The 576,716-nt window shown below is 46.7% G+C and overlaps 4 protein-coding genes, 1 long non-coding RNA gene and 1 pseudogene across 10 annotated transcripts; 4 read left to right on the plus strand and 2 right to left on the minus strand.

The window, feature by feature from the left end:
- Window positions 1-870: 870 nt before the first annotated feature.
- LOC147701093 (uncharacterized) lies at window positions 871-33,237 on the plus strand. Its single transcript, XR_015297435.1, has 3 exons — window positions 871-972; window positions 11,649-11,768; window positions 32,772-33,237. It is a non-coding gene; the product is annotated as an uncharacterized LOC147701093 (long non-coding RNA).
- An 898-nt stretch (window positions 33,238-34,135) lies between these two features.
- LOC147701094 (uncharacterized) lies at window positions 34,136-35,970 on the plus strand. Of its 2 annotated transcripts, XM_086929879.1 has the most exons (3): window positions 34,136-34,403; window positions 34,656-35,756; window positions 35,841-35,970. In XM_086929879.1, exons 1-3 carry the CDS (start codon window positions 34,171-34,173, stop codon window positions 35,968-35,970), a joined length of 1,464 nt encoding a protein of 487 aa, XP_086786005.1. In that variant the 5' UTR covers window positions 34,136-34,170. The 2 variants fall into 2 exon arrangements, with proteins under 2 accessions (XP_086786005.1, XP_086786006.1); XM_086929880.1 differs by having other exon boundaries at window positions 34,136-34,301; window positions 34,890-35,970.
- Window positions 35,971-58,235: 22,265 nt separating this feature from the next.
- On the plus strand, window positions 58,236-236,773 carry LOC147701095 (uncharacterized). Of its 5 annotated transcripts, XM_086929875.1 has the most exons (6): window positions 58,236-58,399; window positions 60,859-60,976; window positions 106,648-106,818; window positions 113,656-113,766; window positions 152,774-152,905; window positions 214,727-219,499. In XM_086929875.1, exon 6 carries the CDS (start codon window positions 215,413-215,415, stop codon window positions 217,003-217,005), a length of 1,593 nt encoding a protein of 530 aa, XP_086786001.1. In that variant the 5' UTR covers window positions 58,236-58,399; window positions 60,859-60,976; window positions 106,648-106,818; window positions 113,656-113,766; window positions 152,774-152,905; window positions 214,727-215,412; the 3' UTR covers window positions 217,006-219,499. The 5 variants fall into 5 exon arrangements, 4 of the variants coding, with proteins under 4 accessions (XP_086786001.1, XP_086786002.1, XP_086786004.1 ...); XM_086929876.1 differs by lacking the exon at window positions 113,656-113,766; XM_086929878.1 differs by lacking the exon at window positions 106,648-106,818.
- Window positions 106,861-113,639, plus strand: LOC147701096 (uncharacterized). Its single transcript, XM_086929874.1, has one exon. The coding sequence runs from the start codon at window positions 108,005-108,007 to the stop codon at window positions 109,868-109,870; it is 1,866 nt and encodes a 621-aa protein (XP_086786000.1). The 5' UTR covers window positions 106,861-108,004; the 3' UTR covers window positions 109,871-113,639.
- A 386-nt stretch (window positions 236,774-237,159) lies between the features above and the next one.
- LOC147701097 (uncharacterized) lies at window positions 237,160-238,976 on the minus strand. Its single transcript, XM_086929304.1, has 2 exons — window positions 238,047-238,976; window positions 237,160-237,171 (listed from the first exon to the last, which is right to left on the minus strand). Exons 1-2 carry the CDS (start codon window positions 238,974-238,976, stop codon window positions 237,160-237,162), a joined length of 942 nt encoding a protein of 313 aa, XP_086785430.1.
- A 211,600-nt stretch (window positions 238,977-450,576) lies between these two features.
- LOC147701098 (uncharacterized) lies at window positions 450,577-452,250 on the minus strand (annotated as a pseudogene).
- Between the last annotated feature and the right edge of the window lie 124,466 nt (window positions 452,251-576,716).

Raw genomic sequence — 576,716 nt, forward strand, 5'->3', positions numbered from 1 at the left:
TGGGGTGTATTTTGGTGATGTGCCCCCATCTATTCAATGCGTTTAACACACATTCGTATTTTTGTACACATTTTTTTATGTGTATACTGTTTTTGGTGTGTCCCCACATCTTCTTATGTAGTGTGTCCCCATTTATTTAATGTCCTTTATACCCATTTGTGCTTTGCTTTATTTCCAGTTTGTACTCTTGTATTATTTCATGTCGGCCCGGCCAGCTTTCATGATTTTTATACCTGAGTCGCTTCCTGTTCTTGTCGTGGGAGTGCTTTGGTTGTTTGTTTTCGGAAAAAGGGAGATGGGTGATTGAGTCGTCTTTAGTGCCTTCAGTCTTTCTTATCTTTAGTGCCTTCAGACTTTCATTTGTTTCTCCAGTCTTCCTCATTGTTTCTCCCACTCAATACTTTATCTTCTCATCTCCTTTTATCATTATAAAAAGAGAGATGATGTAATGTGATGCCCAACCTGTCATCTCAGTTTCTCCTTTTCATTATTAAAAAAAGAGAGATGATGTAATGTGATGCTCAGCCTGGTTACGTGTGTGTTGGAATGTTTGGGATTGGAATGTGAGTAAGCTTTGTTTCAGTTGGGTTAAGGGCTGAGCGACATTCAGACTGCTCCTGGTGGGGTTCTTCATTTATATACTTTATCTCCTGTAACTTGTAACTTTAATAAATATTCATGAAATTACCAACAACGAATGGACTATCATTCTTAACTTTACACTTCTGGAGTTGTAACAGGCCGTCTGTTCTCCGCGCATGCGCAGTGAATCCAAGGCCTTCCTGAAGTAGCACTCCGCGCGGGAGGCAGTGTCTATCCCAAGCGCATGCGCAGTGTTCCATCTACGGTCCTCTCTAACCCGCGCTCATAGTTCAGTCCTGGGTTACACAAAGACCTCAGAAAGCTCAGCCCGACCCCAGCAGGGAGCACAGCGCCCCCAGCAGGGAGCACAGGACCCGCATGAAACCCCAGGTGAGGCGAAGAGATACAAAGACTGTCTGGTGCCGGAGGGTCTCGAGCCTGCTCTCCGGGAATCATGTGTTCTTGTTGCTGTTGTATTGAAGGATGATTATTTTGTATCAACAATGATCATTGACCCTCAGTGGTGGAGTTGGGTCACTCTTTTGAAGGCCTCAGCTAACGGTGACATTTTGTCTGTGTGATGAGAAGATCGACTTGAATTCCGTTTGTGGCTTTCACCAGAGTAAAGGTGGGCAGCCCCTCCAATTGAAAGTGAAAGAACACACTCCCAGGCAGCACCGACTGCGCCTCATTGTACCTGAGCCTGGGCCTGCACAGCATCATCTGATGAGGCTAAAACTCCCCCAAATATGTCTCTACCCCACTAAGGCCTCAGTAGCCAGGTAGTGGTCAGCCACTGCCCATCAGGTAAACAAGCATTGGCATAGCCAGTAGGTCTCGCCTTTGGGACCTTATAAGTGTTTAGTTATCCAGCACAATATCCTTGGTGCAACAACATCAACTGTTGCATGGCTAAACATGTATAAGGGCACAAAGGCGCGACCTATTGGCTATGCCAATGCTTGTTTTCATTGGTTCCTGTTTGTGCCTTTTAGAGATGCATGCTTCTGTTTTGTTCTCGAGTCTAACTACTTCCGCATTTTGTTGATCTAGGCCACAGGTACTCATAAACATTTTCCTGGGGGCCGCAAAGTTTGATCTATGGTGTGACCGAGGGCCGCACTGATGCCAGCGGGGTGTAAAGTCGCCGTAGGGAAACAAAGCATGTATATCTAGTGGGTGCCTTTAAGAATGAAGGTGTTCCTAAAGATGAAGGCCTAGTTACCTCCTTTTCCTAACTGCAATTGACCTTTAAATAAGTGTTTGCTGTATATGTACGTTTCTTTTTCATGTCAAGTAAACGGCAGCCCAGTGCTGCTGCTGACCGGGGGTCCGCATGTAAAGACCTGGAGGGCCATATGTTGCCCCCGGGCCATACTTTGAGTATCATTGATCTAGATCCTCCCTGGCAACAGCCATGGGGTCGGGTTGGAGCCGGGGCCGCTGTATCTCCTTTGCTCTCGGTTGTCCCATGGGAGTAAAACCTGCTCATTCTGCTAATCCTTCCCTAACTTTCCAGAAGTGTCAGAGCAGACAGGCTCGCTGAGTAATTCTTGGTTACTGAGTGAGTCTGTTACATTTTTGCAACATTTAATCAGCGAGTCTGTTTATTCCTAATGTATGGTGACACGAGGCTCAGATCAGATTCTTCCTGATTCTCTTGCTAAGCCATAGCGCGTTCATTGGGGTGAGTGGGAGTGGTAGAGCTGGGGCTACAACGCAGGAACCTTTACAACTCATGCCTTTACAACGCATGTCATTACATCGCAGATGCTATTACAACGCATGCCATTACATCGTAAGTATAGGTAAGTTTATCTTTTTAAAAAAAATGTATTTATTTAAAAAAAAAGAATTAATTTAATAAATATTAAAAATAAGTAAATTAAATAATTTTAAAAAGTAAGTATGAGTATAGGAGTTTTTGTTTTGGGGTACTGAGGTATATGTTTTGGGGTGTTGGGTATTTTTAGGGTTCAGGGCTAGGTTTGAGTTTTGGGGCACAGGGGTATTTTTAGGTTTCAGGGATAGGTTTGGGTTATGGGGTACATAGGTATTTTTAGGTTTCAGGGCTAGGTTTGGGTTAAGGGGTACAGGGGTATTTTTAGGGTTCTGGGCTGGGTTTCAGTTTTTATAAAAACTAGTTTAAATACATTAAATTTAAATTAAATTAATAAAATATTAATTAATTACAATTTATTTAAAAAAAGATATACTTACCTATACTTACGTTGTAATGGCATGCGTTGTAATAGCATCTGCGATGTAATAACATGCATTGTAAAGGCACGAGTTGTAATGGATCCTGCGTTGTAAAAATCGCGTTGTAATGGTATGCGATGTAAAAGTATGCGTTTTAACGTCATACATCCTAGCACAATCAGCAGCGTGCAGCAGTGTGAGGCGTGCAGCAGTGTGAGGCGTGCAGCAGTGTGAGGCGTGAAGCAGTGTGCAGCATGCAGCAGGGTGAGTAATGCAGCAGTCGGCAGCAGTGTGAGGCATGCAGCAGTGTGAGGCGGGCAGCAGTGTGAGGTGGGCAGCAGTAGGAGTAATGCAGTAGTGTGTGGCGTGCAGCAGTGTGAGGCATGCAGCAGTGTGAGGCATGATGTGATGGGGTGAGAGGGTGTGTGAGGGTGAGATGGTGTGTGAGGGTGTGGGGGGTGAGGGAGTGTGAGGGTGAGAGAGGCTGAGGGTGAGAGAGGCTGAGAGGGGTGTGAGGTGTGTGATAGTGTGAGGGAAAATGAGGGTGAGTGGGTGTGCGGGGTGTGTAAGGGAGTGAGGATGAGGGGGCTTGGGTTCTGAGGGTGTGAGGGTGAAGGTGAGGGATACCAGCGCTATACGTAAATGAGTTTCTCAGATATTGGTTCTCTGAACATGCATGCGAGGAGAATCACGTCACGTGCATAGTGCTATCTGAACAGGACAGTTACAATCAGGCGCCGTTTTTTAAATATTAGTTTTCCCGACATAATATGTAAGGAGAATCTTTTTTTTCGTGCACTGTGAGATGCAAACGGCATAGAAGATGTTTTCTCAATGATGGCTCAATAATTTTGCTTCCCAGAACGAACTGAAGACATAGTGACTTACACTAAACTTGTCTAGAGCCTGAAACGGCCAACTAGCAAGCAAGGATCCGAATTGTTGATACTGCGCAGAAACGTCTAACCTGACAAGGTATAGCAACTTGCTATTTGGTGTTTTGGGTCATATATACTGGACATAGGATGGCAAATATCTAAGCCATGCTACTAATGATTAAGTAAAAAGATGATGGTTGTGGTCGTAACAGAGACTGCTTCTTTTCTGCTCCAGGATTTCTGTGTTTGAATTGTGTTTTGGTGGACTATCCATCGTCTTGCAAGGCACGTGGATTAAAGGTTTCCACTTCAGGTAAATAAAAAATCATTGGAATTTATGGTTGATGTGTTTTAAACTTCACCAAGTCACTGGTGTTGAGTTTCAACAAAAATTCAGGTCTAATATATGACTTGTGGAGTTGGTTTTTGTGCCGAACTGGCTTTTCCCCCTGGCTGTGACCCAGATAGTTAGTTGTGATCACTTAATGTGTTGTGCAACTAAATGGGTAAAGATACTCATTTAATGGTTGTTGTTCTATGGGGTTTTGTCCTAACCTCACAAAGACTGATTAGATGTGATTTTTTGTTGGAATGGGTCATTTGGGTCCTAATACTCTCTGATTTTGTTCATCACTTCACAAGATTCTTGGTTTTTAGGTCTCGCGACCTATCAATGCGCGCAAGCGCATTGAGCGGAGCGAGAATTCAAGTGCTCGAAATCCTCGTCAAACCAAGGGCTTCTTGCTGCGGTTTTGTTTGAGTTCACGTGAATCACGTGACCAAACAAGCACGCGCATCAGCCTCCCTCCCTCCCTCCTAATTGCATTTTTTCCCGGCCGCACAGCACACCAGAGAGCTTCTCACAGCGTGTGCTGTGCGGCTTCTCCTCCCCTAATTATTCGCCGTACTTTCAGTTTCCCGGCTTGCATTTCCACATTTGGCAGCTTCTTGCCCTTACCTGACGCTGTTTATTTATTTACGTTTAGTTTGTTTATTATGAAAATGCACTGGAATGATGCAGCCCACCCCGAGGATTGAACCCTGTTTTCCTGCACCAAAGGCAGCAGCGTTATATGTTGAGCCACCTCCTCGCACCGTTTGTATCATGTGTTTTTTAATGGCTTTGCTCGCTTCCCATCGTTTTCTTGTTTTCCCCCTCCCTTTCTCATCACATTGCTCGTCATTTCCTTGTTTTATTTTTTATTCTTCATTAACTTCGAGGATTGTTTGATAAGGGACTTACTTTCCATGCCAGCCTCTATGCGGCTTCCAGTGATAGGCATGGCTGCTGGATCTGGCTTTGCTCCCATGACGGTGCGTGGGGCTCTCTGCAGCGGCTGGCTGCTCTGCCCTTCGCAGCCTCCTTCCCATTCCGAGTTAAGACGCAGTAAACACATGTCACTTTCTCCCAAACACTTGGACACTGAGTAGCCCTGACTCTGGCTGGAGTAAACACCGCGTTAATTGACGGAACCCATGCTGCCTCCATCCCACGGGAGTTCCAGAAGCCCCAACTTCACGCTTCAGCCTCAGTCAGCAAACTATTTGAAAGCGGCTACCTGCGCCAGTCTCTCCTCTGAACCTCTATTTGTGGCTGTCCATTGCCATGGAAGCCTGATGCGGCCACCGTACAAAAGAGGCAGGGAGTGTCAAAGCTTACTACACCGGTCCATGGTCCGCTGAGGATTCCATTCCCTGCGCGCACAACCTGCTTAGGATAATACCCGTCAATCTACAAAAGGGCAGGGATTTGTGGTGTGTTTAAATCTATCATGTATTTTCCTCCCTCACAACCACAAGCACACTCATAAATGGTTTAAAGTAGGTGTCTTAATTCTGTATGATAGAATGAGGCTCTGTCTGTGTGTGGTGGAGGAGGAGACTGAGGATTGAGTTAAAAGCCATCGAGAACTTACTTTTACTATATGCCAAGTGTTCCCACCAGGTGCCGTTCGCAGCGAAGACCATTCCCAGATAAGGGAAAGTAGCAGTGCAAGTTAATTTTTGGTCACCAACAGAGATAACATTTAAAGGACATTTCCTTGGCCCACAAGGCATTATAAAAGATTTCTTAAAATGTGTGCATAAATCTAGGCCGGACATAAAATCTGTGAAACTTCGAACTAATGTGCGTAGTGCATTTGGTGTGCGACCAATTAAAACTGCATCATCTGTGTATAAAAGCACTGGGAGAGGTTTGCCTTGAATTCTGGGAACATCATTAGTTAGTGGGATCAGTGATTTCTGTAAATTGTTTTTATATATGATAAATAGGAGGGGGGCCAGAACACACCCCTGTCTGACCCGTCTAGCTACACTGACGTCATTGGAATCTTCTCAGGTCCGTATGGAGATAGGCAAAAAAATGAACAAGGGCCTCATCCAGTCCATTTTCTAAAAAGATGGGCCATAGACGGGATCTATTGACAAAATCGAAAGCTGAGGACAGGTCCATAAAAGCAAATTAAAATTTGTCCACTACCTCAATTCTATGGTTATTAAAATGAAATGGTTTAGAAAGTTTCAACCGTTTCCCACAGGCCATAATGAAGGTCTTAGAGTTATTTATTTTTAATTTTCTCCCCTTGATAAAATCGTAAAAATAATTCATAAGGTTTTGGAGTCCATTCGGGGTATACGAGAGTAGAACCATATCATCTGCATATAGCAGGACCGGGACAGGGTGACCACCAACCCTGTACCCTCTTCAATTCGGACTCCATAGAGTTTATAAAAAGGGAGAAAAGCAACGGGGCCAACACACAGCCTTGCCTTATGCCTGATTTAACCCTGATTTTCCTGGTACATTCCCCTGCCTGGCCAAAGCGGATCTGGGCTGATAATTTATTATAAAGTCTGGCCAGGAAATATATTTTTGCTGGTGGGGCTCCCATTTCCAATAGAGTGGACCATAACAAAGTATGATCCACTAGATCAAAGGCACTTGAGAGGGCAGCGAAACAGAGAAATAAAGAGCCCTGTTTCGCTTTAGTGTATTTCCCGATGATAAGATCGAGATTAATACACTGCTCTGTTGTCCCAAGACCCTTACGGAAGCCATATTGAGATTCAGCTAGAATTTTATTGTCCTCCGCCCATTCCTCCAATCGCATCAGTAGGACCCTGCTCATAATCTTGAGTGAGGAATCCAGAAGGGAGCTAGAGGAGAGGCTAAGAACCACCGCCCTATCTCCCTTCTTATAGAGCGGTAGAATTATGGATTCACTCCAGGTGGATGGTGTACTATCCCTGACTGATGCAATAAACACCTGGGTCAGGAGCGGGCTCCAAAGTGCCAGGTTGGATTTAAACAGGTCGACCGGGACCCCATCCGGTCCCGGTGCCTTCCCCCTTTGCTCTTACTGATGGCAATTTCCACTTCTTGAAGAGTAATACCCAGGGATAGCTTAGGTTCATAATGGGCGGTAGAAGGGCTTGCACAGTCCTCCCCAGCCGGGTCAAAGATTTCTGTAAAATATAGTACCCAATTATCTTCGCTAACCTGTGCTGATAGTATAGGGAAATCTTCCTTTACAAGAAAAGGACTATTGACCGTATTCCAAAAGAGCTTACAGTCACGCAGTACTGCTGCTTTAGTCAGATCGTCCCAGGCAAGCTCCCTTAGCTCTTGTTTTCTACGTGTTAGGTGCTTTTTGTATGTCAGCCTGAGGTATGTAATGGCCTCCCTGTCTCTGGGTTGTTTAGAAAGAGCCCGCTTAAGTTCTTGGAGGGATTTGGTGCACGCACTATCAAACCAACTGGCAGCTGCCTTCTTCGTTATGCCCTTGGTGATAGTTGGGGATCTTTTTATGATGGTACCCAATTCCTCAAAATCAGCTATAATGCACTGGGGGGAAGCCTCTGGGTCCAAACATTTAAGTATCGCTACAGACCCCGCTCCCACAATTTTATGCTGCAGCTTCTCGGAGTTATCCATACACCATTTGATGCGGATACCATTCTGCCTACAGGGGGTTAAGTCTTCTACTATCGTACGCTGGATGTTAACCGGGGACCCCCAAATAGAAGTCGACATGGTGATGGCTACTTCCAAAATCTACAACAATAGGAGCCATACAAAATGGAACAATATGTACAGAAACCAATAAATGGTCAATAACAGAGGCCATGTTCATTCCTACAAAAGTCGGTACAGGGTTACCCTCGTGATCTGCAGCCGGGGAATGTATCCGTAGATCCAGGTTAAGCATCAAGGAATTGAGGGAATCGCCATAAGGTGAGTGTATAAAATGTGCCAGGTTTTCCCCGTTAACCCCGTCATACCCACAAACTTTAGTGAATGTGTGAGGGCAAGTACGAATATTGAAATCCCCTCCCCAGATGATATCAAGGGGTTTATGGATACCTTTGCAGATATTTCTCACTGCTAAGTCCAACTCATCCCCGACTGAGGTATTTGTAGCATCGAACAAATTATTATAATGGTTAATCAGCAGGGTTACATGACCCCTTTTGTGTTCCATGCTTAAAATTTGCGAGTGAAAACCCACAGTCTGATCCGATTTCACATGAACAGGGAGGTTCACTGAAAGTAAGGTTACTAACCCCCTTTAGCCCTGCCCATGTTAGACCTGTGTGCCGGGTTGTTATATGACACTAATCCATCAAAGATGATGTCAGTTTTTACCCAAGTCTCTTGTAAACATAAATGTATAGGGAGGGTCCCCGTGAGGAAGAATTATTTATAAACAACCAATAACAAATTAAAAAATTGAAGAGACTAAGGTGGTATTCAAAAAGGAGAAAATGTTGTCATTTATTCAACAACACATCATAACGATTGGTAAAGCATTGTTACAATCATTAGAAGAGAAACGAGAAATCGGAAAGTGAAATGGCCCCAAAATGGGAAGAGGGAAGGGGGTGTGCTCAAAGGCTGTGACAAAGATTTTAAAGATAGTACACAGACTTAAACATGATGTACATAAATCCAAAAATCAACAAGGAATTAGGAATTATTCCAAAAAACCAAAACGGCCTGCATCAATTAAGGCAAGCATTGAGCAGGTATTTCAAATATGGACATTCTACGGTCACATGTATAGTTCAATCGGATACAGGAGATGTGCCGGATGTCCCAAAGTAAAGAGGCGTCGACGTTTCGACCCCTATTTGTAGGCTAAATTCAAACCTTTGCCGGGGTCTTCATCAGGACCATTACAGTGGGGGAAGGGACGGAGAGGGGCCGTCCTATCTGAAAAATTAGAAACCAATATCAGGAATTGGGGTATGGAATTAAAACCATCACAGTCACTGTCCTGTACACCTTAAAGGTGGCTTATTGAAAACGAACTAATGCCATGGAGTCCGGGTTATACGGACCTCTGGACAGGAGGGACCAGGAGCTGAGTAGGCGATAATTCATACTCACGCTCAATAGTATATTAATTAATTATACATCGGGGGAAACATTAGCCAACAAAATAATAATGTCCGCTCAAAGTGGGGGACAAGGTACCGTTGATGTATTGATACAGAACTGAGATTGTCTATAAACCCAATAATGAACTTAGTTCTAGAGATAGGTCTCAAGGTGATTCACCAGTACAGACTATCATGTTGTGCCCGTTTTTAATTTAATGTAAAAATTGGTCTACACCTTGATTCAACAGCCATTTTGCCATTAAACCAGCACAGCGCCTATCCTTGTTGGAAGTTATAACTCCTGCTGATGTTCCTCCGAATGGAAGGTGTTTAATTCAAACTTAGGTAATCCCACACTTGGAAGTGTTATAGCTCAGTACCAGTACCCGCTGAGGCTAGACACGTTGTAACACCAGGTTTTTAATATCGATTAACCTGAAGCATTTGGTTTTATCTAGACTTGCCCGGCTGTATTTTTCCATACCAGCAGTTTGCCATTTGGTCCTGCTGATGTTGATCTTGATGGAGTGCGTTTAATTTTACTTAAGGTAATTACCTACAATTCATTTTACCTAATTATCTGGTTTTACCCAGCCAAGGTATCCTTCTAACCAATTGTAGTTATACGGCCTTTTGCGTTTAGTTGCGACCCCTTCAATTACCCCATTTGACAAGGTATCGCAAGTATCAATGGAATCTGAAGGAGTGGGCACATTAATATCAAGGACCATATCAATTTCTGGAAGAATTTCGTTAACCAAAATGTCCAGGTCAAGTGACACAGGGTTGGTCTCAGTAGATGTTAAAGATGGGCCAACCGCTGCATTGTTAATAGTCTCTGTGGGCCGCTCGGGGTTTTAGCATTAGCTAAAGTTCCAAGGGAAGATCTTTTGAGGGCCGTTAGTTCCTTCGATAAATGCTTCTTAAGGACATTTATTTCAGTATCAATTAGAGTATTGGCTCTAATCAAAGGGAAGACTTGCTCCTGGTTTCTCGACAGGACATCTCCCCACACTAAGGATAGCAAAGGGTAGCAGCAGAAACAAGAGGGGGGCCCGGTCCTGTCAAGATCGGTCACGAATGGGCACAAACGGGCCCGCTCTTGGCCCGGTCTTGGCCCGGTCTTCGCTACGTGCGCGTCCGCCCGCGGGCCGGAAATGGAGGTCCAACTATATAGTTCCTTGAAGAGAGAACACGCCCCCCAATTTGAAGGCACAGGGAGTAGGCGGCGGGAAGAGGACCAGATGGGGCAGGTTGGCGCACTGCCCGCTGGTCCTCGCAGTCCCGCGACGAGCCTTGGTGGTTTGTGGCTCGAGTCCTTTGTGCACTTTCACAGGGGGACCCAAGGAGACGAGTGACGCCCGCGGAGCGGGTGCCGCGAGGCATGGGTCCGGGTCACAGAAGATGAGGCTGCGTGGCAGGTAAAGCAGAGTCCATCAGCAATTCAGCCCGCCCTTGCAGGGAGACACACACAGAGCCAAAGTCCAGCCCCCAATTTGAAGGCACAGGGAGGAGGCGGCGGGAAGAGGGCCAGCTGTGGCAGGTTGGCGCACTGCCCGCTGGTCCTCGCAGTCCCGCGACGAGCCTTGGTGGTTTGTGGCTCGAGTCCTTTGTGCACTTTCACAGGGGGACCCAAGGAGACGAGTGGCACCCGTGGAGCGGGTGACGCGAGGCGTGGGTCCGGGTCACAGAAGATGAGGCTACGTGGCAGGTAAAGCAGAGTCCATCAGCCATTTTTGACTCCATAGTTTGGCAGAAACATAACTTAGTATCATTAAAATAGTTGTTATGGGGAACATTCATGTGGGGTTAGGACTAGCTCGACCAGAGTGCTTGCTGACTTGGAGGAGTATGGAGTTGACCACCTTGCCTGGTCCGGTGTGGAACCAAGCCAACGATGCTTTGCTGCAGCCTCATTTGCCCTGATAGCTGGTCAACAGTTTGAGGAGGAGGAGGAGGTGAAGAGCTGGCTAAGTGTGCCATGAGGCTGGCAGTTCAGTACATCCCTGAGAAGTGAGCTTTGAGTCGATGTAGTGCTCCTCTTGTACCACTGCAATTCACCCTCTCCAAAGCCTCAAGAATTCCTGGGTGTGAAGGGCAGCTGATTCTGATTGGGTGCTTGATAGTTTTCCAGAAACTCATGTTCTTGATTGTTCATGTTTGTCAGTAGTTAAATAAACACGTCCAGGGGTTTTATCTCTTTAGTTGACTCATGCTGCAATAAAGGTTTCTTTGTCATTGCAAAAAATATGAACGACTGACGAGCCTCTGTCTGTCAAAGAATGGAAGGGCTGGTGAACTGTCATTCATCTCACTGCTAAGCAGAGCAGTGTCATGCTTCACCCTCACTCATGCCTCTGATTTTAACCAACATCGCTTAGAACACTGGGACTTTAGAGCCCATCCTTTTAATGAGAAAAACAAAACTACAAGTCCCATAAGCAATAGTGGTGGAAGGTGTCACGCATGACCTGAGAAAACATCCAATTCAGCACATCCAGTTTCATTTTTTTAAGTATTTGACACAATATTGAAATTATAACCTTTGTTTTTAATGGTCATGAGTTACCAGAATACTAAAAACGTGTCTTTTATTTTTAGGGTCAATTAAGTAATGGTCACCAGTTTGGAAGCTCTGTTCATTCTTCAGTATTTGTCATTGATCTCCGTGTGTGGCTGATTTCGGCCTGCCCCCTGTATCGTTCCCGATAACTCACATAGGTAAGGAGCTTGTCGCAGCAACATGTTAACCCCATACTCGTCTGTAAGAAGTGCGCTTTGAGGCATGTATCCAATCATTTTTGTGAAACAAGGAAGGGCCAATATCTGCTATGTACATTTGTTAAAATAAAACAGTCAAATCACAGTATACTGTTCCGGAGGTTCAGTCCCAGAAACATTATCTGTAACTGAACGCAGACACCCTAGGAAGTATGTGCTTTTAAGTCCAGTTGCGTTAACTCACCTGAAGGTGACATGCTTCATCATTGGGCTATACTCCTCACCAGGCCGGCGCTACAATGCCTGGTGTATAGTCAATAGAGTGAGCAACCCAGTAAACCTTTGGGGGCTTGGGTGAAACGTACTAAGATGGGTAAAGTTGCCTCCAAAGGAGTTTGTTTTGATAGATCAATTCAATGATTTGTGTAAATTGATTTACTGCAGGTAACTTAATTGTCCTGAACCAAGTTAATTAAAAAATCAAATGCATACATATATAACAACACTAAAATAGACGTAACAATACTCAACATAAACAATAACCAATAGACAGGTGTATAGGCAAAATTTTTAGATTTTATCAAATTTAAATCAAAGCGGGAAAGTACAATACAAAAAAATTATACACAGGAATACAGGATAAATGTATGAAAATAAATCACAAAATCTCTGTAGAGCCTGTTGTCTGCCTATCCAACAATAGATGACTGAATTATCCTTTGGATCAAGCAGGAAGTCGACGTTTCGGTCTTGTCTGAGTAATTCTATAAGACCATCATCAGGACAGAAGAGTTATAGTATTGTAACCCCCCAGACACGAGGGGATCAGAGAAGATCAAGTGCATTAAATTCAATGGGCATCAAAGGGGTCGCTTCATGTCAGATCTTAGTTGTATGACCGTCATTCACTATGGTCAGACCGAGATTTTTTAGAAAGATCGGACGGAACGAGGATTAATCTTCAAGGATGTGAATTAATAACGTTCATCTCTTGACACGTTATTAAGTACACACTTGTCTAACAAGATCGTACTGCGTTTGTAGGTCGTCACAGGTATCAAATCTGCGTGAATGATGAATTAGAGCCGCGGGGAGTCAGTCGTCACTCGGCGAGCTATTGGTTATTGTTTATGTTGAGTATTGTTACGTCTATTTTAGTGTTGTTATATATGTATGCATTTGATTTTTTAATTAACTTGGTTCAGGACAATTAAGTTACCTGCAGTAAATTAATTTACACAAATCATTGAATTGATCTATCAAAACAAACTCCTTTGGAGGCAACTTTACCCACAATGCCTGGTGGGCACCACAAGAGGGCACTTTGTCGGACATCTTTTAATAAATACTCCAGATGAGCATAGTAGGACAGAGGATGTTGTGTCATAAGATGTGAGATTGATGAAAGTCTGAATATAAGATCAACTATCGACCAGTTGCTACAATATAGTTAATGTGATCTTCCTGGTCCATGTTGAGATTAAAAACAGTGGCAGAGAAATTGAGGAATTAATGGCCCCTATCACTGTGTGAAAGTGTTGATCACCTATGGACCTGCTGGTAAACTGGGGTCTATACTTCAGGTAAACTTTTTTCATGCCTTGTGTAGTTATGGAGCAATCTGTTGGCATTTCATCAGGACCAAATATGGAGAAACTGGTAAATATGGGCACTTCAGGCATGTAAAATAGAGTTGCCAGCTGTGGACTTTCTATGTAACTTAGTTATGAAGAACGCCTGCCTCGATGTAGAGTTGTACATCAAGAAACTCCGCAGAGTCACTAGTAATAGATGCAGTGAACTTTAAATTGAGGTTGTTAATGGCATTGGCAAAAGCAGTTGCTTCTTCACAAGTTCCCTTCCAGATGATGCATACGTCATCAATGTACTGCCAGTAGTGAATGATGTTAGTCCACCACTGGAGGTGGGTGACTCCAAGCACGTGCTCCTCCCACCAGCCCACATGTAAACATGAATAGCTGGGGAAGAAGCACGAACCCATCGCCACCCCACGTAGCTGTTGGTAAATTTCATTCTGGAATTGAGAAAAATTAGTACATAGACAGATGTCAATCATTTCCAAAAGCATTTGGTTATGGTCTCTTAAGCTCACATCCCTCTTACCCAAAAAGAATTCAGTGGCATGTATGCCTTGTGTATGATGAATGCTGGTATACAGCGACTCAATGTCCATCACAACAAATAAAAAGTCCGAACACCAGTCAACAGTTCTCACTTTAGTTAAAAAATCAGTGGTGTCCTTTAAATAAGATTGTAAACTTCATGTGTGGTTGGAGAAAATAATCAACATACTTGGATAAATTCTCATTCATACTGCCGATGGCTGATATGATGGGGCGTCCAGGAACAGGGGACACCAACTTATGCACTTTTGGCAGGAAATATAGAATCGGTGTGATAGGATGTTCCACACTTAAGAATTTGGATTCATCTTTCGATAACAAACCTTTTCTCTGCCAATTGTCAATCTTTTTGCGTGTTGTTTCCTCGCCCCTCCTCATGATTATCTTAGTGCTTTCGGTGTAACATGTGGAATTTGAAAGATGTTTATCAGCTTCGTTTAATTAATCCTTTTTAGACCATACAACGGTATTCTCACCTTTATCTGAACTTTTGATAATTATTTCATGGTTGTTTTATAGTTTCTTGATTAGAAGATGGTATTGGTCATTGTTGTAGTTCGTCTGTTTCGATTTGCCCTGTATTTTTCTATTAAGATCTTTTGATTCCAGAATAATACAGTCGCTGAACACATCCACAGCATCTTTGGGCCTTAGGAAGGGGGATTTAGGGTGAAATGGACTTGGCGCAGCTTTTGTAACATTGATCACTTGACTTATGGTCGGTGCTTGTTGCGAGTCATCTTCAAAGGCGAGATCGTACATAGATTGTAAATACGGAATGTCCCTCGTTTGTAGAGGATTCATAGGAGTATCCTTCCCCACTTCAGTGGATGTTTTATTTTTTGAGGATGAATGCAACTGAAAATATTTGATCAGTTTTATCTTCCGAATGAACTTAAACACGTCTATGCGTGCTTGATTGTATGAAAAGTAATTCCTTGGACAGAATGTCAGTTCCAAAGAAAGGAGCTGTTCCTCTGCCTTAGTAAGTGTGACATCTGTCAAGTTGACCACTGTATTTTCCGTGGTACTGGTCATTTTTCCAGTTTCTCCGCACATTGCCTCGTAATGTACCTCTGTTTATGTTTGCGCCTCCTGTCGCACCTGCTCCTGTTGGTGCTTTTCCTTGCTGTGGCAGAGGTTGGCGGGGGCGCAAAGAGTACCTCCGGTCCTCGCTCATAAAATTCAATTCCTCTACCACTGAGAAATTCATCATATCTAGCTGGCCTGTTGATGTACTGGGTCTGTGGTCATCAGAATCGCTATTGGATGTTAGGGAAGCAGCATCAGATTCAACTTCACCTGGTACAGCTGTTTTATCAGTACCCTTGCATTGGTCTGTTTCTTCTGACCTGTGAGTGCTTGACGCTTATAGTTGTCGTATTTGTTGGCAAAGGTAAATATACGGCCCGTGGCATAATCATTCCGATCACGTGCAAATTTGTATATTTTACGCTCTCTTATGGTTTCCTCATATTTGGTGATGCGTGCTTCTATTTCTTTTTTACCCAAATTGTGGTGGCGATCTCCAACAACTCGGTGGAGACCGCGAACAGCTTTAGATCTTGTATGGATCAGGTTAGCAACTGGATGCAGGATAATTGGCTAAAGCGTAACGGGGACAAATCAGAGGTTATGTTACTGGGGGCTAACCCGGACATTTGGTCCAACCTCTGGTGGCTAGACAGCCTAGGTAGTTGTCCAACGCCGGTGGATAAACTGAGGAATCTTGGGGTCATATTTGACTCTAAACTCACCTTTGAAGCGCAAATAAATAATCTTTCATCTTCAGTTTGGTACATGCTTAAACTCATTAGAAAGCTGCTCCCCTACATTCCACATGACACCGCTAAAACCCTGGTTACCTTGTTAGTGCTATCAGAACTTGATTATGGCAACGCGCTTTATGTGGGGTTACAGAAACAAATGCTACTCAAACTACAGCGCCTCCAGAACGCGGCGGCCAGACTGGTTCTGAATATTCCCAAGTTTGAACCAGTAGCGACAAAAATGCGACGTCTGCATGGGCTCACGGTCGGGAAAAGAATTGAGTTTCAATCAGCCTGCCTAGCGTACAAATCACTTCATGGCTCAGGCCCCAGTTTCATAAAAAGTCATTTAAAACCTTATGTACCTACCAGGACGTTGCGATCTAGCAGCTCGAAACTCCTGGTAACCCCCAGATTTAAACAGCTCAGATGGGGGGGAGAAGTTTTATAGGCAACAGAGCAAAGACCTGGAATAAACATCCGGCCAACTTGAAAAACAGCCCCTCTTTATGGGTATTCCGCAAGAACTTGAAAATGTAAATGTATTTGAGCTTATATAGCGCACAGCTACCCACAAAGGGTTTCCCGGCGCTTGCTTAGGGAACCCATCCTGGTATTCCCCTGTGAGGTAATCCCGGCAGGGTATCCACAAGGTGAAAGCCAGGCATCCCGCCGCGAGGGGCCATTGTGGAGATTAAGCAAGCTATTGCCCAGAGTCGCAGAGTGTGAACCCGTGAGTTGAGATGGCACCGGAGCGAGAATTATCGAGTCCGTGGAATTTTTGAGCCCAAGACCCGCAGAGGCGGGGAATTGAACCCTGGTCCAGGGCCGATCTCAGCTTCCGGGTCTGCCGCCTCTAACCCCTGAGCCACACTTCTCCACGAATATGGCTGTTCTCATCTTAATCTGGATTGGCGCTACCTCTATGACCTGACAGCCTGATCTCTTACAGCGCCAAGACGCCCTTGGGCATTCGAGCGCTCAATCTGCTAATCAAATCAAAATCAAATCAAATTTCTGACACCAAAAGGCACACCTTCACCCGTCCATCCTGGGCCTTGGTGAAGAGGACAAAAGGTGTTCCTACATCCCTAGGCATCATAACTTACCTCAATGGCTGTTGGTTTCCTTCGATTGGCCTCCTGGCTGGAGCCTGCAGCCCTTTTCAGATTTGGCCTGCCTCCATTGCTTTTAATTGGGCACCCGATGCTGTTTTGGCACCATGCATCCAGCCGCCCCTGTGCTGCTAGTGTTGTAGTATTGGTGCTGCCTTGGCCCCTGCTCAGTGTTAGCCTCAGCCCTGGAGACTGTTCCTCCAAGCTACTGCTTCTTAGCTGTAAGCACCCACAGTCCGATTGCCCTAGTCCCCTTTAATTTGTATTCAGTGACTGACCTTGAACTTGCACCGTGTACCCGCCCATCCCTTTGTCGCTTGTGGTGCACTGTTGGTGCTGAACTGAACCTTGCCCTGTACTGACCTTAACTTCCGAAGACTGGTCTTGTAAGTCAATGTTTCGTATACATATGTTTAATGTTTTTTTTCCTCCCATTGCTTAGCATTGTAAAGTCTGAAAATTGCAGTGTGTCCACTTTTTATATTGAAAATGTATTTCTATTGCGAAAAGTATTTACCTAAGAAAAAGTTCTGCAAAATAAATCCAACCGAGTGTCATTTTTAGGTCTCGCCTGGACATCGCATCCGAAGGATGCGTCCAGGCTGGAGACTTATAGTCGTCTGACACGGGGGAATGAGGGACACAAAACTGTGACGAGCGGCTGGATTGAGCTGCGTGCACGCGCGTCAACATTCACGCATGCGCACATCACAGCCACACGCATACACAGCACTCACGCATGCGCACATACACACGCATACACAGGCACACCCCCGTCACCTACACGCATACACAGAGACCCCTCCACACACACCAGCCCCTCTCCTCTCGGCTCCACACACACGCACACGCATTTACACTTACACAGACACGCAGGCACCCAGACAGGCAACCCCCCCCCCGTCACACACACGCATACACACAGACTCCAGGACACATACACATACACACACACATGCACGCTCACACACATACACAGTCCGCCGCACACAGATGCCCCCCCCCCCCCCCCCCCCCCCTCCCAACAAGGCGAAGCCCCACTCACCGGCATCCTCAGTGCAGCGGCTCCCACCGGCAGCAAGACTCTTCTTCCCTTCTTCGGCACCGGGGCGCAGGGTAGGCTCCTGCCTGCTCCGGTGCTCCAAACAATCGCGGCTCTTCCGTGGGAGGCGGGGTAGGCTCCCGCCCTCCTACTTCCGGTTGTCCCGCCCGGCCTGCCTGACTTCCTGGTCGCAGGCCGGCGCAAAACGCTGCCTAAAAAATGCTTACAACAAAGGCTGCTTCTCAGTTTCCGCGACCGCGCTCAGGTTACCGGCGTCTTGTGTTTTTTCTTTTTTAATTGCGAGCCTTATATTTTCAACATTTTTCAGTCTCAATTAAGTGCATACTATTATATAACTGAGTTAAGGTCCCGCGACGAGGGGCTGAGCAACCGTAGTGGCGAAGCGAACCTGCCCTGTGAGGCGGCCTGATTGCTGTGGCGGAGCCGGAATCGCGGCGCGACAGACCGAGCCCGGGCCTCATTCAGGTGCGGAGAGAGGCGTCCGCGAAGTAGCAGCAGCTCCGGACTGAATTCCGGCCGCCTTTACCAAGATGGCGGCCGTTTGAGTGAGGTTCCGGACCACAGACGCGGAGACTGAGGGAGAAGCGGAACGGGTCCCACCCGCGAGGCACGGCGCTTGGTGGAGGTGCTACCCGGGAGCGGAGAGCGGGGGGATCCCTTCACCTCCCCCCCCGCACCCCTCCCCCTCCAACGACGAAAACCGCGGGCGCTTGGATCGGCGGAGCTGGTCCGTTCCCGCAGGCGAGATTGGACGCCTACAACGGAGGTGAGCCCAGGAGTCAAAAGCGGAGGAAGGGACCGCTTGGGGGGAGGCCTTGCGCCAGTGGCCTACCGGTCCGGTGCATACCCCCGAATTCCCATTAGTGCCACCCGCATCGACGGAGGTGCCCTCTCCCCACCCCCCATACACACATTCCCGCCTGTGGAACGGCCGGTGGGGAGGACACACGAGACACGGGGGCAGGCGACAGACTACGGGAGGCACCAGCAGCGGAGGCTGACCCCGCCAGGGACGACACTAGCAAGGAATCGGGGCCACGCAGGGAAGGGAGAGCAGAACGATCACGAGAGCGGCAGGGGGTGAGACTCCGGACATTGCCCCCCCTCCCCCTACGTGACAAGGCACACAGCCGAACGGGGAAGAAGGCCCTGAAGCAGCAGTGGGGATACTAGGAACTGGAAGAAGAGATAGTGCCCCCCCACCCCCCCCCCCCTGCACCAGGGGTCATTGTGAGAGGACAAGCGCTACACGGGAGAGGGCCGGACCATATTCACGAACCGGGCGGAAGGAGAAGGGATGAGATAGCCACCTCAGCCAACCCTGACCTCAAGGGCCACACGGAGATAGACCACTTGCAAACGCACAACACGCCCCTGCTGGCAGAGACCCGCCTGGGATAGCTCCAAGGGACGGGCTTCGGAGCGACTGAAGACTGAGCACAGGGAAGAAAGACACCTGGATACGACGAGGGGGGTGGCAGGATCGCCCCACCCGGAACCCTGAGGTGGGTGCAGAACCAGACAAGCCCGATACTGTGCGTGCAGAGTGACAGTGAGTGCGGAGTGACAGTGAGTGCGGAGTGACAGTGAGTGCAGAGTGACAGTGAGTGCAGAGTGCGTGCAGAGTGACAGTGAGTGCAGAGTGAGTGCAGAGTGACAGTGAGTGCAGAGTGAGTGCAGAGTGACAGTGAGTGCAGAGTGACAGTGAGTGCAGAGTGCGTGCAGAGTGACAGTGCGTGCAGAGTGACAGTGAGTGCAGAGTGACAGTGAGTGCAGAGTGACAGTGAGTGCACAGTGAGTGCAGAGTGACAGTGAGTGCAGAGTGACAGTGAGTGCAGAGTGACAGTGAGTGCAGAGTGACAGTGAGTGCAGAGTGACAGTGAGTGCAGAGTGACAGTGAGTGCAGAGTGACAGTGAGTGCAGAGTGACAGTGAGTGCAGAGTGACAGTGCGTGCAGAGTGACAGTGAGTGCAGAGTGCGTGCAGAGTGACAGTGAGTGCAGAGTGAGTGCAGAGTGACAGTGAGTGCAGAGTGACAGTGAGTGCAGAGTGACAGTGAGTGCGGAGTGACAGTGAGTGCAGAGTGCGTGCAGAAACAGTGAGTGCAGAGTGCGTGCAGAGTGACAGTGAGTGCGGAGTGACAGTGAGTGCGGAGTGACAGTGAGTGCGGAGTGACAGTGAGTGCGGAGTGACAGTGAGTGCGGAGTGACAGTGAGTGCGGAGTGACAGTGAGTGCAGAGTGACAGTGAGTGCAGAGTGACAGTGAGTGCAGAGTGACAGTGAGTGCAGAGTGCGTGCAGAGTGACAGTGAGTGCAGAGTGACAGTGAGTGCAGAGTGACAGTGAGTGCAGAGTGCGTGCAGAGTGACAGTGCGTGCAGAGTGACAGTGAGTGCAGAGTGACAGTGCGTGCAGAGTGACAGTGCGTGCAGAGTGACAGTGCGTGCAGAGTGACAGTGAGTGCAGAGTGACAGTGAGTGCAGAGTGACAGTGAGTGCAGAGTGACAGTGAGTGCAGAGTGACAGTGAGTGCAGAGTGACAGTGAGTGCAGAGTGACAGTGAGTGCAGAGTGACAGTGAGTGCAGAGTGACAGTGAGTGCAGAGTGACAGTGAGTGCAGAGTGACAGTGAGTGCAGAGTGCGTGCAGAGTGACAGTGCGTGCAGAGTGACAGTGCGTGCAGAGTGACAGTGCGTGCAGAGTGACAGTGAGTGCAGAGTGACAGTGAGTGCAGAGTGACAGTGAGTGCAGAGTGACAGTGAGTGCAGAGTGACAGTGAGTGCAGAGTGACAGTGCGTGCAGAGTGACAGTGCGTGCAGAGTGACAGTGCGTGCAGAGTGACAGTGCGTGCAGAGTGACAGTGCGTGCAGAGTGACAGTGAGTGCAGAGTGACAGTGAGTGCAGAGTGACAGTGAGTGCAGAGTGACAGTGAGTGCAGAGTGACAGTGAGTGCAGAGTGACAGTGAGTGCAGAGTGACAGTGAGTGCAGAGTGACAGTGAGTGCAGAGTGACAGTGAGTGCAGAGTGACAGTGAGTGCAGAGTGACAGTGAGTGCAGAGTGACAGTGAGTGCAGAGTGACAGTGAGTGCAGAGTGACAGTGAGTGCAGAGTGACAGTGAGTGCAGAGTGACAGTGAGTGCAGAGTGACAGTGAGTGCAGAGTGACAGTGAGTGCAGAGGGACAGTGAGTGCAGAGTGCGTGCAGAGTGACAGTGCGTGCAGAGTGACAGTGCGTGCAGAGTGACAGTGCGTGCAGAGTGACAGTGCGTGCAGAGTGACAGTGCGTGCAGAGTGACAGTGAGTGCAGAGTGACAGTGAGTGCAGAGTGACAGTGAGTGCAGAGTGACAGTGAGTGCAGAGTGACAGTGAGTGCAGAGTGACAGTGAGTGCAGAGTGACAGTGAGTGCAGAGTGAGTGCAGAGTGACAGTGAGTGCAGAGTGCGTGCAGAGTGACAGTGAGTGCAGAGTGAGTGCAGAGTGACAGTGAGTGCAGAGTGAGTGCAGAGTGACAGTGAGTGCAGAGTGACAGTGAGTGCAGAGTGACAGTGAGTGCAGAGTGACAGTGAGTACAGTCACTCAGCACCACCACATTATCACTCAGAACCACCACAGCATCACTCAGAACCACCACAGCACCACTCAGCACCACCACAGCATCACTCAGCACCACCACAGCACCACCATAGCACCACCACTGCATCACTCAGCATCACCACTGCATCACTCAGCATCACCACAGCCCCATTCAGCACCACCACAGCATCACTCAGCACCACCACAGCACAAATATGTTCTCTCAATGTTTCAAGCTTTATTACAAATGTCACAAAAAGATGTTAATATTTCACTTCTGTTCTTGGATTTTGTTACAATAAAATACACTGAACATAATCTTCACAAAAGTTATTTACAAAAGTTTAAGCTATTGCCATTATAAATTACAATCACTTTTATTAAGTATTAAAAAAAATTAAAAGCCATTGTTATTTGTAATATCAATACATCTAAGTCACGTAAATACAAATGTTGCATGACAAATGCTATAGGTGTCACATTTGCGAAAGTTATAACTATTGGCATTGTAAATGACAAAGCTATTAATTTAGCTATTTTCAAAACCAACACATAAATGAACATTTGGTGAATTTCCATTAAAATATTTGACTTTTTTACTAAGATAGTATTATACTGTTTTATGCAAACAAAATTTAGATACTGCATAAATAACTTTAATAAAACATATTTTATATGAAGCTTTTTATGTAAAAAAAAAAACTATAGCATAAAGCAAAAAACAATTGCCATTTACAATGCTAATAGCTCAAACTTAAATAATGCGAGACCTATTGCATTGCAAATGCTTGTTATGAATTGGTCTCAGATTTAATCATTGAGTGTGTGTCTCTTTTATTGCCACGGTGTGTACAACAAATGCTTACGACTACCCTCAGATAAGCCTAACTGCTCTTTCACACTACCACCAAAGAGAGCATTAGTAATATCTACTTGAGCCTCTGTAAAGCCTTTGGGGATCCACTGGACTCTCTGCACACTCTACCTCTTTTTGGTATAGTATATAGAGAGCCAGCTTCCTACACTGGTGGCGCAGCGGTAGGGTACACGGCACACTCTACCTCTTTTTGGTATAGTATATAGAGAGCCAGCTTCCTACACAGGTGGCGCAGCGGGAGGGTACACGGCACACTCTACCTCTTTTTGGTATGGTATATAGAGAGCCAGCTTCCTACACTTGTGGCGCAGCGGTAGGGTACACGACACACTCTACCTCTTTTTGGTATAGTATATAGAGAGCCAGCTTCCTACACTGGTGGCGCAGCAGTAGGGTACACGACACACTCTACCTCTTTTTGGTATAGTATAGAGAGAGCCAGCTTCCTACACTGCTGGCGCAGCGGGAGGGTACACGACACACTCTACCTCTTTTTGGTATAGTATATAGAGAGCCAGCTTCCTTCCATGTTGGCGCAGCGGTAGGGTACGAGACACACTCTACCTCTTTTTGGTATAGTACATAGAGAGCCAGCTTCCTACACTGGTGGCGCAGCGGTAGGGTACACGACTTTGCGTTTGCTGGACCACTCTGACAATAAGTGACAACAAGATTCAATCCAGAAATTGCCTTTCTTTAAATTGTAGTTTTGCAAATTGACTATTTTTCCAAATTTTGAAATATGTCAGGGCCCTGGTTCGGTCCCCTTGAGTACAGCTGTTTCCAAAGTCAAACTCTTGCTGTAGTTTGGAAAGAAAAAATCCCTAATACTGGTTTCCTAACAGGTTCCCATCTTTGTAAAGACAATGAGAGCTAGAAGTAGTCACCCGGAAGAGCTGATACAGGTGAAGGAAATCGACCTAGTGAAGTAGTGTGGCTCACTGGTTAGAGGCGGCAGACCCGAGAGCAGAGGACGGCCTGGGACCAGGGTTCGATTCCCGGCGCGGCAGGTTTCTGGACCAGGGTCAGCGGACTCGCTAATTCTCTCGCCTCGGTGTCCACTCTGATCAGCGATCACACTCGGCAACTCTGGGCATTAGCTTGCCTCATCTTCACTAACTGCCCCACCAGACCGCCGGGGATGCCTGGTCTCACCCTGGAGATACCCATTAAGGGACCATCTCTCAGGGAAGCCAGGAAGGGTTTCGCAGCGCTCGAAGCGCCTTGGGACCCTCCGGGTAAGTAGTGCGCTAGATAAATGCCTGTACATTTACATTTACATTTGACCTCACACCTTATGTCTTTAAATATAAAATAGCTCAGAGGCATGGGTAAAACCTATAGCCTCAGGACTGGCTCAAACCCTACCAAAGCAAAGCTCCAGGATCTTTTGGCAGAATATGACAAAGAGCATCCAGAGGATGACTGATCTTACAGATGAAAATACTGACACTAGGAGTTACAGTGTGACACCCCAAGACAAAGAAGCCTCTTCAGATGAAGAGCTTGCTCTGCTAAGACAAGCCAGGAGGGCAGCTCTAGAAGCCCAACTCCTAGCTACAGAAGAGAGAGAAAGGAGTTTGGCCAAGGACCCATCTTTGGTGACATCACAATCATAAATAAGGAGAAAGTAGATTCCTTTGACCCTAAAAAACCCAAAGGGATTATTTATGTGATGATATCACCAAGTGGTTCATTGCTTTTGAACAGGCCTGTCTTAGCAGGCAGGTCCACAGGAAACCGTGGAGTGCTATCCTGTGGGAAATGTTCTCAGAAAAGTGTAGGGATAGACTCCTGAAACTCAGTGAGAAAGAGGCTCAATCCTATGACCTCATGAAGGATACCAGAGCCAGGCCTGGGTTGATTTTGTAGACTACTCACTGAAATCAGTAGGAGGTTGGTTAGTAGGTAAGAATGTGCATGCCTTTGAAGGGCTTCATCATTTGTTAATGAAGGAGCATCTGTTAAGTAATTGTTACCAAGGGAAGCTACATCAATTCCTGGTAGACCTTGGTCCACTTTCTCCTCAAGGGTTGGGGAAGACCACTGGGTCAAAACAAGGGTGACCAGGACTCCTGCTGGTGGGGGAAGACAAAAAGAAAGAGGCTTGAAAGCGACCCTAGGGAAATGGGGTAACCCGAAAAAGAAAGATTGTACTTCAGGCCCCCAAAAACCTGTTCAAGAGAGTGGGCCCAGAGACTCTTGACAGCAAAAGTGTGCGTACCAGGGTAAGAACTGGGATCCTAAGATGGGCTTGGTGCCATGGCTGTAGATCACTTGGGCACTTTCCTTGAGACTCTAGCTGGAAAAACAAGAAATATACCTCTGGTCCACCTGCAGCTGCCAATCTCCAGATGGGATCTCAGGAGAGCAATAGCCAGGCCAATGAGCTCTCTTAGGCGACTCAAGTAGGGATGTGGCCTTAGCCACCTTAGCTGCCTGGCCCACTAACATGCACATGGGGTTAGGGTGGAGGCCGTGAGAGGCACTGGCGCCAGCATCACCATGGTGACTGAGCAGATAGTTTCCTTAGAACAGCATCTGCCTGGAAGGACCTTTCCAGTCATCAATGTTGAAAATGGGACAAAAACCCATCCCGCAGGCGAGGGTGTCTTTTGATTTAGGAGGAGTTGCTGGCAAGGAAGAGGTAGCAGTGTCTTCATCCATGCTAGTTGATTGTTTTCTTGGCAATGATTTGGAACCCTTAGCCTGGGCTGAGGCAGAACTGAGGATCCATGCAGAAATGCTTGGAACCTCTCACTGGGTGGGTGTGTGAAAACCATAGCACAGAGCAGAGACCCCGGGTGTAAAAGAGGTGCTGAAGTCTGGAATAATGCCCCAGTCCTCCAGGAAAACTGGAGAACCAGCTTCTAGTCAGACACCAGACCGTTTTCCTCAGGAGGAAGAAGGGTCAGCCCCAGAAACAACTGAGCCTCAGGAGCTGAAGTTTTACCAGGATGAGCTTTTGGAGCTGGGGCGACCCTCTAGGGAAGGTCTGTGCCAGGGACAGAAAACCTGTCCCACTCTTGAAAACCTGTGACGGCAAGCTGCAGCACAGGAAGGAGGTGATGGCAGTGGTGCCCACAGAACGTATTGGGAGGAGGAAATCCTTTACACTGAGGCCAAAGACCCCAAACCTTGTGCCACTAGGAGAGTGGTAGAGCCTCGGGCGTTTGGGGAGTTCCTGCGCCTCCATTTGTGCATTATAAGCAGCCACATATACGACTTATTCTGTCCAAACTATTTGAGATTATCAAAGAACGGACTGTTCTTCTCTGCTTTCCATGATAGAACTTCGGGTCAGAGTTGTATATGACGCATTGTTTGGCGTCTGTGCATCCACATCTGCTTTAAGATCAGTGAAAGCAGCCACAAAGCATATCTGGATGAGAGTCTTGAAGGTAAGTAACTCTCAGAAGCTCCTGGTAAGCCATCTTTGCTTCAGTGAAGCAAACTTGTTTGTATCTTTCCTAGAGGACCTGGTTGTGGCATCCCCGTAGCTGGACACCTTGACCAGACCAGAACTAAAGGCCAGGGATGCACCAGAAGGTGAAGGAGATTTGTAACTCCTGTCCCATCTGTCGAGCCAGTGGCACGGCAGGTGGGCACCCAAAGGCCCTCTTAATCCCGCTTCCAGTTGTTGGCGATCCCTATGAAATGGCAATGATTGACATTGTTGGTCCCCTTGAACCCCCTACAGCATCAGAGAACAGCTCTGCTGGTAATAGATCATTCCTCCCAGGTTTTCCAAGGCTATTCCCCTCTGGACTACCACTGCCCCTGCAGTGGCTAGGGCCCTCATTAGCATCTTTACCAGGGTGGGCTTCCCTAAGGAGGTGGTGTCATACAGAGGAACCAACTTCATGTCTGGCTACTTGAAACACATGTTGAAGGAGTGTGGCGTGAATTACCGGTTCACTACCCTCTACCACCCACAATGTAATGGCTTTGTTTTGTTTTTTTAGAACTTTATTTTAATTTTAACTACAACCTGGCAGTCAGAGTATACATAGGCATATCATACCAATATGTTCTACGTAAGAAGGTTAATCAAGAAGCAGTCAATAATTACACATGCACTAATCTGCTTTCCCATTCTCCAGGTGATCAATAAGTGTCCCATTCCCCTAATTGGGAATGTACCTTATAATTATCATGTGGAGACACCTCCTTGCTCATCCCCAGTGTCGTAGTGTTTTGCCTCGTCAGTTTCAGAGCCAGAGTCTGGGTCTGTTGTCACTCGGGAAGCTGGAGCTAGGTGTTATCTGTATGAGCACGGCAAGTGTTTAGTGTTCATACACCGCACATACTACACTAGGCAGCGCTTATGGAAGGCGGGGCTGATTGCGTCCCCAGATTGCCTCAGGTGTGGGACAGAGGTTGGAACGCTACTTCATACAGTGTGGGAATGCAGAGCGTTGCAGAGATTTTGGACGGGAGTGCTTCGGTGCTTGGATGAGGTTCTAGCCTGGGTACTTCAGAGGGACCCTAAGCTGACCCTGCTACATGTTATGGCCGGGGTGGGAGGCAACAGGTACAAGCGCCACTTGCTCCTCTTGGGCTTAACCTTGGCGAAACGAGACATTGCGCGTTCGTGGAAAGCGCCCCAGGCTCCCTCTCTGGCGGCATGGAAGTGGGGCATGGACTTCTGCATGGGGATGGAGCAGCCTGTATTTGTGGCCAGGGGGTGCCCGCTCAAACATTACAGGGTGTGGAAGCGGTGGGCGGAATATCGTGGGCTGGAACTTGACCCGCCTCCCGATGACACCACGGACCAGCCTCGAATGTAGCCGGACTGCCTTGGCACTACTGAACAATGATCAGTGGCAGTACCACACTGTGCCCTGAAAGTGTATTACCCAGTTGAGCAGGCAGCAACGCATAGGGAGGGGGAGGTGGTGGGGGGACGGGGTGGAGGGACCAGTTTGCTGTATCCTTGCATTGCATTTTCTTTTCATCTCCTTATAATGTAACACGAGAAAATGACTGCATATGTGTTCAACTTTCATGATGATGGTGATTGACTCTGGGTGACAGAGTATTACAGAATATTTGCTTATTATGCACTCAATAAAAATCTGTTTAAAAAAAAAAAAGAATGCATTATTGGACCAAACAAGGGGGCACCACGAGATACACTTTGCTATCCCTACAAGCTCAGCAAATTTGGGATTGAGCGATTCAACATCAGATCACAGCAGTCCATGTTCCGGGGGTGTCCAACCTTCTAGCGGACTCCCTGAACAGGTCGGTCTCGTCAAACCACTAGTGGGAACTTCATCAGCTGACGCTGGACCGCATCTTTCAGCTTTGCGGACACCCCAATCTGTATTTATTGGTGACCAACCTGAACCGCAAATGCCCATTCTATGCAAGTTGGCTTCCCCACTCAGAATCGTGCAGAAATGCGTTTTTGATGAACTGGTCAAAAATATAAGCTCACTCTTTTCCACTGATTCCTCTAGTCGCAAGGGTACTTTGGAAAATGCAGAAAGAACCCTGCGGCATTCTTCTCATAGCCCCCAGATGGCCTCGCCAGTTCTGTTTTACGGAGCTCCTCCTTCTGTCGGAGTGCAATCCAATTTGGCTGCGCCCAATTTCGAATCTTCTTACTATGAACCATGGCCTGATCTGCCATCCGAATCCTACTGGTGCCTGAGCACTATGAGTTTGCTAATTTGATTATTCCTTCAGACTGCAGGGAGGTCCTCACTAACGCTAGAGCACCCTCCACTATCAAAACCTACAAATTCAAGTGGAAACGGTTCTATCTTTGGTGTGAAGCTTCAAATTCTTCAGTTTAACTCTGAGTAGACAGAGATTCTACACTGTGTAGTAGATAGAATCCCTCCTAAACTTCCGCTTGAGTTTTGGCCAACATCCTCTGCTACTCCATTGGCTCCCAGTAGCGTGGTACATAATCTGGGAGTCATGGTTGACAACAAATTGACATTAGAAAACTTTCAACAAAACAGCTGGAAGTGGTTTTACTCTGATCAGAGCATTTCGGAAAATCCTTCCGATGTTCTCTTACAGAACAGAGCGATGATAGTCCGGAGCACCATCCTCAGTAAGCTGGACTATTGTGATCCCCTGTTACTAGAATCCCCGCAATATCTGATTGAGAGATTGCAGAGAGTACAGACCTTGGTGGCCAAAATGGTACTAGTGCAACCACGCCACTCCTCCACCTCCCGGGCACTCTCAGATTTACACTGGCTGCCAGTCTCGCAGAGGATACGATTTAAGGCATTATGTATAGTATTTAAGACTCCACATGGTCAAGGGCCCAAATCTCTGTAGGTAAAACTGACATGGGGTGTCCCTTCATGAGCACTGCGCTCCTCATCGGCTAATCTAGTGAGGGTGCCTAGAGTTAGGAAATACTCTTCCATTTGATACAAGACAAATGGACAACATCCTGCAGTTTAGAAAAAGGTTAAAAACCTGGCTCTACCCTCGAGTAGGCTCCTTGGCATCCTGCTAACTCCTTCCTGACAGGGGACACAGTCGCTCGGCCCTAAGCTAGTCGCCTGTATCACAGCGCCAGGTTACCCGTAGGGTGTCAGTTGCTAACTTAAATAAATAAATGTTCACCCTGTTCACTCTACGCCAGAGCAGCTTCTGCCTTTTATCTTACAATTAGCAAAATCCGTCCACTCTCACTCTACCCTGAAGGTTTTTCGGGATGCAGTTTCCAGATTCCAGCACCATGGCTCCAATTCTCTTTATTCTTCAAGAATTATTCAACAATTTTTCAAAGGCTTATTTCAGATGTTCCCTCCAATCGACGCCCGCCTCCTCCTTGGCATCTGAACATTGTGTTGGCACAACTCATGAAGTTTCTATTTGAGCCCTTTCGTATTGCTGATCTTAAATTCATCTCCTGGAAGACATCACTGCTTTTAGCTCTTACTTCAAGTCAGCGAGATACAAGCTTTTACTATCAAACCACCTTTTCTTCAATTCACCAAAGACGCTGTGGTGCTCCGCACTAATCCGGCCTTAATTCCTAAAGTTCCATCTGATTTCCACCTGAATGAGCATGTCATCTTAAAGACTTTTTCCCCTAATACACAGTTGACAGCAGGAAAGACTTTACATTCTTTAGATGTTAAGAGATGTTTGACATTTTATTTGCAAAGAACAACCAGTATCCGTTAAACTGATCAGCTCTTCATAGCCCACGGCAGGATGCGTAAAGAACCTCCAGTTGCTAAACAGACTATTGCACGTTGGATATCTAGAGCAATTTCCTTTTGCAATCAGCAAGCAGGCAAGACACTTCAAGCAACGATTAAAGCGCACTCTACTAGAGCAGTCTCCTCTTCTACTTCTCTCTTTGCTGGTGTGCCTCTTCATCAGATTTGCAGAGCTGCGTCCTGGCGCTGTATACCGCTGGGGAACCCGTCCTGGCTTTTCCTGTGGGATGGTCCCTCCTGGGTATCCCCAAGGTGAAGCCAGGCATCCCCGGCGTTGATGGGGACGTTGTGGAGATGAGTTGCCGAGTGAGACCCCTGGTTAGAGTAGGCACCGAACCGAGAATTATCGAGTCCACTGACCCTGGTCCACAACCCTGCCGCGTTGGGAATTGAACCCTGGTCCCGGGCCGTCCTCTGCTTCTGGGTCTGCCGCCTCTAACCAGTGAGCCAACAGTGCTGACACAGCTGTTGGGCAAGCGGTGCTACGTAATCTTTTTAAATAAGGTGAGCCTCTGTTTCTTACCTCCTCCTGCACACATTGTATACATGTATATATTTCTGCTTTTTGCAGATGTGCTCATGTTTACTGCTATACTGTAATATACATATATGTAATCTCTCGTACTCTGTTTACAATGTACTTATGGCTTACTATGCACAGTTCTCGAATTACTCCTATCTTCTCTGATTCAAGCATGTGAATCTATGAAAGATACCCCAATACTGGAGAAGAACATAAGTTACTTACCTGAAAACTGTGCTTCTCCAGTATTTATATATTTCATAGATTCACATGTGACTCACCCACCTCCCCTCAGAGGCTCCCCTCTTCTCCTTGGCTCTTATGCCACACTTGTGCTAAAAAATTGGAGAGCCTGAGCCTCTGAGGTGAAGGTTCCAGAGGGTGCTGTCGCCTGATTGGCTGGAGTTTGGACCATATCTAATGACTTTGACATGACTGTCGCCCTCCATCTGCCTGTCGCCCTCCCTCTGTCTGTCGCATCACCACAGCATCACTCAGGGGCACCACAACATCACTATGCGCTACCACAGCATCACTGAACGCCACAGCATCACTCTGCGCCAGCAAAACATCACTCAGCGCCACCACAGCAGCAATCTGTGCAACAAATCAACAACAACTGGTTCAAATATGTTCTCTCAATGTTTCAAGCTTTATTACAAATGTCACAAAAAGATGTTAATATTTCACTTCTGTTCTTGGATTTTCGTCACAATAAAATACACTGAACATAATCTTCACAAAAGTTATTTACAAAAGTTTAAGCAATTGCCATTAGAAATTACAATAACTTTTACTTAAGTATTAATTAATAAATTAAAAGCCATTGTTATTTGTAACATCAATAATCTAAGTCACGTAAATACAACACATATTGCATTACAAGTGCTATAGGTGTCACATTTGCGAAAGTTAAAACTATTGGCATTGTAAATGACAAAGCTATTAATTTCGCTATTTTCAAAACCAACACATAATTAAAAAATGTGTCATTTACAATACCAATAGCTCAAACTTTCCTAATGCAAGACCTATTGCATTGCAAATGCTTGTTATAATTACAAGGGTGTGACAACACCACATAACACCGCATAAGCAACAAGTGCAGATTAAACCACAGGGTTCAAATAAACCCCCACACACACCCTAAGATTAAACCTGTACTAAACACACACGCCGCAATAACAGGTACATCATAGAAAGTCTGATGGACATAATGAAGCGGACCTAGAGATACATGCATAGCACAGACAAGATAATGGTCTTGATTTTGAGTTTGGTGAGCAGGGTACTCCTTCACAAGCGTGGTGTAATGTAATGTATACTTGTGAAGCGCACTGTTGCCGCGCGGCGTCCTGGCGCTGTATACCGCTGGGGAACCCGTCCTGGCTTTCCCTGTGGGATGGTCCCTCCTGGGTATCCCCAAGGTGAAGCCAGGCATCCCCGGCGTTGATGGGGACGTTGTGGAGATGAGGCAAGCTAATGCCCAGAGTTGCCGAGTGAGACCCATGGTTAGAGTAGGCACCGAACCGAGAATTATCGAGTCCACTGACCCTGGTCCACAACCCTGCCGCGTTGGGAATTGAACCCTGGTCCCGGGCCGTCCTCTGCTTCTGAGTCTGCCGCCTCTAACCAGTGAGCCACATTACTACAACACATATTGTAGATCAACTTCCTATAGATGGTTGAGATTGCTTTTTCAGTCAGGGGATTAGTTAACTGCTGGTCCTCCAGTGGGGATGCATCAGGCAACTTCCCCCCCCCCCCCTTCCCAAATGTTACCTTGCAGAGCGTGACCCACCTGCAAATGTCAGAACCGTTTTTAGTCGCCTAATTCATACCAACCGGACCATCGAGTTGCACCTCCACCAGCGAATGGTCTGAGATTCTTCTGCCTGTCAAACCACATGCCATTCACTATTTCATAGTGTTTTTCTGCTTTTATTTACCACTTGTTTTATGCATGTGGTTGGTTGGGGGGGGGGAGATGGGCGAAGCAGGGGAGGGAAGGGGAAAGATATTTCTAACAGAGGGAAGAATTGTGTGTTTCCCCCAGTTAGTAAAAAAAAAACAGCATAAGTCTTGGCTGCTTCTGCTGCACCCAGAGTCTTGTGGGTCTTTTTAGTCTAATTTTTCTGTCTGGAAAAAATGTGTGCCCTGTTTTTCTGCACAAAAGCCTAACAACTGATAATCAGGTGGAATCAGGTGGAATAAAATCAACACATGAACGTACTCCTTAATTTCATTGCCCTTGATTCATACTCTGGACCATAGTTGAGGGATAGGTCTAGGCATGGTCCTCACAACACACAATAGATTTGCTTGCGGCAGAGGCCAGAGCTCAAAAATAAGGTTACCAGATACAAGTAGGTGGTAACTCAGGGTAGGGCGAAATGCCTGTTGTCCGTGGAGGGGAAATTCCCATCCTAGAAATCTACATTAAAAATTAATTAATAGTATTCTATTTTAAATATCTTTTTGGTGCCAATCCATATGACTTTAATGTCTGCTTTTGGGATTCTATGTTACAAGTCCATAGGGTACATGTATCCTTTCTGAGCTTAATGAAATGTTGGACATTCTACAATTCCTCACTCCTACATCTCATGCTACCATTCTACACTCTGCTCTGTCTGAAGAACAGTTCAACACTTTCACAATTCTGCAATTCTGCTTTGATATGGCTTGTAAATTATTTTTGGGGATATTTACATGTATTAACTATTTAATTTTAATACTATAGGTGATTGAAATTACGGACGAAGAAAGCAAGATTTAGCACCAGCCAACTGAATGTAAGAAGGATTATTTTGAAAAACCGAAGGACATCCAGCATTCTAAGTTTAAACAATTTCCAAAATCTAGGTGTGGCGAGGAAGTGGGAGCTGAGGAAAGTACTATACCTGTAAGTGAAGTCTCTAATTTTGCATTTCGTTAACCCAGAACAAAGTCATATCTGTCCACACAGCATCAGAAATAGTGCCAGAAAGACCAATCACAACATCCTCATCTGAAATATTATCAGAAAGACAAATTGCCTCAGCATGACAGAATAACGTTCATCTAAAGCACGCATGATCTAAAGCATCATGTAATTCCAGAGAGGAAGCACACACTGCATAAAAGAAAGATATAACAAAAGGTTTCTTCTGCAAACCATCAAAGAAAAGACACTGATAGAAGACTCCGAAGCTGACACGCTGACAACCAAAAGATTGAAAAATCACCTTTGTTCAACAACCATTTTTAACCAGTTACGCAAGTTTGAGACTATCTGCCTCGGGATAGAACACCTCAACCCACTTTGCTCACTCTGGCAAAAACCTTAAAAATTCACCACTTTATTGTGTTGTTCATGACCATCTCAGATTGTTTCCTTTTTATTGTGTACTGTTCTGTAATTCTATGTAAATCGCCTCAACCTTATCTGTTGTGCAGGAATGATATGTAAAACTGTTAAATATCAAAATGGATTAAATGAGCACCGTTGCGCAATAGCTAATGTAAATAAATCCTCGTCTTCAGGACTACAATCCTTAACCTTACACTAAACACAGAACGGGTAAAAGGAACTGATGTTCTGTGACTGATGAGCCACAAATTTACTGTGCATGTTCTAATGTTCTCAGTTACTGCCATTACGCCAGTGCAAAAAGGTACTTCTCAGTTTAATCATTAAATATCAGACTAACGCTTTATCACTGCATTTCTAAGAACCTATACAAATAGATTTGAGAAAAACTTCAGTCACAAAATAAGTTGCTGCCGGAGAGGCTATAACCAAAAGACTATTATCTGCTACAAACATTTCGACAGGTGTTACAGGGCTGCATCCAGACATATTTTGCTCAATGCAAGTGTTAAGAAGATTACACACAATATATTTTAGAGATAAATGCTGAACATTATCTAAACAAGCCCGACTCTAAAATCGGGTTCACTCTTATCGTGGCATATAAGCAAGAGAAAACTAAATGTAGAGATATTACCTCTAGGAATACACCTTTTAAAAACACGGGCTGTTAGAACAATTTCAGTGTTCAAACCTGCCTCAACCAAAGCAAAATAACCTAAGTTGGGGAAAAAGTTACCTGTGCCAAAAAAGATTAAGCCATAAATCTCATCTCACTGAATTTGAGAGAATGCACACTGGGAAAATCCTCTCTCAGTGCTCTGAATGCCAAAAAAGTTTCAGCAGTAAATCTTATCTCACTGAGCATATGAGAATCCACACTGGGGAAAAACCTTATCAGTGCACTGAATGCCAGAAAAGGTTTTGTAACAAACAAAGTCTTTCTCGACATGTATTAACCCACTCTGTAGAAAAACCTTACCAGTGCTCTGAATGCCAGAAATGTTTTAGTTTAAAAAGTAGGCTCACACATCACATACGAATCCACACTGGGGAAAACCCTTATCAGTGCTCTGAATGCCAGAAAAGGTTTAGTTTCAAATCGCAACTTTATCAACATGGATTAACCCACTCTGTGGAAAACCCTTATCAGTGCTCTGAATGCCAAAAAAGTTTCAGCAGTAAATATTATCTCGCTGAACATATAAGAATCCACACTGGGGACAAACCTTATCAGTGCTCTGAATGCCAGGAAAGGTTTTATAACAAACTAAGTCTTTCTCGACATGTAATAACCCACTCTGGCGAAAAACCTTACCAGTGCTCTGAATGTCAGAAAAGGTTTAGTTTCAAAGGGAGTCTAAATCGACATGTATTAACCCACTCTGTAGAAAAACCTTACCAGTGCTCTGAATGCCAGAAATATTTCAGTGAAAAAAGAGACCTTACTGTACATACAAGGACCCACACTGGGGATAAACCTTATCAGTGCTCTGAATGCCAGAAAAGGTTTTGTAAAAAACAAAGTCTTTCTCAACATGTATTAACCCACACTGGGGAAAAACTTTACCAGTGCTTTGAATGCCACAAATATTTCAGTACGAAAGACAATCTCATAAATCATATAAGAACCCACACTGGGGAAAAACCTTATCAGTGCTCGGAATGCCAGAAATGTTTCATTGACAAAAACAGTCTCACTCGGCACAGAAGAACCCACACTGGAGAAAAACCTTATCAGTGCTCGGAATGCCAGAAATGTTTCATTGACAAAAACAGTCTCACTCATCATATAAGGACCCACACTAGGGAGAAACCTTTTCAGTGCTCTGAATGCCTGAAATGTTTCAGTGTAAAATTCAGACTCACTGAACATACAAGAATCCACACTGGGGAAAAACCTTATCAGTGCTCTGAATGCCAGAAAAGGTTTTGTAAAAAACAAAGTCTTTCTCAACATGCAATGATCCACACTGGGGAAAAACCTTATCAGTGCTCTGAATGCCATAAATGTTTCAGTTTAAAAAGTAGTCTCACAAAGCACATACGAATCCACACTGGGGAAAAACCTTATCAGTGCTCTGAATGCCAGAAATGTTTCAGTTTAAAAAGTAGACTCACAAAGCACATCAGAATCCACACTGGGGAAAACCCTTATCAGTGCTCTGAATGCCCAAAACATTTCATCTGTAAATCACTTCTAACTGCACATGTGAGAGTCCACACTGGGGAAAAACCTTATCAGTGCATTGAATGCCAGAAATGTTTCAGTGAAAAAAGAATACTCACTACACATACAAGAACCCACACTGGGGAAAAACCTTATCAGTGCATTGAATGTCAGAAATGTTTCAGTGAAAAAAGAATACTCACTCGGCATACAAGAACCCACACTGGGGAAAAACCTTATCAGTGCATTGAATGCCACAAATGTTTCAGTGAAAAAATCAATCTCACTCACCATATAAGAACTCACACTGGGGAAAAACCTTATCAGTGCTCCAAATGCCAAAAATGTTTCAGCTGTAAATCTGATCTCACTGCACATGTGAGAATCCACACTGGGGGAAAAACATTATCAGTGCTCTAAATGTCAGAAAAGATTCAGAGGTAGTGATGTTTACATGCACCATAAGGAAACACACCATCAAAAATTCCTATTTGATTGGCACAGCCTCACTAACCATAAGCGACTCCATACTGATGAAAAACCTTATGAGTGCTCTGAATGCCAGAAGAGCTGCAGAGAAAAACGCTATCTCACCATGAGAAACTCCACACTGGAGAAAATCCTTATGCCATAAAAGCTTGAATCTGAAAGACAGAGTTATGCTTCATGAGAGATCCCATTCTGGGGAAAAACCTTATGAGTGCTTGAAATGCAAGCAAAGTTTTGGTCACAAATTACTTCTCACTTGTCAGGAGCAAACTCACAAGGGAGAAAAAAGCCTTATGTGTTTCGGAATGTCAGATAAGGTTTATTCATGAATACAATGTCATTTCACATGAGAGAATTCACACTGGACAAAAGCCTTATACAGGAGGGGAAAGCCAGAAGTGTTATACTCAGAAATTAGATCTCACTTAACATGAGAAATGCACCCACACCAGGTGAAAAGTAAGGCGTATCTTGAGTTGCAGAAAAGCTCTAGCAACCTGACTTTAAATGAGAGAGCACATATTGTAGTTGCAATAGGATTCATCAAGAAACTCTTGCAGGATAACTTAGGCTGCCCGCATGCAACCTCCTGGAAATATTTTAATTGCAACAGAATCCACAATTTGAGTATCTGAAAGTTTCAAAACTCTCAAGGTCTTTACTTGACACAGAGAAGTGTTCGTACTTGCAAAAATCAACTAATTAACAAAAAATTCACAATATTAATGTCTTAAATTTTCTCCACCCAAAAGGTTTCTACTCACACTTGTTTCTTAACATAAGACTGAAATCTAGATTTTCATGATAAGATTAGGCCTAGGCGGTGTTCCGCAATGAAGAACTCGGCAAAGTGTCAAAAAAACTCAACCGCTCAATTCAGAGTTCTGCGAGCAGCAGAGTGCGTTATGGTCAATTTGAAGCACTTTTTCAGCGAGTAGCACGCTACTCCAGGATATAAAAATGATCAGTGGTGAATTAGTGTAGGGAAATATAAAATGTATTTGAGAGCTGGACATGTTGGTCTGTTAGTTGGGTTGAAAAAGAGAGTGGAGGGATAGAAGAGGGAAGGTTTTAAATTTATATAGCGCTTGCTACCCCTGATGAAGTGTTGAAGTGCTTTTCAGCGAGTAGCATGCTACTCCAGAACCCAAAAAGATGAATAGATAGATCAATTATTGTGGGTAGGTTGTTTTATTATATAAATACAACTGTACGAAAATTCATAAAATTCTGTTGTAAAGTTGTATCCAAGAGGCAAGTATAGTCTCTGATAATAATGTATACAAAGTTTCTTTGGCGCCATTACCACGCAGAGGGAGCCTAGAGACACGCCCATCTCTGCTGGCCACGCCCCCCCTCCGACGTCTGAGCTGCCACTACAACTAATGAGTCTACACCGGAAGCGCAGCGGACGAGCGCAGCGGGCAAGCCGTTTGCGCGCCGAAGGCGCGCTCAAGGCAAGCTCGTCTGCGCTCGTCCGCGACGAGGACGCGACCAGCGCCGACAACTCTGCCCAAATTTGCCCGCAGCCCCCACGGTATACCCGGGAATCACTGATTAATCTACGAGGGTTCGCTCACGAAGGTAAGCTCACCTTTGAAGACACAGCGTTTCCACTACTTGACTTCACACATAAGGGCCTGCTCATGGGAGGCCTTCTGAACGTCAGATCACTACCAAAGCATGCTAACGAAATCCATCTCCTTATAGAATCCCACCATCTAGATGTCCTTTTCCTAACTGAGACGTGGACTCAAGCCGACTGCGATATTGAATTAGCATGGGCCTGCCCTCAAGATTTTAATATTTTGCACCTCCCTAGACCCAAAGGCCGTGGTGGCGGAGTAGGCATTATCTACAGAGCCTCCTGGCAAATAAACACTATAGACATAGACCCAGTGGCCGGGATTGAGCTCTTTGGCCTGTCCATAAACTGCCACCTAGGAGATATTTTCACGGCGATTATTTGCTACCGACCTCCAGGGTCCTTTCCCACCCCTCAACAGCAAGCACTACTCACCACCTTTACGAATATGGCAACCTCCCACAACAAACTAATCATTTTAGGGGATTTTAACCTCTGGCCAAACGGTAGCCTAGACACTGGTCTGGACAACCTCCTGCTGTCCTGTGACAGCGTGGGACTTCACCAATTGGTTAAGCAACCCACCCATTCAGCAGGCAATCGACTCAACCTTATTTTTTCGAGTCCTGGTTTAACACACATGAATGACATTCTGCCCATGAGCTGGACGGATCATTCTCTTATCAAATTTTATATTACCAGCACTAAAACCAGAAAGCTGAACAAAAGCGTGCTACCAGAATTTACGTACAGAGACTGGAAAGCTCTGGAAAAACTTCCACCACCAAAGTCTTCGATGTGGAAGATAGCTTCTCCCCAACCAACTCGGTTGAATATAACTACAGAGCCTTCAGCACGAGGATAGCATCCATCACGGACTCTATTGCCCCACTAAAACATTGTAAACCTAAAGGCAGAGCACCTGCTCCATGGTATAATGACTCCCTGAAAACTCTCAAATTAGCCTGCAAACAGGCTGAAAGGAAGTGGAGACAGGGATATTGTGACAATAATAAAATCATCTGGAAAAACAAGCTCCTTGAATACAAACCTGCCATCACAGAAAGCAAATCGTCCTATTACTGCTCCACTATAGTTAACGCAGCTAACAGTTCGAAAAGTATATTCCAGATCCTTGATAACCTCATACACCCTGACTGCGCCAAGAAAACCATCCCCCCCTTCGCAGACCCTCTGTGACCATCTCGCACAGTTCTTTACGGACAAAATCGAGACCATCATTAACAATCTGGCACCTCCCCCATCGCAAAATATTCTAAATTCCCCCGGAGTCGATACTACCAACCGTGATCCTCCGAGTCCAGTCTGTCCTCCTAGGGAAGGTCTACAGGCCTTTCCCCCTATCCCCGAAGTTGAATTCGAGAGACTGGCACTTGGCATCACCTCTGGGTCCCCCCTGGACCCACTGCCCCCTAAAACCTAGAAAGCATGCGGAACGGTACTATTCCACACCCTCCGGAGGATCTGTAATCAATCTCTATGTTGTGGACTCGTTCCCACCCCCTGGAAGCAAGCACTTATCACCCCGTTACTGAAAAAAACCATCTCTGAACCCAGAGTGTCTTTCCAACTTTCGACCCATATCGCTTCTACCCTTTCCAGCGAAAGTGGTGGAACGCTGGGTCAGCTCCTGTCTATCGACACATCTTGAGCAGAATCACGTTCTGGACGACTTCCAATTCGGATTTCGTCCAGCCCATGGCACCGAAACAGCAGTGCTTACAGCCATGGAAGAACTTCGTATGCGGGTAGACAGGGGCCAAGCAGTGGCCTTGATCCTACTGGACCTGTCTGCCGCATTCGATACTGTTAACCACGTGATTCTGCTGGAGAGGTTGAGAGAGGCTGGGGTTGACGGCACTGCCCTGCTCTGGTTCCATTCGTACCTCAGAGATAGGAAACAGGCTGTATCCCTCCCCCCTTTTCAATCTGCCTTCTCCCCAGTCCCTCACGGTGTACCCCAGGGTTCTTCTATCAGTCCGATCCTTTTCAATGTTTACTTAAAACCTTTGGTTACTCTAATTAAAACCCACAGAATGAAAACAGTAAACTATGCGGATGACACCCAGCTCATTCTTTCATGGGAGGGGGAAGACTCAATCCCCATGGAAGCTTTTCACGATTGCCTAAGAGACACTACAGGCTGGTTGCACCGGAATTCCCTCCAATTCAATTCCTCTAAAACCGAGGTTCTGTTTTGTCCCGTGAGCCGAATCCCTCGCCCTTTGCCTGTGGAATTCTGGCCCCCGGAAAACTCAGATAAACCTCAACCGGTTACCAGTGTCCGCAATCTGGGTGTCATGCTAAATATCAACCTTAGCATGGAAACGCAGGTAACCAAAACAGTCGCTACCTGCTCGGCCCTTATGCGCTCATTGCGTAAAATCCTGCCACTACTCCCCGCCCAGGCCCGAGCATTGATAGTCAGGTGTACTATTCTCAGTCGCCTTGACTATTACAATGCTCTCCTGCTCGAGTCTCCAGCGGTACTATTGGACAGACTAGTCCAGTCGGCAGCAGCCAAATTGGCCCTTGGTTGGACCAGGAGATCCTCGGCCACAGCAGCTTTAGCCGAGCTACACTGGCTTCCCTTGAAGCAACGAATAGCCTTCAAGGCCCTCTGCTTGGTCTTCAAGGCATTACACGGATCGGGCCCAAGACCCCTACAACAAATGTTTTCCTGGTATATCCCTACCAGAACTCTACGATCCGCTACAGCCTGCCTTGTGACGGTACCCCGATTTAATAAGGTTAGGACCGGGGGAAGATCTTTCAGAGTGGCTGCTGCTAAGCTTTGGAACAGTCTGCCCGCCGACATTCGTCAAATTCCACAGCTCCTGCCTTTCAGGAAACGAATAAAAACGTGGCTCTTCCCCTAGTTTTCCCCCGCCACGTCTATCCCCCTAAAACAGTTTCCCATTGCTTCTAGCTCAGGAGTAAGCTTTCAGCGCCAGGATACCTGCCAGGTGACAGCTGCGCTCTATACGTGTTTTAAATAAATAAATAAATAAATAAATAACAAAGTTGGCTTGCCATCAAGACTGATGCCCCATAATGTTGATGCAAAGTCATCTGTGCTGGAGTATCCTAGACTCTTGTTGAATTGTACCATCCAACTTGTAGGTACTCCTATTTGTATCAGGTCCTTGTTGTAGGCAGACACAAACGCCGAAATTGTGCACTATTTATATTAAGCATAATGTAGGTGAACAGATGACAGTAACCACTGTACAAGCTGTATTAGGTGCTTAGAAGTAGAGTGACATAGAGGGCAAAAAACACTCCACTAACTCTGTCACTCGCTTAGTACAGACGAATGCCAAAGGTCCTCGTACATAAGGAAGCATCAGGGTGCACCCTCTATCTGTGTCCCATGGGCATTTTGTCTTTTGTTCTACAGAAGAGGCTGCAGACACTTCCATAGCCCTTTATGTAGTGTGGATCACGTAGGAGAGATTCTCAGCGGGCATGCTTTCCTTTGTCAAATGTGGGAAAACTTTTTGTCTTGCGACTGCACTGTATTATTGACACGGGCAAAAGGGCAAACAAGCAGTTAGGAGGCGCACTGATTGTATACCCCCACCTGACAGGATGGTGACAGACCCCAACCACCTGCAGGGGAAACGTGCCACCTTGTTTAATAGCTGCCAGATGGTTTACTTTGTAATCAGACTGGTGGTTTACAACTGCCCCTACGTTGGCGCAACACATGCTTTTTCCAGCATAATCTGGTGTACTCCCCCTGTGTGACATGACAGCACCAGCTGAAGACTGCACCGTTGTGTAGTCTGGGACAGTGCACCTTCCCTGTAATTCTGAACTGGGCCTTTAAATACACTACTATTTTGTGTGCCTATTTCATTCAGGTATGCAAAGTATGTGGTACTACTTGTATACTAAGGTAGGACAAGGAAGATTGAATTTCTACGGTGGCAGCAATGTTTTTGTCAAAGTCTTTATGCCCTAAACACCCTCGCGTACCCTGAACATAATGAGATTACGTAGATTACACCTCTGTGTGCTTAATGCTGCCATTTGCATTTCAAGACCAGTGATTAATGTGGCTTTATGAAGTTCAACACAATAGGGTGTTCCCGACCTGTCTGATACTTGCATATGGAAAAGATGGGCCATTTGGAACCTAAAGATAGATAAAACATATTCATAGGTCACGATTTAAGTCTGCATCTAAAATAAAACTGTAATTTAGGAGAGGTGATAAGTGAGATGTTAAAAGGCATCCGCTTATCGAGCTGCATTTGTAAGTAGGCCTAGCCAGTGTGCCTTGGGCCCTAACACAAGAAAGGAAATGTGACACATGCCCTCTGTTGTTCTGGGGGTCCCTCAGATCTCTGAACTGTACATAGGCCTTCCTATATTATATTATGATATCTATTCCTGCTTCAGTCTTTAATTGCAATGAATACTTTAATACCCAGGCATGAAGTCATCGTCAAGTTGTTTAGATAATCCACCTGTCTCACCACCTCTTCCCCACTGCATCCTTAACCAGTGGCCTAGCCAGTGTGCCCTGGGCCCCAAGGCAAGAAGGGAAATGTGACCCCTGCCCTTTATTTGGACTGTGGAAAACTGCAATACTCATTGTTCTGTGGGCCACTCAGGCCTTTGTTTGAACTGTGACAAACAGCAGTTATCAGGGTTCAGTGGGCCTTTAAGGCGTCTGGGCCCTGGTGCCACTGCACCTGCTGCACCAATAGGAAGCTAAGCCCCTGCCCTTAACAGCTTCTATTCTAGCCCCACTGGTGAACTGAACCAGCCAAGTACTGATCTGGCCATATCTGCAGGCATGCAGCCGCCTCTTCGACTGAAGAGATTTAAGTCGCATGAAAGCAGCATGCGGGAAACAACTATTTTCTGAGGCAGTCAACACCTTGTCTGTTCCAACCTGAATCCATTTAAACCCAGGGACGAAAAACCCGTTCATCGTCATCTCTTGCTTATCAAAAGGGTAAAACAAATTCATCTAACATTATAGTGTACCACATAAAAAAATGGTGATTCTGTGTACAAATTAAAACTAGCATGCATAAAGAAAGGTGAGCCTTTGGCCAAAATAGCCATTTTCCCTACCCATACTTCTAAAACATCTTTTACAAATTTTAACTACATTGTCATCCTGAAATAGTCATTAGCGCCTACTTATAAGCAAATGACATTTAGAATTCTCTTTCACTGCAAGCTTTCAAAAGTAAAATGAAATAAAAGCAGTATTGAATTTTTTGATATTGTGTACTCTTACCAAAATTTAGAGCATCAATTTTATATGACACGCAATAGAAAAAAGGAGTTCTTTATATATACTAAACCTCCAGAAACATTTGATTAACCAGCTATAAAGTCACGTCTAGCTTAGTTAGTTTATAGTCTTCTTTTTTAAGAGAAAATATTTCACATTGTTACTGGATCTGCATGGCTAAACACTTATAAGGTCCCAAAGGCGAGACCTATTGGCTATGCCAACGCTTGTTATTTATTGAGTACAATGAGCATCAGCACTTTTGATTAGGTCCTGAAGAAAGCCGCAAACACCTCTTTGGAGGGTTAATAGGCTGAAACATGTTGACCTCTTATTAACTTTCACTCTGCTGCCCCACTACCCTGAGCTCATTTTTGTGGTATTGTGTATACCATTCTCTATAACAAAACATGCCTGAACTCCTCCCTCTCAGTGAGGGGGCTGTACCCTGTACTGTAACTAGGTATAACGGTGGGAGGAGGTTCTGAATGAGGCAGCATGCCAACTATGGTGGGTGAGGGAAATCTTCCCTTTAAAGGGATATTTCATTTTAGCTAGGTCTTCATTTGCAACAGTAATCCTCATAGACCCAAGGGTTTCTTGATTGTGGTAGAAATACATTTTTACCCCTTCATTGTACGTTTAAGCACAGACCATTGCTTGAAATGTTGTGATCAATGTAGGAAAAATACTCTGTGCACTGAGAAAATGTGTTAAAATAACGGTAAGTTGATAATTGCATTTAATACCTTCTCATACCTGGATTTATCTAGAAGAGAAGTCTGTTAATTCAAGCAGATTATTAATACCACATGGTATGATATCTTTATCAGTAAATTATCTGAAATTATTGCACATATACTTTTGCAAGTATTATTTTTAAAGATAAAGGAAATTCTATATTTGTCTTTTCTAAACTAACTCCAGTGCGTATAACTACAATAACCACCTCTCTCAAAGAAAAATTGTGCTTGATACAGTGAGAAAGCTAAATGATCTAGGAGAAACCAGGACTGCGTGTAAGTATTTTTCTTAGGAAGCTTTAAGTTAGAGAGTGAAAACACTTTTTAGAATGCCTCAAAAATTGTGACAAAGATATTTCAATATGTTTGACAAAAAGAATAGGTACATTTCATGACAATATGGAATTGGGAAATATAATAATAGAAACAAATATTTACACCACATGACAAAAATATTAGAGACTACATTTCAGCAATATAGGAAATACTGAGGTTCATGTATTAGTAATCCATTTGGTAAAACTGGTTGCTTGTGGAGTCAGCATACTACTGTGTCTGCGATTGCTTTTAAATAAAGGCATTTTTAATGCACCCCATTTTACTTTCAGATTCACAAATGTCCCCTTGGGATACTACCTCCTGTTACTGTTTTTCAGCCCATGTATAGTTTCAAAGCTTAATACATACCTTAAGGATGTATTACGTATTTAGAAGGGACACTATTAACATTCCCCTTCCAAATTCTGAATTGTTAAATGGGCTTAGTAAATTTCAAAAAGCGGTTTAGCATTTGCAAACTCTGTGAATTACCGAACCAGTGGATTTTTGAACAATAAAACTCTTGGTACATGAGTCAATTGTTCTCAATTCCCTCCAAATTAAGTTTGCTAATAATGTTAGTTGAATGATAACCGGTGCACGTACCTATTTTGTGATAGTGTTGCTTCAGATCAAATAAAAACCATCATACATAACTCTTACACAATGCTTAAAGACAGAATTTCTGACATCCAGCTTTAATGTTTTGTTAAGTATATTTGCAAATGTTGTCACTTAAACAGGAAAGCATCTAACGCGGTCTCTGGACATAAATTGGATGTAATCATAATCTTTAGATACGTTTTCTGAGTTTTAGGACCAATGTGTATCTTCTGGGTTTACTCTAAACCACTATAATAAACATATTCAATCCTTTTAGATTTGATCTGTTGTACTGGTTTCTATTGCAGACAATAATCTAGATTTAGACCAAGGATCAATTCTACCCATGGCTTTTAAAATCTATTTTTCATTGATCTCTTTTAGTGTTATTGCAAATAAAACTGTAATAGAACTGATCTGAGAGATGGACCATCAAGTATTATGCCTTGTCAATTTATTGAACACACTATGGAGTTAAAATCTGAATAGATTAGATCCACAAGCATTGCCTGACCACTGTATTTTACATCAATAGATTACTAATCAGCATATTTTCTCTAAGTACAATTCACTCATCTTCAATTTTTCGCGGTGCTCGTGCTGGGTCTGTTTGAACTCTTTTAAAATATGACATTTAAATGTCCAAAAGTTCAGGAACTCTAGTTTCAAGCCTGGTCAAACCTTAATGAATGCTATACCTAAAGATGCCCTTCGGTTCCTACATTTTATTGTGCACCATGATTCAGAAATGGCATGTTTTTCCTTTCGGAGGTATTTTATTTTTATTTATTTTATTTTATTTATTTATTTTGAAAGTTTTATATAGCGTGGACCAGATCCTTGCGGATATCAGAGCGCTTTACAAAGAGAAGTACATGGGGGAGCATAGTCAGACAGATAGATCAATAGGTCACATAGTATAAATGGTACAAATAGGTGGCTACAGAGCCAACCTGTGTACAAAATAGTACAAGTAAATGGCTACAAAGTCCAACATGTGAGCAATCCGACAAGTAAAAAAATAATCAAGGTTGAGTGAGAGAGTTCGACGGAAGGGCGGAGGACCCGTTGGGCGGGGAGGTGTAGTTGTGTGAGGTGTTGCAGGGGCGACGAGGGCAATTGCTGCGTCTAAGAGCGGGGATTGACGCTCGGTTTGTGGCGTGTTGAGTGAGTGAGTCAACCAGATGGGTAGGGGATAAGTTGGGAGGGGAGGTGGGTGAGGGGTGTATGGGGTGTGTGGCGAGTAGTTCCTTGATGTTGTGTATGTCATCTTTGATCTGAGCGAGGGTGGCCATGATGTAGTCCATCGTGGGGTAGGTGGTGGAGGTGGGGGCGGCCGACTGAGAAGAATGGCTGACCAGGGAGTTCGTTTGCAGGTGGGAGCGTGGGCTGGTGTTCGAGGAGGTGTGCGTTGTATTGATGTACGGGAAGGTGTTAGGGAGAAGGGATGTTTTGAGCGGGAGGTGTGTGGATGAGGTGGGGAGGGGGTTGGTGGTATGAGTGATGGCACTGATGGTAGGTGGGTGGGTCAGGGTGTGTGCTGGGAGACTGATAGTCGAGGTGGGGGTGCAAGAAGGATAATGGGGGCTGAGAGTAGGAGGGGAAATGGGATTGGGAGTGGTCATGTTGTGGGGAGGGGGAGTTATACTAAGAGAGGAGGTGAGAGGGTAATGGGGACTGAGAATAGGGGGGGATGGTGGGGGATCCATGTTGCGATGGTGGTTTAGGTGGGAATTGGAGAATGCGCTATATTGGTATATATGTACAGGAAAAACAAAAACATACAGTAGGTTACACGGTGTAGGAATAGTACTAGTGATCAATCGGCATATCCTAAATGTAAGAGTGTGCAGGGTAACATATACATACAATAGGTTACAATTTTATAGGTTATAGAGTACAACAGTGAGACTAGTGATCAACCAAATATATATATGAGGTAGTGTCACCATCAAAAATCCAAAATCATAGAGATCAGAAATGATATTAGTTAGCAACCAAGGTAAATGAGGTAGCATTGCATTACAAATGTTCGAAATACAGGTCGAAGAATAATACTGCGGTAAAAGGTGTATGAGGTAGCAATCTGTGCATTACAGATGTTCAAAATACAGGTATAGGTACAATACTGCAAAACTAGGCAAACGTTCTTTCAGATATGGTGTGGCAGTCTGTGCATTACAAATGTTCAGAGTAAAGCTAGGAGTGAACTGCAATAATAGGCAGACATTCTTTCATATATGAGGTAGCATTCTGTGCATTACTCATGTTCAGAATATAATTAAAAGTATAATGATACAATAATAGGCAGGCATTCTTTCACAAGAGGGTGTAGATACCTAACTGAGCCAAGTGCTCAGTAGTTGTGATTAGTCTAGAATGTTAAATTCTTAGCGAGTGTTCAGATAAAGAAGAAAATGACTAATCCAGGATGTCCGTCCCTGAGAGAGACTAGTCAAACATGTCCGCCAAATAGGTGGGATAGAGACATTAGTCCTCTGTTTGTTGCTGTTGCTTAGCAAGCATCTAAGAGCAGTTTCCCTTCTCCTTCATGCATGCAGGGGAGGTGGAGATATTAGTCCTCTGTCTGCTGCTATTACTTTAAGCGTAGGGGGAGGAATTTCACTTTCCATCAGAGCCAGCAATGCTCCAGCTATCTGGGAGGAATGCTGTGTGGGGGAGTTAAAGTGAGGAGCCTCGTGGACAGAGGTACCGGGGTGGAGGGATTTATTGTTACAGGTTTATGGCTCCAGCCATTTTGAACAAAGGAGGTAGTTTAAAAGTGAGCAGGCGGGTAGGAGAAATACAAATACCTCAAGTCTCTGTGTGCCCCCTGAGTCCGACCGCAGAGTCTTTCAGCAGCAATGCATTAATCCACAAAGTGTCTCAGTCCCTTCCGATTTGCTACATAGATTAGATCAGATCATGGCTCCAAGCCTGTATCACCGTGAGACGCAGCGTAGGTAAACACCCGGTATCCAACGGATCCGATGGGGGCAGACACTAGTCTTCTGTCGCAGAACCGCTCCCGTTGTTGGTCTCAGGGCTCTCCTCAGTCGCTCCTCTGGGCAGCGGCAGCGCCATACCCTCCGGGCGCATCCATCTCCTGAGCCCGTGTCCTGTCTCCGGTGCGGGGGGGGGGGGGCGGGGGACTACTCCTTTTTAGCAGCCGGCGTCTTCCACCGCGGAGCGGACGGTAGGGGGGCCACTTTCAGTCCTCTGGCGTCGCTCGCTGTAGCTCCTCTGCTGCGGCTTTACTTAGCCCTCCGTAGCCTCTGAGACTGTGAATCCCTGCGGTGGAGCGGGCGGGCGGTTCCGGCACAGCAGGCTCACGGGGGGTGCCCTCCTATGCTGCCGGGGGTGCCCTCCGATGCTGCCGAGTATGCCTTTTGGCTTCCTTTGCAGTTTAGGGATGAATCAGCAACCTTTGCAGTTTAGGGATGAATCAGCAACCGAGCTCCAGTGCATTCCTCCGCCGTGTAGCGGGGGACCTCTTCCAGCCCTCCGAAGTCGTCGAGCTGTCAGGAACAGGCTCCTGGAGTTTCAGCCGCCCCTGTGACGCGACGCTCTTATGCCGCCTTGGATCCCGTGCAGGGCTGGTGGCAGGGTGGTCCGCAGTGTCGGCAGGGTGGTCCGCAGTGTCGGCTCAGCAGGCTCCCGCGTCAGCGATGAGGGTGTCTGAGTCGATGGTCCGATCGCGGGGCATTTCAGGGGTCATTAGTCAATCCAGTTACTCGATCCAGTTACTCTTTCGTTCCGATCTTCTTTTCTACTTTCGTTCCTTCGTGCTGGTAGGTGCTAACAGGGATAATGCCCGCATGGGATCCCCAGCACTGGGAGCTCCTCACAGGAGCTCCTACAAGGCGGCCCATCTTGCGTAAAATTCTAAACATATTTATTGTTGTTGCCATCTGAAATATTATCACTAATTGGGAAGATAACAACAAGTGGTCCTGTGATGCTTGCTGGAATGGGAAGTGTTTAATCAAAAGGTGGATTGAATTCAAGTTTAGGTGACAATTCTACAAAAGTGTACGGATTTTGTATATATTCATTGAATTGAAATTCAAGTTTATCATTGTAATCCTATTGTTGTAAAAGATGTGATTTTGAATCCCATGAGGCGGTTCCTTTCCAGAAAGCATTCAGGTTGTAATCATGAGTCAAATAATGCTGAGGAGGTTAAAATATTCAAATTGAATTCAAATTACACATGAAATGTTCATTGTTCAATATATTTCTCTTAGTATTTTAGTGTGCAGACATTATTGCTTAAGGCAAATAATTAATTTTGTTTTTCTATATGTAGGAAGCATTGCATTAATGAAATTACTGTATCCCACCTTCTTTCTTTCCTTTCCTGTTCTTTATACACATGAAATGTTCATTGTTCAATATATTTCTCTTAGTATTTTAGTGTGCAGACATTATTGCTCAAGGAAAATAATTAATATGCATCACTGTAATTATACTGAATACGTGTCTGTAACTGTGATTTTTAACGCATCAATAAAAATAATTTTAAAAAAAAAGGAAAATAATTAATTTTGTTTTTCTATATGTAGGAAGCATTACATTAATGAAATTACTGTATCCCACCTTCTTTCTTTCCTTTCCTGTTCTTTATGAACGTTTCTATGGTTGAACTTTAAAGATTGCCCGAAATTAGGATTTGTGCTCTACATAACTTTGCAGTGTTACAGTATGTTGATTTTTAACTACAGTTTTTGTCTCTTATGAGTATGGCAACTGATGTTCTGTTTTGCTTTAATAATCAGATTATGTTTATTAGGTTTTATTATTCAATAAAATGTTTCAAACACAACAAATGGTAGTTGATATGTATTTACAACTGCAGCATTTTTATTGTATGGGCAGTTTCAAAGGGGCCAAACATATGGTCTGTGGGTTGACGGAGGACCACATTGGCATCATCAGGGGGAGGTTTGGGCAGGTGATTGGGGGTATATGTAAGGTTGGAAGTAGGGGGAACAAAGCATATACATTGTGTGAACTGTGACCCCTGGAGTTATTGTGAGGGATACTATGCTACCCTGTAAATGAATCCCCTAGTGATTATTATCAACAAACTTTATTCGGTTTTATAAAGGAAAACCATATAAGTCATGTATAAAATGATAAAACATCTTCCAAGTTGCAGATTGACAAATATAATATGTCCAAGTTAATCAAAACATAAAATTCAAATTCATGAATTACAGTACAGAAGTTAATCACAGCTTAACCTGAGTCTAACAGTGACCCGTAAAAAGTATAGCATATGCCAAACAGTATCATAAGAGAGGAGTTGTAAAAAGATAAGAGCTGGTCTCACATGCCTAAAACCCGCTTTTTAGGCCTCAGCCTAGCGTACACTGCGCAGCAGTGTCGCACAGCCGAGATCTTATGTTTCCCTAGTACTGGGGCTTGAACCCGCCTTCTCTTCCATTGGCTAGCTTCATAAATGAAGGCTAGCCATTGGAAGCGATGTGTGTCACTCAGTTCTATCCCCGGCTTGAGCAGATTTGTGGGCGTTTCTTGCTTTTTTTGAAGCCCGCCCCTTTTTTTCGTCATTCAGAGGTGGGCGTTTACTTTTTTGGCGGCGCGTTTGTTTTGAATTAACAATGGAGAGAGCAAGGGATTATGTTCAGTCAGTGAACGGGGGGTGCTCCTGTACCCCTGGCTAATTAATCGTATGAACAAAAGGAGTACCACCAAATGGAATTGAAAGTTCCTAATGGGGTGTTTGGGTAAACAAAAGGAAAGGGATGCTCCTTTTGTTAAAAACCCCCTCACTCACCACCTAGTGGTGACATGCTTCATCATCGGGGCCCACCCTAATGACCTAGCACCATCAGGGTGTGCTACAACACCTGATTACAGTGGAGCAGGTTGTGAGTGAAGGTGCATAAACAAAAAAAGGGTGTGTTAAAAATTGTCCTGGTTTAACTTGGGAGAAATAAATTTTTTATTTTCAAGCAACTGGACAATGTTAAAAACAATAGCGAGATAATGTGAGGGTAATTATGATCCCGTGTATCTCTATGTGTGTCTGGTCTACATGTTTCAACCATAAAGGTAAATTAACCAGGTTTTCTTCAGGACCAAAAAACAAGGGGAGTGGACGGTCTGTGTCCCCTAAAAGACGCACCCAATCCTACCCCCTTGCAACCAATGAGGCAAAATTGTGCCTGTGGTGTCAGCTTGAACCACACTGGGTAAGCGTAGTTAAAAAGGTCAAAATACCTGTGAGGAAGGAAGGAAAGAAATAACAAACATATGTCAAATTATGAACTTATATATGCCTGTTACGATGTGCAGTGTCTCATTATCGTGTCTGCATGCTGTCAACCCCATTAGGATGGTAAAACAGTCCAGCGCCGTGAGTTATGGGGCGTGGTGGCCTGTTTAAAGTGCGAGTACTCGTGTTTATACATGGCCGTATACGGGCGGTTGATGCTACCACAACTTGCATGCTTATCAATTTGTGCGTGCTGAGTGGTCTTTTATTTCTTGTGAGATCACGTGCTTACCGTAAATTGGTGTGCAGTGATCCTATCTCGCATACCTATTAGTGAGGCGAGGTTATATCTATTGATAGTGCTCGGACTGCCATTCCAAACATGTATGACACATGCTGACTTACTGACACGGATTACAAACATTACATATAGTTGGTAAATTGAGGCTTACTCTTATTAGGGTATTAGAGGCATTTGATTAATTCCCTGAGGGGATCCAGTGGGGCCCAGTGGGTAAAGGCTGGCTGAGGGAGGAATCAAGTTGTTTTTCTTCTGCCCATCCTGCCACACTCCTGAGGGCTGAGATGAGAATTTTGTTGGGGCCTTGCATCCTGTTTGGCCGGGTCCCCATGGGACAGAGAGGCCCTGGAGTCCACACTGTGATGGTCTGCAACTGCGCACCATTAATAGCCAGGGAGGAGTCAGGGGCCTAGTCGGCAAAGCCTGGCTATGGCAATCTGTTGGCAATTGGCTTTTCTGTGAGATCTGTATGCAAACACATCAATCATTCCAACCAGGCTCTAGCAGCCCAGCTTCGATGTTTTCCTGCATCAGCCTGTTCTCCTGCCCAACCTTGGTGTATGTCTACCGTATGTGCACAGAACTTTAATACATAACTGCTTCTGAAAAACGTGTTTAATATCATGGTTACTCATTCGTTTAACACTATGATCTGGTGGTTACAAGGGCACACACGTTTTTCAATTTCTGGTGCTTTGCAGTAGGTTTAAAACCTTGCAAGGGTTTCTTGTTGGTCAAATGGGTGTAATTCCTAATTTTATGTTTATCTATATGTTTAATTTCTTGATTTTTGCTCGCGAGAAAGTGTCACTCTTAGTCCTTGAAATGTCATTCACAATTACACTAAAATTATGAAAATGTCCCACAAAGCAAACCTGCAGAGAATCCCTCCAGGATTATTCAGTCTATTTCTAAAAAAACAGCAGAAGGTGTGGCTCAAGGGTTAGAGCGGCAGACCCTGATGCAGAGGTCTAGCCCGGGAACAGGGTTCAATTCCCCGCCTCGGCGGGTCATGGGCTCAAAAAATTCCACGGACCTGATAATTCTCGCCTCGGTGCCTATTCCAATCATGGAGTCCCACTCTGCAACTCTGGGCAATAGTTTGCTTAATCTCCACAACGGCCCCCACAACGCTAAGGATGCCTGGCCTCCACCTTGAGGGTGCCCAGGAGTGGACACCTCACAGGGAAAACCAGGATGGGTTCCACAGCGGTATTCGTACAAGCGCCTTGAGACCCTTGCAGGTGAGTAGTGCGCTATAGTGAGCTCCAGATACTACTGGTTCCCCTCAGGTGAATTCTCAGGGCCTTTATAACTTCAAGGTGTGCCATCTCAATGTGAGATCAATGGTTAAGCACCATCTGGACATCTATAATCTACTAACGGAGGAGACTCCTGACATTCTTTTTATGTCAGAGACATGGTTACACGAGGAAGCTTTGGCGGCAGTTAATTTGGCACTCCCTTCAGAGTACTCGATATTCGCTCTCAACCGTAACTCTAGAGGTGGTGGCATTGCGGTTGCTGTTAAATCTTGCTACCCATGTGTATGGAAGTCTATGGACATAGATGGTTGCGAAAGCGCCCATTTCTGTGTCTCTGTTAGCCACCATTTCACCTTCTCTGGCCTGCTTATCTACCGGCCTCCGGGTCCGGACGCTGCCTTTAGGGCAGCTCTTCCTGATGCAGTCAGCTCACTGGCTTTAAGAGCTGCCAATTTTAGTATTGTGGGTGATTTAAATCTCCACTTTGATTCCCCCCGCTCCCCTGTGACTAGTAGTACTCTCGCCGATTTGGAGGCTCTCCCGCTATTCCAACTAGTTAATCACCCCACCCATGTTGGTGGTCATATTCTGGACCCTATCTTTACAAACCTAACTATGGCTAAGGTGTTGCCCCCGAGGCCTATGGCCTGGACTGATCACCATTTAATAGAGCTGCACCTTACGCTTAATGATTCCCCCCTTAGAGCTTCTATTCCCGCCACTCTCAGACGTCCTTGGAAAAAACTGAAATTGGCCGATTTTCATCACCTTCTTAGTCTTTATCCTCTGGGCCTCTTTACTGATGTGGAGTCTGGCTACGATCTATTTTGTAATTGGCTGATTAAAGCCCTAGACATGTTGATTCCTATTGATGAAAGTAAGCATCGGCGCGCCGAATCCAGCACCTGGTACGATGACTCGCTTCGGCTCCTAAAAAAATCTTGTAAACAAGCTGAAAGAGCCTGGCGTAAGTCATATCAGCCTGAAAGGAAAACTCAGTACCTTGCTATGATTAAGAAGTACCATAGAGCGATCTGCAAGGCACGTGCTGCCTACTTCTCTTTTGAATTTAGTACCAGCACTAACCCGACTAAACTAATATTCAAGGTGCTTAAGGATCTCACAGCCAGTAGAGCCCCAGTTGCTGAGATCTGCTCCTCCTCCCATTGTGAGGATTTGGCCGCTTTTTTTGTTGAAAAGGTGGAGGCCATTTACCGCTCCTTTCCCGATTTTACCGTGTCATTGGAGAAACAGGAATCTGCTTCGAAAACAACCATGTCCTTGACTTATCTCCCAGAGCTTTCGATGGAGGAATTTAACAAACTTGTAGTGAAAGCTAAATCAGGTTCTTCAATGGATCCTCTACGACCTGCCCAATTCAGAGAATCTGCTCCTTTCTGCCTCCCTCCTTTACGTGACCTTATTAATCTATCTTTGTCTTCAGGCTCTGTCCCGGGTGCCTGGAAACAGGCTCAGGTGATTCCTATCTTAAAAAAACCTGCCCTGGACCCACTGAAATTGGAGAATTATCATCCCATCTCCCTTCTCCTGTGGGTAGCTAAACTGACCGAGGCCCATGTCAATACCATCTTATCTGATCATCTCCACTCTGCCAATATATTAGATCCTTCGCAGAATGGGTTTTGGCCCGGCCACAGTACCGAGACTGCGTTACTCTCAATGGTTGAACATCTACGAACATTGGTAGATTCTGGTCATACTGCGGCACTGGTCCTTCTTGATCTCAGTGCCGCGTTCGACACGGTCTCCCACGCTATTTTATTAGAGCGTTTGGTTGAGGCAGGTGTCGACAACGTGGCACTTGAATGGTTTCGATCTTTTCTATCTGGTCGTACCTTCAAGGTTGCCACTCCACCTTTTGAATCTAAACCTTATCCTATTGCCCATCTTAGCCCCACATTATTCAACCTCTATGTGCAGCCGCTGGCTGCTGTCGCCAAGCGTTGGAACCTGACTATGGTATCCTACGTTGACGACACGCAGCTGGCGGTTGCAATAAGTGGGGCCTCCGACCTTGAGGAAGCTAAGTTCCGTGAGGGATTTATCTCAGTGGCCCGCTGGATGACAGATAACTACCTTCAATTGAACGCCAAAAAAACAGAGGTGCTCATCGTTGGAAAGCAGAATCATCTCTGGGGTGACAATTGGTGGCCATCAGGGCTCGGTCCGATTCCCTTCCCTGCTACCGAGGTTAAAAATCTAGGGGTCTGGCTTGATTCTAAACTTAGTTTTGTCACTCATACTAAAAAAGTTGCCGCTGCGTGTTTCGGGACTCTTTGCAAGCTCAGATCCATTTTTAAATTCTTTGATGCTCCTACCAGACAGCTTATAGTACAAGCTACGATTTTGTCTAGGTTGGATTACGCGAGCTCTCTTTTGCTTGGAGCTAATCAGGCTGAAATTTCTAGACTTCAACACGTTCAGAACGCTGCCGCCAGGGCTCTGGTAGGCTTACCAAGATTCTGTTCGGCCAAAAAAACTATTCATAAGCTCCATTGGCTTCCTGTTGCTCAGAGAATTAAGTTTAAGTCTCTTTGCCTCTCGTTTAAAACCCTGAAACACTCTTCTCCTCCGATTCTGGAGCATCTCATCTCCCCATATGCGCCTACGCGTTCTCTGAGGTCCTCAGGATTACACCAGGCTTCAGTCCCGCGCTTCAAGAGGTCTAGGACTGGCGGCCGCTCCTTAAGAGTGCTTGCTGCTAGGCTATGGAACTCTCTTCCCGTCCATATCCGTGCGATTGACGGACTCTTGGCTTTCAGGAAGGCTGTTAAAACTTTCCTCTTTCCTTTGGATTCCTAGTGTTGTTGTGTTTTTGTCCCTGGTATTGCTTTGGTCCGGTTTTCTGTCCTGTTAGCGCCAGGACGCCCCTTTGCTGGTGCATCTGTGTGCTCTACAAATCCGGATAACATAACATAACATAACATATACAAGCAACAATTTACATTTACCAGGTGCAGACAATCTCCTACCTGAGCAGAGACCTGCACAGATATGTCTAGGTTCTCTCCTCTCCCTGGGGCTGGGCAGATCTGGTGTCTTGGGGGGGAGTCTGTGAGGGTCGAAAGATGAAGGTAACTGCTCACCAGACACGGCTCCTTCCTCCTCTGCAGCAGTCTGAACACACCAGGAGAGGCCGGGAGTGATGTCAGCACCGCTGCTGGTGTTGTATCTGCCGCCCTGACCCGGATGAGCAGGCCTTCTCCCTTTCATCCAATGTGCAGCTCAGTGGGTTTCATCATTAGGCGAGGAGCACCCTCTAGTGGCCACTGACGGAACCGCCGCCTCCAGCAGTGAATACATTTCACACAAACAAGCATTTATACCTGTAAAGACCTGGGACTTCAGATGTAAGGCTGTGCAGCAGTATGAGCCACCTGAGGCCTACCAAGCCACTACTCACATCAATCACAGACCCGTCCAAAGTCAGGCATGGCGGGGCCTCGGAGACAGACAGGGTTGAGAGCGGGAACCCTGGGGAACCGAACCACTACCGACCAGAAGCGCCCGCAAGTCCAGAACCCACTCTACCCCATGACGGAGAACTGGTATAGCGCTTATGCCGTGATGCTGCTCTCATCGATCATCTTCGCCGTGGGCCTCATCGGCAACCTGTCCTTCATGTGCATTGTGTGGCATAACTAGTCTGGGTGCACTGCTGACCAGACGGTCACGGACCGGGAAGAGACAGCAGTCTGAACTCGTCTAGTCCAAGTAAGTGTTACTTAAGTTACATCAGCCCAACGGGCAAAGTGCTGCGCGTCAGGCAGAGCCGTGAATGACTTAGAACTGTACAGTCAGTTTATTATTGTACTTTTGTGTCAGTACAGCTGCTGAGAGGCACGAGTCTGATCATCAAAAAAAAAAAAATTTCACAAACAATATCATCTGGAGGCAGTTACGTGATTGCTGTTTAAACGCTGCCACCCGGCCCTCTGCATCCAGCACGCTCCCTCCTCACTTACTCTACTTAGACACTTACACACAGTCACACCGCATAGGTGCTTTCGACTCCCACCCCCCCCTTGGCCTCCCACTCGTAAATAACAATCGCATAAACTAACTTTGCCCGTCTGTGATTTAAAGTGTTAGGAAATCCCTCAGCCCACCTGACCAATGTGCAAAAATCCCTTACTTATCGGATGGTCAGTTTATACTGCCAGAAACGCTGTGGAGTGATTGCTTGCCGGACATCGCATCTGACACTCAATGGCAAGTAACTATGGCTATGTTGTATAAAGTTGTCAAACCCGCAAATTTAAGGCGAAATCATCTTTTTACACTCCACAGAGCGTATTGGTCTCCATATAGACTTTCAAAGTTCAAGCCTGGAGGGCTGGTGGAATGCCCAAAGTGCAGAAGTCCCAATGAGAAAGATATACACATGTTCGTGGAGTGTCCAAATATTAAAGAGTTTTGGGAGGAAGTAAGTAGCTGTTTATCCCAAGCTATCGACCAGACTGTCAAGGTAAGCCCTGAACTTATTATAACTGGAAGGTTGAATTTGCAGATAAAAAGCATAGATGATAAAGCTAAACTTGTATTTTATGGGATACTCTTGGCCCGCAGAGAGATATGTAAACTTTGGGTCTCCTCTTTATCTCCCGGGATTTTAGACTGGTTGCGAGCTATGAGATTCACAGCTAAAATGGATACTCTGGGTCCGACAAAAGTTAAATCCAAATTTTGGACGTTATTTTTGGTACACTTTGGGTGATGAGTGTTTCTTTTAGAGTAAAGGGATAGGTGGATTTGTAAGTAATTTCAGTCCAATGATTAAGGTCTTGGCCTATCTCGCCGGCGGTGCTTTTTCAACGTGACGGTGGAGTTCATCCATGTACCAACCTCCTACAAAGGGTGGCATATATAAAGAGGCGGTCATGGACTGACACTACTAGTGAGGTTGTTAATGGTCCCGGTATATGAGATAAAAAACCCATAGGCGGTATCGTTTGGTTAGAAATGGGTGGCGTAAAGGCTAATGAGGACAAAAAAAAGAAAGAAAAAAAAAAAAAAAAAAATCCCTTACTTAGCATTTACTTCATGTCAATGTCATTTTTGGTAAAGCCTCATGTTAGCCACAATTTCGTACCTTGACAATTGACGGGCAATTAATTATTACGCAGTTTGCAGAGGAAATAAGAGTCTGTGTTTTAGAATAGCGCGAGTGAAATGAAGCATCATTCTTTTCTGCACCAATAATAACACTCTCTGTGCAGCTGAGATTGAGATTTGTATAATTGTACAGAGCGCACATTTGCAAAAGTGATTCAGAGTAACTGTCCCGTCTACATTTCTTGACGCACTGGCCTCTGCTGCACAGTGTTGTTCCACGAGTGAGGTCTTGTCAAGCTAAGCAAGTGTCTCAGCCCCATCAAACTTCCTTCTCTTGTGTCTTCTTTGCCGCCATTAGTTTAAAAATGAAGTTATATTACAAAGAGGTTGTAGGTTAGTGACCTTTCATTTCAGTCATTTCTCATTATTTTCAAAATATGTTTAGAGCTTCTCATTGTTCAAAATATAGAAAATTCTGATATTTATTTCTTCCAATGCACTTCATTCGATGACTGCTCGTGCTCCGGTACAGGGGGCAGTGTCTGTCCTCCGCGCATGCGCCGCTGTTAATACTAGGCCAGAGAGCAGTATCTGTCCGCTGCGCATGCGCAGTTGGTCATCCAACAGACCCCCCTCCCCCCCCACCCCCCCTAACCCTCGCTCGGGTGCTGCGCAGTGGGAATGTTATGTCAGTCCTTCACGCAGGCGCAGTTGTTAATCAATAGGCAATCTTCAGCTGTGTCTGTCCCGAGCGCATGCGCAGTTAATGCAAAGCCTCTAGCCCGCGCTGATAGGTTGTTTGTCACAGGCGCCATTGACGGGTCCCTGGGTGTCCAGGTGGGTCTGGGACAAGGTGTCTCAGCTTGTAGTTCCTCAGGGGCACCATGGCGGGTGTTTGAAGAGTGGATACAGTTAAACGGAATTTCAAAGCACCTGGCTTCTTGTTCGAGGTATAGTTGAGTGCGTTCGGTCTTCCCATTTTTTCTGCTGAATGTAACACAATGTTTACAATAGAAACTGATTCTAGTGTTATTTCTTACAGCTCGATGTTTCCACAAAGCAAATGGTGCAAGCACATTAGTTGTGAAGGTGTTCACAGCTCTGGGGCCTATTTCCTTTAAGTGCTTAACTCTACAAGATGTTTACACTGCATAGTTATCAACATTATTTAGATTCTAATGGGAGAACTGTGAAAAGTAGTACATTCTACCTGGTCTTTTCTCACTGGTGCATTGCCCCAACCCAGAGAAAGATGTGTGTTCACGCCCTTGGATTTGTAAGCGCTGGACATGTGTATTGACCTGCCATTTGCACATTTGAGTCTAAATGACCAACCTGTGGCCTGCTGAGTTATGTGCCACCCTCTTTGTTTTATCAAAAATATATGTATTGCTTTAGCACGAAAATGCAAAAGGTGCACATGGAAAAGAGTTTGTTTTAAATAGGTCGATATTGCTCATGGTAAATTGAAACTAGCATTTGCAATGCAATAGGTTTCGCATTTACCAGAGTTTCGTAAATGCGACACCTATTGCATTGCAAATGCCTGTTTGTAAAAACGCCCATGCAGCGCATTAACTTTAATGTTGGCCGGGCCCCTTTTCTTAGACGAGCCGTGTCTAAAGAAAGGGGTGGGTCGCCATTAAAGTGAAAGAGCAGTATGGGGCGCTTTTATAAAACAATCATTTGCAATGCAATAGGTCTCGCATTTACACAAGTTTGAGCTATTAACATTACAAATAACAATGCCTTTTATTTTTGATTCGTTTTAAAAACGTAAATAAAAAGCATTGTCATTTACAATACCAATAGCTTAAACTTGTGTAAATGCAAGACCTATTGCATTACAAATGCTTGTACATAGATTGGTAAAAAGAAACAGGCTGTCTTTTACTCAATGCAAACATGGAATGGGAGACAGATGCATTGATACCAAAACAGTCAGACACATCAACACAGCTCCCATTTAACGTCACAGCTACACCTGCCAAAATTTGCGGTATTTCATTTCTTTCTTTTACCAATCAAGGGCATAACGTATGCAAAATGAAGCCGCATCTACTGTAGTTAAATTAAGTAAGCCATCCCTTTCCTCGGGGCAGGAAAACAATGCAGCAGAAGAGAAGTGCGCACATGTGGCTGCTGTTAACCTGCTGATCGCGGGTGTCTCCGCTCCAGATACAAGCTTCCTAGGACCGGTTTCTGGCATTTCAGCCGTCTTACAAAAGGGGGTGGTGATGGACCGCTTTGTTTACCTGAAATGCCAGAAACCGGTCCTAGGAAGCTTGTTGCCGGTCCAGGGAAGGCATGGCTTGGCAGTTCGGGCTGGACTGTTCCCATGAGGCACAGGGTCAGACCGATTTGCATATGGCCATGTCTGAACTGGGGTGGCAGAGTGGGCTAAAGAACGGTGATGGATTAAACCCAGATCTGTTGACTGGGTGTGAGTGTTTGATTGGTTCAGATGCTCCGTCTATCACCACCCCCTTTTGTACCCATTTGAAACCAGGCATTTTCCCCGATATTATGCCACTCCCTTCATGGTGACATCAGTCTTTCTGCATGTGCTTCCAGGGTGAGCAATATTCCTCGCCCCGGCCAGCAGATGCGCAGGAGGTCTCTGACCTGCTGTGCCCTCGTCATCGTTCGTCCCTTGACGAAAAATAACAAAACAGTCAGAGTCAGACTGACTGAATTTAATTTGTGACACACGGGGAAGTGAGCAGTTCATTGATTTGACGCTGCTGCATTGCGTGCGTGTGGTATGTGTCTCTCTTGTCTTCCTCCCCGTCCCGACTCCCGAGGCTAGTGGGGCAACTCCCCATTCGCCCCTATGCACCAACCGCCACTGCTTATACCACGTGCAATTCATCCTCCCCAAAGCCAAGCCTCAAGAATTCCTGGGTGTGAAGGGCGGCTGATTCTGATTGGGTGCTTGATAGTTTTCCAGAAACTCATGTTCTTGATTGTTCATGTTTGTCAGTAGTTAATTAAACATGCCCAGGGGTTTTATCTCTTCAGTTGACAGAAGCTACAATAAAAGTTTCTTTGTCGTTGCAAAAAAATATGAACGGCTGACGAGCCTCTGTCTGTCAAAGAATGGAAGGGCTGGGGAACTGTCAGTCATCTCACTGCTAAGCAGAGCCATGTCATGCTTCACCCTCACTCAGGCCTCTAATTTTAACCAACATCGTTTAGAACACTGGGACTTTAGAGACCATCCTTTTAATGAGGAAAACAAAACTACAAGTCCCATAAGCAATAGTGGTGGAAGGTGTCACGCATGACGTAGGACAACATCGGATTCAGCACATCCAGTTCCATTTTTGACACAATATTGAAGTTATAATCTTTGTTTTTTATGGTCATGAGTCACCAGGATACTAAAACTGTGTCTTTTATTTTCAAGGTCAATTAAGTAATGGTCACCAGCTTGGAAGCTCTGTTCATTCTTCAGTATTTGTCATTGATCTCCATGTGTGGCTGGTTTGGGTCTGCCCCCTGCATCATTCCGGTAACTCACACAGGTAAGGAGCTTGTAGCAGCAACATGATACCCCCATACTCGTCTGTAAGAAGTGCGCTCCGAGGCAGGTATCTGATCATTTTTGTGAAACAAGCAAGCACCAATATCTGCTATGAACATTTGTTAAAATAAAACACAATCAATTCAATTCAAAATATACTTTATTCGGCATAAAGCAATACCATAAAAGTACAGTGTTAAAAAACAATATCTCATACATTATAAAAACCATACTAAAAACCTGTTTAACAACAATACATAAAATATAAATGATTCGGCACGGGGATGATCTTATAGAAATGACAAGGATGTACCCGGTTAAAAATGTTTCATCCATAGTATAGTGCAAATATTGAACACACAGGACCATTATTCCTCCCCTCTACTGGTTCTGAGTTTCATCGCTAATCTTAGAAAATTTACTACACAGAAAAGTTTTTAAAGGTTCTAATGACAATTTCAGAAACAGTAGGACCACCTTAACTTGTTTGAACTTGGCCTTCCTTAAAATACCTTTTAAAAATAGTCGCCTAGGGTAAGCGTAAAATGGGCATAGTAGGACCAAATGGAGCGTACAGTGGAGACCGTTGGTCGCAGCCACTGGAGCACTTACTCTCCAAATGCTTTGTATACGCTGCTGGAACTGCCAAAGTATGGTGTAACAAATCTAGACTGAAAGGGGTCATGAGAAATCTGTCTTGAGGATTGTAAATAAGACACAAATAAGGTTCCATGCCCAGGCACGACTTTGTTAACTGATGAGTTCTTACTGATGGCTTAGTCAGCTCTCTTGCTTCCCTATTTGACTTGGCTCTGTTTAAACATTCTGAATAAATACGGCCCTTATCCTTAGATAGCAATTTGGTTGGGTGGGTAAAATATTCAACACAACCCATGGCTAACAGGTTTTCCTTGATGTGTCTAATCCAAGGAATATTGTAACCCCGTGCTCGTGCAATGCAGTCTGATATTGTTTGTTGACTTAACGCCGCCTCTGGGTTTGTCTATACCTTAATCCAGCAGGCGAGGGGCTTCCATTGCAGCCTATCGCACAGATGGTTTATACCCAGTTCCTCATGAACCATGTTGGAGGAAATGCTTTGTGGGACTTGCAGTACCCGCCTCAAATATTTGTTTCCTTCTATTTTCTAACTTAAGCGGGTCTATAAAGCCCCAGACCTCACTCCCATATAAAACGTTGCACAGCTTACAGAACTGTAGAGGTTCAGGATTTGTTCCGGAGACCTTTGCAAAATTCATAGTTGCCCCTGTTGAGTTAATTAGTTTATTGCATTTCTCCTCCACAAGGGCTTTAAAACTAAGGCGACTGTCGAACATGATCCCCAGATATGAAAATGACTTGACCTTTTCCAGTCCCTGTGTGTCTATTGTATACTTAGTTTTGCTGGATCGTCCTTTCTCTACCTCCATAACATATGATTTGGTGCAGTTCGGTGACAAATGTAAGCTATCCATAAAATGGCCAAAGCCATCTATGAGGCGCTGCAGTCCACGCGCAGTGCGGGCCAAGAGTACTGCGCCATCTGCATACAGTAATACCGGTATCCCTCTCCTACCTATCTGCGGGCAGTCCACCCCTAGAGCTACTAGCACCTGGGTCAGACCATTATATATAAAGTAAAGAGGAAGGGGGCCAAAATACATCCCTGCCTCACTCCCCTTGAGCATGGGACGTGGTCTGTGACTTTTCCCTCCTTATCATATCTGACCAGGGCAGAAGTATTCTGATGCAGTGTCCGTAATACATTTACCAGACCAGGGTCAACTCCCAAGGCCCCCAATAGTCCCCACAATTTCTTCCGATTTACTCGATCAAATGCCGCAGTGAGGTGCATGAAAGCCATGTACACCGTCCCCTCACTGGCTACGGTGTACTTGGCTGCCAGGAGAAATAAATTAAGGCATTGATCTGTTGTGGAGCGGCCGTACCTAAACCCATACTGGGTATCCGTAATGATCTTATGTTCCTCCCCCCCAATCAATCAATCAGTTAAGAATGGCCCTACCTAGCACTTTCACAGTAACATCAATTAATGAAATAGGCCTATAGCATTGAGGGCTATTTCTGTCCCCTTTTTAGGTCGAGCAGACCTACTCTCAATGCGTGAGCATTGAGAGTGTCTGCTCCAGACCTAATGTGGCCCGTATTTAGGAAAGTGGACACGACTCGGACGCGCGCTTTTGCAGTCTCAGTTTTGACCGCGGGAGCGCGCGTCTGAGCCGCGCTTGCGCAGAGTAAGTCACAGCCCCTGCTCACACACAGACACAGCCAGCCCCCACCCCTCTGCATGCACGCACACAATACACTGGCGCGCGCACACACACACACATACACATACACACGCTGCCGCCCCCAACCCCTACCCCCACCTGTGCATACACACAGACACGCAAGCACGGAGCCCCACTCACCCGGACTTCTACTCGTCCCGCTCCGGGCTGCTCACTCCGACGTCAACGGGCACAGGGACACCGGCACTCCGCTCCTTGGCTTCCCGGGCGGACGCCGGCTGCACGCAGGGCTCTCCTCTCTCTGCACCGGAGCCATGCGCCAGCCACTGCAGCCTGCCTCCTGGAAAGCTCCGGACCCGCCCCCGTCCCAACAAAAGTTGCCTGGCTTCCTGTTGAAGCCGGGCTGCGGCGGTGAGTTTGCTTGTTTAATTTAAAACGGCTGTTGGTGGCAGGACACACACAATGTGTTTTTTCTGCAACTTTAGAACGCCTTGGCACATTTTTGTTCCAATCCGGATTATCCCCAAGCTCCTCGTTACTTAAACTTATTAAGAGGAATGTTTTCATCTGTAAAATATCAAGATCGAAAAATGAGCAGGAGGTTGGAGTATCACCTAGTTATCCGAAGTGATCCATTGAGCTAAAGTTATTTATGTGGAACGAGTAGCTATTGCTTTGTTCCAAATGTAATTTCCTATTGAAGCAACTCGACGCGTAGTGTTTATTTTATTTTTCAAAATTTTCACCAACAAAGGTTGTGGTATGGTAAGCTTTAAAAGGCTTCGAAATCGCCTGCAATGCATTTCTTCATAATTAAGTGGTATTGAGGTAAGCCAGAGAGTTGAAGGTCATAACAGTGACGGCTGCACTCTTTTATGCCTCTATACTGTGTTGTAAAAATCTCACATTAGGCACGTTACCTGAAAGGTGCAGTTGTTTATTTTTATAGATATTGAAATATTCAAAAGATAGAAAGAGGACACAAGATAGAAAGACTTAAAGTTTAGAAAATGTTCAACTTTACATAATTAACCAACACAAATAAGAAAAAAGTATTTCTTGATCGGTTTCTCATTCCTTTTCTAGCGAAACAAAGAAGGGAACGAAAAGCAAATGCATTATCATTAGCCCCACCGCATCAGGTTTTACCTGACATATTACAGTCCGTAATACATCACTTTCTCATATTTTAACAAAGTGGTCCGGTCTAAAACTCCGCTTTCTATGTCTGGCCGAAAGCAAGACGTTTACACCTTTAGAATTTGCTTCTTCACTACAATTAATGTGCAGGTTTTGATGTACTGACCCACATTCTACTCTCCAACTCTTAACGTAGCAATCTCAATCTGTTATGAAATGGACATGAATATGCAGCATTTCAAAGAAACACAAGCAATGTTTATCTGCAAAGGAAGAGGTAGCACCAGTTTCTCTGCAGTGTCTTTACAAGAAACTCTAAGTCAAAGCATGAATTAATTTTAATTAAGTTCCTCCTGTTCATCCTCCACCACGCCTTCTTCTGATCCGGTGTAATTTTTGAGGACACGCTCTTACAGTTAACTAATGTCACAGAAAGTAAATTTTGTAAACATGGAAGCACCCACGCTCCTAAACAGGTCTTCATTTTAAAGTTAGCAGGGAGCTGTAGAAAATGTTTTACTAAAATCTCCCTCCAAATTTTATTCCATTACCACTGTTTTTAGGTCGAGCCTAGACAAAAGCAGTGCAAAGCACTGCTGTCTAGCTCGACAACTATAGTCGCCCTGTTTTGGGAATGTGGACACGAGTCGGACTCGTGCTTTTTCTGACTCGGATTTGTCCTCGGGAGCGTGCTGACTGGTTGCTGTGTGGGCGTGCTTTCGCTTTTGCTCAACGCGCTGAATTAGAAATGAAATGGTTACGCTTGTCTTTTTGTACTAAGCGGCAAGTAAATGGACACACACACAGCCACACTCACGCATGCACACACACACACACACACACGCACGGGCGCAACAGGCACACTCACGCATGCACACACACTCACGCGCGCAGGCACACACACGCTCCTCACCGCTGCTGTTGGGGACAATGATTCATGGAGCTCCGGGTCCTCGGCTCCCGATGGATGGGCGGGCGGGGGCGACACCGCCAGGGGCTCCAGACCAGGGACAGGCTGACAACTTGCAGCCTGGTAACTTTCTGTGGGAACGGCAGCTGCGGTGCACGGGCAGGGCTGGACTGCGGCTGTGCAGAATTCACAGCCCCTGCCCTTCGGCCGCCTCCAGGGCTCCGCCCTGCTAGCACGCCATTGGCTGAGCGCCCTTCAGCGCTGGCTCGTTTATAGAAGGACGGACCATCTGTAACTCAATTGCAAGATAGCTTCATAATTGATATCGATGATTAAAATCCCTGAAAGTCAGTCCTTCTTTGTAAAACACATTTTTTTCCAGCCTCCGAGTGTGGTGACCCCGCTGCACCCACACTGGTCGGGCCTAGTGTAAATCCAGCACTCGCGGTCTTCCCCGCTCACCTCATGTCTCCTGGGCCAGGTGCACCATCTTCTATCGCCGGAGGACAGCTGCTAAGTCTTTCCGCAGGCCAGCAGAGGCAGGCCAGCAGCGTTGCAGAGCCGGCGTCCGCAGCTCTCTGTCGTGCACCCGCCAGTGGGGGGGTTCTATCAGAGGCACAACCGCCGCCAGGGGGATCCGCCGCACAGTCTCCGGTCAGCGCCACCTCAGTCATCCGTCGTCTTGCCTTGTTCCCACTTTTGATAAACAGCCACTGCAAGAATGGCTTAATGTGGTATGATAGCGTTTTCGAGGAGGATCAAATGAATAATATTTTCAGCACAGCTGAAAACCATACATGTATACACTAAGGAGTAAACAGAAAATTAAAATACCCACACTTGGAACCAAACTGTTACCATCACTGAATCAACTAAGCAAGCAAGATGGGCCCTATCTAGACGAGTTTCTTTACCATTCCATCTTCCCTTCCATCAAGATGCCATCTATCAATCCTTCCATGCATCCATTCATCCATCCTTTCACCTTTCCATCCTCTCATCCTTTAATTCCACCCATCCTTTCACCCACTCACCCACCCATCCATTAATCCTATCACCCATTCTTCCCGCCCATCCCATCACCAATTATTTTACACTTCTAGCCATCCTTTCCCTTTTTAATGTCCTTCCATCTATTTACTCATCTTTCTTTTCACCCTTCCTTTCAACCTCCTTCCTTATTTTCTTTCTTTCTTCCTTCGTTGCTTCCCTTTTTAGGTCGAGTATTTATACTTGAACCTATTACATCTGAACCAAAGTCTCTTGAACCAGCAGATTTCCTACAATGCATGTTGTGCACTCGAGCATGAAGCTTACCCAGGCGCGCGCCTGGCCTCGCACACCACCATCAAAGGCTTCTGCTCCCCCTCACTCACACCCCATCCCCATATGCTCCTTTCCTCCCTCCTACTCGCTGGCTCCCCCCACCCCCACCAGGCTCTTGAAGCGCGACGCTTCACCAGCGCTTGCCAGCCTGCGGCCACTGACAACAGTAAACAATAGAGAAATACGCACATACACACCACGTACACACACACACCAATCTCACTAACCATCCATGCATCCACATATACTACACACGCACGCACTATATGCACACTACTTCACATACACAGCTACGTGCGTAATCACGTGCGTTTTTTAAAATTTTCATTTCGTGGGCGATTTTTTTTTTTAATTTATTTATTTATTTATTTATTTATTTTAATTTTTTTTTTGCGGCCGCCCATGCTTGTTTTTTTTGTTTCCTCACATTGCAGCTTGCCCCGATCGTTGCATCTCTCCTACCCCGAGGAGCCAGCCATGCAGCGCAGCACTTTACGTTAATGAGGTGAGAGAGGTGCATAAACGGGGAAGTAGCACTAGCAGAGAGTTGTAATTCATCTATGCAACTCCGTCCCATCACCGCGCGGGCACTCACCGGCTCCTCCTGACATGCACTGGGACATGGTAAAAGCAGTACATTACACTCACACACCAGCTTCAAACCCTCTCACAGAGTCCCTCCCAATCCTCTGCATGTTTTCATCTCCCCTCTTCCCCTCTCCGTCCCATTCCTCGCCCGTGACACAACAACTATCTGCTTTTCAGCAAGGAGACATCTCTATCTTCAACCCCCCCCCCCCCATTCTTCTTCCTTGCCTTCTGCCCTCGCGCGCTCCCCGTCAGCAAACTTCCCACAGCTGTTCTAAGAGGAACGGATCTCAATGGATCCCTTCTTTCTCTTCCTATAATAAGATGCCTCTGGATGGAGCAATATTCCTCCAAGATGGAGGACAGTTGGACTTCATTTTATTTAGCATACCTATGGAGCGTGGACCTGGTGACAGGCTTCGGAGCGCTACACAGATGCGTAGCTACAATTGTGCAGCAGGTGCAGTTGCATCGGGGCCCAAAGTCCTGAAGGGCTTACGAACTCTGATAGTTGCAGTATTTACTCCCCCCCCCCCCCCCCCCCCCCCCACCTCCCCCAAAGCAGTCACATCGGACATTGTCCTCGCTTCTACCAGGTATATGGCAGCCTTGCTACACTACTGCACAGGGGAAAAGATATAAACAGTCACTACAGACAAGCACAAGACAAACTTCATAATCAATACAATACTGGCATTACTACCATTGCGGCTACGACTGTACTACTACTAATAATAATCACTGCACCAATACTAACACACAAAAACCAGCAGCAATATTTATAACCCGTGGCAAAGTAAAAATGCAGGGTGAGAGAAGGTCATTTCAAAAGTAGTACAATGCAGAGGCCTTTACTTTCTGGAAATCGTGAACTGGGAGACCCTCACTCTATCTATCTGTCTATCTATCTATTGCCCTAACTCTATCTATCTGTCTGTGTCTGTCTGTCTGTCTGTCTGTCTGTCTGTCTGTCTGTCTGTCTGTCTGTCTGTCTGTCTGTCTGTCTATCTGTCTATCCCCCTCACTCTATCTATCTATCGCATCACCACAGCATCACTCAGGGGCATCACAGCATCACTATGCGCTACCAAAGCATCACTGAACGCCGCAGCATCACTCGTCGCCACTACAACATTACTCAGCGCCACCACAGCATCAATCTGTGCAACTATTCAACAACAACTGGTTCAAATATGTTCTCAATGTTTCAATCTTTATTACAAATGTCACAAAAAGATGTTAATATTTCACTTCTGTTCTTGGATTTTCGTCACAGTAAAATACACTGAACATAATCTTCACAAAAGTAATTTACATAAGTTTAAGCTATTGGCATTATAAATTACAATAACATTTATTTAGGTATTAATTATAAAAAAAAATAAAAGCCATTGTTATTTGTAATATCAATACATCTAAGTCGCGTAAATACAACACATATTGCATTACAAGTGCTATAGGTGTCACATTTGCGAAAGTTAAAACTATTGGCATTGGAAATGACAAAGCTATTAATTTATCTATTTTCAAAACCAACACATAAATAAAAAAATTGTCATTTACAATACCAATAGCTCAAACTATCCTAATGCGAGACCTATTGCATTGCAAATGCTTGTTTAAATATGGGGACTATTGTGGCCGTAGACCAGGATATTGGCATCATTGTTTGCACTGCGGTATTTATTACTCTGGTGAGTATGGGCACCCAGAGTTCTTTCTGGCTTAAGAGGAGATCTGGTGGAATCCCATCAGGTCCTGGCACCTTATTACGGGTTAGCCTCTCAATCCCCGCCTATATTTCTCCCATGGAAAAGGTAATCTGGGGTGGGTTCACACTTTCCAGTTCTCAATGCTACCATGGTTATACAGGCCCTTGTAATGCTCAAGCCAGGTTTCTGGGAGGATGTGGCAGGCTAGCTTGGGTTTATTTGAATGCTGAAAGCATGGTTCATTAACAACTCTCCAAAAAGCAGTCGAGTCCTTTGTCTTGGCCGCTTCTCTCAAGTTTTCCCATGCCTGGTTCTACAATACGGTTCTGCGGCATCTTAGTGTTTTATTGTACCTAGCCCTGCAGCTTGATACCTTCCCTCTGTCCCTAGGTACGCATTTCAGAGCCGAGTTCAGATCCCTCAAGGCGAGGGTGCAGTCATGATCGAACCACCTTTGTGCACTGTGTTCCTTGTTGATCTACCTGCTACTAAGTAAGCCATCCATTTGTTTAGCCGCTCCCTCAAATGCCTTGATCAGGTCTGCGCCCTCAACCTCCAAGTCCAAACATTTCCAAGCATTGGACTCGGCCTGTGTCAGTAAGATTCTGTAAAATGCCTCACTGTCCGTGCTGACCCACCTTAGTCTCCTACCTTGGTCAGTGGCTTTAATCAAACCTCCGGACTTCCTACGTTGTGGTAGAAGTACCGCATTTGGATCTATGATGCACAGGAGAAGTAGTTATGGTCGCTGAAAATGCTAACCTCTATCTCAAACTTAGTAACCTGACCCTTTAACATGGGTGTAACGAAAATAAAATCAATTATAGTGCCCTTCGCCCTACCTTTGAAAGTAGGGGTGACCGTGCTATTGCCCTCCCCACCATTAAAATCCATGGTATATGTTAGGGCATGCCTGCCCAGGATCTTATTCAGCGCTCCTCCTTCCCTTGTGTGATTCAGGTGCCATCCCTCTACAATCGGCAAGCCGACCAGTTCTCCTCATTCATTCTTAGGAAGGGGCATGGGTGACAATTGAACTCCCCTGCTAATACTAGCTGGGAGCACAGTGCCCCTTCCTCCTCCATGCCTGCCAGCCGAGCCCCTAATTCATTTAGGCTTCGGAGAGTTTGTCGTGGAGTAATGGCATTTTAGACATTTACAACAGTTAAATTAAAACACTTATTACGATATGTGAGTCCTAGTGTGCAGTCCCCCCTTGCCCTCCCCGGCGCTGACTTGTGTGCTGGGACGAAAAACATTTTGTAGCCTTTTATTGCCTGGGTGTTACTATGTACCTCCCATGTTTCTTGTAGGAGGATTATTTGATGTTTCTTAATATACGTTAGCCAGTTGTGATTTTTGAGGCTAAGCCCGCTACATTCCAGGATATGATCTTAATCTCTCCCACTATTTGACTGCCTGCAGTGACATTTGTAGGGTTAGTGGGCATTACAGGAACTTCACCCAAATTCCCTGCATCTTTCTCCACATTTCTCCCACCGGGCTCTATAACTCTCACATTGGCATTGGAATCATCTGACTGTGTGCGCCCTGGACCTTCATTGTCTCCTATTATGGGTGACCCCTCCCCCCTCGCACTATTCTCGTCTTTCAACCCCCCCACCAGTCAATCTATTTCATTTAGGGCTGAAGCACAGTGGAGAGGTGCAAATCTGTTAATGAGTGAAAGTAGCTGGTCCCCCCCATCTGATGCAATCCTTTTCCTCCTATGGTCACCTTGCATATTCCTATGGGCCATATCTCTATAGAAAAAAGCCAAGGGGAGCAGTCTGATACTGGACCCTCCATCCCCTTGGTATTGACCCCTGGATTGACTATGGAGGAGCTCATTGACTAACTCTGGATACCTGAAATTCAAAATCACACAATCACCCGCAAATCTCTTTCTGCTACTTCCGATCCAAGCCACCCTCCTTGCCATCAGAATATGTCTGTGTTGTATGATATTGAAACCCGTGTTTTTGACTTGCCAATGTGCTGTCTTGTTAATTATAGTGTGCAGGGATTCCTCCCTCTCATCCCCGTTAGTAGGACCCCTACAAGGACCACTGTGTAGGGGCTGGAGGCTGGGGGGAGATCCAATGTCAGTAAACCCCCAGTGCTCTGCACAGCGTCCGCTATTGTTAACTCCTCATCATCAACTATTGCCCTTCTTCCCTCCGAACCCCTCTGGGCTGTGTCAGGACAAACCGTATTAGGTGGCCCCATTCTGTTTATGCTTAGGGTAGTCCCGTTCGTTTTACCCGCCAAGGCACCCTTGCTGGTGCCCTCACTGTCTTTGCCCAACTGCCCGCCTTCGCGGTGCCCCCCTCCTTGACCCTCTTAACTAGTTGTGGGCTTTGAGTATGATGAGGCTTCTGCTCCCCCCTCCTCCGGTCCCCTAATTCTACCTGGCACACTATTCCCCTGATCGCATAGCCGAGATAGTTTTTCCTCAATAACCTTAATTCTTTCGAGCACCGGTCCCAAATGGGTGGAAAAAAGGAGCTCTAAGTTTGAACTTAATAGATCTTCCATTCCTTGTCCGCGCCCCATCTTCCCACAGTTTGAACATTGCGTGCTACAAATGGGTCCCACGGCAGTGTTCACTCTGCTGATCTTTACGGCACTCTTCCGTTTTGATTCTGGCTTTGAAACAATCGCCCTCTCCCCCCCCATTGTGTGCCCCGGGTCCTTGCGTCAGCTAGAGGTGATACCAACTGCGTAGTAGATGTGTCTTTTATTGCACCTTTTGATCTTGTAATCACTTTACCGCCCCCCTTACTATGGTACCCATACCTGAGTTGTCCCTAGAGGCTACCAACTCTGATGGCCCTTGTTCTGGCCTGTCAAGCACTGGAGTGGACGCGCTGGAATTCTTCTCCTCCTCTTCAATACTAATGTGAGACCGGTCAGGGTCAGAATCCGTTATAAGTGGGTCATCAGGGTACATAAGTGAGCCACCCTCCTGTATCATATGGGGAACATGAACCGTAGCACTAGTGATGCTGCCACTATCTTGCTTTGATTGACCTTGGAGGATACTTTTACTTGGGGTTTTAGACCTTGCTATGGGGCCCATTGATGATCGCTTATGTTCGAGCAGTGTATCTAGCGTAATTTTTTTTTCTGTGAGCTGACTTTCGTTGACTAACGGTGATTCTGCTCTTTGAAGAAATGCATCAAGGGTCCCCTTAACCCCGCCCCCTACCCCAGGAATCACCTTCCGCTTACTCATACTGGGTGGTGTTTGATACTCCCACCGGTTACAGCGCAGATGTGCTATAGAACTATGGTCAGGTCCTACGTTACATACAGTACGAAAGGCATAAAAATGAAATAGAGTCCACAAAGCACAAGGCGCTGCCTTCCTAGCTGCTAAAACTGATGTAATCAGCTATTACTTCCACTCATTCACTGGAGGACGTGTCCACTATGTGTATCCTCCCGTATAGATTTTTTTTATCTCCCAGGGGTTAGAGTTTTCGCAACAATGCATTCTCAGATCATGCAATGCTCACATTGGAAATCCATCTGGGGAAGGATTGAGACTCCCAAAACGGTGGGCTTTCAATAAGCAGTACTTAAATGATGAAGACTGGGTAAAGTCCATTTAGTTAGAGATTAGACAATTTTTTAAATCAGAACACTATGTCTGCTGCACCACATATAGGGGGTCATTAGGATCGCGGACGGACTTGAGTCCGTCCGCGACCCCAGAGTAGGAGGGAACGTCCGCATGGGCTGCGGCGTTCCCTCTGTGCAGATTAGGATGTGACCGCCAGGGTGGCGGTCACATCCTCTATCTTTAACATTGCGGCGGGTGCAGCTTCAAGCTGCACCCGCTGCAATGTTAAAAATGCATGCACGGCATTTGCGTGCACAAAGCGGCAGGCACCGCGCGGTGCCTGCTGGTCTGTGCACGCAAATGCAGGGGGGTACCATAGGTACCCCCTTGTGCACCCCCACCACCCCCTCACCCAGGGGGCCCGCAACGGGCCCCCGAAGTGAAAGTCCGTATGCTTTTCCACAGCGGAAAAGCCACCGTGGAAAAGCATAGAAATGCAGACATCCTAATATGCCTGGCGGTGTCTGATATTGGCGTGGAAGGCCAAAGAGCAGGTCGCGGCAAATCAAATTAAAGCATTAAAATGCCCCCTGACAGCAGCTCCCACAGAAGACCCAGGGATAATAGGGGCCATTATGATGGCCCACGGGCCACTGGGACTCTATCTATGGTAAATTACAAAGGGTTGATGGCCAACTGCTTGCTAAATTCCTTCAAGAAAATCCATCCTCAACCCTGTCTGAAATAGATAATCAATAAAGTTTGGCGAATGGCAAGGCCTGTGGTCCAGATGGACTACCCGCAGAATTTTTTAAGGTCTTTTTTGGAGCACTTTCAGATTTTTTTCTATTCCTGATTAATTCTTTATTAGAAGGAGGGCCAGTTCCGGAATCTTTTAGGCAGGGGAACATTGTAAGTTTCCCAAAGAAAGGTTAGGATAAGATGGATCCTAGCTCTTATCGTCCGATCACGCTGCTGAACTCGGACTACAAAATCGTTTCAAAACTTTTATCTTGTAGGTTCAATACATTTGCAGCACAGTTGATCCACCCTGACCAGAACGGGTTTCTAGCTGGTAGACAATTGTCTACTAACACTCACTTTCTCGCAGAAGCCCTGGATTCCTAGAGGGTCAGAAGATTCTGTCTCTCATCTTATTATTAGATGTAGAAATGGCCTTTGACCTTGTGGTCTGGGAGACATTATTTTTAATTTTACACTCTTTTAATAATATTGATACTTTTAATTCAGACCCTATATGAGAACGCGATGGCCAATATAATCATCAATTCGTAAGTGGTAGGATCTATTAAAATTAAGCGAGGCACGAGGCAAGGTTGCCCTTTATCATCGATGCTATTCGCGTTCTTTATTGAACCCTTAGCAACAGCTATTCGTAACTGTGTCGATATTTGTCCTCCAATTACAGCAATGCCCAAAATAAAGCTGTATGCTGATGACATCATGCTCTTAATTAAGCCCACAGTTGAGGTGCAATCCAAGGTCTTCAACTTGTTTGAGGACTTTGAAGCTTTAGGGGGATACCGCATTAATAAGGGCAAGACGGCAGTTATTCAGTGTGGGAGTGACGCTATAAATCTACACCCTGATATCCGGGGCTCTGTTAACTCGAATCCAAAGAGATATTTGGGAATATTTTTCTCAAATCTAATTGATGATCTATATAAATTAAACTTTGATCCCCTGATAAAGAAAGTTAAAGGGCTGTTCTCCCGATGGAATTTACTTCCTTTGTCTATTATGGGACGAGTGGCTCTAATTAAGATGTCTGTTTTACTGCTATTTAATTTTTTGTTTGCCTCAATTCCATGCACTTTATCAAATTCCTTCTTTTCTCAGGTTGAGTCAATGTTTACAGCCTTTATATGGGCCAAGAAAGTCCCACGCCTTGCACTTTATATGAAGACTTGGATCAGGGTAGTTTAGCACTTCCCAATCTTAAAAGCTACTATGATGCGTATTTTGCACAATATTTATCGAGGTTTAAGCCCGTACCACAAACACATTGTTAGAGGGGTAGAAGAGAGGTAGAGTAGAGGTAGACGGGTAGAGTAGAGGTAGACGGGTAGAGGAGAGGTAGACGGGTAGAGGAGAGGTAGATGGCTAGAAGAGAGGTAGATGGCTAGAAGAGAGGTAGAGGGGTAGAGGAGAGGTGTAGGGATAGGAGAGAGGTAGAGGGGTAGAAGAGAGGTAGAGGGGTAGAGGAGAGGTAGCGGGATAGAAGAGAGGTAGCGGGATAGAAGAGAGGTAGAGGAATGAAGAGAGGTAGAGGAATGAAGAGAGGTAGAGCGGTAGAAGGGAAGTAGAGGGGTAGAAGAGAGGTAGAGGGGTAGAAGAGAGGTAGAGCGGTAGAGTAGAGGTAGAGGGGTAGAAGAGAGGTAGGGATATACAGGCAAATGAAAAGGAAGCTATCAACTTCAGGAATGTGAAAGAAAGCTCTCGTATTTTGAAAGCTGATGACCCATAAGGAGAGAGGAAAGCCAGATAGCTCCTCTGCTCATGAGCGCCCGCCCGAGCACGTAACCGCAAGCTCTAGGCCACAGTGGTAGAATTTTACAGCACAATACAGCACTGTGTATGGGCAAGCAAACGCCCTAGGATGCGGCGTGACCTGCTCACACGCGTTCCCGCAGAGGGAGGGTTGGGGGTCCCCGACCTACGGCGGTACTTTCAGGCTACACAGATGCGATACCTTCTGGAGTGGTCCAGGCCGATGTCAGAGAAGCGCTGGTTATTCCAAGACAGGGCCATGGCTGGGATGCCGCTCTGGAAGATTCCGATTTTAGCATGAACGGATAGACCAGCATACATTAAAAAATCACCTATCACCAAAACGCTTCTACAAGTCTGGGATGCGGTAGCAGTGACAAAAGACCTCACGCCCTCCCCCTCTCCAATGACGCCACTATTTGAAAATCCGGCATTCCCACCAGGAATGGTCCCTCGCTCCTTCCCGCAATGGAAACTGACCGAGTGCAATTCCGCAGGTCACCTATTCGATACACAAGGCTTTATGACACTGAAAGACATACATGATGGGTTGCGGCATTGGCTCACCAGTAAAGACGTCATACCGCACGTGGGCCGCGCTCTCAAGCCCTACGAGAAATGGCTTCTTGCCAAAAACTCGGTCAAACGGGCGATCACAGAACTGTACAAGATATTAACCCCTCCCCAACCAACAACTAAATCCGCGGGACAGCAGCGATGGGAGCGGGAACTGGGATGTGAGCTCTCACACAAGGAATGGCAAGACGTCTATTACTGGGCACATCTCACGGCCCGTAATGTAGCCAGCTGGGAGGCGACGGTTAAGGTGGCTTATTACTGGCACTTGACGCCAGAGCGCCTACACAAAAGCAACCCTCGCCGAGATCCCCTGTGTTGGAGAGGCTGTGGACACATAGGGACCATGCTCCTCCTGCTATGGGAATGCCCGATGGTGCTGGAATACTGGGTGGAGATCCTCCGGGAGGTGGACGAATGCTTCGAAACAGAGATCCCCCGCTTCCCTGCATACGCGATCCTAGGCCTGCCCAACAAGCTCACCTTTCCACTCAAATCCATTCGAGGTCGCCAAATGGGACTGGCAATAGGGGCAGCAACGCAACACATTCTCTCACTTTGGGGCACCCCAGGAAACCCACACACACACAGGGTGGCTCCACAGACTGTGGTATACACTAGGTATGGAGCAGATACAGGCGTCCCTCACACAGACCTCTGACATCTTTAGGGAAACGTGGGCACCCTTGATCTCCCTAATGTCACGAGAATTCCGAGAGCTCACCTGCCCAAAGTATCTTAAAGTCCTTAGACTAGTCGATGAATTCCATAAGCCGCCAGGAGATGGGACCTAAAGATTCTTGAATGAATGAATAACTTTATTGTGTGGTTACTTAAAACCATTACATTAAGACCAGAGTATAAAATTACAAAAGTTAAAACCAAAAATGTTTCTGCGGGCAAGCATTTATAAAAAGTTCTCAGAGTTCAAAGTGGCACACACAGTCAGGGTCCTGTAAGTGCCACCCAGTGACCCGCAACAATGTCTCTATTCCTGTGCGCCCTTGGCTGCCATCAGCTCGGACTGGGTCTGTTGTATAAACTTTCTGAACAAGGCCATCTGTTTTACTATGCTCAAGGAGTATAAATGGAAGATTGCCTCCTTAGCTGTGCGTGTCCTCGCGTCCCTAAGGATGGGCCTGAGGTAGAGGGTACGGGGTGCACGTAGGGCAGGGCAGCAGAATAGTAGGTGGGCCAATGACTCACGTATGTAGTTACAGAGTCTGCATTCCCGAACTCCTGTGCCCGCATTTCCCGGTTGGTATAGTTCTTTGAGCGGGAGGGGGTGCAGTCTGTAGGCAAGGATCTTTTGGAGGGCTGGGAGACCCACGGCCTGCATGAGGTGGTTTCGGGGGTTGTACACTGTGTGCGGCAAACATAGAGACTCATGAAAGGCTCTTTTTACGAGAGACTCAAGGTCCAAGTCCCGAGAGCAGGCACGCACTTGCGTGTTTGATGGTCGTGTAGTTGACAAGACTCGATCGCCAGGTTAAGTTGGGTTTTTGCCATTTCAATGGTAGCTGACCAGGGATTCCCGGGTACCATGAAGATATGTTTCAAGACGGCCTTCAGTGTGTTGTCACATGCCGCTGTTGTTAAGTAATATTTGCTTAAGGCTGCCATCTCTTCCAGATTTTGTTGGTTGAGTGAAAATTCCAGGCGAATTAGAGTATTTCTTGTGCATTTTGGTAAATGATACAGTCTCTTGTATGCCCCGCAGTGAATTTTTTCCAACTCCTTGTTCAGTTTTCCTGGATACGCCTGTTGTGCGTAATTGAGGGCCGGCATTAACTTGGCCTTGAGGCCTCTTTGAATGGCAGTTGATGATGGGCTGTGTAAGGAGGCTTGTAGTTTACATAGGGCAAAGGTGATGGTCTTCCCTTTGCCCTGAATTTTCTTTAGGTGGGTGCCACACAACCCCGATTCGTGAAAGGAGACCCCCAGGTATGTGTATTTCTGTGTACTGTCCAAGGTCAGGTGGCCGAGGCTCCATTTTGCTCTTGTTTTTTTGGGGTAGTGCCCGAAGATGACTATTTCTGACTTGGTAGGGTTTGCTACCAACCTGTTTTTGTTATTGTATGTTGCCAGGGCGGTGAGTGCTTTTTGAAGCCCTATTTTTGTGTAATCCAGGATTACGAGGTCATCCGCGTATTGCATAAAGTGAATTTTGGTTGCCCCTATCTTTGGTGTTGCTAGGGCGGCCCCCGACAGGGCTGTCTCCATGTCTGCTGTATATAAATTAAACAGCAGGGGTGCCAACACGCACCCTTGTTTTAAGCCCCGGTTTGTTTCAATCTTGTCGGTTGCAGAATCGCTTGAAAGTTTGATTCTTACCCAGGTGTTTTGATATAAGGATTGTATCGCTCTTAACAGAGAGGGGTCGATGTTCCAGTGGACCAGCTTTCTCCATAGGATGGTGCGGTCTACTCCATCGAACGCAGCTGAGTAATCGATGAAGCAGGCGAATAATGGGAGGCTTTTATGCGCCCGCGCTTGATTGGCTAGGTAGGAAAGTGCAATGATATTGTCTATGGTCGAGGACCCTGGTCTAAAGCCGGTTTGGCAGAATGGCAGGAGATTTTCTTCACTTGCCCAGTCTGTAAGGTCCTTTAGGATGGCACTGGCGTAGGCTTTGCCCTCGATGTCCAAGAGGGCGATCATGCAGTAGTTGGTTGGATCCGATTTGGTCCCTTTCTTATGGATTGGGTGCAAGAGCGAGCCTCGCCATGAGTCCGGCACGCCCCCCGTTAGCCAGCAGTCAGTATATAGATGGGTCAGATTTTCGGTCCAGAATTCAATGTTTGATTTGAACAAGTGGCCTGGGAGGCCATTGGGGCTCGGTGCGCCATTTGGTCTGATTTTATTTTTTTAGTATTTTGGACACTAGAGATTTTCCGGGAGGGGGCGATGTTTCGATGATTAAAGCCGGGTTCTCTCTTAGTGGGGGCGTGTCGAGTGGCTGATTGATTGATCGTTCTTCGTTGTAGAGCGCTTTTACATGGGAGACCCAGGCTGATGCCTCAAGGGAGTTTTCTTTGTGGTTTGTGCCTCGACCAAGGTGGCTTATGTAGCTCCAGAACTCCTGTGATTTCCCGGGGCTCAACAAATCGAAGATTTTCAGCCACTGAGCCTCGCAGTGGTTGCGCTTTGCGGCCCACACTTTTTTGGAGTGGCTCTTTGCCGCCTCCTGCAGTTGTATTTTGTTTGTGATTGAGCGGTTTTTACTGAGGGCTTTTCGTTTTTTATTTAAATCCTTTGCACTTGTTTTGATTTCTGCGTTAAATCCAAAGGCCGTCGGGGGATGCCAGTAGATTGTCGTTTGTTTGTCCCCGAAGTATTGCCGCTAAGGTGGCGGTGATTCCATCCCATATTTCTATTGCGTCATGGCTGTGTATGCGCGGTGGCCCACCTGCCCACGAGTTTGCCCAGTTGTTAAAAGATGCGGTGGCTACTTGTCCCCATTTAATTCTTCTGGGCAGCTTTATTAATTCTTGGCCGTCCGTTTCTCCGATGCATACGGGCCTATGTCGTGGATTCACTGATAAATTCATGGTGATTGTTAGAGCTGCATGGTCGCTGTCGTTGCGTTGGTGTACAATGAAGTTTGTCATTTGGGCTTGCAGTTTATCGCTTAGAATGATGTAGTCGATCGTCGTTTGTTTGTTGTACGTAGGACCGACCAAGGCTCCCGGGGTATTCTTTAACAGCACTGTGTGCGCCGTCGCCAGATTGTAGGATTTTAAAAGTTCATTGAGTGCTTTGGCGGCCCCGCGCTGTTGATTTTGCTCAGAAGGGACCCCTATGTTGTGGATGTTGAAATCACCGAGGATAATACAGTCTAATGATGAGTGATGTAGCAGTAAGGATTCTAATTGTTTTGCAAGTGTGAGCGAATTAGCTGTGTTCTCCTGCGTGTTATGATAGATGTTGATTAATAATATTGGAGCAGTGCCGTTGTTGGAATGGGGGAATTTCAAAATGCCCGCCTGAAGGGTGTCTGGTTGGTTATGAAGTTCCATGAATTCTATGTTCAACGAGTGTTTAATATAGACGCAGGTCCCCCCCGAGGGTCTTCCAAATATGTTATTCTTTTTTGCTGCTTTGCCATATTCTGCATATCCTCTTAGCGACAGCAGTTGGGTCAGCCAAGTTTCCTGTATGCATATGATATCTGCTTCCTCCAAGAATTTCACCGCGGCTTGATTCAGTAGCAGTTTTTTGAGGCCTGATTCGTTCCACGTTAGTATTTTTAAGCTCTCGATAATTCTCTTTTTGTCTAAAGTTTTTACTCGCTCAATGGGAGTGTGTTGGTAGGATCGGGCTAAATTTGCAGGACAGTGTGTGTTAGGAGCTGGAGTTTAGTGCTGATGACAACCAGGACCAATCATTGCTTGCATGGCCCCTGGTTATGCACAGTCGATTTCCTTGGCTGGGATTAGTTGTAATCTTGATTGGGGGACGTAAAGATTCAACGGAGGACACACTTGTACGCCACACACATACATAGCTATACACACCGGACAGAAGGGGGAGGGAGGGTAGGAGTTAGTTCTAAGGACAGGGTGGTTGGGGTTAGGGAGGTTTATTGGGAGGCAGGGTAAGGGGGGTTTTGAAAGACAGTTGATTACCATGCGGGACTCATGCCCTCTTGCGCGAACTCAAGGCACTTTGCTCCAGAGAACAGCTTCCTGATAATTACAGTGGACTTTGGGGCGACATCGCACTGGGGCTACGTCCATCTGTTTGCTGTATTGGTTTACTTGAATGCAACTGTCAATAAAATAAATTTGATCCAAAAAAAAAACCTGGCTGTACCCTCGAGTATGCTCCTTGGTATCCTGCTAACTTCTTCCTGGCAGGGGACACAGTCTCTCGGCCCTAAGCTAGTCGCCTGCATCACAGCGCCAGGTTACCCATAGGGTGTCAGTTGCGCTTCGCAAATAATGATAAATAAAGAAATAAATAATTGTTCACCCTGTTCACTCTACGCCAGAGCAGCTTCTGCCTTTTTTCTTACAATTAACAAAATCAAGACTCTCTCACTCTACTCTGAACGTTTTTCTGGCTGCAATTTCCAAATTCCGTCAGGACGGCTCCAATTCTCTTTATTCTTCAAGAATTATTCAACAATTTTTCAAAGGATTATTTCAGATGTTCCCTAAAATTCGACGCCCGCCTCCTCCTTGGCATCTGAACATTGTGTTGGCACAACTCATGAAGTCCCTATTTGAGCCCATTCATAGGGCTGATCTTAAATTCATCTCCTTGAAGACATCGCTGCTTTTAGCTCTTACTTCGAGTCAGCGAGATACAAGCTTTTACTATCAAACCACCTTTTCTTCAATTCACCAAAGACACTGTGGTGCTCCGCACTAATCCGACCTTAATTACTAAAGTTCCATCTGATTGCCACCTGAATGAGCCGGTCATTTTAAAGTCTTTTTTCCCTAATCCACAGTTGCCAGCAGAAAAGACTTTACATTCTCTAGATGTTAAGAGATGTTTGAAATTTTATTTGCAAAGAACAACCAGTGTCCGTAAAACTGATCAGCTCTTCATAGCCTACGGCAGGATGCGTAAAGGACCTCCAGTTGCTAAACAGACTATTGCACGTTGGATATTTAGAGCAATTTCCTTTTGCCATCAGCAAGCAGGCAAGACCCTTCATGCAACGATTAAGGCGCACTCTACTAGAGCAGTCTCCTCTTCTACTTCTCTCTTTGCTGATGTGCCTCTTCATCAGATTTGCAGAGCTGCGACCAAGCACTACTGTCTGGAAGCTGCCAACAATGCTGAAACAGCTGTTGGGCAAGCAGTGCTACGTAATCTTTTTAAGTAAGGTGAGCCTCTGTTTTTATATTTCTGCTTTGGCAGATGTGCCCATGTCTACTGCTATACTGTAATATAAGTATATGGATTCTCTCGTACTCTGTTTACGATTTACTTATGGTTTACCATGCACAATTCTCGAATTACTGCTATCTACTCTGATTCAAGCATGTGAATCTATGAAAGATACCCCAATACCGGAGAGGAACATAAGTTACTTACCTGAAAACTGTGGTTCTCCAGTGTTGGTATATTTCATAGATTCACATGCGACCCACCCACCTCCCCTCAGAGGCTCCTCTCTTCTCCTTGGCTTTTATGCCACACTTGTGCTCAAAAATGTGAGAGCCTGCGCCTCTGAGGAGAAGGTTCCAGAGGGTGCTATTGCCTGATTGGCTGGAATTTGGACCATATCTAATGACTTGGACAAGTTATTAAAGTGACAAGTTTGTTCCTATTAACTTCTATGTTGCAATACGTCCTATTGCTCTTTTAGCTATGCTTTCGCTATGCTATTGCTATATTGCTATTTATTCTATGTACCGTGGGACTCACACTTCGACGACAGGGAATGATTCAAGCATGTGAATCTACCAAAGATACCAATACTGGAGAACCACAATTTACAGGTGTTTAACTTATGTTCATCTTCCTGATCTTCCGGAGCTGACAAAAGCAGTTAGAAACCACCGTCCCAATCTGGGATTTCATAGACCGATCCCAGTCAATTGTGATGCCAAGGCTTTTAGTTGATCAAAATCATGGGTACTCATAGTACGGCCCGGCAAACCTTCCTTGTTGGCTACGGACCTTGCAGACATCATACCCGTGATTTTAAAAAAACATTTTTAAAGAGTTTCTGCAAACACTGGGCACGACTCTGTGAGACTCTGCTGCTCTGTGGGGGCACGGCATTCCAGTGGCAGTCAGAGTGGAGCTGCAAGGGCACTAAGAGGTGAAATACAAAAGCCTCATTAACATGAAAATGTTCTTTTAAAGTCCTGTAAACTGCTCGGGTGCGGCTGTGTGTGTGCCCGGGAAGCTGTCTCAGCCCGGGCACACACAGGCAGGGTGAGATGACAGAGGGAGACAGAGGGAGGTAGAGGGAGATAGACAGAGGGAGAGTGAGGGAGAGTGGGACAGGGAGGTAGAGGGAGGGAGAGCGGGAAAGGGAGGGAGAGTGAGAAAGGGCAGCAGAGGGAGGGAGAGCGATGGAGAGCGGAAGGGAAAGGGAGGCAGAGGGAGGGAGAGCGAGGGAGAGGGAGGAAGGAAGGGAAAGGGAGGCAGAGGGATCGAGGGAGAGGGAGGGAGGAAGGGAAAAGGAGGCAGAGGGAGGGAGGCAGAGCGAGGGAGAGGGAGAGAGGCAGAGCGAGGGAGAGCAAGAGAGAGGGAGGGAGGCAGAGCGGGAGGGAGGCAGAGCGAGGGAGAGGGAGGGAGGAAGGGAAAGGGAGGCAGAGGGAGGGAGGCAGAGCGAGGGAGAGGAAGGGAGGAAGGGAAAGGGAGGCAGAGTGAGGGAGGACGGGAGAGCGAGGGAGAGGGAGGAAGGAAGGGAGAGCAAGGCAGAGCTAGGCAGAGCGAGGGAGAGGAAAGGAAAGCGAGGGAGAGTGAGGGAGGAAGGGAGAGCGAGGGAGGAAGAGAGAGCGAGGGAGAGCAAGGGAGGAAGGGAAAAGGAGGCAGAGGGAGGGAGAGCGAGGAAGGGAAAGGGAGACAGAGCGAGGGAGGCAGAGCGAGGAAGGGAGAGGGAGACAGAGCAAGGGAGACAGAGCAAGGGAGACAGAGCAAGGGAGACAGCTCGAGGGAGACAGTGGGAGAGGGAAGGAGAGAGAGGAAGACAGTGAGGGAGAGGGGAGGGGAGGGGAGGAGAGAGAGAGAGAGAGGGAGACAGAGAGAGAGCAAGGGAGTGAGAGGAGTGAGACAGTCTGAGCAAGACAGAGGGCGACAGAGCGAGAGAGGGAGGGAGAGAGAGAAATAGAGAGTGGGAGGGAAACAGAGAGAGTGGGAGATAGAGAGGGAGGGAGACAGAGGGAGGGAGACGGAGAGGGAGAAAAAGGGAGGGAGGACAGAGAGGGAGGGAGACAGAGGGAGGGAGCCAGAGGGAGGAAGAGAGAGAGACAGAGTGAGGGAGACAGAAAGAGGGAGACAGAGAGAGGTTGACAGACCGAGGGTGACAGACGGAGGGAGACAGACGGAGGGAGAGGGAGGGAGGGAGACAGAGGAAGAGAGGGAGGGAGAGAGAGAAATAGAGAGAGGGAGGGAGAGGGAGAGACAGAGAGATGTGTGCATGCCGGGTCTGGTGGCTAAGTGGACGAAGACATCCGCTGCAGGGACCAAGACGTCCGCTGCAGGGACCTGTGTTCAACCTCATGGCCACAGTTTTTTTGTTGCTCTAGCCCCAACCCCTCCCCCACTGACCCCGCCCCCACCGGTGCGGCCCTCGGACACAAACCACACTGTAAATTTGGTCCCCGAGAGAAAGTTTGTGAGTACCCATGTTCTAGATGGTAGGGGTATCATTTCAGCTTTGTCTGGGTTTAAATGCAGGTGGTTACTGTTCATCCAGCTACCAATATGTCACATGGTAGTTTGAAAGTTACTAATGGAGGCTGCAGACATGTCGATTTCCAAGATCAGTTGATGATCGTCAACTTAATTGAAAGTGCATACCTTCCTTTCGCCTAAGGATTAAATTAGAGGATACAGATACAGATTAAAAAGGTGCGGTGACAGGGAGGGGCCCTGCGGCACCCCACAAGTCAATTTGACTTGAGGTAGAGAATTGGGCACAACGTACAGCTTGAGTGCGATCCTCTTGGAAAGACATAAGCCACTTAAGGGCCAGGCCCTGTATCCCTGCATTACTCACATTGTCCACCAAGAGGATGATGAAGACTCTATAGAGGAAGGTTAGTTTCATCCTCTTTCATTTGGGGGTGAGAGTGTCACAAATACACATGTCTCTTTTGGGCATAGTCAACCCGCACTTGTTGCCTGGAAAATATTGTGGTTTCGACTGGAAGTACACAGCGTCCCTGCCAACCAGGCTCCCTGGTGCCAGACCTCCGTCCCTAAACAGTACATGTAATTTCCACAATTGGGACCCCTTTAGCTCACATAGAAGTTCCTACTAAAAGGTACCCCTGGTACTGTGGTACTGAAAATTCCGGACCCGTGTTATAAACATCATCGCATCATGACGATTTTGGTATCAACAGACTGGTAATGAGTCGTATACTATACGTGAGCATTTCCGTCATGATCGAGTGATGAAATCACCCTGAAATCAGCATTTCCGTTCCGAACCCTCGGGTTCCATTTTGTGAACGGCATCCATTTTGTGTTTGCCCTCACATAGCCAAATGACTAGAAGCCAAAACCAAATGACTAGAAGCCAAAACCGAGTTCGAAGGACACGTACACCTTTGCTGACTCCTCTGTGACCTGGGCAAGCTGACTCCACTGCCCGAAGCCAAACCTGTTCGGCCAGGTCCTTTCCCAGCGGCCGAGCTAGATTCATATCAAGGCACAACATATCATAAACCTTTCATCACACACAAACCATGCCTAATCTTACACACACCTGTCCCTGTCTTTTTCTTTATGACCTGCTTTACGAGGAGGAGGTGCCCGATTTTATTGGGGGTCTGCCGATATCTGATGGAAATACTGGGTCTTGCCGGGTAATTGATTGCGGGCTGGATGAACTGAAATATGGACTTGTCATCATGACTCTGCTTTTCCTTTGTAGCGAAAATATGCAAACGATCCACTGTAAAATAAGGAATGTTTGCCTAAAGCATATTATTTTGTATATAAGGAGAAGACTGGTATTGTAAGGGAGCAGTCTCCTGAGAACATACATGCCGTTGTACTTCTAGGATACCTGTTACTGGCTGCAGCCAATAAATACGATCTTTGACTTCACCTAGAAGACTCTGTGTTTCTGTAGTCTGAAACAGGAAGGACTCGGAGTTTTCAGGTGTGTTCCCTGGCACCGCCGGGTTCTAAAATACCCGGTACTCCAGTACCAAGTGTCTTGTGATTAAAGAGGGTCCCTAAGGGCTGCAGCACAAATTATGCCACCCTAAGGGACCCCTCACCAAGCACATGCACACTGGCACAGCAGCCTGAGTGTCTTGGTGCAGACAAAACTGAAGAGCCGACAAGGCACACATCGCTGTGTGCCATTCCCATAAACACTGCTAGAGGGGTGTCCTACCCATATCTCAGGCAGTGAGTTAAAATGTGCAGATTTATATAGTGCGGCTCATTACCTGTGAGGGTTTCCAGACACTGTCTATGGTCACAGGGTGATAAAGTGATTTTCTCAGAATGACACGATGTTGCGCTGAAGCAGAGACTCCAACCCGGATCCCCAGTTCCCGAGTCGGCAGCTCTGGCTGCTGCACTACATCCTCACACCCCTGTGAGGACATATCTGCATGTAATGCCCCTGATGCCCCTGCAATATCCTACTTGATTCCTGGATATTGTAAGTGACCAGGGAAGTCATAGTAAGTACATAGGCTGGGCACTCGTCATTATGAGTTCACCAGCTCCATGATGGCCTCACTGAAATATGTGATGTTTGGCACCAAGCATCTCAACATAATAAACTTACGCTGGTTCCAGTGTTGATTTTATTATAAATTGCACACATTGGGCCCCTTAGAGGGGTCCCCTGAAACCTACCAATCGTTAGTGTGGTCATTGACTGGCCCGAGCCAGCCTGCTACCACCAGAGTGTGTTCTGACCTTAGGGGAGAGTGCCTGCGCACTCTTGACGTAAATAATTAATTTACTCTCTTAATTTCTATGCAGGTAAGTACTTAATCAATAATAACTCAGATCGGATGAAAAAAGACAGAGTCCGTGGTGTTAGAGTTCTTAGGGGTTTTATTCCTTAAAAAGGAATGGTCATGACCAGGATATCGGATTCTGAACACCACAGGGGTGTCAGAAGGGATAGAGCGCGCTACATTTTATTGACAATACATAGCTTATATACTTAATTCACATCATAAGCAACAGTGCAAGAGGCGTAACAGCTGAGAGAAGACAAGATAACAGTATACACGTGGTACTAGTACGTAATCAAGAGGCGTGAACTAGGCGTGAACTAGAAATGTCACTGATAGGTGACGCAAGTGGGTGGCACCAAGGGGTGGTGCTAACAGAAAAGTTGCAATGTCAGCAGAAATCGGAAGCTTGGATGCGCGCGCAGCTGCATGACGTGTGAATGACGTGAAGCTGGAGGGTGCAGGGGACTTGACATTTACACTGACGGAAAGAGACAGAAGTCTGGCATGTCAGATCAACTTGTACTTCTATCATATCTGATATCTGATGTTTAGGAACCATATTATCTGGGCGGAAAGGTCTCTAGGGCAGAAGCTATTCTATGATAACTGTGGATGTATGTGTAAGCGCCTAAGTGTCTGCATGAGAAGCGTGGGGGCACGGGGCCTTCCATGGAAGCATGGTAACAGAAGCTATGAATTACTTGCACTGAGACAGGTCGGCCCTTTGGCTCTGCAGCTGGGGAGGATGTTTACTGAAGCTAGTAGGCAGGAATGCATTTTCGAGGAGCGGAACAGATAACTCGAAGGTTATAGTCAGTCTTGGCAGAAAACAGGCTGAGCTGAGCGCGAGGGGCCGCGCTGGAAGTAAGTCAGAGTTCACGGGTACAGAGGTAGCCTGGGCAGAGGCTGTCAGAGTCAAAAGCCAGAAAAGAGGCTCGATGGCAGAAATTCAGGGCCTACTTTGCCAGAGCAGGAAAACATGTAAAGTACACTACAAAAAGACAGTGGCATAGCATACTTAGGAACGGACTATATAATCCATTCAGGGTGGATCTGAAAGAGGACAAGTTAACGTTGGACGCAAATGTATTTGCGTCTTCATAGCTGACACAGGAGGGAAGTTACATGCACTTTAAGCTGGTACATGGAGTCGGTGGGGTACGCGCTAGGGAACATAACATGACCAAAAATTTATATTTCCTCATTCCCTCCTTGTTCCCTACGGACCTTTCATGATATATCGATCCTCATGAATCGATCAGTTTGTTCTTGCAACATCATTTGTTCTTCTTTCTTTCGTTTACGTTTTGAGAGAAAACTGGAATGTTCAATACAAGAGGTGGCACACAGTCCACAAATCGCTGGCCCACACTGCAGGCACAGGCAGCAACTGAATACTAGGACTAGGCCAATGCCTAGGAAGGATAGGATCTTCCATCCCCAAGCTGTTAACGTTGTCCAGAACCAACCGGACCAAGTCCAGGTGCCTGGATTCTGATGTATCTGGTTTGTAATTTTATGGAGACGTGTGATAGCTTGATATACAGATGGTGCGTTTTGTGGTATGAAAACACAGCAACTTGACCCGATGACCTTACAAGCTCCACCTCTATCTGCCAAGATGACGTCAATAACAAGGCGATTTTGAAGGACAACAACCCGCATGGCGGACTGCTCTTCTGTTAAGTTACCTAAGGCGGAGGCAGTTTCATTCACTACTGCTTCAAGTGTTCTAGTTAATCTGCGTATTAATTTACTATTCTGAACGGGTCCTAAAAAGAAAAAGAATCCTTTATTAAAGTCGGTGTACTGTTCCCATGCCGTTTCTGTGTAGTCGACAAGTGGGATATCTCTTCTGGGTCTATTCTTTACTAGATTGGTATTTCTATGGTAATCAGGGGGAGCTAGGAAAACAGGTGGCAGAAGGAATGCAATGTAACAGGTACCATCCCAATCTGGAGGTAGACGTATGTATGCGGTATGACCACAAACAAAGTAAGAATGACTAATAGCTTTAAAGGACGATTTTCCATGATCACTGAATTCGACCACAGTAGTGCATTTACTATGACCTAAGTGTACTGAACCTTTCTTCTTGATACATAATTCACCAGTGACGGGCAATACTGACATAATGGGTAGAACTGGTGCGGCTTCGGATTCAACAGTAAGAATCATGAGGCTAATTGTATAATTACCTAATCCATACACTTCATTTTCTAGATCAGTTCCTATTCTAGTGGGGAGTCCCTCCTTATCAGGGTAACAGACGTCGAGCAGGACCAAGTTCAGGTTTCCCCAAACCCAGCCCCCATCGAAAACAGCAATATCAGTGTGAGAAGTTGGCCTGATATATAATGCTCACTAATTCTTAGTGATCACTTTGTATCATGCCAAGCAACCCTTATGATGATGGTTGTAATTCAACCTTGTAGACCAGTTATCCTAGTGGTAACGTGGACAAAGCAGTCTTAGGCTAAACTCTGAAAGGCATGTGAAGCCAGCTGTTATACCATACACAACCCCCTTGAATACCAAATGAAAGGGACACCACACAGATATATATTGAAAATATATATTGATTTATTAACTATAAAATCCCCTGGACTCTTTATGAGCACAGAAGCACAAGCGTTAAATCACAAGACAGTTTAAAATACACAAAAGTTGCACAATATGGATGAGCCCTAGGGGCCACCTAAACCATATACTAAATAAGTGGTATAAGAGATACCTAAAGGAAAGTGAAGAGGCCTAGGGCCTTGGGAATCGCTGGAGCTATTCGAGACTGGAGTTAACTAAGTCGGGAAAGGCCCACGGGACTCGGGTGCAGTGTTCAAAGTGCACGCACTTCTCAATACAAAGTCTATGGTGCGTAAAAAGCACAAAGTTAGAAAGTTAGGAACCTTCCGAGTGACCTACGGAGCTGAAACTTAAAACACAGGCCCTTGGGATGTGTACCAGTGCAGGAGCACCGGCGGAGCTGAGTTACCTCACCCACAGGAAGCGGGTGCACAGGGTCGAAGATGTGTCGGGTTTCGTCACGCTGGTCGATGGTGCTTGGAGCTGAGGATGCTGCAGGCGGCTCGATGAGAAGAGTTCCGGTGGATCCAAGGGTGGATCAGAAGAGTTGAAGACCTGAAAGCAGAGGGGACAGTGTTCAAAGTCACTAGCCAGTGACTACCGTGGAACCAGAGTGGAACCAGGCGATGTCGGGTGCAAACAGGCGTTGTCGGGTAGCTTCTTTCTGCAGTCACGTGGATACCCGGGGTCGAGGACGTCCAGGAGTCGGTCACGAGCTGTCCCACGTAGGCTTCTCGCTGTTGGCGGTGTCGGCGACCTGATCGGAGCAAACAGGCCTTGGCAAATGCAAGCCACGCAGAAGTTAAAAGATGCTGTTCACTCGGACCAGCAAGGTCAGAGCGGGTGCTCCTTTTCACAGGAGCTTGGGTAGGTCTGGAGCAACCAGACCTGCTGTTTAAATCTTCGGGTTCGTCGCCAAGATGGCCGCTGGCCGCGTGGCTAGTGGCCGGGATGGCGCGTCGAGTGGCACAATGCAAAAGGGCCCCACGCAGATCGTGGAGATGCTGGAGGGCTGATCTTCGGTGCAAGGGCTGCTCGGTGGTGGGGGTTCTCAGTCCCCAAAGCACAACGTCGAGGATGCCTCAGAAGCTGCGCAGTCAGCTTTTCGGGTGTCTTTCAAGAGGTCCGGTCCCACGTCACTCGGTGCCTCCACGGGTCCCTTCTTCGCAGGGACTGTGGATCGGGCTCTGAGAGGTCTGGGAGTCTGGTTCTTGTCGGGCTCTGGGCTCGGTCTCCGGCGGGAGGCGGCGGCAAAGCAGACGTCGAGTTGCTGGTTGGTACCTGTGTTCACAGGGTGGTCACTCCTTGGCCACAAGGGAGATTCTTCTTCAGTCTTCTGTGCAGCAGAATGTCGAAGTCCAGTCTTCTTCTTAGTTTTAAGTTGATTTCGGGATGATCTGCTGTGCAATGGCACTGCTCCCCCTCTTATTCCCAAACTGGGGGTGGATCACCTACTAGGTCCCTCCTCTGGGAGGAACCAGGAAGGGGGGCGGTTACACCCCCTTTCCTTTGTCCAGCTCCGCGCCAGGACTGGGGCTGGAAGGCCCCAGAACCGGTTTGGACTGGCCTATGCACGGGGACACCTTGTGTGCCCCGGGCATGTCTGATTCTTTTCAGCCCTGTCCTACCTAATACACAAAATCCTGTCTGGGGTGGTGCTCGCACCTCCCAAGGCAGGAAACCCTTTGTCCAGGCCACCATCTGCCGAGTTTCGGTCAGCAGCAGGAGGCCAGACTTGTGTCTGTGGTGGCAGCGTCCATTTTGTGAAGCTGAGGCTCTGTTTAACTTTAACCGGGGTTAAGCCTACACACATGTCGTGTCCCTCTAGAAGGGTGGAATGCTATCCCCGTCGCCAGAATTGGCGAGGGGATAGTATTCCAATTCGTATGACACCTTACTCGACATGTTTTGATAAAGCCAAACCAAAGATAGCATTGAACCGCGAGGATTATAATGCACTTAAGAGTATATGGTATGGCAATATCCCGGAACAGCTTAGGGAGTGGTTCCCGACAGCTGCAGACAGGCTCAGCTCATGCCAGAGCACCATCTCACATATTTCCAAGCACTCTGCCTCCAGGATTGATGAGGCCTTCCATAGGAGTGGCTGATAGGAACATATGTGTCCAGTTTAGGGTTAGGCACAGACATACTGTACCTAAGTAAGAGGTGGTTACACCGACTTACCCCAGCTGAGTGATCAGCCAGTTGTGTCAAAGATGGAGGCCAGGCCAGGGGTGGCACAATACGTGCTGCAGCCCCTGGTAGGCCTTGGATACACCTATGCCCTGGGCACCTAGGGTGCACTATTACAGGGGCTCATAAGGTGAACCAGTTCCAATTCGTAATGCACCTAAAGTGCATTGGCATCAATTTAGAGAGAGAACAGCAGGCTGTGGGTCTGATTAGCAGGCCCACAGCCACATTAAGTCAGAAACCAGTGAAGCAAAAAGCAAAAATTTGGGGTGACCATAGGATAGCAGACCCTACTCTCCTACAATCAGGATCTAAGGAATTAATTATTTTAAACCATGCACCGCAAGAGCCATTGTGAGTGAATGGGTACGGAAAGAGGGGCAGAGCTCCCTTGTAATTCTGGTAGGGAGGGAGTCGGCCACATATCCAGCAATTTGTAGCATTGTTAGTTTGATGAGAATGGTGTAGCATACTAATGAATGTGTTGTTGCGCAGCGCAAGTCTGTAAGAAAGTTCGTGTGGAGGTAACTCACTAAAAGTGTGTTCCGCAGATACATTATAGGCAGATTGTTCACGCTTGAAAATAGGGTAGTAGATAGGTAAAACGATGCTGGCAACAATAATTAAACTACTCAAAATAAACATGATTAATAGTGTCACTATACAGTGACTACGAAGTGATTTACAGTATGTACGTTTCTTGGCTTCTCTCTCTCTCTCTCTATCTCGATCTAGGGGATACATGTCAGAAACTATTTAACCGATTCACCTAGGGGAGGACTTAAACAATTAAACTGTCTGACTTGCTAGATCGGAGTTTCATGCGATACTCTTCTTGAGGAGTTTTTTCTCGTTCAGATTCTGTAAAGTCTTTTGGCTCGACACAGTCTTTGGTGGGGGTGGACGAGTCTCGATCAGGTTTCAGTCCAAAAATTTTTTTCACATGACTCGTATGAACCCACCCCTTTCTTCCTTCGATCTTCACGGCCGTCCTCGTGGTGAGAAGGACGGTCTTCGGCGATTTCCAGCGGGGCTCCAGCGGACTTTTCCTGTCGAAATTGCGCACCAGGACTAGGTCACCAGGACGGACATCGTGCGGCTTTACATCAGTGTTGTCAGGGAAGGCTGCGGCAACCTGTGAACGACATGATTGGAGTGCAGACATCAAGGAGGCAAGGTAATCTGTCAACATGTTACAATCAACATCAGTAATCTTTTTCGGAATGGGCGTCCGCCACATATTCGGTGGTCTGCCAAAGACCACCTCGTACGGGGATAGCCCTGATCTCGAATGGGCAACCATTCTCATGTAGAATAGTGCCACTGGCAGGGCGACTATCCAGTCGACCCCTTTCTCCTGACATATTTTGGCAAGGCGGATCTTCAGTGTCTGGTTATGCCTTTCTACCAGGCCTGCGGCTTCAGGATGTCGGACACAATGGAACTTCCACTGGTATCCCAGTAATAAAGAAACTTCTTTCATTAATGCAGATGAGAATGGCTGACCGTTATCTGAGTACACGACACGAGGCAAGCCGTATCGTGGGAAGAATTCACGAACCAGCTGCTTGGCAGTGGTCGGAGCAGTGTAATCTGGAACTGGGTATGCTTCGGTCCAGCGGGACAGAGCACAGACAACTACGAGAACATATTTAAATCCTCGACAACGGTCCATCTGGATATAATCCATCTGGAGGACTTCAAAAGGGTGATCAGGAGGATGAAATCCACCTTGCTCTACAGGGACGCTTTTACCTGGATTGAACTGACAACAGATCATGCAAGTACGCACTTTCTGTTTCGCTGCTGCTCGTAAGTGTTTATTGTTCCAAACATTTTGCAAACTGTCTAACATCGCTTTCTCTCCTAGGTGTGCTGGGCTATGTGCTGTATTTATCATGACTTGAACCATGGAGTCAGGGAGAAACCATGTAGATTTTCCCTTCGTCACCCAACCTTGATCTGTTTGGATCCCTCCTTGTTCAATCCATTTCTTTATTTCTTCTGGAGTAGCATGTGTCTGAATGTCGATAACATCTAGTGTGGGATCCCTGACTGTCATGCAGTTTGTCGGGTCTGTTGTCTTTGTCGTATCAGTTGTCTGAGTGTGAGTCAATGCTGTATGTTTTGCTGTCTGGTCTGCCAGGTCGTTACCCTGGGAAACAGAATCTGTGACTTTAGTATGTGCTTTACACTTCATGACGGATATGCCTGAAGGCAGATGTATTGCTTCTAACAGTGCTTGAATGAGGGGGCCATGTTGGATCTTGGCACCATGAGAGGTCAGGAAACCTCGTTCTTGCCATAACATGCCGAAGTCGTGTACAACTCCGAACGCATAACGGGAATCAGTGTATATGTTGACATTTCTGTTCTTGGCTAGTATACAGGCTCGGGTCAGAGCAATGAGCTCTGCCGCTTGAGCAGACAGTGTATCAATACGATGTGTTTCTTTAACTTCAGTTTCAGTGGTCACGGCATACGCGGCCACTAATTCTCCTGTACTTGTTCTCATGCATGAACCGTCCACATAAAGTGTCAGGTCAGGATTTGTCAGTGGGACATCTGTTAAGTCTCGTCGGGGCTTGGTTACTGCATTAATGATCTCTATACAATCATGCGGGGCTGGATCTGTTATAATTGTAGGTAACAGTGTCGCTGGGTTCAATATGCTGCAGCGTCTGATTTCTATGTGTGGCTGAAATAGTGTTAATTCGTAACCTGTCAGTCGTGCTATAGTCAAGTGTTGAGTCTGAGTTCTGTTTAAAAGAACCTCTACAGAGTGCGGTACTTGTACTGTTAACTGATGGCCTAAAACAATTGAATCGGTCTGTCTTATTGCTAACGCTGTTGCTGCTACTGACTTTAAGCACGCAGGGAGTGCCTGAGCTACTGAATCCAATGTACTTGAAAAATAAGCGCAAGGCTTATGTGAACCTGCTTGATCTTGAGTGAGGACAGACAATGCTGTACCGTCACGTTCTGTAACAAAAAGTGTAAACGGTTTGCTGTAACATGGTGTCGCTAAAACTGGTGCTTGGCATAATGCTTTCTTTAATTCCTCAAAGGCTTGTGTGTGTTCCTGAGTCCAAGGGAGGGCAATCGAAGTTGCTGCCTCCTGCGTCGTTAACTGGATGAGTGGTTTAGCTAGAAATGCATATTGAGGAATCCATTGTCTGCAGTACGAGGTGAGGCCTATAAAGGCCCGCACTTCCTTTTGTGTCTGTGGTCGTGGCATATTTACAATTAACTGAATGCGATCGGGAGTGAGCTGTCTCCCCACTTTGGACAGCAAGTGACCCAAGTATACAACTTGCTGAACACAGAATTGTAGCTTCGAAGGGGACACCTTGTGTCCCTTGTCGGCCAGAAAATGTAAAACTGTCAATGATGCTTGTTCACATTCAGGCTCACTTCGTGCGGTGATCAGTAGATCATCGACGTATTGCAGTAAAGCGGTGTTAACTGGCATTTGAATACAATCTAGTTGTCTTTTCAGTGCTTGACTATAGATGCTGGGGCTTTCTGTGAATCCTTGAGGTGCGCGGGAAAATTTGAAACTTTGTCCATTTAAACTGAATCCGAAGAGATATTGGCTCTCCGGATCAATAGGTACACTGAAGAAAGCGTTCTTGAGATCAATTACAGTAAAGAACGTTGCTTCTGAATCAATCGCAGTCAATAGGGAAGAGATATCGGGGACCACAGGGTACTGTGGTACAATACATTTATTCAGTTCTCGAAGGTCAATCACCAGCCGATATACTGGCGGCGCATTGGGGTCTGTACGTTTAAGAATTGGAATGATGGGTGAATTACAGGTATTTGAGTCGGTCTCTACGACCACTCCCTGGGCAATGAGCTCTTCAATGATTTTCAGTAAAGCCACTACAGCATCGGGTGGTAACTTGTATTGGCTGATTCTGGGTAGAACAACTCCTGTCTTGAGTGTAACACGGTATGGAGTGATATGCATACAACCTACGTCAGCTGGGCCTTTTGCCCATAGGTGATCTGGTACATTTTTCAATCTGACATCAAATTCTCTCAAAACATAGTGACCCTTGAAATCCCGTAGAAAGAGTCTAACTCCCTCCGGGGAACAGCATATTATAGCTCCTAGAGCTTTCAGAGTTTTGATTCCAGGAGGAATCAGACGCTGCAGTATCCCTGAGATTGAATCTGCGTGTTAATGGCGGGGTCCGAAGACCCGCAGTCGCACCTCCTGAGGCGGACGCTTGGGCATTATCTCCCTGCGGAGTCTGGATCTGAACTTGAATTTGTCGTTTAGTAGGATCAGGTAGGACTTGCTTCGGTAGGTCAATCTTGGGTGCGGGAAGTGGCGGAGCTGGCGGAACGGGGGAGGTCTGTCGCGGTATTGGCGGAACATGATCTGGGGGCAGAGTGCCACCCCCGTCCCTGTCAGGAGGCAGGGCACGAACAGGCAGATTGGCGTAAGCTGGTGCTACATCCTCTAAATATGAATTTAGGAATATGTCTTTAGTAGTCTTATGCATTACTTTAGTTGGAACTAATGGTGGCGGTAAGTTTTTCGGTATTTCTGATAGGGCCTCAGGTGTACCCTCGGCCGCGAGATACATACCGTTTACGAGATTGTTTCGGGCACGGTCTATTTGTTCTGTTTTTACTCGGATCCCTTCAATAACTAATTCGTTTTCTTGAGCTTTTTCTGATTCTTTAAGTCTGTCTTCTCTACGGAGTGCTTTCTCAGCACGCTTATGTGATTCCTTACGCCAAAATTCTATGGCGTCTTTCTGGGATTGTCTAGCTTTTTTTTTCCATAATGCTTCTTCTACCTTCATGATGCACTCGGCATCCCATGTTCCGGTGGTGGGCCATCTGTGTCTTTCGTCTAGATGCTTGGTATAGTCGGCCCATAAGTCTAGATACAATATGGCATCTATGCCATGTTTTTGGTACATAAAGTTACCTGGAGTGTCCCTAGGGGGAATAGGAATTTCTTCCTCCAGTATCCCTTTCCTAGTTCCTATCTGCTTTAATTTGTTGAAAAACGGCATCTTGTTTACTTATTACTGAATACTCAATCCTTACTCCTTAATACTGGTTACAGCTAGTTTATACGAGAAACACAATAATGCACATTAAACGGTCACATTCATACCACGACATTAATCACATAAGAAGACATTTGAAACATAGATGACTACCCCCTATACTGGATGTACTGCTCAACAGTACAGATACACTGGTATAACTGTGCAGAAATAATTCAGAATACTAGATATACTGCTAAACAGTACAGATACACTGCCTAAAAACAGTGCAGACCGGACTTGTGTACCCAAACCCGTCTAGATACGTCCCAGCAATGGTACTCACCGGGAAGCACGGAAACAGAAGGCTTCGGAAAACTTGACTGGACTCGACTCGGTACTTCGGAAAACTTCGGAAAACTTCGGAAAACTTCGGAAACCTGGTGGGCCTCTTGACACCTCGGACCTTGCTTCTTTCGGCTAGGCTCTGGTCGGGATCCTCCGCACTCCTCACCGCCTCGTCTGGGCACTGATCGCAGTCTTCGTCACCTCCTTGGGTCAGAGGGAGATGCAGGAAATCCTGCCGGTACGCGTAGGTTCCGTCTAACTGACGGCAGGGGACAGAGCTTGCAATGCGCCAACCGGCGCGTGAGGTGGGGGAGGGGTCCCTATTCGGGCGCCAAAATGACGTAAATAATTAATTTACTCTCTTAATTTCTATGCAGGTAAGTACTTAATCAATAATAACTCAGATCGGATGAAAAAAGACAGAGTCCGTGGTGTTAGAGTTCTTAGGGGTTTTATTCCTTAAAAAGGAATGGTCATGACCAGGATATCGGATTCTGAACACCACAGGGGTGTCAGAAGGGATAGAGCGCGCTACATTTTATTGACAATACATAGCTTATATACTTAATTCACATCATAAGCAACAGTGCAAGAGGCGTAACAGCTGAGAGAAGACAAGATAACAGTATACACGTGGTACTAGTACGTAATCAAGAGGCGTGAACTAGGCGTGAACTAGAAATGTCACTGATAGGTGACGCAAGTGGGTGGCACCAAGGGGTGGTGCTAACAGAAAAGTTGCAATGTCAGCAGAAATCGGAAGCTTGGATGCGCGCGCAGCTGCATGACGTGTGAATGACGTGAAGCTGGAGGGTGCAGGGGACTTGACATTTACACTGACGGAAAGAGACAGAAGTCTGGCATGTCAGATCAACTTGTACTTCTATCATATCTGATATCTGATGTTTAGGAACCATATTATCTGGGCGGAAAGGTCTCTAGGGCAGAAGCTATTCTATGCTAACTGTGGATGTATGTGTAAGCGCCTAAGTGTCTGCATGAGAAGCGTGGGGGCACGGGGCCTTCCATGGAAGCATGGTAACAGAAGCTATGAATTACTTGCACTGAGACAGGTCGGCCCTTTGGCTCTGCAGCTGGGGAGGATGTTTACTGAAGCTAGTAGGCAGGAATGCATTTTCGAGGAGCGGAACAGATAACTCGAAGGTTATAGTCAGTCTTGGCAGAAAACAGGCTGAGCTGAGCGCGAGGGGCCGCGCTGGAAGTAAGTCAGAGTTCACGGGTACAGAGGTAGCCTGGGCAGAGGCTGTCAGAGTCAAAAGCCAGAAAAGAGGCTCGATGGCAGAAATTCAGGGCCTACTTTGCCAGAGCAGGAAAACATGTAAAGTACACTACAAAAAGACAGTGGCATAGCATACTTAGGAACGGACTATATAATCCATTCAGGGTGGATCTGAAAGAGGACAAGTTAACGTTGGACGCAAATGTATTTGCGTCTTCATAGCTGACACAGGAGGGAAGTTACATGCACTTTAAGCTGGTACATGGAGTCGGTGGGGTACGCGCTAGGGAACATAACATGACCAAAAATTTATATTTCCTCACTCTGAGGCTGAGAACAATTCCTTTCCTGGGTGGAGGTGTTCACATCTCCCCCTGGACAGGAAGAGCAATCCGTGGTGGGGAGCTTCAGAGGTCTTGCCTTTGTAATGTGACCCCAGCCTCTCCTGTTCGAAGGAGCTGGCCTCCATCCTGTCCTCACCCCCTTTTTAGTGTCTGGACAGGCCGGAAACCTTTGATAGAATAGGCGATGTGCCCCCCTCTTTCAACCCTAGCCCTCGGATGCTGGAGGCTAGGTCAAGTACACTTTTCAGTGCCCACCATCTTGAAGATGATGGGACTTATCCAGTTAGGGCTAGGACTGTGTCCTCCTCTCACAGAAGGTGGGCATGTTAGAGGGCCTATACACCCCAGGCAAAGGGCCCATTGGACACCACCTGTCACTCCCTTGTAACACCCTTAAATCTAGTTTTTAGGTGGCATCCCCAGTCCATGAACTTCAGTTCCTGACCACCTAAGAAGAGCTGGGCACTACCGATCTGCACCAGCAGAGAAGATTGCAGAGAACTACTGTACACAGGTGTTCCAGGACCTTTTGTCTAAAGTAAAATCTGGATCTCCTACGGACTGCTGCCCACCACACGTCCTAAAAGAAGCCTTCACCGGCCTCCCGGGTCCAGCCCTCTCTCTTCTGAATGAGTCCCTATTCCAGGGTTGTGTCCCTAAGGCCTTTAAAGAGGCAATTGTGGTTCCCCTTCTGAAGAAATCAGGGGCAGACCCCAGATCCTGTTGAATTACAGCCCAGTCTCCTTGCTCTCGTACCTGGCAAAGGTACTGGAGGCTCATGTGGTGAAGTGCCTATCCAATTTTATTGAACAATCAAACTATCTCGACTCACACCAAGCTGGTTTTCGGCCTGCCCACTCAACGGAGACCGTAATACTGGCGATATTGGACTCCCTGCGAGATAGGGCTGACAGAGGTACTCCTCAGGCCCTGGTGCTGTTGGATCTCTCAGTTGCCTTTGACACTGTCGACCATGGTATCTTGGTGGACCATGTCAAGGAGGCTGGCATTCAGGGCTCAGCGCTTAGTTAGATTAGCTCCTTTCTAGAGCATCGCTCCCAGTCAGTCTAGAGCGAGAGTCCACCATGAGCGGACCTCTTCTGGACTCCTCAACGTTACCTGTAGCCTCTGCAAGGAGACCCTCTCGACCTTGACGTGCTCTGGTATGCCTTTTCTGACACCAAAAGGCATCCCTGCAACCATCCGTCCTGGGTTTTGGTGAAGAGGACAAAAGGTGTTGCTACATCCTCAAGAATCAAAACATACGATGACAGCTTTTGGTTTCCTTCGACCGGCCTCCTGTCCTGAGCCTGCAGACCTTTTCCAATTTGACCTGTCTTTGATGCTGTGTTGGCATCTTGCACCCTATGTCCCTGTGCCGCTGGTGGTGTGGTGTAGTCATGGTGCTGCCTTGGGCCATGTCCAGTGTTGGCCTCAACCCCCAGAGACTCGTTCACCCAAGCCGCTGTTACTTACCTGTAAGCAGCCTCTGTCCGATTGCCCAAGTCCCCCTTAATTTGTATGGGGTTTCCAACCTTGCACCTGCACTTGGGCGCCCCTGTGCTGCTGGTGGTGCACTGTTGGTTCTGAACGGAACCTTGTCCAATACTGACCTTAACTTTCGTAGAATGGTCTTGTAAGTAGATTTTTTCTATACATATGTTGAATGTTTTCTTCACCCCATAGGTTAACATTGCAAAGTCTGGAAATTGCACTAATTTTCCACTTTTTATATTGAACATATTTCTATTGCAAAACGTATTTACTCAAGATGAAATTCTGTAGGTCTGCAAAATAAATCTAACCAATTGTCATTTCATGAATTGGTCTCAGATTTATTCATTGAGTGTGTGTCATTTATTGCCACTGTGTGTACAACAGTATGTGTCATTTATTGCCACTGTGTATACAACAAATGCTTAAAACTACCTTTGTATACTGCTCCCCCACACTACCACAAAAGAGCAATAAGATTATCTACTTTAGCCTCTGAAAATCTCTGGGGATCCACTGTACTTTCTGCACACTATACCTCTTTTTGGTGTAGACCCAGGCACGACCAGCAACAGGAAAACCACATGGTTCACCGACGCCCTCAAAGACTCAAAGAAATCCTGCAGTACTCTCAAAAAAACCTGGCGCCATAAAAGGACAACAGAAAACATGACTGCCCTCAAGAACGCCACTCGCGAACATCACCAGCTGATCCGTACCACCAAAAGGACATCGTTCAAAGAGCGGCTGGACAACAACACCCACAACAGCAAGGAACTCTTAAACATCGTAAAAGAGCTCTCCAACCCCTGCGTCAGCAACAACATCACACCGTCGCAAGACTTCTGCATCTCCCTCGCCACGTTCTTCTACCGTAAGATCGCAGATATACACAAAAGCTTTGATGCCCAGAATCCGCCTCCAGTCACCAAACCAACGACCCCCAACACCACCCTCAGCGCCTGGACCCCCATCAGCACAGAAGACACCACCCACGTCATGAACACCATCCACTCTGGCTCTCCCTCTGACCCATGCCCCCATCACATCTACAACAAAGCCGACACCATCATCGCACCCCAATTCCGGAACATCATAAACAACTCCTTCGCGTCAGCCACCTTCCCAGAGAGCTGGAAGCATGCAGAGATCAACGCCCTTCTGAAAAAACCCACAGCAGACCCTAAAAACCTCAAGAACATCCGCCTCATCTCTCCTCTTCCCTTCCCGGCTAAAGTCAGTGAGAAGACCGTCAATAAACAGCTGACTGCATTCCTCAAGGTAAACAACTCTCTCAACCCATCCCAGTCCGCATTTCGAGCCAGCCACAGTACCGAGACCGCCCTCACCACTGCCTCCGACGACATCAGGACCCTGATGAACAACGGGGAGACAACCGCCCTCATCCTCCTAGACCTCTCACCCGCCTTTGATACCGTCTGCCACCGCACCCTAAAGACCCACCTCTACAACACTGGGATCCAAGGAAAAGCCCTGGACTGGATCACCTCGTTCCTCTCCAACAGAACCCAGAGAGTCTGCCTCCCGCCGTTCCGCTCTGCGGCCACCAAGATCTGCGGCGTACCCCAAGGCTCCTTGCTCAGCCCAACCCTCTTCAAAATCTACATGAGCCCCCTCGCCGCCATAGCACACAAACACAACCTCAAAATCATCTACTACGCCGACAACACCCAGCTGATACTCTCCCTCACCAAAGACCCAGCCACCGCCAAAACCAACCTCCAGGAAGGAATGAAAGACGTTGCAGAATGGATGAAGCTCAGTCGGCTGAAACTGAACTCAGACAAGACGGAGGTCCTCTTACTCGGACAAACCCCATCCGCCTGGGATAACTCCTGATGGCCCACAGCGCACCGCATCGACACCCACGGACCATGCACGCTACCTGGGATTCATCCTGGACTCCTCCCTCACGATGACCAAACAAGTAAACGCCATCTCATCCTCATGCTTCAACACCCTGCGCCTGCTCCGAAAGATCTTCCGGTGGATCCCCACCGAAACCAGGAAGACGGTCACCCAGGCCCTCGTCACCAGCCGACTGGACTACGGGAACACCCTTTACGCAGGAACCACAGGCAATCTTCAGAAACGTCTTCAACACATACAGAACCCCTCAGCGCGACTCATCCTCGACATCCCTTGCCACAGCCACAAATCTGCCCACCTGAGAGACCTGCACTGGCTCCCCGTCAGCAAGAGGATCGCGTTCAGGCTGCTCACCCACACACACAAAGCACTCCACGACATGGGCCCCGAATACCTCAACAACCGCCTCACGTTCTACACTCCTACCTGCCAGCTCCGCTCCACCAGCCTTGCCCTCGTCACCATCCCACGGATTCGCAGAACCATCACGGGAGGAAGATCATTCTCCTACCTGGCCGCCAAGACATGGAACTCCCTCCCCACACACCTACGACTGACTCAGGTCCATCTCACCTTCAGGAAACACCTCAAGACCTGGCTATTCAAGCAGTAGGCCCCCTCTTCAGCGCCTTGATACCCTCGCGGGTGAGTAGCACACTTTATAAATGTATTGATTGATTGATTGATAGTATAGTGAGGGCCGGCTCCCCATGCTTAAGTACTCACACACACTCAGACATAGACAGACAGACGCAGACACTCTCTCTGTCTCTCTCTCTCACAGACATTCTCACACTTACCCACCCTACCTCACATAAGAAACATATATTCAACTTCTAAATGACACTTTCAATTAGGACCATTAGTAAATAGTTTCATGCAGAATTCATAAGATCCTACTTGTAAGGATATCTGTGCAGTCATCCCCATGACAGGAAAGAAGAAATGCAAATGAATTAATCAAATGCTTTAGGAGGCTGAGCACTCTTAAATTAAGAAATGAATGAAAGATAAACCAGGAATAGAGAGAAACAGAAAAAGGAAATAAGAAAGACAAAAAAAGAGTAAAATAAAGATAATAAAAACAAGGGAGATAGAAAGTACGAAAGAAAGAAATGAGGCTCCCATATATTATATTCAGTGGTGCTGGTAATATGGCGGCCAGGATATCCGTCACGTTTGTGTCTGAGTAACCCGGCCAGCAAACTCTAAATCAGGCTCTTGACACTTTGCAATGTTGCTGCTGTTAACTGTGCACCATTACTTCCTCAGAAGTCACGGGCAAGAGGCTCCTGGTCGCCTGTCACATACTTTTTATAATTACAAGGGTGTGACAACACCACATAACACCGCATAAACAACAAGTGCAAATTAAACCGCAGGGTTCAAATAAACCCACACACACACCATAAGATTACGCTGTACTAAACACACAAGCCTCAATAACAGGTAACTAATACAAAGACTGATGGACATAATGAAGCAGACCTAGAGATACATGCATAGCACAGACAAGATAAAGGTCTTGATTTAGAGTTTGGTGAGCAGGGTACTCCTTCACAAGTGTGGTGGAGTATCCTGTCCAACAAACGGATGGTCTGCCTGACCTAGTGCAAGTCAGCTGGATTGTTATGTGTCCAGCCTTACTTGAGTGCCATTGGTGTAAATACATCGGACGGCCCCTACTCTCTAGATCAGGCAGTCTGATGTATTTTTCTCTTGTTCAGGACCACCAGGGAATACCTGGCAGCCGTGATGAAAATTTCTTTTTAACAGCACGGAATCAGCCCTGATAAAATCGGCGGAAGACATAAGACAAGTGATGGATGCAGGGGGCAGAGCCGCCCTGATTATGTTGGATTTGTCCGCGGCCTTCGACACGGTCCACCGTGAGGTTGAGGGAATGGAATCAAGATCTTGCAGGCCTTTCTTGAGTCGGCCCCTTTTGCACTCCCCTGTGGAGTCCCTCAGGGATCTTCCCTGAGCCTGACCCTTTTTAATGTGTACGTCTCCACCCTGGCGCCAGTTATAAGATCTTTCGGCTTTAATGTAACATCTTTTGCAGATGACACTCAGATTGTAGTGTCTCTGCTACCGGGTGGAGTGGATGACACAGCGGACAGGTTCAGGGAATGTATGCGTGAGGTGAGTACCTGGATGGCAGAAAATTGTCTTAAATTGAACTCAGCGAAGACTGAAATCCTGTTATTCGGGGCCAAAGACAACTTTTGGTCCCCAAGATGGTGGCCTGATGAATTGGGGACACCACCCTCTCCAGTCACTAAGGTGAAAAACCTGCTGGTTCTGATGGATGACTCTCTCCTTTAGACCCCAAGTCAACGCTCTGTCTTCTTCCATGTATTATATCCTGAAAACTATACGTAAGTGCTGCCCTTTATCCCTGATTTATATAGAAAGACTGTGGTAACAGGACTGGCAATATCCCGTCTAGACTATTGCTATAGCCGGCTTCTAAATGTCCAACAGGGGCTACTAAACAAATTACAAATTTTACAAAATGCAGCGGCCCGTCTGATTACGGGAACCTCCAAATTCTCTTCGGTAGCACAAGATCTGGTAAAGCTTCACTGGCTTCCAGTGCGGAAAAGAATAGCCTTTAAGACGCTTTGCGTAGTCTTCAAAGCACTGAAGGGTTTGGGCCCCCACTGCATGACTGCACTCTTTCAATGGTACATGCCGACCAGGACGCTTAGGTCTTCTGACCAAGGACTTATCTTAGTCCCCAGAGCCAGGAAGGCTCGCTGGGGGGGGAAGGTCTTTCTCCCTGGGGGCGGCTAGGGCTTGGAACACTCTCCCACTGGCCCTTAGGCAGATATCCGACCTTCTGTCCTTCAGAAGGGCCCTGAAAACCTGGCTATTCACGCACTAATCCACTTCGTTACGGACTCTAGCGGTTATCCCAGCGCCAGGACACCTTTTGGGTAACAGTGCGCTTAATAAATGTGTAAAATAAATAAATAAATAAAAAAATCCCACTTCCTGGGAGAAAATTAATCAGGGAGAAAGTTCCAAGAGTGTGAGGGTTATTGGTTTTTAAAAACAAGCTCAAGCTTTGGAAGCTTGTTTTTAAAAAACACAAAAGTTGGTGAATGGCTGCCTGAAAGATCCCCAAGGGATCCAGAGAATTGTAGATCAACTTCCTATAGATGGTTGAGATTGCTTTTTCGGTCAGTGGATTAGTTAGCAGCTGGTCCTCCAGTAGGGATGCATCAGGCAAATTCCCCCCTTCCCAGATGTGACCTTGCAGAGCGTGACCCACCTGCAAATGTAAGAAACGTTTTTAGCCACCTAATTCATACTTTTGCTGTAGGTTCGTGAAGGACACAAACGCCTGTCCCTTCCACACATCGCCCGGCCACTCTAAGCTAATCAATCCCCATTTTGTGAAGCCCTGCAATCCTCCCACTGCACTTAAGACATCACCATCATACAGTGGCGTAATTTCAGTCAGCTTACCTTCTCAGCTTAAACACTTGATAGCCTCTCTCCACACCCTTACCACTGTTTGGGTATGAGTAGGTAGAGTGCACTCATACTTTCTTCGATACAGCACCAGGGTGGGGTAACCTCTCTTACCCATGACCAATCTATCTACCCGGTAAGCAGGATCCTCGCGGTCCGCAAAAAAACGGTTGTTGACTGCTACCAGCTGCGTGACCCAGTTATACTTGAGAATGCTCCGGACCGCCAGGCCACCTTAATCTCCCCTCTACACCTTACTAAGCACGAAGTGCAACCATCCCACAACAGGAGCCAAAGTTCTCAGTCTACCTTTTGAAGGAAAATGTCTGGTGGGATCTTAAAGGATGTTTTTTGCACGATGTACAGGAGACCCTGGAGGGTCATCACTTTAAATAGGGCAACTTGGCCCAGTAAGGAGAGCGGGAGTGCCCACAAGTGTGGGGCATCCCAGCGAAGCCGGTCTAATTTCTGGAGTATGTTCCTGCCTGTGGCTCCCTTGTAATAAACACACCCAAATATTTATGGTTTAAATCTTTATTAATTTTTAGACAGAAGAATAACAGGACCGTCCGCTCCCGCGACAGAATTCAAAGGAGACCACAAGGTCGCAATGTATAACATTACCACAGGCAAGAAGCATGGAGCGGGTCCACAGAATCAACAAGAGAAGAACAAATAAAGAATTTCCCAAACTACCCCCCACCTGCCCCACCCGTCCCTTGTACACCGAAAAACGTAAAATTGGAAGGGATAAAGGGGAAGGCTACGCCCTGATCAGCGTCGTCTTGTATGAATTTTTGTGGAACTGTCACTAGGAATCTGCGTGTCTGGGAGACGCAGTAGTCGAAGATATCTGGGGCATGTCAAATCTCGAAATTTGGACACCAGGAGGGTCAAGAAGGGTCGCCACAACTCAGGGAACTCCGACCCCCTACCAGCCAGTGTGAGTGTGAGTTTCTCCATACCCAGTATCATCCAAAGCCGTTGAAGCCAGCCGGAGAGTGTAAGGATTTGGGCAGTGACAAGATGTTCTGCAAGGCCGCCCTTATGGCAATCGCTATTAGTCGTCCCCTTCGGGATTTAAGTGGATACATCAATGGGTTAGGCAGGCCCAGGAGGATATAGGAGGGAAAACGAGGGAGTCGAGTTTCTAAGTGAAGATCTATTTCATCCAGTACTTGGGACCAGTATGGCTGTATGTGGGTGCAACTCCAGAGGATGTGTTCCAATGTTCCTTTCTCCCCCCACTCCCTCCAACAACAGATCGCTAAGTCGAGGGTCAAAGCGATACACGCGCTCTGGTGTATAGTACCAGTTAGTAACTATCTGACTCATGAAAGTACGCCTTAATTTCATTGCCCTTGATTCATACTCTGGACCGTAGTTGAGGGATAGGTCTAGGCATAGTCCTTGCAACACACAATAGATTTGCGTGCGGCAGAGGCCAGAACTCAAAAGTGAGGGTACCAGATACAAGTAGGTGGTAACTCAGGGCAGGGGAAAACACCTGTTGTCCGTGGAGGGGAAATTCCCATCTCTAACATCTACATTAAAAATAAATTATTGGATTATTTTTTAAATATCTGTATGGTGCCAGTCCACATGACTTTAATATCTGCCTTTGGGATTCTATGTTACAGGTCCATAGGGTACATTTATCCTTTGTGAGCTTAATAAAATGTTGGAAATTCTACAAATCCTGACTCCTACATCCAAGTACTCTCAGGCTACCATTCTACACTCTGCTCTGACTGAAGAACAGCTCAACATTTTCAAAAATCTGCAATTCTGCATTGATATGGCTTGTAAATTATATTTGGGGACATTTACATGTATTATGTATTAACTATTTAATTTTAATACTATAGGTGATTGAAATTACGGACGAAGAAAGCAAGATTTAGCACCAGGCAACTGAATGTTAGTGCCATAAGAAGGATTATTTTGAAAAACTGAAGGACATCCAGCATTCTAAGTTTAAACAATTTCCAGAATCTAGGTGTGGCGAGGAAGCGGGAGCTGAGGAAAGTACTATACCTGTAAGTGAAGTCTCTAATTTAGCATTTCATTAACCTAGAGCAAAGCCATATCTGTGCACACAGCATTAGAAATAATCCCAGAAAGACCAATCACAGCATCCTCATCTGAAATATTATCAGAAAGACAAATTACCTCAGCATGACAGAATAACGTTCATCTAAAGCATCATGTAATTTCAGAGAGGAAGCACACACTGCATAAAAGAAAGATATAACAAAAGGTTTCTTCTGCAAACCACCAAAGAAAAGACTCTGAAAGAAGACTCCGAAGCGGACTCATTAACAACCAAAAGATTGGAAAATCGCCTCTGTTCAACAACCGTTTATAACCTGTCACACAAGTTTGAGACTATCTGCCTCTGGATATAACACCTCGACCCACTCTGCTCATTCTGGAGAAAACCTTAAAAATCCACCACTTTATTGTTTTCATGACCATCTCAGATTGTTTCCTTCTTAATGTCTACTGTTCTGTAATTTTATGTAAATCGCCTCAACATTATCTGTTGTGCAGGAGTGATATGTAAAAACTGATTAAATGAGCACCGTTGCACTATAGCTAATGTAAATAAATCCTCGTCTTCAGAACTACACCTTACACCAAACATAGAAAGGGTAAAATAACCGATGTTCTGTGACTGGTGAGCCACAATAGTACTGTGCATTTTCTAATGTTCTCAGTTACTGCCATTATGTCAGTGTAAAAAGTTACTTCTCAGTTTAATCATTAAATATCAGACTAACACCTTATCACTGCATTGCTAAGATCCTATACAAATAGTTTTGAGAAAAACTTCAGTCACAAAATAAGTTGCTGCCGGAGAGGCTATAACCAAAAGAGTTTTATCTGCTAGAAACATTTCGACAGGTGTTACAGGGCTGCTTCTAGACATCTTTTTCTCAATTATATTGTTTAGAAGATTACACAAAATTTCTTTTAGAGATAAATACTGAACATTATCTAAACAAGCCCAACTCTAAAATCGGGTTCACTCGTACCGTGGCATATAAGCAAGAGAAAACTAAATGTAACTCTAGGAATACACTTTATAAAAACACGTGCTGTGAGAACAAATTCAGTGTTCAAACCCGCCTCAATCAAAGCAAAATAACCCAAGTTGGGGAAATAAGTTACCTGTGCCAAATAAGATTCAGCCATCAATCTCATCTCACTGAATTTGAGAGAATGCACACTGGGAAAAACCTCTCTCAGTGCTTAGAGTGCCAAAAAAGTTTCAGCAGTAAATATTATCTCACTGAGCATATGAGAATCCACACTGGGGAAAAACCTTATCAGTGCTCTGAATACCAGAAAAGGTTTAGTATCAAAGCGAGTCTATATCAACATGCATTAACCCACTCTGGGGAAAAACCTTACCAGTGCTCTGAATGCCAAAAAAGTTTCAGCAGTAAATCTTATTTCACTGACCATATGAGAATCCACTCTGGGGAAAAACCTTATAAGTGCTCTGAATGCCAGAAAAGGTTTAGTATCAAACCGCATCTTTATCGACATGCATTAACCCACTCTGTGGAAAAACCTTACCAGTGTTCTGAATGCCAAAAAAGTTTCAGGCGTAAATCTTATCTCTCTGAACATATGAGAATCCACACTGGGAAAAACCTCTCTCAGTGCTCATTGTGCCAAAAAAGTTTCAGCAGTAAATCTTATCTCACTGAGCATATGAGAATCCACACTGGGGAAAAACCTTATCAGTGCTCTGAATGCCAGAAAAGGTTTAGTATCAAACGGAGTCTATATCGACATGCATTAACCCACTCTGTGGAAAACCCTTATCAGTGCTCTGAATGCCCAAAAAATTTCAAACTTAAATCACTTCTAACTGCACATTTGAGATTCCACACTGGGGAAAAACCTTATCAGTGCTCTGAATGCCAAGAAAGGTTTTGTAACAAAGAAAGTCTTTCTCGACATGCAATAACCCATTCTGTAGAACAACCTTATCAGTGCTCTGAATGCCAGAAATGTTTCAGTGTAAAAAACAGTCTCACACGCCACATAAGAATCCACACGGGGGAAAAACCTTATCAGTGCACTGAATGCCACAAATGTTTCAGTGAAAGAAGCTTGCTCACTCGGCATACAAAACACCACACTGGGGAAAAACCTTATCAGTGCTCCGAATGCCAGAAATGTTTCAATGAAAAATGGCATCTCACGCAGCATATAAAAACCCACACTGGGGAAAAACCTTATCAGTGCTCTGAATGCCACAAATGTTTTAGTGAAAGAAGCATGCTCACTCGGCATACAATAACCCACACTGGGAAAAAGCCTTATCATTGCTCTGAATGTCAGAAATGTTTCATAAACAAACTCAGTCTCACTCAGCATAGAAGAACCCACACTGGGGAAAAACCTTATAAGTGCTCTGAATGCCCAAAAGATTTCAAATTTAAATCCCTTCTAACTGCACATGTGAGAATCCACACTGGGGAAAAACCTTATCAGTGCTCTGAATGCCCAAAAGATTTCAAATTTAAATCACTTCTAACTGCACATGTGAGATTCCACAATGGGGAAATACCTTATCAGTGCTCTGAATGCCCAAAAGATTTCAAAGATAAATCACTTCTAAGTGCACATTTGAGATTCCACACTGGGGAAAAACCTTATCAGTGCTCTGAATGCCAGAAATGTTTCTGTGACAAAAGAAGACTCACTAAACATACAAGGACCCACACTGGGGAAAAACCATATCAGTGCTCTGAATGCCACAAATGTTTCAGTGTAAAAAGCAATCTCACTCAGCATATAAGAACCCACACTGGGGAAAAACCTTATCAGTGCTCTGAATGCCACAAGTGTTTCAGTGGAAAAATCCATCTCACTCAGCATATAAGAACCCACACTGGGGAAAAACCTTATAGGTGCTCTGAATGCCAGAAATGTTTCAGCCAAAAATCTAATCTCAATGAACATGTGAGAATCCACACTGGGGGAAAACATTATCAGTGCTCCAAATGTCATAAAAGATTCAGACGTAGATATGGTTACAGGCACCATAAGAAAACTCACCATCAAAAATGATTCAGTGCTCCGAATGCCAGAAAAGCATAAATTTTAAACGCAATCTCAAACTACATGAGCAGACGCACACAGGGAAAAAACATTACCAATGCTGTGAATGCCAGAAATTCCTATTCAATAGGCACAGCCTCACTAACCATAAGGGACTCCATACTGATGAAATACCTTATGAGTGTTCTGAATGCCAGAAAAGTTGCAGAGAAAAGCGCTATTTCACCATGAGTAACTCCACACTGGAGAAAATCCTTATGCCATAAAAGCTTGAATCTGAAAGACAGAGTTATGCTTCATGAGAGATCCCACTCTGGGGAAAAACCTTTATAAGTGCTCGAAATAAAAGCAAAGTTTTGGTTACAAATTACTTCTCACTTGTCATGAGCGAACTCACACGGGAGAAAAAAAGCCTTATGTGTGTTCTGAATGTCAGATAATGTTTAATCACAAATACAATGTCACTTCACATGAGAGAATTCACACTGGACTAAAGCCTTATATAGGAGGGGAAAGCCAGAAACGTTTTACTCAGAAAGGAGATCTCACTAAACATGAGAAATGCATCCACACCAGGTGAAAAGTAAGGCATATCTTGAGTTGCAGAAAAGCTTCTAACAACCTGACTTTCCATGAGAGAGCACATATTGTAGTTGCAATAGGATTCATCAAGAAACTCTTGCAGGATAACTCAGGCTGCCCGCATGCAACCTCCAAAGAAATTTCAGGTCTTGAAAATGTTTTAATTACAACAAAATCCACAATTTAAGTATCTGAAAGTTACAAAACTCTCAAGGTCTTTATTTGACACAGAGAAGTGTTGGCACTCGCAAAAATCAACTAATTACCAAAAAATTCATAATATTAATGTCTTACATTTTCTCCACCCAAAAGGTCACCCTTGTTTCTTAACATATGTCTGAAATCTAGATTTTCATGATAAGATTAAGCCTAGGCGGTGTTCCTCAATGAAGAACTCCGCAAAGTGTCAAAAAAAACTCTGCCGCTCTACGTGGAGTTCTATGAGCAGCAGAGTTTGTTTGGGTCATGCCGTTCGTGGTGATTTTGATCTCCGATTGTTTGTCACGCCCTGTAAAATTAATCGTGAATTGCACCATGTGCAGCGCAAGAGGGTGCAGCTGCTTCTACTCGAGCGGCAGCTTTGTCAATGCGAAGGAAGGTTTCTCAACGCGTGACCTGCCGCGACCACTCGCATTGAGAAATCCGATAACGAATCTCTCCAGGAAGTTAATTTTGCTCTCCAACTAGACCTAGACATTGGCGAGCGCAACCGTGAAAAAAAAACCTTGCTACGCTCCACGGTGCAGAGTTTTTAGGAACTCCGCGAGCTCCGCGGAGTACGGGAAACTCTGCAAGCGAAGTTCACCAACCGGAATTAGATAATATACAACAGCAGGAAAATATAACAAACCAGTTACGTGCCTTCAGCAACGCTCTTTCTGGTGGATACTCCTTTATCTACAGATTCCCCACCTTGTGAATATTTCCCACACGCCAGACTGGATCCTCAATCTTTAAAGCATTCCTGCTGCGTGCAGTAGGAGACATCATGCAGCTCAGTGTCGACGTCATTCTTCTCCAGAAGTAAGTAGCTTAGACGCATAGAAGCACTTCCCATGCGCACTGTGAACAAATACAGAAGTCGATGAGTTAATTATCTCACAGGTCTGTATCACATATGCAGGCCCTGTGCAGATATTAATTCACCATTTTTATCAAGATTAGAACTCAGATGAGGCCTTTTTATTTCTGAAAATTCTAATTGTGTTCTCAGCAGCAAGTGTATATATAAATCGTTGAGTGATGACTTTGCAGTGCTCAAGATGAAAGTGATATGATGATAAAACAGTCCGATCCACATTTTGCACACAGAAACAGGGGTGTAAATACTTTTGTACAATACAAGTTATGCAAAGGCCGATTCTTAGAAGATATATTTTACTAGCAGCCCAGCCGGGCCCCCGCCCACCCCGACATTGCCTAGACCGCCTCCCGCCCCCCACCCGTCTGCCTCCCGCCCGCCTGCCTCCCACCTCCCGCCCGCCTGCCTCCCGCCTCTGCCTTACCTGAGCCGCGCTCCGGACTTCACCGCCACTCCCGGGCCCCCACCCGCCCGACATTGCACAGACCACCTCCCGCCTCCCGCCTCACCTTACCTGAGCCCCCGCTCCTCCCGAGCTCCGGACTTCATCGCCACTCCTCGCCGCTCGTCACCGTTCCTCCCCGCCTGTCGTCATCACGCACTTCTAGGTCGCGGTCAGCGCTACGTCGCGGCCGGCGCTAGTTTTAGGGGTCTACTTTGTTTGTAAATTTTAATTTTTTAATTTACGTTTTTTTTCATTTTATGTCGCCTACTTCCATTTACACACCCTGAGGATTCCAACAAAGTATTGGGTGTATGGATTGGCACTGTGGTTCCTGAGTTTACCTTGCCAAAAGGTTTCTGTTCTCTCTTTATACTAGTAGTATAGATATGAAATAGTCCCTGTATAGTCAATGTTTCGACCGTTCCAGTTAATTACCATGGTCTCATCTGGATGGCCTCTCCAATATGCTTCTCAACTATATTCAATACAGCCGAGTAAGGATTCTTCTGTATCTAAGGGGCATAGTACCTGGGAGGAAGTCAAATTCAACTAAGCAGTTCCAGCGCCCGTTCTTCAGATCAAACAACTGCAGCCAGTGAATCCTCGGCTCGCTGTGAAACACGTTTATGTGACACTTCCTGATGAGACCATTGTCATTGACTGTCTTCTCTGTGAGAAGCTGCACCAGCCATCCTGTGATGGTGGACAGGAAGACATTCACCGCCAAGTGAAATGCTCGCAACTCCAACAGCTTGTTGTGGAGTTGGGTCTCTGCCGGTGACGAGGGTTCCCTAATCTCTGTCTCCCATATGGCCTTCCCATCCCAGAAGTAATACATCCGTCGCCACTGTTAAGTCTGGGTAGAATAGGGAGAGGGGTCTGCCACTGGCATAATCTAATTCACTGGAGAAAATGTTGGATACTGCCTACAATAGGGTGAGTCAGTGTCTGGAGGGACACAAAGAGGTTTTGCTGCTGCACCAGCTGAGCAGCAGGTCACTCAGGGGCATGATGTCCCGGACTTTGCCTTTATGTGCCATGGCTTTGAAAGAACTGGGAGACCTGCTTGGTTTGCAGCAGGGTCTGACGCTGGCAGTATTGAAAAACCCTACAGTAACCAAAAGGGGACGAGATTTGTGATGAAATTGCGTGGCGGAGGCAGACAGACCCAAGGAATCTGTCTGGGGCCTAGTCTGCTTTCTTGCTTAAAAGGTGAGAGCCATCGAAAAGCTTGTCCATTAACAATGCTCAGGTATCTTTAGAGAACCATATATACCCAATCTTGGCAATGCACTATAGTTCCACACTCATGGCAATCGCCTGACCCAAGCAATAGGCTATGTCCAAGTCACAACAGAGTACAAACTTTGCTGCAACACATCTATCCTGAATGGCTTGCGTACGCCGGCAGAGTTTGGGCCACTGTTTCCCACAGGGCATGATTATACTTGGGAGCATTGTCATTCAGACCCTCCAGGATTTAGCGATGTGCAAAAAACAAATTGCCAGTTTTGTAACAAGTCTACATTTTTCATAAAAATTCCAGTGAATGCTACCTCGTCCATGCATTGATCCAGCGCTCACCAATGGGCCATTAAAAGGAGGAATCTCAGCAGCAGGCAAGTGATGTGTTCTTTGTTTATTTACTCCTCACCGGCCTGCCTGCTGTTTTGCATTCATCTGCAGGGCTTCGGACTTCACCACCAGAGAGTAGGACCTTCCTGGCTGCAGCATGGACTCTTCTCCAGCCAGAGGAGGACTCTACGTTGGAGAACGGGGCACCAAAAAGAATATCAGGTAGGGTATACTGGCATGCTGCAGCAGTGTGCACCTGTCTCCTCCAATCCTACAGCTTGCCCGTTCTTCCTTATCCTCGGCAAGGGCTGTGGGTGCCCTAGGCAAGGAAATCGAAGGGGGCATGGGCAAACCAGCATGATGGCCCCTGAGAGGGGGCAGTATAATAATGCAGGGATTCAGCTCCCATGGGGGATGTGGTGGGACCGGGGACAAGGTCAGATTTAAATGTAGTGGAACACCGGGCCCAGTGGGCCAATATTTTTCTAAAGGGGCCCAACGAACGCTCCAGGGCCCGTCCACTGCTTGAAAAAAAACTGGTTGCGCCCTCTGGCCTTTCTTTGGTGGCTCCTACTCACCCCTTCTCATCCAGCTTTATTTCACTAGTGTTTTGGTGCTGGAGGTCCAGTGTTGTGAGGGTACAATGTAGAGGCTAGTGTTTGGCAATAGGCACAATGTAGGGGTCAGTTTGGGTGGGAGTTGCTGGATAGAGGGCAGTGTTATGGCAGAAGCAGACAGTGTAGCCATGTAGTGTTTTGAGGGTAGATTGCAGTGTGGGGGATTAGCTTCAGGGCAAGCAGATAGGGCCAGTGTTTTGTGGGAACGGATGATGGCAGTGTTTTGGGGAAATGGGCTATGGTGGTGGGTTGGGTTGGTGGCAGTGCTGTGGGGTAGGGTGGCATGGAAAAGAGCTAGGCTATTCTAACTTCTTTTTGTTCTTGTATAGAGTCTTGGAGGGTAGATTCTGCTGGTTTTAGAGCTCTTGGGCTGTCTGGTAACTACAATATACTCTTGCAGCTTCAAGGCTCCAGTTGGTCTGGTGTTCAGTACACTTCTGGGAAACTCAGAACCTTGTGGGCTGGATACATATTTTTGAACTCCCACTTGCAAAGGGTGGAATTAACATGTGTGCCCATCTCCCTTTCACAATTTGCATCATGCCTATCCTATCTATCCTAGACAATCGTTGCAAGTGTGAAACCAGGCCCCCTTTCACAGGACCGGCCCAACTGAAACTCTTTGTTTTGTAGAACATTTCTTTTTTTGTTGCATTTTTCAAATTATTTGATTTAGGGGATATTAAGTGTTTACAACAGGGGTATTCAACCTTTTCTGAAGTGAGAGCTACTTCTGATCAGTGAAAGTCTTGAACTACTCAAGGCTAATCATCTTGTACATTGATTCCAGTCAGTTTGTCAAGTAGAGCCTTTTAGATTGAAGACTAACCATCTGTCTGCGCCTTCCGCGCCATGGTACTCCTATGATCTCAAGAAATGAAAAGAAAATGTAGGCACCAATAACAATCTTGGAGGAAGAATTACAGCCTATTGTTCAAACACAGTTAAATCACTTTCATCATTTGCTTATAAACATTTCGCAACTCCCAGCCAAAAAGCTGTGAAGAACTAACCAAATTCTTTTTTCCAAAGTAAATAAAATATTCCTGGATTTTAAGATAACACCAGATCATCTTCAGGGACAGATACAGTGGAGGAACATACAGTGAATAAACTAACTTACGATTTCCTGGTAATGTTTTTGTACTTGTATAGCGCACAGCTACCCGCAGTGGGTTTCCCGGCGCTTGTACGAATACCGCAAGGGAACCCTTCCTGGCTTTTCCTGTGAAGTGACCAGTCCTGGGCACCCCCATGGTGCAGACCAGGCATCCCTCGCGTTGTGGGGGCTGTTGTGGAGACTAAGCAAGCTATTGCCCAGAGTTGCAGCGTGGGACCCATGATCAGAATAGGTACTGAGGTGAGAATATCCGGTCAGGGGAATTAATGAGCCCGAGACCCGCCGGGGCAGGAATCGAACCCTGGTCCCTGGCCAGAGCTCTGCATCGAGGTTTGCCTGCTCTAACCATTGAGCCACACTTCACCCCACTTTCTGAAGAGAAATTATCTAATCTTATCAGCACTATGAAATGTGGTGCCCTGCAGATTCTTGCCCTCCATTCGGTTTCAGCTACCATTTCTGCTCTTCTCATTTTGTTATTGCAGTGGTGCTCAAGTCCGTCTTTTTTCCAGATGCTTGGAAAAAGGCATCTAATTTGCCACTTCTAAAGTCTCCTTCCCTCGATCCCTCAGATGTAAAGAACTTCTGATCCAAATTGGTCTTTCCTCTTCCTGATCAAATTTTAGAAAAGGCCATGAATCAGGAGATCACCACCTTCTTTGAAAATACCGACTGTCTGGATCCAGCTCAACATGGGTTTAGACCCTACAACTGTACCGAGTCGGCTTTATCAGCAGTAACTGAAGAGATCAGATCCATTGTGGATAGAGGAGATTAATGCAGCCTTGATCCTATTGGATCTTTCGGCCACATTTGATATGGTTAACCATTTCTCTTTGATAAGCCGTTTACAAAGTATAAGCATCAAAGGTACTGCTCTCAAACTGACCAGGTTCTTTTTGTCAAACAGAGAGCAATTGGTACCTTTGAAAGAATTTACCTCTGCCCCATTTTCACTTCCTTGTGGGGTTTCGGGGATCTTCAATAAGGCTGACTTTGCCTAATGCCTACAGCACTCCATTAATTGGACTAGTTCGATCCTACTGGTTCTCTACATTCTTTTATGCCAATGATACCCAAATAGTGGTATCGGTTACTGCAGAACCTGAAAAAGAGGCAAAAGATTTTAGAACGAGTATGACTAGCATCACTAATTAGATGCAGAAGAATTTCTTAAAATTAGATGCGGAAAAAACAGAGTTAGTGCTATTTGGTAAGGATTCCTCCTTCTGGAAAACCTTTTGGTGGCCACACAGTCTCGAGCCCCTTCCACTCCCAGTCCAGAAGGCTAGAAATTTGGGTAGTCGTCTTTGACTCAAAACTCACTTTTATTGACCACTCCAATAAGGTAACCTCTTCCTGTTTCCTTATGTTAAAACATTCAAAGAAAATATTGCCCTTCCTTCCCATGGAGCTTAGGAAAAGTGTTATCCTGGCTCTTGTCATATCTAAAATGGATTATTTTATTGATCTTTATATGGACTCCCAGTTGTCTTCTCAATAAGTTGCAAACAGTCCAAAATGCGGCAGCAAGAATGCTGAAGAACCTCCCCAAATTCTGCTCAGCCTTTGAAGCCATTTAAGACCTCCAGCGGCTGTTTATTAGGGAAATAATTAAATTCAAAGCCTTATGCTGTGCCCACAAGGCACGGCATCAGGTTGGCCCTCGCTTCCTACAAGACGTTCAAATGATATTCCCCTTCTCGTACTCTATGATCCAGCAATACTAGGCAGGTATGTGTACCCAGAATAAAAAGTGTCCATTGGGAAGGGAGACGTTTCTCCTACTTTACCTTCAGATGGTGGAACTCTATCCAATCATTGAGGTCAGCCTAAACTATTGAAGTTCAGGTAGGAACTTAAAACTTTTCTTTTCAGCCCATAGTTTAATGTTCACATCTAACTGCTAGGCAAATGTTTAGGTATTTTATATCCCGTACTGTCAGGTTTCAAATGACACTAGTGCCAATATGCCTTTTTGGTAATCGTGCGCTTGGTAAAAAAATTTCATTTACATTATCAGACTCTGCTAGCCGCAGCCTGATGATAATAATATAAAATAAACACAACCTTCCCTTAACCTTAAAAGGAAAATATGACCTTGTTCTTATTTAAAAATTAACTCAAACCTGTGAGTTAATCCAGTGGTGTCTGGGAGCTACTGGTAGCTCGCGATCGACTGGTTGAAGACACCTGCTGCCCCTTTTATAAAATTAAACCAAAAGCCATTCCAAAAATCTAGGTGTTTGTTGTTTTGAGGTGAGGAGTCTGTTGTGATTTTGAGCCCATACATTCATGTTTCATCCTTTTTACATCAGGAGTTCTTATGCATCCACTGTATTCCTGTTTACACTGTTCCTTTTTTTGTTTTTTTAAAAAACCTTTTCTAAGAACGTGCATTGACGAGGTTTCATTTTTTTCTCCCCGTTGATTTATTTTCTCCCTCCTTTGTGGATTTTTTCCATTCTTTAGCACCACCAGTGTTGCAAAGTGCATAGGTTTCAGTATTTATTTCCCTTTTTTGCTGAGGGTGATTTTAGTATGCATTCGGACTTTCCTTACGCACTTTTACTTTTTCCTAATCCAGACTTTGTATTTGAAATTCATCTTCCCCTTGTCACCTGATCTTATTCTCTGTTTTTTTTCTGACTGCAATGAACTCCTCTGCACCTATATTTATACTCGGTTAGTACAAATTTGCTTCAAACATTTTTAGTTTCCCTTTCTTTGCAGGTGGTTGATCTTGCCCTTTTTTCATTTCTCTGTGTTTATGCAACCTCATTTGAAAGAATGTAAAGGTTTCCATTGTGATTTCATCTGTTGCTTTTTTTTTTTTTAGTTGCCCGTACTTTAGAGCAGACTTGGTTGCTTTTTGAAATAAGTGTTACCAGCAAACACAAGGAGATGATGGACGGAGTGCTGAAACTTTTCAGACACTCACCCCAGTCACAGATCTGGGTTGAGACCGTCATTGTTCTTTAGCTCACTTCGCCACCCCTAGTTCAGACCAGGCCATATGCAAATCAGTCTTGACCCTGTGCCTCATGGGAACAGTCCAGACCGTACTGCCAAGCCAGGTCTTCCATGGACCGGAAACCAGCATCCTGGGACCGGTTTCGGATTAACACCAGTCATCAGCCAGGCTAGCTTGAATCCCAGGATGCTTGTTTCCAGTCCAGTTGAGACCTGACTTGGCAGTTCGGTCTGGACTGTTCCCATGAGACACAGGGTTAAGACTGATTTTTATATGGCTGGGCTTGAACTGGGGTAGAGAAGTGAGCTTAAGAACGATGATGAATTCACCCCAGATCTATGACTGGGGGTGAGTGTCTGAAAAGTTTCAGCCGTTCATCCATCATCTCCTTGTGTTTGCTTTGTTTGCCCTAAGTTGGCAGGGTACGCCCAGACATGGGTCCCTTGCTTACTTTGCCACTGGATTCACGCTAGCCTGGCCGATGAGGGGTTTTATCCCGAAACTGGTCCCAGGATGCTTCTATCTGAAAGAGAGACTATTAGTTATACATTCCTTACCTTAAAATTACCCCCAATATTCAGTCTGGATCCAGAGAAATGTTTTCTTAGCAGTATACCTGCGCTTCAGTAGGTGGGGTCGGTCGACTCCGTGTCCGGCGTCGTAGTCGCCGGGATGATGTCGCAGTGTCTACTTAGACGCCACACTTGCGCGCTGACGTCCGCCTTTATCCGCGCCAGACAAGCCAGATCGCGAGAGTGGGTGTGCCTTTTAGTCAGTTTTTGACTAAACCCTTTTTCGACTTTGGTCGACCTCTTTTTTTCAGTCTTTGGCTTCTGGTAGCATGAGGGATGTCCCATCGTCGGACCGGTTTCAGCCCTGTGACTCTGGACACAAGTTGATGTCGGTCACCGCTCCGCATCTCGTGTGCCTTTGGTTCCTGGAGCGCGACCACGATGCAAAGTCGTGCTCCGACTGCCCAGCCATGAACCTGAAGTCTTTGCCCGAGCGGTCCCGAAAGCATTTGGAGGCCTGACAGTCCACTCCGCGCAGCTCGAAGTCCCCATCGAGAGAAAGGTCGCTGAGTCGTCACCATTCCTCTTCAAAGCCTTTGCACTCCTCAAGTAAGTTGATGCAAAAAAAGAAGGCAAAGATGCATCATCGCTCTTCGCCTTCTCCCTGTCCCTTGGCCTACGCTTCGGCCTACGCGTTTTCTGGGTTTACTCTAAAGCGTTATAATAAACATATTCAATCCTTTTAGATTTGATCTGTTTGTACTGGTTTCTATTACAGACAATAATCTAGATTTAGACAAAGGATCAATTCCACCCATGGTTTTTAAACTCTATCAATGATCTCTATTAGTGTTATCGCAACTAAAACTGTAATAGAACTGATCTGAGAGGTGGACCTTCAAGTATTATGCTCAGTCAATTTATTGAACAAACTATGGAGTTAAAATCTAAATAGATTATATCCACAAGCATTGCCTGACCACTGTATTTTACATTAATAGATTACTTATCAGCACATTTTCACTCATCTTCTATTTTTCGAGGACCACGTGCTGGGTCTGTTTGAACTCTTTTAAAATATGACATTTAAATGTCCAAAAGTTCAGGAATTCTAGTTTCAAGCCTAGTCAAACCTTAATGAATGCTACACCAAAAGATGCCCTTCTGTTCCTACATTTTATTGTGCACCATGATTCAGAAATGGTATGTTTTTGCTTTCGGAGGTAAAATTCTAAACATATTTATTGTTGTTGCCATCCGAAAAATTATCACTAATTAAGAGGATAACAACAAGTGGTCCTGTGATGCTTGTTGGAATGGGAAGTGTTTGATTAGAAGGTGGATTGAATTAAAGTTTAGGTGACAATTTCACAAAAATGTATGGATTTTGTATATATTTAAAATTGTTGATTTCCAAAGAGGCCTAAATCAATAAATTGAATTGAAATTCAAGTTTATCATTTGAATCCTATTGTTGGAAAAGATGTGATTATGAACCCCATGAGGCGGTTCCTTTCCAGAAAGCATTCAGGTTGTAATCATGAGTCAAATAATGCTGAGTAGGTTAGAATATTAAAATTGAATTCAAATTACACATGAAATGTTCATTGTTCAATACATTTCTCGTAGTATTTTAGTGTGCAGACTTTATTGCTTAAAAAATAATTAGTATTTCTTGTTCTTTATGAACGTTTCTATTGTTGAACTTTAAAGATTACCCGAAATTTATAATTGTGCTCTACATAACTTTGCTGTGTCACAGTATTTTGATTTTTATATACAACTTTTTTCTCCTATGTGTATAGCAACTGATATTTTGTTTTGCTTTAATATTCTGCTTATGCTTATTTGGTTTTATTATTCAATAAAATGTTTCAAACACAACAAATGGTAGTTGATATGTATTTACAACTGCAGCATTTTTATTGTATGGGTGCATTCAAAGGGGCCAAAAATATAGTCTGCGGGTTGACGGAGGACAACATTGGCATCAGCAGAAAGAGGTTTAGACAGGTGATTGGGGGTATATGTAAGGTTGGAAGTAGGGGAAACAAAGCATGTACATTGTGTGGACTGTGACTCCTGGAGTTATTGTGAGGGATACCATGCTTCCCTGTAAATGAATCCCCTAGTGATTATTATCAACAAAACTTATTCAGTTTTATAAAAGAAAACAATAAAAGTCATTTACAAAATGATAAACCATCTTCCAAGTTACAGATTGACAAATATAACATGTCTAAGGTATCAAAACCCAAGATAAAAATTCATGAATTACAGTACAGAAGTTCATCTCAGCTTGACCTGAGACTAACAGTGACCAGTAAAAAGTTAGGAGTATGCAAAACAGTGTCATTAGAGAGTAGTTATAAAAAGATAAGAGCTGGTCTCACCCGCCTAAAACCCACTTTTTACGCCACGGCCTAGCGAAGGCTGCGCTTGCGCAGTCTCGCTGTCGAGATTTTATGTTTTTTAGTATGGGGGCTTGAACCCGCTCCTCTTCTCCATTGACTGGCTTCCTAAACGGAGGCCAGCCATTGGAGGAGAGGGGCATCACTCCGTTTAAGCCCCGTCATTTTGGGATTTAGGGGTGTGTTTTTTACATTCTTTCTCTTTTCTTTCTTTCCTCTTCTCATTGGCTGGAATTTTACTTTCCAGCCAATGGGAAGAGGAAAGAACGCAAAACACGCCTTCGAGGCATTCCTGCTTCGCCTTGGAGAAACGTGGTGGTGTCATGGCGGAGCTCGACCCCCCAGTCTGAAAAGGACGGGGCTTATCCGCAGCTGCTGCCACCATTTTGCTTGTCTCACTTCCTGTTGTCCTATCTTGTTGCCATCCTTTTTTTCGTTGATTTCCCTTTTCCATATTTGCAACATTTTTCTCGTTCTGTCTATCCCATTACCATTGCCTTCATTCTCCCTCCATCCCAGGCTGTCCCTTCCTTTAGCAACCCACCATCCTCACCACTCACCTCGCTGCCCGTCCCCGCCCCCTCAAATCAGCACCTAATCAGCTGCCGCCAAGGCCACGGAGTGACCGGCACGGACAGAGCCCTGCGGCTGACTCATCATCTTCCTCCAGGACAGGCTACCAGAGGCTAGTATCACCTCGCGACCCTGGTAACGCGGGTGCCGCCCGGCGAGCCATCGCCTGCACCCACACACTGCCATCAGCCTCTATCCAGTACCCCCTGCCTGCACAGACCCCCCTTCTCTGGAGGAGTGGATTCACTCGCACCCACCCTCCCTGACACGGGCGCCCTGACTTGCACCCACATCACAAGTGAGACCCCCACTCCACCTGGAGCACGAGTCGAACCCTTCCAGAATCGAAGAAGGAGTCGCTCGCCTTCAGTCCGTGGACTGAGTTTGGGAAGAAAACTCTCTCTCACCTGAATAACATGTTGGTGGTCATGCACCAAGAAAAGCCCAACCGGATTGGCTACACGCAGGTAAAAAAAAACACACAGCACCAGACCGCAGCGTGAATACGGAACTGCACGTCATTTATTTTTTTCTGAAGTTTTTGTTGGTTCGTGCTATTTACGTTACTTTGTGCTCTGTGGTTTTGCTTTCGTAAAAGGTCGAAGGTCGATAGGTGTTTGAGACCAATCAGAACCGTGCCTGATGTTTCTGAGGAGTGGTGCCGCGGCCGGGGTGACTGATGCTGGGGCTCCGGCTCCGGAGGGAGATCAGCCCAGCCCAGCACCATGCGACTCTGGGCAATAGTTTACTTAATCTTCCTGGCGGCCACTTGATGTTGTTGCACCAAGGATATTGTGCTGCGTACAAAGGCTAAGACCAGAGCCACTGGAATTATACGACCGAGCTAAGTAAATTATGTGGCAAGAGAAGGCTAAATTTTATCAGGCACCACAACTCAAATAGGCTAGGTATGAAGAAAGGTTGATAAGCACAAGGCCTCAAACACACATACAGTCACATATCACAGCCTAAACAAAAACACGAACAACACACACACATCTATGGAGGTAAACCAACCAAAACACAAATACCGTAATACAAACGCTCTTGAAGATAGACAATTATACATAAACGCACACACAAAAAGTTAGACAGGAAGACATACTTATGGGCATATAGTTGGACACAGACATATGTATGCACAGGGAGAGGCACCAACATGGGTGCCACAAATGAGACAGTTGGGCACACAGCTATCCTATTATAAGTGTTTTAATTCCAACGTTAAAAACACACGCGCATGTGCCACCACACATTTAGACAGGCTACAGATTTAAATAGGCTAATCACGATGCCAACAGCTGTAAAGAGATGTAAATATACAGTTACACAACCCACACCAGAGGCGCAACTAGTGCCAAATTCCGGGGATGGGTAAGAAAAAATTTTGTGGGGGGGGGGCTGAAACTGAACTTTTAGCAATAGGCAGAGAGGAGCTGCAGGGGCTATTAGAAGGGGTGAAACAACAACAAAGCCTCATTAACATGCAAATAGTCTTTTAAAGACCAGTGAAGTGCTTGGGTGCGGCTGTGTGTGTGCGCCCGGGAAGCTGCCTCACCCCGGGCTGCCAGACACGACGGGGGGGCTGAAGCCCTTTGAGTCCAATGGGTGTACAGGCCTGACACACATACATGCAAGCCGTCTAACATTGCTCTTTGTAACCTGAAGTGTAGTAGGCAACCCCCCACCCCCACTCACACACACACCCTGCCCATGAACCACCAGATTGATAAGACAATTTGCTTTTCCAAACTGCTTAGGGTTGGGCCCGGGAGGGGCCAGCTGATGCAACATGGTGCAGTACAGCACCTCTCTGAAGGAAGATATCAAAGGTGATTACTGAGTCAGGAGAGTTTAACCCCGGGATTACCAGCCATAGACAGGTGGTGGCAGAAGGGGTAGGGAAGGGCAGCAAAATAAGGAGAGGTGTTTGTGACTGTCTAAGGAAGAAAGAGGCAATACAGCATGTGGGACTGACAGAGCCGATAAAAAGAAAATAAAGAACCAAGAGTGGGCAGCGGTGACAAGCACAATATGTCCAGCCAGGCGAAGGCGGCCAGGAGACTGCAGTCAGGGTTCACGTGCCTCGGAGGGGCGGCAAGCTTTTTCCAATCCAAAATGCGTTCACCTTAGAGGGGCGATATTTACTGTAACCTTTGGAGAGCGGCTTTGCCCCCTCCTACCTCAGTGTGATCTACTACACACAAACACCTTTTTGTGGGGTGTGTTCTCATACGAATACCAGTGAAAGGCAAGAGAACAGAAGGAAAACATGATAGGAGAAAGGAGCACGGGCAGAAAGTGGGCGAGGAGCCACGGATGAGGAGAGAGGGAGGGACATATTGGAAAGATGAGGAGAGAGACAGGGGACGAAGTAAGGGTGGTGAGGTGTAGGAGGGAGAATGAGCGAATGAATGAAGTGACGGAGTATGACTGGGATAGAGAAAAGAGGAGAAACGAAAGAATGTGTGGATGGGATAGGGGCAGGGTTTGGGTAGAGAGATGTGGCAGTGCTAAGGAGAGAATATAGAAGGGGACAAGGGATTGGGGGTGGGAGCAAAAAGCGAGAATACAAATATTAAATGTATCCATCCAGTGCGTCAAACGCAGTGTTGTTCCCTTTAAGTGAATCAGAAAAATAGGGAGTAAGAAGAGAACATGTGAAACTACCAGACATAAGGAGGCAGTAGCTAGAGGGGGGGAGAGGCAATGGGTGGAAAACAAGAGCGGAAAAGCGGGCGGGAGCACAAATTGTCAAAGGAAATTGTCTCATAATACACTCACGAAAATATGATGTAGTGAGAAAGTTATGAATACACTCACGAAAATATGATGTAGTGAGAAAGTTATGAATCTTGAAACAAGGAGTTCTCCTCCATGGTGTTGGTACTCCTGCTTCATCAAACTTTTCTGTAGATATTCAAATACCATCCTTACTATGTCTTTGTGCCCGTAATTTCCATTATTTTATAGAGGTGGGCGAGCCAGTGAAGGATGCCTGGCTTTAGCTCAGCTCGGAGTTTACTCGGATCCTCGGGCCAAAGCAAGCCAAGCCATTTGTCTGCTTCAGGAGGCCTTCTTTAGGGGTGACTGGCGTATATTGAAAATCGTGTTTGACTTTGCCACACATGGTGAAGGCAGAGTCGAGATCAAGCAGTTTACACTCTTCTGCAGTCTACATTGGCAGACTTACTGTTAGTAATTTACTTGGGCACTCAGGGTGACATAAATAGTGCTTCAGGCCCTGGTGACCCCTTTAACACCCATGCCCTGGGTACCATTGATACCATGTACTAGCAACTTATACGGGGTTAAAGTCCTTGTTAATTGGGGATGCCAATTTCAGCCTGCTCCAGTGTACTTTCAGAGTCCTAACCAACAGTATCTGGAGCAAAAAGTGTGGGGGTGATCACCCAAAAAGGTTACTTTCCTCCAGATGATGATGGAGACAGTCTTGTGGCCTCCGTCCTTTGAGCTCTCTCTATAATAATGCACGGGGACAGCTCTCTGTCTGGAATCTATGTTTTAAACCAGTCTCCCCGGTTTGTTGTCCTTCGGCAGTCCCACCAGTGACAGATTATTTCTGCATTATTGGCCTTCTGGATCTTCCATGGAGTATTCGAGGAGTGTTGTTGGCTTATTCAGTCTTCTATGCTCATCTGGTGGTTCCTGCCACATCTTCCAGGGAGGAAATGCGCCCCTCTGCCTCCATAGCTCACGAGTATAAGTCATGTAAGCCTTGATGGAGGAGTGAGACCCCTACCCCATAAATCTTGTCTGTCAAGTCTTAGTGGTTGTCTTTGATCACTTGGTGACATGCTGCTGTGGAAACTGTCTCTTCCTGTAGTAGTAGGGGAGGCCCTGTGCCCTGTGCTCCTCCCGCTACTGACCAGCCATGTGCCACCGGTTTGGTGTATTTATCTATCTGTCCCTAGACCCCTGCAGCCTTCTCCTTCACCATGGTGGCAATTCAATATCCTGCATGAGTATTTGCTGCCTTGGTTACTCACACATCCTCAGTCTCTTCCCCAGGGCAATTGGTGCCAGTGTTATGGTGCACAGCCAGATCAATGCACTCCCCCAACTTCTCACCTCTGTGTCTGTCAGCAAGGAGTAGGCCGTCCTTATCCAGCGTCATCGCCTGGTTGGTCCTCTTCCCTTAGAGGCTCTCACAGTGGGTCAGAATTGGTGTGAGGGGAAGGCCGCCTCGCGTATAGAGGAGCCAAAAGATGAGAGAGGTGCCTATCCACATCTCGGTGCCCCAACGGAAGTGTCATTGGGTGACTGCCACTCTCACGGTCCACTCTGAGGTCTTGACAGGTATTCTCAGCCCTGTCTCCTCTCTCAGGGTAGCCAGCAGCAGTGGGGGAGATAGCAGAGTTTGAGCCCCAGTCCCTAGCTGCCGCAGCAGAAGTCCCCGTGGTGCGACCACTCTTCATCAATGTCTGTTTAATAGCTGCTGGCCATGTTTTCAGCCCCTACTCCACTCATGGTGGGACCAGCAGTAGGAAACAGTGATTGGGGGCAAGGGCTGATCCCTCTCCAGAGGGGCAGGATACCGGAGGATATTCGGGGCTGGCACAGAGCCCGTTTAGATTGTAGCCACCAGGAAAAAGATCTTCAATTAGTGTAGTGTAGAGACCACTGATAAGTTTCCTATATTTGCCCATTTTGTCTTAGTAGGAGTAAGTATGATATTTGATTTACTCTGGAGGTCTTGAGGGCACAGTTCAACTGCTGGTAATATGGAGAGGTCAAATTCCTTCCGAAGAGTTTCAAATGTTTTGAGGCCCCCTCATGAAGGACCTAGCTGCTACATTTGGAGACCAGGGGTGAGACGATCTGTTCTTTCCCAGTGGAGCCATCGTCCAACAGTGGGAGTAATCAGCTGTATCATCTATATGGGGACAATCTTGAAAAATCATTTCCCATGCCCGTGTGTGGTCTGGACTCCTCATCCCCTTCTGATCTTCGGCTTTTAGTATTGTTTCCTTTGCATGTGGTCCATGTGATTAGTTCCTTTCCTCACTCTTGGAGTGTGGGTCACCTGAGGGGTTCCAAAACAGGGTTGTCTAGCTTCGTGGATGAACCAGGGCTATATCTGCACATCCAGAGGAAATCATATTGGCTTTAAGTTTAGGATATATGCCTAGGAGGCTTCCAGGGAAGCCGCTGGGGAATTGTATGTTATGCCCTGGTGCGGCATTAATGTAACTTGTCTCTGTTTCCCAACTTTTGGTCCAGTTAATTTTTTACCTGGAAAATGCTGTAAAGTCTGATATGGTGGACATGAGTGCTGGCAGCAAAGGTTCTGGGGAGGCTAAAGTGAGGAGTATGTTGTCCGCTTACAGCATAATTTCCAGGTTTCCAGCTTTGGTTTCAGTACCCCAAATGTATTCTGAGCAGTATAGGCTGAATGTGAGGGGCTCTGGGGCAATCAGGAAGAGTATGGGTGAAAGGGGACATCCCTGCCTCATGCTAGGTCCAATGGAGTTCTTTCTCTTCCTTTCCCTTCTGCTCTTCTCCACTTCTGGTCTTGTCTGACATCTTCAAGTTCAAATAACTGTATTCGTTTTTTTATACAAAACCATAAAAGTTCATGATTAAAAAAAAGAAAAAACACATTAAAAATTCACAGTATAATAATCCATGTTACACATCAACTAGGATAAAACAAGTAATCGCATCAATTCTCGTATGACTGTTATTACACTGTACATAAACCTTAATCCAGGGATTAATTTTATACAGACTAGAGGTCCAGGCATTTCCTATATTTAATTGAACACTTTAAAAATCCAATCACAAAGGGTGTACAATCAGGTTTTAACAGTTGTAAATAAAGTAAGGCCTGACAAAGTTATACAAAATGTAGCCTTTTTAAAAGAGGTTTAAGATAAAAAAGCCCTGGGGAATTCATAAAATTTGCAAAAGAAAACAAAGTGCAGCAGATCCTGTGGAGACAGATTGTCGCAGCCACAGGTTGCTAACACTGTCCCTTTGTGACATCCCCTCGGGACTGCTAAAAGTAGGTGAAACAAGTTGAACCGGAACCTGATTAGTAAAAAGCGCTCATATGACGTTAGTGGCCAGAGCAAGTAAGGATCTACTCTGGGCATAGTTGTAAGCATTATCTGGTGACGAGCATTGGGCTTGCACAGTTCCTTTTCCTCTCTCTCCAATCTTTTTCGTATAGCAAAGGACTGTTTGATATACACAACGTCCTTCCTGGTGATTCCTGCCAGATTTGAAAACAAATCCGGACGTCCCTCCTTACTAAAACTGGTCTTGAGATATTTCATCCAGGGGTTTTTGATCATATAACCCAGACTCAGAGCCTTTCTAAGAAGGCTGTGGGTTAAACCAAGCTGTTTGTTAAGCCAGCATTGCAACCAAAATAGGAGCGGCCGTAGGGGCAGTAAATCACTAATGAATGGCGTGCCAGTTTCTTCATGCACTGCCATGTTTGGAGTCCCCTGTGGAACACACAGAAGCTGTTTTAAAATTTTATTTTCAGCCACCTCTAAGTTACAGTATCCCCATAGCTCGCTACCATAGCTGGCTATTGCTATACTCTTGGCGCGGTATACTTTCAGCATAGCGGCCACCGGTCTATTACCCATTCCTGCGGCAAAATCAACTAGTGCTGCATTGGCCCTTGTAACTTCTCCCTTTTTTCTGGCCAGCAAGGTGTTCCAATTTAACTGATTATCAAAGAGTACACCTAGGTATGAAAATGAGGTACAAATAGGTACCCTATTCACATTTACCAGGAAGGGATGATGTTTTTTTGCTCCTTTCTCCACTTGCATTACGTACGATTTTGTATTGTTTATATGCAGGTCTCGGCTATTCATGAACTCGTGGAAGGCGTTTAACAGAGTCTGAAGCCCTTTTAGGGTGCGGGCCAGGAGGACCACATTGTCCGCATACGGCAGGACGGGCAGTCCTCGCTGGCCCATGTACGGGTAGTCCGTCCCTGTCCCAACCAAGTGACTTGCAAGGCCATTAATGTAAAAATTAAATAGAAAGGGGGCCAGGATGCACCCTTGCCTGACCCCCCGTCTGGTGTTAAAATTTCTTGTAACCTTAAGGTCCATAGAGTATCTAACATTTGCTTTTGTATCTCTATGGAGATCCTTAAGGAAGTTCACCAGATGATCCAACCCCATGGCCTCCATGGATTGCCACAATTTTCCTCCTGTGCATGCAGCAAGTCCTTTTCCCTTATAACTAGCAGCCCGTCCCGACGTTGTCCGGGAGCAATCATGGCTCAGGGCCCCCGCCTGCCCTGACGTTGAGCAGTATTATGTCTCTATGTTTACTTTGTACGCTTTTGTAACCTGCCCACGTCACTGCCCACGTCACGTTTTCCTCCTGTAATGCCCCGTTTGGTACCTTCTCCCGATTGTCATTTTAGCTTTAAGCTGACCACTCCACTTTGTACGCTTTTGTAACCTGCACACGTTTTCTTTTTCCTCCTGTAATGCCCCGTTTGGTACCTGCCCACGTCACTGCCCACGTCACTTTTTCCTCCTGTAATGCCCCGTTTGCTACCTTCTCCCGATTGTCATTTTAGCTTTCAGCTGACCGGTCCACTTTGTACGCTTTTGTAACCTGCACATGTTTCTTTTTCCGTTTGGTACCTGTAGCTCGCTCACTGCTCCTCTCCGCCGCTACTCCTCTCTCACGTTTGCTTTGCTCACTGCTTACTTGGCGCCCTACCTCATCCGCCGCTCACCGCTCCTCCCCGCCGCCGCTCCTCACTGCCTGCCCGCCGCTCCTCACCGCCTGTCCCGCGCTCATGTCCGCTGCTCCTCCGCTCGTCACTGCTCCTCCCCGCGCTGATCTCCACCCCTCCTCCCGGCGCTGATCTCCGCCGCTCCTCGCGCTCGTGTACGCCGCTCCTGATGTAAGCACACACGTCGCGGCCGGCGCTACTTTGAAGGGAATACTTTTTTTTAACTTATATTTTTTAAATAACGTATTTATTTTTAATTTATATAGCCTATGTCCATCTGCACACCCTGAGGATTACAACGATGTATCGGGTGTGTGGATTGGCGCTGTGGTTCCCGAGTTTACCCGCCTCAAAGCCTCAAAGTTCTTCCTTTTATAATAGTAGTATAGATGAACATTGAAAACAAGATGCATAGGCTTTTCTGGTTTCAGTTTCTATGGGTTCTAAATTGTGGTGTTCTTTTCAGTGTTTTACAAACTTTTAAAACATTTTTGCTCTGTAAAAATTCACAGGGCCAGTGTTTATCCAAAGAATGTTGAGTTTATTTCCTTCTCTTGCTTGTCCCTATTGCCATTTCTAATATCCATCTATCTTCTCCTAAGTCTCTTTTTCGACTTTGCTCTGTGAGATAGTGTTTCATTGACTTGCTCACCTCCAAACCTGTCTCATTTCCCATTGATCGCTTTCCAGCAGCCTAGTCCCAGGATGTGCAGGATGGAGGTATGCTTGCATCTCATTATCTCATAAAGATTTGATTGCAGCTGGTGAAAGTTTTTTTCATTTTTATTCTTTTAAATCACCAACAAGAGGAAACTCATTGAGGGATACAGGTTAACGGAAGCATCAATGACATAATATATGTGACATATGTAGACACATCATGGTTCGGCAGCATTGCCATTTACATCAGTGTCGGAGCAAGATCTACTAAGGTAAAGGGTGATCACAAGGCGAGGAGGAAGGTGAGGCCTATGAAGCATGCCAATCCTAATTGCAGACAGTGCATCAATAAAACAATAAATTATAAGGAAGTAGGTGTAAGGGGTGGGCTGTCGGGAACACATATGGGTAGATCCACATAATGTCTAATCCATGACTTCTGCTGGCACAGCTCCCAGCCCCACTGTCCAGAGGGGAACAGAGATTGCATGAACAGGAGTATATGCATCATACTTCGGTACAATTGTACAGAAACTATGCATTCTTGTGGTCCCAGACATAGTTCCTTACGGTGGTCGAATATCGTTCTTGGCTTCTATGCTAAAAATATACCTATCACAGACCCCCTCATCCACTCTCCCCACTCCTCTAGGGAGTGGCATGTGTGGTGTGTTGGCCTCTGCTCATGTACAGTGCAGGGGAGTATGCAGCTGCCTCTTGGTGTCCAGCACAGAGGCTGCTTTCCAAGACATTTCTATTTGGCGCTTCAAAAGTATGTATGCAAGGTCTATGAACCGGTGTAAGTGTTTGCCCCCCTTTGCTTTAGGGTGAAGGCCTAGCAGGCAGGATTCAGGAGTAGGTGACCGTGTATGGTCTGCGAGTTCCGCTATGGTGGCTGTAACCTCGAGCCAAGACACCTGTAGTGATGGGCACTCCCACACCATATGTCAGAAGCTGGTGTCAGCCAGTTTACAGCGCGGGCACTCTGGTGTCCAATCAGGAAACATGCGCTGGATACGGTGGGGGGGAGAGAGAACTGTGATGTGTGTAGTTAAACTGTGTAAATTGGAATCGAGGGTTCAAGTAACCCTTTGCAGCATGTTGTAGCGCCGGCATGCATGACTTGAGCGGTTGCGGGAGCACAGCGTTCCATCTAGCCAATGCAGTCCCCCGTATGCAGCTAGTGAAAGGTTAATGGTCAGCATTTAACACACCTTCCTGTTGCCCTGTTCTTCAAACAATCGTTAAAGATTGGCTGAGGTGGGGTGCTCAGTGCTGTGTTATTGGAAGCCATTGTCCTACTACCCAGTTCTTTATCTCAAAATACTTCTAGGCTATAAATGTTTTATTTCTGTCTGATCTGGGCCTGCACCACTTTACCTGTCATTGAGGAGAAGCTACTGAGGAATTATCACACATGCTGCTAGTTTCAGGCTCTTCGATCACAATGCAGTAACAATCCACTATCCAGCTACCTCACCTATCACTCGTTGACTCTGTCCCTGCCTTGCACCCGATAGGGAGCTCTGTTTCTCTTTGGTTAGGTTTGTGCTGTACAAATACCAAATAAATAACACCTTTTTCAAATGAAGAACACTTTGGTGACAGCAAACTTTTCTGCTGTAGGAAGAAGCCTAAATAGTAAAGACCCTTGTGGCCTGCGGCACGCTTTGGATCATTTGCTGGTGGCTTTCACTCCGTGAATTAATTTAATTTTACATTGTTGTGCTGTGCCTATGGCATTTGGTGTGTATTTGAAAAGCAGTGCTAAGCATGTGGGCCTCTGTAAAAGCTGTGTAGGGACTGTGTACTTGCCGGGCATGTAAGAGAGTTGCAGAACGCACTTTATCTTTGTGTTATGTGCAGCGTGCCCTGTTCTGGGGCATTTTCCATCTTCTGGAAATAATGAGGTTCTACAGCCACCAGGCACATCCATTTTTTGTGCAAAGTACCTTGGATATTGGAGTATATTGCTTTGCGTGTCATGCAAGCAATTTAACAATTAGTTTGTTTAGATCGGGCCGCTCGCAGTGCGACGTCACGATCCTGATAATTCAACAATTTGGCAATTATCGGCCTAGGCGGTAGTCCGGGCTTGGGAACTGGCGCCAGTGATCGGTGTGCCCTCTCAACGATAAACTGAGGTGAGAATGCGTCCTCTCCAATCGAGCCTTTGAGAAGTTTTTCCACATATAGCTCCATTCTGCCCGTGTCTGTGGATTCCGGTATGCCCGTGACGCGTATGTTGTTGCGTCGGCTACGGGATTCCAAGTCCTCGTTCTTGGCCGCTATGACCCTAAGCAGGTTGTCCATTCTGGCCAATTGCATGGTGTGGGACGAGGTGATGTCATCGGTATCAGAAATGCGCTGTTCCGTAGCCGTTAGGCGTTCTTCGTGGCGATCCACTTTATGAACCAGGGCGTCCAGCCTTGCAGTCACACCATCCACCTTCTCTACCACCGTAGCAAACCCCTGTCTCATCTCCTGGAACAGGCTATGCAAATCTAGTCCTTACTAGGAGTGGCACCGGTCCGCGTGGTAGAATCGCTGGGGCCAGGGTCAGCAGGCGTCCCCTTCGCGCCTTTCTTGGCGCCATCGAAACTCAATTTGGTTTGGCGATTCGCAGGGCGCACCATATTGGCTACTAGGAGCGGCCCCCCGTCGCTCCGCGTCCCACCGCAGTCGCGCAGCCAAGTGTCTATCAAGGGGTAAAGTGCACTATCACAACAGCGTTAGCGTGGTTGTTCTGTGCTAGTCCAGCACAGATATGGCACTACCAGCGTGAGTTAGTTATCTCCTGGAATGGAGCAGGCCACTCGCCACACTCCGCGTTTATAAGCACCCAAAGAGGAAATGTTCAACAGTGCGCATCGTACACCACGGCACATCCACGGCCGCCATGCAGTGGTGCAAAGTCAGAGGTCAACACTGCAGCGTGTATGCCAGCAAAGTAGCAGGAGTCATGTGTACAACAGCCAAGCAAAGTAGCGTACAATTCCAACCGATATCCACCGCAGTCCAGGCGTGGGATACAGCTGGATTCAGCAAATCTAATCCGCGGGTGCAATGTAGGCAGGGTCGTCTGCCCATCAGTTCCACTGTGAGGCATAACCGCGGTTGTTGACTGACCTTGTGTTTTACCTGGCTCAGACGTATAACGCATTGCTGACACCTGCTCTTCTCAAGGAGCTGCTCGGGGGCAAGTATGACCTGAACTCCCATTACTCAGTGGAGGACCAGAGGGATACGCTCTGTGGACGATATAGTAGGGAAGGGAGTTGGCCCCCTTTGGTACTCTCATGCGTGATTATGGGATGCCACAATCACATCACTGACAGTACCGACAGGCTATGCATAGCATGCAACACATGCTGGGTGCTCCCCCTTATGATCTTAAGACTGTCCCAATGTTGCATAATACTCTGATGTGGAAAGGATACAAGGACACTATGGGTCCGATTCTGATGCGGTTTGGAATGCTTCCCAACTAAATGGGTTTGGGAATGATTTACAACCAAATCGGATCGGGAGAGTCCAACCGACCGAGTATGATACATCTGGATGCTTCCAGATACGATTTGGTTGGACTCCCATTGACTTCAAAGGGAGCCTATGTTCCTAACCGCATCGTAATTGGGCCCTAGGTGGGAATGCTTTCATAACTGCATCGTAATCGGGCCCTCCGTTGGAAAGACACGTTCCCGATCCTATTTGGACGGAGCAAATCTCGTTAGGAGGCCTTCCTAACCACATCAGAATCAGGCCCTAAGGTAGGGTTGTATGTTACAGCTGCGTACAGCCTTTTTTCAAGCACCACTTCCCACACTTTATGCTGTTTGTTGGAGCAGAGGCGGGCCTCCCAATCTCTGAGTTGGTCTGGCATGACCTTTAGAAAGACCAAGGCATTTTCCCCCAGGAGGTCAGGTTGAAATTCAAGTTCCTACACCACTGGCACTGGACGACGGAGTGAATCTTTAAAGCAAATATGGCAGACGATTCCAAGTGCATTTTGCATTTCCTGCGGACTGTACAGTATTTTGTTCTACTGGGGCTCTGTTTGGGATACCTTGATGACCAACCTAGGGGTGGCATTGCAATTCATGGCCCGTCTGACCTTGCTTCACAAAATGTCAATATTCCAGGATTTAATGGTAAGAGTAAGCTGGCTACAGCCTTCGTAGTGGGAGTTGGTTTTTTGGGGGGGGCGACCATGGGGCCTGGCACCCTCACTTTTCTCTCCTGTTCCGATGTCCCTTCCCCTCGCATTCCCCCGCTTCCTCCTTCCCTGATCATCTGCAGGGGTTATTTCATTTATTGTTTTTCCTGTTTTCAATGTCTTCTCACAAGTTCTAGTTTACACAGTATCTTGGACTCTGCTGAATCGATAAACTTTCATCCCTGTTATATGCTCATTGTGTATGAAAAATCAATAAACAATTGAGGTATTAAAAAAAGACACAGGGAATAGTGTCATTTAACATTTGACTTTGACAATACCAAAGGAAGAGACATTACTAAATTTATAGACATGATCAGAACACATGTAAAGTGATAAAATTGACAACCAAGTCTCACTAAAATAGACATTCAATTTAACATTCTACTGAACTGTGTGCAGTACTCATGATGAAATATGAGAAAAGTTTTGCCAACAAAATGTGGGACAGAGGGTCTGCTCTGTGCCGAATAGTCACGTGTGAAGTTCTAGTTAATCCCCATAGTTTGGAAGAATGGGCCAGGTTTGAGTGAGACTTCAGCACAACCTCAAAATGTGTTAGTGTCACTCGTGATGAGTGAGGCTTGAGGGCTCTGATGTATGCATGTCCGAGCCAATGTCGCTGTTGAGGCACTCAAGGCTGCTTGCATGACAATGCTACAAAGAGTTGACGCACTCACTAATAAATGGTGTACTGATGACAAGCGTATTATGATATAGGGGACTATGTGAAGCAGTAGAATATTTCGGAGTAGTGAAATGCCCCTCCCCTGTTCTTCAGACCAGTAATACCCATTCATTTTTATGATACAATGCAAACTGTGTGAGACATTTCTGGTTCATACTTGGTTGCCCTATCTTAGGAATTAATTGTTTCAAAGATAAATTGATTTCTTTTTTGTCAGTGAATCTTTGTTGAGAGAGGGAGGGGGTTACTATAAGCAAAACAACAAAGCCTGAAAGAGGACACTATCTTGATAATTTAGGAGACAGTTGTGCTCTTAAGCGCTTAACCACAGTGCAAATTCTCCCGCAGTGCAGGAGAATTAATGAGTGGGCGGGGCTGCGTCGGCCAACTGACTTGTGCAGCACCTGCGAGGTAGAGCTGTTGGCCGGCGCGAGCACGGAATGGGTTAAATCAGAAACTTAAAACCTAATTATAACCTAAATTTCAGTCTTGTTCAAGAATATAAATTGTATCAAATATAAGGAGTAAGCCACAGACACAAGAAAATTAGAAATAAGCTGTTCCTTTAATTGTCGCTTTGACACATGACCTATGCTGCATTGTCACTGATTTGGTGTATAAAACTCCATGGTATTTTCCTGTTTACTTTCCTATGTACCAAGTTGTAGATTTGAAAATCCTGCAAATTAATTATTTAAAAAAATAAATAAGCTGTCCAGTTTAATTGCAAAACTGACCGATATGCTTATATATTCTTTGATATACAGATATATTCATTGAAATACAGACTGTCATTTCCAGTTGTCATCTTTCTATCAATACTCGTAAGTCCTTTACGTCGAAGTTTGGAAGATGCTCATCTGAAGTGAAGCTATAAATAATTTTTTACAGCAGCAGCCAAGTGTGAGGCCCTGTACTTGAACTGTCTGACCCTTAAAAACATTCACGTCTGTGACATCTGAAATCCCAGGTCTTTACAGGTTTAAATGCTTGTTTGTGTGAAATGTATTCACTCCTGGAGCCAGGAGGCGGTGGTTCCGTCAGCAGCCACCAGAGGGCGCTCCTCGCCCACTGATGAAACCCACTGAGTTGCACATTGGATGAAAGGAAGAAGGGTTTCCTCTTCCGGGTCAGCGGCGGCAAGACAGCACCAGCAGCGGATGCTGACATCACTTCCAGCCTCTCCCGGTGTGGGTAGTTACCTCCATCTACAGACCCTCACAGACCCCCCTCAGATCCCGAGATCTGCCCCCCTCAAACCCCAGATCTGCCCCCCTCAGACCCCAGATCTGCCCCGCCCCCCCTCAGACCCCTTATCTGCCCCCCCGCACCCCCCACCCCCCAGCCCAGGGGAGGAGAGAGCCTGGACATATCTGCACTGGTCCCTGCTCAGGTAGGAGATTGTCAGCACCTTCTGCTGTGTTTGTAGAAATAGACTGAATAATCCTGGGGAGAATCTCTGCAGGAGCCGGGCTGAGCTGGACTTTTCTATCCAGGGGCCCCATGGGCTGAGCTGGGCTCTTCTATCCGGGGGCCCCTGGGGCTGAGCTGGGCCCTTCTATCCGGGGGCCCCTGGGGCTGAGCTGGGCTCTTCTATCCGGGGGCCCCTGGAGCAGAGCTGGGCTCTTCTATCCGGGGGCCATGGGGCTAAGTGGGCTCTTCTATCCTGGGCTTCTGGGGCTGAGCTCGGCTCTTCTATCCGGGGGGCCCTGGGGCTGAGCTGGGCTCTTCTATCCGGGGACCCCTGGGGCTGAGCTGGGCTCTTCTATCCAGGGCACCCTGGAGGGGCTGAGCTAGGCTTTTCTATCCGGGGGCCATGGGGCTGAGCTGGGCTCTTCTATCCGGTTTGCCCCTGGGGCTGAGCTGGGCTCTTCTATCCCGGAGCCCATGGGGCTGAGCTGGGCTCTTCTATCCAGGGGCCCTGGGGAGATTTTCTTTTGGCCCTGGGGTGTTTGTGGGCATCATTTGTGTCACAAAACTCTATTCTATCGTTTGAGTTAAAGAGGAGATCTGTGCACTGCATCTTACTGCGCTGAATGAAATCCCCTTGAATACTTAGAGTCCCTGGGGGAGAACTAGCCCACCAGGAACCTGCAGTTTGCGCCAGGGGGGTGTTCTGAGGCGACGCCCCTTTTTACACCTCTCTGCAACGGTGCTTTGTGGCGCTTAATGGAGGTAGCTGGTGAGCTAGTTGCGCCCTAAGGACCCTCAGGATTCAAGGGAGTTAATCCCCCAACTTAAAACATGCCACGGGGTGCGTTTGCACATTGGTGAAGGTAGGGGGCGGGGCCTGAGGTGGCGTCGGCAAACACGCCCTGTGGCGCGTTTTAAGTTGGGGAATTCTCTCCGCCGCCTTTGACACGGTGGACCACTCCATCTTACTCCATCTTACTCTCCCGTTCAGGGCGGCTGGGGTCGGCGGTTCGCCCCTGGTCTGGCTGTCCTCCTTCCTAAGGGACCGCACCCAAGCGGTGCGCCTGGGCGACTTCTCGGCTGATCCACGGAAGGTACTATGTGGGGTCCCTCAGGGCTCCTCCCTTTCCCCACTACTGTTCAATCTGTACATAGCCCCCCTCATCTTTGCTCTTCAGCAAATGGAGGTCTCCGTATATAACTATACGGATGACCTCCAGCTTATATTTTCCCTATCTCAATCCCCTGACTCCATGTCTAACTTTCAATCTACTATGATCCGGGACTGGATGAATTACAACCACCTGAAATTAAACCCAGACAAAACCGACCTGGTTTTAACAGGTGGTTACACCAGTCCCTGGTCCCCCCACTTTTGGCCCCCCTCCCTTGGTCCCCCTCCGTCCCCCTCTTCCTCCGTCAAAACGCTCGGTATCAAGCTTAACGATCAACTCACCCTGCACTCCCAGGTGAGCTCAGTGGTGTCCTCTTCCTTTCTTTCACTTCGCACTATCCTCAAGGTCTCCCGCTTCTTTTCCTTCTCTGCCCTAAAACTTATTGAACTAGCTATGGTCATCTCTCGATTCGACTACAGCAACGCTCTATACTGCGGCATGCCCGCATACAACGTACGACGACTACAGCTGGTTCAGAACCAGGCCGCCCGTCTAGTCTACAACTTGGCCAAATCCCATCACGTCACCCCACTTCTAAAATCCCTGCACTGGCTCCCTATCCGTGAGCGTTCCCAGTTCAAGATGGGTTGTATCACTTTTCAGGCTCAGCTAGGCTCCGCCCCTGCCTTATCTCCTCGGAGATTAAAGCCTATTCCCCGCAAGGGAACTGCGCTCATCTTCCCAACACCTGCTGACAGTTCCCCGCTTTCGGCGTAAAAAGTGGGGAGGCTCAAAATTCTCCACACTCGCCCCCACCTTCTGGAATTCTCTCCCGGCCCACCTCAGATCCTCCACCCAATACTCTCACTTCCGAAAGGCACTAAAAACCTTTCTCTTCCTACAAGCTTTCCCACAATAATTCCTCCCTATGCCCCCGGACCTCCCCGTTCTTTGAGGCTCAGTAAACCACAGCACCATGAAACCGCCAGGTGTACGCGCGCTTTAAAAATGATTTAAACTCAAAGTCAAACTCAATTAATACCTCTTCAATCCTGAGGGTCCCCGGGGGCCAACTAGCCCCGAAGCTGCGTTGTAGAGTATTGTAAAAAGGGGCATGGCCTCAGAACACCTCTATGCAATGCAGCGCTCTGGCGCATACTAGAGGTACCTGGTGGGCTAGTTGGCCCCCAGGGACCCTCAGGATTGAGGAGGAATGAATTCTCCAACTTAAAACGCGCCACAGGGCGTGTCTGCAGACATGTCACCTCAGGCTATGCCCCCTTCCTTCACTATTGTGCAAACGCGCCCGTGGCGAGTTGTAAGTTGGGGAATTAATTATCTTTCAATACTGAGGGTCCCTAACGGCCAACTAGACCACCAGGTACCTCAAGTGTGCGCCACGGAGACAGGTTGCAGACAGGTGTTCAGCGCCCACGCTCCTTTTTACATCTCTCTACAACGCAGCTCTGTGGTGCTTACTGGAGGTCCCTAGTGGGCTAGTTTGACCCTAGGGACCCTTAGGATTCAAGGGGACTTAATTTCCCAACTTAGAACGGACACAGGGCGCTTTTACACAGTGGTGAAGGGCGGCGACGGGCCTGAGGTGAGGTGTGCAAACATGCCCTTTGGCGTGTTTTAAGTTGGGGAATTAATTCCCCTGCAATCCTGAGGGCCCCTGGGGGCCAAGTAGCCCACCGGGTGCTTCCAGTAAGTGACACTGTGAGAGGTCTGTCTGTTGCATATGACTCACAGTAAGAGGGTGTTTAGAGTTTAAGAAATCTGTGCACTCTGTGCTGATGTTTGCTCACACTGCGAGGGGCATTTACTTTTTGTGGAAACCCTTCAAACACTGTACCACTTAGGGTGGAGTCATTCGAAGAGCCAGGACTTCAACTTCTTGCTTAACTCAAGAAGCGAGGAGGAGGCTCTGATGTGGCTCTGATGTGTTGAGGGAAGTCGCTCCATGCTTTAGAAGCGATGTATGAGAAGGTGTGGCCTCCGGATCTGTTTCTGTGTATGTCTGTGATGTGTCTGAGTATGAGTCTGGCTGAGAGGGGGGACCTAGGTTGTTGACGGAAGGAGTTGTGGTTGTTAATAATATAGGCAGGGCCTTTTTTGTGTAGTGCTGTGAATGTGTGGGTGAGTAGTTTGAACTGTGGGTGTTTATGTATCTGGAGCCAGTGGAGTCCCCTGAGGTGTGGTGTGATATGTGTTCTGAGTGAGAGGTTGAGGATGAGTCTGGCAGCTGCGTTCTGGGTGGTTTGCAGCCTACTGGTGAGCTGTTTGATGATTTCTGCAGAGAGAGTTCCCGTTGTCCAGACTACTGGGGATGAGTGCATAAATGATGGTCTTCTGGTGTTGCTTGGGAGCCATTTGAAGATTTTCTTCAGCCTTTTCAGGGTGTGCAAGCAGTGACGACGTTGGCCTGGGCGATCATGAACCCTAGGTCACGTGTGTGCAAGCTGGGGGTGGGAGTCGGTCCCAGGGTGGTAGGCCATCTGGTGGATTCCCATGTGCAGGTGTTGTTTTCAAAGATCAACACATCTGTCTTGTCAGTGTTGAGTTGGAAACAGTTGGATTTCATCCATGTCTTTCCGGTCGGTAATCGTGTTCCTTGTGCTGTGGGTTTTGTGAGAAGGTGGCCTGATATGCAGTGCTCACTATTTTAGTGAACACTATGTATCAGTCCAGCAACCCTTATTGATGATTGGTTGTAAGTCAACCTTATAGACCAGCTATCCTAGTAGCGTGGATACGAGCAGTCTAAGGCTAAAGACTCGAGAGGGCGTGTTAAGCCAGCTGTTATACCACACATATACCCCTTGAATACCAAGTGAAAGGACACCACACAAGTGTTATGAAAATAAACAAGATATTTATTAAGAATCACAACAGCCCTGTACTCTTTATGAGGACAGGGTACTAAGCACAAAACAAAACTCTTACGAAAATACTTAAGTTAGCACAGTATATACAAATGCCCGAGGGGCACGGAAAACCATATACTCTGAAAGTGGAATGCGAAATTACTAGCAGGTAAGTACAGTACTAATAGGCTTTGGAATCGCTAGGTCTTGACTATAGAATCTTCAGATTACTTCTAGGAGTCCTAGGGGACTCGGGTGCAGAGTGTGCACTCTCACGCGGGATGCGGGACAAAGTCTATGGTAGCTAGATTTCACAGAGTTAGTGTTCTCGGGCGAACCCGACCTGGTAGGAGGAAAACGAAAGTGGATTCTGACCCTTGGATAGTGAGGCTATGCTGGGGCACCGAAATGCCGAAGTTACCTAGCCCAGGGGCTGCAGCTGCATAGGTCTCAAAAGACGTCGGGAATCCTCGTAGACGGACCAGGAGCCTGGAAGAAAGAAGTTGCTGGCAGGCGACCAGTGAAGAAAGTTTGATGGATCCAAGCCTGGATCGAAGAGAGATGACACCTGAAAGCAGAGGGGACCAAGTTCGAGACTACTAGCCAGTAGTCAGGTGGCACCAGGAGGGCACCGGATGGTAGTCACCTCGACTAGGTGAGTGGGTGACGCTGTGCTCGCAGATCTCACGGACCAGGAGGCGTTGTCGGCGACCAGGATGGAGGAGCGAGCTGTCCCACGATGGATGAAGCTGTCGGCGTTGCTGGACCCAGGATTGGGCAACAAAGCCTTGGCAAATTCAAGCCCACGCGGTGGACTCAAAATGGCGTCTGGAGTGGACCAGGAGGGTCCGGGGTGCTTCTATTGAAGAAGGAAGCAAGGGCCAGTCTGGAGCAACCAGACCAGCAGCAGTGATGTCGTCGGGCGTCGTGAAGAAGGCCACAAGCCAGCCGGCTAGTAGCCACACAGCGCGGTGAGCAGGCAAAAGCAGAAGGGCCCCACGCAGATCGTGGAGATGCTGGAGGGCTGATCTTCGGTGCTGGAGCTGCTCAGGGTTGGGGCTTTTCGGACCCCAAAGCACTCACCAGTGGAGCACACGGTGGGCTTGTTGCAAAGAAGTCGTGCAGTCTTGGCGATCGTCGGTCCCTCGAGGTCTCGTCGCACTCACAGTTCTCAGCTTGGCTGTAGAGGTGAGTAGAGGTCAGAGGTGCCAGGGAAGCCGGGTCTCGTCGAGCTCTGTCGTCGGATTCCTGAGGAAGGACTTGCAGCAGACCGCAGTGTTCTTAGGATGGTGCCCGCTTGATGCAGGGTGACTACTCCTTAGCCACAAGGGAGAATCTTGAAGAAGGAAATCTTGATGTCTTTCGCAGAAAGTCGTGTCTTGATTCCAAAGATGATCTAATTTGAACAGGGGGCCCGCTCCTATCTTTATACTAAGAAAAGGAGCTGACCCGGTGACTAGGTCCTGCCTATGGGTGGGACTAGGAGGGGGGTGGTTACACCCCTCTCCCATGCCGGACTTCCCCCAGGCCAGGGGCTGGTGTGCCCCTGGAACTGGTTCTGACCGGCCTATGCGTAGTGAGCACCGGGGTGCCACTCAGCAGTCACCTTCCTGTAAAGCCCTGCCTACCCAGGATACACAAAACCCTGTCTGGGACGGTGCTAGCACCGCCCTCGACAGGAAACCCTTTGTCCAGGCTCCCCTCGCTGGAAGGACTCCCAGCTGCAGGGGGTCAGACTCGTGTCTGTGGTGGCAGCATCCATTTTGTGGAGCTGAGGCTTCGTTTAACTTTAACCGGGGTTCACAGTTACATCCATGTCGTGTCCCTCTAGAAGGGTGGAATGCTAACCCCGTCACCAGAATTGGCGAGGGGTTAGTATTCCAATTTGTATGACACCTTACTCGACATGTTTTGATAAAGCAATACCAAAGATAGCATTTAACCGCGAGGATTATAATGCACTTAAGAGTATATGGTATGCGATATCATGGAACAGCTATTAGGACTTGGTTCCGTAAGCTGCAGACAGGCTCAGCTCATGCCAGAGCACCATCTCACACGATTCCAAGCACTCTGCCTTCAGGATTGTTAAGGCCTGCCATAGGAGTGACTGATAGGAATCTGTGTGTCCATTTTAGGGTTAGATATAGGTATACTATATCTACAGCAAAGGGTGATTACACGACTTTGCCCCAGCTGCCATGCAGCCAGTTGTGTCAAATTTAGGAGGCCAGCCAGGGGTGGCATAATACATGCTTCAGCCCCTGGTAGGCCCTGGGTACACCTATGCCCTGAGTTACAGGGTCTGATAAGGTGGCCCAGTACCAATTGGTAAATGCACCTAGGGTACATGTGGTAATTTAGAGAGAGAACAGCCAGGCTGTGGGTCTGATTGGCAGGCCCACAGCCAGAGAAAGTCGTAAACCAGTGAAACAAAAGCAAAAAATCTGGGTGATCATAGGATTGCAGACCCTACTCTCCTACATGACCCCCCCCCCCAAACTTTGGGACAATAAGCTAACCTTGACCAGGTGAGTCTTCTTGTTCTAAGTGGAAATATCTGGAGAGCCCATCGGCATTGCCATGATCAGTACCAGGTCTATGTTCCACTGTAAAGTCCATCCCCTGTAGGGAAATGGACCACCTAAGCAGTTTGGGGTTTTCACCCTTCATCTGATTTAGCCACAAGAGGGGCTTATGGTCGGTCTGAATCTTGAAGTGAGTGCCAAACAAGTATGGCCTCAGCTTCTTCAGGGCCCAAACCACAGCTAAGGCCTTCCTTTCAATAGCTGACCAATTCTTCTCTCTGGGGGTCAGCCTTCTGCTTATGAAAGCAATGGGCTGGTCTTGACCATCAAAATTCAGTTGAGATAGAACAGCTCCCACACCCAACTCAGAAGCATCTGTTTGGACAATGAATGGTTTGGAGTAGTCTGGACTCTTAAGGATAGGTGCTGTGCACATGGCCTGCTTTAGGTCATCGAATGCTTTTTGACAGCCTGCTGTCCACTGAACCTTTTTTGGCATTTTCTTACTTGTCAGTTCATTTAATGGAGTCACAATTGATCCATAGTTCCTGACAAACTTTCTGTAGTAACCAGTCAGGCCCAAGAAAGCTCGAACCTGAGTCTGGGTGGTTGGAGGAGCCCAGTCCCTGATTAACTGTATTTTGCTCTCCAGTGGCTGAACCTGGCCTCCACCTACAAGGTGTCCCAGGTATACAACCTGTGTCTGCCCTATCTGGCACTTGGTGGCCTTGATAGTGAGGCCTGCTGCTTGCAGAGCCTCTAACACTTTCCTCAGGTGGACCAGGTGATCCTCCCAGGTGGAGCTAAAGACAGCAATATCATCTAGATATGCTGCACAGAAGTCATCCAGCCCAGTGAGAACATGATTCACCAACCTTTGGAAGGTGGCAGGTGCATTTTTCAGACCAAAGGGCATTACCACAAATTGATAATGCCCACCAGGGGTTGAAAATGCTGTCTTGGGCTTGGCATCCTCAGCTAACCTGATTTGCCAATACCCAGCTGTCAGGTAAAATGTACTTAAGTAGTTGGCAGAAGCCAATCTATCTATAAGTTCATCTGCCCTTGGTATTGGGTGGGCATCAGTCTTAGTGACTGCATTGAGACCCCTGTAGTCTACGCAGAACCTCATCTCTCTCTTACCATCCTGGGTGTGAGGTTTTGGCACTAGAACTACTGGACTAGCCCAAGGGCTATCTGAGGGTTCAATGACTCCCAACTCCAACATTTTCTGCACTTCAGTTTTTATGCAGTCTCTAACATGATCAGGCTGCCTGTAGATTTTACTCTTGACTGGCAGGCTGTCACCAGTGTCAACCTCATGGGTGCACCAATTGGTCTGACTGGGTGTCAGAGAAAACATATGTCTGAAAGACTGAAGAACCTGTTTACAGTCTTTCTGCTGATGCTCAGAGAGGCTGCCACAAAAGACAACACCATCTACTGACCCATCATCAGGATTCTGAGTGAGCAGGTCTGGGAGAGGGTCACTCTCTTCCTCCTGTCCCTCATCTATGGCCATGAGCAAGCTCATGTCCTTCCTGTCGACATATGCTTTGAGCCTGTTGACATGGAGTACCCTGTGGGGGCTCCTGGGAGTTCCAAGGTCCACCAGGTAGGTGACCTCTCCCTTTTGCTCAAGAATTGTGTGGGGCCCAGACCATTTGTCTTTGAGTGCTGCTGGGGCCACTGGCTCCAACACCCACACCTTCTGTCCAGGCTGGTAAACAGTCAGGACAGCCTTTTGGTCATGCCAAGCTTTTTGAAGTTCTTGACTGGCCTTAAGGTTTTCAGATGCCTTCTCCATATACTCAGCCATCCTGGAGCGGAGACCAAGTACATAGTCCACTATGTTGGTTGCAGGCTTTTTGAGAGGTCTCTCCCATCCTTCCTTCACCAAACACAGGGGGCCTCTCACAGGATGCCCATACAAAAGTTCAAAAGGGCTGTAGCCAACCCCCTTTTGTGGGACCTCTCTGTAAGCAAACAGAAGGCAGGGAATCAGGACATCCCATCTACGCCTGAGCTTTTCAGGTAGTCCATGAATCATCCCTTTGAGGGTCCTGTTGAACCTTTCAACAAGCCCATTGCATTGTGGATGATAGGGTGTAGTGAACTTGTAGTTGACACCACATTCCTTCCACATAGCAGTTAAGTAGCTTGACATGAAGTTTGCACCTCTGTCAGAGACAACCTCCTTAGGGAAGCCCACTCTGGAGAACACTCCAACTAGGGCCCTTGCCACTACAGGTGCTGTAGTGGTCCTAAGTGGAATAGCTTCAGGATACCTGGTGGCATGATCCACTACCACCAGTATAAACTTGTGCCCTGATGCTATCTGGGGTTCCATTGGACCAACAATGTCAATCCCCACTCTTTCAAAGGGCACCCCCACCACAGGCATTGGTATAAGGGGGGCCTTTGTTGTGCCACCCGACTTACCACTGGCTTGGCAAGTGACACAGGAGCGACAAAACTCCTTGGTATCCTCATTCATGTGAGGCCAGTGAAAGTGTGAGACAAGCCTGTCCCAAGTCTTTGTCTGGCCTAAGTGACCTGCTAAGGGAATCTCATGGGCCAAGGTAAGGAGGAAACCTCTCTGAGACAAGGGTACAACCAGCCTCCTGGTCATGCCAGGCTTGGGGTCTCTTGCCCTAGTATACAGGAGTCCATCTTCCCAGTATACCTTGTGGGTACCTGTGGCGTTCCCAGCAGCCTCAGCAGCAGCCTGCTGTCTGAGGGGTTCAAGGGAAGGGCAGTCTAACTGGTCCTTCCCCAGGTCTTCCCTTGAGGGTCCCCCTGAGCCCAGGAATTCAACTTGATCAAGTTCAAACTCTTTAGGCTCAGTTTCCCTCAATTCCTGTAGGTCAGCCTCCTCTGAGACTTGATCCACAACCTGGGGCAAGGGGGAAGGCACAGCCTTAACCCTACTGCTCTTCTTCTTGGAAGGTGTCTGGTCCATTGTTCCAGGATCCAGCACCTGTTCAGTGGGGCATTTCCTGACCTGTGACCTGGTCACAGCAAACACATGTGCTGGCAAGCCTAACATTTCCATGTGAGTCCTCTGCTCCACTTCTGACCATTGTGATGACTCCAAATCATTGCCCAACAAACAATCTACTGGCAGGTCTGAGCTAACTACAACCTTCTTTTGGCCAGTTACCCCTCCCCAGGAGAAAGCTACAATTGCCATACTGTGACTGGTAGTGACATTGCTTGCATTGGTCACCAGGAAATCTGTACCTGGCATGATCTGTCCAGGGTCCACAAAGTTAGGTGTCACCATTGTGACACTGGCACAAGTGTCCCTATAGGCCTGAGCCATTTTTCCATTAATGAAAGGTGTCTGTCTGTATTTGTCCAAAGTATTGGGACTTATATCAGGGGATATATCCACATCCCCTGTACAGACAAGGACAGCCTGAGTGAGTGTGCCAACTAAGTTGTCATACCCCTCAGAACCCAAGGTTAACCCAACTAAACCCTTGGGAGGTGCACTACCCCTGCTGACTGTACTAGGGGGCACAGGTGCCTTAGGGGCTGCAGTGGCAGGAGTCTGCCCTCCTCCTTTCTTGGTGCACTCACTAAACCAGTGAGTTTTACTTTTGCAGTATTGGCACCACCTTTTAGATTGGCCTTCTTGATTTTTCTTCTTCTGGGGAGCCTGACCCCCACCCTCTTTGGGTTGTTGGGGACCTGTCAAAGACTTCTGGTCATTTTGTTTCCCCTTAGAATCTTTACCCTTCTGGTCTGCTTTCTTCTGACCACCTTGATTCTGGCCCTGGTTCTGTTTAACTCTTGTTCTGACCCATCTGTCTGCCTTCTTTCCCAATTCTTGGGGAGAGGTCAGATCTGAATCAACAACTGGTTCTGACAATTGTTTAAAATTTGTTCTCTCATGATCAAATTGTACAATCCTGTATAATCAGTAACCTTACTGCCCAGCAACCAGCCCTCCAAAGCCTTAGTGGCACAATCTACAAAATCAGACCAATCTTGAGACTGAGTTTTCTGGGTATCCCTGAACAGCACCCTGTACTGCTCAGTGGTTAGGCCAAACCCATCAACCAGTGTGTTTTTCAAGACTTGGTAATTGTTAGCATCCTCCACTCTAGTAGTGAGGAGCTTATCTCTACCTTTACCTTCAAAGGAGAGCCACAAGATAGCTGCCCACTGACTCTGGGGAACACCCTGCACAGTGCAGGCCCTCTCCAAAGCAGTAATCCATTTGTGGATGTCATCCCCTTGCTTAAAGGGGGGCACTATCTTATTCAGGTGCTTTGTATCAAAACTCCTTTCCCTATTGCTAGGTACATTGCTGCCACCAGTGGGGGCTACCCCACTTAACTGTTGCTCTCTAGCAAAGGCAAGCCTCTCTTTGGCCAGGGCAAGTTCTTCCCTTTCAATCCTCAGATTGGCTGCCCTTTCTTTATCTTCATACATTCTCCTCTGAGGGGAAGTGATCCTCCTCACAGCAGAGTTCTGAGAGCCATTGGGTTGAATGGATCTGCCAGAGCCTCTTGATAGAGACCTGACTCGTCCATTCCCAATGTTAAGCTGGCCTGAGAGAGGTCCCAGGGGTCCCCTAGTACCATTCTCATGCCTGCTTAAGTTGGCCCTAGTTAGCTGACTAACTATTTCTGGACCTTTGTCTGCCTCATCCCCAGATGTCTCCTGATCATCATCCTCCTCACCTGAGAGATGGATGAGATCTGGGTCACCCCTGGTTCCTTCTAGGGCTGGCATGTCCCCTTCTGGATGAGAAGAGCTAAGACGTTTCTCAGCTTTCCTGGCATCATAAGTCTCTAAGAGACCTATCAGAAATTGGATTGTGGGGTTAGACCCCTGTTTTAGCTTTCTGGAGGTACACACTTGTCTCATCTCCTGGAAGCTAAGGGCTGCATATCTAGAAGAGGCCTGTGGAGGGTCCTCAACCACCTGAGGGGTCTCAGTAGACTCTCCGTGGTTAGACATGCTTCTAGTGTGGTGTAAGTGATGCACCTACCTACACTATGTGTTTGCCTACTGATCCCTTGCTAAGAGTTGCAGCCAAGGTGTGCTAAGCCTTGAGGAGCTGCAACAGCTGGTTCAGTAGAACTCAGAGTATTCTAAGCTAAGTTATATGTACCTAAAAGTACTTATGTGATCTTTCAACAAGATATTCTTAGGATACGTGTGGTAAAACAACAGCAAGCTCAAATCCCAACCGCTGCTCACCAATGTGAGAAGGTGGCCTGATATGCAGTGCTCACTATTCTAGTGAACACTATGTATCAGTCCAGCAACCCTTATTGATGATTAGTTGTAAGTCAACCTTATAGACCAGCTATCCTAGTAGCGTGGATACGAGCAGTCTAAGGCTAAAGACTCGAGAGGGCGTGTTAAGCCAGCTGTTATACAACACATATACCCCTTGAATACCAAGTGAAAGGACACCACACAAGTGTTATGAAAATAAACAAGATATTTATTAAGAATCACAACAGCCCTGTACTCTTTATGAGGACAGGGTACTAAGCACAAAACAAAACTCTTACGAAAATACTTAAGTTAGCACAGTATATACAAGTGCCCGAGGGGCACGGAAAACCATATACTCTGAAAGTGGAATGCGAAATTACTAGCAGGTAAGTACAGTACTTATAGGCTTTGGAATCGCTAGGTCTTGACTATAGAATCTTCAGATTACTTCTAGGAGGCCTAGGGGACTCGGGTGCAGAGTGTGCACTCTCACGCGGGATGCGGGACAAAGTCTATGGTAGCTAGATTTCACAGAGTTAGTGTTCTCGGGCGAACCCGACCTGGTAGGAGGAAAACGAAAGTGGATTCTGACCCTTGGATAGTGAGGCTATGCTGGGGCACCGAAATGCCGAAGTTACCTAGCCCAGGGGCTGCAGCTGCATTGGTCTCAAAAGACGTCGGGAATCCTCGTAGACGGACCAGGAGCCTGGAAGAAAGAAGTTGCTGGCAGGCGACCAGTGAAGAAAGTTCGATGGATCCAAGCCTGGATCGAAGAGAGATGACACCTGAAAGCAGAGGGGACCAAGTTCGAGACTACTAGCCAGTAGTCAGGTGGCACTAGGAGGGCACCGGATGGTAGTCACCTCGACTAGGTGAGTGGGTGACACTGTGCTCGCAGATCTCACGGACCAGGAGGCGTTGTCGGCGACCAGGATGGAGGAGCGAGCTGTCCCACGATGGATGAAGCTGTCGGCGTCGCTGGACCCAGGATTGGGCAACAAAGCCTTGGCAAATTCAAGCCCACGCGGTGGACTCAAAATGGCGTCTGGAGTGGACCAGGAGGGTCCGGGGTGCTTCTCTTGAAGAAGAAAGCAAGGGCCAGTCTGGAGCAACCAGACCAGCAGCAGTGATGTCGTCGGGCGTCGTGAAGAAGGCCACAAGCCAGCCGGCTAGTAGCCACACAGCGCGGTGAGCAGGGAAAAGCAGAATGGCCCCACGCAGATCGTGGAGATGCTGGAGGGCTGATCTTCGGTGCTGGAGCTGCTCAGGGTTGGGGCTTCTCGGACCCCAAAGCACTCACCAGTGGAGCACACGGTGGGCTTGTTGCAAAGAAGTCGTGCAGTCTTGGTGATCGTCGGTCCCTCGAGGTCTCGTCGCACTCACAGTTCTCAGCTTGGCTGTAGAGGTGAGTAGAGGTCAGAGGTGCCAGGGAAGCCGGGTCTCGTCGAGCTGTGTCGTCGGATTCCTGAGGAAGGACTTGCAGCAGACCGCAGTGTTCTTAGGATGGTGCCCGCTTGATGCAGGGTGACTACTCCTTAGCCACAAGGGAGAATCTTGAAGAAGGAAATCTTGATGTCTTTCGCAGAAAGTCGTGTCTTGATTCCAAAGATGATCTAATTTGAACAGGGGGCCCGCTCCTATCTTTATACTAAGAAAAGGGGCTGACCCGGTGACTAGGTCCTGCCTATGGGTGGGACTAGGAGGGGGGTGGTTACACCCCTCTCCCATGCCGGACTTCCCCCAGGCCAGGGGCTGGTGTGCCCCTGGAACTGGTTCTGACCGGCCTATGCGTAGTGAGCACCGGGGTGCCACTCAGCAGTCACCTTCCTGTAAAGCCCTGCCTACCCAGGATACACAAAACCCTGTCTGGGACGGTGCTAGCACCGCCCTCGACAGGAAACCCTTTGTCCAGGCTCCCCTCGCTGGAAGGACTCCCAGCTGCAGGGGGTCAGACTCGTGTCTGTGGTGGCAGCATCCATTTTGTGGAGCTGAGGCTTCGTTTAACTTTAACCGGGGTTCACAGTTACATCCATGTCGTGTCCCTCTAGAAGGGTGGAATGCTAACCCCGTCGCCAGAATTGGCGAGGGGTTAGTATTCCAATTCGTATGACCCCTTACTCGACATGTTTTGATAAAGCAATACCAAAGATAGCATTTAACCGCGAGGATTATAATGCACTTAAGAGTATATGGTATGCGATATCATGGAACAGCTATTAGGACTTTGTTCCGTAAGCTGCAGACAGGCTCAGCTCATGCCAGAGCACCATCTCACACGATTCCAAGCACTCTGCCTTCAGGATTGTTAAGGCCTGCCATAGGAGTGACTGATAGGAATCTGTGTGTCCATTTTAGGGTTAGATATAGGTATACTATATCTACAGCAAAGGGTGATTACACGACTTTGCCCCAGCTGCCATGCAGCCAGTTGTGTCAAATTTAGGAGGCCAGCCAGGGGTGGCATAATACATGCTTCAGCCCCTGGTAGGCCCTGGGTACACCTATGCCCTGAGTTACAGGGTCTGATAAGGTGGCCCAGTACCAATTGGTAAATGCACCTAGGGTACATGTGGTAATTTAGAGAGAGAACAGCCAGGCTGTGGGTCTGATTGGCAGGCCCACAGCCAGAGAAAGTCGTAAACCAGTGAAACAAAAGCAAAAAATCTGGGTGATCATAGGATTGCAGACCCTACTCTGCTACAGGTTTTATTCAGAGAGGGACAGTATTAGTTTCATGTTGTCTGTGTAGAAGAGGCGGTTGATGTATTAAGTATGGATGACTTTGGACAGTGGGGTTATGTAAGTTTTGAAGAGGGTCCGGCTGAGACATGAACCTTTGGTGCTCCGCAGTTGAGATTTCCGGTTTCCAAGGACTATGATGTCAGATTGACTGTCTGAGTTCTTTTTGCCAGGAAGGAGCAGATCTATCATAAGCAGGTCCTTGAATCCCAATCTCGTGAAGGTGTCCATGAGGATGAGGTGTAATACCATGTTAAACGCCGCCAAGAGGTCCAATAGAATTAAGGCCCACTCTCTGCTCTGTCTATGATTATGTGTATAGCATAGGTAGGTGCGATGAGTGCTGTTTCCATACTGTGGTTGGGCATTATTCCGGACTCGGTGGCCTTGAGGAGCTGATTGTTGATGTGGTAGTTGGTCAGACGCCTGTTGATGGTTTTCTCTAGGACTTTGGCCGTGTATGGTAGGAGGGCGCTCGGTCAGTAGTTGTAGAGTTTAAGGTCCCTGGAGGGTTTATTCAGCAGGGCTGTACCAGCTGCCTGTTTCAAGGCTCCTGGGAAAAGGGCTGCATTGATGGAATCGATCAGGATGGGAGTGAGGACTTCACTGATGGAGTGTAGGTCTTTTTTAGGTCTCGCCTATGCAGCGCGCTCGCGCTATATAGGAAAAAGACCTTTTGTATTCGATTCGCTTTTTGCACTAAAAACGTGCACGCGCTGCATTGCTTTCAATGGCAACGCGTGCATATTTGACGATTCCCTTGCGGGAGTGAGCTTTGTACTTGTACTTTTAACTTGTAAACATATGGTAGTCCTGCTCGCTCCCGCAAGGGAAGAAACCGGCGCAGGCCCCCTCCTCTCTCCCCTACCCCTGCTGCCTCCTTTCAGCGCGAGAGTTTTTCTTGTACTGAAAAAGTGTAAAACTTACACAAAGTCTTCCTGGGCACTGAAATGCGCTGTTCCCAACACTAGATGCAATAATTTGCACTTCAGAAAATTAGTGCTCGTCTCTTACAGGCACATGCATCAAGCTAGGATTTTGCGAGTCCTTTTAATTGCGATTATTAAGGAATCGCAATTAAGGACTCGCAAGAGCCGATGCATGTAGAAATCGCTATAAAAATAGCGATTCCTACACATTCCTGATTTATGAGTCGCTAATTGCTAATATTCCCATTCTACAGGCCCATAGGAATGAATGGGAAGTTGCATGCGCAATTTGCGAGTACCAAATTGCTCATCCAATTTCAAGGGTGCAAGGGTGTCAAAAGGACACCCTATTGCACCCCTGAAATTGATCTGTCCAGTGCACACACATGTCCCAAGGACATGTGTGTGTGTGTAACCTACAACTTTGAAAAATGCACCTTAGTGCATTTTTCAAAGTTTTTGCAAATTACCATGAAGTTCAACTTCATGGTAATTTGCGACTCCTAGTAGCGAAATTGCTACTTCAAGGTGGTTCTTACATTGCATTTAACGAATCGCATTCCTTAAATGCAATCACAATTTGAGAACTCACAATTAATTGCAAATTCTCTAATTGCGAGGGCCTTGACCCTTGATGCATCGCAAAAGCTAATTTTGCGATCCCAAATGGCCGATTTTTGCGAATCGTACCATTTGCGATTGCAAAGAGCTTTGATGCATGTGCCTGTTAGTTCTCAGAGACTATTCTTCTTGGACACCACTTCATGCGAGAACAGACAACCCTCTCTGTCTGGACCGTATTTGTTTTTCCTCTTGTTAACTTTTTTCCAGTTGGAGTCCCCTGACAAGATCAATCCATATTGATTTCTTTATTTGTCTTCACAGTGACAGTCTGCGGTATCCGTCTTGCGGCGGCGTTTGTTTACACACAGTGCTACTGCAAATATCTGATGTAAATCTACCAAGCTCTGTATCCAGTTCCGTGACCAAATGACTGTGATGCGAAACTTCAGCGAGGTAATAATTATGATGAACATATTTAAAAGCACAATAATTCTGATTGTCACAGTAGCTGCGCTGTAATATAAATTATTTGAAATTGCAGTTAAACCACCTTGAAATGCCGAAGCGCTTTGATGGACCATGACTGAGCTTACTGGGATTAACAAGAACTTGATTCTCGGCCAAGGCGGATAATAAACCTGCTCCTCAGGCCCCTCCTTGCCCAGTGGCATGCACACTGAAGTTTAAAAATGCAAACTTGAAAAATCCCCCAGATGCTCTACATACGGAAACATCAGCATTTCTAAATCACTATAAAATATATTATTAGCCCAATTAAATCTGCCCCCCCCCCCCCAAAAGCACGGTAAGGTAGAAACACCAAAGTACAAGGCAAGAACATTGGCCAACTGTTGCCGAAAGTGCCCCCTCCTCCCCCGCTTTCCATGTGGCCCCACCGGACCCACTAGGGTGCTCCCCACAGCTGTGCAGCTCAGCTCCCTCTCCCCTCTGTTGCTGCAGGAGGTTTATCCATCGCCGGCTAGAGAGGGATGCAGGGTTCTCAGGGTGACATCTCCCGGCCTAACACCTTTGCACCTCCATCTCAAATGTACAACATCAACAGCCTCTATGTGGCAGGCTCTGCAGGTATGTGCAATGACAGGGGGTGCAGAAGAGGAAGGCGAAGAGACGAGGGTAAGGTGGCACAGACCACTTTAATATTAGAAGCACGGGTGTGGCACTTTATAAATCACAGCAGCACGGCTCCCCTGGCGTATCCTCCTCGCTTGACAAACGTGTGCGTCAGTGTGTGCGTGGTGTCCTGAAACAGCATGAAGCTTACAAGGGGCCCCACTCAAAACGACTCTCTTAAGAATGGAATGTGATGCCAAAGGTACCCAGCTTCTAAGAGCTACACAGAACAGGCACCCAGTTTAACTCATTCCGCTGACCTCAGAAAGATGAAAGGCAGAGCTCACTCTACCGGTGTTTGAATATGTGATGGCAGATTGCAGCAGTTGTGTCACCCACTTGTTGTCTACCCTTCAAAGAGCAATACAAGCAACCAAAGAAATAACAGCACCTACACAAACGGAGTTTAGGTGGCATGCAAGCATTGTTTTCCATGATATTGGTTATTTTTTATTTAGCTTCCAAAAATACATTTAGTTGCACAGTAAAATATTTCTCAGCAATGGCATTTTTCTCGTCTGAGCCCGGTTCTCAGTTCATCAAATTTATTTAAAATGGACTAGCACCAGAGCATTTTATAGCAAAGCACCGAATGAACCGGTATGCTTCAAGAGAAGCCGCCATGTTTATCCTCTCAATTGCTCTAAAATGGTCTCCTTCATCCCTGACCTGAACTCTTCTCTGTTTCATCTGCGTTTCTGCACATTTTTTTGCTAACCATTCGTCGAGCTCCGGGCACTGATGAAAGCGGTTAATGTTTACTGGAACTTATAGTCCTGTTTGATAATGGAATACACAAGACTACAAGTCCCAGAATTCAAACCAAACAAGCATTGGCATAGCCAATAAGTCTCGCCTTTGGGACCTTATAAGTGTTTAGCCATGCAACAGTTGATGTTGTTGAACCAAGGATATTGTGCAGCATAACTAAATACTTATAATAAGGTCCCAAAAGCAAGACCTATTGGTTATGCCAATGCTTGTTTAAATTGTGCTGGGGTGGGTCTAATGGGGCACCGGAGTGGATGGCCTTCATGTTTTTGTCAGCCGCGTTTGTGGTGATGACGTTCAACATGGTCAAGGTCCATTCTTTGGCTGAGATTCGAAGACTGGCTGTTGATTGGGTCAGGTGGAGGGTTGAAGTTGTCGTATGTGGATGTGATCTTGTTCCAAAAGAATTTACAGAGAATGATTAAGGGGCCTTGTAATGGGGGGATGTTGCTGATGGTGGCTGTGGGCACCATGAATTATCTGATGATGGTGAAAATTTCTTTCCTACTGTTGTTGGCTTAAATGCGGTTGGCTTGGGGTGTTCATTTGGCATTTCAAGTTGCTTACAGTGCTCCATCGCCATCGTGAGTTCTTCTGTGTGCCACTTGATTTTTGTTCGTGATCTTGAATAGTTTTGCTGTGCTTGAGGGGGTCCAGGGTGTTAGTGCTGGTGGTGATCCATTCATTGCAGTTCTTGTTGTCTTCCTTTAGACTGCTGTGCTTGAGGGGGTTCAGGGTGTCGGTGCAGGTGGTCATCCATTCATTGCAATTCTTGATGTCTTCCGTTAGGTTGATACTGTGCTTGAGGGGGTCCAGGGTGTCGGTACAGTTGGTGATCCATTCATTGTAGTTCTTGATGTCTTCCATTAGGTTGCTGCTGGTATGCCTGGGCTATCCGGGGTGTTGGTGCCGGTGGTAATCCATTCATTGCAATTCTTGATGTCTTCCGTTAGGTTGATGCTGTGCGTGAGGGGGTCCAGGGTATTGGTGCAGGTGGTGATCCATTCATTGCAGTTCTTTTTTTTTTTTTTTAACAATTTTTATTATTTTTGAGCATTCAGGTACAACATACCATTACATTCTTCTATTATCCCACCCTACCCCACATTCTAGTTCCATCCTAAATGCATACTCTCTTTCTGTAGTAATCCCTCTTCCTTCTGCTCATCAATCTCAACCTCCTCCCCAACTCCCCTCCCTCCACCCCCCTGTTGTGTCATCCTGTGACTAATCATGTCGAACGTTGAGTCGTTCTCCTAATACTTCATGAGCAATCCTAACATGTAGTATGCTGGTAAGTATCATCACTATCAGCCTTAGTGACTATCAGACACGTGATCAGCCTTATTCTAGTCTTCCTCCTGGAGAGTGTCAGCTAATCCCTGTACCAGCAGTTCCCAAGCCCTTGCCGTTTCAAAGTCCTTATCTTTTTTCGTGCGCTGTGCCAGTGCAAACCTCAGTTTTCCATCACTGCTGGCCCATTTCAGCAGTTCTACCCTCCATCGTCTGCTGCAAGGGCCTCCTTTTGCTTTCCAGTGTCTCGTTATCTCCCTTTTAACTAGGAGCAGCCCTAAGTTCACAAATTTACTCGTCAATTTCGTTTTGGGTGTGTGTGGAAACAAGTGTAATATGCAAGTTGCCATGTCATAGGTTAAACTCTGTTCTGTGACCTCATTCAATATACTGCCACTTCCTTCCAATAATCTCCTATCTGTGGACATCCTCACAGCATATGTTCTAATTCCACTCCTACACTCTTACATCTGGGGCACCTCGCTTCCACCACCCCGAAATACTTTTTGATCTTTCCAGGAGTCAGGTATGCCCTGTGTAATATAAAGAAATGCACTAGTTGGAAACAAGCGTTTTTCATGCCCTTCCATGCTCTACGCACTATGCCGTCCCACGTCGTTTCTGGTATTGGCTTTCCAATTCCCTCTTCCCATTTCACTTTCAAACCCTCTAGGGGCGCTAATCCTTCTAGTAACATCCTCGAATACAGACAGACACGTGACCGTCTTGAAGGTCCCCGCCGCCATTACTACGTATTGACATGCCTTCGTCATTTTGGGTTCTTTCGCTCCTTCCCTCCATTGCCGTCTCACTGCATGCGTCACCGCCGCATGTAACAGGAAACCTCCCCTGGAGAGACCGTACCTCTCCTGTAAGATCTCATACGGCAACAGTTCCCCTTCCTCATACAAGTCCCCGATCATCTGTATCCCAGCATCCGCTCAGTCCATCAATGGCGCCCAGTGGCTCCCGTGTGGGAACGCTGTAAGCATCCCCAACGGTATTTCTGGCGCATAAGGGTGTAACACTCCTGCCTTTTGTTGACTACGGTTCCAGCACAAACGCAACGTTTTTTCTTCCTGCGTCAGCCCAGCACGGTCTAACTTTTGCTGTAATATTATGTTGGACAGAACGTGTCGTGGTATGCCTTTCCCTCTCCGAGCCTCTGGGCCCCTAAACTCCCTCGCGACCTCCTGCGTCAGCACCTGTAGCTGTGCTGCTAGATAATATAACTCGAAATCTGGGACCGCTAGTCCCCCTTCTGCTTTTGAGCGTGTCAAGGTGTTCAAGGCCTCCCTCCTCCGTCCCGTGCCCCAGAGGAATCCTATTATCATAGAGCGCAATAAACGAAAGACCGAATTCGGTATCCAGACCGGCAGTGTCCTGAAATAATACAGAAGTCGCGACAATGCCATCATTTTCAATAAAGCAACACGGCCCATCACAGAGAGGGGCAGCGTTGACCAGAAGGCCACGCTTCCTCACGCACCTTCCTATATTCCTTCCAGCAAGTCCTCCGCTCCATGGTATATATTCACTCCGAGGTATACCAAACACACCGGCTCCCAACGCGCACCGTCCCTTCCCGCTCCGGTGGGCGCCCACCGTACTTTACCGGGAACAGGCATGTTTTGGCCAAGTTCACTCTTAGTCCTGACACCTCTCCAAACTCTGACAACAAGGCCGCTGCTCCGTCCAACTCCACATCAGCGTCCCCTAGAAATATCAGCAGGTCATCGACGTACAACGAGATGTACTGCTGGTCACCTCTGAAAACTAAGCCTTCATAATAACCGCCCAATCTCGATCTCGCGGCCAGGGGTTCCATCGCTAATGCGAACAACAGCGGGGATAAAGAACATCCCTGCCTCGTGCCTCGTGCTACGTCATATTGTTGTGATACCAGCCCTCCTACTTTCACTCTAGCTACTGCAGTCGTGTATAACACCTTCGTCCACTTCACAAATTCTTCTCTTAACCCGAAACGCCCCAGGGTCGCATTTAGGTATCTCCACTCTAGGCTATCGAACGCCTTTTTATATCCACTGACAACACCACTGGGTTCACAGCGCCCTGATCTATCTCTCCCATAATCCTTATCAGCTTCCGTATATTATTAGCTGTATTCCTGGTTGGGATAAACCCTGCCTGGTCTTCATGTACTAGTGCCGTCATATGCTGCATCAGGCGCGTCACCAGTATTCTACTCAAGACCTTATAATCTGTGGTCAGCATTGATAATGGCCTGTAAACCATAATATCTGTGCCATCCTTTCCTGGTTTCAACAGCTGGATAACTAGCGCCTCCCTCATGGTATTGGGGAGATAGCTCAGCTCTCCCGCTTCATTGTAAACCTCCAGCAGTTGGGGGGCCAGTAGATCAATAAATTGTAGATAAAATTCTATTGGTAACCCATCTACTCCTGGAGTCTTATTCTGAGCCATATGCTTAATAGCGCTTCGTATCTCCTCTAATGTGATTTCCTTGCCCAAGCATTTTGCCTCCTCAGCTTCCAACTGTCGTAGGGGAACAGCAGCCACAAGGGCTTCTATTTCCGATTCCGGTGCTGTCAGGTTACTTCCATACAGTTTTTCATAATAAACTAGGAACCTGTGTAGAATTTCCCGTTGCATATATACCGTATCCCCTCCCTGATCTGTTAAGGCCAAAATCGGGGAACCCCGTACTGACGGGTTGGCTAGCCATGCCAGCAACGTTCCTGCTTTATCCCCTTCAACATACATTCGTGCTGCGTACTCCTTATAATCATAGCTCCTTAACCTTTCCACCTCCACTGCTACTGCTTCCTTGGCCGTCAACAGCTCTGGGCGGGCCAACTCACCCGTCCTCAGCTTGTCCTCAGCCTTTTCCACGTCTTGCAACAAAATCTTCCTGATCCCCACGTGTTGGCTGATACAGACCCCCCCTTATCACTACTTTAAATGCATCTCACTCAACTGCTCTCGTGGTGGCTGTGTTATCGTTTTCGGTGAAATAGTGTGTAATTCCCTCCTCTACTGCGCTGCGAAAAGCCGTATCATCCAACATGTCCGGCCGTAGCCTCCATGTCGGAATAGCCGATCGCGTCGTCATCCAACGCAAGTCAAATAGCAGTGGGTTATGGTCCGAAAGTGTTCATGTGAGGTATTCTGTGAAAGTTACAGATGGAGCCATCTGCGGTGAACACAATACTGAATCTAATCTAACTTGTAATTCATGTTCTGCTGAAAAGTAAGAATAGTCTTTTTCCTGAGGATGCTGCGTGCGCCATATATCTATAAGTCCCCATCTAGTCTGCCAATCCAGCCTACCCCTTGCCGTTCTACGCACCGGGGAGTCTAGTAAAGGCGGGTGTGATCTATCCAAGGACACATCCACAATGGAGTTATCACTGGTCCTGCAAGATAATGCGCTAGTGTGCTCGATAACTTCTCCAAAAAGGTACCCTGTTCAGTGTTTGGAGCATAAATACTGCATAACGCAACTTCCTTCCCCCTCAGTCTCCCTTCCACCGCTACAAATCTGCCCTCAGGGTCGATAATATGTTTTGTTACTTGAAAGGGAACCCCCGCCCTTATCCATATCAAACCTCATCTTGCAAATGCTGAATATGCCGTACTAAACACCTGCCCTCCCCATCTACGTTGTAAAGCCAGTCCCTCCTCCTTTGTAAGGTGTGTTTCCTGGAGCAGTGCTATATGTATACCTCTCCTGACCGAATAGGCATGTATCTTGTGTCTCCTAGTCATCGTGGGCAATCCCCTCACATTCCAGGTAAGAAATCGTAAATCAGGCTTTGTCCCCATTACTGCTCAGTACCATCTGCATTATCTCATTGCTTATATCCGACACACCAGAGTCCCCCCCTTGAACTACCCATCCCCAACTACCCCTGCCCCTCCCCCTCCCAAGAACAGGACCTAGAACAACATTGCTAGCCCCCATCCAAACCTGTGTAACAACTCAGTCGTCACTTAAACCACCAGTCGCCACTGATGGTGCGCCGTAAGGGCAACAGAGGGTGCTTGGCGCCAAACTGCGGTCTTGTAGTGTCCTGCTTTTAATCTCGTCAGAACCCCCCTCCTGAAACACTTGCTTCCCTTCCCCCATCACCCCCTCCAGATGTTATATCACCCTTCAGGACGCTTTGTGCTCGTTGGCCCCCACGTGCCTGTATCGCATCTAGCCTCAAGGACCGCAGTGACCCCTATTCGATAAGGTCCTTATTGATCCAACATTTCCACTCATTCAACACTCTCCGCTCCCCACATCCCCAAGCCATTCAGTCAATGTCTAGTGCTGCTCATCCAGAAGCTCGTCCGCTGTTCCCGGAGTGACCCTCAGCGCCTGTACACTATCCGCTCCTGACGAGTGAGTGTCCGAATGTTCAGCATCTTTCTCAGCGTCCGTGTCCTTCTGTGAGTTTCCTACTAGTTCACTATTGATTGCCGTCACCGCTTTCAGGACCACCTGCCGTTCCAACTCTGTTTGTGACTGTGTTGGTTTCTGTAGTCCACACCGTCAATGTCGTATCCTTTGCGATTTGCGAAGGTGTTCGCTTTCCCCAAGATCCACTGTCCGATGTTCAAGGCCATCCTTGCCCGCTGTATAGGATTCTAACCAGTCCCATGCTTCTTCTGTGTTTCAAAGTCCTGCCATCGAGCACTATCCTCAGTTTAGCTGGAAATAACAGTGAATACTGTAGGCCTTCCGTCCTCAGTTCTTTTTTGATCGACTGGAAGGACGCCCTGCGTTGTTGAATCTCATAGGTGTAGTCTGAGAACAGTCTGGAGGGGTTTTGGGTTCGATTACATCTGTTTTTTCAGGATTTTGACAGAGTTTTCAGCAGAGCTCAACGCTCACGCTGCCATCCGCATCGGCCTCCAAGCCACGCCCCTCTTCATTGCAGTTCTTGATGTCTTCCGATCGGTTGCTGCTGTGCTTGAGGGGGTCCAGGGTGTCGGGGCAGGTGGTGATCCATTCATTGCAGTTCTCGGTGTCTTCCGTTGGGTTGATGCTGTGTGTGAGGGGGTCCAGGGTGTCGGTGCAGGTGGTGATCCATTCATTGCAGTTCTTGATGTCTTCTGATCGGTTGCTGCTGTGCGTGAGGGGGTCCAGGGTGTCTTTGCAGCTGGTGATCCATTCAATGAAGGTCTTGTTGTCTTCAGTTAGGTTGCAGCTGTGCTTAAGGGGGTCCAGGGTGTCGGTGCAGGTGGTGATCCATTCATTGCAGTTCTTGACATCTTCCGTTAGGTTGCTGCTGTGCTTGAGGGGATCCAGGGTGTCGGTGCAGGTGTTGATCAATTCATTGCAGTTCTTGACATCTTCTGTTAGGTTGAGGCTGTGCGTGAGGGGGTCCAGGGTGTAGTTGCAGGTGGTGATCCATTCATTGCAGTTCTTTATGTCTTCCGTTAGGTTGATGCTGTGCGTGAGGGGTTCCAGGGTGTTGGTGCAGGTGGTGATCCATTCATTGCAGTTCTTGATCCATTCATTGCAGTTCTTGATGTCTTCCTTTAGGTTGCTGCTGTGCTTGAGGGGTCCAGGGTGTTGGTGCAGGTGGTGATCCATAAATTGCAGTTCTTAACGTTTTCCGTTAGGTTGAAGCTGTGCGTGAGGGGGTCCAGGGTGTTGGTGCAAGTGATGATCCATTCATAGCAGTTCTTGATGTCTTCCGTTAGGTTGAAGCTGTGCGTGAGGGGGTCCAAGGTGTCGGTGCAAGTGATGATCCATTCATTGCAGTTCTTGATGTCTTCCGTTAGGTTGATGCTATGCGTGAGGGGGTCCAGGGTGTCGGTGCAGGTGGTGATCCATTCATTGCAGTTCTTGACGTCTTCCGTTAGGCTGCTGTGCGTGAGTGTGAGGTAATAGAAATTTTCAGGTAGCTAATGTGTCCCCCACTCGCACCCTATCCATGCACCCATGTTCCTTGTATGTCGTGTAACTTCTGTTCCGTACATGCTAGAAAGACGCAAATACATTTGCGGCCATCCTTAACATGTCAGCTATCCAGTCATGCAAAGAAATCCTGTTAATTAGGCTTCTAGACCTATGGTGCCAACGTCTTTACATGGGGCACTTTTGAATCTCGCTCACGTTTTTCTCCATGTTTCCTGGCCCATTCGAGCTATGCCCTCAAACGAGGCCTTGAGCCTCATCTCTCCTGTCTCTGAAAGCTGTATGCATCCCTGACCCTTGCCTTACTTTCTGCCAGCGAAGCGGTGCTCGGCCTGGACTGCCTGCCAAAATCATATTTTGCCTACAGTTATCTGCTCAGCCTCCTCGAAAACACATTCCAGTCTAGTGAAATAGGTAAACATATTCCCGGCTGCAGAGCAAAGGGCCCGGCTTTCCTGTCTCCATGCAAGTAATTTACTGCTCCCGTTACCATGGTAGGCCCATGGCCCCCGCACTCTACATGAAGATTCATATGCACGCACTAGCATTCAGTATTGAACAGCCTCTGCCCGAGAGACCTTTTACTTCAGACACTACATCCTCCAAACATGAGATACCAGATATGTTATAGGTACAGGTTGCCCTGACATCCCAGACACCAGTCTCCTCTACTCGTGAAAAAGTCAAAGCCCCCAGTTCTCCTCAGTTACACGTCATGCTTAGTTGCGCGCGCATTCAGGTCATAGCTTTCTGCTGATCCTGCAAACTTTCTCTATGCATCCACCCACATGTGACGTTTCTTGTGACGTTTCTCTGACATGTCAAGTGCACGCCCATGTGTACGCCTTCTTACACGCCTCCTGTTACACACATGTGTTCTTATCTCTCTCTTTTCACCTGTTACGCCTACTGTATTGGTTTCAATTGTACCATTTTACTATATATAATGTGTAATGTTAATAAAACGTTGAATGTCCCTTCCTGAACCTTAGTGGTGATGGAACATGATGTCCAATCCTCGAGGATTTTCCATTAAAGCCCGTATGACTCAGATCCCACGGACTCTGCCTCTCATTTGAATGAGCTGTCGTTTATTGATAATTATATGGAAAAATGATACGGTAAAATTAATTTGACACATAATTTGGCGCCCGAACAGGAACCCCCCCACCCCCCCTTCCCCACTCGCCGGCGATGTTACGCAGGCTTTGACCCCTTCTACAGCCGCGACGGAAACCGTGCACGTTTGCAGGTTTTCCTGCTATCTTCCCTCGGGCCCACGGGGGAGACGGAGACTGCGGTCCGGCGTCCAGACGAGGCGGTGAGGAATGCGGAGGATCCCGACCAGAGCCCTAGTCGAGAGAGCAAGGTCCGAGGTGTCCGGAGGCCCACCTGTTCCGAAGCACATGCATGGTATGCGTGGTAGTGTGATGCGTAGCAGCCAGATGTCGTAGCAGTCCAGTCCAGTCCAGTTTCCGAGGCCTTCAGTTTCTTGCTTCCCGGTGAGTACCGTTGTTGGGAACGCATCTGGACGGGTTCATTAATTTGTGCCCGGTCAAGACAGGTCTAGGTACACAGACCTGGTCCAAACGTGTTCACTTGGGTGGATACGGTCCGACGTGTCTTTTTAGGGGACCGGTATTGTCTGTACTGTTTTAGCAGTGCATCTAGTTATTCAGTATTATCTCGAGATTTTCAGAATATGTGTTTTCTGTGTACCAGGTAATTCCAGTCTGAAATGTTTTAATGTGTTTTAATGTTGTGGTGTGAATGATTGTTTTCCGTTCATTACTGTGTTTATTGTGTTCACGTTCGAATCACTCCAATCGTGCCACTGTTCTCGAAATTACGTCAGATAGGAACTAGGAAAGGGATACTCGAAGAAGCAGTTCCCGTCCCTCCTAGGGACATTCCAGGATATTTTATGTACCACATGTGAGAAGGTGGCCTGATATGCAGTGCTCACTATTCTAGTGAACACTATGTATCAGTCCAGCAACCCTTATTGATGATTGGTTGTAAGTCAACCTTATAGACCAGCTATCCTAGTAGCGTGGATACGAGCAGTCTAAGGCTAAAGACTCGAGAGGGCGTGTTAAGCCAGCTGTTATACCACACATGTACCCCTTGAATACCCAGTGAAAGGACACCACACAAGTGTTATGAAAATAAACAGTGTATTTATTAAAATCACAACAGCACTCTTTATGAGGACAGGGTACTAAGCACAAAACAAAACTCTTACGAAAATACTTAAGTTAGCACAGTATATACAAATGCCCGAGGGGCACGGAAAACCATATACTCTGAAAGTGGAATGCGAAATTACTAGCAGGTAAGTACAGTACTAATAGGCTTTGGAATCGCTAGGTCTTGACTATAGAACCTTCAGATTACTTCTAGGAGACCCAGGGGACTCGGGTGCAGAGTGTGCACTCTCACGCGTGATGCGGGACAAAGTCTATGGTAGCTAGTAATGACAAAGTTAGTGTTCTCGGGCGAACCCGACCTGGTAGGAGGAAAACGAAAGTGGATTCTGACCCTTGGATAGTGAGGCTATGCTGGGGCACCGAAATGCCGAAGTTACCTAGCCCAGGGGCTGCAGCTGCATAGGTCTCAAAAGACGTCGGGAATCCTCGTAGACGGACCAGGAGCCTGGAAGAAAGAAGTTACTGGCAGGCGACCAGTGAAGAAAGTTCGATGGATCCAAGCCTGGATCGAAGAGAGATGACACCTGAAAGCAGAGGGGACCAAGTTCGAGACTACTAGCCAGTAGTCAGGTGGCACCAGGAGGGCACCGGATGGTAGTCACCTCGACTAGGTGAGTGGGTGACACTGTGCTCGCAGATCTCACGGACCAGGAGGCGTTGTCGGCGACCAGGATGGAGGAGCGAGCTGTCCCACGATGGATGAAGCTGTCGGCGTCGCTGGACCCAGGATTGGGCAACAAAGCCTTGGCAAATTCAAGCCCACGCGGTGGACTCAAAATGGCGTCTGGAGTGGACCAGGAGGGTCCAGGGTGCTTCTCTTGAAGAAGGAAGCAAGGGCCAGTCTGGAGCAACCAGACCAGCAGCAGTGATGTCGTCGGGCGTCGTGAAGAAGGCCACAAGCTAGTAGCCACACAGCGCGGTGAGCAGGCAAAAGCAGAAGGGCCCCACGCAGATCGTGGAGATGCTGGAGGGCTGATCTTCGGTGCTGGAGCTGCTCAGGGTTGGGGCTTCTCGGACCCCAAAGCACTCACCAGTGGAACACACGGTGGGCTTGTTGCAAAGAAGTCGTGCAGTCTTGGCGATCGTCGGTCCCTCGAGGTCTCGTCGCACTCAAAGTTCTTAGCTTGGCTGTAGAGGTGAGTAGAGGTCAGAGGTGCCAGGGAAGCCGGGTCTCGTCGAGCTGGGCAGTCGGATTCCGGAGGAAGGACTTGCAGCAGACCGCAGTGTTCTTGGGATGGTGCCCGCTTGATGCAGGGTGACTACTCCTTCGCCACAAGGGAGAATCTTGAAGAAGAAATCTTGATGTCCTTTCGAAGAAAGTCGTGTCTTGATTCCAAAGATGATCTAATTTGAACAGGGGGCCCGCTCCCATCTTTATACTAAAAAAGGGGGCTGACCCGGTGACTAGGTCCTGCCTATGGGTGGGACAAGGAGGGGGGTGGTTACACCCCTCTCCCATGCCGGACTTCCCCCAGGCCAGGGGCTGGTGTGCCCCTGGAACTGGTTCTGACCGGCCTATGCGTAGTGAGCACCGGGGTGCCACTCAGCAGTCACCTTCCTGTAAAGCCCTGCCTACCCAGGATACACAAAACCCTGTCTGGGATGGTGCTAGCACCGCCCCGGACAGGAAACCCTTTGTCCAGGCTCCCCTCGCTGGAAGGACTCCCAGCTGCAGGGGGTCAGACTCGTGTCTGTGGTGGCAGCATCCATTTTGTGGAGCTGAGGCTTCAGTTAACTTTAACCGGGGTTCACAGTTACATACATGTCGTGTCCCTCTAGAAGGGTGGAATGCTAACCCCGTCGCCAGAATTGGCGAGGGGTTAGTATTCCAATTCGTATGACACCTTACTCGACATGTTTTGATAAAGCAATACCAAAGATAGCATTTAACCGCGAGGATTATAATGCACTTAAGAGTATATGGTATGCGATATCATGGAACAGCTATTAGGACTTGGTTCCGCAAGCTGCAGACAGGCTCAGCTCATGCCAGAGCACCATCTCACACGATTCCAAGCACTCTGCCTTCAGGATTGTTAAGGCCTGCCATAGGAGTGACTGATAGGAATCTGTGTGTCCATTTTAGGGTTAGATATAGGTATACTATATCTACAGCAAAGGGTGATTACACGACTTTGCCCCAGCTGTCATGCAGCCAGTTGTGTCAAATTTAGGAGGCCAGCCAGGGGTGGCATAATACATGCTTCAGCCCCTGGTAGGCCCTGGATACACCTATGCCCTGAGTTACAGGGTCTGATAAGGTGGCCCAGTACCAATTGGTAAATGCACTTAGGGTACATGTTGTAATTTAGAGAGAGAACAGCCAGGCTGTGGGTCTGATTGGCAGGCCCACAGCCAGAGAAAGTCGTAAACCAGTGAAACAAAAGCAAAAAATCTGGGTGATCATAGGATTGCAGACCCTACTCTCCTACACCACAAGCATGGCTTAGATGCCGTACTGTATCTAGATTTATGGGTGGACTACACTAAGGATCTGGAAGAGAAGTCTAGATGGCCTGTCTCAGGGACATGGGATGCTGAATGCATCATGAGAGTAGAAGAAGCATTGTGGAAAAAGAAAGCCAGACCATCTCAGAAAGATGCCATAGAATTGTGGCGTAAAGAATCGCATAGAAGAACAGAAAAAGCAATCAGAAAAGCAGAGAGAAGTAGAGAAGAATCCGAAAAAGCTAGAGAAAAAGAGTTATTAGAAGAAGGAGAACGAGTCAGAATAGAACAATTAGATCGCCAAAGAAATGCACTTATTACAGGACTGTATCCAGTTCTTGCCGAGGCCCTGCCCAAGGCGACCCCGAAAGTACCCCGTAACTTGCCACCACCATTAGTTCCGACTAAACTCCGTCACAAACAGACCGCAGCAGACATTTTCCTTTCTTCCTATTTAGATGGCGTAGCTCCAACATATACTAATGCACCCGTACCACCCGTTAATAATGCACAACAGCCTGCTCCGTCTGTTCATTCCACTGTTCAAGCCACGACCCCTCCACGTCTCCAAGACTCGCTTCCCGCGCCTGTTGTCACTTCCCCTACTGCTACTGCTACTGTTACTGTCCCACCTACTATTGGTCCTCTTAATCCTTTCGCGACAGATGTGACCCAGGGTTCACCTCCAGTACATATGCCACCTCTTTTCGCAGCTTCAGCCCAGTCAGTTCATGCCCTCGCTTCCGCCTCAGGAGGTGCCGTAGGAGGCCACCTTCGCACCCCGCCTCCAATAAAACGAATGACAGTCAGAGAATTCGCATTGCAACGTACGCCGAAAGCGGTTACATACGAAAACCTTAGACAATATCTAACAGATTGTAGATATGACCCAGTACCCGGCAAGGAAGGAGACATGATGTTAGCCTTGTTACGTCTACGACGCGTTACAGATTATTTGATGCTATTACCAGAAATGACCAACCATCTAGACAATATATATCATTTTATTAGAACAGGGGAGAAACCAGAATGTATTCGCGAGGCCATGGCATATCAGAAGGTTGAGACACAAAGTATGATCTTACGATTTTTGATTAATTGTTTGATAAGGGAACGAGATCGGCCAGGTGCTGTCAAAGAAGAGATGGATGCACTGATGAAATGGAGTAATAATATTGCAGATTGTAAACATGATAAACAAAATTGCATAGATGCCATGTACAGAAAGATCCGTAAAGACATCGTAACGATGCATGACAGACAGAAGGCTGAAAGGGAAGCCGAGTGAGACAAGAATGAATCCTCAGAGGAGGAGGAAATAGATAATCCGGTAGAAAACCAAGGTACAATAGCGTACGTAGGTAGAGTGAAACTTCCTAAACAGTATTCTTTTGACAGACCTTTTGACGGACCCATTCGTCTAGAAAACAAGAAACGTTTCCTTTCCCCCATACCAGAGCAATGTACTCTTGAACATGTATTTCAAGATACTGATAAAATACTGAAAGAAAGAATAGGTTACCATGAACTTGGTACCATGCGTGATCAGGAACTAGCCCGGACAGCAGTCCAATGGGCTGGAAATGACAGTATATATAAAGATGATTCAGTAGCGCAAACGTTTTTGAGCCTCTCTCCAGACGAACAGCGACTAGCTGTTATGTACATGATCGAACATCTCATTACACTATATGAAAATCAGCACTCTGATCCAGGTCCCCTATACAATATATTAGATGACTTACTCCTGAAAAGATGGAGAGGCCTAGGTACCGATTTAATTAAAACCATTTTAGAACAACGTCACAAATACAGAACTTTCCTGACTCCACGTTTTGTTTCTGTTCCACCCCCAGTAAGACAGCCTTTTCACATAGACAGACAGAATCCCTTACGAGAAGTTCATCCCGTCCAGATTCCAGGGGTTGCGCTTCAACGCGTGTTCGTATATACTCCATTGACAAAAATGGAATTATTGGAAATGAAGAAAATAGTACCTTGTCATGATAAAGATCCGGCAGGATTCCACCGTGAATTAAAGGACATGTTACTCATGGGAGACTATACGTATCCCGACATTCTTAAAATGTTAAAAGTATTGTTGCCAGCAGGGATTTACGAAAAATTGAAAGAGAAAGAATGGGAGGTGGGAGATAAAAAGATTATCTGGACTGAATTAGAAGACGAGGAAAAGGGACGTACCCCAGGTTTAGGTCTTGGGGACAAAACTAAAGCATTACCAGGATTATTAGTACAAGTTTTGCCTAGAATATCGACGGTTAAAAAGGAAGACTGGGATGCAATCTCAGCCTGCAAACAGAAACAAGACGAAGACTCTAGTGATTTTTATTCCAGATTCGAGAAGTGTTTCATTATTAATAGCGGCCTGAAAACAAGTAGCGAGTCATATCCACATCTTTTTGTGACCAAATTAGTCGAGAATTCCTTACCACAGGTTAAAAACGGAGTATTGAAAGTCGAAAGCACATGGCAAGCAAATACGCCTTCCCAAATGTTACAAATGTTACAGTATCACCAGAACAGAATTAGAGAGGAACACGATCATGAACAGAGATGTATGAAAGACACGAAAATGAAAGTACTAGTTGCCCAGTCTGTTCCAGCAGATGGTCAGAAGAAAGGTAACACACAGACTAGTCATGCTGCAGCTCCTGTTAAAGGGAATTGCAATTATTGTAAACAGCCAGGTCACTATATAAATGAATGTGCCGTTCTAAGACACAATATTGCTACAGGCAAAACGAGAGAAAGACCACGTCCGCCTAGACAGGAACATGTTCCACAGAATATTCCACAGAATACTACACAGAATACGCAACCTCCACAGAATGCACAGCAACAGACAGTAGCTGTACCCCAACCCCAACCCATTGCCGCAACACAACATGTCACCCAGCAAATGTACCAGTATGCACAGTCCGATTACCCCGATTATCAGCAGTATACATGAAACAGCCTAGAGAGGGAGGTTGGCTTGCCCCTTATCGAGGTTCCTGTAGATCAAGAGGGTCCCTATGTACATAGTCAGGTATTAGGGAAAGACAGAAATTTTTTGATTGACACAGGGGCGAGCAGAACTACCATTAGTCATGACGAGGTTCCAGGGGCACCCCTCTCAGGCTCACAGAATGTTTCCCTTGGATTTTCAGGAAAGCCTATTGTTAACGAAGTATCGAAGCCAGTTCCCCTTGCAGTAGGTCCATTGTCCCGTACTACAGATCTGTTACTTACGAAATCATGTCCTGAAAACTTGCTTGGTATTAAAACGCTGAAAGCTCTAGGAGCTGTTATATGTTGTTCTCCGGAAGGAGTGAGATTATTTCTATGTGACTTTAAGGGTCATTATATGTTCAGAGATTTTGATGCAAGATTGAAAAATGTTCCACAGCATTTATGGGCGCAAGGTCCAACTGATGTAGGTTGTATGCATATTACTCCCTATCGTGTCACACTCAAGCAAGGTGTTGTACTGCCCGAATCCGACAATACAAATTGCCCCCCGAGGCTGTAGCAGCCTTACTGAAAATTATTGGCGAACTCATTTCCCAAGGAGTAGTTGTAGAAACTGACTCAAATGTATGTAATTCTCCAATCATTCCGATTCTTAAACGAACTGACCCACATGCACCTCCAGTCTACAGACTGGTGATTGATCTTCGAGAACTCAATAAATGCATAGTACCACAGTACCCGGTAGTCCCAGATATCTCATCACTATTGACTGCCATTGATTCCGAAGCTGCGTTCTTTACTGTAATTGATCTTAAGAACGCCTTCTTTAGTGTCCCCATTCATCCCGATAGCCAATACCTTTTCGGATTCTGTTTAAATGGCCGAAGCTTCAAATTTGTACGTGCACCTCAGGGGTTCACGGAAAGTCCTAGTATTTACAGCCAAGCACTGAAACGACAACTAGACAGTATTCACATGCCTACTGACACTGCTCTACTGCAGTATGTTGATGATCTGTTGATCACAGCACGGACCGAACGTGATTGCGAGCGCGCGTCACTGACAGTCTTGTATTTTATGGCCGAAAAGGGGCATAAAGTGTCCCCTTCAAAGCTCCAATTCTGTGCCCAGCAAGTGGTATACCATGGGCACTTGCTGTCCAAGAGGGGTAGACAGTTGACACCAGATCGTATCCAGTTAATTGCACATCTGCCACAACCCAAGACGCAAAAGGAAGTACGGGCCTTTATTGGCCTCACTTCTTACTGTAGACAATGGATTCCCCAATATGCATTTCTAGCTAAGCCACTCATACAGTTGACAACACAGGAGGCAGCGACTTCGACTGTCCTTCCTTGGACTCAGGAACACACACAAGCTTTTAATGACTTGAAGAAAGCTTTATGTCAAGCACCAGTTTTAGCGACACCATGTTACAGCAAACCTTTTACACTTTTTGTCACAGAACGCAATGGCACAGCATTATCTGTCCTCACACAAGATCAAGCAGGACACCATAAGCCTTGTGCTTATTTTTCTAGTACATTGGATCCAGTAGCCCAGGCTTTGCCTGCGTGCCTAAAATCAGTTGCAGCAACAGCTCTAGCTATCAGACAAAGTGATTCTATAGTGTTAGGACATCCTTTGACAGTACAGGTTCCACATTCCGTGGAAGTTCTTCTGAACCGTGCCCAGACTCAACACTTGACCATAGCTCGACTGACAGGTTATGAACTGACACTATTCCAGCCACACATAGAAATCAGACGCTGCAACATACTCAATCCTGCCACATTGTTACCCTCGAGTACAATTGATCCAGCACCACATGACTGTGTAGAAGTCATTAATACAGTGACAAAGCCCCGACAAGACTTGACAGACATTGCATTGACCGACCCAGACCTGACACATTACGTGGATGGTTCATGTATGAGAACAAGCACAGGAGAGTTAGTGGCCGCATATGCAGTGACCACTGAAACTGAAGTCATAGAAACACATCGTATTGACACATTGTCTGCTCAAGCTGCAGAGCTCATTGCTCTGACCCAAGCCTGTAAACTAGCCAAGAACAAGAAAGTAAACATATACACAGATTCACAGTATGCATTCGGAGTCGTTCACGACTTCGGTGTTCTTTGGGAAGAGAGAGGTTTTTTAACTTCTCACGGTACCAAGATCCAGCATGGTCCCCTCATTCAAGCTCTGTTAGAAGCCATACACTTGCCTACAGCCATAGCCATTATGAAGTGCAAAGCACATACTAAAGTTACTGATAATATTTCCCAGGGTAACGACCTGGCAGATCGAACAGCCAAACTCACAGCTCAGACTCAGACAGACACTCCGACTGACAGGACAAAGACTGAAGTACCTTCACTGACACATTGCCTGACGGTTAAGGATCCCAATTTAGACGTACTCGACATACAGACACATGCAACGCCAGATGAAATCAAGAAATGGACTGAACAAGGAGGGATCCAGACAGATCAGGGATGGATGACGAAGGGAAGAGCCACATGGTTCCTCCCCGACTCTATGGTTCAAATTATCATTAACACAGCACATAGTCCAGCACACTTAGGAGAGAAAGCCATGTTAGACAGTTTACAGAATCTCTGGTTCAACAAACATTTACGAGCAGCAGGGAAACAGAAAGTGCGTACCTGCATGATCTGTTGTCAGCTCAATCCAGGTAAAGGTGTTCCTGTGGAGCAAGGTGGATTTCATCCTCCTGACCATCCTTTTGAAGTCCTCCAGATGGATTATATCCAGATGGACAGATGCCGAGGATTCAAGTATGTCCTCGTAGTCGTATGTGCTCTTTCCCGATGGACAGAAGCATATCCAGTCCCGGATTACACTGCTGTAACCACTGCCAAACAGCTGGTACGTGAGTTTTTCCCACGATATGGTTTGCCCCGTGTCGTGTACTCTGATAATGGACAGCCATTCTCGTCCGAACTTATGAAACAGGTATCACTCCTGTTAGGTTACCAGTGGAAGTTCCACTGTGTCCGACATCCCGAAGCCGCAGGTCTCGTAGAGAGACATAATCAAACCCTGAAAACACGCCTAGCAAAGGTCTGTGCAGAGAAAGGTGTAGATTGGATAGTAGCCCTGACAGTTGCACTCTTTTACATGCGAATGGTAGCCCATTCTAGAACTGGATTGTCTCCGTACGAAATTGTTTTTGGTCGTCCCCCGAATATGTGGGGTACGCCTATGCCCAGACGAATTACTGATGGTGAGAGTACTATGCTGACAGATTACTTGGCCTCCTTGATGTCTGCACTACAATCTTGTCGTTCACAGGTCGCGGCTGCCTTTCCAGACAACACCCAAGTAAAACCGCATGAAGTCGTCCCCGGCGAGTATGTCTACGTGAGGAACTTTGACAGGAAAAGTCCGCTGGAACCCAGATGGAAGCAGCCCAAGTTGGTGTTGATGTCAACGAGGACCGCGGTCAAGCTGGAAGGCAGGAAGGGGTGGTTGCACTCCAGCCACATTAAAAAATTTCACGGACTGTGTCCAGAAACTGCGATTAAGGACTGCCCACTTTTAGACACTGACTCTAAACTCCCCCTGCTAGAGAAAACTCCCCAAGAGGAGTATTGTTCAAAGTTAAGGTCTAGTAAGTCAGACAGCGTTTAATTGTTAAGTCCCCCTCGGGTGAAGCGGTTAGACAGGTTTCTGACATGTATAAGATAGACCCAAGTAGTCAGAGAGATAGGCGTAACGAAAAGAGAAAACAGTACTGTAAAGTTTTGCACAGCAGATGCATAATCGCATTAATTTCTATGTTTCTTCTGAGTCTTACGATTATATGCATTAGTTTATTGCTACATGTTTTCTTTCCTCTTGATTCACATGTACATGCTTCTTCCAATGACACTGTGGAGCACACTTTTAGTGACCTGCCTCCCCATGAATTATCTTATCGTTTAGCAATGCGCAACAATACATTCATCCGTATGTTACACCATTCACACCAAACCAGCAATGCCACCAATTGCTGGGTATGTGGCCGACTCCCTCCCTATCAGAAATACAAGGGAGCTCTGCCCCTCTTTCCTTAACCGTTCACACATAATGGTTCGTGTGGTGCATGGTTTACTTTAATGTCTTCCCTCGATAGTAAGTCCAAGGTTTCCCAAGGCAATTGGATATGGGGGAACCTGAATACAGTTATGAATAAAATATGTTTCCCAGACAAAGAAAGTCTTCCCCAAAGGACAGGGACCGATCTAGAAAATGAAGTGTATGGATTAGGTAATTTTACACTTAACCTCATGATCCTGAACGTGCAGTCTGAGACTAATTCGGACTTGCCGTTTATTACAGTTTTGCCAGTGAAAGGTGAAATATGTGTCAGAAAGAATGGTCCCGTACATCTAGGACACAGTGATTGTAATACTGTGGTCGAATTCAATGATAAAGGAAAGTCTACTTTCAAAGCTTCCCGCCATTCCTATTTCATATGTGGTCAGACAGCCTATGTACGTCTGCCATTGGATTGGGATGGGATGTGCTATATTGCGTTCCTATTGCCACCTGTTTTCCTAGCCCCGCCTGATTATCACAGAAATCCACGTCTTGTACACGGTGGACCATTCCATCTTACTTACCCGTGTCAAGGCAGCGGGCATAGAGGGCCTAGCCTTCGCCTGGCTTGAGTCCTTTCTAAGCGGCAGAGCCCAGGCAGTCCATCTTACCGGTTTCGCTGCGGCCTCCCACAAGGTGACATGCGGGGTCCCCCAGGGTTCCTCACTCTCCCCCCTTTTGTTTAATCTATACATTTTCCCCCTCATTTTTATGTTACAGCAGCTCGAGGTCACGGTGTACAACTACGCCGATGACCTCCAGCTTATTTTCAACCTTTCTCACTCTCCTTCATCGTTTCAGAATGTCCAATCTGTCATGTTATTCATTCAGGATTGGATGAACTGCAACCACCTCAAACTCAACCCGGACAAGACTGAACTAGTCTTGACCGGAGGTGGTTGCAGTCCCTGGTCCCCTTCTCACTGGCCCTCCCCACTTGGTGCTCCCCCACTCCCGGTCCCCAAAGTCAAAACCCTTGGTATCTTCCTCAATCCCTCACTTTCTGTTCACTCACAGGTTAGTTCTGTTGTTTCCTCTTGTTTTTTTTCCCTCAGAACTATCAGGAAGATCTCTCGGTTCTTTTCACTCCCCGCCCTAAAGATCATAGTGCTGGCGATGGTGTTGTCGCGCCTTGACTACGGCAACATCATTTACAATGGCGCGCCTGCCTACGCCATCCACCGACTGCAACTAGTGCAGAATCAGGCGGCCCGACTTATCTATGGCCTGCCTAAATATCATCGGGCCTCCCCTTTACTGCAGGCACTGCACTGGCTGCCGGTGAAAGAGCGGGCCCTGTTCAAGCTTGGGTGCCTTACCTTCCAGGCTAGAATGGGCACTGCACCAGAGTTTATCTGCTCGGCTATTAAGCCTTACACCCCAGGGAGGGTGCTTCGCTCCTCTCACCTGGCCCTCTTAACTGTCCCCCGATTCAAAAAGAAAAAGGCTGGCGGCACCAAGTTTTCTGTTCTGGCCCCTGTATTTTGGAACTCCTTACCCGTGGCACTCCGCACTACATCCTCCTACACTGAATTTAGGAAAAACCTCAAAACCTTCCTCTTTTCTCGTGCTTTTGCTGCCTAAACTCTCCTCGTTTGCCATCCCTCGCAATTTGAAGCGCCATGAAACCGCATGGTATAAGTGCGCTATATAAATGTTTTTAAATTCAAATTCAAATTCATACATGTCAGACATAGAAGGGAGATCAAGACCCCGATTGTCGACCAGACTGAAACAACATGGGAGCAATATACAGATTTCAATAAAGGATTCTTTTTCTTTGTAGGTCCTGTTCAGAATAGTAAATTGATACGCAAACTAACTAGAACTTTAGAAGCAGTAGTGAATGAGACTACCTCTGCCTTAGGTAACTTGACCGAGGGGCAGTCTGATATGAGACTTGTTGTTCTTCAAAATCGCCTTGTCCTTGACGTCATCCTGGCAGATAGGGGCGGGGCTTGTTGAGTCATCGGATCCAGTTGTTGCGTGTTTATTCCAAATAACGCGCCATCCGTGTATAAGGCCATAACTCGGCTTCATGAAATTGCTCACCTGATACACCAGAATCCAGGCTCCTGGACTTGGTCCGGTTGGCTCTGGAGTGTGATATCTGCCTGGGGATGGAAATTGTTATCATTCCTGGGAATAATATTGGTCATAGTATTCAGTTGTTGTCTCTGTCTGCAATGTGGGCCAGCGATTTGCGGCTTGTGCGCCACAGCTTGTATTCCCCGTCCAAGTACACGTTCCTGTTCCCGAATAAAGAAAGAAGAACAAATGATGCTTTATGAACAGATAGATGGTCTCGTGAATATAGATATATCCTAAAGGGTGTAGTATGGTCCAAGGAGGGAATGAGGTAATAGAAATTTTCAGGTAGCTAATGTGTCCCCCACTCGCACCCTATCCATGCACCCATTTTCCTTGTATGTCGTGTAACTTCTGTTCCATACATGCTAGAAAGACGCAAATACATTTGCGGCCATCCTTAACATGTCAGCTATCCAGTCATGCAAAGAAATCCTGTTAATTAGGCTTCTAGACCTATGGTGCCAACGTCTTTACATGGTGCACTTTTGAATCTCGCTCACGTTTTTCTCCATGTTTCCTGGCCCAGTCGAGCTAGGCCCTCAAACGAGGCCTCGAGCCTCATCTCTCCTGTCTCTGAAAGCTGTATGCATCCCTGACCCTTGCCTTACTTCCTGCCAGCGAAGCGGTGCCCGGCTCGGCCTGGACTGCCTGCCAAAATCATATTTTGCCTACAGTTATCTGCTCAGCCTCCTCGAAAACACATTCCAGTCTAGTGAAATAGGTAAACATATTCCCGGCTGCAGAGCAAAGGGCCCGGCTTTCCTGTCTCCATGCAAGTAATTTACTGCACCCGTTACCATGGTAGGCCCATGGCCCCCGCACTCTACATGAAGATTCATATGCACGCACTAGCATTCAGTATTGAACGGCCTCTGCCCGAGAGACCTTTTACTTCAGACACTACATCCTCCAAACATGAGATATCAGATATGTTATAGGTACAGGTAGCCCTGACATCCCAGACACCAGTCTCCTCTACTCGTGCAAAAGTCAAAGCCCCCAGTTCTCCTCAGTTACACGTCATGCTTAGTTGCGCGCGCATTCAGGTCATAGGTTTCTGCTGATCCTGCAAACTTTCTCTATGCATCCACCCACATGTGACGTTTCTTGTGACGTTTCTCTGACATGTCAAGTGCACGCCCATGTGTACGCCTTCTTACACGCCTCCTGTTACGCACATGTGTTCCTATCTCTCTCTTTTCACCTGTTACGCCTACTGTATTGGTTTCAATTGTACCATTTTACTATATATAATGTGTAATGTTAATAAAACGTTGAATGTCCCTTCCTGAACCTTAGTGGTGATGGAACATGATGTCCAATCCTCGAGGATTTTCCATTAAAGCCCGTATGACTCAGATCCCACGGACTCTGCCTCTCATTTGAATGAGCTGTCTTTTATTGATAATTATATGGAAAAATGATACGGTAAAATTAATTTACCACAAGTGGGTCCAGGGTGTCGGTGCAGGTAGTGATCCATTCATTGCAGTTCTTTTTTTTTTTTTTATTAACTTTTCTATTGTGCAGCCACAGAACAAGCATGTCATTTTTACTCATCATATCCCAACCTTCAGCACCCCACCTTTTGTACATTCCCAACACAATCGTCTGAAATCATCGTTATCCTCCGCCCATTCATTGCAGTTCTTGATGTTTTCTGTTAGCTTGATGCTGTGCGTGAGGGGGCCCAGGGTGTCGGTGCAGGTGGTGATCCATTCATTGCAGTTCTTGATGTCTTCTGATCGGTTGCTGCTGTGCGTGAGGGGGTCCAGGGTGTCTTTGCAGCTGGTGATCCATTCATTGCAGTTCTTGATGTCTTCAGTTAGGTTACAGCTGTGCTTAAGGGGGTCCAGGGTGTCGGTGCAGGTGGTTATCCATTATTTGCAGTTCTTGACATCTTCCGTTAGGTTGCTGCTGTGCTTGAGGGGAGTCCAGGGTGTCGGTACAGGTGGTGATCCAATCATTGTAGTTCTTGATGTCTTCCGTTAGGTTGCTGCTGTGCGTGAGGGGGTCCATGGTTTCAGTGCAGGTGGTGATCCATTCATTGCAGTTCTCGGTGTCTTTCCGTTAGGTTGCTGCTTTGAAGGGGCATTTGTAGAGCGCTGCTATGAAGGGGCATTTGCACAGCACGTGGCTACCTGGACGACTCCCAGCGCTAGGCAAAACTACTAAGTTAGTGAACAGAGCAGGATGATATATTATGGGAATCAAAGGGTTTTAAGGTATTTCCTGAAGGCGCAGTGACTAAGTTAGTTTCGGAGATGGAGAGGAAGGGCGTTCCACAGTCTGCGGCCGCTTCCATATCGTTTGATTCTAGGAGAAGCGATGAGAGCAGGGCGGACCTTTACCCTGAAGAGATTTATGGACGATGCAGAGTGACTTGGAACTGATTCTCTCTTTCACAGGCAGCCAGTGAAGGAGGCAGAGTGCGGTTTTGCAGAAAACAGTTTGGGGGTTCCTGTCAGCAGTCTGGCTGCGTAGTTCTCGATGACCTGTAATCGGTTAATGACCGAAGTGGGGGCTCCCAGATTGAGCACGTTTTCATAGTCCAGTCTGGAGAGCAGGATGGACTGGACCATGGTTTTCTTAGCTTGGGGAGGGGGCAGGGGGAGGACTTTCCTTGCTGTTCTGACCAGGCCGAAGCAGGTTGCCACTGTCTTGCTGGCTTGCACTTGGAACTCCAGTTTATTGTCTAGCCACGTGCCCAGGCTCTTTATTTCTGGCTTAGGAATTGGGACTGGACCCATACATGCTGGTCAGATGGTTCTAAGTGCCGTATTATCAAAGTTGCCCAGGGTCATGACCTCAGTCTTTCCTCCATTTAATTTACAACTTCCGAGGGACAGGCTTTCAAGGTTGTGGAGTGAGGGGAGGATTGGTTTAGGGCTACGACCATTTGGGTGTCATCGGCGTAGGTAACCATATGGATCCCAAAAGGGGCCACAATGGATGCTAGTGGGACCATATACCCGTTGAAGAGTGTCGGGCTGAGCGATGAACCGTGTGCGACACTGCACTGGAGAGGCGGGGTTTGGAGCTCATGCCATCTTCAAAGACCTGAAACATACGACCTTCCAAGAAGGAGCGCAGCCAACTCAGGGCGGTACCAGCAACTCCCAGCTCACCCAGGCGGAGAATCAGAACCTGGTGATTCACTGTATCGAAGGCTGCACTCAGGTCTAAAAGAATGATGGCCGCCACTCCTCCTGCATCTAAAAGTCTCCTGCTTTCTTCGACAACCGCCAGCAGAGCAGTCTCCGTGCTCTACCTGGGGAGAAAGCCTGTTTGTGAAGGATACAATAGGTGGGAGGTGTCCAGGAACTCGGAGAGGATGTGGTTTACATATTTCTCAGCGATTTTTGAGATTCCAGAAAGGAGGGAGATAGGGCGGTAGTTGCCCAGGTCTGCAGAATCGAGGTGAGGTTTGTTAAGAGCCCTACTCTAGTTAATATATATATGACTCCACTTGAAAGAGTGGTCGCCCCCTTGGGGGTGAAGATCATCAGCTATGCTGATGATACTCAGCTGGTGGTCGGCCTCACTCAGCTGGCGGAACAACCTGAGGTTTTACACGACTGCCTCGCCAATGTTTATCGTTGGATGTCTATCTCTGCCTTAAAGCTCAATGGAGGTAAAACCGAGCTGATGCTCCTGGGCAATCCCAGTCCCTCCATTATTGCGACCTGTTGGCCCCGGTCTCTTGGTGACCCACCATCCCCCAAGAAGGAGATAAAGTCCTTGGGAGTATGGCTGGAAGAAGATCTGTCCTTCAGGACTCATGCCAGGAAGACCGCAGGGGTTTGCTTTGGCTTACTGAAATCAGCCCGAAAGGTGCTACCTTTGCTTCCTGATCCAGCAAGGAAGCTGTTGATACGCGGCCTAATTCTATCGAGGCTCGATTATGGGAATGCGCTGTTTCTCGGTGCCCCCGAAGCGACCTTCAAAACCCTCCAACAGGTGCAAAACGCAGCTGCGAGAATCCTTATGGATGTTCCCAGAAGGCAGTCTGCTGCTCCTGCCCTCAGAGCGCTTCACTGGCTCCCCGTGAAGGAGCGGGTGAAATTTAAAGCGCTATGTACTGCCCATAAAATTTTACATGGCAAAGGCCCCCCTATCCTTGCTAATATGGCCCGTCCCTATAAACCCCCACGTCTGCTGCGCTCGGACCAAAAACACCTTTTGCAGTCAGCCAGAGTAAGGAAAGCCCGTTCTGGGGGCAGGCGTTTCTCGGTGCAGGTGGCGTCTCTTTGGAACTCTCTCCCCCTCAGGATTCGCTCAGAGCCCAAGATCCTACCATTTAGGAAACTTCTTAAGACCCACTTGTTTCCACAGTAGTGATTAGCTGAGTCTCCCCTTCTGGTCTGTTGCGCCGGGACGCCCCTGGGTAAGCTGAGCGCATTATAAATTTCATATTATTATTATTATTATTATTAAGAAGGGTCTTGACCATTGCTCCCTTCCACAGAGGGGGCTACTCCTGAGTCAAGGGTGGCATTAATAGTATCAGTGATTTTGGGGCCGATAATAGGAGCGACTTTAGTTAAGATGTTCATAGGCGCCAGGTCACTAGGGGAGCCGCTTTTTACTGTGGGCAGGAGTGATAGGAGCATCTCAAGGGATAGAGGGGGAATACGTTCCAGGTGGTGAGTAGTGGGAGGAGGGTCTGATGTAGGAAACGTCGCTAAAGGATCAATTGGGGGAAGGGTTTTTAGAATGTTCTTGATTTTATTGTCAAAGAACTCAACCTGGTTTTCGCAGTGGGTTTCATGAGGGTCCGCTGAGGCAGGGGGGACTGGACATTTAAGTATTCTTTTTATAATGGCAAAGGTCTCTCTAGGAGAGTTGGCGGCTTGTTGGATTTTTGCCTCATAATAGGTTGCTCAGCTTTCCTCATTTTATCCTTGTATTTGCGTATAGCTTCCGTGTAAGTGAGCTTGCTTTCAGCAGAGAAGTCTTTCCTCCATCTTCTTTCTAAGACTTTACAGCTCTGTTTCAAATTGCACAGTTCAGCTGTGTACCAAGACAACCTGGTGCAGCCGTGAAAAACGGTTGACATGTTTCTGCTTGAGACTGCTTAATTCAGCAAAGCTTTCATCAGCACCAAACGAACAGCCCCCCCAGCGGTATACAGACGCTAAGGCGCACCCTAACCTGCACAACTCACACCCCCAGGTTAGGACACGCCTTAGCAGTCTCAAGCAGAAACATGTCAACAGTTTTTCACAACTAACCTAGGATACAGCTGGTTCAATTTCATAACCAACAAGTGTCCGCCTCACTTAATTTTAACAATCACATTCTGTTCTTTCATTAAAATTACTTTTGGGAGCAGTCTGCCATCTTTTAAATACCTTCACCCACTTTATTTCACTATCACACAGTCCGATAAATCCCCGCTCCGCTGTAACTCAGGCGTCGTAGCACACCGGGGAGACACTCGGTTGCCCTGGTGGGATCCCAATGATGAAGCATGTCACCAACTAGGTTGGTGAGTGAGGGTTCTTTTTAAAACCGAGGTTTTTTTTCCATCACATACACACACACTCTAATTGTGGTTGCAAATTTTACTCTTTTGTTGTTGATCAGTATCCATTAATCCATCAATTGTAGATCACTGGGGAAACACTATTGGGTAGGTGACCGACATGCTAGAAAACATGGATCTGGACGTCCTCTTTTTAACTGAAACATTAACTAACACTGAGTCACTGGTACAAATGGGATTCGCCTGTCCAGATGGATATAACATTTTTCATAAACCTAAGACCATGGGGAGAGGTGGGGGGTTGGGGTGATTTTTTAAAATAAATGGAATTTTTCCCCTCTACAAGTGGATGAGGTCACTGGGATCGAAGGATTGGGCTTCTCATTGCAAGAGAATAAAGGAAGGCTACTCACAGGAGTGATCTGCTATAGACCACCGGGTGCGGACACACAATACCAAGATCTCTTAAACCTCATTACGGACCCGAGTCTGACCCATTCGAGATTGTTTATATTAGGGGATTTTAATCTATGGGAGAACGGTAGCCTAGATAACCATCTGAGAGACCTAAGGTATACCTGTGAGAATGTCAATTTATATCAAATGGTTTCAGAACCGACACATCTAGGAGGACATGTTTTGGATCTCCTATTTGCTAATCAGGCCGAGACTGAGGTGTTTGCTGTCTTGCCCCAAAGTTGGACTGATCACTCTTTAATCCATTTTTGCATTACAACGCCTAATGTAGAAGATCGTAATAACCAGCCACTGACCTACCGAAAAGGTAGAGAATGGGCCAAGCTGGAAAATAACAGAGCCCTGCCGCTCTTTCAGGATCAGAATCTTTTTACCCCCTCTGTCCCTGTAGGGGAAAACTACCAGTCCTATTGTAACTATATAGTAAATACCTTGGATTCAGAAGTCCCGGTAAGACGTATTAAAAACAAGAAAAAAACCTCTGCTCCTTGGTATAATGATGACTTAAGACAGCTATGGACAGCCTATAAAAAAGCTGAGAGAAAATGGCGGAGGGGCTATTTAGATAGGAAAGCCCTGAAACTGGCCCAGGCTCAGTATAAGGAATCTGTCAGGGCAAAAGCAGATTTCTATGCTAAATCCATACTGCAAGCTCCTAACAGCACAAAAGCACTTTTTAACATTTTTAGGGGGCTATCTAATCTTGTCTTGAGTAATGAGGTTGTCGCCTCGCAGAAACTATGCAATGAGATTGCTATTTTCTTCGAGGACAAAATATCTAAAATTGTGGGGCAATTACATCATACTAACTCAGATGTCTGTGACCGGAGGTCCGATATAGACTCTCAAACAGATGCCACGCTGAACTTCTTCCCTGCCCCTACGGAGGACTCTTTTAATCAGCTAGCTCAAAGTATGTCCTCAGGCTCTCCGTTAGACCCTCTTCCTAATAAAATCTGGAAAAAGGTTGGTCAAGATACCTTCCCCTTGCTATGGAAGATCTGCTGCCAGTCATTAGAGGAAGGACAGGTACCGGAGGCATGGAAGCAAGCAGTAGTGACTCCTCTGTTAAAAAAACCATCCTTGGACATTACTAATCCAGCAAATTTTAGACCTATCTCCTTACTGCCATATCCTATTAAAATTCTAGAGAAGGCCGTTAGCAAAAATCTATCGTGCTACCTGGAAGGTAACTCTTTGCTGGATAGGGATCAATATGGTTTCCCCCCGGGACACGGCACCGAGACTGCCCTGGCAACCGTAATGAACAATCTACGAATGCGTGCTGACAATGAGAATTCTTCTGCCTTTGTGTTATTGGACATTGTTAGAAGGGGCGATCCAAGGGGGCCCAGAATACGCTTCTGACCACCCCGTGACCCACCTCTCCTAGGAACACTGCCGAGCACTGGCAAGAGACCCTTCAAGGGAAGAGTCTCGTATCTAGGATCGCACGCGCTGAGCTCGCACCACTCGACAAAGGGACACCACACAGTAGAGGTTCTGAAGAACAGATTCTTTAACTTATCTAAGGTATCTGGATCTTTATGATCCGCCGGTCACGTATTTACAGGTAGAACAAGGGTTCATAGAGTCTCGGTAGGGATGGGGGTAGCGGGACAGTCTTAAGGTTGAGGGTCAATGCAGAAGCGTATCCGGCGCACAGCTCTCAATCCTCGAGCCGGGGGATACGGTAAGATCTTTGGTCCAGCCGGACCAGAATATTCTCCGAGCCGCGACCAAGTCAGCAGGGCTCGAGCAGGAATGAACAGGAGGTCTTACAATCTTCGGGGAGCCGTGATTCAATCGGTACACAGACATAATATCGAAATTTAAATATCGATATACAATTATATCGAAGTTTAAATATCGGTGTAACACAATATCGAAGGTAAGTAATATTGACACTATTTAATATCGATATCAGTAATATCGAATTTAAATATATCGATGTGTAGTAATATCGATGTAAATAATTTCGATGTTACTAATATCGATTTTCTAATAATTTGTTTGTATATTATAATGTATATAATATGTTTTTAAGTATTTATTTATGTAATTTAATTGAATTTAGCATTTTAGTTCAGTAGCGGGTTGTGGGTTTATAGGGAAATAGGGTGGGAAGTAATTTTATTATGTTAAAATAAGTAGTAATTAGTAGGAATGAATAATTAATTTTAATTAATTAGTAATTATTTTAAATAATTGGTATTAATTTTTAATTAATAGATTAATTGATAAATATGTTATGTAGCGGGTTGTGGGTTTATGGGGGAATAGGGTGGGAAGTAATTTAATTATTTTAAAATAAGTATTAATTAGTAGGAATGAATAATTACATTTAATTATTTGGTAATTAATTTTAATTAATTGGTAATAATTTTTAATTAATAGATTAATTGATAAATATGTTATGTAGCAGGTTGTGGGTTTATAGGGGAATAGGGTGGGAAGTAATTTAATTATGTTAAATTAAGTATTAATTAGTAGGAGTTATTATATAATTTTAATTAATTGGTCATTAATTTTAATTAATTGATTAATCAATAAATATTGAATAATTGTTAAATATGTTCTGTAGTGGGTTGTGAGTTTATAGGGGAATAGGGTGGGAAGTAATTTAATTATGTTAAATTAAGTATTAATTTTTTGGAATTATTAAATAGCTTTTATTAATTGGTGAATAAAACGAATTTCGGTGCCCATGCTGCATCACATTTGGCGATGCAGCGTGGGCAACGAAATTCGTTTTATTTTATTTTTTCGGTACTTACCTTTAATGGTCCATATCCCGCATTTTACAACCCCCCTCCCTGACCCTTCCCTGCCTGACGTCACCGCCCCAGTATAACGCCCTGCACGGGCCGTGCCTGAATTTTTACCCCTACGCTATCCAACACTTTCCCTACTGTTGCACTCTCTGGAGTGGGAATAGTAAATTTTACCCCTACGCTATCCAACACTTTCCCTACTGTTGCACTCTCTGGAGTGGGAATAGTAATTTTTACCCCTACGCTATCCAACACTTTCCCTACTGTTGCACTCTCTGGAGTGGGAATAGTAATTTTTACCTCTACGCTATCCAACACTTTCCCTACTGTTGCACTCTCTGGAGTTGGAATAGTAATTTCTACCCCTACGCTATCCAGCACTTTCCATAGTGTTGCACTCTGGAGTGGGAATAGTAATTTTTACCCCTACGCTATCCAACACTTTCTCTACTGTTGCACTCTCTGGAATGGGAATAGTATTTTTAACCCCTACGCTATCCAACACTTTCCCTACTGTTGCGCTCTCTGGAGTTGGAATAGTAATTTGTACTCATACGCTATCTATGTTTATAATTTTATTATTATTACTTTTATGTTGTTATTAATTGTTATTTATAAAATTAAATTATGTTTATAAAATCATTTATATATATTTAATGTATGTATTTTTTTTGTAATTTTATGTTATTAATTGTAATTTATATTACTATTGTATGTATATACATTTATATTTATATTATTATATTTTTATATATTTATAAGTTATTAAAATAATTAATTTAGTTATTAATGAAAAATATACTGTTATATATTTAATAATTCTTTTTTTACATTAATTGTTAATATTTCATAATATATTATATTTTTAAACATGTTTATTACATTCATAATTATTATTTTGTTAATATAATATTTTTATTTAATTAAAATATAACAATATTGTACAAAAAACGATATTTTTTACATTCGATATTTTTTTCCCGATATTTTGGTACTTACCTTTTTAAAGATAGCATCCCGATATTTTGTCCCTCGATATTTATGTTGCGATATTTTTGTATATCGATATTCTGTCTGTCGATAATTAGTCAGACATTCGATCCAATCAGCAAGGCTCAGGTGTTCTCAGGGTTCAGGGGAGCCGCGATCCAATCAGCAGGGCTCAGGTGTTCTCAGGCTTCAGGGGAGCCGCGACCACGTCTGCAGGGCTCGGATGGTTCAGGCAGATGTTAGTCTCTGCCAAGCTTGAGCCGCGACGATGTCTGCAGGGCTCGCCAAGATTCCAAAGTTCAGGTAGCGTTCTTCTTCGGTGTTTTGTTGAGCCGCGACCACGTCAGCAGGGCTCTCTTCGTCCAGGATTCAACTGCCTGATAGTTCCAGAGCACCCCTTGTTATCGTCCTGTTCCCCTTTGAAGTCCGGAGCCCTCGCAGGCAGGGGTCTTAGAGCCTGGGGGCTGCTTGTCGGGGTTTCCTGCCACCCGGCCCTTTGATCCTTTGAAGTTGGGCCCGGAGGGATCCCAGACACCCAGCAGGCGTGGAGCCAGCCCTCAGGGAGGCCAGAGGGGATATCGAAACCCATCTCCCGAGAGGTGGCCAGAGGTGTGACTGAAACTACTCCTCCCTCTCTTGCTCACGGGGAGTCCTCTACCCCCCCAGCCGGGCATGGCGCGTCTAGGGCCTAGGTTTTGCTGGGGCCGGGGTCGGCCATTTTAGGTGCAGGGAATGGTTACCGGAGGCCTACGGGTGTGATGGGGTGTGGGGGCGTCCGGCACCGGGAGGATAGATGGCGGGTACGGCGGAAGTCTCGTCCTTTCTGTGGGGTCATTGAGGGAGTGTGTCGGACAGGGCAGGGACAACCTGATCTTGTGTGGTGCACGGGTCGGGTGGGAGCGCTAAAGGTCAGGGAGGCCCACGCCATGAGGCCAGGACCAACAGACATGTCAGCCGCATTCGATATGGTGAGCCATACTGTGCTAGTGGAGAGACTGCAAGGTATAGGGATAAAAGGACGGGCTTTACAGTGGTTAACATCTTATCTGTCTGAAAGACAACAGGCTGTGTCTTTGACGCCGTCCACTTCAGGCATGTTCCCAGTACAACACGGGGTACCACAGGGCGCGGCGATCAGCCCAATTCTTTTTAACATCTATCTGCATCCTCTATTCCCCATCATTAAATCATATGGGATAGACTTGGTCAACTACGCAGATGATACCCAACTTGTGTTCTCTCTAGAGGGGAAATAAGCGGTATCTATGGACACCTTTCAGGAGTGCATGTGCCAGACAGCTGGTTGGCTTAGGAAGAATTTCCTACAGTTTAATGGGGGGAAGACAGAGGTGGTGTACTGTCCTGCCACTAGAGTGTCTCGCCACCTTTCGGTGGAGTTTAAGCTAACCACTGCGGACGAGTCCCTGATTCCAGCTAAAGTGGTGGATGAAAATCTACAGATGGTCTCCCAAGCGAATAAAACAGCCAGCGGCTTTTTCAACTTGCTGCGAATGTTACGGAAGGTTCTTCTGTTACTCCCAAAGGATACTCGATCTCTTGTAGTGAGGAGTGTAATCCTGAGTAGGCTGGACTACTGCAATTCCCTGTATATGGGGGCACCACAATAAGTTATGCAGGGTTTGCAGAGAGTCCAGTCTGTGGCAGCAAAGTTGGTACTTGACAGACACCGCAGGTCCTCTACGACCGAGAGACCTTCACTGGTTCCCTATCAAAGAGAGAATCTGCTTTAAGTCTCTCTGCATTGTATGTAAAGCAGCACACGGTCATGGTCCGGTACCCTTGCAGGAGATGTTTACCTGGTACAGTCCTGGGAGGCAGCTCCGCTCCTCAAATGTAAATCTGATAACATCTACCAGATTTAAGAGATCTCGGCTGGGGGGCAGAGCTTTTGGTGTGACTGCCTCGCGTGCCTGGAATGAGCTACCTCTGGATCTCAGACAGGCTGACTCCATGATTTGTTTCAGAAAGAGCCTGAAAACGTGGCTATTTCCCAAAGGCGGTCCTTAGACTGTCATATTGACAATTGATTTTGCTATGTGGCATCTACCTGATGATCCGAGCACCAAGATGCCCGAAGGGTGGCAGCTGCGCTATATAAGAGATTAATACAATACAAAAATACAATACAATTAGGGGACTAACAGTGATTTCCATCCCTATCTCTCCTGTTGTTGTTATATGCTTTTCCAGTTAGACAAAACCTTGGTGTGCCTCGCACAGTTTGCAAATCAGTGCTGGAGTTTCAACAAATATCAAAAAGAGAGGATATTTGAGTGTACTTTTTCCCATCACTTGGATGGAATTCAACTCAAACATAAAATATATTATATGCATCTTAATTCTTTCAACTCGCTTTGTTTTCTGTGTACCCTGTTGACTATAATCACATGCTGCTTACCTCGCCTCTGTGCACGCAAGAATCTGATGCCTTATCCCCCTTCTGTCCTGAAAAAAACACTCCCCCTTGTATTCTACACTCGGGATGCCTGGTCTGTTCTGCCCATGTTACACTCTTACCTTGGTTTATTGTTTACACAGATCGGGAGTAGCAGAGATTAAGGCATTCTCGCAAATAGACTGCATCTTTGCCCAGTAAGCCAAAGACCCATCTAGCATTGTAGCATAGAGCCCCGCCATACTTTCAGGTCATGTGACAGAGCTCTAATGGAAAAACTAGAGCATTAACCTGTGTCCGTACCTTGGAACACGGCGACCGGGAAATAACGGAGGGGGAATTTCAACCTTTAGGCACAGTTGGTCTGAGTTTTGGATACAGCGCACACGCCGCTTCCATTACTCTTTCTCCTCCCGGTAAAGACTTACTAACAAGATTAAGAAGATTCTCTCACGCCTTGATTGCGACTTGCAAAGCTCCTAACTACACGAACCCGGCTGGGTCGTGTCCTATCATTATCATTATTTGATACCTTTCGGCAACGAGGGCACAAGACCTCACAGTGCCACTAACTGGATGTTATGCAAGTTATCTGTTGTGATCAATAGACCTACAAACGATTGAAAGTTAGATACTCATCCTAGAACAAGCCCTGAAGATTCGCAGTGTGTATGTTCCCTGCGATAAAACATGTGTCGGCTGATATTTGGAACAAATAAACAGAAGTGCGACTTCAAGAAAAGACTTTCCTAATTGTTGCACTTTCGACGGAATGATCTGTGATTTTGTCAAAGAGTTTCTTAACCTGCTTAAAGAATGATGCATACATTATTTGTCTTATAGTAAAATTTACACTGCTGTTATATAGCTATCTTTAACTTGTTGTAGTGCAGAGGAAACAGAGTTTGTTTTTGTCCAGTAGACTAACTTGCTAGTCCACGCTGAGCGGTTCAGAGGTATTTTCCGCTTGCCTCATTGCCCAACTGATTACTATCATTTGTTACTACTCATGCGGATTACAGGATAGTGCGCCCAGTAATTTTGGAACAATCTAAAAAACCTCTTAGTCGTATTAGAGCATTAACCTACATTTAAGTCAAATAATGCATGAGGTTGGAAGTCGTTTTGTTGCATAAGGCAGATTTCAATTCCTTGACTTTTTTAAGAAGCAGATTGAATTTTTGGGTGAATATATATAAAGAGTGGCGTGCGATGCAGGTGGTGGTGGGGTGAGGGCACTGCATGGTCGTGATAGTTACATATAAAGAGTGGCATGCACTGGAGGTGCTGGCAGGGGGAGGGCACTGCATGGTCCACGAAAGTTAAATATAAAGTGTGGTGTGCGGTGGGAGGACAAAGGGCCACCAAAGACAGGAGCTGGCTATGTAGTGTACGAAAGGGCAACAGAAGAAAAAGAGTTCTGCCAAATAACATGTATGCTGCTTGCTAATTTTTCAGTTTCACTTTTGTGAAAGTACTATATGCTCTTTAGCATATACAGATAGAGATACTTATTTTATCATAAATGGCACTGTGCAGGATGCCATTTGCAATTATTTCAGAATACAGACAAGTACACAGTGCCATCAGCTACACTACGCAGTACTACGTGTGCTACGTGTAGTACAAAGTATACTACATGAAGCTACTTGTAGTGCTGCTACGCAAACTATGCCATGGGTAGGTCATATAGCGCCTAGTTATAACACCCTCCCTATCTAGGAACTGTTTTATAAACTATAGAAGGTCTCTTAGGCTTGTTTGGGGGACCCCATTACCTCTCAGCTCAGCAAGAGGGAATCACATCAGGATCAGCAAAAGCTCTCTGCATCACTGGAAACGGAAAATCTTCCAAGTGTGTGAAATCATGGCTACAGTGCAATAAAAAGGCACCAGAATTTCAGTTAGCTCGCAGCTGCCCAGTGTTGTGTCTAAAAACGTGAGCTGATCAGTTCGAACAACAGCTACCTTGTTATGATAACCTTGAAGGCTTGGACACTCACTGTGCCCTCTAGGGTCACGATGTAAGTCTAGGGATGTCGAAAACCAGCATTTCTCGTGTGAAGACATTCGCGCAGCCTAACTTACAAAAATAGCTATATGCAGTGTTGTGTGTAAAAGCAGCAAAAGGCAAAATGTTGTTTAAACTTCTAACAAGCCACGTTAACAGGTCTTTAAACAAGGCCTAGCCCACACTACAAGGATTTGTTGGAGTACAGTGTCGTAGTGTGGAGTGAAGGATCACAGTGTTGTAAAGTGGAGTGGGGGAGTAGAGTGCCTTAGAGAGGATTTGTTGGATCACAGTGTCGTAGTGTGGAGTGAAGGATCACAATGTCGTAGAGTGGATTGGGGGAGTAGAGTGCCGTAGAGAGGATTTGTTGGAGTACAGTGTCCTAGAGTGGAGTGAATGATCACAGTGTCACAGAGTGGGATGGGGAGTAGAGTTCCCTATAGAGGATATGTTGGAATACAGTGTTGTTGTGTGAAGCGTAAGATCACAGTGTCGTTGAGTGGAGTCGGGCAGTTGAGTGCCATAGAGAGGATTTGTTGGAGTACAGTGTCATACAGTGGAGAGAAGGATGACAGTGTCGTAGAGTGGAGTGGACGAGTAGAGTGCCGTAGAGAGGATTTGTTGGAGTACAGTGTTGTAGAGTGTTAGAATCGGGGGTCTCTGGTTGGCAGAGGTATGCACTTGTGACAAGCAGGGACCTTCTCCTCTAGTCAGGGCAAGGGAACTACTCCGTACGGATAACCCCTGCTCACCCTCTAGGTTGCGTGGCCTGAGCAGACAAGGCTAATCCCCACATTTAAATAGGCAATAGTTCTTAAGTGTACATTGGTCAACAAGGTACGCCGAGGGTAGAGGCGCGCTGCGCGCTGGTGAGGCGACCCGTTGATGAAATGTCGGACGACAGGGAAAACAAACGTTGCGGACCCTTGATCCGATGTGAACTCTGGATCGAGTTCAAGTGTACCTTGCGTTGGGCATCCGAGGAGTTGCAGGCGCTACCACTGGTGAGGGCATACCCGGGATGAGGCCGACAGTTCTCCGAATATGTATCCGGCTCGGAGCCCTCCGAGGCGGGTGAGCGGGACGGTGTGGAGGGTTGCAGCGATCCGGAGTCTTGAGCAGTTCATGGGGCGAGGCGCCGTTCAGGCCTGCGGGCGTACTAATTTTTAGCATGCAGGATTGTACCTGTGGATGTGTGTGGGGCGTCGCGTTCTTAAGCAGACAGGTGCAGCACCGGGCCTCCAGGATGGAAGGCCTTCTTGAGGTGCGGCACGCTCTTGGTATGCAGGAGGGCAAAGCGAGACAGTCGTGTACGTATCGATGTACGGACCATCCGAGGCTATCAGATGCTCTCTGTGCAGATTCGGGCTGGAGAAGATGAGGCGCACAACGCGCTCCGTAGCAGGCGAGGTGACAGGAGAGCGCGCGGTCCGACACTGAAGTGGAGAGCGTCTCAAGCTTGAGCGGGGCTCTCTACGGCTGGGCGACCAGGCTCTGAGCTGTCACGACCTTAGGAGGGGCGAATGCACCCGAGTCACAACTCTGGCGAGAGAATAGAACTTAAGTCCCAACAGCAAACGGGCACAGGCAGAATTTAACCCACTGGTCCTGGGGTTCAGTTCAGGGGGCAAGCTCGAGATCAAGCCCTTGGAGATCGTTTCAGGCACAAGTCTTCAAAGTCCTCTGTGGTCTTTTCCTCTCCGTTCTCAGCAAGGCACAACTGCAGGCCAGTCCCCAAGGTCAGGGACAGGTTTCCTTCCTTCAGCTTTCTCTTGGTCCTTCTAGTCGGGCAGAGGTTCGTCGTGGTCAAAACAGGATCTGATTTGTTAGGAGCGGAGCTCCTACTTTTATACACAGTTTCTTATGTCTTTGCAGGCCAGGGGGCAGAGCCTGGTTCAGCCCAGTTTTGGAGTACTCTGTTGACAGGAGGCTGCCGTCTTCTTTCAGGTTGCAGGGCAGGAACATCAGACGCTCCGCAGGAGGTGGAGCCAGCATTGTGGTGGTGGAGCACAACCCTTTTCAGAGTCAAGGACTACTCCGCCCACCCATCCTGGTGTAAGCACTCTATTCACCACCTGTTAGCCCAGACTGTCCCCTGGAATCCCCCAGCCCTGTCAATCACACAACCCAGACACCAGATACACATCCTGGCAGAGGCAGGCTGAAATAGTTAGGCGAGCGAAGGCTAACTTTCTAAAAGTAGCATTTGCAAGCCCAGGATATTAAAACAAACCTTGCTAAAGGAAGTATTTTATTATTCTGAATTCAGGCATACTAAACTTGACGTGCCACAGTGTTCCCTGAGCCTGTCGGGACTATAGCGTGTAATAGTTCTGGCAGCTCATTCTGGCATATAAGAACAGGTAGCCCTTCAATAGTGAATAACGAAAAGGGCAGTAATTCGCTATTAGGACATGCCACACTCATCCGGGCTTGTCCTACCTTATGCTTACAATGCACCCTGCCCGTGGGCCTACCAGAGGGGTGACTGATATGAAGTTACGGGAAGGTTAAGGGACAGGCAAGTGTGTGCACTTGTGCCGTCAGCGTGACAGTACCAGACTGTACGCAGGTTCTGCAATGGCAGACCCTAGACACATTTTACGAGGCCGCTTCTGTGGGTGGCGCAACCAGCTCTGCAGGCCCACTAACATCATTTGTAGTTACAAGCCCTGGCACGCGTAGTGCACATTACTGGGGACTGACAGTAACCCAAATAAGCCAATCCTGGAAGTCAATTACGGATACACTTTACATTGGGAGCACTTGCACTGTGGCACGGATTGGCCATGGTGCAGTGCCCTGAGCAGCGAATACCAGCAAAACATTTGAGGCACATCAGCAAAAAGTGGAAGGGAGACTCTCGCCAAGGTGCCAGGCGGAAAAACCTAGATAGACCGTCAGCATTGGTGTGGTCTATTCCAGGGCGATGTACCACCGTGAAGTCCATACCCTGTAGGGAAATGACCACCTCAACAGTTTTGGATTCTCACCCCTCATCTGCATCAACCATCTGAGGGGCCTGTGGTCTGTCTGAACCCGGAAGTGAGACCCAAACAAGTAGGGTCTTGACTTCTTCAATGCCCAGACCACAGCGAAAGCTTCTTGCTCAATCGCACTCCACCTTTGTTCCCGTGGAAGTAACCTCCGACTGATGAAGGCTACAGGTTGGTCCCAGCCCCCCTCAGTCATCTGTGAGAAAACAGCCCCTACACCGTGCTCTGAAGTGTCTGTTTGCACTAGGAACTCTTTGGAGAAATCGGGAGCCAGGACCACGGGCGCCGTGCACATGGCAGTCTTCAGAGAGTCAAATGCTACCTGACAGGTGTCAGTCCAGATCACTTTCCGGGGCAGCTTCTTTGAAGTCAGCTCTGTCAAGGGGGCAAAGATGCTGCCATACCCCTTGAGAAACCTCCTGTAGTAGCCGGTGAGTCCTAGGAAGGCCCTCACCTCTGTTTGGGTCTTGGGGGAGGGTTCCCAAGCCAGGATGGTCTCAATTTTGGGTTGAAGGGGCGCCACCTTGCCGCTCCCAACTTGGTGTCCCAAGTACACCACAGAACCCTGCCCGGTCTGACACTTGCTGCCTTGATCGTGAGGCCTGCCTTGCGCAGTGCCGTCAACACTTCCCAGAGGTGTCGCAGGTGTTCTTCCCAAGAGCCGCTGAACACTGCGATGTCATCCAGGTAGGCGGTGCTGAATTCGTCCTGCCCAGCCAACACCTTGTTGACCTATTTCTGGAAGTTGGCAGGGGCATTCTTCATCCCAAATGGTATAACCCGGAACTGGAAATGCCCATCTAGTGTTGAGAATGCTGACCTCTCTTTGGCCCCGTTGGTTAAGGCGATCTGCCAGTACCCAGACATTAAATCAAACGTGCTGAGGTACCGAGCAGCCCCAAACCGATCAATGAGCTCGTCAGCTCTGGGGATAGGGTGCGCGTCAGTCTTCGTGACCGAATTGAGTCCTCAATAGTCCACACAGAACCGGAGTTCGGGTGTGGCTCCTGGCGACGCAGCCTTCGGGACCAAGACCACTGGGCTGGCCCAAGGACTGCTGGAGGACTCAACTACCCCCAGAGCAAGCATCTTCGAGACCTCCTCCTTGATACAAGCTCTTACCCTGTCAGTCACTCTGTAAGCCTTGTGCTTCACAGGCAAACTGTCTCCCGTGTTCACATCATGGACGCACCAATCTGTGACACCGGGAACCAGGGAGAACAGATCAGGGAACTGCCCCAGCAGGTAGCGGCAGTCACTCTGTTGTTCAGGGGTCAGGGAGGGTGAGAGGTTAACTCCATCCACTGACCCATCCTGCTCGGAGGCTACCAAGAGGTCCGGGAGAGGCTCAGTCTCCTCTTCCATTCCATCATCAGTGGCCAAGAGCATTCCCACTTAGGACCTCTCTAAGTGGGGCTTAAGCCGGTTAACATGTAGGACCCTCAAAGGGTTCCTGGGAGATTGCAAGTTCACCAGGTAGGTGACAGGACTCTTGCGCTCCACAACCTCAAATGGACCTGTCCACTTATCCTGAAGTGCACACGGCTCCACTGGGGCCAAGACCCACACCTTTTGTCCAGGTTGAAGCTCTACCAGAGTGGCATTCTGGTTGTAACACCGCTTCATCTCTTCCTGGCTGGCTTCCAGGTTTGCCTCAGCAAGTTGCCGGACTCGCCTAGTCTGGTTTCGGAAGGCCAGCATGTAACTGTATACACTCTGGGGAGGTTTCCTGGGAGATTGCTCCCAGCCTTCCCGAACCAGACTCAGAAGTCCTCTGACCGGGTGACCGTACAGAAACTCGAAGGGACTGAACCCGAGCGACTTCTGTGGTACCTCTCGGTATGCAAAGAGAAGGCATGGCAAGAGGACGTCCCACTTATGCCTCATTGGTCCGTCTAGGCCCATGATCATGCCTTTTTAGGTTCGGTTGAATCTCTCTACCAACCCATTTCCTTGGGGGTGGTAAGGTGCGGTGAACTTGTAGGTTACCCCACACTCTTGCCAAAGGGATTTCATATATTTGGATATGAAATTGGTGCCCCTGTCACTCACCACCTCTAGAGGGAATCACACTCTTTGAGAAAATTCCCATCAGTGCTTGTCCCACCACGGGGGCCGTCACTGTCCTCAGAGTGATGGCTTCAGGGTACCGGGTGGCATGGTCCACCAAGATCTGGATGAACCTGTTGCCCATGCCTGTCTTGGGGTCCAGAGGCCCGACAATGGTAATACCCACTCGCTGGAATGTCGTACTGACCATGGGGAAGTTTTGCAGAGGTGCCTTGTGCCTCCCTCCGCTATTGCCACTTGCCTGGCAAGTCTGACAGGTCCTGCAGTGAGCATCTGGGCTCCTGTGCATTTGGGGCCACTAAAAGTGGGTGACAAGCCTGTCATAGGTCTTGTCTATCCCCAAATGTCCTGCTAAAGGTACATCGTGAGCCAGCCCAAGTAGGAAGGCTCTGAACTTCTGGGGTACCATCAGCGCACGGGCTGACCCAGGTCCAGCAACCTTAGGCTCGGAGTATAGGAGGTCATTCTCCCAGTAGACTAAGTGTTTTCCGGACTGAACACAATTGGCCTGGTCTGCAGCCTGCTGCTGCATACCCACGAGAGAAGGGCATTCTTTCTGCTCCCTGCAGAATTCCTCCCTGGAGGGGCCTCCTTCTTGCTGCCAATGGGTCAGCTCAGGCAGGTCCCTCAATGTGGTGATCTGTTCCCCGGTAGGCTCCAGGGCATCCCCCTCGGGGTCTGCCTCCTCCTGGGCCATGGGAACTTCGGGGACCGGCTGTCGGCGCCCCTGCGCCTTCTCTCTAAGGCCAGTTCCTGGGCCTCTCCTTCAGGCTCCAGGATCTCTTGATCCTGCCATTGACCGGGTGGTCACACTTGGCCAGTCAGATAGAACCACCATCCGCAGGTGAGCCTTCTTCTCCACCTTTTCCCAAGGGGAGTCCTCCATATCGTTCCCTAGCAAAAAGTCAACAGGCATGGCAGTTCTCACAGCAACCTGCAGAGTACCAGAGATCCCCCCCCCACTTAAAGGGAACCTGAGCCATTGGACAACGGCTCTCGGTGTTGTCAGCATTGACAAAACATGAGTAGACATGAGGTACGACTTGCTCCTGAGACACCAGGTGCTGCCGCACTGCAGTCACACTGGCTCCTGTGTCTCTAAGAGCCTCCGCTTTCTTACCATTGATGGTCACTACCTGCCCATATTTCTTAGTGTTAGAGGGCAGGTAGTTCTCAGGGACCATCTCACTGTCTCCTAGCGAGACTAGGGTCATCTGAACAAGATCTCCACCCCCAGGGACTGCTACTTCCTCCCCAAAATTAACACTAGCCATTTGCCGGGGTGGAGCACCTGTGGGTGCTGGTTTACCAAATAGGCGACAATTAGGATAACTGGCAACATGACCCAGGTCACCACACCTAAAACAGGTGAGGGGCCCCTCTCTGAACAGGTTTACCTGTCGGAGCCCCGGTGTACTTCGGTGGTGGGGAGGCTGAGAACCTTTCCCTTGGTTCCCTTGGGGATTACTTTGGGGGCCTTTGTGGAACCCTTTCTGTTTACCCCTGTCCCCCCCACTCTTCTGCTGGGGACCCTGCCCGCCTTTGGTTGAGTCTCCCACTGGACCCTTGTGGACCCTGGTGCTGAGCCAGCGGTCCGCCACCTCAGCAAGCTTCCTCTGGTTGGACAGCTTGCTATCAATCAGGTGCTGGCGTAGCTCAGGAAAACAATTACTGGACAAGTGCTCCCACGCCATTAAATCAAGAAGCCCTTGAAAATTATCCACTTTGCTACCCTTCACCCAACCATCCAGTGCTCTGCAGAAAAAGGTCACATACTCCACATACGTACCCCCAGGAATCTTAGTACAGCCCCTAAACCTCTGTTGATACATTTCCGGGGCTAACCCAAACCTGGTTACTAGGGCCTCTTTCATGTGGGGATAGGAATTATAGGCTTGGGAGGGAAGATCTAGTAGGGTGTCCCACCCTTCAGTAATAAACCGTCCCCACAATCCCGCTCCCCAATCTTTCTCAGGGACCCGTGGGAGGACATGGCTACCTCGTAGGCCCGAAACTATTGCCCTATGTCAACCCCCTTAAAGTATTCCTTAACCACATCTTTCGGTAGGTAGACCCTTGACTCTACCTGCATCAGCAATGTGCTGCCGCCAGAGGGAGTTGTCTCCAAACTTTTTGCTTTCAGTTCTAACTCCTTCAATCTCACGTCGTGATCTAACTGGAGTTTCTTTTCCTCCATGGCTAATCGGTGCTTCTCCATCTCCATCTGTCCATGTAATCTTGCCATCTCTACCTCATGTGCTCTGGTTGCAGCCCTGTCCGCCATCTCCGAATACGACAGGACTCCGTGCACCTCGACAAGGCAATCTGGTGGATCCACCGCCAGCTGATTCTCTGGTTCTCTCAATTCTTTCCAGTCTCTCAGTGCCTTGACGAGTTGGGCTTTACTTTTGCACCCTGTCTGGGCGACTCGGAACTTTAGGCAGTAACTTTTCAGTTGCTCCATCTTGTAGCTTTCAAGCCCGTCCCAATCGGCATCGTCTACTCCAGAGATGACAGAAGCTGCTCTTGCGGGAAGTGAACCAGGCATGATTCGGTGATGCGAGATCTCTTGACAAGAATAAAAGACAATACATCTGTGGCTTTGTTATAGGTCTGCTCTCACTATGTGGTGATCAGTAATTTACTGTACATTGATCATGAATGCAAATCCGAAATCCTTACCCCTGCATCCAATGTTAGAATCGGGGGTCTGTGGTTGGCACAGGTATACACTTGTGACAAGCAGGGACCATCTCCTCTAGTCAAGGCAAGGGAACTACTCCGTATAGATAACCCCTGCTCACCCTCTAGGTTGCGTGGCGCGAGCAGGCAAGGCTAATCCTCAGGGCGTTAGTTAGTTAAGCATTTATGATCACATACAGCAAACCCCAATGACCCACCACAGACTGACACCAGTCGTAAGGTTGTATCAAAAATACGTAGACTTTATGTAAAAATATTTCATATGCAGGATTATCACAAGACCGTATAAGGTTTAGCGATTGAGGCCACAAGATTTAAATAGGCAATAGTTCTTAAGTGTTCGTTGGTCAACAAGGTACGTTGAGGGTCGAGGCGTGCTGCGCGCTGGTGAGGCGACCCGTTGATGAAATGTCGGATGACAGGGAAAACGAACGTTGCGGACCCTGGATCCGATGTGAACTCGGGATCGAGTTCAAGTGTACCTTGTGTTGAGCGTTTGAGGCGTTGCAGGCGCGACCACTGGTGAGGGCGTACCCAGGACGAGGCCAACGGTTCTCCGAAGCTGTATCTGGCTCGGAGCCCCCTCTAGGTGCGAGGCGTGTGAGCAGGACGGTGTGGAGGGTTGGCGATCCAGGGTCTTGAGCAGCTCACGGGGCGAGGCGCCGTTCAGGCCTACGGGACATACTACTTTTTAGCACGCAGGATCGTACCTGTGGATCTGTGTGGGGCATTGCGTTCTTAAGCAGACAGGTGCAGCACCGGGCCTCCAGGACGGAAGGCCTTCTTGAGGTGCGGCACGGTCTTGGTATGCAGGAGGGCAAAGCGAGGAAGTCGTGTACGTATCGACGTACGGACCGTCCGAGGCTATCGGATGCGCTCCGTGCAGATTCCGGCTGGAGAAGATGAGAGGTGCACGACGCGCTCCGTAGCAGGCGAGGTGACAGGAGAGCGGGCGGCCCGACACTGAAGCGGAGAGCGACTCAAGCTTGAGCGGGGCTCTCTACGGCGTAGCATTTGCAAACCCAGGATATTAAAACAAACCTTGCTAAAGGAAGTATTTTATTATTCTGAGTTCATGCATACTAAACTTGACATGCCACCGTGTTTCCTGAGCCTGTCTAGACTATAGCGTGTAATTGTTCCGGCAGCTCATTCTGGCCTATGAGAACAGGTAGCCCTTCAATAATGAAGAACGAAAAGGCCGGTAATTCACTATTAGGACATGCCACACACATCCGGGCTTGTCCTACCTTATGCTTACAATGCACCCTGCCCGTGGGCCTACCATAGGGGTGACTGATATGAAGTTAAGGGAAGGTTAAGGGACCGTCAGCGTGACAGTACCAAACTGTACGCAGGTTCTGCAATGGCAGACCCTAGACACATTTTACGAGGCCGCTTCTGTGGGTGGCGCAACCAGCGCTGCAGGCCCTCTAGCAACATTTGTAGTTACAAGCCCTGGCAAGCGTAGTGCACGTTACTGGGGACTGACAGTAACCCGAATAAGCCAATCATGGAAGTCAATTACGGATACACTTTACATTGGGAGCACTTGCACTGTGGCAAGGATTGGCCGTGGCGCAGTACCCTGAGCAGCGAATACCAGCAAAACATCTGAGGCACATCAGCAAAAAGTGGAAGGGAAACTCACACCAAGGTGCCAGGTCTAACATAGAGTGTAGTGGGGGAGTAGAGTGCCATAGAGAGGATATGGTGAAGTACAGTGTCATAGTGTGTAGTGAAGGATCACAGTGTCATAGAGTGGAGTGGGGGCATAGAGTGCCGATGAGAGGATTTATTGGAGTACAGTATCATAGTGTGGAGTAAAGGATCACAGTGTTGTAGAGTGGAGTGGGGGGAGTAGAGTGCCATAGAGAGGATTTGTACGAGCACAGTGTCATAGTGTGGAGCGAAGGATCACAGTGTCGTGGAGTGAGGTAGTAGAGTGCCGTAGAGATGATGTGTTGAGTACAGTGTAATAGTGTGGAGGGTAGGATCTCAGTGTCATAGAGTGGAGTGGGAGACTAGTGTGCCGTAGAGACGATTTGTTGGAGTACAGTGTCATAGAGTGGATTTGTTGGAGTACAGTGTCGTAGACTGGAGTGAAGGATCACAGTGTTGTAGCGTGGAGTGGTGGAGTAGAGTGCCATAGAGAGGATTTGTTGGAGTACAGTGTCATTGAGTGGAGCGAAGGATTACAGTGTCGGAGAGTGGAGTGGGGGAGTAGAGTGCCGTAGAGAGGATTTGTTGGAGTACAGTGTCGTAGAGTGTGGTGAAGGATCACAGTGCCGTAGAGTGGGGTAGTAGAGTGCCATCAAGAGGATTTGTTGGAGAAAAGTGTCATAGTGTGGAGCGAAGGATCACAGTGTTGTAGTGTGGAGTGGGGGAGTAGAGTGCAGACAAGAGGGTTTGTTGGAGTACAGTGTCTTAGAGTGGAGTGAAGGATCACAGTGTCGTAGAGTGGCGTGGGGGAGTAGAGTGCCATAGAGAGTATTTGTTGGAGTACAGTGTCGTAGAGTGGATTCGTTGGGGTACAGTGTCGTAGAGTGGAGTGAAGGATCAAAGTGTTGTAGAGTGGAGTGGAGAAGTAGAGTGCCGTAGAGAGTATTTGTTGGAGTACAGTGTCGTAGAGTGGATTCGTTGGAGTACAGTGTCGTAGAGTGGAGTGAAGGAACACAGTGTCGTAGAGTGGAGTGGGGGAGTAGAGTGCCGTAGAGAAGAATTGTTGGAGTACAGTGTCCTAGAGTGGAGTGAAGGATCAAAGTGTTGTAGAGTGGAGTGGAGAAGTAGAGTGCCGTAGAGAGTATTTGTTGGAGTACAGTGTCGTAGAGTGGATTCGTTGGAGTACAGTGTCGTAGAGTGGAGTGAAGGAACACAGTGTCGTAGAGTGGAGTGGGGGAGTAGAGTGCCGTAGAGAAGAATTGTTGGAGTACAGTGTTGTAGTGTGGAGTGAAGGATCACAATGTCTTAGAGTGGAGTGAGGGAGTAGAGTGCCGTAGGGAGGACTACAGTATCATAGTGTGTAGTGAAAGATCACAGTGCCGTAGAGTGGAGTGGGGTAGTAGAGTGGCATAGAGATGATTTGTTGGAGTACAGTGTCATAGATCGGAGCGAAGGATCACAGTGTTGTAGAATGGAAAGGGGGAGTGAGGCAGTAGAGTGCCGACGAGAGGATTTGTTGGAGTACAGTGTCGTACAGTGGAGTGAAGGATCACAGTTTCGTAGAGTGGAGTGGGGAAGTAGAGTGCCATAAAGAGGATTTGTTGGAGTACAGTGTCGTAGAGTGCAGTTAAGGATCACAGTGTGGTAGAGTAGAGTGAGGGAGTAGAGTGCTGTAGAGAGGATTTGTTGGAGTACAGTGTTGTAGAGTGGAGTGAACGATCACAGTGTCGTAGAGTGCCGTAGAGAGGATTTGTTGGAGTACCGTATCATAGAGTGGAGCGAAGGATCACAGTATCATATAGTGGAGCGAAGGATCACAGTGTCGCAGAGTGGAATTTGGAAGTAGAGTGCCGTATAGAGGATATGCTGGAGTACAGTGTCGTAGAGTGGAGTGAAGGAACACAGTGTCGTAGAGTGGAGTGGGGGAGTAGAGTGCCGTAGAGAGGATATGTTGGAGTACAGTGTCGTAGAGTGAAGAGAAGGATCACAGTGTCGTAGAGTGGAGTGAGGGAGTAGAGTGTCGTAGAGAGGATTTGTTGGAGTATAGTGTCATAGTGTGTAGTGAAGGATCACTGTTTTTTATGGAGTGGGGGCATATAGTTCCGTAGAGAGGATTTATTGGAGTACAGTGTCATAGTGTGGAGTGAAGGATCACAGTATCATAGATTGGAGTGGGGGAGTAGAGTGCCATAGAGAGGGTTTGTTGGAGTACAGTGTCATAGTGTAGAGTGAAGGATTATAGCGTTGTAGAGTAGAGTGGGGGAGTAGAGTGCCGTAGAGCGGATTTGTTGAAGTACAGTGTTGTAGAGTGGAGCGAAGGATCACAGTGTGGTAGAGTGGAGTGGGGGAGTAGAGCGCTTTAGGGAGGATTTGGTGGAGTACAGTGTCATAGTGTGTTGTGAAAGATCACAGTGTCGCAGAGTGGAGTGGGGTCGTTAAGTGCCGTAGAGAGAATTTATTGGAGTACAGTGTCATAGTATTGTATTGTAGCATACTTGTATAGCGCAACCTGTCACCACCAAGGGCATCCTGGCGCTTTTGACCCATAATCCAGCGAAAACAGTAGCTCAACCTATCCTGGGAAAAAGGTGAGTTTTCAAAGCCTTTCTAAAGGCTAGAAGATCTTCAAGGCGTCTCAAGGATATTGGCAGAGAGTTCCAGAGTTTGGCCGCCGCTACTCTGAACGAGCGGCCGCCCATCCTCACTCTCTGGAAGCGCGGAACTACCAGTAGCCTGGACGACGAGGAGCGTAAAGCTCGAGATGGACAATACCAGGCAAACATTCGCCGCAAAGGAATTGGGCCCAGGCCATGAATAGCCCTGAACCCAATACACGCTGCTTTGTAGCGCACCCGTAGATGGACCGGCAGCCAATGAAGTTCTCGCAGCGCTGCCGTAGAAGAGCTATGGTAGGCGCGAAAGAAGGCGAGTTTGGCAGCAATGTTCTGCACCCTTTGCAGCTTGCCCAGAAGTGTTACCGGGGCCTCTAGTGTGTAGTGAAGGATCACAGTGCCGTAGAGTGGAGTGGGGTAGTAGAGTGTCATAGAGAGGATTTGTTGGAGTACAGTGTCCTAGAGTGGAGTGAAGGAACACAGTGTTGTAGAGTAGAGTGGAAGAGTAGAGTGCCGTAGAGAGGAATTGTTGGAGTACAGTGTCCTAGAGTGGAACGAACGATCACAGTGTCGGAGAGTGGAGTGGGGGATTAGAATGCAGTAGAGAGGATTTGTTGGAGTACTCTGTCGTAGAGTGGAGTGAAGGATCACTGTGTCGTAGAGTGGAGTTAGGGAGTAGAGTGCTGTAGAGAGGATTTGTTGGAGTACAGTGTCACAGTGTGGAGGGAAGGAACACAGTGTTGCAGAGTTGAGTGGGGGCGTAAATTGCTGTAGAGAGGATTTATTGGAGTACAGTGTCATAGTGTAGAGTGAAGGATCACAGTACCATACAGTGGAGTGGGGGAGTAGAGTGCCATAGAGAGGATTTGTTGGTGTACAGTGTCTTAGTGTGAAGTGAAGGATCTCAGTGTTGTAGAGTGGAGTGGGGGAGTAGAATGCCTTAGGGAGGATTTGTTGGAGTACAGTGTCGTAGAGTGGAGCGAAGGATCACAGTGTCGGAGAGTGGAGTTGGGGAGTAGAGTTCCTTAGGGAGGATTTGGTAGAGTACAGTGTCATAGTGTGGGGTGAAGGATCACAGTGCCGTAGAGTGCAGTGGGATAGAGTGCCATAGAGAGGATTTGTTGGAGCACAGTGTCATATTGTAGAGTGAAGGATTATAGCGTTGTAGAGTGGAGTGGGGGAGTAGAGTATCGTAGAGAGGATTTGGTGGAGTACAGTATCATAGTGTTTAGTGAAAGATCAGTGTCACAGAGTGGAGTGGGGTAGTAGAGTGCCATAGAGAGGATTTATTTGAGTACAGTGTCAGTTTGGAGCGAAGGATCACAGTGCCGTAGAGTGGAGTGGGGTAGTAGAGTGCCATAGAGAAGATTTGTTAGAGTACATTGTCGTAGTCTGGAGTGAAGGATCACAGTGTCGTAGACTGGAGTGAACGAGTAGAGTGCTGTAGAGAGAATTTGTTGGAGTACAGTGTCATAGTGTGGAGGGAAGGATTACAGTGTTGTAGAGTGGAGTGGGAGAGTAGAGTGCCATAAAGTGTCGTAGAGTGGGGGAGTACTGCTGTAGAGAAGATTTGTTGGAGTACAGTGTTGTAGAGTAGAGTGAAAGAAAACAGTGTCATGGAGTGGGGGAGTAGAGTGCCATAGAGAAGAATTGTTGGAGTACAGTGTCCTAGAGTGGAACGAACGATCACAGTGTTGTAGAGTGGAGTGGAGAAGTATAGTGTCGTAGAGAGGATTTGTTGGAGTACAGTGTCATAGTGTGGAGTGAAGGATCACAGTGCCGTAGAGTAGAGTGGGGGAGTAAAGTGCCGTAGAGAGGATTTGTTGGAGTTCAGTTTCATAGACTGGAGTGACAGATCAGTGTTGTAGAGTGGAGTGGGGGAGTAGAGTGCCATAGAGAGGATTTGTTGGAGTACAGTGTCCTAGAGTGGAACGAACGATCACAGTGTTGTAGAGTGGAGTGGAGAAGTAGAGTGTCGTAGAGAGGATTTGTTGGAGTACAGTGTCATAGTGTGGAGTGAAGGATCACAGTGCCGTAGAGTAGAGTGGGGGAGTAAAGTGCCGTAGAGAGGATTTGTTGGAGTTCAGTTTCATAGACTGGAGTGAAAGATCACAGTGTTGTAGAGTAGAGTGGAAGAGTAGAGTGCCGTAGAGAGGATTTGTTGGAGTACAGTGTCGTAGAGTAGAGCGCAGGATCACAGTGTCGGAGAGTGGAGTGGGGGATTAGAATGCAGTAGAGAGGATTTGTTGGAGTACTCTGTCGTAGAGTGGAGTGAAGGATCACTGTGTCGTAGAGTGGAGTTAGGGAGTAGAGTGCTGTAGAGAGGATTTGTTGGAGTACAGTGTCCCAGTGTGGAGGGAAGGAACACAGTGTTGCAGAGTGGAGTGGGGGCGCAAATTGCTGTAGAGAGGATTTATTGGAGTACAGTGTCATAGTGTAGAGTGAAGGATCACAGTACCATAGAGTGGAGTGGGGGAGTAGAGTGCCATAGAGAGGATTTGTTGGTGTACAGTGTCTTAGTGTGAAGTGAAGGATCTCAGTGTTGTAGAGTGGAGTGGGGGAGTAGAGTGCCTTAGGGAGGATTTGTTGGTGTACAGTGTCGTAGAGTGGAGCGAAGGATCACAGTGTCGGAGAGTGGAGTTGGGGAGTAGAGTTCCTTAGGGAGGATTTGGTAGAGTACAGTGTCATAGTGTGGGGTGAAGGATCACAGTGCCGTAGAGTGCAGTGGGATAGAGTGCCATAGAGAGGATTTGTTGGAGCACAGTGTCATATTGTAGAGTGAAGGATTATAGCGTTGTAGAGTGGAGTGGGGGAGTAGAGTATCGTAGAGAGGATTTGGTGGAGTACAGTATCATAGTGTTTAGTGAAAGATCAGTGTCACAGAGTGGAGTGGGGTAGTAGAATGCCATAGAGAGGATTTATTTGAGTACAGTGTCAGTTTGGAGCGAAGGATCACAGTGCCGTAGAGTGGAGTGGGGTAGTAGAGTGCCATAGAGAAGATTTGTTAGAGTACATTGTCGTAGTGTGGAGTGAAGGATCACAGTGTCGTAGACTGGAGTGAACGAGTAGAGTGCTGTAGAGAGAATTTGTTGGAGTACAGTGTCATAGTGTGGAGGGAAGGATTACAGTGTTGTAGAGTGGAGTGGGAGAGTAGAGTGCCATAAAGTGTCGTAAAGTGGGGGAGTACTGCCGTAGAGAAGATTTGTTGGAGTACAGTGTTGTAGAGTAGAGTGAAAGAAAACAGTGTCATGGAGTGGGGGAGTAGAGTGCCATAGAGAGGAATTGTTAGAGTACAGTGTCGTAGACTGGAGTGAAGGATCACAGTGATGTGGAGTGGGTGAGTAGAGTGCCGTAGGGAGGATTTGGTGGAGTACAGTGTCATAGTGTGTAGTGAAAGATCACAGTGTTGCAGAGTGGAGTGGGGGCGTAGAGTGCTATCAAGAGGATTTGTTAGAATAAAGTGTCATAGTGTGGAGTGAAGGATCATTGCGTCGTAGAGTGGAGTGGGGGAGTAGAGTGCGGTAGAGAGGATTTGTTGGAGTACAGTGTCATAGTGTGGAGGGAAGGATCACAGTGCCGTAGAGTGGAGTCGGGGAGTAGAGTGGCATAGAGAGAATTTGTTGGAGTACAGTGTCATAGTGTGGAGGGAAGGATCACAGTGTCGTAGAGTGGAGTCGGGCAGAAGAGTGTCGTAGAGTGAATTAGTTGGAGTACAGCGTCATAGTGTGTAATGACGGTTCACAATATTGTAGAGTGGAGTGGGGGAGTAGAGTGCCGTAAAGAAGATTTGTTAGGGTACAGTGTTGTAGAGCGGAGCGAAGGATCACAGTGTTGTGCAGTGGGGGAGTAGCATGCCGACAAGAGGATTTGTTGGAGTACAGTGCCATAGACTGGAGTGAAGGATTCAAAGTGTCGTAGAGTGGAGTGTGGGAGTAGAGTGTGGTAGAGAGGATTTGTTGGAGTACAGTGTCCTAGAGTGGAGCGAAGGATCACAGAGTCGTAGAGTGGAGTAGGGGAGTAGAGTGCTGTAGAGATTATTTGTTGGAGTACAGTGTCATAGAATGAAGTGGGAGAGTAGAGTGCCGTAGAGATGATTTTTTGGAGTATTGTGTCATAGTGTGAAGTGAAGGATCACCGGGTCGTCAAGTGGAGTGGGGGAGTAGAGTGCCGTAGAGAGGATTTGTTGCAGTATAGTGTCATAGTATGTAGTGAAGAATCACTTTGTCTTAGAGTGAAGTGGGCGGTTCAAAAGGGGGTGGTGATAGATGGAGCATCTGAACCAATCAAACACTCACACCCAGTCAACAGATCTGGGTTTAATCCATCACCGTTCTTTAGCCCCCTCTGCCACCCCAGTTCAGACATGGCCATATGCAAATCAGTCTGACCCTGTGCCTCATGGGAACTGTCCAGCCCGAATTGCCAAGCCATGCCTTCCCTGGACTTGAAACAAGCTTCTGATGACCGGTTTCTGGCATTTCAGCCGTCTTCAGCCGGCTTGCTTGAATCCAGTGGCAAAGTGAGCGAGGGACTCACGTCTGAGCATACCCTGCCAACTTATGGCGAACAAAGCGGCACAAAAGGGGGTGGTGATGGACGGAGCATCTGAATCAATCAAACACTCACACCCAGTCAACAGATCTGGGTTTAATCCATCACCTTTCTTTAGCCCACTCTGCCACCCAAGTTCAGACATGGCCATATGCAAATCAGTCTGACCCTGTGCCTCATGGGAACAGTCCAGCCCGAACTGCCAAGCCATGCCTTCCTTGGACCGGAAACAAGCTTCAGAGGACCGGTTTCTGTCATATCAGCCTGGCTTGCTTGAATCCAGTGGCAATGTGAGCGAGGGACTTACGTCTGAGCATGCCCTGCCAATTTATGGCGAACAAAGCGGTCCAAAAGGGGGTGGTGATGGACGGAGCATCTGAGCCAATCAAACACTCAAACCCAGTCAACAGATCTGGGTTTAATCCATCACTGTTCTTTAGCCCACTCTGCCACCCCAGTGCAGACATGGCCATATGCAAATCAGTCTGACCCTGTGCCTCATGGGAACAGTCCAGCCCGAACTGCCAAGCCATGCCTTCCCTGGACCGGAAACAAGCTTCTGAGGACTGGTTTCTTGCATTTCAGCCGTCTTCAGCCCTGCTTGCTTGAATCCAGTGGCAAAGTGAGCGAGGGACTCGGGTCTGAGCATACCCTGCCTACTAATGGCGAACAAAGCGGTACAAAAGGGGGTGGTGATGGACGGAGCATCTGAACCAATCAAACACTCACACCCAGTCAACAGATCTGGGTTTAATCCATCACCGTTCTTTAGCCTACTCTGCCACCCCAGTTCAGACATGGCCATAGAGTGGAGTGGGAGCGTATAGTTCCGTAGAGAGAATTTATTGGAGTACAGTGTCATAGTGTGAAGTGAAGGATCACAGTGTCGTAGAGTGGAATGTGGGAGTAAAGTGCTATAGAGTGGATTTGTTGGAGCACAGTGTCATAGTGTAGAGTGAAGGATTATAGCGTTGTAGAGTGGAGTGTGGGAGTAGAGTGGCATAGAGAGGATTTGTTGGAGCACAGTGTCATAGTGTAGAGTGAAGGATTATAGCGTTGTAGAGTGGAGTGGGGGAGTAGAGTGCCATAGAGAGGATTTGTTGGAGCACAGTGTCGTAGAGTGGATTTATTGGAGTATAGTGTCGTAGTGTGGAGCGAAGGATCAGTGTCTTAGAGTGCAGTGGGGGAGTAGAGCGCCTTAGGGAGGATTTGGTGGAGTACAGTGTCATAGTGTGTAGTGAAAGATCACAGTGTCGCAGAGTGGAGTGGGGGCGTTAAGTGCCGTAGATAGAATTTATTGGATTACAGTGTCATAGTGTGTAATGAAGGATCACAGTGCCATAGTGTGGAGTGGGGTAGTAGAGTGCCGTATAGAGGATTTGTTGGAGTACAATGTTGTAGAGTGGAGCGAAGGATCACAGTGTCGTAGAGTGAGGGAGTAGAGTGCCGTAGAGAGGATTTGTTGCAGTATAGGGTCATAATGTGTAGTGAAGAATCACTGTGTCTTAGAGTGGAGTAGGGGCGTATAGTTCTATAGAGTGGATTTGTTGGAGCACAGTATCATAGTGTGGAGTCAAGGATCACAGTGTCGTAGAGTGGAGTGTGGGAGTAGAGTGTCATAGAGAGGATTTGTTGGAGCACAGTGTCTTTCATTTTTAAATTTTTTATTGTTCTCCCAATGGGACAAGTCATCAGCATATACAAAACATATATGTAACAAATCATAAAATTCAATATGAGAGCATTTATACAGCCGATTAACCAATCAACATTTCACATTGCTAAATGTTCATGAATTGCACCCCAAATTAACATACCAAGTCTCTGTTTCTTTGCCCCCTTTAAAGCATACAGATTCCACTCCAACTCGTAAAGATTATATAATTTAGCTCTCCAAAATTCAAATGCGGGAGGTTCCTCTTGTAACCAATCAGAGGCGATACAAAGACGTGCGGCAGTCATAGCCACAAAACACATACCTATATTTGTATATAACAGTTCCCTTCTTCACGTTATCCCCTGTTCCGAGTAGCATATGTGCTGGAGAAATCTTCTCAGTAGTCTTTGTAATCATAGTGAGAACATTTTCAATATGAGTCAACAATGGGTGCAGTTTAGTACAGCTAAAAAATATATGAATACTATCAGCATTATCATTTTTACAACGGAAGCATTTCCCGTCATATTGTGAGCCCCACTTCTTCATCCGCTCTGGAGTGTAATATAATCTAAGCACAGTCTTAAAAAACTGAGCCTTCAAGTTAGCCGATAAGAGCGCTTCCCTGGACATCACCATTGCATCTTCTATACTTAGACCAGGTTCCCCCAGTTGATGCTGCCAATACACGTTGAACTTCTGTAAGTCATCAGGTCTATCATCCATTAATATATTCTACAGAAGTCCAATTTTTTTCTATGTACGAATAGCCTCTACTATAGGAACAGTATCAGGTAGAATATGCCTTCGATTTACAAAATCCCTTACTTGCAGATATTTAAAGAAGGATGATTTAGTTCATTGATTTTTTGATGTCAAGCTCTCATAAGTTGCAATCGACCCATCTGTTTCAAATATCCCCAATTTGCGTTACCCCCCTATGCATCCATTCTTTAGCAACCCGGTCCCAAAAGATAGAGGGTAGTATTTTCAATTCATCGAACGGTGTGTAATGTGTCAGTTTCCCTAAATTTATCATTCTGGAGACCTTCCTCCAAACTGCATAGGCGGATTCCAGAACTTTATATAGTGTTCTCTTATAATAGTTGCCTTCAACTAGCGTGAGTCCCTAGCAATAAATAAAATATGGATGGTGCCTCTGCCATATCCTCTACCGATTCCCCGGTTAGTAACAGTCGCAATCTTTGTAAAAAGCATACATAGAAATATAGCAAGAAATCGGGGATAGCCCGACCACCTCTCTCGAGTCTCATTGCCCGACGGGATTTTCCCGGAGCCCAAAGAATTCTCGCACATACAGATTGCAACTGTTGACTGTAATGTGGTGGAATCTCTAGAGGTATAGCTCTAAAGAGATATAGAACTTTTGATAAAATACTAATTTTAATGATGTTCCCTCTGCCAATAATTGTTAATTGCAAGTGTCCCCATATGTCTAACAAATGCTTGATATGTTGAAGTGTGCTGACCCAATTGGTTTCAACTATATCTTTCATAGAAGTCTTGATTATGATACCAAGGTACGTTACTTCGGATACAACTCTAGGGTCGCTAGTTTGAATATTACCGGTACATAAAACTTGTGTCTTTGCAGAGTTTAATTTGTATCCTGATAATAAACCAAATTCAAGGGCCAACCGCTCAATCTCTATTAGCGCCTCGTCTGGATTAACATTAACCACTGCAACATCGTCTGCATAAGCAAATACTGTGTGGGATATGTTTTGCGCTATGAATGGTGTAATTGATGGGGTGTTGGATAGTCTATTTAGTAAAGGATTAATAAATAAGGCAAACAATAATGGCGAACACGGGCATCCTTGCCGAGTCCCTCTTGTGATTTTTATCAATGATGATTTCCTGCCCATTGCTGCAATTCTATCATTAGGGGCAGAGTATAACACTTGAACTGCAGTCAGAAATTTATCTTCAAAACCTGATCTTCGCATTACCTCCCATAAATAGTGCCATTCTACGCGATCAAACGCTTTCTCAGCATCGAGTAATATTGAAGCCAATGCACGGTTTTCTGCCTGAGCGATATCAAAAAGAGTTATAACTTTATTTATATGTGTCACTGTACCTCTATTAGGAATAAATCCATGTTGGTTTAAGGAGACTAGCGGGGTGATAACTTTAGAGATGCGGTTAGCTATAACTTTTGAGTACAATTTGCTGTCACAGTTGAGTAAAGAAATCGGGCGGTATGAGACCGGCATTTCTGGAAGTTTACCTTTTTTACTGAAAACCAAAATGGTAGCATCATTCCATGACAATGGTGCTTTACCATTTTGTGCCGTTCTAAAAGTATCCAGCATAATATATTTTAGTTGCTCAAAAAATAATTTGTAGACTTCACCAGGAATGTAATCTGGTCCTGCAGCCTTACCATTCGCCAGACTTTTTACCGCCAATTCTAACTCTTCCAGAGAAAAAGGGATTTCCAACCACTCCAACACAATGTATGCGTGAGCTCCACTGGCTCCCAATGCGACAACGAGCCATTTTTAAACTGTTGTGTATTTCACACAAAGTACTCCACGATACAGGCCCCATCATCCTACATGATACGATCAGATTTCATAAACCCTCTAGAAACCTACGATCTATGACGTCCGGAAGAGCATCTATCACCCGAGCTCGGACTGTCAGGATGGGAGAGAGGGCTTTCTCTCACATTGCCGCAACAAAATGGAACGAGTTACCCCACAAACTCAGAACAACTGACTGTTTCCTTTCTTTTAGGAAACAACTAAAAACATTCCTTTTCCCCAGCCCAGATCAATAATTTCCAAAGTGTTGCCGTTAAATCACTTGTAATTCTTCTTTAGCGCCGTGATGTCCTTTTAGGATGAATGTTAGCGCTTTACAAATAAAATAAATACAAATACAAATACTCCTTATCATTATCACTTAGTTGTATAAAATCCCCCAAATCAAATCTTGAATCTACTCTGTCAACTATTTGTTGCGTGTATAATTCCGTATAGAATTGCTGAAAAATATCTAGAATTTAATCTGGATCTTGTTGAACATTACCATATTGATCCTGCAGTTTAGAAATAGATCTTGATGTTGATTGCATCTTTAACCGTAAAGCGAGGGATCTACTAATTGCCTCACCATATTCATGCAATTGTCTCTTATGTACCAAATACTTTCTTGCATTTTCTTTACTCCAGATCCCTGAAATCTTAGCCCGACTTCTAGCTACCTTATCCTCCGCTTCTCTTATATCCCTTTGACTATCAGTTTTTTTGTAAATTCCTTTATTAGATTCTCCTCCGAATTTTTTAAAGCAGTATACAGATCTTGCATTTCCGCCCTTAACTTTTTCTGACGATAATAACCAAAACTCATCACCTCCCCTCTGAAGCAAGCTTTAAATGTATCCCATAATATGTCTATACTGGCCGAGCACAAATTCACGTTAATAATTCCTTTATCCATTTTGACATAACCGTCTGAAACTCTTCATCTAGACAAAGTTTTCTATCAAAAGTAAAAGTTCTCCCCTCATAGGCAATCTTCAAGTCAGGTATACTTAAGACAATTGGTGCATGGTCAGATGTAACTTTAGGAAATAATTCAACCCGAGTGTCCGTTAATATCGATAAGGGAGCAAAAAAATAATCTAAACGGGCCATTTTCCTATGTGGAAACGAGTAAAAAGTATAGCCTGGTAATTCGGGATTCATGTTACTCCAAGTATCTACTAAGCCATGATCTGTTATCAAATTACGTAAAGTCTTGAACACACGGGGTTTACGTCCCTTATAATTATGGAGAACAGTGTCATAGTGTAGAGTGAAGGATTATAGCGTTGCAGAGTGGAGTTGGGGAGTAGAGTGCGGTAGAGAGGATTTGTTGGAGTACAGTGTTGTAGAGTGGAGTGAAGTATCAGTGTCGTAGAGTGGAGTGGGGAGTAGAGTGCCATAGAGGATTTGTTGGAGTACAGTGTCATAGTGTGGACTGAAGGATCACAGTGTCGTAGAGTGGAGTGGGAGTGGAGTGGGAGAGTAGAGTGCCGTAGAGAAGATTTGTTGGAGTACAGTGTCATTGTGTGGAGTGAAGGATCACAGTGCCGTAGAGCGGAGTGGGGGAGTAGAGTGCCGTAGAGAGGATTTGTTGGAGTATTGTGTCATAGTGTTGGCATCGCTTAATGTTGCGGCCAAACTGTTATCAGGAACTAAAGCAATAACTCCATCTTTCTGTCCTTGAAAGTTCTGAAATGGCTGCCCTACGAGGCAAGAATGCACCTAAACATAGCTTGCATGACCCATAATGCCCTGCATAATAATACCTCCAGTTACTTCGCTCTCAAAGTTTGAGCGATCAGGAGGATTCAGACAACTGCGAAGTGCGAGTTCACTACTGAAACCACAATCCTTCCATAAAAAAAGAACTGGTTGCAGAGCATTCTCAGGGATTGCACCGAAGGTTTGGAACTCCCTACCTTCAGTGGTACGTGGAATCTCTTCCTTTACCTCCTTCAAAAAAGTAGTAAAAATGCTTCTAATAAACAAATTCACATCCTAAGACTTTAATTCTATGTTGACCTCTAGTCACCTATGTGATCCATATATTATATTATTGCCTACATGTTTTATATTGAAGACGAATACCAAATTTGTGTTTACCACTTCAACCACCTACTGTTTAATAAATGTGCTTTGTGAAACATTCTGATTCCCTCGTGGATCATTCTTTGTTGACTCCTAGTCACCTCTGCTATCCATAAACTACTATCTACCTCTTTTGTACTGAATGGGGATTACCGAATGTATGTTTACTACCTCTACCATCTAATGTTTAATAACTAATGAGGTGAAGGTGTTAGTATCGAGTCAGAGTATTTCAGTGGTTGCTGCTCTAGGGGTGTAATGAGGGTTCAGGCTATAATGATGAAAAATGTTGGTTGAAACAAGCTGCAAGGGTAATGGTAAATTAATGCTGTTGGGTAATCTGATGAAGGTGGATAGGGAGGAAGGGAAGGGGGTGGAGCAATACAAGTAGTGGGGAGAGGGGGGATACAGAACGAGGTACCCGTGGGATGACTAAAGGGCTAGGATGAGCTTGGGTCAGGGAGGAAACATATTCATCACATAGAGTTTGATGAGTGAGGTAAATGTCATCAAGTAATTCTAGGCTGCGTTCAGATGCTTGGATGAGGATAATCCCATTGTTATAAAGGAGATGGTTGCCTCTGCTCGGCAAACAATAGAGGGAGTTACCGAGAGTCTGAGACCTTGGGGAGTTTTCGTGGATTCAGTGATCCGGATCAGAGAGCAAAGGGCTTTCCTTCATTGTGCTGGTCTTTTAGTGTAAAAGATAAGGTCACTTATGGTAGCTCCTTTATTTGTGCAGACATAGGGGGTGGAAATAAGGGTTTCTGGGAGACATTTGAGAAGCCTGTGTTTTCAGTTCTTGAATACGCTTTCAGATAGTTTATGGTGGAATATGATAGTGTAGTTTGGAGTCTAGTGATCTTTGAGAAAGGGAATCCATGGCTAAGGGCTCCAAATTTCCAGAGTGGAAAGAGGGGAGGGACCGGAGTACTACATGCTCACGTGGGGGGAAGCTGAGGGGAGTGGAGGAGAAGGGGGGATGGTCAGATGAAGGAAGGAAGGAAGGGATGGAGCAAATCATGGGGTGGCTGGAGGAAAGTTCCATGACTACGTTCTACAAAGACAGCCCATTAAACAGCAGCATCATGACAGAAGACGTCCAGAGAGAAGAAGATACTCTTTCTGTTTTGGGCTTCCCAGCGTTATATGCATGCGATTACTATGTGGAAATCAGCAAATCCTGAAGAGAGGGCCCAGCTGTGAATGTAACAAGGGAGTTGAAATACATTAGGTTAAACTAGATTTTGCAATTAGGAAGCTAGAATCCAGATTAGAGGGATAGTGGGTATAGGATGAACAGTGGCCTAGAACGCACTTAAAAATTCGATAGCCCGAGCCAGTCTGGAATTCTAAATAGAATTAGTAAACAACATCATTCTAAGATGGCCGCCACGGTGGAAATACTTAGAAGCTATAGAACATGATAGGACTTAGCATGGGCTATGTCAATATCTAGATTCCTAGAGTCTTAGAGGCACCACCATTTTAGATTGGGCAGGGACCTTAAATGGGGAAAGGGTTGATACATGATGCAGGGCCTACAAGAAAAAACCAAAGGAAATGATGGACGGAGCGTTGACAATACAAGCACTCGCCCCCAGTCAACTTATCTGCAAGGCCCAGATGGAGCCCCTTTACGCCACAAGCGCCCCAAACACAATCAGCGCACAACAGGCTCCTGTATTCAGGCCTTGAGATAACAGCGAGGGGAATCCTCCCGAAAAAATGAGTTAGTAGTGAATGAAGCCAGTCGCCTCCATTAACAATAAGATTTGATGTATGGTACAACATCCTGATGTCCACCTTGATGTCTTGAGTCTTCCTGATCCATCTCTTTCTCCAAGACTGTTCTTGTTTTAACAAAACCTTGACCATATGCATCTACCTAAAGCTGTAACTATTATATGTGTGCTATGTGAGCGCCCTTTTTTTGCTAAGTTACTCTATGAACACCTTTGCTGAAATAAATAAGATGTGGCATGTTTAACCCGTTGACTGCGGCACGAATTTCGCCGCGGTGCGGGTGATTTATGACTAGGCGTGGTCAGGACAGGCCCCAGCTGTCCTCCGCACACTACCATTGTGACATCGGACGGCCGGGGGCTGTCCAACGCCTGCAAAGGGTTAAAAGAACTTTTATGCAAATATCTCTGTCTGGTTGAATGAGTCTTAAATATGTCTTCATAAGTTTCAACAATAGTAATAAATGAGATGCTTTTACAATCAATTAAAAATTGTATATGCACATTCAGGTATTTTCAATTTAAGTAATTTAAATCTCTTTACATCCTACAGAAAACAATCCTTGATTGCACAAAATGTTTAAGAATAATGAAGATAGTAACTCTGCAAAAGCAAAGTCCGAAACATGGAGTTCCAGTATTCAGGAAAACGTAAGTGCCGACAAAGGCAGTCGAACCTGAACATAAACTGACAGATCTTGGGAAGTACCGTCAAGGGCAATTCGGTGGTTCTACCAGTCTCAGTTGTGCACCTCCGTGCCTGAAGATGAAAAATGGCCTCTAGAAAAGGAAGGCAACTCTGATCAACCACTTCTAATGTAACCATGTCCAATACCAGCTCTGATCGTGAGGTGGTTACAGCAGTACTCTGCTTCCTAAAGTGATATCAGGCTACTTTTCATTGCTGGGGGTGTATTGTAAACTCTTTCAGACCATTCCACAACAACCAGCGAAAAGCACAGTTAACTGAAAGTTGAAAGAAATGAGGGTTCTGCTATATAAAACAAAGAGTACTGTCCCAGTGTGCACCGACCAGAAGGAAGATGGATCTTTACCCGCAAGCTTGCCAAACAAATATCCAGTCTAAAGACACAATCACCCATAAAGCAGCCTTACACACGTTATGAGTGTGGTGAGTATTTGGTGACCTTTTCATTTTAGTGTTTAATCTGAAAGCAAACAAGAAAAATACCACACACATACAGGGAGTGTGAGAAAAACACAAGTGCTTTACCAGTCATGTTGGCCCTTCAGAAAGCACAGTCAAGAGATGTAGAAAAATACATACCCGACTCAGAGACACTAACCAAGAAAGAAAAAGCATACACTTGCAGTGAATGTGGAAGTAGTTTTTCCAAATCATCTAAACTCATGAGTCATCAGCGAACACACACAGGGGAAAACCCATTCAAGTGCAATGAATGTGGGAAGAGCTTTTGTCGATTATCAACCCTGAAAGAGCATCACAAAATACACACTGGGGAAAAACCATTCAAGTGCAATGAATGTGGGAAGAGCTTTTGTCAATTATCAAACCTAAAACGGCACGAGAAAACTCACAAAGTGGAAAAATCATTCAAGTGCAGTGAATGTGGAAGTAGTTTTAGTGAATCTTCAACATTAAGGATTCATCAGCGAGCACACACTGAAGAAAAACCATTCCAGTGCAGTGATTGTGTGAAGAGATTTGGTAGCTTATCAGTCCTACATACACATCAGCGAGCACACACTGCGGAAAAACCATACCATTGCAGTGAATGTGGAAGTAGTTTTAGTCAATCTTCAACATTAAGGATTCATCAGCGAACGCACACTGGAGAAAAACCATTCCAGTGCAGTGAATGTGTGAAAAGCTTTAGTCTATTATCAAACCTAAAACAGCATCAGAAAACACACACTGGGGAAAAACCATTCAAGTGCAATGAATGTGTGAAGAGCTTTAGTCGATTATTGCACCTAAAACAGCATCAGAGAACACACACTGGGGAAAAACCATTCAAGTGCAATGAATGTGGGAAGAGCTTTATATGTTTATCAAACCTAAAACAGCACCAGAGAACACACACTGGAGAAAAAACATTCAAGTGTAGTGAATGTCTGAAGAGCTTTTGTCTATTATCAACCCTAAAAATGCATCACAAAACACACACTGGGGAAAAACCATACCTTTGCAGTGAATGTGGAAATAGTTTTAGTCAATCTTCAACATTAAGGATGCATCAGCGAACACACACTGGAGAAAAACCATTCCAGTGCAGTGAATGTGTGAAAAGCTTTAGTCTATTATCAAACCTAAAACAGCATCAGAAAACACACACTGGTGAAAAACCATTCAAGTGCAATGAATGTGTGAAGAGCTTTAGTCTATTATCAAACCTAAAACAGCATCAGAGAACACACACTGGGGAAAAACCATTCAAGTGCAATCAGTGTGGGAAGAGCTTTATAGGTTTATCAGACCTAAAACGGCATCAGAAAACACACAATGGGGAAAAACCATTCAAGTGCAATGAATGTGTGAAGAGCTTTAGTCGATTATCAAGCCTAAAACAGCATCAGAGAACACACACTGGGGAAAAACCATTCAAGTGCAATGAATGTGGGAAGAGCTTTATATGTTTATCAGACCTAAAACGGCACCAGAGAACACACACTGGGGAAAAACCATTCAAGTGCAGTGAATGTGGAAGTAGTTTTAGTCAATCTTCAACATTAAGGATTCATCAGCGAAGACACACAGCAGAAAAACCATATCATGACAGTGAACGTGCAAAAAGCTTTTGTCAATCTTCAAATCTAAAAAAACATCAGCGAGCACTCCACCATCCATGAACGTGTCTATTCTCTGCTATTGTTTATTTCCCTACAGCTAGGAAAAACATGAAATATCAGGAAACCCATTGGGAGACTATCACAAAGTGGACTAAAAGTAAAGAAACATTGTTGGTTTTTATTCTGTGAGAGAGTTATAAAAAAAGAAATCCAAGCATACCTGGCCATGCTACCTGTAAAATCAACACCATGAACAATGCTTGGAATAAAAAGGGTATGTTCAGCTAATTTTAGAGATTAGTAATAAAACATATAAACCCAACACACTCAAAACTATTTAACAAGCACAAAATGAAGATTCTTCAGAGCTGGCTGTGGTTTTGGTCATTTTATGCATCATTAATAGTTATGTGACAGCGGCCACGGAACTGTGTAGAAAACTAGAAGTGAAAGCAGGAGAATGTGAGTGGCAGCTCTCTGGGTTAACCCTTGCAGTGCATGGCATTTACCTCTGAAGCTCTGATGTGGAACAATTGATGATCAAAGTCTGAATTTCCGTCTACGAGCCGTACTAGTCAGCACATTACACAACCTCGCATTTCATTAGCAACAAAAAAGTTAAAATCTCAAAGAAACTTGGCTCTATGCCTGGCTAGGAAAAACCCATGAAACACAAGCTAATTTAACAACTACAAGCGAGCACGAAAAACCTTCAAATCATCTATATACAAGGACAAACAAATCACATTGAATCAGTTCTGGCTGAAGCTTGTTCAAGCAAGCAAGAACTCCAACTTTATTCTGGTCTCTAGTTAACAGGGGTCCTTTAGGTAAAAGTGGGCATGGTAGCGCAAATATAACCTCAGAAGAATGGACTCAGTTTGTACCTAAACCATTCTGCGACCACTCAAACAGGGACGGTCATTCTAGCCCCCCATCAACTAATTTAGAGTTATTACCTTTTGAAGCCCAACGCATTGATAAGACCGAGCCTAACAACTTAGCTAATCATGTCCTGGAAGCAAAAACATTTGACGTAATGGAGCAAAGCGAAGACCCCTTGACGGAGACCTTGACAACACCAGATGTGTTAAGAAACAACATTGCCCGTACAATCAGGAAAGCAAGGTCAGAAGGAGCTCCTGGGGCTAACGGTCTTCCTCAGGCCATGTTTAAATCATACGTAGGTTTGTGGTCGGACCTCTTGGCCCCCCTGTTTTCATACTGTAGGCTAAACCACAACATCCCAGAGTCCTGGAAAGGCGCTATTATCCACCCAATCTATAAAGGTGGAAAGAGAAATGACTTCCGAATGATAGCTCTCCTCGACATTGAATCTAAATACTATGCCAGTATTTTGCTGGAAGAGTTGTCGTCTAAGCGATGTCAGTTAACTGCGGCTCTTACGCTGCGTGACATTGCGCGCATGCGCATTGCTGCTTTAACGAAAATCAGGTTTTCTTGCTTTGTGAAAACTTTATTAATACACTGCGCGCTGTGTGGAAATGGTGTGTTTACTGTTCTTTTAGTGTGCAATGTTGATACATGCAGGGCTGGCCTGACACCATGATATAAATACATATGATTGCCTCATTTCAATATAAAGATTCAGGTTTTCATAATAGATAACAGAACTTTGTTTGTTGCGTCTATGCATTACAAATAACAAGTAAATTCGACCCTGTCATTAAGGCCGTGCGGCTTGAGGGAATTTAAATGGTAAATCCAATAGTTTTCGTTAAAGCAGCAATGAACATGCGCGCAATGTCACGCAGCGTAAGAGCCGCGATTAACTGACATCGCTTAGACGCCAACAGGAAGAAACAGCGAGGGGCGTTTGGGAGCAGAAACACACAGTACGAAGGTGAGCGAACACGCGAGCAGAAGGATAAGATTAATGCGGTCAGTTTGAACGTATGGGGGAAGCTTTGCAATATAAACGTAGGCATGAACAGCAGCGCTATTTATTAACGCTGTAAAACAGTTAAGAGGCATTGAAGATGGGCTAACGTTTATAGTAATCGCAGTATACCATCCCTAAATCACAACCGAGTTGAGGAAACATACACTACAGACCTCGTATATAATAAAATACATGACACCAGTAACCATGCACAACGGGGCTAAATACGAGCACGAAAGACAAACACATTATCGAAAAGCGCGCGCTGAGCACACATGTTGATCTCCCGCACGAAGACCGTTTCCAGAGCGCTGCAGAGCAATAGAGAACTAAGACTCAGACATGGACAGCTGAAGACACGGCGCGTAATATATGAGCGATCAGCACACTAGTGAAACCACAGAGTATATCACCAGTAAGCATTTAATGTAATTGAAACATGGGCACTTCTTGATATTAAGGAGTACAACATATTATGTTTATTTTTTTGAACATTTCCCTGATGAAGGCGACCAATTGCCGAAATGCATTGGAATGATGGGAATATTCATGATGCATAACAGGAATGTTGTGTTAAGATAACACCAAATTATGTGTGATTTGAACAGAAAAAGAGGAAGAATTTGAAATAAATTAGCACTTTACAGTGAATATCGAGTGGAAGTTCATTCATTGAAATACTAGCTGGATAACACAGCAACAATCCAGTGCCTTGGGTGACAGTCGTATGAATCATAGGACTGCTACCTACTAGATTTATGATTACACTCCAGGCGGGGAGTGATTCCCAAGAGCACGGGCATAATTTGAAAACTTCAGGAAGGTAACAGAGGCAGTACACAACCAAAGCCTAATAGCCGTATAGCCTTTCTGCCTCAGGATATACCGGTTGGTAAAGGCCCTGAACCTGTGTTTTAGCCCCGAGCCGCAGGCCTTTTGCAGCAGGCTATTAAGCTATAGTAAGGCCTGCCTGACTAGAACAGTACGTTGGGAAATCCTGCATTTGATTGCATGTTTAAAACGGAACTTAACTGCAAAGCTTAAATAAGTCTAGACATATTTAAACATTGCCAACTGAATAGAATTGTAGTGTAGTTCCTATATTCCCAATAGGCTCTGCACATTGGAATAACATAAACGATAGTGTAGACGTAGGACTGAGGTCGACTAGGTCTCTATTGAATATGTTAGACTTAATTATGAATGTCAGCTAGCGCAGAGGTCACTAGAAACTTTCTCGAATTCACGAGAAGGAATTCGTTTCTGACCGCATAAACATGACAACTTTGCTCCCCAATAACAAGGAGGATATCTCCAGAGTCGCAGAAACAATAGATAGCTATTTTACTCAGTCACTTGTGCGTGCTTAGTTTCACCAGAAGTGCAGAGAAACAGAGAGACGGGCAGTTTCAATAAAATAAGTTATTTATTGACCAGTCTTCTTTCTCATGCAAGAGAAGTGAATTGCTACAATCGCAATACTTGTCATAAAGTAAAGAGCGTTTAGTAAAAACAGTATTATAAAATAATACTGTAAAAGCATGGTATGGTTTCTCAGACATACGGTGTTTAAAATGGATAAAATACATACAACGATAAAATAATGACTAAACGTATTCAACTGGTGCTTCTAAGATACGACTACCCCGGTGTACCTAACCTAAGCCTAGTACGGGGGAAGAAGTAAGGGAGGAGCAGCTTAAAGTTAAAATAGTTTCTGCCAAGAATCTAAACCAAGAATTCTCTAAGGGTCTAATCAGCTCCGTACCTTGTTTAGAATGTAGGAGGTCTTGTATCTCTCTCTTAGGACTCGATCTCCCAGCAACCCGCAAGGGTAGCTGGGAAACACTAGAGCTGGATTTCTCGGCAAGAGAAAAGACAGCGCCTCTCTCAGTGCGTCAGCGGGAGGGTCGGTTTCCTTCGGCACTTGCTACAGCAGGGCGTGGGGCAAGTAGATAGTCGATCTGCTCCAAACCACCGTGTATTTTGCTAGGGCAGATGCTGGTATATTAATTCCTGGAAGGTGCAGAGCTTGATGTAAGGTTGGACATAAGAAGTCACTAAGAACTCACAGTTCTTTCAGGACTCCAGGAGTTCTAGGAAGCAGGGGGAAGCTGGAGGCTTGGTTTCTCTAAGAACACGTTGTGCTTTCTAGGAGTCTGTGGAAGTAGCCTTGCTGTATTTGGACTGCATTGGCTATGTCTTAATATGGGTATGATTATCATGCCTATATAAGGATATGATTTGATATAACTATATAAGGGCATAAATCGGGAATATTAGACTAGGATCCTAGATTCGTCCACAACACCCACTCCACATCTAATGTCCATCATTACTAAATACTAAGCAATTTAAACATATCTATGCATGTGTTTTCCATCCCACCCCAAAATACATGAACTGCATTTGAAATGGTATGTACACGAAAAACATGAGTGTTGTACTGTACGTTTTTTTAAGCAGTGGTATCATTCAAAATAATGCATATATTGTATCTTAAATGATTCACAAACTTTTACAATTATGAAATGGCTCTAAACACAGAAGAGAAGGTTGAGACCATTTCATCACATATTTATAAAAGACTGTACATGTGCTAGAGGCTAAGTGAAAATATTGTCTCTAAGTTTTCAAAATAGAAATATTGTTCTCTAAGAATAGTTCTACTTTAACAGAGTATCATGTGCCAAAAAGGTAAATATTTTGGGAACAGGGAAAAATAATCTCCGTGTGTTTAAAAAAGAAAACATTTTCAAAAGCAGGTTTGGAAGTTCTGTTTATCCTAATTGAAGGCCAAATTTAGGGTTCAGGGAACGCTGTGTGCTCTTGTTCTAAAAGTTATTCTCGTTGTTAGGGGAGAGCACTACCTCAGATAGGCTGTTAAAGAATTCCTCTACAACAGTAGGTGAAAGTTTGGCCATGTCTGAAAAAGTAGAAATAGTGCATATATGCAATGCATTGCCGTCATCGTTGTCTAGATCAGGAATGGTAACTGAAGGTTGTACCTGTGTGCCGCTTTCATCTCGTACCTCACTGCCAGCTTGTTGCTGTGAGGTCTCAACGAATGCTGTCATCAGAATAGGTAGCCGCTGGGAACAACACATTGCATGAGCCGTTACCGAACCAAGCAAAGTATTGACATCCTTTGGGACTGCTGATGGGAGTGTGAGACAGACGTCTAACACGCATTCTTCTCCGCAGAGCAGGCATCGTAGAACAGGTAAGATGCAATCTTGCCAGATTGGTCTGAATGAAAGGAACCAGGTGGTATTCAGATCTCTCAGCCGAGCCAATCCGAGTACTTTGGAAATTCTATCTCTGTACCGCATCGCAAGGAGCGTTTCTTCCATTGTAGCCTGAGTTTTGCCTGTGACTGGACTTGCCATATCGGAGCAGAAGGAACTAAGATGCCTGCTATGAGTCCCGAGATGAGAGGCAGGCCGCCGAACACAGAGTGTACGAAATTCGTGAAGATGCTCAGGACTGCTTCAAAGGGTGATAATAGTCCCGAAAAAATTGTCTTCAATACATGTGCGATGCCGCTGATATCAGACATGTTTAAAATTTGGCTAAGCATTTCTACAAAATGTACGGGGCAATTTGTTGATAATAATGCATGTATCTCTGCAGAATTCCTTGCTACTTGCAGGTCATACATTTCTTTAGACAAGGTCAAAGGAACAGTCTTTTGCAAAAGAATGGATTTAATTCTGCTTAAAGTATCAATTTGAATAGAAGAGATATTCAATTAAGGCCATATCGTTGCCTCCTTGTCTGGCTTAATGTTTAGATACAATACTTGCATACAACAAGTGACCCTGGATGTAACACTGACGAGGTAGGCTTTTCCTGGCACCATGCCACAGCAGCTGTGGTCACTTAACATAACGTAACTACCGTTGGAAAGTTGTCTGAAAAAGGGTCTATCTGTAAGGTTGGGGTGCCGTGCAGGTGGCAAGAAAGGTCATTAGATGAACCTTCGCAGGCTCCATGTAAGTTAATTTCTTGACACAGGAGTGTACCGCTCCGTGAGTTTTCACAATTTCTCCCACTAAGAAATACCTCTTTATTTACCCCATTTCTACATTTATGTGTATAAGGTAAGCTCCAGGTTGACTTGATGTACCCATTAACCAACCTTTCATACAGGCCTGCTGGTATGTGCTTTAAGCAATATTGAAACTGAAATGTAATTGGTATTGTTATTGTTCCGTGTATTATCCACTCAATAACAGGTTTCTCGGAAACTGTCAGTGGTAATCTCTCGAGTTTTTCAATGCTCAGCACCGTATAGTCTGCTCCTCTCTGTGCCAAAGAGATTTGTTTATCTGTTAAGTTAAAGATAGAAAATAATGATGTTGTGTTAATCAGGCGCCACGGCAAATATCGCACATATCCTGAACGGAGATTTTGTAATTGTACAATAGAACGTAATTGGGACTGGCCATGTTGTAACATTTTTAGGCTGAGTCTTTGGAAACCAAAGGCTACGTGTCGCACAGCTCCACAGGCCCAAACTAGGCCTAATTAACCTGTAGTAAATGTACTCAAGTTCTATATCATAAAGTATTTCAAATGTACTCAAAAATGATTCTTCACCATATTTTCATTTATATTGCAGTACTAATCACTTTTAATCTGCAAAAATTCATTCCTTGATGAGAAACATAAAATTGAATCAATGAAAGACAATCCAAAAATAAATCAAAGCAATTCAATCCTATAACAATTTCTTAAAGGTGAAAAAATGTGGTCATTCTCAATGCATTTCGCGTTCAAACTGAACCCTTCGTCAGGGGATTAGCGAATTACAACATATATATACAATTCATGAAAAGAAGATTCCGAAGTAGTTCTCGTCTGAATCTACAACACAAAATAATATTCTTAGTACCTGGTGGTTCTGTACATTATGTTTCTATGATTAGTATAATACTGAGAGCTTGCAAGTGAGATAGAATAGAAGCCTCAAATGAAAAGGTATATGTGAATTAAGCTCAAGGAAGGAGAAAAGGTCAAGGATATAAGATGTTTATTTCACCTGACTGACTGACTGACTGAAATACTTATAAAGTGCTCGAATGCCGCGGCGTCTTGGCGCTATAATGACAGAGAGGGAGGTGAGAACAGATCTTAATGCGGAGAGAAAAACCAGGTTTTCAGTGCCTTTCTAAAGCATAATTTAGATTTTTGTGAGCGCAGTGCAGGGGGCAGAGAGTTCCATAATCTGGAAGCTTGGTACGAAAAGGACCTGCCACCCCATCGCATTCTTCTTATTCTTGGCTGACATATTAAATCATGATTGGCTGATCTCAGCGTACGCGATGGCACATATCGAGGAAGGATTTTGGAGAAGTCGTCTGGTCCCATACCGTACAGGGACTTGTGGACCAGACAGAGGGCCTTAAACTGTATTCTGCACCTAATTGGGAGCCAGTTAAGTTCCTTGATGACTTTGGACATTGGATGACGATAGGGTAAATTCAGTAGGACCCTGGCTGCGGCATTTTAAATTGCCTGCAGTTTGTTAAGTTATTTTTCTCCTGTGCCCAAGTAGAGTGAGTTGCAATAATCCACTCTGGACATTACCAGGGCACCCATTACAGTTCTTTTTTAACGTAGGGGGGATGTATGGAAGAACATTCCTAAGAATCTTGACGGTGTGGAAACAGGTGGAAATTACCTGGTTAATTTGCGCTTTGCAGGAGAGATCTTTATCCACCAGGAAGCCAAGATTCCTAACCTTGTCTGCAGGACTAGGACAGGGGCCCGCCTCCGGAGGCCACCAGAGGTTGCTCCAGACGGACGGTTTCTGACCGAACTCAATTATTTCTGTCTTGTCCGTATTTAGTTTTAAAAAATTACAGCTCATCCAATTTTTTACACCGAGAAGGCAATTTTTAAAACGCTCTGCTGTGGCTTCAATAGACTGTGATACTGACACTACAATTTGGGTGTCGTCCGCGTACTACACTAATTGTAGGCCGTGTGATTGAATTAAGACAGCTAAAGGGGTGACGTATAAGTTAAACAAAGTAGGCGATAGCGCTGAGCCCTGAGGGACCCCACCTGGGAGAGAGAATTTATCAGATTGAAAACCCTCCCAGTGCACTTGTTGAATTTGGGAGTCCAAAAAAGATGTTAAAAGAGTTAGAGCAGTGCCGGCAAAACCTAGAGTTCTTAATCTGTTTAACAAAATTGAATGGCTCACAGTGTCGAACGCTGTAAGGTCTAATAAAATCAGGGCCGTTCTACCACCTTCGTCCATTGTCTTTCGAATGTTTTCGGTTGCCATAATCAAGGCAGACTCTGTTGAGTGGGAGGGGCAAAAACCATGTTGCGAGGGGTCTAGGAGCTTGTTATGGTCAACATATCGCATCATTTCTTGGTTTATGGCTTTCACCAGAATCTTGGCTGGTAGGGGTAGGCAGGATATTGGCCGGTAGAGCTTAGGTTCAGTAGGATCCAACGTGTCCTTCTTAAGGATAGACTGAATGCAGGCTTTCTTCCAGCTACTGGGGAAATCACCAGAGGTGATAATGTTGTTTATCAAAGGGGTCAGGACAGCTGCCACCGTCTGTGGAATCCTGTGCAATACATGTGGCGGACAGGAATCTAACGGGGACCCTGACTTAATCTGTGTGATTAGATCTGCCATCTGTGTTTCCTCTAATAAGGGGAAACAGGAGTAGCTGGAACCAATCAGGGGGGCAATGTTATTATTTTCGATAAGTGTACTTAATGCAGAGGAACTAAGATCATCACAAACTGTCTGAACCTTTTGTTGAAAGAAGGTAGCAATGTTAGTCACAAAATTCTGGTCGGGCTAAAGACAGTGTCACGGGGGCTCTTAGTCAGATAAGGGACAGTTTTAAATAGTTCTCTGGCAGTGTTGGAAGCTGCCTGAATTTTATTTGTAAAATAGGCTGAATTGGCCAGAACTATTGCTGCCTTATATTTCTGCAGGGCTTTGGTGTATACTAATTTATTTTGAGCACTATAATCCGAACGCCACAACCGCTCAAGTCGTCGGCATTTCATTTTAATGTGTTTCACCTCTGCGGAATACCACTGCGCAGTCGCAGATCGTCTTCTGTTTTTTTTTTATTTCTACAGGAGCCAGCTGATCGACTGCCTGACTGATCCAATTTTGAAATTTGATTGCTCCCTTGTTAGTGTTACCAGTCTCGAGAGCAGGGAGGTCCTTTGCGAGTAAGTCAGCCAGAGAGGGCAGGTTCAAGTTTGTTTCAAGGGCGTGTTATTTCAGGAAGTGTGAAGCCTCTTTGATGATTTGGCAGGTTATTCAGAAGCATGTTAAAAAAGATAGCACTATGATCAGACCAAGGAACTGCTTGAGTCAAGATAGCTTTAATATGGCCATTGTTTGTAAAGATGCCATCAAGGGTATGTCCTGCAATGTGAGTGGGATTTGAGATTAGTTGAATCATGGCAAAGCTAAGAAAATTATCAATTAAGGTGATCGAGTCAGAGTCATTGTTTACTTCTAAATGAAAATTAAAATCGCCCAAAATGGTGTAAGTGGCGGAGTCAGACGTAGATTCTAGATAAGTGTGTAGTGCTCTAATAAACGGCGCTCTCAGCCCGGGAGGGCGGTACACAAGCAGGCCTGAAAATATTAGGCAATTATTGGCTTTAATTTTAAAGCTCATAGCTTCCGCTTCTAGACCCTGTATGGGTAGTGAGAATACTTTTAAGTGAGATTTATAAATGATCCCAATACCACCACCCACTGCTCCTAGTCTATTTACAAATTCTACAAGGTATCCTTCTGGAACTGCGTCATTCCAGTCGAGTCCTGAAACATCAGATGCCCATGTTTCTGTAAGAAACATTAGATCAATAGCATGGTCTATAATCAAAGCTGAAATTTCATGTTTATGTTTACCCATGGATCTAGTGTTCAACAAAATACACTTCAAATTTTTTTTTCCATTCGCCGGGCGGCCTGATTCACACTTATGGTTATTATTGGCCAGCAAATGAGTATTAATAGTAGGGCACTTGCTCGTGGCTGGGAGCGAGTTGCCTAGTTTATGGGGTTGGAGAGAAGGATTGTTAAATGTCTGCAGGCCACAGGAGGCGCAGCTAAATGAAGGAGGGAAGTCTTCTAGATTTGCTCTTTGCATAGGTTTACAGGTGCATTGGTTCAGCTCGAACAGCTGTGTGCTTGAGTATTGAAATTTTTGGGTTTTTTGAAAACAGCCATAGTTTCCGGCGCTAGGCGTGGAACTGGCGCGGACGGGCGCAGACGGGCTTGCCTTTGGCGCGCTGCCGCGCGCCCACTGCGCTTCCTGTGAGGGGGGGGGCATTTATAGTTGTGGGTGAGGGAGGGGCCGAGCACTGGACCGCTCGCAGAATTCACCCCCAAGATGGCGCATGCCAAAGGGAGTCACAGCCCCGGCAGCGTCTACTCGGCTGAGATGGAGCTAAGATGCATAAACAGGTAAGCGTTAAGTGCCAGAGAGTGGCAAATAGTTCCTAGTAGTCAGGAGGTTTAAAAACACACTTTGTGCTAAAACAAAATTAAATGCAGTGATTGTTAAAATACGGCGATTCCAGCATTCACAACATGACACCAGTCCCAGCTTTCCGCCTCAGGACCATCAACACGCAGCGCTCTTAGTCAGCAGTGCGGGTAGAAATTAGGGTTTTTGTAGTTGTGGGTGAGGGAGGGGCCGAGCACTGGACCGCTCGCAGAATTCACCCCCAAGATGGCGGACGCCAAAGGGAGTCACACCCCCGGCAGCGTCTACTCGGCTGCGATGGGGCTAAGATGCATAAACAGGTAAGCGTTAAGTGCCAGAGAGTGGCAAATAGTTCCTAGTAGTCAGGAAGTTTAAAAACACACTTTGGCTAAAACAAAATTAAATGCAGTAATTGTTAAAATACGGCGATTCCAGCATTCACAACAAGACACCAGTCCCGGCTTTCCGCCTCAGGACCGTCAACACGTTAGTCACCTCAAGGTGGGAATAAAAAAGTGTAAAAATACAACCAGAGTGATAACCAAGTAAAAGACAAGTGACTTTGAAAGCGTGATCAACCCATACTATATCGTCCAAAAACCTTAAAAAACGTCCCCATGTCATACGCTTGTCTCATTCAGTGTAAATGCCCGATATCCAAAGAAACGTGGTGTATTATAAAGAGAAAAAGTAATTATAGTTAAACCATGCCAAGTAGTATCCACTCCTACCTTCTGTGATACAATGTAGACACGATACTGAAACCAGCTATATCCTACCAGGAGCATGACCAACCATAATTACTACTTCATAATCTTATTGAATGATTATACATTTGTTAAACAGGCAAAGAGTCTTACCAGTTTGCCTTGTAGATAAGCGTGAGAATCATTCGTGTTCACCCAAAGCTGTCTACCTCGTTCAAGTATCTAAAAGAAGATGGATTCTAATGAACAAAGGTTCCCAAATGGAACGCAAAACGTTTATGTCAACAGAATCCTGACAAAAACATACTGCTCGATCTTCTAATGAAGCACTGGATAATACCGCCATCAAACGTAATCCCGGAGGTCACATGAGTCTGGTTATCCAATCAGGTACGTTTAAAACTATTCTAAGAAATAAAAAACTGACTACATCTCCTGAACTGCGTAAAGCTCAGGAAGGGACTATATGTTCCAGGACATTCAAAATAACTTTATTGTACCCCACTCGGGAATCCAAACCACTGCGTGGGACTATCTCAAATCCATAACCCAATGTTACAGCATTATGTATGGGTTTCTTTTGAGGACGAAGCAGGGGAAATCCAAATGTGTATAAACCAAATGCAATTGGAGACCGAAAAGAGACAGAAAACGAAGGAAAGAGGCAAACTCGATCTTAGTGACAAGAGTGTGACATGCAACAGCAAGCTCCCTTACAATCTAAAAGTATCACAGTCAATTACAAAAAACATAATAATTCATAATGGTCATTGAGACCCCCAGGTATTAGAGTCCCTAAGTATTTTATCCAGAAAGTCCCCCCGCGTGCAAACATGGTATTAATGTCAGTGTCAGTACGCTTGCTAATGTGTTCAAGAATAGTAAAGCGCAATTGTGGTATTGTATGAGGAGTAGTTGTCCAATGTGCAGCTAGGGATAAGCTCATATTCTTATTACGGATACGACTCTTGTGTTCCACAATTCTTGTTTTAATCATTCAATTCGTTTTCCCCACATATATTAATCCGCACGGACATTTGATTTCATATATTACCCCTTCCGTTGTGCAATCCGATGTGTGTCTCAGAGTAATAGCTTTGCCTGTGTTTTGATGTCTAAATTCGTTGCCCACCATGACATTGCCACCTTGACCACAATTGTAGCATTTTCTCATGCCTTTGCTGTTGATTTTAATAGTTTTTTTGGTGATTTCAATAACTCACGTAAGTTTTGTGAACGTGTATGTGCAAATAGTGGTGGACCAACAAGGATACCCCTGAAGTCTTGCTCATTTTCCACCAATTCCCATCTTTTTTGAATGATAGCTTTTATTTTGGAAGTTTGCGCCGAGTGTTTTAATACTAAGACTTCCCTTTTTGTTGATTGTTTGATCTGTTTTTTCAGTAAGTCTTCTCTTTTTTTGTTAGAAACTGAGTGCTCCGCTTCTTCCAAAGTTGAATCTGGGTAGCCTCTTTCTTTGTATTTGGCGGATTGTTCTTTTATCAAATCCTCTTAATCCTCATAAATTGAGAGATAGTTAGGTGTTTTTTCAATGAAATAGGATGGACACTTGAGTAGTGTAACACGTTGTTCACATCAGTAGGTTTTGTGTATACTTTGGTCAATAGTCCTTCGTTGGTTTTTGTTATTTCAATGTCCAAAAAGTTAATCTGATGTGTATTTATTTCATGAGTAAACTGTATGCGTGACTTGCATTTATTGAGATCAATTATACTAGATTCTAGTAGCTCTCTTGATCCTCTCCACACCACTAGGATATCATCAATATATCATACAAACATCACAGCATTTTGTTTCCAATCCGGGTTCTTTAGGATAAATTGATCCTCAAAATAGGCCATGAAAATATTCGCGTAGGCAGGCGCCCCCGGAAATCCCATGGACGTGCCTGTCTTCTGAACAAAATAGTCTTCCTGCCACTGGAAATAACTATGATACAGTGCAAAATGTAGCAGCTCTAGAAGAAATACACTTTTATCCTGAGGTATGTCCGACTGTAAGAGTCTCCATTCTACTGCCTCTAGTCCCTCATTGTGGGATATTGACGTGTATAACGCTACTACGTCTATGGTACATAACAAGATGTTGTTTGTCCCTATGTATCTTCGATAACATGTATACCTTGGGAATTTTGTGATTTTAGACACGGAATATTACCAACAGAGTGTGAATGAACATGTAAGAGACGAGAACACATACATTTGCCTGGAACAAGATCCTACGATGGCATTTCAAAATATCCTGAAGGATATTTTACAAAAAGGAATTGATGAAACAACATTGGATGATAATACACGCAAATACCTAATGAACTTGTATCCCAAAATTCCCAAGATATACAGGTTACCGAAGATACATAGGTCAAACAACATCCTCCATTTCCTCCGATTGTAGCAGGGTGTGGATCTATACATGAGGCATTGGGCTACTTTTTGGATCACCATCTCCAACCGCTAGTACAATCCTGGGTGACGTATGTAAAGGATACCACAGACTGTACTTAAACTGGAAGCCATCAAAGATCATTTCTTGGAAGACATCTTGTTATGTACCATAGAACTAGAAGCGTTATGCACGTCAATATCCCACAATGAGGGACTCGAGGCAGTAGAATGGAGACTCTTACAGTCGGACATACATCAGGATAAAAGTGTATTTCTTCTAGAGCTGCTACATTTTGCACTGTATCATAGTTATTTCCAGTGGCAGGAAGACTATTTTGTTCAGAAGACAGGCACGTCCATGGGATTTCCGGGGGCGCCTGCCTACGCGAATATTTTCATGGCCTATTTTGAGGATCAATTTATCCTAAAGAACCCGGATTGGAAACAAAATGCTGTGATGTTTGTACGATATATTGATGATATCCTAGTGGTGTGGAGAGGATCAAGAGAGCTACTAGAATCTAGTATAATTGATCTCAATAAATGCAACTCACGCATACAGTTTACTCATGAAATAAATACACATCAGATTCACTTTTTGGACATTGAAATAACAAAAACCAACGAAGGACTATTGACCAAAGTATACACAAAACCTACTGATGTGAACAACGTGTTACACTACTCAAATGCCCATCCTATTTCATTGAAAAAACACCTATCTATCTCTCAATTTATGAGGATTAAGAGAATAACATCACACATGGATACATGTAAGGATTTGATAAAAGAACAATCCGCCAAATACAAAGAAAGAGGCTACCCAGATTCAACTTTGGAAGAAGCAGAGCACTCAGTTTCTAACAAAGAAAGAGAAGACTTACTGAAAAAACAGATCAAACAATCAACAAAAAGGGAAGTCTTTGTTTGAAAACACTTGGTGCAATCTTCCAAAATAAAAGCTATCATTCGAAAAAGATGGGAATTGGTGGAAAATGAGCAAGACTTCAAGGGTATCCTTGTTGGTCCACCACTATTTGCACATACGCGTTCACAAAACTTACGTGAGTTATTGAAATCACCAAAAAAAACTATGAAAATCAACAACAAAGGCATGAGAAAATGCTATAATTGTGGTCAATGTGGCAATGTCATGGTGGGCAACGAATTTAGACATCCACACACAGGCAAAGCTATTACTCTGAGACACACATCGGATTGCACAACAGAAGGGGTATTATATGCAATCAAATGTCCGTGCAGATTAATATATGTGGGGAGAACAAGTAGAATGATAAAAACAAGAATTGTGGAACACAAGAGTCGTATCCGTAATAAGAATATGAGCTCATCTCTAGCTGCACATTGGATAACTACTCCTCATACAATACCACAATTCCGCTTTACTATTCTTGAACACATTAGCAAGCGTACTGACACTGACATTAATACCATGCTTGCGCGCAGGGAGACTTTCTGGATAAAATACTTAGGGACTCTAATCCCTGGGGGTCTCAATGACCATTATGAATTATTGTGATTTTTGCAATTGACTGTGATACACTTAGATTGTAAGGGAGCTTGCTGTTTCATGTCACACTCTTGTCACTAAGATTGAGTTTGCCTCTTTCCTTCATTTTCTGTCTCTTTTCTGTCTCCAATTGCATTTGGTTTACACACATTTGGATTTCCCCTGCTTCGTCCTCAAAAGAAACCCATACATAAGGCTGTAACATTGGTTTATGGATTTGAGATAGTCCCACGCAGTGGTTTCGATTCCTGAGTGGGGTACAATAAAGTTATTTTGAATGTCCTGGAACATATAGTCCCTTCCTGAGCTTTACGCAGTTCAGGAGTTGTAGTCCGTTTTTTATTTCTTGGAATAGTTTTAAACGTACCTGATTGGATAACCAGACTCATGTGACCTCCGGGATTACGTTTGATGGCGGTATTATCCAGCGCTTCATTAGAAGATCGAGCGGTATGTTTTTGTCAGGATTCTGTTGACATAAACGTTTTGCGTTCCATTTGGGAACCTTTGTTCATTAGAATTCATCTTCTTTTAAATACTTGAATGAGGTAGACAGCTTTGGGTGAACACGAACGATTCTCACGCTTATCTACAAGGCAAACTGGTAAGACTATTTGCCTGTTGAACAAATGTATAATCATTCAATAAGATTATAAAGTAGTAATTATGGTTTGTCATGCTCCTGGTAGGATATAGCTGGTTTCGGTATCGTGTCTACATTGTATCACGGAAGGTAGGAGCGGATGCTAATTGGCATGGTTTAACTATAATTACTTTTTATCTTTATAATACACCACGTTTCTTTGGATATTGGGCATTTACACTGAATGAGACAAGCGTATGACATGGGTAATTTTTTTAAGGTTTTTGGACGATATAGTAAATGTAAATTGATACTTGTATAGCGCACTACTCACCCGCCAGGGTCTCAAGGCGCTTGTACGAATGCCGCTGTGGAACCCATCTTGGCTTTCCCTGTGAGGCGTCCACTCCTGGGCACCCCCAAGGTGGAGGCCAGGCATCCTTAGCGTTGTGGGGCCGTTGTGGAGATTAGGCAAGCTATTGCCCAGAGTTGCAGAGTGGGACTCCATGATTGGAATAGGCACCGAGGCGAGAATTATCAGGTCCGTGGAATTTTTTTTTAGCCCAAGACCCGCCGAGGCGGGGAATTGAATCCTGGTCCCGGGCTAGACCTCTGCATCAGGGTCTGCCGCTCTAACCATTGAGCCACACTTCTCCATGGTTGCAGTGGATTCATGCTCCAGATTCCTATGGGTTTGGCATCAGCGCTCGGCTGATGCTCGAACTGTTATAAAAGATTTGCGAGTCTTTATAGGGACATACGCAGTTGGCACGTTACATTCTGACTGTGGCCCGGCGTTTAGCTCTCAGGCTTACAAAGAGGCCATGGAAAGTAAGGGTGTAGCATTGTGGTACTCCTCTCCCTACCATTCTGAGGGAAATTTAATCGTGGAGAGGAAAAAAACGGGACTTAAAGCAATCTTTAACAGCTAGGGTATTAGGCAAGGGCGGTAGTTGGGTCAATCACTTATATGGAGTACAGCGAGCACTTAATAACCAGCCAAGAAGTTCTTAGCTTATATGAAAACAGGCTAACATTTCTCGGTGCGGTGTACGGAACCAGTCTGCCACCAATCCCACAGTTTATGTTATCTAAACGCGCAGGTCCTGCATGGGTACTTTAGGAACTACACGACAAACGGTCCTGAGGATAGTAGGGTATGCCTTGTTCTGAGTCAATGTCATGTAGCTACAGTGGAGTAGAGTGTAGGGTAGTAATGGTGATGGAGGGGAACTGTAGGTGGTAGGTATTGTGTAGAGATGCAGCTAAATCCTTGACCTTTTTAGGACTTGATGAGGTGAGGGGGTTGACATCTGGCTGTCCCTAGAAGGCAGATCCAGAGGAGTCCTGGAGCTGGAGGGTTGGCAAGGATCTTCCCATGTCCAAGTGTATGAAGAGCTTTTTATGCTTTCTATACAGGGCTTTGGAGAGCTTTTCAAAGATGGATCCTTTACTGGTCGACTTTGGTGTCGAAGGAGGAGTGGGTGCCAGTTTCAATGCCAGTTGCGGAGGAGCTTTTAGCATCGATTTGGCTCAGAGTATGGCCTCTCAGAGCCTCGTGTAACAGAAACAACGGTTCCAGCGGAAAGTTAGGCTAATCTATTATAATAATCAAATGCACAATCGCAATCACAAAAACGGGTTAAGGTGATGTCAGAAAGAAAGAGGGCCTTGCTGACTTTATGTGCACATTAATTCTTTTTATCAGATTTGTAAACTTCAGATTGATATATGCACAGACCAAGAAAATACCATAGTGCTTTTGTGTCCCCAAGTGAAATGGAACCATAAAACAAACAGTGAAGAACATGTAACGTGTACAGCTTGGTTTCCAAAATTTTTTAAAAAGGCAACCAAAGATTACCGTAGTAATGATTCCAGCTTCTGTGTACAATAGTCAGAGCTGTTAAACTGGTTCGCTTTCAAATACAGTCGACCGCGTTTCGACCCTTTTACAGTGCAAGGTCTCTTAAGGACCAAGGGTTATGGGGACAATCTGATGGCGATTGTTCAGCCTCGTGAGACCGTGAAATAAGTGAGACACCGGTAAAGTGAAAGAGGAAAAGGGAATACTCACACGGGGACCCGGTCGGGTGCCCCCTATGAGAGACAAACTGGTGGGCTGGCAAACGGTCTTCATCATAGGTTGCTCAATCGTGGTAGATGTCAGAAGTACATGACCCCCACTTAGTATAGTAGTGATGAAGCAGATTCTCGAATTTAATGGAACCGGCCTTGGGACCAATCATGTCACGGGGATAGTATTACTCTTTGGAATTATTCTGTCAATTCGAACTGCTCCGGTCATCTGCCTACTTACAACAATGGCCTCAGAGCCTCGTGGCCTACGTACTGGTGATTTTTTGCACTGAATGTGGCTTTTCAGTGCTTCTGTACTGAGAGAGAAACAAAAGCTGTGCTGGTTGGTACCCCTTGCACAAACATTTACCATTCTCCTGATTTTATTTCAATGTCATATTATAACTGATTATAGCTTTTCATGTTATACATGTTAATCGCAGACAATACCTTTTTTACTATCTCATCTTAAAGGGGTGGTTGCCTCATGTTGTATTTGTATAGACTTTAGGCGCTAGAATGGCCAGTGATCTTGACACAGCTTATTGCTTTTAACAATATTTGACATTTTTTAGTTGGCCAGAGTTTACGTTTCTTCATTGAACCATTCAGCAATGCTGCACAAAACAATGAGTAGATCCGAGATACATTTTCACAACTCACAAATCCAAAATAATCTATCTCGCTGCTTTTGACCTGTGTTTGCACATAAGAACTAAATCCCAAAAATGGTAAGGCACTTTTTGGTTTGCAGATTGATTTAGTTACCAATTTTCTACACATAAAGAAATGCTTGCTTAAAAAAAGTATGGTCTTACTTGACATGTTCACAAATACTTATATCAGGCGATTTTTTAATTTATTTCAGCGCAATAATCTAAACAATTGCTTAGAGAATGAGCTACAGGTGAATGCAGATGAGCAGCCAGGAAGACAAAGACAGTGGTGACAAAATGTACAACCCAGTACAATCTAATCTCACTGCACACTCAGGATCCAAAACACAAACAGAGGATGGATATTTTGGAACTCTGAAGAAGTGGGCACTCGGTGAGATGCTGCAGAATCTACCTCACTGTGTTTTATTGAAATATACAGATGTCGGGTTACCTTCTTAACCCTACAGAAATGAAAGAGTTGCAATGAAACAGGTCTTACAACATGAACACTGGTATCCTGCAAAAAATGGCTTGCCATTCCTAGTCCTGGAGGAATTTACTGAGAAGACTGGATAACTGATTCTGAAGTAGTAAAGGTACATTTATAATTTGTAATTTGTGGCCTACACAGGTACTTATGTGATTGAGAGTTAATAGTCAAGTAGATATTTTAGACAAAGAAACTCCTTTGAAAACATCAAGGAAATTCATAACTAATGACCTGTCTCATTAGTGTGGTGTTGAGATTCGAACCTAGCAGTTGGGTGTTTTTCTAGGTCTATGAAAAAATATTTTAAATATTTGATGAAGATGCTTTATAATGCTGGTCATCCTATAGCATCTGCCTTTCTCTGGCCTCCGGCACCAGGCAGACTAAGTGAGGGATCTTCAGAATACTGCCACTGGATTGCGGTGGCTCAACACATTCATGTTGTCTCTCTCTAGTATGGGTTGATCACGCTTTCAAAGTCACTTGTCTTTTACTTGGTTATCACTCTGGTTGTATTTGTACACTTTTTTATTCCCACCTTGAGGTGAAATAAACATCTTATATCCTTGACCTTTTCTCCTTCCTTGAGCTTAATTCACATACACTTTTTCATTTGAGGCTTCTATTCCATCTCATTTGCAAGCTCTCAGTATTATACTAATCATAGAAACACAATGTACAGTACCACCAGGCACTAAGAATATTATTTTGTGTTGTAGATTCGGACGAGAACTACTTCGGAATCTTCTTTTCATGAATTGTATATAAATGATATAATTCGCTAATCTCCTGACGAAGGGTTCAGTTTGAACCTGAAATGCATTGGGAATGACCACATTTTTTCACCTTTAAGAAATTGTTATAGGATTGAATTGCTTTGATTTATTTTTGTATTGTCTTTCATTGATTCAATTTTATGTTTCTCATCAAGGAATTACTTTTTGCAGATTAAAAGTGATTGGTACTGCAATATAAATGAAAATATGATGAAGAATCATTTTTGAGTACGTTTTAAATACTTTATGATATAGAACTTGAGTACATTTACTACAGGTTAATTAGGCCTAGTTTGGGCCTGTGGAGCTGTGCGACACGTAGCCTTTGGTTTCCAAAGACTCATCCTAAAACTGTATTACTCTCTGGGAGTAGGGTACTCTCCAAGTTACACGTGTATGCACGCAAGAATTTTTCTTTACATTCACTTGCATTCCATCACTATAGAAACTGAAATCCATTTACTCAGGTGTGCGAATCTATCCATTCTCTTACTATATTACTCATGTTGTAACATTAGCATATCCTGTTCTATTATATCTATTGCAGATGATACAATGCTGTCAAATGAATAAATTCTGGAGGACAGAGTCATTAACCCATTGTCTACTACAGATAGGGATTTTTCCAAATAATACAGTTAATTTCTCGTATTTTCTCAGCAGTTTCAATTTGCGTTATTTTCCAACCCTCGTTGTAAGCAGCATATATACCGGCGTATATGAAACGTTTCTGACTCTGTTTGCGAGGTCCTAATAAGAAATCTCGCAAGTCAGCACCTTCTTTAAGTAAGGTCAAGTGTTGCTTAATTTTAGGAAGTGTGGATTTCTGTAGCCATTCGAGGCATAGTTTTCCTACACTGTATGTGGTGACTATCCCTAGATGTTGTCAGGGAATATCTTGGGTCTGGCCTGTTTTGTTTGAACCCCTGTGTTTTGTTCAGGAATCTATCTTGACAGTTATTAGTGTCTGTGGGACAGATCAATCATTTTTTCCCATCAGGATTTGTTCTGTTTTGGTTTAAAATATGGGATGCGTCTATCTCCTCATATGTAGTGCTATTACTATAGGATATGGGCTTTGGTATAGACTTTATTTAAATCTTTTATCTTGGCTAGACCAAGACAGGTTGTTTGTTGAATGGTGTCATTCAGGAATATTATTTGTTCTGGGAGCATGCAGGCTCTGAATAATGATTCTACCCCCTGCACTTGCCAATCTTTTGAACCCCAGATTGTTTTTGTTTCGATGTTATCTTTCCAGAATTCAAAACCAAATGTAGATAACTGTTCATAAAATTTTGCAGAATATATTTGTTTTGTATTGGTGAACATATTTTTCATTCCTGTTTTATTCACAATTTTAAATGTTTCTGGATCTGTGTTGTTAAACCCTGAGAAGTATGGGAATTTCTCAAAAAATGTTTTAGAGCTGCCTTCTGGCGGAGTTGGACAATGTTCCCATTGATTATAAGTAAAAACATTTCTAGGATTTGCAGATTTATGCAGATATTGATAACCATAATGATTAAAACAGTACATTTGTTCATAATTTGAAGAACCTTCTAAATATTCATGTTCTGTAAATTTGGCTGACATTTCTAAATCTGACATCATATTATTAATAGTTTCAAAGTCCCAATCATCAGAGAAAGTACTTGGTGAGACAAAGTCACTTAAAGAAACTTTAAATTGATGTGGATACTTCAGAAGTTCAACAGGGCCATAAATGTCATAATCAGTCTCGTCCCATGCTACACCACCAGGTATAGGAATGGCTGTGAAGTTCACTGATGATAGATCTCGTTTTTCAATGTGAGACGATTTGTGAGGCTTTAGAACCAAGTTGACGTTCTGACTTGCTGTGTCCATTTTACTGTATTTTCCATCAATCATATTACCCAAGCACAAAACTGAGATGAGCCAGAGCAGCAGGAAAAGTACACCTAACACAATCCACAATTCAATCCATGGTGAAATCAGATATGTTTCTCCAAGTTGATGAAAGAGTTCTGTTGTTTTTTCTTTGAAAGTTGTGTTTGCTTGTTGTTCTTCATGTTCACTAGGATCCTCAGAAAAGTCATTGAAATTGATGAAGTAGCCAGATGCAGTTCTGTCAATTGTTGGAATTGCTTCAGGATTTTCATTAATATTTCTATTGGGATTTTCTTTTGGCATATTTGTATAGTCAGAGACTACATCATTGTAGACAGGTGTTTCCTGACGAACTGTTGTAATTTGGGTTTCAAGAGGCACAAGTTCCATGGCTTTGTTGCATAGTCCTTCTTTTCTCACTGCAGGTTTATCAAAAGTGATTAGTCTCTCAGTTTGAACCTCTTGAATTGTAGCTAGGTTTGGTCTTCTGCTATATCTTGGGAGTCCACTGGGCCTACTACTTATTATTGGCCACATGATTGTGGTTTTACCAGGTCGATTGATGCAACTCTATTCTCCTTTTTACCAGCAAGGGGCGGTAGTACGACTGATCTTGTTCCTTGAATTGCCAAGACAGGTACTTCTTTCCTGAAGAAGGCCCAAATTCCTTCTTCACCGCAATTCTTTTCTCTGACCAGATCCCCAATCTTTGGAATCCAGACAGGTCTTGCTGGGACAGGTGGTTTTTCTTCAGTGGTCGTTGGATTTTGCTTTGTGTTACTTAGACTTCTTCTTGTTTCATTTAAGTCCTGTAAAACAGCCAAACGATCTTTGATATCAAAGCTTTTTGTTTCACCACTGAAGTGACTATCGAGGTCTTTGATCAACATTCTAGTACCAAATAGAAGTTCATACGGAGTGATTCCACCCAGAGAATGTCTTGACAGATTGTTAAGAATATTTTGGACATTTATTAGATGTTTGACCCACCCATCACCCAAACCTAATACCCTTGCTGTTATATAGATTGCTTTATGTCACGGTTTTTTCTTTCCACTAACGCATTACCCTCAGGATGGAAGGGGCTAGAGTACCGCAATACAATGCCCAAACTGGCCATGGCCTCCTTGTAAGCTCGAGAGCTAAACGCAGGACCCTGGTCAGAATGTAGCATGCCAATTGCGTATGTGCCGATAAAGACTCGCAGATCTTTAATAACAGTGGCGTCAGCCGAGCGCTGGGGCCACATCCAAATGAATCTTGTCTTAATATTTATGGGACCGCTTTTGTCCGTGTGGATGCCGGCGTGTAGATAGTTAATGCTGTCTAATAATGGTGTCTGGGCTGGTCTTACTCTGCTTGAGTCCGATATCTGGTCCGGTTCACAACTGCGACCTCTATTGCAGTCCTGACAATCTAATGCAAAGTTATAAACATGCACGCTCATCCCCGGCCATCGGTACTTTGATTGTAATTCTATTAGAGATTTTAAGATCTCTTGGTGCCTCAGACCCATTCCCATGTGTGCTTCTTGAATAAAGTAAGCCCTCCGGTTCATGTTTGGAATTACTCTGTCCCCCACTCCAGGGATTCAAGCAAAAGGAACGGAGTTTGCATCAATTATGTATGTATTATCGAGTAGATAATTTAGAGGTAATGCTGCATAGTTGCCCTTTAATGAGGCTTTTACCGCCAGTATATTTTCTCCATCTATTTGTTTTTTAGAACGCTTTTTTGTAGTTACCGAAGCCGGTTGAACAGCTGCCGTTGTGGCTTTGTCAGCCAATGAATTCCCTGCAACGTGAACGCCATCACGTCGAAGACTCTGCGTATGTATCACGTGAGTCTTTCGTAGTTCGTTCTGTAAGAGAACTACTTGTTCCTATAGCTTTTTATGCTTTATTGTGACACCTGTCTCATCTTTGTAACCGTCTTCAATCCAGGTCTATAAGCAATCATTGTAAGACTGGACACAGTAATGCGAATCGCACACTATGAGTGTGGGGAATTCGCGATCGGCATTTTCAAGCGCCATCTTTAAAGCTTGTAGTTCAGCTCACTGAGCTGTACAGTTTCTGAGTGATTGAGTTTTAGTGATCATTGAATTTACCAATGCGCCAGCGACCTTTGACAATCGCGCATGCCGCATTGTATACTTGTTTTTCCACAATCCAGTGTTGTGCAGATCCATCTGTGTAGATTACATACATGTACTGTTCGAGAGGCAGAATTTCGATCGACAGAGGACATTTATGTTTGTATTCTAGATATTCTAGTTTTTTCATTTTGGGATCAAATGCTTGTACCACGTCTGTTGCAGCAAGAGAATTAACCCATTGTATCCATTTTGGATCTAATGCCATAGCATTTGGAATGCTCGGTCTTGTTACTGCTTCAAGGGCTGATACTGCTGTTAAAACAGATATACTCTTCCCTTGGGCTAGGGCTCTTTCTTTTGCTACAGCAGTTTGAACCGCAGTCAGAATTTTTTAAGTAGAACGGAATTTCATGTCAGCTTGTGTGCACAAGTGTGATTTGTAAGCTATTGGTACCGTTTCTCCCTCATTAGAGGTCAGGTATGTAAATCTACATCTTCCTGGTATGACTTTGATTACAAGGTTGCGTTCGTTCACACGTATTTGCAGCTTTGTTTTAGTAAACATGTCTGTTTGTACTGAATGTAAAATTTCAGTGTGTGTTTGAGTCCAATTAGTTAGTTTGAAATCAGGTTTATTTAATTCGTAGAAATGTGAAACCCTTTTTTTCGTAATTTGGAACGTAACTTTTTCAGAAATTCGGGAAACCTAGAATTGATTGTAAGTTTTTCTGCGTTTTTGGAGCTTGGAGCACTGCACACTTCTCTAAGAAGTTGTCTGCTAGGCTTTTGCCTGCACTTGATAACTCATATCCCAGAAATAGGACAATGAGGTGGGCAATTCTTGATTTTTTAAAGTTGAATTTATACCCTTCAAATGCGAACCCAAGTATAATGGTGTTCACTCTTTTTAAGTGTAGGTCCATGTCATCGTCTGTAAGATAGATGTCATCAACATAAGATAATGCCTTATCATCCTACATTTGTAGTAACTCTGTTACCCTGGCTGAAAATAATCCTGGGCTATTCTTGAATCCCTGGGGGAATGACAGAATTGCCCCTGAGCCCTCATACTGGAGAAAGCGGTCAAATACCTGCTTTCTGGTGCAATGTTTTGACAGAAGAAACCATTTGAAATATCTAATGTTGTTTTATATTTTTTACGCACAATGTTATTCATCAATGCTGCACTGTGTGAATTTTGTACTGCAAATGTTTTGCAACAAGAGTTTAGGTGTCTGTAGTCCAATACTAGATGATATGAATGAGACAGGAAACAAAGGATTGTTCATTTGTGAGGTGCATTTTTCAATCACCCCCTGGTATTCAAGTTGAACTAAGATCTCCCTGCCTTGTTTTTTAGCTTCCTGCTTTACAGGATACTGCCTTTGTGCAGGTGGTTGATTTTCTAACTGGATTTTATCGTGAGGAGAGTCTTCATCCCATCCTACATGATTTTTATATAGTGCTGGAGCCTGTGCCACAGCCCATTTCCTAGCATAAGTGTGTATTTTATGAATTGCAACACGTTTTGAGAAGGCAGGCCTAATCATTTCTTCACCATGTGGGCAATCCCTAACAAACTCTGGTGGCCAGTCTTTTTCAGCTAGAAGGATATCATAGCCTTCAGATAGATTTTCCCAAAAGAGAGTTCTTATTTTCCTAGTTATGTCCCCTTCTATACGCAGTGTTATTTCATATAATTTATGGGGTACACTGACTCTGGTGTCTGCAGTTTCCACTTGAAAGTATTTATTCGTGTCCACTGTCTCCAGAAGATTCATCAGGATCTTGCAAGCTATGGTCACTTCTGCTGCACGGTCTAGCATTGTCAGTGCCCATTCTCCGTTCTTGAGTTGTGTCCTCAGGATCCTCGGTATGTTTTATTTTTATACTGGCTACCTTCTTTTTGGAAAACTGTGATCTTTTTATTTTGTTGAGCAGGTTCCTTGTCTTTGGACTTGACGCGCTCTTCTTTGTAATCTGCCTGTCCTCTTCTTTCCTATTTCTGTGAGGAAGTCTGAAAAGATCGAGAGGGACGTGTATCATTATCTTGATATCTGTCAGGATTTCTCAAATTATCCCTATTTCTAAGGTTGTATCTTTTTTTCAGAGGGCTCTCGTTGGGGAGACCTACCCCCCCAATCCGGAGATCTTTCTCTCCTTTGGGGAGACCTTCCTCTGGATTGAAACTGTTTTTTCTCTGGGAGTGGTCTGTTTATTACCCCCCCACCTCTTTTTTGGAGTTGTGAGATTATTTTTAATGAAAGATTTTTCAAGATTTTCAGGTAGTTGTGGTTTCAGTGGTTTCCCACCCAAACTATCTCTACCTAATTCTTCATAGCACTTTTCAATTATTTTGGCAAGTTCAAAAGGCTGGTCTGCTAATTCTGTTTCTTTTAATTTTTGGCGGATCACCACAGATGCTGCTTCTCCTCTTATGTTGGCTAGCAATATAGCCGAGACTTGCTTAAAGTCTTCCAGTAATTTCATACCTAAATTTAAAGCAGGTTCTGGACCGTATTAATTTTGAATCTGTCTCAGAACGTCTGGTATTACCGCTATTGACGGCACGTCATGTGTTTTTGTGTAGATTGAAGCAAAGACTGTTTCCCAAGTGTCACAATCCTCCACATGTGGTGCGATTCCCATTGGTAAACAGATTGTCAGAGTTCTGTGCTTTTCATGAGGTGTACTCTCAGGGAATACTGCCTCTATTTGAGTAATCTTTTGAGATAACCAGAACGGAATTTGTTCCCGTTTTGCGGGTAGTTTGCCAATTACTGATTGTATAGTCTATGGTGTAATTTTGTTTGTGTTCCCCTTATTAGGGGTGTGCTGAGGAATTTTTATTGCTGGTTGGACTGTTAAAGTCTACATGACATATTGGACTAATTGTCTATGTATTTTGATTAATTGCTTTAACTGAATCAATAGTTCACCGTCTCTCGATGTCAGAATGTGGTGTATAACCAGCTAATACCGGCCATATTGCTCCTGGTCTACCTAGTGGAACGAACCTGGTGATTTCATTGTGATGTTTTAGGGCGCCATTAAACCAGGGCTGATGCTCCTGGTAAGTGAGTGGAATTTCAATGTCCTCGAAAGGAACATATTCCGTTGGAGGGTCCTCTGTTTTGTAGTAGTGGAACTCCCTCGTTATTGTATTTGCTGCTGGAAGAGTTATACATGAAAAGAATACCTCTGTCTGCCGATAGTTGCGTGCCTCTATCACAAAGATAACTGTACCACCTCTCGATGTTACTCCGTTAATTATAAGTTTATAAGTTTCACTCTTCCTTACATTAACCGGGATGATTATAGCATCCGGGTTGTCTCTTTGGAGAGCTGTGTCATCTAACAACAGTTGAGTTGGCAGAGCATCTATCCCTTTCGTTGTCACTTTCAGTCATTTTGTTGGCAGAAAGTTTGCAGGGCAAGTTTCAAGGAAACCAAGATTAGATGCACAATATTTTGGAACACTGTATCCTTTAACGTTAAACAAACCAAAAACTAATACATAGGATTCTCATCCTACTTAGTTCTGGTGGATATTAACCTTTCACCCACTCCAGACGTCTATTGGAGTTTTTACGGAGAAAGCGGTCTGTGTGAAAAGGACGACTGAGTTACTCTAGTATCTAGCGCTAAATTATCACCTTATCAAACGTTGAGCGCCATGTAGTGTAGTTCCTATATTCCCAATACGCTCTGCGCATTGGAATAACATAAACGATAGTGTAGACGTAGGACTGAGGTCGACTAGGTCTCTATTGAATATGTTAGACTTAATTATGAATGCCAGGTAGCACAGAGGTCACTAGAAACTTTCTCGAATTCACAAGAAGGGATTTGTTTCTGACAACCACATAAACATGACAACTTTGCTGCCCAATAACAAGGAGGCTATCTCCAGAGTCGCAGAAACAATAGATAGCTGTTTTACTCAGGCACTTGTGCATGCTTAGTTTCACCAGAAGTGCAGAGAAACAGAGAGACGGGCGTGTTCAATAAAAGCGGTTATTTATTAAGCAGTCTTCTTTCTCATGCCAAAGAAGTGAATTGCTACAATGGCAATACTTGTCATAAAGTAAAGAGCGTACAGTAAAAAGAGTATTATAAAATAATACTGTAAAAGCATGGTATGGTTTCTAAGCCATACGGTGTTTAAAATGGATAAAATACATACAACGATAAAATAATGACTAAACGTACTCAACTGGTGCTTCTAAGATACGCCTACCCCGGTGTACCTAACCGAAGCTTAGTACAGGGAAAGAAGTAAGGGAGGAGCAGCTTAAAGTTAAAATAGTTTCTGCCAAGAATCTAAACCAAGAATTCTCTAAGGGTCTAATCAGCTCCATACCTTTTTTAGAGTGTAGGAGGTCTTGTATCTCTCTCTCTCAGGACTCGATCTCCCAGCAACCCGCAAGGGTAGCCGGGAAACACTGGAGCTGGATTTCTTGGCAAGAGAAAAGACAGCGTCTCTCTCAGTGCGTCAGTGGGAGGGTCGGCTTCCTTCTGCACTTGCTACAGCAGGGCATCGGAAAAGTAGATAGTTGACCTGCTCCAAACCACTGTGTGTTTTGCTAGGGCAGATGCTGGTATATTCATACCTGGAAGGCGCCGAGTTTGAGGTGAGGTTGGACATAAGACGTCACTAAGAACTCGCAGTTCTTTCAGGACTCCAGGAGTTCTAGGACAAATCAATACAGAAGCAGGGGGAAGTCCCCGGCTGCTGGAGGCTTGGTTTCTCTAAGAACACGTTGTGCTTTCTAGGAGTCTGTGGAAGTAGCCTTGCGGTATTTGGACTGCATTGGCTATGTCTTAATAAGAGTATGATTATTATGCCTATATAGGGATATGATTTGATATATCTATATAAGAGCATAAATCGGGAATATTAGACAAGGGTCCTAGATTCGTCCACAACAGAATAATTGTGAAAAATTCTAAGGAGCGCCCTATGATTGCTGGAGGAAGGGGAGGTGCGGTATAAAAAAGTTTTACGACCACTGGTCTAGGGTTTTCCTCATCGGAGAGGTGTGAGGGGCCTGATGTAACACTGTTGGTTGGTCAAATCTTAAAGGGGAGGGCACAGAGACTCAAAGCGCATGGATTTCAATGTCGAACCTGTTCATCACCACTTAATCATCCTCACTGATCACAATAAGTGACTAGATCAGGCCCGTCCTACTATGTCCTGATGTGCTGCCAGCTGGGTATATTCAGCAGAGGTATGCAAATCAAGGTTTGTGATGTAAAACATTGTAGTAATGGAAACATGTAAAATTTACAAAGGCATGGTGAGAGCAATGCCAAGTCTTGATCAACACGGTTAGTACTACTAGCAAGAGTGTGTACATTTATCTACTAACAGTGCTCCTCCATGGAAAAGGTCAGCCATACTGTGACTCTCTCCCTGTCAAACCCAACCTATTCTAGACTCTCTCCAGCAGGACCTGCAGACGGCTGGCGAGTGAACACTAAGCACTCTCTCACAAACCCAACCTATTCTTAATTCTCTCCAGCAGGACCTGCAGACGGCTGGTGAGTGTACACTAAGCACTCTCTCACAAACCCAACCTATTCTAGACTCTCTCCAGCAGGACCTGCAGACGGCTGGCGAGTGAATACTAAGCACTCTCTCACAAACCCAACCTATTCTTAATTCTCTCCAGCAGGACCTGCAGACGGCTGGTGAGTGTACACTAAGCACTCTCTCACAAACCCTACCTATTCTAGACTCTCTCCAGCAAGACCTGCAGACGACTGGCGAGTGAACACTAAGCACTCTCTCAAAAACCCACCCAATTCTTAATTCTCTCCAGCAGGACCTGCAGATGGCTGTCGAGTGAACACTAAGCACTCTCTCACAAACCCAACCTATTCTAGACTCTCTCCAGCAGGACCCGTAGATGGCTGGTGAGTGAACACTAAGCACTCTCTCACAAACCCAACCTATTCTAAACTCTCTCCAGCAGGACCTGTAGACGGCTGGTGAGTGAACACTAAGCACTCTAACACAAATCCAACCTATTCTTGTCGCTACAGCAGAAACCTGCAGATGGCTGGCGAGTGAACACTAAGCACTCTCTCACAAACCAAAACCTATTGTAGACTCTCTCCAGCATGACCTGCAGGCGGCTGGCGAGTGAACACTAAGCACTCTCTCATAAACCTAAACCTATTGTAGACTCTCTCCAGCAGGACCTGCAGGCGGCTGGCGAGTGAACACTAAGCACTCTCACAAACCCAACTTATTCTTAACTCTCTCCTGCAGGACCTGGAGACTGCTTTCGAGTGAACACTAAGCACTCTCCCACAAAAAAAAAAAACCTATTATAGACTCCATCAGGACCTGCAGATGCCTGGCAAGTGAACACTAAGCACTCTCACAAACCCAACTTATTCTTAACTCTCTCCAGCAGGACCTGCAGATGCCTGGTGAGTGAACACTAAGCACTCTCTCACAAACCCAACCTATTCTAGACTCTACAGCATACTTGTAGAAGACTTGTAAGCGAACAACAGACACTCCCTCTGCCAACTCCACATTATTCCAACCCTTTTCAACAACACCTGGAGAAGACGGGTGGGTGAACACTTCAGGAAAATGCAACAAAACTAGGGCTGCTGATTGACCCCGATCGCAGGCCCAGCGTGCGATCCACAAAGGCTAGTTCGATCCCATGTGTGGGCAGAAACCTCACCGGTTTCTGCCCAGAAATGCTTAGTGTTCATAGGAGACAGGCAGCCCTTGTTCTGGAAGAGCATGTGTGTCGAGTGCTTATGGCCCTTGGCCCTCTTACAATAATTTATTGACCGTACACGTATCACTAGTACAGAGGCTGGTGTCAAACTCTTGAAGGTGGAAGAGTCACGTTCCCTAAACCACTGCAGTTAGAGCTGATGCTAGGAAACAAACCAACCATCAAGCAACTTAGTTTCCGCTGGTTCTTTTGGTATGGTACCGCCATATTTTGTACATTGTGTTTTTATTTAAATATTTTATCAATTAAAAAAATATTTATAAAATATTTTATACAATTTACATCAAAATATTAGCACCCAAAAATAAACCTTCCAAAGTTGAGAACGTGTTACAATTCAAATTTTATTTTTGAAAAAAATATTTGTTTCTATAATTGTTTTATTAAAATGTATTTGTAACCAACATTCTTAAATTACTTCCCACTCTTACCCCCTATAAACCCAACATCCTGCTCCTAATTTTTTACATAAAATTCAAAAATGTAAAAAAATTTGAATAAATATTTTTAAATTACTCCCCACCCTTATCCCCCATTAACCAAACATCCTGCTCCTAAGATTTTACATACATTTGTAACTGGCAATGTTATATGGCCATGAGTTAACCATTCTGTGGATGGTGACTCTGCCACAGTGAAAGGTAATTGGTCTAATTTCTCAATGTGCAGCTTTGTATATTTTGCATCTCTTTGTGCCATTCTCATTTGTCTTTCTGATAGATTATATGCGGAGAATAGAGACGTACTGTTAATATATTGCCAGGGCACATGACCAGAGCGCAAAGATAGTTGCGTCCAGCTTAATAATAGAATGGATCGTAACTGTCCGTGTTGTAAGATGGACAAATCAAGTTCCATTTTATCTATAGCAGAAGATAAAATGCTGCCCAGTGAATAAATCCTGGATGTAGGTGTGGTCATTCCATTGTCAACCACAGCTTAAGCTTTTCCTAAGTTAGCTCTGTCAATTTCATGCAATCGCTCTGCAGCTTCTTGTTGAGAGATTTTCCAAATTTCATTATCGATTGCATATAATAAGCCTTTCTGACCTGGCCTTTGGGGACGTGGATGTATTGCTGGACTCGTTAAAGCCCTACATAGTGCAGTGTCCTCAGCATATCCCCATGTTGATGTCTGCATTCTTTTTTTTTTTTTTTTTTTTTATTAACACCTTTATTAACATGATTCCAGTCATACACAGCATTCCGCCTACAACCTCCCGGGCCGGCGATGCGATAAAGGTGAAATGATGCAAGTAGACAGTAAACAGTTCATGCAAAGTACACAGCCTGATGCCGTCAACCCGGGGGTACGGCGGCGCATCAGCACCAGCTAGTGGACTGCTCAATCGCAAACTTCCTCCGACATCATGGATGTGCACATGATAGTGTCTTTACACTTACAGAGGGTAGGTTATGTAGGCCGCGAGCTGTAAAACTAGAAATGTAGGTGTGTTTTGTATTTTAAACCCCCCTACCGTGAACTTCCCTCTCCCTTCAGAGGTAAACAAGGAAGAAAAAAAAAACCCATAGAACTCCCCATACCCCCCTCCCTCTTGCTGCCTTACCCGTTCGCTAACCCACCTGTTGTATGCAATGCCATGTGTAGTCTCGTGTTGGTGTCCGTCTCCCTCGTCCCTGGTGTACCCCCTCCTGGACAGGCCGGGTAAGTGTCACCCCTGCCCCCCGAAGCCCCTCTTGTGTAGTATCGTCCGTCCCTCGCCCTAGGACAGCCGGGCTTCAATACTCCACCCAGCCATCGCCCGACTTTCCACTCAAAGTACTCCCTTCCCCGATTGAGGCCTCTAGGATGCATAGTGTGCATGTCTGTTATTGTGTATCCTCCCCTCCCGCCCGCTGTGTGTCCTCTGCATCTTCCCTGGTGTTTCTGAAGATGGTATATAAGCTCCAGAAGTTTTCCGGCCTGCTGGTGGGAGGCAGGAGCTCGCTGTAGTGTTCAGCTTGCGTGCAGCAATATACCATGTCCCTGGCCCAACGTTTTTTGGTCGGGTCGGCCCTCTCAACCAGCACTGCGCCACCGTACGTCTCGCCAACAACAATCCCATGTCCCCCAACCTCCTACACGCCACCGGCAGCGACCTTGAATAGCCCAGAAGTGCCAGAGCAGGGACCATTGGTAGGTCATGGTCTAATACCTCGCTCAATTCCAAAATAACCGCCTCCCAAAAGTCATATATCTTGCGGCAGCCCCACGCCATGTGCAGGAAGTCCGCTACCGGAGCATGGCAGTGCTCGCATTCCGGGGACTGTCTGAGGCCATAACGATGCAATCGTTCAGGAGTATAATACACTCCCTGTAGGAATTTAAAGTGTACCAACCTGTGTCGTCCGTTCAGAGACACCTTTCTAGTATTGGCGCAACAATATGCCCACATCGGGTCATCTATTTCCGACTCAAGGTCAGTTTGCCAAGCCAATCGGGCCTTGGAAGGCTCCTGTGCTCTGTGGGAGGCAATGCTTTTGTACAGATGCGTCGTCAAATGCCGTGGGGAGGCCGTCGCTATGACGTACGAGAGCTCCGGAGTATCTGGCGGCTCTGCCAGCTCCGGCCCTAGAACGTCTCTCAGGGCACTTCTAAGCCTGTGGAACTGGAACCTCTGTAAGAGTGTCGGGCACTCAACTCCTTGTGCAACCTGATCCCACGTTTTGGCCTTACCATTCTCAAACAGATCTCCCGCAGTATTGAGCCCCAGCTCATGCAGTGCTCGGAGTACGTTCCAGTCCCCGATGGGGGCCAGCCACTGTAGCCACTCCACTGCCATCGCAGGGGAGTACAGCAGTACTTCCTCCCTAGCCTGCAGTAAGGCATTCCAAGCATGCTTTGTTGCCGTTATCGAGTCCAATACACCCACCCTACGATCAACCGGAGTGCAGACCGTGGCCGGAGTGGGAGAGGTTCCGCGAAGAGCCGTTCCAACCGTACGTGCGGGATGTTCTTGTCACCATGAATCCATGTGTGCAGGTGCGTGGCCTGGGCCACTCTATAGTATCTCTCCAGGTCAGGCGCACCCAGTCCTCCCAGCTCACACGGGAGTGTAAGAGTGCTCCACCGGACGCGTGGCTGTCTACCCCCTCAAGCTAAGCGGGTCATAAGTTTAGTGAGGTTCCGAAAGAAGGCTCTTGACAGAATTATGGGTAAGGCGGTGAATAGGAATAAGAATCTCGGGAGAATCACCATCTTCATGATGGCCACTCGGCCCATCAGGGAAAGCGGGAGCTTGCACCAACGTGCCACGTCCTCTTCGCATTTGCTAAAAGCCACCCCATAGTTCTCAGAGAAAAGTACCTCCGGGTCAGTGTGAATCTTAATGCCAAGATACCGCACCGGGTCTGTCGACCAGTGTAGCGGGTATACCATTTCAAAGCGATCCGTCACCGGGGTCAGTGGGAACGCCACCGACTTCTCCCAGTTAACCTTAAGACCGGAGAGGGCGCCAAAGCGCACTACCTCCCATAGAACAGGGGACAGGTTGGACATTCCGTACGTACAATAGCGTATCGTCTGCATACGTCGAGATGATTATTTTGTAGGATGGGAAGCTAACCCCCTATGCCAATGGTACTCCCGTAGTGCGCACGCAAGTGGTTCAGCAACTAGGGCGTATAGCAACGGGGACAGGGGGCAGCCCTGCCTCGTGCCTCTGCTGATGGGAAAGGGGTCAGAGACCTGATCTCCTAGTCGCACCCGAGCCACCGGTCTCCAGTACAGGGGCGCCTATCATTTGCAAAAACTGCTCACCCAGCCCCATGCGACGCAAGACCCTCAGCATGAAAGGCCATTCAACGGAATCGAACGCCTTCTCCATGTCTAAGAAGATTGCTACAGCCTTCGCATCCTGGCGCACATGCTGTATGTTGCCCAATACTGTGCGTATGTTATAGGACAGGTTTCGTCCTGGTACAAAACCGGATTGTTCTGGGGCAACCTCCTCCGGCGAATAAGGGCCAGTCGGGTAGCCAGGACCTTGGCGTAAAGTTTAGCGTCCACATTTAGGAGTGAAATTGGTCTGTACGAACTGCAGACACCAGGGGGCTTGCCCGGCTTCAGTATGGTGACCAAGAGGGCCTCCCTCATAGTGTTGTGCATGCTGCCTTCCTCGCATACCTCGTCAAACAGGGACAACAGGTGTGGGAAAAGTTTGTCCTTGAAAGCCTTATAGAAGCCTACTGTCAATCCGTCGATCCCGGGAGCGCTGTGGACCCGCATGGAAGCTAAGGCCTCAGAGAGCTCGTCTGCTTGAATCGGTGACATGAGAAACTCTGTCTGATTGCGCCAAGAATGGTAGTTGTATATGTTCCAGGTAATCGTCCATGTCAGCCTCTAGATCATGCGTCTTGGTAGTGTACAAGTCCAAATAGTAGTCGCGGAATCTAGAGAGAATGTCCACTTCCGCCGTGACTGTATGTCCTCCCGGAGTTTCAAGCTCCGCCACCCGGGGGGTCTTCTTATCGTCACGCAATAGTCTGGCTAACAGTGAGCTAGGACGCTCACTCTCACCGTAAGTCCTCGCCGAGGCATATTTCCCCATGTAACAGACCTCCCTGTCCGCCTCTTCATTGAATTCCAAGATTAGGGATCGCAGCCTATCCGCCAAAGTGGGGTCAGGGTCAGTCAGGAGTCTCATCTCCAGGTCCGCTAGTTGGGATTCCAAGGTGCGTAGCCGCTGTCGTATGGCCTTCAGCACGCTGGAATGTTTGGCTATGGCTATCCCGCGGATAAAGAACTTGAAGGCCTCCCATATCGTGTGGAAGTTATCCACCGAGCCTAGGTTCTTTTCAAAGAAGACGTCTATTTCCTCCGCCAGTTCCCCTCTAAAGGTATCGTCCAATAGGGCATATGGAGGGAAGCGCCAGGTGAACGGGGGGATCCTGCGGTTCGGCGTCGCCAGTACTAGCAGAACTGGGGAGTGGTCGGACAGTGTTCGCGTGAGCAGGGAGCATTGCACGATTTGGCTGGTGAAGGAGTGAGAGGCCAACCAGTAATCTATCCTGGTAAAAGGAAGAGTAATATGTGAACCCACCCCTGCCCACATTCCTGCTCCTCCAGAAATCCACTAGATCTAAAGTCAGCAGCTCTGCCTGTAGGGTCATCAATGCTGCAGCTGGCTTTCGCGCGGGACCAGAAGATCTTTCCAACCCGGGGTCCAGGACTAGGTTAAAATCGCCCCCCCCAGAGCATGTGCGCTGAGGCGTATGTTCTACAACAAAGGGCCAAGCGGGCATAGAAATCGGGGGAGTCATAGTTCGGGCCATATACATTTACCACTATTAAGTCGTGGCCCCTACCCTCGCACCTCGAGATTAGGTAGCGTCCCTCGGGATCTGCCTTAAGTGGACGGAGGACCAATTTGGAGCGTGGGTTCTCCCACGTCAAGACGCCCTAGAGTGTGTAGTGTAGCCTGCCACTGTAGAGTTGCCCAACAGACCCCTGTTCCGTAGTATCCCGCTCGTGGTTGGTAAGTGGGTTTCTTGAATGAGGGCCAAGTCTACCTGATGTCTTTGTAGATAGTGGAGTACTTTCCTCAGTTTCCTGTGGTCATTAAGACCCCGGACGTTCCAGGTCAGCACTCTAAGGGTATCAGGAGGATTATTCAAGTTAGTCACCTGGGCACTAGCCATCGGAGTTAATTAAGGGCACATAATAGCACAGTACCTTCATGCCACCAACATCACACGCAGCATTCAAGGGGTGCAGCGAACATTCAGGAAATAGCCCCCCTCCTCCCCTACCTCCCACCCTGCCCCCCTACCCGGAAACAGCAAACCCCCAAGCATTCCCCTCCATCCCCCCACCCACAGCAGACCCACCCCAACCAGGTCTGACAGTGTTGTACCCACCCCACTCCCCAGTGATCCCACCTCAACTAGAGTTAACCAACAAAACAGTGTGCTGAACGCGCGGGGCCTAGGTAGCCAAATGTCATAGTCTCTACCTATGTCTCAGAACGCTCGTCTTCCTTTCTCCCTGCCCCCGCCGTGCACAGAAGCCCTCGGTCAGTGCAACATTTAACATCTTAACAATAAGCAGTGACACAGTGCCCCCGCAAGATACATGTCCAGGTCCCTAAGCAGCAAATGCTCCCAGGCCCAGTCCCATCGGCCCCCAACATCTAATAGAACAAATCATGCGGCGTACCCCAACAGGGGCCTGGACAGGGGGGGTGCTCAGAAGTCGCGATCATGACCGCCCCTCCTCCCACACACCCCTCCCCACCACTTATCTGTTCGACCTTCAGTCCTCAGGAGATGTACCATGTTGTCCTTCACCCCACCTGGAGTGGGCCATAACAAGAACGAATCTGGAGTCCACTCCTCGAATACCCGGCGGTCAGCAGGGCAACTCAGCCCGACAGAGTTCAGTCTTGTTCATCTAAGCGGCTGTCGCTGTCGTCGCCCTCTTGATTCTTATCAGAGCTTCCTTTAGCTTCCTTCGACCACCGCTTCATCGCCTGCTGCAGCACTTTAGGATCCGTAAAGATGTGAGAATGGCCTCCTTTGTTGACCCGTAGCTTGGCCGGATACAGCAGTGCATAGTCCAGACCCATCTCCCTCAGGCGTTTTTTGTGTGGAATGAATTGTTTCCGCTCCTCCTGCACCTTAGCCGTAAAATCCGGGTACAGGGAGATAGCTGACCCCTCGTATTGTAGGTTTTGTTTTGTGCGTGCCAGACGGAGTGCAGCGTCTCTGTCCCTATAGTTGAGAAGTTTCGCTATGATAGGGCGGGGAGGCGCCCCAGGCTGTGGCTTGGGCGCCAGTGATCTATGTGCTCTCTCCACCGTAAACATGTGTGAGAACACTCCGTCACCAAGAAGTTTCACGAGAAGCTGTTCCACAAAGCGCTCCATAGGGCCCGTCGCTGTAGTCTCCGGAAGGCCCGTGATGCGTAGGTTACAACGCCGAGAACGCGCTTCTAAATCCTCGGTTATATCTTGTAATGTCCGCATCATCCGTTCCATCTTCTTCTGCGCCGTATCTAGATCGGTTTGCGCCTCCTCCACTTCCGTCATTCTGCGTTCTGCCATATCATGCCTCTCAGCATGTTTGTCCAGCTGCTCTGCCATCCGATCCATCCTATAGGACATCGCGTCAATCTTGGACCCTAGGGCCGAGATGCTGGATTGGATGCCCTGTTCCATAGAGAGCAGCATAGTCTTTAAGTCTGTGTCAATGCTCGGAGCCTCCACCAAGCGTTCCGTCGGGCCACCCTCAGCTACCGGGCTCTGCTGTAACAGACGCTTCTGCGAAAAGGGCAGCTTACTTTGAGTTCTATCGCCCTTGCCCATGTTGCTACTCCTTACTCCTTACTCCTGCAGGCCGCACCAACGCATCAGATCGTCAAGATAGCCCTCCGGTCGACGACGCACCAGGATATAGCGCGTGCCAGTTGCTCCTCACCTTAATCACCCCCCGGCCGGGGCCCCGTGGATTGTGTACTATGGGCACTAAGGCATGAATTTCCGGAGGTATAGTCAAGCCGGCACCAGTTTTGAAGGGCCAACTGGGTGAAACAGGGGGGCCCCCGCCGATCAGGGGGTACGCCTCGTGCCAACTAGGAAATTCACCCACCTCCAGGAGCAATATCAGGAGCCTCCACGCTGGTGACCTGTACCCTCAGCACCGCAGTCGCCGAGCTCAGAAGGGATGCGAGGATCCAGCCGAGGACAGGTCGTTGCCTTTCTTATGTAGTGGCCCCCCAGTCCAGCCCACCGCAATGTCCTCTCTCTCACCTCGTCCCGAGGCAGCCGAAGTCGGGTCCCTGGCAGCTGTGCCTCGGGGGGGGGGGAGGCCTATTTCTTCCTCGTCCTCTTGTAGCGGTCCGGCACGAGGGGGGAGGTATCACAGGATCTGCACCGCTGTACGTTGTCGCGAAGGGGCAGCGGGGGGCCGTCAGCCTCAGGCGCGCTGCTTATGTGTCCCCGGTGCTTCGGATGGGGGAGGGGTCAAGAGACCGATGCCTCGCGGTGGCCTCTACCGCACGTCGTGTCACGCCACCCGGGCGCCTGCGTAACTCCAGCCCGTGGCTTTGCGGCCTGGTGCCTCTGATGCACGGCACTTCTCCGGTCCGCGATGGCGTTGCACACTCGTCGCCGCTGGAGCGCCCGACCGCCCCCCACACTCCAGGCAAGTCGCGGGGGCAGGGGCTGATACCAGAACGTTGCTGGACAGGATTATTGAGGATGTTTAGGGCTGCACACGGCGGAGCTGCGAGATTAGGCGGCCATTCCTCTCGCCGGCTAGCTCCGCCCCCCCTGATGTCTGCATTCTTATAGCAACCACGGGATGCTTCAGCTCCAGTTGGATTGGATACCGGCTCTACTACAGGCACACAGGCTTTGAATGTTTCGAATACTTCCCTAGCATTGGCTGTGGGAACTGAAGAAAATCATCTTTGCTGAATCGACCTGATCTGTGAGGTGTTACAGGGACCATTGTCTGCGAACGCAAGCAGCAGTGATATTAGTTAAACAGTCGGTGGTCAGTAATAAGCGAAGATGGTGCTCTAATGTCTATCACAAGTACAAATCACTTAAAGCAGGTAATCTGGCACAGTGCATAAGGTAGGGAAAGAACCACCAAATCCCCACGTTTGTGGCCAGCAGACCACTAATGCTATATATACAAATCCTCTGCACATGTTCAAAAGTAAGTCCATAAAGTTACATTAAATATCACAATGATGCTTGTCTTTATATTTTTAGATGTCTTTAATTCAAGATCTTTAAGCCTCCTTAGCCAACACGTTTTTTTGTCGCTTGTACGACTAGATTGCCTCCGCCTCAATCTCAAACTTCAACTAGCTCCCCCCATCCAAGATCGAACAAATCACTACACCTAAATGAGCTGCCACCCACCCTGGCGAGCACGAAACATAGACAGAAACAAACCAATAATAGGTATCAAATCCAGAGACCCAGTGAACTCCCAACCAACCATGCATCACCGTCACAAAGATCCAGAGAAGCTGATACTGAATATCAAACGCAGAGACCCTGGGAACCCCCACCCACCCATGTGATCCTAACACAAAGATGAGAAAAACTGACCTAAAACATAGAAATCAGAGACCTAGAAGAACCAAAGCAGTCATGTCCTCTAAGGAGGCGACGGAGCTATCCCTAACCTACAACACTCCCCTCACAGATACCCCTACAGCCAAGATTCAAGTGATCACCGGTTTTGGAAGAGACCACCACTCCTCGAATTCTCCAAGACCTCCGGTCCTCCTCACTCCCATTCCCAGAACCTCCCCCACAAAGAAGCACACCAAAGGGAAACGCACTACCAAATGCATGCTCATAAATTGTAGATCAGCAGTCAAACACGCAACAGACCTTGCGGAAACCATCCACTTGCATGACATAGACATTGCATTTATAACTGAGACTTGGCTAAACAAATTCTCCACACCAATCCTAGACATGTTGGTGCCCCCAGGCTTCACTATCATCAACAAGGACAGAAATGACAAGGACAAAAATGACCAAAGAGGCGGAGGCATAGCAATCAAACATAAGAATATCATTGCCATTTCAGAAAAGGACTCCTTCAAGTACAGCTCCATCGAATGTCTCACCGCCAACATCAAGATTAATGACAATAGAACAATTCTCTGGTATCTCCTATACCATCCCCCATGCAACGCGTCCACTTTTGGGGAACACCTGTCAGATATGATTGCCCACTGTTCACTCGGCGATGCAAATAAACTAATTCTCTGTGACCTCAACGTACACTGGAATGAGGCAAACAATCCACAAATTCTGACCCTCAACAATCTTCTTCTGGACAACAATTTGACTCAATTCTGCTCCGAAGAAGCGCACAAGACTGGGGCAACCTTGGATGCCATTATCGCTCAAAATGACACAGTGACGATTGACCACGTCCTCCCCGTAGACTGGTCCGACCATCACAACATCCTATTTCACATCAACTAAAAAAACTCTTCTTCAGCTCCCCCTTGCTAGACCCCCAAATGGTCCAGAAATCTAACTCTGATTCCTTTAACAGACCTAGACACAAAGATACGTGCACTCCTTCCTAGCTTCTCTGATCACCTTTCAACAATGGAACTTACCTCGCACTACACCTCCAAGATAACATTCATCCTCGAATAAATAGCTCCTCTAAAATTAAAAAAAGCAGGAGTACTCCATCCAGATCTTGGTTTAACTCCGACATTAACTCAGAAAGGAGACAACTAAGAGCTACAGAGAGACTATGGAGACACAACCCCTCAGTCACAGACCGCGAACAACTCAAAGAAGCTTGTGGAAAGTACAAAAAACACATTGAGAACGAAAAATCCTCATTTTTTTGCATTGCACTAGATAACGCAAAAAACAGGCCTAGAGAACTTTTTAGCATCATTAGACAACAAACCTCCAAGCCTGCTACCTCCGCAATGCAAGCTTCCCAAAAATTATGTGATAACTTTGCAATCTTCTTTGAGGAAAAAATCAACAAGCTCAAACTTTCACTTGAGATCAACATCAATAACCTCAGCAAGATCCCCCAGCCCGTGATCAAGGATGCCCCATACTAACCTCCTTCAAAATCGTGAAAATCAATCAGCCCTATACATGAAGACGAGATAGTCAACCTGATCTCCACATCTAAGCCTACCTCACACACTCTAGATCTCTGCCGCCTCAATTGACCAAAAAGCTTAAACTCTCCCTTGCCCCGCTGTGGTGCAAGATCATTAACAGTTCACTGCAATCCGACATCATCCCGGAATGCCTCAAACGGGCAAGTCACGCCACTACTAAAAAAACAGACCTAGACAAAAAATATCTGAACAACTACAGACCAGTCTCAAACCTATCTGTTCTAGCCAAAACCCTAGAAAGATGTGTGCTCTTGCAACTTACCCAACACCTGGATAGCATCAACCTACTTGGCACCAACCAATCTGGCTTTAGAAAGGAATGTAGCACCGAAACCGCGATCCTCAACGTCATTGATGATATGCACAAAGCATTGGATGCGGACAAATACTGCCTTCTCATCCTCCTAGATTTATCAGCAGCTTTTGAAACGGCTGATTACATCCTCCTCATTAAGGCTCTTCACGAAAGAGCAGATCTAGATGAGGTGGTCTTACAATGGTTCTCCTCCTTCCTCCACAACCGCACTCAAAGAATAAAAATCAAAAACTGCTTGTTTGACCTACATCAAGTTAGCAAGGGAGTCCCCCAAGGATCAGTGCTCTCCCCACAACTTTTTAACATTCACATGGAACCACTCACAACCTTACTCAGAAAAGCTAACATCCCCTTTCACCTTTATGCCAATGACGCACAGATCTACCTGGAAACCACATCCATTGACGACATTCAGAGACCTAATGACACGCTCAGAGAAGTCCAACACTGGCTATCAAGGAACCACCTAAAACTCAATCAAGACAAGACTGAAATACTCCTCATCTCAAACAAAGAAGAGAACCCTCAAATTACAGAATGGTTAGCTGCAATCGATACACTCGACGGAAACATCACCCTGGCGAATTCTGTAAAATCATTAGGCATCACTTTAGACCTGAAACTGACCAAACACATTAAGGTCTCGGCAAAGAGCGCCTTCCTGAACTTAAAGCTATTGAACAAAATAAAACCTTTCATCCCAGCCAAGGACCTTAAACAAGTTACCCAATCACTGGTGTTATACAGATTAGACTATGGGATCGCAACACTGTCAGGCTCAGCAAAGGTGCACCTGTCCCCCCTTAAAACAACACTAAACGCAGCAGCTAGAATGGTCACAGGAGTGAAGAAATTTGACCATATCTCACCCGCACTCAGAGAACTAAAATGGCTTCCAGTTGAAATGCGTGCCAGTTTCAGAACAGCCTTCCTCACCCACAAAGCCCTTCACACAGGCAAACCCGAATACTTGGCCTCTAAACTAAAAAAAGCCGGACAAACCAGGTCCCTCAGAGCTCAAACACACTACTACTCATCCCAATGAAAGCACGAAAACAAAAAAAAGCAGCCCGATCCTTCGAGGGAAACTCGCCCAAAATCTGGAACGCTACTCCCCCTCATATAAGAACTATCTCCTCCTTCGCAAAATCCAAAGAGCAACTCTTTTCCTTGACCGGTCCCTAGCAAAAGGGCAGGAGACACAGAAGAGCTATTGACAATACCCACTGATGTGGGTGGGATACCCAGAGTACGGTCATCCTGATAAGGTACTACGACTACATATTGACACTGAAGAAAACGAACAGCCGACGCGTTTCGTCCCAGATGGGACTTCTTCAGGGCTGTATTCACAAAAAACACATAAAACATACAATTAAAATCATGAGCTATTGTATAACCCAGCCGAGCAACAATAGTCACAAGTTTAAAAAAACATTGCTGTTAAATGTTACAAAGAGAACGGTTTTGTTTGCTACATTTATAAGCCTATGCATTCATGGCCTTCCTCAAGCAAGTCAAGAGGGACCGGAACCTTTTAGGCTATTATATAGACTAATTCTTTTGGAGATATCATTGATTACAGAGAAATGCACATGTAAAATTCATTTAGAAACATTATGAGCATACAGACAAAAATTGGAGAGCAATCCTCAAAAATGTAATTCTTTTGGAGATATCAATGATTACAGAGAAATGCACATGAAAAATTCATTTAGAACATTATAAGCATACAGACAAAAATTGGAGAGCAATCCTCAAAAATGTACTAAGAGGAAAAGTGACATGTGAAAATAAACTATGGTCGCCACCCAATTGAGAGATGTAATGAGTACACACACACCTACCAAGAATAGAGATGACAAATTCTTGGCGGTGTGAGTGGTCATGTAGAAGAGGGCGGATAGTAGAGGTCTGTTTCGCAGTCTCAAATAAGAACTAAATAAAAAAAATAAGTAAAAAAGAGCCATGAGAAATCCAGTCCGATGTAGATAATACAATGCCGAGAGGGGAGAAGGAGGAGATGCACCTAGTAAAAAGTCATCTACATTTCCCATTGCTAAGGTGCTTGCATAAAGGGGGAATGACTCACGTTCAAATGCAGCAGCAACTGGAGTTCTTTATATTGTTTCTATCCTCCAGAATGGGTGTACAGCCGGGCTTCAAATTTTACTATAAGAAGAAAGAAGTACTTGTATAAGCTATTCAGATCTAATGTGTTCTCTTCTCTAGTCTACATTAAACTAATGACTAGGGTCTCTTTGCGCGGTCCCTACTCTAGGAGTACCTCCCTATTTAAGTTGCACCAATGTGGCTGTCTAGACCGATCTATATAAACTGCACCGTTCATAAGTCTTACCTAAAATTTTGTCAGTGATAAGGCAAAGTCACTTTTATTCTCGATATAGGTAAGTATAACCAAGGTGCACCATCCATGGGTTGTGTACCTACAACTGAACAAGAGAGAAAAGCACGGTCATTAAGTGGAACAAATTAAAATACGAAGAAAATAGAGGATTGGATCATAATGAACGTGAGTATTTACCTGAGCTTGTACAATCAGGTCCTCAAAGAGCAAATGGATTTTTATTTCAAAATATCTCCTTACTCCTCGACCAAATTTCTAAACATGAGGAAATAAATAATATGGTGCATAGTTTTAATTTTGAGTAGGAAATATATATCAAGAAAAAAGAAACATCTCTATAAACAACTAGAATTTCAAAAGAATGGAGACTCGTGACAAGCTAGCAGTAAACTTCCCTCCACACGAGTGATAAGCACAAGAGTGTGTCCATATGAGTTCGGGAATGAAGAATCGGATAGAACTAAAAAGGTCTCCCCCTCCACAATGATTAACTAGCACGAAAATGCGTTCATGCAAGTTGAGAGTCTGTCTAACGAAGACTCATAACGAATTGCATCTACAATCGGCAAGGGGTCTGAATATAAGGAGGAGACCCCTTATGTGTAATCTCCCACATACGTGCATCCATTAAAAATTATTTACTTTGAAGAAATAGAGACATGAGAGAACACAGAGTCAATCTATGAAACCCTCCAAACATCTGGTGTCTTAAATGCAACGGGGTCTAGATAAACAGGAGACCACTTTCTTACACACTCTGCCCATAATTTAAGAATAATCCATAAGGCAGCATAACTGGGACTACTCTAGGAAAACGGTAAGCAAATAATACCAAATACCAAGGAGAAACTACCCAGAGTTTATACATGTTAACTTACCGCGAGAAGAGAAAATGCTGGCATTCAGAGCCCAGACGCTGTTCACCCTCAGTACGTATAGCACCTGATGGTAACCATCCATAACTGCGCCCATATTTATACCCCATATGATTGATTAAGTCGGTGCACCTGGATAATAACGGCGCCGAGCATGGGCACGAAATGCAAGTGTTAAGCGACGGCCATCTTAAAAGGGTGTCCCCATTATCAAAATCGGACTATAGATATGGGAGATCATAACAAAGATGAAAACAAACATATGTTACCACATATAAGGACCTTTCTGTAAAGCGGTAATGATGCTTACGGTGATAACCATGCAATCGCACATGGGTATTGGAGATGGGCTAACGGAAGATGAGAAACGATCGTAAATCGCGGCCATCTTGGAGTGGTACACAAGGGCCCAAGGGCCAATTTATTGAAGACCTATGAAGCATTAATAATACCCGAAATAGCAAAAATGTAACCACAAATGGGTATGTATGGATGTCATATACACATGAACAATCTAATGAAATACACATGAATATTTATGGATGTCATGTACGCATTAGCAATTGAACATGACTGGCGGATATATTGGAAAGATGGATAGCGGTATACAATCCAATGTGTAAGATTGTGTAAGAAAACTAGTTGAGGTCTTTTAAATAATCAGCAGTCTGAACACGTGTGATTACAGATCTTGAATTAAAGACATCTGAAAATATAAAGACAAGCATCATCATTGTGATATTTAGAGTAACTTTATGGATTTACTTTTGAACGTGAGCAGAGGATTTTGTATATGTAGCAAGCAGCAGTGATGGTTCATCTCCCACACAGGACACATAAACATTTGGCTCTCAGTGTGCTGGGAAGAATTCGACTTTTTTCCAAAACAACCAAAATTGGAATTTTAAACACAAACTTTTTTTTTTCTTTTCTTTGATACTATTACTGAGCATCATGGCTTTTAGACTCACTCAGTTGTTCAAGCTTTATATGTGAACATATTTTAAAGGGCTTATAAAGATTTTTAAAGGATTTATAGAGCTTTTTTACACATTTTTCTTTTTATAAACTTTAGAAATGTTTAATCTGAATATTTTTTTGTCAAAGGTGTATTTTATTGATAGAAACAGAAAGAAAAACATTTGCGACAATCTCGCACAACTCCCCTCACAGAGGGTAATCATGGCTGGCGGGAGAGAGTAAGATTAAAGGTGAAGACCCTCATCCAGAGGGCCGGGGCTCGTAAGATAAACAGTCACAGTTCGTGCACTCCAGGTCCAAAGTGTGCCCACGGGTGTTAGTGACACAGACCCAGTAGCCCCCGCTATCATGGATGCCAGCAACCAGCAGCAGCCTCTTCGGAGCATCGTTGTACCTCTCCCGCCACAATCGAGGAATGGCGTCCCAGAAAATTCAACTAAAGAACCCCAGAAACCCCCCCCAACCCCTCTCCCCCCTCCCGGTGGTGATAGCGTCCTTCATTCATACACAATCATACAACTAACACTTCATACCTGGAAGAGATGTATGGCCCGTAATGTGGGTGGGTAGACCGCAGATGGAAGCCCCTTAGAGAGGAAGCGGACCAGTGGACCCCAGCGGAAGGTAAAGTTTGTAAAATCCCCCAGGAAGACCTCAGCCATGCGCTCCATGCTTAACAAATGCCAGTCTAGCATACCATAAAGAAATCGCTGGGGCCTCCCTTTCTTCCAGGCCGCTGCCAAGGTAGTCTTGGCCGCCCCAATGCACAACCATAAGATCTTCTTATCCGCCCAGGTCTGATTTTCCAGCAGTGGGTCTCGGAGGCCCAGTAGCACGTGTGCCATTGAGTCTGCCACGGGGTATCCCAGGATCTCTTTAATATGAGAGAGGATTTCCTCCCAATAGGGGCGGATAGCGGGGCAGTCCCACCACACGTGGCGGAAGTCACCTAACAGGCCACAGCCCCGCCAGCATCTATCGGAGGCGCCCGGATATATACGGTGCAGTTTGGCTGGGGTGAGGTACCAGTCCATCATCGTTTTAAGATGGGCCTCTCGGAGTTCAACGGAGTGATTGTGTTTCGCCAAATCCCTCCACAACTGCGACCACTCTACATCAGAAATCTCGCGGTCCAACAAATCTTCCCACGATCCCATGTATCGCGGCCTGGGGACATTGCCGTGGACAGGAGGCGATGGTAAAGAAAGGAGATAGCTCCTCGCATGCCAGAGGCCCGAGCGATAAAGGCCTCAAAGGGGGTGGGAGCTCTAGTAGCGGCGTCGTGAACAGTAGGGGAAAGCGCCCAGTGGAGAAGCTGGGCATAATGGTATTGTTCCGTCGGCAGGACCTCATAGTCCCGTCTGCAGTTGTCAAATGTCAGCGGGGCTTCTCCATGAAACAGGTGGGTGAGGGCAAAACAGCCCCCCGTCCTCCAGACATCAAAGGGCCCCTCAAATTGGGTAGGCGGGAAGGCAGGATTGAAATGGATGGGCGTAAACGGGGAGGGGAACGTTGTCCACCTCTCATCCCCGGCGAGTGAATCCCACACCTTCAAGGTGGTACCCGTGGGGTGCTGATATACGCATTTTTAGGACTGTCCCTCTTGGGTTTCCATGCCAGATCCCATATTGTCCTCCCCGCCACACTCCTGTCCATATGGAGCCAGTGTTTTTCTGACATCGGTTGAGACCACTCTACCAGCACTCAAAGCTGCACCGCCTTATAGTAGAGAAGCATATCAGGAAGGCCGCCCCCCCTCCTCCTCTCGCGGGCACCTAAGTGCGGCAAAGGAGAAGCGAGCCCTCCCTCCCCGCCAAATAAAGCGGAGCATGAGGGTTTTTACACTGCGAAAGAAGTCGGCATCGACCACGATGGGGAGCGCCTGGAATAAATAGAGCAACTTGGGGAGAAGCGTCATTTTAATCGCATGAATCCGTCCCAGACACGAGATGTAAAGAGGTAGCCAGCACATCAGATCGGAGCGGATACGTGCCAGCAGGGGTGGGAAGTTGGCGGCGTACAGTTTCCCCACCGTGGGAGTGAGGTGGACCCCCAGGTACAGAAGGGAAGAAAGGGTCTTCTGCAGGGGAGACAGCGGGCGAAGGTGGTCCACCTTCGCCCGGGAGAGCGTAAGGTTCAAAACAAAGGACTTGTCGTAGTTGACCTTAAAGCCCGCAATTCCTCAAAGCGTGCCAGTTCAGTTTGGACCTGGGGCAGGGAGCCTGCAGGATCTGCTGAAGACAGCAAGACGTCATCTGCAAATAACAAAATTTTATGTTGTTTGCCCGTGAAAGGCAGTCCCCGGATGCCAGGGTGTTCCCGCACCGCCATCGCCAGTGGCTCTATACTCAGGGCAAAGAGCAGGGGCGAAAGCGGGCAACCCTGCCTCGTGCCATGGGAGTGGGGGAAGAAGGCCGACAGGTGACCGTTGACCAAGACCCTGGAGCGAGGGCAGCAATAGTTCGCTCGTATCATGGATACAAACTTGGACGAAAAGCCAAAAGCCGTTGGGGTCTGGAAAAGGAATCCCCAGTGCACCCGATCAAAGGCTTTTTCCGCTTCCAACCCCACCAATACCGCCGGGATACGGAAGCGATTAGCCTTTTCAATAAGGTGGACCACACGGCGTGTGTTATCGTGGGTCTGGCGCCCCTTAATGAATCCGGATTGGTCGGGGTGGATGAGAACGGGCATGAGATCCTGTAACCTAGCTGCCAATATGGACGAGTATAACTTGGCGTCTATATTCAGCAGGGCTATAGGCCTATAGGAGGCACATTTGGTAGAGTCCTTCCCCGGTTTGGGGATAACCGATATAACGGCCTATGCCATGGAGTCCGTGGTCGTGCCCGATGGTCACACAATTCTGCCGCAAAGGTCCGAATAAAGAGTGCCGTATAGCCGTCCGCCCCGGGTGCCTTATTGGGTTTCAGGGCTTTGATCGCCGTCAGAACCTCCTCCCTAGTGAAGGGGGCCTCAAGCAAGTCGTTCCACTCGGGATAGACGCGAGGAAGTGGAAGTGCAGTAAGGTAGTCATGCTGGGTCGCAGGGTCTAGGGAATCCCCCGAGTATAGCGCAGCATAGAACTCTCCAAAAAGTTCCGCCTTTTCCTCATCACGATGGTGCAGGTCACCCCGGGGGTCCTGGATACCGCCTATATACTCCTTCTCCCGTTTGATCCTCAACTGGCGCTAGGTGCTTCCCAATCTTGTTACCCTGCGAGTAGGAGAGGCGGCGCAGTTTCAGGAGAGTGAACTCCGCTCTATTATTATAGTGGGACCTAAGTTTACCCCTAACCGCAGTTAGCGAGCGGAGCGTCTGTCTGGTGGGATTCTGTTTATGTGTCAATTCCAACCTGGCCAGTTTGTCCTCTAACCCTTCTCTTTCCACCCGCCGCTGCCTAATAATATCCACTTTGAGGGCTAAGTAACTACCCCTGATCGACGCCTTAAAGGCATCCCAAGTTACAAAAATCGAGGTGTCCTGGACCGGGTTACGGTCAAAAAATTTGCAGATCGCAGCCGGCAGGGCTCTACAGGAGGGGTCGTCTCTGACCAAGGAGGCTGGGAAATACCACTTTCGCGTTCCCGTACCATCCGGAGCCCAATGAAAACAGAGGGCCAGTAGGCTATGATCGGAGACGGAAAGGGGGAAGATCCTAGCATCGATCAGGGCTCCCCGCAGGGACTGGCTCAGAAACCCATGGTTTAGGCGGGAATAGGACTAATGGACATGTGAATAGTAAGTTTAATCACGGGCGAGGGGGATGAAGGGCCCCCCACCCGTCAATTAGCCCACAGGCCGTAAACCGCCTACGTGTCTCAGCCGAACAGACTCCTGCCTCAGCCTTCTGGGGTCGAGAGCAGTCCAGCTCACGGTTCCACACCAGGTTAAAATCCCCCAGTACCAAAAGCGCACCCTCAACAAAGTCCTCCACCGTAGTCAGTAGGTCTTGGAGGAACTTATTTCGACCAGCATTGGGAGCGTATAGGACTAGAAAGGTGCACAATTTGCCACGGAGCATCCCCTTGACCAAGATCCATCTACCCTCTTTATTGTTCCTAACCCCCAACGGCTGAAACCGCACTGCTGAATGGAACATAAGAGCCACCCCTCTGTGCTTAGTGTGGGCAGAGGATCTATAAATCAGCGGATACTGTTTATGCTTGAGGCGGGACTCGTCCTTCCTCGCCAGATGCGTTTCTTGGAGGCCCACCACATCCAGATCATGATCAAGAATATATTTCCACACCTTCTGTCGCTTTTGAGGGGAATTCAGCCCCTTCAGGTTCCATGTACCGACAGTGACCGGCATCACAGATAAGTACTGTCACTCAGCTCAGCGTCCCTCCACTCCATGCCCGACACACGCCACTCCATCCAGCATCCTTGGAACCTCAACAAACCCAGACCCCCCCAACTCCCTCCCTCGTACCCCCCACACCTCGAGACTGCAAGAGTAGAAACAAACCTTGACACACATTCACTCTACCACCACCACCCCCCCTCATCCCCCTCCAAACTCCCCCCCAAACGACCAACCCCTCCCCCCCTTCAGGTCTGGAGAGCCTCAACAGGAGTGCCTCCCCCACCGGTAACTGCAAAAGCCCCGAGGAGGCAACATAAAAGGTAAAAAAAACAAGAAGCAAAGGGCCACCATAAGGGCGGCTTCAGCAGCCCATAGCGGGCCGCCGGTGGAACACCAGTCAATGTCCCATTTAGTTCTTGGACCGGGGTGTCTTCTCCAAAAGTACATAATTACCCACGGTACCTGAGCGGATGGGGGGTGGTCCCTTCGTCGCCTATCAGCCTTCCCTGTAGGATCATGACGCTATTGAGCTGCTCTGCGACAATGACTCCGTCACATTCACCACTGAGGCCACTGCTCCAACTCTCTCTTGCTGGCTGGCCGATGGATCTGGCCTACCTTGCACCGTTGGGCGTCCCACTCTCTGCCAGGAAGATGAGAGGCGGCGCCGCCGCCTCGGTGAACGATCCGCCCCTGGGGAGGGGGCAGTGTCATCCAGGCCCAGCAACCCCCTGGCCGCCTGCAGCGATTGAACCTGGACCAGCCTGTTCTGCCAGATGAAGATAAGGCGAAAGGGATGACCCCAGGAGTACGCCATACCCTGTTCCTTCAGGTAGGTTGTCACAGGTTTAAAGGTGCGTCTCTTTTGTAGCGTCAAAGCAGCCAAATCCTGGAAGAGTTGGGGACGATGCTCTCTGAACTGCAAGTCAGCAATCCCTCTCGCCTTCCGGAGTATGCGTTCCTTGAGCACAAAGTCGTGAATGCAGACCAAAATGTCCGGGGGTGGAGCCCCCGTGCCTCTCGGAAGCCCAACTCTATGCACTCTGTCCATTCTGATCTCATGCAGGTCTTCTTCACCAAGGATCTGCATAAAAAGTGCCTTCACATATCCACGCAAGTCCCCCGCCTCTCCTCCCCAGGGCACCGCACGTATGCGGATGTTATTCCAGCGAGAACGGTTCTCCAAGTCCTCAGTGTGGGCCTGTAGATCCAGGTTTTGCTCCGTCAGCCTGATCACATCCTGTTGGAGTCGATGAACGTCTTCTGCCGTGCCCAGATCGTGCTCTTCCAGTGTCGCTACCCTCTCGCCAATGCTATCGACATCCCTCCTCACCTCCCGGAGGTCCGAGGCGAGCGGAGATCGAAGCTCCGAGATGTCCTCCTTGATGGCCGAAAAGAGTTCTAGCATGAAGGCTTTGGTGGCCGGAGCCTCATCATCCCGCAGCCGGGGAGACGAGCTAGAGCTACTGCCTGGGGATGTCGTCGCCTGCGATCCCCTCAGGGGCCCCTCTTTGCCGGGTTTGTCCTTGCGATTCCTTTGAGCCATCGCGACCCGACCAGTCGCCAGCGTCTGCTGGTGAGCCCTTTCCAACGATGGCGATCCCCTGCCAGTCGCGCCAGAGGCTCCGCCGCAACCCCGAAATGCATCCTGCTAAACACCCGCTCGATCCACAAACACGTCACAGAACTCTGGGACCTACTCGACACTGCGTCACCGGACATCGCCTTCCCTACAGAAACCTGGATGAACGCATCATCAGCACCCGACATCGCCATAGCCATCCCGGACGCGTACAAGATCATCCGAAAAGACCGTACCAACCAAACAGGAGGAGGCATCGCCATCGTTCATAAGAACACCATCAGAATCACGACCAGCTTCGACGACTACCTTGCAACCGCCGAACACCTCTACTTCCAGATCCACACCGACCCCAGGACCACACTTAGAGGCACCCTCATCTACAGACCACCAGGAACTTGTAAACAATTCTGCAAAGACATCACTGACTTCATCAGCCCACATGCCCTCCCCTCCGAGAACTACATTCTACTGGGAGACTTCAACTTTCACCTGGAAAAGAAAAACGACTGCAACACCACCACCCTTCTGGACAACCTGGCCAATCTCGGACTCAAACAACTTGTTGACACCCCCACCCTCTTAGCCGGACACACGCTCGACCCTATCTTCACCTCCAGCAAACACATCTCCTTCAATCACACCACAGCTCTCCATTGGACGGACCACAGCTGTGTTCACTTCAGCTACAAAACTACCACGACTCACAACCCCCCACAACCTATTCCTCGAAGAAACTGGAACAAAATCACCACCGACCAACTCTTCACATCGCTCAACCAAAACCCTCCAGCCCTCTAATCAGACCCAAACGAAGCTGCCACCAAACTCAAACAATGGATCACTCACAGCGCTGACGAAGTAGCACCCCTAAAAAAACACCAGATCAAACAAGGTAGCAAAAAGGCCCCCTGGTTCAACGACGACCTTAAGAATTCCAAGAAACTATGACGTACTCTCGAAAAAACATGGAGAAAAAACCCAACCACTGACAACCTGACCACCTTCAAGGCAGCCACCCGCAAACACCACCAATTGATCCGATCCACCAAGAAATCAGCTTTCAAGGATCGACTCGACATCAACGCCCACAACAGCAAGGAACTTTTCAACATCGTCAAAGAATTTACCAACCCCACCGCAGCCTCAAACGACATTACTCCCTCCCAAGACCTCTGCGACTCGTTATCCTCTTTCTTCTACAACAAAATCGCCGACATACATAACAGCTTTAAGAACATTTCAAAAGAACAGCCCACCTCACCCACTTCCAAAACCAAACCACTCTCTAACAACCTTAACGCCTGGAACCCAATCACCACTGAAGACACCATCCGCCTAATGAACTCCATCCATTCAGGCTCGCCAATCGACCCCTGTCCCCACCACATCTTCAACAAAGCAGACTCCATCATCGCACCCCATCTCCGTGACGTCATCAACTGCTCCTTCAACTCTGCTACCTTCCCAGAAAGCTGGAAACACGCCGAACTCACTTCCCTCCTGAAGAAGCCCACAGCTGACCCCTCTGAACTTAAGAACTACCGCCACATTTCCCTCCTCCCTTTCCCTGTCAAAGTCATTGAGAAAGCCGTCAACAGCCAGCTCGCCGCCTTCCTTGAATCCAACAACTCCCTCGACCCCACACAGTCCGGCTTTCGAGCCAAACACAGCACCGAAACCGCCCTCATTGCAGCGACAGATGACATCCGAACGCTACTGGACAACGGAGAAACAGCTGCCCTCATCCTACTCGACCTCTCCGCCGCCTTCGACGCAGTCTGTCACGCACCCTCATACAACGCCTCAGCAATGTTGGAATACAAGGAAAAGCCTTGGACTGGATCATCTTGTTCCTCGCCGGGAGAACCCAGAGAGTCCGACTCCCCCCATTCAAATCAGAGGCCACCAAAGTCATCTGTGGAGTCCCACAAGGATCATCACTCAGTCCCACCCTCTTCAACGTTTACATGAGTCCCCTCGCATCCATCGCGCGACAATACAACCTCAACATCATCTCCTATGCTGACGACACCCAGCTGATACTTTCCCTCACCAAAGACCCTAACACCGCCAAAACCAATCTTCATGGAGGCATGAAAGAAGTAGCCGAATGGATGAAAAACAGCCGCCTAAAACTTAACTCAGACAAAACGGAAGTTCTCATCCTAGGATCTTCACCCTCTGCCTGGGACGACTCATGGTGGCCATCGGCCCTGGGCACGGCACCCATACCCACAGACCACGCACGCTTCCTGGGCTTCATCCTAGACTCCTCCCTCTCGATGACCAGAAAAGATAACGCCGTCTCATCCTCTTGCTTCAACGTACTCCGTATGCTCAAAAAAATCTTCCGTTGGATCCCCACCGTAACAAGAAAGACGATCACCCATGCACTGGTCACTAGCCGACTGGACTATGGAAACACCCTCTACGCCGGAACCACAGCCAAATTACAGAAAAAACTCCAACGCATCCAAAATGCATCGGCCAGACTCATATTGGACATCCCTCGCCAAGCTCACATTACCGGCCACCTGAAAGACCTCCACTGGCTTCCCATCAACAAGAGAATAATGTTCCGTCTCCTCACCCACGCTCACAAGGCCCTCTACAAACTAGGACCCTCATGCCTCAAAACACGACTGTCCTTCTACACACCCACCCGCCAACTAAGATCCTCCAACCAAGCGCTTGCCGCAATTCCGCGCATCCACAGATCCACCATGGGAGGAATATCTTTCTCCTACCTGGCGGCCAAGACCTGGAACTCTCTCCCCACTCACCTCCGCCTCACTCAGAACCACATTTCCTTCAGAAAGGAACTTAAAACCTAGCTATTCGATAAATAATGCACCCCCTCCCTCAAGCGCCTTGAGACCCTATGGTTGAGTAGTACGCTATACAAATTTCCGAACTTGAACTTGAACTCTCAGTCGCCCCCAGTGGGCCCACGGTGCTCCCCTCCGTGTCTTTACCAGGGCCAGGCCACTCTGCTAGGCGACTCCTCTCTGCTCCCCACCGGCAGCGCAGGTCACTCCAAGCGCGGATCCGCGTGTCCCGCAACCCTTTTAGCAGGAGAGGGGCATCACCTCCACGGGCCGCACTCTCACGCCCCGGCCCACTTGTGTGCTAGGCCGCATTTAGGCAGCCTGCGACTCACCGCTAGTAGCCGCCATCGGGGGTCGTCACAGATATGGGCTGCCGGCGGTTCTAGGTTTAGGGAGCCCCCAGGAGAGCTCTCCGCTCCTCAGTGCAGGCCTGGGGGCGGGCGCCGCTCTGGTCTCTCCTCTGGCCGCGATCGGCCGCACTGCAGGAGACCGGCCGCCGAAGTCGCGTCCTGGCACTAGGCCGCAGATCCCCGGGCTCGGCTGATCCGGGAGGCCCGTCTCAGCCCCTGGCTCAGCTGGATTTCGTTCCGGGGCCCCACCAGACAGCCCAGTCACTCACCCCCAGCGAGAATGGATCGCCTATCGCCGAGGGTGCAGCCGGCTCAAGTCCCGGTGAGCGGCTCCGCAGCTGTGCGGCCGGGCGCCCCCTCCTCAGCACCGCCGCACGCAAGTCCGCGGCTTCCACAGGTCCGCCACGCCACGGGCCCCAGCGCCGATACGCGGCCAATCCACCACTCTCGGAGCCGCGGGTAGCGCTCAGATCACCCCAGTGATTCCGGGAGCGTCGTGCTAGGGCTAGAGCCGTCGGTAGGGTCCAGGGAAGGCGCTGGGCAAGGCTAAGCAGATCACGGCGCGGAGGGACTGAAAGGACGTCTTACTCCACCGCCATCTTGGACACGCCCCCTAATCTGAATATTTTAACAATGTTTTTATGATAGATTAGAACGACATTCCCTAGTTTTTAGTATATTGTTAGGTCGGATGAGGGGTGTGTGTTATGATTTATAATGTACCCCAATATCGGCCTGGGCAGTCACCTAACCTTCCACCTACATTTTCCCTGTCATTGTACCACATAACAGGTTTTGGTATTGAACTTTTACCTAGTTAGGTGCTGCATAAATGTTGTGTTGTTTTCCTAGAAATCTAGCCTCATTTATTATGCAAGATGATTCTCAGAATCACAGCAGGATTACCATTTTTTGCATAAAAACTATGTATACGGGTCATCCCTTTCGTCATTCTTGGCCGACATGACACAGCAAGGCAGAACCCCTGAGGGTATCTTTTGGGTATATGAACACCATATCAAGTTCAAGTTCAAGTTTATAATGATATCGGAACTGTTATGAGATCCACATAAAAGACATAAAATACATTCAATAAAATCTTTAAAATAAAAATAACGACAGGTACATTGAATGAGAATACACAACAATTAGAACATCTGAATTACCAAATTAATACAAATCCAGGAAACATTTGAAAAATGTGTACAGTTTGAAACAAAACATTTCATTAGGAGGATTGATCATAGCTGCACTAAAAGAAGGAGCAGACGAAATGTTCAATTGAAGGCAGATGGGTCTAAGCCATCTTCGCCTATAAGACATCAGGGCTGGACAAACAAAAATGACATGAGACAAATCTTGATCATACATATGACAACAATTACAGACTGCTGAAGAGCCATGCCATCTGGAAAAGAGCGATTTCAAAGGAAGTAAATCCTGTCTTACTAAAAACAGTAGGCGTCTAACACCATGAGGAATGTTCCATTGAACGTATGGTTGAGCTTTCCTCAACAGACAGGAATCGATAACTGGGGTAATGCCCTTTTTCAAAATCCGGAGATCTCTATCCTGTCTAAACCCTAGTTCCCACGAGGAGGACTTCAAAAGGGTTTTTAACTGATAAGATGACAAAGAGAATAAAACATCTTTATCCAGTTGTAATTGACCCACAGCATATCTGAAATTTTTTACGATGAATGAATAGTCATTAAAATTTCCCAACAACTCATTTTTTATAAGATGTCTTAAGGTACTAGGCTCGCTCCTTGCAAGGCTGACAACCCAGCGCACGATTCCCGCTAGACCTTGGACCCAGCTACTACGTAAGCCGAATTCCTGTCTAAAGACAGCAGTAGAACTAGCTGTATTGACAGATACTAGGCTAAGTAAAATTTTTCCTTCCGAGGAATTTAAGAAGCTCCAATTTTGTATATCAATTAACTCTATTCCATAGAGTAGGGAGGCAGGAACTTTTGCTCGAAAAACATCTAATAATATCGAAAAATGCCTTCTACCTGTAGCCTTATACAAGGATACCAAACTCTTTCCCTGAACAATAGCTTTCCGGGAATTGTTGGCTATATGAGCTTTTTCACTTAAATTACTCATAACAATTTTACCAAGGAAGGAATAAGATTTCACTGTTTCCAATTTTTGACCCCCTACTACCCAAGGAAAGTTCGGATATTTAGGTTTCTTCCTACCCGACATGCACATCACTTTGCTTTTTGCAATATTTATCAACAAAAAATGGTTTCCAGCATATTCATATAAAGCCTGCAGGTGATTATTGTATGTATGTATGTATATGTATGTATAGGCATTTATATAGCGCACTACTTACCCGGAGGGTCCCAAGGCGCTTTGACCGCTGCGAAACCCTTCCTGGCTTCCCTGAGAGATGGTCCCTTAATGGGTATCTCCAGGGTGAGACCAGGCATCCCCGGCGGTCTGGTGGGGCCGTTAGTGAAGATGAGGCAAGCTAATGCCCAGAGTTCCCGAGTGTGATCGCTGATCAGAGTGGGCACCGAGGCGAGAGAAATATCGAGTCCGCTGACCCTGGTCCAGAAACCTGCCGCGCCGGGAATCGAACCCTGGTCCCGGGCCGTCCTCTGCTCTCGGGTCTGCCGACCCTTAGGAGTTAGGTCAAGAATCAAAATATCATCAGCATACATTAGGCATACAATTGGAGAGCCCCCCAAAATCGGGGCAATACCTGAACATGCTGGGAGAGCCAGAGGTAAATCAACTGTATAAAGAGAAAATAGTAGAGGGGTCAATAGGCAACCCTGTTTTAACCCGTTGGATGTGGGAATTATTCTAGATGAACCTCTTTCACCACCTAGCAGCACTCTGCACCGGGTGTCCGAATAGAGGGCGCAAACTAATTTGATAAGAACGGGAGGCATCCCTAAATCGAATACCTTTCTCCACAGCAATGTTCTGTCCACTTTATCGAAAGCTGTGGAGAAATCGATGAACGCGCCGTAAACATGCCCTCCAGGGACTTTCACATATTTTTCCGTTATAACCTGAAGTGCAGTCAAGTTATCTAACGTTCCGTGCTTTTGCCTAAAACCAGTTTGTTCAAAAGGCAAAATTTTGGCCTTAGTTACCCAATCGTTGATTAAGGTGAGAATACATTTTGCAAAGACCTTGCCGATGGCATCAAGCAAAGCAATTTGACGGTAATTTTGTGGTAGGTCTCTTGCCCCTTTTTTATATAAAGGGACAAGAATATTCCCTTTCCAGGATGGGGGGACAATTCCGCTAGCAAAGCAAGATTTAAACACAGGATAAAGAATTTTGCTCCATAATTCGCTCTGTTGTTTTAGCACAGAGATGGGAACCTCGTCAGGACCCATCGCACCGGAAGAGCGCATGCTCTTAATGGCTAATTCAATTTCCTTTTCGGTCGGGGAATCATACACGTAAGAGACATCATAAGTTACATCATTTTTCCGTTGCAGATTATTATTACTGTACAGATTCTCAATATAATGAACCCAGATCTGCTCATCAATGGCAATTGGCGTAGGACTAACTCTAGTGCCGCAACCTTTGCCAATTAATGACCAGAATGTCTTAGCTTGGCCCTTATATGAGGCTTCCCGGAGTTGGATCCAGACGGAATCCTCCTTATCTCTTTTTAAACTGGCCTTCAGCCTTGCTCTCCTTCTTTTTAGTAATGCTAATTTCTGATGGGCTTCCTGACTAAATGATAAGTATTGACCCCTTATCACTTTATTTATTTCAATATTTAGTAGCCGAAGCGATTGGGGGAATACTAAAGATTTTTTAGAGGAGGGGCCCTTCTTAGCTATTGAGGTCACTAATTCTAAAAACTTAGCAACGCCTAATAGTTCCCTCCCATCCCACCGAAACAAATTCTCCACAGTAGAAATTAAAAGAGTCAGCAAACACACAAAAGAACAGTGATTCCAAAAACATTTCCCCGAACTGGCGCCAAAATTCACCACATCCGTGTCGATGTGCCAGGAATCCGCCAGAGGAGGGATGAGAGAAACTGCAAGCATCAGCACATTATGGTCGCTAAGTTTAGTATCTACAACCAAAAGATCTTTCATATGGGAAAAGAAAGAACAATCTGCGATTACATAATCAATAATAGAGTCTCCGTTTTTTGAATTATGTGTGAAAGCTGCCGGGATGTCAGAAGGGAGTCTCCCATTTATTATTAGACAATCCACCTTAGAAAGACCTTCCAAACCTAATTTACCTCTTTTATTAGATTTAATATTCTCTGGAAACAAGGCCTGAGGTATATTAAGAGATTCTTCCCTAAATTTATTTCTAAACAAATCAAGACCACAATTAGATATATTACAATTCAAGTCCCCAAGTAGTAATATATAAGGGGGGGAAGTGTCCATGATTTTGGTTATGAAGGAGAAGAGTACTTTTAAACCATCATTAAAGCAAATGTTTGGGGGAATGTAAGTATTTATTAAAACAAGCAATTTATTGGGACAATCCTTGAACACATTTTTTAAAATTATTGCCTGAAACAATTTATCAGGATCAAGATAGTGGGAATAATTCCAATTGATTCTATTGGATAATAAGCATGCTATTTCACCCTTCGCATGACCTCTCCTAGAGGGGATTGCACTACCTTCTAAGACAAAGTACACTTTTTCTAGTATTAATTTACCTTCCACCCACGTTTCTTGAAGACCAATTATGTCGGCTTCTAGGGAACGTAGGAAACATAATTTTTCCTTGTAATCTTTGAAACCCGCAGTATTCCATGAGATTAACTTCAAATCTCAGTTAAAAATGGGGATGCGGTTTAGGACAGGAAGTAGATTTGCTAGAGAGAACACCCGGTAACCAACTCCATTTTGAATTATCATCCATCAAAGCTTGTTTAGGAAGAGGAGGATTTTTATAAAGAACTTGCCTTTCATTTTTTGAAACACATATTTTTAAGTCCTCAGATCTAACTGAAGACCAATCTGTAGGCTTCAAATTAATATCAGAGATTGTTGGCAAATTAGTTGATAAACTTTCACTCCGTTTTTCTACGAAATATGGAGTAACATCAATCCCTCTGATTTGTAATTCCTCTGCCCACTGTAAGATGTGATTCAACACCAATTTAGAATGAAATTTCACCCTTGCTGTTCTCCCTAGAGTGACATTGGGAAGTAGTACCACATCCAGGTCCGAAGTTTGAATTAGTTTTAAACTTTCAATCTCCTGAAAACAAGTGAGCAGAACTGATCTATTTAGAATTAGGTCAGTATCGAATAAAGGAGAAAAATCTAAAAAAAAGGTATCTACATTTATTTTATCCCTAGTTGGCACCAAGGGAATGGGCACAATTGTAGGAGAGTCTTGAAAAGGCCTAGCCAAGGGGTAAAGAGTGGAAGGTAGAGGATTTACAGGGAACAATGAAACACTAAGGTAAGAGTGGTTGGAGGAACTTATAAGACCAAACCCAGTAGTCACTTGTTCCACTTTAGGAGAACCAATTATATCTGCCTGTACAGCAAAGGACTGCTCAGTCCGGCAGGATTTTTCTAATACAGGTTCCAAATTCTTTTCAAACATGTTTCCTCTGTCTTTTTTTTTTAAATCTTCAGACAGGTTTCCTCTTTTTTATTCTATTCTTTTTTTGCTTTATTGGGACTACCTTTTCAATATTACCTGGGGAAGCAATAGGGACCTCTTCCTCTTTCTTTACCTGTAAAGAGAATATAGGGAACAGAGGGGGAGCTTCCAAATTTTGAATGACGGGAGAGACAGGCAAAGCTTCTATCTCTTCGTCGTGAATGACAACACAGTTGGCTCCAGCAGAAACCACCTTGTCAACCGTTGGATCCGCCAATGTGACTACTAATTTATTTCTTTTCTGTCCTTCGGGAGAGGGATATGAAACCGTTTGAACTGGATTTAGTTTTACTATTTCATTCGGAGACCTCTTGTTCGGGATCTCCAATAAATTGTCGGACTCTGGATGGCACCCAAGAACGGACCCACTATTATTATGTAAGAGCACTCTTAGGATTTGGGTTACCGTATCAAGGATGCAATCCGAACCTCCAACAAAATTTTCCAGTAAACGGAGAATAGATGATAATAATGATTCCAAAGACGACAGAGAATTAGAAATTAGCTTATCATTAGTACTTGGAGGGCCACAGGCATATGGTTCAAATTGGGGCCAGAGCAAGAAGTGAAATTTAACTGAGCTAAAGAGAAATCAAATTTATTAGAAGGGGTACTACTAAGAGGACGAGGACTAGAGATTAAAATAGCTTCAGTTGTGTTAGAATTAGCCCTGGCAATGTTCTGAGGGAGTCTCATCAACCCTTTTTGAGCTAATAAGTCAATATCGGGTAAAGTAAAATCACCCTCCGGAATAACAGAATTAGAAGGCAAATCTGGTAAAATAATTGGATTCTCTATGGGATTAGGTACTACCAAATGATGAAATTAGGGAGAGATGGCATTGGAAGGTTTTATAACATTACAGCCCAAAGCCCCATGTGGAAGCTCCAAATTCCTCTGCGAATCAATAGTCACCAAAGGGAAGCCCCCCACTGTTTCGGGGGAAGGGGATCCAAGATGGAGCGGGGCAGGAACTGCAACCAAGATTGAGTTGTCCTTAGTAGTGGTATTAGCTAGCTCAGGCACTTTACCCTCTAACACTTCCGTGGTTAGAGGGACCTCCGAAGCCTTGTCCTTTCCCCTCTCCCATAAGCTAAATAGTTGGCATTGGCCTTTCAATTGCAGGGAGGAAGTAATTTTATTACGTAAGGGGTTCGAATTAGTTTTAGAACCAGATCTCCCCACTAGGACACGACCAGAACGGAGTTTTTTGGCCGTCATATTTATAATGGGAGAGGTACAACACAATTTACCAAAAGGCAGAAGCAAAGAAATAGCCTACCAAAGCACATACAACAAGTGAGACCAAGTGGGCTGAAGTAAACAATAGGAATTATAACGAATTTCAAAGGGACCAGGCCCAGCCCAGCCTACTTCAGCCTCTGACGGCCGCAGACGGTCCCGCCCTTGTCCCGGGCTTCTCCCAGCGCACTCCCGCGCGCTCCCGTGCAGCGGTGATGATGCCCAACTTTTGTATAGCAGGGAGGATAGGGGGGCGTGGCCAACAGGGAGAGCGGCACCAGGTGGTTGAGGTGAGGTCAGCAGCAGAGACTCTTGGAATCTGTAGTCCTGCTGCTGCCGCGCTCGCAGCCCTGCTTTACAGAAGTCCTCACTGAGTTTCAGCGAGACCTGCTCCCCACACAGTCCACACAAAGCAAAGCACAGAGCCACGGGACCCGCCAAGCGGGTCCGGCTAGAGGTAGCGCTCTGTCGTGAAGAAAGCGCTCAGGAAGAGATAGGCATTAGCGAGCTCCACTAGCGTCGAGAGTCCGAACCCAGCACAACTCTCTCAGCATATTTAATTCTTTCGTTGTATACACGGTCGTTGGCTTTTACTTTCCGTTCTACCTCACATTTCACAGCATTTACACATATAAACACCAAAACACACACCTGAAATGCTGCAAGTTCACAAGGCCGGTGGGGTCGGGTCTATCGAGTCTGGATCACACAATGCGCGGCAGTCTATTCCCAATGCACAAATTCATTCACACCATATCATTGCTGAGGCGGGCAGAGTAGAAAGACTACCATGCTGATACCCTGACGTGAGACACTGAGGTACCTGCACGCAGACACTCCAGCATGCAGTGGTCTGACATCCCTCGCGCGGTGTCCATCTCGAGACCAAGACGGGATCCTTCATTCTCTCACACCAGGTAATAGGGTTGGTTTTATCTTGGGGGGATTCTTGGCTGTACACATACATACATGCTAGGTTAATTTAGGTACATCTAGTTAGCGTCTGCATCGTAGGAGTACACATTATTACTGTTATGTATTTATAAGCTTACATATATTCATTGTTTTAGCACTATGGGAGGAATCTACCATCCATTTACTCTGTTGGTGCTTATAATCGTTTATATCTGTTTCTGTCTTATGGTTGTTTCAGCACACATATTTTAAACTGGAATGATGCTGGTTTATTAAATGCTTATTGAAAACGTCCCCACCGTTTATTCTGTGTATCTCTCTGAGTTAAAGTGAGTTCGAGTGACTGACCGAAAAGTACTGTACTGTTTCCACGATCCCTGATGGGACAGAGTTGTCATGTTCGATAGTTGCCAGAAACTATTCGGTCCTAGGTAGGAGGAGTTCATAGTGGCACTGCGAGCTAGCTGGTATACAGGCGAACATACCCGGTTGGGGTGTCTGGAATCAGTCTGGACACCAACCCCAGTTTATGTTGTCTAAACGTTCAGATCCTATATAGATTTATAGGAACTATACAACAGTGTACAGAGATATCAACCTGGACCAAGGTGGGCTGCACACATATCCTGAGGACTGTCTCAACCTAGAAAAAAACTTATATCAGTAATGATGTCCAGTACCAGCTCTTTGATGCCGTCATCTTTAGTAACAAATCCGTAGTGATAGGAAAATATGCGGTCCTGCCCTTGCATGGGGCCTCGTGAAGGAACCCTTCTCAGTTGTTATTTCTCTCGCCGTTGATGTGTATTTCATGAAGAGTCTGGATTCCTTTCTCTTTCAGGTGCTTTAGATAGTGCTGAAAAACTGAATCTGCAGACCATATATAAATGATAATAATAATAATAGTGTTACCTCTGTAGCGCACACAGCTCCCTCAAGCAGAGATGTGACTGAGACGGCCCTTCCTCCCTTTCTGGCCTTGGAAAACCGGGGATGCACAGGAGGTGCTTGGAGATAGACGTAAGAGTGCGTGCCGATCGATGCGGGAGGAGTTTCTTTCTGAGGTATCTAGGTCCTATATTATGCATTGCCCTAAAAACAAGGGTCAAAGCCTTCAATTCGAGGCGCTTAGCATCTGGGATCCAATGAAGGAGCTTGATGAGAGGGGAAATGCACTGACAGAAAGGCACTCTGTGAATAAGTCTTGCTGCCGCATACTGAATCATCTGAAGTCTGTGAATTAAATATCTGGGTAATCCCAGGTACGGACTGAGATTTCACCATCGCATGGACTACTGTCCTCCTACTGTCCTCTGGCAAGAGGTGCAGGAATTCTTTTTAAGTTTTCAGTTTGCCAAAGCAGACAGACGAGACATGGTGGATGTGGGTTTCAAAAGATAGATCTGGGTCCCACTTGACGCCCAGATTTCTCTTGTCACATGTATTTGTTTGCCCTGAAGCACTGGACATTGAGAAGACTGTATCTGCAGCAGGAGCAATGCTATTCTCATTGACGTCATCCGATGTGCTTGAATCTGGTTGCTTCCGCAATGCTGATGGGCGCAGACAGGCACAGATGGGCATGCCTTAGGTACACCTTCGGTGCACCAGTGGCACATCTGCACTTTGAACATCTTAAGAAGCGTTAGAAGAGAAAGGAGTAAGCTGCCCCGCCCACTTCCAAACACTGGAGCGGGGAAGATAAGGCTTCGCAGTGGAGTTACACTGCCGCCATTTGAGTTCAAGGAAAAGTGATTCAAGCAGATTCATATTCAAGCAAATCCAAATCGTATTCAAGCAAATTCGAATTGTATACCTCCCGATAAAATTAAAACCAAAAAGCCACATCAAACAATGTGTGTACATTGAAGATGTATATGATGTTAAGTTCTCAAACTAATAATGCCTGGATGTACGTCATGTCGGAAGCGTACCAGTAGTAAAGTTAGACTATTTTCTCACTTTAACTTAAGTTTGCACTCAGTTAGACTTAAGACCAAAACTTAAGTTAAACTGAGACAAAAGTCTAACTTTACTACTCATAAATGCTCTTTGTGAATACCGAAAGTTGCAAAGTTAGACCTTTGTCTCCATTTACCTTTGTGAATCGGGCCCTAAGGGCGTGACTCCCCCAGGCGGCCAGTTCACAATTGCCTGGGGGAGTGTGTCTGCCCATCGGAGTGCCTCACTGGTGACGTGGCAGTGGTCGTGTGCTGAGGCCCCAGCTGAGAGCTGCTGTAAGTCCACCTGTATGAGAGTCTGCTGGCTGCAGACATGAAGTCGTCCGAGTTTTCACTCATATCTGACGCCAGGATGTAGCAGACCGACTGCTCTCTCAACCTGACCATGGCAGGCTCGAGCACACCAGCTGCAAAGCTAGTGGCCCTTTGGGGAGGTTCTGGAATGTCAGCCTCGGGGAAATTATGAATAAGCGTGGCAAGCTTTGCCAGACCATATCAACAGGTAAGGCGCAGCCTCATGGATCCACGTGTGCCTGGCGCTGTCTGCAGGTGATGGCAGTTACGTTATCAACATTTGAGGAGCAGCCATGCACGCTAATAAGACACAGGCTGACTCGGCTACTAATCATGATTTAGCCTGTGATAGAACCCAGACCAGAGCAAAATCAACAATCATCTAACCATTTCATTGTGCCATTCCTGTAGCGATGGTGGTCTGGTGGTCTTCCATCTCACCTTAATGTTACGTTTAGCTAATATTAAGGCAAGCTTAGCAAATTTGTTAACAGGGTTTCCTTTCTTCCCTTTTGGGCCCAGCCCCAGCAGGCAGAACTCCAGCCAGACATTATTTCCCATCGGGGCAATGTCCCTCAGTATCGCACAAATGGATGCCCAATAGTGTCGTAGTCGTGGGTAGCTCCACAACATATGTATCAGACCCGCTTCTGAGAAGTGACAGCGCTATCAAACATCCACTGAGTCTGGAAACATAGAACTCAGCCTGCCTGGGGTCAGGTAGGCCCTATGTAGGAGCATGAGCTGTTTAAACTTACATTTAGGGTTCCTTGATACTTTCCTAGGGTATTCCAAAATAGCACCCCATTCTTCGTCAGTGAGTGCTCGGCCCACATCTGCATCCCATCTGTTACCGAGGGGTTGGAGTGGCACTGCTACTATTGTGAGGATCCCTCTGTATAGCCACCTCATTAAATGGCGCCCGTTCCCTATCAAATATTGCATAGTATGTAGTTTGTGCATTGCTGGTTCTATCCACCCTGGAGCTCAAGTGTTACGTATGTAGTGAGAAACACTTGCGTGCAGGAGAAACAGTGTGTTCGGTACTCCATGCTTTCGGACAAAGACTTCGTGAGGCATCAGGGCACCGTCCAGAAAAACCATGACCACTGTTTGCACTGCCGCATCCCCCCAGGCCAACATTCTTCTATTTGTAACTGTGCCCGACTGTGAGTGGATTCCCAAAAGGGGAATAGTGGAGGCGTATGGAGCCACCGTTTTGGTGTATCTTAAAGCACTCCTTCAACACCACAACGCGACCCTCAACAAATGAGGCGCCATCGGTGGAATTTTGCTGTTGGGTAATAATAGTGTATGTAGGTCTCCTCTTTGCCATGTCAGTTGAGACATACCATTCTGCTGCAGGTTACGTCCCGACACACAATACACTAGCCATTGTTACTGGCTTGCGTACCAGTAAGATTTTAGGTCCGGGACCCCCAGCCCTCCTTGTTTAGTGTCTAATTGTAGCTTTGTGATTCCAATGCACCTCCGACCCCTTCCACAGATTAAATCAATCAATAGGGAGGACAATAATTTAAATACCTGTGCCGGGACTGTAATGGGCAAATTAGTGAAATAATATAACAATCTAAGATGCATCACCATTTTGGTGATTGCCACCCTGCCCGCCACTGATACAGGCAGGGAAGTCCAGAACTTGATTTGGGACATGATGGCAGTTGTAGCAAGGCGTAAGTTGCCATCTAGAAGATCTGTTGTTTCCCTGTATATATGGATTCCTAGGTATTTGAAAGTAGTAGGTGCTATTTGAACCGTCCATTTCCCGAAGCCTAGAGGATCACTAACTGTCGTGTCAGTGAAGAAATAGACATAGGACTTGTTTTCATTTATCGAGAGCCCGGAAAGCCGCTGAAACGTGTCAAAGGTGAAAGGTGTAGGTTCATATTCCTCGTCTAGGTTTTTGAAATATAGATTTAAATCATCTGCATATGCAGAGACAATGTGTGAGTTGGGCCCCAGTTCAATCCCCTTATGACCCGATATATTACACAGTTTATGCAGGAGAGGCTTCAAAGCCAAGCTGAATAGTAGGGGCGATAACAGGCAGCCCTGTCTGGTACCCTGTGCAAATCAGGTGTTTGTTAAGCGCAACTACTCACCCGTAAGGGTCTCAAGGTGCTGGGAAGTGCTGAGGGGTTCACAGGTTCCAGTCCATCAAGGAGGGGGTTTGTCGAAGAGCCAGATTTTGAGGTTTCTTGCGAAGATGGGGAGAGATGTTATCTGTCTGAGGTGTGGCAGAAGGTCATTCCAGGCTCTGGCCGCGCGTAAGGAGAAGGATCGCCCTCCCTATCTGGTCTTTCTGGTGAGGGGGACCACGGCATAGGAGAGCTGAGCTGATCGTAGGGTCCTTTGGGGTGCGTGGAATTTGAGTGGGCTGTTCAGGTATGCTGGTCCGGTGTCGTGGAGGGCCTTGTGAGTGTGGGTTAGCATCTTGAAGTTGACTCTAACTTTGATGGGGAGCCAGTGGAGTGTGTGCAGGTGCTGCGAGATGTGGCAGTGTCTTGGGAGGTTGAGGATCAGTCTTGTGGTGGAGTTTTGGATGTTTTGTAGCTTGGGGGTGAGGGTTTTGTTTATTCCGGCATAGAGTGCAGTGCCGTAGTCTAGCCTGCTGGTGACCAGGGCATGAGTGACGGTCTTTCTGAATTCAAGGGGGATCCATATGAAGGTCTTACGTAGGCGGTGAAGGGTGTGGAAGCAGGAGGACGAGTCGGAGTTGATCTGGCGGTCCATTTTGAGCTCTTAGTCCAGGATGGTTCCCAGGTTGCGTGCATGGTCAGTGGGGGTGGGCGGGCTTCTGAGGGCTGGGGGCCACCAGGTGTCGTTCCAAGCGTTTGGATTTGGGCCCATGATGAGTACTTCTGTTTTGTTGGTGTTTAGTTGTAGGCAGCTGTTTTTCATCCATTTGGCTTCCATGCCTTCTCGAACGTTGTGTCTGGCGGTGTTGGGTTTGTTGGATAGGGAAAGGATGAGTTGGGTGTCTTCCGCGTATGACACAATGTTGAGTCCATCGGTGCTGATGATGATGATGAGGGTGAGCGGAGCCATGTAGACGTTGAAAAGCATAGGGTTGAAGGAGGACCCCTGGGGACTCCACAGGTGGTAGGTGTAGGGTCCGAGAGGAAAGGGGGGAGTCTGACCCGCTGCGATCTGCCAGAGAGGAAGGAGTGGATCCAGTCGAAGGCCTTGTCTTGGATACCTGTGTCATGGAGTCTGCGTATTAGGTTGCGGTGAAAGACTGTGTTGAATGCCGCTGAGAGGTCGAGGAGGATGAGGGCTGCAGTTTCTCCTTTGTCCAGTAGGGTGCGGGTGTCGTCTGTTGCGATGAGGAGGGTGGTTTCCGTACAGTGTTTTTGTCTGAAGCCGAATTGGGAGTATTCGAGGATGTTGTGCTCTTCGATGAATGTGGCGAGTTGGCTGTTGATGGCTTTCTCGATTACTTTCGCTGGGAACGGGAGCAGGGAGATGGGTCTGTAGTTTTTGAGGTCGGTGGGTTCCGCTGAGGGTTTCTTCAAGAGGGGGTTGATCTCAGTTTGTTTCCAGTCATCATGGAATTGCCAGGGAGCAGTGGATGGTGTGGCAGAGCATGGGTGCGATGATGTTGACGGCTCTGTTGAAAATGTGGTGGTGGTAGGGGCCCGTTGAGGCCCCGGAAGTGGCTTGACTTCATAGTCTTCAGTGTGTCTTCGTGGTGAGGGTTGTCCAGTTGTCAATCGCTGGCTTCTGGGTGTTGGGGATGGTTGGTGAGGGTTCAGTGTGTCGGTTCTCTTCGTTGAAGTTGTCGTAGATGCTCTTGATTTTGTGGTGGAAAAAGGTGCTGAGTTTGTCGCAGAGTTCTTTTGAAGGAAGGATATCGGTGGACTTGCAGGTGGGTTGGGCGAACTCCTTGATGATGTTGAAGAGTTCTTTGCTGTCTTGTGCATGAGTGGAAATTCTGTCTTCAATTGCTTTTCTCCTCGTTTTTCTGATGAGTTGGTGGTGGGCGTTGGTGGCGGCTCTGAAGTTGTTGTGGGCTTCTGTGAATTTAGTGCTTCTCCAGGCCTTTTTGAGGTGGCAGCAAGTCATTCTGGGCTCTCAAAGTTCGGTGGTGAACCATCTAGCTTTCTTGGCGCGGGTGTTGTTGTTTTTCTTGAGAGGGGCTTTGGTGTTGGCGCGTCGTCGTTTTCTGTGATGGTTGGGGTGGAGTTGCTGAGTAATGAGGTTAACTGGTCATCAGTGATTCTGGTTGAGTTTCTTCATGGGAACAGGTGCTGTTGTCTGTGGATGGTGGGTGTTCTGAAGGTGAAGTGGACGTATAGATGGTCAGTCCATTGGAGTTCGGTGGTGTGGCTGAAGGTGATGGAGTTTCTTGTTGTGAAGAGGGGGTCGAGGGTGTGTCCTGCTGAGTGCGTGGGTTCTGTCATGATCTGGCGGAGTCCAATGTTGTGGAGGTTGTCCAGGAGGGATGTGGTACTGGGATACAGTTGCTTGTTGAGGTGGAAGTTGAGTTCTCCCAGTAGGGTGTAGTTGGTGGACGCGATGGCATGTGGGGAGATGATGTCCGTGATGGAGTTGGTGAAAAGTCTGCGGGGTACAGGGGGTCGGTAGATGAGGGTTCCTCGGAGGGTGGAGGTAGGGCTGGCCAGTATCTTGAAGTGAAGGTGTTCTATCTGGTATGTGGACTCGTCAGGGAGTGTGCTCAGGCGGAGAGTGGATTTGTGGACGATGGCGTTTCCTCCTCCCAGGCGGGTTGGGCCGTCCTTCCTGGAGATCTTGTATCCTTGGGGAATGGCAATGGCGATGTCCGGTCCCGAGGTGGTGTTGGTCCAGGTTTCAGTAAAGAATGCTACGTCAGGGGTAGTGCTGTCGAGGAGGTCCCAGATTTTGGTGGGGTGTTTGTGGAGGGAACGGATATTGAGGGGGATGCATTGCAGGGTCTTCGGTTCAGTTGTGCTGGCAGCGGTGACAGCTTAAGGGTCCGTGGGTTTCGGCTGGTGATGCTAGCTTGCAGTTGTTGTTGCGACCTGGGTTGAGAGCGTGGAGTGTAACTGAGTCATAGCATTGGCGGTGCAGATATCCAGGGTTCCTGCCATTGATCGCAGTCGGGTGGCGGATGGGCATAGATGGGCTTGCCTTTGGCACCCCGGCGGCACAGCCGCCATTAGGTAGGGTAGGGCTGGACAGCTGGGAGGCGGGAACGGGGAGGGGAACTGGATTGGGCCAGTCGCACTGGTCATGCTGGGGGGAGGGGCCGCTTGGGCAACAGATGCAGTGAAAAACGGGCTGAAAAAGGCAAAAGGAAAAAGGCAAAATGTAAATGTATGGTAAATGTATAGGCATTTATATAGCGCACTACTTACCCGGAGGGTCCCAAGGCGCTTCGACCACTGCAAAACCCTTCCTGGCTTCCCTGAGAGATGGTCCCTTAATGGGTATCTCCAGGGTGAGACCAGGCATCCCCGGCGGTCTGGTGGGGCCGTTAGTGAAGATGAGGCAAGCTAATGCCCAGAGTTGCCGAGTGTGATCGCTGATCAGAGTGGGCACCGAGGCGAGAGAATTATCGAGTCCGCTGACCCTGGTCCAGAAACCTGCCGCGCCGGGAATCGAACCCTGGTCCCGGGCATTCCTCTGCTCTCGGGTCTGCCGCCTCTAACCAGTGAGCCACACTACTTCACAAAAAGAGAGAGAAAGGTGCAAATAAGGAAGCAAAAGTGCAAGAGAGAGTGGAGGAAAGACAAGGGACACAGGAGAGTGAAAGGGCGAGATTGAGATGAGGGTAAAAACGAGTGAAAAACGGAGGAAAGACACAGAAGGACAGTGAAGGGGGGAGCTTGAAATGAGGGGAAAACAACAGAAAATGGAGGAAAGACCCAGAGGAGAGTGAAGGGGGAAATAAAAGTGAGGGATAAAACGTGTGAAAAAGGAAAGAAAAAGGGGACCAAGAGAATTGAAACAGAGATCCACCAGGGATGAGGCGCAGGTGAAACCTGCGGGTGGAGGAAGGCCTCGAACACCAACACTCAAGAATGCAGGGGCTCGGAGGAAGGCCTCACTTAATGGTGGAACTGCGAGGGAGGGAGAGCAATTTCACTGACAATGAGTCAGTGGTCGTGCAACACTGTACTGCTGCGAAATATGCTGTACGTGCCCGCGCTGTAGGGTTAAGGTATAACAGCCTCACCCACTTTATGTAGTCCTGTGGTATGTTAAATCTGGACAGGGCGTAGAACATATAATTCTAATGTATGGAATCAAAGGCCTGACATAAATCAAGCAAAATGCAGCCCCCTTACATTCCAAGAGCTGTACTTATCAGCCGGACGATCATCTGGATACTGTGGCAGTCCAGCTCTGTTTGTCCTCAGTCTTTCGCTGGCTGACTCTGGCCCATCTGAAATGTAACGAGGACAAATCCGAGGTCCTTTTTTACGGCATTTCCCCCCAGCTTTAAAGATATGCTGTGGCCCTCGAACATTGCCAGCCCTAAGGTGATGGGTGACCCTGCAAAAAATCTTGGCGTATGGTTTGGGGAAGATTTAAGATTTGAAGATCATATAAGAAAATTGTCAGGGACATGCTTCACCACTCTGAGAGCGCTGCGAAGATTCTTCCCACTCCGCCCTAGAGAAGCAAAGGAGACAGTCGCCCGAGCTCTCATTTTATCGAGATTGGACTACGCGAACGCTCTGTTCAGTGGTATCCCTGCATATCTGGTCAAACATTTACAAGTCATCCAGAATGCCGCTGTCCGTCTCTTGTTCAATGTTCCGAGATGGAAGAGTGTCCGCTCCCACATGCGTAGCCTTCATTGGATGCCAGTGGCGCAGCGTATCCTATTCAAATCTCTAGTGCTCTCTTTTAGAGCAACTCAGGATCAAGGGCCAGCCTACTTGAGGAAACGGTTCATCCTTTATGCTCCTTCACGTTGCCTTAGATCGTCTTCCCTGCATAAGATGACTCTTCCTCGCTTTAAGCGGACTAGATTAGGGGGTCAGTCGATAGCCGTGGTTGCTGCCAGGGCATGGAATGCCCTTCCCCTTCACCTGCGCTCCATTCAGTGCGTGGGTCAGTTTAAGAAGAGTCTGAAAACTCATTTGTTTATCGGTGTGGTATAAGCTGGTTCCCCCGTTGTGTTTTGTCTTTCTTCATCGCGCCAGGATACTCCCAAGTAACAGAGCGCGTTATAAAATGGTTTATACATACATATACATACTTATATCTGCTAGGAGGTGTCATCAGGTTCTATGTAAGGTGATCTATTGTGAACAAAGAGGATACTAGGCCAATCTGGTGTCACATAAACTGAAGCTGAGCCTGCAGAACTATAAAAACTCCCCAATATGTTCCCCCAGAGAACAGCAGAGGACCAAGCCATAACAAAAAGTTCAACAAGAACTCTACATAAACAATACCACAGTGCAGTCACCCTAGAGGTGGTGGCAACCACCACGGTCATAACACACATAACCCATATTTAGTTACATTATTTTCATCGCTCCAGCACAAGCCCCATCACCGTGAAATAAGCATAAAGAACGGTGTTACCAAGTGTCATTGTGAACATTGAGTCATACTAATCAATACTTCATACTATACAAACTTCCGGAGAGCCTATCATTTTTTTTCATTCATTCATTTCATTCATTCACCTCAATAGTCATTTGCAGTCTGTGGAGTAACTAATGGAAATAATGTTAGACTGGTTTATTTATTTACTTACTCATTTGTATGGCGCAGCGAATCATCCCCAGGGGGGATCTCTCGGGGCCTGGAGGAGTCATACACTATTGCTGAGAATTCATTTAAATAACCAGGTCTTAAGAAGCATTTTTAAAGTGGCGGAAATTGGTGCAAGCGCGGATCTCGTCCGGCAAGGTGTTCCAAAAGGTGGGGGCTAAATATGAAAAAGCCCTACCACCCATCCTTGCCTTCCTGATTCTCCGTACACAGAGCAGGTTACGACTGCTGGATCTCAGCAGTCGTGTGGGCTGGTACCGTTCGATCTTCTTCATCATGTAGGCTGGTCCCATCCCATGGAGGGATTTAAAAAACAGGCATAACAATTTAAAAATGGACCTTTGTCTGATAGGGAGCCAATGCAGTAGGCGCAGGAGGGGTAGAGAGAGGCTCCGAGCCGGCTTGTTGAGGGCGAGGCGGGCTGCCGTGTTTTGAACCACTTGTAATTTAGAAGCCAGATCCTCCCTCATCCCAACCAACAGTGAGTTGCCATAGTCCAGTCGGCTAACCAAGAGTGACTGGATCAGAGTCTGTCTGGCCGCAAGCAGAATCCACGGTTAAATCCTTCTGAGCATTCGCATGGTTCCAAAACAGGTACCTGTCACCGATTTTACCTGCTCTTCCATTGATAGAGTATTATCAATTTTTATACACAAGTTCTTTGCCCATCCTCTTGGGGCGGACGCATCTCCTAACTCAGGTGCCCATCAATCAGGAGACCACAGCCTGTCACTATCTCCGTGTTAGAGGAGTTGCGCTGGAGAAAGTTCTTCTTCATCCATCTCGCTATACTGGTCATTCAGTGTCTAAATTCAAGTTTAGTAACTGCAGGGCTCTTTTCAATGGGGCCTATCAGCTGGGTGTCATCCGCATAGAATACAGTTTCAAACCCGCAATTTCTAATGATTGAGGCGGGGGGGCACATATATGTTAAACAAAGTGGGGCTCAAAACTCAGCCCTGTGGTACCCCTTTATCCACACTAGTGGTTTGAGAAACAAATGAGCCCAGCTGGACACATTGTGTTCTACCCGTCAGAAAGCTCTGGATCTAATTGAAGGCCCCGCCTTGAGGAAAATTAAATTTTTTGGTCATGTTATGTTCCCTAGCGCGTACCCCACCGACTCCATGTACCAGCTTAAAGTGCATGTAACTTCCCTCCTGTGCCAGCTATGAAGACACAAATACATTTGCGTCCACCGTTAACTTGTCCTCTTTCAGATCCACCCTGAATGGATTATATAGTCCGTTCCTAAGTATGCTATGCCACCGTCTTTTTGTAGTACACTTTACATATTTTCCTGCTCTAGCAGAGTAGGCCCTGAATTTCTGCCATCGGAACCTCTTTTGTGGCTCCTGACTCTGGCAGCCTCTGCCCAGGCTACCTCTGTACCCGTGAACTCTGACTTACTTTCAGCGCGGCCCCTCGCGCTCAGCTCAAGTTTGCTTTCTGCCAAGACTGACTATAACCTTCGAGTTATCTGTTCCGCTCCCCGAGAATGCATTCCTGCCTACTAGATCCTGTAAACATCCTCTCCAGCTGCAGAGCCAAAGGGCCGACCTGTCTCAATGCAAGTAATTCATAGCCTCTGTTGCCATGCTTCCATGGAAGGCCCCGTGCCCCACGCTTCACATGTAGACACTTAGGCGCTTATACACGCATCCACAGTTAGCATAGAATAGCTTCTGCCCTAGAGACCTTTCCGCCCAGATAGTATAGTTCCTAAACATCAGATATCAGATATGATAGAAGTACAAGTTGATCTGACATGCCAGACTTCTGTCTCTTTCCGTCAGTGTAAATGTCAAGTCCCCTGCACCCCGTCAATCACACGTCATGCAGCTGCGCGCGCATCCAAGCTTCCGATTTCTGCTGACATTGCAACAATCCTGTTAGCACCACCCCTTGGTGCCACCCACTTGCGTCACCTATCAGTGACGTTTCTAGCACACACCTCTGGTTCACGCCTGGTTCACACCTCTTGATTACGTTTAGTATCACGTGTATACTGTTATCTTGTCTTCTCTCAGCTGTTACGCCTCTCACATTGATTCTTATGGTACAAATCAAGTATATAAGCTATGTATTGTCAATAAACGAGAGCGCTCTATCCCTTCTGACACCCCTGCGGTGGTCAGAACATGATATCCTGATTCCTTTATGAGGAATAAAACCCTTAGAAACTCTTAACACCACGGACTCTGTCTTTTTTCATTCTGATTGAGTTATTATTGATTAAGTACTTACCTGCATAGAAATGAAGAGAGTAAATTAATTATTTACGTCATTTTGGCGCCCGAACAGGGACCCCTCCCCCACCTCACGCGCCGGTTGGTGCGTTGCAAGCTATGTCCCCTGCCATCAGTTAGAAGGAACCTACGCGTACTGGCAGGATTTCCTGCATCTCCCTCTGACCCACGGAGGTGACGAAGACTGCGATCAGTGCCCAGACGAGGCGGTGAGGAGTGCGGAGGATCCCGACCAGAGCCTAGCCGAAAGAAGCAAGGTCCGAGGTGTCAAGAGGCCCACCAGGTTTCCGAAGTTTTCCGAAGTTTTCCGAAGTTTTCCGAAGTTTTCCGAAGTTTTCCGAAGTTTTCCGAAGTACCGAGTCGAGTCCAGTCGAGTTTTCCGAGGCCTTCTGTTTCCGTGCTTCCCGGTGAGTACCATTGCTGGGTCGTATCTAGACGGGTTTGGGTACGCAAGTCCGGTCTGCACTGTTTTTAGGCAGTGTATCTGTACTGTTTAGCAGTATATCTAGTATTCCGAATTCCTGCACTGTTACACCAGTGTATCTGTACTGTTGAGCAGTACATCCAGTATAGGGGGGTAGTCATCTATGTCCTCAATGTCCTTATGTGATTAATGTTGTGGTATGAATGTGACTGTTTAAACGTGTATTATTGTGTTCCTCGTATAACCTAGCTGTCAAGAGTATTAAGGAATAAGGATTGAGCATTCAGTAATTAGTAAAGCAAAATGCCGTTTTTTAACAAGTTAAAGCAGATAGGAACTAGGAAAGGGATACTGGAGGAAGAAATTCCTATTCCCCCTAGGGACACTCCAGGCAATTTTATGTACCAGAAGCATGGCATAGATGCCATATTATATCTAGATTTATGGGCCGATTACACCAAACACCTAGACGAAAGACACAGATGGCCTGTCACCGGAACATGGGATGCCGAATGCATCATGAGGGTAGAAGAAGCATTATGGAAAAAGAAAGCTAGACAATCTCAGAAAGACGCCATAGAATTTTGGCGTAAGGAATCACGTAAGCGTGCTGACAAAGCACTCCGTAGAGAAGACAGACTTAAAGAATCAGAGAAAGACCAAGAAAACGAATTAGTCACTGAAGGGATCCGAGTAAAAACAGAACAAATAGACCGTGCCCGAAATAATCTTGTAAACGGTATGTATCTTGCAGCAGATGGCACATCTGAAGCCCTATCAGAAATACCGAAAAACTTACCGAAACCATTAGTTCCAACTAAAGTAATGCATAAAACTACTAAAGACATATTCCTAAATTCATATTTAGAGGATGTAGCACCAGCTTACACCAATCTGCCTGTTCGTGCCCTGCCTACTGACAGGGATGGGGGTGGCACTACGCCCCCAGATCCGGTTCCGCCGGTACCGCGACAGACCTCCCCTGTTCCGCCAGCCCCGCCACTTCCCGTACTCAAGACTGACCTACCGAAACCAGTCCTACCTGATCCTACTAAACGACAAATTCAAGTTCAGATACAGACTCCGCGGAGAGATAATGCCCAAGCATCCGCCTCGGGAGGTGCGACTGCGGGTCCTCAAACCCCGCCATTGATACACAGATTCAATTTAAGGGACACACAGAATCCTTTCCAGTCTCCCCACTCAGTACAGTCTCCCCATTTGTCGCGTCTTGACGCATTTAAAGAGAAAATGTCAGTTTGCCGATATGATCCAGTCCCTGGAAAAACCGATCTAATGATATTAGCATCACTACGATTAAGATCTGCCACCGATAGCTTGCTATGCTATGTAGGAATGAAGGAACGTCTCGACAGACTATATGAGTTTATACAGACAGGGAAAGACCCTGACAGTGTCAAAGATGCCATGCATAAACAGAAAGTTGACATTCAAGCCCAGATATTACGATTTTTCATAAATTGTCTAATAAGAGAACGAGACAGGCCCGAGACAGATCAAAGTGAATTAGACGCATTAAACAAGTGGGGTCAAAATATAGCCGATGGAAAACATGATAAGGGGACTTGCATAGCCAGTATGTCCCAGAAAATTAGAAAGGCAGTATTAACTGCACACCAGGAAGGAAATGATAAAGTTTCCTCCGAGGAGGAAGAAGAACATGAAGCACCAGGAAGGTCTACAGATACTATAGCGTATGTAGGTAAGGGAAACTACCTTAGGAAAGGTATTCGTCCGGAAAGCAAGAGAGTTCTTTTCTCTGCTTTAACAAATCCGAATTCTTCTGAACATCAGTTCCAGGAAACTGATAAAAGGCTTCGAGACCGAATGGGGTACCATGTACTCAATTCTATGGATGAACAGGAACTAGCCCGGTCAGCCGTGTTATGGGCCGAAAACCCAGACATATATAATGATGATACGTTAGTGCAGACATTCTTGAACCTTTCCCCAGAAGAGCAGAAAATAGCAGGTGTATACATGATTCAGCACCTCCTCATCAAGTTCAGAAACCATCATTCCGATCCAGGTCCCTTACACGAAACATTAGAAGCACTACTCATGGATAGATGGAGAGGTTTCAGTACCAAGTTAATACAAATAATTCTAGAACAACGACATAAATATAACACCTTTATAAGCTCTGAATATGTTCCCGCCCCGCCTCCAGAAAGAAAAACGTATTACATGCAATGCGGTAGTGGCATTGAAAGTCAGAACCCCTTACGAGAAGTACACCCAGTCATGGGTACGGATAACGTCCTGAAGCGTGTGTATGTTCACACACCACTGACTAAGCTAGAACTGTTAGAAATGAAGAAATTAGTTCCGTGTCATGATAAAGACCCTGCAGGTTTTCACAGAGAGCTCAAAGACATGTTACTGATGGGAGATTACACGTATGATGATATTATGAAAATGTTAAAAGTACTGTTGCCCACGGGCATTTACGAGAAATTAAAGGAAAAATATTGGGAGGTGGGAGAGTCTAAGATAGCATGGGCAGAAATAGAAGACGAAGAAAGCAAACGAATCCCAGGAGTAGGCCTTGGGGATAGGACTAAAGCATTACCAGGTTTGATAGTACAGGTTTTGCCAAGATTATTGACAACTAGAAAGGAAGATTGGGACGCAATCTCGTCCTGTAAACAGAAACAAGATGAAGATACTAGTGACTTCTATTCCAGATTCGAGAAATGTTTCATTATAAATAGTGGCCTACAACCTAGTAGCGAATCATATCCACACCTTTTTGTATCAAAATTAGTCGAGAATTCCCTATTATTAGTCAAAAATAGAGTGTACAAAGTTGAAAGTACTTGGCAGGCAAATACGCCATCCCAGATGTTACAAATGTTACAATATCACCAGAACAGAATTAGGGAAGAACAAGATCAGGAACAGAAACGTATGAAAGACACGAAAATGAAAATGCTAGTAGCTCAGACAGTCCCAGCCGACGGTCAAAGAAAAGGTGGGGCCCAGACTAATCATTCTGCAGCTCCCGTTAAAGGGACATGTAATTATTGCAAGCAGCCAGGTCATTACGTACATGAATGTCCAGTCCTGAAACACAACATCGCGACAGGTAAAACTAAAGAAAGACCGCATCCGCCTAGACATGAACATGGTCATCAACAGACCTCACAGAACGAACAGCCAATGCAGAATATGCAGCCTACGCATGCTCAGTCCCACCCAGCACAGACGGTAGCAGTACCGCAGCCACAGCCCATTGCCGCGACTCAGCAAGTCTCACAACAGATGTACCAGTATGCCCAATCTGCATATCCAGATTACCCCCGATACACATGAAACAGCCTAGAGAGGGAAGGTGATTTGCCTCTTATTGAAATTCCCGTAGATCAAGAAGGTCCTTATGTACACAGTCACGTATTGGGAAAAGACAGAAAGTTTTTAATCGACACAGGGGCAAGTCGCACTACAATAAGTCACAATGAAGTCCCAGGGGCACCCCTCTCAGGCTCACAGAATGTATCCCTTGGTTTTTCAGGACAGCCTATTGTAAATGAAGTATCGGAACCAGTACCATTAGCTGTAGGTCCATTATCCCGAGTTACAGATTTGTTACTTACAAAATCATGTCCAGAAAATCTGTTAGGAATTAAAACACTGAAGGCTCTAGGAGCTATAATATGCTGTTCCCCGGAGGGAGTTAGACTCTTTCTACGGGATTTCAAGGGTCATTATGTTTTACGTGATTTTGATGTCAGATTGAAAAATGTACCAGATCACTTATGGGCAAAAGGCCCAGCAGATGTAGGTTGTATGCATATCACTCCATATCGTGTTACACTCAAGACAGGAGTTGTTCTACCCAGAATCAGACAATACAAGTTACCACCCGATGCTGTAGTGGCTTTACTGAAAATCATTGAAGAGCTTATTGCCCAGGGGGTGGTCGTAGAGACCGACTCAAATATCTGTAATTCACCCATCATTCCAATTCTTAAACGTACAGACCGCAATGCACCGCCAGTATATCGGCTGGTGATTGATCTTCGAGAGCTGAACAAATGCATTGTACCACAGTATCCTGTGGTCCCCGATATCTCCTCCCTATTGACTGCTATTGATTCAGAAGCAACGTTCTTTACTGTAATTGACCTCAAGAACGCTTTCTTCAGTGTACCTATTGATCCGGAGAGCCAATATCTCTTCGGATTCTACAGAAAGCCCCAGCATCTATAGTCAAGCACTGAAAAGACAACTAGATTGTATTCAAATGCCAGTTAATACCGCTTTACTGCAATACGTCGATGATCTACTGATCACCGCACGAAGTGAGCCCGAATGTGAACAAGCATCGTTAACAGTTTTGCATTTCCTGGCCGACAAGGGACACAAGGTGTCTCCTTCGAAGCTACAATTCTGTGGACAGCAAGTTGTGTACTTGGGTCACTTGCTGTCCAAAGTGGGGAGACAGCTCACTCCTGATCGCATTCAGTTAATTGTAAATATGCCACGACCCCAGACACAAAAGGAAGTGCGGGCCTTCATAGGCCTCACCTCGTACTGCAGACAATGGATTCCTCAATATGCATTTCTAGCTAAACCACTCATCCAGTTAACGACGCAGGAGGTAGCAACTTCGATTGTCCTCCCTTGGACTCAGGAACACACACAAGCCTTTGAGGAATTAAAGAAAGCTTTATGCCAAACACCAGTTTTAGCGACACCATGTTACAGCAAACCGTTTACACTTTTTGTTACAGAACGTGACGGTACAGCATTGTCTGTCCTCACTCAAGATCAAGCAGGTTCACATAAGCCTTGCGCTTATTTTTCAAGTACATTGGATTCCGTAGCCCAGGCACTCCCTGCGTGCTTAAAGTCAGTAGCAGCAACAGCGTTAGCAATCAGACAAAGCAATTCAATTGTTTTAGGTCACCAGTTAACAGTACAAGTTCCACATTCTGTAGAGGTTCTGTTAAACAGAACCCAGACTCAACACTTGACTATAGCACGACTGACAGGTTACGAATTGACATTATTCCAGCCACACATAGAAATCAGACGCTGCAGTATCCTGAACCCAGCAACACTGTTACCCACAGTTATGACAGATCCAGCTCCGCATGATTGTATAGAGATCATTAATGCAGTAACAAAACCCCGACGAGATTTAACAGATGTTCCATTGACAAACACAGACCTGACACTTTATGTAGATGGTTCATGCATGAGAACAAGTACAGGAGAGTTAGTGGCCGCATATGCAGTGACCACTGAAACTGAAGTTAAAGAAACACATCGTATTGATACACTGTCTGCTCAAGCGGCAGAGCTCATCGCTCTGACCCGAGCCTGTATTCTAGCCAAGAACAGAAATGTCAACATATACACAGATTCCCGTTATGCGTTCGGAGTCGTACACGACTTCGGCATGCTGTGGCAAGAACGAGGTTTTTTGACCTCTCATGGTGCCAAGATACAACACGGTCCTCTCATTCAAGCACTGTTAGAAGCAATACATCTGCCTTCAGCCATATCCGTCATGAAGTGTAAAGCACATACTAAAGTCACAGATTCTGTTTCCCAGGGTAACGACCTGGCAGATCAGACAGCAAAACATACAGCACTAACTCACACTCAGACAACTGATACGACAAAGACAACAGATCCGACAAACTGTATGACAGTCAGGGATCCCACACTAGATGTTATTGACATTCAGACACATGCTACTCCAGAAGAAATAAAGAAATGGATCGAACTAGGAGGGATCCAGACAGATCAAGGTTGGATGACGAAGGGAAAATCTACATGGTTTCTCCCTGACTCTATGGTTCAAGTCATGATAAATACAGCACATAGTCCTGCCCATCTAGGAGAAAAAGCAATGCTAGACAGTTTGCAAAATCTCTGGAACAATAAACACTTACGAGCAGCAGCAAAACAGAAAGTGCGTACTTGCATGATCTGTTGTCAGTTCAATCCAGGTAAAAGCGTCCCTGTAGAGCAAGGTGGATTTCATCCTCCCGATCACCCTTTTGAAGTCCTCCAGATGGATTATATCCAGATGGACCGTTGTCGAGGATTTAAATATGTTCTCGTAGTTGTCTGTGCTCTGTCCCGCTGGACCGAAGCATACCCAGTCCCAGATTACACTGCTCCGACCACTGCCAAGCAGTTGGTTCGTGAATTCTTCCCACGATACGGCCTGCCTCGTGTCGTGTACTCAGATAACGGTCAGCCATTCTCATCTGCATTAATGAAAGAAGTTTCCTTATTACTGGGATACCAGTGGAAGTTCCATTGTGTCCGACATCCAGAAGCCGCAGGCCTTGTTGAGAGGCATAACCAGACACTAAAGATCCGCCTTGCTAAAATATGTCAGGAGAAAGGGGTCGACTGGATAGTTGCCCTGCCAGTGGCACTATTCTACATGAGAATGGTTGCCCATTCGAGATCAGGGCTATCCCCGTACGAGGTGGTCTTTGGAAGACCACCGAATATGTGGGGGACGCCCATTCCGAAAAGGATTACTGATGTTGATTCTAACATGTTGACAGATTACCTTGCCTCCTTGATGTCTGCACTCCAATCATGTCGTTCACAGGTTGCCGCAGCCTTCCCTGACAACACTGATGTAAAGCCACACGACGTCCGTCCTGGTGATACTGTACTCGTCCGAAATTTTGACAGGAAAAGTCCGCTGGAGCCCCGCTGGAAGTCCCCGAAGACCGTTCTTCTAACAACGAGGACCGCAGTGAAACTGGAAGGAAGAAAGGGGTGGGTCCATACGAGTCATATAAAAAAATTTTCTGGACTGAAACCTGAGCAAGACTCGTCCACCCCCACCAAAGACTGTGTCAAACAGAAAGACTTTACAGAATCTGAACGAGAAAAGACTCCTCAAGAAAACTATCGCATGAAATTACGATCTAGCAAGTCAGACAGTTTAATTGTTTAAGTCCTCCCCTAGGTGAATCGGTTAAATAGTTTCTGACATGTATCCCCTAGATCGAGATAGAGAGAGAGAGAGAGAGAAGCAAAGAAACGTACCTACTGCAAATCACTTCGTAGTCACTGCATAGTGACACTAATAATCATGTTTATTCTCAGTGTTTTAATTATCATTACTAGCATCCTATTGCCTATCTATTACCCTATTTTCAAGCGTGAACAATCTGCTTACAATGTATCTGCTGAACACACTTTTAGTGAGTTACCTCCTCACGAGCTTTCCTACAGACTTGCGCTGCGCAACAACACATTCATTAGTATGTTACATCATTCTCATCAAACTAACAATGCTACAAATTGCTGGATATGTGGCCGACTCCCTCCCTACCAGAATTACAAGGGAGCTCTGCCTCTCTTTCCGTATCCGTTCACTCACAATGGCTCCTGCGGAGCATGGTTTAAAATAATTAATTCTTTAGATCCTGATATTGCTGTTTTCGATGGGGGTTGGGTTTGGGGAAACCTGAACTTGGTCCTGCTCGACGTCTGTTACCCAGATAAGGAGGGACTCCCCACCAGAATAGGAACTGATCTAGAAAAGGAGGTATATGGATTAGGTAATTATACAATTAGCCTTATGATTCTCACTGTCGAATCCGAAGCCACACCAGTTCTACCCGTTATGTCAGTACTGCCAGTCACTGGTGAATTATGTATCAAGAAAAAAGGTTCAGTACACTTAGGTCATAGTAAATGCACTACTGTGGTCGAATTCAGTGATCATGGAAAATCGTCCTTTAAGGCTATCAGTCACTCTTACTTTGTTTGTGGTCATACCGCATACATTCGTCTACCTCCAGATTGGGATGGTACCTGTTACATTGCATTCCTTCTGCCACCTGTTTTTCTAGCTCCTCCTGATTACCATAGAAATACCAATCTAGTAAAGAATAGACCCAGAAGAGACATCCCACTTGTCGACTACACAGAAACGGCATGGGAACAGTACACCGATTTTAATAAAGGATTCTTTTTCTTTTTAGGACCTGTCCAGAATAGTAAATTAATACGCAGATTAACTAGAACACTTGAAGCAGTAGTGAATGAAACTGCCTCCGCCTTAGGTAACCTAACAGAAGAGCAGTCCGCTATGCGGGTTGTTGTCCTTCAGAACCGTCTTGTAATTGACGTCATCTTGGCAGATAGAGGTGGAGCCTGTAAGGTCATCGGGTCAAGTTGCTGTGTTTTCATTCCACAAAACGCACCATCTGTATATCAAGCTATCACCCGTCTTCATAAAATTGCAAATCAGATACATCAGAATCCAGGCACCTGGACTTGGTCCGGTTGGTTCTGGACAACGTTAACAGCTTGGGGATGGAAGATCCTATCCTTCCTAGGCATTGGCCTAGTCCTAGTATTCAGTTGCTGCCTGTGCCTGCAGTGTGGGCCAGCGATATGTGGACTGTGTGCCACCTCTTGTATTGAACACTCCAGTTTCCTCTCAAAACGTAATCGAAAGAAAGAAGAACAAATGTTGTTGCAAGAACAGACTGATCGATTCATGAGGATCGATATTTCATGAAGGGTCCGTAGGGAACAAGGAGGGAATGAGGAAAATTAAATTTTTTGGTCATGTTATGTTCCCTAGCGCGTACCCCACCGACTCCATGTACCAGCTTAAAGTGCATGTAACTTCCCTCCTGTGCCAGCTATGAAGACGCAAATACATTTGCGTCCACCGTTAACTTGTCCTCTTTCAGATCCACCCTGAATGGATTATATCGTCCGTTCCTAAGTATGCTATGCCACCGTCTTTTTGTAGTACACTTTACATATTTTCCTGCTCTAGCAGAGTGAAGGACTGGGTTCTTTAAGACCCAGCGGTGCCAGGGCACAACACCTGAAACCTTCGTGGGTAACCTGCTCCGGCGTACAAGTCACAGAGACACGGGACACTTCCTTCGACGTCAAAGATTCAAGGTTTATTTGCTGCAGGGAACACAGAAATCACAGGAAGTACATCGAGTGTAGTTCGGGGAGACTGCTTCAAATTGGTTCTGTGGATCGCTCCTTTTATACAGTTTTTACCCATAGGATAACATGATACACAAAAGTTTACAACCTGGTTCCCACAATTAGCCCCCAGAGGGGTCGCTTTGGTCACTTTGAAACACACAAGGTCCGGAACATAAGTGCGGAAACATTTGGCGGTTCCCAACTGTAAAAACCCATCTTCCCACCATTAGCAAATTCCAATCAGCAGTAAAATAGATCGAAATAGGAACGAAGACAGGTGCAGAGGAAGACGGAGACAGTGGGGAGATCGGAAAGGGTGTAAAAAGGGGAGGTATCAGGAAACACGAGATACAGGCATCAAAGGGACGTGCCTAATGAGATGCACGGCTGAGACAATAAGCCCGTGCGGCAAGATGAGCCTCGAGCGGCGCCATCTGCCTTACAGTAGCAACCCCCTCGTCATAAAGACACTTTTAAAGAACATGTGTCTTCCGCAAATATCTTGGGAGTCCCAGGGTCGCGAAGCGGACAGCGTCCGTTCGCTGGCTACTTGAGGGCAAGAGACAAAATGGATGCCGTATCTAAGATGGAACCCGTGGGTACAGATGAAAAACCCACATAACAAACGAACGGTTTAAGTTAGCACAGCGAAACTGCGCACACTTACTAAACTCATCATTTGCGGTTCATAGATACCAGACTCGACCATATTCGTGCGAGTCGAAAACACCATTTACAATTGTCACGGAACCTCAGACGCTCCTTTTGCCCTCATGTAGGCAAGCACTAGTCGGAATCATATTCGATATTCATCAGACCATCGAGATGTTGCTGTAGCATAGCTCTGTCCAACCGAGTCCCCTTGGTAACAGATGGTTGTCTCATACACGTTGTAGCACAGAGGCCACATAAGGCAGGACCACACTGCACACAAAGGCAACACGTGAACAGGAACACTACCACAACCCCAATGATCATCAGAATTTTCCAACCCCAAGTCGACATCAGGCCCCAAAACCATCCAAGTAGCGTCCAATCCCCTACATCCACGTGTATGGATTCGGAGATCTTATGCAACCTCGAGATGGCTTGATAGACAGTTGGAGCATTATCTGGAATGAAAATGCAGCAGCTCGAATGGATCACCTTACATACCCCACCACGATCTGCTAAGATGACATCTAAAACCATACGGTTTTGTAAAGTCATAAGTCTCTCCGCCTGAAGTTCTGTGGTGATATTACCAAGGGCACTGGCAGTAATATTAGCTGTCGATTCTACCACTCGAGTCAACTGTCTCAGGTTCCTACTATTAACCATAGGTCCCCAAAACGGGAGGAAACCCTTGAAAAAGTCTCCTGCCTCTTGACCGGCAGTATCCTCTTCGCTAATTACGCCTCGCACAATTCTAGTCTTGTGATAATCGGCATCTACAGTGAACGTCGGAGGCAACAGATTTGCAATAAAACATGAGCCCATGAAGTCAGCGGGCAGCCATGTGTATGCACGATCATAACAGATAAAGTATGTACCCTTGGCAGCCAGAAACACAGGGGACGAGAACATCGGCAGAATGTAATTTTCAGTGCAAGCACTTGCTCCAAGTCGGGCTTGCGATCTTCGGCCACGACCCATGAGACAAAAATTACCAGTGTGGGGTACGACCCATATTGGAGGCGAGCTTTTAAGCTGCTTTTCACTAGTGAACACACTATATTCACCTCTACTTAGGACCTTATAGGCTTGTACCTCTTCTTCAGGGATAAGCGAAGGATCATAGATCTCACTATCTAAGTCCTCTATGGCTATCGATAAAGGCTTCTGATACGAGGTAGGACCAGAGTAGGGGGAACGTGGTTCTCGAATGGGGTGGAAACCCAGTGCGCTTCGAAACATTGTTTGAAATGCTCGAGCTGACCCTTGGGAACTATATGGTAACACCAGATATGGAATTCCCTTATCCGTAGTATGTGGCATCAACCCACACACCCAACAATTAGTAGTATTAACCACTAACTGATGCTGATGAAGGAGCTGAATAAAGGAATTGTTGCGGAATTCTACACGTCTAGCCTGCTCGTGTTCCGGTAACATGTGAAAGGAATGGGGAGAAGCAGTAGAAGTAAGATTAGGGTAAGAAGTAGGGGTAGGTGTAGCAGGTAAGAAGTAAGACATCGTGTAATACACCCCACCCGCCAATAATGCAGAAGCAGTCAAAAATAATACAAACAATTGGAATATAAAACATTTGGTACGGCTGAGTCGCTGCAGCTTGAATCTATAGACTTGAGCCCCCTCCAAAACATTCAGCTTCGAGAATGCCATTCCCTATGACCGTCCGCAACGTTTCTTGACGCACTTCGTTCTGTGCAGCAATAGTCAATCCCCAGGAGTTCCTAGGAACCGACGGCCTTTAACCTAGCGTCAAGACCTACTGTCCAGAAGGAAGTACGCGCGCGGCCCTACGGCCTTCAATACACAATATGTATGTACAAGCACAATGTCTCTCAGCTGTGGAAGTAAAAAGATACAAGGAAGGAAACTCAATATATGTATATATATACACAAATCACAATGATACGAATGTTCAAAACTGATCACGGGAAACGAGGATATTGCAGTTGTCAATTTCAGCAAAGCAAGAAAATTTTATTTGTCCTTAGTGCGAGATCGCAGAGAATATCTGTGTTTCCCGGGACGTGTCTGCTCGTCGAACAAAGGATCCGTTGAAGAGACAGCGTCCTGCTGATCAGTTGATTGTCTTGAGTCTTTTGCTGACAAGTTTTCAACAGTGGCTTTCTGCTGCGCTGAGGATTCTCCAACAAGCTGTGCGTCGCTGAAAGGTACAAACGCCGGCAATGTTTCTGTTTCTGTTGACGCAATGCCTTTCCTTACCCACGGGTCTGCCGGCAAAGGGATAGGGACTCGCTTGGTGTGCGTAGCATGCACCCAATTTTTACGCCCCTCGAGACGGACGGCAGTCCTCGTGGCCAGGAGCACCTGGTAAGGTCCGGTAAATCTTGGGTCCAGATTATTCTTGCGTGAAAAGTTGCGTGTTACCACCCAGTCTCCGGGCTGGAGCTGGTGGCCTGGACCCTCCGTCTGCGTCGGCAATGCGTCGTAAACCTGTTGGTGAATTAACCTCAGTTTAGCAGTCAAGTCATGTAAATAGTCAATCAGCATTGGATACTCAAGATCAGTAAACATTCCTGGCCTAGGAACCCCCCACACATTCGCAGGACGGCCGAACACTATCTCATAGGGACTAAGCCCTACTCGGGAGTGTACAGTCGCCCTAGTTGACAGTAATGCTAAGGGTAAAGCGTCAGGCCACGAAAGACCAGTCGTAGCCTGAATCTTTGCTAACTTTAGTTTAAGGGTACCATTGTACCCCTCAACTAATCCAGCTGACTGGGGATGATTGGCGCTGTGGAATTTTTGATTAATTCCAAGGCCCTTACACACACTCTTCATCACACTTCCAACAAACTCACTTCCGTTATCTGACCACACGACTCTAGGCATTCCATACCGAGGAAAATATTCCTTCAGTAGGATTTTCGCAGTAGACAAAGCAGTATTGTCTTTGAGGGGATAGGCCTCAATCCATCGAGAGAATGCGCAAACCACGACTAAAACGTATTTCAGGTTGTTGCATCGCTCCATATGGATGAAGTCCAATTGAATCACCTCAAAGGGATACGAAGGAGGAGCAAAACTGCCAGGAGGAGTTGGGGTTCCTTTGCCAGGATTGTACATTATACACACCATACAATTCTTCACCAGACGTTCAGCACATTTCGTAATACCATCATTCTTCCACACAGGCGACAACAACTTACAAATACCTTTCGCGCTAATATGTGCTAACCCATGTGCCATTGTCACAACAGCCAGCACATACGCATCAGGCAACATCCATCTTTTCTGATCCGACAAATCAATCCAACAACCATTCGCATCCAACTTTCCCGTACTTTCTTTCCACTTCGTCTTTTCAAGCTCAGTGGCCTCATTCTGAATTGCTTTCACGCTCTCAATAGTATCTTCACACATACTTGATTCTGTAGGCCACCTAACCGAACTCGTCACATACATTCGAGTGCTAAGGTTCCGGGCAGTCTCCTTAGCAGTCTCATCCGCAAACGCATTACCACGACCAACATCATCCGTCACTTTACGATGCGCACTACACTTAACAATCGCCACTTGTGTAGGCAAAGTCAATGCATCCAAAAGATCGTTCACAAGCTGGCCATGCTGTATCTTCGTACCATGCGATGTCAAGAAACCACGCTCTCGCCACAATCGTCCAAAACTATGCGCTACACCAAAAGCATATTGGCTATCGGTGTACACATTCACACGTTTCCCTTTTGCTAACACACATGCTCTAGTAAGAGCGATCAGCTCTGCAGCTTGGGCAGAATTCTGATTCAATCTTGCAGTTTCAACAACAGTGTTCAGTGTTACAACAGCATAAGCAGTAGTCACATCGCCATTTGGCAACTTAAAACATGACCCATCCACATACAGAGTGCCATCCGGATCTTCCAATGGGGTGTTTTTAAGGTCCACTCGACCTTTCGTTTCTTCTTCAGTCCTCAAGTAGCAGTCATGTTCTGCTACTTCATCTGACTCTGTGCTAAGTGGTAACAAAGTTGCCGGATTTAGGACATTACAACGTTTTATCTGAATATGGCTTGCCAAGAGCGTCAATTCGTACCCAGACAACCTCGCACTCGTCAAGTGCTGAGTTTTCGTTCGATTCAAAAGAGTATCGACTGCATGCGGAACCATCACCGTAAGCATATTATCCATGACCAATCCTGCTGATTGTCGGATGGAGACCGCAGCTGCCGCAGTTGCTCTCAAACAACTCGGCAATGCTCTAGCTACTGGGTCTAAGGTCGAGGAAAAATATGCACATGGACGCTGCTTACCACCAAAAGGTTGCGTTAAGACACTCAAAGCACAACCTTCCTTCTCGTGAACATATAACGTGAACGGCTTACCGTAGTCAGGGGTACCTAACACAGGAGCCGAACACAATGAATCACGCAGTTCAGAAAAACTTTTCTGACATTCATCCGTCCATGGTAAAGGAGTTGAAACATCCTTACACGTAAGAGCCACCAATGGTTTCGCTAGCAATGAAAAATTAGGAATCCATTGCCTGCAGTACGACGTGATACCTAGAAAGGCACGCACATCTCTTTGGGTTTGCGGCACAGCCATTCGCGCAATCGCTGCAATTCTCTCTGGGGTCAATCTCCTTCCCTCCTTTGACAATAAGTGACCTAGATAGGTTACTTCTTGACAACAATATTGGAGTTTAGAAGGTGACACCTTGTGATTTAACTCACAGAGATGTTGCAGCAACGACACCGTAGCAATTTTGCAAATGTCCTGAGTATCGGCAGCCACCAATAAGTCGTCGACGTATTGGATTAAAGCCGCACCAACCGGCAACCGAAACGCATCCAGTTGACCCTTCAAGGCTTGACTGTAAATCGATGGACTTTCACAGTAGCCCTGAGGAGCGCGTTTGAACCGGAAGCTACGTCCACCGAGAGAGAAACCGAAAAGGTCCCTGCTCTCTTCGGCAATCGGGATGCTGAAAAACGCATTTTTCAAATCAATCACCGAAAACCATGATGCAGTAGCTGGAATCAGAGTCAGTAGCGCCGTGATGTCAGGCACAACAGGAAATTGAGGAACCACAATTTTATTTACCTCCCGTAAATCGATAACAAAGCGATAAACAGGCGGTTTTGAAGGATCAGTACGTTTAAGAATGGGCAGTACAGGGCTATTGCACACGTTCCCCCGAGTCTCTTCAATAACATCTTTCTCGATCAGATCATAGATGATCGCTAACAGTGCTCGTTCACCATCGAGGGAGATACGATATTGGGGAATACGTGGCAATCGCACATTAGATTTCAACTGAACAACATAAGGAGAGATATTAAGCAGGCCCACGTCATTTGGACCTGTTGCCCACAAAGACGCAGGAAGAGAACTCAATTCCGGTGGAAGCTTATCGAGGGACAAATACATGGGAGAGACTACCCTCTCTCCCAACGTAAGCTTTACACCCGCAGGAGAACAGTACAAAGTTGCATACAAACGTTTAAGCAAATCCAGACCCAAAAGATTTTCACCACAACCAGTAGTCAAAATCAACGGAGCTTCTAGCTCACGTGGCCCAATTTGAAGGGGCAAAGGGCGCGAAACTGGATTGCTAACGGGGGCGCCAGAGAATCCAACGGAAACATTTGTTAAGCCAGACAAAGGTGCGCCAGGGAGTTTCGAATGCATGATAGAACTTTTCGCTGCACCAGTGTCCAACAGAAAAGGCTCAACGACGCCCGATGTAGCAACTGCGACGTAAGGCCCTCTCTGATCAACCGGAACTGATACCACTCCCTCTCCTTGTCTATGGCTGTCCTAGTAGTTACTGTCGTCAGTCCCCTGATCGACGTAATAATCGTCCACATTATACTGCGCAGATCGTCCTTGCGATGATCCACGTTGATCGAAACAGTTATTAGAATTAGACGAGTTGTCAAAGCGATCGTTTTGAGCACCACGACCTCTACCACGTGATGCGTGCTGTGAACCACCACGGCCTCCTTTAGACGAGTTACCACTATTACGTTCATTTAAAGCAGGACAATTGAATTTAATGTGTCCTTCCTGTCTACAATAAGCACATTGATTGTACCCTAACGAGGATCTTTGGAAAGAGGAATCATTACGTGGCTGCGATCGATTCGATTGCGACTGTGATCTATTCTGTTGGGGCGCATTCTGATTAGAACGCGGCGGATACGCTTGTTGCAACAACACTTTAGTTTTTAGTTCTTTCGTCTTTTTGTCAGCACGGTCATTCTCCTCTTTCTCCCTATTCTCATAATATTGTGCCGTAGCCAATATCTGAGCTGAGGTAGAAACGGCCCATGCACTCTCTGAATTCTTTAATTTATTGCTCAAATCAGGCAACAAGTTCGATACAAATTTATCCACAAACAACCTCTGTCCACCCTCAGTACCCATATCCTGTCCACTGTGGTCAATGAATGCTTCTTCAAACCTCGTAAAGAAGTCCGAAACACTCTCGTCTTTCTTTTGTTTGCAAGCAGATAATTTGTCCCAGTTTACTCTCATGGCTGGCATAAGCGTTTTCATTAACGTTATGATTCGTTGAGGAAGAGCAGTAATCAGCTGCTCAGGCTTAGCGCCACCAACTTGCAACCCATCTGCCGCTACAATGGCCGCCCAATCACCACCGAGCTCATTTGCGTGATTTTCCTGACGAATCTTAGCCCATACCGGTTGCGGTACGACATTGCCAAACAACATGTCGATATCAGCAAGATTCATTACCGTAGCATCTATGAGCTGCGATAATTCTTTGTAATACCCTGCAGGATTTTTGCGAGGGTCAGGCAAAGATTGCTTCACCTGTAATACTTCCGATCTTTTCCATGGGAGGTGTATCCATACTCTCTGGAAGAATGGCGGAACCGGGGGGTTTGCCCCAGGATTACCTGGCATCCAAACTGGCGGGACTTCACGCATAGGATATTGGCCAGACTCGTCTGACTGTTTTTCAATATCCTCAACGAACAATGCATTAGGTATTGGAGCGGGACGGAAAGATAGCAACCGCTCAATAGCACGTCGGACGTTAGTATCGACTATCAGTCCATTAGCGAACTGAAGTCGAAGCTCAGACAGGGCAGTCAGCACCTCGTCAGGCGCATCGGCCGCTATCCGATCAAGAAGGAACTTGCACATTTCGTCAAACACATATCTCTGAGTTGGTATGTTGAATTGACTAAATGTTTCGAGGACAACACGGGGAGGACTTCTCTGAGGATTTACCATCCAACCCATCGCCATATTGTATAGCGCAACGCGTTCCCTGTTTCCAGGAAGCTGACTACGTCTCTGAGGACCATCGGAACCAGCAGACCCGTGAACAGGTCCGAGTGACTGAAAGAAGCTAGCCGCAAGGGGAGAATTGCGACTACGAGTAGAGGGAGAAGAATAAGACACAGGACTAACAAGAGAAGGAGTAGAAACAGTAGCAGCAACAGGGGTTAACAAAACAGGAGCAGTAGCGGGAGCAGGAGTATGTGGAAGCGGAGGAGCCGTAGGGATAGCAACAGACAAGGGAGCGGGAACAGACGGAAGAGCGGGTGCAGGTTGAGGAACAGGCAGAGGAACAATAGGTGGAAGAACAGGTACGGCAGGGACCACAGGAACTGCGGTACCCTGTACGTACGGAGGTGGCGACTTCATAAGATAGGACATTAAAGGATCCTCAACTGCCTCTTCCTTCTTATCCGACTCTGTAGGCAAAGCAGGATAACATTTATCTATGGACATACGCTGTAGCCTCTCAAACACTTCCTTATCCTTATCCTCCTTATCACGCTGGAACTGCTCAGCTTTCTTTACTATGGTAGCAACATTATCTCGCTGACTACGTTTATTCTGTCTGATCTCTTTCTGTCGGGCTTCTTTGCGCCACAACCGAAAGGCATCAAACATGGCCGGCCTTGATTTACGTTCGAACAACTTCATTTCTAAATTGTCTAAGATCGACGCCTCGAAGCTACCGTGAGGTGGCCAACGAAGGTCGCCGTCTTTCTTTGTATATTTAACCCAATAATCGTTAAAGGTAATCGGGCCTAGCCCATGTTTACTATACAAGTCATAAGTAGGAGTTCCAACCGGAGGTATCGGACACGAGTCCTCCAGTCGGGAATCCGCACCACAAGGTCTAAAACAACTGAACAAAGTACTGCGACCAGGCATCTTGCACACTAGCCGAGTTTCACAAACTTCAAGGGTTACGGGATTTACCAAGTCCCAGCAAAGAACAAAACCCTCGGTTTTTGGCGGCTGCAGTCGTCAAATAATACAACAACAAAGTACGCTAGCAAAGTGTCACCGACAAAAACACTCACACAGCGTATACAACAAAAACACTCGCTAAAGTGTCAACAACCAAGAACTCTGGGAGCGACCCACAAATACTTAACTCAAAGATCGATGGCGTCACCAGGAAGGCCCGTCAATCGTCTCGCTATACCAAGGTCTACGCCAGGCGCCAAAACAGGTCTACAGTCAGGGCAGCAGTCCGTCGCAGCCGTCAGGAGGCGGGAATCTTCGCGGGAAAAGTCTTCGGGCCACTTATTTCGACAACAGGATCGATGAAGCGGAGTGCACCTTCCCTAGGAGATTTCACACGAAGTTCCTCACGATCGTCGGGCTTGGACCGGTACCACTGATGCAGCCCCACGTTGGGCGCCAAACTGAAGGACTGGGTTCTTTAAGACCCAGCGGTGCCAGGGCACAACACCTGAAACCTTCGTGGGTAACCTGCTCCGGCGTACAAGTCACAGAGACACGGGACACTTCCTTCGACGTCAAAGATTCAAGGTTTATTTGCTGCAGGGAACACAGAAATCACAGGAAGTACATCGAGTGTAGTTCGGGGAGACTGCTTCAAATTGGTTCTGTGGATCGCTCCTTTTATACAGTTTTTACCCATAGGATAACATGATACACAAAAGTTTACAACCTGGTTCCCACAATTAGCCCCCAGAGGGGTCGCTTTGGTCACTTTGAAACACACAAGGTCCGGAACATAAGTGCGGAAACATTTGGCGGTTCCCAACTGTAAAAACCCATCTTCCCACCATTAGCAAATTCCAATCAGCAGTAAAATAGATCGAAATAGGAACGAAGACAGGTGCAGAGGAAGACGGAGACAGTGGGGAGATCGGAAAGGGTGTAAAAAGGGGAGGTATCAGGAAACACGAGATACAGGCATCAAAGGGACGTGCCTAATGAGATGCACGGCTGAGACAATAAGCCCGTGCGGCAAGATGAGCCTCGAGCGGCGCCATCTGCCTTACAGTAGCAACCCCCTCGTCATAAAGACACTTTTAAAGAACATGTGTCTTCCGCAAATATCTTGGGAGTCCCAGGGTCGCGAAGCGGACAGCGTCCGTTCGCTGGCTACTTGAGGGCAAGAGACAAAATGGATGCCGTATCTAAGATGGAACCCGTGGGTACAGATGAAAAACCCACATAACAAACGAACGGTTTAAGTTAGCACAGCGAAACTGCGCACACTTACTAAACTCATCATTTGCGGTTCATAGATACCAGACTCGACCATATTCGTGCGGGTCGAAAACACCATTTACAATTGTCACGGAACCTCAAGAGTAGGCCCTGAATTTCTGCCATCGGAACCTCTTTTGTGGCTCCTGACTCTGGCAGCCTCTGCCCAGGCTACCTCTGTACCCGTGAACTCTGACTTACTTTCAGCGCGGCCCCTCGCGCTCAGCTCAAGTTTGCTTTCTGCCAAGACTGACTATAACCTTCGAGTTATCTGTTCCGCTCCCCGAGAATGCATTCCTGCCTACTAGATCCTGTAAACATCCTCTCCAGCTGCAGAGCCAAAGGGCCGACCTGTCTCAATGCAAGTAATTCATAGCCTCTGTTGCCATGCTTCCATGGAAGGCCCCGTGCCCCACGCTTCACATGTAGACACTTAGGCGCTTATACACGCATCCACAGTTAGCATAGAATAGCTTCTGCCCTAGAGACCTTTCCGCCCAGATAGTATAGTTCCTAAACATCAGATATCAGATATGATAGAAGTACAAGTTGATCTGACATGCCAGACTTCTGTCTCTTTCCGTCAGTGTAAATGTCAAGTCCCCTGCACCCCGTCAATCACACGTCATGCAGCTGCGCGCGCATCCAAGCTTCCGATTTCTGCTGACATTGCAACAATCCTGTTAGCACCACCCCTTGGTGCCACCCACTTGCGTCACCTATCAGTGACGTTTCTAGCACACACCTCTGGTTCACGCCTGGTTCACACCTCTTGATTACGTTTAGTATCACGTGTATACTGTTATCTTGTCTTCTCTCAGCTGTTACGCCTCTCACATTGATTCTTATGGTACAAATCAAGTATATAAGCTATGTATTGTCAATAAACGAGAGCGCTCTATCCCTTCTGACACCCCTGCGGTGGTCAGAACATGATATCCTGATTCCTTTATGAGGAATAAAACCCTTAGAAACTCTAACACCACGGACTCTGTCTTTTTTCATTCTGATTGAGTTATTATTGATTAAGTACTTACCTGCATAGAAATTAAGAGAGTAAATTAATTATTTACGTCAGCCTCGAACACCAAACTCACGCAACCGGTCCAAAAGGATCCAGTGAGAGATGGTGTCAAAGGCTGCCGACAAATCCAACAGAACCAACATGACGGGGATATCCCTATCCAAGGACATCCTTAACGTATCCGTGACCTCCAACAGTGCGGCCTCCGTGCTATGGGAGGCACGGAATCCCGACTGAGAGGTATCCAGTATGTTGTTCTGTTACAGATACTGGGAGAGATCCAGATTGACTACTGTCTCCATGATCTTTGCACAACAAGGGAGAAGAGAAATGAGTCTAAAATTCTGAAGGTTGGCGGGGTCAGCCAACGGCTTCTTGAGCAGGGGTTTTATGCACGCACTTTACCATTTACGAGTAACAGTGGACGTGGCCAGCGAGAAATTACAAACTTCCGAGAGGATCTCAGAAAGAACAGGGGATACCGCTGACATGACAAAGGGGGGCGCCAAGTCTGAAGGGCAGCCAGATTTATCTCGCATTAAAAGGGAGCTGACTTCTTCCCCAGTGACATTGGGAATAAGTTATAATCTTGATGGACTATGATCCTCCTGAGAGGGAGTGTTGCCGTGCGTGCCCTCTTCCTGGCCAAATGCACAATAGATCACATCAATTTTGTTGATAAAATGGCTCCCTAGGTTCCCACACAGTGTCTGAGTAGGCGGTGGGAACAGATTATTAGACTTCGGGTTAGTAAATTCCTTTAAGATCGTGAACAGTTCCAGGGAAGAGTTTTTAGCTTCCATGATACTGGAGCCTAAGTAGGATCTCCTAGCTGTGTTACAGCTACATAAATAGGCTCTATGCACAGTTTGATAGAGTACTTCATCCTGCTCCAGCTTGGATTTCCTCCATCTTCTCTCCGTAACCCTGCAGGAGGCTTTCTCTCTTCTGAGATTGTCTGTATACCAAGGGGCGGGTGCCACCCTCTCCTGAGTCCTAACCCTCTTAAATATAGCAATAGAGTCTAAGGCGTTGGTAATGTCGATGTCCCCATCATCGTCCCTCTCCAATAGATTGTTTCATACACACCCACGAGAAACTTAGTGCCAAGTAATCTGTCCAGCCCATCTTCTGCGGAGGTTTCACCACCACCTCGCCGATGTTGGTAAAGACAGTGTCCAGCACATACCAGCCACGTGTGAGTGGAACTAGTGATTCTGGGGAAAAGATCTAAAGATTCCATTGCTGCCACCAAACATGCAGATTCCCGACTGGTGAGAGCTTCCAGATGATGGTTAAAGTCGCCTACCAGTAGGAACCTGTCAGTTTGGAGCATGTACGGGGCTAGCATTTCTAACAAGGTGGAGCAAAACTCTCTCTTGTTTCCTCCCGGCGGGTGGTACACTAAGGCACCCGATCACTCTGTATCCCGCAGTACCCTAAATATCAATAACTTTAGGTTGAGGGAGGAGACAGTGTCTAAAGTTTTAATATGGTAGGGGGCACGAGTTGCAATAGCCAACCGCCCCGCCTTCCAGGTCTGTCCAAACGGACGACTGCATAGTCAGCTGGAAATGCTGTTGCCAATGCAGGCGTTGCTTCATTATTCAACCAAGTTTCGGTAAATAGACAGATGTCAGGCCTGGTCTCATCTAGTAAGTCCCAGATTTCAGCCACATGCTTTGGAATTGAAGGTACATTGGGGTAGAGACCTTTAAAGATCACTTGATACCCTCCTCCCATGTCCCTCTTATTCCCCTCCTCCGGCCCATGTCGCAAAGGTTTGAGGGGAAAGTGGGATGATGGGTTGAAATGAATAGGTACACCTTTCTCCCTTGCCCACCCACACCCCGGGCACCTCCCTGTCAGAAAGGCGTTTCCCTCTAAAAAGTTGGTAGTCCTCCTCTACACTGTACCAAATGCCCCAGCTCAACCAATCTCTCCTCGGAGTAGATCCGCCTAAGGGGCAAAGATCTCTAGGTATTGTCGGGCAGCATTCCCTGGCAGCTGGCAGCGTCCAGGCGCGGACGGGAATGTGTGAACTTTATAGCTGGAAAGCCAGCTAATAGAGCGCTAACCGCTCCTGGGAAAGCAATTGGGCGGGCTATCTCCACAACAAACAATCGGAATACCGATTGCGGTGGACCGGAGAGCAATCCTTACTGTATGGCAAAAGAAGACTCAGATGCCTTTCCCAGTCCCCAATAAGTATTTTTTTTAAAAGATAAAAGGTCTCACAAGTACACACTATCCACATTTAAAATAAGACACAGTTCACCAGGATAAGCTCAGCGCGAATGTATGCATCTCTGCTGCGCGGCCGGGAATGCGTGAGGTTTATAGCTGGGAAGCCAGCTACTAGAGCGCTAACCGCTAATGAGAAAGCAAATGGGCGGCTCTCTCCACAATAAACAATCGGAATACCGATTGCAGTGGACAGGAGAGCCGGCCTTACTGCACGGCAGAGGTAGACTCCAACGCTCTTCCCAGTCCCCAATAAGTTTTTTTTTTTTAAAAGATAAAAGGTCTCACAAGTACACACTATCCAAATTCAAAATAAGACACACAGTTCACCAGGATACGCTCAGCGCGAATGTATGCATCTCTGGTTTCAGAGTCTGAACGAAATGTGACCTCGTCCGAGGAGCGGATAGACACCACACAGGTCTGGGCATCATGTTTTGCCAGGGCTGCTGATGTTATGTTATGGTATAGGGGAATTTATATCGCGCACTAATACTCTGGAGTGTCCTGGCGCGTAAGTGGACAGTGGCAGAAGATGTCAGAAGAGCCTCCTTCTGGCTGCCCGAGATCTGTTCCAGAGATGGGCTCACACTAGGCGCATCGCCATGGCGTCGATTCTCCTCCATGTTGACTGCATCTTCACGTTGTGACAAGGATCGTGCGGAGTTGCTCGGCAGGATCGAGTTCTGGGAGACAGGAGGTGTGAAGATGATCTTTACCCAGTCTGCCACTTCCTCAGGGTTATCAAAAAATATCATTTTCTGTCCAGAAATGACTTTCAAATGGGGACGGAAAAAGTAAGGCGTACTTCAGATTGTGTGCTCTCAGTTTGTTTTTAACATCCTGAAAACTAGCTCTCGCTTTCTGAACCACCAGTGTAAAATTTGGGTATAGGGCGATCGTTTTATTCTTGAAGTGGATAGGGGCATTCTCTCTTGCAGCATGTAGTATTGTGTCCTGGTCCTCATAATTCAAAATGCGTGCTATTAGTGGTCTGGGTGGCGCTCCTGGAAGGGGAAGTCTGGGCGGCACTCTGTGTGCCTTCTCCACACTATAGAGATCCGTCACACCCTCCTTAGCTTCATGTACTCGCAGCCAGTTTTCCACAAACTGGGTGGGATTTCGGCCCTCACTCTTTTCCGGTATTCCCAGTATGCAGACATTATTTCTGCGTGATCTCCCTTCAGCATCATCCACCCGGTCTTGAAGCCCCCGTAGCTGGCGTAGTAGTCAGTCAGTCATAATACTTTTATTTGATTTCATTAAAATCATAAAAGTCTATACAAACCATTATAATACATTTTAAATACAACTTGGGGAAAGTTTGATAATGCTCAAAGTACGTGCGTAAGGCAATCGCATGCTTAAGATGCGACGAGCAATAGCTTTAAAAATATCTGATTGTGAAATAAAATATTATTCTGAAAATTTTACAAACAATATAATGCAAGATGGCAAGGCTAATTAAAAATTGAGCAGGCCGTTCAGTTCTGGACTGCTCCAGTTATTTCAATTGCTTTTTTATCCATTTCTTTGCCGCCATTTGCCAGAACGTTATGGCTCTGCAAGATAGTTGAATTGACAAGCCTCCGAGACATAGTATGACTGCCCCTCTGCTTGCCCTTGATTGTGCCTTCCTCAGCAACTCGCGGAGCAATGTTTTTCGCATTTCTAGTAATGAGGGGCAAAAACATAGCAGGTGTAGCAGTGACTCTTCTCCTTGTCCACAGAGGCGGCATTCTTTGATCAGCCAGCTGCATATCCACTTCGGAGTTAAGTCTTTTGTGGGAAAAGAGCCCAGTCGCAGTAACGTCAAAAAGTGCTTTTTATGATGGGAAAAGTGTTCAGATAGGTATGCTTGGGGCTTCAGCAACTGATATGATTGTATTATGCCCCATGCGTGACTTTTCATGGCAAAGGTAGTTTTGTCCATTAGCAAAGAGACCTGTTTAATTGCGTTATTCACTGCTGTTTTGAATCCAGAGTATGTGGGAATTGAGAGCCATGCTTCTTCTAGTTGAAGGGCCAGAAGTAACTCTTTTAAGATGGTAACAATTGAATTATTTAGCCTGGCTTGTTTTTCTATCTCTTCCCAACAGAAGTGGGCCAGGGTGTTATCATCGCCTTCGCTCATCCGCCAATAATATTTAGCCATTGTCCCTTGTCTAGTGAGTATCTGGTTTTTGAGGCCATATTCCAATTGAATTTGAGCCTGAGAGATATATTGGGGAATTGAAAACAGTCTCTTGAAGAGACTCGACTGTGCTAGATTTAGGACTGTGGCATCTTTTGTTTTCAAAATTTCTGACCCGTAGGATATGGAGGGGAGGAATTTAGCAGCAATTACCTTAAGGAGATGGCCTGTTGAGCAGCCGGTTAGCTTCTTCTGAACAGTTTTAAAGGCGAAGAGGAGTTGTTTCGCTTTAGTTTTGCCTTGTTCCATTGTGGCTTAAAATTTAGATTATGATCAAGATGAAACCCCAGGTATTTATACGAATCCACCTGGGATATTGGGTTTGCATCTAAATTCCAAGTAAATTGACATTTTTTCCTATTTTTCCGGTGTTTTGAAAAGCATAGCACCTTTGTTTTTTTATCATTAATTGAAAGTGTGGCGGAAGTAATCTAGGCACCTAATTGAGATATCGATCTCTGTAGGCCTATAGGTGTTTGGAATAGGAGGACTTTGTCATCCGCGTATTGGAGACTAGGTATCGATGTTTTGCCCAGTTTGGGGGGTCGGTTTGTGTAAGTTGGAGGCACTTCTCAAGGTCTGCAGTATAAATTCTAAATAGGAAGGGAGCCGTAACACACCCCTGTTTTAGTCCGTTTGATGGATAAATCTTTTTTGTTAGAGTACGCCCGTCGCCTATTTTTATTTGAACCCACGAGTACAAGTTGATTATGGCTTCTAGGAGTTTTCTGGGCACCCCCCAACTTTGCATTTTGGCCCATAATTTTGCCCTCGGAATGTTATCGAATGCTGCTTTGAGATCGATGAAGCATGCATACAAGGTGCAGGATTTTGCATAGGCTTGATTGGCTAGAAGAGTTACAGCCGAGATGTTTGTGAGGGTGCCCATTCCTGCCCGAAATTCTCTTTGCGTTTTTGGCACCAAGTTGTACGATCCACCCAATCCTCTAGATCTAGCAACAAGTTTGATGTGTATATCTTGGCCTCAACGTCGATTAATGCAATCATTCTATAATTGGAGGGGTCAGTGCGAGGGCCTGATCTGTATATAGGATTTATAATGCTTCCTCGCCATGAATCCAGGATTAAGACAGTTACTAGAGCTTGTGTAAAAAGTGGGGTCAGAATACCGCTCCAGAACGATGGGTCCTTCCGTGTTTGGCAGACCATTTGGTCCCCGGACTCCCTCTGGGCTTAGATTTTTTATGATCTTATAGACCTGGTCTTGCGTGAACTGGCTAGCAAATTCCTGTGGGAGTGGCTTAGGTGATTCAGCGACTACTCCTACTTGGGATCCCCCATTCTCAGATTGCCTCCCGTGAGTTGTTAGAACTGGGGTGGAGCTTGCATTATATGTTTGATCAATATGGGCTCGCCAAGTATCCTCCATTATATCCAAAACGAAGTGTCGGTTGTGGCCATTTGACAGCTGGTTGATTATACCACAGAAGAGTCTGGCGTCTCCTTTCTTGCTGGCATGGAGGAGTTTCACCCATGTGAGTTCTCTATAATCTCGCTTGGCTACCTCGATGTTCATTTTGAATTCCTTTCTGTTTTTTTCTATTAAGCTTAGGGTCTCTTGGATGGATTCTTGACTGCAGGTTCTTAGACGTCTTAAATATATATTCAGTTGTTTTTTTTGTTTCTGTAGGCTGTTTGTGAACCATGCTGCCCCAAGTGAACCTCCTACTTTGCTCGGTTTGCCACGTCTTGGGGGTTCTTTGTCTAGTTTGAGAACAAATGATTCCCATGCCTCTATGCGCGATGATTCATTGTTGATCATCTCCAAGAGGGTGGTACATGCGCCCATTATGTCACCAATAGTTTCCTTTTTCCAGGTAAGGCGCTTTAGGTTAAAACATTCAGATTTTGAAGACATCACCTTATTTGTTATTAGTCTTGGTGCATTTGTGAGTAGTTTGAAACTTTGTGGTAAATGATCACTTTCTGCTCTATCTTGTATTTGAAAATTCGAAATGTATGGTAAAATATCATAGTGTAAGTCAATGATTGAGCCTGTTTTTTGTGTAACCCTTGTACAGGCTGGAGGGTGGTTGATCAGACCACGTGTGTTCAGCATGTGCATTGAGAGTTCTTCCAAAAGAGCTGCACATCTATTACCGTGGAAATCTTGTTGTTTGCTGATATATGGGCCGCAAATTTTACTTTTTTACCTCCATGAAATAGGTTCATATTGAAGTCTCCCTACAGTATGATGTTAGAGTACGGGTGAGCGAGTTTGAGGGTGGCAAATGCGGCACGTAATTTCTCCACTCTTGACCTCTTTAGTTTGGAAGCGGGATGGATATAGACATTCAATATTAACAAGCTATAAGAGGGCGACGCAACTATTTTATTGCATAACATCCAAGTTGAATCAAGATCTATGGTGATAACATGCCATGGGATGTTAGTCGAAACAAAGGTGGAGAATCCTCCTTTTGCTCTTCGTATCGTATCGTATCGTATTGTATCGTATCGTAAGGGGTGCTTGTATAGCGCACTGACACCATGGGTTTCCTGGCGCTGGTTGGAAGTAGAGGGGACAGAAAGACTAACCATATTGAGGGGAAAGCCAAGTTTTTAGAGACTTACGAAAGAGGGTCAAAGAGTTAGAAGTTTTAAGAGAAAGGGGGAAAGAGTTCCAGAGCTTGGGGGCCAGGTATGCAAATCTCCGGCCTCCAGATCTGCAGAGCTTGTAGGAAGGAACAGTCAGGAAATGAAGGTGAGAGGATCTCAAGTTGCGGGACGGGCAGTAGGGTCTGATGAGGGATTTCACGAAGATGGGACAGGGGCCAGCCAATGACTTGAAGATAAGGCAGCCGATCTTGAAGGCTGCCCTAGAGATGACAGGGAGCCAGTGGAGTTTAACGAGAAGGGGCCTAGCGGATTGCCACTTCGGAATCCCTAAGGCCAGTCTCGCCGCCTGATTTTGGACCGCCTGCAGTCTAGCCATCGATGTTTTAGGCAGACCATGGTAGATCGAGTTGGAAAAATCTAGGCGGGAGAGGACGAGGGCCATGATAACCTGCAGGAGGGCATCAGGTGTAAGGAGGTATGCCACTTTCCTGATCCTGCGCAGTTGGTAAATACAGGACGAGACCACGGTCCCCACCTGCGGCCCTAGGGATAGAGCGGAGTCAATAGTGACCCCCAGGCTCTTCACCGAAGCCACAGGAGTGGGAGAGGGGCCCAGTTCCACCGGCCAGAATTGAGGCCCCCAGAAGGTGGCGCTCCTACCGGGAAGGAGGAGCTCCGTCTTACCGGGGTTCAGCTTTAACTGGTTGTGGCCCATCCACTGGAGAATGTGGGACATGACTGCCTGAAAATTAGGGATAGCAGAGGGGGAATTGAGAGAAAATATGAGCTGCAGGTCGTCCGCGTAATTGAACACGGTAACGTCCCACTGCCTCAAAGAAAATAGAAGGGGGCGAAGATTAAGATTGAAAAGAAGAGGGGACAAGGAAGAACCCTGGGGGACCCCACAGAGCGAGTGCTCTCTAGGAGCCCTGAAAGCGCCCAGGCTAAGGGTCTGAGACCTGCCAGTCAGGAAGGATCTGACCCAGGCCAGCGCCAGGCCCTGGATGCCAGCCTGCTCGACACGGCGGAGAAGGATGTTATGATCCACCGTGTCGAAGGCGGCTGACAGATCTAGTAATACCAGGGCCTGAGGGGCACCCTTGTCAACACCGTCTCTCAGGGCGTCCAGCACGGCCAAGATCACTGTCTCCGTAGAGTGGCCGGGTCTGAAGCCTGCTTGGTTGGCCTCGAGAAAGTTGGAACTCTCGATAAACTGTGAGAGACAGGTGGTGACGTGGGCTTCTAGGATTTTTGAAAAGAAAGGTAAGAGAGAGATAGGGCTGTAGTTTGCCGGGACGGCGGGGTCAGCCCCCGGCTTCTTCAGAAGGGGCACCAGCACGGCCTCCTTGAAGGAGCCCGGCACCGTACCAGAGGAAAGAGAAGAGTTTAGCAGGGGGAGAATGCAGTCGGGTAGAGAGTGGCAGATGTCCCTGAGTATGGAGGGGGGGCAGCAGTCATCTGGGGATCCCGACTTGATGCGGGTGGCAAGAGTGGCCAGAGAAGTGGAGTCTAGAAGAGGAAATTGTGTGAAAGAGGAAGTATTGTAAGGGGGGGAAACAGATCCAGCGCCAGGAGACATGACGGGGATGGTGTCCTTAATCAATACGATTTTTTCAATGAAAAAAGTGCTGAGGGCATTACATGCTTCCTGTGTAGGGGCCTGAGTAGGGAGCGTCCTGGGGTCGGAGGTAAATTCGTTAAGGACTTTGAAAATTTCCTTAGACTGGCAAGGGGCAGATAAGATTTTACCAGAGGCATAGGTTTTTTTGGCAGCCAGAATGGCGAGTTTGTACCCATTGCGGGCAGCCACATAGGCGTCTCTGCTTGCAGGGCAGTAGTCTCTCCTCCACTTGCGCTCAAGCTGGCGGAGTTCCAAATGGAGAGCTTTTAGGTGGGGGGTAAACCATTTGTGGGAATTGCTGTGCCGGGATTGGGGGAACTTATTGAGGGGGGCAAAGATGTCACTGGCTGTAGTGAGCCAGTCTGCCACAAGCCCGTGGAGCTCGTCGGTACCAGTGTCGTTGGGTGGCAGGGGATAAGTTTGGGACAAATGAGCCAAAAGTTTGGAGGGATCGACAGCCTTCCACTTGCGAGCCGTGCCACCCTCCCGTGGGGGGACCTTGATCTGGCCGACCGCCGAGAATGTGGTGTCGATCAGACAGTGGTCCGACCACACACAAGGTGTTATTAGTGGGCGAGAAGACGTGACTCCATGGGTCCAAATATGGTCGAGGATGTGGCCACCCTTATGGGTGGCAGACCTGACTAGTTGGATGAAATTCAGGTTTGAAAGACCCTCGAACAGTTCGGAAGCATGTGGGCCAGCGTCCTCGTGTTGAAACCAGTAATTAAAGTCGCCAATGATGACAATACGGGGGGAGCAGACTCTCTTAGCCTTAGGAGAAGTAGATCATATTGGTTGATGAACTCCATAAAATCAGGGTTTTCCAGTTTTGCATTTAGGCCGTTCACATTCCAGGAACAGATGTCGCAACCTTGGTTCAAAATTGGGGCTTTGGAAGATGGTGTTCATGCCATGGTATTGCTGTTCCCGGCTCTATTCATCTGCCTGGTGCCTAAAGGACTAACTGCTTCTAGATGGGAAAAAGTGATGGTGATTTTTCTTAGACTTTGGGTTATTACCTTTGTTGGGCTGTCCTGTTCTGGGCCTTTGGCTCCTCTGAGCAAGCCCTCTGTCTGGTTGGGTGGTTGAAGAGGGCTTGGGTAGCAGTTGAAAGCGGGCTTTTTTACCTCAATGCCCCATTTGGCGAGTAAATCCTGTTGCAGCCAGATCTGCTCAATGATGGAGCTCTCAAGGAAGGTGACTGTGCTGATCTCTTGGCCAATTGGATTGAAGTTTGGTCTAAACTCTATGCTTTCTATGTTGCTGGTGTTAATATGACACAGAGATGGAAGGGCTTTAAATACTTTCAATGGTGTGCTTCTGTTGAGGATGTCATGAGGTCCCCTTGAAACGTAATGGGGAATAAAATCCAACTTCTGATCGTGGTTGAAGTCGGCGGGTCCACTTTCGGTAACCGAGCTCTAATTGGATTTCAGATCCACAGTGATTCGCTCTGGGTCTGATAGCCTTTTCCATGCTGGTGACGGAATCGCTCCGCCACCAGCTTCGGTCACGCTGTCCTGATGACGGTGCAGTTCCATCACGGCCCGCTCAGCGCGCCTGCGCTGCGCGTTCTATTGAGTGGGCGGGGCCATGACGGAACCGCTCCGTCACAAGCACAGCACGCCCGAGGCTCGTGATGGAGCAGTTCCGTCACAAGCATGGGAGCGCCGCGCCGCCCCCCTTAGCCCCTAGCGCTGCGGCGGCGGTGGTAAGAACGAAATCTGGTGATTACTTATGCGATTTTGTAATGAGTTATCATTGCTCATGATGGAGTTCGATACACTACCTCCCTGTCCTGGAGTGTTTGTTGTTTCTGTTTTCGGCCTCTCTCTTCGCTTTCTGTTGTTTTTGGCCCGATGGCCTCCTTCAAGCTATTTTTTGTAGGTTCTTTTGTGTTGTTGCTTAGCTTGAGCTTCTTGGTTTGTGTAGCCTGAGTTGTAAGATGTTGTTTTCCCTTCCGCTCAGCCGGGTTGAATATTCCATATACCTTTGCAGGTGGAATTGTTTCCGCTGTGTGCAATTTTTGAGTGCTTCGAGCAGCAAACAATTCTGTCGGGGGAGTGAAGTGGTCCTCAGTAGTTCCGGCCTCCCCTAGGATTGAAGAGGTGATGTCTTCACTTTCGGTCCTTTCTAGCTCAGTCGTTGTGCCAATTGCCTTTGTTGAATGCCTGAGCTGTGCGGTTTATGGCCTTCCTCAGACGTTTTCTCTCCCGCTTGGATAATGGAGTTTATTCTTTTGATTGATTTGCTGACGACTGAATGGTGTTAACTTTGGGTGAGAAGGATGGGGCACTCATAGGTCCCTGTCCGTTCAGTTGTTGAAATGTATCCATACTTGCTTGAGTTTGTTCTGTAATAGACTCTGTTGCTTTATTGTTAGGAGCTCTCTGAGTACTGAGACATTCCTGGACAACTTCCCTTAATGGGTCTGTTGCTTTCTTGGGAGAAGGTGCGGTCTTCATTGGCGTGCTGCTGACGACCCCCAATATTTCCGTCATTAGGGTTGGAACTGTTGCCATTTGGTCTATTATTTGGGTGCAGTGGCAATGACATGGTTGGTATGTTGTTTTGCCATCTCGCTGCACCCTCGTGATCAAGTTGTTGAGGTTTTGCACCTTTTGTTCGACCCCCTGGACGTAGTTTGCTAAAATGTTTAGAAGGTCTTCCTGTGTGTCTAACTCATCAGCATGGTAGTTCATCGCTTTGCCGATAGTATGCAGGGTGTTTAGCAGGTGTCGCCAAACTGATAGTGGAGGGTGACTGTGCAATCCTTCTAAATGTGAACTAACACGTTGTTCTTCATAAAATGGCCTGTCCGGGAATGGAGGATCCGAAAGGTCTGGCGTGCCAAGGATCTTGCTGGGTTGAACCTTATTTTGCGACAGTGACAGCAAAGGAGACATTTCCAGGTTGTTGAACATGACTTAATTGTCATCGTATTGGATGAGGTTCGGGATTTTCTGCCCAGTTTGATTTTCCTTTTGCAGTGAAATGATTAGGAGACTGAATTTATCTTGTTTGTTGCAATTGTTGAAAGTTATTTTTGTCGAACCAGAGTCATCTAGAGATTGGGATACCGATTGCTCTTCTGTGTTTATATTTATTAAAGAATTTGCGGTGTTGTAAGTTTCTGGGTGGTTGGGATTGCCTCTAGATTTCCAAATATGATTTGTTGTTGTTGCTGTAATTGTGTTTTTAAGGTGGACGGGTGACCATAGACTTGTGCCTCAACTACTTGCAGGTTACTGCGCTGGTCGTAGTGCCATGAGTTTTGAAGTATGGTTATTGATGTCTGTAAATCCGGGGTTTCTTTTTTTGTAGTCAATTGAAGGTCAGAACACATGCCCCGCTGTTCGTCTATTTCCTTCCCGCCCCTGTTAGGGCTACCTTCGTCGGAGGGATTTGTATTAGCTCTCCTCGGGGGGTCAGTGATGTTCTTGCTGGTGTTCCTGACCTTGGGAAGGTTGAAAATAAGTGGGTCAATACTATGATCGTGACTCCTGCTTTGCTCAGTAGATTTGATGGCTGCCTTTAGAAAATCGGTAATCAGTGCCCGTTTGCTGCTGTTTGGACATGAATGGTGCCTGGTGGGTGCTGATGGAGTGACTATCTTGACACATTTTTGGTAACCCATGAGGTGGATTCTGTGACCTTTTTACTTGTTGCTGCCTTATTACTTTCCGCTCCTGTGGTGGGCGTAGTTGCTGTAGCTGCAAGAGTGGCTGTGACTGTGACTGTAGCTGTGGCTTCAGCCCTCACTTTGGGCCGCAGTTCTATGTTTTCGCACCTTGACCCTGCTTGGTTCACTCCCTCTGGTGTGGTTCCTGTTGTGGTTTCTAGTTCTCCTGGCACTCCGGCCGAGCTGGTGTTATGTTCTTTAATTGGCGCCGGGGACCCCGCCTTTTCCTCCCCCTGTGTCGGATGGAGTAGCGTTTTCTTTCCCCCTTTTTCTCCTCCTCTCGTCCTCTTTGACATCATTCCGGGATGTTTTCCTGCTATGGGACGGGGATAGAGATGAGCTGTTGGCTGTGTACTAATCAAACTATTTGCAGTTGCAGTTGATCTATGTTTGGGAGTGAAAGCCTGATGGAGAACAGCAGGCCTGGGGTTTCCAGGAGTCGAGAGATTGGGAGATTGAGGGCTGGGCTCTCCTGGGCACTTCACTCCACTGCCTGCCACTTGGGGGCCACACTCCCTCTCTCACTCTCCCGCTCACTCTCTTCCTCACAGGTTGCCTGTTTCCTTTCGCCACGTCTTGCCACTGAATCTCACGGCCACCAGTGACACAGCCCTACTCTTTGCCGCCACTGCAGCGTGACCATCCAGCCACCTTGTAGTGTCCCAGCGCAGCGGCAACACCTACATTTACCTCAATTCCACGGTGTTGGTCTGCGGGGTAATCGAACACCCTCCCTGCAGTGTGAGTGTCCGGTACCCAGGCAATAAGTCCGCAAGGTATCACCGATAGGCCGCAAGTTTCGTGTTTCCGCAGCAGGAGCACAAGGCTATGGTGCAGTAGGATATCCCCAGCAGTAGTCTACCCTGGTCTACCTTGGGTGTGCTATATAGTTCAGTTAGCCTGGGCGAGGGTCTCTGCACAACACCGGCAGCTCCCCAGTGGCCTGTAGTGAATCGCCGCTCTCACTCGCTGCCGACCACCAGTTTGTCTCTTCCTCGCCCAGCGGACGGTTTTATCGCCCTGCCGAGTTCTGGGTAGCGCGTACACAGGCAGCGTGGGCCATTCAATACAGCCAGTGTCAGGGGTCACTCCCTGTTTTCAAATCATTCCCATATTCCCAGCACCAACCAGCACTCCATTCAAGTTCACTCCGCCAGCTCGCTACTTTCAAGAGCAGCGGCGCAGGAATACCGCAAATCGGTGTCCTGATCCTCCGTGTCAGAGTTGCCGTTGCCTCAGGTGTTCCTCCGCACCATGCATTGATTTGTGACTCCAACGGCCCCCGATCTTACAGGATTCTTGGCAAAGTGTTGGGGCTCGGCACGGATCTCTTTCAGCTCAAGTCCTCTATGCTCAGCAGTTGGTCACGCCCCGGGCTACTCCACCCTAATCTTCGACTGTTGCAAACCCCTCAGGCCCTTTGACGTATGTACACAGCATGGTATAAAGCTCCTGAAGACAACACATATGGTGCCAATATCTGAGCCAATACTTGGAGGAGAACGTTGGCTCCATCTCCGATGCACAGGTGCTGTGTGAGGGCAGGATGGCCTTTGAGAGGTAATTCAATGAACAATTTGCCGCCTATAAGTGCCACTGTGAAGTATAACAGTGTTGGTTGACTGACCTCACGCTTCACCTGGCACAGACGTATAACGCATTGCTGACACCTGCTCTTCTCAAGGAGCTGCCTGGAGCCAAGTGTGATTTGACGTCTCATTACACAGTGGAGGACCAGAGGGATACGCTCTGTGGGCGATATAGTAGGGGACGGTGGGTTGGCCCACTTTGCTACTCTCATGCTTGATTATGGGCTGCCACAATCGCATCACTGACAGTACGGACAGCTCATGCAGAGCCTGCGACACATGCTGGGTGCTCCCCCTTATGATCTTGAGACTGACCTAATGTTGCATTATATCCTGATGTGGAAAGGATACAAGGACACTATGGTGGAATTGTATGTTACAGCTGCTGTCAGCCTTTTTTATAGCACCATTGCCCACACTTTATGCTGTTTGTGGGAGCAGAGGCTGAGCCACTCACTCTCTGAGCAGGACGGACACGGCCTTTGGAAAGACCATGGCGGTTTCCTCCAGGAAGTCCGGTTGAAATTCAATTATTTCAAGTTCCTACACGACAGGCACTGGACGTTGGAGTGCATCTATAAAGCACATACAGCAGAGGATTCCAAGTGCTGGAAGTGCTGACGGTGTGGCGCAATCCCCTGTGACATTTTGCATTTCTTGCGGACTGTACAGTACTTTGTGCTACTACAGCTCTATTTGGGATACCTTGATGACCAACCTAGGGGTGGCACCGCAATTCATGGCCCGTCTGACCTTGCTTCACAAAATGTCAATATTCCAGGATTTAACACACCACTGTAAGAGTTTTCTGGCTATGGCCTTCACAGTGGGAGTTGGCTTTTTGGGGGGAGACCATGGGGCCTGGCACCGTCACTTTTCTCTCCTGTTCCCACGTCCCTTTCCCTCGTGTCCCCCCCCTCGTCCTCCTTCTTGCTAATCTGCAGGATCTTCTGGGCCACATCACCTCTATCTGGACGGGTTATCTTATTTATTGTATTTCCTGTTATCAATGTCTTATCACAAATTCTAGTTTATACAGTATATTGGACTCTGCTGAATCGTTAAACTTTCATACACGTTATGCTCATTGTATATGAAAAATCAATAGAGAATTGAGGTATTAAAAAAGACACAGGGAGTGGTGTCACTTAACATTTGACTTTGACAATACCAAAGGAAGAGACATTACTGAATTTGTAGATACGATCAGAACAAATGTACAGTGATAAAATTAACAACCAAGTCTCACTAAAACAGACATTCAATTTAACATTCTACTGAACTGTGTGCAGTACTCATGGTGAAATATGAGAAAGGTTTTGCCAACAAAATTTGGTACAGAGAGTCTGCTCTATGCCCAATAGTCATGTGTGAAGTTCTAGTTAATCCCCATAGTTTTGAAGAATGAGCCAGGTATGAGTGAGACTTCAGACCGACCTCCAAATGTGTTAGTTTCACTCGTGATGAGTGAGGCTTGAGGGCTCTGATGTATGCACGTCCGAACTAATGTCGCTGTCGGGGCACTCAAAGCTGCTTGCATGACAATGCTACAAAGAGTTGACGCACTCACTAATCAATGGTGTATTGATGACGAGCGTACTGTGATATAGGGGCCTCTGTGAAGGAGTAGAATATTTTAGAGTATTGAAATGCCCCTCCCCTGTTCCTCAGACCAGTAACACCCACTCATTTTTATGAAACAATGCAAACTGTGTGAGAAATTACTGATTCATACTTAATATCACTATCTTAGGAATTAATTGTTACAAAGATAAACTGCTTTATTTTTGTCAGTGAATTTTTGTTGAGAAAGGGAGGGGGTTACTATTAACAAAACAACAAAGCCTGGAATAGGCCACTATCTTAATAATTTAGGAGACAGTTGTGCTCTTAAATAAGCAACTCAAAACCTAATTAGGGTCTAAATTTCAGTCTTGTTCGAGGATATAAAACTGTATCAAATATAAGGAATAAGCCACAGACACAGGAAAATTAGGAATAATCAGTTCCTTTAATTGTCGCTTTGACACATGATCTATGACACGTTCTATTTGATCCGGTGTTTAAAAGTCCATGGTATTTTCTTCTGTTTACTTTCCTGTGTACCACGCTATGGATTTGAAAATCCTGCAAATAAATGATTATAAAACATAAATAAGCTGCCCAGTTTAATAGCCCAACTGACTGAAATACTCATATATTCATTGAAATACAGATATATTCATTGAAATACAGATATATTCATTGAAATACAGATATATTCATTGAAATACAGACTGCCACTTCCAGTTGTCACCTTTCTGTAAATACTCTTTAGTCCTTTACATCAGTGTTTGGAAGATGCTCGTCTGAAGGGAAGCTATAAATACTTTTTTACAGCAGCAGCCAAGTGTTTGGCCTGTACTTGAACTGTCTGACCCTTAAAACCATTCCCGTCTGTGACATCTGAAATCCCAGGTCTTTATAGGTATAAGTGCTTGTTTGTGTGAAATGTATTCACTGCTGGAGCCTGGAGGCGGCGGTTCCGTCAGCGGCCACCAGAGGACGCTCCTCGCCTGCTGATGAAACCACTCAGCTGCACTTTGGATGAAAGAGAGAAGGGTTTTCCATTCCGGGTCAACAGTGGCAGAGACAGCACTAGCAGCGGGGGAGGGGGGGGGGGGCTGACATCACTTCCTCCCTGTGCTCTGTGTCCAGCCTGTTGCAGAGGAGGAAGGTGCCCTGTCTGTCTGTGTTTGCAGTTACCTCCATCTTCAGACCCCAGACCCCAGATTTGCTCCTGCCCCCCCCAGCCCCAGGAGGAGAAGAGAGCCTGGACAGGTTTCTGGTCACGTAGGAGAGCTGCTAACTCACTTAGATGCAATTTATTAATCCTGGAATTCATGGTGATGTCAGAGGAGAGGAGGCCTGTCCAGGGGAGCAGAGGAGGTGAGGCCTGTCCAGGGGTCAGAGGAGGTGAGGCCTGTCCAGGGGAGCAGAGATGGAGAGGCCTGTCCAGGGGTGCAGAGGAGGAGAGGCCTGTCCAGGGGAGCAGAGGAGGTAAAGCCTGTCCAGGGGTGCAGAGGCCGTGAGGCCTGTCCAGGTGTGCAGAGGAGGAGAGGCCTGTCCAGGGGTGCAGATGAGGAGAGGCCTGTCCAGGGGAGCAGAGGGGGAGAGGCCCGTCCAGGGGTCAGAGGAAGCGAGGCCCGTCCAGGGGAGCAGAGGAGGAGAGGCCTGTCCAGGGGTCAGAGGAGGCGAGGCCTGTCCATGGGTGCAGAGGAGGCGAGGCCTGTCCAGGGGAGCAGAGGAGGTGAAGCCTGTCCAGGGGTGCAGAGGAGGAGAGGCCTGTCGCGGGGTCAGAGGAGAGGCCTGTCCAGGGGTGCAGAGGTGCAGAGGAGGTGAGGCCTTTCCAGGGGAGCAGATGAGGAGAGGCCTGCCCAGGGGTGCAAAAGAGGTGAGGCCTGTCCAGGGGTGCAGAGGAGGTGAGGCCTGTCCAGGGGTACAGAGGAGGAGAGGCCTGTCCAGGGGTGCAAAAGAGGTGAGGCCTGTCCAGGGGAGCAGAGGAGGAGAGGCCTGTCCAGGGGTGCAGAGGAGGAGAGGCCTGTCCAGGGGTACAGAGGAGGAGAGGCCTGTCCAGGGGTGCAGAAGAGGTGAGCGCTGTCCAGGGGTGCAGAGGAGGTGAGGCCTGTCCAAGGGATGCAGGGGAGGAGAGGTCTGTCCAGGGGTGCAGAGGAGGAGAAGCCAGACCAGGGGTGCAGAGAAGGTGAGGTCTGTCCAGGGGTGCAGAGTAGGTGATGCCTGTCCAGGGGCGCAGAGGAGGAGAGGACTTTCCAGGGGGTGCAGAGGAGGTGAAGCCTGTCCAGGGGTGCAGTGGAGTAGAGTCCTGTGAGGCCAGTCCAGGGGTGCAGAAGAGGTGAGCGCTGTCCAGGGGTGCAGAGGAGGTGAGGCCTGCCCGGGGGTGCAGAGGAGGTGAGGCCTGTACAGGGATGCAGAGGAGGAGAGGCCTGTCCAGGGGTGCAGAGGAGGTGAGGCCTGTCCAGGGGCGCAGAGGAGGAGAGGACTTTCCAGGGGGTGCAGAGGAGGTGAAGCCTGTCCAGGGGTGCAGAGGAGGAGAGTCCTGTGAGGCCAGTCCAGGGGTGCAGAGGAGGAGAGGCCTGGCCAGGGGTGCAGAGGAGGAGAGGCCTGTCCAGGGGTGCAGATGAGGAGAGGCATGTCCAGGGGAGCAGAGGGGGAGAGGCCCGTCCAGGGGTCAGAGGAGGCGAGGCCTGTCCAGGGGAGCAGAGGAAGAGAGGCCTGTCCAGGGGTGCAGAGGAGGAGAGGCCTGTCCAGGGGAGCAGAGGAGGAGAGGCCTGTCCAGGGGTCAGAGGAGAGAGGCCTGTCCAGGGGTGCAGAGGTGCAGAGGAGGTGAGGCCTTTCCAGGGGAGCAGATGAGGAGAGGCCTGTCCAGGGGTGCAAAAGAGGTGAGGCCTGTCCAGGGGTGCAGAGGAGGTGAGGCCTGTCCAGGGGTACAGAGGAGGAGAGGCCTGTCCAGGGGTGCAAAAGAGGTGAGGCCTGTCCAGGGGAGCAGAGGAGGAGAGGCCTGTCCAGGGGAGCAGAGGAGGAGAGGCTTGTCCAGGGGTGCAGAGGAGGAGAGGCCTGTCCAGGGGTACAGAGGAGGAGAGGCCTGTCCAGGGGTGCAGAAGAGGTGAGCGCTGTCCAGGGGTGCAGAGGAGGTGAGGCCTGTCCAAGGGATGCAGGGGAGGGGAGGTCTGTCCAGGGATGCAGAGGAGGAGAGGCCTGACCAGGGGTGCAGAGAAGGTGAAGCCTGTCCAGGGGCGCAGAGGAGGAGAGGACTTTCCAGGGGCTGCAGAGGAGGTGAAGTCTGTCCAGGGGTGCAGAGGAGGAGAGTCCTGTGAGGCCAGTCCAGGGGTGCAGAGGAGGTGAGGCCTGTCCAGGGGTGCAGAGGAGATGAGGCCTGTCCAGGGATGCAGAGGAGGTGAGGCCTGTCCAGGGGTGCAGAGGAGGTGAGGCCTGTCCAGGGATGCAGAGGAGGTGAGGCCTGTCCAAGGGGATGGGCGGAGGAGGTGAGGCCTGCCCGGGGGTGCAGAGGAGGTGAGGCCTGTACAGGGATGCAGAGGAGGAGAGGCCTGTCCAGGGGTGCAGAGGAGGTGAGGCCTGTACAGGGATGCAGAGGAGGAGAGGCCTGTCCAGGTTGTGCAGAGGAGGTGAGGCCTGTCCAAGAGTGCAGAGAAGGCGAGGCCTGTCCAGGGGTGCAGAGGAGGTGAGGCCTGTCCAGGGGTGCAGAGGAGGTGAGGCCTATCCAGGGATGCAGAGGAGGTGAGGCCTGTCAAGAGGGGTGCAGAGGAGGTGAGGCCTGTCTAGGGGTGCAGAGGAGGTGATGACTGCCCAGAGTGGTGCAGAGGAGGAGAGGCCTGTCCAGGGGTGCAGAGGAGGTGAGGCCTGTCCAGGGGTGCAGAGGAGGAGAGGCCTGTCCAGGGGTGCAGAGGAGGTGAGGCCTGTCCAGGGGTGCAGAGGAGGAGAGGTCTGTCCAGAGGTACAGAGGAGGTGAGGCCTGTCCAGAGGTGCAGAGGAGGAGAGGCCTGTCCAGGGGCGCAGAGGAGGAGAGGTCTGTCCAGGGGTGCAGAGGAGGTGAGGCCTGTCCAGGGGAGCAGTGTCTCCCTTCGGGGCCTGTGCATAGCGCCCCGAGGCTCAGGGCGGAATCTGCGACCCCTGACCTTCTGGTAGGTCGCTCCCCCTCCGCTGCAGCACCACTACTGACACTGCCTTCCTGCTGCCGCCTCCTGCCTGCTGACTTGTGCTTGCTGCCCCCGTTCCTGACGCTCTACCCTCTGCTGTGTGCCTGTGCCTGTGCCCCTGCCCTTTCTTATCTTTGTACCGTGTGTGCCTGTCCCCATTCCCTTCTTTTTTGTACTCGGTGTGCCTGTGCCCCACCCTTCTTTTTTGTACCCTATGTGCCTGTGCCCCTGCCCTTTATTTTTGGGCCTGCTTCGTGCCCTTTTCCCGCCGAGTTTTCCCGCTGCTGCCCCCCCTGTGGCGCTGCGCCCCCCGTGCCCTTTCGCTGCTCGCATTCCTGCTTCCCGCCTCCTAGCTGGTCTTCCCTCCACTCCTCCCGTTAAATGGTGGCTGCGCTCAGCGGGCACGCCGTTGGCGCGCCGAAGGCGTGCCTAAGGCAAGCCTGTCTTCGCCCATCCGCGCCTGGACCGCGTCCAGGGCCAGAACCCCTGTCCCTCACAACACCCACAACGCATGCCACCGCTACAATGCCAGCACCCTCATCGCACTCAACCACGGGAGCACCCCCAACTGCTACAAGGCCACCCCCAAGCGCACCCACGGCCCCTTCACCTGCCAGAACTGCAACTTCTCCTGCAACAACAACGCCGAGACCACCACAGCAGCGGAACACAACCAACTACGATGCATCCTGCTCAACACCCGTCCGCACGCAAGCACGCCGTCGAGCTCTGGGACCTACTCACCACCACTTCACCAGACGTCGCCTTCTTGACCGAGACCTGGATGAACGATGCCTCCATCCCAGACATCGCAGTGCCCATCCCCGACGGATACAAGAACTCGTGCAGAGACCGCACCAATGGAGCCGGGGGAGGCATCGCCATAATCCACAAGAACACCATCAAAGTCTCCACAAACACCGACGCCACCCTCGCCACCGCCGAACACATGCACTTCAGGATCCACACCGACCCCAAGACCACCCTCGGAGGCACCCTCATCTACAGACCACCAGGCCCACGTCCCCAATTCTGCAAATCCATCGCCGACTTCATCAGCACGCACTCCGTGACCTCCACCAACTACATCCTGCTTGGCGACCTGAACTACCACTTAGAAAACAACAACAACAGCAATTCCTCCACCTTGACCGACAACCTCGCCACCCTTGGACTCAGACAGATCGTCACTACCCCGACCCACATTGCCGGTCACACGCTCTACGCCATCTTCACCGCCAGCCCCCACGTTGCCTTCAGCCACTCTTCCGAGCTCACCTGGACCGACCACCACTGCGTCCACTTCACCTTCCAGAAACCCGTCTCCCACCACCGCACTTTACAGATCCCCGCCGACACTGGGGGAAAAGTCACCAAGGAATGACTAGAAACACACCTCGCACTCCACCCACGGACCAGCCCCACCGACCCCGAGGAGGGGGCCTGCACCCTCAGACTCTGGATGGAGGACTGCGCCAACTCCGTAGCACCCATGAAACAACCCACCGACAGAGACACCAGCCAGAGAGCCAGCTGGTTCACCCCGGAGCTCCTAGCCTTCAAGCGTACCTGTCGGACATCTGGCTCAATGACAGAACACCCGCCAACCGCACAGCCCACAAAGACGCCATTCGCAAACATCACCACCTCATCAGGACAACTAAAAAAGCCTCATTCAAAGACCGCCTCGACAACAACGCACACAACAGCAAAGATCTATTCAACATCGTGAATGAGCTCTCCACACCCAGCTCCTGCACCAATGACATTCCGCCATCACAAGCCCTGTGCGACACCGTCGCTGCCTTCTTCCACCACAAGATCACCGACATCCACAACAGCTTCACCCCCCGGACGCACCCCACGGACCCCGCCACGACGAACACCCCGAGCCCCACCTACCACGACCCCCTGACCACTTCGACCAACGTGAGCACCGAAGACATGACTAGGACCATGAGCACCATCCACTCAGGCTCCCCGTCTGACCCGCTCCTCCACCACATCGCCAAGAAAGCCGTCAGCATCATCGCACCCCACCTGCGTAACATCATTGACCTCTCCTTCGAGACCGCTACCTTCCAGAAGAGCTGGAAACATGCCGAGATCAACGCCCTCCTGAAGAAACCCAAGGCTGACCCGAGCGACCTCAAGAACTTCCGGCCCATCTGGAAAAGATTGTCAACACCCAGCTCACCCACTACCTAGAAGACAACAGCATTCTGGACCCCTTCCTGTCAGGCTTCCGCAGCAACTACAGCACCGAGACCGCCCTCATCGCCGCCACAGATGACATCAGAATCCTACTCGACAACTGCGAGACATCGGCCCTCATCCTCCTGGACCGCTCTGCCGCCATCGACACCGTCTGCCACCACACACTGCGCACACGCCTCTACGATGCAGGGATCTGAGACAAAGCCCTGAACTGGACCACCTCCTTCCTCACCGACCGAACCCAGAGAGTCAGCCTCCCCCCGTTCCACTCCGGAACCACCACTACCATCGGCGGTGTCCCCCAGGGATCCTCACTCAGCCCGACTCTGTTCAATGTTTACATGGGCCCCCTCGCTCGCATCGCCAGACTACACCACTTCAACATAATCTCCTACATCGACGACACCCAACTGATCCTCTCCCTCACCAAAGACCCCCTCACTGCCAAATCCAACCTACACCGGGGCATGAAGGCCGTCGCCGAGTGGATGGAGGCAAGCCGACTCAAACTGAACACGGACAAGACGGAGGTCCTCATCCTCGGGCCCAATCCTCAGCGTGGGACGACTTCTGGTGGCCAGCATCACTGGGAACCCCCCCAGCACCAACTAACCATGCACGCAACCTAGGGGTCATCCTCGACTCCAAGCTCAGCATGACCAACCAAGTCAATGCAGTCTCCTCCTTCTGCTTCCACCGTCTCCGCATGCTCCGCAAGATCTACAGATGGATCCCGACAGACACTCGGAAAACCGTCACCCACGCCCTCGTCAGCAGCTGACTCGACTACGGAAACGCCCTCTATGCCGGAGCCCCGTCCAAACTCATCAACAGACTCCAAAGAATCCAGAACGCCTCCTCACGCCTGATCCTTAACGTCCCACGCTGGGACCACATCACCCCGCACCTGAGAGAACTGCACTGGCTCCCCGTTGACAAAAGAATCACATTCAAACTCATGATCCACGCACACAAGGCACTCCACAACACCGTCCCAGCCTACCTCAACGACAGACTCTCCTTCTACGTACCCAACAGGAAACTCCGCTCTGCCGACCTGTCCCTGGCCGCCGTACCGCGCATCCACAGAACCACCTCCGGGGGCAGATCCTTCTCCCACCACGCCGCCAAGTCCTGGAACGCCCTCCCCTTCCTCCTACGACAGACCGCAGACCTCCCGGCATTCAGAAGACTGCTCAAGACCTGGCTCTTCGACCACTAGCTGCAGCTCCTCCCCCCCCCTCCCCCACCCCCCCCCCCCCCCCAGTGCTTTGAGACCCTAGCGGGTAAGCAGTGCGCTTTACAAATTCCCTGATTGATTGATTGATTGATTGATTGAGAGGCGCTGTATGGGGTGGAATGCACTCTGGGTTCCCCTCTCCTTAATGAGAATCCTTCATCGAGAGGCCTGTCCAGATGAGGGGCAGAGGAGGAGAGGCCTGTCCAGGGGAGGAGAGGAGGAGAGGCCTGTCCAGGGGTGCAGAGGAGGAGAGGCCTGTCCAGGGGTGCAGAGGAGGTGAGTCCGGTCCAGGAGTGCAGAGGAGCTGACGCCTGTCCAGGGGTGCAGAGGAGGTGAGGCCTGTCCAGGGGTGCAGAGGCCTGTCCAGGGGTGCAGAGGCCTGTCCAGGGGTGCAGAGGAGGTGAGGCCTTTCCAGGGGTGCAGGGGAGGTGAGGCCTGTCCAGGGGTGCAGAGGGTGAGAGGCCTGTCCAGGGATGCAGAGGAGGTGAGGCCTGTCCAGGGGTCGGGAGGAGATGAGGCCTGTTCAGGGGTGCAGAGGAGGTGAGGCCTGTCCAGGGGTGCAGAGGAGGAGAGGACTGTCCAGGGGTGCAGAGGAGGAAAGGCCTGTCCAGGGGTGCAGAGGAGGAGAGGTCTGTCCAGGAGTGCGGAGGAGGAGAGGCCTGTTCAGAGGTATGGAAGAGGTGAGGCCTGTCCTGGGGTGCAGAGGAGGTGAGGCCTGCCCAGGGGTGCAGAGGAGATGAGGCTTGTTCAGAGGTGCAGAGGAGGTGAGACATTTCCAGGGGTGCAGAGGAGGTGAGGCCTGTCCAGGGGTCAGGAGGAGATGAGGCCTGTCCAGGGTTGCAGAGGAGGAGAGGACTGTCTTGGGGTGCAGAGGAGGAGAGAACTGTCCAGGGGCGCAGAGGAGGTGAGTCTAGGGTAGCAGTGTCTTTCTTCGGGGTCTGTGCATAGCGCCCCGAGGCTCAGGGCGGAGTCAGAGGCGCTGTATGGGGTAGAAAGAACTCTGGGCTCCTCTGTCCTTAATGAGAATTCTTCACCGAGAGCTCCTGTGAGAAGCACTGAGAGGCCTGTCCAGGGGTGCAGCGGAGGTGAGGCCTGTCAAGGGGTGCAGAGGAGGAGAGGCCTGTCCAGGGGTGCAGAGGAGGAGAGGCCTGTCCAGGGGTGCAGAGGAGGTAAGACCTGTTCTGTCCAGGGGGGTGGAGTGGAGGGGAGGCCTTTCCAGGGGGGTGCAGTGGAGGGAGGGTAGGCCTGTCCAGGGGTGCAGAGGAGGCGAGTTCTGTCCGTGGGTGCAGAGGAGGCGAGGCTTGTCCAGGGGTGCAGAGGAGGTAAGGCCTGTTCTGTCCAGGGGGGTGCAGCCTAGGTGAGACCTGTCCGGGTAGAACAGAGAAGGTGAGACCTGTGGAGAGGGGGTGAGGGGCAAAGGAGGTGAGACCTGTGGAGAGGAGGGAGGGGCAGAGGAGGTGAATCCTGTCCAGGGGGAGGCACAAAGAAGGTGAGGCCTGTCCAGCAGGTGCAGAGGAGGGGAGGACTGTCCATGGTATGTAGAGGGGGTGAGGCCTGTTTGGAGGTAGGTGCAGAGGAGTCGAGACCTGTCGGGAGGATGCAGAGGAAGCAAGACCTGTCCAGGGGGCTCAGAGGAGGTGAGTGAGGCCTGTCCAGGGGGGTGTAGAGGAGCTGAGGCCTGTCCAGGGGAGCAGAGGGGGAGAGGCCTGTTCAGGAGGGTGTAGAGGAGGTGAAGCCTGTCCTGTGTTTGGGTGGTTAAAAGGAGGTGGGGCCCTCTTCAGGAGGGATGCAGAGGAGATGAGGCCTGTTCGTCCAGGCGGGGTGGTCGAGAGCTGAGTTTAAGTTTGTTAATTGTTGTCCCAAGAGATTTGTGGAATGAGTGTAAGTTGCTTGTAAACTGGCCAATTGAAGAGCCACAGAGTGAAGTGCCTCAAAATATTTTATTATATAGTACAAGAGATTAATGCAGAGTTACAGACAATATTGCAAAGGCAAAGACCGGGTAAAAGAGGTTGCATCTTTTTTTTTTTTCCCCAAATTTTATTAAACAAGTTCAGAAGGCAGATACAATGTCAATGTAATTGCATAACATTTCCATATTGACTTCGCTCATAACATCTAGCGTCTTTAAGATACATGTTTCATCTAGTATAAATTCCTGCGAGCTTAGCTGAGCAGACTACTTACATCTGTACATATTCCGCCTCCATAAAGTGCGGAGGGCACCCGAACAAAGAGAAACAACAGCAAACAAAAATGAAAAGAAAAGTCATATACATACGCAGCAGTTACCAGGCAATCTGTGGGAACCGATTCGAGCACTCCTCCGCGTGCTTCACTGAACAATTGCAGATTCTCCCCGACTGAGTAAATACACCCTCAGTGGCTCCCATATGTCCCTTGGTCTTGAAATCTCGGGCAGCTCCTCGGCATATGCCACCTAGTTGTCTCTACAATAAACTAGATCTGTGAACCGTGTTTCTATCTTAGGCCTGTTTTTACTCCCCCATGTGATCGCGACCCGACGAGCTGCAATCAGCAGAGCCAGCCTCACAAACTTGCCAGTTACTCCTCAGATGTGTGGTGCACAGCATAAGAGACAGGCAATCCTATCACATCCCAGCTCCACACTCACCATATCTTTCAGGCTGCCCACAACTTCTTCACAAAATTCCCAAACTTTCTGACATTCCCAAGCCAGGTGCATAAAGTCCGCGTTTGCACGGCCGCAACGCCTGCAGTCCGCCGTTGCACGTATCCCATACCTGTGCAGTCGCAGTGGAGTATAATTCACCTGGTGTACTTATTTAAAATTGATAATCCTCAGATTCCCATTCATACTAAGCGTCCCAGTCAAACCGCATACATATTTCCAATCCGCCTCTGAAATTGGTTCAGGCAAACAAGCAGACCAGCGCTCCCAATTCTGATCCGGGACCTCAACGCTTTCATTCTTTATCAGCTTATACAATTTCAAGATTATACTTTTATTGCTGGAGGCAGTGATCGTATATTGCAAAGAGGCCAGAGTAGGGGGTTCTTGTGGGTATGTAGTGTAATGTGTTTTGAGTGCATGTCTCAGGCGATGTATCGCAAAACGAACGTTTGGTTATTGACATAGGCCAAGTCCTCTTCCACTACCACAGATCAGTTCACATAAACATCTGACATGTTTCTGAAACCCGCCTCTTGTAGTAGATGGAGCGATGGCGCCTCCTGTGTCACTGACAGGGCAGCGTGGTTTGCCAACCAGAGAGACGGGGCATATAACGGAAGTTTGCGTGCCAAGTGTCCGATCTTCCACCATGCAGCAACAGTAGTGTCAACTGCATTAATTTCTGTCTTTGGAGTGCCACGACTGCGCTGAGTGATCATGCTACAGAGCGGAACCGGGGCCACTTCTCTCTCCTCCACCGCGACGTGTGGTGTGAATGCATGTGGCCTGTACCAATAATATAGATATTGCGCTTGCGCACTTAGGTAATAAATAAAAAAATCTGGTGCTTCAAATCCCCCCTTCTCATAAATCTTGGCCAACGTAGTCCATTGCACTCGGGCATGTCTGCCTGCCCATGCCAGTCAAATCAGCTGACTCCTAACAGTCTTAAAAAATTGTAAAGTGAGCACTATCGGGATGTTAAGAAAGAGATATAGAAAACGTGGCAAAACCACCATCTTAATTAGGGCAATGCAGTCCGCCAGAGAGAGCGGGAGAGTTATCCAACCATCCACTTGGCTCTCTAACGATGAATATGCTCTACCATAATTTTCTCTAACCACTGTCTTTGGTTCTCTATGAACCCACACTCCGAGGTATTTTACCGGATCTGCGGTCCACACCAGCGGGAACTCTAAATACGGACAAGTGGTCGACTCAGTCAGTGGTATTACAAAATACTTATCCCAGTTTATAGACAGTCCCGATAACTGACGAAAGCGTACATATTCTCTGAGCAAATGTGCTAGATACCGAGCTGGTTCACGGACAAAGAGAACCATATCATCTGCATAAAGTGATATAGCTACTGGTCGGGAGTTAAAATTAAGCGCTGCTTCCCTGTGTCACTGCCTGATCACACAAGCCAGTGGTTCTAGTATCAATGCGACTATTAACGGTGATAACGGACACCCCTGCCGCCTGCCTCTCCCTATATGGAAGGAGTCCAACGTGAGTCCTCCCACGCGCACCTGAGCGCTTGGCTTGGTGTACAGCACTGCTATCCACTGCAAAAATAGCGGTGGACATCCCATGCGCCTTAGTATACACTGTAGATATTGCCATTCAACGGAATCGAAAGCTTTGGCTGCGTCTAGAAGCACCGCCGCCGCCTGCAATTTCGGCTCCAGTACATGAAACATTGAAAAGATCGTTCGCAAATTATAGGACGTGGATCGCCCAGGTATAAAACCAGATTGATCCGGTAATACCAATTTCTGCATCAAGGGCTGTAATCTAGTAGCTAAGATTTTGGCCAGAATCTTAGCGTCAATATTAAGCAGTGACAATGGACGATATGAGTCGCACTTGTCCGGCGGTTTATCCTTCTTAAGCAATGTGATCATCAACGCTTCTCTTAAAGATGGAGGGAGCTCCCCGGATTCATGAGCTTCCGCATACATTTCAAGCAGTTGCGGTGCCAGAATATCTGCATATTTTTATAAAACTCGACAGTCAGACCATCTGGTCCCGGCGCCTTTCCATTAGCTAGTGCCACAATTGCAGATCTCACATCCTGTTCGTCTATAGCCAAACGCAAGTATTGTCTGTGAGCGTCAGATAGCCAGGCACACGCAATATCCTTTAAATAATCCTTAAATTCTGCCTCTTGAACCTATCCACAGGACTTATACAGGTCTGCATAGAAGTTCCGAAATTGTTCTAATATGTCAGTAGGATCAAGGTGCTCAGACCCCTGTTCATCTGTAATTCTGTCAATACGTGGTTCCTCAAGACGTGTCTTAATCTTAAGCGCCAGGGTGCGTCCCGGCCGTCCTCCCTCACCATAACACCTGGCCGTGTGTCTACGTGATAGATATTTTAGTTCTGCATCAGCCAGTTCCTCAAACTCCTTAAGCAGTTTCTGCAAGTCAGCCAGGGTATCCGCTCTAGGGTCCGCCTCATATTTGCGTTCCACCTCGCGCAGTTCAGTTTCAGTGGTACGTCATTTTGTCCGTATATCTTTTAGGACACCCGCCGCTGTACTAATACACACTCCCCTAATCGTGACCTTAAAGGCCTCCCACAGCGCAGCAACATCCGCAACCGTGCCCTTGTTTAGTTCAAAATACTGTACGATGGCTTCTCTTACCGTCTTTTCAAAGACAGGGTCTAATAGGGCTTTGGATCGCAAGCGCCACGTGAATGGGGGGCATCCGGCTGTTGGGAACACCACATCTAGCTGAACTGGATTGTGGTCTGAAAGTGTGCGAGCTAATGGCGTAACACCTCGCACCCAGTCCGCCGCCTCAGTTCCCATTAACCAATAGTCTAGTCTCGACCAGCTTCCGCGTGCAGGTGTAGCGTGTGTCCCCTCCCTCACCTGTGGATTCCTTACGTGCCACACATCAATTAAATCAAATTCTTCCATTGCAGTAGCTAATGCCTTGGCCACATGGGGGGGTGCGATGAGTTAATGGATTCGACTTATCTAAATCAGCATTCCAATAGGTGTTTAGATCTCCCCCCAAAAACACATGAGTCTCCGGCAACTCTCTCAATACCCTACACATACGGTGAACACAAGCTGCGTCATCCATAATGGGACCATACATATTCACTACAGTGATCAGTCGTCCATTTAATCTACCACAGACTGCAGCACATCTACCCTCGTCGTCTGTGTATGTGTGTAGAGGTTGGAAATCTACTCCCCGTTTGATCAGTATCATGACCCCTCTAGCATAGGAAGAGTATGACGCGGCCCGTCGAAAATCTTCCCATCTGTTGGCCACAGCACCATCGGTGTGTTTGGTTAAGTGGGTCTCCTGTAATAGTGCCACTTGCATCATGTGGCGGTTCAGATAGGCACGACCTGTCTCACTTTCTTAGAGGAGTTTAGGCCCCTGACATTCCAGGTCTACAATTTACATTTATCAGTCATAGTAATCCGGGCATCTAGTACTCCGCTCAATTTGTCTAGCCATAGAAGAGATTCTCGTACATCGGTTCAGTGTATTTACCATACATCCTCTCACTTTGCGTGCGGTAGTATTCCATTGATACAGCATGGTGTGAAACAAACAAATCAAACCTTGTAACAACCTTCTCCTTCCACCCCCCTCCCCACCTCCCACTCCAACCTCCCAATCAGGCCGAGAATAAGTCCCATCCCCCTCCCAACGAATTGCATTAGGTTCCATACAATCCCAACAGTCGGGGAACACCCGCTAGGGGCAATGGTTCAGCAGCGACTATCCACACAGTGGTGTGGTCACCGGTCTTCTGTAATCCTCCCCCACACGACAGGTATCAGAAGGGCATAACAGGTAATTCGAAACAGAATTCTTAGAACCAACAGTGTGTAGTGTCTATTGGAGCTCGCCACTTTCAGTCCCCTTCACAGCAACTCCGCTAACAACTGCACTACTCGCGAATCGTCTTAGGCGTATTTTCCACGTTCTTGCTAAAAGACCTCGTCGACTGGATAGTTCAGCCTTTCTAGTTCGTGTCATTCAAACCAGACCCCGCATATTCAGGTGTCCGTGCGCGTTGCGTTGACCTGCCCTCGCAAATGTGCTTGGTGAATTTCAAAGCCGATTTCGCATCTGTAAAGAAATGTGCTTGCTCCTCGTGTGTGATTTTCAGTTTAGCTGGGTAGAGCATGGCATACGGAACAGAGGACTCCCTCAGCAATTTCTTAACCGGTACAAACACCTTCCTCGCCGCCTGAACTCCCGGCGTATAGTCTGGGAAGAATGACAGTTTATCGCCTCTATACATTACCGGGTCTTTGGCTCTAGCGTCACAGAGCACTGCGTTTCTGTCGGCGTAGCTCAGCAGTCTCGCAATGATCAGACGAGGAGATGTGCCCGGTTTGGGCCTAGGCCCCAGCGAGCGATGTGCCCGTTCCACTATGAACATTGTAGAAAGCGTCGGCCCAAAGAGTTCATGTAACAGGTCCTCTACAAACTTCTCCATCTTGGTAATGGGCGTAGTTTCCAATAAACCTAAAATGTGCAGGTTGTAGCGCCTAGAGCGTGCTTCCAAGTCCTCATTTTTTGCACTGATCACCTCCACAATTTTTTCCAGCTGCAGAATCTGTGTCCTGGATTCGGCCTGCACATCATGCGAGTCCGAGACTCTGTTTTCTAGGATATCTAATCTGTGCTCGTGTTTTTCAACCTTCTTCTTGACTATATCCAGCCCAGACGCCAGTGCATCTATCTTACTGTCTATAGATTTTAAGCCAGCCCGGAGTTCCAGAAGTATGGACCTATTGTCATCTGCATTGGTCTCCTCTGAGCCCTGAGCGCCTGTTGGGTCTCCCTGATCTCCCATGCCATCCACAGCGCGAGTGTTGCGCCTGTTTTCAAATTGCAGTTTGGCTTGCCAGGGGCTCCAATTTCCCCATGACTGTCTCTGCAGCGTCTGCGTGGTTATTAGCACGTGTCTTGACAATTTGTCTCTAGTCGCCACTGATAGTGCTATTGTATTGGGCACTCTGCTTTAGGCAAACTCCAGTGATTGCGCTCTCGCCGCCGGAGGGTGTGCTATGTATCTTCTATGATCTTCAGGCCGGGTGAGCTACCAATATTACATGCACCTCGGCCGAGCCTTAGTGCCCAGACGCTCGACCGGTTATCGCCAAATGCATGGTGCCCTCAGGCGGATCCAGCACCCTTCCCCATCAGCCAGGTGATCCTCTGTGTCCACATACGGCCTCCCAGCTAGCAGTTCAGCTCCATTGGGGTCCAGATGCCACAGATATAGCCCCCCAGCCTCCAGAGAGTGGCCCGGATCCAGCCCCGGGTCCCCTCACCCGCAATCACAGGTCTGTGACCCCCGCCCCCCAGCAACCCGATCCCCGCCACGCACCACATAAAATGGCGCCCGGCGTCGACCGCGCCACCCAGCAACTCGGGCCCAGCCTAACCAGTGATGTTCCTTACCTTGTCCGGGCACCCTCAGCTCCGCTCCCGTGTGTCAGCTGTAGTTTCCCCTCATCGTGACTCAGCACCTCTTCGCATTTCAGTGCTGTGCTGAGGAAGCTGCCATCTTCGTGCTCACCTCTCACAGCCCGAGACTTTGCTGGCCGCCTCAACACTCGCACGTCGCTGGCCCTCCGCTTGTCCCGATGTCGCACAGTTTCTCTCAGCGGCTTGCTCAGCTACAGACGCCACGATCGGGCAGCCGCTCCTGAAAAGTGATCCAGGTCTTCGGGTAAGTCCCCTGTCCCAGGCGGATCAACTGTATGCCTCTCCGACAGTCCAGGACGTATTCACTCCGCCGCCATCTTCTCCCCAGTGTCGCGTGAAACACCTCTGCTCGTTTCTCTAGCGATCAGCTTTTCACGCCTGTAATTTCGTTACCGTTACTTTCTTTGCCCCTCAGGCTTCATTTTCCTGTAGTTTTCGGACGTGTGAGGATGGTTTCGTAGGATGGAAATACCGGCGAGCGGAGCTCCCTGAGCAGGCAGTCATTCCGCTTCTCGCCGAAGCCACGCCCCCGAGGTCGCATCTTTTAGCGGTGCATCCAGAGGTTAGTTCACATATCCAGCAAAATGTGAAGGGCTGCAGACTAACATTCCGGAAGAGATTTTGTTTTACGCAAAGTTCTGTAGTGAGAATTTTGTTACTAAGCAGAAAAATATAATAGAAAAAATAATGAGCGCTCAGACAAAAATGTTCCAAACGGGTGACGAAAGTGGTTCTCACAGATTTTATTCTAGTTTTGATTCTGGGTTTGTTGCTGGTGTGAATTTGGATATGCACGGCGTTGGTGTGCAGAGTAATGATGTTCAGTATGTGCAAGGAGGAAATGTTGTTCCTCTGGGTCACGGCCAGACTGGGAACCCAAACCAGGCCTGACAATTTTGCCAGACCAGCCCCCTGCCTCTTTTGTTGCTGGGGGTGATATAGCAGCACCAGAATAAAACCAGCCCCCAGTAACAAATATGTTTCCCAGCACTGAAGAATCTGCCCCCACTCTTCCAGCCCCCCGTTGAAACACCCGAAGCCCGTTACGGCCAGTCCAGCCCTGCTCAGGGTGTAGGTTTCACTGACAGTGGCAATTTAAATACCTCAAACACTAATAGTGTGCAAAATAAGACACGCTCCTTACGATGTTTGCAGGAACCTGGGAAACTGGAACATGAATCAGATAGCACAGAATGGAATGTCACAGCCAATGGTCCCAGCCCAACTGGCCTCTGTGCCGAGCATGCAGAATCAAAAGCAGATATATTGGAACATGCCTTCAGTCCCGATGGTCCCACAGCCCAGTGCAGAATACAATGGCAAGTTCTCAACAAATTCAGGATTTCAACAAAATCCTTCAGTGATTAATAAGGATTTTCCAAAACCTCCTCCTACACTAGGAGTTTCTACTGGACTGAATCAGACACAATGACGGTGCCTGAGATGGGAGAAGGATTGCTTGGTTGGTGCAGTCCTAGAGGTCACCCAGAGTGGCACTTTTGTAGAAGAAGTAAATGGGAATCCAGCATCTCTTTTAATCAATAAATGTGCCTCCCGTTCCACAGTCAGACTGATGGGAGCTCCCAACCCACCCCTCTTGGGAAAGGAGTCCAAGTTGTAGGCATTTCTAATAAACAACTAATAAGCTGTCAGCAAATGTTCGCGTACAAATTGGGTCAATTATGAATGGCCACAAACTTAAATTGTGATTAATATCCAGTTATTATGTTAGGGAATTACCTTGTAAAATGACATGTGGCGTTTTGGGGAAGAGTCACAATTAAATATTCATTTTGTAGGTGTGGTTAATTAAATTACATTTTGTTGTGCCATGTTTTCATGAACATTCATTGATTGCTGTCATTTTTACCTCATCGTGAACCATGTCAATAATGTGTTCTCTCTGTCTTAAAACTTAAGAACTTTTCCTTGATTCCTAACTGAGCAGATTCTATATCAGTTTGCTATTTGATATTATAAAAAAAATGTTTTCTTATATCTTAGCACCCATTTGTTGTGTGTGGTCTGCCTGTTGACTTTACAGCTAGAGTTATTGCTGATTCTGGCTTTTCATATACTTTAGAGGTTACCTTTATGTGATCCTCCTGCAAATTTTATGATAATTATTTCTCTGACTGAGCAACCATGTTTATGCCTTAAGTAATTATTTGAAACCTTTAATATAGCTTTGAAGCTTGTTGAAGCTCCAAAGGCAAGGGCCTTCACCAGGGGAGCGGTCCTTTAATGGGCAGTATTGCCTGCTACGGCTGACTATAAGGTCATTACACTGTTTGCCCCATGAGGGCAGAATGTGTTAATCAATAAAACAACGGTGTCCCAGAGACCCAGGGGGTTGAAACACCTCCGGTACTCTGAAACCTTTGTTTCAAAGCTGTTGCTGTGAAACTTGAACAGTTAACAGCTGCATTCAGGACCATGGCGGTTAATTGTTGAACATTCACAGCAATAGCTGTTAAAGGAGGCTGAAGTCAGACTCTGGTTCTCCCTGGGCTCGGTTGTTTTGTAAATCCAGGCGGTCATTTGTAAAATGTGATGAAGTGTTATTGTCGTCTGATGCAAAATTATTTCTTTACTTCCTTTCAAGGTATTCTGGGATGACAGGCAGTGAGTGCAGCGTGGCTGCCAACCTCGGGGGAACAAAAAAATTAATTGTCTGGTAAGGATTCCTATAACTCTATGTTTCCTTTTTCCCTGTTTCTTCTTTCTCTCTTCGCTTTCTTGATCTATGTTTTTTTTGTCTCTTTACTTCAACTTTTGACTCTCTCTGTGCACTATTCTTGTTGTTATCAAACTTCTGATAATAATATGATGGAGCCACATTCCACTCTTGGAACATGTTGGGGGGTGCAGTGCAGGCCCAGTTCCTTTTTAGGTCAGTTTTGCCTAGTAGTTTCTTAACTATTATCACATTTGTCTCCTCCTCTACATCACGTGATGGTGGTTCACCCTGATTAGAGTTGCCACGCTGTTGCGCTGTTACTGCGTTTAGAAAGTGACTGCGATTTTAAGATTTTATTGAATCATTGTGTGCGTTCTAATGGGGGGAATGTTTTAAAATCTATTATAATTGCTTACCTGTGTGCGGTTACTGCATTCTTTCCAAGCACTCTTCTGCTTTTTTCTTCATCTCGGGGAGGGAGGTGGGGGGCTTGTGGGGGTCTTTTGCTCCTTCCCCGGTCCTCCACGGCTCGCCAATTGTGTAGAGGGAAGTGAGTGTTTCACTCTTGCTGCTCTACTCCACTTCCTGTCCCAGATCGATGGGCAGCGCTCTAGTTGTTCCTGAATGACCCAATGTGATCCCGCTCCTCGGGACACCCGACCCCGAGCCGACCCCTCACCTCTGTTACCATCTCACCCCGCATCATACCCGCGTAGACGAAAAGGGTCCCCAACAACAGCGTCCATGACGACCGAAATCCCGCCCCTCTCTCCCCTGCAGGATCCAATCCAGTGGAACGAGGAACCGGAAGGACAATCCTACGACCCCGGAAGTCCCGCCTCCCTACAGCCAGCCGGAGATAGAAAAGACGGAAGGAGAGAGACTGGCGGCGTCGAAGGATCGTGGCAGGAGCTTTCGGCTGGAGCGGTGACGGACGGAGAAGACGGGAACGGCGACAGCGAGGAGTGGACCGAAGAGTGGTGGAGTCCCACGGAGGTGGCTGAAGAGCGGCCGTAACTCGGACGAGAGTTACGGCGGAGCGCGTGAGTACCAGTTCCATTTAAGAGCACCTTAGGTGCACTGTGTATATAGTAGAAATCCCCTCTCGCTGTAAATTGTTCCCCCGCTATCCTAGGCACGTCACCATTAGGCACTAGACAGTTTGTATATAGATATCCACCTAGCACTGTATAAAGAGCACACCTCTCCCCACCACCCTGTGCACTTCTTTTACTCTCCCATCCTCGACTCTTACCCGTACCTCCCTCCATCCGTACCTCCCTCACTCCCCTTTCGTTTCACCACACGACCCGGGTACCGGTGACGGGGTCAGACCACGAGTCCAGTTTACTAACGGCTCCCCTTTCTTCTCTTATTGCCCTCCGAGGTGTTCTCCGACCACCCAGAGACGGCTACACGCAAGACCAGGACGTCCATCTACCCCTCGGAAGCTTTGGAAGAAGAGAGAAGAGGACACGCCGCCGGCCTCAACATTGGACCCAACCCCTTCCTTGGTCACCACAGCCCACTGTGTATAGACTTAATAAAACACTATCGCTCACTATATCCGGCCTCCTCGCCTGATTTTCCAGTCCGCTGTCCACCCACGATCACATCTGGTGTCAGAAGTGGGATCAACTGAAGGTATGGAGGCCGTGATGAAAAGGATGGCGGAGTCCCAGGAGCAGCTGGGCAAACTCATGGAGCAGTTCCTAAAAACAGCGGAGGATGACCGTGGACAACTCCATGATGTCTTAAAGGGACAGGGTACCACACATGTAGAAGCCATGGGGAAATTGACTGACGTCTTAGGACAACCGAGACCAATGTCCTCCCTCCCGTCGGTGGTTCTTCAGAAATATGTGCCGGGGGAAGACCCTGACTTCTTTTTTACCAACTTTGAAAGGTTAGCACAGGCGGCCACCTGGCCTGCCGATCGATGGGCTCATTATCTCGGACCTCTGCTAACAGGGGATCTACAGGCCGCCTACCAACAAGCGAACATTCAGGGCAACACGCCATATGCAGATGTTAAGAAGTGCATCCTTGAACGGCTGGGTATTGACGAGGAAACATACCGAGTACGACTACGACAGGTAAAGGAAGGACCCCAGGAGACTCCTCGAGCACTCTCCTTTCGTATAAAAGACTTAGCCAATCGCTGGCTGAAACCTGACACCTCCACTAAAGAGAACATTCTCGAAAAAATATACTTGGAACAATTTCTATCATCCCTGCTCCCGAACACCCAAAGGTGGGTACGCCAGCATGCCCATCTGACTTTGGACACGGCCATTGAAATTGCAAGCGCCTACAGCCGGGCCCAGGAAGTTCAGAGGGGAAGAGAAGATCACTCCCACCGCTCGCACCCTCCTACCGGTCCTCGACCTCCTCGTCCCTCTGTTCCCAGAAGGCCTGACCCACCACTTGTGTTCCCCGTTCCAATGGCACCCCGTCCTGTCAATCCTGGACCACAATGCTACAGCTGTGGAGGATTTGGCCATATCGCCAGAGTTTGTCCGCACAAAGAAGAGCCGATGGAAGTTGGGCTGGCACGTAACTATGTGTGTTCCGTACCGGGGACCACCCCTCCTCCATTCAGATGTCCAGTGAACTTTGATGGACAAACCCTTATGGCCCTAACCGACACCGGGTGTCGACAGAGCGTCCTAAGGCCCCAGGCCTTATCCCACCCCGTTCAACCTACTTCCAAAACGGTAGCCATTCAGTGTGTTCACGGGGATACCAAGACCTATCCGACCACCCAGGTAAAGGTCCGACATGAAAAGGATCCCGGTACCACTCTCACTGTGGGATTGATCCCTACCTTACCGGAACAGGCGATTCTGGGAAGCGATTATCCAGGATTACCTGCACTGCTGCGAGACACCACCGAATCCTTGACCCATTGGTGGGAAGAAGCACCCTTTCCGAATGGACTGTCCTCACCTGTACAGACACGCAAACCGATTAAAACCAAAGCACAGAAAAGAAAGGAAAGAAGAGAATATACAGGCGCCTATCCAGTGATCCCAGAAGACCATCCTTGGCACACTGACCGGGAGTTCAGGGCAGCCCAACTGGAAGACCCTCTATTACAGGAAGCCTGGGGAAGGGCTGTGGAACAAGAGGATCCCCTTATCGTAGGTCCCTACTTTTTCAAGAAAAATGGGCTATTATATCGCAAGGGTGGGAACCAACAGAACCCCCAACTCCTGGTCCCCGGCCCCTTTCAGGAGAAGGTACTCTTCCTGGCCCATAGTCACCTGCTGGGAGGCCACTTCGGAGAGGAAAAGACTAGTCAGACAATCTTGGATAAATTCTACTGGCCTGGGATTTTCCAACACATCAAAAGGTTTTGTAAAGAATGTCCAGTATGCCAGAGACATAGCAGATACAAACCCCCTAGGGCACCGCTACAACCCCTTCCCGTGATTGATGTCCCCTTCAGTAGAGTAGGGATGGACATAATTGGACCCCTGTTACCCTCCCGCAGCGGATGTCGCTATGCCCTGGTCATTGTGGACTATGCAACCCGATTCCCCGAAGCTCTCCCCTTGCGACAGCCCACCACCCAGAACATTGCAAAGGCCCTCATTTCAGTCTTTACTCGGGTAGGGTTTCCCCGAGAAATCCTAACCGATCAGGGTACCCCTTTTGTCTCTGCCTTGATGAAACAGGTCTGTTCCCACCTAGGAATCAAACAAATCCGTACTTCTGCATACCATCCCCAGACCGACGGACTCGTCGAGAGGTACAATGCCACCCTGACACAGACCCTTAAGAAACTGCTGGGGTTGGAAGCCAAACGATGGGAGGATATGCTACCCCTGGCCCTGTTTGCCATCCGTTGCGCTACCCAGAGTAGCACCGGATACTCGCCCTACGAGTTGTTATATGGGCGACCCCCTCGTACCCTGCTAGATATGGCTCAAGAAGCTTGGGAAGCCGAACCAGACCGTACTCGGCCTCTACCCGAGTACATGGAGAATCTAAAGACCCACCTAGCAGTCATCCGAGACATAGTACGCCAGAACCTTGAGAACGCCCAGAACAAACAAAAGGGACAATATGACAAAGGCACCAAACCCAGAACTTTCGTAGCAGGCGATCTAGTATTATTAATGCTACCCTCTTCTGATCAAAAACTCCTGGGACAGTGGCAGGGCCCTTACCCCATCCTGCGTCAGGTGACCCCGGTCACCTACGAGCTAGACATTGATCATGTCCGTGGGGTGACACAAATATATCATGTCAATCTTCTAAAAAAATGGGAAGGCCCCCGTCCGGTTTTATTAGGAACACACGACCCAGACCCCCTTTCCTTCAACCCCTGTATTGACCGAGATATCACGTCACAACAGAGACAGGAACTAGAGACAGCCCTTTTTCCGTTGCGACATGTTTTTTCCTCTTCCCCGGGACACACGACCATCACCGAACACAGTATACAAACAATACCCGGGAAGGTAATCAGACAAAGGCCGTATAGAATCCCTGAGGCCCGCAGAGAGGTGATACGAAAAGAGACCGAACAGATGGTAAAGATGGGAATCATCGAACCATCCACCAGCGAGTGGAACTCCCCGATAGTTCTGGTACCCAAACCGGACGGATCTGTCCGTTTCTGTATAGACTTCAGGGAGGTCAACAAAATATCCACTTTCGATACATACCCATTGCCCCGTGTCGACGAAATGGTCGAACGTATAGGGAAGGCACAATATATCTCCACGCTAGACCTCTGTAAGGGGTATTGGCAGATCCCGCTTAGAGAAGAGGACAGAAAAAAGACGGCCTTCTCCACCCCTGATGGCCTATATCAATTTCTAGTCCTCCCTTTCGGTCTTCATGGCGCCCCAGCCACGTTCCAACGGGCCATGAATACCATCCTAAGGCCTCATTCCCTATACGCAGGCGCGTATCTTGATGATATTGTCATTTATAGTGACCACTGGTCCCAGCATCTAGAGCATCTTCAACAGGTCATCACCTCCTTGGGACATTACGGATTCACTATAAACCCTGCGAAAACCACTCTAGCCGCACAGACCGTTAAATATCTGGGCTTTCTCCTGGGTGAAGGGTTAATAAGACCACAGGAGAGTAAAATTGATGCCATTCAATCCCTCCCTTTTCCTCAGACCAAAAGAGACCTCCGTGCTTTCCTGGGGCTATTGGGGTACTACCGACGCTTCGTTCCCAACTTTTCCCAAAGAGCAGCACCCCTCACGGACCTTTTAAAGAAATCAGTGAAAACAGATGCCCTTCTTAAAACGCCCACAGCGGTCTTGCTACATGCGTTTTCTGATTTGAAAAACGCTCTGACCTCCCATCCTGTGTTAGTAAGCCCGGACTACACCCTACCCTTCATACTACAAACGGACGCCTCCGAACAAGGACTCGGGGCGGTTCTTTCACAGAAAAACCCTCAGGGAGACGAGAAACCAATTCTCTTCCTAAGTAGGAAACTGTTCCCACGAGAAAAAAACTATGCCGTGGTAGAGAAGGAAGCACTCGCCATCAAGTGGGCCGTGGAAAGCCTTCGCTATTTCTTAGAAGGGAGACAGTTCACCATCTACACCGACCATGCTCCCCTAGAATGGATGGCTCGGAATAAAGGGCACAATGATCGAGTCCTTCGCTGGTTCTTGTCCCTCCAACCTTACCACTTCACAACAATACATAGGAAGGGTTTAGAACTTGGGAAGGTGTCAGGCTACAAGCTCAACGTTCAGAAGACGCAAGCCATATCGAACTACTCCCCATCTGTCCCTATACCTGGGATCTGCAAAGAGGCCACATACCTTGGGGTTAAACTAACAGCCAGACTACAAAATATTAACAATATAAATTATAATGACTTGATTAAAAAAACTACTTTTGTTTTGAAAAAATGGAACAAACTGCCCTTAAATATGATTAGTAGAATTAATCTTATCAAAATGAAAGTTTTGCCAAAATTTGTATACCTATTCCGTTCCATTCCGCTGTCACTTAACAATACATTTTTTCAGCATCTAGACGGGCTTCTGAGCAGTTTTATATGGGGCTACAAAAGGGCCAGAAGGTCATTAAAAACAATGAAAAATAATCTAAACAAAGGAGGGCTAAATGTCCCAGACTTCAAATTATATTTTTGGTCCTCATTTTTTACTCGTATACGCTCAGTACTACACGGAGATAGAACTCCCCTTTTTTTTCATTCTTTTATGTTGAAACAAGACTCCTTATTCTTCTTGTTCAGAATCAATGACCCGAATTACTACAAAAGGGTAAAGTTCAAGACCGCCAGAGACATTGTTAGGATTTGGAATAATATATTAAAACATTGCAAAACAAATTTTTATCATTCAAAACTTCCGTTGTGGGGCAACCCAGGTCTCCCGGCTATCTTCACAGATCCTATCACTAATAGCTGGGCTTCTCTTGGGATTAAGACGCTGGAGGATCTGTACGGCTCGCAGGGGTTGCTAGAATTTAATACACTCAAGCTGCTATACAATCTACCGGAATCTTCAAGGTTCAAATATATGCAAATCCATGACTATCTGATCAACTATAAAAAGATACGAAATATTTCGGATTGTGATATCTGGACTTGTCTCTACTCAAATAAGAATAAATCAGTCATCAGCGAATCTTATAAAATACTCAGCCTCTCTAGAACCAACGATAGCGACAAACTGGCGGCGAAATGGAGTACCCAGCTAAACCTAAATATTACCTCTAACCAGATAGAGCACTCTCTTACTAATATAAATAATCTCGTACGATCATCCAGCCTTCGACTACAACAATACAGAACAACCTGCATGTTATATTACACACCAGAAAGAATCACCAAATGGTCATTAAACCCCTCCTTCAGTAGCCGTACCAAATGCCCTAAATGTTCGCTGGAAGCAGCTAATTTAGTTCATATCTTATACTCTTGCCCCAAACTAAAGAACTTTTGGGGCGACATATTGAGGGTACTGAGAATAAAAAATATTTCGTGTCCCACCACCACGGCTGCTTTGGTCCTACTAGACCTCAACACCTCTCTATCCCCACAATCATCTCTAATTACTATACTGTTTTCATGTGCAAAACTAACTCTGGCTAGGGCCTGGATCGACCCAGAACCACCGACGATCTGGAAATGGTGGACCTTAGTAATAGAAATACACGCTATGGAGCTAGCCTTAGCTAACCTTAGGGGAATCCGCTCATTGACTAAGTTCAACAGAATTTGGGGCACCCTGCTAGATTGAGAATTTTATTTTGCTATAACATTATTAATTTGTATGACCCTTAAGCCTTCTGTTTAATTCTACAAATGGATGAACTCGTATATGAATTCTTGTTGCCTTCTGTTTTATTTTGTCATCTTGCATATCAATAAAAATATTCAAAAAAAAAAAAAAAGGAAGGGTTTAGAACAAGGTAACGCTGATTATCTGTCTCGATACCCTGTTTCCTCACCGGGTACAAGAAAGACAGCTAGGGGAAGGGAATGTGATCCCGCTCCTCGGGACACCCGACCCCGAGCCGACCCCTCACCTCTGTTACCATCTCACCCCGCATCATACCCGCGTAGACGAAAAGGGTCCCCAACAACAGCGTCCATGACGACCGAAATCCCGCCCCTCTCTCCCCTGCAGGATCCAATCCAGTGGAACGAGGAACCGGAAGGACAATCCTACGACCCCGGAAGTCCCGCCTCCCTACAGCCAGCCGGAGATAGAAAAGACGGAAGGAGAGAGACTGGCGGCGTCGAAGGATCGTGGCAGGAGCTTTCGGCTGGAGCGGTGACGGATGGAGAAGACGGGAACGGCGACAGCGAGGAGTGGACCGAAGAGTGGTGGAGTCCCACGGAGGTGGCTGAAGAGCGGCCGTAACTCGGACGAGAGTTACGGCGGAGCGCGTGAGTACCAGTTCCATTTAAGAGCACCTTAGGTGCACTGTGTATATAGTAGAAATCCCCTCTCGCTGTAAATTGTTCCCCCGCTATCCTAGGCACGTCACCATTAGGCACTAGACAGTTTGTATATAGATATCCACCTAGCACTGTATAAAGAGCACACCTCTCCCCACCACCCTGTGCACTTCTTTTACTCTCCCATCCTCGACTCTTACCCGTACCTCCCTCCATCCGTACCTCCCTCACTCCCCTTTCGTTTCACCACACGACCCGGGTACCGGTGACGGGGTCAGACCACGAGTCCAGTTTACTAACGGCTCCCCTTTCTTCTCTTATTGCCCTCCGAGGTGTTCTCCGACCACCCAGAGACGGCTACACGCAAGACCAGGACGTCCATCTACCCCTCGGAAGCTTTGGAAGAAGAGAGAAGAGGACACGCCGCCGGCCTCAACATTGGACCCAACCCCTTCCTTGGTCACCACAGCCCACTGTGTATAGACTTAATAAAACACTATCGCTCACTATATCCGGCCTCCTCACCTGATTTTCCAGTCCGCTGTCCACCCACGATCACACCCAGCTATTAAATCTAAATGCCGGGCCGGACGCGCAGTGAACGCACGCAGCAGGCGCGCCAAAGGCACGCCTGTCTGTGTCCGTCTGGCCAAGTTTACGCCTTGTGCCAAGGACGCTGGCCTTTTTATTGTAGACCCTGGTAAGCCCCTTGTTTTCCCGAGAGGACAGCTCTTGAAGTTTCAAGGATAGAAGGATAGAAGGATGTGCACTGCAGGTCGATGAACTGTGAGCTTAGGGCTATAAGAGTGTGTTAACTGTAAGACAGTCATTCCATTGAGGGTATCTAAAAAACCCAAGGGGAAACGTGTCAGCACTACCCTTACCCATGAAACAGTCCTTTTAAGGGTATCTCCTGATCTCTGATTAAACATAGAGCAGAATTTAATGATTTTGTCTCCTCCCGTAGGCCTGATTGGGTATTTATTACTGAAACCTGGGCTAGAGATTGCTCAGAGCCTGACCTGGTGGAGGCCATCCCCTCAGGGTATGCTCTGTCCAGATTTGATAGGGGGTTTGGGATTACTTTATAAAGACACCTTCTTGTGCTTCACTGAGGCCCTCACAACTCCCTCAGATCCCTATCAGGCCCTATATTTCTCCTTGAAGATCCTACCCACTGATAGTTTTGTGGGAGGGGTCAGTTACCGGCCTCCCGGACGCAGAGGAATGTTTAATCAGGACTTCAGCAATCGGATTGAGCCTTATTTGGCTAGATGCAATGTCACTCTTTGGGTGATTTTAACTTCCATTTGGAGAAAACTCTGTGCTCTGAAACACAGGTTTTCCTGGAAGCTATGGACTCCTGTGGCCTTCCTCAGTTGGTGAGGAGCCCCTCTCATATGGCGGACACATTCTGGACGGGATCTTCTCTAACGATCCGAGGATAGAGGTGAATGATCCCATCCCACTCTCTTGGTCTGATCATTAAGCCATTCCATTTTTTCTACAAATTGCAGAATCCCACCCAGATCCCAATTTTAAGAACAGGGTGGAGATGAAGGGAAACCGTAGCCGCATAAATAAGAGGGTCTCTAATTAAGCTTAGTAATTATTGCTGTCTCCCCCACCTGGTTGTTAACTCAATCTATGATGATTTTTCCAACTGGCTCCTGGCGGCCCTGGACTCTTTTGCACCTCTTAAGGGACATTATGTGGCCAGAAAATGCCCTTCAGCGCCCTGGTTCACCGAAAGGTTGAGAAACCTTAGGCTGGTATGCCGACAGCAGGAAAAAATATGGCGCCGTGAGCTTATCCCTGCCGAAAGGGACCTCCATAAACTCAGATTGAAGGAATATAGGCTAGCTATTAATGAGGATAAGGTCATCTACTATTCCAAAATGACGGAATCCATCAAATCCCAGAGGGAACTCTTCACTGTGATTAATTCCCTCCTAGCCCCCTCGGCCTCTGCCAACACCGAGGTCTCCCAGGAGCTACGTGATAAAAGGTCATGCTTTTGTATGACAAAATCAAGGACATATATTCGAGATATCCAATGTGGGAGGGTCAAAGGCCGATTGTCCTTCAGATTCTCTGGTAGCTCCTCCAAAGGATTGCTACTTGAGCGCCTTTCCCCCTATACTTCAAGAAGACACTGAGCGGATGTTAAGTGGAGTTAGATCTGGCACCCCCACGGAGGCCTGTCCCCTGAAGTTCCTGAATCTAGGAATGGAGGCTATTGTTCCTACTTTGACCGTAGTTCATAATGCCATTATTACTTCTGGCCAGTATCCCACTGCCTGGAAAACGGCCGTGGTTAAACCTCTCTTAAAGAAGCTCTCAGGCGGTAGCTGCATGGATGGCAGAAAACTATCCAAGACTCAATGGGGACAAAACTGAGATTTTAATTTTCGTAGACAATCAGGAGATTTGGTCCAGGGCCTGGAGGCCAGATACGCTTGGATCTTGCCCTCGCTCTGGCCTCAGTGGCAAAAATCTAGGCTTCATAGTTGATACCTCGCTCTCTTTGGGCCCCCAAGTAAATAGAAGTCTGCACCTGCTTCGGAATGATAAGACCTCTCAGAAAGATATGTCAATTTCTCTCCCCCTCCACGCGGAAACAGGCAGTGGTGGCCCTTGTGTTGTTCAGATTGGATTACTGCAATGCCCTTTTTGTAGGCATAAATATGGGTCTCCTACACCGACTCCAACTTGTGCAGAATGCTGCTGCCAGGCTGGTGATGGGCCTTCCTAAATTCCACTCTGTTGCGGCTACCTTCCATAGCCTTCTTTGGCTTCCTTTGGGTCGGAGAATTGAGTTTAAAGTAATTCGGTGACTGTGCCTACATTCAGAAAATCTAGATGGGGGGAGGTCCTTTTCGCTTGCTGCGGACAATTTGCTGAACTCCCTTCCTCTTTTAATTTCGATTCTGGAAACTCATTCCGTAAGGCCTTGAAGACCTGGCTCTTTACCAATACGAATCTGTACGCCCTCTATCTATGGACACCCCTAATCATGACACTGATTGTAAAGGAGTGCGGGGATAACCGCAGATAGACCGTGAGATGGTACGGGAAAGTTCTAATAAAACGCGTAAAGCGGATTATAATGATGCTTTTAAATAGCCAACGAACACTAGTCACGGTAAGTGGGGTATGAGGTTTAATTCTTCGATTGCTTAAACTGGAACAGAGATTAGATGAAGGGCTCAGGGGGAAACTGGGGGTCTTGATGTACTTTAAAGTTTCCCCAAAGGATGTGATTGCCAATCCACTAACATGTAAATTATATTAACGGTTTAGTTTTCCACATCAAAAAGGGAGTTATGTGATGTATTAAATTGAGGAGGGTATTGTGACCGAGCTGTGGAGCTTGAAAAATGAGCAATGAAATGTTGCACACTGTTTGACTGTTGTAGTAGATAGCACTGATAAATGACGCTTTACACCTGGCTTGATGCTTATGTACAGAAACTTAGAAGTTGGATTTTATTAATAGTTGTGTATATATTTTCCCCCAGATAAACCCCTGATGAAGGGTAATCCGGAAATGCATTGGGTGTTCTTGAATAAATTGTGACCTGTGGAAACACTATTCTCCTGTGTTGTTGTGAAAAGACGTTGATAAAGAAATGAAATGAGTAAAATAAATCCAAGAAAAGAAAGGATAAAAAGATTGATAAAAATGGAGTAAATATGGATTAACGGAAGTATAACATGAGTTTGATTTATTGGACTTATTTGAGCTTGACGGGGTCATAATTGGCTCCTCTTCAGTTTGGTTTCACAATTGCAGCGCAATTGGGTGGAGCACGGAGCAAGCTTGCATGCCGAACAAAGGTTGAAAATGAATGAATATGGAGAAAGCTAGAAGCGAACAACAAAAAAAGGTGTGCATCTTACCAAAACTGTCTTTGCAATGAATGTTCATTGACCCTCATTTTTGGAGCTGGGTAACTATTTTGAAGGGCCTCGGCAACCATTGACAATTTTTTCACCTGAAAAGTCTGTGTGATGAGAAGATCGACTTGAATCCCATTTGTGGCTTTCACCAGACTAAAGGGGGGCAGCCCCGTCAATTGAAAGTGAAAGAACACACTCCCAGTCAGCACTTCCAACTGCGCCTCATTGCTACCTAGGCTTGGGTGTGCACAGCATCATCTGATGTGGCTAAAACTCCCCCTAATATGTCTCAACCTCACTAGGCCCTCAGTAACCAGGTAGTGGTCAGCCAATGCCCTTCAGGTAAACAAGCATTGGCATAGCCAGTAGGTCTCACCTTTGGGACCTTATAAGTGTCTGACCCCTCTATCTACACTGATGTAATTGGAAACTTCTCCCCACCACCAATCCTGACTCGCCCTTTCAGGTCCGTATGGAGATAGGCCAAAAAATGAACAAGGGCCATCCATATTTTAAAAGGATGGACCATAGATGGGACTCATTGACAACATCGAAAGCTGAGGACTGGTCTATAAAAGCTAAGTAAAGTGGCGAGTGCTGTGCAATAGTGTACTTCCCTATGATCAAATTAAGATTAAGACTTTGCTCGTTTGTGCAATCTTTACCCCTGAAACCTAGTTGGCATTGTTTTACAATCTGATTGTCCTCTGTCCAGGTTAAAATGTTTGTGTATAAAACTCTGCCTAAAATTGTAAGGGTGTTATCTATGAGGGAGATCGGTCTACAGCAACAAGGTTGTGTGCAATTGCCCTTTTTTAAAAATGGGAACGATCGTGCTAGTGCACCATGTCTTAGGCAGTGGGGCATTGGTTAGAATATTAAAAATATTTAACAACAGTGGGGCCCAAAAATCTGGTTTATATTTAATAAGATCGATGGACAACCCATCAGGGCCAGGAGTTTTATTGCCCGCACTCTGACCTCCTAGCCTCCTCAACCTCATTTATTGATAATGAGACTCCAGGTGGCACCCTGTTAATAAAAGGGTCGGATTAAAAAGCAGGCTCTTGGTAAATAGTGAAAAAGTGACTTTCCCAGGTGGCGCTCATTATGTTGCAGTTGATGGGAGTGAACGGTTGTCCCATTGATCTTAACTCTTTAATGGTAGTCCAAAATATATTCCCATTATTTAAGCTGGCAGCATTAATGAGCGCATCCCAGTGCTCACCTAATAATTGTTCCTTCCTTTTAGCAATAGCCTGCTTATATGTCAACCATAAGGGCTTGACCAAATCATTACACCTAGGGCCTGGGCCATCTAAGGAAGGCTTCTTGGCCCTGAGGATGGGGATCCTTCCTGTTAAACCCCATTTTCCCCCCTGGAAACGTTCATTTACATCTAAATGTGAGAAGTTGGCCTGGTATATAATGCTCACTAATTCTTAGTGATCACTTTGTACCATGCCAAGCAACCCTTATGATGATGGTTGTAATTCAACCTTGTAGACCAGTTATCCTAGTGGTAACGTGGACAAAGCAGTCTTAGGCTAAACTCTGAAAGGCATGTGAAGCCAGCTGTTATACCATACACAACCCCCTTGAATACCAAATGAAAGGGACACCACACAGATATATATTGAAAATATATATTGATTTATTAACTATAAAATCCCCTGGACTCTTTATGAGCACAGAAGCACAAGCGTTAATCACAAGACAGTTTAAAATACACAAAAGTTGCACAATATGGATGAGCCCTAGGGGCCACCAAAAACATATACTAAGAAAGTGGTATAAGAGATACCAATAGGAAAGGGAACAGGCCTAGGGCCTTGGGAATCGCTGGAGCTATTCGAGACTAGCAATGATTAAGTCGGGAAAGGCCCACGGGACTCGGGTGCAGTGTTCAAAGTGCACGCACTTTCCAATGCAAAGTCTATGGTGCGTAAAAAGTACAAAGTTAGAAAGTTAGGAACCTTCCGAGTGACCTAGGGAGCTGAAACTTAAGACACAGGCCCTTGAGATGTGTACCAGTGCAGGAGCACCAGCGGAGCTGAGTTACCTCACCCACAGGAAGCGGGTGCACAGGGTCGAAGTAGTGTCGGGTTTCGTCACGCTGGTCGATGGTGCTTGGTGCTGAAGATGCTGCAGGCGGCTCGAGGTGAAGAGTTCCGGTGGATCCAAGGGTGGATCTGTAGTTGTGAAGACCTGAAAGCAGTGGGGACAGTGTTCAAAGTCACTAGCCAGTGACTACCGTGGAACCAGATTGGAACCAGGCGATGTCGGGTGCAAACAGGCGTTGTCGGGTAGCTTCTTTCTGCAGCCACGTGGACACCCGGGGTCGAGGACGTCCAGGAGTCGGTCACGAGCTGTCCCACGCAGGCTTCTCGCAGTTGGCGGTGTCGGCGACCTGATCGGAGCAAACAGGCCTTGGCAAATGCAAGCCACGCAGAAGTTGAAAGATGCTTTACACTCGGACCAGCAAGGTCAGAGCGTGTGCTCCTTTTTACAGGAGCTTGGGTAGGTCTGGAGCAACCAGACCTGCTGTGTAAATCGTCGGTTTCGTCGCCAAGATGGCCGCTGACCACATGGCTAGTGGCCGGGATGGCGCGTCAAGTGGCACAATGCAAAAGGGCCCCACGCAGATCGTGGAGATGCTGGAGGGCTGATCTTCGGTGCAAGGGCTGCTCGGTGGTGGGGGTTCTCAGTCCCCAAAGCACAACGTCGAGGATGCCTCAGAAGCTGCGCAGTCAGCTTTTCGAGTGTCTTCCAAGAGGTCCGGTCCCACGTCACTCGGTGCCTCCACGGGTCCCTTCTTTGCAGGGACTGTGGATCGGGCTCTGAGAGGTTTGGGAGTCTGGTTCTTGTCGGGCTCTGGGCTCGGGCTCCGGCGGGAGGCGGCGGCAAAGCAGACGTCGAGTTGCTGGTTGGTACCTGTGTTCACAGGGTGGCCACTCCTAGGCCACAAGGGAGATTCTTCTTCAGTCTTCTGAGCAGCAGAATGTCGAAGTCCAGTCGTCTTCTTAGTTTTAAGTTGATTCAGGATGATCTGCTGTGCAATGGCACTGCTCCCACTCTTATTCCCAATCTGAGGAGTGGATCACCTACTAGGTTCCTCCTCTGGGAGGAACCAGGAAGGGGAGTGGTTACACCCCCTCTCCTTTGTACAGCTCCTCGCCAGGACTGGGGCTGGAAAGCCCCAGAACCAGTTTGGGCTGGCTTATGCACAGGGACACCTTGTGTGCCCCAGGCATGTCTCAATCTATTCAGCCCTGTCCTACCCAATACACAAAACCCTGTCTGGGGTGGTGCTCGCACCTCCCCAGGCAGGAAACCCTTTGTCCGGGCCCTCCTCGCTGGAAGGACTCCCAGCAGCAGGAGGTCAGACATGTGTCTGTGGTGGCAGCATCCATTTTGTGATGCTGAGGCTCTGGTTAACTTTAACCGGGGTTAAGGCTACACACATGTCGTGTCCCTCTAGAAGGGTGGAATGCTATCCCCGTCGACAGAACTGTCGAGGGGATAGTATTCCAATTCGTATGACACCTTACTCGACATGTTTTGATAAAGCCAAACCAAAGATAGCATATAACCGCGAGGATTATAATGCACTTAAGAGTATATGGTATGGCAATATCCCGGAACAGCTTAGGGAGTGGTTCCCGACAGCTGCAGACAGGCTCAGCTCACGCTAGAGCACCATCTCACATATTTCCAAGCACTCTGCCTCCAGGATTGATGAGGCCTTTCATAGGAGTGGCTGATAGGAACATATGTGTCCAGTTTAGGGTTAGATATAGGGATACTATATCTAAGCAAGAGGTGATTACACCAACTTACCCCAGCTGAGTGATCAGCCAGTTGTGTCAAATATGGAGGCCAGGCCAGGGGTGGCACAATACATGCTGCAGCCCCTGGTAGGTCTTGGCTACACCTATGCCCTGGGTACCTATGGTACACTGTTACAGGGGCCTATAAGGTGAACCAATTCCAATTGTGTTATGCACCTAAGGTACATGGAGTCCATTTTAAGGAGAGAGCAATCAGCCTGGGGCCCTGAATAGCAGGATCCCAGGCCAACTAAGTCAAAAACCAGCTAAACACCAGGCAAAAAGTTTGGGGGTAACCATAGTCAGATATCCACCTTCCTACATAACCCCCTCCCCCCCCCCCCCCCCCAAACGAAAGGAGATAAGGCTATCCTTGACCAGGTAAGCCTATATTGCCTAAGTGGCCATATAAGGAAGTACCAGCTCTGGCTTGGTAACCCCCTGTCTCATGGTCCACTAAGCAATCCCTCACCCTAAGGGTATCTGAGGGTCTCCACCATAGGGAATCTCTACCTGTGGTGTGTCTTTGCAAAGTCAAAGGCTGGTGTTGAGATGGAGTACTGAAGTGAGTTTCCTCTGTAGGGCTCAGCTTCCTCCAATCACTCTCCACCATGTGTGCCTTTCTTTCTCTGACTGAGTTGCACTGTGCTCTCAGGGTCAACCTCTGGCTACCTAAAGCTGGAGGCTGGGTCCCTCTGTTTGGCTTACTGGAGGGACAGGTCAGGTTTGGGGGCTTTTGGTCCCAGGTTTGGCTGTGCCCAACAATATCCATCTGGGGGAGGTCCCTAACTACTTTTAAGGGGGATCCCTCAGGAGTTTTTAAAGTTTTCACCTCACTAGGGCTACTAGTTACGGTGCCCCTAATCTGTTGATGGGGGTGCTTTATTTGACAGGGGGCCCTTTGGGTCTCACTGTCCTTCTTGTCCTCTGCAGCCCTGGGCTGAGTAAGGCAAGGTAGAGAGGGGCAGGTTACCTGCTCCAGACTGGGTCCCTCCTGAGAAGGGTCCACTGCCATCAGAGGCTCTGTCAGGCCAGGCCTAACAACCTCTGGGACAGTTCCTTCATCAGGGGTAAGATCAGTTCCCTGAGGAGGCTGATCCTTTCCTAAAGTCTGGTGGGAGGGAGATTTCTCTTCCTCCTCAATGCTCTCTGTTTGGGTGGAGTGATCCATCATTTCAGGCTTCACTACCCATGTATCAGTTTGAGTTTGGGCTGTGGCCATCACAGCCCCACCAACCTTTTCAGGAAGAGACTCAGTTTGGGTATGGGCTGTTACTAGTACAGCCCTGCTACTCTTTTCAGGAGGGAGGTTATCTAAAGATGGGGCTGAGGTTTGCTCAGCCCTCCCAACCTTTTCAGGAAGGACATCTTGGATTGGGGCTGTAGCCATCACAGCCCCACTAACCTTTCCATGGAGATTTACCATTCTAGAATGGGTTTGCTGTTCAACCTCAGCCCAGGCTGAGATTTCCAAATCATTACCCAGTAGGCAATATACAGGCAAGTTTGCTGACACTGCCACTCTCTTTGGGCCAGTGACACCTCCCCAGCTAAGATTGACTACTGCCATGGGATGATTGGTTTCTATGCCATCAATGTTTGTCACCTGATATCTGGCATCAGGTAAAAGTTGCCTTGAGGGGACTAGACATTCAGCCACCATGGTGATGCTAGCCCCTGTGTCTCTGAAGGCCTCAACTTTCGAACCATTGATGAGGGGCTCCTGTCTATACTTGCTCAAAGTGTTTGGGCAAGCAGTGAAATTGGCAAACCCCATGCCAGTCTCATAGACAAGAGTATCTGAGTTAGGGGACCTGGATAGGCCAGAGTCCACCTGTCCTCCAAAAGTAAACCCACCCAAATTCTTGGGGGTGCTCCCACCACCTGGGGGACCACTGCTAACAGTGACAGGAGGTGTTGGAGCCTTACCTGGAGGTATATTCTCTTTATTGCCATTCTTGGGACAACAGCTATCTGTTTTGTAATGCCCCACCTGTTTACAGGTATGACAATAAGGCTTTTTCTGGGTTGTAGAAGTGTCTTGGGACCCACCCCCATTCTTGGAGTTTTGGGGCCCTGGGGAAGTCTTTTCCTTACTTTTATCCCCACCCTTCTATTGAGGCTTGGTAGTCTCTTTCTTTTGGTCACCACCCTGGTTCTTAGGCCTGATCCTGGTTCTGACCCATTTGTCTGCCCTCCTACCCAATTCTTGTGGGGAGGTCAGATCAGAGTCAACCAGGTGCTGATGTAGAAGCTGATTTTGACAATTACTTAAGATTTGCTCTCTCATAATTAAATTATACAATCCTGTATAGTCAGTAACCTTACTTCCCAGCAACCAGCCTTCCAGAGCCTTAGTGGCACATTCAACAAATTCAGACCAGTCCTGAGTCTGTGTCTTCTGGGTATCTCTGAACATTAACCTGTACTGTTCAGTGGTTAAGCCTAACCCATCAATCAGAGCACTCTTCAGGACCATATAGTTTCTAGAATCCCCATCACTAACTGTGAGGAGTCTGTCCCTGCCTCTACCTTCAAATGAGAGCCACAAGATTGCTGCCCACTGCTCCTGAGGGATCTGCTGTACTCTGCAGGCTCTCTCCATTGCAGTTATCCATTTATGGATATCATCCCCAGCTTTGTAGGGGGGCACAATCTTACTCAGGTTTCTTGTATCAAAGGACCTGTCTTTATCCTTCTGGATAGTGCTATCACCAGTGGATCCTAATCCACTCTCTCTAGGCTGTCTTGCTCTAGCAAGTTTCTCTTGGGCCAGGGCAACCTCTAACTCTTGTCTCTGGATCCTCAATTCAGCCTCTCTCGTTTTGGCCTCATGTTCCCTTCTCTGAGGGCTAGTCATCTCCCTTTTGGAGTGACCATGAGAACCTCTAGAAGCATGGGAGTTGTTAGAGTCACCTGAGTGAGTCCTTCTCCTCCTAGGCTTCTGGTTAAGTCCACCTGGGGGCCTGAATGGGTTGTTACCTGATTCAGTCCCAAATAGGCTTAAGTTAGCCTGGTTCAGCCTACTGACCAGCACCTGACTATTTCTGTCATCATCTGACTCACTGCTTCCCCCCTCTTCCTCTTCTTCCTCTTCCTCCTCATCTACCTGAGAAGCTCCAGTGATGGGGGCTTCCTCATCTACCAGGATGATAGGGACAGGGGTGTCTACAGTGTCATCCTCTGAAGGATGGCCTCCTTCAGCATCCCCTGTGGGGTCTGCCTTAGAGGTCTTTAGAGTCTCAGACTGATCCAAGAGCTCTCTTAGGTGGTCTGTGGTAGGGGAAGGCCCTGTCCTCAGACCCCTTAAGACACAAAGCTGTCTTAATTCCTTAAAGGAGAAAATAGCAAATTTGGATGGTGCCCTTGGAGGGTCACTCTCAACAGGGATGTTCCCAGTGGATCCCTCTGCTCCAGACATTGCTCTAGTGTGGGTGGATGTGTTGCAATCTACCTACACTGGTGTTTAACTACTAAACCTATCTAGTAGTTGTAGCTAGGGTGTGCTACTCCCTTTGCTCTACAACAACTAAGTTCAGTAGAACTTAAGTATACTAGTCTTGTTTTATATGTACCTAGCAGGTACCTGTATGATCTTTCAAATGATAATCTCAAAGATTGTAATGGTAAAACAACAGCAAGCTCAGATCCCAATCCGCTGCTCACCAATGTGAGAAGTTGGCCTGGTATATAATGCTCACTAATTCTTAGTGATCACTTTGTACCATGGCAAGCAACCCTTATGATGATGGTTGTAATTCAACCTTGTAGACCAGTTATCCTAGTGGTAACGTGGACAAAGCAGTCTTAGGCTAAACTCTGAAAGGCATGTGAAGCCAGCTGTTATACCATACACAACCCCCTTGAATACCAAATGAAAGGGACACCACACAGATATATATTGAAAATATATATTGATTTATTAACTATAAAATCCCCTGGACTCTTTATGAGCACAGAAGCACAAGCGTTAATCACAAGACAGTTTAAAATACACAAAAGTTGCACAATATGGATGAGCCCTAGGGGCCACCTAAACCATATACTAAGAAAGTGGTATAAGAGATACCAATAGGAAAGGGAACAGGCCTAGGGCCTTGGGAATCGCTGGAGCTATTCGAGACTAGCAATGATTAAGTCGGGAAAGGCCCACGGGACTCGGGTGCAGTGTTCAAAGTGCATGCACTTTCCAATGCAAAGTCTATGGTGCGTAAAAAGTAAAAAGTTAGAAAGTTAGGAACCTTCCGAGTGACCTAGGGAGCTGAAACTTAAGACACAGGCCCTTGAGATGTGTACCAGTGCAGGAGCACCGGCGGAGCTGAGTTACCTCACCCACAGGAAGCGGGTGCACAGGGTCGAAGTAGTGTCGGGTTTCGTCACGCTGGTCGATGGTGCTTGGAGCTGAAGATGCTGCAGGCGGCTCGAGGTGAAGAGTTCCGGTGGATCCAAGGGTGGATCTGTAGTTGTGAAGACCTGAAAGCAGAGGGGACAGTGTTCAAAGTCACTAGCCAGTGACTACCGTGGAACCAGATTGGAACCAGGCGATGTCGGGTGCAAACAGGCGTTGTCGGGTAGCTTCTTTCTGCAGCCACGTGGACACCCGGGGTCGAGGACGTCCAGGAGTCGGTCACGAGCTGTCCCACGCAGGCTTCTCGCTGTTGGCGGTGTCGGCGACCTGATCGGAGCAAACAGGCCTTGGCAAATGCAAGCCACGCAGAAGTTGAAAGATGCTTTACACTCAGACCAGCAAGGTCAGAGCGTGTGCTCCTTTTTACAGGAGCTTGGGTAGGTCTGGAGCAACCAGACCTGCTGTGTAAATCGTCGGTTTCGTCGCCAAGATGGCCGCTGACCACGTGGCTAGTGGCCGGGATGGCGCGTCGAGTGGCACAATGCAAAAGGGCCCCACGCAGATCGTGGAGATGCTGGAGGGCTGATCTTCGGTGCAAGGGCTGCTCGGTGGTAGGGGTTCTCAGTCCCCAAAGCACAACGTCGAGGATGCCTCAGAAGCTGCGCAGTCAGCTTTTCGAGTGTCTTCCAAGAGGTCCGGTCCCACGTCACTCGGTGCCTCCACGGGTCCCTTCTTTGCAGGGACTGTGGTTCGGGCTCTGAGAGGTCTGGGAGTCTGGTTCTTGTCGGGCTCTGGGCTCGGGCTCCGGCGAGAGGCGGCGGCAAAGCAGACGTCGAGTTGCTGGTTGGTACCTGTGTTCACAGGGTGGCCACTCCTAGGCCACAAGGGAGATTCTTCTTCAGTCTTCTGAGCAGCAGAATGTCGAAGTCCAGTCGTCTTCTTAGTTTTAAGTTGATTCAGGATGATCTGCTGTGCAATGGCACTGCTCCCACTCTTATTCCCAATCTGAGGGGTGGATCACCTACTAGGTTCCTCCTCTGGGAGGAACCATGAAGGGGAGTGGTTACACCCCCTCTCCTTTGTCCAGCTCCTCGCCAGGACTGGGGCTGGAAAGCCCCAGAACCGGTTTGGGCTGGCTTATGCACAGGGACACCTTGTGTGCCCCAGGCATGTCTCAATCTATTCAGCCCTGTCCTACCCAATACACAAAACCCTGTCTGGGGTGGTGCTCGCACCTCCCCAGGCAGGAAACCCTTTGTCCAGGCCCTCCTCGCTGGAAGGACTCCCAGCAGCAGGAGGTCAGACATGTGTCTGTGGTGGCAGCATCCATTTTGTGATGCTGAGGCTCTGGTTAACTTTAACCGGGGTTAAGGCTACACACATGTCGTGTCCCTCTAGAAGGGTGGAATGCTATCCCCGTCGACAGAACTGTCGAGGGGATAGTATTCCAATTCGTATGACACCTTACTCGACATGTTTTGATAACGCCAAACCAAAGATAGCATATAACCGCGAGGATTATAATGCACTTAAGAGTATATGGTATGGCAATATCCCGGAACAGCTTAGGGAGTGGTTCCCGACAGCTGCAGACAGGCTCAGCTCACGCTAGAGCACCATCTCACATATTTCCAAGCACTCTGCCTCCAGGATTGATGAGGCCTTCCATAGGAGTGGCTGATAGGAACATATGTGTCCAGTTTAGGGTTAGATATAGGGATACTATATCTAAGCAAGAGGTGATTACACCAACTTACCCCAGCTGAGTGATCAGCCAGTTGTGTCAAATATGGAGGCCAGGCCAGGGGTGGCACAATACATGCTGCAGCCCCTGGTAGGCCTTGGCTACACCTATGCCCTGGGTACCTATGGTACACTGTTACAGGGGCCTATAAGGTGAACCAATTCCAATTGTGTTATGCACCTAAGGTACATGGAGTCCATTTTAAGGAGAGAGCAATCAGCCTGGGGCCCTGAATAGCAGGATCCCAGGCCAGCTAAGTAAAAAACCAGCTAAACACCAGGCAAAAAGTTTGGGGGTAACCATAGTCAGATATCCACCTTCCTACACTAAACAATGCAGATTATGCGGAGGAACCAAAGAAGATATGCTGCATCTCCTATGCATATGTAAGGGCCTAGACCAGGAGAGGAGAGAACTGTTAAAACCGCATAGAAATGAAATGCACATTCGGACGTGCAGACAGGCAGTGAAGGCATGCTTCAGCGGGGCCAATGTAAAACTAACCTGCAGCTTCGTCCGCTTTATGAAAACCGCCCAAATAAAGCTTTTTGCCACTGCCTGAGCACAGTAGCGCACACCCAAGCTCTTTTAAACGGCAACTCCCTTAGACTTCCACTACGTTCTGACTCTGAGTCAGTTGTTCACGCTCTCACAATAGACTATTAGATTTACGGACATTGGCGTCACCCCCAGACGAGGACACACCCTTAGCCTTACTTCAACTTTATACCTTCACTGCAAAACAAACTGTATGAACTTTGTAACCAGGATATCGTTCGATTTTAAAGTATATCCATTACGCTTTTTAAGACAAAATGAAATTATGTCATATATATGTATTCGTTTACAATTTTTATATTGTGTGTACTGCTAGAATTTTAATTAATCAAGCAATAAACTAAACTAAACTACACCTAGGGCTTTGAGATAGGGCTTTGCGGAGCTTCCTGTTGACAATTGAGCACTTCTGTTTGAACCATCTAGGTTCGCGCAGTTCTGTACGAATGTGTTTGACAGCGATGATTTAATGGCTCCACTGAGTTTGGTAAAGGCGCTGATAGCCACTAGGTGTGCAACAGGGCGTCTAAATAGATGTTAATAAGATTCATGTTTCCACTAACCAGTTTAGTGTACAGCCTTGCAACATTCCAGCTTAAGATGAGGAGGTCTGAACTTGCTGAGGCCTTCGTTTGCATAGGGGGGATACGTGGGTTGTGGGAATAGTACACTCAGTTACTGGCAGGGCATGAGGTAACCTAATCTCAGGATCAGTATTTTCCCCAAAAGTTGATAGTCAGTCTTGGGTCTCTAATCCAGATAAGGCCTGGAACCTAATAGATGTAGTAATTCAAGAGGAATTGTTGGTGAAAGGAGCATGACTTGGTTTGTAGAAATAACCAAGGGGTAGTGCGCTTATGCTAGTGCTATTAGGTGTTATGAATTCGCAACCCCTTAGTAGTTGTCTCACCAAAGAAGGTCTGCGAAAGTTAATTAGAATACTTTACCCTTTGATATTTTTTGTAGATGCACTGACTCACCCAACCCTGCCTGCCATATTATTATCCTATATTTCTGATATATGGAAGCTTCTATGCCTTGATAGCCAGTCCGCACATTTTTTGCGTAGCTGGTCCCATGACTCATACTGATCCCTCTTTAAAGTAGGTACTCCTGCCAGTACCAACACATAAGGGCAAGCAGCGGGCGGCAGACTCAGGACATCCTGATTAGCCATTCATACTTGGGGCGGCAGGAACATTAATGCACAAGGTACTAGAAGCCTATTCTGATTTGAGCCCCTGGGCCTGTTTCAACTATTAGCACCATCCCTTGGTATTTGAAATGGTTATTGGTATAGGGGTATGGGGGGACCCTTTCCTATCTATGGGCAATTGAGGCAGCCCCTGGATTGATCGTATATCGGGTGAAGGGTGATTGCGGGAGCAGTAACTCTGGCGGTTTGCAACACAATTTCGGCATCAAAAATACTCATACCAACACCTACAGTATCGATGGCCCTGCTCCCATCAACCTCTTTGATTTCGGCCACCTTTTCCCCCACTGTCCCATTAAAATGTTTGGCTACTAAAATAGCCACCCGCCTTCTTATCCAGGGTAGATGAAAAGAACAGCTGGAGAAAGAGTTGTGACCTCATTCTATGCCAATCTTTGGAGAGGAGCTGTGTCTCTTGGAGGAGGCACACATCTGCCTCCATGTTATCGAGGTAGGAAAGGATGGATCTCCTTTTATTGGGATTGTTGAGACCTCTCACATTGAGAGTGAGAATTTTCAGTGTGGGCTGGGAAATAGTGTGTCATAGTGAGTACACCAGCTTTTGCCTGTATTTGGGTCCCTGTGATCCCTCTTATCCCTCAGCTCCCAACGTCTGCCCGGCCTCCATTGCCCTATGATCCTTTCTTCAACGCCTTTAACCTGCATACCAGTTCTCCACCCTTCCCTCCCTAACCCCAACTTAGAAACCCATTAACCTCAAATTGTCCAGGGCCAGCCATTCGTACGTACGCGTCCTTGGAAGTCGGAATAGTTGGGAATGTGTGTGGCCTGTTCCCCGTGTCTCTATACTCCCCGTGTCTCTACGCTCCCCGCAGACTTCTTCGCCGCCCACCAAGCCTTGCAAATGTCACTTATCTGTCCCTCAGTCGTTCACGGTGTCATCATGGGGGAATGTCTCCTTCGACAATGTCTTCAGAAATGCCAGTCTTTCTTGTGACATGGTCTTGGGGTCCGGTCTCGTTGCTCGCTCTATGCTACGCCTCCCGTAGACCATATGCCATCTTTCTCATTTCCAACTGGGCATCAACCCCTTGCAAATACACCGTAACTCTTACCCTTGTTTGACCGACACTTTAACAATTTTTTGTCTAAACAGGGTACTCTAATGTTATGTTTATTGACCTCGCAATACTGTGAAATTTGAAGTTCATATTGCCTCTGTTGTCCTGCAAATCGTTTTGCTGTAACCTATTGCCATGCTTTCTACATCCAGTGCCACCCCTGTTCCTTTTCGCTGACTGCTTTCGACTGCTCCAGCCTTCAGGCTCCGACCTGTTGTTAAACCCTCCCCTGTACTATCCCTGATGCTTCCTGTTTGTCAATGTTGCCTTGACAACATTCTGACACGCCCGCATCCCTTTCTCCTATCGCGCCACTCCAAGTTTGCCAGTGCTGCCTCGGCAACACCGGGTCACGCCCCTAACCCCGCCTCCCCTGCCGATCCGATCCCGCCCCCGGCCTTCGGCTTCCTGATCTAGACTGAGGCTTCGGACCCCCACTTAGCTCCAGCATTCATTGCGAGCACTCCGTAACCAGAAGAGCCCTAATCGCCCTTTGCAGCCCTGATTCTTACAGGTACGCCTAGGACACGCACATTTCTTGCGATCTCCTTTCCCTGTAGTTTATAGGTCTCTCACGCCACGGCAGCTTTCTTACCCCCGCTGCTTTTTCTTCCACACAGGCGCCGCACGCCCCACCCGCTGATCAGATCCAATCTACGATCAGGTAAATCACTTGGCACTGAGACCTCTTTCCCTAACGCCCGGTGCCCTAATTCACTCCCCTCTTGTTGCTCCCCTGCAGCTGTCGACTTTTTAGCGACTGCATGGACCTCAGCCACCCACGCGCCTTCGCTTGAGTGACACCGTAAGTTATTATTTTCTTCCCGCGCTCCCTCACCTTCTCTTAATTCATATTCGCTCCTTACCCTCTCACGCCCCGGTGCATGCTTTGTACCAGCCACTCCTACCACAGTGACTCACTGGCCATTGATATTCTCCCAATGTTTTAGCTGTAACTCATGCCACATTAGCAGCCTCTTCTCGTTGGTACACACCCTAGTCACCCCCTTTGTCGCCTTGCGCGCCACGCTTTAATCATGTCGCATCCTACTCCAGTTGCTCACTGCCCTGGTTGTAACTCATGCCACACCAGCATTATCTACTCATTATTAGTGCACACCCCTTTACCTTAACACCCAACCCCTCCCCCCCCTCCCCGCACCTCCCTCCCCAGTCCCCTTCTCAATTGCCCTTCTCTTCCCCCACAGCACTGAATCCATTGACAACCCTGTCCTGATGACGATCCCGACTAACGGGGATCGAAAGGCCGTCGAATCCACAGCATAACTATATGACACATATTACGTTTTGTGCACCTGTTTAAATTTATGCAATCTTGTTTTAAGTGACTACAACTTGATCTTGTGGAGCCATTATTGATATATAACTTGTGTTTATGCGCCGATCACGCTGTTCACTTTAGCACTTGCACCTTCACAATCACCAATTGTATATATCACTACGCACAAGTGCCACTGGGTTGTCACATGATCTGTTCTGTACAGTGCTGTTTAACTGTATTGCCATGTGAAAGACCTCTTCCTGTTTCTATTGGTGAATAATACCGCCTTTTTTTCAAAAAACTCTAGTGACTCCTTGTTCCTTATTCGTGTAATGCAAACTGCATACATTGTTAAAATTGCCTTTGCATGATACCTGTTGGGAATTTGTTCTTGTTTACACGACACACCCATCCCAACGTGGTCTATGGGTTTCCTCCTGTTGTTCTTATACATATTACGAGCAGCTGCCTAGCTGCGAGAGTTGTACCACTGTGCACTCCACTTAATGTACCTCAGCCACAAAGGTACTCATCTGTGTACTACCCCCTGGCCTACACACGATGTCCAAGGAGTCCCTTACTTATTCAGAGGAATATATCCAGTCACGGCTGGCCGGTCCCTCATTACTTTCGGGAACGCCCCAGTCCGCGACTACGTTCACTGCCCCTAACACCTCCCGTGTCCTCCTGGACAAACTGGAAAAGCTGAAGAAGAAACAGATCAGGACTGATCTGCATGCTCGGATGCTAACGGACTACCTACGCTCAGGCGTCATCCCCTTAGGGCTTCAAATTCGGAACACCCCTGCCATCTTTACACAGGACCCTAAATTCAGAACCAACTTTAGCCATCTGGCGACTACCTGCTCCCGTCACTGGATGGTCCTAGGTATAGACACAGCCATAGAACACAGTCGACTGGAATTGCAAGAAATTAATGAACTAGAGAAACTCATCCTGGCGGATACGACCATTACTGATCCCAAAAGCCTCCTAGAGAAAATCAACGGCACCATCTCCACCTTTAACTCCTTTGAAGTCAATAAAAAGGTCAATAAAATAGAAAAAGACATCAAAAATTATAAAGTGGAGAACACATACCCCTATTCCAACGAGGAGTTTTACAACACTCAACAGAACCCTCCCAGAACACGCAATTGGGGACGATTCAGAAACAACCAACGTGTCACGTTCTCTGTCTCTTCCAATAGCTCTGCGGACGACACAGACGCCCCCTCCTCTGGACCCCAGCCCCTTCTACCACCTGGTTTTTTAGGACGAGGCCGAGGAGGCGGCCAACCACCACCACAGAACCGCCCAACCAGGGCCAAACAATACCAACCTCAGGTACTAGGCAACCGCCAAACCCGCAACCGATACTATCAATGGGGCCCACCACAGTAACTGACGACCGAGATGCAATCTCCACTGATATGACCATCCCCATTTTCAATTTGTCTAACCACATCCTGACACCTGAAGAAACTAGACTTCTTTCTCGAGGTCTCTCATTTGTACCTACCGTCAGAACTAACTTCCTGGAGTTACAATCTAACCTTCTTAAATTTTTCAGAAGAATCCGGTTGAAATATTTTTTTGCCGATAAACCAGATTCCAGAATGGATCAAATCTCCCCATTCCAGTTACCTTCCACTTTCAATCCCCCTTCAAATCAAATGACACCTGAAATACTGTCGTTCGAACGGCTAGTAATGAAGGAAGTAATGGACCTTAAAGCTACACCACGTTTCATCCCCTACAATCTTCCCTTCATTGAAAAGGAAGCTCTCAACTCCCTTCAAAACAACTTTGAAATTGTCATCAAACCCGCTGACAAGGGTGGGGGAATTGTCGTTCTAAACAACACCCTTTTACGACAGAGAGGTTGAACGTCAACTCACCAATATCGAACATTACCGCACTCTCTCAAAAGACCCTTTGGTGGACATTAGACAAAAGATTCTTTCAATCACAACAGCAGCTAGAGACCACAATATTATAACTAAGAAGGAATTTGAGTACCTGAACAATCCGCATCCTAGGACACCCGTCCTATACGTCCTCCCGAAAATACACAAGGACGCAAGGAACCCTCCTGGACGTCCAATCGTGTCAGGATGTGGCTCCATACTGGAACCCCTGGGTAAATACTTGGACTCTATCATCAAGGAGTTCGTACCTGCCACCGATACCTACATACGTGACACTATGGACCTGATTAATACCATAGAAGATCAGACCTTTGACCTGGACACCCAGTTAATGGTGAGCATGGACATCGAGTCCCTTTACACAAACATCCCCCATCATGAAGGCCTCGAAGTAATTAAAAATCTCTAACTCTCCAGACCTCAACCCACCAAGATCCCTACTGATTTTATCATGGACCTTCTACGTGTGGCTCTGCAAAACAACTATTTCATGTACAAAAACATGTACTACTTGCAAATCAAGGGAGTATCCATGGGCGCTTGTTTCGCCCCTAACTTTGCGATCCTATTTGTACATGACATGGAAAAATCGTTGATCCTAAATCCCATTAATCCATATCGGCCCCAAATCCATCTGTGGCGCCGATACATAGATGACATTTTACTGATCTGGAACGGAACAGCCAACGCCCTCCCACCCTTCATTGATTGGCTCAATACCCACAGCAACACCTTAAATTCACTAGTGAGTCTAAGTCCAATGATCTTCCATTCCTTGATGTCACTATTCGTGCAGAGGAAGGTGCCCTTGGAACATCCCTTTTCCGCAAACCAACGGAGCGTAACACCCTGTTACATTACTCAAGCCACCACTCAAGAGGCCTACGCGATGGACTTCCCTTTGGCCAGTTCTTGCGGATCCGCCGTAATTGCAAGTGGCGAAAAGACTACTTCAGGGAGGCAGACATTTTGGTCACCAAACTCATCAATAGAGGCTACCCACGATGCTTGGTCACGAAAGCAAAGAAACGGGCTTGGTACAATCACCGCGAGGACCTACTTGTGCTGAATAACAACAAAAAACCAATGACTAGAATTCCCTTTGTCTCCGTTTTCAGCCCTGACAGCAATAAAATTGCCAAAATAATCAAGAAAAATTGGCCTATTTTACGCTTTGATGAACAATTTCACGAACCACCCCTATTTTCATATCAAAGAGGTAACAACTTCGCCAACCATCTTGTACATGCGATTACCTAGCGGACCCCAGCAACGGAAAAGCACACTATCACAGCCGCCTGGGGCCTGAACCCAGTGATCGGACATTTTAAATGCCAATCTTGCAGTGTCTGTGAGCTGACAACTAATAGCAAAGAATTCATCTACAATGGACACACCCATCAACTCTCCCACCACTCGAACTGTAAAATGCAAAATGTCCTCTATGCCATCCATTGTCCTTGTGACCTCATTTACATTGGCCAGACCACCCAAATGGTCAAACAACGGATAATTCAACACAAGAGCAGAATTAACTGCAAAGTACTCACTGCTCCTTTGGTCACCCATTTCCTGGAAAAATCACATGCCGACACAGATCTGAGATGGATGGTCATTGAAAAACCCACACTACCCATCAGAGGGGGGAACTTGGCTACTCTACTAAATAGGGCAGAATGTAAATGGATCTCACGTGTTGACTCGGTTAACCATGGGTTGAACACTCTTGATGAGTGGACCAACACAATTACTGTTTAAGTTTACTCCCATAAACCGTCCACTTTTTATCTTGATGTAAATAACCCTCCGGTTTCAGACCACATGCCCGTTTGCACTTCAATTTCATGTAACCTCCATTGCTGTGCAAAATTACCTCCCCCGACCAATATATTTTGATGTTAAATACCCTACCGGTTTCAGACCAAGTATCCAACTGGGCATCAACCCCTTGCAAATACACCGTAACTCTTACCCTTGTTTGACCAACACTTTAACAATTTTTTGTCTAAACAGGGTACTCTAATGTTATGTTTATTGACCTCGCAATACTGTGAAATTTGAAGTTCATATTGCCTCTGTTGTCCTGCAAATCGTTTTGCTGTAACCTATTGCCATGCTTTCTACATCCAGTGCCACCCCTGTTCCTTTTTGCTGACTGCTTTCGACTGCTCCAGCCTTCAGGCTCCGACCTGTTGTTAAGCCCTCCCCTGTACTATCCCTGATGCTTCCTGTTTGTCAATGTTGCCTTGACAACATTCTGACACACCTGCATCCTTTTCTCCTATCGCGCCACTCCATGTTTGCCAGTGCTGCCTCGGCAACACCGGGACACGCCCCTAACCCCGCCTCCCCTGCCGATCCGATACCGCCCCCGGCCTTCGGCTTCCTGATCTAGACTGAGGCTTCGGACCCCCACTTAGCTCCAGCATTCATTGCGAGCACTCCGTAACCAGAAGAGCCCTAATCGCCCTCTGCCGCCCTGATTCTTACAGGTACGCCTAGGACACGCACATTTCGTGCGATCTCCTTTCCCTGTAGTTTATAGGTCTCTCACGCCACGGCAGCTTTCTTACCCCCGCTGCTTTTTCTTCCACACAGGCGCCGCCCACTCCACCCGCTGATCAGATCCAATCTACGATCAGGTAAATCACTTGGCACTGAGACCTCTTTCCCTAACGCCCGGTGCCCTAACTCACTCCCCCTCTTGTTGCTCCCCTGCAGCTGTCGACTTTTGAGCGACCGCATGGACCTCGGCCACCCACGCGCCTTCGCTTGGGTGATACCGTAAATTATTATTTTCTTCCAGCGCTCCCTCACCTTCTCTTAATTAATATTCGCACCTTACCCTCTCACGCCCCGGTGCATGCTTTGTACCAGCCACTCCTACCACAGTGACTCACTGGCCATTGATAAACTCCCAATGTTTTAGCTGTAACTCATGCCACATTAGCAGCCTCTTCTCATTGGTACACACCCTAGTCACCCCCCTTTGTCGCCTTGCGCGCCACGCTTTAATCACCTCACATCCTACTCCAGTTGCTCACTGCCCTAGTTGTAACTCATGCCACTCCAGCATTATCTACTCATTATTAGTGCACACCCCGTTACCTTAACACCCAAACCCTCCCCCCCCTCCCCACGCTTCCCTCCTCAGTCCCCTTCTCAATTGCCCTTCTCTTCCCCCACAGCACTGAATCCATCGACAACCCTGTCCTGATGACGATCCCGACTAACGGGGATCGAAACGCCGTCTACTCCACAGCATAACTATATGACGCATATTACGTTTTGTGCTCCTGTTTAAATTTATGCAATCTTGTTTTAAGTGACTACAACTTGATCTTGTGGAGCCATTATTGATATATAACTTGTGTTTATGCGCCGATCACGCTGTTCACTTTAGCACTTGCACCTTCACAATCACCAATTGTATATATCACTACGCACAAGTGCCACTGGGTTGTCACATGATCTGTTCTGTACAGTGCTGTTTAACTGTATTGCCATGTGAAAGACCTCTTCCTGTTTCTATTGGTGAATAATACCGCCTTTTTTTTAGTGACTCTTTGTTCCTTATTCTTGTAATGCAAACTGCATACATTGTTAAAATTGCCTTTGCATGATACCTGTTGGGAATTTGTTCTTGTTTACATCTTTCTCAAGGAGTTTTATTCTGTGGGCCCTCTGTCTCCTCCTGGATTGGATTCTCGATGCCCAGCACCTGGCAAGTGTCCTGCATGGATCTGAGCAAGAGGAGTTTGCCCTGCCATATGAAAATCAGCCAGAAAGGGTGACCCAAAGAATACGGTATTCCTTGATTTCGAAGACGCGTGGTTGCCACTCGGAACACCCAACACTTTTGAAGGGGTATTAGAGCCAGGTCCTGGTACAAAGCTATGGAGTGGTCCTGATATCTTAGTGGTTGCTTGTCCCTGGCAGTTCGTAGAGTACACTCTTTTAGTTGAAAGTCTGGAATGTAAGCCAAAATATCCGGTGAGGGCGCCCAGTGTGCTCCTGAAGAGACCCTGCAGGTATTGTGTGATGTCTGGCCCTTCTTCTTTAGGTGGAACTCTCTTAACGCGGATATTGTTTCACCAAGACCGATTCTCCAGGTCTTCTGTGTATGCCTGGAGATCGCTCTGTTGAGCCTTGAGCCAGAGAATCTCTTCCCGGGCATGCCCCTGATCCTCGATGGAGGCCACACGGTCCCAAACGGCATCGAAGTCCCGCCTTATCATGAGGCGGGACATTGATGCCGTTTGGGAACGTGTGGCCTCCATCGGTTATCTCCTTCATTTCCCCCGCTATTTCCCTTTTCAGCGTCTGCAAGCGTCTGCAAGTCGCCTCGTAATACACCGAATAGCAACTCTAAAATGGCGTGGGTAACTGGGGCTTTAGAGGTGTCCGCATCTTGGCTGATTTGTGTCATTAGGGAGAGCCTCCCTTCTCTGCTGCCGGTCATCGGGAGCTTGGTCAGCATCTTTGTTAAATTATGATCCTTCTTGCTTCTCGCTGAGGACATGGCTGCTATATCTCTTACCACATCACCAGACAGGCCTGCCTTGTCGTGGGGTCCCAGCCCCAATGGGTGGCTGTCACTGGGTTGTCCTCCCGCTGAGCTCCACTACCCTGTTGCATGATTGTGAGGGCCATAGTTGTCACTCCCTTTCACTCTCGTCCCGGCCTTGCTGCCTTCAACCGTCTGCTATTGCCCTGCTGGGCATCTGCTGCTTGTTCTCAATACTCTAAGCACTTTGCGCCCAAACCTGCAGTGAATCCCCCTGTAGGCCAGAAGCCCTATCTGATCCTGGAGCACTAGATTTCTTTTTGGACCACTGCGGCTAATTCCTGCACTATGTGCTTGCAGGCCGTGGCCTCCGGTTTCCACTGACTTGGCAGTCAGCTCCAGAGAGACTACTCCATGCCCGGGCCCCTCATCCATTGGCCTTACAGTGTTATAGTTCATATCTAATTCCACTTATTGCATTTTGTCATTTTAGTGTCATTTTGTTCAATACATTTTCCTTTATTTTTCTATTTCGTTTTGGGTTTTTTATTGTTTTGCATTTTGACTTTTACTTGTTTGGTTTCTGCTTAAATGTTTTACATATTACCTTAAGTTAAGCCTGCCTGTTCGGTGCTTAGGTACCAGGGGGTTGATCCTAGGTTAATTGAATGGCTTTGAAAGTTCACCCTGACAACGGTTGTGATTGTTCCTCATCTACCGCAAATAGAAATTCAGTTTCTTACAGAAACTATCTGAAATTATCTGCAAAACAGGCAGTTAATAACCTACCAGGGTTGAAACACCCTGTGGACAAATTGGAATATGGGACGAGTATTGAGTGGCAATAGAACCTCTAAAAATATTCAGCTTGCAGATGAACCAAGAATCACGCTTGAATGTCACAACTTTTCAAAACAAGTTAGTCAGGAAAGTGTGACGAATATATTGCAGCTCTTTGCATTTTGACAGCCCCAAGCACATTTGAGAACAGAGTGGATGTATGTAGCAGAGATGAGTCTGTTCACCCAATGTGAGTGGTGATATCTGCATTGCTGATCTGCCTGAAGTTATGATGCTGCTGACAGTAGCATGTCTGCTAAAAGCGATGACGTGACTCTGTGAACTATAAAGCCAAATAAGAGAAAGTTATCTTCCGACACCGCAGTCTTCGTGACTGAGAGCAGTAACACTGAAGACTCTGAGACTCACAGCAGTAATTTCTCCTTTCAGAGCGTTATTGCTGCAGATGGCGTGAAGCCAAGAAAGCATTTGAAGCATTTGGAAATGCATTTTCTAGTTTTGTTGCTTTTTGGTTTGTTTTTTATTGTATGCTGTTATCTTCGGTTTAAAGGGAAAGATGTTGTAGTGTGTGACCTTAATGCTGCAGTTTACATTTCATTACCATCATTTTCCTATCCTGGAAAATTTCCAAGGTGTAGGAAGTTTCCTATTCAAGAGTTCTTTCTTCAGCTTCTGGACTGTTGTCGCTCTGTGGCGATCTGTGGTCCTGCTTCTCTGCTCTTCTATAGTAGCTCCTATCAGAGCTTCATCCTCCCGCCAATGATAATAAGATGTCAGGCATCACCCAGCACACAACACAGAGTATGTTGGGCTACGTCTATCTGCTCGGCGCAGTTAGAGCGAAGATAAAGTTCTCCGGACTCATCAGGCTGTGAATGTAAACTATGGGATTAAGATGAAATGAAGAGCTTACCTCCTTCCTGAGTGGCTCCAGTCTGCTGTGTGCAGACCCGATAGCTGGCAGCACCCTGGAGTATGTATGTATAAATCAGATTATGTTGGAAGTAACCTGCAATATAGTGGCAGGCAGCACCCTGCCATAGAGTAGGATTTCTCATAGTATTTTATTTCCTGGCACATTAATGGAGATTGTCTTTAATTGGCAGAAGAACAACACTGACCATACATTTTTTCTGGGTTTGTCTTTAAAATGACGTACACATTAGTAATGGCATTTCGTTCTGCTGGAATAATAACACAAGTTATCTTACACTCTATGTTGTTGCATGGATTTTTGGTTGCAATGCATTCCATGTTTCATTCAAACGTGCTTTCTACAGGGCGCATACATGATTTGCTGCTGTAGAGAAATAATGCTCCTGTGTACTGTGGCAGACTCAGAAATTTTGAAAAACTTCATGATTTTTCTTTCAGCACTTCAAAGTAAAACCTTTCAATTTTTGACTCAATCATTTGGCAGAACCATAACTTAGTACCATTAAAATAGTTGTGATGGGGAACATTCATGTGGGGTTAGGACTGGCTCGACCAGAGTGCTTGCTGACTTGGAGGAGTATGGAGTTGACCACCTTGCCTGTCCCGGTGGGGAATTAAGCCATTGATGCTTTGCTGCAGCCTCATTTACCCTGATAGCTGGTCAACGGTTTGAGGAGGAGGAGGGGAAGTGCTGGCTAAGTGTGCCGTTGGGCTGGTAGTTTAGTACATCCCTGAGAAGTGAGCTTTGAGTCATGTAGTGTTCCTCTTATACCACGTGCAATTCATCCTCTCCAAAGCCTCAAGAATTCCTGGGTGTGAAGGGCGGCTGATTCTGATTGGGTGGTTGATAGTTTTCCAGAAACTCATGTTTTTGATTATTCATGTTTGTCAGTAGTTAATTAAACACGTCCAGGGGTTTTATCTCTTCAGTTGACTCAAGCTGCAATAAAGGTTTCTTTGCCATTGCAAAAAAAATATGAACGGGGAAGCAAGATGGCGGCCGTGTAGTGGTGGCCGTTTGCAGCGCAGCAGTGAGGATATGGACCTGTTATGATCAACCTTGCTTGTAGCCGGTTACCGTTAGCCTAAAAGCCGCACGTTTTATGCTGAAGGATCTCATGCTGATTACCTGTACTTGCCGGGTGTTTTGGCCGGGGGTGCCGAGCACAATTGCACAGTCGGTAGCCTTCGCTAGAGCTCTACTCTCTTCCTTCTGGAGGATTCGAGCAGGCACGAGTGGGTGGAGCAGACCGAGAAGCCGAGAGGAAAGATCGGCGGAAAGGCACCGACGGAGCTCGCGAAGTTTGCGGAGGCAGAGAGGTGTAATGGCACCCAAAACACTACCAAAGGCTGCGGCGGCAGCTCGAAAAAAGGCGGAATTGGAGGAGATAATACCCAATGGAGAAACACAGCGGGGGACGCAGTTGCAGACGCCCCCTGCAGGACTGATTAAAAAAAGTAAGCAGATCACTGCCAGGACTCGCCAGGCTACGGCGTCTATTGTGGACTTACTTCTAAGGAGCGGTAAGGAGAAGGAGGCAAACACTACTGTGGTTAAGGAGGTGGGGGAGTGGGCTAAAACTCAGGAGGTTTCAGGTCCAAAGCAGGGGATGATTGCCTCTGCTATTGATGGCGCTATGCAACCCTCCCCCTTGGGGAAGGATGTCAGCTGTACCCCAAAGCCTCATCCCACGCTTCCAGATGCCCAGTTAATAGATCAGCTGAAAGATGCTCCTCTGGGGTCGCCCATGGTTGGGAAAAGTACTGCTGCTACCGCTGATAAAACAGAGCAACCAGCTACTTGCATCACAGGGAGCAGAAACAGTTTTGCCCAGGATCAGATTAGCCCGGGTGCTATAAAGGGACATCAGGCCCAATGCGCCCCCGAAACTACTTTAATGAATAGCGACCTGACCAGAAGGGAAGAATTTGTATACTCAGATCCCCCAGAAACCAGTAGCGGCAAAAGTACGCAAGAGAAGGCCCCTAGTGAGTGCTTCTTCTCCGTTTCTGAAGGCGCGGAGTGGTCAGAAGCGGAGGATGAGCAAAGCTCTTATCTAGGAGACAGTAATGTAGAGTCTGAGAGTGACCTGGAACAAGAACTTGCAGCGACTGCAATAAAAGCAACGGCAACTTCAAAAGCACATGAGAAGCCTCAGCGGGATCTAAGCTGGGACCATTCCTCAGCAATGATTCTCCAGGGTAGCCCTATGTTGGAAGCAACTCATCCCCCAATCCTTGAAGTGATCCATCAGGCAGTTCTAGAACATAGGGAGTAAGCGCGCCAGGACAGCCGTAAATCCCAAGCGGCTATGAGGAAGATGCAGAGCGTGGTTAGAAAACTCTCCAAGGCCTGTGTGAATATGGGTGAGTATCTAATCTTCAAGAGAGAGTGGTCACCTCAGAAACTGAAGTAGCAACGGTCGCTAGTAAAATGGAGTCTCAAGGAGCTCAGGTCATTAACATTCAATGGAAATTAGAGGACATGGAGAAATAGGCTCAGGCGAAATAATCTTAGGGTGCTGGGAGTACCCGAGGGAATGGAAGGGTCAGATGTCAGAGGTTTCGTCATCAAGCTCTTTGAATATGCATTTCCTGAGCTTTCCAGTTGGAATTGGGCCGGAGAAGTACAGAGGACACCTTTCAAACTGCGCCGTAATTCAAGACAGGGAGACAAACCGAAAGCAATTTTAATCTACCTGGGCAACTTTATTCTGAGGCAGGCTTTAGCCGAAAAAGCGAGGCCAGACACGAAGAGGTTGAGTGAAGGGGTTTCTTTTTTCGTATGCCCAGACTTCTGCCACACGACGATGGAGAGACGCTGGAGACTAAGGCAGTTGATCAAGCCCTTTCAAGAGAAGAAAATGCAAGCCTACCTTATAAACGCAGCACAGTTGAAGATAATAAACGAAGGGCGGACACATTATTTCTCATCCGAAATAAAGGAGCAAGAGTATCTGGACTCTTTAGGCAGGACATAATGTATGTTTTGCGTCCTATAGTTCAGCTTGGTAAGGATGGATAAATAGGGCTTAGTGCTGAAGCTAGTATAATAAGAGGTAACATGGTGGTCACATTTATTTCGGTTGGTTGTTTAAATTAGTCCTCACTGTTTGCACCGCAAACCATCACATGCACAGACCAAGGTCTGAGCGCTTCATGTGGGAGGGTGAAGGACACAGGGGGGGTAGGGGACAGAGTGGGGTGGAGGGGGTGGGAGGGGAGGTAATGGGGGAGGGGGAGGTGGGGGGAGGTACGGCAGAGTTTTTTTAAAATTAGAAATTCTGGTGCTATGCAGTTTCGTTTTGTCTTTTGCTCGGTCTGGGTAATGGTATAGTTAAGGTTCTAATACAAATGCTTCAAAAGAGTGAAGGTGTTAATTTAGAACAACTGAATGTTGAACATTAGAATCTGTACATTTAATGTTGGGGGTTGAAGGACTGGAGGAAGCGTCAAAGGTTATCTCATTTTGTTAAATATAATGGAATTGATGTGCTTTGTCTCCAGGAGACCCATCTACCCTGGACAAAGAGGAATCTGATGAATATCAGAGGTTTTGAGATGTTGGATTGTTCGTCGCAAACCTCCTCAGTCAGGGGAGTTGCAATCTTAGCGAGATCCTCCTTGTGGGGGGCAAGCGGTGTAAAGCAGATTCCTTAGGGAGATGGGCAGTAGCTGAGCTATGTATGGGTTACACACTTTGTGTAATCTATGGGTCTAATCAAGATGATCCCGAGGTTTACGATGCTTTGGAAGGAGACTTGGTCAGCTGGCACACCCCAATTATAGTTTGTGGTGATCTAAACATTTCTGTTGATTGGTATAATCAGTCTTCATTTGCAGGACGGAAACCTAGAGTGTTCTGGGTATTGGCTGCCCTCATAAGCTCGAATGGGCTGAAGGATGTTTGGGGGGGTAAGGAGCCGAACAACCCAGGTTTTACATATTTTTCGAACCCTTTCCAGAAATATACCAAGTTAGATTATTTTTTAATTTCCTCTTCCGAAATAAAGAAGGTCAGTATTAGGAAACTTCTGAAAGTAATCTCGGATCATAACCCGTTGATACTGTCCGATGAGCTGGATAAGGTAGCAAGGAAAAAAACTAGTTGGACATTCCAAAGAAGGCTATTAGCGGACAACAGATTTGTAGAACATTTTAGGAAATGGACAGTGGAATTTTTTGACGCAAACCGGTATAGTACATCGCGAAATGGCATATGGGACGCATTTAAGCCGTTCTAAGGGGGGAAACCATAAGCTGTTCAGCACGGCTAAGGAGAGAGGATAGAAGAGAGGTAGAGAGACTTACGGGGGAATTAGCTGAAGCAGAAGAACAGCATGTCAGAGATATTGGACTCGGAGAGGAAGGTGTAGAGAGCCAACTTAAATTGATGATCATAAAAGCAGAACTTCAGAAAATGGTAACTCAGAAGGCAACTAGCGACTATCAAACCTCAAGGGCCAAGCGTTATGAAACAGGGGATCAAGCGGGTAGGGCACTGGCGTTACAAATTAGACAAGATAAGGTCAAGAATATGATCTCTAGTATACAGGAGGAGGGTGGGGATTATACCGAACCAGAGGATAAATTACGGGTCTTTAAGAACTTTTATCAATCATTGTATAATGAGGAGGTGTATTCTAGCTGCCCTAGTGAGGAGAGTGCTGATGAAGGGCCGGTACTGGATGAACGGAGGAGAGAAGAGCTGGATAAGGATTTAACGATGAATGAGATTAGGGCGGCTCTACAGGAGCTAGCCGCCGGCAAAGCTGCAGGTCCCGATGGCATTCCTCTGGTGGTATACAAAAGCATTGAAACCGAGATTGCCCCACTGCTGCTGGACCTCTTTAATGGTATATTGTGTTCAGGTATAATTCCAGATTCCTGGAAAGAAACAAACATAATCGTATTTCACAAGAAGGGGAAACCAAAAGAAAACCCTGGGTCATATCGCCCAATCTCACTCATTAATGTTGATACAAAGTTGTATTCAAAAGTTTGGGCCAAAAGATTGGGAAGGATCATTGGCAGTCTTGTCTCTCTGTGGCAGCATGGGTTTGTTCCTGGGCGAGGTACAACTAATCACACTAGACGAGCTATAGCACTGTTTGATGCCCATGATGCCGCGGGGGGGAGGATGGATTTACAAAAGGGGGTGGTGATGAACAGAGTGTCTGAATTGAGCAGACCACTCTTACCCAGTCCAAAGATCAGGGCTTGATCCATCACCGTTATTTATCTCACTGCCCCATCCCAGCTCAGAACCTGGCTATATGCAAATCAGTCTGTCCCTGGCCCAGTGCATCATGGGAACAGGGCAGACTAAACTACCAAGCCAATTCTTTACCAGAAAGGAGACAAGCTACCGGGGACCGGTTTCTGGCATTTCAGCCTCTTCGGCCCGGCTTGCTTGAATCCTGATGGAGCAGTGAGAAAGGGACTCATGTCTGAGTATACCCTGCCACACCTATAGTGGCCAAAATCGATTTACAAAAGGGGGTGGTGATGAACAGAGTGTCTGAATTGAGCAGACCACTCTTACCCAGTCCAAAGATCAGGGCTTGATCCATCACCGTTATTTATCTCACTGCCCCATCCCAGCTCAGAACCTGGCTATATGCAAATCAGTCTGTCCCTGGCCCAGTGCATCATGGGAACAGGGCAGACTAAACTACCAAGCCAATTCTTTACCAGAAAGGAGACAAGCTACCGGGGACCGGTTTCTGGCATTTCAGCCTCTTCGGCCCGGCTTGCTTGAATCCTGATGGAGCAGTGAGAAAGGGACTCATGTCTGAGTATACCCTGCCACACCTATAGTGGCCAAAATCGATTTACAAAAGGGGGTGGTGATGAACAGAGTGTCTGAATTGAGCAGACCACTCTTACCCAGTCCAAAGATCAGGGCTTGATCCATCACCGTTATTTATCTCACTGCCCCATCCCAGCTCAGAACCTGGCTATATGCAAATCAGTCTGTCCCTGGCCCAGTGCATCATGGGAACAGGGCAGACTAAACTACCAAGCCAATTCTTTACCAGAAAGGAGACAAGCTACCGGGGACCGGTTTCTGGCATTTCAGCCTCTTCGGCCCGGCTTGCTTGAATCCTGATGGAGCAGTGAGAAAGGGACTCATGTCTGAGTATACCCTGCCACACCTATAGTGGCCAAAATCGATTTACAAAAGGGGGTGGTGATGAACAGAGTGTCTGAATTGAGCAGACCACTCTTACCCAGTCCAAAGATCAGGGCTTGATCCATCACCGTTATTTATCTCACTGCCCCATCCCAGCTCAGAACCTGGCTATATGCAAATCAGTCTGTCCCTGGCCCAGTGCATCATGGGAACAGGGCAGACTAAACTACCAAGCCAATTCTTTACCAGAAAGGAGACAAGCTACCGGGGACCGGTTTCTGGCATTTCAGCCTCTTCGGCCCGGCTTGCTTGAATCCTGATGGAGCAGTGAGAAAGGGACTCATGTCTGAGTATACCCTGCCACACCTATAGTGGCCAAAATCGATTTACAAAAGGGGGTGGTGATGAACAGAGTGTCTGAATTGAGCAGACCACTCTTACCCAGTCCAAAGATCAGGGCTTGATCCATCACCGTTATTTATCTCACTGCCCCATCCCAGCTCAGAACCTGGCTATATGCAAATCAGTCTGTCCCTGGCCCAGTGCATCATGGGAACAGGGCAGACTAAACTACCAAGCCAATTCTTTACCAGAAAGGAGACAAGCTACCGGGGACCGGTTTCTGGCATTTCAGCCTCTTCGGCCCGGCTTGCTTGAATCCTGATGGAGCAGTGAGAAAGGGACTCATGTCTGAGTATACCCTGCCACACCTATAGTGGCCAAAATCGATTTACAAAAGGGGGTGGTGATGAACAGAGTGTCTGAATTGAGCAGACCACTCTTACCCAGTCCAAAGATCAGGGCGGGGGGGAGGATGGCCATGATCCTCCTCAATGCGGAAAAAGCCTTTGACCATGTGGCATGGAAATACCTATGGGGTATATTGGCTGGCAGAGGTTTTGGATCTAAGGTAATGAGAGCTCTAAGAGCAATGTATCAAGATCCTGTCGCCCGAGTTCAAGTAATGGGGGAGAGCTCTGACAAGATTTTAATTAAGAGGGGGACACGTCAAGGGTGCCCCTGCTCTCCGATTCTCTTTTCATTATATATTGATCCTCTGATTCAGAGGATTTTAGGTTGTCCGCAGATCAGCCCAATTGTGCTCAATGGCTATACTAATAAACTGCTGCCTTATGCTGACGATCTGGCAGTAATAACCTCTGATCCCGAGCAGGCATTGCCAATTTTGGCTCAACTTGCAAAAAAAAGGGAAAAAGAAATGGGAAGGGATAGGACGTGTCATTGGGAGTACAGTGTCGTTAGGTATGTCAGTGTACAGCCGTAAAGGCGAGTGCTCGGATCCGTGGTCAGTGTGGCAGGAGTGCGTTGTAGTCATCGATGGAAGGAGACTCCATCCTTGGGTTTGAAATTATCTAGCAGAAGTATGGTATTCCTCCTAATCTTTGGTTTATGTATGGCCAGATTGTACGAACTTTGTCGGCCTTTAGACCTAGGATCTCTTTGGGAACTGATAATTCAATGATTCAATATCTATCAAAAGGGGGTAAAAAGATCAAAATAGTATACAATCATCTGCTGTTAGGGGCGTCAGATGATTTGGAGAAATCTGAGTCCTCTCTGGCGTTGAAATTGGAGACCCAGATGCTGATCTTGATCAAGCCCTACTTTTAAATAGGAAACTATTTCGTTCTTCCAACTTGAGGGCACAGCATTACAAAACATTGTTTAATCTTTATCACACCCCAGCTAGCTGTTTGTCCGGGGTGCAATTCTGGCCCGCAGACCGTTTGCACATGTTTTACCACTGTGACATGCTAGCCCCAATTCGCAAGGAAATTATGAATTTCTGGGAGGGGCTTCTACATCTTAAAATCAATCTATCCCGTGCCCTGATGTTATTAGGTACAGATGATAAGCTGAAGCTGAGGAAAGAAGCAGAAGCTCTGGTTTTTATCTCAGTGGCGGTACTCCGGATTCTTATTTCCACTGGTTGGAAGGACACCACAGCTCCATCCTTTCAAATGTGGCTCGCCAGAATGTTGGGAATGCACAATATAGAGTCATGTTTGTATGGTCATAAGGGTAAAAAAAACTCAGGAAATGGGCAGGAATATCTGGGCACCATTCGAAAGGTGGAGGGACTCAAGACTTAAAAAAAATAATTACATTTATGTATTAACTGTAGGAATTTTAACCCCTCTGCAGCTTTTAGCTAAGAATTGATGCTTATGTTTTTTATGCTTTTACCATCTGACTCGGGCTTTTATAAGTCATGTATTTCTTAAATATGAATGATAACGCTTGTCTTTTTATGGAATAATGAATTTGAATATATATTTTCTTTGTACCAGGAATTCTCAATAAAGATTATTTTAAAAAAGCAAAAAAATAACTACACGAGAAGACGCCACGCGATGGAGCCGGCCTGATACATATTTTCAAATTGTTACTTTTGGGCTATCCGACCCTCACTATACAAAACCTAATGAAATTGGAATGTCTCTTCATAAAATAAACGAACAAATCTGTTTTTAACCTGGAGCGTACTCTGGAGGAAATTAAAGTCAACTGATTAAAAATTGAGAAGAGCTCACTCTAACTGCCCTGAAGAAGTCCGTGGAGGACGAAACGCGTTGGCTACTGGATTGAAGAAATGAATAAATATTTAAACTTCAAAAAAAACACCTAAGGACTCTGCTACTCAATTCATTGAATAATTTTGGACTTGTGTTGAATGTTCTTTAGTGTAACAGATTTCTGAAATACTTACGTGTGTGCTGGATCAATTGCTAAAAAATTGTTTGCTAGAACAAGTTTCTTGTTTTAGGAGATTTAGGGAAAGGAATCTCCGATCCGTGTCACCACACAACAAACAAGGCATTATATAGGATAAGTGCAATTGTGCTGTAAACCCCATTTCCCATTCTCTTGTAGTTTGACCCCGAGTGGGATGGGTATGCTCAGACGAGAGTCCCATGCTCTCCACACCACTGGAGTCAAGCTATCCTGGCTGAAGACAGCTGATAGCCAGAAACCGGTCCTTGGATGCTTGATTCCGGTCCAGGAAAGACATGGCTTGGCAGTTCGGGCTGGACTGTTCCCATGAGGCACAGGGTCAAGGCTGATTTGCATATAGCCATGTCTGACCTGGGGTGGATTTAGGCCCAGATCTCTGTACTGGGGTGAATGTATGACATTGTTCTGCATTCTGTCCATCAATTGTTGTTTTTGCATCACCCTCACTCAGGCCTCTGATTTTGACCAACATCGCTTAGAACACTGGGACTTTAGAGCCCATCCATTTAATGAGAAAAACAAAACTACAAGTCTCATAAGCAATAGTGGTGGAAGGGGTCACACATGACCTGGGGCAACATCCGATTCAGCACATCCAGTTCCATTTTTTAAGTATTTGACACAATATTGAATTTATAACCTTTGTTTTTTATGGTCATGCGTTACCAGAATACTAAAAATGTGTCTTTTATTTTCAGGGTCAATTAAGTGATGGTCACCAGCTTGGAAGCTCAGTTAATTCTTCAGTATTTGTCATTGATCTCCATGTGTGGCTGGTTTGGGTCTGCCCCCTGCATCGTTCCCGATAACTCGCGCAGGTAAGGAGCTTGTCGCAGCAACATGATAACCCCATACTCGTCTGTAAGAAGTGCGCTCTGAGGCAGGTATCCGATCATTTTTGTGAAACAAGGAAGGGCCAATATCTGCTACGTACATTTGTTAAAATATAACAGTCAAATCACAGTATACTGTTCCGGAGGTTGAATCCCAGCGACTTTAAAGCACATGCTTCCTAGGGTGTCTGCGTTAAGACACCCTAGGAAGCATGTGCTTTTAAGGCAAGTTGCGTTCACTCACCTGAAGGTGACATGCTTCATCACTTGGCTATACTCCTCACCAGGCCGGCGCTACAATGCCTGGCAGGCACCACCAGAGGGCACTTTGTCGGAGATCTTTTATTAAGTACGCCAGATGAGCATAGTAGAACAGAGGATGTTGTGTCATAAGATGTGAGATTGGTGAAGTCTGAATATAAGATCAACTATCGACCAGTTGCCAAAATATAGTTAATGTGATCTTCCTGGTCCATGTTGAAATTAAAAACAGTGACAGAGAAATTGAATAACTAATGGCCCCTATCACTGTGTGAAAGTATCGATCACCTATGGACCTGCTGGTAAGCTGGGGTCTATACTTCAGGTCAACTTTTTTTATGCCGTGTGTAGTCATGAAGCAATCTGTTGGCATTTCATCAGGACCAAATATGGGAAAATGGGTAAATGTGATCTAATCTTATCCACAGCGTGAGGAGCTCTGTAACTCAAAGACCTGCACTGTGCATATGTGATAAGGTGCCTATTAACATCTTACTACCACAGGTGAGCACTCTCTAACAGAGTGCACTAAATACAGTAACCCTCCTAAAATTCAGGACAAACTGACTTATCCAATAGCGAGGACGCCGCGTCAGAGGGCAACTGGATTGAAAAGCACATGCTTTCTAGGGCGTTCAGTTAGTGATAATGTCTGTGGGACTGAACCTCCAGAAGAGTATACTGTGAGTTGATTTAAATGAAGAATGTGTAAACTGGACTGTCATTTTCCTCAGCATCTCCTGTGCTATGTAAAATAAAACACAACACACCAGGAGGCCAACAAATCTATCATACATGTAATGCAAAAATAGCAAAAGGCCAAGCAAACTAACAAGTGACAATTGTCTTTGCAATGGACGAGAGCATCCACCCTAAAGCAAGGTGGAGTATATGATGCTAATGCTACACACTGTATTTTTATACACTTTTCTCCTAATACAAGTCAATGAAACATGAACACGTGATAGAAACAGTTACTGAAACAACACTAATGAGTAGGAGGCATGTGGTTTTTGGGTTCTCCAGGCCTACATACTCCGCAGAATACCCTCTATACCATAACAGATGTTGGTACGGAAACTAGAAAATGCAAAAGACAAGTTTATTAAGACCCCATGGGGTGGTGGTACACTCCTACAGCACCCTTCGGCAATGCAAGAAGTATCACACCGAACATCGGTGCAAGTCCTTCTTTTATACAGTTTTACAGTAATACAAATGTAGGTGGAACACAGTTACAAAGGTTTAGGTACATATATGGTCATTTTTGGAACACAGCCAACTCATGGGAGGAGTTATAACACCACTGGTCAGTTTAGGGAACATTCCTAAGTGATGACTGTTCAGACTAAACTGCGCATGTGTGAGCTTGACCAATACTAAAAATAGCCTGTTGCTGGGCAAACTCGAGTGGTCAGTGGTACAGAGGAAGGACGAAGGGCATGCTGACCACGAGACAACGCATTCATATAAAATGTCCGCCGATACATACAAAATGGCTTCCGACAACCATAGTCAAGAAAGGGAAATACGTGTAGCAAAGCTTAACGCTAACCCGATCACCGTCAAATTACGACTGACGACCCTTTTAGCGTTTAGCTGAAGCTACCTCATAGTGAACATAATCAGGGTACTCATCTTCAATATCAATAGACATAATTTGTACTGCTTCTCTATGAATCATTTGTTCATTTTTAGCAATAGCTCGTTTGGATGGAATACAAGCAGAAAGGCACATAGAACATAGCACTGGGCCACACTGGATACAGAGATAAAAAGAATAATATCCCAATTATTACACATAGAATCGTCAGCAACTTCCAACCCCATGTACTAAGTAATGACCAAAACCACCCCGAGAATGTCCACGTACCATTATCAGGATGTATCTCAGCAGCAATTTTATGTAATTTAGATATTGCATCATACACAGAAGGTGAATTATCTGGCACGTATACACAACAACTACTTCCGATAATACGGCATGCTCCTCCACGATCAGCTAATACTACATCTAACACCATGCGGTTTTGGAGCGTTACAATTCTAGTAATCTGAAGTTCCTCTGTTAAGTTTCCTAAAGCAAAAGCTGTCTCATTAGCAACAGCTTCTACAGCACGAGTCAGCCGTCTTATTTTTCGACTGTTCAAAGCAGCTCCAACAAATGAAAAGAGGCCTAAATTAAAATCAACATATTGTTGTAATGCAGTGTCTGTCTGGTCAATATCTTCAAGAACTAGTGTTCTCTTCACTCTATTCAATATAAAATCATGATACAAAACGTAATTATTATGATACATAGGTGGGGCAATAAACACAGGGGGTAATACAAAAGATATATAACATGTTCCTAACCATCCTATAGGGAGACGGTGATAACCTTTATTTCCACATATGAAGTACGTATTTCGGGAGGCCACAAAGGTAATGCCATTTGGTGTGTCAAAGGTGAGAGTGGTGTTGCATTCACTTCTTCCTACTAGGATTGTACCTTTATTACGAACACAAAGATCAGCTTTTGTATCAATAACAGTAATCACATGCAAACTGGACATATTTATATTCCTCTGATTACTATAAATTCGTGGTGCTGACACGTTATCTGGGCGGTACTCCCCCCATTCAAACTTAGTTCCTTCAGCTTGTGGATAACCATCTCGATCGTTGAAGCAGATTTTATTGAGTCGGAAAAGCAGTCCACCTTTCGTTGGCCATCGCAAAGTGAATAAAAGTGTGTACCAGGCATTACAAGAACCATTATGGGAAAACGGGAGTGGGATAAGTGGTGTGCCCCCTTTCTTTTGATGTCCAGGCAACATCCCACATACCCAGCAGTTCGAACTATTAGTCATATTGTCGGTGTGATGCAGAATCTAAATAAAGCTGTTATTCAAATAAGTCTGTCTATGTCGTTCTTCATGATAAGGCAGAGTAAAATGAAAATGTTCAGATGGAATCGGGGTAGTTGGCAATAAATGTTCTCTTACTGGCACCAAGAGTTCTACTACCCAAGCTATCACAGCTATCACAACAATTGTCAAAACAACTAGTACTGCACCAAGAATTCTCTTGTTTCGACTTGAGTGAGGAACATGGCGGCGGCAGGCTAACGGCTGCTGCGAGGCTCTGATCCTGATGCCTTAGGACGAGTTCGTATGGGTCTCTTTTCCCTTTCAAGTATGGATTTGCGATGGATTGCGATGGATTACGATGCTGCATGTGCTGGTGAGTGCGAATGTTGCATTTTGAGTCTTTTAGGACGTATGGCTACTTAGTTTCGTTCTTATCTCTCCCCCTCGCTCTCGGGCTGGGAGTGTTTGCAGAAACGCGAGCGTGAATCAAGGGCGTTGAAGCCGGAGGCACTAGGACCTACACGGCGGGCTGGATGAGAGAGCACGAATGGGTTCGTGAGCGGAGGTACGCCGAGGAACCAGATACCGGGCAGCTGTATCGAATTACAGGTAAAGCGCTACTACCGGGATCAGGAGCGGGACCTCGGCGGGCTGAGAATGGTTTTGGTGGCAGCGCGACACAAACACAGACAGTTCAGACGGTAGAGAGCACTGGACCTCGGGTAAGCTGCTACAGTGTCAGGCTCCGCTCGAGAGCGGCCCTCTGGTACCGGTCCACTCTGTCCATATGCTACGAACCGTTCCCCTTACCTTTACCTGTGTCTCTATCCTGCTGTGACTCTGCTGTTTGTATGGATACAGACAGGGGAATACCTGTGACACGGCAATCAACCCTTGGCACAGTAAGTGCCTCCAGCAACGGGAATACAGCGGAGGGGCTCGTATTTGCAAGTGCTCTTGAACAACTCCCCAAGGAGGGGGTAACTATTGGTGAACAAAGGAGTGCAGCTAAAAATAGATACCAGCTCCGTTCTAGACAGGAACTTAAGAAAAAAGGAGTTCTAAATACTGCTGATTTGGTTGAGGCTGAAAGTAAGGGTCCAGAGCCAATTTCACCTGGTAAACAAAGCAGGAAAGGGGGAGCAAAGAGGAGCAAAGCTAAGGGTTCAAAACAATCGCAACCGCTCAAAGGTACCCCCTCACTCAAGAGTTACTTTAAGATTATGGAGCAAGCGGTGTCTTCCAAAACGAACAGTATAGAAATAAATGGAGGGGAAGGAGGTATAAATAAGGATTCTCAAGGGCTGGTGAAACCTGTAGGCGATACTTCTGACATAACTGACATATCAAATAAACCTAATAAACCGAGCATGATAAGTTTCCCCGCTCTTAGCCATTTTTCCCGTGAGTAATAAATATGCGGCTTTGGAACTAGCTAATTCTTCTGAGACAACTACTGAAACTACTGAAGGTGTCTATGTAACTGAAGTACCTGTACAGTCTCCTGCTAGCTATAATAGGGATAACAGTCATAAAAGTAGTCAGGCGGGTGAGATGGTACAGAATACTGAACAGGACATTGAACCCCAATTTTCTGACACAGAAACAGCGCTAAATCCAGGAAGTAATGGTTCGCCTTTTCTCCCGACTGAGGAAGAAGGGGCTAGTGGAGGCAGTGATATGGCAGACAAAAGTCTTGGATCCTTACTACAGTCTCTGAGAGGAGATTTACTGGGTAGATTCGAGATCTCTGAAAAAAATCAACAGTGTTTGCATGATAGATTCGACCTTTTAGAGGCAAAAATTGAGGGTATCAGTACTAGAACTAGCACACTGGAGGGAAAAGTCTCATCACTTACAGATACCTCAAAAGTTAATTCTAAAGACATAATAGCCTTAAAAGCCCAGAATCGATCTTTGGCTATGGATTTGGAGAGATTGGAAACCCAATCCCGTCGAAATAACCTGAGGATCTTAAAAATTCCGGAAGGGGCCGAGGTGGAAGATATAAAAGGATTTGTCTGCAGATTATTACGTGAAGATATCCTCAAGGACCGTCCGGATATAGATCTGGAAGCCGAAATACAGAGGGTACATAGAGACCCATATAGGTTGCATCCAGACCGAAAGGCTCCCAGGAAGATCCTGGTATATTTCCAAACTTATTGCGTGAAAGAGCTGATTCTTAATAGATGTTTATCACGCACTTCTTTACATTTCCGAGCTAATCCATATCACATCAGATCGGATATAGGTGGTAAGACTGCTCAAAGGCAGTGGGAGCTTGGGTCCAAAATGCCGGAATTACGTTCTATGGGAGCAACTGTACAAATGAAATTCCCAGCACTTCTCAAAATAATGTGGAACAATAAAATGTACACTTGCAAATTTCCAGAGGAAGTGGATGCAGTTTTAGATAGGATGAAGGACCAGACGGAATAGTATAATTTAGAGATGGTATATTTGTTCCATCCGCTTTAATCCTGTCCTTTCCACAGCTAGGGGAGGTTAGAGAATGTTTGTTTGCGAGTGGGGTGAAAAGGGAAAAGGGAAAAAATATATATATATATAATAATAATAATAAATAAAGTGTTGTTGAGGGCTGAGGAGCACTTATGACAAAAAAAAACCACAAAAAAAAACAAATATATTAGTTAGGAGTATGTATGAACAAATAGGTAGACAGGGAATATGAGACCCGTACTCATTCTTTTTTTTTCTCTTTGAGTGGGGCAGTCAGGATTGTAGGGCCTCCTAAGGCATATTTTTGCCAATCGGGAGGGAAGGGTTCCTCCGGGGGTGGGAGGGTGGGCTGTCCAGGGGAAGGGGTAAAAATCAACTAAAAATGTCCTCATGCACCACAAATATGTACTTTTCTTTTGTTAATTATTATTATTATGGGTTATTACGTTCTGTCATTAGCCACAACCAAAAATTAAAATTTGTGGATGTCTCAAGCTAGGCATACTATATTCCTCTCCTGGAATGTGAATGGTTTAGGGAGTTACAAGAAACAATTTAATGTATCTCATTTTTTAGAAAACACTGGAGCCTCGTTAATTTTTTTGCAAGAAACTCACCTGGAAGCGAAAGAATGTAGAAATATTTTTGTAAAGCACAAGTGGGTTCAGGATATCTTCTGTTCTAAACAATCTGGTACCACGAGAGGGGTGGCAATTATTATTTGTGCCAATAAAGGAATTGTTGTTCACGATTGGGCTACGGATCAGTCAGGGAGGTGGTTGGCTGCAGTGGTATCAGTAGGTACAGTCAAACTTCTATGCGGGGTCTATTATAGTCCAAATGAGGATAATCCTTGTTTTCTTCATAAATTAGCAAGTTATTTACTACAATTTACCATTCCTATAGTGCTAGGAGGTGATTTCAACCTGTTATTAGACCCTGAAGTGGACCGCACCTCAAAGGCCAGATATAATTGCCCAAAGAAATCGACCTCCATTTTGAAAAATATTATTAAGGAGTATATGTTATGTGATGTTTGGAGAGTTAAACACGGTTCCCCGAGAGAGTATTCGTTCTATAGCAAAAAATACCACCAGTTCTCCAGGATAGATTATTTTCTGCTTGATAGAGCGATGTTAGCAAACACACTTTCTATTGCGTATATTCCGAATGGGTTGTCGGACCACTCAGTGGTCAAGTTGAGCATTAATATTCAAAAAAGAAATCCTCTAGAATATAGGTGGACCTTGGATAGGACTATTCTGCTGAAAGAAGACTCCAACATTAAAATTAAGGAAAGTATATCAGAGTTTTTCTTATTTAATAATGACTCAGCTCCAGATCGTATCATATGGGGTGCTCTTAAATCTTTTTTAAGAGAAATATATGGTTCCCAAATGGCTTTGAACAGAAAGTTAATTAAAGAAAGGGATGTAAATGATCTTTGTTTAATTAAAATAAAAGAACAGCAGCTTCTTTATGCCATCTCCAATGAGCAAACAGAGATATTAAGATTGGAAAGAGAACTAGCAGATCTACAAACTAACCACAGATTAAGGTCTGAAAAAATACTTAGAGATAAGTGGGAGGTAAACAAGTTGCGCAATTTTGAATATGGTGAGAAATGCGGATCATTGCTTGCCTGGAAAGCCATTTCGGAGAGGTCTAGAAATAACATTAAAACTCTAATACAACGAGGAACTGGTGCTGTTCTGTCAGAAGACGAAGACATCAAAGAGGAGGCCAGATCTTTCTATGAAGATCTTTATCGTGAAAAAGTGAATTGCTCATCTGATGAACTAGAAAATCTGGACATTCTGAGAAATCTAACACAATTGAGTAATGAAGATATATCCTCTTTGGCAAAGGAAATTACTGAAGGGGAAATTAGATCCCAACTGAAGAAAATGGCAAGAAAGAAAGCTGCTGGTCCTGATGGGCTCCCGATAGAAATCTACAAGGATAACATGGATGAACTTCTAGCTCCAATGCAGAAATTATTTAATGAAATTTTCATTCAGGGACAGCAAATTCCGTCCTCTTGGCTGGATGCAACCATCTCATTAATTGTGAAACCGAATAAAGACCCAGAAAGAATAGAATCATATCGGCCTATATCTTTACTGAACTCTGATTTAAAAATCTATTCAGGTATCTTAGCAAATAGACTGGCTAAGGTGATAAAAACTATTATACATCCGGACCAGCGTGGATTTATTCCGGGCAGGCAATTAAATGAACTTACATTTCAAGCAATCGGAGCCTTAGATCACGCAACTCAGAATAAAAAACCACTTGCCATAGTTGCAATTGACGCTGCTAAAGCCTTCGACCAAGTGAACTGGCAATACTTATGGTTAACGATGAAGAAATTTAGTTTCCCCGAGATTTACATCAAGAGTGTGAAGTCTTTATACAGGGGTCCAAGAGCTAAGATTCTGGTTAACGGTGGGCTGTCAGAATGGCTGAACATTTGTAGAGGAACAAGGCAAGGATGCCCCTTGTCTCCACTGTTGTTTGATGTATATATTGAGCCCTTTGTATGTTCTTTGAGGCAAGACTCTATTATCTCTTCGTTTAATATAGGTGAATTATCAATCAGGACAGCGTTGTATGCAGACGACCTCCTGTATACTTCAAACCCCCTTGAAGCAATTCCTAGATTATTTATGCTTGCGTAGAGCTTTGGTTTTGTTTCAGGTTATAGTATTAATAAGGACAAAACTGAGGTTATGTGTTGGAACAACTTACTCCCTGTTCCGGAAGCCAAGCGTAAAATGAGATATCTAGGCATTCATTTAACCCAGAATTTAGACGATATTCCAAAGACTAGTTGGGAAATTGTGGTAAAGGAGATCAAAAAACTTTTGTCCAAGTGGAATACTCTGCCTTTAAACATCTACGGCAGAGTTAATCTTGTCAAAATGATCATCTTACCTAAGGTAACGTTTTTGTTTAATTCTATTCCTTTAGTTTTTAGTAGAAAAGATATCCTCAACTTGCAAGGCAGGATTGGGTCTTTCATTTGGGCAACAAAAACCCCAAGGATAGCTTGGAAGAAGCTAAGGAGGGGATTAAAATTAGGTGGTTTAGCTCTCCCTGATTTATTATTGTATTGTTACGCCTTCCAGCTTAAAAACTTTAGGATATTAGCCAACAAATTGGACTTTACCTCAAACAGTTTACTTTTCTAGGCTATGCTGCAGGATCTTTCTTATGGTACCGACTACTTTCTGTTTAAATTTGGTGACAAAAAGTTTTTTTAAAAAGTTAGGCTGAAAGTTTTAAAGGCAGCTCTATACTATTGGTTGCAGATTTGTAAGCTGTTATGTATCCAGTATTACCATCAATATTCCCCAATTTGGGACTCCCCGGGTACCCCTGACTGTTTAATGGACCAACTGGCTCTCCCTTTAAAAAGAGCTGGTTTCTTGAGATGAGGGGACTTATGTGATGCATCGAAAGTTTTAAAATGTTAATTCCTAGTGGGCTTAACTGGTGGGACGCTCACGAGGTTTAAGTTTTATCAACTTTCGGCTTGGTGGGGTAGCCAAAACTGGGATACAAACGATGAGAACCCGTTATTAGAGTTATTTAGTAATCCTAGAGGAATGAAAGGGGAGACAGCACAATGGTATAATCTATTATTGAATAACAAAGATAACTTGGAAGCAGAGATTGTTACACTATGGGATCCTTCCTCAGTTGAGACCTCCGAGGAATTAGAGAAATTGTGGATAGATTCTTTCTCTATATCTCAAAAAATAATTAAACCTTCTAACTTAAGAAGAAATCATCTATACACAATGTACAGAGTGTATTGGACCCCAGCGAAACTTTCTAGGATCTCTGAAGTGCAATATTTTTGTCCAAGGTGCAATTTAAAGAGCGCAAATGATATTCACATGTTCTTTGAATGTCCTAACATAAGTAATTTTTGGGAACAAGTGTGTAAGTTCTTAGAGGAGGTACTTTCAGTTCCAATTTAATGCACTTCCAAGTTAGTTTTCTTCGGCCTGTTACCTGATTATATATTTAACAGTAACTTGTCACAGTTTATTTTTTATGTAATAGTTATCACTAGAAGAGAGATCTGTAAAGCATGGAAGTCTGTATCCCCCCCGACGTTTGCAGATTGCCTTAAAAATATCATGGCGGTGAGTAAACTTGATATCTTATGTGGGGGTGAAAAGTCTGTCAATTTGTGGTCAGCATTGACTGCCTGGATCGAAAAATAAATCAATAGTCCAATGATTATGCCAGAGGTTTGTGGTCCTGTCCTTCCTTAGTAGCAAGTACCATCACGAAAGGAAGTTGGACGGGTAATGACCATTCCTCTGGGCAATCTTCTATGGCTATCCACAAACACGAGGGTTGGGAAGGACAGTTTGTGTCAGTGGCTTGAAGAGCGCCTATTTAGAGCATTTATTAACTGGTGGCATGTATGAGGACAAAAATAAAAATTTTAGATAAAAAAAAAAAAAGAATTCTCGTTTCGTATTGCAGAAGATGCCATAGTTCAAAAGTTCAAAAATGTCTCAAAAACAACTAAAAAATAAAAATATGAGTGCTGAGCTCCGAGGTAGCCGTTGGTTTCTTCTCCGAGATTCAAGACGGGTGTCGCTACACTTGGCAGAACAGATCCCCCCCCCTTGATATTCCCGGCTTCCGTTTCACAAACCTGGAGCGGTAACTCAACCAGTCTCGCACAAAACAACTGCTTGTCGTGGTCGTAGGTTGTATCTCTCTTTTCCAGAAACAGTGTGGTCCGGGAAGGCTCCCTCCGATTGGGTAGACGTTACAGCTGGGCTCTTCTCCTCGTCCAAGATGTCTCGATAATCAGACAGCACAGTTGGGTTCCCCAGATCCGGAGAGACACGGCGGCAGTAAGTGGAGTGCACCCACCGCTTCCTGTTGGTGACTTGCACAGCCGTTCGAGTTGCGAGCAACACCTGCTCGGGGCCACGCCACCTCGGCTCCAAGCTGCTTGTTCTCTCAAAGGACCTGACCATCACATGGTCGCCAGGACGAAGATTGTGAGCCTCTCCAATGGAATTGTCGGGGAGCGCTTCTCGAACCTGTTGATGAATGGAAAGTAAATCATTTGTTAATCGTGCCAAATAATCGTTCATCATTATACAAGGCACATCATGTAACAATCGAGGCTTAGGGACTCCCCATATATTCATAGGCCTTCCAAACACCACTTCATAAGGTGTGAGGCCAGTTCGGGAATGGGGCACTGATCTGATAGATAGCAATGCCAGAGGCAGAGCATCCGGCCATATCAAAGACGTAGATGCCACGATCTTTGCTAGTTTTAATTTCAGAGTAGCATTATATCTTTCAACAAGACCTGCTGACTGTGGATGGAATACAGCATGAAATTTCTGCTGAATTCCCAATCCCTTCATCACATAGTCCACGATTTTCCCAACAAAATGAGGACCATTATCGCTCCACAAAAATTTACAAACACCGTAGCGAGGGAAGTACTCTTTGAGCAAAACCTTAGCTGTTGTCAGCGCTTTATTATCCTTCGTGGGGAAGGCCTCAATCCATTTACTGAAAGCACACACCACCACTAAGACATACTTAAGGTTATTGTAACGCTCAAGCTGAATGTAATCCATTTGCAGTACTTCAAACGGTGCAGTAGGTGGAACAAACCCTCCTTTCGGAGTATACGTCACTTTCGCAGGGTTGTGCTGCAAAGATATCAGACAGGTCTGCACTACTCTTTTGGCCGTATTGGCAATCTCAGGATGCTCCCAAACTCGCGTTAGCAATCGAGTAATTGCAAGAGCTCCATGTGCCAATCCATGTCTCATTTGGACCATCGCTTGCAAGTAAGCTGCAGGCAATTTCCATTTTTCCATATCTTTACTTCGCCAACAACCCTCATCATCCAGCACTCCCTCTGCTGCCCAGGTTGCAAGTTCTGCTTCAGACGCTGATTTCTGAATGTCTAGTATCTCCTCTCTAGCATCATGCCTCGCTCAGCCTGTGATTTCACTACATACATTGGCGAGGCATTTCGTAACATAGCAGTTTCTCTCGCTATGCTATCTGCAAAAGCGTTTCCTTGTCCCACTTTGTCAGTGACCTTTTTATGTGCACTGCATTTGATTATCGCCACTTTCTTTGGACAAAGTAACGCATTCAAAAGATCACGCACTAGTTCTCCGTGCATGAAGTCAAAAACCCACGCTCTCTCCAGAGTAGGCCAAAATCATGCGCTACTCCGAAGGCGTACCGGCTGTCTGTGTAAATGTTCACACATAAGCCAGCACTCAATTCATAGGCTCTTGTCAAGGCTATTAGTTCCGCTGCTTGGGCCGATTTCTGTGGTATTCGTGCTGCTTCTATCACTGTCTTAAGTGTCGTGATCGCATATGCTGCAGAAGTTGTACCATCTGGCAGCCTTAAACACGATCCGTCAACCCACAGTTCCCCATCCACATCTGGAAGTGGCGTATCCTGTAAGTCGACACGACCCTTTGTTTGTTCTTCAGTCAGGAAAACACAATCATGGTGTTCTTCCTCTTGGCCCTCAGCAACCGGATACGGCAATAAAGTAGCAGGATTCAGAGTAGCACATCTCTTTAGTGTGATGTGGGGCGCCAACAGTGTGAGCTCATATTCTGTTAGACGTGCACTCGTAAGATACTGGGTCTTTGTTTGGTTTAACAGTGCATCCACCGCATGGGGAACTAACACCAGCAATTTGTGTGACAAAACTATTCCCTCACTCTGCCGTATAGCCACTGCTGTTGCTGCAACTGCTCGAAAGCACCCAGGTAATCCTCGTGCCACAGGGTCAAGTATTGCCGAAAAGTATAGGCAGGGCCTCTGCTTATCCCTGTGTGTCTGTACTAACACTGACAATGCACACCCATCTTTCTCATGTACGTACAACGTGAAAATCTTCGTGTAATCTGGTGTACCTAACACTGGTGCAGAACAAAGGGCTTGTCTCAATTGTTCAAAAGCAGTCTGACATTCATCTGTCCATTCAAGAGGCATTGGTGTGGTTTTGGACAATAATGCTAACAAAGGTTTTATAATGTGCGAAAACCCCATTATCCACTGTCTACAAAAGGACGTTAAACCTATGAAGGCACGCACATCTCTCTGAGTACGGGGGACTGGTGTATCTAAAATTGCTTGAAATCGATCAGATGTTAATGCACGTCCCTCCTTAGACAAAAGATGACCGAGGTAGGTCACCTTTGGTCTACAGTATTGCAGTTTTTTCCTAGACACTTTGTGATTATTCTGAGCAAGGAAAGAGAGCAAGGCAAGAGTACTCTCCTCACACTGTGCATACGTGTCTGCAGCCAGTAAAATATCGACATACTGGATGAGAGCTACTCCAGACTGCAAATCAAAAGTATCAAGCTGTCTTTTTAAAGCCTGGCTATAGATGCTAGGACTTTCTGTATAGCCTTGAGGAACTCGACAAAACCTATACGATTTATTATTTAATGTGAAGCCAAATAGATATCTGCTATCGGAATGTATGGGAATGGAAAAGAAGGCGTTTTTGAGGTCTATTACAGAAAACGTGGTGGCAGTGGGTGGAACCAAAGTAAGTAAGGTGGTGATATCAGACACCACCGGGTACTGGGGCACTACAATTTTATTGATTTCCCTCAAATCAATAATAAATCGATAGACTTTGTCATCAGTATCTTTCTTTAAGATTGGAAGAATAGGGCTGTTACAAACATGGTAGGGAACTTCCTCCACTACTCCTGCAATAATCAAATCCTGAACAATGTGAGTCAAGGCAATTTCACCTTCCTTAGAGATTTTGTATTGTGGTACACGTGGCAGAGACACACCCTCCTTAACAGTTATTCCAATAGGCGGAATGAGCATCTGTCCCACATCCGTGTCCGATGTAGCCCATAACGTGTGTGGGAGAGAGGCTAACGCTTCAATTTCTTGCATAGTGCATAGTCTTCTTACATCCGGATAATTGTCATTCAAAATAACCCGCACTCCTTCAGGAGCGCAGCGTATTGTTGCTCGGAAATATTTAAGCAAATCTATGCCCATAATATTGTCTGGAGTATTCGGCGACAATAAAAATGGGCACGGGCCAAAGAATCTGTCAATGTAAAACGTAAGAGGTTGTGACAATGGGCTAATAGAGGGTGTTCCATCAAACCCTATAGATGTAATCGTTTCGCCAGACAGGGGAGCCCTTGGAACCAAGTTTTTAGACAGAGCACTACGAGTAGCTCCTGTATCAACCAAAAACAGATCAGTAGAACCCAAAACGTCCGCTGATACATATGGACCTCTTTGATCTACTGGTACTTCAACCGATTCCACACCCCATCTTACGCAATCCTATGCATGTACATAGTCCTGAGTCTCCACATTCTCACCCTCCGATATCTGGTACTGATTCCGTCGATCAAAAGTATTATGATCATCCTGACCACGACCCCTCGCCTCAAACCTACCACGATCACTTGCTCCACCTCTCGCTCCCGAATAACTATTCCGTGTCCTTCCACTTCCTCGAACACGCTGATTACGTTGTTCACGAAGCACCGGACAATCTGAAGCCCAATGTCCAAACTCTTTACAGTATGCACATTGATCCTCAGCAATGTCGGTACGACCAGAAGACGTACCATACCCTCCTAGCCTGCCTCTATCATTCCCTCTTGGCTGCGTAGCACGAACCTGAGCCAACATCACCTTCGTCTTTAACTCCTTCGCTTTCTTATCAGTACTTTCTTTGGCCTCTAATTCCTGTCGCTCATAATACTGAGCCATAGTCAACAAGGATGCAGGGGTCGCCGTGGTCCAGGAACTTTCACTAGTTTTCAAACGTTTCGCAATCTCCGGCAGGAGATTAGCCACATACTTGTCGATAAACAAATGCCTACCCGTGTCATCCGTTAATAATTGCCCACTGTAATTATGAAACGCTTCTTCAAAACGTGAGAAGAAGTCAGACACCGACTCATCCTGTTTCTGTTTGCTAGAGGCTAACATAGTCCAATCAATCTTTTTAGGGGGAACAAGCGTTTTTAATTTATTCAAAATAGCTGTTGGGAGATCTAGAATTAATTGACAAGGCTTACATGCAGGCTCCATATCTAAATCAGCTTGGGCTAAAACTTTCCAATCCGCTCCCAAAATCGCTTGATCATCAAACTTACGAATCGCTCTCCACATATCAGGGGGCAATATTAACCCAAAGAAAAGATCAATATCAACTAGCGTCATAACGCATGAAGAAATAGCCCCTTCCACTCCTTCATAGAAAGCTGCCGGATTTTTACGAGGATCAGGTAAAGCATTTTTCAATGCCATAACATCTGCTCTATTCCAAGGTGTATATAGCCAATTATATACAAAATAACCCTTTGCATCCCCGGACAATTTATCATCACTTGTACCTTGCCCTTTTGGGGGGACATACAAAGGTGCAGCTTCACGCATAGGCATAACATGAACTGTAGAACGCTTATCTGCTCCAAAGATAGAACACTCTTTGGATTGCTCCGTCGACCCCGGCGCTGGCACGTCTGATGCTTTTCGTGCTTCCCGGAATCTGGACGCCTCATCCCGTAGCTGGACCAACCGTCGGAAAAATTCATCCGCATCTGCAATAACAAATAAACCTTTACTCATATTCTCATGATGAACTGATATATCCTTAGGCTCTAAATCGGGCGAATGTTTCCTAAATCGTTCTACAACTTCATCTCCAAAAGCGTTTAAAAAATACAACTGTTCCCGCTCCGACCACTTACTCATTTCATCTTTAATCTCTGATATAGTTATTTTGTTCAAATTAAGCTTGCGAGCAAAACTGCGCAACTCCGCAGTTACACTAGCACTTAACCTCATACTCTTACTCCCTTGATCATCTCCGTCCGAGTCCTCGTCCGGGGCCGTAGGCAAAACATACGGAGGCGGGCACCGATCTAATAATGAAAAATCATCAACTTCATTAGTAAGGACAGGGTAAAGCGGACGCCGAATAGGAAATTGACCACTTGTTTGCAAATTACGTTCCCGTGCCTCCCTCTCTTTCTTCTCCTGCAGCTCCTTCTCCTCCAGCTGTAAAGCCTTATCTCGAGCAGCCTTACGCTGCTCTTTTTCCTCCAAGGCTATTTCACGCTTCATTCGTTCATGCACTGCTTTCTCCCACATTCGTACACAATCAAACATATCCTGCTTTGACCTGCGGTGAAACAAACATTGCTCCACATACTGAACCTTTTGTAAATCAAACGACCCATGTAGTGGCCATTGCAACTCGGGATCAGATCTGGTGTACTTATTCCATAATTTACTGTCTAATATAGGGGGAAGACCAAATTTTACATACATCTCCCGATTGGGAGTCCCCTCTGGGGGAGCCGGCTGAGATTCATTTAATCGATAAGTGGTACCATTTCCAAGACAGCACATTCCTCGAAGTGTGCTTAAAACAGGCATGTCCAAAAGTATCACGGAAACGTGATACCACAAAAATGGCACTTAATATACTCCACACAAATGTGCCGTTCAAACAAAAACAAATTTAGAGAAATATCTCTACATGCCCGCCTATGTGAAGTGCACTGCACATATAGTTCAAATCATAGAATCAAATATTAGCTAACTCAAAACATATTCAAAGAGCCACAGTAAGCGTCCGTAGACTATCTTACCAATCACAAGCTTACAAAATTCTCAGATATCCAGGTTCCAACTGCCAAGGTCTTTGATCAAATCAGCCAAACCGGCACTGTACGACAACTCAAACGAACAGGATCTCAGTCGAGGACCGGCGCCACCTGGAAGGTCAGATCAGAAGGAAAGGAAGAAAACACTGTGGGTGCCAAGATTCGGGTCACTCAGTGGCAGCGTACGCGTCCATGGCGAGTTTCCAAACGTTCGTCACGACCACTCCTTCGGGCATCCGAGTCGCCGATGAGTCCCTTCGTGGTCGTCAATTTGTGGTTTTTGGGTTCTCCAGGCCTACATACTCCGCAGAATACCCTCTATACCATAACAGATGTTGGCACGGAAACTAGAAAATGCAAAAAACAAGTTTATTAAGACCCCATGGGGTGGTGGTACACTCCTACAGCACCCTTCCGCAATGCAAGAAGTATCACACCGAACATCAGTGCAAGTCCTACTTTTATACAGTTTTACAGTAATAAAAATGTAGGCGGAACACATTTGCAGAGGTTTAGGTACATATATGGTCATTTTTGGAACACAGCCAACTCATGGGAGGAGTTATAACACCACTGGTCAGTTTGGGGAACATTCCTAAGTGATGACTGTTCAGACTAAACTGCGCATGTGTGAGCTTGACCAATACTAAAAATAGCCTGTTGCTGGGCAAACTCGAGTGGTCAGTGGTACAGAGGAAGGACAAAGGGCATGCTGACCACGAGGCAACGCATTCATATAAAATGGCCGCCGATACATACAAAATGGCTCCCGACAACCATAGTCAAGAAAGGGAAATACGTGTAGAAAAGCTTAACACTAACCCGATCACTGTCAAATTACGACAGGCAGGATCTTCTCTCTCTCGAGAAATGTGAGGAGTCCGTGAGGTGCAGATAAAAGATACACAGACAAGCTGCAGAATTCCCTGTATCTGGAAATAACACTTGTTTGTCACTATTCAATTTACTACAAGATGCAGGAAAGTGTGAAGATGGAAATGACTAAATAATATGCTTCTGGGCCCTAATAGAATCATGTAACTTTGGAGGCATATTAGGGCGAATAGACACATCAAATTAATATAACAAGGGGCGCTCCACTCTCAAATTGCCGACATTTACGATCAAATGTCTGTACCGCTGACCAAGGCCTGTTTCAGACCGGTGCAAGATGCCCCGACACGCCATCAGCAACCTGTGGTTCCTGTGGAGTCCTTTATTTGTCATTCTGACAGCCCGGAGCGGAAGCCTGCCTCAGCCCACTCGGATGATTCTGGCTTGGTGGATGGCGCACTTGAGATCAATGCTGGCTTTCCCTCCTCAATCCTCGTTCGACGGAACATCGGTGCTAAAAGTGTTGCCCGCCACGACCGTCTCTTCAGCGACTATCTGAGAAGCTCCTCGCTTTTTCTCATCCTTCCCGGACGGAATTGTGGATGCCGCCATCTTGTATCCTGTTTTCGATCTGACTCCATTGTCTTGTACTGTGTTGAATGGTTCGAGCTCCTCACGAAGACTCTGGACTGGGCGATGAGAACTCTCGGACAGATACGTACTGGTCAGGGTTGATTTTGGTGATGTCCTTTTTTCGATTTGACCCCATTGTCTAGTACTGTATTGAACGCTTTGATTTCCGTATGAAGACTTTGGATCGGGCGGCAATGACTACCGCAAAGAACGTACTGGTCAGGGTTGATTTTGGCTCCTGGGGTTTGCTGCATCTTGTGCTTTGAGTCGGGATTATACCTCATATTGTAACGGGGGGCGGGGTTTGGTTGCTGTCCCCCCCAGGTTCCGGGGTAATACTTGCTTCGTGCAGTGGGTGGGATGTCCTGGGAGGGTCACCACTGGCGGGGGGCAAGGGAGACCGGGAGTGTGTCTGTTCTTCTCCTCCTCCGCTTTTCTTCCTTTCTTTAGGGTAGTTCCGGGGCGACATGCACGCTGTTAGTGGGGTAGGCCATAGCCATTACAGGGGTGCAGGGTGGCGGGTGTTAGGTCTATGGTCCTTTTCCTTTCTTTCTTCTTCCCAGTGGGTTGGCTGTTTCTCCTTTTGCCATGCTTTGATTCTTGGGGCATCTGCACCAGCTTTTATTTCATTGTCTCTGGAGGGTAGATGTACGGGAGGGTGCTCGCACTTTATCGCTTGCTAGTAGACATATTTTTATTCCCAGTCTGTTGCGTGATCAATATTGTATTGGTTTGAGGCCTGTTTTCTGAATGCAGTGCGTAACACCCCCCTCGTCTCTAACTGCTTTTCAAGTATGGTGTGACGCCTTTCATAGTAATGCCACTACTGACTCTTCAAAAAGATTAAATGAAACCTTTAATATGTTTATTATATTGATGATGCATTTACTCGCCTGCTGCAATCTTCGTAGAGATCGCCGGGATTGCTTACAAATGTATGTACTTTGAATTGAATTGCCAATTTGCGGCCAGTCCCTGTGGTTGTGGGCCGACGCTTGTACTACTTTGATTGCATCAATAAAGGTTTTTAAAAAAAAATAATAATATTATAACAATATTGTAATTTGGTAATGCAATATATCAATGCACGTTGTGGCATTCATGTGTAACCAATTATCGGTATTAAAGAAACCAGTATATCCAGTTATGCTTTCTCAATTCCTTCTTCCTAGAGGCCACCACTGCTGCTATCCAGCCGTATTCAGCAGTGCCTCCTGTGACCTGGAATCCTGCACTTAATCAATACCAAAGGTCGTCAATGCTTCTAGCCAACTCCAGTCACTGGTGCCACTCGCACCCCCACCACCCTTGGGCCTGTTATTCTTTTAGCCGGCTCCAGTCAGTAGTGGCCCCTTGGACCTGTATGTAAGCCTACTAGCCAGCGCCTGTTAGTACTGCCCCCTGGGACCTGTTATCATTCTAGCCAACTTGAGTCATTAGTAGCACCTTGGGACTAGTGATCATACCAACCAGCTTCAGTCTGTATAGGCTCCCTGAGACCTATTATCCTGCTAGGTAATTCCAGTCAGTAGTGACCCCTGTACCTTAAATCCTGCAAATATTCAAAACCAGAGGTTAACTCTACTGCCAATCAGTTCCAGTCAATATTAACATGTATTGTTACCCTGCCTGTAATGAATACCAGAGGCCAGCGTTGTTGCTAGCCAGCTCCAGTCACCAGTGGCCCGTCACATATTATCCTCAATAGGATCAATGCCCAAGGCCTGTGCAGCTGCTAAACGGCCCTAGTCAGTAGTGACCTCCCAGACCTGTTATTCTGCATATAATCAGCAAGGCTTCAGCCCTAAATAACACTCACCCCACATATTATATTAGCAATGTAATTTATTTACATCACACGGTAGGTACCGCACTATTTAACACGATCCCAAAAACAAAGAAAATCAAAACTTGCCTAACTGTCACATCACATGGCACACTCAGCCACAACATGACAAGATACCACGGCTGGGATTTTGTGCCATTAGTCCTCTGTTCGAGGCTTGTGTGCTGTAGATGCACATGCTTTGCATACTCCTGCCATCTTGTGTTGGGTCCGGATGTTTGCAAGTTGTTTTTCTTTGAAGTAGTCTTTCCAGTCACGAGGTAAGGTGACTCCACCTTTCGGTGATAGTGCGCATGGGCATCAACTCCATTGTTTTTTACCCCAAACGGGTTCGGATGTGTATTGCTGCACTCCAAAACCGCTCTTTGGGTTCCCCGCAGACCACTCTACCCTCAACGGTATTGTTTCAGTACCCGTTTCCATGTTCTCCGCGTTTCAAATAGATCGACAAACTCTACATTTTCGATAGAAAACCTCGTGGGCAACCGTCGGGCCTTGCTGCGTAGGGCCAGCCATCTGCAAATGGAACGGCCTCCATTCCATTTCTGTCCTGGGTGCCACGCCAAGTACCCTTGCACCGACCTACATCAAGTTTGTAACTTGTGCTTCTCTCTGGAGCACAAGAAGGAAGACTGTGATGCTTGTAAGTCGTTTCGGTCCAAGAGGACTCTACTCGATCATCAGGCTCGATGACGAGAGAGCCAGCGCCAAAGCATTCAACACACTCTGGATATCTTCTGGGAAGAATCTGACCAACACGAGATAGAAGCGCCCGCCATAGAAGAAGAGGCCCATCCCTATGCCAGAGCGCAGTCGTTGGGGCATGCTGGGGCAGCCATGTGATTGCAATTCTACCTCATGCCAGTTCCATAGGCGACTGACCAAATGCATAGGTTATCTAGCGCGCTTCTGGTATTTAAAGAGGCCTAATAAACAGCATTTGGGTGTCAGCTCAATACTTAGTTGTGTGGCATGAACCATTTCTTCGACAGCTAGTTGCCAGAAGTGTCGCGTTCTAATCTAGGACCCTGATCAATACTGTGACCTTATGCCAATATACGGCTATAATCCCTTTGTACCCCTATATTGGCATAAACGATCAAGAGTAATAATTCAGAAACTCGTCTCTGGCCTAACACGAACAGAGCCACATTTCAGAATCACTTCTTCTGCAGCTTCCTCTGCAGCTCATTAGAGCAAATGACACAGCAGAAGCCACTATCTAAGATTCCTAGATTACACTCCGAGTTCTTCAACAAGATAAAACTCAGCAACCTGGGAAAGCCCCGCTTGCTATGTTTTGATTAGTAATAGAACTCTAATGAACACTAAGAGACGATCACTTCCTAGTGACATCTTTATTGACGTCTTAAGTCCAAAAACTTACGTCAAACCAGGCACCTTTCAGGTATAAATATTACCAACGTTGCCATAAGCAAACGCTGCCTCGCTGATACCTCTCCTACCTCGTAGGAAGCGGCCGCTTCCCGTGCATCCTGCCTGACTGCCACAGCGCTTCACAGAGACTGGTATTGTAGCGCTATACGCCTGCCTGCCATAGTTTTGCCTGCCACTGCTGCCGCCTTGTATACCTGCACTTTATGTTTAAAAATTGCATTGTGCGCTCCATTCCGATTTTGCTAACGTGCACCTCGGCATTTTAACATCGATTGTCAGCCAGCGCTCAGACTCACTTTTCTAACTCTACGTAGCGCCGGTGCCACTGCCCTCAGCGTCTCTCCTCTCATCCACCCCAACCTCGCCCAGGCTGTATTTCGTTCCCCCCACCATTTTGATTGTTGTGCCTGACCAGCACCTAGAGCCCACCTCCCGCCTCCCAGCTGCCCCTCCCCCGCACGGACTCAGAAGGCTTGCCCTGCCTGCTGGTCCTCTGTGACCTCTCCTACCTCGTAGGAAGCGGCCGCTCCCCGTGCATCCTGCCTGACTGCCACAGCGCTTCACAGAGACTGGTATTGTAGCGCTATACGCCTGCCTGCCATAGTTTTGCCTGCCACTGCTGCCGCCTTGTATACCTGCACTTTATGTTTAAAAATTGCATTGTGCGCTCCATTCCGATTTTGCTAATGTGCACCTCGGCATTTTAACATCGATTGTCAGCCAGCGCTCAGACTCACTTTTCTCACTCTACGTAGCGCCGGTGCCACTGCCCTCAGCGTCTCTCCTCTCATCCACCCCAACCTTGCCCAGGCTGTATTTCGTTCCCCCCACCATTTTGATTGTTGTGCCTGACCAGCACCTAGAGCCTACCTCCCGCCTCCCAGCTGCCCCTCCCCCGCTCCGCCCCCTCCACTATCCATTAATGTCAGATGTCCCAACGCGCAGCGTCCACGCGCTACGGCCGCGCCGAAGGTGCGCCAAAGGTAAGCCCGTCTACGCCCGTCCGCGCCTGGACCGCGCCCAGCGCCATACCCCCTGGCCCCCGTCCCTCCAACCCCTCCCGCATTACTTACGATGCCACCTCCCTCCTAGCCCTTAACCCCGGCCGCTCCCCCAACTGCGTCCAAGCCGCCCCTGGACTCACCCATGGACCCTTCTCATGCAACTCCTGCAAGTTCGACGGCACCAAAACCAACTCCTCATCCACCAACGCCGTACAGAGACCTGACACCAACCACCTACATTGCATTCTGCTCAACACCCGCTCAGTCCACAGACACGCCATCGACCTCTGGAATCTACTAGACACCATCTCACCGGACGTCGCCTTCCTAACAGAAACATAGATGAACGCCTCCTCAGCCCCAGACATCACCATTGCCATCCCTGAAGGATACAAGATCATCCGTAAGGACCGCGTCAAGCACACAGGAGGAGGCATTGCCATCGTCCATAAGAATTCCATTCGCATCTCAACCAGCTCAGACGTCAACCTTGCCAGCCCCGAGCACCTTCACTTCCAGATCCACAACGACCCCAAGACCACACTCAGAGGCACCCTCCTCTACCGGCCCCTGGGACCCCGTGCACAATTCAATGACGACATTGCTGACTTTATCACCCCACACGCCCTCCCCTCCGAGGACTACATCCTATTGGGAGACCTCAATTTTCACCTGGAAAAGAGCAATGACAACAGCGCCACCACCCTTCTGGACAACCTCGCCAACCTCGGACTCAAACAACTTGTCACTTCCCCCACCCACATTGCAGGTCACACACTCGACCCTATCTTCACCTCCAGCAAACATGTCTCATTCAGCCACACCACAGCTCCTCATTGGACGGACCACAGATGCGTTCACTTTATCTACAATAAGACCACAATCCACAACCACCCCCAACCCACCCTGCGTAGAAATTGGAACAAACTCACCATCGACCAGATCTCCTCATCGCTCCTTCTATATCCTCCTGTCCACTCTTCAAACCCCGACCAAGCAGCCATTAACTTCACCCAATGGCTATCCAACAGCGCCGACATCCTAGCACCATTGAAAAAACGTCAAATCAAACTAGGCAGCAAACACGTCTCCTGGTTCAACGATGATCTTAAGAAATCCAAGAAACTCTGTCGCTCCCTCGAGAAGGCCTGGAAAAAAGACCCAAACACCAGCACCAAGGACGCCTTCAAAAAAACGCCACCCGCATACACCACCAACTAATCCGGTCTGCCAAGAAAGCCGCTTTCAAAGACCGACTAGATAACAACGCCCACAACAGCAAGGAATTATTCAACATCGTCAAAGAATTTACCAACCCATCAGCCAACTCCAACGACATCACCCCCTCCCAAGCCCTCTGCGACTCTCTAGCTTCCTTCTTCCACAACAAAATCGCAGACATCCACAACAGTTTCGACAACCGACCCGGAGACCAACCCACTCAACCTACTGCAGGACCTTCACCCCCCTTGAACATCCTTAACGACTGGAACCCAATCTCCACTGAGGACACCATCCGCCTGATGAACTCCATCCACTCAGGATCCCCAACTGACCCATGCCCTCACCACATCTTCAACAAAGCAGACTCCATCATAGCTCCACACCTCCGAGACGTCATCAACTGCTCCCTCAACTCCGCCACCTTCCCGGAAAGCTGGAAACACGCAGAACTCAGCGCCCTTCTGAAAAAACCCACAGCTGACCCCACCGAACTCAAAAACTACCGCCCCATCTCTCTTCTTCCTTTCCCGGCCAAAGTCATCGAGAAAGCTGTCAACAACCAGCTTGCCACCTTCCTCGAAAGCAACAAATCCCTCGACCCCTCACATTCCGGATTCCGAGCCAAACACAGCACTGAAACCGCACTCATCGCAGCAACAGACGACATCCAAACTCTATTGGACAATGGAGACACAGTCGCCCTCATCCTCCTTGACCTCTCCGCAGCCTTCGACACAGTCTGCCATAGCACCCTGCTACAGCGCCTCAGAAACATTGGAATCCAAGGAAAAGCACTGGAATGGATCACCTCGTTCCTCACCGGAAGAACTCAGAGAGTCCGGCTCCCTCCATTCAAGTCAGAGGCCTCGGAAGTCATCTGCGGCGTGCCGCAAGGATCGTCACTCAGCCCCACCCTCTTCAACGTGTACATGAGCCCCCTTGCAACCATCGCTCGCCAACACAATCTCAACATCATCTCCTACGCTGACGACACCCAACTGATCCTCTCACTCACCAAAGACCCTAACACCGCCAAAAACAACTTACACGAAGGAATGAAAGAAGTTGCCGAGTGGATGAAGTACAGCCGTCTGAAACTTAACTCAGACAAAACAGAAGTCCTCATCTTAGGCACCTCCCCCTCCGCCTGGGATGACTCTTGGTGGCCAGAGGCCCTTGGAAAAGCTCCCATCCCGACGGACCACGCACGGAACCTGGGCGTCATTCTGGACTCCTCACTCTCGATGACCAGACAAGTCAACGCCGTCTCAGCATCTTGCTTCAACATTCTTCGCATGCTCAAAAAACATTTCGCTGGATCCCCACCGAAACTAGAAAAACGGTCACCCACGCACTGGTCACGAGCCGCCTGGACTATGGAAACACCCTATACGCCGGTACCTCCGCAAAACTCCAGAAAAAACTCCAACGCATCCAGAACGCTTCAGCCAGGCTCATACTAGACATCCCGCGTAAAGAACACATCTCTGGTCACCTGAAAAACCTCCACTGGCTCCCCGTAAATAAGAGGATTACTTTCCGCCTCTTAACCCTCGCACACAAAGCACTTTACAAACTTGGACCCGAATGCCTCAACACACGACTGTCCTTCTACACCCCCTCCCGTCAGCTACGATCCTCCAACCAAGCCCTTGCCACTGTACCTCGCATCAACAAAGCCACCATGGGAGGTAGATCCTTCTCCTACCTGGCAGCTAAAACCTGGAACTCTCTTCCCACTCACCTCCGCCTTACTCAGAACCACCTAGCATTCAGCAAGCAACTTAAAACTTGGATATTCGACAAGTAACTCCCCTCCCCCCCCCCCTTCCTCAAGCGCCTTGAGACCCTATGGGTATGTATCGCGCTATATGAATCTTGACTTGACTTGACTTGACTTGATGCTATCGCTGCCTCAATGACATCACTTCCTCTGCTCATTAGAGCAAATGACACAGCAGAAGCCACTATCTAAGATTCCTAGATTACACTCCGAGTTCTTCAACAAGATAAAACTCAGTAACCTGGGAAAGCCCCGCTTGCTATGTTTTGATTAGTAATAGAACTCTAATGAGCACTAAGAGACGATCACTTCCTAGTGACATCTTTATTGACGTCTTATGTCAAAAAACGTACGTCAAACCAGGCACCTTTCAGGTATAAATATTACCAATGTTGGCTTAAGCAAACGCTGCCTCGCTGATACTGATGCTATCGCTGCCTCAACGACATCAGCGAACGATGGTGTGGTGCACATAGGAGCAGAACAGCTGTCCCCTTCAGAGCCCAGCAGATGCAAGCTGCCCGTGGATGCTGCCCCTCCTCTTCCTCGACGCGCTGAGAGAGACGCTGTCTTTTCTCCTGCTGAGATATCCAGCTCCGGCGTTTCCATCCTACTCTTGCGAGTGACTGGGATATCGAGTCCCTGGAAGGAGATACCAGACCTCCAACATTCTATTTCAGAGGTATGGTGTTGACTAAACCCTTAGAGAGAATTCTTGAAGCAAACCTTGGCAAAACCAACTTAACTAAAACTGCTACTTACTTACTCCCTCCCAAGTATTAGGCTTAGGTCAGGTACACTGGGGTAGGCGTAGTTAGAAGCACCAGTTGAGTACGTTAGCCAAATGTATATATGAATGTATATATGTTTTATTCATTTTAAACCATTGTATGGCTAATAAACCATATCAATGCTTTTACAGTATTATTTTGCAATCCTCATTTTACTGTACGCACTTTTTATAATCACTAGTCTTGCAATTGTGGCCATTCATTTCTCTTGTACGAGAAGAAAGACTGTTCAATAAATAATACCTTTTATTGAAAACGCCCGTCTCTCTATTCTCTGCACTTTGGTGAAAGTAATCTGCACAAAACTGACTGAGTAAAATAACTGTCTATTGTTTCACACGACTCTAGAGATTGACTCTTATTCTAAGGAGCAAAGTTGTCATGTTTATGCGGTTGTTGGAAAACTGAATTCCTTCTTGTCTGTACCAGGGAAGCTGATCACTTCCTATTCAGTCAAGAAAGTTTCCAGTGACCTCTGAGCTAGTTGGTAACACACCCAATTAAGTTTAGCATAGTCAGTGGAGAACTGGAAGATCCGCACTTCTACGTCCATACTACTGTTTGTTATTCCAATGCGCAGGGCCCATTGGGAAAATAGGAACTACACTACATGGCGCCCAAACGTTTGGTAAGGCGATAAAACTAACGCAAGACGTTAGAGTAACTCAGTCGTGCATTTTTCACACAGACCCCTTTCTCCCGTAAATACTCCAATAGACGTCTGGAGTGGGTGAAAGGTTAAAATCCACCCGAACTTAGTAGGAAGAGATTCCTATGTAAAGCTCTGGTTTATTCAACGTTGAAGGATACAGTGTTCCAAAATATTGTGCACCTAATCTTTGTCTCCTTGGAGACCTGCTCTGCAAACCTTGCATTTATACAATGCCAGGAGAAAACGGAACCGCTGCACCCGCAGTAGATGCGACTCAGCAGGGTCCCGACGGTACTAATGAACCGGGTGCAATAATCATCCCGGCACATTTAGGAAAATCTATAACGTCAAAACTTATAGAAAATGGACTGACCACACAAGGTGGCACAGTCGTCTTCGTGATAGAGGCACACGAATATCGGCAGACAGAGGTATTCTATTCTTGGATAAAATTTCCAGCGGCAAACGCAGCAACACACGAGTTCCACTACTACATAGTAGGGGATCCTCCTTTCGAGAGCACCTGCTCTGGTTTAAAGGCGCCCTAAAACACAATGATCATATTACCAGGCTCGGTCCACTAGGTAGACCAGGGGCAACGTGGCCGGTTCTAGCCAGCTACACACCACATCCGGACATTGATAAAATGTCAAGTGAAGAACTCTTAGTTAACATAAGAGAATTAACAAAGGCATATAGAGAGTTAGTAAAATTATTTATTAAAAATAATTCAAACACTCCTAAAAAGAGCTGGGATGGACATAAACAATCCACTCCCAAGGAAAACGTTTTCCAGTCCAGAGGAAGGTCTCCTCGACGGAGGGAAAGAACTCCGACTCGAGAACACCAGTCTCCCCAGAGGGAGCCCTCTGAGAAAAGATATAACCTTAGAAATAGGGATAATTTGAAGAAGCTTGATAGATATCAAAGTATTGATACACGTCCCTCTCGATCTTTTTCGCAGAAATCGGAAAGAAGAGGACAGTCAGACCCAGGAGAGCACACCAAGTCCAAAGACAAGGAACCTGCTCAGAGTAAAAAATCTCAATTTCCAAAAAAGAAGGTAGCCAGTATTAGAGTAATTGAACATGCCGAGAATACTGAGGACACAGTTGAAAAACGGGGAGTGGGCACAGACAATGTTAGACAGTGCAGCAGAAATCAGTATAGCTCGCAAGATCCTAATGAGTCATCTGGAGACAGTGGACACAAATGAATACATTCAGGTTGAAACTGCCGACACCAGAGTTAGCGAGCCCCAAAAGATATACGAAATAACATTGCGTATAGAGGGTGATAAGACTAGGAAAATAAGGGGTCTATTTTGGGATAAACTCTCAAAAGGCTATGACATTCTGTTAACGGAAAAAGATTGGCCCCCAGAGTTTGTCAGGGAGTGCCCTCGTGGCGAAGAAATGATTATGCCTGCCTTCTCGAATCACATTCCGATTCACAAAAAACATACTTATGCAAGGAAATGGGCAGTAGCCCAGGCACCGGCATTATGTAAAAATCATGTAGGATGGGATGAGGACTCTCCTCCTCACAAAATCCAGTTAAAAAATCAACCGACTGCACAAAGGCAGTATCCCATTAAGCAAGAAGCTAAAAAACAAGTCAGGGAGATTTTAGATCAACTTGTATACCAGGGGGTGATTGAAACATGCACCTCTCAAATGAACAATCCTTTGTTTCCTGTCTCCAAACCAGACAATTCATATCGTCTAGTTTTGGACTACAGACACCTTAATGCATGTTGCAAAACTTTTGCAGTACAAAATTCGCATTGTGCTGCACTAATGAATAGCATAGTTAGGAAAAAATATAAAACGACATTAGACATATCTAATGGTTTCTTTTGTCAAAACATTGCACCTGAAAGCAGATACTTGACCGCTTTCTCAGTAATGGGGTCACAGAAAAATTTCTGTAGGCTCACAAAGGGATTCAAGAACAGCCCAGGACTATTCTCAGCCAGAGTAACAGAGTTACTACAAATATATGATGATGAGGCATTATCTTACGTAGATGATATCTATCTCACAGACGACGACTTGGATACTCACTTGAAAAGAGTGAACACCATTATACTTGGGTTCACAGCAGAGGGTTACAAATTCAACTTTAAAAAGTCCCGAATTGCCCATCTGACAGTATTATTTTTAGGATACGAATTGTCAAGTGAAGGGAAAAGCCTAGCGGACAACTTCTTAGAGAATTGCGCTGTACTCCAAGCTCCAAAAACGCTGAAGAACTTACAATCGATTCTAGGCTTCCTGAATTTCGGTAGAACATACATTCTAAATTACGCAGAGAGGGTTAAACCTCTCTACGAACTAATTAAACTTGATTTTAAACAAATCAATTGGACTCAAAAACATACAGAAATGTTGAGATCACTGCAAACAGACATGTTAGCAAAAACAAAATTAGATACAGGTGACAACACACGCAATCTTGTAATCCGAGTCATCCCAGGAAGATGCGGATTCACGTACCTGACCTCTGAGGGAGAAAAGGTACCAATTTCAATTAAATCTCACTTGTACACACAAGCAGAAAAAACATTCAGTCCAACAGAAAATACTGTGAAAGCAGTAGAAACTGCATTAGCGAATGATCGAGAACTAGCACATGGCAAAAGGATTAATATCCTCACAGCGGAATCTGCCTTCGAGGCTCTATTCAGCCCAGTAAACCTGCCTAGAGTGTCACTGGATCTGAAATGGATACAGTATGTAGATTCTCTAGGAGCGGAAGATGAGAAATACTATTTCGCCCCACAATTCGAAAAACTGAATGATTTAGAATATGAAGAAGAATATCTGCCAATCGAACTTCTGCCTCTCCCACAGTACGCCTGTATAATCTATACAGATAGATTTGTACAGCATTTCAACGTAGAGAGCAAATCCTACGATGCAGCCTGTGCGATTGTTAAAGGTCGCTGGCTGAGCGATAAATTCAGACCGAAAATAACAAAAACTGAATCAGTGAAGTACTGTTCGGCTCAGAGAGCTGAAATCAGATGTTTAAAGATGGCGCTTGAAAATGCAGAACGTGAATTCCCAACACTAATCGTGTGCGATTCGCATTTATGCGTCAACTCTTACAATAATAAGTTGCAGAGCTGGATTGAAAATGATTACAAAGATGACACAGGTGCCACAATAAAGCATAAATTGCTCTGGAAACCGGTAGCTCTTTTAGAGAAAGAACTACAAAAGACTCACGTGATACACACTCTAAGTCATCAACGTGATGGCGTTCACATTGCAGGGAATTCATTGGCTAATACAGCCATAGCGGAAGCAACTAAACCGGCTTCCGTAGCCACAAAAAAGCGTTCAGAAAAATACATAGACGGGGAAACCATGCTGGCAGTCAAAACGTCCGTAAAAGGCGACTGTGCAGCACTATCCCTGAATTATCCACTCAATTATGCATACGTAATTGATGCAAACTCTGTTCCTTTTGCTCGAATCCCTGGAGTGGGGGATAGGGTAATTCCAAACATGAAGCGGAGAGGTTTCCTATTACAGGAAGCACATATGGGGTTGGGTCTGAGACACCAAACAATCAGGGACTCTCTGAGAGAATTAGAATCAAAGTACTGGTGGCCGGAAATGAGTGAAGGTATTCATGAATTTGCAAAAAACTGTGAAGACTGCAACAGAGATCGCAGTGGAGAACCGGCCAGTGTAGTGTCAGAAGCCCTAATAGAAAGCATTAGGCGATCTATCCGCGCTATCAAACAAGAGAAACGCGTCCCATTGTATATCATCAACGCTAAATCCGCTTAAAAAATGTGGCCCCAGCGCTCGGCTGACGCCAGTACGGTTATAAAAGATCTGCGAGTCTTTATCGGCACATACGCAATTTCCATGTTCCATTCTGACCAAGGTCCTGCTTTTAGCTCTCGAGCTTATAAGGAGGCCATGGCCAGCATGGGCGTTGGCTTGCGGTATTCTTGTCCGTCACACCCTGAAGGGAACAGTGTGGTAGAAAGAAAAAACCGGGACATAAAGCAATCTATAACAGCAAAGGTGTTAGGTTCGGGTGATGGGTGGGTCAAACATTTAATAAGTGTCCAGTTAAGCCTAAACAACTTGCCAAGAAATTCTCTAAAAGGTTTCAGCCCATACGAACTATTGTTCGGAACTAGAATGTGAATTCAGGACTTAGATAGTCAGGTATCAGTGGTAGAAGATAAGAAAACAGACTTTGACATCAAAGATCGTTTGGCTGTTTTACAGGACTTGAACGAAACAAGAAAATCCTTAAGCAACATAAAGTTAAAGCAACAGCCAGCTACCACTGACGAGGCACCACCAGCCCCAGCAAGGCCTGTCTGGATTCCAAAGATTGGGGATCTAGTCAGAGAAAAAATAGCGGTGAAGAAGGAATTTGTGCCTTCTTACCGAAAAGCAGTACCTGTCTTAGCTATCAACGGAACAAGATCAGTAGTACTACCGCCCCTTGCTGGTAAAAAGGAGAACAGAGTTGTATCAATCGACCTGGTAAAACCCCAAGCATGTGGCCTATAATCAACAGTAGGCCCAGTGGACTCCCGAGAAACAATAGAATACCCAAACTTGCAACAATCCAAGAGGTTCAAACTGAAAGACTAATCACATTCGATCAGCCTGCAGTGCACAGAGAGGAACTATGCAATAATGCCATGGAACTCGTGCCTCTTGAGACACAGATTGAAACAGTTCGTCAAGAAACCCCAGTCTACAATGATGTGGCATCAGAATGTGCTACCAAAAGACAAATTGAAAGAACAATTCCAACAATTGACAGAACTGCCTCTGGCTACTTCATCAACTTCGACAACTTTTCTGAGGATCAAAGCAACCCTGAAGTGATGCGAGAAACAAAAAAGACTTTTAAAGAAAAAGCAACAGAACTCTTTCATCAACTCAAGGAAATGTACCTTATTTCTCCATGGTTAGAGTTCTGGTTTGGTCTAGGTGTATTTTTCCTCCTGATTTGGCTCATCATGGTACTTTGGGAAAATTCATTGAGGGAAAATATAGTACAATGGACACAGCAAGTCAGAACATCAACTTAGTCCTCAAACCACACAGATCATCGCACGTGAAGAAAAGAGAACTGTCAACAGTAAATGTCACAGCCATTCCAATACCCGGTGTGGTAGTATGGGAAAAAACTGACTATGAAATATATGGTCCGGTCGAAATCCTGAAGTATCCTCATCAATTCAAGGTTTCGTTAAGTGATTTTGTAAAACCTAGTACATTCTCTGATGATTGGGACTTTGAAAGTATTAATAATATGATGTCTGATTTAGTAATGTCAGCTAGATTCACAGATCATGATTATGTGCAAGGTTCGTCTAGTTATGAATAGATGTTCTGCTACACACACTATGGTGATCATTATTTGCATAAATCTGCGCAGCCTAGAAATGTTTTTAAGTATAACCAATGGGAACATTGTGCTACACCACCTAAAAGCAGTTCTAAAACATTCTATGAGAAATTTCAGTACTTCTCAGGGTTTAACACCAGTGATGCAGAAACGTTTTATTATAAACTGTTAGATAAAACAGGATTGAAAACAATGCTGACAAATACTAAATTGATATATTCAGAAGCATTTTATGAAAAAAGGATGGCATTTGGTTTTGATTATTGGAAAAATAACATTGAAACAAAAACAATCTGGGCTACAAAAGAGTGGCAGGTACAAGGCCAAGAAGCACTATTTCGAGCCTGCATGATCCCAGAACAAATAATGTTTTTAAATGAAACAATCCAACAAACAACCTGTCTTGGCCTAGCTAAGATCAAAGACCTTAACAAACCGTCTATTCCAAAGCCAATACCTGATAATGCAACAATAGATATTGAGATAGACGTATCTAAAATTTTACATTTAAACAGAACACATCCTGATTGGAAAAAGTGGTTAATCTGGCCTACTGACACAAACAACTCTGAAGATAGATTCCTGAATAAAACACAGGGGTTAACAATGACCAGACAAGACCCTAGATACTCCCAGAGACAACATCCAGGGATAGTAACAACATACAGAGTAAGGAAGGAGTGCCTGGAATGGCTGAATGATTGGGTAAAGGATACATTAAGTCAACATGGAAATTACCATACACACACACATGCTATAGTGACAGCAACATAAATGTATTTCTTAGTGGTGAAAACTGTAAACATTCACTAAGCTGTATACTTTTGTGCCAGGGTATTAATTTACATGGAGCCTGTGAAGGAAATTCTAACAACCTTTCATGCCACCAACTTGTCACACCTGCAACACAGATAGAGCCTTTCTTTATGCAACTCGCAAATAGGAGTTGAGGTGCCGGGTTTTTAGGAACTCGGTGGTGCCAGGGGTAACACCCGGGGACCTCTGAGTTCTCCCTGTTCCGGACCACAGAAACACAGAGTCTTCTAGGTGAAGTCAGAGACTAAGTTGTATTGGCTGCAAACAAGTAACATGTGTCCTAGAAGTACGACAGCACGGGCCGTAAGTTCTCAGGAGACTGTTAGTTTTTACAGAACCAGCCTTCTCCTTATATACATGAATAACAGCTGCAGGCAAGAATTCTTGAGTTTATGATATGGCTATACACATATTTCTACAATAATACAAAGAGCGAAGTCATGCTGGTCAGCACATATTTTAGATGTCCAGTTTGTGATGGATTACCCCGCCAGGTCCAGAATTCCCATCAGATATCGATGAAACACCAATAAGGTCGGGCACCCTCCCATCGTAAAACTGGTCATAAACAAGAATAATGGACAGGTGTATGTGTATGGAAAACATGGTCTGTATGTAGTGAATGGTTTATGGCATGTTGACCCTTGATGATATCTTACTCGGCCACTGGGCGAGGAGCTGCCCAAACAGGTTTGGCTGGAGGCAGCGGAGTCAGCTTCGGCCAGGTCATGGGGAAGTCAGCTACGGCGGACGTGTCCTTTTAGATCAAACTCGGTCTTAATCAATTGACTATATGAGGGCAAGTCATAAGATGGATGCCGTTTACAAAATGGAGTCTGAGGGTTCGGGACGGAAACTACGATTTAAGGGTGTTAGCATCACTCAATCGTGACGCAAATGCATAGGGATAATGTCCTAATCATTACCGGTCCGTAGATACCAAATTCGTCATGGTACGACGATATTTTGTGATACGAGTATTGGGCCTTGATACCGGTGGAACAGCAGGGTCCGGATTTTCAGTACCACAGACCCTCCTTTTGCCCTCATATTAGGCAATAACTCATGCTAATCTGAGTCCAAATCTGTGTTGATGAATTCCTGGAGATGCTGCTGTAGCATCATTCTGTTGCTCAATTCGTCCCTTGATACAGGCTTCCTTACACATGAGGTAGCGCAGAGGCCACATATTGCAGGAGCGCACTGTACAAACAGGCAGAACATAAACAGAACGGCTAAGATCATCCCGATGAAGATCAGAGTTTTCCATCCCCAGGACGATATCAGTTCCCAGAACCACCCAAGCAAGGACCAATCCCCTTTTTCCACGTGAAGGGAATCAGAGATTTTGTGTAATTTGGAGATGGCCTGGTACACTGTCGGAGCGTTATCGGGGATGAAAATACAGCAACTAGATTGGATCACTCTACATACACCACCACGGTCTGCAAGTATGACATCTAGGGCAACCCTGTTCTGAAGGGTCATAAGTCGATCCGACTGAAGCTCAGCTGTTAGGTTGCTAAGGGCACCGGCCGTTTCAGTCACGGTGGACTCAACTATTCTCGTCAATTGTCGAATGTTCCTGCTGTTCACCATGGCCCCCCAAAATGGCAGAAAACCCTTTGCGAAGTCTCCAAACTCTTGACCCGCAGTGTCGTCTTGACTCACGACACCCCTAACTGTCCTTGTCCGATGGTAATCGGCCCCGGTCGTGTAGGTGGGTGGCAGCAGAAACGAGATGAAGCAGGTGCCCGAGAAGTCAGGGGGCAACCATGTATAGGCTTTGTCATGGCAGACGAAATAGGTGCCTTTAGCCGCCAAGAATGGAGGGGAAGTTCGGGAAGCAAAAACATATGTTTCCGTGCATATGCTCTTCCCCAACTGTGCTTTAGGATCCCTGCCAATACCTTGCAGACACAAGTGACCTCGGGGGGGCACTATCCAGACTGGGGAGGATTTCTTCATTTTCTGGCTTTTATTCAAAGAGATCCCGTATTTAGTTACATTCCAACGGCTCTAGGGAGTGAGTTCATCTTTAGGAATCGTTTGATACATGTCAACATCCCTACTCATATTTCTTATTCCTACCACTAGTGCCTTGTTGCTGGAATCGCTCTCTGTGGAACGGGGCGGGTATGGTTCTAGGGCGAACAGGAACATGGTCTGGAAAGCCCACAGAGAACCATAATAACTGAATGGCAGGATGAAGTATGGAATGCCCTTATCTGTCGTGTGCTGCATGAGTCCACAGATCCAACAATTCGATGTGTTCATTATATACTGGTGCTGGTGTAGGAGCTGCATGAAGGAGTTATTTACAAACTCTAGTCTTCTGGTAGACTTGTGTTCAGGAAGAGCGTGAAAGGAGTGTAAAGAAACAGTTGGAGGAGGTGTGGGCTGAGTGTTGTTTACAAAGGTGACTTGAAACGTGGATAAAGTATAACCAATCAAGAACATCATTGTGCTACATATCATCAAAATACATAGTATCAAGAATTTCCTTGTTGCCATCACAGTGCATATTTTCGTTTTAACGTTCATGTGTCTAGCAGGTCTCTCTACCCTCGGAAACTCCATCCTCTGGTTGCTGCCCGCGGTGGGAGGCTGCTTCTGCCAAGATGTGCGCTCTGTCCAGTCCGGGGTAATTCCCTCAGACCGACCAGAACCGTTGACCTAGGCGTCTCCGGCTGCACTCCTCAGACTTCAACCGCGGCCTTAGCAGCAGAACCGGATGGCGGTTCGAAAATCAAAAATGAGCTAGTTCCCTGGGCGAGAGAGCTGTGAGATCAAAAATAGTTCATGGGGAAAAAGGGAAAATCGTACGAATTTGATTATGTCAGTTCCTTGGTCTTGACCTCAGATTATATCGTTCTTTCCCAGGCACGGTGTGATCTTTAAACAATGTTTCAGGTTCTGTAGTGTCCAACTGCATAGACGGTGGCACAGATCCTTGCAAAATGCAATCGCTCTCTTTGTCGGTACCAGTTCCTTTTAATCCTGCATCGCTGAAGGGGACAAAACGAGGTATGAGCTCTGTCTCGGAGTCGGCGACTCCTTGCTGGACCCACCGGTCATATGGAAGGGGCAGCGGAACCCTTTTGCAATGGGCTCCGTGCACCCAGTGTTTCTTCCCGTGGACACGTACTGCAGAGCGGGTGGACAGCAAAACCTGGAAAGGTCCGGTCCAGCGAGGCTCTTCGTTCTTTGTTCGCCTGAAGTTCCGAATTAGGACCCAGGAGCCAGGTTTGATGGCGTGGCCTGGATCGTCAGACGCCGGTGGAGAGGAGCTGTGGACCTGTTGATGTAAAGCATGCAGTTTAGCTGTCAATTCGTGCAAATAGTCAAACAGTGCAGGGTACTCTATCTCACTGAGCCTCCTGGGCCTCGGTACTCCCCATATATTTGCTGGGCGCCCGAACACGATCTTGTGTGGGCTAAGTCCTAATCTGGAATGGACAATCATCCTGGTAGACAGGAGTGCTAAAGGCAGGGCGTCTGGCCACTTGAGACCTGTGCTGGCTTGGATCTTGGCCAGTTTCAATTTTAACGTGCCATTATAGCACTCTACCAATCCTGCCGATTGGGGATGGTTTGCAGCATGGAACTTCTGGTGGATGCCTAGACACTCGCACACTCTCCATCACTCGTCCCACGAATTCACTTCCATTATCATTCCAGACAATCCTAGGCATGCCAAATCTAGGGAAGAATTCTTTGACAAGGGCTTTGGCAGTTGACAATGCAGTGTTGTCCTTAAGGGGGTATGCTTCTACCCACCTGGAGAAGGCGCAAACGACAACAAGCACATATTTCAGGTTATTGCACCTCTCCATGTGGATGAAGTCGAGCTGCAAGACCTCGAACGGATACGTTGGAGGTGCAAAATGACCAGCTGGGGTTGGGGTTCCCCTGCCGGGATTGTGCTTCAAACACACCATACAGTTTCTGACCAGGTTCTCTGCACATTTTGGGATACCACTATTCTGCCATACTGGGGCCAACAGCTTACATATTCCTTTCACACTTATGTGCGCCATTCCATGGGCCATCGTCACCACTGCGAGTACATAGGCGTTAGGTAACATCCATCGCTGATGTTCTGACAGTTCGACCCAACAACCATTCGCGTCTAACCTACCCTTGCTTTCTCTCCATTCATTCACCTCTTTCTCAGTAGCATCAGCTTGTATAGTCTTCACGCTTTCAATGGTGTCCTCACACATACCCACGTCAGGGGTCCATCTAGCAGGACCTACAACATACATCCGACTCATTGTGTTCCTTGCAGTCTCTTTCGCAACCTCATCGGCAAATGCATTCCCTCGACCAACATCATCCGTAACCTTCCTGTGTGCACTGCATTTCACAATTGCAACTTGTAGGGGCAAGGTCAGTGACTCGAGAAGGTCGTGTACTAGCTGGCCGTGTTGAATTCTCGCACCGTGTGATGTCAGGAACCCACGTTCACGCCACAATCTTCCAAAACTATGGGCTACGCCAAAGGCGTACTGACTATCAGTGTACACATTCACTCGTTTTCCTTTCGCCAACACACACGCTCTTGTGAGTGCGACTAACTCTGCTGCTTGTGCAGAATTCTGGGGGATGCGAGCTGTCTCTACAATCGTGTGTAATGTTGTCACGGCATATGCTGCAGTCGTATCACCATTTGGCAACTTGAAACATGAACCATCAACCCATAAATTATCATTACATTCAGGTAGGGGAGTGTCCTGCAAGTCTACTCTCCCTTTTGTCTCTTCTTCTGTCCTAAAGCAGCAATCATGTTTTTCAACCTCGTCTGTTTCTGCTGGAATGGGTAATAACGTAGCAGGGTTGAGTGTATCACACCTCTTTATGTGAATGTGACTTGCTAACAGTGTCAGTTCATAGCTGGATAGTCGAGCGCTAGTTAGGTGTTGTGTTTTCGTCCTGTTTAGTAGGATATCTACTGCATGTGGGACCATAACAATCAGGGTATTATTCATGACTAGCCCAGCAGACTGTCGAATACAGACGGCTGCTGCAGCAGTGGCCCTCAAGCAACTTGGTAATGCCTTAGCTACAGGATCTAGAGTCGCGGAGAAATACGCACATGGGCGTTGTTTGTCCCCAAAGCGTTGCGTCAAGACTGATAATGCGCAACCTTCCTTCTCATGGACATATAGTGTAAAAGGCTTGCTGTAGTCGGGGTTGCCTAATACAGGAGCCGAACATAATGCCTCACGCAACTCATGGAAACTCGCCTGACAATCTTCAGACCAAGGCAAAGGATTGGTTGTGTCTTTACGCATTAATGCCAGCAAAGGTTTGGCCAACAGTGAGAAGTTCGGTATCCATTGTCTACAGTACGATGTAATGCCCAAGAAGGCACGCACTTCTCTTTGTGTCCTTGGGACACTCAGTTCTGCAATTGCCTGTATTCTTTCTGGGGTCAGTCTCCTTCCCTCCTTCGATAAGATGTGACCTAAGTAGGTTACTTCTTGTCGACAAAATTGTAATTTGGAAAGCGAGACTTTGTGCTTCATGTCACATAAATGATGTAACACTGACAATGTCGCTTGTTTACAAACTTCTTCGGTGTCTGCAGTGATCAGCAGATCGTCCACATACTGAATTAGAGTTGCACCATCCTGCAGAACAATCGTGTCTAGTTGTGTTTTCAGGGCCTGACTGAATATTGATGGACTTTCACAGTAGCCCTGAGGAGCACGTTTAAAGCGGAAGCTTCGTCCTCCTAAATTGAAGCCAAAGATATCTCTGCTCTCCTCGGCAATCGGGATGCTGAAGAAAGCGTTCTTCAGATCAATCACAGAAAACCAATTGGCTGAGGCTGGAACCATTGTCAATAAGGCAGTAACGTCGGGGACGACTGAAACTGTGGTACAACGATCTTATTCACTTCCCTTAAATCGATCACGAATCGGTACACAGGGGGCTGTGAAGGATCGGTACGCTTTAAGACAGGCAAAACAGGACTGTTGCAAATGTTGCCTATTGTCTCCTCGATGACATCTTTCTTGATCAGATCGTAAACGATCGCTACCAAAGCCTTTTCACATTCGTTTGATATTCTATATTGGGGAATGCGTGGTAACTTACATTAGCTTTCAATGTTATGACATATGGCGCTATTTCCAAACGACCTACATCATTAGAACCATTTGCCCAAAGTTCATCCGGAAGAGATGACAGTTCTGTTGGAATATTCTGCTTTGCCAAATACATTGGAGAAATTACTTTTCTTCCTACCGTAAGTTGTAATCCCGAGGGGGAGCAGTACAACGTTGCATATAATCTCTTTAACAAATCTAAACCTAACAAGTTTTCGCCACAACCTGTTGTAAGGATGAGGGGTGCTTCTAATTCGCATGGGCCAACCGACAGGGGCATGGGACTGGAGATCGGGTTTCTAACAGGGGCGCCAGAAAAACCTACTGAAACATTCATTTCGCCAGACAAAGGTGCGCCAGGAAGTTTTGAGTGCATAATAGAACTTTTTGTAGCACCAGTATCCAGCAGAAATGGCTCCGACACCCCGGATGTAATTACCTCGACATAAGGTCCATTCTGATCTACTGGAACTGAAACAACTCCCTCTCTTTGTCCATGGCTGTCCTAGCAATTTTTACCCTCATTCTCGTTCTCTGCGTAATAGTCATCTGCATAGTACTGAGCTGACCTGGAAGACGTATTATTCTGTTGGTCAAAGCTGTTCATGGAATTTTGAGGCGGAAAAGAATTGGTATTCTGGGGGAAATTTCCACGGCCCCTACCTCTAGGAGCCTGTTGAACACCTCTACCTCTTGCGCCGGAAACACCGTTCAAACGTCGCGCAAGAGCTTGACAGTTACTTTTAAAATGACCCTCTTCTTTGCAATATGCACATTGATTTGGGCCATACGGAGAACGCTGATGGGAGAACTCGTTTCCTTGCGCGTTTCTCGAATACTGCTGTGGTTGCTGATAATTGGGCTGACTAGGAGTGCGAGGCAGATAGGCTTGCTGGAGGAGAACTTTCATTTTTAATTCTTTAGTCTTTTGTCTGCCTTATCTAACTCGTCTTTGCGCCTATCTTCGTAGTACTGGGCGGTGGCTAAAATCTGCGCTGACGTTGAAACAGCCCAAGCACTCTCTGAATCTTTCAATTTATTGCAGAGTTCAGGAAGCAAATTATGTACAAATTTGTCTACAAACAATCTTTGGCCACCTTCGGTAGCCATATCCTGACCACTATGATCGGTGAAAGTCTCCTCAAATCTCGTGAAAAAGTCAGACACATTCTCATCTTTCTTCTGCTTGCACGCAGAAAGCTTGTCCCAATTTACACGTAATTCAGGCATTAATGTTTTCATGTACGCGATAATCCTACCGGGAAGATCTGCTATTAAAGGCTCAGGTTTAGAACCACCAACTTGTCTAGCATCAGTAGCAGTAATGTTAGCCCATGAGCCACCTAGTTCTTGATCATGATCTGCATGACGAATTTCTCAGTAGCATCAGCTTGAGTAGTCTTCACGCTTTCAATGGTGTCCTCATACATACCCACGTCAGGGGTCCATCTAGCAGGACCTACAACATACATCCGACTCATTGTGTTCCTTGCAGTCTCTTTCGCAACCTCATCGGCAAATGCATTCCCTCGACCAACATCATCCGTAACCTTCCTGTGTGCACTGCATTTCACAATTGCAACTTGTAGGGGCAAGGTCAGTGACTCGAGAAGGTCGTGTACTAGCTGGCCGTGTTGAATTCTCGCACCGTGTGATGTCAGGAACCCACGTTCACGCCACAATCTTCCAAAACTATGGGCTACGCCAAAGGCGTACTGACTATCAGTGTACACATTCACTCGTTTTCCTTTCGCCAACACACACGCTCTTGTGAGTGCGACTAACTCTGCTGCTTGTGCAGAATTCTGGGGGATGCGAGCTGTCTCTACAATCGTGTGTAATGTTGTCACGGCATATGCTGCAGTCGTATCACCATTTGGCAACTTGAAACATGAACCATCAACCCATAAATTATCATTACATTCAGGTAGGGGAGTGTCCTGCAAGTCTACTCTCCCTTTTGTCTCTTCTTCTGTCCTAAAGCAGCAATCATGTTTTTCAACCTCATCTGTTTCTGCTGGAATGGGTAATAACGTAGCAGGGTTGAGTGTATCACACCTCTTTATGTGAATGTGACTTGCTAACAGTGTGAGTTCATAGCTGGATAGTTGAGCGCTAGTTAGGTGTTGTGTTTTCGTCCTGTTTAGTAGGATATCTACTGCATGTGGGACCATAACAATCAGGGTATTATTCATGACTAGCCCAGCAGACTGTCGAATACAGACGGCTGCTGCAGCAGTGGTCCTCAAGCAACTTGGTAATGCCTTAGCTACAGGATCTAGAGTCGCGGAGAAATACGCACATGGGCGTTGTTTGTCCCCAAAGCGTTGCGTCAAGACTGATAATGGCAACCTTCCTTCTCATGGACATATAGTGTAAAAGGCTTGCTGTAGTCGGGGTTGCCTAATACAGGAGCCAAACATAATGCCTCACGCAACTCATGGAAACTCGCCTGACAATCTTCAGACCAAGGCAAAGGATTGGTTGTGTCTTTACGCATTAATGCCAGCAAAGGTTTGGCCAACAGTGAGAAGTTCGGTATCCATTGTCTACAGTACGATGTAATGCCCAAGAAGGCACGCACTTCTCTTTGTGTCCTTGGGACACTCAGTTCTGCAATTGCCTGTATTCTTTCTGGGGTCAGTCTCCTTCCCTCCTTCGATAAGATGTGACCTAAGTAGGTTACTTCTTGTCGACAAAATTGTAATTTGGAAAGCGAGACTTTGTGCTTCATGTCACATAAATGATGTAACACTGACAATGTTGCTTGTTTACAAACTTCTTCGGTGTCTGCAGTGATCAGCAGATCGTCCACATACTGAATTAGAGTTGCACCATCCTGCAGAACAATCGTGTCTAGTTGTGTTTTCAGGGCCTGACTGAATATTGATGGACTTTCACAGTAGCCCTGAGGAGCACGTTTAAAGCGGAAGCTTCGTCCTCCTAAATTGAAGCCAAAGATATCTCTGCTCTCCTCGGCAATCGGGATGCTGAAGAAAGCGTTCTTCAGATCAATCACAGAAAACCAATTGGCTGAGGCTGGAACCATTGTCAATAAGGCAGTAACGTCGGGGACGACTGGAAACTGTGGTACAACGATCTTATTCACTTCCCTTAAATCGATCACGAATCGGTACACAGGGGGCTGTGAAGGATCGGTACGCTTTAAGACAGGCAAAACAGGACTGTTGCAAATGTTGCCTGTTGTCTCCTCGATGACATCTTTCTTGATCAGATCGTAAACGATCGCTACCAAAGCCTTTTCACATTCGTTTGATATTCTATATTGGGGAATGCGTGGTAACTTACATTAGCTTTCAATGTTATGACATATGGCGCTATTTCCAAACGACCTACATCATTAGAACCATTTGCCCAAAGTTCATCCGGAAGAGATGACAGTTCTGTTGGAATATTCTGCTTTGCCAAATACATTGGAGAAATTACTTTTCTTCCTACCGTAAGTTGTAATCCCGAGGGGGAGCAGTACAACGTTGCATATAATCTCTTTAACAAATCTAAACCTAACAAGTTTTCGCCACAACCTGTTGTAAGGATGAGGGGTGCTTCTAATTCGCATGGGCCAACCGACAGGGGCATGGGACTGGAGATCGGGTTTCTAACAGGGGCGCCAGAAAAACCTACTGAAACATTCATTTCGCCAGACAAAGGTGCGCCAGGAAGTTTTGAGTGCATAATAGAACTTTTTGTAGCACCAGTATCCAGCAGAAATGGCTCCGACACCCCGGATGTAATTACCTCGACATAAGGTCCATTCTGATCTACTGGAACTGAAACAACTCCCTCTCTTTGTCCATGGCTGTCCTAGCAATTTTTACCCTCATTCTCGTTCTCTGCGTAATAGTCATCTGCATAGTACTGAGCTGACCTGGAAGACGTATTATTCTGTTGGTCAAAGCTGTTCATGGAATTTTGAGGCGGAAAAGAATTGGTATTCTGGGAGAAATTTCCACGGCCCCTACCTCTAGGAGCCTGTTGAACACCTCTACCTCTTGCGCCGGAAACACCGTTCAAACGTCGCGCAAGAGCTTGACAGTTACTTTTAAAATGACCCTCTTCTTTGCAATATGCACATTGATTTGGGCCATACGGAGAACGCTGATGGGAGAACTCGTTTCCTTGCGCGTTTCTCGAATACTGCTGTGGTTGCTGATAATTGGGCTGACTAGGAGTGCGAGGCAGATAGGCTTGCTGGAGGAGAACTTTCATTTTTAATTCTTTAGTCTTTTGTCTGCCTTATCTAACTCGTCTTTGCGCCTATTTTCGTAGTACTGGGCGGTGGCTAAAATCTGCGCTGACGTTGAAACAGCCCAAGCACTCTCTGAATCTTTCAATTTATTGCAGAGTTCAGGAAGCAAATTATGTACAAATTTGTCTACAAACAATCTTTGGCCACCTTCGGTAGCCATATCCTGACCACTATGATCGGTGAAAGTCTCCTCAAATCTCGTGAAAAAGTCAGACACATTCTCATCTTTCTTCTGCTTGCACGCAGAAAGCTTGTCCCAATTTACACGTAATTCAGGCATTAATGTTTTCATGTACGCGATAATCCTACCGGGAAGATCTGCTATTAAAGGCTCAGGTTTAGAACCACCAACTTGTCTAGCATCGGTAGCAGTAATGTTAGCCCATGAGCCACCTAGTTCTTGATCATGATCTGCATGACGAATTTCTCAGTAGCATCAGCTTGTATAGTCTTCACGCTTTCAATGGTGTCCTCACACATACCCACGTCAGGGGTCCATCTAGCAGGACCTACAACATACATCCGACTCATTGTGTTCCTTGCAGTCTCTTTCGCAACCTCATCGGCAAATGCATTCCCTCAACCAACATCATCCGTAACCTTCCTGTGTGCACTGCATTTCACAATTGCAACTTGTAGGGGCAAGGTCAGTGACTCGAGAAGGTCGTGTACTAGCGGGCCGTGTTGAATTCTCGCACCGTGTGATGTCAGGAACCCACGTTCACGCCACAATCTTCCAAAACTATGAGCTACGCCAAAGGCGTATTGACTATCAGTGTACACATTCACTCGTTTTCCTTTCGCCAACACACACGCTCTTGTGAGTGCGACTAACTCTGCTGCTTGTGCAGAATTCTGGGGGATGCGAGCTGTCTCTACAATCGTGTGTAATGTTGTCACGGCATATGCTGCAGTCGTATCACCATTTGGCAACTTGAAACATGAACCATCAACCCATAAATTATCATTACATTCAGGTAGGGGAGTGTCCTGCAAGTCTACTCTCCCTTTTGTCTCTTCTTCTGTCCTAAAGCAGCAATCATGTTTTTCAACCTCATCTGTTTCTGCTGGAATGGGTAATAACGTAGCAGGGTTGAGTGTATCACACCTCTTTATGTGAATGTGACTTGCTAACAGTGTGAGTTCATAGCTGGATAGTCGAGCGCTAGTTAGGTGTTGTGTTTTCGTCCTGTTTAGTAGGATATCTACTGCATGTGGGACCATAACAATCAGGGTATTATTCATGACTAGCCCAGCAGACTGTCGAATACAGACGGCTGCTGCAGCAGTGGCCCTCAAGCAACTTGGTAATGCCTTAGCTACAGGATCTAGAGTCGCGGAGAAATACGCACATGGGCGTTGTTTGTCCCCAAAGCGTTGCGTCAAGACTGATAATGGCAACCTTCCTTCTCATGGACATATAGTGTAAAAGGCTTGCTGTAGTCGGGGTTGCCTAATACAGGAGCCGAACATAATGCCTCACGCAACTCATGGAAACTCGCCTGACAATCTTCAGACCAAGGCAAAGGATTGGTTGTGTCTTTACGCATTAATGCCAGCAAAGGTTTGGCCAACAGTGAGAAGTTCGGTATCCATTGTCTACAGTACGATGTAATGCCCAAGAAGGCACGCACTTCTCTTTGTGTCCTTGGGACACTCAGTTCTGCAATTGCCTGTATTCTTTCTGGGGTCAGTCTCCTTCCCTCCTTCGATAAGATGTGACCTAAGTAGGTTACTTCTTGTCGACAAAATTGTAATTTGGAAAGCGAGACTTTGTGCTTCATGTCACATAAATGATGTAACACTGACAATGTTGCTTGTTTACAAACTTCTTCGGTGTCTGCAGTGATCAGCAGATCGTCCACATACTGAATTAGAGTTGCACCATCCTGCAGAACAATCGTGTCTAGTTGTGTTTTCAGGGCCTGACTGAATATTGATGGACTTTCACAGTAGCCCTGAGGAGCACGTTTAAAGCGGAAGCTTCGTCCTCCTAAATTGAAGCCAAAGATATCTCTGCTCTCCTCGGCAATCGGGATGCTGAAGAAAGCGTTCTTCAGATCAATCACAGAAAACCAATTGGCTGAGGCTGGAACCATTGTCAATAAGGCAGTAACGTCGGGGACGACTGGAAACTGTGGTACAACGATCTTATTCACTTCCCTTAAATCGATCACGAATCGGTACACAGGGGGCTGTGAAGGATCGGTACGCTTTAAGACAGGCAAAACAGGACTGTTGCAAATGTTGCCTGTTGTCTCCTCGATGACATCTTTCTTGATCAGATCGTAAACGATCGCTACCAAAGCCTTTTCACATTCGTTTGATATTCTATATTGGGGAATGCGTGGTAACTTACATTAGCTTTCAATGTTATGACATATGGCGCTATTTCCAAACGACCTACATCATTAGAACCATTTGCCCAAAGTTCATCCGGAAGAGATGACAGTTCTGTTGGAATATTCTGCTTTGCCAAATACATTGGAGAAATTACTTTTCTTCCTACCGTAAGTTGTAATCCCGAGGGGGAGCAGTACAACGTTGCATATAATCTCTTTAACAAATCTAAACCTAACAAGTTTTCGCCACAACCTGTTGTAAGGATGAGGGGTGCTTCTAATTCGCATGGGCCAACCGACAGGAGCATGGGACTGGAGATCGGGTTTCTAACAGGGGCGCCAGAAAAACCTACTGAAACATTCATTTCGCCAGACAAAGGTGCGCCAGGAAGTTTTGAGTGCATAATAGAACTTTTTGTAGCACCAGTATCCAGCAGAAATGGCTCCGACACCCCGGATGTAATTACCTCGACATAAGGTCCATTCTGATCTACTGGAACTGAAACAACTCCCTCTCTTTGTCCATGGCTGTCCTAGCAATTTTTACCCTCATTCTCGTTCTCTGCGTAATAGTCATCTGCATAGTACTGAGCTGACCTGGAAGACGTATTATTCTGTTGGTCAAAGCTGTTCATGGAATTTTGAGGCGGAAAAGAATTGGTATTCTGGGAGAAATTTCCACGGCCCCTACCTCTAGGAGCCTGTTGAACACCTCTACCTCTTGCGCCGGAAACACCGTTCAAACGTCGCGCAAGAGCTTGACAGTTACTTTTAAAATGACCCTCTTCTTTGCAATATGCACATTGATTTGGGCCATACGGAGAACGCTGATGGGAGAACTCGTTTCCTTGCGCGTTTCTCGAATACTGCTGTGGTTGCTGATAATTGGGCTGACTAGGAGTGCGAGGCGGATAGGCTTGCTGGAGGAGAACTTTAATTTTTAATTCTTTAGTCTTTTGTCTGCCTTATCTAACTCGTCTTTGCGCCTATTTTCGTAGTACTGGGCGGTGGCTAAAATCTGCGCTGACGTTGAAACAGCCCAAGCACACTCTGAATCTTTCAATTTATTGCAGAGTTCAGGAAGCAAATTATGTACAAATTTGTCTACAAACAATCTTTGGCCACCTTCGGTAGCCATATCCTGACCACTATGATCGGTGAAAGTCTCCTCAAATCTCGTGAAAAAGTCAGACACATTCTCATCTTTCTTCTGCTTGCACGCAGAAAGCTTGTCCCAATTTACACGTAATTCAGGCATTAATGTTTTCATGTACGCGATAATCCTACTGGGAAGATCTGCTATTAAAGGCTCAGGTTTAGAACCACCAACTTGTCTAGCATCGGTAGCAGTAATGTTAGCCCATGAGCCACCTAGTTCTTGATCATGATCTGCATGACGAATTTTACTCCATAAAGGATGCGGAACAACATTCCCAAACAACATGTCTACATCCGCTAAATTCATGATACATGAGCTGGCAGTCTGTGATAACTCCTTGTAATATCCAGCTGGGTTTTTACGTGGATCAGGTAGTGTCTGTTTGAGTGCTAGAACTTCAGATCTTTTCCAGGGGACATGAACCCACACACGCTGAAAATGCGGAGGAACAGGTGGTTGCGCATTTGCATCACCTTCCCTCCAAACTGGAGGAACTTCTCTCATAGGGTATTGTCGCGCCTTTTTCCTATCTGACACGTCATCTTCATACAATGATCTAGAGACATTTTCCTTACTCCTATAGGATAACAATAAATCTATTGCTTTTTCAACATCGGCACCTACAATCATACCTTCATAGAACTTAAAACGCATGCGGAATAATTCCTGCATTTTGCGCTTGGGATCGTTTGTCTCCAAATCTTCACAAAGATATACACACATCTCTTCAAATACGTATCTCTGAGTGGGCGCATCCCACTGACGGAAAACTTCCATAACGGACTGAACATCATATTTAGCAGTGTCAGTAACCCATTTGCGTGCTAACTCATTTAGCACCTCTCTTTCCTCGTAGTCGGGTAGTTGACTACGCAACTGTCTACGTCCCGTTTTAGGAGTCGTTTTAGACGACCCAAAGAAGGGTGAGAATAGACCAGTGACAGTACTTGCCACTCTCTGTCTGACCGAAGGAGAAGCTTGCGGCGAGGCAGATACGCCAGAAAAGACAGGCTGATGTAAAGAGGAAGTCGAAGCAATGGCAGAGGAAGTGGAAGTAGTAGCAGAAGTAGTATCATAGTGAATAGTTGGAGCAGTAGGCAAAGTCGTAGAAGTAGATGGAGTATGTAGCAAAGGCGGCGGCCCTTGAGAAGGCTGCGCCGGAGAAGTAGGAACCAGCTGAAGAGGAGCTGGTGCTTGTGCAAGAGCTGCATTTCGCGCGCCAGGGCGCGGTATAACAATACGCCTCGGGGGTCCAACAATACTCGATGTATATGGGGGTAGTGAGTTCAATAAATGGGACATTAATGGATCTTTCTCGGGTGTATCCTTTGAATCTGGTCCCTCATGTGGTAACATCGGGTAGCATTTATCTATTGCTAGTTTCTTGCTTCTGAGCATTTGTTCACTTTCCTGCTCTTCCTCATTATCCCTGTATGCGATGGCAGCTTGTACCATCGACATGCCTCTTTTATTTTTCTTTGCTAATTTTATTTCTTTCTGTTCGGCTTCTTTGCGCCATATGCGAAAAGAGTCAAACATCGCCGGCCGGGCTTTCTTCTTGAACAATTTGACCTCGAGGTTGTCTAATACTTCTGAGTCAAAACTACCATATTGGGGCCATTTTAAAACACCATCCTTGCGGGTGTATTTTATCCATACTTCATTATACGTGATAGGACCTACTCCGTGCTTTATATATAACTCATATGTTGGAGTTCCAATCGGAGGAACCGAACACGAATCCTCTAATCGGGAGTCCCTACTACAACCAAGACAAAACAAGTTTCCAAATCTGCTAAGACCAGGCATCTTCGCTCACTAGTCTAGCTTCAAACTTCAAGGGATTATCTGATTATGATAAGGTCGTGAATACACGAATCCCTCGGTTTTGGTGCTTGCAAGAACCAATACAAACCGTATCTCTGGGATACCAAAACTAAGAACCAAACTAAGGACTGGGAGACGCTCCACTTATACTTAACTGAATATTGAAGATCGGTGACGTCACTAGAAGACTCGTCTATCGTTTCGCTCTACAAAGGATCACTGGGTCCAAAACAGGGCGATAGTCAGGGCAGCAGTCCTTCGTAGCCGTCGGGACGCGGGGAACCTCGCAGCAAAGACCTTCCGAACCACGTCGACATACAGGGGCCGCTGAAGTGGCTGGCCGTCCTCCGGAATTTTCACACGAAGCTCCTCACGAACATCTGGCTTGGACCGTCACCGCTCGATATCGCCCCGAGTTGGGCGCCAACTGAGGTGCTGGGTTTTTAGGAACCCGGTGGTGCCAGGGGTAACACCCGGGGACCTCTGAGTTCTCCCTGTTCCGGACCACAGAAACACAGAGTCTTCTAGGTGAAGTCAGAGACCAAGTTTTATTGGCTGCAACCAAGTAACATGTGTCCTAGAAGTACGACAGCACGGGCCGTAAGTTCTCAGGAGACTGTTCGTTTTTACAGAACCAGCCTTCTCCTCATATACATCAATCAATCAATCAGTGACACTTCTATAGCGCGCTACATACCCGTAGGGTCTCAAGGCGCGGGGGGGGGAGGGGAGGGGGGGGGGTGCCAGGTCTTCAGCTTCTTCCTGAAGGAGAGGTGGTTTTGGGTCAGGCGCAGGTCGGTCGGGAGGGAGTTCCAGGTCTTGGCGGCCAGGTAGGAGAAGGACCTTCCTCCTGTAGTCGCTCTTCGGATGCGGGGGACGGCGGCGAGGGCGTGGTTGGCTGATCGGAGGTGGCGTTTGGGAGCGTAGAAGTTGATCCGGCTGTTGAGGTAGCTCGGGCCTTGGTCGTGTAGGGCTTTGTGTGCGTGGGTGAGGAGGCGGAAGGTGATTCTTTTGTTGACGGGGAGCCAGTGAAGGTCTCTCAGATGTGCGGTGATGTGGCTGGTTCGTGGGATGTCGAGGATGAGTCTGGCTGAGGCGTTCTGGATCCGCTGGAGTCTCTTCTGGAGCTTGGCGGTGGTACCGGCGTAGAGGGCGTTGCCGTAGTCCAGTCGGCTGGTGACGAGGGCCTGGGTGACGGTCTTCCTGGTCTCGGTGGGGATCCACCGGAAGATCTTCCGTAGCATGCGTAGGATGTTGAAGCACGCCGAGGAGACGTTGTTGACTTGCCTGGTCATGGAGAGGGAGGAGTCCAGGATGAAGCCCAGGTTGCGTGCATGGTCTGTCAGCTTGGGTGCGGTGCCCAGGGCGGGAGGCCACCAGGAGTCGTCCCAGGCGGAGGGTGAAGAGCCCAGGATGAGGACCTCCGTCTTGTCAGAGTTCAGTTTCAGGCGGCTGGTCGTCATCCACTCGGCTACCTCTTTCATCCCTTCGTGCAGGTTGGCTCTGGCGGAGGCGGGGTCGTTGGTCAGGGAGAGGATCAGCTGGGTGTCGTCGGCGTAGGAGATTATGCTGAGGTTGTGTTTGCGTACGATGGCCGCGAGGGGGCTCATGTAGACGTTGAAGAGGGTGGGGCTCAGAGATGATCCTTGAGGGACGCCGCAGATGACTTCGGAGGCCTCTGACTTGTACGGTGGTAGGCGGACTCTCTGTGTTCTACCGTCGAGGAAGGAGATGATCCATTCCAGCGCCTTGTCCTGGATTCCGATGTTGTTGAGGCGCTGTACTAGGGTGCGGTGGCAGACCGTGTCGAATGCCGCGGAGAGGTCTAGGAGGATGAGGGCCGCTGTTTCTCCATTGTCCATCAGGGCTCGGATGTCATCGGTGGCGGCGATGAGGGCGGTCTCGGTGCTGTGATTGGCTCGGAAGCCGGACTGTGAAGGGTCGAGGGATCCGTTCGTCTCGAGGAAGGCGGCCATCTGCTTGTTGACGGTCTTCTCGATGATTTTGGCTGGAAACGGGAGGAGCGAGATGGGGCGGTAGTTCTTGAGTTCGGTGGGGTCCGCTGTGGGTTTCTTGAGTAGAGCGCTGAGTTCGGCGTGTTTCCAGCTCTCAGGGAAGGTGGCGGTGTCGAAGGATGTGTTGATGATGTCTCGCAGGTGGGGTGCGATGACAGCGTCGGCCTTGTTGAAGACGTGGTGAGGGCAGGGGTCGGTCGGTGATCCGGAGTGGATGGAGTTCATCGTGCGGATGGTGTCTTCGGTGCTGATCGGGGTCCAGGCGTGGAGGGTGGTGGTGGGGGGTGGTTGTTCGGTCATGGTGTGCGTTGGTTGGTTGTTGAAGCTGTTGTGTATGTCCGCGATCTTGTTGTGGAAGTATGAAGCGAGGGAGTTGCAGAGGTCTTGCGATGGGGTGATGTCGTTGTTTCCTGCGCTGGGGTTGGAAAGCTCTTTCACGATGTTGAAGAGTTCCTTGTAGTTGTGTGCGTTGTTGTCCAACCGGTCCTTGAATGCTGTTTTCTTGGCGGCGCGGATCAGCTGGTGGTGCTTCCGGGTGGCAAGCTTGAAGGAGGTCCTGTTGTCCGGTGTAGGTTCCCTCCTCCAGACTTTCTCGAGGGCTCGGCAGTTCTTCTTGGAGCTCTTGAGTTCGTCGGTGAACCACGGGGCTTTCTTGCTGCCGGGTCTGCTGGGCGGGGTCCTCAGCGGGGCGAGCTCGTCCGCGCAGATGCTGATCCACTTCGTGAGGTTGTCGGCGGCCTGGCTGCGGTTCGCTGAGCTGGCAGGAGGGTGCTGGCTCAGAGAGGTGGCGAGCTGGTCTGCTGTGATCTTGTTCCAGCTTCTGCGGGCGGCCTGTTGCTGGTGGTGGTGGGTCGTCGTTCTCTTGAAGGTCAAGTGGACGCAGCTGTGGTCCGTCCATTGAAGCTCTGTGGCGTGGCTGAAGGCGATGTCTGTGCTGGATGAGAAGACTGCGTCGAGTGTGTGTCCGGCGAGGTGGGTGGGGGTGGACACCAGTTGCTTGAGTCCCAGGTTGGCGAGGTTGTCCAGTAGGGTGGTGGTGTTGCGGTCGTTGTTGTTCTCCAGGTGGAAGTTGAGGTCCCCCAGGAGAATGTAGTCAGCGGAGGGGAGGGCAAGCGGGCTGAGGAAGTCGGCGATGTCCTCGCTGAATTGTGTGCGTGGTCCAGGGGGTCGGTAGATCAGGGTGCCTCTGAGGGTGGTGTTCGGGTTGGTGCGGATCTGGAAATGCAGGTGTTCGGCGGTGGTCAGGGTGTTGTCGGTGCTGGTCGTGAGACGGATGGTGTTCCTGTGGATGATGGCGATGCCTCCTCCCATCTGGTTGGCGTTGCGGTCCCTCCGGACGATCTTGTAGCCCTCTGGGATAGCGATGGCGATGTCGGGAGCTGAAGAGGCGTTCATCCAGGTCTCCGTGAGGAAGGCAACGTCAGGGGCTGTGGCGTCTAGAAGGTTCCAGAGTTCGATGGCGTGTCTGTGGACGGAGCGGGTGTTGAGCAGGATGCACTTGAGGTGGGTGCTGCTGGTGTTCGACTTGGCGGGTGCTGGCGCGAGGCAGGTCCGGATGCAGGTGAATTTGCAGGCGTGGCAGCTGAAAGGTCCGTGGGTACGTCGTGGAGTGGCTTGATGGCATTCTGGGAGTCGGCCGGTGTTGAGTGCGATGAGGGTGGCGGCGGAGTACGTCAGGCGGGTCGGTCGGGATCTTCGGGGGCCAGGGGTCCTGGCGCTGGTCGCGATCCGGTCGCGGACGGGCGCAGACGGGCTTACCTTTGGCGCGCCTTCGGCGCACAATCGGCGCGCCCGCTGCGCGTGGCCGCTGCGCGTTCGCACGGTCGCCATATAAGGCCAAGTGCGCGGGTGGGCGGAGCAGCTGGGAGGCGGGAGCGGGGAGGGAACAGAAGGAAAAAGGGGCGGGGTCTGCGGTGGTGGCGGGAAGTGGGGAGCGGGGAGGGAAGACGGAGGGCGGCGAGGTAGGCGGGCAAGCAGGAAGGAAAGCGCTGACACGTCAACAGAAAGACAATAACAAAACAAATGGAAAAAAATACGCTAACACGGGCACAAAAATAGACAGCAGGCACAAATGACGGTCAAAACAAGGCAAAAACAATCGACAGCGGAGTCAGCCGGCAGCCGGCAGCGAGGCAGGCAGCGAGCAAGGCAATGGGGCACACGCAGCAGCTGGTGGCCGTGCGGCGCGGGGGTGTCCCACAAGTGTTACATGAATAACAGCTGCAGGCAAGAATTCTTGAGTTTATGATATGGCTATACACATATTTCTACAATAATACAAAGAGCGAAGTCATGCTGGTCAGCACATATTTTAGATGTCCAGTTTGTGATGGATTACCCCGCCAGATCCAGAATTCCCATCAGATATCGATGAAACACCAATAAGGTCGGGCACCCTCCCATCGTAAAACTGGTCATAAACAAGAATCATGGACAGGTGTATGTGTATGGAAAACATGGTCTGTATGTAGTGAATGGTTTATGGCATGTTGACCCTTGATGATATCTTACTCGACCACTGGGCGAGGAGCTGCCCAAACAGGTTTGGCTGGAGGCAGCGGAGTCGGCTTCGGCCAGGTCATGGGGAAGTCAGCTACGGCGGACGTGTCCTTTTAGATCAAACTCGGTCTTAATCAATTGACTATATGAGGGCAAGTCATAAGACGGAAACTACGATTTAAGGGTGTTAGCATCACTCAATCGTGACGCAAATGCATAGGGATAATGTCCTAATCATTACCGGTCCGTAGACACCAAATTCGTCATGGTACGACGATATTTTGTGATACGAGTATTGGGCCTTGATACCGGTGGAACAGCAGGGTCCGGATTTTCAGTACCACAGAGTTACATTCTAATAACGGATCACAGATGTTGTGGCCTTTTGCCAGGAAAAGCCTATCTCGTAAGCGTAACATCCATGGTCAAATGTTGTATGCAAGCATTGTTTCCAAACGGCCCTGGAGACACTGAGACTCCCTTATGGCCTCGTCTGAATTTCTCTTCTATACGAATTGATACTTTAAGCAGAATGAAGTCTGTGCTTTTGCAGACAACAGTGCCCATCGCGTCATCAAAAGAGACGTATGAACTCCAAGTTGCAAGGACAACATCTGAGATTCATGTCCTTTTATCAACAAATTGCCCCGTGCATTTAAAAGAAATGCTTAGCCAACTCCTTAACATGTCTAGTGCCACAGGCATCCCAGGCATATTTAAGACGATTTTTACGGGACTGCTAACACCATTTCAAGCAATTCTGGGAATCATTCCTAATTTTTTCCATTCAGTCTTTGGCGGCATACCCCTATTTTTGGGACTTGTAGCAGGCATTTTATTTTTGACCCTCCTGCTCCGATATGGCAAGCCAAAGCTCAGACATGACTCCTACAAGTATGGAAGAAACGATCCTAGCAATACGCTACCGGGACAGAATAACTAGAGTCCTTGGATTGGCCAGGCTGAGAGATCTAAACTTGACCTGGTTTCTTTCATTCAGACCGATATGGCAGACCTGCATCTTACCTGTGCTTCGATATATGCTATGCGGATATGAGTGCGTGTTGGACATCTGTCTTGCACTTCCATCAGCAGTACCAATGGATATCGATACTTTGCTAAGTCCGATAACGGCTCACGCATTGTGTTGTCCCCAGCGGCTACCAATCCTGATGACGGCATTCGTTGAGACTCCTGTGCTACGACTAGGTGGTGACAGTGGAGCGAAAAATAAAAGCAACATCACCCAGGTACGACCATCTGTGAGCATTGCCGATCCAGACTTTGATGACAGAAATCATTCTCACACCTGCCAAGTTACAGCACTATCGAACTTAGTCGAACTGTCACCTGATTTTGTAGACCAATATTTTGAGAGCCTGTCTGATATGATGTTCTCACCCGCACAGAAACAATAATTTAGAAAAGCATTCCGACACACAGCGTTCCCATGAACTCTGAATTCGGCCTTCAGTTTTGATCAACAAAAACTGCAAAAAAGCGTTGGAACTCTATTTCCCCCGTTCAACAAGAATTTTTTTGAATTGAACACTTTTTAAAAATAATTACCTTTTTCTGGCACGAAAATTCTTTGCTTAAAGTAGACCTATTCATGAAGAACAGAAGCTTCTACTTCTATTTTTAGGTAAATCTAGAGACATAATAACTTTACATCAGCCTCTAGCACATTTTACAGCAATGCATTTATATGTGATGAAATTATCTCGCCCTTCTTTTCTGTATTAAGAGATATTTCATGTGTAAAATGTTTTCACAAAATCGTTCATTGATTTCATATGCTATAATTTTGAATGATTTCTATGCTTAAAGACGTACAGTACCAAAATTACCACGTATTACGAATACGCCATTTCAAATGCAAATATGTATTTTGAGATGGGTAATGTTACACATGCATCTTTTGCTATAGTTTTAGTAAATTGATGGACATAAATTTGTGGAGTGGGTGTCGCGTTCTAATCTAGGACCCTGATCAATAATGTGACCTTATGCCCCTATACGGCTATAATCCCTTTGTACCCCTATATTGGCATAAACGATCAAGAGTAATAATTCAGAAACTCGTCTCTGGCCTAACACGAACAGAGCCACATTTCAGAATCACTTCCTCTGCAGCTTCCTCTGCAGCTCATTAGAGCAAATGACACAGCAGAAGCCACTATCTAAGATTCCTAGATTACACTCCGAGTTCTTCAACAAGATAAAACTCAGCAACCTGGGAAAGCCCCGCTTGCTATGTTTTGATTAGTAATAGAACTCTAAGGAGCACTAAGAGACGATCACTTCCTAGTGACATCTTTATTGACGTTTTATGTCCAAAAACTTACGTCAAACCAGGCACCTTTCAGGTATAAATATTACCAACGTTGCCTTAAGCAAACGCTGCCTCACTGATACTGATGCTATCGCTGCCTCAACGACATCAGCGAACGATGGTGTGGTCCACATGGGAGCAGAACAGCTGTCCCCTTCAGAGCCCAGCAGATGCAAGCTGCCCGCGGACGCTGCCCCTCCTCTTCCTCGACGCGCTGAGAGAGACGCTGTCTTTTCTCCTGCCAAGAAATCCAGCTCTGGCGTTTCCAGCCTACTCTTGCGAGTGACTGGGATATCGAGTCCCTGGAAGGAGATACCAGACCTCCAACATTCTATTTCAGAGGTATGGTGTTGACTAAACCCTTAGAGAGAATTCTTGAAGCAAACCTTGGCAAAACCAACTTAACTAAAACTGCTACTTACTTACTCCCTCCCAAGTATTAGGCTTAGGTCAGGTACACTGGGGTAGCCGTAGTTAGAAGCACCAGTTGAGTACGTTAGCCAAATGTATATATTAATGTATATATGTTTTATTCATTTTAAACCATTGTATGGCTAAGAAACCATATCAATGCTTTTACAGTATTATTTTGCAATCCTCATTTTACTGTATGCACTTTTTATAATAACTAGTCTTGCAATTGTGGCAATTCATTTCTCTTGTACGAGAAGAAAGACTGTTCAATAAATAATACCTTTTATTGAAAACGCCTGTCTCTCTATTCTCTGCACTTTGGTGAAAGTAATCTGCGCAAAACTGACTGAGTAAAATAACTGTCTATTGTTTCACACGACTCTAGAGATTGACTCTTATTCTAAGGAGCAAAGTTGTCATGTTTATGCGGTTGTTGGAAAACTGAATCCCTTCTTGTCTGTACCAGGGAAGCTGATCACTTCCTATTCAGTCAAGAAAGTTTCCAGTGACCTCTGAGCTGGTTGGTAACACACCCAATTAAGTTTAGCATAGTCAGTGGAGACCTGGAAGATCCGCACTTCTACGTCCATACTACTGTTTATGTTATTCCAATGCGCAGGGCCTATTGGCAAAATAGGAACTACACTACAGAAGGAGCGTATTTCAGCGCAGGACCATGGTTAATGTAAGAAATCAGACCCCACAGTGTTGCAGCGCAAGCATATATCTGGGCAAGACCTTCGATGAAGGTGTTGTGGCGTTAAGTAGGTTCTTTGCAGAAAATTATAATGTATCAGTCAGAAATGGGCATTAGTAGAAACCATGCATATTAGTTCATAGGCCCGCTGCCAGTCTTGATCTTCCATCGGAATGTCAAAGTCTAAATTCCAGGCCTTTCCGGCCCCTTGTGTAGTTCCTACTGTATCTGATCGCATTGTTCTGTAAAGATGCATAGTTAGGTGTCTACACGCTCCATACGTTATCAGTATCTCAAGGCTTCAGTATGCGGCAGAGCTGTCGAATAGCATGGACAGGTGTGCTTAGTTGTGGCTGCCAAGCCTGCATGTTGTAAAAATTTCCCCTGGCTTAGACCAAACTCTTTGTGGGCATGTTTAAAGGGGATAAGTGTAATCTGGGTACAATTCACCCTATTGCTTGTAGCCCACTTCCTCCATACCTGGAAGGACATACTGAGTGCCATCTGCCTGATTGGTTTTAATATCCAGATTGGGAGCTCCCTATGGAATGGTGTGCGCTTAAGTACTCTCACTTCAAACCATTGCCATACTCTGGCCGTCTGTCGCACAATATATGGAGTATCTCTTGGTGTTCCCGATTCCTCCATTAACAGCTCTGGAAGACAACCAGCTTCCACCATTCCCACCAAGAGCTGCATTTCTCAACTAGGGACTGTGTTGAGCCATCGAGCTGCGTGTTGTAATTGAACGGCATAATATTAGGGGTCCAAATGTGGGACCTCCAATCCCCCGCTGCATAAGACCTGGTCAGGGTGGCCAATGCCACTTTATGTGTAATGGCCTTGTTGAAGGATTTAACAAGACCATGAGGGGCATGATCGGTGGACTCCATGAACAATTCCAAAGAAGATGGGATGTCTTACTTCCATGCCCGCTTTTTGCCTATTGGGAAGGGCCTCAGAAGGGAGTGGGGTCCTCCTTATTTTAGCTTCTGTTTGGGTTTCCTGTCGGAACCACTGTGCCTTGTGAAGGAGGGATTCTAGAAACCTCTTGTTGAACCTTAGCAGATATAGTGGACTATGTGCTTGGCTTTTGCTCCAGGATGTATGAGGATGAATGAGTACGTGGAAAAAGCAAGCCAAAACGTTGCGGCCAGCCTAGAGCTCCAGAAGCTCTGGTAATGCCAAAAGGCTGCTATGGTTGAGTTTCAGCCAGGGCAGATGGTATGGGTTTTGGGGCCTGTGGCTCCTAGGACTCTGCAAGGTAAGTAAAGTGGACCCTACCCTATTCTAGAAAGAAAAGGGGCGGTCACCTACCTGGTAGACCATGGCTCTGACAGGAATCATAAGAGGGTTGTCCACGTCAACCGCCTTACATCCTATTATGACATGGCAGATGTGACCATGCTCATGGTTCCAGATGAGGATCAGGAAGCAAAGAGTGAACCTGTCCCTGACCTGTCCAACAATCCAAAAGATGGGTCTGTTGAAGGCGTGGTCTTGTCAGACACTCTACCTGCACATCAGGAGACTGATTGCAGGCAAGTCATAAATCAGTTTGGTGAGCTCTTCTTTTTGATATCTAGCCAGACTAGCTGGTGTATCCATGATGTAGACGTTGATGAAAGACTACCTTTCGAGAATAAAACATACAAGCCAACTGAACATGTGAAAGAGAGCATCATAGCTGAAGTAAGCATGATGCTGGAATTGGGAGTTCTAAAGCCTTCTGAGAGCCCTTGGACCTGCCCAGTTGTCTTAATCCCCAAGCCTCATAACTAGGATGGTAAGAAAGAAATTAGGTTTTGTGTGGACCATTGGGGCATAAATGCTGTGACCAAAAGCAATGCATACCAAATTCCATTGGCAGATGAACGTATTGACAGGTTGGGAGCAGCCAAGTATCTGAGTATGTTTGATCTTACATCAGAGTACTGGCTGATAGGTCGCACGACTGCAGGAGCAAAATAAATATCTGTATTTTCAACCCCAGATGGGTATTGTCAGTTCACTGTAATGCCCTTTGGATTGAAAAATGCTCCTGCCACTTTTCAAAGGTTGGTGAACTAAGCCCTTGCTGGATTGGAATCCTTGATTGCAGCATATCTACACATTTCTGTCTTTAGCTCCACCTGGCAGGATCACCTGATCCACCTTAGGAAAGTACTGGAGGCTCTGAGAAGTGCAGGCCTCATTATCAAGGAAGGCAAGTGACAGATAGGGCAAGGAAATCCCCAGGGAGCAGCATTGAACTGCCATTTAGATGGATGCCTTTGCTGTGGTTTGGTCGCTTGAGAAGTTTAGGTCAAACCTGTTTGGCTCTCACTTCCTAGTTCAAACCTACCACAGGCCTCTCCGATGGTTAATGCAAATGAAAGGTGGAAATCCCAAACAGCTAAAGTAGTCCATCTCCCTACAGGGAATATACTTTGAAGTGAAACAGAGACCTGGGACTGCCAATGCAGATGGACTTTCCAGATTGTCCCATTTAGACGATGTTAAATGTTATGTTATGTTAAAAATACTTATAAAGCGCGCGCACACCACAAGGTTTCATGGCGCTGCGGGCAAGGGAGTCCTGCCGCCAAGTGATTAATTCATTAGCCTGGCGAAAGAGACAGGTTTTTAAGAGTTTCCAAAATTGAGGATATGATATCATTGATCTAATGTCCTGAGGGAGAGTATTCCAAAATTGAGGGGCCAGGACTGCAAATCTTAGTCCCCTCAATTTCAGCGTATAAAGGACGAAGTAGCTAGGGTATTCAAATGGGAAGACCTAAGATCCCGAGTGTGAATATATCTCTGGACCCGAGTAGATACAGACAATGGGTAGTTGCCACTTTAATAACTTGTCCAAGTCATTAGATATGGTACAAACTCCAGCCAATCAGGTGAAAGCACCCTCTGGAACCTTCTCTTCAGTGGCTCAGGCTCTCAGATTTTCTACTGCACGTCGTGTGAAGGAAGTCTCCCTGAGCTCTGCTCAGTATCTCTACCTTTTCCCTTCAGAAACTCTTCAGAATATCTTCACTGCTTTGTCTACAAAGAGGTCACTCATCAGACACTGTGAGTCTTGTGGGAAATTCCGGCGTCATTCCGAAGACCCCCACAAAAAGTGTATCTACTGCATCCACCCTGAACATCAGGTGAGAGATTGTAAAATCTGCAGGACTTTTCCTCGAAAGACAGAGAGGGACGTCTACTTCTATGGTTACAGAAACTCAAGACCAAGGATAATCCCTTATCAGATGTTGAGAGTGATTCCCCTCTCAGGACTGTCATCCCTAAGAAGAGGGCTTGTGAGGCGGAGATGGTATCTGCTAAGGCTAAGGTGCTCAAGAAACACCACACCTCTACTCATGTAGGCCAGACTTCCTCCTCAAAAAGGCCTCCTGCTCCTTCTAAGAGACCACTTATGCCCTCTACGCCTCCGAGATCTGCCTCTAAGTCTCAGGCGTCTTAGTCTATTCCTGCAACAAATTTGCCTAAAAAATGGGTTCCTCGTCGACGATGACTTCCGTCGCCACTGCTACAACGACAACTTCCACCTTCTCTTCTCCTCAACCTACAATGATTATGTCGTCAGCGTCCTCTCCGTCGACGTTTGTCATGATGTCGGTGAAGCCTCACTCGTCTGCCACCTGAAGTACCGAAATTTTCACTTACCCCTAAAAGAATTATACTTACAATTACCAAATATCATTCATCAATAATCAGTCGATTGGCAGTGTAGAAAGTTCAAGCGTTTATTAAACAAATAATACTCTGCCAGAGGAGCTCCCAACGACCTCCCACCCCGAGGTCCGCTGAGAGACTGCTGGCACATTGTCAGGTCAATACATATATACTATCACAATTTGTAACCGTTGGCTAAAATGGAAAAGTACAAGTTGGTACAGGAGGTGGCAAGAGATATGCCCATATATGGCATACCCAGCTTCCACCTAAGCTCAGTATAGCAAGGTCACGCTGGTCGACTCCTTTCTGGTAGTTTCAGTGAGAGTCCGCACAGCACTTGCAAGAATGTGCTTATCTGGCCGGCCCCCTCCTACAACCTTGACGGGCCCAAAAGCAGAAGCAGCTGCTTGCTACATGTTAAGCTATTTCTCATGAGAACGGGGAGACGTGAAAATGCAGCGCCATGGTGGTTTGAGAAAACCGTATTACGGGTTGGCTGGTACAAAATGGCGTCGGTCCTGTTTGTGTGAAGCTAACCTATTCACAAGGAGGAACTAGAGTACGATTTTCATAAAAGAGGACAGAGTGTAACTAAAAGAGGGTCTGGTGCCATAGAAACGTACATAACATGTTAATTAGCTATGTCACGCTGAGTACTGACTAAGAAACTACAATCTATGTTCCCGTATAAGGCCTAATTGAATTCCTATTCCTCAAACCCTACTTTTAGCGTGATGAAGCTAATAACAGAGGACAGTAATCATCGCAGAGATCTTCGTCGATTGCCATAAGTTCGTGGACCTCCTGCTGGACCATCTGGGCTTTGGTGGGGGTCACAGAAGGGGTGACAGCCACTGTTAGTCTAGAGGCACAATAAGCGCAGCACGCAGGACCGCACTGTAGACAGAGACAGCAGACAAAAAGGACACCTGCCGCTCCTCCCAAAATCAGTAATACCTTCCAACCCCAAGTACATAGTAGACCCCCAAAACCACCCTGACAGGGACCAGGACCCATTTTCCACATGCATCTCTGCTGCTATGCGATGGAGCTTCTGAATGACCAAATGAACCGTAGGGGCGGAGTCTGGAATGTAAACGCAGCAAGAGCTGCCAATCACCCGGCATGCACCACCGCGATCAGCTAAGATAACGTCCAAAACCATACGGTTTTGGAGCACAACGAGTCTGGCCGCCTGAAGCTCAACTGTAACATTGGTCATAATATCAGTAGTGATGTTAATGACATTTTCTACTATTCTAGACAACCTTCCTATATCTCTGCTATTAAAGATCGGTCCCCAGAATGGGGCCAAGCCTTTGCTGAAATCCGTGAACTGCTGCAAGGAGGTGTCGGTCTGATCAACTTCTGTTGCTATGAGCTGCCTACGTTGCCTATTGGGTACGGCTCTCGTTGAGTGTAACTGATGTGTTCTATGATAGTCGGATGGTGCTAATTATACAGGCGGGTACAGGAAAGACAGATAGCAGTGCCCAGCCCAACCACGGGGTAACCAAGTGTAAGCATTTTCTCCGCATACGAAATACACATTAGGTGCCGTCAACAAAGGAGGACTGCTAAGGATTTTCATACGATAGGTATAATTACAAACACTGTCACCAACCTGTACATGCCCCATTCCCTGTACACAGAAATCAGAGGAAGTATTTAAAATAGGAATAGATACAATGCGTTCGCTTGTAACATTTCGATCAACAAAAAGCTGGAAATACTGAGAAGAATTAAATTGGTTAAAATCATAGAGTTCATCCTGCAACCAAGTACTATTCCGAATCTCCATATACCTGTTCATACAAGCCTGAGGATCTAATGATCCCCGTCCCCCATTACCTTGTGGGTTAAAACCCTGATGTTCCTCAATGTATGCCAAAATCATATTATAGTCTTTCTCAGTATAAGTGTACTGCCTGTGGTTTTCTATATAATGATTGTACCTGGCAGAAAAAATTTGAACCAGGCTTCACAGCTCCCTAAATAGGAGAGAGGTAGTGAGAGGAACAGATCATGATTGTGCACCACAGAAGGCAGAAGTCCACAAACCCAGCAGTCAGTGGTGTTGGTGGAGCTGTGTGTTTGGTGAAGCATTTCTACAAATACATTTTTCGCATAGGTCTGGCGATGTCGTTCTTTGTGGGGTGCTAAGGTATACATAAAATGCTCAGGGGGAGCAACAGTCGACATCATCATTGATTGCATCGGGTGCTTATACTCTAAGTATATGAAAACACCCATATAAATTGCTAAAATAACTGCTATTGTAACTACGAAAGCTATTTTCACACGCATGGTCCAAGTAGAAAACATTGGTTCGTAAAAAGGCAAATATCTAGGAGCAAAAGGGAGTTCCTCCTCAAGTACAATACGACAAAAAGGGTACATTCCTTGCTAAAAGTCCAAAAGAGCTAAGCTGGGCCAAAACAACCTTCCTGCAGAGGGTTCTTCTCCCTGTGTCCGTCAAAGCCTCACAGGCAGACTTATATGCACATCCAAAGACGTCCCACGATGCAGATCCTCCGAAAGAAATTTTTACTCAAACAACCTGGCCAGTTGACAAGAACAGAGTCTTTCTTTCTGAACAGAGCACAATATCAATGTTCCAGCTCTCGGGAGGAGCTACGATAGCAAGCAAGATGGCCGCATAGCTTCCCAGCTCCGCTGACCCCCGTCTCTCGCTCGAAGATCCTGTCGTATATCCTGATTTCTCGCCCCATATCCGGGTGCATGAACTACTCTGTGAACTGATGGTGCAATCCCGAGGATTTTCCGACATGGTGGAGTGGAGTTATGTCGAGGTTTAATTTGAGGCCTAGCCCAGTCTGGAAGCCTGGGTCTCAAGTGTTGGTCTAGCCGGGTCCTAGTTGAACAACAACGAACCGGAGAGAGCGACAGGGTCCGGTTAACGGAACTTCCGGCATCTTTATGATTGACTTGCTGCCGATCTGTCGCCTGGAACTGTACCGGAGGTGCAGAGACGAGTGATGCCCGAGGTGGTATGTGTGGGGGTCCTTGACTCGGGGGCCTGGCGTTCGTAGCGCCGGGGCCGTTGGATCGGAGACTTGGTGCGCACTACCGCCTACTGACGATCGGTCCCCCACGGCTTATTCCTGCTCCGCCTAATCTTACCCCGGGGAAGGCGCCTCTCCGCGGGGGTCAATATGCTGGACGCTATGCGAAACCCGGCGGAGCGGGTCCAGTGCGGCCCATCATTGTGGTCAGTGATGGCGGCCCTTGAGGCACTTCAGGCGACTATGAAGACCCAGGCCTGGAATCTGATGTTGGCGGCGGACGGAATTAGAGGATCGGGACCTGACTCTGATTTGCTGCCCGAGACCCAGTGGCCTGTTCCTTTCCCTATTGCTACCCCAGCGATGCCATTTGACCCTGGTGCTTGGAGCTTTCCGTGCCCCTGCAGAAGTGGAACGGTTCGAACATGTGGATATTGGCAATGCACCTATAAAGTCGGAATCTTTGGAACTGCCATTGGCGGAACATTTCACTGCCTTTCCCGATTTGGAGATGTTTGCTCGTAATTGTGATCTGTGTGGGACTGTGTCGCACCCCCTTCCCAGCTGGTCCATCAAGATGGCGGATGGGATAGTGCCTGGTCTTAGAGTCCGTAAAGGGCATAGAGTCCGTAAAGGGCATATTGGACTCGAGTGTCTTCTTTGGGACTTGTCATCCTTTCTTCGACTAATCGACTATGTTTCGACAACTTCTGTTTGACCTTTGACAATTTTACGGTGGGGCGCTCTTTTTCGGAGGGGATCAGCAAATTTGATCGACGGGGCCAAGGCTGAGACTGTTGTTTGAGGTTTCACAATATTGATTTATCGGTAACGGGACTGCTTTATTTGGTAACGGAGTCCGGGGCGGGATTTCTGGTTTCCTCTGATGTACTGTTTTATTGTGCTCTGCTTGATTGTGTTCACATTGCGGGGGATTCTTCGTAAAGATGGGGGGAGAGTCCGGGAATGCGTATGACATAGCCCTCCTCCATTTCTCCGTTTTGGGCAGGGATTTAGTCCCTTCTTTCTTTCCCTTTTCTTTTTTCCCTTTGTTCTTCTATATTTCGGGTTCATTTACGGGGCGACAGGCACGCTGCTAGGGGGGTAGGCCGTAGTCATCTGCAGGGGTGCAGGGTGTGGGGTTGGAGGGGGGGAATTTTGTTTTTACTATTTGTTTCCGTGGCCTTTTTTTCTTCTTATCTTTCTTCGCCTTTTCTTTTGTTTCCTCTTTTTCGGGTCAGCGTAGTGGGTCTATTCTTTTGTCAATTGTCGACTTTTTATCTGTGCCTATACTTTCACGGTACTCCCGTACCATCGGGCGGGCGCTCCACCGGTGCGAAAATTAATTGTATGCTTGTTGATCCTGAATCGTATGCCTCGGCACCACTGTTTTGAATGATATCGACCTAACTGTGGATCTCCTACTGTTTTGCCCGCCCTTTATGTACCTTTGTGATATTGTATGGCACCTGATCCTTCTATCTTTATATTATAAAATGGAACCTTTATTATCCTTCTATTAGTATAGTATGCTCTGCTGCCGGTTTTAATTGAAGTTGTGCTGTATTCGCCTCCTGGAAGGCCGAGCCTGGTTCTAATTGCTTGATTGAAATGATATTGATTAGCGGCCAGCCCTGGTGGTTGTAGGCCCATACTTGTAACTGGTTGAAGTGTCAATAAAGGTTTTCCAAAAAAAAAAAATGTTCCAGCTCTCAACGAGTTCAATCCAGTGTCCCGCTCAGTACCACAGATTAGACTCTAGCAAGCCCTACTTTTATCCAAGTCTTTCCTTATCTCCGAACAGTGTCATCTGAGGTACTGTGATGTTTTCTTGGCCGCAGGTTGTATCGGACATGACCGGGCACTTCCTGATCAGAGAATAACAATGGGGAAGGTGCAATACCTTCATCAGAACCGCTGCCAACCAGATCAACACGGACAGGGCCAGGGGCGATTGCTGATTCTCCAGGGACTGCCCCGTCCGGCCCTATCTCTCCTTCAGCTCCAATTTCACGAGTATCAGAGAACGGTATCAAGGCAACAGCTCTCTCACCCTCTTGGGTCAGGATTCCATCAGGGTGTCGCTGGTCGTGTGGAAGTGGAAAAGGAATTCTTTTTAGGTGCGACACATGAATCCAGTGTCGTTTTCCGTCCACCTTCACTGCCGTCCGTGTGGCCAAGAGTATCTGATGTGGCTCAGACCATCTCGGAGCCAGGCTGGAGTCCCGATCGCATATCTTGACCAACACCCACTGGCCGGGTTCCAAGCGATGTCCGGGGCCCTCTGACAGGGGTTGCAGTTCAGACGCTACCTGCTGATGAACAGAACGAAGGTCTTTAGTCAGAGTATACAGGTAATCAATCAACATAGGATATTCAACATCAGTAAATGATCTTGGTCTAGGCACGCCCCACACATTAGCGGGTCGCCCAAACACTATCTCATAGGGAGAAAAGCCAGAGCGTGAATGAGGGGTAACCCGTAGGGACATAAGAGCTAATGGGAGGGTGTCAGGCCATTTTAAACCAGTGCTCTCTTGTATTTTTGCCATCTTTAATTTCAGTATTCCGTTATATTTCTCAACTAATCCTGCTGACTGGGGGTGCCTAGCCGCATGAAACTTTTGTTTTATCTGGAGCCCATTGCATATACATTGCACAAGGGCCCCATGGAAGTGCCCGCCGTTATGAGACCAGATCAAGCGAGGCAATCCGAAGCGTGGGATAAACTCCTTTATAAGGGCTTTTGCGGTGGCTAGGGCAGTATTTTCTTTCGCACGGTACGCCTCAACCCATTTGCTAAAGGCGCATACCACCACCAATACATATTTCAAGTTATTGACGTGCTCCATATGGATGTAGTCCATCTGGAGTACCTCAAAGGGCAATGTCGGGGGTGCAAAATTCCCACTTAAAACAGGTTCTCCTTTACCCGGGTTATGTTGCAGACAAATCATGCAATATTGAACAACACGTATAGCTGTTCTCTGTATATTGGGGTTATTCCAAACTGGATCCAACAAGGCACAAATGCTCTTAGCTCCAACGTGAGCTGGTTCATGGGCCATAGTAACGACAGCCTGTACCATAGCAATGAGCAGCAACCATCGCTGCTTATCTGTCAGATCCACCCAACAGTTATGTTCATCCAATCTTCCTACTTCCTGCTCCCATCTGTCTAACTCCACTGAAGTTGCTTCTTTCTGAATTTCTCGCACACTTTCAATAGTATTATCAAGCAGGTCGGACTCCTCCACCCACCTTGCAGAGGAGCTCACATAAATGGAAGACACCATGGATTGGGCTGTTTGTTTAGCTATCTGGTCTGCAAAAGCATTGCCCTCTCCCACTTCATCCACCACTGCCTTATGTGCACTACATTTTACAATTGCTACTTTCTTAGGAAGAGTCAAGGCTGCAAGTAATCGTAACACCAAGGGTCCATTCTGTATCTTCTGACCATGTGAGGTGAGAAATCCCTGTTCCCTCCATAACCTCCCAAAACTATGGGCCACGCCAAAGGTGTACTGGCTGTCCATGAATATGTTGACCTCTAATCCCTCACTCAACTCGCAGGCTCGTAGTAAAGCCATCAACTCAGCAGCTTGGGCTGATCGATGGGGTATTCGGAATGTTTCAACTACTGTTTTTAGAGTTGTAATTGCGTATGCAGCTGTCGTTGTGCCATTTGCTAATTTGAAACAAGAACCGTCCACATACAATTCCCCTTGGGGGTCAGATAAGGGAACGTCTGTGAGATCGATTCTTCCCTTTGTTTCCTCTTCTGTCCTGAAAATACAATCTTGTACATCATTCGCCTGTTCCCCCGAAGGGAGGGGTAACAGTGTAGCCGGATTCAATGTGGCACAACCCTTAATGGTCACATGTGGAGCAAACAAAGTCAATTCATAACCCGTGAGGCGCGCGCTTGTCAGATGCTGTGTCCTGGTTTTATTTAGTAATGCATCCACAGCATGCGGCACCATCACGGTCAAATTAGAATTTAGAACAAGCCCTTCTGATTGCCTGATGGCCGCCGCCACAGCCGCCGTGGCCCTCAGGCAACTGGGAAGTGCTCTAGCCACGTTGTCTAATGTGGCCGAAAAATAAGCACAAGGTCTTTGCTTACCACCAAAACCCTGTGTCAACATTGAAAGCGAACAACGTCGACCTCTTGCACATATAGTACAAAAGGTTTACGGTAGTCAGGAGTGCCAAGGACAGGAGCAGAACATAGAGCAGATTTCAGAGAAGCAAAAGCAGACTGACATTCATCGGTCCAAGGGAGGGGTTCATGCACATCTTTAGTGGTTAAGTGTAGCAAAGGTTTAGCAAAAAGAGAAAAATTAGGGATCCATTGACGACAAAAAGAGGTAATGCCAAGAAAAGCACGGACTTCACATTGCGTACAAGGTACAGGCATGTTAGAAATGGTAGTAATTCGCTCAGGTGATAGACGCCTACCCTCCTTCGATAGTAAGTGGCCTAGGTAGGTCACTTCCTGTCGACAATATTGGAACTTGGACAAGGAAACTTTATTACCTCTGTCTGCCAGATGGTGCAAATATTTAACGTCGCTTCTTTACAACCCTCTTCAGTGTCAGACGCTATCAATAAATCATCAACGTATTGCAAGAGCACACTACCATCTGGCAATGACAGGTCATCCAAGACCGCCTTAAGGGCTTGGCTATAGATGCTAGGACTTTCGGTATAACCTTGAGGAGCGCAACAAAATCTAAAGCTTCGGCCAGATAATGAGAAGCCGAAGATCTGCCTGCTATCTGGATGGATAGGGATACTAAAGAAAGCGTTCTTCAAATCTATTACAGAGAAATGCTTAGCTGTGGGAGGTATCATAGTAAGGATGGTAGTGATGTCAAACACCACTGGGAATTGGGGCACCTCTATCTTATTAACTTCTTGTAAGTCAATCACAAAACGATATACATCAACACGTTCAGATGTCCCTGTCTCAGGAGCTTTTTTCAAAATAGGCAGGATAGGGCTATTACAAATGTTCGATGCCGTTTCTTCTACCACCCCTTTATCAATTAAATCCTGTATTGTAGAAAGCAAAGCTCGCTCTTCCGCTGGGGAGATCTTGTATTGGGGTATGCGAGGCAACTTAGCACCGGGCTTTAATGTAATGCGGACAGGAGGGATATCCAATCTACCAACATCCGCATCTCCTGTCGCCCACAAGCTGGGCGATATGCCTGCAAATTCAGGCGGCAATGGGTCATTCTTAGCAAAACACTGCCTTCCGCTTACATCGGGATCTTGAATAGTCAAATAAACACCATCTGGAGAGCAATGTATTTTTGCGTTCAGTCTTTTTAGCATATCCAAACCCAAAAGATTCTCTCCACAACTGGAAGTTAAAAGGAAAGGAGAGTCCATGGTGAACGGGCCAATCGCAAAGGGCAGAGGTTGAGAGATGGGGCTTATGACAGGAACTCCTGAAAATCCCACTGAAACCTTATTCTGCCCAGACAGAGCGGCCCCTGGGACCAACGAGCGAGCAACCGAACTATTCATTTCTCCTGTGTCAATTAAGAACTTATCGGTGGTCCCCATCAACTCCCCCGTCACATAGGGTCCTTGTTGATTGACCGGTATCGACACTTGGCCCCCACTCTGTCCTTGGCTGTCCTATACATCTCCGAATCTATCCTGATCTTCGTACCCATAATCTTCATTGTAGTATTGCCTACCTTGGGGTTTATCGAAATAATTTCGCCCGTGATCTCCCTGTACTGCTTCTTCTCTGTGCATATCGCTACGGTCCGGGCCGCCTCGTCCTCGACCCCTTCCTCGGACAGCTCCGTTCTGTGCTAACAGCAACGGACACTGATCTCTCCAATGGCCCTCCTGTCGGCAATATGCACACTGATTGAGTCCCCATCGGGAGGTTTGACCCCCTCCTCCTCCTCCTCTGGAGACCGGCCCACTGGACACGGGCCCTCTGGCTCCTCTCCCTGTTCCTCGACCCCTCATGACTTGCTGTAACAGTACTCTAGTTTTAAGGTCCTTAGCTTTCTTTTCAACTTTATCCTTACTCTCGTTTTCCCTGTGTTTGTAATACTGAGCCATGCTTAATATGATATCAGGGGAGGACGTAGTCCACGTACTTTCACCAGCTTGTAGTCGGGCTGAAATCTCAGGCATCAGATTTGCTACATATCTATTCAGGAACAATCGTATTCCCCCCTCGCTAGCGAGGTCCTGACCACTAAAATCGATGAAAGTTCCCTCGAATCTGTTAAAGAAATCGGAGACACTTTCATCTTTCTTTTGCCTGCAAGCAGTCAGTTTATCCCAATCCAACTTCCGCGGAGGAATCAAGGTATGCATTTGGGCTATAAGCTTTGCCGGCAACACAATTATTTCAGCCTTCGGCTTATTCCCCGGCTTACGGTCTTGATCCCACGCCTTACGCTCCTCCCAGGTACCCCCCAACTCGGCCGCGTGGGGATTATCATGGACCTGCCGCCATATATCTACGGGAACCAACAATCCGAAAAACAACTCAATATCTGCTAGAGTCATGACAGCGGAAGACGATGCTTCAGTTAGTTCCTTATAGTAGGCGGTGGGATTCTTACGGGGATCTGGAAGTTGGGCTTTTAAAGCCAACACTTCACTTCGTTTCCATGGCGTATACACCCATTGTTCCTAAAACCTGGCTTCTACTCTGTCCCGTGTTACTACATTCTGATCATTGCGCAGCTCAGTTATCTCGGGGTGATAAATGGGGTGCACCTCACTCATGGGGTGCTGAGAACCCAACTCAGGGAAACGCGAAAATAGTCTGCCTCGATAACCCACCAGAGTGTCAACATTCTTATACACCTCTTCTGGGCTTAATTCAAATCTAAAGGCATGGTCCTTAATGTCATACAGAATCCTCGGGCCAATCCTTTTTCCCCAAAACACTGTTCCCAGATCTCAATAAGTAATCGGGACATGTTTTGCAGGGCAGTCTGTTGCATCACTGGCTCAAAATCTTTCATAGTACTCCATATATCAGTCAAAGTATATATATCCCTGGACATCCATCTAACTGCTTGGTCGGCTATGGCTTCCTTTTCTCCATAGCCCACAGACCCTCTCGTAAATAGTCGCCTAATGTGCGAGCCTTCTGAATCTCCAATCTGAGCTCGATTCCTACTTTCGGGGGTCGCGCTGGCTGACTGGGAAGTCCCTATGTGGCTAGGCATTGTTAATACCGTTGGGGAGCCGCCCGCCGTCCCAAGGGGCTGGCGTGTGTCGGGATCAGAGTGGCTAAGTTCCTAGCAGCGGAAGCAATGGTGCTCGGTACCTCTGTGGGAGCCCGGGGCGGGGCTCCTCCCTGTGCCGGCACTACAGGGGCTTTGGGTGCTACGAGAGGCATCGCTGGATATATACGCTGTGGGGCATATGGCGGAGGAGGGCGAACGTCCAACAGATCTTCTATCTCATCTTCGGCTTCCTTACGGGCAACATAACTCTTATCTACCTCCAACCGAAATTGTCTATCCAGGTACTCAATGTTCTGCTCGGTCTGGTTTTTGTCATGCTCAATTGCTTTCTGAATAATGGTCTGTCCTTGCTTCATTTTTACTAATTTCTCAGCTCTCATTCTTCTACGGGTGGCCTCTTTCTGCCATGTCCTCAGGGTATCGAACATGGACTGTCTGCTGCGTTTCGCGAACAGACGTTCCTGCAAATAATTGATCTTTTTCTCGTCGAAAGACCCTGTTCATGGCCACTGCAATTCTACATTACCCTTGGTCTATTTGTGCCATAGACGATTGATCACCAAAGGTCTAATCCCGTGCTTACAGTATAAATCATGACTGGGAGTTCCCTCCGGAGGGGCTGGCTGACTTTCATCTAATCTAGTACTATTTCGGCTGGTACAGCCAAAACATAGTTTACTGAAGCACGGCGTTGTTTTTCTACGTTCTAATTGTAGCTGTAGAAGGAATTAGATAAGTTATTGTTTACAATATTCTCCCACACACACACACATGGCCATGTTCAATTATTTACTCAACCACTTATTCATACCCCAAAAGACATATGACAATCCTGAACGCAAGTAAACGAAAACAGAACACAGATAAAATACAGACAAAACGAACCAATATGAACCAATGCTAGCCCAAATAAAAAACGGAGCTCGTCGACTCTCGTCTGTGGAGAACCGGTATATTCCAAAGTCAGAGAACCAAAGATCAAAACAGCCTCACCATAAGGGCTGCCTAGAGATAGCCACACAGGTTTTTCACAACCACAGACCGACCTACCGACCATCCAATGGCCTTCTTGGTTCACCTCCCGAACTATGCTGACTTAGCCCGCTTTTTCAAGCACCGCTCCAGATCGGTCTGAGTGCTACCCAAGCATAACCATCAGCATTTCAGAGGGCGATCCGCCCAGGTGTGAACTTTTCACAGGTCACACGGAGGCGTGGTAGTCATATCTCTATCAAATACAAAAATAGGGGCGTCCGCCAGTGCAGTCTCACTACTGCCCCGTCAGACCCCCTTCCAAAATACCGAGATCTCCGTGGTCTATGACCACCAAATTCCAAAACCAAATGCAGAACAATATCCTACACAAAACCAGACGAAACACTCACCTGGTGCACTCAGGTTCGATTGCAAATTTCTCCACTGCCAATCGATCTGTTCTTCCGGGTTTCACCTGTAGGACTCCGGCGAGGGGCCACTAGCAGCCGAGGCTTCTCCAGATCGGAAAAGCGGAGCAACCGTTTTTCTTTCTTTGGTCAGTCCACCCCCCGACCGAGAACACCCCTCTTAATGTCCCGTTATTTTCCAGATACGGAGGGGGACCCCAACGCGGAGTCCCGGCAGAGTCGCCAACTGAAGTACCGAAATTTTCACTTACCCCTAAAAGAATTATACTTACAATTACCAAATATCATTCATCAATAATCAGTCGATTGGCAGTGTAGAAAGTTCAAGCATTTATTAAACAAATAATACTCTGCCAGAGGAGCTCCCAACGACCTCACACCCCGAGGTCCGCCGAGAGACTGCTGGCACATTGTCAGGTCAATACATATATACTATCACAATTTGCAACCGTTGCCTAAGATGGAAAAGTACAAGTTGGTACAGGAGGTGACAAGAGATATGCCCATATATGGCATACCCAGCTTCCACCTAAGCTCACTATAGCATGGTCACGCTGGTTGACTTCCTTCTGGTAGTTTCGGTGAGAGTCCGCACAGCGCTTGCAAGAATGTGCTTATCTGGCCGGCCCCCTCCTCAACCTTGACGGGCCCAAAAGCAGAAGCAGATGCTTTCTACATGTTAAGCTATTTCTCATGAGAACGAGGAGACGTGAAAATGCAGCGCCATGGAGGTTTGAGAAAACCGTATTACGGGTTGGCTAGTACAAAATGGCGTTGGTCCTGTTTGAGTGAAGCTAACCTATTCACAAGGAGGAACTAGAGTACGATTTTCATAAAAGAGGACAGAGTGTAACTAAAAGAGGGTCTGGTGCCATAGAAATGTACATAACATGTTAATTAGCTACGTCACGGTGAGTACTGACTAAGAAACTACAATCTATGTCCCCGTATAAGGCCTAATTGAATTCCTATTCCTCAAACACCCTCACTTCGTCGTCGACAAAAAAGAGGTCTGTCTCCGGTCAGTCGTCGACGGATGCCTCCTCGCTGACGAGACAGTCGATGGTTCTAAAGGCTCCACCTGCTTCATCGACGGTTGCCTCATCGACGGTTGCCTCGTCAACAGCACAGACGCCTTTCCTTACGGAACTTCAATCACGCTCTTCATCGTCGACCGCTGAGTCGGCAGCAGCATCCTTGGTTCCACCTTCAGCTTTGATGTGTCTAGTCCCCTTGAAATCTTCAGCAACACTTTTGCCGCCTACAGGAACAACGGATATTTCCCTACTTCAATGTCAACGTAGGAACTTTTCTTTGGATCTATTGCCAATTCAGCCATCTCCAAATCTTTCTGTGGAGCTTTTTGACTATGGGGCTAATGAGGAGGTTTTGGAAGAGGATAACCGGTTCCGTGCTGCTCGTACTCCTTCCGAGCTTCTCATCAAATGACAAGATATTGATGATGACCAAGGATATGATTATTACCCTTAGCCTAATACTCAACCACCACTTGAGAATCCAACTGTGCAGATGCCCATGTCTCTCATCACTAGTTTGCACCAGGTGCTTGATGACTACTACCGCCGATTTCCTCCCTCGGAGTCGGCCTCATCTGGCCCACAGATGCCTCTTCCTCTGCCTTCATCGATCATCAGGCCGCCCCCTCCGGTGGCATCGATGTCTCATCACCTGGAGGACGCACACACATTTGACGACAACAGAGAAGAAGGGGAGTGGGTGATAGATCCCTCCTTACTGAGTGGGACAATTAATAAATTCAGACTCCGTCACCTACTGACAAAACTGAAGAGCCGACCTGGCACCTTTCCCTGTGTGCCATTCCCATGAACACTGCTAGAGGGATGTCTTACACATATCTCAGGCAGTGAGTTAAAGTTCGCAGATTTATATATTGCAGCTCATCATCTGTGAGGGTTTATAGACGTTGTCTATGGCACCGGAAGATACAGTGATTTTCCCAGAATCACAGTATGTCGCGCTGAAGCAGAGACTTGAACCCGGATCCCCAGTTCCCAAGTCGGCAGCTCTGGCTGCTGCACCACATCCTCTCCCCCCTGTGAGGGAATACCTGGATGAAATGTCCCTGATGCCCCTGCAATATCCTAGTCGATTCCTGGATATTGTAAGTGACCAGGGAAGTCATAGTAAGTACATAGGCTGGGCACTCGTCATTATGAGTTCGCAGCTCCATGATGGCTTCACTGAAATATGTGATGTTTGGCACCAAGCATCTCAACATAATAAACTTGCACTGATTCCAGTGTAGATTTTATTAAAAATTGCACACAGAGGGCCCGGCCCCTTAGGGGCGTCCCCTGAAACCTACCAATCCTTAGTGTGGTCATTGACTGGCCCGAGCCAGCCTGCTACCACCAGAGTGTGCTCTGACCTCAAGGGAGCGTGCCTGCGCACTCTGAGGCTGAGAAAAATGCCTTTCCTGGGTGGAGGAGTTCACGTCTCCCCTAGACAGGAAGAGCCATCCGTGGTGAGGAGCTTCAAAGGTCTTGCCTCCTTTGTAATGCAACCCCAGCCTCTCCTGTTCGAAGGAGCTGGCCTCCATCCTGTCCTCACCAACTTTTTGGCGGCAGGACAGGTGGGAAACCTTTGATAGAAGAGCAGATGTGCCCCCCTCTGCCAACACCACCCCTCGGGTGCTGGAGGCTTGGTCAAGTACAGTTTTCAGTGCCCACCATCTGGAAGATCATGGGACTTATCCAGTTAGGGCTAGGACTGTGTTCTCCTCTCACCGAAGGTGGGCATGTTAGAGGGCGTAGGCAAAGGGCCCATTGGACACTACATGTCACTCCCTTGTAACACCCTCAAATCTAGTTTTTAGGTGGCATCCCCAGCCTCTAAACTTCAGTTCCTGATGACCTAAGAAAGAGCCGGGCACTACTGATGTGCACCAGCAGAGAAGATTGCAGAGAACTACTGTACACTGGTGTTCCAGGACCTTTTGTCTAAAATCTGGATCCCCTACAGACCCCTGCTCATCACACGTCCTAAAAGAAGCCTTCACCGGCCTCCCGGCTCTAACCCTCTCGCTTGTGAATGAGTCCCTATTCTAGGGTTGTTTCCCTAAGGCCTTTAAAGAGGCAATTGTGGTTCCCCTTCTGAAGAAATCAGGGGCAGACTCCCAGATCCTGTTGAATTACCGCCCAATCTCTTTGCTCCTACTGGAGGCTCATGTGGTGAAGTGCCTGCCCAATTTTATTGAACAATCCAACTATCTCTACTCACACCAAGCTGGGTTTCGGCCTGCCTACTCAACGGAGACCATAATACTAGCGGTATTGGACTCCCTGTGAGAGAGGGCTGACAGGGGTACTCCTCAGGCCCTGGTGCTAATGGATCTCTCAGTCGCCTTTGACACTGTCGACCATGGTATCTTGATTAGCCATGGTGTCGATATCTTCCTAGACAGTCAAGGTTGCTATACGTCTATGATTCTTTTGTCATTCCACAGGTTTAATAAATTTCATGAATCAAATAATGTGAGAATAGTCAATACTGGCGTTCCTGATGTAAGTATGCCTAATCTCCGGACAAAAGTTCTGTTCCTGGCTGCAGCCAGGAACAGAACTTTTGTCCGGAAATTAGGCGTACTTAATTGATTCATGGAATTTATTAAGCCATAAAAGGAATACCCTGTAGTGAATCAACTTATTTATCACATAAGAGTTATCAAGGCCTTCTTCTCTGTGAAGTGTTCCTGCATTACTAAATTATAGCATCAGAGACCCTCATCGAAAGGATGTATATATCAAGAATATTGAAATCATATCGAAACGTACAATATAAAATCCTCTAAATCACAAGTATTGAAAAGATTTCCATATAAAAAATAAGTACCAGCTCTACAACACGTAGACCGCCGGTCCTTATAAATACAGGAATCTGTGGCTCGATTCCCAGAAGGCGCTGCTATAGCGCCGCAACGCGCGTCGGAATTAACCCCAATCTCGCCACATTACTGTTTATTGGATTAAATAAAGACATCCCCTTATTTTTAACTGTGATTTTGATTGATTGTATACTTTGTGTCAAAAATTAATTGTTGCGTTTACTGTGTTTTTACTCTCCTATTTTTTAATAAACATAGATCTTTTTATATATAAACCCTACTTGCTTGACATTGCATTTTCTCTGCTTTGGAATAACAAATTAATCATAGACGTTTAGCAACAGTGACTGTCTAGGAAGATATCTACACCGTGCTTTACCCTGTCCTATACTTTCCTTACTTTGTCAGGGGGTCCTTGTTATCTCATATATCTTGGTGGACCATGTCAAGGAGGCTGGCATTCAGGGCTCAGCCCTTAGTTAGATTAGCTCCTTTCTAGAGGATCGCTCCCAGTCAGTCTAGAGCGAGAGTCCACCATGAGCGGGCCTCATCTGGACTCCTCGACGTTACCTGCAGCCTCTGCAAGGAGACCCCATTCAACCCTGACGTGCTCTGGTATGCCTTTTCTGACCCAAAAGGCACCCTTGTAACCATCCGTCCTGGGCTTTGGTGAAGAGGACAAAGGGTGTTGCTACGTTTTCGAGAATCGAAACTTACCATGACAGCTTTTGGTTTCCTTCGACCGGCCTCCTGGCCCGAACCTGCAGACCTTTTCCAACTTGGCCTGTCTTTGATGCTGTGTTGGCATCCTGGCATCCCTGTGCCACTGGTGGTGTGGTGTTGTCATGGTGCTGCCTTGGGCCATGTCCAGTGTTGGCCTCAACCCCCAGAGACTAGTTCCCCCAAGCCGCTGTTACTTACCTGTAAGCAGCCTCTGTCCGATTGCCCTAGTCCCCCTTAATTTGTATTGGGTTTATAACCTTGAACTTGCACTTGCACCTAGGCTCCCCTGTGCCGCTGGTAGTGCACTGTAGGTTCTGAACAGACCTTGTCCAATACTAACCTTAACTTCCGAAGAATGGTCTTTTAAGTAGATGTTGCCTATACATATGTTGTATGTTTTCTTCACCCCGTAGGTTAACATTGCAAAGTCTGGAAGTTGCACTAATTGTCCACTTTTTATATTGAACAGAATTTCTATTGCACAACATATTTATTCAAGATAAAATTCTGTGGTTCCGCAAAATAAATCTAACCAAGTGTCATTCTATAAGTTGGTCTCAGGTTTATTCATTGAGTGTGTGTCATGTATTACCACTGTGGGTACAGCAGTGTGTGTCATTTATTGCCACTGTGTGTACTACAAATGCTTAAAACTACCTTTGCATACGTCTAACTGCTTCCCCACACTACCACAAAAGAGCATTAGTATTATCTACTTTAGCCTCTGTAAAATCTCTGGGGATCCACTGGACTCTCTGCACACTATACCTCTTTTTGGTATAGTATAGTGAGAGCCGGCTCCCCACGCTCAAGTACTCACACACACTCAGACTTAGACAGACAGACACACATACTCTGTCTCTGTCTCTCTCTCACACACACATTATCACACATACCCACCCTACCTCACATCAGAAACATGTATTTAACTTCTAAATGAATCCTTCAACTAGGACCATTACGGTCTCTTCATACGGATACCTGGTGTCGTGTGTTTCAAGGTGGAGAAAGGGGTCTTTCACAACTAATTCCATCCTTGAATGGACTTAAACAGGATTGCCTTTTGGCCCCACTATTGTTCTCCCTGTACATTGCTGATCTCCCAGCTTCCCTGTCTGCTTGTGCGGGCATTGCCCCGGTTGTGGGGGGTTCTCCTATCTCCTGTTTGCTGTATGCAGACGATATCCTCATCCTAGACCTAACACCTAAGGGCTTGGCTAATCGTCTGCAGGCTCTACATTTATTCGCTGAGTCCCATTTTATGAGGATAAATGCTTCCAAAAGCAAAATTATGTGCATTTCAGGAAAAAAGAAATCCAGGTCAGAAAATTTTGGGTGGCCAGAAATTAGAGGTAATTAGATCTTATACTTTTTTAGGTAAAATAATTTCGACCAATTTGAGTGAGAAGCCCCATATTGATCATAACTCGCGTAAAGCCCTTGCACATGGCAAAGGTTGGTGTTCCCTTTACTTTGCTACAGGGAAAAGACATTTTTCTTGTTTACTGGAGGTGTTTAGGGCAAAAATTCCTGCAACGCTTCTATATGGAATAGAACTTGTAGAGCTGAAGCATTGGGGTTTCTGTCACACAGTTGAAGGAAAATTATTAAGATCTTTATCTACTCTTAACACAGCTTGTTCGCTGGCCGCATGTAGGCTTGAATTCGGCCTTAGGAGTAGCTGGGTTCAGGGATTGTGTGCTTTGGTTAGATGGGTGGCCAGTTTGGCCAGAGGAGAACCGGGATCATTGAGAGCTCTTCTTAAAGGAGAATTGTTGGGCAGCTTTAAAGAGTTTTCTCAAATAGTTAGGAATTTTAGAAAAGCTGTGACACTTTTAGAGTTGGATGAAAGTACTCTTTTTACAAATTCTCCGACTCAGCTAAAATCCCTGCTGAAGCACGCTTCGTGGGAACTCTGTTTCAAATTGGATAAGAATGCCCTACAAGAAAAGAGGGGATGTGATCTCCTTTTTAATACTTATTCAATAAAGCTTGCCCAACCGTATGTCACCTGGAATATTCCACATGGAGTTCGAAGACTATGGTTTCTCCTAAGACATGATTTATTACCTTTAAATCTCCTTTTATCAAAATGGTATGGATCTTCTTCGGTATGTAACCTATGCAATATGGCTGTACAGGATCGAACTCATGTGTTGTTTTTATGTCCTTCATTGTGCTCTTTGCGGTTGAAATGGTTAAAGCCGATTTGTCTTCAACTAGGCATTTTTAATGCGAACATCTTTTTACAGGCTTTGTATTTCCCCCCAAATGAAATGTTCTGCTTCTATATTTTTAATTTTTTTAAAGGTTTTTTAGTTATTTATTAATGAAATATGAAGGTGTTTGCTGCTGATTATCTTGTCTGATGTTAATTGTTGTAAACTGTCTTTTGGTTTTCTATGTATCCTATCCTATTTCCATTTGTGTATTTGTATTATGTATTTTATGTGGCCCTCTTTTGAGAGTCAACACATCATAAATAAAATTGAAAAATTGAAATAGGACCATTAGTAAAAAGGTTCATGCAGAATTCATAAGATCCTACTTAAAAGGATATCTGTGCAATAATCCCCATGACAGGAAAAAAGAAATTCAAATGAATTAATAAAATGCTTTAGGAGGCTGAGCACTCTTAAGTTAAGAAATGAAAGAAAGATAAACCAGGAATAGAGAGAGACAGAAAAAGCAGTAAGAAAGAGAACAAAAAGAGTAAAATAAAGATAATAAAAACAATAGAAAGAAACAAGGCTCCCCTTTACTATATTCAGTAGTGCTTGTAATACGGCAGCCAGGATATCCGTCACGTTTGTGTCTGAATAACCCGGCCAGCGAACTGTAAATCAGGCTCTTGACACTTTAGAATGTTGCTGCTGTTAACTGTGAACCATTACTTTCTTAGAAGTCACGGGCAAGAGACACCTAGTTGCCTGTAACATACCTTTTATAAGTACAAGGATGTGACAACACCGCATAAACAACAAGTGCAGATTAAACCACAATGTTCAAATAAACCCACACATACACCGTAAGATTAAACCTGTACTAGGCACACAAGCCTCAGTATTGGATAGAGACTACTAGCCGCAGATTCCTTAACGTAGAATTACGTTGTCGTGCCAACAGTTGAAGCCAAAGTCGCGACGGGAGCGCCGGAAAAAACTACTCTCGGCGCGTCTCTCAAGATCGGCTTCATCTCCTCGATCAGCCTCCGCAGATGGATCAGAAGCGGCCGTCCTCATCCCTCTCCGATGTCGCACGAGCGTCGCTCCCCAGTGGGTAAGTGTCGCAGCTTGTCCCCGGGGTCTGGTGTTCGGCCTGCCGGGGCATGGGCTCTCCGCGGGTAATGCAGCCCCACGTGTCGTCCTCCTATCCACCGTTTCCCTGTGAGGGAGCGTCGAGAGCCCAGATGGAGACATATGCGGCGGCTTTGCAGGCCTCGCTGGCGTCTCCTTCTCCTTCCCCTCCTAGGACGCCAGTGGATCCTTTGCATTGTGCGAGGCCCTCCGTGGCACCTCGGCACCGCCTGGCACGTCTCCAGGCTTGGAGGATGTGGTGCTGTTGGGGTTTGGCCCTTCGGGTTTCCCTCCTTCGGACCACAGCGCCTCTGCCTCACCGCAAACTCCTGCGGGAGTCCCTGTGGTGTGGCGGGAGGTCAGTGGGGCTCGGGTCACATCCTTGAGCCCTGTTCGGCCCTCTAGACAGGCACCAGCCTTGTCCATGGCTGAGCTGACGCCACTACGGCACCGGTGCCTGTTGGCCCAGGCGGCGCCACAGGGGTCGGTAGACCTCCTCGTCCTGCTCTGGGTCGAGGCAGAACGGGGACCGTTCGTCCCCCTCCGGGCTCCTCTCGGCCCTCCATGCAGGTGGCTGTCGGAGGTCCAGTGGGAGGTTTAATCGACCCTGGCGGCGCCGTACAGGTCGGCAGACCACCTACGTCCCATTCTGGATCGAGGCTGGCGGAGGGTTTCTTGTCACTCCCCTGGTCCCTCTCGTCCCTCCACGCAGGCGGCTGCCTCGTCAGAGGTTGAGTTGGTGCCGTTCCGGCACCGCCCCTTAGCCACTTCGGCTCCGGTCCCCGGCGCTGCGTGACTTGGAGGAGCTCTGTCCGGCGTTTCCTTCGATGCCGATGGTGATGACATCCTGCCTCAGGCGGCGGACTCTATGGTGCCGGACAGGCGTCGAATCGCTGATTCGTCTTCGGACGCTCCCTCTTCTCCGAAGGTTGGGTGCATCTCTCCACACCCTTACCACTGTTTGGCTACGAGTAGGTAGGGTTCCCTCAAGCTTTCTTCGATGCAACACCGGGGTGGGGTAACCTCTGTTGCCCATGACCAATCTATCTACCCGGTAAGCAGGTTCCTCACGGTCTGCAAAAACCCAGTTGTTGACTGCCACCAGCTGCGTGGGCCAGTAATACTTGAGAATGCTCCGGACCGCCAGCCCACCTTAACAAACTCCCCTCTGCACCTTACTCAGCGTGACGTGCCACCATCCCACAACAGGAGCAAAAGTTCTCAGCCTATCTTTTGAAAGAAAATGTCTGGTGGGATCTTAAAGGACGTTTTTTGTATGATGTACAGGAGGCCCTGGAGGGTCATCACTTTAAATAGGGCCACCCGGCCCAATAAGGAGAGCTGGAGCGCCCGCAATTGTGGGGCATCCCTGCGAAGCCAGTCTAATTTCGGGAGTATGTTCCTGCCTGTGGTTCTCTTGTAATGAACACAACCAAAAATTTAAAGCCATGTAGTGCCACCGAACTGTGCACCTAGAGTGCAGCCGCAGGGTCCCTGCCACCAGCAGGAATATTAACGACTTCTTCCAATTGATCTTATATCCTGAATATTCTCCAAATATGTAAAAAATGTGTAGGATTTGTTCACTCGAGAAGGCTGATTACGTGTCCTACAGCAAAACGTCAGCATAGAGGGAGATTCTCTCATCCCACTCCTGATCAACTGGATTACCCCTTATGAGAGGTCCTGGCGAACCTAAGCACGTGTGAAGAGCATAGGAGACAAGGAACATCCCTGTTGGACGGCAAAGACTCGTGTGACTGTGTTATTGACGTGCATGCATACTAGAGGGGCCACATACAAGAGCAAAGGAATCCACTGTTGCATGTGGTACTCCATTAAGGTGTCGGAGATTTAAGTGCGTTCCCTGGTGTGGCATAAAGCTACTGTCCGCAGGCAGATCGCTAGGGCCTATGCAAGGACCTTAGTCTCAAAATTAAGCAGAGTGATAGGTCTATGAGACCCAAACTCAGTTGCTGGTTCTTCCTTTTTTGGGATGACCACCACCTCAGACGTTCTTTGGTCCTCTGGGAGACACCCTTATTTTCAGGCAGTCTGAAACCTCCTCTGGAGGCACTCCCTGATTTTATCCTTCATGCTTTTATATAATTCTATGGGGAGCTCATTAGGCCCCGTCGCTTGCCCTGTTTGCAAGGTTCTTATTGTCTTATTTATTTAGTCTACTGTCTGGTCTTGCTCTAGTGCGTCTCGATCCTCATTTGTTAGCATTGGCAGGGTCAGGTCTTTCAGGAAGTCTCTCCCAGTATTTCCGTCCCCTTGTTGTCAGTGTCCTCAAGGATCACTGGCTTGAATTCATCCTATAGCACGCAAGCTGATTGAACAGGCCATTCTCCTTAAAATAGAAGTCTGCTCCATCTCTCATACAAGCTTTGAGCATCTTGTCTTTTAAATATCAAGGTTCAACCCTTGGGGGTAGCATGAAGTCCACAACCGGACCATCGAGTTGCAACTCCACCAGCGAATGGTCTCAGATTCTCCCTTCTATGTGCGTAGCAGCTCTAAAATCAACAGTCTGGGTGAAAGGATGGTGCAGGCATGCCAGACTACCATGAACTACAGACAGGTGCGTCCGGTTCTGAGCCCCTCTTCCCCTCTAGGGGCATTAAGGGGTATCATGAATATAATATAGGGTCAGTTCTGTCACTCCAGACACCCCAATGTGTATATGCTCTGTTGTAAGTGTCTTAACCTTTCACAGGATGAGTCAGTCTTGTCTGGGTCTCTTTCCTGTTTCCCGACACTTGAATGGCACGCCCGAAGACTCGAGAGAGCAGTGACCCACCAGCAGGCTTTTGTGGAGTGCTTTTGTCCTGGATACAGTGCTGCATTCAGTAGGGCACCCACTCTGTCTTTTCTTTACAGTTGTCTGAAGATCAGCAGTCCCAAGATAGCAGTCACACCTGGCCTGTCGGTAAGTGCAGCCCCTCTGGAGGCCAAACCTTCAGCAATTGAGCCCACACTGTGGCCGCTGGACCACAGGCATAAGCTCAGACAGGGTGATAGACACTGGAGTAGTTGTAGTCCCTCATGGACCTCTGACACAGAGTAGTCAGAAATTCAGCAGCTAAAAGCCCAACACAGGCTCTCCAGGAAGTCAGTAGATTCAGACCCTGTTGTGTTAGGAATTTGACAAATGCAACCTTGAACAGCCTGTTGGCAGCACGCAATCGTCCTACTGGGCCTCAACAATCACGTTGTCGTATACTTTTATTTTCTGCCTTGAACTGTTAGGAGAGTCTTGGGGCGGGGGGGGGGTGTCCCTCATACTAGCTGGTCCTGCTGGATGGCTTGCCAGCCCGCCCTACAGATAACGGCGATGTGTCAGACCTTGCTTCTTCCAGGACAGCCTTGTCCTCCTGCTGGATAGTCAAACTCCCTTCCCTTTCTTACCAGACAGGCAGACTTCTAAGCAGACTTCTAGGCTCATCAGGACAGGTACACAGCGTCTCCATTAAGTAATTCAGCCTGCAGGTGATGTCCCTTCAACTTAGATAAACTGTCAGGCTCTCACCATCCCTGGTGTCACAGCAGGCACCTGAGTACTTTGTAGAGCACTTTATTACTTGGTAACAGAGGACTTTGAACTCGGGTATAAATGAGGGATAGATGGTCCCACTTGTATACACAACTGGCAGGCAGGAGATGCGGTTTACTCTGTCGCACTCTCACATTGCATTTATGCTACGCACACCACAACCCTAAACATGCACTTGATGTTAGCTCAAAGTCTGGGCACAGGTATAGAAATGGAGCATCACATATGTGTGTCAGTAGAAAGCCCCTCCACTGACCATGATGCAAAGATCTCATCAGGCAATTGATCCTTACAACAGGGTGCATTGCCACCACCGCTCTATCTGGTAAACCCATGACAGTCCTCTGCCTTAAATAAGGGCACACTTGGTGTGACCCTCCAGGTCACAGGACCCGTCCAAGACCTCTCATAGTCCCTTGTTAGAAGTTGCACAGTACTGGGGTGTCAGAAAAATCTCATGTAATTGTTTTGTGGTAGAGTTACCCCAGTAACGTCCAGTTACAAGTTTGATGCCATGGACTGGGGAGTTGCCACGGGGAACAGATTCTTCTGCCAGTCGAACCACATGCCATTCACTATTTCATAGTGTTTTTCTTCTTTTATTTACCACTTGTTTTAAGCAGGTGGTATATATATGCATGTGGTTGGTTGGGGGGAGATGGGTGAAGCAGGGGAGGGAAGAGAAGAGGAAAGCATTTTATAACAGAGGGAAGAATTGTGTGTTTCCCCCAGTTAGTAAAAAAAACAGCATGAGTCTTGGCTGCTTCTGCTGCACAGAGTCTTGTGTGTCTGTTCAGTCTAATTTTTCTGTCCGGAAAAAAATTGTGTCCTGTTTTTCTGCACCCGGTAAATCCTGGTGCAGAAAAGCCTAACAACTGATTATCAGGGGGAATAAAATGAACACATGAAAGTACTCCTTAATTTCATTGCTCTTGATTCATACTCTGGACCATAGTTGAGGGATATGTCTAGGCATAGTCCTCGCAACACACAATAGATTTGCGTGTGGCAGAGGCCAGAGCTCAAAAATCAGGATACCAGATACAAGTTGGTGGTAACTCAGCGCAGGGGAAAACGCCTGTTGTCCGTGGACATTTTTCCATCTTAGAAATCTACATAAAAAATTAATTAATTTAAATATCTGTTTGGTGCCAGTCCATATGACCTTAATATCTGCCTTTGGGATTCTATGTTACAAGTCCATAGGGTACATGTATCCTTTGTGAGCTTAATAAAATGTTGGACATTCTACAAATCCTCACTTCTACATCCAAATACTCTCAGGCTACCATTCTACACTCTGCTCTGTCTGAAGAACAGCTCATCATTTTCAAAATTCTGCAATTCTACATTGATATGGCTTGTAAATTATTTTTGGGGGAATTTACATGTATTAACTATTTAATTTTAATACTATAGGTGATTGAAATTACGGACGAAGAAAGCAAGATTTAGCACCAGCCAACTGAATGTTAGTGCCATAAGAAGGATTATTTTGAAAAACTGAAGGACATCCAGCATTCTAAGTTTAAACAATTTCCAAAATCTAGGTGTGGCGAAGAAGTGGGACCTGAGGAAAGTACTAATGCTGTAAGTGAAGTCTCTAATTTAGCATTTTATTAACCCAGAGCAAAGTCATATCTTTCCACACATCATCAGAAATAATGCCAGAAAGACCAATCACAACATCCTCATCTGAAATATTATCAGAAAGACGAATTGCCTCAGCATGACAGAATAACGTTCATCTAAAGCACGCATGATCTAAAGCATCATGTAATTCCAGAGAGGAATCACACACTGCATAAAAGAAAGATATAACAAAATGTTTCTTCTGCAAACCATCAAAGAAAAGACGCTGAAAGAAGACTCCGAAGTTGACACGCTAACAACCAAAAGATTGGAAAATCACCTTTGTTCAACAACCGTTTTTAACCAGTTACGCAAGTTTGAGACTATCTGCCTCGGGATATAACACCTCGACCCACTCTGCTCACTCTGGCGAAAACCTTAAAAATTCACCACTTTATTGTGTTCATGACCATCTCAGATTGTTTCCTTTTTATTGTGTACTGTTCTGTAATTCTATGTTAATCGCCTCAACTTTATCTGTTGTGCAGGAGTGATATGTAAAAACTGATTAAATGAGTACTGTTGCGCTATAGCTAATGTAAATAAATCCTCGTCTTCAGAACTAAAAACCTTAACCTTGCACCAAACATAGAAAGGGTAAAAGGAACTGATGTTCTGCGACTGGTGAGCCACAACAGTACTGTGCATGTTCTTACGCCCTCAGTTACTGCCATTACGTCAGTGCAAAAAGGTACTTATCAGTTTAATCATTAAATATCAGACTAACCCCTTATCACTGCATTGCTAAGAACCTATACAAATAGATTTGAGAAGAACTTTAGTCACAAATTAAGTTGCTGCCGGAGAGGCTATAACCTAAAGACTATTATCTGCTAGAAACATTTTGACAGGTGTTACAGGGCTGCTTCCAGACATAGTTTGCTCAATTCAAGTGTTAAGAAGATTACACACAATTTCTTTTAGAGATAAATGCTGAACATTATCTAAACAAGCCTGACTCTAAAATCGGGTTCACCCTTACCGTGGCATATAAGCAAGAGAAAACTAAATGTAACTCTAGGAATACACCTTATAAAAAGACGGGCTGTGAGAACAAATTCAGTGTTCAAACCCGCCTCAATCAAAGCAAAATAACCCAAGTTGCAGAAAACAGTTACCTGTGCCAAACAAGATCCAGCCATAAATCTCATCTCACTGAATTTGAGAGAATGCACACTGGAAAAAACCTCTCTCAGTGCTCAGAGTGCCAAAAAAGGTTCAGCCGTAAATCTCATCTCACTGAGCATATGAGAATCCACACTGGGGAAAACCACTCTCCGTGCAAAGTATGCCGAAAAAGCTTCCGCCAGAAATCTTATCTCACTAAGCATATGAGAATCCACAATGGGGAAAAACCTTATCAGTGCTCTGAATGCCAGAAAAGGTTTAGTATCAAACCGAGTCTATATCGACATGCATTAACCCACTCTGTGGAAAAACCTTATCAGTGCTCTGAATGCCATAAATATTTCAGTGACAAAAGAGGACTTACTATACATACAAGGACCCACACTGGGGAAAAACCTTATCAGTGCACGGATTGTCGGAAATATTACATTGACAAAAACAGTCTCACTCGGCATAGAAGAACCCACACTGGAGAGAAACCTTATCAGTGCTCGGATTGCCAGAAATGTTTCACTGCCAAAAGCAGTCTCACTTATCATATAAGAACCCATACTGGGGAAAAACCTTATCAGTGCTCTGAATGCCAGGAATGTTTCAGTAACGAAAAAGCACTTACTATACATACAAGGACCCACACTGGGGAAAAACCTTATCAGTGCACGGATTGCCGGAAATGTTACATTGACAAAAACAGTCTCACTCGGCATAGAAGAACCCACACTGGAGAGAAACCTTATCAGTGCTCGGATTGCCAGAAATGTTTCATTGACAAAAGCAGTCTCACTCATCATATAAGAACCCAGACTGGGAAAAAACCTTATCAGTGCTCTGAATGCCCAAAAGATTTCAACATTAAATCACTTCTAACTGCACATATGCGATTCCACACTGGGGAAAAACCTTACCAGTGCTCTGAATGCCACAAATGTTTCTGTGTCAAAAGCAACCTCACTAAACATACAAGGACCCACACTGGGGAAAAACCTTATAAGTGCATTGAATGCGAAAAATGTTTCAGTGAAAAATTCAATCTCACTCAGCATATAAGAACCCACACTGGGGAAAAACCTTATCAGTGCTCTGAATGCCACAAATGTTTCAGTGAAAAAATCAATCTCACTCACCATATCAGAACCCACACTGGGGAAAAACCTTATCAGTGCTCTGAATGCCAAAAATGTTTCAGTGAAAAAAACAGTCTCACTCAGCATATAAGATTCCACACTGGGGAAAAGCCTTATCAGTGCTCTGAATGCCAGAAATGTTTCCGTGAAAAAAGCAGTCTCACTCAGCATATAAGAATCCACACTGGGGAAAAACCTTATCAGTGCTCTGAATGCCAGAAATGTTTCAGTGAAAACAGCAGTCTCACTCAGCATATAAGAATCCACACTGGGGAAAAACCTTATCAGTGCTCTGAATGCCAGAAATGTTTCAGTGAAAGAAGGACTCTCGCTAAACATATAAGAATCCACACTAGGGAAAAACCTTATCAGTGCTCCGAATGCCAGAAATGTTTCAGTGAAAGAAGGACTCTCGCTAAGCATATAAGAATCCACACTGGGGAAAAACCTTATCAGTGCTCCGAATGCTAAAAATGTTTCAGCCATAAATCTCATCTCACTGAACATGTGAGAATCCACACTGGAGAAAAAAAATTATCAATGCTCTAATGGTCAGAAAAGATTCAGAGGTAGAGATGGTTACAAGCGCCATAAGAAAACACGCCATCAAAATAATCCAGTGCTCCGAATGCCAGAAAAGCATCAATTTTAAACGCAATCTCACTCTACATGAGCAGACACACACAGGGGAAAAACATCACTAATGCTCTGAATACCAGAAATTCCTGTTTGATAGGCACAGCTTCACTAACCAAAAGCAACTCCGTACTGATGAAAACCTCTGTGAGTGCTCTGAATGCCAGAAAAGCTGCAGAGAAAAACGCTATCTCACCATGAGAAACTCCACACTGGAGAAAATCCTTATGCCATAAAAGCTTGAATCTGAAAGACAAAGTTATGCTTCATGAGAGATCCCACTCTGGGGAAAAACGTTATGAGTGCACGAAATGCAAGCAAAGTTTTGGTTACAAATTACTTCTCACTTGACATGAGCGAACTCACACGGGGGAAAAAAGCATTTTGTGTGTTCTGAATGTCAGATAAGGTTTAGCCTTTAATACAATGTCATTTCACATGAGAGAATTCACACTGGACTAAAGCCATATACAGGAGGGGAAAGCCAGAAACGTTTTACTCAGAAAGGAGATCTCACTAAACATGAGAAATGCATCCACACCAGGTGAAAAGTAAGGCGTATCTTGAGTTGGAGAAAAGCTTCTAACAACCTGACTTTACATGAGAGAGCACATATTGTAGTTGCAATAGGATTCATCAAGAAAATCTTGCAGGATAACTTAGGCTGCCGGCATGCAACCTCCAAAGAAATTTCAGGCCTGGAATTTTTCTAAATTGCAACAGAATCCACAATTTGAGTATCTGAAAGTTACAAAACTCTCAAGGTCTTTACTTTACACAGAGTAGTGTTAGTGCTTGCAAAAATAAACTAATTGCCAAAAAAATCACAATATTAATGTTTTCAATTTTACTCCACCCAAAAGGTTTCTACTCACCCTTGTTTCTTAACATATGACTGATATCTATATTTTCATGATAAGATTAAGGCTAGGTGGGGTTCCTCAATGAAGAACTCCGCGAAGTGACAAGAAAACCCGGGCGGTCTACGCGGAGTTCCGCGAGCAGCGGAGTGCGTAAGGGTCATACTGTTCGTGGTGATTTTGATCTCCAGGTGTTTGTCCCGATCTGTAAAAATAATCGCGAATGGCATCATGTGCAGTACAAGAGGGTGCAGCTGATTCTAGTCGAGCGGCAGCTTTGTCAATGCGAAGGAAGGTTTCTCAACGTGAGTGGTTGTGACCTGCCACGACCACTCACATTGAGAAATCCGATGACCCGCTTTGAGAAATCACGCCAGGAGGTTGATTTTTCTCACCAACTAGACCTTGGCGAGAGCGAGCAAGGAAAAATCTCATCAGGAGGTGGATTTTCCCCGCTCCGGCATATGACGTTGAAGAGCGCGAGCGTAGACAAAAACCTTGCTACGCTCCATGGAGCGGAGTTTTTAGGAACTATGCGAGCTCCGCGCAGTACAGAAAACTCCACGAGCAGAGTTCACTACCGAGAAAGAGATAATATACAACAGCAGGAAAACATATCAAACCAGTTACTTGCCTTCGAAAACGCTCTTTCTGGTGGATACTCCTTTACCTGCAGATTCCTTACCTTGTGAATATTCCCCACACGCCAGACTGGATCCTCAAACTTTAAAGCAGTCCTGCTGCACGCAGTAGGAGACATCATGCATCTCAGTATCGACGTCATCCTGCTGCAGAAGTGACAAGCGTAGACGCATAGAAGCACTTCCCATGCGCACTGTGAATAACTACAGAGGTCTATGAGTTCATTATATCACAGGTCTGTATAAGATATGCAGGCCCTGGGCAGATATTAATTCACCATTTTTATAATAATGAGAATTCAGATGAGGCCTTTTCATTTCCAAAAATGTTCATTGTGTTCTCAGCAGCAAGTGTATATATAAATCGTTGAGTGATGACTTCGCAGTGCTCAAGTGAAAGTGATATGATGATAAAACCGTCCGATCCACATTTTGTACACAAAAACAGGGCTGTAAATACTTTCGTACTATACAACTTAAGCAAAGGCAATTCTTAGAAGACATAATTTATATGAAATAGTCCCTGTGTAGTCAATGTTTCAACCGTTCCAGTTAATTACTGTGGTCTCATTAGGCCGGTAGATTGCCGCCTTTCCAATAGGCCTCTGAATGAATCAATAAGCAATTTGCATAGCGCAAACTAAGCCCAAGGGTGTCAAGGCGCTTGTGTACAGATCGCCCACAGACAACTTCGGAAGTCATGCTTAGGCCCTGCTCTTAAGAAAACAACCAGGTCTTCAGGGACTTACCAAAGACAGAGTGTTCTTGTTGCCCCGAAAGGGAGACCGGGAGAGAGTTCCACGCCCTTGCAGCAGTCAGCGAGATAGCTCTCCGCCCCACCTCAGTCTTTTAAACCTCGGGACCACGAGAAGATTGCGATTCGCTGACCTGAGGTTCCTTGAAGGCAGATATTTTTTAATGATGCTATTTAGGCCAGCTGGGCCCCGGCCATGAAAAGCGTTATGGGTGAGGCAGAGGGTCTTGAATAGAACTCTGCGGTCCACCAGGAGCCAGTGCAGCAAATTAAGGGAAGATGAAGCCGAGTGATACTTCGGGAGAGTCCGAACCAACCTTGCAGCTGCGTTTTGGACCAGCTGCAGGTGGTTAAGCGGACCTTTGTTTATGCCCAAATAGAGGGCATTACAATAGTCTAGTCTGGCTAGGATTAGGGCCACCACCACCTTTTTTCGGCTTCATGAGACAGACACCGGGCTATTTTTCTAATAATACTTATGAGCCCGAAAGAGGTGGACACAGTCCTTGAGACCTGCAGAGTCATAGAGAGCGAGTCATTGATAATGACTCCAAGATTTTTCCCATGACAGGCAGGAGTGGGACCGGTACCAAGGGAATCCGGCCACCACACGCCAGGCCAAATGTCCAGGCCTTCCCCAAAGACCAGTGACTCCGTTTTTTCAACCATTTAGTTTAAGGTAGTTCTGAACCATCCAAGATGAAACTGCCACCATGCAATATTTCAAGTTTTGGGCAGCGTTTCTGACCTTTTGCGTAATGGAGAGCATAATCTGGGTGTCGTCCGGGTAGGACAACACCTCAAGCCCAATTGCTTTCACCACCCTTGCCACATAGATATTAAAAAGAGTAGGGCTCAAAGAAGAGCCCTAGGGCACACCGCAGGCAAGGGGGGAGGGCTCTGAGGAGAAACTCCCCATTTTGACTAATTGGGACCGTTCACTGAGAAACGAAGCAAGGAGATTCAATGCCCGGTCCCCGAGCCCTATCTCCTCAAGGTGTTCCACCAGTCCATGAGGAGACAGGGTATCGAAGGTGGCGGTGAGGTCGAGTAAGATCAGGAGGGTGGTATGACCTGCATCCACCTGGACTCAAATATTATCCAGCACCATAGTAAGTGCGGTCTCAGTGCTGTGAGAGCTTCGAAAACCATGTTGGGAGTCATCGCAACTATATTCAATACAACCCAGTAAGGATTCTTCTGTATCTGGGGGCAGCGTACCTGGGAGGAAGTCAAATTCAACTAAGCAGTTCCAGCGCCACATTCGTCGGGCCAAACAACTGCTGCCAGTGAATCCTCGGCTCGCTGTCAAACACGTTTGTGTGACACTTCCTGATTTGTGTGACCGTCATTGACGATCTTGTCTGTGAGAAGCTGCACCAGCCCTCCTGTGATGGTGGGCCAGAAGACCTTCACCACCAAGTGAAATGCTGGCAACTCCGACAGCTTGATGTGAAGTTGGGTCTCTGCCGGTGACAAGGGTTCCCTAATCTATGTCTCCAATATGGCCTTCCCGATCCAGAAGTGATGCATCCGTCGCTACTGTTAAGTCTGGGTGGAATAGGGAGAGGGGTCTGCCACTGGCACAATCTAATTCACTGGAGAAAATGTTGGATACTGCCTACAATAGGGTAAGTCAGTGTCTGGAAGGACACAAAGAGGTTTTGCGGCTGTAGCAGCAGGTCACGCAGTAGCATAATGTCCTGGACGTTGCCTTTGTGTGCCATGGCAATGAAAGAACTGAGAGACCAGCTGGGTTTGAAAGTTGATGTACAAAAAGAAGCATCTTCGCTCTTTTCCTTCTCTTTGTCCATCGGCTAACGCAACGCGGGACCCGGAGCATCGTCGCTCTCCGGCTCCTTCCGCGGAGCACGCTACCCTACCTTTCCCAGAGCGTTCCCTGCCCAGCTTCTTCGATTTAACGAAGCACTGCACAGCATCTTTGGGCAGCCCGACTCCGCAGGCGTGCCTTCGGGCCCCACAGACTCGGCTAGGGGCTGTAGGCCTTCGATGCCGGTGGCTCAGGCCCTGGCGCTGCAGAGTCCTGAAGGATCCAGGCCTGGATCCGGATTGGTGCCGGTCGCCTCACAGTACCTTCCCCGGCACCGATTCCAGTGGAGCCGCCCCAGACGCCGGTTGTGCCCCCAACTGGCGTCAACCCCAACCTCACCCCGAAATGGAAAAAGTGCCTGACTTTTGTACTGCTGTTCATCCGTGGCAATCCCTTCTGCCTGAGTAGCAGCCTGTGGAGAACTGGGAGGGATCTATTGACCCTCCAGCACACCAACTTGAGGAGCCAGACTGGCAAGAGGAGTTGTGTGATGCCAGTGGTCTGGATACCTCCCCAGACCTTGGTATGCTTTCTCCCTCTACCGTGGCTATGGGGAGGGAGCCTCCTACATGGTGGTCTTGCGTAGGGCAGCTGAGGCCTTGGGCCTCGAGCTTCCTACGGTGGCTGTGAGGACTAGCCTTCTGACTGAGTTGCTTCTGCCGGCATCAGACTCTTCGGATCCCCTGCTGCCTTTTAAATCGGCCCTGCCTGACATCCTTCTGGGCACTTGGTCCAAGCCCAGCAGCTTCTGTGGACAGGATGATTACCCGACGCCACCACCCGGCCCTGGCTGACCCATTATTCCTCTCCCAACACCCTACCCCTTAGAGCTTGGTGGTCGAAGCCTCATCCTCAAAGGGTGCATTCCCTACTGCTCTGCCAGTTAGGGAATTCAAGAAGCTGGACCATCTTGGGAACAAGGTGTTTTCTTCCGCCAGCTTAGGACTGCGGTTGGTGTGGTATACGTTTTCTCAGGTTCTGCCGCAGTGCATGGAGGAGGCCCAGGCTGTGCTCACCACGCTTTTGCTGAGGGTCGAGACACAGCAAAGTTCACCATCCGGTGTAGGCTGGATACCGCCGACTCGCTGGGTAGAACGGTTTCCACGTCAGTAGCCCTAAAGCGCTACACCTAGCTGAGAACATCTGGCTTCTCTGGGGATATCCAATCTAACCATTTGGACATGCCCTTCGTTTGTTTGGTGACAAGGCGCTCGACTGTTTCAAGAACTCCAGGGCTGCGGCCAGATTCTTGGGTCTTGCGACAACTTCAAACCCCATGCAGTCTGCCTTTCGTGGCTACAGAAGGGGTGCCCCACCGCGTTCCACCCAGAGCCACAGAGTTGTGCAATCTACCCACCCTCTGCATGGTCGGGACGTGGGACCCGGCGTCATGGGTCTGGGGGCGTGGGGGCGGGCCAGGCCACCAAAGCCCCCCGTAGCAGCCTCCAAACCTTCCTAGTCCGACCTTCCAGGGCCACCAGTTGCCAGTGGGTGGCGGGATCTGTCATCACCTCCCCCACTGGCTCAACATCACGTCAGACAGGTGGGTTTTAGTGATAGTCCGAAAGGGCTACTCCCTCCCCTTCCAGACTACCCCTCCCTTCATTCCACCAACACTCCATCCCTAGTTGAAAGATCATTTTGCCCTTCTCTGCCAGGAAGTTACAGATCTCTTTGCCAAGGGAGCTATTGAATGTGTCCCTGTGCCAGAAGTGGGTTGTGATTGCTACTCCCACTACTTCTTGGCAGCCTAGAAGGACAAAGGCCTGCGTCCTATCTTAGACCTCAGGGACATCAACCGCTTCCTCCAGAAGGAAAAGTTCAAGATGTTAACCTTGGCTCTGGTCTTGTCTGCCCTCGACCCTGGAGATTTGATGTTAGCGTTGGACTTGCAGGACGCTTACTTCACATCCCCATCTTGCCTGCCCACTGGCATTACCTACGGTTCACGGTAGGCCACACGCATTTTTTAGTTTACCACGCTCCCCTTTGGCCTTACCTGCGCCCCCTTGCACGAAAGTGATGGCGGTGGTCGCAGCTCATCTGCGCAGATCAGGGGTTTCATTCTTCCCCTATCTCGTCGATTAGCTGTTGAAGGGGGGCTCACCCAGGCTGTTGTCTCCCACCTCCAGACTACGACGGACTTCCTGCATTCGCTGGGGTTCAGAGTTAACATGCTGAAGTCGCACCTGATTCCCTCCTATATGCTCCTTTTCCACGGAGAGGTTCTGGACACAGCGCACTTTTGGGTCTATCCTACCTAGCAGCAAGTCCAGGATATTCGAGCTATGATACTGATGTTTCAGCCTCCATCTCTGTTTTCGGTGAGAATGACACTGAGGCTGCTGGGCCTCATGGCCTCCTGCATCCTGCTGGTGGATCATGCCAGATGGCTTATACCTGCTCTGCAGTGGGACCTGAAGTTCCAGTTGGCGCAGCACCAGGGGAATCTTTCCGATGACGTTCAGATTTCGGAGGGGACTGAAAGTCAGTGGTGGTTCACGAACCAGGATTGGGTCATTGGCAGATCCCTCTCCCATCCCCAACCTGAGTTCACAGAAGTGACGGATGCGTTACACCTGGGATGGGCCGGCCATATGGAAAAGGCGGAGGTCATAGGCCTCTGGTCTCCGGAGGAGTCCAGGCACCACATCAACCTTCTGGAGCTCCGGGCGATTCGTCTTGCACTGAAGGCATTCCGTCCTTCTGCCAAAGGAAGAGTGGTGCAGGTGTTCACGGACTACACCACTGCCATGTGGTACTGCAACAAACAGGGCAGGGTCGGGTCGTGGACAAACTCCGCTGCCGGTGCATGATGGATCACGAAATGGCGTCTTCACTCGAAGGTGGTGCAAGGTCTCTTTCAGCAGTGGGGAGAGCCTTGGTTAGATCTAATTGCCATCGAAGAGAATGCACAATGTCAGCAGTTCTACGCGTTGGAGTTTCCAAGGCGGCTCTCTCTCTGCAACGCTTTTAGTCACGAGTGGAGTTGCGGCGCTCCTGTACACCTTTCCGCCTGTACCACTTCTGCCAAAATTGCCTAAGAAGATCAAAAAGCGAATGGTCCCAAGTCATTCTTGTGGCTTCGGACTGGGCACGAGTCTGGTACCCTGTTCTCTTGAGCATGTCCATCAATCCTATTGTTAACAGATTTCTGAAGTGCATTACTCATCTCTTTCCTCCTTCTCCTTTAGTAATGCCCCAGTGGGACTTGAATCTTGTTCTCACTAATCTAATGTGTGCTCCCTTTGAGCCCCTACATAATTGTCCTCTTCGCCACCTTTGAAAACTGCTGTTTTGCTTGCCATCACCTCTGCTCGCAGGGTGAGCGAGCTTCAGGCTTATCTTCCAGACCTTCCTTTCTTGCTATCCATCCCGACAAAGTAGTCCTCCGTACTAAGCCCTCTTTTCTGCCCAAAGTGATTACCTCTTTCCACATAGGTCAGACCATCACATTGCCTACCTTCTTCCCGCCTCTGCACCCTTCCAAAGAGTAGGGTAGATTCTACTGTCTGGACCCAAAACGTGCGCTGTCTTTCTACCTTGACCGCACTAAAGACTTCCGGGTCGACGATCAACTCTTTGCGGATGATGTGGGCACCAAGAAAGGTAGGGCAATGCACAAAGGCACCATCTCTCGATGGGTTGTCCTATGCATTAAGATCTGTTATTCTTTGGTTAAAAAGGAACCTCCAGTAGGACTGCACACCCACTCTACCAGGGTGACGGCAGCCACTACTGCTTTGGGACGTGGAGTTCCGCTGGTTGAAATCTGTCACACAGCCTCGTGGGCATCCCTGCACACGTTAACTAAGCATTACTGCCTGGACAGCCAAGTCCAGGGAGATGGTTTTTTCGGCCGTTCTGTTCTTCAGGCCTTCCTGGTGTGAACTTAGTTCGCAGACCCTCCTCCGGGGTTGGTATTGCTGGGGTATCTATTCTAAGGTAAGGAATCCATAACTAATAGTCTCTTTCAGATGAACAAGTTACTTACCTTCAGTAACAATATATCTGTAAGAGGCATATATTAGTTAAAGATTCCTTACCTCCCCACCCATCCTCCCCAATCTGCACACTGACTTCTAGGGATAAGGACTCCCTTACAGGGCCCTAGTTTTGTGCACCAGGGGTCAGTGTCTTGCATGACTACGCTTCTGGCATGGAACGTCATATCAGGACTGACGTTGGCGAGAAGGAGCAGAGTCTAAGTAGACACCACATCATCATCCCGATGACCATGACGCCGATGACGGACGTGGAGTCGACCAATGCCATCTACCGACATGCAGGGGAACTGCTAAGTAAAAATTTCTTCGGATCCAGTCTGAAGCCTGGGGGTAATTCTGAGCTAAGGATTCTATAACTAATATATGTCTTACAGATACATTGTTAACAAAGGTAAGTAACTTGTTCATTTTGTGCCTACCAGAGATGGTGCATCAATTGAGGGCAGATAATGAACAACATTAATATAAGAAGAAAACTGGGTGGGTGGTTGTGCACAGCCCTGGTGAACACCTTAATTGATAGTTAATCATTCAGTCACCTGACCCTGGGTTCTCCAGCGAACCTGGGCATAATTACCCTCATGTAGACTGATCAATAGGCTCAGAGCCTCCTAGGATGGCCCATATCACCCAAAACCTGCCATAGCCTGCTTTGTGGAACCAGGTCAAAAGCAGATTTATGGTCGATGAAGGCAACATACAAGTTGTCCTGTCAACCACAGCTATCTTCCAATAGAGTAAAAGGAAGCGGAAAACCTGATGAATCGTGGATATCTTCTTCCTAAAGCCTGTCTGAAAGGGGGATAAAATGGCTTTAGCAGCAGTCCATTCTTCAATCTTGCTCAAGACCAATTGGGCAGAAATTTCTTCGCTCAGTTGATAAAGCTGATCAGCCTGTAATTGACTGGATGGAATCTATCCCCCTTCTTATATATCGGGACGACGTCCGCTCCCTTCCAAGACTCTGGTACTGGGGAACCACTGATAATGGCATTAGTTAATAAAAAGTTATACCAAGACAATTTATCTCTTTTTAGCAGAAGGATATAAGTTGGAATGCTGTCTAATCCTGAAGCTCTACCTCTGGTTATTGCATCCAGAGCTGAGGATGTCGGCCAGGTCAAGGAAAGGGCCAAGTACAGCTACAGAGTTGTCTGTTTACACAGTCCCCAGCATAGTGTCCGTCTCAGTAAAAGGAGTTACTGAATAAAGATTTGAGAAATGATCATCCCAGGTCTGGGGAGAAATGTTTTTTGCAGAGGTGTAGCAGAGACCTCTCTCCCTTCCACTTTACAAGTGCCCAAAACCTGGTGGAGTTCTTAAGAGAGCAAGCCAATTTGAGTTCCTGTCGTCTTTCTTCCTCCCATTCTTTCTTAGCCCGAGCCTGGGCCCTTTTGTATCTCTCTCCGCCCAGACTGATTTCTGAGATGTCCTTTGTGCAAAGTGCCTTACCCAGATATCTACGTGATAGTCTGAATTCCTTATTAAACCAATTATTTACTTTATGAAAATTCTGTTTGTAGCCGTCATTGGCATGCCAAACTCTTAGTTCTTGCAAATCGATTTCCTGAAGGTAGTGATAGATTGATCTTCACCTCGCCAGATGACCAAAATATCATTGATACACACATATAACTGAAATCCCAATTGGCACAGACAAACCATGGGAACAAAAGCAGTGATTGGAATAGGTCGGGGCCTGAACACCATTTTGCCTTGTCCATGTAGGATAGTCCCAAATCTCCATTGTTTGCAATAGGAACAAGGGAGTTTAGACTTGACCTTATCCACGTGAACGATTTTTCCGGGTGTGTGGTGAAGCGCCACCGTTCACCTAACATACAAGAGAATACGTATGGCTAACCATATAGAACTATGGCTCCTGATAACCAGGTGCCTTAGAATATGTACGAGGGACACTGCCTGTTCATCTCCATATTTTCATATATATCTCTTTTTTATTGTCCTCTCATAAGCTCAAAAGAAGATTAGCGCCACCAGATACTTGTAACAGACTGTTGGACTTGGTCCAAACATCCTACACTTATCCATACAAGATTAGGCTCTCTGATTCGGGTGCACTGACATCTCTATACCCTTAGACATATGGGGCTGACTGCTTGCAACAGGATACATGTGTAGTACAAGGAACATGGTTTACACACCCATCACTCATTTCTACTATGAACAATCTGGTTTTTGGGTGTGTGCTTATTTTCCTAATGGGTCTTCTGCCCTTGGGTATACACCTCTGACCCTTCAAAAACACATGCCAGTGCATTGTGGTGTTTGCATTTAACTTCGATGGAGGCCCGTCTTTAGTGATTCTATTTCACGTGAAGAAGTGGCTGTGTGTGACAGGCACGAAAGCCTCCAGCATTTAGTGCACGTTCATTCAGATTCATGCTGCCGGCATGGGACTACATTTCCCACGTACACGTGGTCACATGACTGCATCAGAGTAACAACAACCTGATTAAGTAGACACACACCAAATTCGGCTTTAGCGAGCCCTGGATCGTCTATACAAGCAACAGCAATTGCTATGGACACCGTCCTCCATCTGCTGTGGTATAACGGATTGCTGGCTTCCCATACATAGGTATGGGTCTCTGACCCTACGTTTATTATATCTGTAATTTCTTAGAGGCAGTGCATTCTTTGTATACAGGAATGGGTTCCTGAACCTACCTTTTTGTTTGACTTGAATCTTTTGAGCATTAAGCGTGTCTTATCTTTTTTTGTTTATTATGAAAATGTAAAGAATGTTGCATTCGAGTTAACAATATGGAAGTTTCAAAGCACACTCTCTCATGTCGTAGGAAAGTTCTCAGTGCACATGTGTCAAGTGTGTTGTCTTGAAAACAAAGCACGCTGCACCCAAGCTGAGGTCAACTATTTTAAGCGCATTTCCTCCATTGCATCGCAGCCTCGTTATTGCAGTGCACATCAAACACGTCCACTGTTTTCAACTTGAAGAATCCTGCCTTTATGTTTTGAGGTGCTGGGTTTTTAGGAACCCGGTGGTGCCAGGGGGTAACACCCGAAGACCTCTGAGTTCTCCCTGTTCCGGATCACAGAAACAAAGAGTCTTCTAGGTGAAGTCAGAGATCGAGTTTTATTGGCTGCAACCAAGTAACAAGTGTCCTAGAAGTACAACAGCACGGGATGTAAGTTCTCAGGAGACTGTTCATTTTTACAGAACCAGCCTTCTCCTTTTATACAAAAATAACAGCTGCAGGCAAGAATTCTTCAGTTTACAATACGGTCATATACATATTTCCACAATAAAGCAAAAAGCAAAGTCATGTCGGCCAACCCATATTTTAGATGTCCAGTTTGTGATAGATGGCCCAGCCCGGCCCAGAACTACCATCAGATATCGATGAAACCCCAATAAAATCGGGCACCTCCTCATCGTAAAACTGGCCATAAACAAGAAACATGGACAGGTGTATGTGTGTAGAAAACATGGTCTGTATGTAGTGAATGGTTTATGGCATGTTGTGCCTTGATGCTATCTTACTCGGCCACTGGGCGAGGAACTGCCCAAACAGGTTTGGCTGGAGGCAGTGGAGTCAGCTCGGCCAGGTCATGGGGAAGTCAGCTAAGGTGGACGTGTCCTTTCAGATCAAGCTTGGCCTCAATCAATTGACTATATGAGGGCAAGCCATAAGATGGATGCCGTTCACAAAATGGAGTCTGAGGGTTCAGAACAGAAACCACGATTTAAGGGTGTTAGCATCACTCAATCACGACGCAAATGCATATGGATAATGTCCTACTCATTACCGGTCTGCCAACACCAAATTCGTCATGGTACGATGAAATTTTGTGACACGAGGGTTGGGCCTCGGTACCATATTACAGCAGGGTCCAGAATTTCAGAACCACAGTTTAAACCAGGCAGTGTTATCATGTGCCTTACCACTGCATATTTTGATGGGCCAGTTTCTTCTGAAATCTAAGCACACTGTACTTGTGTGTTAGGCCAACTAGCTCTAAGAGTCTTCTTTTTCCCCACAACACCACAGGTTTTCTATGGAAGTTACTGCACTAGTTTCTGCCTTTGTTCACCCTGTGCTGCCGCAACACACGCCTGTTATGAGGCACGAGCCATCAAAAGCATTGATACACAAACTTCAAGGCAGACACACGACTACCTCCACGGTCTTAACGTGTCTCCCCCTAGTGTTAAACACCATTACGCTGCCCGCCTGTCTCGATAGAACTTAGTGACATCTGAATACATGCTTGGGGAACATATTAGGGACTTCACAACCATACGCAAATACCTCAATCACTACTGCAGACACCGGCTATGAGTATTTGGACGGTTTTTAATCTACATGGGCACACTTTTTCTTTACACTTGTTTGTAAAATGGCTAGAACTGTTAAACCTTCCAGAAGACTTTTTTCTTACCATGCTCCCCTTCCTATAATTCTTTTTTAGGGCGGATAGCCGCATGCCACAGTGAGTTGAGGCACATTTCCCGACCTGAGCGGATTAAGCCTTCTACAGTATATTGTTATTGTAGTGAACCTTGTTGCCAAAAAATTATTTTATTTTTCACCTATACTAAGAATAACAGACATTGACTATACAGTATATGGTTGTGTCCTGTTCAGATGGTTTTGTATGTCCTGGACTGAATTGCTTTGAAATGTAACGCTAGCGCAGTTGTTCAAATGTCTGACCTAGATTTTTTCAAACCATTCTTATATTTCCTATACATGTGTTCTTTTAGGTACCACCAGTGAATTCACCACTCTATATGAAGATTAATATGATCACTGTATGGTTTTATATATGAAAACCCTTCTGCCCTACCCTGCGAGGCTTTTAGTGAGGGCTTTACATGCGTGTGCTGTTTTTTTCATCACCTGCTATTGGCCTTTGCATGCGTCTTTCTAAAAAAGACAGCATGCAATTGGTCAAATGCGCTCTCCCCTGGCCTATGGAGCTCTGGAGCGAGCAGTAGCGCCATCTGTTTCCGTTTATCAATTGGAAATAGATGGCGGTCGCGCTGGCCCTGGTGCATTATTACTCCAAGCGCGACGCTTTCACTTTCGCCGCCGACCGGGCAAGTGCGGCCGCGCTTGTTCTTCCTTGCTGTCTCTCTTTATCACCTTCCCTTTTTTCGCATTTCCCTCTCTTGCTTTGGGACCTTTTCAATGTTTAACAAAAAGATGTAAAACCTGCTTACCGATCGTTGTTCTTTAGGCGTTTTTTTATCACCCTGTGCCAGGAAGCTATTGCAGATTGGAATACGGCAAGCCGGATTCTGAGCAATGACCAAGGAGAAATGAATTGCATGATAGCTTGGAGAGATCAACTGACTGTCAGAGATCCTGTAGCATCTCTGTGGAGACTCACATTCTCGAGCTCCTTCTTGCGAGGAGGTCTGGGAACCAAATTATGCATGCTCCGGAGCATGTCGTGCCCTCTGACCTTTTGCAGGCGACGTAGTTAATTTTAAATCCCTCCTTGCACCAAAAATTTCAGGATTCCTAAGTATCCATTCTTTTGAGGTCCAGAGTGTTGGGTCTGTCTTCTATATCTACGCTTTTTAATACCAAATAATGAAAATGTCTAGATTTTTGCAGAATATAATTCATAGGTAGTTTACGAGAACGTTGCGTGCACCTTGCATCTGTTCCCTGCGGCGTGTGCATCATTACAGGAATCCGACCGAGAGCTGGAGGCTCCCGCCGCATTCCTGTGCTTTCTAAAACATTTCACCCCGGTTTGTCCAAAATGCTTTCAGTATTGATACAGTGCCTATTTATTCCTTGACATTTACTTTCCGGTTGGCCCAGTAACATTTTCTTTTTGGGAGGAGGTCTGTTTTTGATAATTCAAATGTAACTTATATAGAGGCACACATTTCCACAGAGGATATCGCATTCACAGTGTATCCTTCCTGCTACATGGGAGACGGGTGTGGCCCGGAGAGTTTTTAAAAAACATCCAATTTTCTTTTGTATATTTAAAAAGCTTTTTTCCTATCCTTGTGCTTGCGAACATGAATTGTATTAAAAATACAAGCCTTGACTGAGCCAATAGACTTTTCGATAGATATTGTATGCTTTGTTTTTCTCTGCCAGGCGCACAACATGTAGACTGTTCACACACTTTCTGTAGTATGCTTCGTTCTGGGCAGATCAACTCTAAGCCCCACTCTACTTCTATCCTCGTGTTATTGCAGCCCGATGTAAACAGTAATTGTAATGTATTGGCATTTATATAACGCTTACTAGCCCTGACGAACATTGAAGCGTTTTTTCGGCGAGTAGCATGCTACTCTAGGATCTAAAAATGGTTAGTGATGAATTAGTATAGGGAAATATTAAATTAATTTGAGAGCTGGACTTGTTGGTCTGTTAGTTGAGTTGAAAAAGATAGAGGGATAGAAGAGGGAAGGCTTTGCATTTATATAGTGCTTGCTACCCCTGATGAAGTGTTGAAGCACTTTTCAGCGAGTAGCATGCTACTCCAGAACCCAAAAAGATGAATAGATAGATCAATTATGGTGGGTAGGTTGCTTTATTGTATACACACAAGTGTACGAAAATTAATAAAATTCCGTTGTAAAGTTGTATCCAAGAGGCAAGTATAGTCTCTGATAATAATGTATACAATACTGATAAGTTTTAAGTTAGCTTGCCATCAAGACTGATGCCCCGTAATGTTGATGCAAAGTCATCTGTGCTGGAGTATCTTAGACTCTTGTTGAATTGTACCATCCACCTTGTAGGTACTGCTATTTGTATCAGGTCCACGTTGTAGGCAGACACAAACGCCTAAATTTTGCACTATTTATACTAAGTTTAATGTAGGTGAGCAGATGACAGTAACCACTGTACAAGTTGTATTAGGTGCTTAGGAGTAGAGTGACATAGAGGGCAATAAACACGCCACTAAATCTTTTTTTATTATTAACAGTGCTCATAAGACCATACAATTCAATACCATGTACAAATAGCCCATTGGGGAACTGTTCAGGCATCATCTGGGGATTACACATCCGAGAAACACAAGTGTCTTTCATGAATACAAATTGACTACTCCTCCAAGGACTGCACTGTATTATTGACACGGGTGAAAAGGCAAACAAGCAGTCAGGAGGCGCACTGATTGTACACCCCCCACCTGACAGGATGGTGACAGACCCCAACCACCTGCAGGGGAAACGTTCCACCTCATTTAATAGCTTCCAGACGCTTTACTATGTAAGCAGACTGGTGGTTTACAACTGCGCCTATGTTGGGGCACCACATGTTTTTTCCAGCATAATCTGATGTACTGGGTGGGATGATAGCACCCACTGAAAACTGCACCGTTGTGTAGTCTGGGACAGTGCACCTTCCATGTAATTCTGAACTGGGCCTTTAAATACGGTACTATTTTGTGTGCCTATTTAATTCAGGTATACAAAGAATGTGGTACTACTTGTATACTAGGGTAGGACAATGAAGATTGAATTTCTATGGTGGCAGAAATGTTTTTGTCAAAGTCCTTTATGCTCTAAATACTCTCCCGTACCCTGAACATAATGAGATTACGTAGAATACACCTCTGCGTGCCTAATGCTGCCATTTGCATTTCAAGACCAGTGATTAATGTGGCTTTATCAAGTTTAAAGCCATTAGGCGTTTCCGACCTGTCTGATACTTGCATATGGAAAAGATGGGTCATTTGAACCTAAAGATAGTTAAACATATTCATAGGTCACGATTTAAGTCTGCATCTAAAATAAAACTGTAAATTAGAGAGGTGATAAGTGAGAAGTTAAAAGGCAGCCGCTAATCGAGCTGCATTTGTACATAGGCCTTCCTATATTATGATATCTATTCCTGCTTCAGTCTTTAATTGCAATGAATACTTTAATACCCAGGCATGAAGTCATCGTCGAGCTGTTTAGATAATCCACCTGTCTCACCGCCTCTTCCCCACTGCATCCTTAACCAGTGGCCTAGCCAGTGTGCCCTGGGCCCCAAGGCAAGAAGGGAAATGTGACCCCTGCCCTTTATTTGGACTGTGGAAAACAGCAATAATCATTGTTCTGTGGGCCCCTCAGGCCTCTGTTTGAACTGTGACAAACAGCAGTTATCAGGGTTCAGTGGGCCTTTAAGGCATCTGGGACCTGGTGCCACTGCACCTGCTGCACCAATGGGAAGCTAAGCCCCTGCCCTTAACAGCTTCTATGTTAGTCCCACTGGAGAACCAAAACCGCCAAGTACTGATCTGGCCATATATGCAGGCATGCAGCCACCTCTTCCACTGAAGGGATTTAAGTCGCATGAAAGCAGCATTCGGGAAACAACCATTTTCTGAGTTAAAGTCAAACAAAACCTCGTCTGTTCCAACCTGAATCCATTTAAAACCAGGGACAAAAAAACGGAGCATCGTCATCCCTTGCTTATCGGTATGGTAAAACAGATTCATCTAACATTACAGTGTACCACATAACAAATTGTGATTCTGTTTACAAATTAAAACTAGCATGCATATAGAAAGGGCAGCCTTTGGCCAAAATAGCCACATTCCCTACTCATGCTTTTAAAACATCTTATACAAAAAATGCTAATTACATTGTCATCCGGAAATAGTCAATAGCACCATCTCATAAGCAAATACCACTTAGAATTGTCTTTTACTTCAAGCTTTCAAAGGTAAATTGATATAAAAGCAGTATTGAATTTTTTGACATTGTGTACTCTTACCAGAATTTAGAGCATCAATTTTATATGACACGCCATAGAAAAAAGGAGTTCTTTACGTATACTAAACCTCCTGAAACGTTCGATTAACCAGTTATAAAGTCACGTCTAGCTTAGTTAGTTTATAGTCTTCTTTTTTTAATAGTAATTATTTCACATTGTTACTGAATCTGCATGGCTAAACACTTATAAGGTCCCAAAGGAGAGACCTATTGGCTATGACAATGCTTGTTATTGATTGAGTACATTGAGCGGCAGAACTTTTGATTAAGTCCTGAAGAATGCCGCAAACACCTCTTTGGAGGGTTAATAGGCTGAAACATGTTGACCTCTTATTGACTCTAACAGTGCATATATATTTCTCCCACAGTGTCCTGTTTTTAATCCTGGCCCAGGGGCGTACAAATAATGGAAACCCTATACCCTATAGCAAGTTTTAACTTTCACTCTGCTGCCTCCACTACCCTAAGCTCATTATTTTGGTATTTAGTATACCTTTCTCTAAAACAAAATAGGCCTGAACTCCTCCCTCTCAGTGAGGGGGTTGTTTCATGGTGCAAGGAGATTCCCAATAAAGAAGCATGCCAACTATGGTGGGTGAGGGAAATCGTCCTTTTAAAGGGATATTTCATTTTAGCTAGGTCTTCGTTTGCAACAGTAATCCTCAGAGACCCAATGGTTCTTGATTGTGGTAGAAATGCATTTTTACCCCTTCACTGTACGTTCAAGTACAAACCATTGCATGAAATGTTGTGATCTATGTAGGAAAATACTGTGCACTGAGAAAATGTGTTAAAATAACAGAAAGTTGATAATCGCATTCAATAACTTCTCATGCCTGGATTTATCTAGAAGAGAAGTCTGTTAATTCTAGCATATTTTTGATACCACAAGGTATAAGAAATTAGGGGATCTTTATCTGATATCTTTATCAGTAAATTATATGAAATTATTGAACATAAACTTTTCAAAGTATTATTTCTAAAGATTAAGGAAGTTCTATTTTGGTCTTTTCTAAACTAACCCCAGTGCGTATGACTACAATAACCACCTCTCTCAAATCAATATTGTGCTTGTGTTAGTGAGAAAGCTAAATGATCTAGGAGAAACCAGGAACTGGCGTCAGTATGTTTCTTAGGAAGCTTCAAGTTAGAGAGTGAAAACACTTTTTAGAATGCTCCAAAAATTGTGATAAAGATATTTCAATATGTTTGACAAAAAGAATAGGTACATTTCATGACAATGTTGAAATGGGAACTAACAGGAACAAATATTTACACCACATGACAAAAATATTAGAGACTAAATCTCAGCAATATAGGAAATACTGAGGCTCATGTACTAATAATACATTTGGTAAAAAGTGGTTGCTTGTAGAGTCAGCACACTACTTTATCTGTGATAGTTTTTAAATAAAGGCATTTTTTAATGCACCCCATTTTACTTTCAGATTCACAAATGTCCCCTTGGGTTACTACCTCCTGTTACTGTTTTTCAGTCCACGTATGGTTTCAAAGCTCAATACATATCTTAACAACGTGTTAAATATTCAGAAGGGAAACTACTAACATTCCCCTTCCAAATTCTGAATTGTTAAATGGGCTTAGTACATTTCAAAAAGGGGTTTAACATTTGCAAACTCTGTCAATTACTGAACTAGTGGATTTTTTTAACAATAAAACATGAGGCCATTTTTCTCAATTCCCTCCAAATTAAGTTTGCTAATAATGTTAGTTGAATGATAACCGGTGCATGTACCTATTTAGTATTAGTGTTGCTTCAGATCAAATAAAAACCATCACACATAACTCTTACACAATGCTTAAAGACAGAATTTCTGACATTCAGCGTTATTGTTTTGTTAAATATATTTGCAAATGTTGTCACTTAAACAGGAAAGCAGCTAAAGCAGTCTCTGAACATAAAATAGGATGTAATCATAATCTTTAGAAACATTTTCTGAGTTTCAGGAACAATGTGTGTCTTCTGGGTTTACTCTAAACTACTATAATAATAATATTCAATGCTTTTAGATTTGATCTGTTTTTACTAGTTTCTATTACAGAGAATAATCTAGATTTAGACCAAGGATCAATTCCACCCATAGCTTTTAAAATCTATTTATCAATGATCTCTATTATTGTTATTGCAACTAAAACTGTAATAGAACTGATCTGAGAAGTGGACCTTCAAGTATTATGCTCAGTCAATTTATTGAATAAACTATGGAGTTAAAATCTGAATAGATTAGATCCACAAGCATTGCCTGACCACTGTATTTTACATCAATAGATTACTTATCAGCACATTTTCTCTAAGTACAATTCAGTCGTCTTCTATGTTTCGCGGAGCTCGTGCTGGGTCTGTTAGAACTCTTTTAAAATATGACATTTAAATGTCCAAAAAATCAGGAATTCTAGTTTCAAGCCTGGTCAAACCTTAATGAATGCTACACCAAAAGATGCCCTTCTGTTCCTACATTTGATTGTGTACCATGATTCAGAAATGGCATGTTTTTGCTTTCGGAAGTAAAATTCTAAACATATTTATTGTTGTTGCCAGCCGAAACATTATCACTAATTGGGAAGACACAACAAGTGGTCTTGTGATGCTTGCTGGAATGGGAAGTGTTTATTCAAAAAGTGGATGGAATTCAAGTTTAGGACACAACTTTACAAAGTGTATGGTTTTTGTATATATTTCAAATTGTTGAACTCCAAAATGGCCTAAATCAATAAATTTAATTGAAATTTAAGTTTATCATTTGAATCCTATTGTTGGAAAAGATATGATTTTGAACCCCATGAGGCGGTTCCTTTCCAGAAAGCATTCAGGTTGTAATCATGAGTCAAATAATGCAGAGGAGGTTAAAATATTCAAATTGAATTCTAATTCCATATGAAATGTTCAATGTTCAATATATTTCTCTTAGTATTTTAATGTGAGGACTTTATTGTTTAAGGAAAATAATTAGTATTTGTTTTTCTATATGTAGGAAGCATTACATTAATGAAATCACTGTATCCCACCTTCTTTGTTTCGTTTCCTGTTCTTTATGAACGTTTCTATTGTTGAACTTTAAAGATTGCCCGAAATTAGGAATTGTGCTCTACATAACTTTGCTGTGTTACGGTATGTTGATTTTTATGTACTACTTTTGTCTCTTATGTGTATGACAACTGATGTTTTGTTTTGCTTTAATAATCAGCTTATGTTTATTAGGTTTTATTATTCAATAAAATGTTTCAAACACAACAAATGGTAGTTGATATGCATTTACAACTGCAGAATTTTTATAGTATGGGTCAGTTTCAAAGGGGCCAAAAATATGGTCTGTGGGATGATGGAGGACCACATTGGCATCAGCAGGGAGAGGTTTAGGCAGGTGACTAGGGGTACATGTAAGGTTGGAAGTAGGGGGAACAAAGCATGTACATTGTGTGGACTGTGACTCCTGGAGTTATTGTGAGGGATACCATGCTACCCTGTAAATGAATCCCCTAGTGATTATTATCAACAAACTTTATTCGGTGTTATAAAAGAAAAACATCTTCCAAGTTACAGATTGACAAATTTAATATGTCCAAGTTAATCAGAACACAAGATATAAATTCATGAATTACAGCAGTAGCACATGCGTCTTTGAGATCTCAATGAATGCCGTCATCAGAATCGGAAGCCGCTGGGGACCACACAGTGCATGGGCCGTTACTGGTTCAAGCAAAGTATCAACATCAGTTGGCATGACTGATGGAAGTGTGAGACATGTGTCTAACACGTATTCTTCTCCGCATAGCATGCAGCGTAGAACAGGTAAGATGCAATCTTGCCAAATTGGTCTGAATGACAGAAACCATGTGGTATTTAATTCTCTTAGACGGGGTAGTCCCAAAATTTGGACGATGCGCTCACAACACTTCATTGCCAGTAGAGTTGTCTCCATGGAGAACTAGGTGTCGTTTGTGAAATGACTTGCCATATCACAGCAATAGGAGCAAAAATAGTATTCCTGCAGCGAGTTCCAAAATGAGTCGTTTCGTTTCAAAAACTTTATTCGATACATAAAATGAATCATAAAAGTATTGAACATACAATTCATCATGCCTCATAAGATTGAAAACTTCTAATTTAAAAAACACAATTTCCAGAATTTAAAAAGGCATAATAATGACCATAAAAGAATACACAAGACATGATTTTCAGGAAAAATTCTATACAATGTAATGCTACCCATAGGTCTTCCTAATCTTTAGTGAGATTCTAATAAAATTTAACATGGAGCAGCAGATTTCTACAGAGGATAATGATGACAGATATTCGTACCCTTCCTCATAAGTGCAAGGTTGCCTCCCCTTCAGGATTGGTTTAATAAACCGGAGTCTTGGCTCCCTATATAAGGAGAAAAAAAAGGACCAGGTGTAAGGTGCTTTGTCTATCCCTATTATTACAAGGACAAGGGGGCAGCCTCTCACACCAACCCCCTTGTTTCGGGAATGCAAGCAAAAAATGCAGAATCTCCAGCCTAAACCTTGTTAGTAGGAAACGCCATTGCACATTAAGGGGAAATGTTAGATAAAACTGAGGTTGGGGTTTACAGGCAAATGCAATAGCATTGTCAGTAACATTGTCCATAAACGGTGGGTTCAGTGATTTCCAATACCTTGCTTTTATATCCACCTTATAGTTTCCCTCGATTTTTTCCGGATTGTCATAATAGGAGCCCAGTCCAATCTTATTCAGCATATTACAAACATAAGACAACCAGGGAATCTGTTTTGAGTTTTCTAAAGCAATGCAATCGGTGATAATGTCTTTGGTAAGTTGCAGGTCTTCAGATTGCCAAATTTTACCCAATAACAGTAGAGGGGACAAGCGAATTGTATCAGAAACACTGACCATGCTAATTTCTTTGTGGCAGAAAATATTTGAGGAGCCTTTAGGAACTGATAGGACCCTTTATATAAAGTTATTTTCCACCACCTGTATCACAGATGGTATTTCGGTCCCCCACACCCCTGCCCCGTAAGTGGCTACTGATAAACATTTTGAGGTGTAAAGGGTTCTGAGGTACATAACATGTTTTTGCCCCAGTTTACTACAGAAACGAAAGATACCCTCTATCGCCCTTGTCATGTTCTGGGCTCGGACCTTCATGACCGGCGTCCAACTTAGTTTGCTGTCAAACAGGTTACCAAGGTAGTTAAAGTTTCCCACTTTTCCAATTATGCGATTGTTTACCACGAATTTCCTAATAGTTGACCCTTTGGGGCCACAAGACATTACAAAAGATTTTTCAAAATTCACCTTTAGATCATGATCAAGCATGAATGTATTAAAGGCATCTAGACACACTTGCATGCTATTTCCTGTTAATGTCATTAGGACAGTATCGTCTGCATAAGAAAGCATGGGAATACTTTTACCATTAATTTTTGGGAAGTCACAACCCTGGTTTAGTAGGTACTGTTCTAATCCATTTGTGTAAACCAAAAAGAGAAAAGGCGCCAGGATGCATCCTTGACGCACATCTTCAGTTGAAGGTATTGGTTTTGTTATTTCCCCACCAGAACCAAATCTGATAGATACAGTTGTTACTGCATGTAACCTGCGGAGCAGTGTGACTAAAGGTTCCTCAAAGCCCATATCATCCATCATCCGCCACAATTTATGCCTGCAAACAGTGTCAAAAGCACTCGTCAAGCCCATGAAGGCAAGATGTACAGAGGATTTTTTTGCCTTCATGTACTTGCCTAAAATTAGTGCCAGATTAAGGCACTGCTCGTTTGTCCCCTTTCCACGCCTAAAACCATATTGAGAGTCAACTATAAATCCTGTAGAATCTGCCCAACTTTCTAATCTCGCCAGGATTACCCTACCCAAAATTTTACATGAGGCATCTATTAAGGAAATCAGGCGGTAGCAACGTGGATCAGACCTATTGCCCTTCTTAAAAATTGGCACTACAGTTGCCTCCTTCCATGTACCAGGGATACGCCCAACCACAACAGCCTTGAAGACATTCAGTAAGATGGGTGCCCACAAACTGACATTAGATTTAAAAAGGTCCAGGGGGACAGCATCTGGGCCTGGGGCTTTTAATGATGCTCCTTTCCCTAAGGCTTCCTCAATCTCAATCAGTGTAAGTGAAGAGCTGAGGGTCAAAGCCGAGGGAAGTGCCACCAGATCCCCTGTCCCTTCGGTACTTGCCATTATTGAGATGGAATTGGGGTTACAAATCTTGGTAAAATGTTGAACCCATTGTTCAGCGGTAACCTGCATAACTATAGATTCTTTATTGTTGCTCTTAAAGAGGGGTCGATTTATGACCTCCCAAAAGAGTCTACTGTCTTTTAGTTCTGCAGCCTTATCAAGATCATCCCAGGCACTGTCTTTTAAGTCCTGCTTTCTTTTTGCAATCGCATCCCTATAAGCCTTTCTGCTAGACCTTACAAGCTCTTTGTTTCTTGGTTTTTGGCGGAGAGCTAGTTTTAACGATCGGTGTGTAGCAGAACACACAGAGTCAAACCATCTAAAGGCCTTTTGGCCTCCCTTCCCCTTGGGTTTTCTAAGGTGCTTTGCTACATGACCACACAATTTCTCAAAGCTTTCAATAACCTGATGGGGGTCAGATCCTGGGGCTAGACATGATTCCATTTCCGTTTCACAGTTAACAACAATGTCTTCCTCCAGTTTTGTCACATATACCTTCCCCCATCTCAATGTGACACCCTGATTCTTATTATACTTAATCGGCTGTTCTCAGATCCTTGGTGATTCTTTTGTTGGCACGCACAATAACAGCATTAAGGGGTTATGATCACTTGCAGGATTCGCCACCACCTCCAACTTATCAACATACTTGAAAAAGGTGCTGGATACCAAAGCAAAATCAATTGTGCTCATCTCCCCCCTCGTACCCTGAAAGGTTGGTATATGCGGGGTATCAGGGGCAGACCAGGGGTCTACTACACGCAAATCATTTATGATGATAATATTATTCAAAGCATCCCCCTGGGGTGTATGTCTAAAGTGGGTCAGAGGCTGGGCATTCGAGTCCTCCAGTCCACACACATTCGAGTCTCCAAAACTGCACAACGTACAGTTGAAGTCACCAACCCAAATGAGAGACGATGAAGGGTGCCTGCTGCGTGCTTTACCCAAAGCATCCTCCAAACTTTGAATTATCGAGATGTCATGTCCATTGAAGATGTTGTAATACCAATTAATTAATAGCACCGGTTCTTGGAAGAGATGTTCTAATAACAGCACTTGGTACCAGTTTGTCTCCACCAGTTTCGAGGTTTTCAGCTCCTGTAGTTTTGTAGACAATGCTGTCATTATTCCACCTTTTGCCCTCCCCGATGTAGATGGAACAGCCGAAACAGTGAATGATTGAAAACCCTCGATGTCGCAAGTGGTCCTAGACCACGTCTCCTGTAAACACAGGATTCCATGGGCTTCCACAAAATCCAACCATGCCTCATCTTCCAATCTGCTTGTTAATCCGGAAATGTTCCAAGATAGCAAGGATATTAATGATGATGATGATGGCCCTTGTATTCCATGGTTGCTTCCCAAAGCATCTCTTGTAGTGGAGGTGTTTTGTTCAGGCAATAATGACCTATTCCTCTCATAACCCATGGAGATATTTCCCACAGGCGTGACGGCATTCCCTGGGTGAAGAGGTCCAGTATTCACATTGACACAATCAAAAGTTACCAGCACTGAATCATCATTGGTGCGTGTCCCTAAGTCTTCATTCTTTCCCACATTCAAGGTGGTAGGTGCAATGCCTTCAGTCCCGGATGGTAGTCAGTCTACCCCATCCATACCCATTAAAGGGTCAAAGCGATTCCTCAATGGGATATTATTGTTATTATTTGGGAACCATCCAGGATAATCAGCGCCCTTAAACCTTGGTCTTCGTGGGTTATAAGGGACTTGTGTGAAGGGGCCCATACTTGGTGGTCCCATAAAGCCAACTGTCTCATGCCAAGGGGTATAATAATTTTGAGAGCCTTGATTCATGTTCAGGTTGTGTGCCCAGCCCATGTGATGTTTGCCATTTGTACTATAACCACGATGATAGGGGTTTTGGTTTGGGGTAGTCTGATAGAGGTTGGGATAGAAATATTCGAGACCCACACACTGAATATCCCCCACCCTAGCAAACCTCGCTTTACTGCAAATGATATCCTTAACCCAGTTGTCTCTGAAGTTAATCAGGATGCAATCACCCTCCAGGTCTTTTTTACTTGGCCCAACCCAGGGGACCCTCCGCACACTTAAGATTTTCGTAGCAGTGTCCTCAGTTAAAGGCCTATTGGTATTTAGCCAAAATTTTGTTTTGTTTAAGAGGTCCTCGCTTTTCTCATATTTATTCTCTGGAATTAATGGAACACCTGTCAGGATTGCCATATATGGGGCAGACTCCGGGGGTATATTTACATAAATCTGTTTACCTTGTAAGGGGGTTTTACTAGGGACCAGAGGTTTACTAGCTTGAGTTTCTTTCCCTTCGGTATTAGGCAGGGTCGGGGCAGCTGTGTTAACCGGTGTAGTCACCGCCAAAGAGTTGCTAGACGTAGGGCCTGCTGTAGTCACCTGCTTAATTTTAGTTAAAGGTGCTGGTGCTATACAAGGGGTGATACCGTTAGGATCTGTAGATGTTGCAGGTTTAGGTTGCTGTAAATGTATCTGGTTGTTCTTGGGGCCCTTTTTCCCTAAACTGGTATTATTACTATTAGTATGACTACCAGTAGTAACAGGTTGTTTGTTACTACCTACCAGGCTCTCCAGTAGGGCGGTGTTCTTGGATGTTAAAAACTCCAATTGATCTAATTTTAGATTTATAATTTGAGTTTTTTCCATCAGGGGGCTCAGCAGACATTTTATAAGCTTCTCAAGACTGGCCATGAGATCCTTATCTTCCTTATGAGATGATGTTTTCCCTGAATTGGAAAGGCTTTTTTCCATATTCGAAAGCTGGGATCCTATCTGTGATAGTCTATCTTCAAAGGGATTTAAAAGCTTTTTAAGTGTTTCCCATACCACAGTCAGAAATTCAACGTCTTTCCCTTTTATGACGCAGAATGGTACCCCACTAGTTTCATTCTCTATAACAAGATTATTGTTATCATGAGTTATCGCCAGCGAGTCTACATCAACTTCTGGTGTCAGATCAGAAGGCTGCGTGTTAATCACTGGGGGCGGAGATGGTGGCTTGGTGGAAAGCTGAGCCTTCGCAATCTTGGCCTTTTTCCTAGTGTATGCTGTTAGATTATTACGCTTCCTTTTGGTATATGGCCCTTGCTGTTTAATGTCAGAGATTCCCCCAATCTGCTCTATAGATTTTGTTTTTAGCGCCATTTCCGGGGAACCTCCATTACACTCTTTCATTTCCCCTATTGACCCAACCATAGGCATTTTTAAAGAGTTAGAGGATACTGATGGTGAATCCTCCTTCAGTATGGATATAGTGGGAGTTGATGGCTGGTGAATATCTGCCATTGTTTCAATCAGGGTAAGAGGTGGGCCAATTAAACGGTCAGGGGTTTTTGCGAAAGCTATGGGCCCTAGTGAAGATTTTTTGGCCGCGGCTAACTCCTGTGACAGTCTCCTTGCAGCATCCAGTTCAATGGAAACTCGACGTTGCATTTTAGCAATCTCTGTATGGCTGAGTGAGTCCTAGTAAAAAAGTCATCCAGAGTACCATTTTTCAGTTTGGATTTGGCAGCCCTCTCTTTGTACTCACGGGATGACATAATGGGTGATCACAAAAGAGACCGAGGGTTTAGGACCAAGAGGGATGGCCCAGTCCAGTCCTCTCAGACCTCGAACGGCCTCAAACGGCCCGCTCTTTGCCCGGTCTTCGCCCCGAGCTGCGTCCCGCGCTGCGGGAGTCCAAGGGTGTGATATAGGGGGAAGTGTTAGGCGGGGGGCGGGCCGGCAGGGAGAGCGGACCGGATGCTGGTACACGGTCTGGCAGGGACTCCTGGTTCTTGGAGTCCCCGCACGCTCGCAGCCCCGCCGAGCCTCTCACCAAACTCCGCCTTGCAGGGCCTCCCCTTTAGTTGCTCCACGCACCTGGGCGATGCGGCACCCGCGAAGCGGGTGCGGCGAGGTGTGGGCTGTGTCCGCTGGTATCCCGCTGTCAGCTCGCTGCAAAGTTCGCAGTGCCTCCGTGAAAAAGAACTGTGAGTCAATCCGCCAAACACAGAGTGCACAAAGTTTAGAAATATTACTAGGACTGCTTCAAAAGGTGCTAACAGTCCAGAAAATATGGTCTTAAATACATGTACAATACCACTCGTATCAGAAATGTTTAAGATACGACTTAACATTTCTGAGAAATGTATACGGCAATTTGTAGTTAAAAGGGCATGTAACTCTGCAGAAGTCCTTGCGACTTGCAGATCATAGGTTTCTTTGGCCGAGGTCAGTGGCACAGTTTTTTGCAAAAGAATGGCTTTCATTCTGCTTAAAGTATCAATTCGTATAGAAGAGATGTTCAGTGAAGGCCAAAGTGGCAACTACCGGCTGTCTTGGTTTTAGGAAACAATACTTGCATTTCTAATATCCATCTATATTCTCCTAACTCTCTTTTTGACTTTGCTCTTTCAGGTAATGGTTCATTGTTTTGCTCACCTCCAAACTTATCTCATTTCCCATTGATCGCTTTCCAGCAGTCTAGTCCCGGGATGTGCAGGATGGATGTATGCCTGCATCTCATTATCTCACAAATATTTGATTGCAGGTGGCAAAAGTTTATTTTTATTTATTTATTTTTCTTTTAAAACATCTACAAGAGGATACTCATTGAGGGATACAGGTTACAGGGAGCATCAATGACATAATATGTGTGACACATGTAAACACATCATGGTTCAGCAGCATTGCCATTTACATCAGTGTCGGAGCAAGATCTACTAAAGTAAAGGGTGATCACAAGGTGAGGAGTACGGTGAGGACTATAAAACATGCCAATCCTAATCGCAGACAGTGTGTCAATAAAACAATAAATTATAAGAAAGTAGGTGTAAGGGGAATGCTGTTGGGATCACAAAAGGGAAGATCAACATGATGTCTAATCCATGCCATCTGCCGGCGCGGCTCCTGGCCCCACCGTCGACAGGGGAACAGAGATCACATGAACAGGAGGATATACATCATACTTCGGTAGAATTGTACAGAAATTATGCATTCATGTGGACCCAGACATAGGGCCATATGTATCATTACAAATTGCGATTGCAAAAGCCAAAAATCGCAGAATTTCGGTGTTTGCAATCGCAATTGGGCTCAGTGGTATATATGAAAGAAAGACTGCCTTGCACAATAAGGAATTGCAAAATGTGCGATTCCCTATTTTGGAATTGCATTTAAGGAATCGCAAATTGCTATTCCTTAAATGCAATGTAAGAAGCACAGAAAAAGTGCAATGTGGCCTTAAGGAATCGCAAATTACCACCAACTTTAAGTTGATGGTAATTTGAGATTTCTCTGAAAAATTCACTTTTTTCATTTTCAAAGTTCCATGTGGTACACATACATGCCCTTAGGGCATGTATGTGTGCAACATGTGCACACATGCATATTTCAGGGGTGCAACAGGGTGTCCTTTTGACACCCTCGCATCCATGAAATTACATTCTCAATTTGCGATTCTCTAATTGAGAATCGCAAATTGAGATCCTCTTCCCATTCATTCCTATGGGCCTCTAGTCCCATAGGAATGAACGGGGAGGTATTCCTTAATTGCGAAGCACAATTTCCAATTCGCAATTAAGGAATATGTAGGATTCGCAAAATTATTTGCAAATCCTACATACATAGCATTTTGAAATTCTCAAATAGCGATTCGCAAAAAATCGCATTTGAGAATCGCAAAATCAGAGTTTGATACATATGGCCCATAGTTCCTTCATGTTGGTGGAATGTTGTTTTTTGCTTCTAGGTTTAGGATATACATATCCCAGTACCCCCCCCGATCCACTCGCCCCACTCCTCTAGTGAGTAGCATGTGTAGTGTGTTGGCCTCTGCTCGTGCACAGTGCAAGAGAGTATGCAGCCGCCTCTTAGTGTCCGGCACAGAGGCCGCTTTCCAATACATTTCTATTTGGTGCTTGATAAGTACGTATGCAAGGTCTATGAACCGGTGTAAGTGTTTGCCCCCCTTTGCTTTAGGGTGAAAGCCTAGCAGGCAGGATTCAGGAGTAGGTGACCATGTATGGTCTGCGAGTTCCACTATTGTGGCTGTAACGTCGAGCCATGACACCTGTAGTTGTGGGCACTCCCACACCATATGTTAGAAGCTGGCATCAGCCAGTTTACAGCGCGGGCATTCTGGTGCTGGAATCAGGAAGCATGCGCTGGATACGGTGGGGGGGAGAGATAACTGTGATGTGTGTAGTTAAACTGTGTGAATTGGAATCGACGGTTCAAGTAATCCTTTGCAACAATGAAGTCTTTAAGTTACTTTCAATTTTTTTCATCTTTCCCAAGAAGAAGGCGGCAGGTTCTTTGCGGTTAGGCTGCAGATTAAACTCAGAAAGCAGGTTGGGGCTGCTGTTAGATTACAATTCAACAAGTTCAAACAGTTTTTAGGTCTATTCCCGGCATTGTTTGGCTATTTCCTAAAGACGTTTGCTTTTGAGCTATGTTTGTGTTTGTTGTTAATGATTCTTAGAGATCTCAGGTGCTGGAAGTGTTCGAGCGAGGAGGAGAATCTCCATGACCCTTCACCCAATCTTAGATTGCATCTTTCAGCGTTTAGACAGCCATTGTACCAAGGTTCTGAGTCTTTGGTGGATACTCTTTTTAGTTGGAGGGGTGCCATAGAGTCTAGAATGTTTGTCATTGAATTAGTGTAATAATCAGCAAGGTCCTGGACATCTGACATGTTCTCGGGAGGGGGTAGGATGTAATTGCTGATAGATGTTAGTTAATTCAGGTTTATGTTTCGATGGTTCCTTTTCCAGCGTCTTTTTTTTAATTTGAACCTTTTTTGAGGACAGCGATGCAGTGATGAGGAAAGTGGTGCAGTCGTGGCCTGTACAGTCACATGGAATGATAGATTCAAGTTGAATGGAATTAGCTTTAGCGATAATTAGATATAAGATCACTCCCACGTTGTTTGTAGGAGTTTTGCATATTTGGATCAAGTTCAGATCAGCTAGGAAGGTTTTTAGGCTAATCACAGATTGGTTCTTTGGGTTATTACAGTAGAGGTTGAAGTCACCAAAGGAAGATTTGGGCACAGTATACACCGGAGTTGGTTGTGATGATTTCCATAATTTGTTCAATGGATGGGAGGTTATCTCCTGGAGGGTAGTAAAACGCATGCAGTTCGTATCGAGGCCTATCTTTACTCAGGATATCGATGCCTAGATATTAACAGGAGATAAGAGTAACGTTTTGTGCTTGCTTCACAGAGAAATTATTGCCGTGAGTACAGGAGTTACCTCCACCATGTCTGTTTTGTCTATCTAATCTGATAATGTTGTAGCTGGGCGGTACTAGAATGTCAAAAGTTGGTGTGGAGGAGTCATTTCGACAAGTTTCAGTCAGGACTATCAGGTCAAGATCATGAGTAAGGAAAAGGTCAGCAATATCCACTGCGTATTTCGATGCCGATTTGCAATTCTGTAGCATACATTTCAGGTGGGGTATGACGACAGCGGAGGCAGCCTGAATGATGGGAATTTGCTTGAAGTTGGATTTGTTAACTGCTCTCGGATTGGGCCTAGGATCTCTATGTGGATTCGACTGAAGGAGGAAGGAGTAAATATTGTTGTCCGATTAAGTATATTTCATCCTGGTGGGTCGGGTGGAGGCGTTGAGGGAGGGAATTGTCTTCCAGGTCAAACGAGGTGACTTTGTGATTGCTGAGATCCCATTGGATGTGCGGGGTGACATCCGTCTAATGTGATTGTTATTGGATTGCTAAAGGGTGTGTCTATTCTTACTCAGTGGCCTGGTGGGACACCAACAATCAGCGAGCTCAGAGGTGATGGGTATTAGGCTTTAAACCTCAGCCTTAAGTTGATGAAGCTCTTGAGAGATCTCGGTGAGTTTGGCGTCATTAGTAATGTGGGAACAGGAGGTCGTGATGTGGGCCAGGAGGTTAGGTGAGACTGCTCAGGTTTATGGTGTTAGGGAGACTGGTTTGAACTGGGCTATGCATGGGACATCTTGTGTTCCCCAGGCAGTGTCTCATTTCATTCAGCCCTCCCTGCCCCAATACACTATGGCCTGTCTGGGGTGGTGCTAGCACCTCCTAATACAGGAAACCTATTGTCCAAGCCACCCTCGCTGGAAGGAATCCCAGAAGCAGGAGGTCAGACTTGTGTCTGTGGCAGCAGCATCGATTTTGTGATGATGACGCTCTGTTTAACTTTAACCGGGATTAACAGGAACAACATGTCTTCTCCCTCTAGAAGGGTGGAATACTACCCCCGTCACCAGAAATGGCGAAGGGGTAGTATTCCAAAGTGCATGACACCTTACACGACATGTTTTGATAAATCCAAACCAGAGTTAGCATTTAACCGCAAGGATTATAATGCACTTAAGAGTATATGGTATGGCTATATCATAGAACAGCTATAAGGACATGGTTCCGAAAGCTGCAGACAGGCTCAGCTCATGCTAGAGCACCATCTCACATAAAACCAAGCACTCTGCCTTCAGGATTGTTAAGGCCTGCCATGGGAGTGACTTATAGGTACATATGTGTCTATATATAATGCTAGGTATAGGAATACTATACCTAAGCAAGGGGTGATTACACGACCTTGCCCCAGCTGAGTGATCAGCCAGTTGTGTCAGTTTGGATGGCCAGCCAGGGGTAAAAAATTACAAAAAACAATTTGATGGACAGAATGTAGAACAATGTCTTACATTCACCCCAGTACAAGGATCTGGGCCTAAATCCATCGTTTTTTGCACTCCACACCACCCTGGGTCAGATAATGGCTTTATGCAAATCAGCTCTGACCCTGTGCCCCATGGGAACAGTCCAGTCCGAACTACAACAGCCATATCTTTCCCAGACCGGAATCAAGCATCCGAGGACCGGACCGGTTTCGAGGTAACACCTCTCATCAGCCCGGCTAGCTTGACTCCAGTGGTGTGGAGGCTCTGGGACCCACGTCTGAGCTACCCCAGTACACTCAGGGAGAAAATTACAAAAAACAATTTGATGGACAGAATGTAGATCAATGTCTTACATTCACCCCAGTACAAGGATCTGGGCCTAAATCCATCGTTTTTTGCACTCCACACCACCCTGGGTCAGATAATGGCTTTATGCAAATCAGCTCTGACCCTGTTCCCCATGGGAACAGTCCAGTCCGAACTACAACAGCCAGGGGTGGCATAAGATATGCTGCAGCCCCTGGTAGGCCTTGGATGTACCTATGCCCTGGGTACCTATGGTACACTGTACAGGGGCTCACAAAGGTGACCCAATTCCCAATTGGTGATGTACCTAAAGTACATGGTATGAATTTAGAGAGAGAACAGCTGTGCTGTGGGTCTGATTAGCAGGCCCACAGTCACATTAAAGTCGAAAACCAGTAGGGCAAAGAGTGGGGTGACCATAGGAAAGCAGACCCTACTCTCCTACAGAACTGAACCAGGTTAACCTAGGACTAAATGGGACTGGAGGAGGAAGGATCCAATCCAGACCCCTAAGTAGGCCTAACACTGAGCTCAGAAGAGGAAGGTCACTCTCCAGTGAGTCCAACCACTCTGATGACTCAGTAGGGTCCCATGCCTCAGCTCTAGCGAGAATGACTTCCCCTCAGAGAAGAGAGCATAAGGATAGGATGAGGGGATCCAAGCTCAGAATCAGGAGGCAAGAAGTTGCCATTGCAAAAGAGACCCTGGCTCTGAAAGAGAGAGAAAATTGTTGGGGCTAGAGCCCACTGGTGGCAGCATAATTCCTAAAGATAGGGAAAGGTCTTATGACCATAAAAACCTAAATAAGATTGTCCCTCCCTACGAGAGTGGGGATGACATCCACAAGTGGGTAACTGCTTTGTACAACAGGTACCCCAGAGTCAGTGGGCAGCAATCTTATGGCTCTCCTTTTCAGATAAAGGGAGAGGCAAGCTCCTCACAGTTAGGGATGGGGGTGCTGACAACTACACTGTCCCGAAGAGTGCTCTAATAGATGGGTTTGGCCTAACCACTGAGCAGTATATGTTGCTATTCAGAGACATCCAGAAGACACAGACTCAAGACTGGACTGACTTTGTAAATTGTGCTTCTAAGGCTCTGAAAGGCTGGTTACCTGGCAGTAAGGTCAATGACTATACAGGATTGTATAATTTGATTATGAGAGAAAAAATTCTTAACAACTGTCAAAACCTGTTATTGCATTAGCACTTGGTTGACTCTGATCTGACCACTCCCCAAGAATTGGGTAAGAAGACAGACAAATGGGTCAGAACTAGGGTGAAGCAGAAGGTACAGAACCAAGGTGGTGATCAGAAGCAGCAAGACGAAAAGGGTGGGGAGAAAGCAAAAGACAAGAAGTCTTCGCCAGGTCCCCCAAAAAGCTTCTAATGGTAGGGGATGGCCGAAAACCCAAAAAGAAAGAAGGTCCAAAGAAACCATGGTGCAACTTTTGTAAGGTTAACACTCACTGGACCAGTGATTGTACCAAAAAGGAGGCAGATCCAGCCACCATTGCCCCTAAGATAACTGTTCCCCCTAGTACAGCTAATAGTGGTGGTTCTCAACAGAATGGTGTAGTAGGGTTAACCCTGGGAACCGTGGTGGATTCTGGCCTAGTCAGAGTACCAACCTAAACTGTTCTTGTCTGTGATGTGGATATGGCTATGTCCTCTACTGTGAGCCCCAGTAACTTGGGCAAGTATAGACAGACTCCTTTAATTAATAACAAAGTGGCTCAGGCCTACAGGGACACATGTGCTAGTGTCACAATGGTGACACCCAGCTTTGTGGACCCTGGGCAGATAATACTAGGTGAAAATTACTTAGTGACCAATGCAAGCAATGTCACAACCACCCATAGTATGGCAATTGTTAATTTCTCCTGGGGAGGGTAACTGGCCTCAAAAGAGTTGTTGTTAGTTCAGACCTCCCTGTAGAATGTTTGCTTGGCAATGACCTAGAATCTTCAGTCTGGTCTGAAGTGGAGTATAGGACTCATGCAAAAATGTTAAGTATATCAGCATATGTCCTTGCTGTGACCAGGTCACAGGTCAAAAATTGCAACACTGAACAGGCCCTGGATCCTGAAATAATGGACCAGTTGCCTACCAGGAGGAGAAGCAGTAGGGTTAAGGCAGTGCCTTCCCCCTTGCCTCAGAATGAGGATCAGCCTTCCAAGGAAGCTGATTGTGAGACCCAAGAAGGAACTGTACTAGAAGAGATTGAGCCTGATCAGATTGAGTTTCTTAGGACAGGGGGACCTTCTAGGGCAGATCTGAGGAAGGCGCAGTTGGGCTGCCCTTCTCTTGAACCCCTCAGATAGCAAGCTGCTGCTGAGGCTGCTGGGAATACTAATGGGACCCATAGAGTGTATTGGGATGAAATGCTCCTGTATTCAGAGGCTAGAGACCCCAAGCCTGGTGCTTCCAGGAGGTTGGTCATACCTTTGGCATTCAGGGGCTTCCTTCTTACATTAGCCCATGATATTCCCCCTTGCAGGACATCTTGGCCAGAACAAGACTTGGGACAGGCTTGGCCCTCACTTTCACTGGCCCCACATGTCAGAAGACACCAAGGAGTTTTGTCGCTCCTGTGTCACCTGCCAAGCCAGTGGCAAATCAGGTGGCACCACAAAGGCCCCCCTAATACCACTAGCTGTGGTGTGGGTACCCTTTGAAAGAGTAGGGATTGACATTGTTGGACCAATGGATCCCCAAACAGCCTCTGGGCACACGTTTATTCTGGTGGTAGTGGATGGATCACTGAAACAATAAAGACGTCGAGAATATCGAGTTATAAAAATATCGAGGTAAAAATATAGAATACCAAAATATCGACCTCCTATCTCCAAACAGGTAAGTAAAAACATATCGACTCAAAAATATCGATGTAAAAAATACAGTTAGTCAAAATACAAAGTTTTTTAAAATGCTTTCAATTAATTAAACATTTATGAAATAATAAATATAATTAACTTAAACATACTTAAAATACTTAAATAATCTTAAAATTAATAAATAATTAATGTAAGTTAAAAAAAACAACATACAAATCGATTTGTTAATACATATATATATATATATATATACATATATATATATATATATATATATATATATATATATATATATATATATATATATATATATATATAAACGTAATATTAATAAAAAATGTACAATATTTTTACCGTAGGATAGCGGAAAGGGTAACATTTACTATTACCACTCCAGTGAGTGCAACAGTAGGGAAAGCGTTGGATAGCGTAGGGGTAAAAATTACTATTCCAACTCCAGAGAGTGCAACAGTAGGGAAAGTGAGCGTAGGGGTAAAAATTACTATTCCCACTCCAGAGAGTGCAACAATAGGGAAAGCGTTGGATAGCATAGGGGTAAAAATTACTATTCCTTCTCCAGAGAGTGCAACAGTAGGGAAAGCGTTGGATAGCGTAGGGGTAAAAATTACTATTCCAACTCCAGAGAGTGCAACAGTAGGGAAAACGTTGAATAGCGGCAGGCTAAAATTCACTATTCACACTCCAAAGAGTGCAACAGTAGGGAAAGCGTTGGATAGCGTAGGGGTAAAAATTACTATTCCCACTCCAGAGAGTGCAACAGTAGGGAAAGCGTTGGATAGCGTAGGGGTAAAAATTACTATTTCAACTCCAGAGAGTGCAACAGTAGGGAAAGCGTTGGATAGCGGGAGGGTAAAAATTACTATTCCAACTCTAGAGAGTGCAACAGTAGGGAAAGCGTTGGATAGCGTAGGGGTAAAAATTACTATTCCAACTCCAGAGAGTGCAACAGTAGGGAAAGCGTTGGATAGCGTAGGGGTCAAAATTACTATTCCCACTCAGGAGAGTGCAACAGTAGTGAAAGTAAATACTTCATATATAAACAAAAATGAATTAAATATTAATACCAATTACAAATTAATTAAAAATAATTAACAATTGTATATAATATTATATAAAAAATACAGTTAGTCAAACTATCGAATTTTTTCAAATGCTTTCAATTAATTAAAAATTAATGAAATAATAAATATAATTAACTTAAACATACTCAAAATACTTAAATAATCTTAAAATTAATAAATAATTAATGTAAGTAAAAAAACAACATACAAATCGATTTGTTAATACACATATATATATATAACCGTAATATTAATAAAAAATGTACAATATTTTTACCGTAGGATAGCGGAAAGGGTAACATTTACTATTACCATTCCAGTGAGTGCAACAGTAGGGAAAGCATTGGATAGCGTAGGGGTAAAACTCCAGAGAGTGCAACAGTAGGGAAAGTGAGCGTAGGGGTACAAATTACTATTCCCACTCCAGAGAGTGCAACAGTAGGGAAAGCGTTTGATAGCATAGGGGTAAAAATTACTATTGCCACTCCAGAGAGTGCAACAGTAGGGAAAGCATTGGATAGCGTAGGAGGCAAAATTACTATTCCCACTCCAGAGAGTGCAACAGTAGTGAAAGTAAATACTTCATATATAAATAAAAATGAATTAAATATTAATACCAATTACAAATTAATTAAAAGTAATTAACAATTGTATATATTAGGATAATTAATCAATTACAAATACAAATAAATATGAATTATTAAAAGTTATTACCTATTAATACAAATTATTTACCAATTAATAATTAATTATTTAAAAATTAAAAAATAAATACAAATTAGAACAACAAAAAACAATAAATAAATTAAAATATTTAATTAATTACAATTAAATTAATTCCCACCCTATTCCCCTATAAACACACAACCCACGACAGAAAATAAATTAATAAAATTAACATAATCATCAATCAATTAATTAAAATTAATTACCAATCATATTTTAGTTAATTACCAATTAAAAATGAATTAACAATGAATTCAAAATAAATACCAATAAATAAAGTAAAAAATTTAATTAATTATAATTAAATTTCTTCCCACCCTATTCCCCTATAAACCCACAACCCGCTACAGAATTATATTACGCAAAAATTAAATATCATAAAATTAATTAATTAAAATAAATTAAAAAATAAATACAAACTTTTCACACATATACTAACATAAAAAATCACTTTAACAAATTGGATATTATAAAAAAAATTGAAATTAACTTACTTACCTCAAATTCGATATTTTTGTTGTCTATATTCTGTCCTTTCTATATTTTTGTTGTCTATATTCTGTCCATTCGATATTTTGTCCATTCTATATTTTGAATTCGATATTACTGCTATTCTATTCGATATTTTTGTAGTCTGTATTCTGTCCATTCGATATTGTGTCCATTCTATATTTTTAATTCAATATTAATGCAAATCGATCTTAAAAACTCGATATTTTGAGTGTATACCGTAGTGTATCATGCCACCAGATATCCAGAAGTTATTCCCCTAAGGACCACAACAGCACCTGTTGTGGCAAGAGCCCTCCTGGGTATTTTCTCAAGAGTGGGTTTTCCGAAGGAGGTTGTCTCAGACAGAGGTGCAAACTGTATGTCTGGATATCTGACTGCTATGTGGAAGGAGTATGGAGTGAACTATAAGTTCACCACACCCTATCATCCACAATGCAATGGTCTAGTTGAGAGATTCAACAAGACCTTAAAGGGCATGATTAAGGGTCTCCCTGAAAAGCTTAGGCGGAGATGGGACATCCTACTGCCCTGCCTTTTGTTTGCTTACAGAGAGGTCCTACAGAATGGGGTTAGCGACACCCCTTTTGAACTTCTGTTTGGGCACCCTGTAAGAGGACCCCTTTTTCTGGTGAAGGAAGGATGGGAGTAACCTCACAAAGCTCCAAAGCAAGACATTGTGGATTTTGTACTTGGTCTCTGCTCCAGGATGGCTGAGTATATGAAAAAGGCATCCAAAAACCTTGAGGCTAGCCAGGAATTACAGAAAGCCTAGCATGACCAAAAGGCTGTGCTAACTGGTTACCAGCCAGGGCCGAAAGTGTGGGTGTTGGAGCCAGTGGCCCCAGCAGCTCTCTAAGACAAATGGTCTGGACCCCACACTATTGTTGAGCAAAAGGGAGAGGTAACCTATTTGGTTGATCTTAGAACTCCCAGGAGCCCCCACAGGGTGCTCCATGTCAACAGACTGAAACCATATGTTGACAGGGCTGACAGGGGCTTGCTCATGGCTACAGATGAGGGACAGGAGGAGGAGAGTGACCCTCTCCCAGACCTGCTCTCTCAGAACCCTGATGATAGGTCGGTTGATGGAGTAGCCTTGGCAGGCAGCCTCACCGATCAGCAGCAGAGGGACTGCAGACAAGTTCTGCAGGCCTATAGACATATGTTTTCACTGACTCCAAGTCAGACTTCCTGGTGCACCCATGAAGTGGACACTGGGGACAGTCTGCCTGTTAAAGGTAAGATTTACAGGCAACCTGACCATGTCAGGGACTGTAGCAGGACAGAGGTCCAAAAGATGTTGGAGGTGGGAGTCATTTAGCCCACAGAGAGCCCCTGGGCCAGTCCTGTAGTCCTAGTGCCTAAACCTCACACCCAAGATGGTAAGAGAGAGATGAGGTTTTGCGTGGATTACAGAGGCCACAATGCTGTCATATCGACAGAGGTCCTCCCAATACCAAGGGCAGAATAACTCATTGACAGATTGGCATCTGCCAAGTTTTTGAGTACATTTGACTTGACAGCTGGTTACAGGCAGATCAGACTAGCTGGTGATGCAAAGCCAAAGACAGCATTTTCAACCCCAGTAGGACAATATCAATTTGTGGTAATGCCCTTTGGTCTGAAAAATGCATCTCCCACATTCCAAAGGTTGGTGAACCAAGACCTCTCAGGTCTGGATGACTACTGTGCAGCTTATCTTGATGATATTGCTGTCTTTAGCTCCACTTGGGAAGATCACCTGAGCCACCTGAGGAATGTTTTGGAGGCCCTGCAAAAGGTTGGCCTAACTTTCAAGGCTACCAAGTGCCAGATAGGGCAGAGCAAGGTTGTATACCTGGGTCACCTTATAGGTGGAGGTCAGATTCAACCATTGGAGAACAAGATCCAGACTATAAAGGACTGGACTACTCCAACCACCCAGACACAGGGCAGAGCTTTCTTGGGCCTGACTGGGTACTACAGAAAATTTGTCAAGGGATATGGGTCCATGGTGACACCCCTTAATGAGTTAACTTCTAAGAAAATGCCAAAGAAAGCTCAGTGGACAGTAAGCTGTCAAAAGGCATTTGATGACCTGAAGCAGGCCATGTGCACTGCCCCTATTCTGCAAAGTCCAGACTACTCCAACGAGTTCATTGTTCAAACAGATGCTTCTGAGTTGGGTGTAGGGGCTGTTCTTTCACAACTGAATAAAGATGGTCAAGACCAGCCAGTAGCTTTTATTAGCAGAAGACTGACCCCTATGTTATGTTATGTTATGTTATTTTATTTTGTATAGCACACAGATGCCGCAGCCAAGAGGCGTCCCGGCACTTTCCGGAGATGGTAGAACACAACACAACAGAAATAAACCAAGAACGAGTGAAACTAGACTGTGGAGAATAAGAAGGTTTTTAGTGCCTTCCTAAAAAGGAGCAGATCGGGGATGAAGCGGAGAGTAGCAGGTAAAGAATTCCAGAGAGCTGCCGCCAACACTGAGAAAGAGCGTCAACCCATTTTAGCTCTTTTAAAGCGTGGCACAATGGCAAGATTTAAGCCTGAGGATCGAAGGGCTCTGGAAGGGACATAGTGCTGGATTGTCTGCGATAGGATAGGAGGGGAGGCAGACTTAAGAATTTTAAAAGTTAAGCAAAGAGCTTTAAACTTAATTCTTTGCCCCACAGGCAACCAGTGGAGGTCTTGGATAGTACGACGGGCAGAAACAAACTTCGGGAGGCCGACCAGCATCCTGGCCGCCGCATTTTGCACCCTCTGAAGGCGAGCTAATTCTGCCTGATTCACACCCAGAAACAGAGAACTGGCATAGTCCAATCTGGTAAGAACCAGTGCTTGGACTATGATCTGTCTGGTATCCGCATCAAAAAACTTGAAAATGGGTCGGAGGCACTGCAGGGCACCAAAACATGTACCAGCTACACGTTTAGTGTGGGAGGTGAAAGAGAGTTTGTCGTCGAGCCACACCCCAAGATTTCTAACTTCGGCAACGGGGGTGGGAACAGGGCCCAATTCAGATGGCCACCATTGATCTCCCCAGAGTCCACTTTCCCTACCAAAAATAATGACCTCGGTCTTAGAGGCATTAAGTTGGAGTCGGTTATTCGCCATCCAGCCTGCCACAGCTTTGAGGGCTGACTGAAAGGTAGGGGCATCCATATTGGAATCACCATTAAGTGCCACCGCCAGCTGCGTGTCATCGGCGTATGACACCATGGTGAGACCAAAACTATGGGCTACCTCCGCCAGCGGCTGAACATACAAATTGAAAAGGGTAGGGCTGAGGGCCGATCCCTGCGGGACACCCTGATGAATGGAGCGAGGGGCCAAGACAAAAGGAGGTGTGGATACTTTGAAGGTTCGATCCGTAAGAAAGGATCGGAACCACTCAAGTGCTAACTCTCCAACTCCGGCCTCCATGAGACGGTGCAGGAGGATCTGGTGGAAAACCGTATCAAAGGCGGCACTAAGATCCAATAGGATCAGTGCCGCCGTCTGACCCTGGTCCAACATCTTCCTGATATGTTCCACCACGACCAAGAGCGCAGTCTCGGTGCTGTGGCCCGCACGGAACCCATTCTGGGAATAATAAAAGATATAATATGATTAGCATGTGATTCTGCTAATTTAGCTAGCCAGGGAAGAAGAGAGAAACATTGGTCAGCTATTGAGAGGGAGGCCTTTGCTGTGGTTTGGGCCCTGAAGAAGCTGAGGCCATACTTATTTGGCACTCACTTCAAGATTCAGACAGACCATCAGCCCCTCTTGTGGCTAAATCAGATAAAGGGTGAAAATCCCAAACTGCTCAGGTGGTCCATTTCCCTACAGGGGATGGACTTTACAGTGGAACATAGACCTGGGACTGACCATGCCAATGCAGATGGACTCTCCAGATATTTCCACTTAGAACATGAAGACTCAACTGGTCAAGGTTAGTTTAATGTCCCTACGTTTGGGGGGGAGGGGGGTTGTGTAGGAGAGTAGAGTCTGCTTCCTATGGGCACCCCCACTTTTTGCTGTGATTTTCTGGTTTTTCGACTTTAGTGTGGCTCTGGGCCTGCTAATCAGACCCACAGCCCAGCTGTTCTCTCTCTAAATTGATACCATGTACTTTAGGTACATACCATATTGGGTAATGGGTCACCTTTGTGAGCCCCTGTATAGTGTACCATAGGTACCCAGGGCATAGGTGCATCCAAGGCCTACCAGGGGCAGCTTCATGTATTATGCCACCCCTGGCTGGCCTCCAAACTGATACCACAGGTTAATCACTTAGCTTGGGTAAGGTGGTGTAATCACCCCTTATTTAGATATAGTATATCTATATCTACCTATGCATATAGACACATATGCACCTATAAGTCACTCCTATGGTAGGCCTCGGCAATCCTGGAGGCAGAGTGCTTGGTTTTATGTGTGAGGGTGCCCTGGCATGAGCTGAGCCCCTCTGCAGCTTTCGGAACCATCTCCTTATAGCTGTTCTATGATATAGCCATACCATATACTCTTAAGTGCATTATAATCCTCGCGGTTAATGCTAACTTTGGTTTGGCTTTATCGAAACATGACGTGTAAGGTGTCAAAAACTTTGGAATACTACCCCCGCACCAGTTCTGGTGGCGGGTGGAGCATTCCACCCTTCTAGAGTGAGAAGACATGTAGTTACTGCTTTACCCGGTTAAAGTTAAACAGAGCCCCAGCATCACAAAATGGATGCTGCTGCCACAGACACAAGTCTGACCTCTGCTGCTGGACGAAACTCCAGCAGGGGAGGCCTGGACAATAGGTTTCCTGTCCAGGGAGGTGCCAGCACCTCACCAGACAGGCAGATGTGTATTGGGACAGGGAGGACTGCATCAGCAGATGCTTTTTGAGACACTGCCTGGGGCACACAAGGTGCTCCATGCATAGCCCGGTTCAAACCAGTTGCTGGGGCACTACAGCCCCGCTCTCGCATGAAACTGGACAAATGGAGAGGGGTGTAATTGCCCCCTTCCCAGGTTCACTCATAGGAGGGACCTAGCCCCTTAGCTTAGTGTAAGTATAGGAGCTGTGTCCCCAGGACTTTAGATTATCCTGGAACGAAACTTTGATACAGAACTCTTGGACCTTCGACATTCTATTCTGACTAGAAGACATCTCCCTTGTGGTCAAGTAATGACCTCCCTGTGCAGACAGGCACCACCAGTAACTTGCAAAACAACAGTTGATGGACAGAATGCAGAACAATGTCTTACATTCACCCCAGTACAGAGATCTTTGCCTAAATCCATAGTTTTTTTGCACTCCACACCACCCCAGTTCAGACATGGCCAAATGCAAATCAGCCTTGACCCTGTGCCTCATGGGAACAGTCCAGCCCGAACTGCCAAGCCATGTCTTTCCTGGACCGGAATCAAGCATCCTAGGACCTGTTTCTGGCTATCAGCCGTCTTCAGCCAGGATAGCTTAACTCCAGTGGTGTGGAGGGCATGGGACTCACGTCTGAGCATACCCATCCCACTCGGGGTGACAAATGCAAAACAACAGTTGATGGACAGAATGCAGAACAATGTCATACATTCACCCCAGTACAGAGATCTGGGCCTAAATCCATCATTTTTTTGCACTCCACACCACCCCAGTTCAGACATGGCCATGTGCAAATCAGCCTTGACCCTGTGCCTCATGGGAACAATCCAGCCCGAACTGCCAAGCCATGTCTTTCCTGTACCAGAATCAAGCATCCTAGGACCGGTTTCTGGCTATCAGCCGTCTTCAGTCAGGATAGCTTAACTCCAGTGGTGTGGAGAGCATGGGACTCACGTCTGAGCATACCCATCCTAATCGGGGTGACAAATGCAAAACAACAGTTGATGGACAGAATGCAGAACAATGTCATACATTCACCCCAGTACAGAGATCTGGGCCTAAATCCATCATTTTTTTGCACTCCACACCACCCCAGTTCAGACATGGCTATATGCAAATCAGCCTTGACCCTGTGCCTCATGGGAACAATCCAGCCCGAACTGCCAAGCCATGTCTTTCCTGTACCGGAATCAAGCATCCTAGGACCGGTTTCTGGCTATCAGCCGTCTTCAGCCAGGATAGCTTAACTCCAGTGGTGGGGAGAGCATGGGACTCATGTCAGTACTTTGGAGATTCATTGCAGGGTTGGCCTCCTTGCCTCCTGAGCAGTGTGTGTTTATCCTGATTGCTTAACTGTGGCTCCTCTCTTCTCAGGTGGCTGGATTGGTGATAATCGCCTCCTGTGGGCAAGATGTGCTGACTTTGGTCGTTTTGCCCCATACTGTTGCTATAGTATTCGTTGTTTGAGTGGCCTGAGTTGTTGGATTGTTTTTCCCTTGCCCATCCGAGGGCTTAAATATGCTATATATTTTTGTTAATAGAAATATTTCCCTTTCTTGTTGATTTTGGCTGCTTGAGGCAGCGGCCGATTTTGTGGGTGGAATAAAGTTCTCCTCGGTGCATGCTGCATCCAGGATAGTTCGTTTAGGGTTGTCTTTACCTTTATTCCTATCTTACTCAATTAGTGCAATGGTTGTGTTTGGCCCCTGTCCAATTAATTTGCTTTTCCTTGCTTTCCTCAAGCGTTTTCTTTCCCTCTTTGTTAGAGAGGTTGTCATTTGTTTTTGTTTATGGCTTGCTTCTGCTGCCAATTGCAAACAGTGGTCAATGGGCGATGCGTCTAATACGCCAGTTTTGCCGGGGTTGCTCGGTGCTTTAAGTGTGGATAACCTTGCCTGTGTTGGGGTGGTATGGATCTCTTTTTCTCTTACCCCAGGTCCCTCCGCACGGCTCCTCCTGACTGCCCGAGTCTCTGCCCCACTGCTCCGCCGCTGCCGAGGGTCCACCCCTGGTAACTGTGTTCTTTTCCCCCTCTGAACTGCCAACCTTTTTCCTGTGCTGTGTTCCGTAATTTTTATTTTTCGTATTTGTATTATATTTTTAGGCGATCCTCTGCGCCCCTGCCCTCTGTGCCCCCCCGCTCCCTGCTTTCTGCCGCTGCTTCCCCGCGGCCTGCCCCCTTTTTCCTTTTGTACCCCCTGCCCTCGCCCATTGGCCGCCCCACTCCCGCCTCCTAGCTGCTCCTCCCTCCCACTTCACCTCTTATGGAGGCTGCGCGGCGGCCGCGCAGCGGATGCACGCAGCCCCAAAGGCGTCCCAAAGGCAAGCCCGTCTGCGCCCGTCCGTTCCGGGACTGTGCCCAGCACCAGAACCCCTGGACCCCGCGCCCCCACAACGCCAGACTGCTCTACAACTCCAGCACCCACCACACACTCAACAACAGACGAGACCACCCCTGCTACCGGGCCACCCTGAAGGGCACCCAAGGGCCCTTCGCCTGCCGGAACTGCAGATTCACCAGCATCCAGCCCACCAAACCACCAACCAGAGAACCCAACCACCTCCACTGCATCCTCCCCAACACTCGCTCTGCTCGCAAACACGCCATCGAACTCTGGGACCTCCTAGACTCCACCGCCCCAGACGCCGCCTTTCTGACGGAGACCTTGCTGAACGCCACCTCAGCACCAGAGGTCGCCATAGCCATTCCTCAGGGCTACAAGATCTCCTGCAGAGACTGCACCAACGGAGTGGGAGGGGGAATCGCCATCATACACAAAGACACCATCAGAATCTCGACCAACACCGATGACACCCTCACCACCACCGAGCACCTGCACTTCCAGATCCACACCGACCCCAACACCACCCTCAGAGGAACACTCGTCTACAGACCTCCCGGACCACGACCACAGTTCAGCGACACCATCGCCGACCTCGAACCACGCCCTGACTTCCACGGACTACATCCTCCTCGGGGACCTGCATGGCAGTGCATGGAAGCTGTCCAGGGAGGTAGAGGAGGCAAGGCCTGTCCAGGGGAGCAGAGGAGGAGAGGCCTGTCCAGGGGTGCAGAGGAGGAGAGGCCTGACCAGGGGTGCAGAAGAGTTGAGGCCTGTCCAGGGGAGCAGAGGAGGTGAGGCCTGTCCAGGGGTGCAGAGGAGGTGAGGCCTGTCCAGGGGAGCAGATGAGGTGAGGCCTGTCCAGGGGAGCAGAGGAGGAGAGGCCTGTCCAGGGGTGCAGAGGAGGAGAGGCCTGACCAGGGGTGCAGAAGAGGTGAGGCCTGTCCAGGGGTGCAGAGGACGCGAGGCCTGTCCAGGGGAGCAGAGGAGGTGAGGCCTATCCAGGGGTGCAGAAGAGGTGAGGCCTGTCCAGGGGTGCAGAGGAGGTGAGGCCTGTCCAGGGGTGCAGAGGACGTGAGGCCTGTCCAGGGGAGCAGAGGAGGTGAGGCCTGTCCAGGGGAGCAGAGGAGGAGAGGCCTGTCCAGGGGTGCAGAGGAGGAGAGGCCTGACCAGGGGAGCAGATGAGGTGATTCCTGTCCAGGGGAGCAGATGAGGTGAGGCCTGTCCAGGGGTGCAGAGGAGGAGAGGCCTGTCCAGGGGGGACCTCGAGAACAACAACGACGCCAACACCACCGCCCTGATCGACAACCTTGACAACCTCGGACTCAAACAGCTCGTGGCGACACCCACCCACGCTGCTGGACACACGCTGGACCCCATCTTCTCCACAAGCCCTCACGTCTCCTTCAACCACACCACCAAACCCCACTGGACCGACCACAGATGCATCCACTTCCCCTTCAGGAAACCCACCACACACCACCTCACCCAACAGCTGCCACGCTGCTGCTGGGGCAAGGTCACCAAGGACCAACTGATCACCACCCATGCCCTGAGACAACCCGCCGACCCCACTGACCCAGACACTTGCGCAACCAACCTCAAACAGTGGATCTATGACTGAGCCAACACCCTCGCCCCTCTTAAGACCCCCACAACCAACCACACCAACAAGAAAGCTGCCTGGTTCACTGAAGACCTCCGGATCTCCAAGCGCACCTATCAAAAACTGGAGAAGAAATTGCTCCACGACCGAACACCTGACAGCCACACAGCCCACAAGAGCGCCACCCACAGACACCACCAACTCATCAGCGCCGCCAAGAGGACCGCCTTCAAGGACCGCTTAGACAACAACGCACACAACACCAAAGAACTCTTCAGCATTGTGAAAGAACTCTCCAACACCAACGACATCCCACCATCACGAGACCTGTGCGACTCCCAGGCCACCTTCTTTCACCGCAAGATCACCGACATCCACGACAGCTTCAACTCCGACAACCCCGCACCCACCACCAAGTCCACCACCCCTGCGACCACCACCCGCACCCACCACCTGACCGCCTGGTCCAACGTCAGCGACGAAGACACCATCAAAACCATGAACTCCATCCACTCCGGATCCCCATCTGACCCCTGCCCTCACCACGTCTTCAACAAAGCCAGCACAACCATTGCGCCCCACCTCCGAAAAACAATCAACAGTTCCTTCGAGAGAGCAACCTTCCCGGAAAGCTGAAAGCACGCCGAGATCAACGCCCTTCTGAAGAAGCCCAAGGCGGACACCAAGGACCTCAAGAACTTCCGGCCCATCTCCCTGCTCCCGTTCCTGGCAAAGGTGACAGAAAAGATTGTCAACAAACAGCTAACCCGCTACCTCGAAGTCAACAACATCCTGGACCCTTCCCAATCCGGTTTTTGCAGCAACCACAGCACAAGACCGCCCTCATCGCCGCCACTGACGACATCAGGATCCTGATGGACAAAAGAGAAACAGCGGCCCTCATCCTCCTGGACCTATCAGCAGCCTTTTACACAATCTGCCACCGCACCCTATCAGCACGCCTCCATGACGCCAGAATCCAAGAGAAGGCCCTGGCCTGGACCACATCCTTCCTCTCCGGCAGAACCCAGAGCGTCCGCCTCCCACCCTTCTGCTCGAAACCCACCGAGATCATCTGCGGCGTCCCACAGGGATCCTCCCTCAGCCCGACGCTGTTCAATATCTACATGGCACCGCTCGCACACGTCGCACGACAACATAACCTCAACATCATCTCCTACGCCAACGACACCCAGCTGATCATATCCCTCACCGAAGACCCCCACACCGCCAAAGCCAACCTCCACAGCGGCCCATATCATTAGGCACAGCCCCGGAACCCACAGACCACGCACGCAACCTGGGGGTCATCCTCGACTCCACCCTCTCCATGACCAGGCAAGTCAATGCTGTTTCCGCGTCCTGCTTCAACACCCTCCGCATGCTCCGCAGGATCTTCAAATGGATCCCTCTCAACATGAGGAAAACCGTGACCCAGGCCCTCATCACCAGCAGACTCGACTACGGGAACGCCCTCTACTCAGGAACAACAACCAAGCTCCTAAGACGACTACAACGAATCCAGAACGCCTCGGCACGACTGATCCTCGACGTCCTCCGACGCAGCCACATCACACCCCACCTGAGAGGCCTGCACTGGCTCCCCATCAACAAGAGGATCACCTTCAAACTCCTCATCCACGCACACAAAGCCCTACACAACACCGAACCTACATACCTCAAGAACCGACTCAGCTTCCACACCCCCACCCGAAGCCTCCACTCAGCCAACCTCGCCCTCGCCACAGTTCCCCATATATGAAAAACCAACGCCGGCAGAAGATCCTTCTCCTACCTCGCCGCCAAGACTTGGAACGCTCTCCCCACCAGTCTACGATAGACTCAGGACCTGCTGGCCTTCAGAAGACTCCTCAAGACATGGCTCTTCGATCAGTAGCGGCCCCCCCCCCCAGCGCCTTGAGACCCTCACGGGTATGTAGCACGCTTTATAAATGCAGTGATTGATTGATTGATTAGGCTTTGCCCCTGTGCGTCTGGGGGCACGCCTAAACTTCTCTCCTTAATGCGTCATGTTCTCGGCCGATTGTCATTTCGGTCTTTGGTGGGGGGTCCATGACTGCCCCCAGTAGTTCTGACATTAAGATTATAACCGCTGCTAGTTTGTCAATAATTTGGGTGCTGTGGCACATTTGGTATGTTGTTTCCGGGTCTCGCTGGACCTTTGCGATCATCTCATTAAAACTATTCAGCTTTTGTTCTAGCAAGATTAGCAAGTGGAGCCATACGGAAGATGCTTGTGAGCTAATTGGTACTTCTTACTGAGGGATGGCTGGTTGTTCCAGTTGGAATGGATAATCCGAAGAACCCGGGATCCTGCTTTGTTGTTCGTTTTTTTGTAGAGATGTCATGGGTGGAGCTGCTTTGATTTTTTAGGTTTAGTTTGCTAGTTTAATTTATAATGCAGTAATTCCTGACTGGATTGATGTGCTGTTTCAAGTGAGAGGAATGATAGCTTGAGAGTGTCTTGCTCATGAACGCTGTCTTTGGCATAACCCGGCTGTTCCGGGGATGATGGTACTGCCAAGAAAGTGTGTGCTTCTCCAAAACGGCTTAGGATGTTTTTGATATTCTGATGCGTCCAATCATCCTCGCTGGACCTTTGCGATCATCTCATTAAAACTATTCAGCTTTTGTTCTAGCAAGATTAGCAAGTGGAGCCATACGGAAGATGCTTGTGAGCTAATTGGTACTTCTTACTGAGGGATGGCTGGTTGTTCCAGTTGGAATGGATAATCCGAAGAACCCGGGATCCTGCTTTGTTGTTCGTTTTTTTGTAGAGATGTCATGGGTGGAGCTGCTTTGATTTTTTAGGTTTAGTTTGCTAGTTTAATTTATAATGCAGTAATTCCTGACTGGATTGATGTGCTGTTTCAAGTGAGAGGAATGATAGCTTGAGAGTGTCTTGCTCATGAACGCTGTCTTTGGGCATAACCCAGCTGTTCCGGGGATGATGGTACTGCCAAGAAAGTGTGTGCTTCTCCAAAACGGCTTAGGATGTTTTTGATATTCTGATGCGTCCAATCATCTTCAGTTTTTAGGTCTCACCTACGCAGCGTGCAAGCACTGCATAGGCAAAAAGACCTTTAGCAATCGCTGCGGAAACCTGCAAGCGTTCCATTGCCTTCAATGGCAACGCGTGCATGTTTGGCGATTCACTTGCGGGAGCGCGCGGCGCAATATGGTAGCAAACATCGCTCCTGGTGCTGTTCGCTCTCACAAGTTAAACGCTTTCACTTTTGAAGACACTTTTAAATTTACTTTTAGTGCGCGCGTGCTTGTTCTTTCAGTGGGTGTCTTTTCTAATATTTAACTTTCTTTTTATTTACTGCCACAAGATTGGTGTCCTCCGTCTTAAAATGCTAGTTTATTGTTAGCATTGCACCCACTTCACCGACGCCATAAGCATTACTTTTCTCTGCACAGGTGAAGGCTTTCAGAACAATGCCCGCTTTTTGCCCCCTGTGATGCTGATCTCCCTAGTCCTTGGTTTTACGGGCGTTCTAATGAGGCAACAGTCCAGACTGTCTCTAATAAACAGAAAATGAAAGTATTCATACAGCAGTTCAGTATCTCATGCCACCTGCGTCACAACAGCAAAGGTGCTCAAATTTGTTGCTTTCACTGTATACCTCAAAGAGGTAAAAACATCATATTTAACGAGTTACCTATATATTTATTTTAATAGTGTAGCGTGACAAGCCATCTAACTTTCCAAGATTACTGTAAAGTTATGAAATAGTGCTTGTTTCCCTTTGTGGTAATAAAATGTTTTAGGTGATTTAAAAATCATACTAGTATTGCTACTGCGTTTATGTGTCTGCGCTGGCTGTGCAGCTGCGAATTCTTATCCTGCTTTTTATTCTTTTCTTTTGTTGTGTGGAGTCACAATTGCTTTTACTTAGAATTTCAACCACACCTTTATTTTTTTGTTTATTGAGAAATTGTTACTTTAGGCTTAGGTCAACACAGCGACGAGCCTGTTTTGTATCTGGTAAAATTAAACACAGGCTTCTAAACTGTTGACAGTCTTGGTTAGTCAAATGTACAGTTTTTTCACACTTGTGGTGTTAAACATGCTTCAGTGACACTTCTGGGGGCTTCCATGGCTACTGTACAAGGGACATTGCTATTTACAACGCCAAAAGCGCTAACTTTCACCAATGTGAGACCTATTGCATTGCAAATGATTGTTTCGCTTAGTATTTGCTGTTGCTGTGTATCTGAAGGGGACGTATGACTCGTTAAAATTTCCCAGCCTAGGGCGGGCTTGGTGTGAACTAATGCCTCAATGATTTGGTGATTATGCTTTTGGCAGACATCCGGTGGGTCAGGGACTTTGAATGTTAATGATTCCTGAGTTGTTATTTGCAGGCCCAGGGCTTCTCTCTTTGTGGCATGAAGAGCGTCTGATCCCATGCCCTGAGTCATTTACTTTTGTTGTTGCTCCTGTCGTAGTGGATGTCCTTGTTGTGTTTGCTTTGAAAGTTTGTGGTATTGTTGCTTGGTATAATGTCTCTCGGATCCATGGGTCCATGCAATCCTGGTTGTTGTCGGTGGAGATTTTGCAGCATACTTTTAAGAAGTCTGTGATCAGTGCCCGATTGCTGCCCTTAAGGCCTGAATTGTACGTAGTCGATACTGATGGCATGCCTTTCTGGTTCCTTCGTGGTCTGCATATTGGGTGATCTCCGAGACATTTTTTGAGGCAATTGTACTGACTGTTGCAGTTATTTTGGTGAAAGGTTCCTGCCCGAGCAGCTCTTCTTTTTTAATGTCTCAGGCTCTAAGGGGTTCAGTGCCTCTGGCTTTGCTCCAGGTGATGTGATTGGCTGATTCATGCCCAATGGGCTGTCCTTTTCCTTTTTGGACTTGGCTTGATTTTTTTGTCTCCACCTCTCATTCTCCCTGACCTCATGCCAACTCTGGTGGGTTATGAGCACTAGCTGGTACCCTGCTGGTACCCTGATGGAACTGAAGCCCTGGCGTGTTCTGCTAGGCTCTTATATAAGGGCTGGTCTGAGCTGGTTTAGGTTGATCTGGACTGGACTGGCTGGGGCTGGAGTTTGGGGGTGATTTGATTTGTATTTCCTAGATTTTTTTCTGGTTGTCCTTTTTTGTCCTTACTTTGTTCTTGCCTTTTCTTCACGCTTAATGGATGCTAAATTACTTGGTTAGCTGGTTAGTGCTATGGTGCATGTGTCGCACTTGTGGTGCTGATGTTGCTGGCTACTGAATGGTTGAGAATATTACAAAAAACAATTTGATGGACAGAATGTAGATCAATGTCTTACATTCCCCCCAGTACAAGGATCTGGGCCTAAATCCATCGTTTTTTGCACTCCACACCACCCTGGGTTAGATAATGGCTTTATGCAAATCAGCTCTGACCCTGTGCCCCATGGGAACAGTCCAGTCCGAACTACACAGCCATATCTTTCCCAGACCGGAATCAAGCATCGGAGGACCGGACCGGTTTCGAGGTAACACCTCTCATCAGCCCGGCTAGCTTGACTCCAGTGGTGTGGAGGCTCTTGGACCCACGTCTGAGCTACCCCAGTACACTCAGGGAGAAAATTACAAAAAACAATTTGATGGACAGAATGTAGATCAATGTCTTACATTCACCCCAGTACAAGGATCTGGGCCTAAATCCATCGTTTTTTGCACTCCACACCACCCTGGGTTAGATAATGGCTTTATGCAAATCAGCTCTGACCCTGTGCCCCATGGGAACAGTCCAGTCTGAACTACACAGCCATATCTTTCCCAGACCGGAATCAAGCATCCGAGGACCGGACCGGTTTCGAGGTAACACCTCTCATCAGCCCAGCTAGCTTGACTCCAGTGGTGTGGAGGCTCTGGGACCCACGTCTGAGCTACCCCAGTACACTCAGGGAGAAAATTACAAAAAACAATTTGATGGACAGAATGTAGATCAATGTCTTACATTCACCCCAGTACAAGGATCTGGGCCTAAATCCATCGTTTTTTGCACTCCACACCACCCTGGGTTAGATAACTCCAGTGGTGTGGAGGCTCTGGGACCCACGTCTGAGCTACCCCAGTGCAAAAAAACGATGGATTTGGGCCCAGATCTTTGGACTGGGGTGAGTGTGTGACATTGATCCACATTCGGTCCATCACCTGTTGTGTTTGCATATTCCGCCCTAAGTGCGCTGGGGATGCCCAGACGTGGGTCCCAGGCACTCCACACCACTGGAGTCAAGCTAGCCGGGCTGATGAGAGGTGTTACCTCGAAACCGGTCCGGTCCTCGGATGCTTGATTCCGTTCTGGGAAGGACATGGCTTTTGTAATTCGGACTGGACTGTTCCCATGGGGCACAGGGTCAGAGCTGATTTGCATATCGCCATTGTCTAACCCAGGGTGGTGAGGAGTGCAAAAAACGATGGATTTGGGCCCAGATCTTTGGACTGGGGTGAGTGTGTGACATTGATCCACATTCGGTCCATCACCTGTTGTGTTTGCATATTCCGCCCTAAGTGCGCTGGGGATGCCCAGACGTGGGTCCCAGGCACTCCACACCACTGGAGTCAAGCTAGCCGGGCTGATGAGAGGTGTTACCTCGAAACCGGTCCGGTCCTCGGATGCTTGATTCCGTTCTGGGAAGGGCATGGCTTTTGTAGTTCGGACTGGACTGTTCCCATGGGGCACAGGGTCAGAGCTGATTTGCATATCGCCATTGTCTAACCCAGGGTGGTGTGGAGTGCAAAAAAACGATGCATTTGGGCCCAGATCTTTGGACTGGGGTGAGTGTGTGACATTGATCCACATTCGGTCCATCACCTGTTGTGTTTGCATATTCCGCCCTAAGTGCGCTGGGGATGCCCAGACGTGGGTCCCAGGCACTCCACACCACTGGAGTCAAGCTAGCCGGGCTGATGAGAGGTGTTACCTCGAAACTGGTCCGGTCCTCGGATGCTTGATTCCGTTCTGGGAAGGGCATGGCTTTTGTAGTTCGAACTGGACTGTTCCCATGGGGCACAGGGTCAGAGCTGATTTGCATATCGCCATTGTCTAACCCAGGGTGGTGTGGAGTGCAAAAAAACGATGGATTTGGGCCCAGATCTTTGGACTGGGGTGAGTGTGTGACATTGATCCACATTCGGTCCATCACCTGTTGTGTTTGCATACTGAATGGTTGAGGTCACTCTTGCCAATGGCTATTTTGCTCCCCCCCCTTTTTTATCAATGCATTTTTTTGTTATTTCGCCAGAAAATGGGCTCAAAAGAGGGTGCAGGAGTGTTTAGCCATATAACAGTTGATGTTGTTGCACCAAGGATATTGTGCTGGATAACCAAACACTTATAAGGTCCCAAAGGCGAAACCAATTTGTTGTAATTTGGCAGTGTTCGGGGTTAGCATCTTGGTGAAGCCATCTTGTTTTCGGCAGCCATATTGTCTGCCATGTGCTCGCCATGTGCTCACCATGTGCTTTGTCCTTTCTTACTGTTGTTTGCTCTTGTATTCTGCCTGTGAACAAGCTATATTTAGCTTCTTCTACTCTGCACATGCTCAGTTTAGCTTGCAGCTGCTCTGCAGCCGTTCTTAGTCTGTAACTGTCAGGTTGTGTTTACTAGAATTAGCAACTGTTGGCTCCTCCTTCTTGTTGACTGTGCATTTTTCTGTATGACCTTTTATGTACATAAAACCTTCTTTTGTACTTGTACCGCCTTCTTTTGAGCCCCTGTGTGGGTATAAAAGGTCCACGTTCCTTCTGTTCAGTGTACTACTTCATACACTACCGAAGGGTGTTGTGTGAATGTAGTTCCACCTCTTGAGGTTAATAAAGTACTTTGTTTTATATTTCAGTTTCCGTGCCAACTTCTATTCTATTGGCCTGAGGACTTGTGCAGAGAAGGGCGAACCCCTCGCACTGGTAGGCCTTGCTGAGGCCCACCACCACAAATTGGCTATGCAAATGCTTGTTGATTTTCCAGTGAGCTGTTAGCTCGAGCCAAACAGGCTGATTGCACAGGCCTCACCAGGTGTACTACATGTTTCACTAACAGTGTCTTGTATGCACTTTTATATAGCGCAAACTCGTCCCAAGGGCATTGTAGCGCTTTATATAAAAAACACCTAAATTACTCCAGGTCAGATCACTTTTTAGGCTAGGTGAAATGAAATTAATTAATTTGCCCAGACCACATGATGTTAAATCGATGCAGGGACTTGTACCTGGTTACCCAGTTCCAGAGTCGGCAGCTCTGACCGTGACGTCACATCCGGCCCTCAGGGGTATGCCGCAAGAATATATTGGTTTCATTGCATTGGGCCTCGTGTTTAAGCCACGCACAAATATTTTTATGTGACAAGGGGAAAGAGTTCGGGATACACCCCATCCTTGGAAAATCCCCTGCAGCCACTGACTGGGCAAAGGCCCTTAAAGATTCACATTTCAGAGACGTTTACTTTGCTCTTTATCACGAAGTGTCTGGAAAGACCGAGGCTGGCTGGATATTTTAAGATGTTTCTCCACCTAGCCTTTCTTTTGGGTGAATGGTTTATTCCGGGGCTCCTCCTTGACGGCGTTGAAACTGCACGACACCAAGCCCCTGGCAATACAGAACAGAGCAGATACAAAAAGAAACCATTCATGCAGCTGAAACCAGTCCCAGGTGGGTCCTTTAACTTGCGTCCAGCCCTTGTATTTCATGCTTCGAGTCCGTCAGAAGGGAGCTCAGCACGAGGCCCCCTCAGGAAACATGCCTCCTTTTCAGGGCAGCATTCTGCACCCTGGGCAGATTTACAAGCCCCTTGCGCCTCTTTTACGTCGCTGTTGCATCACTTTTGTGACGCAGTGGTGGTGCAAAAGAGGGCCATGGTGTGGGGTTTTTCCAACGTGACGCATCTGGGAGATGCGTCACGTTGTAAAGGCCTGCGCCAGAAGGAGGCGTTCCGGTGCGATAGGGCTTTCCTGCACAGGAACGCCTCCTAAAAGTGGCTGAGTGAAATCTACAAGATTTCACTCAGTCACTTTTGGGCCCATGCTGCTTCAAAACCCTGCGCCTGCTTGAAGCAGGCCTAAGGATTGACGCAGCATGTTACAGATAGGCACCCCGAGCCTTGCTGGAGCTGCGTCACGCTTGCGACGCAACTCCAGCAATGCGCCCCCTTTACGGCACAGATGCATCATGCATCTGTGCCGTTTTTGTCCCATGGTGTGCTGCATTGTAAATGCAGAGCATCCATGGTGGCGGCGGCATGGCGCACAATAACTGGCGCATCCCTGAGTATGCGCCAGTTATTGTAAATCTGCCCCAATATATTTAATAGTTCATTCCTTCGTCCCAGAGGCCGAAAGGTGTCTATGTACAGTCTAAATTTCTGAATAAAATGAATGAATATACCAGTGGACACGACACCCGATAGCGGTTGAGGGTGCAGGTGTGGTTGTGGGTGTGGGTGTGGATGTGTGGTTGTGTGTCTGGTTGTGTGTGTGTGTGTATGTGTGTGTGTGTGTGTGTGTGTGGTTATGTGTGTGTGGTTGTGTGTAGTTATGTGTGTGTGTGGTATTGTGTGTGTGGTTATGTGTGTGTGTGTGTGGTTGTGTGTGTGGTTGTGTGTGGTTGTATGTGTGGTAGTGTGTGTGTGGTTGTGTGTGTGTGTGTGGTTGTGTGTGGTTGTGTGTGTGGTTGTGTGTGTGGTTGTGTGTGTGTGGTTGTGTGTGTGTGGTCGTGTGTGTGGCTGTGTGTGTGGTGTTGTGTGTGTGGTTGTGTGTGTGTGTGTGTGGTTGTGTGTGTGTGTGGTTGTGTGTGTGGTTGTGTGTGTAGTTGTGGGTGTTGTTGTGTGTGGTCATGTGGTTGTGTGTGTGTGTGTAGTTGTGTATGTGGTTGTGTGTGTAGTTGTGTGCGCCCATCAATAAAATTTGCATACTCTTAGATTTTGCTTGTACCTGATGAAGAATCACCCTTGCACACTCGAAATGTGGTATTAATCCTAGGCTATTAGCGCTTACGGGTGAAATTTACACACATGGGTTTGGTTAAAGCAATTATATGGGACGGTGCTGAAAGGTATAGAGAACCACCAAACTCTACAAACCTTGAGCCTCAACTCAATATACAAATTATTACACTCCCCCGAACACGTCAAATCTACATAAAGGTTTCCCTTTTATGGTCGAAAACAGTTCAATTAGTCATAGTCAAACAGGCAAAAATGTCAACAATTCCATCGGTTATTCGTTGTTTTATTTCATCGTTCTTGTCATTTAGTAGTCAAAACAGCCAAAGCCAACACGCGTTTTGTCGCTATTGGGGGGTTCTGTCCCGCGACTTCCTCAAGGCTGTATAAATGTAAAACATACAAAGTGCCTATGTATTTAATGTGCTATGATAATTTGCACGTAGTACATCTTGCATATTCATCTATAGACAGATATTAGCTCCGTACAAGGCACTAGCTTTGAAGGTTTAAATTAAGAGACTAATTGTTGCGTACAATGATATACCTCTTAAAAGGAAGACCACTGTAACCTGAATATGATGGAGAGATATGTTAACACGAAATTTACGGTTCGGTGATACAAAAAGTGCAACCTTAATACCAAAAGTGCACTGTTTTGTGTGAGTTGTGATGCCGATACATCATATGTTTGTCTTCTTAATTACATCTAGTGCACAGTGTAAGCTGCAAGTGATGTCATCATAAATGATTTTAATATCAATCTAAAACCGTGAGCGTGACGCAGCTTGACAGGTTCAGTATCCGATCACACATTGCGACAAACCCAATCTGATCAATACCGAATGCATCAAATCCGTAATTTCTGTAGAGTGAAAACAGAAAAAAGCGCACCGTACTTTAGTTAAAATATTCACAGTCACTATGAGTAATCTAATGTAATCAAACAAACACTCCATGTTCCAGATTCAACGCCATCTTGAAATGTGGTGGTAATTCCAACCCACATTGGGGTTCCAATTGTTGCGACGCGCCAACCCGATTCAATCCGATGTAATGTCTCCTTTTGAATCCTTAGTACAGGGATCTGTGAAGCCCAATAGAGGTATAAGAGTCGGTATTCTTATACCTCATAATGCCATCCATACGCATTCTGCAAAAACAAACATTCTTCCCTCTATAAGTATTATTGAATCCAGATGTGTGTGTGATGAGTTACTGTGCACATGTCGTGTACAACTCATGGTTTAATACAAATACCTCTTTCAGGGACCCACTTCATACCTGTAAATAGCATTTGACGACGTATGTGTAACCAGCTGTAGTACAACCGTGATCTTTAAATGTATTAATTGTAAAACTCTAATGTCCCCACCCATCTCTCTGTAAATCCCCCCTAGACGGAGCCTGTTATTCACGAGTGTAAAGTCATCCAGGTCCAAGTATTGCTGACATCATCATCTAACATGCAGCAGACGTCACACCAAGACCTGAAACAGACAGAGATACAAAGCCTCGAGCTCTCCCTGGCTCCATGGGAAATGTGTATTTTTTTTATTTTCTGGTGGAGATGGTTCTCGAGCGGGAGCTTGTTTTGAGTTCTACAAAATCTAAAGTATATTTGGTTCGTTTTCACCGCTTGAAACTGTATATCTTCTGATCTGATTCCCTTCCACAGATAAATGCCTCAAATGACCGCAGTTTGAGGGGGGCGGGGGTGTGTGAGTCTTCTTTCCTTATTTCGAGTCCAGCGCAGCCCCGGGGCCTCTTTTGTGGCTCCAGAGCCCCCACCTCGCTCCATCAGTGGGAATGAATGAGGGGGGGCACATTCCACTCCTGTACCCGGTGCGCTGCACCTGCTGCACAGTCAAACCAGCCGCCCGTGAACCCTGGGAAGGTCTTTATATTTCTGTGCGTTCTTTGCCTCTCTGCTTGGACAAGAAATTGGATGGATCTGTTGCCAAGGAACAGCCGGAGGCAGGGGGGAGCAGGGGATGGAAAGCATGGAGAGGCCTGTCCAGGGGGGCGGGGGGGGGGGGGGGGGGGGGCGCAGAGCATTGAAGCCCCCGTCTCCCATCAGCCCCCTCGGTAGAAAGAATCAGACCCCCCCACCCCCGATGTGTCCAGACTTCCATGATAAGGTAAGACCCCCTCTCTCTGCCACCAGACATGGCTCATGTCTCTCCAGCTGCACTTTGCCGGAGGGCACCGGGGGCTTGGCACAGTCCCCCCCTTGCCCCCCTTGAAGGAGATCACATTCTTTCCTGGGATTCCTGCTATTGAAGGCGCCCGACCCGAGAGCCTCCGAGGGGCTCAGACAAGACCCTCTCGGCTCAGGAACCCCACCTTCAGAAGCACTGTCCGGAGGCAGCGCCTAGAGGCAGCGCTCCGAGGCAGCGCCTAGAGGCAGTGCATGGAAGCTGTCCAGGGAGGTAGAGGAGGCAAGGCCTGTCCAGGGGAGCAGAGGAGGAGAGGCCTGTCCAGGGGTGCTGAGGAGGAGAGGCCTGACCAGGGGTGCAGAAGAGGTGAGGCCTGTCCAGGGGAGAAGAGGAGGTGAGGCCTGTCCAGGGGTGCAGAGGAGGTGAGGCCTGTCCAGGAGAGCAGATGAGGTGAGGCCTGTCCAGGGGTGCAGAGGAGGAGAGGCCTGACCAGGGGTGCAGAAGAGGTGAGGCCTGTCCAGGGGTGCAGAGGACGTGAGGCCTGTCCAGGGGAGCAGAGGAGGTGAGGCCTGTCCAGGGGTGCAGAAGAGGTGAGGCCTGTCCAGGGGTGCAGAGGAGGTGAGGCCTGTCCAGGGGTGCAGAGGACGTGAGGCCTGTCCAGGGGAGCAGAGGAGGAGAGGCCTGTCCAGGGGTGCAGAGGAGGAGAGGCCTGACCAGGGGTGCAGAGGAGGAGAGGCCTGACCAGGGGAGCAGATGAGGTGAGGCCTGTCCAGGGGGGCAGAGGAGATGAGGCCTGTCCAGGGGGCCAGAGGAGGAGAGGTCCGTCCAGGGGTGCAGAGGAGGCAAGGCCTGTCCAGGGGAGCAGAGGAGGAGAGGCCTGTCCAGGGGTGCAGAGGAGGTGAGACCTGTCCAGGGGTGCAGAGGAGGAGAGGCCCGGTCCTAGGCCTTCTGAGGCCCCGGGCGAAAGGGAAGATGTGAGGCCCCTCCAAGTGACATCACAGAAAGTGACTTCGCAGGACTTTTGATCTTAGTTATTTGGCATCAGTGAAGCAAACAAATGTGGATATCAGTAACATGGACAAAAGTAGAGGGAATGGAGAACAGGTAAGCAAATATCCATGAGTGTAACACTTGCCGGCTCCTTGAATGATTAGTTGGACATGTAGTGCCTGGCGAAAGGAAAAAGAAGGGGGAAACTTCACTGATCTTTACAATACCTACTATTGAGGAATTGGTGACCAGGTCATAAGTCAGGCGCACTGCATGGGGTAAATTATACCAAATTGAACTGTAATTGAAGTGAACTCCAAGAGAGATGGGGACCGGTTACCAGCAATCCCCAGAAAACCCTGAATAGCAATCCAGAGTTTGTCACAATCTCACACAAGTTACTCCCTGAACTCTACAAAATTAAACAAAAATGCAATTTCTGCAAAAAGGTAAGAAGGACAGTTCCACTCTAGTGCAGAAGTAATGTCTTTTTGTTCTTGATAATATATCCGTTGAAGTGAACAAATCAAATATTGTGATTCTCCAATACACTTTAATGTTCATTAAGTCATTCATCACTTGCGATACAACGTTAGTGGTTTATGTTATAGTATGTACCTGTAATAAGATTTATGTGGGGAGTACCGCGAGGAGACTAAGAGATAGAATGATTGAACACTTCCGTGCACTAAAAAATGGGGATACAAGGTACCCTATTGCTGCCCATCTAGTCCGAAATTGTCATGAACAAGAGAAACATACATTTCTATATCATGGGATTGAACATGTAACTATGGACATAAGGGGCGGCAACAGGGTACTTAAACTAAGACGGGTTGAGGCAAGTTGGATCATGAAGCTTAGAGCAGTTGAAGATGGTCTCGATTTGGATTCGGAGCTTCAATATTTCCTAGGAGAATGATTATATTATTGTGTGGAATATACATCTGCATAAAATATGTACCTTAGATCTGTGTGAATTATTATTCTATACTGTACGAGTATATTGCAGTTCTTTGTCGAACCAATGGATGTGATTCTAAAAATGAAGGATCGTTTCTTGGAATTATGAACATTTATATATGTATGCGATATAATTTATGAAAGATATTTTAATGAAATACGGGTCTATGAATAAAAAATTATTTATGTTAAATTTGACATATGCCAGAGATGCTTCAGAAATAACTACTATGCTTTCAAGTTGCTTATACTGAACTTTAACTTCCTTTTTTCTCAATCACCCCTCTTTTTTGGTGTATAATACCAGTTCATGGGACATGCTACATGTGGTCAAGGAAGGAGCACCTGAGTTATAGGTACACTAGCCAAGAACGTTGAGGAATAGATATAAACATAGCCGAGTGGGCTGTGTGGAGACAGCAAGTTTTGAGCTTCAGAATTCGAGATAGCAGTCAATACGAATCATGATAGCTCTTTTATTTATAATTTTTTTAGAGGAATAGATCCTCTTATATATAATTGGTATGTTTTTGAATTTACCTCTTATTATTCGAGTTCAAACGTAATAAGTAATGTTGTGGCATCATTCCGGAATTTACTCAGATAACACGTATTAATGGGTGTATCGAAACAGAAAAAGGACTGTTCCACCTTTCCACGATAGTTGGTCGTATTTGAGATGTAAAAGTATATCTATAATTCTATTGTCATATTACAGACTTTCAATATATGCCCACTTATTGGAGTATACATCTATTCAATTTTAGACATTTATCGACTAAAATTAATACATCGATAAAATGTCGAACCTCCCGCCACTTTCTTATAAATACACGCAACATAATTAGTTATGGTTATTGTTTCGTATCTTACACGGTGCATTGTACAATATAATCACTGCTACTTAGTAGTTTTTGACATTTAATCAGGCAATAGACATTCTAATATGGCGCCCGCAAACATGTCGTACGGGCACCTCTTTAAAATGGCGCACAAACAGGACGCGAACGCGAAAGCGAATTAACTGATTGAGAGAGTTCGGAAGATACGTGCAGGTGAGGACCGTTACGGAGGGGGAAAGGGACGCCCGTCAGCGGGACAGAGACTCATACCCAGTTTCGGTATTTTTCAGGTACATGTACACGTGTATCCTGGGTTCCAGATTTATCGTTACTAAGTGAAGTTTACGTATAAACGACGAGTTCTTAGATGTGGGAGTAATGAGGTAAGGTCTCCCACCTCACGGAATATGTACGGATATGTCCTTTAGAGTATACGGATATGAGAGAGTGATGCAGACTTGTAATAATTAGTCACGGAGCTACTCTTTAAGGTTAGGTGTGACAGTATTACCTTTTGTCTAACAATATATGGAGGTTATCAAATTATAGAATTTTGGATACATGACGTTAAATAAATAGCGTCATGGCTTGTTATTAGTTTATAGACAATTTAATTTGACATATTGACCAGGATTGACTAGGTTGGTGTACCTCTATTCCAGGCATGTTCCATACTTGTCTCACAGTTTGAGTTGTATGAATAATAAGTCCAGGGAAGGACGGAATTACATTTAAGGTACTTCTTTTTCTTTTTTGTAATTGGTTTTCATGGTGGATGGGACTATTCCACACCTTGTTTACTTCAGCACAGAATATTGGGACTATTTGCACTGTGTGTATATTAACACGTTTTTTAGAGACTGTGGTGTATATATCATCACATTGGTGACTTCACTAATGATTTATACTAGTAGTCTGGTTGTCTCTCCAATTGAGCATTATTTTTATTTGTATTCCTACTACTCTGGTGAAGGATGCTGAATAAATTGGTGTTAGATGAATTTACTTATACAATGTTTTATTCTGGGTTGCAGCCCTGATGAAGTCATTAGATGCATGTATTTAGCATCTGACGAAACACGTGTTGGCTGTGGCTGTTTATGGATTGATCTGAAGGCTGTTAATGGATTGATCTGAAGAAACTTGTAAAAGACTGTAAAAAAGATTGATTTGAAGAAAAGATTGATTTGAAGAAGCTTGTGAAACGAGAAACGAACATTAAAGTGTATTGGAGAATCACAATATTTGATTTGTTCACTTCAACGGATATATTATCAAGAACAAAAAGACATTACTTCTGCACTAGAGTGGAACTGTCCTTCTTACCTTTTTGCAGACATTGCATTTTTGTTTAATTTTGTAGAGCTCTGGGAGTAACTTGTGTGAGACTTTACAATACCTAAATGGACTTTATTTCTGGTGCTCCCTAGTACAGAAACAGTGGAATGTTCAGCTCTGCTGGGATTTGCATGAATGTGTACCAACCTATAGTTACTTTCCTGGAAAAGGCCTGTCATTCAAACCTATAATTTTTGTATATCACAGCAGTTCTATTGATGTACCCTCTCATCCGTTTTTATTTTGTTTTAATCTAGTGAACTTTAAAAAATGTAATCATCACAGTTTTAGCAAAATGCAGGACACGCTCAGTTTCATTTATCTTTATCGAAAACTTGCTTTAACCACTGGCATATAATTGTGTGTGTGTTAAAGAGGTTTAGATAGGGGCTGCCCTAGCCAAACATTTTGATTTCTTTATTTGTTGTCCTAAATAGTGCGAGCTTCAACCAACCGGGTTTCAGAGCAGTGCAGGCGTAAACAGTTCAAAAATGAGCCATGCATTGTCTGTGGTTGCACTTCAGACAAATGTTAGCAGATATGCAGTAGGCAGGGAGGCAGCAGCAGGGAGGGTACATATTCAGCAGATGAGAGATAGATGGCATCAACAAAAAAGCAAAGCTAATTCAGAAAAAGTAAATAGTAGGTAAAAAAACACAAAATGAGAAACGTGAGGCACACATTTTACTTGAATGTTTCTTGATGGCAGTAGTCAGTTCTCTCTAGGCCCCAGTTAAATGACGCCACACGCCCCTACTAAACTGGTACCCTGCGAGCGTGAGAATGAGGCTTGAACTCGTGGTAAGGTGCCATTTTGCCAGAGAAAACGACATGCATTCGGTCCCCAATAGAGACGACAATGTCACAGGGATTAGTGGTAGACAGTACAGCGCTCTGACACCTTGGGGTAAAGCCCACGCTTTATAAAAACGCATAAATAAATTAATAAACGGGAGAGGGGTACACACACCTTCTGCCCTTCTGTTTAGCCGGGTCACATGGCTTGTGGCACTGATGGGTATGGGTGTTTGTTTGTGTGAGTGAGTGTGACGGGCATCCTGGAATTGCTGGCACATTCCTGGTGTTTCATCTGGTTTTTCCATCGATCCTAGCTAATTTCAGAAATTTTAGCATGTCTCAGTTAGAGGGAGGCACGTTTTCATGAGCAGAGGTAGTTAGCAGCCCCTACCAAAAAGCAATGTCATCAACACAGAGCATACTGTCCGTAAAAATTGCATTTAATGCCCCTTAGTTCCTCATTTTCCATGGCGGTGAGTGACCACTGTGAAAGAAGTCATTCTGTACCCTCAGTCGATGCAAAATTGTAGTTTTACGTCGATCTTTGTGGAATAACCCGGTTTTTGGTCACCCTGCCATCCTGAGACACCCTCTCCCTCATCTTATCCCATCCCAGAAGCCATTGCTGTGTTTTATGCAAATACTGCATCGGGAGGTAGCTCCAACCTTCGTCCACTTCCTCAAAGACATATCAATTTACCAGAGAATGACATTTAAGGCACATAAAACATGAGTGGGCTAGCAGTGGTGAAGCAATGGTGTGAAGAATCCCATCATTTAACAGAATACATTATGCAAATGAGACTGTTGCCTTCCTCTCCCACGGTCTGCCACAAATCAAATTCCCAACCTGGGCTGCTGGAAACAGCCTTGAAAACAGCAACTTTGTAAGCTTTGCCCAATTCCCGAGTGGCACAGCAGCAGGGAGGAAGGCATTCCAGGGATTTTTGGCTCCACTCACCAACAGGCTTCCACTGCCCTCTGCTGGACAGTGGAGAGGCCGATCTGCCTCAACCCATTCCTCGCTCCAAGAGGCAACTATACAGGGGCGCAACTAGGTCTTAATTTCGGGGGGGGGGGGGCTAACATGGCAGATGAAGGGGCGTGGCTAATGTAAATCAATGGGGCGGAGCTAAAATGGCAGATAATCAGGATCGGTTAATGCTCAGGTCAAGCTGAGAAAAAAATGTGGGGAATTCTGCATTTGAAACTGGACAACAATTAAAGCACACATTTTTGTTAGTTTGATGCAATGCCCCCCAAAACCCATACTCACCCTGAATCTTAAAATTACCCTTGGCACACCAAAACACATACCCACGCTGAACCCTAAATTTAACCCCCTCATACCCTAAAACCCATACCCGCCCTGAAATCTATAATTACCCTTGGCACCCCAAAACCCATACCCATCCTATCCCTAAAATTATCCCTCCCCGGCACCCCAAAACCCATACCCACCCCACACCCTAAAATTACCCCCTGGCACCCCAAAACCCTATACCACCCTGAACCCTAAAATCACCCCCCTGGAGCCCCAAAACCCATACCCGCCCTGAACCTTAAATTACCCCTGGCACCCCAGAAACCATACCCATGCTAAACTATAAATTACCCCTTGCCCCCCAAAACCCAAACCCACCCTGAACCTTAAAATTACCCCAGGCACCCCAAAACCCATACCCATACCCATGCTGAACCATAAATTCCCATCTGGCACCCCATAACCCATACCCACCATGAACCCTAAAATAGCCCCCTGACATCCCAAACCCACACCTGCCCTAAACCCTAAAATTACCCCTGGCACTATAAAACACATACTCACGCTGAACCCTAAAATTAATCCCATGGCACCTCAAAACCCACACCCACCCTGAACCTTAAAATTACCCCTGGCACCCCAAACCCCATACCCATGCTGAACCATAAATGCCCCCCGGCAACCCATAACCCACACCCTCCCTGAACCATAAATTCCCCACTGGCACCCCATAACCAATACCCACCCTGAACCCTAAAATTGCCCCTGGCACACCAAAACACATACCCACGCTGAACCCTAAAATGTCCCCTGGCACTCCATAACCCATACCCACCCTGAACCCTAAAGTAGCCCCCTGACATCCCAAAACCCACACCTGCCCTAAACCCTAAAATTACCCCTGGCACTATAAAACACATACCCACGCTGAACCCTAAAATTAATCCCATGGCACCCCAAAACCCACACCTGCCCTGAAACCTAAAATTACCCCAGGCACACCAAAACACATACCCACGCTGAACCCTAAAATGTCCTCTGGCACCCCATACCCACCCTGAACCCTAAAATATCCCCCTGACATCCGAAAACCCACACCTGCCCTAAACCCTAAAATTACCCCTGGCACCCCAAAACCCATACCCATGCTGAACCATAAATTCCCCCGGCACCCCATAACCCATACCCACCCTGAACCATAAATTGCCCCCTGACACCCCAAAACCCACACCTGCCCTGAACCCTAAAATTGCCCCTGGCACACCAAAACACATACCCACGCTGAACCCTAAAATGTCCCCTGGCACCCAAAAACCCATACCTACCCTGAACCCTAAAACTGCCCCCTGGAACCCCAAAACCCATATCCGCTCAGAACCCTAAAATTACCCCCTGGCACCCCAATCCGTAACCCACCCTGAACCATAAAATTACTCGCTGGCACCCTAAAACCCACACCCACCCTGAACTCTAAAATTACCCACTAGCACCCCAAAAAAATGAACGCTACAAACTTACACTACATTTGCATATTTGGAGAGGACTGTCCTCTTTGACGTTTCTATGTAGGTAAGTAAAGAACAACATTAACAATAACCTAGATATGCAGGCAGTAGGTAATGCTGTGCTGAAAAATGCATTAAAGTTACTGGAACTTACACAAAAAACTGCTGCCTGCTCTTGTGATACTATACTGTGGAGTCTGGCTGATCAGCAGCACTGTGTCCTGGCATCCAGCCCCTCCCGAAGGTCTCACTGTGTAGATCAATGTGGGTCAAATGCACAGACAGCGGGGGGAAAGGGATGGCCAGTGCAGGTGAAGCTTTTCCTTTGTAAATTAATTCCTGCTGGCGTCATAGCCCAGGATTTGCTGTCTGTGCACTTGTATGGAATACACATCTATACAAGTGCACAGACAGCACACCCTGGGCTAAGATGCCAGCAGAAATTCCTTTACAAAGGAAAAGCATCACCTTAACTGGCCATGCCTTCCCCCTGCTGTGCACATCTTCACACCCCATGCTCACAACCCATCAAGTGCTTAGGTGAAATCCCTGCCTTCAGGCAAGGATTTCACCTCGCGGCGCCACCGTAAAGGAAACACAAGAGGTCAGGGCAGGGGGGTTCACTCGCTGAAACTGTTCAGAGGCTCGCTGTCTGGCTCGGGCTGCTGGGCCTCTCAGAAATCATTAAAACAATCACATTCTCGCATCGGATGCGCAGCCTTCTTGCACCATTTCAGTGCGTGTCATCTTAGCCCGGGCAGAGGAGGCGAGGTGGGGGGTGGGGGGGGCTGAAGCCAGGTGAGCCCAATGGGTGTTGCGCGCCTGCAACTATGCTATGCTATGCTATAGTGATTTATATAGCGCATGGCTGCCTCAGCAAAGGGGCGTCCCGGCGCTGCGGAAGGACAGAGTACAGTGAGGTGGAGACGCTAAGGAGGGAACTATTGTTGAAAGAGGTGTGTTTTGATAGCCTTTCTGAAGACTAGGAGATCCTGAATCCCGCGGATAGCTTCAGGGAGACTATTCCATAGCTTGGCCGCTAGGAAACTGAAAGAGCGGCCGCCCACTCTAGCCAGTCTGGTGCGGGGGACGATCGCAAGATGCTGCCCCTCTGACCGGAGTGATCTCCTAGGGATGTACTCTGACAGAAGTGGGCGAAGCATTGGGGGGGAGGAGGTTTTAAGAATTTTGAAAGCGAAGCACAATGCTTTGAACTGGACCCTTTTGCCCACCGGGAGCCAGTGCAGTTTCTTCAAGGTTCCCGATATAGAGGAATGGCGCGGGAGACCAACCAGAGCCCTGGCGGCCGCATTCTGAACTCTTTGCAATCTAGTGATTTCAGCTAGGTTAGCTCCCAATAAAAGGGAGCTCGCATAGTCCAGTCTGGAGAGAATGGTCGCCTGGATGATAAGTTGACGAGTGCGGCAATCAAAGAACTTCAGAATGGGCCTGATGTTACGCAAAACGCCAAAGCATGTGGCGGCAACTTTTTTGGTGTGGTGCGTGAACTTTAAAGCAGAGCCCACCCAAACTCCCAGGTTTTTGACACATTCCTTAGGCGTAGGGGGAGGGCCTAGCACATCCGGCCACCAGTTGTCACCCCAGGACGAGGTGTTTTTGCCCAGGAGGAGAATCTCCGTTTTCCCGGCGTTTAGTTGAAGGAAATTCGCCGTCATCCAGTTGGTGATGTCAGTGAGTGTCTGTTTGAAGTGTTGAGCCTCCAGACCACTGTTGTCATTAAGTGACACCACCAACTGGGTGTCGTCAGCGTAGGAAACCAGGGCAAGTCCATTTCTTCTAGCTACCTCTGCCAGGGGGCGGACATATACATTGAACAGGGTGGGGCTCAGGGAAGAGCCTTGCGGCACTCCCTGTCCAATGTTATGTTCCTCCGAGATGTAAGGAGGGGTAGAGACTCTAAAAGACCTGTTGGAAAGGAAGTCTCTAAACCATTCCAGCGCTGGCCCTGTGATCCCAATCTCCTCCAATCTCGACAAGAGGACCTCGTGTGACACCGTGTCAAAGGCAGCACTGAGGTCCAACAGGACCAGTGCTGCCGTGCCTCCGGTGTCTAGGATGGTACGGAGGTCCTCTGAAACACTGAGCAAGGCGGTCTCGGTGCTATGACCAGCTCTAAACCCGTGTTGAGAGTCATCCAAGATGTTATTGGTAAGGAGGAAATCTGTCAGAATATTATTGACGTGTGCCTCGATGATTTTGGCAGGCCAGGGGAGCAGGGAGATAGGTCTAAAGTTCTCAGGGAGCGAGGGGTCTAGAGTGGGTTTTTTCAGAATGGGAGAAACCCAAGCCTGCTTCCACTTGGAGGGAACTTTAGCAGTCAGAAGGGACCGATTGATGATTTCTCGGATGTGCTCAGTGATTGATTCATGGGCTTCGCGAAAGGTATCCGGTTTAAGGGGATCTGCCGGAGAGCCTGATTTAATCTTTTTGCAGATTTTTAGGAAACTCTCTTGCTCAAGCGTGGGAAAAGAGGAGAGAGAGGGCCTAGTAGGATCAAAGATAGCAACTGGCTGCGGGCCTTTGGGAAAGGAGTCGTATATTTTCAGGATCTTGTTGGTGAAGAAATTGGCCATGTTGTTACAGAGGTCAGGGGAAGTGATAGTGGTGTTAACAGTTTTCTTTGCGGTGAGATCTTTCAAGATTTTAAATACAGCTTTCGAGGTGTTAAGGCTGTTATTAATTTCCTTGGCATAATATGCCGCCCTTATTCTGCAGATCTTACGATGGTAGGTTTTTTGGAGCATGACATAGTCTAGTTTTAAGTTGACATCGTAGTTCTTCCTCCATGCCCTCTCTGCCTTCTTGCATTCCTTTTTCAGGCTAGCTAATTCGAGGTTATACCAAGGGCTGGCAGTATGGGTGCGAGCTTTACAACATCTGGCCGGGATCAAGGTATCAAGAGCCTGAGTGATCCATAAGCAGAACTGGTCATAGCTTACATCTAAATCTTCGGTAAGGGGTGGAGGATTTAATACCAGAAGATTGTGTAGATCTTCAAGATGAAGCTTTCTCCATGGCCGTTTCAGGACTGAGGGAGTAGGTGCCGCGACAGATCTCGAATTGCACGGGATGGATAGAGTTACTAAACAATGATCGGACCATGTCATGGGGATCGGCGTGCCTGCGGAGCAGCTCGTGATATTGGAGAAAATGGGGTTAAGAAGATGACCCGCTGTGTGTGTGGGGCCCTTCACAAATTGAGTGAGCTGGAAGGCCGCGAGATCAGCAAGAAAGGTGGACATTTTGGATTCGGAGTCTTTATCAAGATGTAAATTAAGGTCGCCCATGATTGTAAAGTTAGCCGATTTAAGGATGTTGATGTCTAGAAACTGTAGGAGTGAGCTAATGAAAGGAGTGTCTGCACCAGGGGGTCTATAGATTAGAAGCCCCGTTGCGCAGAACTGAGGGTTAGCCTTGATCGAAAAACGCGCACTTTCGCAGCCCTTAATATCAGTTTTGCTAAACAAGCAGTCGAGATGAGATTTGATTATTAGAGCCAAGCCCCCCCCTCTCTTGCCTCTATTCACAGTGTGAATGGTATAACCTGTGGGCGTCGCCAAGTTGCAAACCGAGTCCATTTCATCGAGAAGCCACGTCTCCGTCATGAACAAGGCATCGAGCGAGTGGTCAGTCAGGAGCTCAGAAATTTCAGAGTGGTGTTTATGCACAGATCTCACATTAAGATGACCTATCCTGAGAGTGTGGATCTTGGCGGGATTGGGTGTGGTATTCCTAGAGGAACATAGTTGAGAGGGGTGTAATACAGGATGTCGCAAGTGGGCTGGGTTGCGTCTGGCACAAGTGCAGGTGGAGTGCTGTAGATCAAGCAGTTCCGCTTTAGAATAACACATCGTACCGAGTAATTATAGACCGATAGTAAGAACAAACCAGGGGGACTGGCGCCTGGCGCTGCCTTAGCGCGGACGGGCGCAGACGGGCAGCTCTTTGGCGGGTCTTCGGCGGGGCTGCGCGCGATCGCTGCGCGCCCGAGCTCTTGCGAGGGCTAAGTAGCCTTCAGGAAGTAGAGCACTAGAGCGCTAACCGCTCTTCCAGCAGGGCGACCGGAAGTGCCCCCCACGAAGAAATGCAGGGAGGCGACTCCTGCCAGAATCAGTGAGGCGTGTGGTGCAGGGGGGGGAGTGAATTTTACAAAAAGCACAGCAATAAACCAGGCGCTAATTCTAAAGCACTATTTACAGGATTTCAATTTTAATAGAACACACAATTTTAAAATAGACGAGCGCTGTCTCTATCTTACTGCCAGGTCCAAACGCTAAACGGGTTGGAGACACTGCCACTGCCTCCTTCCCGCAGCGCGCTGCAGCTCCTGCTCTGCCTACGTAGCCTTCAGGAAGTAGAGCACTAGAGCGCTAACCGCTCTTCCAGCAGGGCGACCGGAAGTGCCCCCACGAAGAAATGCAGGGAGGCGACTCCTGCCAGAATCAGTGAGGCGTGTGGTGCAGGGGGGGAGTGAATTTTACAAAAAGCACAGCAATAAACCAGGCGCTAATTCTAAAGCACTATTTACAGGATTTCAATTTTAATAGAACACACAATTTTAAAATAGACGAGCGCTGTCTCTATCTTACTGCCAGGTCCAAAAGCTAAACGGGTTGGAGACACTGCCACTGCCTCCTTCCCGCAGCGCGCTGCAGCTCCTGCTCTGCCTAAGTAGCCTTCAGGAAGTAGAGCACTAGAGCGCTAACCGCTCTTCCAGCAGGACGACCGGAAGTGCCCCCACGAAGAAATGCAGGGAGGCGACTCCTGCCAGAATCAGTGAGGCGTGTGGTGCAGGGGGGGGAGTGAATTTTACAAAAAGCACAGCAATAAACCAGGCGCTAATTCTAAAGCACTATTTACAGGATTTCAATTTTAATAGAACACACAATTTTAAAATAGACGAGCGCTGTCTCTATCTTACTGCCAGGTCCAAACGCTAAACGGGTTGGAGACACTGCCACTGCCTCCTTCCCGCCTATATATATATAAATAATACATTCAACCCGAGGTTACATACAGTGTTGATTGCCCTCAGTTTCTTTCAAGCAGATTTCTTGCTTCCACGTGACCCAGTCGGTAAACAGCGCAGCGAGTGTAACAGATTTCAGAGCTTCGAAAGAGGATTTCCCATCGAGTGCACTGCTTCCAGCCCGAGTCTAGCGCCGTTTATTCCCGCAAATGCGGGGCCGGCGGCGGGGCCCCCCTGAGCTCGAGGCCCTGGGCAGCTGCCCATATTGCCCATAGCTAGGACCGGCCCTAAAACAGCCCTGTTTGCATTTTCGTATTTCTGTGTAGTATTAGCCCCCACGCCACCGTGACTTGAATTTCTGAGGTTAAAAACAATAAACCCCCCATTTGTAGGCATTCTCTGTTGTGTTATTCCTTTTTGACATCATTGTAGTGGGGGGCAATAATGACAATACTTAGTAGTAACAATCATTTCAATTTAAAAGCATCGAATGGAGAAAACTTTTAAACTAGGTAGAATACGACTGCAGCCTGGGAAGGCAGATGAAACACTCATAAATGCAAATGTTTCCATATTTATTCATGCCCAATGTAAACAAGTTATGAATCAAAATATGCACCCATATTTACACCGGATGTAAAAGTGTGCACTAATGGGGTCAGGGTGCAGTTTCATATCCTCCTGTGTTCCTTTCATACATGTAAAAGTGTGCACTAATGGGGTCAGGGTGCAGTTTCATATCCTCCTGTGTTCCTTTCATACATGTAAATGTGTGCACTAATGGGGTCAGGGTGCAGTTTCATATCTTCCTGTGTTCCTTTCATACATGTAAAAGTGTGCACTAATGGGGTCAGGGTGCAGTTTCATATCCTCCTGTGTTCCTTTCATACATGTAAATGTGTGCACTAATGGGGTCAGGGTGCAGTTTCATATCCTCCTCTGTTCCTTTCATACATGTAAAAGTGTGCACTAATGGGGTCAGTGTGCAGTTTCATATCCTCCTCTGTTCCTTTCATACATGTAAAAGTGTGCACTAATGGGGCCAGGGTGCAGTTTCATATCCTCCTGTGTTCCTTTCATACATGTAAAAGTGTGCACTAATGGGGTCAGGGTGCAGTTTCATATCCTCCTGTGTTCCTTTCATACATGTAAAAGTGTGCACTAATGGGGTCAGGGTGCAGTTCCATATCCTCCTGTGTTCCTTTCATACATGTAAAAGTGTGCACTAATGGGGTCAGGGTGCAGTTTCATATCCTCCTGTGTTCCTTTCATACATGTAAAAGTGTGCACTAATGGGGCCAGGGTGCAGTTTCATATCCTCCTGTGTTCCTTTCATACGTGTAAAAGTGTGCACTAATGGGGCCAGGGTGCAGTTTCATATCCTCCTGTGTTCCTTTCATACGTGTAAAAGTGTGCACTAATGGGGCCAGGGTGCAGTTTCATATCCTCCTGTGTTCCTTTCATACGTGTAAAAGTGTGCACTAATGGGGCCAGGGTGCAGTTTCATATCCTCCTGTGTTCCTTTCATACGTGTAAAAGTGTGCACTAATGGGGTCAGGGTGCAGTTTCATATCCTCCTGTGTTCCTTTCATATGTGTAAAAGTGTGCACTAATGGGGTCAGGGTGCAGTTTCATATCCTCCTGTGTTCCTTTCATACGTGTAAAAGTGTGCACTTATGGGGTCAGGGTGCAGTTTCATATCCTCCTGTGTTCCTTTCATACGTGTAAAAGTGTGCATTAATGGGGTCAGGGTGCAGTTTCATATCCTCCTGTGTTCCTTTCATACGTGTAAAAGTGTGCACTAATGGGGTCAGGGTGCAGTTTCATATCTTCCTGTGTTCCTTTCATACGTGTAAAAGTGTGCACTAATGGGGTCAGGGTGCAGTTTCATATCTTCCTGTGTTCCTTTCATACGTGTAAAAGTGTGCACTAATGGGGTCAGGGTGCAGTTTCATATCCTCCTGTGTTCCTTTCATACGTGTAAAAGTGTGCACTAATGGGGTCAGGGTGCAGTTTCATATCCTCCTGTGTTCCTTTCATACGTGTAAAAGTGTGCACTAATGGGGTCAGGGTGCAGTTTCATATCCTCCTGTGTTCCTTTCATACGTGTAAAAGTGTGCACTAATGGGGTCAGGGTGCAGTTTCATATCCTCCTGTGTTCCTTTCATACGTGTAAAAGTGTGCACTAATGGGGTCAGGGTGCAGTTTCATATCCTCCTGTGTTCCTTTCATACGTGTAAAAGTGTGCACTAATGGGGTCAGGGTGCAGTTTCATATCCTCCTGTGTTCCTTTCATACGTGTAAAAGTGTGCACTAATGGGGTCAGGGTGCAGTTTCATATCCTCCTGTGTTCCTTTCATACGTGTAAAAGTGTGCACTAATGGGGTCAGGGTGCAGTTTCATATCCTCATGTGTTCCTTTCATACGTGTAAACGTGTGCACTAATTGGGTCAGGGTGCAGTTTCATATCCTCCTGTGTTCCTTTCATACGTGTAAACGTGTGCACTAATTGGGTCAGGGTGCAGTTTCATATCCTCCTGTGTTCCTTTCATACGTGTAAACGTGTGCACTAATGGGGTCAGGGTGCAGTTTCATATCCTCCTGTGTTCCTTTCATACGTGTAAAAGTGTGCACTAATGGGGTCAGGGTGCAGTTTCATATCCTCCTGTGTTCCTTTCATACGTGTAAAAGTGTGCACTAATGGGGTCAGGGTGCAGTTTCATATCTTCCTGTGTTCCTTTCATACGTGTAAAAGTGTGCACTAATGGGGTCAGGGTGCAGTTTCATATCTTCCTGTGTACCTTTCATACGTGTAAAAGTGTGCACTAATGGGGTCAGGGTGCAGTTTCATATCTTCCTGTGTTCCTTTCATACGTGTAAAAGTGTGCACTAATGGGGTCAGGGTGCAGTTTCATATCCTCCTGTGTTCCTTTCATACGTGTAAACGTGTGCACTAATGGGGTCAGGGTGCAGTTTCATATCCTCCTGTGTTCCTTTCATACGTGTAAAAGTGTGCACTAATGGGGTCAGGGTGCAGTTTCATATCTTCCTGTGTTCCTTTCATACGTGTAAAAGTGTGCACTAATGGGGTCAGGGTGCAGTTTCATATCCTCCTGTGTTCCTTTCATACATGTAAACGTGTGCACTAATTGGGTCAGGGTGCAGTTTCATATCCTCCTGTGTTCCTTTCATACATGTAAACGTGTGCACTAATTGGGTCAGGGTGCAGTTTCATATCCTCCTGTGTTCCTTTCATACATGTAAACGTGTGCACTAATGGGGTCAGGGTGCAGTTTCATATCCTCCTGTGTTCCTTTCATACATGTAAACGTGTGCACTAATGGGGTCAGGGTGCAGTTTCATATCCTCCTGTGTTCCTTTCATACATGTAAAAGTGTGCACTAATGGGGTCAGGGTGCAGTTTCATATCCTCCTGTGTTCCTTTCATACATGTAAACGTGTGCACTAATGGGGTCAGGGTGCAGTTTCATATCCTCCTGTGTTCCTTTCAAACATGTAAACGTGTGCACTAATGGGGCCAGGGTGCAGTTTCATATCCTCCTGTGTTCCTTTCATACATGTAAACGTGTGCACTAATGGGGCCAGGGTGCAGTTTCATATCCTCCTGTGTTCCTTTCATACATGTAAACGTGTGCACTAATGGGGCCAGGGTGCAGTTTCATATCCTCCTGTGTTCCTTTCATACATGTAAAAGTGTGCACTAATGGGGCCAGGGTGCAGTTTCATATCCTCCTGTGTTCCTTTCATACGTGTAAACGTGTGCACTAATGGGGCCAGGGTGCAGTTTCATATCCTCCTGTGTTCCTTTCATACGTGTAAAAGTGTGCACTAATGGGGCCAGGGTGCAGTTTCATATCCTCCTGTGTTCCTTTCATACGTGTAAAAGTGTGCACTAATGGGGCCAGGGTGCAGTTTCATATCCTCCTGTGTTCCTTTCATACGTGTAAAAGTGTGCACTAATGGGGCCAGGGTGCAGTTTCATATCCTCCTGTGTTCCTTTCATACGTGTAAAAGTGTGCACTAATGGGGCCAGGGTGCAGTTTCATATCCTCCTGTGTTCCTTTCAGACGTGTAAAAGTGTGCTCTAATGGGGCCAGGGTGCAGTTTCATATCCTCCTGTGTTCCTTTCATACGTGTAAAAGTGTGCACTAATGGGGCCAGGGTGCAGTTTCATATCCTCCTGTGTTCCTTTCATACGTGTAAAAGTGTGCACTAATGGGGTCAGGGTGCAGTTTCATATCCTCCTGTGTTCCTTTCATACGTGTAAACGTGTGCACTAATGGGGTCAGGGTGCAGTTTCATATCCTCCTGTGTTCCTTTCATACGTGTAAAAGTGTGCACTAATGGGGTCAGGGTGCAGTTTCATATCCTCCTGTGTTCCTTTCATACGTGTAAAAGTGTGCACTAATGGGGTCAGGGTGCAGTTTCATATCCTCCTGTGTTCCTTTCATACATGTAAACGTGTGCACTAATGGGGTCAGGGTGCAGTTTCATATCCTCCTGTGTTCCTTTCATACATGTAAACGTGTGCACTAATGGGGCCAGGGTGCAGTTTCATATCCTCCTGTGTTCCTTTCATACGTGTAAACGTGTGCACTAATGGGGCCAGGGTGCAGTTTCATATCCTCCTGTGTTCCTTTCATATGTGTAAAAGTGTGCACTAATGGGGCCAGGGTGCAGTTTCATATCCTCCTGTGTTCCTTTCATACGTGTAAACGTGTGCACTAATGGGGTCAGGGTGCAGTTTCATATCCTCCTGTGTTCCTTTCATACATGTAAAAGTGTGCACTAATGGGGTCAGGGTGCAGTTTCATATCCTCCTGTGTTCCTTTCATACATGTAAACGTGTGCACTAATGGGGTCAGGGTGCAGTTTCATATCCTCCTGTGTTCCTTTCATACGTGTAAACGTGTGCACTAATGGGGTCAGGGTGCAGTTTCATATCCTCCTGTGTTCCTTTCATACGTGTAAACGTGTGCACTAATGGGGTCAGGGTGCAGTTTCATATCCTCCTGTGTTCCTTTCATACGTGTAAAAGTGTGCACTAATGGGGTCAGGGTGCAGTTTCATATCCTCCTGTGTTCCTTTCATACGTGTAAAAGTGTGCACTAATGGGGTCAGGGTGCAGTTTCATATCTTCCTGTGTTCCTTTCATACGTGTAAACGTGTGCACTAATGGGGTCAGGGTGCAGTTTCATATCCTCCTGTGTTCCTTTCATACGTGTAAAAGTGTGCACTAATGGGGTCAGGGTGCAGTTTCATATCTTCCTGTGTTCCTTTCATACGTGTAAACGTGTGCACTAATGGGGTCAGGGTGCAGTTTCATATCCTCCTGTGTTCCTTTCATACGTGTAAACGTGTGCACTAATGGGGTCAGGGTGCAGTTTCATATCCTCCTGTGTTCCTTTCATACGTGTAAAAGTGTGCACTAATGGGGTCAGGGTGCAGTTTCATATCTTCCTGTGTTCCTTTCATACGTGTAAAAGTGTGCACTAATGGGGTCAGGGTGCAGTTTCATATCCTCCTGTGTTCCTTTCATACATGTAAACGTGTGCACTAATTGGGTCAGGGTGCAGTTTCATATCCTCCTGTGTTCCTTTCATACATGTAAACGTGTGCACTAATGGGGTCAGGGTGCAGTTTCATATCCTCCTGTGTTCCTTTCATACATGTAAAAGTGTGCACTAATGGGGTCAGGGTGCAGTTTCATATCCTCCTGTGTTCCTTTCATACATGTAAAAGTGTGCACTAATGGGGTCAGGGTGCAGTTTCATATCCTCCTGTGTTCCTTTCATACATGTAAAAGTGTGCACTAATGGGGTCAGGGTGCAGTTTCATATCCTCCTGTGTTCCTTTCATACATGTAAAAGTGTGCACTAATGGGGCCAGGGTGCAGTTTCATATCCTCCTGTGTTCCTTTCATACATGTAAACGTGTGCACTAATGGGGCCAGGGTGCAGTTTCATATCCTCCTGTGTTCCTTTCAAACATGTAAACGTGTGCACTAATGGGGCCAGGGTGCAGTTTCATATCCTCCTGTGTTCCTTTCATACATGTAAAAGTGTGCACTAATGGGGCCAGGGTGCAGTTTCATATCCTCCTGTGTTCCTTTCATACGTGTAAAAGTGTGCACTAATGGGGCCAGGGTGCAGTTTCATATCCTCCTGTGTTCCTTTCATACGTGTAAAAGTGTGCACTAATGGGGCCAGGGTGCAGTTTCATATCCTCCTGTGTTCCTTTCATACGTGTAAAAGTGTGCACTAATGGGGCCAGGGTGCAGTTTCATATCCTCCTGTGTTCCTTTCATACGTGTAAAAGTGTGCACTAATGGGGTCAGGGTGCAGTTTCATATCCTCCTGTGTTCCTTTCATACGTGTAAAAGTGTGCACTAATGGGGTCAGGGTGCAGTTTCATATCCTCCTGTGTTCCTTTCATACGTGTAAAAGTGTGCACTAATGGGGCCAGGGTGCAGTTTCATATCCTCCTGTGTTCCTTTCAGACGTGTAAAAGTGTGCTCTAATGAGGCCAGGGTGCAGTTTCATATCCTCCTGTGTTCCTTTCATACGTGTAAAAGTGTGCACTAATGGGGCCAGGGTGCAGTTTCATATCCTCCTGTGTTCCTTTCATACGTGTAAAAGTGTGCACTAATGGGGTCAGGGTGCAGTTTCATATCCTCCTGTGTTCCTTTCATACGTGTAAACGTGTGCACTAATGGGGTCAGGGTGCAGTTTCATATCCTCCTGTGTTCCTTTCATACGTGTAAAAGTGTGCACTAATGGGGTCAGGGTGCAGTTTCATATCCTCCTGTGTTCCTTTCATACGTGTAAAAGTGTGCACTAATGGGGTCAGGGTGCAGTTTCATATCCTCCTGTGTTCCTTTCATACATGTAAACGTGTGCACTAATGGGGTCAGGGTGCAGTTTCATATCCTCCTGTGTTCCTTTCATACATGTAAACGTGTGCACTAATGGGGTCAGGGTGCAGTTTCATATCCTCCTGTGTTCCTTTCATACATGTAAACGTGTGCACTAATGGGGCCAGGGTGCAGTTTCATATCCTCCTGTGTTCCTTTCATACATGTAAAAGTGTGCACTAATGGGGCCAGGGTGCAGTTTCATATCCTCCTGTGTTCCTTTCATACATGTAAAAGTGTGCACTAATGGGGTCAGGGTGCAGTTTCATATCCTCCTGTGTTCCTTTCATACATGTAAGCTTTCGGCTGCCTTGTCTTGTTATTCTGAGTCAAGTGTTAAAAGGGGGGCCTGGTCCCTAGTTTGGGGGCCCAGAGTACGGAGGCCCAGGGGTTGGAGGCAAACACCCCTCCTTGATACAACTATGGCCCTGTAACCTCTTATTTCCCTCTGACCCCCAAGACTGCATTCCTGTCAGGCCTCTGTTATAGAGGAGGTGGTACTGGCGTTGAGACGATGGTGGTCGAGAGGCAAAGGGATGACAACGGCTCAGCATTTCAACCCAGTCTCCCCCTATTATCATATTTGTTACACCCACAGCATGTAAGAGCTCTGATGGGTCAGAGGGGACATCCCCCTTGTCAACCTCGGTCTTTAAACAGATCCTATTACCAGGACCAGCCCCTGAACTTTAAGACCAGCCCCTGGGGCTCCCTGGGGTCTGAGCGTGTTTCACAGACAGGGACTCGCTGACGTTGGTGACCCCCCAGTGACTGAATTACCTTTCTAACATCACAGCCCAGAAACATAAAATGTAACACCTGCTGAAGTTTGGCATTTATATAACTAGATAACATAACCCCATTATTAACTTTTGGATCCCATGGTGAATACCATTTTTAAATTAAAATGCATGAACCGTACCTAATGCTACAAAGAGCATTCAAACCCAAACATCAACGTTTAAGACACCAGTTACTGAGGATCTACAGCAATAATGTATCCAAAAGTAAACAAGAAATACTAACGGCAGCCAGCGTATCAGTTGTGTCCAGCAGCACGCGTTGAACCCCATCCGACATGTGAAGGGTATAGAGTGAACGGTCTTAGATAGTTTATTAATTCGTAAAGAGTTTCGTTCAATTTGCACAGTCGCGTTGTATTTCACCAGCACATCCACGTTGCACATAGGGTGCACACCTTTCCTATACTGCCAACTCTGAAGTGGTCCTTTAGACATTACACCGTCTCGTCCCCGTCCTCGCTTGTGTCGGAACGAGACCCTAGTAGAGCAATGAAGCGTTGAGGCCGCCAGCGGTGTGCCATCCTTCCCTCCCTTCTCTATCCACTATTGTGCTCACTTTAACTGCCGATCTGTGTTTCCCCGCCCCCCTGGGCACATTGCTCGTGCCATTGTCCTAAATGCCCCCACACACTCTTCCTGGAAACAATGCTTCGGATTTTGACTTTCGCTCATCGCGCTCTTCCACGCCGACGCCAGGACTGGGACCTTCATTCTCTCGACTTGTTCTGTAGCCATATGTATCCCTGTTGTGCTGACCTTTGCCTCCTTATTCGACTACTCCTTGCCGCCACTTCTCCAAGCTCCCTGCACTCTTCACCCTCTCCTCCCCCACCCCCCTTATCTGCCGCTCCCTGCCATGCCTGGTGGAGCAGGCTCCCCCCCCATTCGTCAGCCCTTACCATCGGCGGCCCTCCCTGTGCCCACCTCTCTCTCTGTGCCCACCTCTCTCTCTGTGCCCACCTCCCTCTCTGTGCCCACCTCTCTCTCTGTGCCCACCTCTCTCTCTGTGCCCACCTCTCTCTTAGCCCACCTCTCTCCTCTCTCACTGTGCCCACCTCTTTCCTCTCTCTCTGTGAACACCTCCCTCTCTGTGCCCACCTCTCTCTCTCTGTCCACCTCCCTCTCTGTGCCCGCCTCTCCCCACCTCCCTCTCTGTGCCCACCTCCCTCTCTGTGCCCACCTCCCTCTCTGTGCCCACCTCTCTCTCTGTGCCCACCTCCCTCTCTGTGCCCATCTCTCTCTCTGTGTCCACCTCTCTCTCTGTGCCCACCTCTCTCTGTGCCCACCTCTCTCCTCTCTCTGTGCCCACCTCTCTCCTCTCTCTGTGCCCACCTCCCTCTCTGTGCCCACCTCTCTCTCTGTGCCCACCTCTCTCTCTGTGCCCACCTCTCTCTTAGCCCACCTCTCTCCTCTCTCACTGTGCCCACCTCTCTCTCTGTGCCCACCTCTCTCTCTGTGCCCACCTCTCTCCTCTCTCTCTGTCCACCTCTCTCTCTGTGCCAAACTACCTCTCTGTGCCCACCTACCTCTCTGTGCCCACCTCTCTCTCTGTGCCCACCTCTCTCTCTGTGCCCACCTCTCTCTGTGCCCACCTCTCTCCTCTCTTTCTGTGCCCACCTCTCTCTCTCTGTGCCCACCTCTCTCCTCTCTCTCTGTCCATCTCCCTCTCTGTGGCCACATCTCTCTCTGTTCCCACCTCTCTCTCTGTGCCCACCTCTCTCTCTGTGCCCACCTCTCTCTGTGCCCACCTCTCCCCTCTCTCTCTGTGCCCACCTCTCTGTGCCCACCTCCCTCTCTGTGCCCACCTCTCTATCTGTGCCTACCTCCCTCTCTGTGCCCACCTCTCTCTCTGTGCCCACCTCTCTCTCTCTGTGCCCACCTCTCTCTCTGTGCCCACCTCCCTCTCTGTGCCCACCTCCCTCTCTGTACCCACCTCTCTCTCTGTGCCCACCTCCCTCTCTGTGCCCACCTCTCTCCTCTCTCTCTGTGCCCACCTCTCTCTCTCTGTGCCCACCTCCCTCGCTGTGCCCACCTCTCTCTCTGTGCCTACCTCCCTCTCTTGTGCCCACCTCTCTCTCTGTGCCCACCTCCCTCTCTGTGCCCACCTCCCTCTCTGTGCCCACCTCTCTCTGTGCCCACCTCCCTCTCTTGTGCCCACCTCTCTCTCTGTGCCCACCTCCCTCTCTGTGCCCACCTCCCTCTCTGTGCCCACCTCTCTCTCTGTTCCCACCTCTCTCTCTCTGTGCCTGCCTCCCTCTCTGTGCCCACCTCCCTCTCTGTGCCCACCTCTCTCTCTGTGCCCACCTCCCTCTCTGTGCCCACCTCCCTCTCTGTACCCACCTCCCTCTCTGTGCCCACCTCTCTCTCTGTGCCCACCTCCCTCTCTGTGCCCACCTCTCTCTCTGTTCCCACCTCTCTCCCCTCTCTCTGTGCCCACCTCTCTCTCTGTGCCCACCTCCCTCTCTGTGCCCACCTCTTTCATCTCTCTCTGTGCCCACCACCCTCTCTGCGCCCACCTCTCCCCACCTCTTTCTCTGTGCCCACCTCCCTCTCTGTGCCTACCTCCCTCTCTGTGCCCACCTCTCTCTCTGTGCCCACCTCCCTCTCTGTGCCTACCTTCCTCTTTGTACCCACCTCCCTCTCTGTGCCCACCTCCCTCTCTGTACCCACCTCCCTCTCTGTACCCACCTCTCTGTCTGTGCCCACCTCCCTCTCTGTACCCACCTCTCTCTCTCCGTACCCACCTCTCTCTCTCTCTGTGCCCACCTCCCTCTCTGTGCCCACCTCCCTCTCTGTGCCCACCTCTCTCTCTGTTCCCACCTCTCTTTCTGTGCCTGCCTCCCTCTCTTTGCCCACCTCTCTCTCTGTGCCCACCTCCCTCTCTGTGCCCACCTCCCTCTCTGTGCCCACCTCTCTCTCTGTGCCCACCTCTCTCTCTGTGCCTGCCTCCCTCTCTGTGCCCACCTCTCTCTCTGTGCCCACCTCCCTCTCTGTTCCTACCTCCCTCTCCATACCCACCTCCCTCTCTGTGCCCACCTCCCTCTCTGTACCCACCTCCCTCTCTGTACCCACCTCTCTCTCTGTGCCCACCTCCCTCTCTGTACCCACCTCTCTCTCTGTGCCTACCTCCCTCTCTGTGCCCACCTCTCTCTCTGTGCCCACCTCCCTCTCTGTGCCTACCTCCCTCTCTGTACCCACCTCCCTCTCTGTGCCCACCTCCCTCTCTGTACCCACCTCCCTCTCTGTACCCACCTCCCTCTCTGTGCCCACCTCCCTCTCTGTACCCACCTCTCTCTCTGTGCCCACCTCCCTCTCTGTACCCACCTCTCTCTCTCTGTGCCCACCTCCCTCTCTGTGCCCACCTCCCTCTCTGTGCCCACCTCTCTCTCTGTTCCCACCTCTCTCTCTGTGCCTGCCTCCCTCTCTGTGCCCACCTCTCTCTCTGTTCCCACCTCCCTCTCTGTACCGACCTCCCTCTGTGTCCACCTCTCTCTCTGTGCCCACCTCTCTCTCTGTTCCCACCTCTCTCTCTCTTTGCCCACCTCCCTCTCTGTGCCCACCCCTCTCCTCTATCTCTGTGCCCATCTCTCTCTCTCTGTTCCCACCTCTCTCTCTGTTCCCACCTCCGTCTCTGTACCCACCTCCCTCTCTGTGCCCACCTCCCTCTCTGTGCCCACCTCTCTCCTCTCTCTCTCTGCCCACCTCTCTCTCTCTCTGTCCACCTCTCTCTGTGTGCCCACCTCTCTCTCTGTGCCCACCTCTCTCTGTGCCCACCTCTCTCCTCTCTCACTGTGCCCACCTCTCTCTCTGTGACCACCTCTCTCTCTGTGCCCACTTCTCTCTCTGTGCCCACCTCTCTCTCTGTGCCCACCTCTCTCTCTCTGTCCACCTCTCTCTCTGTGCCAAACTACCTCTCTGTGCCCACCTCCCTCTCTGTGCCCACCTCTCTCTCTGTGCCCACCTCTCTCTGTGCCCACCTCTCTCCTCTCTCTCTGTGCCCACCTCTCTCTCTCTCTGTGCCCACCTCTCTCCTCTCTCTCTCTGTCCACCTCCCTCTCTGTGGCCACATCTCACTCTGTGCCCACCTCTCTCTCTGCCCACCTCTCTCTCTGTGCCCACCTCTCTCTCTGTGCCCACCTCTCTCTGTGCCCACCTCTCTCCTCTCTCTCTGTGCCCGCCTCTCTCTCTGTGCCCACCTCTCTCCTTTCTCTCTCGGTGCCCACCTCCCTCTCTGTGCCCACCTCCCTCTCTGTGCCCACCTCTCTCTCTGTGCCCACCTCCCTCTCTGTGCCCACCTCTCTCTCTGTGCCCACCTCCCTCTCTGTACCCACCTCTCTCTCTGTGCCCACCTCCCTCTCTGTGCCCACCTCCCTTGAGGTTCCGTGACGATTTGAACCCGTGTTTTCAATATTGTCGGAAATACATAATTTTGGTATCAGTGAACCGCAAATGATCCATTTAGAATATCCTGGTGTTTTCGCTATGCTACGAGCAAGAGTACTCCTGCTACAAACACATTTCCGATCTACCCATGGCATCCATCTTAGATCATGGCAGCCATTTTGTGTTTCTTGCCCTCACATACGCAATAACCTCTGATTTCTCCATTTCAATTAAGGACACGTAGGCTTAGCCGGAGATTCACCTCTCTAGTGACACGTGCACCTTAGAACAGAACACGCTGTAGCTGCATGACTCGACAAAGGCTGCCTCCTCTGCCCGAGGCCAGTCCTGCTATACTGGTTCTTGTGTCCGTTGGCCTGATCACGATTAGGCGGCCGAAGCTGGTAGCCTTGCTCATTTACAACCTACAAACATCCCTTATCCTACTTTCCTATCTTCCACACCTGGCTCCGTTCCTTTCTTTCTGAATCTTTATTAGGGGGAGGTAACGAAATTTACGATGAGGCGGTCCGGCTCTTGAAAGCAATATTGACAAGGGATTGTGATGAACTAGTGGGAACCCCTCTTCGTAATGTTTGACATCAGATATTATCAACGATTCCTATGTAACGCCAAATATTTATTGTTTAGGACACAAAGGTTTGGGAATGTATTACATGTAAAGAATTTGCCTCAAGCTCAAATTTTAGTATATAAGGAGCAACCACTTTTGTACAAATCGAACAGGCTCCTAGATACTGCCCGTGTGTAGTTTCTGTGACTTCTGTGTCCCTGCAGTAATAAACCTTTGGTCTTTGACGCCACCATCGAGAAGCCCGTGTTTCTGTTTATTCGTGCACCGAGACAGGTAGAACTCCGGGGTCTTTGGGTGTTGTCCCCTGACACCTCTGGACGGAACCAAAAAGTCCAGAACTCCAATTGGCGCCCAACGTAGGGCGACGTCATTCGGTACCGGTCCAAAAGCCTGAAGAGTTCGAGAAGCTTCGTGTGAAGATTCCTGAGGGAGGCGCCCCACTTCATCGATCCCGGCATATCGCAAAAGTGGCCCGAAGTTCTCTTCCACGAGGGTTCCCGTTCAGGACGGCTGCAGTGGGCCGTTGCCTTGACCGTCGCCCTGTCTTGGACCCGAGGTGCAGTCCTTAGTACGGCGAGACAAGACGGGTTTCTCCTTGGTGACGTCTTCAGTACCTCAGTTAAGTATTTAGTGGTTGCTCGTTGGTTACTTCGTGAGGGTTGTTAAAATCCTTTTTGGTTCTTGGTTTGGTTTGGTTTCGTAAGATTATCACTGGTTGTTGTTCTGGTTACGATAATCTATTGGTTTAGTTTGGGTATCGATACATCAGTTCGCTTTTGGTAGGCCTAAGTTCTTGGTTCGAGTGCACATATCTGTTTTTTTTGTATTGTTCGTTCTGTGTTCCGGATTGCAAAATGGTAAGTCGGAAAAATTGTATGTTGGCATGTTTTGGTTGCAACAGTGATTCACGGTTGGAGGACTCATGTCTGGTTCCTCCGATTGGGACTCCTCTATATGATTTGTATTGTAAGCATGGTGTGGGTCCTATATCTAATAATGAGGTGTGGGTCCGCTATACGGAAAAGGATGGTGTCCTTAGTTGGCCACTGCATGGTAGTTTTGAACCCGAAATCCTTGATAATTTAGAAACAAAATTGTTTAGAAAGAAAGCCCGGCCGGCAATGTTTGATTCTTTCCGTTACTGGCGAAAAGAATCCAAGCAGAGAGAAATTAAAAGGTTGAAGAAAGAACAGAAAGAGCAAGAATTGACTTTAGAACAGGCTGTTAAGCAGCTGCAAGTCAACGAGTCTGAGAAGGCCGTAGAGGTGGCCATTAGAGAGCATAATTTAGCGATTGACAAGTGCTATCCTGCCTTGCCATCGAAAACAACTAAGATAGTAGAGGACCCCGAAAACGATCCTCTGTTGTCTTACTTGTTACAGTCACCTCCACCGTATGCACAAGGTGCTACGGCTCCGCCTGTAGCGAATGTTCAATTGCCGGTTGCTGGACAACCTGGTATTCCTGCTCCTGTCCCTCAGAATCAAGCTCCTGTACCTCCTATAATTAATGTGAATATTCCTTCGGCACCACCTCTTCCTGGGTTGCCGACTTCTTTACCTATACCTGTATCGCTTACACCTACTGTTTCACAAGCTATCTTACTTGATACTCCTACCGTCCCGCTATCTGTTCCAACTGCTTCTGTGTTCTCTACATCTGCTAGTATTATGACTCCGCTTACTGTCCGTCGGAGAATCACTGATTCTGTCTCTAATATTCTGTCTCCTTTCTATAAAACTTTAATTAAGACACCTACTTCTGACTCTGTACAGAGACGTAGTCAGCTTCCAAGTACTGAGGAACGGGGAATCTTAGATTCCACGGCTCTCAGATGGATTTCGAAAAGTAGGAGATACAGTACGAGAGATGTACTAGATACATTTATGCTATGGAATGAACCAACGCAACGATATGTCTTCGACGAGATGTGCTCTCTTTTACGTGAGGAACTAGAAGAAGATGACTCTGAATCGAATTTAGAAGACTTAATTAAGGTACAGAAAGAGTTTGCTGCAGGAATGATAGTAGGTCCAAATATAAAAGAAGCGATGGAACTGATTTTAAGTTATAGAAATGATCCATCACTTCGTTCACCGAGAGACTTAGAGAAAAGTAGTACGAAGCAGACTCGCCAATATCCAATGAGGGAGGTTCCTCCAATTTGGCGCGAAGCTGTGCAAGCTGATGCCATTAATGGTATTGTAGCCGCTCCGGCGCAATTCCAGAGAGTGTGGATACACATTCCATGGAAGCGTGCCGAAGTGTTAGCAGTGAAACAGGCCTTGCCAGATTCGCGTAAGAATCCTGCGGGATATTATAAGGAGTTAGCACAGACAGTTGAGGCTTGTGTAATGAATCTAGCGGACATCGACATGTTATTTGGAAATGTAGTTCCACAACCAATTTGGGCTAAGATACGTAAAGAGAATCATCCAGTTGCCCTAGGTGGTGATTGGGCAGCTATCATTGCAGCAGATGGTCAGCAAATAGGTGGTTCCAAACCCGAACCTCTAATTGCTAATCTTCCGGGTAGGATAATTGACTTAATGAAGACTCTGATGCCAGCATTGCGCGTTAATTGGGACAAGCTGTCCGCATGCAGGCAAAAGAAAGACAAAAGTGTCTCCGACTTCTTCACGAGGTTTGAAGAGACTTTTGTAGATCATAGTGGTCAGGATATGAGCACAGAAGGAGGACAGAGATTGTTTGTCGACAAATTTGTACACAATCTACTACCAGAGCTCTGCAACAAATTGAAAGATTCCGAGAGTGCGTGGGCTGTCTCTACAACTGCACAAATACTTGCGACTGCACAGTATTATGAAAATAGGGATAAAGAGGAGAAAGAGAAATCAGATAAGAAAACGAAAGATTTAAAGACTAAAGTTCTTTTGCAACAGGCGTATCCGCCTCGCATGAATCAGACTAGTACGCAGCAAGGATCGTATCAAAGGACAGATTATGGTTCCCAGAGACCACAATATCAGTGGAATCAGTGTGCGTATTGTAAGAAAGAGGGTCATTACAAAAATGAGTGTCCAGTCTTAGCGCAAAATAATGCAGCCGCAGCTCAGAGAGGTCGTGGTGGTTTTGTACAGAATTCTAGAGGTCGAGGACTAGGTGCCATGCCTCCACAGACGAATGATCGCCCTTCCAATCACTTTGATCAACGAAATGGACAGTCTGCTCAACAGAAAAGGTCGCAACAGTATCATGTTGAAGATTATTGTGAAAACGTTGAAGGATTCCAGCAAAATGAGTACTAGGACAGCCATGGACAGAGAGAGGGAGTAGTATCAGTTCCAGTGGATCAGAGTGGGCCTTATGTCGCAGTAGCAACATCAGGTGTAGTCGAACCGTTTCTGTTGGATACTGGTGTAGCAAAAAGTTCTATCATTCATGCGAAACTCCCTGGCGCACCTTTGTCCGGCTTAACAAATGTTTCTGTAGGTTTTTCAGGCGCCCCTGTTTACAACCCCATATCTGGTCCTTTGTCTATTTCTGTTGGACCGTGTCAATTGAAAGCACCCTTGATTTTGACGACAGGTTGTAATGAAAATCTGCTTCGTTTAGACTTGTTAAAACGCCTATATGCGACATTGTACTGTTCTCCGGAAGGAGTGCAGCTTACATTGGGTAAAAGAATAACCTCTCCGATGTACTTGTCAATGGATGCACTCCGGCCGGAGCTGCGTTCACTCCCTGATACTCTTTGGGCGACTGGTCCTAATGATGTAGGCCTTTTGGAAATACCACCATATGTAGTCACTTTGGAAGCAAATGTAAAATTTCCACGAATTCCTCAATACAAAATCTCTAGTGAAGGTGAACGTGCACTTTTATTGATTGTACAAGATTTGATTAAGAAAGGTGTGGTTGAAGAAACTAGAGGAAATGTATGTAACAGTCCTGTATTACCGATTTTGAAACGTACTGATCCGACAAAGCCTCCAGTATATAGGTTTGTTATCGATCTCAGAGAGGTTAATAAAATTGTGGTTCCGCAGTTCCCTGTGGTTCCAGACATTACTGCCTTGTTAACGTTGATCCCTGCTACAGCCACATGGTTCTCAGTCATCGACTTGAAGAATGCCTTTTTCAGCATTCCGATAGCCGAAGAAAGCAGAGATATTTTCGGCTTCTGTCTAGGAGGTCGAAGCTTCAGGTTTAAACGCGCTCCACAAGGCTATTGTGAGAGTCCGTCCATTTACAGTCAGGCATTAAAAAGTCAGTTAGATTCCTTTGTACTTCCTCCAGGTTCTGCTCTAGTCCAGTATGTAGATGATCTTCTAGTGGCTGCCGATGACAAGGAAACTTGCAAAACAGCTACGATTTCGTTATTGCATCATTTGTCCAATTTGAATCACAAGGTGTCACTGTCGAAAATGCAATACTGCTGCCAAGAAGTGACCTACCTAGGTCATCTCTTGTCAAAGGAGGGAAGGAAGTTGACCCCAGAGAGAATAAAAGCAATTACGCAGATGAGTGTTCCCCGCACGCAGAGAGAAGTACGTGCCTTTTTAGGTATTACCTCGTACTGTAGGCAGTGGATCCCAAATTTTTCTCTTTTAGCAAAACCATTGGTAGCTTTGACTGGGAAAGGTGTTCCGAGTCCGGTGCCATGGTCTGCTGAATGTCAGGAGAGTTTTTCTGAGTTACGAAAAGCATTGTGTTCAGCTCCTGTATTGGGTACACCTGACTACAGTAAGCCATTCACGCTCTATGTTCACGAGAGAGAAGGTTGCGCGTTGAGTGTTCTGACACAGAAATTTGGTGATAAACAACATCCTTGTGCGTATTTTTCATCAACATTAGATCCGGTAGCTAGAGCGTTACCTAGTTGTTTGAGAGCTACAGCGGCAGCTGCGGCTTCCATTCGACAATCTGCTGGTTTAGTGATGAACAACATGCTAGTGGTTATGGTTCCTCATGCTGTGGATACACTCATGAACAGAACCAAGACACAACACCTTACCAGTGCTAGATTATCTGGCTACGAGCTGACACTGCTAGCGAGTCATATTCAAATCAAAAGATGCAATGTATTGAATCCAGCAACCTTGTTGCCGACTAATCAAGAGTCGAGCGATTCCGAGCCCCATGATTGCTGTTTTAGAACCGAGGAGGAGACAAAAGGACGAATTGATTTAAAAGACACTCCATTGTCAGATCCAGATGGCACGTTGTATGTTGATGGGTAGGCTTTCCTGTTTTCAGTTTCTATTTTCGGTAAAATCTGGTGGTGTTTTTTCAGTGTTTTCCAGTGATTTCAATACCCCAAAAAAACAGTGCTTTTCAGTGGTTACTCATTTTCGCGCCATAAAAAACAACTGAAACAGTGTTTTACAGGTGTTTATGGATCGCTTTGCTTTTATTATTGCTTGCTTTCTTCATTGATGTATGGTATGTAGACACCATGCCACAGAGCTTTGGGAGCATTAGGGTCCTCGAATAAAGTATAACTGTTTGTGAATTGCCTCAACCTACTCTTTTGTGCATGTGTCCTTTAATTAGATGTCAATGCTACTCTTGAGTCAACGTCAAACTAATTCTAACTGGAAACTGAAAAACTAAAACAGCAAAGTGAATTAATGACATTTGTCTCGTATTTTCCCAAATGGAAATTCAATCTTATGTTAATTTCTGTGTTTGGAAACTGGTGTTCTAAATGAAATAGTCGTGGGAAAGCACCAAATCATTGAATGCTGTCTTTTCTGAAAACTGGCACTAGAAAAAACAAAATATAACAAGCATTGGCATAGTCAATAGTTCTCGCCTTTGGGACCTTAATAAGTGTTTCAACATGCAACAGTTGATGTTGTTGCACCAAGGATATTGTGCTGGATAACTAAACACTTATAAGGTCCCAAAGACGAGACCTATTGGCTATGCCAATGCTTGTTTATCTTGTCCTATTGATGTTTGGTAATTAAATGTTATTTATTTAAATGTTGCGCATGTGTTTTATATTTGCACTGTAACTTTTGCTGAGTTATCTTGTTCTTTAATGTTTGTTTTTACATGCTGAATAAAGATTTTATGATGAATCTTTACTGGATTTACCTTACTGTATTAAAATTTACACCGACAAAAAACCCATTATTATTTAAATCTGTTTGCCTTAAAGGCATATATCAACTGAATTTTAATGTTGTCAGGCAGCTCTAACAATACATGAACCGGAGAGAACTAACTGCAATTGGCCAATTGATACCAATGGCTTGTTTTATGTAGAGCTTCATTGTGCACTTCTGTTATTAGGTACTTTTAACAACGTGTTACTATTATTCAATGTGATGGGATTTCAGTTAACGCACTTCTAAAGGATTGCAATTATCACTGCTCAGATTCAAGCCCATAGCACGCATATCGCCACAGATGTCAGCAGTGAGCGTTTCAATCAGTGCGCCTTCTTGCCTGCAGTCTGTGCCTTAATGCCTTTCATTTGACTGCTCCTTGCCAAGAAAAGTCACCTGCGCTTCTTGTTTACCTCGCATGTCCTTTCAGTTGTGCATGCCACTGCGAGGACCACCAGCGCTGCTGTGTATTCCACCCCAAGCCAGACAGGAGAAAACAACTCATTACACGCTTAGCAGACTGTGCCAGTTCCCCACTGAAGGTCAGCTGCGGGTGCGGGAGATATGTAATGACCAGCAGATCCGTGGTGTGAATCCGGTTCTCCTTGTAACCTCCACGAGCTGGTAGCTCAGTGTGTTATTGCACCTGCTGCTGAGATCTCATGTGATGTATGTGTCCGTGCCTCGAACCTCATTCCCTGGGTGCTGAGTGCAACCGCCGCATCCCTTCACCGACCGCTTCAGGGCTGTTGCCAGACCCCAGGCGGAAGGAAGGCGGGGTCTGAGAGTGTGGGGTGTTGTGGTTAAGGGGGGGCAGGCGGTGGGAGCATGGGCTGGGAGAGGCTGATAACATATTCCAGTCTGTGCTTTGTGAAGTTGCGCTTTTCTCACATGCCAGCCTTAAGCCTTTTCTTAAACTTTTGAATTAACTAAAACCTGGATATTCTCCCAAGAGAGCAACGCGTCATGAACAGAGGCTGTTCATCAAATGAAGTCTTAGGAATGTCACATTCCAAGAACGCACACATGAACAAAAAAAACACAGACAAAACAAACTGCAAAAGTCTTCATTAGCTGCGTCCATTACATGCGATCTCAGTGTGGGCTGGCCATGTTAATCAGGGCACATCGGGGTCCGCGCTATATAAAAATGCATAAATAAATAAATCTTAAAAAAGCGAGGCTCTTGCCCTGTCCCTGAATTAACCGGAGAGGCGTGGCTATGCACCATAAACCAGGGGTGTGGTTGACTGCACTGGGGAGGTGGTGGGGATGGGGAGAAGACACAAGAAATGGCCGGTTTCGATCTCAAGCAGAATCCCACATTGCAATCCGTCATGATTATTTTAGAGAGGGAGGTCTAAAAGCTGGGAGTGTGTCGAGTTAAATTCATTCTTGAGCATTTTGGGTTTTACGTAAAACATTGCAATTGCTATGTGTATGAGCTAATGCCAGACCTTTTTTTCCACAAAAGTGTCTTCATATTTTTCTCGGAACACTCTTCTGTTCATCTGATAGTCACCTCAGTCTGACAATTTTTTATGTGCATCCGCATTCAATTTATATTAAATAGTTGCAAATTATTGATTATGTAAATGCGATATTTCAAAGTAGTTCACACGTTATCTCTGCAAACTAATACTTTTTGTGAAACAAGACTGACTCGCAAGTCGTTTCATCTTTGACGTGTTGCACCTTAGAATTAACATAACCTTGCCAGAATGGCGCCGTGGTTCAATAACAAAGGGGCCGATGCTTTCAGATCTGGTAACTGCCGGGCAGGGCGCTGGGAGCCGAGCTGGAGATTAGGCTCAGGCGAGCTCTCACTCGCTATTATAAACCAACTAAGTATCTGCTGTGACTTCAGACATCTGGTAACAATAAAATATAACTCGTAGGAGCGTGGAAGCTGCCCGGCCTGACCCCTCAAACCTTTCACATGATGACAGCTGCAATCGCCGGTCACTGCTTCACCGCCCCCACCCCCCCACCCACACACACGCCCCTCATGCTGCCGCACCTGATTCCATCAACTCCTGCCAGGACTTGAAGTGCAGATTTTGTGCCGTTGAGCAGCTATTCATCTTACTATTTTTAATTTTGAGTGGCCACTAATATGGGGAAAAAGCGCTAACAGCTTTGGGCCAAGTTCACGCTATATTCCGCACTATGCAAGATGAGCAAAGGCAGCAGTGCAGCGGCTGATTGATTGGCTCCAGCCACAATGGGTGCCCTCAGCGGCTAGGAGCAGGGCACAGTCATGAGCAAAGCCGGAGACAGGGTAGCTGCAGGGGCTCTAAGAAGTGCCGAAATAACAACAAAGACTCGTTAAGCAAATGGTCTTTTTAAAGACCTGTTAAGTACGTAGGTGCGGCGGCCGAAGTAAGACAGACGGCAGACAACAAAAGCTCCTCTCCCCCCCCACGTGAGCCAGGCAGGGTGACTGGTGTTGGCCTGGCCCTTGGGCCATTCACACCTAATTGGGTGACTCACCTTCGGAGCTGCTTTTCTTCGCGAGCCAAAATTGCCGTTTGCATGTAAAGTTTTGGCTCCACCAAGTGGCCAAATGATGCAATAACTCTGAAAATCAGCGACACTCGGTTTAAACCGAGTCAGCTGATTTTCATCTGGTATGGTATTATCGGCTACATTCGGTTTTAACCGAATTCCGAACAGCCTATTGATGGGTCATGCTTTAAATTGGAGAATGGTGATGTGACTGCTGCTTATGCAGTAACGACTTTGAGAACGATTGTGGAGACTGCAAGAGTGAGTCAGAATTCTGCCCAAGCTGCAGAATTAATCGCTCTAACGAGAGCATGTGTTTTAGCAAAGGGAAAGAGAGTGAATGTGTTCACAGATAGTCAGTACGCGTTTGGCGTGGCCCATAGTTTTGGCCGTTTGTGGAAAGAAAGAGGTTTCATTACATCCCCTGGGACTAAGATTCAACATGGTCAGCTAGTTAGCGACTTGTTGGAATCTCTAACCTTGCCGACTGAAGTTGCAATTGTGAAATGCAGTGCTCATAAAGCAATCACGGATGATGTTGGTCGTGGGAATGCTTTTGCTGATGAAACCGCTAAACAGACAGCTAGAGATATGATGAGTAGAATGTATGTTGCTACGCCTGCAAGATGGATTTCCGAGTCTGGAATGTGTGAGGATACAGTGGAAAGTGTGAAAGAGATTCAGAAAGAAGCAACTGAGGAGGAAAAGCGTGCATGGAAAGAAAGTACGGGCAAGTTGGATTCGAGTGGGTGTTGGATTGATTTGTCGGAACAACAGCGTTGGATGTTGCCTGATGCGTATGTGCTTGCAGTGGTGACAATGGCACATGGAGTAGCGCATATAAGTTCTAAAGGAATCTGTAAGATGTTGGCTCCAGTCTGGAAGAATGATGGGATTAGTAAATGTGCAGAGAGAGTGGTGAAAAATTGTATGGTATGTTTGATGCATAATCCTGGCAAGGGAATCCCAACCCCTGCTGGACACTTCGCTCCTCCTTCCTGTCCCTTTGAAGTGATTCAGTTAGATTTCATTCACATGGATCGGTGCAATAACTTAAAATACGTCCTGGTGGTAGTCTGTGCTTTCTCCAGATGGATCTAAGCATATCCACTAAAGGACAATACTGCCCTATCAACTGCCAAAATTCTTCTCAAAGAATATTTCCCTAGATACGGAATGCCACGGACTGTATGGTCAGATAACGGAAGTGAGTTTATAGGGAAAGTTATGCAGAGTGTGTGTGCCGGTTTGGGCATTAAACAAAAGTTCCACAGTGCAAACCATCCCCAGTCTGCTGGTTTAGTTGAGGGTTACAATGGCACCCTCAAACTAAAACTAGCTAAAATACAGGCATCCACGGGTTTATCCTGGCCAGACGCACTACCCTTGGCTCTGTTATCCACAAGAGCGACTGTACATTCTAGAGTAGGGCTTAGTCCATATGAGATTGTCTTTGGTCGTCCCGCTAATATTTGGGGAGTGCCAAGGCCAAGGGAGTTTTGTTCTCTGGAATATCCAATGTTGATTGACTACCTTTACGACTTGACTGCTAAATTGAGTCTTATTCACCAACAGGTTTTCGATGCATTGCCAAAGCCACCGGAGAGTCCAGGTCATCAGCTGAAACCAGGTGACCACGTTGTGGTGAGAAACTTTGCGAGGACGAAGAACCTTCAGCCCAGATTTGTTGGCCCCTTCCAGGTGTTATTGGCGACGAGAACTGCTGTTCGTGTGGCTGGTCGCAAGCATTGGATCCATGCAACACACATCAAACGTGTGCCTCTGCCACTTCCTTATGACGACTGGGTTAAGAAGGGAATTGGTGCCTCTGAATTCGAGCAAACACCCAAGTTTGTCCCTTTTAGCGATGCTGAATTGATAACTGACACTTCGAACTCTGACTCTCCTCCTGAAACTACTCCTTTGAACTCTGAACATTTGTCCTCTGCATCAGAAGATACTCTGTTATCTGCGAACCTGAACACTGCAACATCTACTAATGATACACTATTTTCCGATCAAACAGTTCCTGCAAAACTAAGATACAATTTACGATCTCGTAATATGGACAAATAAAGAAGGAAACTGCCTATTGTAATATTTGAATTTTGAACTTTTGCCATCAGCCAGGAAGTTTGCTATTGTTTTATTGTTTTTAAAATTGCCTTGCCGTCTGGGTAGCCGTAGGGTCGTGGCTGTGTGCCTAGTTGAATCTGCGGGGGTCAGACAAAAGGTCGATCTTTCTGTTGGTTCTGGGAACTCCCAGGGCTAATAGAGGCATTTTCATCTACGTACACATCATCAGTGGTCGCGAGCGGATTGTAGAAGATGGAGCTTCCTGCGCTGCAACGAGAAAATGTGATTTATGTTCGCAGAAACAGACTTTACAGAATTCTTCATAGTAAATGTTTTCTGATGCAATGTGCTATTACATTCTTAATTGTTTTAATAACGTTGGTGGGTGGAATCGTTTTTAGTATAAATTTAATCTTTGTGCCGGTAACGACAGTACCTCCCCTTGACCCTTCTACCTCTACTGTTTCTTCTATTCATTCTTTTCACTCGTTTCCTGAACATGAGCAAGCTCGACGTTCAGAATTCATCAATAACACTTTCGTACAGCTCTTGCACCAACACCAACTGGTAGTTAACACTACAGACTGCTGGGTGTGTGGCTTGATACCCCACACTATGGATAAAGGTATTCCCTATCTGGTTTTGCCTTTCAGCTATAATGGATCATTTCAGGCCTTTCAAACCATCTTTGCTTATGCCCTTGAAACCTATCCTCCGCGTCCACCACGTTCCACTAAATATAACTCTGCCAACAAAGCTCTAGTTCAGGGTATTATTGATATGATCAAGGATGTCAATAACACTCCATCTTACCCTAGAGACGAATTAAGAGTATATTTGAGTTGGAATTCTTCAGAGTATCGCCTTAGTTTGGGAGAAAGCAAGCGTAAAAGCTCAACTCCAATCTGGGTCGTACCTCACCGAGGTCAGGTCTGTTTGCAAGGTAATGGGAGAAATCCAAGAGCTCAGCTAGGGAGGAGTGAGTGCGTAGAGACTTACGTGTTTCCGTCTAACTCTTCCCCTGCCTTTCTTACTGCTAGGGGTACCTACTTCATCTGTCAAGACAGAGCGTATACATGGTTGCCTGCTGACTTTTCAGGGTCATGTTATATTGCTCGGTTGTTGCCTCCAACATACACTGCTTCATCTGATTATCACAAGACCAGAGTAGCAAGAGGTGTTTTCAGCAAGGAAGATACCGCTGGTCAGGAGGCTGGAGACTTCTTCAAAGGTTTCCTTCCGTTCTGGGGGCCTATGGCCAATAGTAGAAACATACGTCAGCTAACACGGGTAGTTGAATCTACTATTACCGAAACTGCTGGTGCCCTTAGCAATTTGACAGCTGAGCTTCAGGCGGATAGACTCATGACGTTACAGAACCGAATGGTTCTAGACGTGATACTTGCAGATCGAGGTGGGGTATGCAGAATGATCCAATCGAGCTGCTGTGTCTTTATTCCCAATAATGCTCCAACAGTCTATGAGGCGATCTCTAAGCTACACAAGATTTCCGACTCTATTCATGTAGACAAGGGAAACTGGTCCTTCATGGAGTGGTTGTGGACTCTGATATCAGCGTGGGGATGGAAGGTTCTGATGGTCATTGGTGTCATCTTAGTATTCCTGTTCTCGTGTTGCCTGATTATCCAGTGTGGTCCAGCTCTGTGTAGTCTCTGTGCTGCAACCTGTTTTAGAAAACCACCTGCGTTCGGAGAAAAGGCGCGAGAAAGGATGATGATACAACAGCATGTCACTGACCTGATGAACATAGAATTAGATTCTGACATAGACTGAGTAATTGCCTATGTAAGGGCAAAAGGAGGGTCTGAGGTTCCGTGACGATTTGAACCCGTGTTTTCAATATTGTCGGAAATACATAATTTTGGTATAAGTGAACCGCAACTGATCCATTTAGCATATCCTGGTGTTTTCGCTATGCTACGAGCAAGAGTACTCCTGCTACAAACACATTTCTGATCTACCCATGGCATCCATCTTAGATCATGGCAGCCATTTTGTGTTTCTTGCCCTCACATACGCAATAACCTCTGATTTCTCCATTTCAATTAAGGACACGTAGGCTTAGCCGGAGATTCACCTCTCTAGTGACACGTGCACCTTAGAACAGAACACGCTGTAGCTGCATGACTCGACAAAGGCTGCCTCCTCTGCCCGAGGCCAGTCCTGCTATACTGGTTCTTGTGTCCGTTGGCCTGATCACGATTAGGCGGCCGAAGCTGGTAGCCTTGCCCATTTACAACCTACAAACATCCCTTATCCTACTTTCCTATCTTCCACACCTGGCTCCGTTCCTTTCTTTCTGAATCTTTATTAGGGGGAGGTAACGAAATTTACGATGAGGCGGTCCGGCTCTTGAAAGCAATATTGACAAGGGATTGTGATGAACTAGTGGGAACCCCTCTTCGTAATGTTTGACATCAGATATTATCAACGATTCCTATGTAACGCCAAATATTTATTGTTTAGGACACAAAGGTTTGGGAATGTATTACATGTAAAGAATTTGCCTCAAGCTCAAATTTTAGTATATAAGGAGCAACCACTTTTGTACAAATCGAACAGGCTCCTAGATACTGCCCGTGTGTAGTTTCTGTGACTTCTGTGTCCCTGCAGTAATAAACCTTTGGTCTTTGACGCCACCATCGAGAAGCCCGTGTTTCTGTTTATTCGTGCACCGCTGTCTGTGCCCACCTCTCTCTCTCTGTGCCCACCTCTCTCTCTGTACCCACCTCTCTCTCTGTGCCCACCTCCCTCTCTGTACCCACCTCTCTCTCTGTGCCCACCTCCCTCTCTGTGCCCACCTCCCTCTCTGTGCCCACCTCTCTCCTCTCTCTCTGTGCCCACCTCTCTCTGTGCCCACCTCCCTCTCTGTGCCCACCTCTCTCTCTCTCTGTGCCCACCTCCCTCTCTGTGCCCACCTCTCTCTCTGTGCCCACCTCCCTCTCTTGTGCCCACCTCCCTCTCTGTGCCCACCTCCCTCTCTGTGCCCACCTCTCTCTCTGTGCCCACCTCCCTCTCTTGTGCCCACCTCTCTCTCTGTGCCCACCTCCCTCTCGGTGCCCACCTCCCTCTCTGTGCCCACCTCTCTCTCTGTGCCCACCTCTCTCTCTGTTCCCACCTTTCTCTCTGTGCCTGCCTCCCTCTCTGTGCCCACCTCCCTCTCTGTGCCCACCTCTCTCTCTGTGCCCACCTCCCTCTCTGTGCCCACCTCTCGCTCTGTACCCACCTCCCTCTCTGTGCCCATCTCCCTCTCTGTACCCACCCCCCTCTCTGTGCCCACCTCTCTCTCTGTGCCCACCTCCCTCTTTGTGCCCACCTCTCTCTCTGTGCCCACCTCTCTCTCTGTTCCCACCTCTCTTTCTGTGCCCACCTCTCTCCTCTCTCACTGTGCCCACCTCTCTCTCTGTGCCCACCTCTCTCTCTCTGCCCACCTCTCTCTCTCTGTCCACCTCTCTCTCTGTGCCCACCTCCCTCTTTGTGCCCACCTACCTCTCTGTGCCCACCTCTCTCTCTGTGCCCACCTCTCTCTCTGTGCCCACCTCTCTTTGTGGGCCACAATAGGTCTGATCTAGTGGGTGATGGTTGATTAAAGAAAAGAACTTCAGTTTTATCGGCATTAAGCCGTAAACAATTTGTAGTCATCCAGGTGGATATGTCTGTCAGACAGTCCCGAAATTTGGTGAAGGCTGCTTATGAATGATCTTTAAAAGAAAACATTAGCTGAGTGTCATCAGCATATGAGATGACACTGGCATCATATTGTTCAATGAGTGAGGCCAGTGATGCGAGGTAAATATTAAAAAGGGTGGGGCTAAGGGCCGAGCCCTGGGGGACTCCACAGATTAGAGGGCGGGGTGATGAGACAAATGGTTGCAGTCATATTCTCTGGACTCGTCCTTCCAGGAAGAATTGGAACCAAGCCAACACAGTCCCTGAAATCCCTAATTGCCTGGACCTGTCAAGCAGAATCTTGTGTGACACCGTGTCAAATGCTGCTGACAGGTCAAGCAACACGAACATTGCACAGCAGCTTTTGTCAAGGGTTTCTTGGATGGATTCAGTAACTTCCAATAGAGCTGTTTCGGTGCTGTAGCCAGCTCGAAATCCAGACTGTGTGTCATGCAGTAGCTTGTTGATTTCAAAAAGCTAGACAACCATTTTTGTACCTCCTTCTCAAGAACCTTAGCCCGGGCTGGCAAAAGGGAAATAGGTCTAAAATAAATGTAAATAACCGGGTCAGTATTTTCTTTTTTTAGAATGGGTTGGATGAGGGCTGTTTTCCATACGGATGGATAAATACCGGTATTTAGTGAAGCATTCCATAGTCAAGTCAAGTCAAGGATTCTTTATTCGATGATTAAAAATCACCATAAAAGCACATACATATATACATGATTAAAAACATTTCATTAAATCGTTATCAGAATCCTAATTATAATAGTTATTTATACCCGTGACAAAAAAGGAGAAGGGGATTTGACACTTTAAAAAAAAAGATTAATAACAGTTTTAGGCATCATTCCTCTCCTCTGGTTACCCTTAATCGGACCGCCACTTTAATAAAATTCATTATGCAACACAATGTTAAAGGATCAGATGCTTTCTGTAAATAGGTTAAGGCCTCTCTAGCATGTTTCAGATTGGCTTGTTTTAAGATTTTCACTAAAAATCTACGCCTGGGCATTGAGTAAAAAGGACACATGAGTACAAAGTGAAGGGAATCCTGCGGAGACCTGTTGTCGCAGCCGCAGGTTCCCTTCTGCTCAGTTGTGGTTAAAAACCCTGCTGGTAATACCAGTAAATGCGGAAGTAGCTTTGTGCTGGGATACAATTGCTACCGGGTCAGTGAAAAGGTTCCCGTAGCCAAGAGCCTCTAAGGTACTCTTTACATAGTTGAGCCATGGGATTCTCATACATTTGTCTCTTTCTAAGCAATCATTTAGAATTTCCCTGCTTAGAGACGCCTCAGGGTTGACCCAAATTTTTAACCAGGCCACTATTGGCCTAAGTTTTACCAGATCTTCTAGGTAAGGCCTCCCTAGTTCCCTGTGTGCTATGAAGCCAGCGGTGCTCGGTGGT

Source organism: Lissotriton vulgaris, chromosome 7, assembly GCF_964263255.1.
Source record: "Lissotriton vulgaris chromosome 7, aLisVul1.2, whole genome shotgun sequence".
NCBI lineage: Eukaryota > Metazoa > Chordata > Amphibia > Caudata > Salamandridae > Lissotriton > Lissotriton vulgaris.

Excerpts from the sequence above, each read along its gene's own strand:
- LOC147701096 (XM_086929874.1), top strand. The coding sequence starts at position 108,005 with ATGCACACTGGGAAAAACCTCTCTCAGTGCTTAGAGTGCCAAAAAAGT.
- LOC147701095 (XM_086929875.1), top strand. The coding sequence starts at position 215,413 with ATGTTGGCCCTTCAGAAAGCACAGTCAAGAGATGTAGAAAAATACATA.
- LOC147701097 (XM_086929304.1), bottom strand. The coding sequence starts at position 238,976 with ATGTGGCCAATAATAAGTAGTAGGCCCAGTGGACTCCCAAGATATAGC.
- LOC147701094 (XM_086929879.1), top strand. The coding sequence starts at position 34,171 with ATGCACACTGGGAAAATCCTCTCTCAGTGCTCTGAATGCCAAAAAAGT. Across the intron at positions 34,404-34,655 it reads TGTTTTAGTTTAAAAAGTAG|TCTTTCTCGACATGTAATAA; the intron begins GCTCACACATCA and ends TAACAAACTAAG. Across the intron at positions 35,757-35,840 it reads GAAAAAAGAATACTCACTCG|CCATATAAGAACTCACACTG; the intron begins GCATACAAGAAC and ends CAATCTCACTCA.